The sequence below is a fragment of the Pleurodeles waltl genome, chromosome 1_1 (assembly GCF_031143425.1).
Source record: "Pleurodeles waltl isolate 20211129_DDA chromosome 1_1, aPleWal1.hap1.20221129, whole genome shotgun sequence".
NCBI classification, from domain to species: Eukaryota; Metazoa; Chordata; class Amphibia; order Caudata; family Salamandridae; genus Pleurodeles; species Pleurodeles waltl.
In genome coordinates this window covers 990,177,791-990,754,506 of record NC_090436.1, presented here as the reverse complement: position 1 = coordinate 990,754,506, position 576,716 = coordinate 990,177,791, and positions in this window count along the sequence as shown.

The window sequence follows — 576,716 nt, the reverse complement described above, 5'->3', positions numbered from 1 at the left end:
TATTCATACCTACACGGTCTTTGCTATGTTCAGCGGTGCTTTGCCATGGCAGTCTTTGCCCTGTTCAGCGGTGCTTTGCCATGGCGGTCTTTGCCCTGTTCAGCGGTGCTTTGCCATGGTGGTTCAGGACTGTTCAGCGGTGCTTTGACATGGCGGTCTTTGCCCTGTTCAGCGGTGCTTTGCCATGGCGGTCTTTGCCCTGTTCAGCGGTGCTTTGCCATGGCAGTTCAGGACTGTTCAGCGGTGCTTTGACATGGAGGTCTTTGCCCTGTTCAGCGGTGCTTTGACATGGTGGTCTTTGCCCTGTTCAGCGGTGCTTTGCCATGGCGGTCTTTGCCCTGTTTAGCGGTGCTTTGCCATGGCGGTTCAGGACTGTTCAGAGGTGCTTTGACATGGCGGTCTTTGCCCTGTTCAGCGGTGCTTTGCCATGGCGGTCTTTGCTATGTTCAGCGATGCTTTGCCATGGCGGTTCAGGACTGTTCAGCGGTGCTTTGCCATGGCGGTTCAGGACTGTTCATCAGTGCTTTGAAATGGCGGTTCTGATACTGACATTGGTGTGTGGCATGACGATCTTCACACTGGACATTGGTGTGTGGCATGACGATCTCCACACTGGACATTGGTGTGTGGCATGACGATCTCCACACTGGACATTGGTGTGTGGCATGACGTTCCATCATTGCCCAGCGGGGCTGTGGCATCCTGGCCCCTCCTGGACTGTGACTCCGGTGGTGGTCTCTGGACCAGTGACGATACTTGGGCCCTCCTGGGCTGTGACTCCGGCGGTGGTCTCCTGACCAGTAACGATACTTGGGCCCTCCTGGGCTGTGACTCCGGCGGTGGTCTCCTGACCAGTGACGATACTTGGGCCCTCCTGGGCTGTGACTCCGGCGGTGGTCTCCTGACCAGTAACGATACTTGGGCCCTCCTGGGCTGTGACTCCGGCGGTGGTCTCCTGACCAGTGACGATACTTGGGCCCTCCTGGACTGTGACTCCGGCGGTGGTCTATGGACCAGTGACGATACTTGGGCCCTCCTGGGCTGTGACTCTGGCAGTGGTCTCCTGACCAGTAACGACGGTGCTGGCGGTTGTGTCTGGAACACCGGAAATGATGGCGCACTTCTCCGCCATGGCACTCACAACAGGCTGGGGAGACTTCCTCAGGACCTTCCCCACCTTTTTTGGAGTTACATCTGACTCACCAATCGCCTTCGATCCCATTTCAGTTGTAGTCCCACCACGAGTCTTGACACGGTCCCGTCGTCCACGCTCCAATTTCGGAGACTTTACAGGAGGTGGGCTGACAGTGCCTTGGCTCTGGGTCCTACTGCCTGCCCTGGTGGACGGTGCACTCCAAAAACATGGAACACACACCACTGGTACTGGAGGCTTTTTGGCTGAGGGGCAACGACGGGACGGATGAATTGGAGGGGGGGTGGGGGCAAAAAGGTCAATTTGACATAGGGACAGTTTTTGACGGACACTGGGATGGGTAGTTGGAGGGGGTCTGGGAGTGGAGGAAGAGGAGGTGGTCGTAGGAGGTGTCACTTTAGGTGTTTTGGGTGAAGGTGCAGGTACTGGAGGCTGTTGTGATGGGGATGGATGTTGGGTGAGTGATTGCCAGCGTTTGTGTACTTTGGGAGGGGGTGTCACAGGCACACTGGGAGAGGACACAGGGGACGTGTAAATGGCAGTGGGGGTGGTGAGTGCAGGTGAGCGGCTTGTGGTGCTGGGTGTCCTGGTGCGAGTCCTAGTGCCTGTAGATGTGGTGCATGCAGGTGTGTGTGTAGACGAGACTGGGAGGGAGGAGGGAGAAGAGGAGGAGGGGGACACAGTGGAGACAGTGGATGTTGCTGTGTCTGTATGGGTGTGATGCTTGTGTGAGTGCCTGTGGTGTGTGGGGTGCCTATGTTTGCTTGAGCTACTTTTGGGTGTTGACTTGTGTGCATGCTGGTCTGTAGGTGTGCTTTGGATGGGCTGGGGTACAAGGGATTGGGTCTGGGTGGAGGAAGTTGGAGGGGGGAGGCTGGACACAGGGACAATGGCTGCCATCAGTGCTGAGGCCAGAGATTGCAGGGTTCGCTGAAGGACAGCCTGACAAGAATGAATGCCCTCCAGGAATGCATTACCGTGTTGCAACTCTCGTTGTACACCCTGGATGGCATTCACAATGGTAGACTTCCCAACAGTGAGTGACCTGAGGGGGTCAATGGCCTCCTCACTGGGGGCAGCAGGGGTGACTGGGGCAGGGCCTGAGGTGCCTGGGGCGAAGGTGATGCCCACCCTCCTGGGTGAGCGGGCACGGGGCGAACGCTGAGGGGCTGCTGGGAGGGCGGTGCTGGTAGGGGAGGTGGCGGCTGTACCTGTAGAAGTGGGGCACACAGATGGTGCCGCCACCACAGGGGAGCTCCCATCGGCGGACGAGTCCATGTCGTTGCTTGGTGATCCTGTGGCCGACGTGAAGCTCCCCTCGCCCTCCGTCCCACTGGTGCATTCAGAGTCTGTGGTGTGGCCCTCCATGGCCATGTGGGATGCAGTTCCCTTGTGCTCCGGTGCCACTGTACCTCCGCCTGATGATGCTGATGTACAAAAGGACAGGGAGAGCAGGAAAAGGGGGGAGACAGAAGAAAGAGAGTTTTAGTGCATGGCATACTGCTACCGTTGGCGGACAAGACAGACGCAGCAGCCCCATGCATTACCCCGTGCTCCTGGCCTCTGTACATGCAATTTCAGGGATAAGGCCTACATGGCAATGGTAGAAATCTGCGCACATGGATGGCAAAGGGGCAACTATACATCAACTTGCCACTGTTCTGAGCTGGGTTAGAGTGCCACATGGCCTACATTACAGAGGGGCCTTGCCTACCTAACTCGCCCTGGCCTAGGGACACCCACAGCCCACCTCCCCCACCCAGACACCTCCACTGCACGCAAACTCCACAGAATGAGGTTGTACTCCCCCCCTTGTGTCTGCTGTGATGTCCTTAAGCGCCCATCCAACTCCGGGTAGGCCACCACCAGGATCCGGAACATCAGGGGGGTCATGGTATGATGGGCACCCCTCCCACGTTGGGAGGCCATCCCCAGCTGAGCCTCCGCCGTCTTCTTGCTGCAGCGGCGAATGTCCTCCCATCTCTTCCGGCAGTGGGTGCCCCGTCTCTGGTGGGCCCCCAGGGTCCGGACTTCCTTGGCGATGGCACGCCAAATGTCCCTCTTCTGGTGGGCGCTGACCTACATGACATGCACAAGGAAAGAGGAACAGTCATTACCTACTGCACCATCAATGTGAGTGGCCCCCTCCCTACTCTGGCCATGTGGCCCATTCATTCCCATGCATTTATGTTCTATGAACTCTGCACCCTTATCTCTTCCAACCAGCCCTCTCCACCCAGGCATAGCCCATCCAACGTGCTCCCTGTGTACTGACCTGTTGGTCTGGAGGACCGTAGAGTAGCATGTACTGGGGGAGGACCCCATCCACAAGTTTCTCCAACCCCTGTGCAGTGAAGGCAGGGGCCCTTTTCCCAGACGCAGCAGCCATTGTCGCTTCCAGACCGAGGTCACAGCAGCACTAGCAGTGTAGGTCCTCTCCTGTCGAAGGTCAGGTATCTAGTGATTGAAGAGATAGAAAATGGCGGTGATGTCCACGGCGGGGCACATCATCCCCGCCGGCGCACCTGTTCATTGGCTCCTGGGACCCATAGGGTCCAATGTTAACCAATGCAGCATTGTGCCGCGGTTTACGACCGCCTACCGCGACGGTGTCCAACGCCAGCGCAGTTAACCCACAATTCCATTGTCCCATATTAGAGGTCAGGCAGCCGCCATTTCAGGGGCCCACATGCCTTCATTTACTACTGCGTCACACATAGCTAGGCCTATAATCAACACACATACAGGAAGGGGTTTTGTGAGTGGTGTAGTCTTGTGTGTAACTGTGGGTACATACCTGGAGGAATAGTGACTGGTTCTTCGCTGTTGTCCTTCTTAGGCACCGTCAGCTGGGACATATGAGAAGATGGCGGAATCCTCTGGTGTACCGACCGCTGGTGGACCTGTTGACAATGGAAGAAAGACATTTGATCATGACCTACCAGTTTGACCGTGCCACAATCCAGGAACTATGTACCCAGTTGGAGCCAGACCTGATGTCACCAATCCGCCATCCGACTGGAATCCCCCCTGACGTGCAGGTGCTGTCAGTGCTTCATTTCCTTGCAAGTGGGTCATTTCAGACTACTGTGGCCATGGCATCAGGGATGTCCCAGCCTATGTTTTCCAACGTCTTGTCCAGAGTGTTGCCTGCCCTGCTGAAACACGTAAGGAGATACATCATTTTCCCTGAGGTGGAGGATTTGCCTACAGTTAAAGGTGACTTCTATGCCCTTGGACATATCCCCAACGTCATAGGTGCTATTGATGGGACCCATGTAGCTCTGGTCCCCCCCTAGAGGAGTGAACAGGTGTACAGGACAGGAAGAGTTATCATTCGATGAATGTCCAGATGGTCTGTTTGGCAGACCAGTGCATCTCCCAGGTTAATGCTATGTTCCCTGGCTCTGTGCATGACGCCTACATCCTGCGGAACAGCAGCATCCCTGATATGATGGGTCAACTCCAGAGGCACTGTGTATGGCTATTGGGGGACTCTGGTTACCCCAACCTTTCGTGGCTATTGACCCCAGTGAGGAATCCCAGGACCAGGGCAGAGGAACGGTACAATGAGGCCCATGGGCGGACTAGGAGGGTGATCGAATGCACCTTCGGCCTCCTGAAGGCCAGGTTCAGGTGCCTCCACATGACAGGTGGGTCCCTATTCTACTCCCCAAAGAAGGTGTGTGACATCATCATCGCCTGCTCCATGCTCCATAATTTGGCATTGCGATGCCAGGTGCCTTTTCTGCAGGAGGATGATCCAGATGACGGTGTTGTAGCAGCTGTGGAGCCTGTAAGGGCCTGTGGACAGTGATGAGGATGAAGCCGAGGAAGACGAAAACGACAACAGGGAGTCAGTCATACAGCAATATTTCCAGTGAGACACAGGTGAGTACATATTCAGGTTTAACATTACATTAACTTTCACACGTCTACCTCTATCCTGTACCTACATTTCACTCACTATTTGTTAATTGAGTTGTCCCCTTCCATTTCAGTTTCACAAATGTGGTAACCTACGTGTCAACAGCTTGCACCCTTGAAAGGCTTGTGATGTGTGACATTGGTATGTTGGCCTTCCAATGGGTAACCCTTTTTGACACTGTAATTGACAATACAAAGTTCAAAATCATAGACTGACTCCAGTTTTATTAGTGTTTCAAGAGTGTTTATTTAAGTGCAGAAAAATGAAGGGGGTTGTGAAATCGGGATGGGTTATGGTGGAAGAATGTCCATGGCAGAGTCCAGTCTATTAGTCTCACAGGTACATTGCACATCTGGCCACTGGAAGTGGAGCTGGGGCAGTTCCAATCTGGACAGGGTAACAAAGTGGGACAGTGGGGGGACAATCAGGGTAGTCTTATTTCCTGGCGGGGGTCTTGCCGTCTTGCTCTGTCCTGTTCCTGGATCTCAGGGACCGCTTTCATGGTGGTTGTCCGTCTGCAGGGGGTGGGGTGCTGGTGTGGGGGTCCTGTGGCTATGCGTCCTGTCCACTAGCGCCGGCAGAGGTGGTGGGCAGTTCATCATCGTGGCTAGTGTCAGGGGCCCCTTGGAGTGCCACGGTGTCCCTCAAAGTCTTTTGAATGTCCGTCAGCACCCCTACAATGGTGCCCAGGGCGGAGGCGATGGTCCTGAGCTCCTCCCTGAACCCCAAATACTGCTCCTCCTGCAGACGTAGGGTCTCCTGCAACTTGTCCAGGACTGTTGCCATCATCTCCTGGGAGTGGTGGTATGCTCCCATGATGGAGGAGAGGGCCTCGTTGAGAGTATGTTCCCTTGGCCTGTCCTCCCTCTGTCGCACAGCAGTCCTCCCAGTTCCTCTGTGTTCCAGTGCCTCCGTCCCCTGGACCGTGTGCCCACTACCACTGCCCCCAGGTCCCTGTTGTTGTTGGGGTGGTGGGTTAGCCTCGGTGCCCTGTAGTGGTGGACACACCGCTGATTGACCTGTCCTGGGTAGGGAGGTATGGGCCCGCAGGGTGGGTGCTGTGCTGGTGTTACCAGAGGGTGTGAGTTCGGTGTTGGGCTGTGGCTGGGCAAGGGGAACCGACTGTCTTGAGGCCCACGATGGTCCGGGCTGGTCATCAAGATACAGTAGGATAGAGCTGCTGTCGTCACTGTGTGCCTCTTCTGGGGGTGGAGTGGTGTTGTCTGGACCCTCTGGTGTGGTGACGTTCCTTCGGGTTCCTGCGGGGGGATACGTACATGATTATTGCATGTGTGTGTTTCATGGTGTGCAATAGTTGGGTGTGCGTGTACCCCAGTGCAGGCATTCCTGTGTGGGGGCTTGTGTGCTGATGGTTGAGGGGTGTTCTGGGTATGTGCAGTGGGCATGCTTTAGTGAAGGGTATCCATGCTTAGTTGTGTCATGCAGGTCTTGGGGTTGGGATGGGTGATTGGTGTTATGGGTGCATTAGTGAGGAGTTGTAGTGATAGGGGAGGGTGTGAGGGTGGGGGTGTGTAATTGCATGCAGGTAAGGTGGGGGATATGATAGTTAAGATTTGACTTACCAGTGTCCGTTCCTCCAACGACTCCTCTGAGGCCTTCAGAATGCAAGATGGACAAGACTTGCTCCTCCCATGTTGTTAGTTGTGGGGGAGGAGGTGGGGGTCCACCGCCAGTCCGCTGTACCGCGATGTGGTGCCTGGAGACCGTGGAACGCACCTTCCCCCTCGTCGTTCCACCTCTTCCTGATGTCCTCCCTATTTCTTGGGTGCTGTCCCACGGCGTTGACCCTGTCCACTATTCTTTGCCATAGCTCCATCTTCCTGGCTATGGATGTGTGCTGTATCTGTGAGCCAAATAGCTGTGGCTCTACCCGTAGGATTTCCTCCACCATGACCATGACCCTGAGCTCCTCCTCGGAGAAGCGGGGGTGTCTTTGGCGTGACATGGGGTGGTGTGGGTGAGGTGCGGGTAGTGTATGTGTTGATGAGTGTGGTGAGTGTAGTGGTATGTGTTGTTTTGTGCGTGGATGTTGTGTGGGTGATGGTGTAGTGTGCCTCTGTGTGATGGGGTTCTCTATTCTGTGCTGTCTCTCCATGGCGTTCTCTCTAATTGTGGGTCGTAGGGGTTTGTGGGTGATGTGGGTGTGTGTTTTATATTGTGTTGGATGTGTGGGAGTGTTGTTTGTATGTGTATCAGGTGTGTGTATTTGGAATTGTCCAATGTGGCGGTGTTTTGGAGCTGTGTGTGTATTTTGAGCGCGGCGGTGTGTACCGCCAATGGAATACCGTGGTTGAAAGACCGCCGCGTGGATTCATGGGTTGTAATGGCATGAGCGTGTTTCTGTTGGCGTGGAGGTGGAGGATTTGTTTCCGCATGTTTATCGCTGACCTTTGGTGTGGCGGTGTTGTGTGGGTGTCTGAATTTCGGCGGATTCCGTGATGTGTGTCATAATAGCTGTGGCGGAATTCCGCCGCCGCGGCGGTGTGTTGGCGGTCTTCTGCACGGCGGTAAGCGCCTTTTACCGCCAATGTTGTAATGACCCCCTGTATGTCAAGTACAAATACAATGCCAAATCCCAACCACTGATCACCAATGTTAGAAATAGGGTCTTTGGTTGACAGTCAGGTTACCCCCTGTTCAAGGGTAAAAGAGAATCACTCTCATCTAACCCCTGCTTACCCCCTTGCTAGCTCGGCAGGGCAGTAGGCTTAACTTCAGAGTGCTAGATGTAAAGTATCTGTACCAACACACACAGTAACAATGAAAACACTACAAAATGACACAACATCAGTTTAGAAAAATAGGAAATATTTATCTATACAAAACAAGACCAAAACAACAAAAATCCAACATACACAAGTCAAGTGATGAATTTTGAAAGGTTAAACTCAAAAATAGCGCTTAGAAACACAAAATGCTTTGATGAGGTGTTAACACGTATTAACACGGCGTCGTGACGGAGTCGTTCCCAACAGGCCAGCACCAGCGGCGCCAGACACGGAGTCGTGTAGACCCCCAAGTACAGTACCTTCGGTGAAGAGTGAAAACAAGTTGAGGCGTGAAGTGGGGGATCATGGCATCTGTGCTAAACTTTGAATCTGAGCACTTAGAGCGGCGTCAGTCACGACGTGGTGCAGCGACTTCCACGGACTTGTTTACTTCAGTGAGGCTGCAGCGGCATTGGGCCTGCGAAGGTCATCGCTTTCCAGCAAAGATCACCGAGTTGGGTGCAGGCAGGGTCACCGGATTCAGCAGCGGCGTCGGTCTGAAGTCTTCCGAAGTAGATTTCCTTGGATTTCCACCCGCTTTCCTTTCAAGGGCCCAGGGACTGGATAGGGCACCACTTGTCAGAGCAGGAGTCTCTCCAGAGACTCCAGGTGCTGGCAGAGAGAAGTCTTTGCTGTCCCTGAGACTTCAAACAACAGAAGGCAAGCTCTAAATCAAGCCCTTGGAGATTTCTTCACAAGATGGAAGGCACCCAAAGTCCAGTCTTTGCCCTCTTACTCTGGCAGAAGCAGCAACTGCAGGATAGCTCCACAAAGCACAGCCAGGGCAGCACTTCTCCTCAGCTCTTCAGCTTTTCTCCAGGCAGCGGTTCCTCTTGTTTCCAGACGTATTCTAAAGTCTGTGGTTTTGGGTGCCCTTCTTATACCCAATTTCTCCTTTGAAGTAGGCCTACTTCAAAGTAAAGTCTCTTTTGAATGTGAAATCCTGCCTTTCCCAGGCCAGGCCCCAGGTACTCACCAGGGGGTCGGAGAGGGCATTGTGTGAGGACAGGCACAGCCCTTTCAGGTGTAAGTGACCACTCCTCCCCTCCCTTCTAGCACAGATGGCTCATCAGGATATGCAGGCTACACCCGGCTCCCTTTGTGTCACTGTCTAGTGTGAGGTGCAACCAGCCCAACTGTCAAACTGATCCAGACAGGGAATCCACAGATGGGCAGAGTCACAGAAATGGCATAAGCAAGAAAATTCTTCCTTTCTAAAAGTGGCATTTTAAAACACACAATCCTAAAATCCACTTTACTAAAAGATGTATTTTTAAATTGTGAGCTCAGAGACCCCAAACTCCACATGTCCATCCGCTCCCAAAGGGAATCTACACTTTAATCAGATTTAAAGGTAGCCCCCATGTTAACCTATGAGAGGGACAGGCCTTGCAACAGTGAAAAACAAATTCAGCAATATTTCACTGTCAGGACATGTAAAACACATTACTATATGTCCCACCTTAACCATACACTGCACCCTGCCCTTGGGGATACCTATGGCCTACCTTGGGGGTACCCTACATGTAAGAAAAGGGAAGGTTTAGGCCTGGCAAGTGGGTACACTTGCCAAGTCGAATTTACAGTTAAAACTGCACATACAGACACTGCAATGGCAGGCCTGAGACATGATTACAGAGCTACTTATGTGGGTGGCACAACCAGTGATGCAGGCCCACTAGTAGCATTTGATTTACAGGCCCTGGCACCTCTAGTGCACTTTACTAGGGACTTACTAGTAAAACAAATATGCCAATCATGGATAAGCTAATTACATACACATTTTGTAAAGGAGCAATTTTACTTTAGCACTGGTTAGCAGTGGTAAAGTGCCCAGAGGAACACAAACAGCAAAATCAGAGCCCAACACACATCAACAACCTGGGGAACAGAGGCAAAAAAGTTAAGGGAGACCACTCCAAGGAAGAAAAGTCTAATAGAGAGGTAGCAACGTCTGGAACTATCATTACTTTTGATCCATGCACTCAACAATGGTTCATAAATTCCTTGAGTGATAATGTCAAGTATTGATTCGTGTAGGTAGAATTGGTTCTGATTGTAAGAGGGGAATGTCAAAGTTGAATGATCTTGGTGTGCCCCGATAGAGGTGCCACCAGTGAAATTTATAAATGAATGCAAAGGTGGTTGTCCTTTTTGAAGTAGTGGCAAGAACTACCATTATGGTGGTTCCTGTCAGTGCTGGTCAACTTTGGATGCATTGCTCCTTCAACATGACAGAGTAGTGCTCCGCACGTTTTCTTTTTTTTTTTCAAAAAGAAAAGTCAGAAGACGAGATATAACCAGCCCATAAGATACATTTCCTGAAGGTGAATGGAAGTGAGGGTCCCTTAATAGCTTGTGTAAACTTAAAATGGGTGATTTTCAGATGTTTCCTTAATTCATGAAAGTGTGGTTCTTGTTTGGATAGCAGCATTATTCATAAAGCAGATCTACAGACCTTGGCAGTTGCTCTGTGGCACTTAGCTATATGGCAGAAAGGGTTGAAAATGTGTCAATCTTGAATAGCACTAGCAGTTTTGTTTCACCAAAGATGGAACTGGGATCAGAGTAATCGACCACTGGCAGACCTGACAGGCTTAGGGTGGCCTTCCCCTTAACATTTTGTCTACTTTGCCTCACTTTTTGCTGATCTGTTTTTGTTGGCCTTAAAATATGGAAACATTAATGTATCCTTAATTGGCCTCTTTAATTTACTTATAGGTCCCTAGTAAAGTGCACTATATGTGGCCAGACACTGCAAATTAAATGCTAATAGTGGGCCTGCAAAAACAAAAAGAACTAGGAGCTACGGCAGGAAAGGGAGGACCAGTGTGCACATCAAAGTACCTCTTTGAAGTCACCCCCACTTCAGAGGTACCACTGTTAATAAGATCTGGACCTCTGACCCTACCAAATCAGTGCACTTCTTGTCCTGTAAATACTCTGGCAGGAAGAAGGAATGCTGTGATGCTGAAAAGACTGTAACTCTGCTGGAACTCTGCTGCACTTTGCTGGACTCCTGCTTTGCTGTGCATGCCCTGTTGCCTGCTACCTCCTTGCCGTGGACTGAGAAGGATTGGACCTGGATCTCTGCATCCTCAGAACCAAGTGACTCCAAGGGCTTGCTGGCTTGCATCCTTTTCAGCAGTCTCAGGGACATCAAAGACTACCTGCAGCTCTCTTACAGGATTTGGAATCTGCCACCTGTGAGTCCTACCCTGCCAAGTGGTCCAGTCCCGGATCTTGGAAGTGGGGTCTGCAGTTGTGTTCTCTGAAAACCCACACATTGCTGTCACCACTGCATCTATACTTGAGATGATGCATTGCCACTTCCACTGAGGACTAGTACTTTGCATTAGCAAAGGGTTGGCTCTGGATAGAGGCACCACAATCATCCCTGGCACATCACCAGCTGCTCAGCACAACAACACATCCTTTTCATTGCAAAGTGGCTCAACGCCACACCACTGCTTGAGGATGAATGACTGCACAGCTAGGCGAGGAAGCATCCCCTGACTGCGTAGATCGGAACTGATGCATTGCCCTTGCATCGTTTCACCTGCTCCTCACATCTGATCGTCAACGTCGATGTAACCCTCCACACAAGGTACTGTTTCAGCAGGACAAAGTTAGTCCCTGTAACCAACCAGTCTCCATCACAGTCAGCCTGAACTTTTGGCTTTACCCTGGTCTAGCGGGACCAGATTGCCCCAGTTGGCACTATAAGTTTCTAAGCACTACAGTTATAGATATTCTTTCAAGAATTCATATCTTGACCTCTACTTATTAGATTTTTGTCATTTTGGTTTTGTTTTGTTCAATATATTAAGATCTATTTTTCTAACTTGGTGTGGATTATGTGGTGTGGTTTTTGCACTGTTGTTATTGTATTAAGTGTTGCACAAATACTTTACACATTGACTTATAAGTTAAGCTTGACTGCTCTGTGCCAATCTACGAGAGGGTGAGTACAGGTTAATTTAGGGAGTGTTTCTGATTACTCTGACTAGGAATGTGGTCCCTACTTGGAAAGGGTGCATACCTCTGCTAATTAGAGACCCAATTACTAACGACCCCACTAAAATCAATTTAATGCTGGATGTATGCCAAAAGATCAGTATGACCTCTCATTCATTGAATCAGAGGGTGCCTCCTTTTGGCACTAGGCTTGAGGCAGTGCCTGATGCTGCCTAGCCTTCCATCATTTCTCTTGAGCAAGATGTGAATCTGAGTAGTCATCATCAGGACAGGGAGATTCCAGCCAGCTTCATTACTAGTAACACAATACATCGTGATCATATCCAGGAGTTCGAGGACGACCGGCCCTAGTATGTGGAAAGTTATTTCATCAGTTTTATCTGATGAATAACTTGAGCCCCCGATATCATACGTGATCGGCGCTCTCTGGTACCTTGACTAAATAAGATTGACCGGATGATTGTGGACCCACAGACATTGGAATACTTTCCATTACTTGAAGATGTCCCTGACCACCAGAATGTTAATTTACACTGGAGTTTAGGTGCTACCGACTGGAATCTCCCTGTCCTGATGATGACCCCCTCTTGATTCACCTTACAACGGGGTCGAAACGTCGACATATCTTAAAGAGTGGAATATATAAATATAAAGAAACCTTATGAGACTTCAGGGCTTCCTGGACTGAAGGAGCCACTAGAAGTTCATAATTTTCTTTAAAACCACCCTTTGTACAAACTGTATATATCCCCTTCACTTACCTGCACTCTTTCACCTTCACTGTTTTTACTAGGAGCACTTATTTAGACGAATGCACACTTTATCTTCAGAATAACATGTCCAATGAAATATACCTTTAATGTCTGGAATAATATGCACAAAGATATATGTAATGTAATACATTTCTATTGATGTAACATTGTTTGTACGCATAGAATTACCTTTAATGACTTGATTACCATAGAAGTCTAGGTTACTTCCCCCTTGCATTAACCATTAATCTATCCACAACTTTCTAAAAGTTGCATTTTTAGAATTTGAACATACATTCTGACTCTACCATTAAAGAGGATTTTAAAATACAATTCTTTTGAGACCAAACACAACATTTATACATGTTCCCAATCAAATGTTATTACTTATATAAGTATAATAATAAGGTAATCCATTGCTATCCTAAGGGAGAGGTAAGCCAGACATTAGGGGAAAACAAATTTAGGAGCTTTATGTGAAACTTAAATAGTGCATGTCCACCTTTTTTAAATACAATACACCCTGCATTATGGACTGTTTAGGGCCTACCCTAAGGGTGACATGAATTAAAAAGGGTGGTTTAGGTCTGGCAAAATGTTTATTTTGCAAGGTTAAATTCACTATTGAAAACTGCACACGATCTGAAATGGCAATTCTGAGACATGTTTTAAAGGGCTACATTAGTGGGTGTCACAATAAGTGATGCAGGCCCACCAGTAGCATTTAATTATTAAGCACTGGTAGATGTATTTATTTGTGTAAACGCTGGAGACATCGAGCACTATCTCCTGCACCATCTTGGTTGGCAATTCTAACCCCAATATGCATTGTTTTCATAATTAAATACGATTCTGAACATACAGAGGCTACCTCTTGACTTTCTCTCTGACATTACGTTTTGAAATAATTTGATTGCTACTCATTACGTTAGGTTAAAATTGATTGAGTCCTTGGTAAACTACTGTTCCCCATACTCATGACACCATGGCCAGGAGCTGTCGAAGATTCCCTTTAAACCAGAGGAGGTACAATGTAGCAAAAGCAATGCAAACTTTTATGGTGTGATAGAACACAGACACAGGCACATGCATGCGCACAAACACACACACACACTCATGCATACACACACCCAAACAGTAACAGAATAATTATGGTACAAACTAACCACACACGGACAGCTTAATAGGATAAGCAGCAGGAGTGTAAGCTTCCCTCACCTAGCAAACCGGTACATCAAATGAGCTTCGAAGGAGCAGAAGTGAAAGCCTTGGAGCCAGAGATAAGGAGAGTACTTGGTTGTCTTATTTGTTGGCCAGTTCCTGGGGGCTCTTTTTATTATTCACTGAACGTTTTGGAAGAGCGGTTGATGTTGTGGTGATTTTCAAACACTGGGGGCAAGCAGTAGCTGTAGACTGATGTCCATTAAAAGCCGGTGTTTGAAACCGATCTAACATGGACCGATGTTTGAAACCCATCTACTCCAGAAAATAACCAGCTTATTTGTGATTTCTTGTCATCAAAACAGACAAAGATCTGTGCCAATGGCCATGTGAAGGATTCACTGCAATCAGAAGACTCCTTACCACACGATCAAATGTGCTCTGTTTCCTCAACCCCCATCCAACAGACTCTACCTCTCATGGTGTCCTATAGTGCCTTCAAACAATCACTGCAGTTTCAATGCAGAAACAGACACTTTTGAGAATGTGTCAGGTATGAGATGTGGACCACCAAGAAGCAGAAATGACACATGCTGTGAGATCACCTTAACATTCAAACTGCTTCACGAAGTTATCATTGTACCTTTTCGGGTGATAAGGCATTTGTCAGGTCTTTGCACTTACAGTGACAACCAAGCTCTATCAAAACTGAGAGGGCTTTTGTTTTTAATTAACCATAGCCTCTGATAGAAAGTCAGTCTCTCAGGCATTCTTTAATCACTGAGTAGACGTGAATAAGCACTGTAGGCTCAGTGAGGGTGATGTACAGATAAGTTTTGGCGTAGTGCCACAATTATCATAGTTGCAATAAATGGGAATGTCCAGTTAGAGTTGTGAATTTTTGTAGAGGCACATCACTTTAGTAACTAAAAAATACATTATATATGTTTACATTAAAAGCAAAAGTCAAATAGTAAAATAAAAAGGGCAAAATCAGAATATATAACACAACAACAATCTTACCAACATGGTGATAAACCAGTGAACACAACTGTATACAGATACCTGATGTTTGTGATACTAGATAATCAAAAATACTAGATCCTCCAAAAGTGTAACTTACATACTGCACCAAATTGATGGCCTTGTGGGCTATGTTTTTGAGTAAGTTACACTTGAGTTAGTTTACTACATTTTGGCAATTCACAAAATACATGTGTAAATTACATTTCTGGCGTAAATTTAAACTTAGATTTTGTGAATAGCCAAAAAGTAGTAAACCTATTCAAGTGTAAAATAGTAAAAAATTGTAAGTTACCTTTGTGAATCGGACCCATGATAGTCCGCTCCTCATGTAAGTTTGTTTAGTGCCCTCAAAGAAATTAGGGGACATATTTAACAAACGTTCATGTAAAGCAGCCACCCACCTTGCTGCGCTGCGCTACATGAATGGAAGAGGGCAAGAATGTGCTGTATATACCATTATACATCACATTCCTGCTTACAGCCTGCGCAGGTGCAAAACATGCTGCCCGGTGCCAATGCAGGCACCCTTGTACCATGGTACAAGGGTGTCTATGTTGTAGGCAGGATTGCCTTTGTGCCGGAAGGCACACCTTCCCTGGGGCAAAGTAACGCAACACAGTGACTTGCTCTGCCTTGCGTTTCTCCACATTTACCAAGCCCCAAAGGGCCAAGCAAGATTGGCTTGCATGGCTTAGTAAATCTCAATCTAGATTTTAAGTCACCCTTGAGCACCCTTACGTGGCACTAGGGCGACACAAAACCATGAAAATAAGCCCCTTCAATTGCTTGTAAAACACTGAAGCATTCACAGAAAGGAAACTGATAGCATTTGTTAAGACGTGGTCTATTTTGCCATCTACTGTCATAATTAAGTATAACATGGCATGAACTAGTCTAGGAAATAGAGAAGTCTAATTTTATACTGCAATTAAGAAAAAATACCCATTAATAAATACAACACATGCATTGGAATAACAAATTTTAGCCAGAAACAATTAGTTCAAATTCTTTGTTAAATTTAACTACAACCTCAAAATCCTTTTAATTTCAGTCTTCTACAATGTTATTTTTGATAGCAGCATTTTGGATTATTTCTATGCAAAACATGTTGGCCCATATTTATCAAGGTTTTGTGTCACCCTTGCACCATGCAAGGAAACGTAAGGGGGAAGCAAAACCTAAATTAAATTTATCAAGCCATGTCTTGCCACCCTGCTTGGCATGATAAATCAAGAATAATGCAAAGCAGCATAAACCACTGCCTTGTGCTACTCTTTGGCAGAGAGTTGTGCCATGGGTGAAGCATGTTTATTCCCAAGCATCCACCCATGCATCTGACACATTCTCAGCTTTACCAACTCTGGTAGACGGAGGAATGCACGAGAACTGTACACCTCCCCATCGGAGGTGCAATGAGGAGAAATATTTATATCTCTGAGGATTGCTTTTGTGCAGGAAGGCGGTCCTTCCTGCACAAAAACAATCCCGCCTACAACGCAGACAGCAGTTTGTGGACCAGCACAGGCAGACAGCAAGAATGCACCCTATATTGTGAAATGCAACACATTCCTGCCCTCTCCCTTTCACGCAGAGCCACAAGGTGCCTTGCTGCATTGCATTGCAGGAAATATTGATGAACTTGAGCTGTTTAATCCCAGGAAAACAAAAGTACATCTTTTAAAACACTGCCGGACTTGGGTAGTGGTATGGTGAGATGTGAGTCCCTTTCCTGTGTGGAATAACTCAAGTTGTAGCTCAGTAATGAGCCAAAATAAGGTAAAATGAGCTCATTGATAAAAAAAATGGTGCATGGAAATGCACGAATTAATGAACACCAGTGATAAATACACTGAGAAACATTGTATTGCTCCCTTTCTATTACTTCCTGTTTCCTTGCAGGATGAAACAACTAAATGAAACCTGGTCTTGGCTCTACCCCAAAACGGATAGTTCAGCTCAAACTCTTAGACAACAGTACCTCTGAAAGTCAGCCCAAACAACCCTAAACATGTTTTGTTCTCTCTGGCTTTATCAGTAAAGTGCAGCTCGAATCATGGGCTACAGTAGTCGAAGTGACTTTCATATCGTCCTGCTCACAACACTGGTGAGTAACTAAACATGGAGTAATGCCTGAAAATAAATCACTGTTAATCACGGGTAATTACCAACATGATACTTTAATAAGTTTTCTCCGATTTTAGTGCATTCATGGTTATCAGAATACATACGTTTTTCCATCACAAAAAACCCTCATACACAACATACTTGATGAGATCTGAATAATTTGCCTGTAAGGATTTTTAACCAGTATGTTTCTATAAGTTAAAAGTACATCTGTATCAAATAGTAAATTAACCTGTAACTCCTCCATGCACTACTTATAGCCTCCCAGGTTTCATAACTCTTGCAATATTCAGTGACATAATTGTTGGCCTCGGTGGTAAAATCTCAATTTATATCAAGGGGGACAACACTGGGGTAGTTGGGGTACAAATTCTAGTGAGCTCACTAAACTATCATTGGTGAATTTCAGTTGATGTTTGAGTTTAAAGTGCTACGTTATAACTGACATTTTTACTTGACCAAAATGTTACTTACATCTTTGCTTTTTCAGTGAATTTCTAAGGCTTTTTTTGTATTGTAAAGTAAGGTATTATTAATATACCTAAATATAATGTCACTTTAACCTTTGTTTATTTCAATGAATTACAATATATATTGGCTGCTATTCTGTCTACAGTTCTGATCTGTCTCGGACTTACCCATAACAGACATAAGAGAAATACGTTTGTGCCTGTGGTGGACACTTGCTACAGGCACAATCCTCTTTCTACTATGTTTATGATGTTAGGAGTTCAAGGGCCATCTTTTAAAATAGACATAATACAATGTCTGTTTGTGACTGCCTTGACCTTTCAATTTTAGACTATGAAAAAAGCCGAATTCATCAGGATTTTGTGAAGCCTGTCACAAATTTGTGGTAGATTTAGGAGTCACAATGACTTGTGAATGTTCATGTTTTTCTCTAATTGTCCCAGCTACTTGATATCAATGCTTTTTTCTTGAGTATCCCTTGTTTCATTAGTTTTGAGTTTCATGATACCGTATTCACTTTTATTTGACTCTTTCTCAGCTTCCCAGTAGCAACAGTCTTTAAACTTTTTGCTTTTTGCTGTAATCACTTCCTCCAAGTGATGGCTCAACTAAAATATCCAATGACGAACGTTAAATTCTATTTACATTTTTGCATTCGAAAATCAAGGCCAGCAGAACAAAAATGGTATTCTGTGGTGCATGGACAATTGTCCAAATAATAAATGTAAATTGTTCCCATCAGCTTATACAATACAAATACAAAAATAAAAAGACTATGGGCCATATTTATACTCTGTTTGCGGCGGATTTTTTTACTCAAATTCAACGCAAAACGAACTCCATATTTATACTCTGGCGTTAGACGCGTCTAGCGCCAAAGTTCATGGAGTTTGCGTCATTTTTTAGCGTGGACACCTACTTTGCGTTAATGATATGCAAGGTACGCGTTCCCTTCTAAAAAATGACTCCGTGGCATGTGCGCAGTATTTACACTCCCGGGCAAAAATGACGCCCGGGAGTGGGCGGGACAAAAAAAATGACGTCCAGCCGCTTTTGCATCATTTTTTAACGCCTGGTCAGGGCAGGCGTTAAGGGAACTGTGGGCTCGGAAGGAGCCCAGAGGTGCCCTACCATGCCCCCAGGGACACCCCCTGCCACCCTTGCCCACCCCAGGAGGACGCCCAAGGATGGAGGGACTCATCCCAGGGAACTTAAGATAAGTTCACGTAAGTATATTTTTTTTTTTTTGTGGCATAGGGGGGTCTGATTTGTGCCCCCCTACATGCCACTATGCCCAATGACCATGCCCAGGGGACAGAAGTCCCCTGGGCATGGCCATTGGGCAAGGGGGCATGACTCCTGTCTTTGCTAAGACAGGAGTCATTTCAATGGGGGTTGGGAGTCAAAAAAAATGGCGCAAATCGGGTTGAGGCGAAAATTTTGCCTTAGCCTGACTTGCCCCATTTTTTGACACCCAAGCTCCATTTTCCCCTACGCCGGCGCTGCCTGGTGTAAGTCATTTTTTTTTACGCACACCAGGCAGCTCCGCCGGCTAACGCCGGCTAACGCCGGCTAACGTCATTGAATAAATACGGCGCCCGCATGGCGCTTCAGAATGGGGTTAGCCGGCGTTAGAATTTTTGACGCACAACTGCGTTGGCGTAGTTGTGCATCGAAAAGTATAAATATGGCCCTATTTTTTTTCAATTTTGGTGATGAACCACTGGGAGGATTCTGCTGTGAATCCCTCTTGCTCTCAAAGCGGATAGCAGTTCTCCATGAATCCAATTTCATTTTCAAGTTGTCTTTATTTTTTTGACATAGTAACTCTTTAAATTGAAAGTGTCTATTTATCCAGCCGCCAGCCAAATTGTATTGCATCTCTGCTATTTTATCCAGTGGCCAGCTACATAGTATATGATCTCTGCTGTTGAGCTGGCTATAGACTAAATAGTAGAGATGGTGTACAATTTGACCAGAGGCCAGGATAAATAATGTGGGAGAGGTCTTTATTTAGCTGATCATAAAGAAAAAAGGGAATCTAGGCAATGGTGGTGGAATGGCCATTTTGTGAAGGAGATGCACCATAGGTGAAACATTTGAAAATAAGTGCATAAACAAATGTGCAATAGTAGGCAAAAAGGTAACTGCATGAATTAAGCTAAGCTGTTTACAGATGAAAAAATGTAAAGTCAATTTTGAATGAAAACATTTGTTATCTTTATATTAAAATAACACATTTGCAAAACAAACAGAAGCTTCAGGATATTGCACTCAGATACTTTGCACTTCAGTCTGGGAGTATTTAACCGGCAGTAAAGTAATGAGTATGGTTTTAAAGCATGTTATATAAATGGTGTGCTCACTCATGAGAATACATTGATTATTTTTATGTTTGTGATGCTCCTTTTGATCATTCTTGAGGGCTGGGCTTCTTATGGAAGGTATTGTGCTAGCGCCATGTGTCTGTTAACCCCTGAGCTGCTGGGCCTTTTCCCTACCCCAGTGCTGAGCCCTTTTGTGGCTATTTGGGGTAGTTCACGCTTAGGCCTTAATTAATTTTTGTCCACATAACCTATGCACGCCAAATTTGCCTCCTTTTTTTCCAACATCCTAGGGATTCTAAAGGTACCCAGAGTTTGTGGGTTCCCCTGGAGTAGAGCAAGAAATTAGCCAAAATACAGCAAAAATTTAGACCCTATTTATACTTTTTTAGCACTGCATTTGTGTAATTTTTTGACGCAGAAACTGCGTAAACTTGCAAAATACAATTGTGTTTTGGATGTTTGTGCTGATTTTGCATCAAAAAACAATGCAAATGCGGCGCAAAAAGAGGATAAATATATGGGCCTTCGTTTTTAAAAAATAAAATGGAAAAAAGGCTGCCAAAGAAGGTTTGTAGTATTTTCCCTGAAAATAGCATCAACAAAGGGTTTGCAGTGCTAAAATCGCCATCTTCCCAGCTTTCAGGTACAGGCAGACTTGAATCAGAAAACCAAATTTTTCAACACAATGTTGGCATTTTACTGGGACATATCCCATTTTTACTATTTTTTGTGCTTTCAGCCTCCTTCCAGTTAGTGACAGGAATGGGTGTGAAAGCAATCCTGGATACCGAAAGCTAAACTTTTCTGGAAAGTAGACAAAATTCTGAATTCAGCAATGGATAATTTATGTAGATCCTACAAGGTTTTCCTACAGAAAATACAGCTGAAATAAAAAAATATTGCAATTGGGCTGAGGAAAACAGACATATTTCTCCATGTTTAACTCTGTAACTTTTTCGTGCGATATTAGATTTTTGAAAGCCATATACCATTACATCTGCTGGACTCTTTTGGTTGTGGGGATATATAGGGCTTGTAGGTTCATCAAGATCCCTATGTACCCAGAGCCAATAAATGAGCTGCACCTTGCAATAGGTTTTCATTCTATACCGGGTATACAGCAATTAATTTGCTGAAATATAAAGAGTGAAAAATAAGTATCAAGAAAACCTTTATATTTCCATAATGGGCACAAGATGAGGTGTTGAAAAGCAGTGGTTATTTGCACATCTCTGAATTCCGGGGTGCCCATACTAGCATGTCAATTACAGGACATTTCTCAAATAAATGTCTTTTTTACACACTGGCTTACATTTGGAAGGAAGAAATGTAGATAAAGGCAAGGGGCAATAACACTTGTTCTGCTATTCTGTGTTCCCCCAAGTCTCCCTATAAAAATGGTACCTCACTGGCGTGGGTAGGCCCAATGCCCAGGACAGGAAACGCAACATGTACTCATCACATTTTTACATTGAAAACTGATGTGTTTTTTGGAAAGTGCCTAGCTGTGAATTTTGGCTTCTAGCTCAGCCGGCACCTAAGGAAACCTACCAAACCTGTGCATTTTTTAAAACTAGACACCTAGGGGAATCCAAGATGGGGGTGACTTGTGGGACTCTCACCAGGTTCTGTTACCCAGAATCCCTTGCAAAGCTCAATATTATAAAAAAAAAAAACGCTTTTTCCTCACATTTCGATGACAGAAAGTTCTGGAATCTGAGAGGAGCCACAAATTTACTTCCACCCAGAGTTTGGCCAAGTCTCTCGATAAAAATGGTACCTGACTTGTGTGGGTAGGCCTTGTGCCCGGAACAGGAAATGCCCCAAAACACAACATGGACACATCACATTTTCCCCCCAAAAACTGAGCTGTTTTTTGCAAAGTGCCTAGCTGTGGATTTTGGCCTCTAGCTCAGCGGGCACCTAAGGAAACCTACCAAACCTGTGCATTTTTTAAAACTTGACACCTATGAGAATCCAAGATAGGTTGACTTGTGGGGCTTTCACCAGGTTCTGTTACCCAGAATCCTCTGCAAACCTCAATATTTGGCAAAAATAATACTTTTTCCTCACATTTCGGTGACAGAAAGTTTTGGAATCTGGGAGGAGCCACAAATTACCTTCCATCCAGCATTCCCCCAAGTCTCCTGATTAAAATGGTACCCCACTTGTGTGGATGGGCCTAGAGACCAGGACAGGAATAGATCACACAAAGGTCAATGTAGGTCTTTACATGAAGGCAACTGTTGACACTGTGGTGATCCATTTCTGACGCAGGCACTAGGTACATGCACTCAAGTGAGGTAGTGTTTTATCAGGACAGATGGGGACGCACTTGGTGGTAGGAATTTTGTGGATCCCAGCATATTCCTGTAGTTTGTGTGACAGAAATGCAATAAAAAACAGAGTTTATATTCAACATTTCAGCTTGGCCGGGTATGCTGGGTAAGAATACTTTGGGGAATCCACACAAGTCACACCTCTGTGGACTCCCCCGGATGTCTAGTTTCCAGAAATGTCTGGGTTTGGTATGTTTCCCTATATGGCTGCCGAGCCTAGGACCAAAAAAACAGGTGCCTGCCTTACAAAACCAGTTAGTTTTGTGATAGATAATTTTGATGTCTCCACAATACGATTTGGGCGGTAGAATTTGGGGCTGAACTAAATTGGGGAGCTCCCAAGAGAACACTATCACTCTGTGCTTGCCGCCGCGTGCACCTGCTCTCTTGGTTGGGCTAACCCACTATTGTCCCGTTGCACTGACTGTGCTTCCGAAGGGACAGCAGGACTGTCCTCATCACCTCCCTCATAATCACTGGAAGAGGAGTTATCGAATGGGACTCCTCAGACTCAAAAATCACTCCCAGAGTCTGCACCATTGTCCTATCCCTCAGATGCTGTCTCAGTATCTGCTGTCTCAGTCTCTGATCCTACGTCAGAGCTGTCCTCTATAACCCCAGTGAGGGCTTGAGCAGCAGTCATCCAAAGAGATGCCATCTCTGCTACTGGCTAAACTGTTGATCTCAAACACTAACCTACGTAGACAGCCACAAAATTGCTGGTGGGTCTGTGTGTGTGATACGTGCAACAGTAGAGGTCACCTTACCTTTGCTTTTTACCTTAATTAGCACGTTCTTTAAAGACACTCAAAAAACACCTTGTCACATACCAATCGTCACAGGTCTTTAGCACCTCTAGCACCCAGTCCAACAATCATTATTGGTGCTCCCACTCCCATGACCTCCTTCTCGGATTCCCTCACTACCACCCAGCAAAAGTGCCCTTCATCTCTCCATAGCTCCCCCAGCACATACATTTCATTTGTATTATAGCGCAGGTAATGGCTGATTTTACTAATGTACTCTGCTGTTTACATAAAATACAGATTTGATCTTTGAAGTAGGCATATAAACCTTCTGCGCTACTTTATGGCATCAAAACTGCCACTAGACAAAAGTCTGATCCTTTTGTAGCAGAAACATAATCACAAGTCTTACTTGACTTTGTTATTGCTGCCTAAAAGCTACAGTTGAAACGCGTCAGTTGAAGTATGTGCATTGCTTTGAAGACCCAAGCTGCAACTGCAAGACAACTGGTGGCAAATAAATAAATATATGTACATATTATTATATGTATATATATATATATGTACACACACACACACACACACACTTATATCACTTTTATATGTGGGTCTGGTTTTCCTGAGGGTCAATCACAGCCCCCAGGCAAACCACCCACACATTGACAGAAGTAATTTTAATATAGAAGGCGTTTTGCCGAAACGCGTTGACAGACATCTCATTCGGGACTCTGAATTACCTGTATAAGCTAAATAAATTTATGAACTAAATACGAGCGCTTTGGACTCAATTGACTTCGACACTTGGGAGATACGTGATGGGATCGGTGCAGCCGTCAGATGGCTATCAGTCCATCTGTTGAAGAAATAATATATATATATATATATATATATATATATATATATATATATATATATATATATATATATGTATATATACATATCTATCTATAAAGATATATCCATCTATCTAACTATATATATATGTATATATATATATATATATATATATATATATATATATATATATATATATATAGAGCTAAGTATTTTTTTGTAGTTTTATGGTTTCCTTGGGGGTCATAGTGGCCCCCATTGAAGCCATACAACCACTAAGACAATTATTGCCCCCACAGGGGGTCGCCCTGCTCACGGACGACCGCCTGTCAATTTCTTTTTTTTTTAAATGTAGCCCTAAATTTAGGGGACACCTACCTTTTTTTGTAAAATATGCCCGGGGGGGGGCATTTGCCGAGGGGGCTCACCCCCCCCCAATTGAAATCCCTGGTGTCTAGTGGGATTTCCTGGCCTTCGATCGCAGCTGTGCTGAGATCGAGGGCCAGGAAACCAGTTCAGGAAGGCCTCATTTCAAAGGGGAGACTCTCCCCTTTGAAATGAGGCCTTCCTGAACATCGGGAAGGCCGTTTGGGGTTGTTTTCCCCATCGGAGCAGGAATCGGCTTGTGGTCGCTTCCTGCTCTGACGGAAAAAACAAAACAGTGACGTCAGCACGCCTCGCGGTGCACTGAAATCACAAAGTGATGGGTGGGGGTGTGAGACACGGAAGATGTGTCTCCCGGGTATTTTTAGAAAATAAAAATTTGCACCCGAGGATTTTTTAACCCCCCTCCCTGGTGTCGGCCACTGGTCGTGAGCGGCACAAGGGAGTTAGTGTGGGCATCGGCCAGTGGCCGACGCCTGCACTGTAGGGGTTAAAGAAGGGTTGTGCTTGCTTTGTATTTCCCTTTTGGGAACACAGCAGCAGTCAACAAGCTGCAAAAAACAGGCAATGCAAAGAGATATATGGTGTCCAGGCTCCAGAGAGAGGGCCATGGACAGTAGGTAATTGTTGTTTGGGGCCACAATGCTTTGGGGCACTTGCAGGAGGTAAACTGAGTGAGACACTGGAATGGGGATGTGAAAGCGGGAGACAGGTAAGTAGTGCATCATGGTAATTCATAGGACGAGTTCCCGCAGCTGCAGGTGAATAAACACATTTTTCATACTGTTCACCCAGCAGTGTAGGTGTAGGGCATTGATGCTTTTGGCCCCATGTCATAAGCAACACTTTCAGCCAAGCCGACATTTTAACCAGCTCTACAATGCATCTTGTGAATGATAGTTTTGATTCTCCGCACATTACACAGTGTTTTAAGTTTGAGAGATCCTGTCTCTACTGGACCTTAATTTCTGTACTTGACAGTGCTGTCTCACCAAAAGAAATCTGGAAGCCAAAACAAAATCAAATAAAAATCTGTGTGACAAGCTAGGAGGCTGTATCTGACTAAAATCATTGTGGAGGGCACACTGGGGAAGGAAGTAGTAGTAGGAGAAGGCGAATGAAAAGTTGGAGAATAAGGGCCAAGAGGTGGACCACTAAAGGGGCAAGGACGACCAGAACCACGAGGATCAGGACAAGAAGAATCAGGCCCAGGGAGCCCTAATCTATGAAAACCAGGGTTATCAATGCCAGAGAGGACCAGAACAAGTATACGATGAGGAACACTTCACTGAAAAACAGGATTAGGGGTACCGGGACGAGGCTGAAAAGGACCAGGTGGGCTAGGAGGATGTGGCACAGTGGGAAAAAAAAGAACAGAAAGCCCCATACCATACCAACAAGGAGGGCTATGAGGGTGTATGCTCACCGACCAGGACCAGAGGGAAAAGGACAACTAAGGTCAGGAGTAGCAGTACCAGGAAGAGAAATTAAAGAGGGCCAGTACCAGGATACCAGTGCATAGAGGGACCAGAGACAGAAGGGCCAAGGCCACAGATCAATGAGGACCAGGAGGCCAGACGCAAGAGGAACAGGACCAGGAAGACCACAACCAGAAAGGACCAGGGTTATCAGGATTTGGAGACCCTGGATTAGAAGGACCAATGGGAGCAGTATCAGAAAATCCAGGAGTGTCAGACTCAGTGGGATTGTAAACAAGGATGACAAGTACTACCTGAGCCAGGGTGACCCACAACATAGGAACTAGGAGGAACAGAGATAGAGGTATTAGGAAGACCAGACCCAATAGGACCTTTACTAGCAGGACCATGATAGAGAGCCCATGGTTAGAAGGGCAAGAGAAATGTAGAATAGGAACACCAGGACACCAGGAGTATGATTGGACAGGAGGACTCAAGGCTAGGAGGGCTAGGGAAGCAAAGGCTAGTGGAAGTAGATACAAAGGAACCTGATACATGACGGCCAGACTAGGAGTACCAAAACTAAGATCTGGACTACATGGACCAAGGTGACCAGAATCGAAGGATTAGGGACAGGCAAACAGTGGGATTAGATAAACAAGGCGAGCCAGAACAGGAGGACTGATGGATGAAAATTAGGGTGAGGAGGATGAAAAGGTTAAGGACAGGGAGCCTGCCAAACAGGAGACCCAGGGTCCAAACGACTAGTGGAGTACATGTAAATGAGGACCAGGAAGTTCTTAGACTAGCATGAACCGGCGGTCAGAGAACATCAGAACCAGGAAAGGGTAGGATGATCTATGACAGGGTATATTATTACAGGCCATGTGGGCAAGGAACAGGAGGATGAATCCAGGATGATCAGTACCAGATTCAAGAGTACTAAGAAGATCAGGACCTGAAAAGCAATGGTCTGTATGTCCAGGAGATACTAAGATTAGCAGGACAGGGATTAGGAAGACCAAGTGGGGCAGAACCAAGGGCATCCGGAAGACCAGAGCAATAGGACTAGGTAAACTACAAGGATCATAACCAGGATTGGCAACAGGGCTAAGAAGGTCGTGAAGATCAGGACCTTGCATTACCAAGCATTTATGATTACCAAGTGGTGAGAGCAGTCATTACAAGTACCTAGACCAGGGTGAGGAGGGTCTGATATAAAAAGGCAAACCAGCATTTGGACAACTGTGTGGAATGGATAATGGTGGTCAGGAGGAGAAGGACCAAAATGACCAGGCTCAGGAGGACCCAATTAAGGAGAACCTGGATCAAGAAAACCTGGTTCAATGGTTGTAACAGTAGTAGGACTAAAATAACAAGGAACATATTCATGAGAACCAGGACAGATCAAGCATGCAGGACAAAGACTAAGAGTGCTGGGCCACAAGAAGCAAGATGGACTAGAACCTGTGGTACCAGAGCTAGGAGGTTGATGGTGAAGAATGCCCAGATGACTAGGGCCAAGAGGACCACAAAGGAGCAGGGATTGATGGTCCAAGACTGTGGGAAACAGGAAGAACCAAAGTGGTCAAAGGGCAAAGTTATGATAACAAGCACAATAGGACAAGAAGGATCATGACAACCAGGATCTAGAAGACCAAGACTAAGATTTAATTTTGGGTAGGTCCAGCAAAACTAAGTCAAGGAGATCTGAAACTATAAGCCACAGGAACAGTAGCATTAGGGACAATGGGTTCAGAATCTTGAGAAGGACAAGGACTATGAAAAACAAGAACAGCATGACCTTGGGAACGGGTGCCAAGTAGCTGAGACCAGAGACACAGGCAATGAGAGTCAGAAGCAAAAGTTATAAGAGAATCAAGAAATAAAGGACTAAGGGGACCAGGAAGATCAGGGCAAAGAGTATCAGGACTTTGAGTACCAGAACCAGGAGGACCACGGTGAAGAGAAAAAGGTGGTTCAAGACCAGGGACATCAGAACCAGGATACTTACATCCTGGAGGTCCAGGCCACAGGGATAGGAACAGGATAGCCAGGAAGATAAGAAACTGAATGGCAAGGCCTAGGAGAAACAGAAAAAGGAATACCATGACGAGTTTGTGTAGCAGCATGAGGACATCATCAAGAAGACAAGGGTCAAGAGGATCAGGACTAGATCCAGGAAGACAGGATCCAGGCCAATTACACTGGGGGGCACACTAAGCAAGGAAATAGCGGGGACAAGTACCAAGAATACCAGGAGGACCAGAGCCAGAAAGACCAGAGCAAGGAAGATTAGAAGATTCCCACAAATGGGATCAGAAATAGGCCTAGGAGAGTCAGGGGGACTATGACCTTAGGGCCAGGGCCCAGAGTACCAAGTGGAGCAGGAAGACCAGGAGCAGGGGTAGCAGGACAAGGGGTAGGAAAATCGGGAGGACCAGAACAGGAAGGATAAGGGGCAGGATATCCAGAGGACTAGAACCAAACTTTCTAGGTGCAGTAAGACCCAAACAAAAAGAACCAGAACGAAGAGGGTCAATACCATTGAGTGCAGTGCCAGAAGGAGCATAAGAATAAGGCACAGGGCGGGGAGGATACGGATGATCCAAGGCAGAAAGACAAGAACTAAGAGGACAAGTCCTAAAAGGCCAGGAAATGAGATGCCAAGGTAGGCCAAGGGGCACAGCAGGACCAGGAACTGATATACTGGGAATCAGATGAGCAAGGTGAGAACAATCAGAAGGACAAGGGTGAAAGTACAAGAGTCAAGAGGATCAGAAAGAAAGAAAGATCTAGAAGAAAGGGTCCTGAAAGGACTAGGATGGCCAGAATGGCCGACCAGAACCAAGAGGGTCAGGCACACAAAGACCCAAACAAAGAGGACCAGAAACGAAAGGATCAAATCTAGTGGGCACAAAAACAGGAAGAACCACGAGTAGGAAGACCTTTGATAGGCAAACTTGTCTGAGAGTGGGGAAGACTAGTAGAACAGGACCTGAAGAATAAAGAGGAGATGGCCCTGGAAACAGAGTAAATGGGACAAGAGCTAAGAAGACCAGGGCAATGAAGACCAGTGGGACCAAAACCATGGGAAAAGAAAGCTCAATTTATAGAGTCTCAGAGTAGAGAGACCTGTCATACTAGGACAAGCAGGATGAGCATGAGGAGGAAAATGAGGACTAGGACAAGAAGTCTATGATTAAAGGAGCCATGCTGACCATCTGACTGGCTGAGAACGTCTAAGTACGGGATGACGTGAAGAAGGAAGATGAGGATAAAGTGGACAAGTTAGTCCAAGATGACACTGAGCAGGAGGACCAGGGCCAAGGCTATCATGACAAGTTTTATGAGAACCCAAAGAATTAGTCAGGCAGAAGCAGGTGGACTATGGCCTTTAAGTACAGGGACCGGATGGGGAGGATGAGGTGGATTAGATGTATCAAAATATACAGGACCTGTAACAGGGCTATGAGGACCAGAGAGATCAGAACCAAGGAACTAGGACCTGAAGTTACAAGTGAAACTGAATGACTAGGAACTGGGGTATTAGTACCATACTGGTAAGGCTCAAGGGACCACAACAACCACAGCCATGAGGACCAGACCAGGACAAAATGACCAGGTCCAATCGAAGAGGACCTTATAAGAAGGACCAAGCCCCGAGAAGGCAGTATTAGGTGAAGCACAAATACAGAGATCAGAGCATAGATTATCAGGATGGCTCAAACCAGGAATACTAAAGTGCCAGCTCTAGGAGAACCAGGACAACGAGGCTAGGTGGATTATGACCCAACAGGATTCAAATGAGGATAGTAGTGCCAGGATCAGGAAGCCTAGGAAGGGCTAATACAACAATGATCCAGCAGCAAGGCTAGGATGAGCAAGGTCAGGGAGGACTATAACCAGTACCCCCAGATTCAGGAAACCAATACAGGGGGACCAGAGCCAGTTAGACCAGGTCCATTATGAGGATCAGGAGAACCAAAAACAACCCAGAAAAGGAGGACCTAGAAAAGGACTAGGAGGGGGAGGACCAATGTCTGGAGGCACAGAAGGACCTGGAAGCGAAGGAAGAAGACCAGGAGCAGGAGGACACCTTTGAAAAATCAGAGCTTGGAAAGTGAATAAAAAGCAGGACTGTTACACACTAACCTGTGACTGTAGAAGACACAGTCTGATGCTGGCACAGTAGGCTAATGGTGGATCTGCAGCCAAAGGGAATGAAACGTGGCAGAGGAGTTTAAAGGTGGATGGGTGAAATTAGTGGGGCCTATGAAAGATGGCAGAAAGGGTTTGAAATTCAGATGGCTGAAGTCAGGAAAAATGGTTAATGACTAACAAAGGGGTCAAAGGGATATGACAATCAGCAAAAGGGATCTCAAGATCATAAGAAGGCTGTGATGAGCAGAGGATGGATCATCTCAGATGGCCCAGAGGGAGAATCTGTGTGACCCCCAGATCTTTGTGCTGGTACTCCATGTGTGCATATGTGAGGAGGGTATCTATTAAAGGACAGATTTACTAAGAAGTCATGCAATACAAGGCAACAAGACAACTTGCTGTGCTGCATTGTGTGGCTCAGAGAGTAAAGAAATGTACCATATTTACTAAGATATGATGTATTTCTGCTCTCTCCCTGCACCAGTGCACTGTGTGCTCCCAAGCGCCAATACAGGCACTCTCGCGCCATAGTGTAAGGGTGCCACAATAATGAGTAGGACTGTTCTTGTGCAGGAAAGGACACCTTTCTGCACAAAAACAATTCTTTGAGGCATTTTCCTCCTATGTGCACTGCAGAATGCAGCACAAATAGAAAGAGAAAGTATAGAGGAGCAATACAGGTATTTCTCCTCATTATACCTCACTTGGCAATGTGTAGTATTGTAACTCAATCCCAAGTTTACTCACCTTAGTAGATCTGGGATTGCTTTAAAATCCATGGGTGGATGCATGAGAACGCCTATGCTCTACTCATGGAACATCTTCTCAACAAAGAGTAACGCAGGGCAGCGATTTGTGGTGCCTTGCATTACTTTGGATTTACTAAGTCATTCAGGGCCGATAAGCTGGCATTACATGGCTTAGCTAATCCTATTTAAGGGCTTGTGTTGCCTTGAGTTGCCCTGCATGACTCAAGGACAAAGCAAGCCCTTAATAAATCTGCACGTAACTGCATAGTAGAAAGACTCCTTGAGTGATGAAAGTCTTAGGGCCAGATTTACAAGTCTCTATCACCACTGGTTAGTGATCCTCCGGTGGCGCCATGCACTGCGCTGTATATACAAGGTGGCATTAAGCCACTTTTTGTGGCTTAAGGCCACCGTGTAAAGAAGGCCCCTTCACACGCAGCACTTTGCACGGAAGGGGTGTGCAATCGGTGTTGCTGTGGGCATGCCACAGCAACACCCATTGCATTTTGACGCTGCCCTAGATTTATGAGTATTTGTAAACCTGAGGCAGCCCCAAAATCTAACACCACCCACGTGGTGGTGTTAGCATGGTGCAATGAGGAGAAATGCTTTCATTTCTCTTCGTTTTTTGCTCTTTCTATGTGTGCTGCATTCTGCTGAAGATTGTTTTTGTGCAGCAAGGTGTCCCTTTCTGCACAAAAACAATCTCCCTCGCAGTGCAGCCATTCTTGCACCACGGCGCAAGGGTGGCTGCATTGGCACTCAGCAGCAAATTTAGTGCAGTCACAGGGGGCAACACAGGGGCGCATCCCTGAATTTTGAAAATGACAGAGCATGGCGTTGCCAAATTTGGTGCAGCGTCACACTAAGGCCCTCATTACAAGCCTGGCAGTCAGTGATAAAGTGGTGGGAATACTGCCAATAGGTCGGCGTTAAATAAAATGGAATTATGACCACGGCGGAAACCACCCACACAGACAGCCACTTTACCACACCGACCGCCACGGCGGTAGCAACAAGCACCACCAACAGCCAGACAGAAGACAATGTTCCGCCCACAGTATTACAACAGGCCTATCCGCCACCTTTTCTGGGGCGGTACCAACGGCATCAAAAGCATGGAGGAAACAGTACACAGAAGGCAAATGACTCACCTCTGGGGACTCAAGGAAGAACGACAATGCCGCGGAGCCAGAGTTACACATCTTCCCCATGCTTGTATACCTCCTCGTGCACTATGCAGCAATACCGGCAAAGATGACCATGGTGAGTACTGCCGCCTAGCACACGAGGGAGGGGGGAGGAAAAAGAGAGTGAGACACACATGCAAAACACAACACCCCCACCCCCAACACCATACACACCAACAGATGCAGTAACATATTCACCCTGTACCCCTCAGGAATAATGCAAGGGCAAAAGGAATTGATTACATTGAGTGTAATAAGATAAAATACTAGAAAATCATGCTTCAAAATCAAAACAGTATACACATATATACAAATGGAGGGACACTGCCCAGTCCTCAATGTCCGTGGGCCACAGGGCCACATCACATAGGCCAAGGCCCCACTTGACTCCTGCAACAACACGGAGAAAACACTGCAGGGGCATCAGGTCGAAAATACACATGCACCTCAGGAGGACGGAGAACAGGGGGGCACCTCAGCTAGAAGATGGTGCAAAACCAGTGGTCCTGCAGGGGGCTACATGTCATGTGAGATGTCCTGGGGAGTGCAAAGCCACAGTCTCTCTAGTGGGTGGTTTGCCTACTGCTTGGTCCTGGGGAGTGCAAAGCCACAGTCTCTTTAGTAGATGGCTTATCTACTCGTTCTGGTGGGGGCCTTGTGCCCAGTGTGCTTCATCCTGACAAGGATGGGGTGAGTGGATGGCTTCTCCCAGTGGTTCTGGAGGGGGCCTTGTGCCCAGTGTGCTTCATCCTGGCAAGGACGGGGTGAGTTGATGGCTTCTTCCACTGGTTCTGGAGGGGGCCTTGTGCCCAGTGATGCAGCACTTGGGAAGTGCAAGGTCACATCCTCTCACCTGGGTGTCACAACCTACAGGATTTGCAGGGTCCAGGACGCACTACAGCCATGGAGGCAGGACTACAAACTGCCCGCAGGCGGTGATGGCTGCTCAGTAGTGTCATTGGCGGTGCTGGTTTCAGGGATGCCAGTGGTGGCGGGAGGCTCCAGCCCTTCCCCTGCTCACTGGGGCTGCTGCTGCTGGCAGTGGTGCTGGTGCAGGCAGTGGTGAGGGGAGGCTCCAGCCCTTCCCCTACAGCTAGAGATGGCTGTGCCACCATGGTTGTTGGTGGGGGCTCAGAATCAGTCCCAGCACCAGGCCTCCTGTCCTTCCTGCCTGCAGGTGCAGGCCCCTTGACCTTCCCCTTGGCAGCTGGTGGTGCCTCCTTGCCCTTCCTCTTGGCAGCTGGTGGTGCCTGCTTGCCCTTCCCCTTGGCAGCTAGTGGTGCTTCCTTGCCCTTCCCCTTGGCAGCTGGTGGTGCCTCCTTGCCCTTCCCCCTGGCAGCTGGTGCAGGCACACTGTCAGTGCTGATGGCTGCTTCCCTGGATCCTCTCCCACCTGCAGTAGCTGCTGACTCTACAGTGCACGTGGATGGGTGGCTGAGGTGCTCGTCTGGGTTCTGACCACCCTGGCCTGACGTGAAGGGCGGGGGGAGGGGTAGGGAAGAGGTCAATGGCGGAGAGGAAAAGTTTCTTAGGGACACTGGGGCGGGAAGAGGGTGTAGATATGGGAATGGAGAAAGAGGGAGTGGTTGTTGGAGGAGTCTGTCTTATGTGTTTGGGTGCAGGTGCATGGACTGGATGCTGTTGTGAGGTGGATGGCTGTTGGGTGTCTGAGTGCTTGGGTTTGTGTACTTTGGGGTATGGGGGACAGACACAGTGGGAGAGGACACAGGGGATGTGTGCATGGATGTGGGGGTGGTGACTGCCAGTGAGGGGTGTGTAGTGATAGGCTTGATGGTGATGGGGTAGTGGATGATGATGTAGTGAATGCATGTGGGAGTGGAGATGCTGCTCGGAGGGTGGTGGATGAGGAGGAAGGGGACACTGGGAGGCAGTGGATGTTGGTATGTCTGCATCTGCATGGTGTTTGTGTGAGAGCCTGTGGGATAATGTGGGGTGCTTGTGTTTGCCGGAGCCACTCCGGTGTGTTGTCTTGGGTGCATACTGGTCTGCCTGTGTGCTTGGGATAGGTTTGGGTTGAGGGGAATGGAACTGGGTAGAGGAAGCTGAAGGGGGGAGGCTAGAGACAGGGACAATGGCTGCCATCAGGGAGGAGGCCAGAGCCTGGATTAATCTCTGTTGGAACGCCATGCCAGAGTGACTGCCCTCCAGGAATGCATTAGTTTGTTGCAAATGTGCTGCCAGCCCCTGGATGGCATTCACTATGTTTGATTGCCCAACAGAGATGGATCGCAGGAGGTCAACAGCCTCCTCACTCGGGGACGCAGGGCTAACTGGGGCAGGGCCTGAGGTGCCTGGGGCAAAGGAGATGCCCACCCTCCTGGGTGAGCGGGCATGGGAAACTCACTGAGGGGCTTCTGGGAGGGCAGTGCTGGTTCAGGGGTGGCAGCTGTACCTGTAGTTGGGGAGGGCACAGAGGTGTCCGCCACCATCAGGGAGCTTCCGTCAGAGGAGGTTTCACTGTCCGAACTGTCCCCTCCTGTCTCCGCCATGGTGCTCCACTCACCCTCCATCCCACTGGTGCCCTCACCGTCAGTGGATTCAGCCTCCTGGGCCCTGAGGGATGCAGCTCCCTTGTCGCCGGTGCCTCTGCTCCTCCGCCAGAGGATGTTAATGCACATAAGGACAGGGTGACAAAACAAAAAGGTGGGGGGAGAGACAAAGGATACTCTTGGTCAGTGGCAGCAACAACACCACCGTTGGCATAAACTACACACACACACACACACACACACACACACAGGGAACAGCCCTACGCACTAGGCAAAGCACTACCAGTCACAATGCTAGTCACCAGCCCATGGACAGGAATACCTAAGGCCAATAGCAGCATACCTGACACCCACAGACCCCTGCCCAATAGTGGATGCCTACTAGCTTGGTAGGAGGTGGTGTTCATCAGCCCCTGCCCAACATGGGACCTACCCTGCAATGTCTGGCCTGGCCTAGGGACACCCACAGGCCCAAATCCCCCACCCGGAGACCAACCCACCACGCACAAGTAGTATACTGGGAAACTGTACTCACCCCCTTGTGGCTGCTGTGATGCCCTTAAGCTAGTTCCGGATAGGCCACCGCCAGTATGCGGGCCACAGGTGGGTCAGGGTTCGACGGGCACCCCTTCCTCATTGGGAGGTCATCCCCAGCTGGGCCTCTGCTGTCTTCCTTGCCCAGTGTCTCAGGTCCTCCCACTGTTTCCGACAGTGGGTACTCCGTCTGCTGTAGACCCCCAGGGTCTGACCATTCTTGGCAATGGCAAATCATATACCCTTTTTCTGATGGGCGCTGACCTGCAGAAAAAGAAACATAGAAAAAGGTATCAGTTATACCGTGCTGCCTGTTACAGTCATGGCCCAACATAGCCCTCACATCCCCTTACTCACAGACATTGCCCACCATACATGCAGCACGCTGCCAAGAACCCTTCCACCAACCCCATACACGAGGCCCTCACACACAGAACTCCATGCATCCATGCCCCTTGCATCGTGCTCACACTGTACTCACCTGTTGGTCTGGAGACCCATACAGTATTCAGTAGTGGGGTAGGATCCCATCCACCAGTCTCTCCAACTCTGCAGCGGTGAAGGCAGGGGCCCTTTCTCCAGTGACATGAGCGATGGTAGGTTCCAGACACAGGACCTACACTGCAGCAGCGCTTGCAGTGTAGGTCATCTCCTTTTGAAGGTCAGGTAGCAAGTGAGTGAACAGACAGAATATGGCGGTCATGTCTGTGGTGGTGCGTACTGTCACCGCCGGCGTACATCACCATTGGCCACTGTAACCCATAGGGCCGAATGACAACCAATGAGGAGTTGCACGGCAGTACTCGACCGCCTCCCGAAACGGCGCACAACGTCTGCGGGATCACATCATTTTCACATGTCCATCCACACAGGACAGGTGGACGCCATTTCGGGGGGGGGGCAGGATATGGCACCTGCCTACATCACTGTACACATGGGCACCATTTGGGCCCATCCAACAAAATACTGTTACAGTCACAACATGCAATGCAGTGTAGTGTTTGGAAATGTGATATACTGACCAGCTGCTCCCCTTTTTGCCCTCTAGATTACAACCGCTGTGGATGAATAGGAGATGGAGACATCCCCCTATGTACAGACCCCTGGTGGACTTGGCAACAATGGAGGACAGGTACATCATCCTCACCTATACACTGGCCAGGGCCACAATCACAGAGCTGGGTGCCGAATTAGAGCCTGACCTGATATATGCTATCTGTCAGCCCACTGGGATCCCCCCTCTTGTGCAAGTCCTATCTGTGCTCCATTTCTTGGCAACAGGCTCCTTCCAAGTGGCAATGGGCTTTGCAGCAGGAATGTCTCAGCCAATGTTCTCAATAGTGCTGACCAGAGTGTTGTCTGAACTGATTAAACACATGCACAGCTACATTGTTTTCCCCCAGGTGGAGGACTTGGCTACAGTGAAAGCTGACTTCTATGAAATTGGACATTTCCTCAACATTATTGAGGCAATAGATGGTACACATATTGCATTTGTCCCCCCCGGAGAAATGAACAGGTGTTCAGAAATCAAAAGAGCTTTCACTTGATGAATGTGCGGATAGTGTGCCTGGCGGACCAGTACATCTCCCATGCCAATGCAAAGCATCCTGGCTCTGTGCATGATGTCTATATCCTGAGGAATATCAGCATTCCATATGTGATGGCTCAACTCCGAGGCACCAGGTGTGGCTAATAGGTGAGCCTTTGTTCCCACCCAGTGGATGTTGGTGTATGGGTATGGTGTGGGCCCTAAGGGTTAGTGTGTGGCTAACAGTTGTCCCTCGATATTTGCAAGTGACTCTGGTTACCCCAATCTCTCATGGCTACTGACCCCTATGAGGAATCCCAGGACAAGGGCAGAGGAACGTTACAATGAGGCACATGGGCAAACAAGGAGTATAATAAAGAGGACATTCGGACTCCTGAAGGCCAGGTTTTGTTGCCTCCATCTAACAGGTAGATCCCTGTACTACTCACCCAAGAAGGTGTGCCAAATAATTGTGGCATGCTGCATGTTGCTTAACCTTGCCTTGAGACGCCAGTGGCCATTTTCTCAGGAGGATGAGGCTGCAGATGGGCGTGTGGCAGCAGTGGACCCTGTGGACAGTGAAGATGAGGAGGCAGAGGATGAGAACAACAGAACAGTTATTATATAGTACTTCCAGTGACACACAGGTAAGACACTGTAATTTCACTTTGCATTGACAGTTTTGTATTTAACATTGTAATGGCAGGCAGATTCTCCCAATTCTATGACCACTTACTGTACCCTTTGACATCTCTATTTTCAGATATCTGTGCCCCACTCTGGCACCTGGTGTGTTGACTGCAGCCAACTACAGCTCATTCCTATGTATACATTACTGTACAGTTGTATTGCAGTGTTTAAACCTTGTTAAACAAATACATAGTTAAATCATTTGACATACTCCATACTTGCATTTTTTCAAAAGGTGTATTTAAGTGCTAATCAGTAGAGGGGTATGTGCAATGGGCTGGGGTGATGCTGGAGGAAAGTCCAGGATAATCCAGTCTATTTGTATCACAGGTGCATTGTCCAAGGGGGCATAAGAAGGGGAGCAATGGCAGTTCAAGGTGGACAGGGTGACAGAGTGGGACACAAGGGTGACAATCAGGAGATTCTTATTTCCTCGCGGGGTCTTGGCAATGTTCTCTGGCTTCTGCCTGGATCGCAGGGAATATTTGTGGGGGTGGCTCTCCTTCTGCAGGGGGAGGGGTGCTGGTGGCCTGTTGTTCCTGTGGCGGGGCCTCCTGTCCACTAACTGCAGCGGAGGTGGAGGGCTGTTCATAGGTGTGGCTAGTGTCAGGGGCCCGGTGGGGTGCCACTGCCTCCCTCATGGTGTTGGCAATGTCTGCTAGCACCCCTGCAATGGTGACCATGATGGTGTGGGTGTCCTTCAGGTCCTCCCTGATCCCCAGGAACTGTCCCTCCTGCAGCTGCTGGGTCTCCTGCAACTTGTACAGTATCTGGCCCATCGTCTCCTAGGAATGGTGGTATGCTCCCAGGATGTTGGTGAGTGCCTCGTGGAGAGTCGTTTCCCTGGGCCTGTCCTCCCCCTGTCGCACAGCAGTCCTCCCAGCTTCCCCAGTGTCCTTTGCCTCTGTCCCCTGAACTGTGTGCCCACTGCCACTGACCCCAGGTCTCTGATCGTCCTGTGTTTTGTGAGGTTTCCTGGGTTCCCTGTAGTGATGGACAAACTGCTGATTGGTGTGTCCTGGGGACAGAGGTATGGGCCCATTGGGTGGGTGCTGTGGAGGTGTTTCCTGAGGGGGAAGGCTCTGTGGTGGTATAGGACTGTGCCTGGGTAGCTGACCGGAGATCCCTGATGGGCCAGGTTGGTCATCCAGGTCCAGGCGAGCAGAGCTGCTGTCATCACTGTGGGCCTCTTCTGTGGGGGGACTGGATGTTGATGGCACCTCCTCTCTGTGACATTGTGTAGGGGACCTGTGGGGATGTAAATGCAGCGTTAGTGTTTCTGCGTGTGACATCTTGTGCATGGGTGTGTTGCCCTGTATGGTTGTGATTGCCCTGTCAGCTTTGCCTTGTGTGAGTAGTGATTTTGTGGGCTAAGTGATTCTCTCTAATGTGCATAATTTCGTGATGAGTGTCCATCCAGGGCTGTGAGTGATGTCCATGCATTGGTGGTGCATGCAGGGCTTGGTATTGGGATGGGTGGGTTGTGATGGTGGGGTATATGTGAGGTGGTGGAGTGATGAGTTGACAGTAGGGGAAGGGGTATGTGATGGCATGCAGGTAGGGTAGGGTGATAGTAATAGAGATTTGACTTACCAGAGTCCAGTCCTCCTGCTACTCCTGCCAGGCCCTCAGGATGCAGTATTGCCAAGACTTGCTCCTCCCATGTTGTTAGTTGTGGGGGAGGAGGTGGGGGTCCACCGCCAGTCCTCTGTACAGCTATCTGGTGTATTGTTTCGCCCGTAGGTTATTCCACCTCTTCCTGGTGTCATTCCTTTTTCTGGGGTGCTGTCCCACGGCATTGACCCTGTCCACGATTCTTCACCATAGCTCCACCTTCCTAGCAATGGATGTCTGATGCACCTGTGGTCAGAATAGCTGTGGCTCTACCCGGATGATTTCCTCCACCATGACCCTTACCTCCACCTATGAGAAACTGGGGTATCTTTGTGGTGCCATGGGTGTAGTGTGTGGTGTGTGTGATGGTGTGTGGGGTGATGTGTTGGGGTGTGTGCTGTAAAGTGCGTGGATGGTGTGTGGGTGATGGTGTTCTGTGGCTCTGGTTCTGTGGGTGCTCCTGGTGTGCCTCACTCTCAGTTGTCAATTTCTTGGAGTTGTAAAGGGTTGTGGGTAGTGTATGTGTGTGTTTTATATTGGTGTGGGTGTGGTGTGTGTATGTGTGTCAGGTGTGTGTAGTTTGAATTGTCCAATGTGGTGTTGTTTTGTATGTGTGTGTGTATTTTGAGCGCAGCAGTATGTACCACCAATGGCTTACAGCAGTTGAATGTCCGCCTCAGTGAGTCGTGGTTCATAACGCTGTGGGTGTAGCTCTGTTGGCGTAACAGTGTGGGTTTGGATACTGCCAGTTTATCACTGACCTTTGGTCTGGCGGACTTGTGTGTGTCTTTATAGTGATGGATTGCTATGTGTGAGTCATAATATGGGTGGCGGGAAACCGCCGCTGCGGCAGTATGTTGGCGGCAGTCAGCATGGCAGTAAGTGGGACTTACCGCCAATGTCATAATGAGGGCCTAATTCATTTTCTTGCAGCAGGATGTATTTAGAATGACATGATAGAGAGTACATACAGCTTCTTGCCACAGTTGGGGTGCATTGATTGCATCCTTGTGGTTGGAGGGTGAAGACCCAGAACTGAAGTAAGGGAAAATTGAGAAAAGGATACCCAAAAAAATTCAGTGAGGGCCTTTTTAGCTAAGTGCTGCAGATTAGTTCTTCTTGTGTAATGACATGATGACATTGGGTACATAGTATAATTAAGGGGTAGATCATAGGTTTCTCTCTTTAAAGGTGTCAAAGTTTCTAAGCAGGATGCCCTTTTGTCTGTGCCTGATGACTACTCAGAAAGGTTGATGACAGCCATGTGCTGAAATGCCACCCTTCATTTTGCCCTTGTTTTCGATACTTCTGCTTGGTGCCAGAACTACTACTATTGCTGGGAGAGCTATCACCTTGCACAAAGGCTGTGTCTGAATCACAGTCAGAAAATTATATTTGAAAGAGAATCACTCCAAATCATATCTAAAACCTGAATAGTGGGTCTAAATCACCTATCTGGCAAAAGAGTATTAAAGTGGAACTGTGAATTGATCAGTGGGTCACAAGAACGTAGGTACAAAATATGTGAGCTTATTTTCCTATGTATTTTTAAAGCTTATATGTTCTTTACTGATTTAATGGGAAAATTCATCCATATTGTAAGGACATTCACTTCAATTAATTATAGTCCCATTTCTTTTCTCGTAGCGTCTCAACATAATACTTCCACCGATGGACCAGCAAAGTGCCATATTTACAAAAAAAACTTGGCTGTTAGGAAAAAGGGAAAAATAATAACCCTGTTACCCATGGAGAAAACTACCAGCATGTGGAAGCATTAGTTTATTTGTTTTCAAACACAAACTCCTGCTTTGATAGTTTGTTTTTTGCTGGACTGCTGCTCTGAAGGATAGCTGCTTGATGTGCTGACCTGCTGCCTGCTGCCTTCTTGCCTGGGTGAGAAGTACTTGGCCATCAAATCTGAGCAAAGGACCACCGAGTGATTTCAAGGGCTAGTTTGTTGACCTCCTGATTAGAAGCCCCAGAGACATAACAGGCTTCCAACAATCTTGAACCCAGCACTGGGACTCTCCCATCTGTGAGTCCCCCCATCCCAAGTGGGTCACCTCAGTCCAGGACCCTTAAAAGTGTGCCTGAAAGTGCAGTGCCAAGCACAGCTGTTGTCACCATCAGAACCAAGGCAAAGTCTCACAAAGCCTCGCTGCGCAGCTGGCAGCCACTTAAGAGTTGATGTTGAGTGACGCAAAGTCTCACAAAGCATCACTGCACAGCTGCCAGCCTCATCAGAATCGATGCAGAGCAATGCAAATCCCAGCAAAGCCTCACTACCTAGCCGCCAAAATCATCAGAACCAACAAAAATTGATGCAAAGCCCTGCTAAGCTTCACTGAACAGTTTGCCAGAACCAATGCAAAGCGACGCCAAGCTCTACAAAGTCTCATTGCACAACCTCCTTGGAACTGATGTTTGATGATGCAAAGCCTTGCAAAGCAAAACTGTGCAGACTACATAGCATGATTTAGGGTACAGTGTTCAGCAGACCTAAGTTGGCCCCTGTAGCCTGCCCACACTCCATCGTGTTTGGCTTGAACTTGTGACTTTGTTACGGGGCAGCACGACCAAATAACCACTGTTGGTGCTTTGTGCTTTTTGCCACTATTTTCACTGAAATATTTAAATTTGCAAATCTCCGGTTCCAATGATTGGATTTTTGGTGTTTTGTCTTGCATTTGCTAACATTTTGTTCTATTTTTTTAACTTGGTGTTTGATTTTTTTGTGCATGCTGTTTTTTACTTTATTACTGTTTGAATAGTTGCACAAATACTTTGCACGTTGCCTCTTAGTTAAACCTGATGTCTCTGTGTCAAGGTACCAGAAGGGTGAGCAGAGGTTGATTTAGGGCTGGCTTGTGCCTCACCCTGACAAGGATTGTGGTTTCTGCTTGGCCAGGGTTCACAACCCCATCAACCAACAACCCAATTTCATACACCTAGCATGATGCAAATTAGAAAGTCATGTTCTAAATTTCCATAACCGACTGCACCATGAGAAATAGGCATTGTTTGTCTCAAAGAAAAGATTTACATGTGAGAAACAGAGGAAGAATGTATTCAGATTAGATACAGCAAGCTGCCTGACTCTCTGTTAGGGCTCCCAGGGCTCCACAGCTACAGTGGGCACCAAGCATGAAGAAATGGAGAATGTTAAGATAGTAAGAGTTCCCTTTAACCCAGGTTCCTCCTACTGGCTCAGAGACTAAAAGTTAGTGTTGCTAAACCTTATTACTTTCCAATGAGATGTGGGCAATCGAGAAAAACCTATTTCAAAGGAAGCGGAGTATAACAATTTAGCAATATAACATTAAATTTACAATATTAACGGTACATAAAATAACAGAAAGTACACAACAGAGTAGTAAAACTAGGGCATAGGCTATGAAAACTATATAATGTTAGAAGTGACTAGGTGATTGTAAATGCTAGCACAATTGTGCAAAGCAAAGCATAATACCACGATAATACAGTTACCAAACAGTTAGTGAGGTTAGGCATTGTTCTCAAACAACAAATGAGAGCAATACTAGCTGACACTAATAAGTACACTGGAGGATTCACAAGCTTCCTAGCATAATGGGACTTTTTTCAAGTCGCTAACATTTACTGTTTCCCACCATACTGTTTGCGAACCCTTAAAACAAGCACTACCGAGGCAAAAACACTGGCAAAAGATCAACAATCTACCTGGATACCTGCAAAAAATTGGACATTTTCTCAAAGTTCAAGAATGTTTTTTCTGACTCCATAAACTTGTTTGTTTTAGGATTAGTGTTTGTTGGTCACACAGAATAGGAATATCTCACTAGCTACCTAGAATGGTAAGATCTTTCTACCTTGAAGGGTCTGGCTAAGTGGCTCCGCACTAAAACTCAACTCAATGGCATTTGTTGCTATAGGTTTCTTGGCCATTCCTCATCTGGTTTCAATTTGAGGTGTAGAGCTGGCTTCAAGATCCTATATTTACATTACTTTGCTTTGTAGGGTGGCCAGGGGATTATACATAAAAATATGTGAGAAGCAGAAGTAGAGTAGATACTATGAGGTAGATTTAAGCCCCCCTGGTGCGTCCTTGCACCACATTAGTGTGATTTTTCTTTACGCATATGTGGTTCAACAACGCCAAAAACACTGCCAAAATTACTAAGGGGAGCAATGCATGGTTAGCGCCACTTTGTAACCCTTTGCACTACATTTGCCTGCGCCAGGCAGAATGTATGCAAAGGGGGAATTCCCCCATTAGTGAGGCCGAAAAAATGGTGCAAAGGAATCTAAGAGATTTCTTTGCATTATTGTTTTTGGCACTTTTAATGCCTGCTCAGAACAAGCATTACAAGGAGCCACACCATAGTTTACAATGGCCCTCAATGGGCTTTGCAGGGATAGCATAAAGAATGTTGACGCTAATCCTGCAAAGCTTTAAACTAGCATCAAAATTGTTGATGCTAGCTCCCTAACTACCACCGTAGTGCACCATATCCTAGATACAGCTCACACATGGTGGTAGCAAAAGGAGCACTAAGAGGCGCAAGAAAAGTGGTGCTGCACTGGATGCGACACCACTTTTCTTAAATCTTGCCCATAGTGCTTCAGTGGGGACCTGAGGCATGCTACATGATAGGGGGAAACAAGCAGCTCTCTGTCTACAGAAGCCATGGGAATAAAAAAAAAACAGACCACATTCGTGTTTAACAAACTGGTGAGAAGATCCTCGATACTGCCAATCACAATCACTGCATCCTCCAAGTTATATCAGACCAGTTAATCATATTGGGGCACAGTTTCTGTTCTGAGAGAGGAGTCTTGGAAAGTCCTCTCCTAAAAATGTAATGAAGGGGTAAAGCTTACATACAGATTCCCAGCTACAATTTCCAAAAGGCTGCTTGAAATCTTGTGGATTGCCTTCCGATAGTTTGGAAAAACAAATATCAACAGAAGAGGAAATGCAGGATGAGGTTGTCCTCTCTAGGCAGCATCCAGCCTCCAATTTTCAAATTATATTTTAACAAAAGTATATGTTCACAAACAATATGAGAACCCCTAATGACTGGTGAATCAAGGGTTTGTGAACCATTTACTGTGTTCACATTTTCTATTGATCACAATCAATATGGCAAAATATATTCACTTAATATTCACAAGCATACCAAAGTCTCAAAAATAATAAACACAATGGTGTCCAAGTCTGCTAAAAGTCTCTGGACACATTGTACAAACATATCTTGCACAAAGTGGGTTCCACCAATTTAAATTCAATTGTTTTGCTCTTTGACTACCTTGTCTTGGACTTTTACTGTAAGTGAGTCTCTCGACCTGAGTCTTACTCACAGTAAGTTCTATGAAAATGGACTGCGGGTGCTAAATCACCAGTGTTCCCCTTTTAAGATTTGGCCCTTTTGCTCAGCTATGGTCAGAGGCTCTGGGATGTTTACAGACAAACATACGAGCACCCATATGTTCCCGTGCAGCAGCATCACCCCCTGCCAGCAGCAGCCGCTGAAAACCTTCAACTACAAAACGATAATAAACTATGTTTATTATTGTTTCATTGTTAAAGGGGTGGGGCCATAGGAGATGATGGGGATGAGGGGGGAGTGCACAGCACTCCCCCTTAGTGCGCAGGTATGTTTGGCTGGCTGTCTTGGGCCAACTAAACACACATGCGCACTGTGCTCTCTCCAGCCCGGCACTGTGTTGCCGGGCTGCAGAGAGTAGGTATAGGCTCCCAGTTTGCCTAACGCTGCTTTCATGCAGCATTAGGATTGGCCGCAAGCCAGGTTGGGAACCTGTGCCTCCTGTGACCAAGACGAAGGAGTGGCAGTGCGACAGCAGCGAGGTAGGTACGTTTTTTAAAAAAATGTAATGTTTATTATTAAACAGAATTTTTCTACAAGCTGCAAAGCCGCTCATATAACATGCAGACTGCAGAACAGGGGATCACCTCAATAGCCCCTGTGAGTACCTAAAAATGTATTTATTTTTTAATTGTTTATTTGGAAAGAATCATTTGGTAGAGAGTCTGGCCACCTCTGGTGCCAGGAGAGGCTTCCATTGATTTCAGCATTCCCTGAGCCTGTACTTTGGTACATGGGCTCTGGGGTATGGTTTTCCATTTTGGTTGACCCCAAGGCTGCAGTGGCAACAAGGTAAAAATAGAAATAGGACCTTGCGATACATGTTATTCAAGACAATGCTTTATTGACAAAATTGATGGTCGGTAATGCAAGCGTTTACTTTATAAGGAATTGTATTAAATGTATGTGTAACTGTGAGGAATGCAATACATGAAAGATGTAGTACTATGCAGTGTGTGCATGGTTAGTGCATGTACTGGGTGCATGTGTACCTGCAAGGAGTAAAATACATGAAGGGTGTAGTGTTGTGCAGAGCACGCATGGTGAATGTGTACACTGGCTGTATGTGTGCCTGCAAGTGCCACATTGCAGTAAGACTATAATACTGAGCACAGCAGTCAGAGTGAATGTGTGTGCTTGGTGTATGTATGCCTGTGGTGGTACAACATGGCAGATAGCAGTGCTGGACAGTGTGTGTGCTGTGCACCTACATTGAGTGAAAGTGTGCCTGTAATGTTACATTACATAGAGGACCCTGGGACCCATTTTGAAAGGCCCAGGCCTGTCTGATCAAGACATGACGAGTAAGAGTTACCCCAGACAGATTTGTGTATTGTTGCATTCCAGCAAGCTGGGTGTGACACACTGGGGAAGGGAGAGTGAGGCTCCTCCTGTGCACTTCAAAGGATGCTCTTTAATTCAGTGAGAGATCACAAGGAATGGGAATGGACACACCTCAGGAAGGAGATGTGGCTGATAAGGGAATCATAAAGAGTTGGTCTTGGAGCACAAGATTAGTCTTTTGATGCACATATCACTGAGGCTGACTCTAGTCACTGCATGTCTTGACTTTCAACATCGGAATCTCTCCTGCTGTGATAGAGCTCTTTTCAAGAGGAAGAGGGCGAGAAGTATGTACTTCAGAAGAAGCGGAACCGAAACAAGAAAATTCAAGTACCTAGACCCTAAATCTCATTTTGCGCCTCAAAACAGACTATAAGAAGTGGAGGTTGAGACCCCAAAAAAATGGTCATCTGCCATGCAGTCAGACAGGCTGTGTGAGGTGGGGAAGCTCAACAAGACCTCTGCCTTTGACCAGGGCTAGGGCACCTGCTGGATGAGGGGACTTCGCCAGGGAGACCAGAGCCTGGAGCACCAGCACATGCCTGTGTACTAAGACCAGTGTTCCCTGTGAGGAAGAGGAGAGCATTGGAGAGAGGGAGATCCAGTGAGGAGCCCTGTCAAGTAGACTCCTGGTCTGAGGTTTGAGGAGATGGCTGCTGATCTGAGTCAATCAATCAATCAATCAATCAACCATGGAATTTCCTAGGGCACTACTCACCCGTGAGGGTCTCAAGTTGCTGGGGGGGGGGGGCTGTTACGTGCTCAAACAGCCATTTCTTGAGATGTCTCCGGAAGGTAAGGAGGTCCTTGGTCTGATGCAGGTGGATGGGAAGAGTGTTCCGCGTCTTGGTGGCGAGGTGTGAGAATGATCTTCTGCCGGTGGTTGTTCCGCAGATGCGTGGGACCATGCGTGGGATGGTGGCGAGGGCAAGGTCGGTGTGGCGTGTGAGTCATTGCCTGTTTGCAGGACTGAGTTGATGACCTTCGGATTCCAGGATAGAACAGCCATGAAGATAGCCATTCAAAAGATTGTCATTTGGTAAGGGAGAACCCTGTGCAGCATCGTTGTAGCAACCCTGTGAATCAGGAGGGGCTGCCATGCAAAAGAATGCCTTGGGATCAGGTCTGAAGATTATGTGACACAGTAGCGGTGACCCGTATGCCAGGGGGCTGTCGTGGTAAGGACATGCACAGTAAGGGCCGAAAGACTGATGCACAGTAAGGGCCAAAGCACTGTGTGCCAGTTGTGTGACAACTCCATATGTGAGGAGGGGCTGCCAGGAATCACTATACTATGGATCGAGCTGGAGCATAAACTGTCAGCAGCGGTAACCCATCGCTCACCAGATTTTAGAACTGTAACTGACTGACCCTTTGGAATGAGGGCGGATGCCATGGGAGCATTGCCATCTCAGTGAGATCAAGATCAGGAGTATCAGAATCACCTTCCTCATTTGAGAGCATGGAATCGTATACCACAGGAGAAGCATGGAGACACCTCTGATCACTGCCTGAGCATGATCACACAGGTTATAGAGAGAGCCTGCGCTCGCCAAGTGATGGTGCTAAGTCTGCTTGCAGCTGACCGTCCTGAGCAGGACTGGAGGTGTTGAAAGAGCCTGCTGACAGGTTATCCACCAAGAGGTTGCATATTTCCTTTTTGCCAGAATGGGTAAGACTTGATATGGGCCTACGATCCCTGGGACACTCACTGGTGAAAGCACTGCAATGGTAAGATGTTTTTGACTGTATTCAAAGTGTAGGAGTGGACTCTTGAGATAGGGACTGCTAGTGATCTTTCCCTAGGTACATCCACATGTGAATGGGGAATAATCCTGATCACATTGAGAGGAACGGATGGCACGTGGACTTGTCAATGAAACACGAAACACCTGACTTAAAGGGGAAATGTGTATTTGTCTATGAAGGCCATAACCTTCCTTTGAATTAGTAGAATTAGAAATACAATATTTCTCCTGGTTATAAAAGTATTTGGCTGGTAACAATTTATTGCTGCTGTACACTTGTTAAGTTATTAGCTGTGTTCACTAATGTGTATTTACACCTCATTCCTCCCCCACTGAGGGTGTCTTAGACTGCTCGTTCATGTCTACCACTGAGAGTCAAGTGCAGAAGGGGTACTTGGTCCAGTTTCTCTAGAAGTGCAAGCCAAGCTAGGTAAGGTTCAAGACCTGTTATTGGGGAAGTTAGCATGTAAGCAATTATTGAAGGGATGCCCAAGGAGCCTAAACGTCTCTTCTCCTCTCTGTAAGACACAAAAGCTGCCTTCACTTGTGACTGTGATTGTTAGCCAATAGTTTCAGGATTAATAAAAAATGTTCACAGGATAAACTCAACAGGTTAGCTTTAATGTACGATAGCCACAGTGTGGCCAACGTATTTTCTGTACTGAGACTGTCAGCTAGCACCTGTCTTAAGATGTTTGCATTTGGATCCGGACACAATTTATACCACAGAGTAAGGGGGGCATTGGGACACATTCAATGACACAGTCTGTTTAGTGTAAAAGGCCATTTATTTAGGACAGGATTGCAACTTGCACATAACTTTTAACTTTTCTAACAAAATCCAACTTTAGAAACCACCACCCTTTTAACTTCTCCTCGATCATCCTTTTCACTCATTCCTTCACTTTTCACTTCCATTCCCCCACACATCCCCTTTTCCTTTCATGCCCTACCTGCTTTGGGCATCCCCCACACTCTCATCCTTCACCTGCTTCTTTTTCCCCCTGGAAGGGTGGCCAGGCCCGCATCTGACTCTCCACCCTACCCTACCTCCCATCTACTGCCACCCAGCACAAACATAGCATCTTTAAACCTTTTCTCTGAGCCACATCTTCTCACCCCACAAGTCACCCACGAGTAGCCTGAGGTCCATAAGATAATAAGCATTGTCCAACTTGGACAGGTGCACATCATCCATCCTGAAAAGCCCTCCATCTTGCTCTGTGATGTCCTTGTGTCTTAAAACCTTGTATCATGAGCCCAACAGAAAACCCACATTGCCCGATTGAGCTTCCTCCGAGCCCTTTACATCGCTCCCTGCTTTATAGCCCCTCTCCATGTTGGTCTAGGCACAAATTCCATCCAGATCAAGTATGTGCTGTGCAATTTTTGTCTGAGCAATTCCAAGTCTTGTTGAATATGTTGCAGTAGGGTGAGCCCTGACAGCCTCACCAGATCATTTTCCTGAAGGTGGATTAATAGCAGATCAGGACAACCCCACTTCGGCATGATAGATGTTATAAAGGGAAGCAAATTTCTCCACCTCATGCTACTCTTTCCCATATGCTTCTCCCCAAATTTCACAGCCCAACGGATAAACGAGTGCCCGACCAGCTATGTGACAATTTATTCTCTCCTGGGACCGGACACACAACCTGCAAGAAAACAAAAAGTAATATTGCCTTTATCAGCCTTCCAACTCCAGCCTTCAAACATACCCCCCCAGCAAGTCTACACCCGAACCCTGAAGTCCAAAACTCAAGGCCTAACGTACTGCTCACAGCACCTACATTTCCACCTCTCAATTCTCTTAATATGTGCTGTAAGGAAATGCCTCCTTGGCATGGTTACCCCCTGACTTTTTGCCTTTGCTGATGCTATGTTTTGAATTGAAAGTGTGCTGAGGCCTGCTAACCAGGCCCCAGCACCAGTGTTCTTTCCCTAACCTGTACTTTTGATTCCACAATTGGCACACCCTGGCATCCAGATAAGTCCCTTGTAACTGGTACCTCTGGTACCAAGGGCCCTGATGCCAGGGAAGGTCTCTAAGGGCTGCAGCATGTATTATGCCACCCTAGAGACCCCTCACTCAGCACAGACACACTGCTTACCAGCTTGTGTGTGCTAGTGAGAACAAAATGAGTAAGTCGACATGGCACTCCCCTCAGGGTGCCATGCCAGCCTCTCACTGCCTATGCAGTATAGGTAAGACACCCCTCTAGCAGGCCTTACAGCCCTAAGGCAGGGTGCACTATACCATAGGTGAGGGTACCAGTGCATGAGCACTGTGCCCCTACAGTGTCTAAGCAAAACCTTAGACATTGTAAGTGCAGGGTAGCCATAAGAGTATATGGTCTGGGAGTCTGTTTTACACGAACTCCACAGCACCATAATGGCTACACTGAAAACTGGGAAGTTTGGTATCAAACTTCTCAGCACAATAAATGCACACTGATGCCAGTGTACATTTTATTGTAAAATACACCACAGAGGGCACCTTAGAGGTGCCCCCTGAAACTTAACCGACTATCTGTGTAGGCTGACTGGTTCCAGCAGCCTGCCACACTAGAGACATGTTGCTGGCCCCATGGGGAGAGTGCCTTTGTCACTCTGAGGCCAGTAACAAAGAATGCACTGGGTGGAGATGCTAACACCTCCCCCAGGCAGGAGCTGTAACACCTGGCGGTGAGCCTCAAAGGCTCACCCCTTTGTCACAGCACCGCAGGACACTCCAGCTAGTGGAGTTGCCCGCCCCCTCCGGCCCCGGCCCTCACTTTTGGCGGCAAGGCCGGAGAAAATAATGAGAATAACAAGGAGGAGTCACTGGCCAGTCAGGACAGCCCCTAAGGTGTCCTGAGCTGAGGTGACTCTAACTTTTAGAAATCCTCCATCTTGCAGATGGAGGATTCCCCCAATAGGATTAGGGATGTGACCCCCTCCCCTTGGGAGGAGGCACAAAGAGGGTGTACTCACCCTCAGGGCTAGTAGCCATTGGCTACTAACCCCCCAGACCTAAACACGCCCTTAAATTTAGTATTTAAGGGCTCTCCCTGAACCTAGAAACTAGATTCCTGCAACAACAAGAAGAAGGACTGCCTAGCTGAAAACCCCTGCAGAGGAAGACCAGAAGACAACCACTGCCTTGGCTCCAGAAACTCACCGGCCTGTCTCCTGCCTTCCAAAGAACTCTGCTCCAGCGACGCCTTCCAAAGGGACCAGCGACCTCTGAATCCTCTGAGGACTGCCCTGCTTCGACGACGACAAGAAACTCCAGAGGACAGCGGACCTGCTCCAAAAAGACTGCAACTTTATCCAAAGGAGCAGCTTTAAAGAACCCTGCAATCTCCCCGCAAGAAGCGTGAGACTTGCAACACTGCACCCGGCGACCCCGACTCGGCTGGTGGAGAACCAACACCTCAGGGAGGACCCCCGGACTACTCTACGACTGTGAGTACCAAAACCTGTCCCCCCTGAGCCCCCACAGCGCAGCCTGCAGAGGGAATCCCGAGGCTTCCCCTGACCGCTACTCTCTGAAACCTAAGTCCCGACGCCTGGAAAAGACCCTGCACCCGCAGCCCCCAGGACCTGAAGGACCGGACTTTCACTGCAGAAGTGACCCCCAGGAGTCCCTCTCCCTTGCCCAAGTGGAGGTTTCCCCGAGGAAGCCCCCCTTGCCTGCCTGCAGCGCCGAAGAGATCCCTTGATCTCTCATTGACTTCCATTGCGAACCCGACGCTTGTTCTAACACTGCACCCGGCCGCCCCCGCGCCGCTGAGGGTGAAATTTCTGTGTGGGCTTGTGTCCCCCCCGGTGCCCTACAAAACCCCCCTGGTCTGCCCTCCGAAGACGCGGGTACTTACCTGCTGGCAGACTGGAACCGGGGCACCCCCTTCTCTCCATTGGAGCCTATGCGTTTTGGGCACCACTTTGAACTCTGCACCTGACCGGCCCTGAGCTGCTGGTGTGGTAACTTTGGGGTTGCTCTGAACCCCCAACGGTGGGCTACCTTGGTCCAAGAACTGAACCCTGTAAGTGTCTTACTTACCTGGTAAAACTAACAAAAACTTACCTCCCCCAGGAACTATGAAAATTGCAGTGTCCACTTTTAAAATAGCTATTTGTGAATAACTTGAAAAGTATACATGCAATTGAAATGATTCAAAGTTCCTAATGTACTTACCTGCAATACCTTTCAAACGAGATATTAAATGTTAAATTTGAACCTGTGGTTCTTAAAATAAACTAAGAAAATATATTTTTCTATACAAAACCTATTGGCTGGATTTGTCTCTGAGTGTGTGTACCTCATTTATTGTCTATGTGTATGTACAACAAATGCTTAACACTACTCCTTGGATAAGCCTACTGCTCGACCACACTACCACAAAATAGAGCATTAGTATTATCTCTTTTTACCACTATTTTACCGCTAAGGGGAACCCTTGGACTCTGTGCATGCTATTCCTTACTTTGAAATAGCACATACAGAGCCAACTTCCTACATTGGTGGATCAGCGGTGGGGTACAAGACTTTGCATTTGCTGGACTACTCAGCCAATACCTGATCACATGACAAATTCCAAAATTGTCATTAGAAATTGATTTTTGCAATTTGAAAAGTTTTCTAAATTCTTAAAAGTCCTGCTAGGGCCTTGTGTTAGTCCCTGTTAGCATTTCTTTTAGAGTTTAAAAGTTTGTAAAAGTTTGAATTAGATTCTAGAACCAGTTTTAGTTTCTTAAAAAGTATTCCAACTTTTAGAAGCATAGGCCCATATTTATACTTTTTGACGCTAAACTGCGCTAACGCAGTTTAGCGTCAAAAAGTTTTGCGCCGTCTAACGCCATTCTGAAGCGCCAAGCGGGCGCCGTATTTATGGAATGGCGTTAGACGGCGCAATCAGACCAGCGCTGCCTGGTTTGCGTGGGAAAAAACCACGTAGACCAGACAGCGCCGGCGTAGGGGGAAAATGGCGCATGGGCGTCTTAAAATGGGGCAAGTCAGGTTACGTCGAAAAAATCGTCTTAACCCGACTTGCGCCATTTTTTAACGACGCCCATCCCCCATCAACATGACTCCTATCATTGTAAAGATAGGAGTCATGCCCCCTTGCCCAATGGCCATGCCCAGGGGACTTCTGTCCCCTGGGCATGGTCATTGGGCATAGTGGCATGTAGGGGGGCACAAATAAGGCCCCCCTATGCCACCAAAAAAAAATATAAAAAATAAAAAATTATACTTACCTGAACTTACCTGAATGTCCCTGGGGTGGGTCCCTCCATCCTTGGGGGTCCTCCTGGGGTGGGCAAGGGTGGCAGGGGGGGTCCCTGGGGGCATGGGAGGGCACCTGTGGGCTCATTTTGAGCCCACAGGCCCCTTAACGCCTGCCCTGAGCAGGCGTTAAAAAGTGGCGCAAATGCGCCGTTTTTAGCCACGCCAACTCCCGGGCGTCTCTTTTGCCCGGGAGTATAAATACCACGTAAAGGCCTGGGAGTCATTTTTTAGACGGGAACGCCTCCCTTGCATATCATTAACGCAAGGAAGGGGTTCACGCTAAAAAATGACGCACATTCCGGGAACTTTGGCGCTATTCGCCTCTAACGCCATAGTATAAATATGGCGTTAGTTGGCGTTAGTTTTGCGTCGAAATTGCGTCAAAAAAAACGACGCAATTTCGGCGCAAACGGAGTATAAATATGGCCCATAATGTCTAGCACAGATGTGAATGTGGTGGAACTCGACACCACACCTTACCTCCTTCTCCAGATGAGAGAGCTAAGGTCACTCTGTAACATAAGAAAAATAACAATGGGCTCCAGACCTACCAAAGCACAGCTCCAGGAGCTGTTGGCAGAGTATGATAGAGCCAACCCCTCTGTGGATAACACAGAGGAAGATGATAGTGAACTGGAGGAAGAATCCCCTCCACCAGTCCTATCTAGGGAGAACAGGGCTTCTCAAGCCCTGACTCCAAAAATAATAGTCAGAGATGCTGGCTCCCTCACAGGAGGATCCAACCTCTCTGAAATCACTGAGGATAACTCCAGTGAAGAGGACATCCAGTTAGCCAGGATGGCCAAAAGATTGGCTTTGGAAAAACAGATCCTAGCCATAGAAAGGGAAAGACAAGAGATCGGCCTAGGACCCATCAATGGTGGCAGCAACATAACTAGGGTCAGAGATTCTCCTGACATGTTGAAAATCCCCAAAGGGATTGTAACTAAATATGAAGATGGTGATGACATCACCAAATGGTTCACAGCTTTTGAGAGGGCTTGTGAAACCAGAAAAGTGAACAAATCTCACTGGGGTGCTCTCCTTTGGGAAATGTTCACAGGAAAGTGTAGGGATAGACTCCTCACACTCTCTAAAAAAGATGCAGAATCTTATGACCTCATGAAGGGTACCCTGATTGAGGGCTTTGGATTCTCCACTGAGGAGTATAGGATTAGATTCAGGGGGGCTCAAAAATCCTCGAGCCAGACCTGGGTTGACTTTGTAGACTACTCAGTAAAAACACTAGATGGTTGGATTCAAGGAAATGGTGTAAATGATTATGATGGGCAGTTCAATTTATTTGTGAAAGAACACCTATTAAGTAATTGTTTCAATGATAAACTGCATCAGCATCTGGTGGACCTAGGACCAATTTCTCCCCAAGAATTGGGAAAGAAGGCGGACCATTGGGTCAAGACTAGGGTGTCCAAAACTTCCACAGGGGGTGACCAAAAGAAAGGGGTCACAAAACCTCCCCAGGGGAAAGGTGGTGAGACAGCCAAAAATAAAAATAGTAAAGAGTCTTCTACAGGCCCCCAAAAAACTACACAGGAGGGTGGGCCCAGAGCCTCTTCACAAAACAATCCTGGGTACAAGGGTAAAAACTTTGATCCCAAAAAGGCCTGGTGTCGAAACTGTAGTCAGTCTGGACACCAAACTGGAGACAAGGCCTGTCCCAAGAAAGATACCACTTCTAACTCCCATCCAGCTAAAACTGGAATGGCCAGTCTCCAAGTGGGATCAACAGTGTGCCCAGAGCAAATCAGGTGTCACACTGAAGCTACATTAGTCTCTGAGGGTGGGGTGGATTTAGCCACACTGGCTGCCTGGCCCCCTAACATGCAAAAATACAGGCAGCAGCTCTTAATTAATGGGACAAGTGTAGAGGGCCTGAGGGATACAGGTGCCAGTGTCACCATGGTGACAGAGAAACTGGTTTCCCCTGGCCAATACCTGACTGGACAAACCTATCCAGTCACCAATGCTGACAATCAGACTAAAGTACATCCCATGGCAATGGTAACTTTAGAATGGGGAGGGGTCAATGGCCTGAAACAGGTGGTGGTCTCCTCAAATATCCCAGTAGACTGTTTGCTTGGAAATGACCTGGAGTCCTCAGCATGGGCTGAGGTAGAACTGAAAACCCATGCAGCCATGCTGGGTATCCCTGAACTGGTGTGTGTCAAGACTAGGGCACAGTGCAAGGCACAGGGTGAAAAAGTAGAGCTGGAGTCTGGAAAAATGGCCCAGCCTACCAAGAGAAAAGGAAAGTCAGCTGGGAAACCAGCTGCAACACAACACCAAAAAGAGAACCTCTCTTCTCAGGAAGAAGTTCTGCCCTCTGAGGGAACTGAGCCTATGGAGCTGGAACCTTATCAGGTTGAGCTCTTGGGCCCAGGGGGACCCTCAAGGGAAGAGTTGTGTAAGGGACAAGAAACCTGTCCTTCTCTTGAAGGCCTTAGGCAGCAAGCTGCTGAAGAGTCCAAAGGCAAGAAAAATGGAACACATAGGGTCTATTGGGAAGATGGACTCCTGTACACTGAGGCAAGAGATCCCAAACCTGGTGCCACTAGGAGAGTGGTAGTGCCTCAGGGTTTCAGAGAGTTTATTCTGACCTTAGCCCATGATATTCCCCTTGCTGGGCATTTGGGACAAACCAAGACGTGGGAGAGGTTAGTCAACCACTTCTACTGGCCCAATATGTCCCAGAAGGTTAAGGAGTTTTGCCTCTCCTGCCCCACCTGTCAAGCCAGTGGTAAGACAGGTGGGCATCCAAAGGCCCCCCTCATTCCACTTCCAGTGGTGGGGGTCCCCTTTGAAAGAGTGGGTGTGGACATAGTTGGTCCACTAGAACCTCCCACAGCCTCAGGAAATATGTACATCCTAGTAGTAGTGGATCATGCTACTAGGTATCCTGAAGCTATTCCCCTTAGGTCGACTACTGCCCCTGCAGTAGCCAAGGCCCTCATTGGTATCTTTACCAGAGTGGGTTTCCCTAAGGAGGTGGTTTCTGACAGAGGTACCAACTTCATGTCAGCTTACCTAAAACACATGTGGAATGAGTGTGGAGTGACTTATAAATTCACTACACCATATCATCCACAAAATAATGGCCTTGTTGAGAGATTCAACAAGACATTAAAGGGCATGATCATGGGGCTCCCAGAAAAACTCAAAAGGAGATGGGATGTCCTCCTGCCATGTCTGCTTTTCGCTTACAGAGCGGTGCCTCAGAAGGGAGTAGGATTCTCACCCTTTGAACTTCTGTTTGGCCACCCTGTAAGGGGACCACTTGCTCTTGTTAAAGAAGGCTGGGAGAGACCTCTTCATGAGCCTAAACAAGACATAGTGGACTATGTACTTGGCCTTCGCTCAAGGATGGCAGAGTACATGGAAAAGGCAAGTAAAAAGCTTGAGGCCAGCCAACAACTCCAGAAGTTGTGGTATGACCAAAAGGCTGCACTGGTTGAATTTTAACCAGGGCAGAAAGTCTGGGTTCTGGAGCCTGTGGCTCCCAGGGCACTCCAGGACAAATGGAGAGGCCCTTACCCAGTACTAGAGAGGAAGAGTCAGGTCACCTACCTGGTGGACCTGGGCACAAGCAGGAGCCCCAAGAGGGTGATCCATGTGAACCGCCTTAAGCTCTTCCATGACAGGGCTGATGTAAATCTGTTGATGGTAACAGATGAGGACCAGGAAGCTGAGAGTGAACCTCTCCCTGATCTCCTCTCATCAGACCCTAAAGATGGCTCAGTAGATGGAGTGATCTACTCAGACACCCTCTCTAGCCAACAGCAGTCTGACTGCAGGAAGGTCCTGCAGCAGTTTGCTGAACTCTTTTCCCTAACCCCTGGTCAGACACACCTGTGTACCCATGATGTGGACACAAGGGACAGCATGCCTGTCAAAAACAAAATATTTAGACAGTCTGACCAAGTTAAGGAAAGCATCAAGGTGGAAGTCCACAAGATGCTGGAATTGGGAGTAATTGAGTACTCTGACAGCCCCTGGGCTAGCCCAGTGGTCTTAGTCCCCAAACCTCACACCAAAGAAGGAAAGAGAGAGATGAGGTTTTGTGTGGACTACAGAGGTCTCAACTCTGTCACCAAGACAGATGCTCAATCCCATTCCTAGAGCTGATGAGCTAATAGACAAATTAGGGGCTGCCAAATTCTTAAGTACCTTTGACTTAACAGCAGGGTACTGGCAAATCAAAATGGCCCCTGGAGCAAAAGAAAAGACAGCATTCTCCACACCTGATGGGCATTATCAGTTCACTGTTATGCCCTTTGGTTTAAAGAATGCCCCTGCCACCTTCCAAAGGTTGGTGAATCAAGTCCTTGCTGGGCTGGAATCCTTTAGTGCAGCTTATCTTGATGATATTGCTGTCTTCAGCTCCACCTGGCAGGATCACCTGGTCCACCTGAAGAAGGTTTTGAAGGCTCTGCAATCTGCAGGCCTCTCTATCAAGGCATCCAAATGCCAGATAGGGCAGGGAACTGTGGTTTACTTGGGACACCTTGTAGGTGGAGGCCAAGTTCAGCCACTCCAGCCTAAGATCCAGACTATTCTGGACTGGGCAGCTCCAAAAACCCAGACTCAAGTCAGGGCATTCCTTGGCTTGACTGGGTACTACAGGAGGTTTGTGAAGGGATATGGATCCATTGTGACAGCCCTCATAGAACTCACCTCCAAGAAAATGCCCAAGAAAGTAAACTGGACTGTAGAATGCCAACAGGCCTTTGACACCCTGAAACAAGCTATGTGCACAGCACCAGTTCTAAAAGCTCCAGATTACTCCAAGCAGTTCATTGTGCAAACAGATGCCTCTGAACATGGGATAGGGGCAGTTTTGTCCCAAACAAATGATGATGGCCTTGACCAGCCTGTTGCTTTCATTAGCAGGAGGTTACTCCCCAGGGAGCAGCGTTGGAGTGCCATTGAGCGGGAGGCCTTTGCTGTGGTTTGGTCCCTGAAGAAGCTGAGACCATACCTCTTTGGTACTCACTTCCTAGTTCAGACTGACCACAGACCTCTCAGATGGCTGATGCAAATGAAAGGTGAAAATCCAAAACTGTTGAGGTGGTCCATCTTCCTACAGGGAATGGACTTTATAGTGGAACACAGACCTGGGACTGCCCATGCCAATGCAGATGGCCTTTCCAGGTTCTTCCACTTAGAAAATGAAGACTCTCTTGGGAAAGGTTAGTCTCATCCTCTTTCGTTTGGGGGGGGGGGGTTGTGTAAGGAAATGCCTCCTTGGCATGGTTACCCCCTGACTTTTTGCCTTTGCTGATGCTATGTTTTGAATTGAAAGTGTGCTGAGGCCTGCTAACCAGGCCCCAGCACCAGTGTTCTTTCCCTAACCTGTACTTTTGATTCCACAATTGGCACACCCTGGCATCCAGATAAGTCCCTTGTAACTGGTACCTCTGGTACCAAGGGCCCTGATGCCAGGGAAGGTCTCTAAGGGCTGCAGCATGTATTATGCCACCCTAGAGACCCCTCACTCAGCACAGACACACTGCTTACCAGCTTGTGTGTGCTAGTGAGAACAAAATGAGTAAGTCGACATGGCACTCCCCTCAGGGTGCCATGCCAGCCTCTCACTGCCTATGCAGTATAGGTAAGACACCCCTCTAGCAGGCCTTACAGCCCTAAGGCAGGGTGCACTATACCATAGGTGAGGGTACCAGTGCATGAGCACTGTGCCCCTACAGTGTCTAAGCAAAACCTTAGACATTGTAAGTGCAGGGTAGCCATAAGAGTATATGGTCTGGGAGTCTGTTTTACACGAACTCCACAGCACCATAATGGCTACACTGAAAACTGGGAAGTTTGGTATCAAACTTCTCAGCACAATAAATGCACACTGATGCCAGTGTACATTTTATTGTAAAATACACCACAGAGGGCACCTTAGAGGTGCCCCCTGAAACTTAACCGACTATCTGTGTAGGCTGACTGGTTCCAGCAGCCTGCCACACTAGAGACATGTTGCTGGCCCCATGGGGAGAGTGCCTTTGTCACTCTGAGGCCAGTAACAAAGCCTGCACTGGGTGGAGATGCTAACACCTCCCCCAGGCAGGAGCTGTAACACCTGGCGGTGAGCCTCAAAGGCTCACCCCTTTGTCACAGCACCGCAGGACACTCCAGCTAGTGGAGTTGCCCGCCCCCTCCGGCCCCGGCCCCCACTTTTGGCAGAAAATAATGAGAATAACAAGGAGGAGTCACTGGCCAGTCAGGACAGCCCCTAAGGTGTCCTGAGCTGAGGTGACTCTAACTTTTAGAAATCCTCCATCTTGCAGATGGAGGATTCCCCCAATAGGATTAGGGATGTGACCCCCTCCCCTTGGGAGGAGGCACAAAGAGGGTGTACTCACCCTCAGGGCTAGTAGCCATTGGCTACTAACCCCCCAGACCTAAACACGCCCTTAAATTTAGTATTTAAGGGCTCTCCCTGAACCTAGAAACTAGATTCCTGCAACAACAAGAAGAAGGACTGCCTAGCTGAAAACCCCTGCAGAGGAAGACCAGAAGAGAACCACTGCCTTGGCTCCAGAAACTCACCGGCCTGTCTCCTGCCTTCCAAAGAACTCTGCTCCAGCGACGCCTTCCAAAGGGACCAGCGACCTCTGAATCCTCTGAGGACTGCCCTGCTTCGACGACGACAAGAAACTCCCGAGGACAGCGGACCTGCTCCAAAAAGACTGCAACTTTATCCAAAGGAGCAGCTTTAAAGAACCCTGCAATCTCCCCGCAAGAAGCGTGAGACTTGCAACACTGCACCCGGCGACCCCGACTCGGCTGGTGGAGAACCAACACCTCAGGGAGGACCCCCGGACTACTCTACGACTGTGAGTACCAAAACCTGTCCCCCCTGAGCCCCCACAGTGCCGCCTGCAGAGGGAATCCCGAGGCTTCCCCTGACCGCGACTCTCTGAAACCTAAGTCCCGACGCCTGGAAAAGACCCTGCACCTGCAGCCCCCAGGACCTGAAGGACCGGACTTTCACTGCAGAAGTGACCCCCAGGAGTCCCTCTCCCTTGCCCAAGTGGAGGTTTCCCCGAGGAAGCCCCCCCTTGCCTGCCTGCAGCGCTGAAGAGATCCCTTGATCTCTCATTGACTTCCATTGCGAACCCGACGCTTGTTCTAACACTGCACCCGGCCGCCCCCGCGCCGCTGAGGGTGAAATTTCTGTGTGGGCTTGTGTCCCCCCCGGTGCCCTACAAAACCCCCCTGGTCTGCCCTCCGAAGACGCGGGTACTTACCTGCTGGCAGACTGGAACCGGGGCACCCCCTTCTCTCCATTGGAGCCTATGCGTTTTGGGCACCACTTTGAACTCTGCACCTGACCGGCCCTGAGCTGCTGGTGTGGTAACTTTGGGGTTGCTCTGAACCCCCAACGGTGGGCTACCTTGGACCAAGAACTGAACCCTGTAAGTGTCTTACTTACCTGGTAAAACTAACAAAAACTTACCTCCCCCAGGAACTGTGAAAATTGCAGTGTGTCCACTTTTAAAATAGCTATTTGTGAATAACTTGAAAAGTATACATGCAATTGAAATGATTCAAAGTTCCTAATGTACTTACCTGCAATACCTTTCAAACGAGATATTACATGTTAAATTTGAACCTGTGGTTCTTAAACTAAACTAAGAAAAGATATTTTTCTATACAAAACCTATTGGCTGGATTTGTCTCTGAGTGTGTGTACCTCATTTATTGTCTATGTGTATGTACAACAAATGCTTAACACTACTCCTTGGATAAGCCTACTGCTCGACCACACTACCACAAAATAGAGCATTAGTATTATCTCTTTTTACCACTATTTTACCTCTAAGGGGAACCCTTGGACTCTGTGCATGCTATTCCTTACTTTGAAATAGCACATACAGAGCCAACTTCCTACATGTGCCCAGTCCCATCCTAGATGTGCGGCAGCTGTAGCCGCCCCTATTCTGAACGAATGCGTGCCATAATCTTGCGCCTGCCTTCCTGTCCGTTGCAAAGCCATCCATTGTACCTGTAACAACTGGAAAGCTGTTCCATTAGTATGACTAAACACCCAACCAACAATCCTCCTCAAAACCTGAAAACCCATCCATTCCAAAACTGGGCACGCCACTGCAACACCCCCTTTTTCCAACCACACCCATTTCCATTTCCCTAGCTGATCGGATTTTGAGCATCTCAGCCATATGCCCAAACGCTTCCCATGCATAGAAAGTTCCCCAACTTTCACGCCCACAGATTTACCTACGCCAAAAAGTTCAGACACTCAAAAGGCCCCAAAAAACATCAACACCATGCATAAAGGAAAAAGAGCCAGCTCATAGGCATCCGCACAACATACTGACAAGGCATGTAAAATCTCCAATAATAGCTCAAATGTAATCAGTTACCTGACCACCTTAACTGACCCTGCTCTGATCCGTCCCCAACCTTTCAGCATCTTTCCCAACAGGTCGGCCCTAGCTGGATCGCAACCAAAAAAAAACTTCCCATAAAAGGAAACCCCTGCCAACTTGCCCCCAATCAGGGCGGGTGACAAACCCTTCTGCTTCAAGAAAAGTACAAAACGCAACACGCGTAACTCAAGCTTTCTGTTGCTCTGTAACCAGAAATTCATCCCAAAACTTTCATAACTCTGAAACTCCAACCATGCCAGTCGGTAGCTCTTCTGAGTGGATTCCGCTAAGGACATCTTCACCAGCCCAGTGATCATCACACCCCCACTCCCAAATGTCTGCCGGGACCGCTGTCTTGTTCTGCTCTGCTCCTGGTGCCAGGCTGAAAAACCATTGCCACTGTGAACAAGACAGGGAATCTGCAATCTCGTTGTACACCCCAGGTATGTGTGCAGCTTTCAAAATAACATTCAAGGACAAGCATCTAAGCATGAAATGCCGCAACAAATGCAATACCCTCAGGTCCTTTGCCTTCTGCCTGTTCACAAGTTCTACAACTGTCATGTTGTCTACATGGAAAACCACAGTCCTGTTCGCAAGTTCATCCCCCCACACTGCCAGTGTCACTAGTAGTGGAACAAATTCCAAAAAAGCAATAATCCTACCTTGCTGAAGCCATTTTCCCAGCCATGTTTCCACAAACCATCTCCCATCCCAAAAGAGCCCAAAACCTGTGGTCCCAGCTGCATCCGAAAATATCTGACCCTGCCAGACTGTGTCTTCCTCCTGCAAGCACATAGAGACACCACTGAATTGTGTCAAAAAGGTTTCCCACACCTTGATGTCTTCTCTCATCCCCACTGACACATGAATCCTGTGGTGCGGAAGAGCAACCCCAGACATGGCTAAACCGAGCCACCTACAAAAAGTCCTGCCACCCCAGAACAAGCCTACAAACAAAATTGAGGTAACCCAAAAGCTTCTGTGCTGTCCGCAAATCTATCTTGTGCAAGGACCGTATGCGTTTCAGAAACTCTAAGTTCTCATCCATCTTACCAGCTGGTAGTCTTGCCATTAATGATTCTGCGTCCAGTTTAATACCCATGAATGTCAACACATAATTCGGTCCTTCCGTCTTTTCACGAGCCAAGGGGATCCCAACCTGTTGTGCCAACCTTTGAAAGGAATTCAGGTCCCACCTACAAGACCCAGATCCTGCCGCACCCACAAAAAGGAAATTGTCCAGATAATGAGTCACCTCCCGATGCTCACTTACTTTGATAAAAACCCACTGTAAGAAGGTACTAAAGGCTTCAAACAGCGCACATGAGATGGCGCAGCCCATCAGGACTAATGTGTCAACATAGATCGCCCCATGAAGCTGCATTCCTAGTAACCCAAAGTCATCCGGGTATATGGGCAGCAGCCTAAAAGCCGATTGTATGTAGCATTTTGCCAACTCTAATCCCCTGCCTCACCCGCGAACGAGCCTAATGGCATCGTCCACCGATGCGTATAACACCCTAGTATCATCCAGCGTGATGAAATCATTCACCAATGTCTCTTCCGGCCATGAAAAAAGATGAATGAGGCGAAACTCGCCTCCAGTCTTTTTTGGGACCACGCTTAGTGGGGAAATCATGAGATCTTCAGTTGGCCATTCATGAAAGGGGCCCACAGTTCTTCCCAACTACACTTCTTTGTCTATTTTGTCCCGCACAACCTGTGGCATGTCTCCTCATGCCCATCTCCTCATTCTCGGGCCCTGGTAGCTTATATGAAAACCTTCTTTGAAGCCCCATTCCAATTTGCACGCCATGTCCTTATCCAGATACCTGTGCAGCCAGGGCAACAGAACCTGCAGCCTAATTGGCGTGGGAGCCCTTTGGCGCTGGAGCACCCTGCATACCCCTACCCCTGGTCGTGGTCCACTGCTCAGCTGGACTAGAGAGTGTGAAACATTGAGTCACTGAATGAACAATCTCCGCATTTGGAGCAGTCATGTTTGAATTTACAGGGGTGTCTGGAACAAAAACCCTTGTTGAAGATCCAGCATGCTCTTGTTGTCGGTACCGGGGCCAATTGTCCAACACCCACCCCTCCTTGGGCTGGACGGGTCTGAAACGGCTTGTATACTACTGGCAAGCCACTTGCGGTGTGGATGGATGCCATGGACTGTGAAGACGCCATCCATTGCATCCATAATTCTGGATCTACATCCCCCCATGACTTATCCGGATTGACACTCACTCTCACCCTGAACTCCTCATCATAGCTCAACCATGCAAAAACCCCAAAATGCATCTGGGCCTTACATATAATGCCCATATATTTAAACAATGCCATGGCCCTGTCCGGGAATTTCTTGCAATAGATACTTGCGAATATCAGAAAGGCTGAGGTCCAATTATCCATTGTTGTTGGTACACGGGGACAGTGAGCTAACTCCCACTCCTCTTCTTTGGAACCTTCCTTAGCTTGTATATGTCTATGTAAAAGTTTAAAAACATCTACATAATTGTGCCGCCATATCCTTGCCTTTGTCTTCTCTGCCACATGGGAGCCCAAAGGCATTGCTAAACCTATGTAGGGGAGCTGCTTCTTATGCACCCCTTCCTTGTCCTCCATCCCGTACCATCCCCGAGTGTCTTGTCCCCGGTCTCGTGCATCACGGTCACACCTGAGTCCTTCGTCTCTGTGCTGTCACCCTCCTGAGTCGCCCCTGCCGCAGGTGTCTCATGCACAGAAAAATATCCAACCCCAATGGACTTGTGTGTGCTAGCCCCGACAGCTCCCGCTCCTTCCCCCCACACTGACCACAATTTGCCCTTACCTTTGCCATGTGAAACCAGGGGCCGCGTTCTTCTCCTTGCACAGTGACCATGCACCAGTCCACGAGCCACCTCCTGCGTCTCACCACCGGCCTTGTTCTCCTGTAATACAGAAAAAGAAGAGGGGGTTGCGCCGCTCCTGCACCCTTTCCCCCTCCCTTTTTTCTCCCGCTCACCTCAGAATCATGTATCTTCCCGTCCTCCCACACATTCATCCCTTCCTCATAATCGAGCTCCACCACATCATCCTCATCCATCTCCCATTTGCTGTCATCTCCATTGATCACCAGCACATTGGATAACGGTTCCCATGCCTGTACCCCATGGCATAAGCCATCTCTGTGAAGACCCCATTCCCGCATTGTAGAGAAGGCCACCGAAGACTCCTCTAATGCTTCAGTCCCGAGGCCATATTGTGCCCTGTTGGCATCACCTTCGTTCTGCCAGTCTCCGTTACTGGCATTGACTCTCCACACCTCTCATGGCCGTGTGTGCCACTCGTGCTCATCGCGCCGCCTGACTCCCCGGCAACACAAGCCTCCTGACTCCTCCTTGCGTCCACATAAGGCACCCAGACCCAGCTGCCTCGCCCTGCTGCTTGGCCTGATGGCCCCACCATGTCCCTTACCTCCGATGGCCTCTTCTGCTGCCTTCCTCTTCCCCATGACCCTTCCCTGTCCCTGTCCCTGCACAACTTGGCCCACCTCTCTTCTGCCACTGTGTGCCTCTGTTCCTGTATCCTGGCCTCCAAGTCCCAAGAAACCCCATCTGCAATCATGTGCTGGCTGCCCTGCTGCCCACGGGGCCCTCCTGTGCTACTCCTGGCGTGCCCCCAGCCTGCCCGGCCTGCGCACTCAAGTCTCTGTGTTGTACCATCCCCCCACCTCCTGTACCTTACTCTTTGCCACCCTCCTTGCTGCCCTCCCTGCACTTTTGCTTTTCATCTTGCCAGGGGCCTCACCTGCCTTGCCCAAGCTGCTCCCACCTTTGGGCAATGAAAGGTCCAGTGGCAAAAAGCCAGTACTGGGCCCCACTTCCTCTTGCACCTGTGTACCAGTGACCCCGATATCATCCACTACATCTGACTGCCCCTCTGGACCTTGTTCCAGCTCCCCCATGTGGGCCCTCCCTTCTCCCTTCTCAGCTGCACCTAAACCATCCTGCTCTTCTTGGTCCTCAGTCTTTGAAAAAGAGAGGGTGGACGCGCTGTGCGCCCTCCCCCCTGTTGATTTTCTCTTCTTGGGCCGTTCAGGTGACCCACATGAGGCAATTGCCATCACAACTCCTCCCGACGCGACCTCACCCAAAATGCGAAGCGCAGCCCTGACAACCTCCACGACGTGGCCTGTTGCCAAGGCGCCTGGGCTCCTTACCGCAATACGCAACTACTCTTTCCCCGGGACTGGCCAACTTCTGTACCGCGTGATGTGCTAGCGCGGAAGAGGCCGGTCCCTCCCCCTCAGCCATATAAACCCCCTGTCTTTGTCCCACCCCCTCTTACCTGTAGCCAATCCCGTCCGCCTCCTGTCACTTTCTCTCCCGAATGATTCCGCGGAGAGACTAGACCATATCTGCTCTCCGCGGGACCCTCCAAAGTTAATTTCATCCGCTTAAAACCTCAAACCTGCTTGTGTATGTACAATTAAACTTGATGTTGATCTTCTGAGCCCCAACCTCAGGGAATGAAGTCCACAAAAAATAGTGCGCGCTTATCCCCAAAGTCAAGGTGCTTGATGAACTGTCCTGCGCTGCAGGGGAGTGCTAGTGCTTTTGTAGTGCATTGGAGGCCCCACCCACTGACAGGTAACTGTCTGGGGACAATGTACCACCCCAACGTAAGGGCGAACAATGTCCTCAAAAACAGTACGCACTCACCACCAAAGTCAAGGCGCTTGATAAAATGTCCTGCGCTGCGGGGGAGTGCTAGCGTCTTTGAAGCACATTGGCGACACCACCCACTGACTGGTAACTGACTGGGGGCCGAAGTCCAAACCCCAGCCTAAGGGCAAATGATGTTCACAAAAAACAGTGCCCCCCTCAAAGTCAAGGCGCTTGATGAAATGTCCCATCATGCTTTTTTCAGTTGAAATTAATAAGAAAAAATACGAAATTTCTTCCTCTCTACACTAGAAAGATGGTGACCCCTCTGCTTCAGAGTTTTGGCTTCCAATCTCAAAATGCATCTCCTTCAAAGCAATCATGGTGCTGCCATCCTGCCTCCACATTGTGTATTGTGCATGGTCCAAAACCGGAGAAAAATATGGATTGTTCACCACTGATGTAAAAGGGGAAGGAAAAGTTGTAACCACTATAGATTTTGTTAGAAAATCCCACTGTTCTATCAGTGGCCTTATTACAGGAGATGCATAGGCCACTCTTGGTCTGCTGTGCTTTGGGAGCCACAATATATCCCTCCTGGCTTTACCCATTATGTGCATTTCCATTATAGGCAAGTGCTTTTTCGCTTCACTTAGTGACCATTTAAAAAGCTATGCATAATTGTGCCGCCACATAGTTTGTCTGAGAGTCCTAAACCACCACTATTTCTAGATCCTTGTAATACCCTTACTTCCTTGCTATTCTGGGTTTACGTTTTTTGCCAGCTAAACCTATTGCACACTACCTAGAGATATGTCTTTCTTATTTGTTTATCATAACAAGAAGGGTGAGAATGTTTATCTTAACACTTTCACTGCTTCGCCACCCCCAGTGCTAAGCCTTTCATTGGCTATTTGGAGTAGTTCATGCTTAGGCCTTCCTATCTTTTTGTTCCCATATGCTATCCATGCCAAATGTGTGACCTTTTTTTCCATCATCCTGGGGATTTTAAAGGTATCCATGGTTTGTGTATTTTCCTGGAGGGGCTGAGAAAATAGCCAAAGTATAGCTAAGTCAGAGTTTTAGGGAAAAATTGGAAAAACGTGCTCTAGATAAAGGAGTTTGTGTTTTTTTCCAGAAAAAGGCATCAGCAAGAGGTTGCTGTGCTAAAGTCACAATCTTCCCATGTTTCAGTAACATGCAGAGCTGAATAAAAAATATTTTTTATTACCAGAGTTTGGCCATTTGGCAAAGAGGTAGCAATTTGTCCTACTTTTCGTGCACTCAATCTACTTCCACTTTGTGGTGGAAACTAGCATAAAACCCATGGGTGATCCAGAAAAGCTATAGATTTCTGAAAAGTAGATAACATTCCAAATGCAGTAATACATGTAGAAACCTCAAGGTTTTCCCAAATAAACTAACTGTTGAAATAAACAAATATTGAAAATGACTAGGAAAAAACGGCCATTTGTGACAATGAATAATCTACAATCTTTTGTCACACTGGTCGACTTACAAAAATAATATACCATTATGTCAACTTGGCACTTTTTGTTGTAGTGATGTTTAGGTTTTGTCGGCTTTCCAAGAAACCAAGGTATCCAGAGCCAACAAGGAGGTGCTCCGGACAATGATTTTTTCATTGTGTACCAAGTATAGACCAATCATATTGTGAAATGTATAGTGTGAAAAATGGGTATCAAGGAAACCTGTGCATTTCTGAAATGGGCACAAGATATGGAGTTTAGGAGCAGTGTTTATTTGTATATCTCTGAATTTGCTAGTACTTGTACCAGCATATAATTTGGAGATTATTTATCAAAATGTATTCTTTCTTACAAATTAGCTTATCTTTGGGAGGAACAAATGCAGTGAAATCCAATTGGTAATATTAAATTTCCTACGCTCCCACATATGGTCTGATAAAAATGGTATCTCACCTCTGTGGGTAGGCCTAGTGCCCGCAGCAAGAAACAGCACACAATGCAACATGGATACATCACATTTTTCCACTCAACACTGACCCTTGTTTTTGCAAGGTGGGTAGCTGTGGATTTTGGGCCCTAGCTCAGCTGGCATCTACAGAAACCTAGCAACCCTGTACATTTTTTTAAAACTAGACAACTAGGCAATCCAGGATGGTGTGACTTGCATAGCTCTCATCAGGTTGTTTTACCCAGAATCCTTTGTGTTGTGGATTCCCCTTAGTACCTAGGCTGGACATTCTTATTTTAGCTTTAGGCCTATAGCCTGTGTCATTAAATAAATGTTTTATTCATTTTAGTATTCCAGTTATTTTAGCACAACTAACTTTTTAACTCATTGTTTTTATATTTTAATGAGCTGTCTTTTCTGAGCAGGCATAGTTGATCGTGTTACACAATTTATCAGCATCTTTGAAGGCACTTCACTCTGTGCCCTGTTTAAGGCTTTTATGAGTCATGGACTTCAGACATATTATCAGGTCAGGCCTGTTCTTAGACGACTTTTCTATTTGTCATATAAAACCCATGTAGGCCTATGGAGGAAAAGGACATTCCAGTCATGGTCATCCAGGGGGATACACCATTTCATTGACAGCTTAGCTGATCCTGGCACTAACTCTTCAGCCAACCGGGAGGATTGCCATCAGACAACAGGCAGACCCTTGTCCATCTTTCTGGTATGGGGTTGGGGTCATTCCCAGAGACCCAGATAGGCAGAAGGACTGCTGCCGTAAACTACGCAGTCTTATCTCCAAGGTCAGAGCCCCACAACACTTCCAAACCTCAAACTTTGACTAAAAAAACATATTTTCCTCACATGTCTTTGATGAAAATCTATGGAATCTGCAGGAAGCCACAAACTTCCTTCCACCTGCATTCCCCTTAGTCTTCTGACCGGCAACGGCCCAAAACGCAACATGGATATATCACATTTTTTTCCTCAAAACTGACCTGTTTTTTGCAAAGTAGGTGACAGTGGATTTTGAGCCCTAGCTCAACGGGCGCCTCGGGAAACCTAGCTCACCTGTACATTGTATGAAAACTAGATAGTTAGGAGAATCCAGGATGGGTGACTTGCATAGCTCTCACCAGGTTGTTTTGCCCAGAATCCCTTGCAAACCTCAAACTCTGGCTAAAATAACACATTTCCTCACATTTCTGTGATGGAAAGATCTGGAATCTTCTAGGAGTCATAAACCTCAGTTCACCCACCATTCCCCCAAGTCTTCTGATAAGAATGGCACCTTACTTGTGTGGGTAGGCCTAGTGCCTGCGGCAGGAAACAGTCTAAAATGCAACAAGGACACATCACATTTTTTCACTCAAAACTGACCTGTTTTTTGCAAAGTGAGTAGCTGTGGATTTCGGGCTCTAGCTCAGCCGACACCTAGGGAAACCTAGCAAGCCTGTACACTTTTGAAAACTAGACACCTAGGGAAATCCAAAATGGTGTGAAGTGAAGTGCATGGCTCTCAACAGTTTGCTCTACATAGAATCCCTAGCAAACCTAAAACTTTGACTAAAAAACAAATTTTCCTCCAATTTCTGTGATGGAAGGTACTGGAATGTGTGGAGAACCACCAACTTCCTTACACCTAGCATTTCCATAAGTATTTTGATAAAAATGGTACCTCACTTGTGTCGGTGGGCCTAGTGCCCGCAGCAGGAAATTGCCCAAAACACAATATGGATATATCACATTAATCCACTCAAAACTGACCTGGTTTTTACTTGGGTGGCTGTAGTGTTTGAGCCCTAGCTCTGCCAGCAGCAAGGGAAACTTAACAAACCTGTACATTTTTTAATACTAGACATTGGGTTGTTTTTATGGTTTATTTATTTGAACCGAATAAAGGTATTGAATTGAACTGAAGTGACACCTAGGGGAATCCAGGATTGGGTGACTTGCATGAATCTCCTGAGTTTCTTTCTTACTCACAATGCCCTACAAACCTCAAACTTTGCCCAAAATCATGCATTTTCCTTAGGTTTCTGTGATGGTAACTTCCAAAATCTGCAGGAATCCACAAAATTTCTGCCACCTGGCATTGCCCAACCTGTGCAGAGAGAATTGCTGCCCCACTTGTGTGGTTGGGCATAGTGTCCATGACACCAACGGATCAAACCAAGGACAATAGGAACCATTGGTGAGGATGCCTATTGAACTTGGTTGTATCCATTCTTGTTGCTAGCACAAGGCCCAACCACACAAGTTGTGTAGCATTTTTATAAGCACAAGTGGGCCATTGCTGGTGGTAATTTAGTGAATTCCTCTAGAATCCAGGAGTTTCCATCACAAAATTTTTGGAAAAAGTCATGATTTTAGTAAGAGTTGAAGGGCATTGTGGGTAAGAAAGCCTCATGAAATTCACACAAGGCACTTCACCCTGGAATCTCATTGTTCTCTATTTTTGAAAAATGTCTGTGGTTGGTAGGTTTCAATGTGTGGCGGTCATACATAGACACAATTCCCACAGCTACCCCTATTGCTGATCTCTCCACATAGAACTTTAGGGCCTTTTGTGTCGAGGTCTCTTGGCTCACCTTCACAAGTATATCATTTTTATCAAGAGACATAATGGGGTGCTGTGTGGTTGGAAACTTGTGTCTTCCTACAGAGTCCAGATTTTTTCTCATAGGAATGTGAGGAAATTATGGGGGTCATTCCAACCTCGGCGGTCAGTGTTAAAGCGGCGGCAAAACCGCTAACAGGCTGGCGGTAAAAAAAATGGAATTCCGACCCTGGCGGAAACCGCCAACAGAGCCCGCCACTTCAACACACCGCCCGCCACGGCGGGACAAATAAACAGTGCGGCGGTCACCGCCAACAGACAGGTGGGAGACAATGTACCGCCCACCCTATCACAACCCACCAATCCGCCACCTTTTCCGGGGCGGTAGCCCCGCCGACAAAAACACGTCAGAAACAGCCATTTCAAACAGAAAATGCTCACCTCCATACACCCCACGAGGAATCTGGACAGCATGGAACCCGAAATCCACATCCTCCCAGCGATTGTCTTCCTGCTCCTCTACCAGGAGCACGAACACCGGCGCAGAGGACAACGGTGAGTACTGCACCTACGACACAGGGGAGGGGGGAGGCAAAAAATTACGGGGACACACATATGCGACACACCCACCATCACCCTCACCCACTACAACACACACATCAATGCATAGCAACACATCACAGTTACCCCCCCCAAATCCCCTGGAAGAATGCAAAGACAAAAGGAAATGATTATAAACTTTGGAATATATTGTATGACTGAGTATAAAATATATCACACATCTAAAACTTTATATACATAAATTGTCAAGTCCGATATGTGTATCAGGCATTGTCCGTGGGCCACTGGGCCCAAATCACATGGGCAAAGCCCACACAGGATACCTGACTCCAACGGAGAGAACACTGCAGGGGCATCAGATAGGAAAACTACAGGCACCTCAGGGGGAAGGGAAGGGGGGGCACCTCAGCCAGATGAGTCCACGACGCCAGATCCACCAGGGGCCTCCATGGCCACTGTTCCATCCTGGGGAGTGCAAAGCCACAGTCTCTCAAGTCCCTACAGTGGGTGGCTTGCCCACTGTGCCATCCTGGGGAGTGCAAAGCCACAGTCTCTCAAGTCTCTACAGTGGGTGGCTTGCCCACTGTGCCATCCTGGGGAGTGCAAAGCCACAGTCTCTCAAGTCTCTACACTGGGTGGCTTGCCCACTGTTACATCCTGGGGAGTGCAAAGCCACAGTCTCTCAAGTCAATATCAGTCTCCACTGGTACTGGAGGGGGACTAGTGCCCAGAGTGCTTCGTGCAGCCCTGCCCGACACAGATACGGGCCTGCCCCTTCCGCCAATGGGCCAGCGGTGCTTGAGATGAAGGGCCCAGCGGAGGTGCTTGAGATGAAGGGCCCAGTTCAGCGGTGCTTGAGAAGAAGGGCCCAGCGGAGCGGTGCTTGAGATGACGGGCCCAGTTCAGCGGTGCTTGAGACGGCGGTGCCCAGCGGAGCGGTGCTTGAGATGAAGGGCCCAGCGGAGCGGTGCTTGAGACGGCGGTGCCCAGCGGAGCGGTGCTTGAGATGAAGGGCCCAGCGGAGCGGTGCTTGAGATGAAGGGCCCAGTTCAGCGGTGCTTGAGACGGCGGTGCCCAGTTCAGCGAATCAGCCCATGGCGTGGAGGTCATTCGCCACCTGACCTGTGGCTGGCTGCGCCTTCCTGCCCACCTGGGATGGGCCTGGTGGGGCCTTCCTGGGCTGCAGTACCGGGCCTGTTGGTGTCCTCCTGCCCATCTGGGATGGGGCATGCGGGGCCCTCCTGCACAGCTGGGCTGCTGGTGGTCTTGTCGGGCGTGCTGCCCTTCCCAGCCTTCCCTGGTCGCCTGTGGCCCTTCCCCACCTTTGGCGGTGTGCCAGGTGGCACCACACTCCCTGCCGGAGCCATGGTAGGGATTTTGGTCCCAGGTGTTTTAGGCCTCTCGCACCGGGCACTGACAATCTTCGCATGTTTTTGCGTCGGTGGGCTGACCGTGCCTCGGCTCCCTACTTAGCTGTCTGCCCTTGAGGGTGGGGGACTCCACAGTCCATGGCAGACTGTCTTCACAGGGCCCGCTGTTGTGGTGGCTGAGGTGCTGACTGGAGTCTTTTTAGATGAACGGGGTGGGGGAGTTGTTGGGAAGAGGTCAAGTTTGGAAAGGAAAATAAGTTTAGCAAGAGAGGGACGGGTAGGTGTGGTAGGTATGGGAGTGGAGGAAGAGGTTGTGGTTGTAGGAGTTTGAAGTCTGGTGTCTTTGGGTGCAGGTGCTTGGGCTGGAGGCTGTTGTGAGGTGGATGGCTGTTGGGTGGGTGGCTGCCTGCGTTTGAGTATCTTGGAAGAGGGGGTGACAGACACACTGGGAGAGGACACAGGGGACGTGTGAATGGTAGTGGGGGTGGTGACTGCACGTGTGCGGGGGGTTCTGGTGGGTGTGCTGGTGATGGACGTAGTGGCTGAAGATGTTGTGCATGCAGGTGTGAGTGGAGACGTGACAGGGAGGGAGGAGGGAGACGAGGAGGAGGGGGACACAGTGGAGGCAGTGGGTGTTGGTATGTCTGTATGTGGATGTTGCTTGTGTGAATGCTTGTGTGATGTGTGGTGCTTATGTCTGGATGAGCTTCCCTTGGGTGTTGAGGTGTGTGCAGGCTGGTCTGATGGTGTGTCTGGGATAGGCAGAGGTACAGGGGATTGGGTCTAGGTGGAGGAAGTTGGAGGGGGGAGGCTAGAGACAGGGACAATTGCTGCCATCAGTGCTGAGGCCAGAGTGTTGAATGATCGCTGATGGGCAGCCTGACCCGAATGAATGCCCTCCAGGTATGCATTACTCTGGTGCACCTCCCTTTCTACACCCTGGATGGCATTCAAAAGGGTAGACTGCCCAACAATGATCGTCCTCAGGAGGTCAATGACCTCCTCACTGAGGGCAGCAGGGGTGACAGGGGCAGGGCCTGAGGTGCCTGGGGCGAAGGAGATGCCCACCTTCCTGGGTGAGCGGGCACGGGGCAAACGCTGAGGAGCTGCTGGGAGGGCGGTGCTGGTGCGCTGGGTGGCGGCTGTACCTGTTGTAGCCGGGGGAACGGATGTTGCCGCCACCACAAGGGAGCTCCCTTCAGAGGACGAGTCGCTGTCACTGACATCCGCACGAGTCCCCACTGTGGAACTCCCCTCGCCCTCCGTCTCACTGGTGAAATCCGAGTCAGTTGCATGGCCCGCCATGGCCATGTGAGATGCAGCTCCCTCGTGCTCCGATGCCACTTCTCCTCTGCCTGATGATGCTAATGCACAAATGAACAGGAAGACAACAAAAATAGGGGGGTGGGGAAAAATCAAGAAACGTTGAGTGCATGCATTGGTGACACCGTTGGCGGCAGGACAGACACAGAAGCCCCCTGCACTACTCCGCGCACTTGGGGTCCACTACGCAATCCGTGGGACATGGCCTACAAGCCTATGGGTGACCCCTGCTCACATACATGGCACAGGGCAATGAATAGCTGCACTTGGCACCCTACAGAGGTGGTGGGCGGGGGCACAGGGCCATGCCTTACGGAGGTGCCTAGCCTACAGCTATCGCCCTGGCCTAGGGATACCAACAGCCCTCCTCCCCCACCCAGACACCTCCACTGCGCGCAAAGTCACCAGGATTTGAGTGTACTCACCCCCTTGTGTCTGCTGTGATGTCCTCACGTGCCCATCCAAATCGGGGTAGGCCACCGTCAGGATCCGGGACATCAGGGGGGTCAAAGTACAACTGGCACCCCTCCCACGTTGGGAGGCCATCCCCAGCTGAGCCTCCGCCGTCTTCCTGCTCCTGCGTCGGATGTCCTCCCATCTCTTCCTGCAGTGGGTGCCCCGTCTCTGGTGGACCCCCAGGGTCCGGACGTCCTTGGCGATGGAATGCCAAATAGCAATTTTCTGGTGGGTGCTGACCTATGTGACATGTACAGGGAGAGAAGAATAATCAACACCTTCTGCATGCTCGATGTGAGTGGCCCCCCATCCCCACCCTTGCCATGTGGCACATGCTCTGATCCGTAGTTTAATCCATGCCTCAATCGCTCCCCTCGCCACCATCTTTCGTCCACCCCACTCAACACAGCCATTGGCCACAAAGCATGGTCCCAGTGTACTTACCTGTTGGTCTGGAGGACCGTAGAGTAGCGCATACTGGGGGAGGACCCCATCCACGAGTTTCTCCAACTCCTGAGCAGTGAAGGCAGGGGCCCTTTCCCCAGTCGCATGACCCATTGTCTCTTCCAGACCGTGGTCACAGCAGCACTTGCAGTGTAGATCCTCTCCTGTGGAAGATCAGGTATCGAGTGATTAAGCAGATCGAAAATGGCAGTCACGCCCGCAGTGTGCGTACCGCGGCGGTGCGTACCGCGACCGCCGGCGCGTACCGCGACCGCCGGCGCACATTGTCATTGGCTCCTGAGACCCATAGGCTTCAATGTTAACCAATGCAGCTTTGCGCCGCGGTCTTCAAACGCCTACCGCCACAGTGTCCCACGCCCCGCGCATTGACCTCACATCCCATTGTCGCACTTCACAGGTCAGGCAGCCGCCATTTCAAGGGCCCACATGCCTTATTTTATACTGCGTCACACATACCTAGGGCTTGCATCGACACTCATACAAGCCATTCAATGCATTGGGAATCGTGTTATGTACAAGCTGTGGTTATGTACCTGTGGGTTGTTTGACTCTGTGCTCGCTGTTGTCCTTCATAGGCACCGTCCGCTGGGACATGCGAGGAGATGGAGAAATCTTCCCGTGTACAGACCGCTGGTGGACCTGTCGACAATGGAGGAAAGACATGTCATACTGACATACAGGCTTGACCGAGCCACTATACAGGAACTATGTACCCAGTTGGAGCCAGACCTGATGTCACCAATCCGCCAACCCACAGGGATCCCCCCTCTAGTGCAGGTGCTGTCAGTACTCCATTTCCTAGCAAGTGGGTCATTTCAAACAACAGTGGCCATATCATCAGGGATGTCCCAGCCCATGTTTTCCAAGGTGTTGTTCAGAGTGTTGTCTGCCCTGCTCAAACACATGCGGAGCTACATCGTCTTCCCTGAGGTGGGGGATTTGGCTATAGTGAAGGCTGATTTCTATGCCCTTAGACATATACCCAACATCATTGGTGCCATTGATGGGACACATGTTGCTTTGGTCCCCCCCAGCCGAGTGAACAGGTGTACAGGAACAGGAAGAGTGATCATTCCATGAATGTCCAGATGGTGTGTTTGGCTGACCAGTACATCTCCCATGTTAATGCCAAGTTCCCTGGGTCAGTGCATGACGCGTATATCATGCGGAATAGCAGCATCCCTTACGTGATGGGTCAACTCCAGAGGCACCGTGTGTGGCTATTAGGAGACTCTGGTTACCCCAACCTGTCATGGCTAGTGACCCCAGTGAGGAATCCCAGGACAAGGGCAGAGGAACGGTACAATGAGGCCCATGGGAGAACTAGGAGGGTGATAGAGCGGACCTTCGGCCTCCTGAAGGCCAGGTTTAGGTGCCTCCATATGACTGGTGGATCTCTAATGTACTCACCAAAGAAGGTGTGCCAGATCATCGTGGCCTGCTATATGCTTCACAACCTGGCTTTGCGACGCAAAGAGGAGGAAGGCGAAGAGGACGACATAGACAACAGGAACACAGTAATACACCAGTATTTTCAATGACACACAGGTAAGAATCCACACCGGCATATTACATATACTTAACCCCTACTACCTCTCTACTGTCTGTCCTTTTCCCCCAGTGTATGGTAACTGAGTTGTGACTTTCCCTTCTGATTTCAGAGATGTGGGCCCCACTGCGTGACATCTGCTTTATTTCCCCATGGACTACAGCTGTGTGACATTGGTATGTTGGCATCACAATGTGTATATGCCATTTGGCACGGTAACGTCTAATACATTTGTACAAAATCCCAGCCAGACTCCAGATTGTTTTATGCAATAAGTGTGTTTATTACAGTGCTCAAAATTGGTGGGTGGTTGCAAATCGTTGAGGTGTGATGGTGGAGGATTGTCTATGGCAGAGTCCAGACTATCAGTATCACAGGTGCATTGTCCAGATGCCTGTGGAAAGTGGAGCAGGGGCAGTGTAAGGTTGGACAGGGTGTCAATGTGGGACAGTTGGATGACAATCAGGGAGGTATCCTTTGCTGGCGGGGGTCTTGGCCTCTTACTCTGTCTTCTTCCTGGATCTCAGGGCCCGCTTGCGGGGTGGTTCTCCTTCTGCAGGGGGTGGGGTTCTGGTGGCCTGTTGGTCTTGTGTCAGGGCCTCCTGTCCACTAGCGCCGGCGGAGGTGGTAGGCAGTTCTTGGTCCATGCTAGTGTCAGGGTCCCTTTGTGGTGCAACAGTGTCCCGCAATGTGATGACTACCTGATTCAGAGCCACTACGATGGTGCCCATGGCGGTACCGATGTTTCTTAGTTCTTCCCTGAACCCCATATACTGTTTCTCCTGCAGAAGCTGGATCTCCTGAAACCTTGCCAGGACCGTGGCCATCATCTCCTGGGAGTGGTGGTATGCTCCCATGATGGAGGAGAGTGCCTCGTGGAGGGTGGGTTCCCTGGGCCTGTCCCCCCCCTGTCGCACAGCAGCCCTACCAGTTCCCCTGTTTCCCTGTGCCTCTGTCCCCTGGACTGTGTGCCCACTACCACTGCCCCCAGGTCCCTGTTGTTGTTGGGGTGGTGGGTTAACCTGGGTGCCCTGTAGGGGTGGACACACCGCTGATTGACGTGTTCTGGGGACAGAGATATGGGCCCGCTGGGTGGGTGCTGTGCTGGTGTTCCCAGAGGGGGGAAGGTCTGCTGTGGCCTGTGGCTGTCTGAGGGGAACCGACTGTCCAGAGGTCCCCGATGGGCCGGGCTGGTCATCTAGATCCTGGGAGACAGAGGTGCTGTCATCACTGTGGGCCTCTTCTGGGGGTGGAGTGGACATTTGTGGACCCTCCTGCGCAGTGACGTGGCGTTCGGGTCCTGCAGGGGTATAAATGTATGATTATTGCTTCTGTGTGTGCCATAGCGTGCAATGGGTGGGTGCCCGTGTACCCCTGTGCTTGCATTCCTGTGTGGGGGCTTTTGTGACGGTGGTTGGGGGGGGGTATGTGCAGTGGGCATGCTTAGGTGATGGGTGTCCATGCTTTGTGGTCGCATGCAGGGCTTGGTGTTGGGATGGGTGGGTTGTGAGGGTGAGACATTTGCAAGGAGTAGGTGTGATGGGGGTGGGGGTGAGGGTGGCGGTATGGGTTGGCATGCTGGTGTGGTTGGGGGGATGAAGTAGTTTAGATTTGACTTACCAGAGTCCATTCCTCCGCCTACTCCTGCGAGGCCGTCAGGATGCAGGATCACCAAGACCTGCTCCTCCCATGTTGTAAATTCTGGGGGAGGAGGTGGGGGTCCGCCGCCAGTCTTCTGCACCGCGATGTTGTGCCTGGATACCATGGAACGCACCTTCCCCCGTAGGTCGTTCCACCGTTTCCTGATGTCGTCCCTATTTCTTGGGTGCTGTCCCACAGCGTTGACCCTGTCCACTCTTCTGCTCCATAGCTCCATCTTCCTGGCAATGGTGGTGTGCTGCACCTGTGTCCCGAAAAGCTGTGGCTCTACCCGTACAATTTCCTCCACCATGACCCTGAGTTCATCGTCAGAAAACCTGGGGTGTCTTTGCGGTGCCATGGGGTGGTTTGGGTGATGTGTGGGGTGGATTGTGTGGTGCTAAGTGTGGTGATGTGTATTGGTGTGTAGTTTGAAGTGCGTGGTAATAATGCTGGGTGACAGTGAATTGCGCGTCTGGGTGCTCGGGTCTCTTATCTCTGTGCGTGTTCACGAATCTCTAGGAGTAGGGGTTTGTGGGTGATGTGGGTGTGTGTTTTATATTGTATTGGGTGCGTGGGAGTTGTGTGTGTATGTGTTTCAGGTGTGTGTATTTCGATTTATCCAATGTGGCTGTGTTTAGTAAGAGTGTGTGTATTTTGAGCGCGGCGTTGTGTACCGCCAATGGAGTACAGCGGTTGAAAGACCGCTGCGTGGATTCGTGTGTCGTGATAGTGTGGGCGTATTTCTGTTGGCGTGACGGTGGAGGTTTGGTCATCGCCAGTTTCTCGCTGGTCTTTGGTGTGGCGGACTTTTGTGGATGTCTGTATTTTGGCGGTTTGCCTGTTGTGGGTCAGAATGACTGTGGCGGTTTCCCGCGGCCACGGCGGTGTTATGGCTGTCTTCTGCATGGCGGTAAGCGCCTTTTACCGCCAAGGTTGGAATGACCACTTATGTGATTTTAGGCAACGTTTGAGGTTTTCAGGCCATTGTGGGTAAGAAAATGGTGTGTGATGAATGCAAAGCACACTACCCTACATTTCCCTAAATGTCTAGTTTTCAGAACTGTTGGGGTCTGGTAGGTGGTTTCCATGTGGGAGACTACCCAAGCCCAAAAAGGGCAGCTGCTCACCATTGCGGGTAAGATGATATTGGGAGTTAGCCAAACTCTTCCGGCCCATTTGTAAAAACAACACCCAGAAGAATCAAATGTCCTCCTGCTTGCCACTAGGATGGCATCTTTTAATCTTCAGAGAAGCAGAAAGACTGTTTAGGGTGAGGTAGGGCCTGATGTTAGGCTGGAAAAAAAACCACCCTATTATTTTTTAATAAAATACATTGCTGCCATACTGAGGGGCAGATCTGGAGTAATTACCCCATCTGCTCCTGGGGAGGCAGAATGACTGTTGCCCCATTTTGCCATGCCCATGGTGGGCAGCCCCACCCCTAAATTTTAAAAAGGAAGTCCTGACTTCTAGTGGGCTTTCTGCCCCCAGAGGAGCAGATGGGGATAATTGCCCCCATCCGCCCCCATGCAGACAGAAAGACTGATTCCCCATATTGAAAGGGTTGGGAGCGTGGCCATGCTCATTCTGGGCAGCACCACCCCTACAATTCTAACCAAAAAGAATGAATGCCTGGTGTTTAGTGGGCCTTCAGCCCCCCTGGGGGCAGATGGGGTAATTGCCCCAATCTGCCCTCCGGGGGGGGGGGGGCATAAAGGCTGTTTCCCCATTTTTATAGGGGTGGGGAATGGCCAGGCCCATGCTTGACAGTCCCCACCCTCACAACTAAAAAAAGTAATCCCTTGTACCTAGCAGGCTTTCTGCCACCAGAGGGGGGCTGATAGGGTATTTGCCCCATATCTGCCCTTCGGGTGAGGCATAAATACTTTTTCCCCATTTCTATATAGGTGGGGGCATGGTCATGCCCAAGCTGGGCAAGCCCCATCCTGGGAAGGCCACATTCTTACAATTCAAAAACAAAAAGTAACCCCTGGTGTCTAATGGGCTTCCGACCCCCAGGGGCAAGGGGTTAATTGTCACTACATGCCACACAGGAGCAGAAAGACTAATTACCAATTTTCATGGGAGAGGGGGCATTGCTATGCCCATGCTGGGTAGCCCCATCCCCTGACAATGCAAAAAACGTAATCCTGGTGTCTAGTAGGCTCTCTGTCCCCTGGTCGGAGGGTAATTCACTTAGGGTGGGGGCATTGCTATTGCCATGCCCATGGCAGCCAGCTCCCTCCCCTATATTTTTTTTCAAAAAATCCTGCTTTTAGAAAGCATTTTGACCCCAGGGGTGTCAGACAGTTTCCCTATTTGTGTGGGGGGTGATGGCATGGCCATGCTCATTTTGGGCAACTCCACAATTTAAAAAACAATGTAATCCTTGGCGTCTCTAGTGGGTTATTGTCATGGGGGGAGGATGAAGGTATTGCCCCATCTGCCAGGTGGGGGTTCAGGAAATCAGTTCCCCAATTTTTATGGGGTTGGGGGCACGGCTATGCCCATGCTGGGTAACACCCATCCCTACAGTGCAAAAAAAGTAATTTCTGGTGTCTAGTGGCCTTTCTGTGCCCCACCTCTACCATAGGGAGAAATGCAGGTAAGTGCCCTCATCTGCCTCCTAGGGGTGGCAGAAAGACAGCAAATGGGAGTTCAAGCCGTTGCCTAAAGGGCCCTACCCTCCTCTCCCTAGTGTCTTGTGGGTGAATCCCTGCTTAAGGATCGCCGTCATGCAGCAACCCCCAATTAGGGATCCACTGGGGAATGGTACCATTGGAAAGAAGAGATTCTCCCCCTTACATTGAAACCTCCCCCATCGTAATTGCTGCTCGAGGGCTAAGATATGTGTGCTGATTGTCATTACACTGAAAAAAAGAAAAAAAACCTTGGTCACTGGGAAAGCTCTTCCCCAGCTACCAAAGCCGATTTTAGGGACTTCCTGCCTCATGTGTGAGGGCAGCTTGGAGCCATCATCAGCACACAAGCACTGGCAAGGAGGATTGCACAGAGTGGCCCTCAATAAATAACTTGATTAGTAGGTCTTGTATAGCATGGCTTATCATCCCGGGGTTCTCCAGGTAATTGTGGGGTCAGTGGGCCATGGTGGATGGCTAATGGCAATCAAAGAGCTAGGTCTTAAGCTGCTTCCTGAAGTCCTTCAGTGAGGGGGAGGTGTGCAGGTGGAAGGGGAGGTTGTTCCAGGGTCTGGCAGCGAGGTAGGAGGAGACGTGTCCTCCGCAGTAGCCACAGCAGATGTGGGGGACATGGGGTAGGGTGAGGGTGAGAAGTTGGTTGGTGGAGAGTCAAGCGGTTGTTTAAGTAGGCTGGTACAGATTTGTGGAGGGCTTTGTCAGTGTGCATGAGGAGCTTGAAGAATCATCTTTCCCAGACGGGGAGCCAGTGAAGGTTCCTGAGTTGAGGGCTGATGTTGGTTCTTCTGGGAAGGTTGAGGGCGAGCCTTGCTGCTGAGTTCTGGATGGTCTGGAGTTGGTTCAGGAGCTGTTTGGTGGTTTCAATGTCAAGTGTGTAGCTGTAGTCGAGACTGCTGTAGATGAGGGCCTGGGTGATTGTCTTCCTAGTTGAGATTTAGAACCATTGTAAGATCTTTTGGAGAATGCAGATAGTGTGGAAAAAGGTTGAGGAGGTGGAGCTGATATGTTGCTTCATGGTTAGTTGCATGTCTAGGATGATTCCAAAGTTACATGCGTGGTTGGTTGGGGTAGGAGAGGGACCGAGTGCTGAGGGCTACCAGGTGTCAATTGGGGGGGGGGGGGTTGTTTCCCAAGATGAGGACCTCCATTTTGTCTGAGTTGAGTTTAAGGTAGCTGGTCCTCATCCAGGTGACAATGTCGGTCATTGTGCTTTGGGAGTTGCCATTGGTGGCGATGGCATAATCAGTGAGGAACATGAGAAGGTGAGTGTCATTGGTGTGAAAGATGATGTTGAGTCCATGGGTGTGAGTGATGTCTGCCAGTGGTGTCATGTAGATGTTGAAGAGGGTGGGGCTGAGGGAGGATCCCTGGGGGCAGAGTTGCTCCTCTGCTTAGGCAGGGGAGCATCTCCACTCTGGTTTATGCAGTGGACGAAAGGGAAAAATAAAATGATGATAACATAACGTTAGTATCATTTTATTTTTCCTCAGGATCAGGGTTAGGGTGGGGCAGGGCGCTGCTGAGCTGGGCTGGAGGAGGGCTATATATACATAAGTGCACATGATGCTTTGGTCGGACATTTCGTGTCGGCCAGTCATGATCACTTTGCAATTCTCCACCAGGCTGCATTGAGCAGCCGGGAGGAGAAAGTGCACAGGGCCCTACTCCCAGTCTGAGTGCTGAAGCAGGGCATTCAGACCAATCAGGACATTGCTGCCAAGCTGTTAACAGTAACGTCTTCAGTGGAGGGGAATCTGGAAGCTTGTGTGCTTCCAGGAGGCCGGGGAGGAAGGAGAAATGGAACCATCCCTCCCATCATAAAGGTAAGTTATTTTTATTTTGCTTTTATTTATTTTTAAATACCGCCCACCTCGCCCCCCCCCAGTTGACAAGTGCCCACCACTGCCTGGGGGATGCCACGGATGATGACTTGGGTGAGGAGGCGAATGGTGGAAAATTTATTATTTGTGTTCGGATGGAGAGGAAGGGGGTGATCTAGTTAAGTCCATTACCTTGGATGCCGATGTGGAGGAGTCTGGAGACAAGAGTGTAGTGAGAGATGGTGTTGAAGGCTGCCGATGGGTCGAGGAGGATCAGGGCAGCTGTTCCTCCTAGGTTGAGGAGGAGTCCGATGTAATCTGTAGCCATGATCAGGGTGGTCTTGGTGCTGTGACTTGGTCAGAAGCCTGATTTGTAAGGGTTGAGCAGGCTGTTTCTATGAGCTGACAGTTGATGGCTTTTTCCAAGACTTTGGCGGGGATGGGGATAAGTGAGATGTAGCAGTAGTTCTTGTGTTTGTTGGAGTTTTCTGAGGGTTTCTTCAGGAGGGGCTTGATTTTGGCATCCTTCCAAGCATCTGGATTGGTGGCTGTGGTGATGGAGATGTTGAGGATGTCTGCGAAGGAACTTGCGATGACTTGTTTTCGTAGGTTGTGGATGTGGTGTGGGCCGGAGTCCATGGGAAGATCTGGAATAGATGTGCACATGATGTAGAGGGTTTCTCTGGTAGAGAGCAGTTTACAGTCAGTGATGCGGTAGGGGAAGCAGTTGTTGGTTTAGGTGCAGAGGTGGTTGAGATTGGTGGGGTGGGGGTCGAAGTTGCTGAAGATGTCGTAGCTCTTGTGGTGAAAGAAGTCTGCTAGGGTGTCAGAGGGCTTGGGAGGGAAGGATTGTATTCTCTGTGGTGGATGGGCAGGAAAATTCTCTGACTATGCTGAAGAGTTACTTGGCGAGGTTGGTACTCACCTCTATGTGGGAGGTGAGGGCTTTTTCTTGGTCTCTCTAAGTTGGTGGTGGTAGCTGCTGAGGGTGGATCTGCAGGCGTTGAGGTTGACAGAGGTTTTTTTGGAGTGCTAGTGTCTCTCAAATTTCTTCCAGTTGCATTTGACCCCCTATTGGTTTAGAGCACTCATCCTTCCCATACGGGGATAAAAACATGGGACTCTATCCTGCCAAATTGTTCTTTATATCCTACATTAAGGGGGGTATAGTTTGTCCTTTGTAGATCTTGTAGAGTTGGAGTATTTAGTACTCCTACATACCTGAACACCTTTTTTGTAGGACTGGGCAAAATGTTAATTATGTAGGATTAATTTCAGTAATCATACATTAATCTTGTGGTGCGAAATTACCAAAATTGCATAACTACACCAGCTTGGGTAATTAAGACTAACTTGGAGAAAAAAATCCTATCACAGGAACAACGAACTAAGAGACTGAGGGCAGTTGCTGGCTACTGCTGTTCATATCCTGTAGCATTTAGTGCTATTTTCTATTTTGGAAGCGAGGGGGCATTTTGCACCAAGAAATAGTTCTAAATGCTGGATTATACTTCTCACATAATTACCAGTAATTTTGCAATAAATATGAGTAAATATGTTAGAGAGAACTACACTAGTTATGCCGATCCCTACTTTTTAGCTCATTTGAGTGGGAAAAATTGTCTATTACTGTGTTCACTAATTTGTATATCAATCCATTATCTCTGATTTTGTAACAGCAAAAAGAAGTATGAATAAAGGGCACCCCTGTCTATATATCCTTGATGAGCACAATTGTTTTTGATTTGATGCTATTGACCAAGATTTGTGAAGTGGGATTCTTATATGCAGTTCAAATGTAGTTTTACACTTGAAGTCCTAATCCAATTTTAGACATTATGGGGCTCATTAAGAGTTTGGCGGTCCTGTGACTGCCAAGTTGGCAGTCCAACCGCCAACAGGCTGACGGAGAAGACTGCCAAATTATGACATTGGAGGTGATACAAACAGAATTCCGTCAAAGCACCGCAGTGTGGTCAGAGCACCGCAATCGATGGGAGCCAACAAGAATCCAGAGGAGACCATGTTTCCACCGGACTCATTACAAGGTTGCACACTACCAACATTTCCACTGCGGTCGCACCATCAAGGAACATCAGGTGGAAACGAACAGTATAAAAGGAGACACTCACCTCCAGGAAGCCATACTAGTCCAAAGCTGCTATGGAACCAGAACTGGACGTCATCCTGCTGCTCTTGCACGTGGAAAGACAATAGAACCATCGCCGACGAGGACGAAAACAACCAAAGTATGCACACTCACCTGTTACATTTATTAATTGTTAAATTTTGTACAGTTACATAACATACCATAGGAAAGGATGTGTGAGGGCTGCACTCACACATAACAGTACAGTGACACACAAGGTGGGAGCCTGGCCTGGCTCATAGTGGGTACCTGATGGTACTTACACCTTGTGCCAGGTCCAGTTATCCCTTATTAGTAGATAAGTAGTGTTCTAGCAGCTTAGGCTGATAGAGTTAGCTATAGCAGAGCAGCTTAGGCTGAACAAGGAGACATGCAAAGCTCCTACTATACCACTTATATCATATAGCACTATATCATAAGAAACACAATACTCAGAGTTACTAAAAATAAGGGTACTTTATTTTAGTGACAATATGCCAAAAGTATCTCAGAGGATATACTCCCTTAGGAGGTAAGTAAAATACACAAAATATACACACAAACCAAAATCTGGTAAGTAAACAGTTAGAAAAGTAGTGCAAACACTGTAGAATACAATAGGATGCCATGGGACACAATAGGCCTAGGGGCAACACAAACCATATACTCCAAAAGTGGAATGCGAACCACAAATGGACCCCAGGCCTAGTGTAGTGTGTAGAGGGTCGCTGGGAGTGTAAGAAAACACTAAGGGTGTCCAAGATACCCCAACCCAAGACCCTGAAAAGTAGGAGTAAAGTTACCCTACTACCCCAGAAAGACAGTAAAGTCGAGATAGGGGATTCTGCAAAGGCAACAACTGACTGCAAAGCACTGAAGACGGATTCCTGGACCTGAGGACCTGCAAAGGAAGGGGACCAAGTCCAAGAGTCACGCAAGTGTCCGGGGGGCAGGAGCACACTAAACCCCAGATGAAGGTGCAAAAGGGCTGCCTCCGGGTGGAAGAAGCCAAAGCTTCTGCAAATACGGAAGGTGCCAGGAATTTCTCCTTTGGTCAGAAGATGTCACACAGCGTGCTGGAGGATGCAGAGTTGGTTCCACGCAGAAAGACCGCAAACAAGCCTTGCTAGCTGCAAGAGTCATGCTTGAAGATAATGGGTGCTGCCCGGGCCCAGGAAGGACCAGGAGGTCACCCCTTGGAGGAGGAGACAGAGGGGGCACTCAGCAACAGAGAGAGCACATGCAGAGGCAGGCAGCACCCACAGAAGCACTTGAAAAGGCATTCAAGAAATCTGAACATGACAGTCATCTCAACACAACAAAAGAGGGTCCGACAAAGCCAGTGGTCATCTCAGCGAGTTAAGCAATGCAGGACGGAGTGCTGGGGACCTGGGCTGTGCTGTGCACAAAGGAATCCTTGCAAAAAGTGCACAGAAGCCCTAGCAGCTACAGATCATGCAGCACACAGGATTACTGCCTGGCGTGGGGAGGCAAGGACTTACCTCCAACAAATTTGGACAGATGGACCACTGGACTGTTGGGGTCACTTGGATCTAGCTCCTGTGTTCCAGGGACCAGGCTCGTCAAGATGAGAGGGGACCCAGAGGACTGGTGATGCAGACGTTTGGTGCCTGCGTTAGCTGGGGGAAGATTCTGTCAACCCACAGGAGATTTCTTCTTGGCTTCCAGTGCAGGGTGAAGGCAGACAGCCCTCAGAGCATGCACCACCAGGAAACAGTTGAGAAAGCTGGCAGGATTAGGTGCTACAAGGTTGCTGGTAGTCGTTTTGCTACTTTGTTGCGGTTTTGCAGGCGTCCTGGAGCAGTTAGCGGTCGATCCTTCGCAGAAGTTGAAGAGGGAGATGCAGAGGAACTCTGGTGAGCTCTTGCATTCGTTATCTGAAGAGAAACCCATAGGAGAGACCCTAAATAACCCTCAGAGGCGGATTGGCAACCTAACCAGGTAAGCACCTATCAGGAGGGGTCACTGATGTCATATGCTGGCACTTGCCACTCAGAGGCCTCCACTGTGCCCTCTCACCTCTGCATTCAAGATGGCAGAGGTCTGGGACACACTGGAGGAGCTCTGGGCACCACCCCTGGGGTGGTGATGGACAAGGAAGTGGTCACTCCCCTTTCCTTTGTCCAGTTTCACGCCAGAGCAGGGGCTCGGGAACCCTGAACCGGTGTAGACTGGCTTATGCAAGGAGGGCACCATCTGTGCACCTTCAAAGCATTTCCAAAGGCTGGGGGAGGCTACTCCTACCCAGCCCTTAACATCAATTTCCTAAGGGAGAGGGTGTAACACCCTGTCTCAGAGGAAATCCTTTGTTCTGCCTTCCTGGGACTGGGCTGCCCAGACCCAGGAGGGCAGAAACCTGTCTGAGGGTTGGCAGCAGCAGTAGCTGCAGAGAAAACCCCAGAGATCTAGTTTAGCAGTACCTGGGGTCCATGCTGGAGCCCCGGGGATGCATGGGATTGGCACCCCAATACCAGATTTGGCATGGGGGGACAAATCCATGATCTTAGACATGCTACATGGCCATATTCGGAGTTACCATTGTGAAGCTACATATAGGTTTTGACCTATATGTAGTTCACGTGTGTAATGGTGTCCCCGCACTCACAAAGTCAGGGGAAATTGCCCTGAACAATGTGGGGGCACCTTGGCTAGTGCTAGGGTGCCCTCACACTTAGTAACTTTGCACCTAACCTTCACTAAGTGAGGGGATAGACATATAGGTGACTTATAAGTTACCTAAGTGCAGTGTAAAATGGCTGTAAAATAACGTGGATGTTATTTCACTCAGGCTGCAGTGGCAGTCTTGTGTAAGAATTGTCTGAGCTCCCTATAGGTGGCAAAAGAAATGCTGCTTCCCATAGGGATCTCCTGGAACCCCATACCCTGGGTAACTAGGTACCATTTACTAGGGAATTATAAGGGTGTTCCAGTGTGCAGATCAGAATTGGTGAAAATGGTCACTAGCCCGCAGTGACAATTTTAAAAGTAGAGAGAGCATAAACACTGAGGTTCTGGTTAGCAGAGCCTCAGTGATACAGTTAGGCACCACACAGGGAACACATATAGGCCACAAACTATGAGCACTGGGGTCCTGGCTAGCAGGGTCCCAGTTACACATATCAAACACACTGACAAATAGGGTTTCCACTATGAGCACTGGGGCCCTGGCTAGCAGGATCCCAGTTGGACAGTAAAAACACCCTGACATATACTCACAAACAGGCCAACAGTGGGGGTAACAAGGCTAGAAATAGGATACTTTCCTACACACACACACTCACATACAGCAACAAATACACCAACACATACACAGCACACACACTGTAGTCAGCACACACACACACCGCACGTCAATACTGTCCAGTTATGCACGGCAACACAGCACAGGCCCAAACCTCACACAATTCCATACAACATACATGCTCGTCACAACAACACCACAACCAAACAAATAGAAACACATGTCAAACACTCACAACCAACACTGACCAGAGACTCAACACCCAAACAATACAATGTACAACCATCTGTGATGGAACACACGCAATTACACAATCATGCAACCTAGCAATCTACGTGCACATCACACACAAACAGCACAACAAACCTATAATGTTATACACAACACATGAAGACTTAAACAATCAAAACAGACAAAAGCAACACAGCACAACAAACACATATCAACACAAACAAAACACAATATCATGACAACAACAATTCAGCTACACAGACACACCCATCAGACAATACACACCCTATCCATAAGGAACAAAAGCACTGCACACAACCTGACAGACTGCTCAAACGATACAGAAATTGCAAGCAACACATACACACATACAAATGCTGGCACACAACCAATGTCAGAGAGGAACAACTAACACAGAGGAAAGGAAATGCAGGCCAAAGATGTAACCAGAAACACCAACTCATATATACAAAAGTAATTTGCACCAAAGGCACAATATGGTCCCCCTACTTAACTCCTGACTGCCATGTAACCTGCACAGGTAGGGTATCAAGGAGGCAGGCTCCTCAGTGATTCTCAGGGGGTGTTGGGGGAGAGGGTGTGGGCTTGAGCTTGGGAAGGGGGGTTGGCTTTGGCTTGGGAGGGGTTTGCATCTTTTTGGGAGGGGTGAACTTATTTTTGGCAGCGGAGGGGCATGGTGCTGCCACAGGTGGTAGGGGAGGCTTTGGAGGTAGAAGGGATGGCCTTGGAGAGGGAAACAGATCTCTTTAACAGGGGAAAGAGCAAGGAAAAGGGCAAACTCAGAAAGGAAAAGTCTTTGTTTTTTTTTACACACAGGGACAGTCATCAGCAAGGGGCCTGGGTGGAGAGGGAGAGGGAGTGGTTGTCTGACGTTTAGGTGTGGATGTCTTTGGTGTGTGTTTGTGGGTGGTATGCTAGTGGGTGGTGGGTGTCTGTTGGGTGGGTGAGTGAGGGTGTTTATGTGTCTTGGGCTGAGGGGGGATGGAGGTGCTGGGGGATGCAGTGGTGGGTGGGTGGCTGTCTGCTGGGGTGGTGACTGCAGTGCAGTGGATGTGCTGCCTGTAGGTGTGTCAGTGGTTGTGGTGTCTGCGGATGTGGTGACTGGGGTGAATGTCTGAGGGTCTGCTGGCGTGCTGTCTGCAGGTAGGATAGGTGTGGTGGCAGGATAATTGATTGGTGGTTTGGTGTCTCTAGGTGTGTCAGGTGTTGTGTCTGTGATGCTGGGGGTTGCGGGGGTGTCAGGGCAGGTAGTGACTGTTGCTGTGTCTGCAGGTGGATGTTGTTTATGTGCATGGCATTTGTGTGTCTTGTGGTGCCTATGTTTGTGTGCGCTTCCCTTGTCTGTTGAGGTGGATGCATGCAAGCCTGTTTGTGTGCTTTGGCTGGGTCTGGGGACAGGGGATTCGGACTGGGAAGAGGAGGGTGGAGGGGGGACGGTAGACAAAGGGTGACTTTCTGCTGTCAGTTTGGAGGCTAGAGCCTGAAAAGATCTCTGTAGGCCAGCCAGTACACCATGAATTCCCTCCAGGAATGCATTGCTCTGTTTGATTTGAGTTGCCAGTTCCTGGATGGCATTCACAATGATCGACTGATCCACAGAGATTGACCTCAGGAGGTCAATAGCCTCCTCACTGAGGACCGCAGGGCTAACGGGCTGTGGCAGAGGTGCCTGCGGCAAAGGAGATGCCCACCCTCTTGGATAGGTGGGTACGGCCAACTGGGTGGTGAGCTCCAGGAAAGGTTGTGATACAAAGGCGGTGGAGGAGGATTCCGAAGAAGATGTAGTGGATCCTGTCTTCCCTGTGGCATTCCCCTCGCCCTGCGGGCCACTAGGTCCCTCGGTGCCTTTGGTGTCATGACTGGAGGTGGCCAGAAGCTTCCCTAATCATCTGTGCCCTGTCTCCTTCACCTGTGAGTGCTGCTGCTGAAAATAGATAGTGAAGTAGGGCCATCATATTCACAAGATAACACTTCCATCATACAGTACACATACGTATCCTTACATCCTGTTCATCCTGTTCAATATAAACATTGCTATACACCAGCTAAGCTACCTAACGGACATCTACAATACCATTAATTAATTTGACCAGTCACACTGATCAAACCATGACGAGGTGACTTTGCCATATGATACAGGTTCCCTATCCACAACACATAGTCAAGCACCAATCAGTGTTCTGTTCTACCCAATGGACCTCTGTGTCAAGTTATCTAGGTCTAATGGTGTCATGTGTGTGGTCTTGTGTCCATGACACATGTCATGCTGTGCAATCGATAACCTCAACCTTCTCATTGGTTTGATCATGGTACTATCTTACTTAATGTAGCTGTAAATGTGTTTCCTCATTGCAGGCCACTGTGCATGTGCGTCAAGAATGACGTAGGTGAGTAGCATGCCAACAGATACCTGACCATTGTAAGTGGAAGGTTCTATGACTGGGGACATTTGTACTGACCTCTGTCTGTATTATGAGGTATGGTTATTTGGAAGGTATGGTATGGGTGTGTGTGATAAGGCTTTAGCTGATGATACATTGAATCAATATGTTTGCCTTTTTTGGGCAGACAAAGACTAACATGTCCCTAACTTCAGTAGTCTGTGGGATGTTAGTTATTCACACCTCTGCTGAAGGATACATTGGGAAAATGTACTTCACTGTGTGATTAATGGCATGTTGTCAACCTATTTGGAGGGAAGTGCTATAAATAGGGACTGAAGATTCGGCATAACTTGTGTTTTTTATTTGTGATTCTAGAAACACCAAACCTGGGGGTCCCATCCCTCCCAATTGGTAATTACACTTAATAAATGTAATAAGGTAGTCCCAGTGCTATCCTATGGGAGAGATAGACCTTGCAGCAGTAAAAAACAAATTTAAGGGCTTTTCACTAGTAGGATATGTGAAACTTAAGGTACATGCCCTACGTTTTGAATACACTGCACCCTACCCTCAGGCTGTCCAGGGCTTACCTCAGGGGTGACTTTTATCTATTAAAAAGTCTTGGTTGGGTGTGGAAAGTAGGGTAACTCGCAGGTCAACAAGTCTGATTAAAACTGCACACCTAGGCTCTGCAATGGCAAGCCTGAAACATGTTTGAAGTGCTACTGAAGTGGGTGGCACAATCCGTGCTGCAGGTCCACTGATAACAATTAATTTACAGGCCCTGGGCACAGTAAGCATACATTGCTAGGGACTTTTAGGTAAATGAAATATTCCAAATGTGGGCAGGCCTATGTTACCATTTTTTAAGCAGAGATCACTTGCACCTTAGCACTTGTTGCAACGATAAAGAGTTCATAGGCCTAAAGCGAGGAAAAACAAGGTCACCAAAACTGGAGGTTTGAAGGCAGAAAGGACGCCAGGTCGAACAATTCTATTCACCAAGACCTTCATATAGATTTTTAAATAAGAATTGAGCAAATATGCTGATCCATATGCAAAATATTGGCATCTCCTTTAGCTTGGTTCGTCTATTTAAGCAATGTTAGCCTCGTTCAAGAAATCTGTCACCCTCTCAGTTGAACTAATAGAGTTGAATAATACTGTTAAGTGGAGAGTCAGCAGGGATGCAAAACACTTATAGAACCCTTTGGTCAAGCTATTGGAACCCAGCTCTTTATGCAACTGTAACTACTTAATAACCCTGGAGATTTCCTCTCTACTTATATCTTTATAAACATCCTCTCAGGTAGCTTGTGGTAAATGGATGGCTAGAAGAAAATCTGCTGTGTCTTCTGTTCTATGGTGTTGGCTGTGGTAGACATGCGGAAAGAAATTCTAAAAATACTTCTCTTTTATCTTCCCTGTCTGTGCCAAGGGCCCACTAAGCATCCTCACTTTAGGGATGTGTATAACCTCTTTTGTTCTGTATAAAAACATATCTAAAAGCTTATCTGCCTTGCGTAATTTTTCATAAAATGTTTGTTTTAAGTGAAATAGGGCCTTTTCTGTTCCTTCTGCCAACTGGAGATCCAACTGACTACGGTTTGTGCCATTTCCCTGAGTAGTCAGTGTGATTTATCCTCCATTAGGTTGGATTCTACTTTCTCCTTGGTGAGAAAACATGTTCACTTTTGGTGGTCTCTCCTGGTAATTTCCTTTCCTCTCAGCAGCGCCTTGAAAGCAGCTCAGGCAGTACCTATTGAGATGAGGTATCAGCACTCTGGTTGATGTTGATGTACTCTTGCATGAGATCTTTTAATTCGCTCTTGAGTAACCTGTCTTTAATGATTGAGTGATCAAATTTCCAACTCTTGTCTCTTTTTTTGTCCCCAGGTGAAGCACCATACTACAGGTGCCTAGTCCAAGGTTAAAATTGGCCCAATTTTGATTTTGACAGTTTGATTATACAGTGTGTGAGTATCCCATATCTGTATATGATTGATGTGAGAGAATTTTCTATGGCTGTGACAGAAAAATGTATGTTCCCTCTACTTGAGTGACCCTCCATCCATATATCTTGAAACCAATGTCTACCTTTAAAGGTTCACATTGAACTTGACATTCCCACCCCAGTGAATCTTTACAGCGGGAATTTTTCTTGGTATTCGGCCAAATATTGATAGAAAAATATTGGATTTGCACAAATATTGAGTTTTTAATATCCTGACAGAAATATGGTGAGCAAAAATAGCACTGATAGGAATTATGTTGTTTGAAGGTAAGAAACATTGTTTTTTAAAGTTAATTCGTGTGTTTATATTATATTTTAGTTGTATATGTTTTATTTTGTTTGTGTACTTGTTTTTAATGTTTTTGAATACACTTTGTAATATTAAGTTAATAATATTTTTAATTTAATTGTAAAATAGTAATGTTTAGTATTGTAGCGGGTTTGAGGTTTGTAGGTGTAGCAGGTGGGAAATAAATCAAGTATAAATAATGTATATATTTTTAATTTTTTTTTATTTTTTATTAGGTGTGTAAATTGTATACATATTTATTTAAGTTGTATGTTAGGTGTGGGTTGTTAGGTTTGTAGGGGTATAGGGTGAGAAGTTTATTAAATCATAATTTATTAACTTTTGATAAATTATTAATTAGTTAAATAATTGTTAATTAACAATGTAAATTGTGTCATTATCATAACTTTTTATTTAAGATATATGTTAAATGCTCGACTATAGTGTGGGAATTTAATACAATAATTATAAAATAATGTTTTTTTAAATGCATATATTTAAGTTTATATTAATAATGCAATAATGTTATTAAATTAATAATTGTATTAAAATAAGGTATGATTTTGAAGTGAAGTTTTTTTTTTCTACCATTCCGCAGACTAGAGTGGAAATAGTAAATTTTATCTCTCCTGAGTCCAGTGTTTTTCTCACTGTTGCACAGACAGGGCAAAGTACGTTTTACTCCTCCTGAGTTCAATGCTTTCGCTGCTGTTGCACAGACTGGGGAGGGAATAGTACATTTTACCCCTCCTGAGTCCATTGCTTTCCCTACTGTTGCACTGACTGGAGTGGGAATAGTAAATTTTACTCTTCCTGAGTCCAATGCTTTCCCCACTGTTGCACTGATTGGAGTCAGAATAGTACATTTTACCACTTTTGTGTTCAACATTTACTCTACTGTTGTAGTGACTAGTTTCGATATAGTAAATTTTACTCCTCCTGCTTTCCTTACTCTTGCATAGACTGGAGTGGCAAAATTGCATTTTACCCCACCCGAGTCTCAAGTCACATCCTCAAGTCTGATGTAGCCAGCAAACCTTGGCTGAATAATGCATAGCATGAGATGCCCTGTTTCATGATGAGAGAGATACCCTTCTCAACAAATCCTAACACCTACAATTCCCATTGCAGTCCCAGTAATCAGACCATCACATACTTACACTCAAGTGAAGTAGTGATTGATGAGATCTGCCCGCATATCTCCACCTTCATCCTCATCACTGTCATCCTCTCTTGGCATTTCCAAAGGCTCACCCGGTGACACTGCCACAATGATTTTACACACTTTTCTGGGTGAGTAGAGGAAGACTCCACTAGTATTGTCAATGCACTGGAATCTTGCTTTCAGGGGCCCAAAAGCCTGCTCCACGACATGCTGTGTCCTTCCATGTGCACACATGACATATATTACTTTCCAATCAGCCAAGCCCTCTCTGGGTACAGTTGTGTCATCAGCTGTGGAATAGTGTTGTTCCGCATGATGAAGGCATCATGGACTGAACCTGAATAATCAGCACATAGTTGGTAAATGTAGAGGTCCGCCAAACAAACTACTTGAACATTGATGGAATGGAAGTTCTTCATGTTCCGATACACTTGTTCATTGCCGTGCGGTGGAACCAAAGCTACATGGGTACCATGAATGGCTCCCAACCCATGTGGGAGGTGTGCCAGACCATAGAACTAAGCTTTCACATGGTCAAAATCCTCATGTTGAGAAAACCAGCTATAGCTGTCCAGGTGTTTCAACATTGCTGACAGGACATCCTTCAAGGCCAGACTGAATATAGGCTGGGACATCCCAGCAATTAGGGTCACTGTATTTTGGAAGAACCCTGTGGACGGGAAGTGCAACACTGACATGACTTGTGCAATGGGTGGTGTGCTATTTGGATTACTGATGGCTGGCATTAGACCTGGATCCAACTGACAAGTGATAGCAAGAGGGGTGAATGCATGTTGTATGTGTCGGCTGATTGCTATTTGAGGTCTGTCTATGTTTGCACAGTAATCTCAGGCCACATCTGGCTTTATTGGACTGTTGTTTGGAAGTCACATAATGACTCACTATGTCCCTCAGTTCTGCACATAGACACCCAATGGCAATTGGCTGTAGGCTACATGATGTACTGTGATGCATCTGATTGTCTGATACAGTGTTTTGTGTAGGTCTGTCTGCTCAGTCTGCAGAGACAGGGGCCTGTCTATTGCTACTCACAGTATCAGTCGACTTCTGGGCTGGTATCAATTTCCTTTTGCAATGCAAGAGGGACACTGTTCCCACACTCTATGTCCCTGCACAGCATGTGATGGTGCCAAATCATGCCTCAGTGCCAACATGCAGTTTCTTGAGAGCCTCTGTCCACTGATTAGTATGGGAATTGCATTGGGGGCAGGGTGGTGATCTGTGACTGATATGCTCTTATTATCTTTGACAATGCGTGTTACATAGCCTTGACAGGTCCTGTGATGCAACAGCCCTGTTGTCTCTTTAATCCTCTTCTAATGTGTTCTGTGCAGGGTCCTTGCACTTTGGTCACATTTTCAAACAGTGTCTTGTTAACTGATGTGCCATGATATTGGACTCTGTTGTTTGGGCATATAGCCGGAAATGTTCAATGCATGGCCAGGTTTCTCTTAAGGTACTCGATGTTTAGTGAACTCACATGTGTGTAAGTGTGTATTGTAATGTTGATGTGGCACACAGACTGACACTCCCTGAAGCAGCAGGTGCCTGCATCTGTATCTGCACATGTCCACACATGTACATGCTTGAATCTTTGTGTGGTCAAAATGTCCCTCCCTTCATTGTGGCCCAAGCATGATGGGTCAGTCTGTAGGCTGGCTGTGACCTGTAGGGAGTGTATACAGCGGGTGACATTTAGAGGTAGTGGATGTTTCTGTGCATTGTTTGCTGAGTGGTCTACCTGTCACTTGCCAATTTGTGTGATGTGTTCCGTAGTGTTCCTGATCAATGTCATGTTGCTAGCTCTTGTCCCACAGGATGGTCCAGACAGGATGTTATTAACTTGGTGCACTGACATGTGTGTTACTCAGCCATTTTGAATGGGACTGGTGGACATAATACCCTGTCTTGTCTTTTGCATCCATGGAGGTCAACACCCATCAGAAGAAGGGGATCTGGAGAGCCATCGCCAAGAAGGTGGGGACCCTGGAGGTCCACAGCTGGTGGAGCACCCACTGTCAGAAGAGGTGGGAGGACCTGAGACGCTGGGCCCGGAAGATTGCAGAGGCCCAGATGGGGCTGTCTTCCTAACGAGAACGGGGTGAATGTCGGACAATGCCCCGCCCTATGGCACGCATTTTGGCGGTGGCTTACCCGGACTTGGATGGGCCTTGTGTCTGGGGATATGTGAAGGCAGACATCTGTCACCCAGGGGCAGGTTTTCTCCATTGTATGTTGGGTGTTGATGCCTCACAGCAGTCTGTGATGCATGGGTGTCCATCACACATGTGACATGACGTACACGGTTAAATCTTGGCAGCTGTAGCAAACTACTTTCCCTTGGGAAGTGAGGAATGTGCATTGTTATGGGTGATGTATCATCACTGTAGCCAACATTCCTTGTGCCTACATGTCTTCATGTGCTCCATTCCCACTAGGATAAACATCTATGCATTAGATGTAGGCATGTGCCAGTAATTCAGATGGGATGATGTCTGGAATCTCTCACATATGTGGGCAGGTGGTTGTGTTGTTGCAATGTTACATCTGCAATGGTTGTTTATTTATTGTGATGCCCCATACAGGACTGTGTCACCATCATATGTTGTATGAAGTGGAGAAGTGTGGCTCAATGGGTAGAGCGCAGACCCTGATGCAGAAATCTGGCCCGGGACCAGGGTTCAATTCCCACCTCAGGCAGGTCTTGGGCTCAATTTCCTCCGACCTGATAATTCTCGCATGGTGCCTAATCTAATTCATGGGTCCTACTCTGTAACGCCGGGCAATAACTTGCTTAATCTCCACAAGGGCCCCAACAGCACTGGGATGCCTGGCTTCACCTTGGAGGTTTCCCAGGAGTGGGCACCTCACAGGGAAAAGCCAGGAGGGGTTCCACAGAGTAGCGCGCTATACAAGTACGAAGTTTATGACAGATAAATCCATGCCTCATAGTAAGTCATTAGTCATGTGTAACTGCAGTAGCTTTGAGGGACATGACAGGTAGGGCCAGGGTGTGGATCCACTTCATGATCATTGGTACCCTTGATGTGGAATGATCGTTATAGGTGCACGGCACCGGTGTGGTGATTGGGAATTGTGCCCTGACTGTTGGGATGCATTATGGATTGACTTGCAGTGCTTTTTGCATCACATGTTTGGGGTCAGGAATTCATCCACAGACAGATGACATGCTTGTCATGTCGGAGATGCGGGTACTGATTTGCTTCTCAATGGACAACAACTTGGGGTCCTTCTGCTAGCAATTGCAAGGTCTGTGTCACTTCTTCCTGCATGGTACAGTTGTTTACTACAAACATACTCAGGTGTAAACATGAAAATGGGTGTGAGACATTGATGGGGGGTATCCTGGGTTTCAAAGGATCATTCTTGTGTATATTCTGAAGACATCTCTCCATGAGGTTTAGGACCTGACTTCATTGTTGCTGCTTGCAACACCACATGTGGGGCACTGCTGAGTGACCTTGCTACTACCTCTTTGACTCATTTTGGGCTGGTGTCACTTGTAGAGCTATACATTGTTGGGATGTGTGCATAGTGACATGGATTTTTCCATGTCATCTAATCCAGGTATGGCACATTTCTATCAGTGTTGTCTGCATTTCCTTAGCAACGTCTATTTTTGTTGGTACAGTGAGCCTGCATTTCAGATGTGTGCATAGGTTTGCGTCTGTATAATAGGTAGGGTACATTATAATGGGATCCAATGGTTAGCTACTGGGTCACTGGGGTGGGCTGCATGTGGCACAGGTTTGGGGTGGAATGGTCACCTCCTTGTGGTACAGTTAGAGTGGTAGCTAGCTTCATCCATGCTATTCTAGTTGTCTGAGACCAAGAGTTGTTCATGTGTTACTTTTGTAAGTACAGATAGCATGCATGGTTTTGCTTTGGCACATGATGGCACTTCATGCGGCGATCAACTTGACAAGATGGTATGTTTTCTTTCTTAGAGTTGTGACTGAAGTTTTTCATATCCATGTTATGACCCTACTTTACTTTCTTCTGGCAGCATCAGCACCAGCAAGTGAAGGAGGAAGGGCCAATCCCCGTGGGGGAGCATATAGCCACAGGACCTTGGATCAAGACCCCACTGACACAGAGGGACCCAGTGGCCCAGAGTGTGAGGGGAGTGCCACGGGGAGACTGGATCTGCATCATCATCCTCAAACTCCTCCTCCGGTGGCCACTCCCTAGTGGTGGCAGATCAATTCGGGGAACCCTCTGTACCATCATTGTCTGCCACTCCCGTTCTATCACCACCCTCCCTGTTGCTCCCCACTCAATCGGCTGTGCCCACTCACCCAAGAGGGTGGGTGTCTCCTTTGTCGCAGGCACCTCTGCCCCAGCCCCGGTTATCCCTGCTGCCCCTAATGAGGAGGCTATTGACCTCCTGAAATCAATATCATTAAGAATGTCATACAGGGACTGGAAAGCCAATTCCAGCAGAGCAACACGTTCCTGGAGAGCATTCACAGTGCAATGCCTTGCCCACAGAGCTCTTTTCAGGCTCTGACCTCCACAATGATGGCAGCCAGTCATCCCTTGTTTTCCCTCCCCCTCCACCTTCCTCTTCCCAGTCCTAATCCCCCCTTCTCGACCTGCCCAAAAAAACTGACAGTCTTGTATGCATCCGGCTCAACAGGCAAGGGTAGCACACACAAACGCAAGCACCAAAAGACACACCGGCATGCACACAAACAACATCCACCCACAGACACAGCAACAGTCACAACTTGCCCTGACAAGCCCACCACCCCTTCATCACACACGACATCTGGCATTCCTACTGATACCACCACAACAGTCACTGATACAGCCACCACACCCATCCCACCTGCGGACACCACCCCAGTAGGCCCTCAGACATGAAGCCCAGTCAATACACCCCCAGACAACACAACTACAGACACATATTCATGCAGCACATCCACCATACCTGCACTCACCACCCCAACAGACACTCACCCACCCACCACAGCCTCCCCCACACCTCCACCACCTCAGCCCAAAACACATAAACACCCTCACTCACCCATCCAACAGACACCCACCACACACAAGCATACCTCCCACAGGCATGCACCCAAGAAATCCACTTCTACACTTCAGACAACCACTCCCTTACCTTCCAAATCCCAACCCCCTTCTGATTCCCATCTCCGTGTGTCTAAGAAACTTTTCCTTTGTGACCTTAACCTTGCCCTTATTCGTTCCCACTTGACACACCCAAAAGGACCGACAATCATAGAAAGAGGGACCGGGAGTTTTTATGGTCCAGTGTACAGTCTCCCTAATGCAGTAATAAAGATAAAAGAGTACACTGTTCCAAACTAACGTAGGGAAAGAAACCTATTTATAACAGGAGCAAGAACCCTCAAGCATCACATTGGATGTCTGGTTTCATCATTGGGGACGCTCCTCGTTAGGCCGGTGTTGCAATGCCTAACGGGCTCCCATATGGGAGCTCTTAACCGTATTGCAGATGAAATGAGTAGTTAATTCTAAATACTCATGCAATAATGGAGAGACAAAGGTAAAATTGGTTATCCATCCAAGAACAATAATCATGAAGTTTTAATCAGAAAAGATGGAGACCAAGGTTAAAAAAACAGGGTGTGAGACAGAGTGTGAGTATAATGCTCACGTGCTCTCAACACTCGGGCAAGAGGAACAGACCTATTATGGTTCCACTTGGCACTGGGTCTACATGTTTCGCGTCTGTTGGCCCAATCGGGTCCCTTGACGCTTCATCAGGACCAAAAGCAGTAAAGACTTCTCCAAATGAAAAATTATTATTATTATTATTATGCCCAATTTGGGACAAATAAATGAAAACAGTCACTTACTTTGATGTTTGCTATGTCAAAAAAAGGTCGCCCATCCCCGATTCTTAGGATAAAGCTCCTAGAGATCGCAAGTCAGTGACTGGAGCTAACATTAATATGCTGCTGTTCGTAGGTGTTGCACCTACCCGACTGACCGCGTCCCGGTCACTGACTTGCGATCTCTAGGAGCTTTATCCTAAGAATCGGGGATAGGCGACCTTTTTTTGACATAGCAAACATCAAAGTAAGTGACTGTTTTCATTTATTTGTCCCAAATTGGGCATAATAATAATAATAATAATTTTTCATTTGGAGAAGTCTTTACTGCTTTTGGTCCTGATGAAGCGTCAAGGGACCCGATTGGGCCAACAGACGCGAAACATGTAGACCCAGTGCCAAGTGGAACCATAATAGGTCTGTTCCTCTTGCCCGAGTGTTGAGAGCACGTGAGCATTATACTCACACTCTGTCTCTCACCCTGTTTTTTTAACCTTGGTCTCCATCTTTTCTGATTAAAACTTCATGATTATTGTTCTTGGATGGATAACCAATTTTACCTTTGTCTCTCCATTATTGCATGAGTATTTAGAATTAACTACTCATTTCATCTGCAATACGGTTAAGAGCTCCCATCTGGGAGCCCGTTAGGCATTGCAACACCGGCCTAACGAGGAGCGTCCCCAATGATGAAACCAGACATCCAATGTGATGCTTGAGGGTTCTTGCTCCTGTTATAAATAGGTTTCTTTCCCTACGTTAGTTTGGAACAGTGTACTCTTTTATCTTTATTACACCCAAAAGGACTTCAACCCTCTCAAGGCCATCCCTTCCACCTCCAAGTCTCCCCTGCCCCCCTTGCAAGCACCCATGCCACTCTCCCTGCATAGAAGAAGCCCGCCCCCCCCAAGAAGAATCCCCCCTTCTGAACCCCAAACCCAAACCCCCTCTCACCTGTCCCCCCAGATAATCCCTGAGGTGCCTGGCTGCTCCCTTGATGCCCCTACCTGTGGAGGTTACATGGCATTCAGAAGTCAAGTAGGGGCCCAACACTGTGCCTCATAGGCAACATGCTCGGACTGGCCATAAGGACTTGAACTTTATTTAAAAAAATACTTTTCAATAAACCCAACCAGTTGTTGGGTTGTTGGGTACACCTTTGTCCTGCATTTCCTTCTTTAGCTTTCTGGTGATCCTGGCTGACATTGTTGTGTGCATATTGTTGTGTGTGTTTGGCCTGCTTGCTGCTTTATGTGAAGTTTTGTGCAGTATGTGAGTTGTGTGCAGCCCTGTTGTCCCCCAATGGAAGGGTGTCTTTTGTGTGATGGGTATGTGTGTGTAAATGCAATTTTGGTGTCATGCATTGTGTTGTGTTTGTTGTGGTATATGTTTCTTTTTGTGTTGTGTGATGTGGGAATGTATGGTGTAGGATTTGTCCCCTTGATATGGCTATTATCTACATGTGGTGGGTATGTTCTTGAGTTTTATCAGTGTAGACATGGAGTGTATTGAGTTGTCATAGTTTGCTTTGCACTTGAGTGTGCATGTTTCCATTTAGTTGTGGGTCTCTTGCAGCTGGTTGGTGTAGGGATATGTTCCATGGAGTGTGAATTGTGTGTGCTTTGTTGACTTACCCTTCCCCTTTGTGTGGCTGCGCATGAGAATTGGTTTTGGTATTGCTTGTCCCTGAGATCCAAATAGGGACAATTCCTGTGTGCATTTAGTTTGAGGCCCAGTTCAACATGATCTGTGTCCTAATGCAGCCTCCTTCCATGTATTGACCTGATGCTCCCATCCCAGCTGTGCAGGTATTGTTGTTGTGGTGCACTTTGTCTCTTTTGTCTATTTGTCTCTCTGTGTATTGTCATGGCATTATGCCTCCATTGTGCTATGTGTGTATGTGATGTGTGTGTCCATTGCAGGATTGTTTGATGGTGGCATTGCATGTGTCCCCATGGATGTACATTTGTGTTGTATGTGTGTAGAGTCCCTGGCCACTGGGGGGTGTAATTGTGTGGATTGTATTTGTATATGTGCAGTAGTTGTGTTGTTGTTGTTGTGTGTGTGAACGTTGTGTGGTCTTCAGTGTCCCTAAGCCTATGCTGTGTAGTCGTGCGCAAATGTGTAGTGTGGCCGTGCAGTGTGTGTTCTGACTGAAGTGTGCGTGTGGTGAATGTTTGGGTGTCTGTGTTGCAGTATGTGAGTGTGTGTGTATTTAATGATAGGTGTAGCTGCTTCCCGTAGCATCCCCCCATGATGTGTTTTCCGGTGCAGCTTGCTGGTTTCAAAGGGGTGATGTTATAGGTGGGTGTGTGTACTTGCAGTTGCTTTTGTCCTTGTCAGCTTTGATTTTGTTGTCTTTCAGTGAGCAGGAGCAGCAAATGTCAAATAGATGACATTTGCAAAGGGATCTATGGGGGCTCAGAAAATGTGTGGCTGTCTGCAGATAAGTCTCTTCCTTTATTCTGGCTATTTCGGCCTTCAGGAATGTGGTAGTTGACTGCCATGGCCACCCTGGTGGTGTATAACCTCGTAATTGGTCAGACAGAAACATGTTCTCTGTCAACCTGTTTGTGCTCCCAGGTGACAGTGGTGGTCTGTGCTGCCTGGCAGTGGTGGCGGACTGCTGGCAGTCTTTTATTTGTTTGATTGCCAGACTCGTAATACGGCAGTCCTCAGGCCGCCAAACTCGTAATCAGCCCCTTTGTGTGACTTCACTGGGGGAATTTAGGCCTCTAATATTCCAAGACAAAATCCTAACCATTAGTCATTAAGGGCCTGATTTTAACCTTGGCGGACGGCGGAGGCCGTCCGCCAAGGTTCCGCCGCAAAATGACCGCACCGCGGTCACAAGACCGCGGCGGCCATTCTAACATTTCCTCTGGGCCGGCGGGCGCTCTCCAAAAGAGCGCCCGCCGGGCCAGAGGAAATGCCCCTGCAACGAGTACGCCGGCTCAGAATTGAGCCGGCATAGTTGCAGGGGTGCGACGGGTGCAGTTTGCACCCGTCGCGTATTTCAGTGTCTGCATGGCAGACACTGAAATACTTTGCGGGGCCCTCTTACGGGGGCCCCTGCAGTGCCCATGCCATGGGCATGGGCACTGCAGGGGCCCCCAGGGGCCCCGCAGCACCCCCTACCGCCATCCTGTTCCTGGCGGGAGACCCGCCAGGAACAGGATGGCGGTAGGGGGTGTCAGAATCCCCATGGCTGCGGAGCGCGCTCCGCAGCCATGGAGGATTCCCCCGAGCAGCGGAAAGTCGGCGGGAGACCGCCGACTTTCCGCTTCTGACCGCGGCTGAACCGCCGCGGTCAGAATGCTCGTGGGAGCACCGCCAGCCTGTTGGCGGTGCTCCCGTGGTCGGTGGCAGAATGACCCCCTAAGTGTAGTTGTATCTCTCTTAATGGCAGTTTAGATTCCCCTCTGCCATCTTATATCAAATTCCAAACTTATTTTATTGTTGTTTTTCCTCAAGCGGTGAGTTCTTTCTTCCCCATTCCTTCCCCCCAACTTAAATAACCTCAACCATAACGGAAACTCTTTGGTCACTAAAACCAATCTTTGCCCTGGATTAACAGATGATCAATGCTCCCAGACATCTATGCCGCAACCCTTCCATTTGTAACCCCATATAACATTTGCCTGTCTAGTAATGTTCCTTGAGTTTCAATGTTGTTCAGTTTCACAGGTTTGTCATCAGTTTTCTCATGATTCTCTGTCTTTTCAGGTAACCCTAGGAGGCTTCACCATTCCTCCAATGATGGTCTTGACCTTGTTCTCCCATCCCATATAGATACCAGGGAGAAAGAATAAGCCTACCTGCAGTGGAATTGATGTTTCTCAGTTCAGTAGTCACCTCCATCATTTCCCTTCATCATTGCCCTTTTACAAGCCAGAGTAGCCTGAGAGATAACTTTATACAGTCGAATTGCGCATTCATCCCATTGAGCTAGATTATACAGTTGAGCCGACCACAAGATCTTGCCTTTTATTTCTAAAGATGGTCTCAGTCTGGTTTTCATTTTGTGGGGTTTCAATCTACAAAGCCTCACAACAGATATTGTATATGGGGCGTCCTCCCCAGCCTGTGTGCAAAAACGTAGTTGCAGAATGAGACTATCCAGGTATCCAGGGTCCTTTAACCCCTTCTGTGCCACGGACGTAATGGTTACGTCCTGCGGCACAGTGCTGCTGTGCCCAGGACGTGACCATTACGTCCTGGGCACACAGCCCAGAGGGAGAGCTTGCGCTCCCTCTGTGGGGTTCCCCCCACCCCCCAAGTCAGGGATGGAAGGGGAAGCCCTTCCCCTTCCACCCCCGACCCCACCTCCCTGTGACGTCAGCACGCGAACGCGCGCTGATTGTCACAGAGACTCCTCCCATTGAGCTGGAAGCTCAGCTTCCATCGCGATCGGAAGAGAAATGCTTTGCATTTCTCCTCCGATCACGTGGGGGAGGCCGAGAGAGGCTTCAAAGGGAAGGAAAGTTATTTCCTTCCCTTTGAAGTCTCTCTCTGCGTTTTGGCAGCCGGATTGAAAGCAATCTGTCTGTTAAAACGCCCACTAGACACCAGGGATGTTTTTTTTAAAATGAAATTGACATAAGGGAGCGACCCCTTGGGTAAGGGTCGCTCCCAGGTCGGCATTTTTTTTAAGGCCTTTTCTGCCACCCCCTGGGGGCAGAAACTTCTAGGCACCAGGGATCATTTTTTTTTTTGTTTAGTTTTTTGTTTTAGAGGTGGGGAGCGACACCTTAGGCAAGGGTCGCTCCCATAGGGGGCAAATTATATTTAGGCCATTTCTGCCCCCCGTAGGGGCAGATTGGCCTATTTGTATGAGGCCAATCTGCCCCCAAGGGGGACAGAAACCACTAGACACCGGGGAGTTTTTTTTTTTTTTTTGTGAATTTCACGTAAGGGGAGCGACCCCTTAGGCAAAGGTCATTCCCCTGGGGGGCAAATTTATTTTAGGCCATTTCTGCCCCCCAGAGGGGCAGATCAGTCTATTTTAATTAGGGGATTTTGGTTGTTGTTGTTTTACAGATGGGGAGCGTCCCCTTAGGCAAGGGTCGCTCCCCTGGAGGGGCAAATTGTATTTATGCCATTTATGCCCGCTTTGGGGGCAGATCGGCCGATTTTAGGTCAATCTGCCTCCAAGGGGACAGACAAGACAAGGCAAGGGTCGCTCCCCGTGGGGGTAGGGGGGGCACATTTATTTTAGGCCATTTCTGCCCCCCCCTGGGGGCAGATCGGCCTATTGGTATTAGGCCGATCTGCCCCCGGGGGGGCAGAAACCCTCTAGACTCCAGGGCTAAAAAAAATGTTTGTGTTATTTTTTTGTTTGTTTGTTTGTTTTTTTTAGAGATGGGGAGCGACTAGGCACCAGGGATCTTTTTTTTTTGTGCCGTCAGACAAGGGGAGCAACCCCTTAGGCAAGGGACGCTTCCCTTGAGGGGCAAATTGTATTTAGGCCCTTTCTGCCTGCTTTGGGGGCAGATCGGCCGATTTTACGTCAATCTGGGGGCAGAAATCACTAGGCACCAGGGATCTTTTTTTTTGCGCCGTCACACAAGGGGAGCGACCCCGTAGGCAAGGGTCGCTCCCCGGGGGGGTGGAAATTATTTTAGGCCATTAATCAGCCTATTGGTGTTAGGCGATCTGCCCCCGGGGGGGGCAGAAACCTCTAGGCGCCAGGGCAAATTTTGTTTTGTGTGTTTTTTTTTGTTTTTTTTTTAGATGGGGAGGGGCAAATTGTATTTAGACCATTTCTGCCCCTTTGGGGCCGGCTGAGCTAGAGGCCAAAATCCACAGGTAGGCACTTTGCAAAAAACACCTCTGTTTTCTGTGAAAAAATTTGATGTGTCCACGTTGTGTTTTGGGCCATTTCCTTTCGTGGGCGCTAGGCCCACCAACACAAGTGAGGTACCATTTTTATCGGGAGACTTGGGGGAACGCTGGGTAGAAGGACATTTGTGGCTCCTCTCAGATTCCAGAACTTTCTGTCACCGAAATGAGAGGAAAAAGTGTTTATTGGGCGAAATGTTGAGGTTTGCAAAGGATTCTGGGTAACAGAACCTGGTCAGAGCCCCACAAGTCACACCATCTTGGATTCCCCTAGGTCTCTAGTTTTAAAAAATGCACAGGTTTGGTAGGTTTCCCTAGGTGTCGGCTGAGCTAGAGGCCAAAATCTACAGGTAGGCACTTTGCAAAAAACACCTCTGTTTTCTGTCAAAAAATGTGATGTGTCCACGTTGTGTTTTGGGCCATTTCCTTTCGTGGGCGCTAGGCCTACCCACACAAGTGAGGTACCATTTTTATTGGGAGACTCAGGGGAATGCTGGGTAGAAGGCAATTTGTGGCTCCTCTCAGATTCCAGAACTTTCTGTCACTGAACTGTGAGGAAATTGTGTTGTTTTTTTTAGCCACATTTTGAGGTTTGCAAAGGATTCTGGGTAACAGAACTTGGTCAGAGCCCCACAAGTCACACCATCTTGGATTCCCCTAGGTCTTTAGTTTTCAACAATGCACAGGTTTGGTAGGTTTCCCTAGGTGTCGGCTGAGCTAGAGGCCAAAAGCTACAGGTAGGCACTTTGCAAAAAACACCTCTGTTTTCTGTCAAAAAATGTGATGTGTCCACGTTGTGTTTTGGGGCATTTCCTGTCGCCGGTGCTAGGCCTACCCACATAAGTGAGGTATCATTTTATCGGGAGACTTGGGGGAACGCTGGGTGGAAAGAAATTTGTGGCTCCTCTCAGATTCCAGAACTTTCTGTCACCGAAATGTGAGGAAATGTGTTTTTTTAGCCAAATTTTGAGGTTTGCAAAGGATTCTGGGTAACAGAACCTGGTCAGAGCCCCACAAGTCACCCCATCATGGATTCCCCTAGGTCTCTAGTTTTAAAAAATGCACAGGTTTGGTAGGTTTCCCTAGGTGCCGGCTGAGCTAGGGGCCAAAATCTAAAGGTAGGCACTTTGCAAAAAACACCTCTGTTTTCTGTAAAAAAAAATGGGATGTGTCCACGTTGTGTTTTGGGCCATTTCCTTTCGTGGGTGCTAGGCCTACCCACACAAGTGAGATACCCTTTTTATCGGGAGACTTGGGGGAACGCTGGGTGGAAGGAAATTTGTGGCTCCTCTCAGATTCCAGAACTTTCTGTCACCGAAATGAGAGGAAATGTGTTTTTGTAGCCAAATTTTGAGGTTTGCAAAGGATTCTGGGTAACAGAACCTGGTCAGAGCCCCACAAGTCACCCCATCATGGATTCTCCTAGGTCTCTAGTTTTAAAAAATGCACAGGTTTGGTAGGTTTCCCTAGGTGCCGGCTGAGCTAGGGGCCAAAATCTACAGGTAGGCACTTTGCAAAAAACACCTCTGTTTTCTGTAAAAAAAAATGGGATGTGTCCACGTTGTGTTTTGGGCCATTTCCTTTCATGGGTGCTAGGCCTACCCACACAAGTGAGGTAACCTTTTTATCGGGAGACTTGGGGGAACGCTGGGTGGAAGGAAATTTGAGGCTCCTCTCAGATTCCAGAACTTTCTGTCACCGAAATGTGAGGAAAATGTGTTTATTGGGCCAAATTTTGAGGTTTGCAAAGGATTATGGGTAACAGAACCTGGTCAGAGCCCCACAAGTCACACCATCTTGGATTCCCCTAGGTCTCTAGTTTTAAAAAATGCACAGGTTTGGTAGGTTTCCCTAGGTGTCGGCTGAGCTAGAGGCCAAAATCTACAGGTAGGCACTTTGCAAAAAACACCTCTGTTTTCTGTCAAAAAATGTGATGTGTCCACGTTGTGTTTTGGGCCATTTCCTTTCGTGGGCGCTAGGCCTACCCACACAAGTGAGGTACCATTTTTATTGGGAGACTCGGGGGAACGCTGGGTAGAAGGCAATTTGTGGCTCCTCTCAGATTCCAGAACTTTCTGTCACTGAACTGTGAGGAAATTGTGTTGTTTTTTTTAGCCAAATTTTGAGGTTTGCAAAGGATTCTGGGTAACAGAACTTGGTCAGAGCCCCACAAGTCACACCATCTTGGATACCCCTAGGTCTTTAGTTTTCAACAATGCACAGGTTTGGTAGGTTTCCCTAGGTGTCGGCTGAGCTAGAGGCCAAAATCTACAGGTAGGCACTTTGCAAAAAACACCTCTGTTTTCTGTCAAAAAATGTGATGTGTCCACGTTGTGTTTTGGGGCATTTCCTGTCGCCGGTGCTAGGCCTACCCACATAAGTGAGGTATCATTTTATCGGGAGACTTGGGGGAACGCTGGGTGGAAGGAAATTTGTGGCTCCTCTCAGATTCCAGAACTTTCTGTCACCGAAATGTGAGGAAATGTGTTTTTTTAGCCAAATTTTGAGGTTTGCAAAGGATTCTGGGTAACAGAACCTGGTCAGAGCCCCACAAGTCACCCCATCATGGATTCCCCTAGGTCTCTAGTTTTAAAAAATGCACAGGTTTGGTAGGTTTCCCTAGGTGCCGGCTGAGCTAGGGGCCAAAATCTAAAGGTAGACACTTTGCAAAAAACACCTCTGTTTTCTGTAAAAAAAAATGGGATGTGTCCACGTTGTGTTTTGGGCCATTTCCTTTCGTGGGTGCTAGGCCTACCCACACAAGTGAGATACCCTTTTTATCGGGAGACTTGGGGGAACGCTGGGTGGAAGGAAATTTGTGGCTCCTCTCAGATTCCAGAACTTTCTGTCACCGAAATGAGAGGAAATGTGTTTTTTTAGCCAAATTTTGAGGTTTGCAAAGGATTCTGGGTAACAGAACCTGGTCAGAGCCCCACAAGTCACCCCATCATGGATTCCCCTAGGTCTCTAGTTTTAAAAAATGCACAGGTTTGGTAGGTTTCCCTAGGTGCCGGCTGAGCTAGGGGCCAAAATCTAAAGGTAGGCACTTTGCAAAAAACACCTCTGTTTTCTGTAAAAAAAAATGGGATGTGTCCACGTTGTGTTTTGGGCCATTTCCTTTCGTGGGTGCTAGGCCTACCCACACAAGTGAGATACCCTTTTTATCGGGAGACTTGGGGGAACGCTGGGTGGAAGGAAATTTGTGGCTCCTCTCAGATTCCAGAACTTTCTGTCACCGAAATGAGAGGAAATGTGTTTTTGTAGCCAAATTTTGAGGTTTGCAAAGGATTCTGGGTAACAGAACCTGGTCAGAGCCCCACAAGTCACCCCATCATGGATTCCCCTAGGTCTCTAGTTTTAAAAAATGCACAGGTTTGGTAGGTTTCCCTAGGTGCCGGCTGAGCTAGGGGCCAAAATCTACAGGTAGGCACTTTGCAAAAAACACCTCTGTTTTCTGTAAAAAAAAATGGGATGTGTCCACGTTGTGTTTTGGGCCATTTCCTTTCATGGGTGCTAGGCCTACCCACACAAGTGAGGTAACCTTTTTATCGGGAGACTTGGGGGAACGCTGGGTGGAAGGAAATTTGAGGCTCCTCTCAGATTCCAGAACTTTCTGTCACCGAAATGTGAGGAAAATGTGTTTATTGGGCCAAATGTTGAGGTTTGCAAAGGATTCTGGGTAACAGAACCTGGTCAGAGCCCCACAAGTCACACCATCTTGGATTCCCCTAGGTCTCTAGTTTTAAAAAATGCACAGGTTTGGTAGGTTTCCCTAGGTGTCGGCTGAGCTAGAGGCCAAAATCTACAGGTAGGCACTTTGCAAAAAACACCTCTGTTTTCTGTCAAAAAATGTGATGTGTCCACGTTGTGTTTTGGGCCATTTCCTTTCGTGGGCGCTAGGCCTACCCACACAAGTGAGGTACCATTTTTATTGGGAGACTCGGGGGAACGCTGGGTAGAAGGCAATTTGTGGCTCCTCTCAGATTCCAGAACTTTCTGTCACTGAACTGTAAGGAAATTGTGTTGTTTTTTTTAGCCAAATTTTGAGGTTTGCAAAGGATTCTGGGTAACAGAACTTGGTCAGAGCCCCACAAGTCACACCATCTTGGATACCCCTAGGTCTTTAGTTTTCAACAATGCACAGGTTTGGTAGGTTTCCCTAGGTGTCGGCTGAGCTAGAGGCCAAAATCTACAGGTAGGCACTTTGCAAAAAACACCTCTGTTTTCTGTCAAAAAATGTGATGTGTCCACGTTGTGTTTTGGGGCATTTCCTGTCGCCGGTGCTAGGCCTACCCACATAAGTGAGGTATCATTTTATCGGGAGACTTGGGGGAACGCTGGGTGGAAGGAAATTTGTGGCTCCTCTCAGATTCCAGAACTTTCTGTCACCGAAATGTGAGGAAATGTGTTTTTTTAGCCAAATTTTGAGGTTTGCAAAGGATTCTGGGTAACAGAACCTGGTCAGAGCCCCACAAGTCACCCCATCATGGATTCCCCTAGGTCTCTAGTTTTAAAAAATGCACAGGTTTGGTAGGTTTCCCTAGGTGCCGGCTGAGCTAGGGGCCAAAATCTAAAGGTAGACACTTTGCAAAAAACACCTCTGTTTTCTGTAAAAAAAAAATGGGATGTGTCCACGTTGTGTTTTGGGCCATTTCCTTTCGTGGGTGCTAGGCCTACCCACACAAGTGAGATACCCTTTTTATCGGGAGACTTGGGGGAACGCTGGGTGGAAGGAAATTTGTGGCTCCTCTCAGATTCCAGAACTTTCTGTCACCGAAATGAGAGGAAATGTGTTTTTTTAGCCAAATTTTGAGGTTTGCAAAGGATTCTGGGTAACAGAACCTGGTCAGAGCCCCACAAGTCACCCCATCATGGATTCCCCTAGGTCTCTAGTTTTAAAAAATGCACAGGTTTGGTAGGTTTCCCTAGGTGCCGGCTGAGCTAGGGGCCAAAATCTACAGGTAGGCACTTTGCAAAAAACACCTCTGTTTTCTGTAAAAAAAAAATGGGATGTGTCCACATTGTGTTTTGGACCATTTCCTTTCATGGGTGCTAGGCCTACCCACACAAGTGAGATACCCTTTTTATCGGGAGACTTGGGGGAACGCTGGGTGGAAGGAAATTTGTGGCTCCTCTCAGATTCCAGAACTTTCTGTCACTGAAATGTGAGGAAAATGTGTTTTTTTTGCCAAATTTTGAGGTTTGCAAAGGATTCTGGGTAACAGAACCTGGTCAGAGCCCCACAAGCCCCCCTATCTTGGATTCCCCTAGGTCTCTAGTATTTAAAAATGTGCTGGTTTGGTAGGTTTCCCTGGGTGCCGGCTGAGCTAGGGGCCAAAATCTACAGGTAGGCACTTTGCAAAAAACACCTCTGTTTTCGGTAAAAAAATTTGATGTGTCCACGTTGTGTTTTGGGCCATTTCCTTTCGTGGGCACTAGGCCTACCCACACAAGTGAGGTACCATTTTTATCAGGAGACTTGGGGGAACGCTGGGTGGAAGGAAATTTGTGGCTCCTCTCAGATTCCAGAACTTTCTGTCACCGAAATGTGAGGAAAATGTGTTTTTTTAGCCAAATTTTGAGGTTTGCAAAGGATTCTGGGTAACAGAACCTGGTCAGAGCCCCACAAATCACCTCATCGTGGATTCCCCTAGGTCTTTAGTTTTCAGAAATGCACAGGTTTGGTAGGTTTCCCTGGGTGCCGGCTGAGCTAGGGGCCAAAATCTACAGGTAGGCACTTTGCAAAAAACACTTCTGTTTTCTGTCAAAAAATGGGATGTGTCCACGTTGTGTTTTGGGGCATTTCCTGTCACGGGCGCGAGGCCTACCCACACAAGTGAGGTATCATTTTTATCGGGAGACTTGGGGGAACATAGAATAGCAAAACAAGTGTTATTGCTCCTTGTCTTTCTCTACATTTTTTACTTCCAAATATAAGAGTGTGTAAAAAAGGCGTCTATTTGAGAAATGCCCTGTAATTCACATGCTAGTATGGGCACCCCGGACTTCAGAGATGTGCAAATAAGCACTGCTCCTCAACACCTTATCTTGTGCCCATTTTGGAAATACAAAGGTTTTCTTGATAGCTATTTTTTACTCTTTATATTTCAGCAAATTAATTGCTGTATACCCGGTATAGAATGAAAACCCACTACAGGGTGCAGGTCATTTATTGGCTCTGTGTACCTAGAGTTCTTGATGAACCTACAAGCCCTGTATATCCCCGCAACCAGAAGAGTCCAGCAGACATAACGGTATATTGCTTTCAAAAAACTGACATTGCAGGAAAAAGTTACAGAGTAAAACGTAGTGAAAAATTTCCGTTTTTTTTCACCTCAATTTCAATATTTTATTTTCAGTTGTTATTTTCTGTAGGAAACCCTTGTAGGATTTACACAAATTACCCCTTGCTGAATTCAGAATTTTGTTTACTTTTCAGAAATGTTTCGGGTTCTGGGATCCAGCATTGGTTTCATGCCCATTTCTGTCACTGACTGGAAGGAGGCTGAAAGCACAAAAAATCGTAAAAATGGGGTATGTCCCAGTAAAATGGCAACATTGGGTTGAAAAATTGGGTTTTCTGATTCAAGTCTGCCTGTTCCGAAAGCTGAGAAGCTGGTGATTTTAGCACCGCAAACCCTTTGTTGATGCCGTTTTCAGGGAAAAAACCACAAGCCTTCTTCTGCAGCCCCTTTTTCCAATTTTTTTTTTTTTTTTTTTAAATCACTGTATTTTGGCTAATTTCTTGGCCTCCTTCTGGGGAACCCACAAGGTCTGGGTACCTCTAGAATCCCTAGGATGTTGGAAAAAAAGGACGCAAATTTGGCGTGGGTAGCTTATGTGAACAAAAAGTTATGAGGGCCTAAGTGCGAACTGCCCCAAATAGCCAAAAAAAGGCTCGCCACAGGAGGGGGAAAAGGCCTGGCAGCGAAAGGATTAATATTGTCTTTTGGGCTGCAAATTTTTATATTGTCTATCTGTTCCAGTCCTCAAGGTCTTCACATTTCCTACTAAGCTCTTCAGCTTCTTCCACTGTTTACCAAATCAGGGTGGTGCCTTCTTTCACTTCATTTTATAGTTGGAAGATGTGTTTTTGGTTTCTATTGACTCTTTCTTCCACTACCTTCATCTCTTTTGTAATGACTGCCATTGTAGCCTGGATCGCTACCTTCATTATTTGAAGCTGTTCTGAAAAGGTTTTGGCAAGCTAGGCCTGCATGTCCACTAGGCAGAGGGTCTGCTGCGCCTCGCTTCTTAAGCCAGCTAAAGTGGGGATATACTATAGGCTACATTTTTTGGGCATTTGCAGGGTAATCAGGAGTTGACCAAAAGGATCCCAGATCTCGTCATACTTTTGAAAGTTCTGCATGTTTCATGTGATGACTTTCTGAGGCTTAGTACTCTGATATCCAGCATTGGTCATGTACTGTGGTTGTTGTCATGAGAGGCCCAGTCATCTGTCACTGCCTATAAGGAGATGGGTTGGGGCAGTACTGTCCCTACAATTGTTGGAGGTATAGAATAGGCAAAGCAGGGTCCTAACCGTGGGTTTTTGCAACCAACACAAATAGCAATGGAACATCAAATATTCTCAGTAGTTAGGTTTAAAATGGGTACCAGTGTACGGATCCCTCGGCATTCTAGGAAGCCCCACGACTGGCACATGTGTAGGTGGAGTCCTAAATAAATACGTTTTACTGGCATTGTTCCTGGGGAGGCATCTGCACTATTTCATTATCAATACGTCAGCCCATTTAGCCCATGATAGTGGGATATTTCCTCCTCCCCACAGGTACTGGTCCCTCAAAGTTCATGGTGGGATTTACAGCGCTCTCTCTGTTCATCTTGGAGTATTTGGGAGGCCTTTGAGGCAGGTGAAGCCATTGTTTAGCAGGCCCCAATGATTCTCTTAGCAGAGGTAAAATGGCTCCAGCCAACCACTTGTCCAAGACCCCCTTCTCAGCATTACGCGTACATTGCTTTTGCTGCTTTAGAGATCACAGGCTGCCCTGAATTCCAGAGAGTCTTCCCCACTATTTTTCCCCTCTTGTAGCATGGAGATATTCATTTAAACCTTTATCTGCATCATCATACTGGAGCTGTCCTTCAACGAGATGTATTGCTTTGGTTGGCCACAGCCCCTGAATATTTGCAAGAGACAAATCTGAGGTCTAAGAGCCCAAACACAAGCTGAATTTGTAAAATATTTTTCAAGGAAATGATGTAACAAACATCTTGTAAACACAGAACAAAGAAGTTTCACATTAAAAAAAATAATCTATGTAACATGGGAGCATTTCGGGGGGACGTGGCCAGCAGGCGATGGAGCGGCATACGTTACACGGAGCTCCCGGCGGTAGCCGCAGGGCCTAAAGAATCCTGTGTACCTAATGGCACCAAACATGATTTGGGGCGGCGTCCAGGGGTGCGGATTACCCGGGGCACCAGGTGCCGTGGCCGCCTGAAGAAAAGAAAGCAGCCCGCCGCTGAACGGAGCACCCGAGTTCCGAGCCGGGGTGAGCAAGATGACGGCCGCGGCTCGGAGGTAGAAGGGAGCAGTGCTGCCGATGCGGAAAAGCACCGGAGAGGACTGGAGTCTAGAAGGGGACTGAGCCCACCAGCAGGTATTGCAAAAATGACGGCCCCACTCCCACCCCGCTCAGAGAGTATGACACGCTATGTGTACTGGTGGGGGGGGCTCGCCCTCCCATCAGGAGCAGGCCCCGGCAGCTTGGTGAGGGGTGAGAACTCGAGGCATTGCCCCCCATCTGCCCTACCCTTGATACTGACCTTTTGGAACCTGGAAGTACGACAACACAGTACCGCAATTGCCCCGTAGGACAGTAACAAGAACAGAGGGGCGATATTGAGAACACAGAGACCTAGTGATCGGAAGCCTGGTGGGAACACATAGTGAATATAGGTGGTTCCAACCAGCAAATGTAAGGTGAGCAGGCGTCTCGGTGAAACTGCAGAGCGGTATCACTCCCCACCAACAGGTGTCACTAACTAACTAAAAGAGACCGGATCTGTGGAAGTGGACTCCCCCCTGGCTGGACTGGAAGCTCACTGGAGGGGAAATGACCGAAGACCCTCCTGGCTTCAACCAAACCTAAGGTCTTGACATTGCTGGCAGCGCTTGATCCACAACGAAGTAGGAAACCGGACCGGACACAATGGGTAAACCGAAGAGGCGGGAGGGGCAGGACCCAGACGGTGTGGATGCTACCAATCCTCCTGAGCAACCATCTACAGCTGGAGAAAACACTGGGGACACAATACTTCAGGCGATCCAGGACTCCCGTGAGGCCCTTAAACAAAAAATAGATACTCTGACGGTGGATCTCTCGTTGCTGAGAAATGACCATCGGAGGTTGACGGACAGAGTGGTCTCTAATGAGAAAGCCCTGGAACAGCTAACCTCTGGCCAAAAAGTCATATCTACAGACCTGATGGAGCTTACCTCTCGTGTAAAGCTGCTGGAAGCATGGGCAGAAGACCCTGAAAATCGCCCTCGTCGAAGCAATATCCAGCTAGTGGGACTTCCAGAAAAGCTGGAGCAGGGAGCAGCAAGCATGGAGATTTTCCTGGAGAATTGGATAAAGGAAGCCATGGTACCAGAAGGCTTGTCCCCCTTCTTTGCCATCAAAAGAGCCCATAGGGTGCTATTCAGACCTCTTCCCCCGGGAGCAGGCCCTCGCCCAGTGGTTGCTAAACTGTTGCATTTTAAAGACAGAGATTTTATTCTAACACAGGCACGACTAAAGGGGGAAATATTGCTAGACAACCAACGGATAATGATTTTCCCTGACTGTACCAGAGAAACACAAAAACTGAGGACTTCATTCAAAGATTCCCAACAACAGCTCTTAGACTTGGTAATTCAATACAGTATGCTCTTCCCGGCTAAACTGAGAATATCATATGGTGATCAGACTCATTTCTTTACCTCGCCCCAACTAGTGTGGGATTGGCTGGCGACCCTGGATCCGTTAACATCTGCTTCACAGCGAGGAACCCCACGGACTACCAACAGAAGGCGCAACAGATCCAACAAGTGTGGAACAGACGTAGCTCCTCCAAGACATCAGGCATTACAGGAAATGCGAGAGGCAGTGGATACTGCAGCAGTTATGAGTGGGGGGAACCTGGTTTTGACTCAGTCCTCCGAGGTTCTCTCAGATCATGACTCCAATTCTGGTAGTATTTCCGTCTCATCCCGAGACACATCCGTTAGCATGCCCAAAGTAACCCCAAGATCATCAGAGGATCTTATTTGACCACCTCCTCTGTGGGTATCTGTGTGTAGCAGAGAAAGCCCATGCCATGGCCCAGTGACAGCTCTTGTTAAACTATGGGGTTTGAGGCGTCATGGGAGGAGCACGGGGCATGAGAAGCAAAAGCTGCTGCTGCATCCGCAGTAGCTTTCATAGGGGGATGGGGCCTCGTTACCTGAGGACGCAGCATAATCAGTTAATACAGAAACAGGGACAATTGCGTAATGTGACAATCGATATGTGATATATACTGGCATTGCCCTGGGGGCACGCCTATGAGCAGGTTTTCGGTTTCTCGTGTACTGCCCTACCTAAATGATGTTAGCCATGGTTTTAATAGTTTGGACGGGGATAGTTTTAGTTACTGGTCCTGGGGATGGAGAGAGAGGGTATTGGGGTATTAGTTTTGTGTGTTATAAGAGAATTGCATCCAGCACAAAAATGCTAGCCACACTTCACATTGTGGAAGCTTGGGAGAGGGTAAACATCCGGCTTTCGGGGAGGACCGAACAGACTTTAGCTTTCTACTCTTTTAAGTTATGGGTTCCCCCTTGAACTATAAAATCGCTACCTGGAATGTCTGGGGACTAAATAGCAGTGGTGAAAGATATAAAGTATATAGTCAGCTTAAGAGACAGGGAATCCACATAGCCATATAACAAGAAACGTACCTATTGGAACAGGAAGTCAGAGCACTTGTGAAGAGATGGCGTGACCAGGTGTTTGTGACAACTTACTCGGCTTTCGCAAGGGGAGTGTTAGTATGGGTACGTCCAGGAGTGTCTTTCCAAAAAACGCAGGAAGTTAAGGATAAGGAGGGGCGATATGTCTTAATAAGTGGGAGACTAGAGGGTAGAGACATAACAATGGGGGAAATATACACACCAAACCAGGAACAGGGAGCCTTCCTTACCACACTTTCGAGGGTACTGGGTCCGTATTTCACACGAGACACCTTAATAGGAGGAGACTTTAATTGTATTGCAGATCCTACACTAGATAGATCTCACCCACCCCCTCCTCAGACCCAAACCACTAAAGTGACTAGACAGTTTTCTGAATGGCAGCACCAATGGGGATTTGGTGATTGCTGGAGGCATATCCACCCTACAGTCCGAGACTACTCCTTTCATTCTACAAATCATGACTTGCAAGTTCGTCTGGACACATTCCTTGCCTCCCCTGAGATACAAAGCATAGTGGGAACAGCAGAATACTTGTGCCGCACCATTTCGGATCATAATCCCCTGCTACTATCACTGACCTGGGGCAAGGAAAAACCTAGCATTCCAACCTGGTGTCTCAGAGCAGAGATGCTCGAAGATGAGGCATTTAAACATTCATTGTCAGGAACAATTGGAGATTTTTTTGCCCTCAATACAGGAACAGCGTCCACTAGGGCGACTGAATGGGAGACATTTAAGATAGTCATTAGAGGAATATGCATAACAGAGAGTGCAGGAGTTCGAAGGTCCTTAGAATTAGAAATCCAAAAACATGAAGAATCCCTTAAGAGACATGGAACGCCAGAGACCCAATCACCCAGAAATGGCCCCTTGTCTTGCCGATCTCAAGGAAAAAATTGCAGAGGTAACCGAAAAATTGAGCCGTTTTGATTATAGAAAATACTTGGCTAAACAACACGCAGAGGGAGATAGACCAGGCCCACAGATGAAGCTATCATGATACAACTTCTAAAGCCCGCTAAACCGGCGAGAGATGTGCGCCTATACCGCCCCCGTCCATGCTCAACTTGGATTATAAGATACTTAGTAGAATATTAACTACTCGGCTGCTGCCCTATATGAAAAGTTGATACACAGAGATCAATCTGGGTTTGTCCACCAGAGTAGCACTGCACAGAACATCAGACGGCTAGTCTCTATACTCCACTCTGAATCTCCAACCTTGCAGTGGGCGGCGATTATCTCAGTGGATATTGAAAAGGCGTTTGATAGCCTAAGGTGGGACTACTTGGAAATGGTGATGCTGAAACCAGGCTTGAGGCTCGAGTTTGTTGGATGGACGCAGCTACTATTTGCAAATCCCACAGCACATGTGCGCATGGGTGGGACTATATCGGACCCATACCAAATTGGCAGGGGCACCAGGCAGGGATGTCCCCTGTCACCCCTACTCTTTGCGATAGCGGTGGAACCTCTTGCTAGAATGGCTAGATCAGGTGTCTATTTTGAGGGACTTCAAGCAGGACAGCAGATGCACTACATTGCACTATATGCGGATGATATGCTGATCTTCCTGGGAGACATGGAAACTGAATTGCCGGGAGCTATGGCCAGGCTGGAAAGCTTTGGAGGAGCACCTGGTCTACGGATAAATTGGCAGAAATGCTCCATCTTCCCCTTAACATAGGGGGTCCAGAAAATGGTTAATACATGGGGGCTCCCTTGGACACCCTCTGAATTCTGTTACATAGGAGTTAACATATATCACAAAACAGTGGACTTACTAGAGAGGAACATACATAGGGCAATAAGGAGATTGAGAACTGATAGGCAGTTTTGGGGGACACTCCCATTAGCGGTTATGGGGAGAGTGGCGTTAATAAAAATGATACTGCTACCTAGATTATTGTACCATTTCTCTACTCTTCCACTGGCCATACCGAAATCAGTATTCGGTACCATTAACTCCATGATATCCAGTTTAATATGGGGATCAAGTAGACACAGGCTGGCATTGAGCACCCTCCAGAGACCCACCTCGGAAGGAGGGTTAGCGGCTCCGGACTTGGAAATTTACTACTGGGCTGGCCAAGTGCAATGGTTGGCAAGATCCTTAAGTGAGGATTCAGCAGATCAAAATACGCAGTATGACTTACGTGAACTACACCACGCCCTCCTGGGAGTGGTGCTGGCCCCAGGCGGGAAGAAGCAGCAATTGCCACCGGAGTGGCATGTGGTACGGGCATGCTGGGAGCGTGGTCTTAGGCGCTCCCGTACGGCTATCCCTTATGCTCTGGAAATTCCAATGACAGGTCTGCAGCAACTGGTGGGGGGGCAGGCTTTAGCTGGAATTGGGAGACTAGCTTATATATAATATTACAATGCTAGTGGGCCTGTATCATAATGGGCAATTGCGCACTTTCGGAGAATTGAGTGAACAGTATGACATTCCACCTGGAGTGTTCCTTACGTATAACGTGATCACTAGGATTATACACTGAACCTGGAAGCTGGGGTCTCAGGAACCTCCTATACATGAAGGATGCAGAATTATTTGCTCACGAGGGGGAGATAAGGGTCTGGTTTCGGCAATTTACAAAGCCTTGCACAAAGAGACCTTTACCTCCCGGGATAGACTTAGACTGAAGTGGCAGACGGAGTTGGGCACTCCAATAGAGGAGCCGAGATGGGCCAGGATTACCTCACATATCTACCCAGCAACTGGAAACGCTTGTTTTAAATGAATAAATATCTATGTCTATCATGGAGCTTATCTTACTCCTCACAGAATTGTAAAGATGTATGCTACCAGAGGTGGGGGTTGCCCCCGATGTCCAGAAACAGTAACAGGGTTTGAACACATGTTATGGAACTGCCCGCAGATAGTGCCTTATTGGGAAGAGGTATTTACGAGACTGGCAGCGACTACAGATAGGAGACTGAGGCTGTCTCCACTAACAGCATTATTAGGAGATTTTCCCCGCCCTCCTGCCAAAAAAACAACCAATAAATTTATTGAATTGGCATTGATTTTGGCCAAGAGAGACATTATGAGCCATTGGAAGGTAGCTGGGGGGCCTCAAATACAAAGATGGCAGAATGCGTTGATAAAATGGGCTGAGGCAGAGGGAAATATACTTAATCAGGAAGCAGCACGGGGAAGAGGGTCCAGGGACACGGCATGACAATGGGACACAATAGTGGATTGCCTCAAAGACAAGGATTATACAATTTCAGACTGCTCACGGGGAGAATCGGACTCGGATTCGGACGATGCGTCTATCACATAAATGTCAATATCTACTAATCTATGTAGGATCTGTTTATTTGTACGGATGTGTAACAGAAAGTGGGAAATAATTATTTGTATGCTGGATGCCGGGGGGAGGGGAGGGTTTAGGGTGTGGGTTGTTTGACATGGTAGATGTGTGTTTTTCACAATTCAGTATAAAAAAGTTAATAAAAGATATTTAAAAAAAAACATGGGAGCATTTCATTTTATTACTTTTTTTTATATATCGCTCAACTAAGTGTCATTTGCTAGAAAATATACTTTTTAAAGATGAAATTATAAATATTCATGCCACTACCTGCCCTGCCCTGATAGTGATACCAGTAGAGAACCAAGTGGCAAGTCAGGTGCCACCTGCCTCTTCAATGTAGTCATGCACAGGAGAATGTGTATCCTTAACAGATATAGGAGCGTACTTAAGAGCCCCTAGCGCCACTAGAGCGTCACTTAACATGACACTTTAGTGGTGCTAACCTCTGCTCCATATTTACAAGGTGGTGTAATGCCACTTTTTGTCGCCTAGAAACATGCAAACACTGTAAAAGATTGAGGTACGAAGTATCCAATCAGTCTAAGCATGACCTAAACTGCCAACAAAGAGGATATAATACCTTCAAAGTATCACAGCTCTTCCATTTAATAATCTAAAAAAGTAAAAGAGAAACCTTCTCTCAGTAGCAAAAAAAGAAGTTACTTATGGGACACACCCTATTTATAGTAAGTGCCAGTATTTCGTTTATGTTTACATTTCCTCTCTCGTGAACAGGATTGTGAGTTACTTAGTTGTGTATAATTGCTATGCAAATATAGAGACAGAGAAGAGCCTGCATAATATGAGCCTCCTGTCTTGTAATAAAATCAACAAAATATATATTTTACTTTTCAAGAGTTGATTTTTGGCTGGTTAGTATTCTTCTTAAAACTGTATGATATTTGATGAAGGAGCATCTGCGCATGCTGCTCTATCTGGGAAAGGAGGGTTGAATCAATGTTTTTCCTTGCAGCACCATGGCTACATCATGCTGCTGTAACTGCAGTTGCTTCTAGGAGCAGGCCTCAGGGCAAAGTCGGGTGCAAACAATTGCTTTACAGTAAAATTCAGGAGCTTGACTGAATGGCAAATGGGTGACTTATGAACTTGGTAATGCTGCAGAGGGTTATTGTGTTTGCTTTTCAAATGCCCTTGATGGTAGTGAAGGGTAGTGTTAAAACTGCACTCTGTAGAGCTGACCCCCGCACTCTATGATAAAGCTGCACAATGTACATACAGGGACATGTTAAGGATTTTTGGGGCCCTGTTCGGAACACCTTTGATTTATGATCCCATTTCAGCTCCTTTATACCCTGTTTGGTCAGATCACTGACAGTGTACAGGCATACTGGTCCAAATTCTAAAGGGGTTTGCATGCAACATTCAGGGGTAGTGATACATGTTTTCAGTATTGTCATCCAGCAGAAGCTTACTAATATGAATGGAAATATTATCTGTGACCCTCCTAATATTTCTCAGGTGTGAGGTCCTGTTCTATTAAAAAGAATAGCATTTATGGATGCTGCATGCAGTTGAACAGCATAAACACGACATGTCTCTACTAAATGTCTGTAGCAGTGATGCTGAGCAAAGATTTAAGGAATTATAGAGTTTAAGAGTCCGGAATACAGAGAAGTGGGGTAATAGGAGACGGAATCAATGTTGCCTATAATGAACAATGTGGGTTGAGGCAGGACAAAGGGGTGGGAAGAGAAAGGACATTTTTTGTTGTTATACTGTACTGCAAAAGTTCAATAAAATGTGTTTTGAAAAAATTGAAGGAAAACTGTATGTTAAATAATCAGTGTTTAATGATCATTAAAAGTCATCAGGGCAGAACTGATTACAGAACTAAGCTGGCTTCAGCAGACAGATGATAAGCATATCAAGCCCCCCTGAAGTGCTAAGGCCCTGGGCCAGCGTCCACTTTGTCCATGCCTTAAAAAACATCTGCCATGTACTCGGCTAAAACAATTCTATTTACTACCATCCTGTGCAGTGTCTGATAAAGCTGCATCCAGGACTGCTTGCTGGCTTTTGTGCGTCTTGAAGGAAAGTAGTATTCTGTAAATTAATCTGTTGTCATTTTAATAAAACTGCCCTCAGTACATCTGACCTTAGTACGTTCTCACGAAGCAGCACTACTTGCTGATTATGTGAGTGCATTTTTGTGATACAGTTGCACTGTACTATCAGCCCTTGCACTGTGTGATAAACTAAACACTAGGATGCTGGCATTCTCTCTTTCTGTGATAATGGTGGAAACAGTGCACTGCTTACTTGTATTCCTTCTGTGACAATATTTCACTCAGAGCTGAAGCCTGTGTCCAGTAGTCTAACAAAACTTAAAGAGGTCCACTTGCAAAATACTTGTAGGGGGCCCCTTTCCCCTGGACTCAGTTAGGAGCTGTCACCCATGCACCGTGTACTGCGCCGAGGGGGCCTCCTGGAGCTCTGCCCCCCTACCCTGGCACGATAGGGCTGTGGGGGCCTTTGTTATGCCCCTGCCTGTGTGTATTTAGGGAGTCGTTTTCCATTAGATAAGAGTTTGACATCAAATTTGATTTGCTAGCCACAAGCGGCAACTTGGGGGCATATTCACAAGCCCTGTGCCCCACCCTATCTTCATTTTTTGTGACTCTAACAAGGCATTAAGGAGGCCCCCACGGTGGGCCATATTTACAAAGTGGCACAATGCATGCATTGCCCCACTTTGTAACCCCTTGTGCCACATTATACCTCTGACAGGTATATTGTTTGCAAGGGTGGCATTCCAATGCAGGGAGGCCCAAATAAATGGTGCAGTGACATTTGAAGGATTTCACTGTCCCATTTTTTCTGTCATTTTTAATGCCTGCTCAGGGCAGGCATTAAAGTGACACTCCCATAATATCCCATGGGTCTCCCTGTGCTTTACTAGATTAGCGCCATTATTCATGGCGCTAATCCTGCAAAGTGCCACATTAGTGTCATAAATGATGATACCGTTGTTCTAATGTGCGCCATGGTCTGCTGTATAATAAATAAAATGCTACCATGTTTGACGTTAGGGGGGCACACGGCGACACAAGAAAAGTGGCACATCAGAACTGTTGCGCCACTTTCTTGTAAATATGCCCCTTGGTCTCTGTACACCTCGGTCATAGGTTTTGTTACATGTCTGTTTGCTAAGGCTTTCATCCATATGACAGACAGGAATCTTATTACTTAAAACCCCAAAACAAATATTGGACAAAACAAATGTGGTATGGTCTACTGTAAAAATGTGGTGCTGTGAGAGCAGTTACTAACAACCACCTTGGTGAAACTACTCAAGTCACTGGTTATGAAATCGCTACTGTTTCTGCAAATGATAAATAGTTTCATATTTGTAAACTAAACTCTTCAAGGGTTATAACCCCAGGCAATACACAAGCTCCCTCTGCAGAGATACGCTTTTTTCTGACATCCTCTTTTTACAGTTCTCGGCTTCTAAAGAAACGGACAGTTAATGAATAATGTCACTCTGGTGCTCAAATGTAGTTCTTGGCTTAACTGTAATTTGTAAGAGCTTTACTGTCTCAACAAGTGGTATCAAAACGGGTTGTTTGCTTTTGGGAGCTGTTCCTTCCCAAATGCCTGCTCACAAATATAGTAGGTCGTATTCTCACAATGTGCTCTTCAGAAAATCAAGGATCTCACCTGCTCCAACTTTTCTCCTAAGTTGTACACTGGGATCGAAACAAGGCACTCCCAGTGTAGTGATCTCCTCTCCTATCGATGCACTTCAGTTCCTTGTCAATTGTATGAAGCAATATATAAATGCAACTACAGAACAATGCAATATAATATATGGCACTAAATGCAATGGCAGCGGGTAGTGCCACAAAGGAAGCATAAATTGTTCTGTAAAATGCACAGTTTGATCTAAGTTTTCAAAATGTTCTTAGGGAGACCACCCCTTGAGTATGGTAGGCTTGTTAGCATAGATCACTCACTGCAGTTCGTAAGGTATTGAACCTATATTTGGGTGGCGTTAATGCAAACAGGGGCAAACAGTTATTGTGGATCTTAGTGGTGTCAGTAGTGGAAATTAGTGGGCTTGTAAGAAACATTTTAGGCACCTGCACTTATTTGTTTACAAGTTAAGCACTATAGTTCAGGGCCGCCACAAGCAGTGCTGACTGTCAAGGGCTGGGGAGCTGAGATGAGGAGTCTGCTGTTACTTGGCTTACAGTCCAGTTCATACATGGTCAAGAGACTTCACAATTCAAAACAATGTATTTCTTTATCATGTGATCTTTGCAACATACTTCAGTTCAGGATAATAAATTATACCAATGCATTGAGTAGTGTTAGACCTGACAGCCATAGGGTGGTCATCCCCCAACTTTTTGCCTTCCTCCCTCCATTTTTCTGACATTGTTTTTGCTGGTTTTAGGGCTCAGCACACTTTAACCCTGCTAACAATTGCTAAAGTGCATATGCTCTCTCCCTTAAACATGGTAACATTGGTTCATCCCCAATTGGCATATTTAATTTACTTGTAAGTCCCTAGTAAAGTGCACTACATGTGTCCAGGGCCTGTAAATTGACTGCTACTAGTGGACCTGCAGCACTGGTTGTGCCAACCACATAAGTAGTCCCTAAACCATGTCTCAAGCCTGCCATTGAAAGGCCTGTATGTGCAGTTTCATTGCCACTTCGACTTGGAATAGTACTTGCCAAGCCTTAAACTCCTGTTTTTCTACAGATAAGTCACCCCTAAGGTAGACCCTAGGTAACCCATAGGGCAGGATGCTATGTATGTAAAAAGCAGGGCATGTACATATGTGTTTTATATGTCCTGGTGGTGAAAAACCCCTAAATTCATTTTCCACTACTGTGAGACCTGCTCCCTTCATAGGATAGCATTAGAGCTACCCTCATATACTGTTTGAGTGGTAGATTCTGATCAGAAAGGGGTGACCAGTTCATATTTAGTACGGCCAGAATGGTGATAGAAAATCCTGCTTTTTGGTGAGGTTGGATCTTATATTACTATTTTAGAAATGCCACTTTTAGTAAGTGAGCATTCCTCTGCACTTAAAATCCATCTGTGCCTTACAGCCTGTCTCCAATCAATGTCTGGGCTGGGCTGGTTAACAGTTTTGTTGGGCATTTCATCCAGACAACCACAAACACAGGATACTCAGCCACACCTGCACCCATTTGCATATTGAATGGGTCTTCTTGGGCTAGAAGGGCGGAGGGCCTGACACTTACATTTCAAAGGCTAGTGGCCTTCCCTCACAAAATGGACTGCCAAACCCCTTACTGGGACCCTGGCAGACAGACGTGAACTGAAAGGGGACCTTGTGCACTTCAAAACCACTCTTTGAAGTCACCCCTACTTCAAAGGCATTTTTTGGTATATAAACTGGGTCTCTGAGCCCACCAACTCAGACACTTCTGGACCTGAACCTGCAACCTGTCAAGAGGAACTGCCTGGCTGCCCGAAGAACTTATCTGGACTGCTTTGCTCAGAAGGACGGCTGCCTTGCTGCCCACTGACTTTGCTAAGAAGTGCTCTCCAAAGACTTGGAATGTGCTTACCTTCTGTTTTCTGACGTCTCAGGGCCAAAAAGGCATCATCACTTCAGGAAACTCCTTGTGTGCTAAAAATCAATGCACAGCGTGCCGGAAATGATGCACAGCCGTTTTGCGACCGAGAAATCGCAGTACGGCTGAGGTAGAACACCGCAGCCTGACGTCCTGAGTGAAGAATCGAGATAGCCCCTGCCTCGCGGCTGGAAATTTGACACACAGCCTACCTATCGACGCACAGCCAAACCAGAGCGATGAAGCCTGACTTCCATAGTGAAGAATCCATGCAGCACCTGCCGTGCGACAGAAAATTAGAAGCTTCGTCTACCGGATCGACGCAACACCTGTGACTTTTTCCCGCACGCCCAGGATTTCCCCACATTGTCCCTAGGCGTCTAAAAAATCCCCGGATCGCAGTGAGGAACCAAGAGAGCACACCGGAAGTCAATGGAAAGCCCTTTGCAGCATGGAAAGAAACAACACATCGTCTGTGCCGCATTGGAAAATCCGACGCACACCCTATTTTTCCACCCATCTCCTCCTCTGCGGTCTCCATGCGTGTTATTTTTTATGCAAACGAGGTACTTTGTTTTAACAAGAGACAACTGTTGATTTCTAAGATTTAAGACTCATTTTATTCCTGCAACAGTGGTATCTCAATGAGTGCTTATTGAATCATTATCGTTTTGACCTTAATTTAACCAGGTAAGTATCACATATTTTTCTAAACCTGTGTGGTGTATTTTTGTGGTGTTTTTACTGTGTCATTGTATAATTTATTGCACAAATATTTTACACATTTCCTTCTAAGGTAAGCCTGACTGCTCAGTGCCACGCTACCAGAGGGTGGGCACAGGATAATTTGGATTGTGTGTGACCTAACCTGACTAGGGTTGTGGTCCCTATTTGGACAAGCGTGTATACCTTTGCCAACTAGAGACCCCATTCCTAACAAGTGGCAATTGTTAAAAGTGACAGACTGTTATCATGAACTTAGAAACATTCATGCCCCCACCACCACTGTCCCAACAATGATGTTATTAGTGAACAAAGATGAACATCAGCTGTCTTTTGTCCGTAGCCTAAGGTGTTACTCTAGATGAAACAACAGTTTAGTCCTTGACAAGCTAAATCCGTGCTCTGTGTAAAATACATCCAGGCTATCCATGTGTCATATGAATTGGCATAGTGGTTTTTGGAGAGGGTTATGTTTTAACGCAGAAACTAAAATGAAAACCAGAACACCAACCCTTGGTCATTGCATGGAGACAATTTGCTCCACATAGCTAAACGTCTTCATTCATTGTCACCCATTCTTGACTTAATTCATTTATCCAACTACTCATTCATTGGCTCTTGCAGCCCCCAGTCTCCAGCCATACATCCAATTATTGGACGGGGTTCGACAATAAAAAAAATGTACCCTAAATGCAAATATTTGAAATTCTTTCTAACATTTCTCTGAGAGAGAACCCCTCAAGCCCCCTGTGCAGATGTCAGTACCACTCTCTAAATGCAATACAGGAGCTGGTCTGACAAAACTTCCCAGTCCAGCCCTAGCGCAAAAAGAAGCAGGTTGCACGTAGATTACGACACAAACAGTTATTGTGCTTTTGTGCATGCCTTCGAATTGGTAATACATAAAAAAACAGATATGTTGGCGTTGCTAACGCTTGTTACTTCTGTTCCTAATTCACTTTTAACAAATAAAGTTTCACTTGTAGATATTTCCCAACTGGAACCAAGTACAGTCTGCTATGCATACTGGAAGCTCTTTTATCCAGCATTACACAAAAAAGCACAATAGAGCAAAAAAAAACAAAATTAAAATGTGGTTTTATATGCAGAGCAAAATAAAGAAGCTTTCATCACATGGTATAGTTTCGGTCTTACCCATAAAGGACCATGATGACTTTTCCACCACAAAGAACAAAACATTCCCGAAAATAAACACCTCTCGAGGTTGCCGCAAGACATAACAGCTACCTCTTACTAGAATGGGAATTCAAAACGACGTAGACAAAAAAGACAGCTTCGCAGACAGCACCGGAAAGACGTGGCCAGAGTCTATTTTGTTCCAGACAGAAGGAATTACCTGCTAGGGATAATCACTACATTCGTGCCCTCAAAATAATATGCCACTTTTTTCTCTATGAAGTTAACTCAATGTGATAGAGTAAAAGAGTAACTTAAAAAATGCATGGTGTATCTGTCAGTTAAACGACATGTCTTGATAAGTAGTAGAGACGAATTATGATGCTGATTTCACACACACACTTCTCGTTTTGGAAATATTGTATTCAACATGTTTGTTTTTCGGAGATGAATGAAAACAAAATGGAGGAACTTCCATTTTCCTAGGCAATTATGCTTTATTGCACGTGTAACATAACAACTGTTATAAAAGTACATGTTCATTCCTTGGCACATCTTGACACTGAATAACAGATATTTATTGTTCATAAGGTAAATGGTTTTCATTTTATGGAACTGTGGCCTTGAAGTCAAACATAGATTCCTGAAGTGGATGGATTAGTCCATTAAGCCATCCGATCCCTGAAGTTCAATATTACATTGTCAATACAGTGCATCTCCCCATCTTACAGTGGCATTGGTGCTGTATTATTATATATATGGCTGTATTCTGCATCCGCCTTTCATTATTATATTTCTAATTAGTATATCTATGTAGTGCAAATGCAAATTCAAGTTGGATTGCATTAATAATAAAGACAGGCCTTGACTGGGACTACCCCAGAACTGAGTGCTGCTGGGGCCTGCTTTGCACAGAACACCACTCAAGGGGGCTCTGCAAATCCCCTCCCTCATCTACTTGCACTGGCAAAGCACCGGGTCTCACTCTTGCCACACACCTGGGTTTCCACTGGGGATGCAGCATGCATAATCAGAGACTAAGGCAGAGGGCCCTGGTGCACAGATAGCTAGAGGTGGTAGGATTTCACGCTGGGGGACCCTTGATAGCGGAGCTAGACCACCACTCTGAAGTATTGGGGAACTTTTGAAGGATGCTTTATTCCTCACAAAAGGCTGACAGTTACATTGGCCTCCACAGAAAGAACTAGTAAAGCGGAGTGGTCTAGTTTCCAGTTACAGTCTTGTCTGGGTTTGTGGAGACCCTGGCTCCCCTTGCCGAGACCTCGTGCCTGGGTAGCTGACATTGGGTCACAAATGCCTATTTCTAGTCCAGTGTGAGCTTATTGGATGGGTGGTGAGCCCACGTGACTCCTTGTTTCCCATCGTAAACTGCAATGAACGGCCTCTCACAGGGAAGAAAGACTGGCCCGATTAGAATCCTGAGTGACAACATGCTGAGACGCCAACGGTTTTGGGTTGTAGAACCCTTCAGTATCTCACGTGTATTTAGTTGGACAAGGTCCACTGTTGGGATGCTCTTCTGCCACCCATTGCCACCATATAAATAAGCGGTAGACACATGGTGATGGGCAAGGACAATAAAGCCACCAATGTGAAAGATATGTTAACAAGATCAACACGAAAACTGACTCAGCCCCTAAAGATCTGCCATGCCAAACTCATGACCTGATACAACTTCAGAGCACCCTGGGGTAGACTACAACACCCTCACTATACCTTTCACGGAGTCCTTGTCTTCTACTTTACTTGAGGCTCTTCTGGCGGTGAAACAGGACCTCACTAAGGTGCTCAGAGAGGATAGACAGGATCTCATGAATAGTGGTACCAGGGTCTCAAACTTGGAGGATGTTAGGGTGGCCTGGGAAGAAGAGGTAGAAATGCTGAGGCAAGAGGTACCCCCAGTTAAGGATCAGAAAATATACCTACAGTTACATTTTGAGAATTTGGAAAAAGGTGTTGAGGAAACAAAGCATCAGAATTCACAAGGTCCCACAAAATGCAGAGAGCACATATCTGGCAGTCCATCCAACATCCTTTCCAGAATATCCTGACCTCAGAAAACTCTGCTAAGCTGAAAATTCACAAAGAACACAGAGTTGGGCATGTGGGGGAGATGAACTCCAGAGCTCGGAGTGTCCTGGTGTGCTTGCACCAGTTCTCAGCCAAAGAATACATATTTAAGGCAGCACAAGCTAAAGGTCATAACATTCTAAAGATGCAAAGCTCTCTGTATCAAGATCTTTTGATGATCACCTTGCAACAATGGAGAGACTTCCAGCCAGTAACTAACTTCCCCTGAGAACACGTCAACTATAGCTGGAGTGGACCTTCTGCATTATGTTCACTTGGCACAACCAGCATTACTAAGTGCACCCACTCTCAGACATCTGCAGAATCCTGGGAATAACAGAAGGCAGGTAGGATTTTCAAGTTTCTGCTTAAGGGGGACTCTTCTCATCAGCAGTATTATAAATGGAGGGGTGTAAATGGACAATCAACAATTCTAAAACCAGAACCATCAGCCATAGAATAAGAGAGAAAGGCAGTATTGGAAGGCTTACAGAGATAAGACAGTTGAACGGAGACATGAACAACGCTCTCTCTGGACTAGCCATTAGACCCGACTGACCATGTATGGCTCATCTCATGAGGACTGTTGCGGATTAGTGAAGCTGCTAGAGTGGCTTGGACCGGGGTCGTGAGCCACTGGAGTAACTCACAACATGACACCTCTTTTTTCTCCTTGTGGTGTCTACCCACATTCATATGAGCCCCCACTGAGAGACACAGGGCTTCAATTTCTGAGTGGTTTGAACTTTGCTTTTTCAAGTTTTCATTTTAATTTACTGTTTACACTTTGAGGAGAAGGGTGGTTGTTTTCAGGAGTACATACACTTTCATTGTCAGGCTGAGTCACAAGCAGTTTTTTACACCCTATCTACTTCTCTCACCATGATAACATTTTCTTTATTCAATGGCAACTACCATGACTGAAATTTAAATCGGTAGCTTTAACACTAGAGGCCTTAAAAGCCCAGAGAAACATCTAATGCTGCTATCGGTGCTCTGCCAGTCTGGATGTGATCGCTGCCTGCTTCAGCAGACAGGTTTTCTTGTGAAAGATTGGCACAGAATAAAATTTAAATTATTTCCAGACAGTACTTTTCCTCAGGGCCAGAGAAAAAGGAGAAAGGTTGTATACTGATTGCTCACAGAATTAACTGGGAAGTGGGCCATAACATTTATGAACTTACAGGCAGAGTCCTAGCAAATAGGTTGTTGGACATGGAACTCTGTGCAGGGACCCCCCAATTCTTTTGCCTTCACCCCTCCTGTTTTCTGAATTCATTTTTATTGACATTACGACTCTGTGCACTTTACCACTGCTAGCTAGTGCTACATTGCTTGTGCTGTTCCAATGAAACATGGTCAAATCTGCCTACATATCTCCCTGCTACATGGTACTACATGATACATAGGGTCTGTAAATTACATGCTACTAGTGGGCCTGAAGCACACATTGTGCCACCCACTAAGGTAGCCTTTTAGAATATGTCTCAGGCCTGCTACTGCAGCCTGCAGTGCAGTTTAAAACTGCCATTTCGACATGGCAAAATAAAACTTATGCCAGGACCAAACCATCATGTATATGTATAAATCATCTCTATGGTAGGCCCTAACAACTCCTAGGGCAGGGTGCACAAAAGTGGGACACGTGTACCTACGTTTTACATGACCTGGCAAAGGACAACTCCTAAATTAGTTTTTCCATATTTCTCCCATTGGGTAACACTTGGTTACCTTATTATATTTAATAAGTGCTAACTTTTGATTGGGAGCAGGTAGAAATATAGTGCTTGGAATAAAATGAATTATCATTTTAAATCCTCTTCAATGGTAAAGTTGGATTTTAAGTCACAATTCTGAAAAAGTCAATTTTAGAAAGTTGACATTTTCTTGACCTAACCATTTGGTGCCTGATGCCAGCGTCCTGGGTCACATGACTGTGAATGGCTCTACTGTTAGGGTTTGTGTTTTCATGCAAGACAGTGAGACAAAGTAAGTGTAGGCAGGATGGACCATCCTGTCTGCATGGTGGGAGATGGGGCCATTGTGTGCATCACTTGTACTTTAAAGGACTTTCTTTTACCACACACAAAGGAACCTGACACCTGCCTGTTTGTCACCGAAGACTCCTTGGATCCTTGGGAGGGAAAGGAAAGAAATTTCCAAAGCCAGATGTGGGGGTGGCCCAGGGTGCTCCCGCTTCTAAGGATGACACTAGATATCAATACTGGATCCTCAGAACCTCGCTTGAGTGCACTCCTGGACCTGTGCACATTAAAGAGTAAAGACTGCCCTGCTCCTCAGAAGACTGGAATGTTGCTTGAGGCCTCCTTTGTTCCCCAGAGGACTGCCACACTGCTACCAGGGTGCTGCCCTCCTGCTTGAGGCCTGCCTTGTACCCCAGAGGACTGGCTTGCTGCTTGAAGCCTGCCCTCTTTTCTCAGAAGCAAGACTGGACCTACTCCTTTCATCTCAGGCCAACCCGAGTGGCTCCTAAGGCCAGCTGGCTGACCTCCTGTTCTGTGTTAAGGGACACAACAAGCTCCAGAGGCTTCACCTCATTTAACTAGCTGGCCTGCTCACTGGACCTGCCTGGATCTGCAACTGTACTCGCCCGAGCCTTTCTGGCCTCTGCTGGAGTGAGTTCCTGATGCCCAAGAGGTGCTGTGCCAGGTCCTCAGCTGTTGGCTGACATCTGTGGAGTTCCTTCTGTTAAGAAAGATGGAATTCTGACATTTTGGGCTGCTTTCAGTGTGACTCTGTCTCCTGCGGTATCCAGGTAGGTGAAGCTATGTTAAACTAGACTCTTCATGCTACAGCAACCACCAGAGGTGACTGGAAATGCAACAATGACAGCTGATGCTACTCCGACTGCTCCTTGCGCTACAGTGATGACCCTCTGTGCTGCTTCTCCCACTCTTTGTGGCCCCCTCCACCCCCAAAAAGTAACGTTTTCAACCAAACTAATCTGGTCCCTATATTTGCCCCACACTCATGGTCAGCCTGAACATGTGACTTTCCTTGGGTCTAGTGCAACCAGATGACCATTAGTGATGCTTTGTTTTTGTAGGCACTCTATCTACCTAAAATTTTTAAATTACATATTTCTGGTTTTATTGATTGCATTTTTGTTGCTTTGGTATAATTGAATTTCTTCCTTCCTTCTATTTCCTCCCCTTTCTTTTTCCCACCCAGTGCTATGGCAGAGGACAGCAGAAGGAGTGGCAGTGACAATGTGGCTGTTAGTCACTTACCTTGTGAGCATCTGCACTGCCAAGGGGTGCAGCCCTGACCAATTTTCATAGAGGTGGAGGTAGCTGCACTTGTCTTTTTTGGGCTGCAATAACTCCCCTCCACAGTGGCAATAGGTGGAAAGGCTGTGAGTGGTTACCTCTTTCGGGAGCGTCAACTGCTGTGGGGAGGGTATGCCGGTTGGTTCGTTGATATACTGGGGTGCAGCACTCCCAACAAATGCTGATGCACCACAAGGAGGGCATAATCAACCGTAAACAGAACCTGCTTGACCTGCTGGTCATTAGGGTGTCGGGGCTCGGTAAGTAATATTTATTTGTTGTGTGTGTTCCACACTGCAAATCTCTCAGAGGTAAGTTAAGGTTATGTTTATTTATTATGTGATCCAGTTTGAACTAGCAAGGTGAGTCAGCACTTCCTAATTGTACACGTGGGTGCACGTTTAGGCTGACTATTTTAGAAGCCATGCAGTCAGAGACTCCTCCTGTCACCAAGAAAAAGCAAGTGGTAGTGAAGTATATCACCATAGTATGAATGCATCTATGCATTGAATCAAAATGGAAGCTGAGTCGCCCCATCAAAGGTGGTTGAGAAGCAAAGATCATTAGTTGCAATATGAATGCACTGTTAGTGGCACGTAATTGTAAATGTAGGGCCATATTTATTTACAAGGCCCTTTGCACCGCTTTAAGTCATGTTTAGTGATGGACCAGTGGTGCACACTGCAGGGCCATATTTACAAGGCCACATAAAGCCACCCTGTGTGGCTCTTCATGGCCTTGTAAACGTAGACTGAGTCAATGCAGCGCAAGTTGCTGCGTTGGCTCACCCCGCAACAGGGAGGCATGCCACAGGTGTCGCACAGGTGTTGCAGCACTAAAAGAAGGCCTGCAGCGCTGCCCTGAGTCAAACGTTTGTAAATATGGCCCATAGTTTAGGAAAGTTGGAGTAGGACTTACGTGTAGGAGTTAGGAAAGTACAAGTAATAGGTCAACTCAAGTTGAGTCCTTCATACTAGGCAATCTGTTATAAAAAGGACAACATTACTGTGTTTGCCTCTGTTTGCCAAATTTTGGGAGATTAACTGCACCACTAATCTTTTCTTTATCGTCTTTATTTATTACCTCAGCACCCAAGGGGGAAAAAGAGGGAAACATTGCCGGCGGGTCCAGGAGGAGACGAGGGTGCCAGTGCCACCACCAGTGCAGATGCTGGCAGATCTGCTGGCCCCAGTGAGTCTTCCTGTTATATTATTACTATTACCCTAATTTTCACCTCTTCTCATTTTGAATCATTTTTCTTTTAGTTTTACTGTGCCTATCTACCTTTGTTTGTACTTATTTTAGTTCTATGTAAGCTTTGTAAAATTCTTGTTATTCCTGCATTTATATATTTTTCATGTATCATCTGCACTCGATTTACTCCTGTCTGTGGTAGCTTTCTTCTGCTTTGTTACAAAGCTTAGCTTTCCCTTCTCCCCTTACATTTCTTGTGGACTGGTACTTAACAGTAAGAGGACAGATTTTTAGGGCAGGAAGTCTACCAACAAGATTGCAAGCCCAAATCAGAGTGGAGTTCTTAATTGCTTCTTCTCTCTGCAAATCGTTAGACAAAAGCTCATAATGAACAGATATAAATGATGGCTTGATGGAAAAGCAAACAAAGGATGGATGGCTAAAAAAATGAATTGGTGAAATGATGTATGAGTGAAAGGGTGTGTGGGTGAAAGGAAAAGACGTGTAGGTGAGTGATAGGAGATGCATGGATGGGTGTAAGGATGGATGAAAGGGGTAAAAGGATGCCTCAGTGAGAGAAGGGTGGATGGGAAAAACCTTATGCTGGGGTGATAAATGGGTGGATGGTAACACATGATACAAGGGTAAATGGATGGATAGGTTAAAGCAGGGTGCTTGAATGGGTGGATACTGCATAGGTAAGTGTATCGATGGATAAATATGGATGGCTTGAATGACTGGATGAGATAATATAAAGATTAAATCGTGGGTATCAAAGGATGAATAATGTAGATGAATGAAAAGATGAATGAATAATTGATGTGATCAAGAAATAAGGCAGCAGCGGTGGAGAGGGGCATTTGTCAGCTATAGTGAGGCATGTGTGGGTACAAAATGGCCCTGTGGCTCCTCATAATCAGCCACATCAAATTCCTATGGCCCTAGGGGACCAGCTATTTACTACTATTGTACCACTCTACTTTATTTGTTAATTATTTGCACAGAACTTGGTTTATAATTTGTCATTTTCTTTTTTCTTCTCTGCTTCAACTACTCCTGGTGGACATCATTCAAATCCCCAGGAGATAGTAGCCCAGCTGCAGCAGCAGAGGCATATGTGACTCTTTTTTAAATGTTTATTTTGTTGGGAGGGACACTTGTTGTGGGTGAAGAGGGTGGGGCGGGAGTTGAGATTTTTTTTTCAAGAACTTTACATATTGGACTTTTTGTTGAACTTTTTAGGGACGGGACTATTTGTTTGGGAAGAGAGGTGGCCCTGTTGTGGGTGGAAAGGGTGGGTTTTTGTATTTTTATGAAATAAAGGGGCTAATTTATTTTACTAGATATATGCCTCAAATGTTTTTGGGGTGCTTTAGTTTGCACTGCTGTTGTTTAGTATAGCCTGATTTTTAAATCTGCTAAAAAAAATGCATGTCATTTAGTTATACCTGTGTTATACTGTGTTCTATTGCCCTCTGCTACTATATTGACCACTCGGGGATGATTGCCATTGCCTATTTTGCCTACAAACACCTAGTTACAGGTAGAACTTAATTACTAACTAAACAAGATAACTTCACTTCATAGTTCTTCTCTTACCTGAATAGATGAAGCGAGGGAGTCTTCTTACTGAAGGGTTTTTCCCCAGATGGCACCTTAAGGGGGTGGTAGGTAGTAGAAGCAGCAGGCTAGCGCGCTAACAAGGAAAACAAAAGGTACCACTCCCACCTATACAAACTCCAAATGCAAGATTAATCAAAGATGTATCCATTACTATCAACTAGATTAAAAGAAAATAGAGTTAGTTAGTAATCATATTACATAATAACTTTAGGAAGACTGAGGCCAGTCTACCACAATGACAGCATTTGACACACAACAAATAGGACCTGATATGATAGTAAAAAATAGCAATATCAACTTCTTCTGAGCAATGGTGGGGAGCTAGTATTTAAAAACAAAACATAGGAAATAAAATCATGGAGTCAGGAGAAGTGGGTTCAAAGTCAAGAGTGATGGACAAGGTTAAGCTTTTGCGCAACACACAACATAACAGGCCTTAATGATGATGTTGATGGAGCCGGCGTGGAATATTGCTCAGGTAATAGAAGGTCATGTAGGGAGTTGGTGTCACTTTCACCACATCAGCTCAGTAAGTGTTATGGTGTAAAATTAAGTCACACCTCAATAAGTCACAAAGGCCGGTGGAAGAGGATTAGGGGCTCAATGAATAGATGGTAAATGAGATTTGGGGAAGGTGTGACAAAAGCAAACACTACACAAAAATAAATATGACAATACTCATTGCATGCAGCACACCATCATCAAACTGTTGTGAAAGGAAACGATGAAGGAATAAGTATGACACAGTTCAGTTAAATGCATTGCAAACAGTCCTTTTACCCCAGAGAGACCCAAGATAACATATCTCTAAATGTTATGTCTTCTGGGTTTGAAAAATACAAATTATGGGGGATTGAAGTTAATCCACCCAGTTCTAAAAAAGTGTGATTGTTAAAAGGAAAATTATACTGTATTGCCTAATTGGGCAGTGCATCCCCATTCTTCTTGGAATGTCCATCACTTTTGGATGCCTGGCTGAACCTGTCTCATAGGTAAGCTGGAGTTTTGAGCGTTCACCAAGTTTTGTTTGTGGAGGACTAAGAGAAGGCCTGCATATTAAAAAAAACCACTAACTGTATATAGATTTAAGGAGAAGGATAAAAGGATTTGATGCAAAGTAAGCTTCATGAGGAGTCAGGAGGGTACCAAGAAGACTCACAAGCAGAGCAAGAACATAAAGAGGAGTTTCTCGTTTGAGCCAGCAATGTGGCAAATACACACTCAGCAGCATTTCCCAAATCAAATCAATGCACCTCTTTCGAGTCCACAGAGCTGAGTGAGTACAAGGCTTCTAAGACTTAACCATCATCATGGTTTGTCTTTGAGGTCAATACATTTCTCCTTCTAGCTGTTGAGGTAGCCATGCACTGAGTCCTTCCATCCTGCTGATTCTGTGGAACTTCGTCACAGTCCCAAACCGAGTGAGGTAGACTTGTGTAGTCAAGTGCACTCCTGTTAAAGAACAAATAGTGAAATAGAACTAGAGTATTTTTTGTACATTTGTTTTATGTAACTAAAGTGACTCGTCTGGACCTGAGGAAGAAGAAAAATGGAGTGTACCCTGCAGGTAAATTTCACTAAGTTTGAAAGTCCAATCACATTCAGGAAAAAATTGTCACCCATCAGCCACCAAACATTGCAAATCATTTGAATCACACTCACAGATTTGTTGAACCCAGTGTCATCCACCACATATATCATCAATCATCACTCACAATCACTTCACCACTCTTTAGTGCAATAGTTAATAGTTACCTCTTCCAATCCAAGCATGTGTTTGAACATAATATTATCTCCTCCATTGGTAGCAAGTAGCAACACATTGGAATTTTGCATTGGCACTGGCAGTCCTTTAAACAATGATCTTCTGGGGTAGCCCTGTTAGGTGATGTAAAAAAAAAGGATAGGCAAGGGCATGTGAGGGAGTCAGGTATCTCCAATGTCCTGAAGGGAATGTGGGGGCTTCTTCACTGCACAAGGGTCCACCTACAATCTGGCCATACACATAATAATATGTGACTAAAACATTGTGGGGCAGCATAAATCTGACACAAACATAATGTTCTACTAGCAATTTTTTTTGCAAAGAAAGAAAAAAGAACAAAGTTCAACTAGAAATAATTAAAACGCTCTGTGGTGGCACTGGCATACTCAGTCTGGGAAGTGGAGTTTGTACTCAAACTTAGGTGGTTTACCCAGATGTTGGTCAGCAAACACACTTGACTCTGACAAATCATCCTCTTCCTCCTCCTGTGGTGTTTAAGAACAGTGTAATCAGGTGGTATAAAATGCTGGTTCATTTTGATCAGGGTTAATTTCTCCAATCTTTGAAGTGAGAGACTGGTTCTTCTTACTCTAACAACTGCACCAGCTGCACTGAGCACACGTTTAGCAGACATGCTGGCTACAGGACAAGCCAGAAACTTCATTGCCAGCCTGCTGAGCTCTGGCCATTGGCACGTCTTTGCATACCAATACGCCAATGGGTTTTCATCCACATACACCTTTTTCAGGTCATTCAGATACTCCTGGAACATCCTCTGAATGGTCATTGGTGCTATCACGTGCTCAACCACTTTTTTCTTTACCTCTGCACTGGGCTTAAGACCTGGCACTTGAAACCAAGCCAATGCAGAAGAGAGTCCGATTTTTCTGATGTCATTATTGCTGGTGTTCTTGTTGCTGTTGTTGGATAATGTGAGGCAAGACTGCCCTCTCTGGAAGTTGAAGGCATCATCCCGGATCTGCAGAGTGGGACTATACTCTTCTTCCAGTTCTCCAGCTTACTCAACAATCACTCTGTTGTATTTTGGAACATCCCCTAGGAAAGATTTTTTTTGTAGCGTGGATCAAATATGGTGGCACAAATGTACTCTTTGGATGAGATAGTGTAATTTTGTAGCCTTGCATTACAAGTCAAGTGATAGCTTAGACTCTCAACCAAGGCATGCGCTTCTGGGTTTTCGTTCACACATCAAAGTTTGAACCTTTCAGACATCTTCTTTAGCTTGTCCTATAGCAGATGCAACAAAGGGATAGCTTGGCCCATCATACTGTCCTCCTTGCTAATATCCTGCATGAAAACCTCAAAAGGGAGCAGCATCAGTGTCAGACATTTGGCTAGGCCCCATTTCTTTGCATCCATGGTCATAGCGTTCCCAATTGCATCCCCTACTCTTAGAATGACATAGTCATTGATCTGTCTGTATTGCTCAAACAGATGTTGCAACATATAATAAGTTGAGTTACAACGTGTTGGCCCCTCTTATATCGGCCTTTAACAGGTACTCTGTTACCACACTGAATAATCTGCAACTGTTTCCGGGCTTTAAAAGAATGGCTGAAATGAGTGCAGATTTGTCTGCAGGTGGTCAGTCTGTTGCTGACCATGTCTTCATTTTTTAGAAAGTCTTGTACAACCAGGTTGAGGCAGTGCGCCAAACACAGGACCCTGTAATGACCACCATGGCCTTGACTATGTTATTGCCATTGTCTGTTGCAATAAATCCAATTCAGAGGCGTATAGGTCCAAGCCATTCAGACAACCTGCTATTAAATTTCTCCATGATGTTTGCAGCTGTGTGTGATTTCTTCATGGCAGACATGGCTACTGTTGCATGCCGCCAAATTCTCTTAAAACTTTCTTCAGGGCAAAGACCTGTAGAAAGCTTTTGCTTTATCCCCACACAAATAGAGCCAGTGTGCAGTGATGCACATGTATCCATCGCCTGATAACTGGTCCACATGTCTGTCACAGGTGGATAGTGTGGACAACACTTTGCTGCAAAGCTTGTTCAACCAATTGCGATGCAGCACTGGAACAACAACTGTGGCAAAATAGGTCTAACTTAGAAACTTCCATTTTAGGCAAATGGCTGTCAAAAACTCTAAGAATCCCACTCCTTCCACAAAAGAAAAAGGGAGGAGGTCCAGTGCTAACATTATTGCCAGCTTCCCATAATACAAACGTATCATTGGGTGGTTGTGGCCATAGGGCCCCTCCTGCCTAAACATGCTTGTAATTGTAGCCTGGATATTCTGCTTTTGTGGGGCCAGGTGACTTTTGAGATGGAGGTGGTGGTAGACTCAATGTGCGTTGTGGTGCAGTCACTGAATGCCATGGTGTCTCCATCTGACTCTGAGTCTTCCTGAGCCATTGTGAGGTCACTGAGGCAAGTGACAGGGTTGCTTTGTGGGGACAGGGTTGCTTTGTGTGGGAATGCCACTGTCTTTGTCCTCACCTTCCACTGTGATTTAATCAGTTGTAACTGATACTTCCTGACATTCCTCACCTTCACTACCACAACCACGATCAGCCACTTTTTTAAGGTGCTTCTCCCACTGGATTGCGAGATGTTTTTTCATATGCATCCTCTGATCTCCAGTACCTTAATGTGAACCTGACTTACCTCGACGAACACTCGTGTGGCAAATGTTGCATATTGCAATGATCTCTTGTTTGCCAATTGTATAAAAGTACCAAATTGGAGAGGAGTCCTTTTTTATTGGGCCACCGGCAATGCCTGACTAAGAACTGGTGGTAGGTGGGTGTGTCAATTGCCCTCTGCAGTGTATACTTCTGCTGAGGTACCGGTTGGTGCAGGTCTCTGCTGGGGCCTCACAAATAAGGGAGCTGGCTGATCATCATCCTCCTCATCATCATCCCTTCTATGATTCTAAGGCTTTCCAGAACTTTTCTTTTCCCTTGCTTCTCCTGGGGTCTTTCGGACTCGGCTGGAGTCCACTCCATGTCCCTATCATCATCATCAGAAGGGGTGCTTGGGGAAGATGGTGGAGTAGTACCCTTCCTTTTTCTTGCTGGAGTTCTGGGAGCTACTGATTCTAAAACAGGGGGTTCTTGTTCAGCAGGAAGCTCGACCTCCTGTTCTGCTCCAACTTAGGGAAGATCTACTATTGCTGGCTGTGGCTGCTGTCCACTTTGCTCTGTTTCCTGAAATGATTGGGTAGTATATACTGACAGACAGGGTCTTGGGCTTAGGTTGGGTGATGCTCTTGATGTGGGGGTGCTGCTCCCAGGTTCCTCTCTGGAGGCCAGTGTGGCAGGCACACGTCTCCTGAAACAGGTTTCAGTTGGCACACCACTGGTGGAAAGCTGTTTCTTCTCACTGGCCACTTTATTGGGAGCAACTTTCTTTGGGGCCATCTTAAGCTCTAAGTTGGCAGTGGCACTAAGATGCACAAGCAGAACAGTTTGGAGGACCGAAGTAACTGTAAGGCCTTCTCTATGGCAGTACTGCGGGTGATGTGAGGTCTCTACTCTTGGGTACCTAAAAGCAACCAAGCAAGAAAAACATGTAGTTAGTGAAATGTGACATTGCTGCAGGCTGAAATAGTGCAGACAAATGCAATCTTAGTGTAGTTGGTTACTTTTGTAATAAATACTAATTTATTCAAACATTTTAAAGTCAAACCACACCACTACACATAAAATTTTATTTCAAACCAGGCAGCACAATATGCAGATATAACTCTTTGCTTCATCTCCATCTGTTATAAAGGGACACATGGGGTAGTCAGAAAGAGATGCTTGGACAAACTGAATAATCCTTTGAAAAAACCTATGGAGGCAAGGTGGTCCAGAGGAGATTGAGTAATCATTAAAAAATTATGTATGCTGCTGATTTGCCTGCAGGGCTCCACAGCCAGGGTTTTCAGGAGGAAATGGAACTATTATACATCTAAAAAACAGAATGCTGTAATGCAGCTGTGCGTCTTTGGTGGATGGATGGCGGAATGGGGGATGGATGCATTAAGACAAAATGCAGAATTAAATGAAATTAAAATTAAAAATGAAACAATATTTTAAAAATTAAAAAACTAAATAAAAAACAAGAATTAATTAAATAAAAAAGTAAAATACTAAATTTAAATAAAAAATTACATTAAAAAATTAAATAAACTAAAATAAATAATTGAAATTAAAATTAAAATAAAAAATTAAATCGCCAATTGAATTACAAAATTATAGAATATAAATGAAAATAAAAAATTAAAATAGAAAGAAAAAAAATTAAAATAGAAAACTAAAATAAACAAATGAACAGTAATTAACGATGTTTATATGTAAGCCTATGACAAAGGGACACTGGCTGGATGGGCAAAATGGCTGCCAGCCACATGGTCAAACAACAGCAAAGAGGCATGGTAAACAAAGAACGCATGCAAGCCTATGGCAAAGGGACACTGGCTGGATGGTCAAAATGGCTGCCAGTCACATGGTCAAACAACAAAAACAAGGAGCAAGGAGGCATGAGAACAAAGAAAGAACACATGCAAGCCTATGGTAAAGGAACTGTGGCTGCAAGCACAAAATGGCTATCTGCCACATGGTCAAACAACAGCAACAAGGAGAACTGTGGCATGGGGAACAAAGAAAGAACAAATGCAAGCCTATGGCAAAGGAACACTGGCTGCGTGCACAAAAATGGCTGCCAGCCACATAGTCAAACAACAACAAGGAGCAAGAAGGCATGGCAAACAAAGAACACATGCAAGCCTATTGCAAAGGAACACTGGCTGCATACACAAAATGGCTGCCAGCCACATCGTCAAACAACAACCACAAGCAGGCATGGGGAGCAAAGAAAGAACACATGCAAGCCAATGGGAAAGGAACACTGTCTGCATGCACAAAATGGCTGCCAGTCACATGGCCAAACAACAACAAGGAGCAAGGAGAACAAAAAACAACACATGCGAGCCTATGGCAAAGACACACTGGCTTGATTCAGAAAATGGCCATCAGCAACATTGTCAGACAACAACTGTAAACAAGGACGCATGGAAAACACAGAACACATGCAAGTGTATGGACATAGACTACGCAAAATGGCCCCTGACCGCATGGCATGGAGAACAAAGAGAAATGGTGGATGATGACAAAATCACACACACACACACACACACTGGCCATAAGGAGGCATGGTGGTAACACTGAAGAAAACATTAACATTAATTCAGCAATGAAAAACACAAAAATTAACCCACCTATAAAAAATTCACAACAGCACACACATCCTCCTATGACATCAAATATTACCACACAACAAATACACATTTTGCAAAAAAAATGAAATGCAAAAAATAGCAAACATTTTTGTTCAAGATGGAAGACATTCAGTGCTCCCCCTGCACACATCCTCTCCCACAATTTTATCAGAGCGAGGTTAAACTCTAATCCATTTGGTTATTTTCCACTGTTCTTATTATTTTGCTTCTGATTAAAATTCCCCAGTTCATCTGTAACATGTAACATGTTTAATGTTTTACCTCTGGTTTACTGAGACCTAGTCATTCAAATAAGACTTTATTGCTGGTGTAACATATTGTATTAGAACATCTCTGACATCAGCATAGAGAGTGTTGAATAATTATTGGGGAAGATTTATGGAATGTGCCCCTTAGCGCCTCCCTACTGCCACCATGTGTGCGCTGTATTTAACACATGGCGCAGCGTAGGGGGCAATTTTATGTGACGCCATTGATGTACTCTGCAAGAGTAGCGCCAAAATGTTGGTGATACTCCTGCAGAGTAAATAGGGGCCCATTCTCAATAGTGGAAGCCCCCTTTTAATGCCTGCTCTGAGCAGGCGTTAAAAGTGCTGTAAAGAATGGGGCAAGGAAATCTGACAGATTTCCTTGCGCCATTTCTTAATCCCCCCTAACGGTTGAATGCCCCCCTTGCATACATTATGCCTGGCACAGGCATAATTTGGTGCAAGGGTTTGCAAAGTGGCGCAATGCAAGCATTGCACCACTTTGTAAATATGGTGCATGGGAAATGCAACCTTAACGCCACATTGCCGGAAATGTGGCTCAAGATGGCGCTAGGAGCTAATAAATATGCCCCTTAATGCTTAGGTGTTAAATCATTCTGACGTTTATTTTTCATGTGCTCTGATTTGCTGAAGAAATGATACATTTGCTCACAACATGATGAATCTGTAGGAATGTTGATTTAATTGTAAAACAAATGTATAAAAAAATACCATGATTTCGGGGGTGAGCCAGACGATTTTCTGGAATCTTAAAATGCTTCTAGGGATGCTTTCTGTTTGTAATTAATTTTTTTGCCCACTTGAGAATAATTTCTGATTTTACATACTCTGTTTAACTTTGCATTTGGGAACCTTCATAGCATTGACTCTAACATTTTACTTTTGAATTTTGTAAACCCTTTAACTTTTCATCAATCTAGAACTCTGGTGGCTTAAATTAATCCTAAATTGAATTTACTTAACCCCTTAAATGCGGGCGACGGCCACTGGCTGACGCCCGCACTACCTCCCTGGTGCGGGTCACGACCAGTGGCCGACACCAGGGATGGTGTTAATAAATCCTCAGGTGCCTTGCACCCGAGGATTTATTTATTTATTTTTTTACTTTTCCCAGGAGACACAGAAGCTTCTGTGTCTCCCACCCCACCCCCGTGAGGCGCACTGACGTTACAAAGTTGTTTTCCCCATCGAAGCTGGAAGCAGCCTTGCGGCCGCTTCCTGCTTCAATGGGGAAAACGGCCTTCCCCACGTTCGGGAAGGCCTCGTAAGAAAGGGGAGACTCTCCCCTTTCTTACGAGGCCTTCCTGAAAGTGTTTCCTGGCCCCCCGATTGCAGCACAGCTGCGATCGGGGGGCAAGGAAACACTTTCAAAAGGCCTCGTATGAAAGGGGAGACTCTCCCCTTTCTTACGAGGCCTTCTGAAACTGTTTCCTGGCCCCCGATCGCAGCACAGCTGCGATCGGGGGCCAGGAAACACCACTAGATGCCAGGGATTTCACTTTGGGGGGGCGGCCCCCCTCGGAAAACGGGCCGCCCCCCACCGGGGCATATTTTTTATTTAAAAAAAAGGTAGGTGCCCCCTGGGGGGGGGGCACGATCGCGCCACCCCAGGGGAATTTTTTTTTTTTCTTCCCAAAAATAAAAAAATAAAATAAAAAATAAAATAAAATGACAGGGGGTCACCCATGGGCAGGGTGACCCCCTGTGGGGGCAATATTTTTTTTAGATGTTGTAGGGTTTCCCTGGGGGCCATTTTGGCCCCCAGGGAAACCATACAACAACTAAAAAAAATAGATCTATATATATATACATCTATGTACATGGATATATCTATAGATATATCTATGTACATGGATATATCTATAGATATATCTATGTAGATAGATATATATATATATATAGAGGTAGATATATATATATATCAATCAAAGAGATTTATAAAGCGCGCTACTCACCCGTGAGGGTCTCAAGGCGCTGGGGGGGGGTACGGGGTGAGGGAAAGGGGCTGGGAGGTTCATTGTTCGAAAAGCCAGGTTTTGAGGCCCTTCCTGAAAAGAAGTAGGTTTTGGATCTTGCGAAGGTGGGTTGGGAGGGCGTTCCAGGTTTTGGGTGCAAGGTAGGAGAAGGATCTACCCCCGGTGGTAGTGTGTTTGATGCGGGGGACAGAGGCGCGAGAGACGTCAGCTCAGCGGATGTTTCGTGTGGAGGTGTGGAAGGTGACTCTCGTTGAGCTAGGCAGGGCCTGTGTTGTAGAGTGATTTGTGTGCGAGGATGAGGATCTTGAAAGTGATCCTTTTGTCAATGGGGAGCCAGTGGAGGGATTTGAGGTGTGGAGAGATGTGTTCGTGTCGGGGGAGGTCGAGGATAAGTTGTGCTGCTGAGTTCTGGATGCGTGTAGTTTGCGCTTGAGTTTTAGAGTGGTGCCGGCGTAGAGGGCGTTTCCGTAATCAAGCCTGCTGCTGATGAGTGCGTGAGTGACAGTTTTTCTGGTCTCTGTGGGGATCCATTTGAATGTTTTTCAGTATACGGAGTGTGTTGAAGCATGAGGAGGTGAGAGCGTTGATTTGTTGGGTCATCGAGAGGGAGGAGTCTAGGATGATGCTGAGGTTGCGTGCATGGTTGGCGGGGGTGGGTGCAGGGCCTAGCGTGGTGGGCCACCATGAGGGGTCCCAGGTGTTTTTGTGTGGGCCAAAGACGATTATTTCGGTTTTGCTTGAGTTGAGTTTCAGGTGGTTGACTGTCATATATATATCACTTTTGTCAATATGTGTGTGGTTTCCCTGGGGGGAAAAGGGTCCAACTTGTCTAGTGGCAGTTTTAGTGCCATAAAGAAGCGCAGAAGGTTTATATGCCTACTGAAAAGAGCAAATCTGTATTTTATGTAAATAGCTGAGTACATTAGTAAAGTCAGCCATTACCTGCGCTATAATACCAATGAAATGTATGTGCGGGGTGGAGGGCGGCTATGGAGAGATGAAGGGCACTTTTGCTGGGTGGTAATGAGGGAATCCGAGGAGGAGGGAGTGGGAGCACCAATAATGATTGTTGGACTGGGCGCAGGAGGTGCTAAAGACTGTGACGAATGGTATGTGACAAGGTGTTTTTTGAGTGTCTTGAAAGTACGTGCTGATTGAGGGAAGAAGCGCAGGTAAGGTGGCCTCTACTGTTGCACATATCTCACACACACCATCGATTTTGTGACTGTCTACGTAGGCTAGTGTTTTAGAGCAACAGTTTAGCCAATAGCAGAGATGGCATCTTGATGGATGACTGCTGCCTGCACTCGGGTTATAGAGGACCGCTCTGACATAGGATCAGAGACTGAGACATCAGATACTGAGACAGAATCTGAGGGATAGGACAATGGCGCAGACTCTGGGAGTGATTTTTCAGTCAGAGGAGTCCCATTCGATAACTCCTCTTCCAGTACATTATGAGGGAGGTGATGAGGACAGTCCTGCTGTCCCTTCGCAAGCTGTTCGTGCAACTGGGTAATAGTGGGTTAGGCCAACCCAGAGAGCAGATGAATGCGGCGGCAAGCAGAGAGAGAGAGAGAGAGAGTGCTCCCCTGGGAGCTCCCCAATTTAGTTCAGCCCCCATTTCCACCACCCAAATCATATTGTTTAGACATCAAAATTATCTATGGCAAAACAAACTGGTTTTGTAAGGCAGGCACCTGTGTTTTTGGTCCTGGATTCGGCGGCCATATAGAGAAACACACTAAACCCAAACATTTCTGGAAACTAGACATTCGTGGGAGTCCACAGAGGTGTGACTTGTGTGGATTCCCCAAAGTTTTCTTATCCAGAATACCCTGCAAAGCTGAAATGTTGAAAAAAAACTCAATTTTTCTCGCATTTCGGTCACACAAGCTACAGGAATATGCTGGGATCCACAACATTCCTACCACCCAGTGACTCCTCACCTGTCCTGATAAAAACACTACCCCACTTGAGTGCCTACACCTAGTGCCCGTGTCAGGAATGGATCACCCCAGGGTCAACAGCTGCCTCACGTAAGGACCAACATTGACCGTTGTGTGATCTATTCCTGTTGCGGGCACCAGGCCTAACCACACAAGTGTGGTATCATATTTATTGGGAGACTTGGGGGAACGCTGGGTGGAAGGAAATTTGTGGCTCCTCTCAGATTCCAGAACTTTCTGTCACCGAAATGTGAGGAAAACATGTTATTTTAGCCACATTTTGAGGTTTGCAAAGGATTCTGGTAACAGAACCTGGTCAGAGCCCCACAAGTCACCTCATCTTGGATTACCCCGGGTTTCGAGTTTTCAAAAATGTGCTGGTTTGCTAGGTTTCCCCAGGTGCCGGCTGAGCTAGAGGCCAAAAATCACAGGTACGCACTGTTTTCAATGAAAAAATGTGAAGTGTCCACGTTGTGTTTTGGGGCATTTCCTGTCGCGGGCGCTAGGCCTACCCACACAAGTGAGGTATCATTTTTATCGGGAGGCTTGGGGGAACGCTAGGTGGAAGGAAATTTGTGGCTCCTCTCAGATTCCAGAACTTTCTGTCACCGAAATGTGAGGAAAACTTGTTTTTTTAGCCACATTTTGAGGTTTGCAAAGGATTCTGGGTAACAGAACCTGGTCAGAGCCCCACAAGTCACCCCATCTTATATTCCCCTAGGTCTCTAGTTTTCAAAAATGCACAGGTTTGGTAGGTTTCCCTGGGTGCCGGCTGAGCTAGAGGCCAAAATCTACAGGTAGGCACTTTGCAAAAAACAGCTCTGTATTTTGTCAAAAAATGGGATGTGTCCGCGTTGTGTTTTGGGGCATTTCCTCTCGCGGGCGCTAGGCCTACCCACACAAGTGAGGTATAATTTTTATCAGGAGACTTGGGGGAATGCTGGGTGGAAGGAAATTTGTGGCTCCTCTCAGATTCCAGAACTTTCTGTCACCGAAATGTGAGGAAAACATGTTTTTTTAGCCACTTTTTGAGGTTTGCAAAGGATTCTGGGTAACAGAACCTGGTCAGAGCCCCACAAGTCACCCCATCTTGGATTCCCCTGGGTCTCTAGTTTTAAAAAATGCACAGGTTTGGTAGGTTTCCCTATGTGCCGGCTGAGCTAGAGGCCAAAATCTACAGGTAGGCACTTTGCAAAAAACAGCTCTGTATTTTGTCAAAAAATGGAATGTGTCCGCATTGTGTTTTGGGGCATTTCCTGTCGCGGGCGCTAGGCCTACCCACACAAGTGAGGTATCATTTTTATCGGGAGACTTGGGGGAACGCTGGGTGGAAGGAAATATGTGGCTCCTCTCAGATTCCAGAACTTTCTGTCACCGAAATGTGAGGAAAACTTGTTTTTTTAGCCACATTTTGAGGTTTGCAAAGGATTCTGGGTAACAGAACCTGGTCAGAGCCCCACAAGTCACCCCATCTTGGATTCCCCTAGGTCTCTAGTTTTCAAAAATGCACAGGTTTGGTAGGTTTACCTATGTGCCGGCTGAGCTAGAGGCCAAAATCTACAGGTAGGCACTTTGCAAAAAACAGCTCTGTATTTTGTAAAAAAATGGGATGTGTCCGCGTTGTGTTTTGGGGCATTTCCTGTCGCGGGCGCTAGGCCTACCCACGCAAGAGAGGTATCATTTTTATCGGGAGACTTGGGGGAATGCTGGGTGGAAGGAAATTTGTGGCTCCTCTCAGATTCCAGAACTTTCTGTCACCGAAATGTGAGGAAAACATGTTTTTTTAGCCACTTTTAGAGGTTTGCAAAGGATTCTGGGTAACAGAACCTGGTCAGAGCCCCACAAGTCACCCCATCTTGGATTCCCCTGGGTCTCTAGTTTTAAAAAATGCACAGGTTTGGTAGGTTTCCCTTTGTGCCGGCTGAGCTAGAGGCCAAAATCTACAGGTAGGCACTTTTCAAAAAACAGCTCTGTATTTTGTCAAAAAATGGAATGTGTCCACATTGTGTTTTGGGGCATTTCCTGTCGCGGGCGCTAGGCCTACCCACACAAGTGAGGTATCATTTTTATCGGGAGACTTGGGGGAACGCTGGGTGGAAGGAAATTTGTGGCTCCTCTCAGATTCCAGAACTTTCTGTCACCGAAATGTGAGGAAAACTTTTTTTTTTAGCCACTTTTTGAGGTTTGCAAAGGATTCTGGGTAACAGAACCTGGTCAGAGCCCCACAAGTCACCCCATCTTGGAATCCACTAGGTCTCTAGTTTTAAAAAATGCACAGGTTTGGTAGGTTTCACTATGTGCCGGCTGAGCTACAGGCCAAAATCTACAGGTAGGCACTTTGGAAAAAACAGCGGTATTTTCTATAAAAAAATGGGATGTGTCCATGTTGTGTTTTGGGGCATTTCCTGTCGTGGGCACTAGGCCTACCCACACAAGTGAGGTATCATTTTTATCGGGAGACTTGGGGGAACATAGAATAGCAAAACAAGTGTTATTGTCCCTTATCTTTCTCTATATTTTTTCCTTCCAAATATAAGAGAGTGTGTAAAAAAGACGTCTAATTGAGAAATGCCCTGCAATTCACATGCTAGTATGGGCACCTCGGAATTCAGAGATGTGCAAATAACCACTGCTCCTCAAAACCTTATCTTGATCCCATTTTGGAAATGCAAAGGTTTTCTTGATACCTCTTTTTCACTCTTCATATTTCAGCAAATGAATTGCTGTATATCCAGTATAGAATGAAAACCAACTGCAGGGTGCAGCTCATCTATTGGCTCTGGATACCTAGGGTTCTTGATGAACCTACAAGCCCTTTATATCCCCGCAACCAGAAGAGTCCAGCAGACAAAACTGCATATTGCTTTCAGAAATCTGACATCGCAGGAAAAAGTTACAGAGTAAAACATAAAGAAAAATGGCTGTTGTTTTCAGCTCAATTTAAATATTTTTTTATTTCAGCTGTGGAAAACCTTGTAGGATCTACACAAATGACCCCTTGCTGAATTCACAATTTTGTCTAGTTTTCAGAAATGTTTAGCTTTCCGGGATCCAGCATTGGTTTCACACCCATTCCTGTCACTAACTGGAAGGAGGTTGAAAGCACCAAAAATAGTAAAAATGGGGTATGTCCCAGTAAAATGCCAAATTTGTGTTGGAAAATGTGGTTTTCTGATTCAAGTCTGCCCGTTCCTGAAAGGTGGGAAGATAATGATTTCAGCACCAGAAACCCTTTGTTGATGGCATTTTCAGGGAAAAAACCACAAGCCTTCTTCGGCAGCCCTTTTTTCCCATTTTTTTGGAAAAAACAAAATTTTCACTGTATTTTGGCTATTTTCTTGGTCTCCTCCAGGGGAAACCACAAACTCTGGGTACCATTAGAATCCCTAGGATGTTGGGAAAAAAGGACGCAAATTTGGCGTGGATAGCTTATGTGGACAAAAAGTTATGAAGGCCTAAGCGCGAACTACCCCAAATAGCCAAAAAAGGGGTCAGCACTGGGGAGGAAAAGGCCCAGCAGCTAAGAGGTTAATGAATTGTATTTTTCCTGATCTTGATATTTTAGGAGGTGCCTTAACGTGGAGACACATTGCCTCATAAAACTGATTTTTTTATATAACAAAATATTTATTGTTTTTAACAGTAACAGTGCAGACTTTGATATCTTGCAATACTCCTCACCAACATTCCATCTAATTTTAAATAAAGGCACTCTGTGCACTGAAGCCTAGCTGTGTGCACTGAAAGCATGCACCAACTCCCTATGCAAGTGAGTGTAGTGTGTGAGCTACCATGATCAGTAACGTCTGACACTTCAAATATTTATGAAAGTGAATGTTAAAGGTTAACATTAATGATACATTTCAACTCGCTCAGTAGAAATATGCAATAGTCAGATTTAAGAGTGATGTTCTAATATATCTGTATTATACATTAATATGTCTAGGACAGCATCCTAAAAGAATGATTGTTTATTTCAGTAGCATCTGCACCCAATGGGTATTAAAATGACAGAATTCAAAAGTTTGTACTGCTATGTAAATTTAGATGAATAGTGTGGCAGTGCAATGAGCAGCATTTATGTGTGTTGCCATTTCATACCTGATAGTTTTTCCACCACATTTGAAAAGCAAGACTGCAAGTACCAGAATGCTGCGAAAAAAAAAAGAATTAGATTAACTATCTATGTGAGATACTGGACAACAATGCTTGGTATCTCTGACATTTGTCAAAAAGAGATTTATGTACACTGCAGCAGTGCTTTGAGAGCTGACATATGAATTGTTCACTATTTCTTCTTCTAATCTACTTGTATATTAGTTGACGTACAAGACCGTGCTAAACACCCTATGTCAATTTACACACATCACCTCTGTAGTGATACATTCACCATTTTGTGCACTGACGTATTTAAGCTTGTAAATGAAAACCATTTTGCCTGTGTTGCCATGTGAATGGCAGTGCAGTGAGCCCTGTTGCGGGTAGTTGATAAATTGTAAAAGAGTAATAGCTGGGATCCAAACTTGTGCTTTAAACTCTGCAACTGGGGATACTGAATGTCACGAGTGCCAAATACCAAAGCTGCATAGTCTTGATTCAGACGCATGCCTCATTTATCCTCTACCAAACCTGAGAAGGTTCATTTTCGTCCCTGCTTTCTCCTTCTGTCCCAATTTGTCTGTGATGTTCCTTCTCTATATTTCCTCCTTTTGTGTTTTTCATGTTCTTGCCCTGGGCCAAAAGCTGATAAAGATTTTAAAAAAGTGCCAGCACTCAAACAATGCGTGCTGGTGATCCCCACCTCCAACCCGCATCACAAATTAAGCACTAGTGTCGGATCACCCAAAGAGCTCAATTGTCATGGTTTAGCATCATGGTTTTTAAGCGCCTTCTGTTTACAGAGCACAAGCCACTCCTCCGTCTTGTGGGTTTGATAGTTGGCAACCTGTGGCTGGGAGTCACTTGCTGCTTTTGTAGCTGGACTTTAGGCATGCTTTCTGGTTTGCCTGGCTTGCTGGGTCCAGAATTGTACATCTAGATGGTGATTAATGCCTTTTTGGTAGGCAAAATGTGAATGTCTGTTGCCATGCTAATGCACTGTACTGCACTGATACAATGTATCTTTGCTGCCAGGCTACCTTTTCAATGGATAAGCTGTTAGTGCAAGTGCTTAAGGAAAACTCAGGTACAGCTGCACTCATGATAGCATGGTATGCATGGTATGGGTGCTCCTGATCTCCTTGGTAGCAAAGCACAATCCACCTAGTTGCTCAGCTCCTATGTGGAGGGAACGTTTGTCTTCACTGGCTCTGCCTTGTTGATGGGATGGTGAGACAGTTCAGGTGTTTGTGTCACCCTATTTTAGGAGACATACAATACCCACATCAAAACACCAAACACTGATTATAAGGAAGCAACTGATGTTAATTATGTATTTTATCTAGCTGTCTAAATATGTCTGAAAATCCTTCTCAGAAATATAATTGTTTTTAAATCCATATGATAAAAGTTCCCATTAATTGCTGGGCGTCAAAAGTACCTGAGTTCTGCTAGGCAGCCTGCCTGCCAAAGCAACTGAAGCATCAGGTAAGTTGTGCGTAAGAAACTGTGTTACTGGTTGAGGGGGGGGGGAATAAATCTAACTCAAGCAGAAACAACAATCCCTGACAGAGTGAAGTCACAAGCAAATCCTAAATTAACCTCTGCTCAACCCTTGGATAGTTTGGCACAGAGCTGTCAGACTAAAGTCAAATGCAATCTGAAACATACGTGTGCAACACTTCAAAAAGTAACACAGTGAAAACACACCACAAAAGGATCCCACAACAGTTTAGACAGACAGGCTAATTTGTAATAAATAAAACCAGACCAAAACGACAAAAAAAAAAAAAGTAGAACTGAAAATATTCAGGTTGAATGTTTTTTGTAAAAATAGTGCCAAAAAGCATAAAGCACCAACTGTTCATATCTGGTTATGCTGGACCGGGACAAAGTCACAAGTTCAGGCTGACTATGATGGAGTGCCGGCTGGTTACAGGGATCCAGTTAAGTGCTCTGAACATGGGTTACTTAAATGCTGGTTTGCAGAGTGTTGCGAGGATCTGTGATGAGGAGAATGCATTGGGCAGCCAAGGCAATGAGTGGGTTCCAATGTGATGTGAAGTTGTGGTGTGAGGTCCTGCCTCATTGTTGAGGATCCTGTCGACAAGGGCTTGCGATGTGAAGTCAAGCGTCAACGATGCGTTGCGCAGTAGTGGCAATGCAGTGGTTCTGAAAAACTGTGATACTGTGCTGTAAGAACCTGTATCATCATTGATGCTAGTGTCAACAAGGGATGTGAAGGCCTGAGTCAGAAAAGCTTCACATTGGTAGTGGCTCCAATGCAGCTGAAGGGTCCTGCGGAGTCCCTTGCATCTGATGCATCGAATGAACCCTTGAAGCAGCAGCTATGTGTCAATTCTGCTTGGGGTTGTGCCACACAGCGGAGGAGATGTGTCAGTGCTGCTGGATCCACAGAGGTTAGCAGAGGACTTTAGGCCCACTTCCAAAGGACCAGCACTGGGGTGGCACCACTTGGCAGGGCAGACTCACAGGTGGCAGAGTCCATGCGCTAGGTTCAAGGTTATTGGAGCCTTCTGTCCCTGAGGCTCTAGTCAGGAGGCTGGCTAACTAGCCCTTGCAGACACTAGGGGATCCTAAGTTCAACAGATGCAGGTCCAGTACTTTTCACCTAGGCAAGAGGGCAGCAGGCAGCATGTCACCACAGCGGGCAGCAGATCTCCATAGCAGTAGTCCAGCAGAGTGACATCCCTTTCAGCAGCATTAGTCCTTCTTCCTGGCAGAGAATCCATAGATCCAGAAGTGCATTGAAGAGTTGGTATCAGAGGTCTACTATTTATACCTGGTGCCCTTTCCCTGGAGGATGGGAGAAGCTTCTAGAGGAATCCCTTTGAAGTCCTCAGGCATCCTGCCTTCTGTGCCCTACAGCCATACTAACTACAGGGGTATCCATCCCTCTGCGTGGAGGGAGGAAACAACTGATTCGAGTGTAAGTAGGGCTATGCCCATCTCTGCCATCCCATCTTGCCAATGGTGGCCCATTCAGCCACACTTAAGCTCTCTATTGTGGGTGGCTCTCTAGGAGAAATACACAAAGCCCATCTGTCAGCTACTTCAGTCATGCGACCCAGAGACAGACTACAGGCACTAAATGGCTACGAAAGAAGAATGACAACTTTTTAAAATTAGTCTTTTCAAAATTGTGATTTAAAATTAGACTTCCCCATAGGAGAGGATTTTCCATTACAATTCTAGACATCAAACCTGAACATGGAAATTACAGCTTATTATATCTAATACGATAACTCTAATGTCATCCTATGGGAGAGGTAGGCCTTGAGTACTGAAAAACGAATTTAAAGGTTTTTCACCACCAGGACATATAAAACTTAAATGTATATGTCCTACTTTTGAAATACACCACACCTTGCCCAGTGGGATGTTTAAAGCCTACACTAGTGGTGACGCATATGTATTGAAAAGGAAGGTTTGGGGCTGATAAAGGGTTTATTTTGTCAGGTCGAAATGGCAGTTTTAAATTGAACACACAGGCTGCAATGGCAGGATAGAGACATGTTTAAAGGAGCTACTTAAGTGGGTGGCACAATCAATTCTGCAGGCACATTAGTGATAATAAGAAGAGACAAACCAATGTGCCCCTGTGAGCTTTGGTATGAATGAGGTAAAGTAAAGGTGCCAAAAAGGGACTTATTTGAACCAAATAAACGTGAACTAAATCATCAATAATTTCAAGATGTTCAAATCATAGCAACATCTGTATAGAATTAAACTAGTAGCCACTCAGTATGATCCAGTCACAGAGGAACACAGCCGCAGGATTATAGCCGCAGAAATTGTTTTTACATTTTGTGCTGTCAGACAATATGTAAATCATTAAATAGAAAATTCACAGGGGTACATTCATTAAAACACATACGTTACAGAAACACAGTAGGACTAATGTTATCAATATTGTTATCAAACCATATGTCCTTGTGACAATAAGCCACTCAATAAGAATGTCCACAAGAATTATTCATGCAGTGATGATCCAGGACTCCACATTGGAGAATTTAAAGATGAGTTTGGTAGCACGTCGACGTTTTGGTCTCTATAGCAGATGTCTGTGAGACCATTGTCAGGACCTGCAGTAGATGGGAAAATAATTGTACCCCTATGCATAACAGAATGTCTAAGATACGGAAATATAAAATATAAAATATACACCTGCATATATTCAGTAACAAAATAAGAATGAAAAGCCACCACCAAGAAAGACCAAATATAAGGAAAGAAAAACCTTTAAGATATGTTCAAAGAGAATAAAGTACACCGCAAGTGATGAAATGCTGAAATATGAAGTGTCACAATAGTGTATATATCTTCCATATGAAGTAAGGAAGGCCAACATACGTGATGTGTGCTTTTATTATGCACTTTCCAATACAATAGAGTTTCTGATAACAATTAATGGAATCAAGTAGGACCAGAGACATATATGAGACAAACCAATAATTAAATTAACCCAAGGCAGCAAGTCACAATGATAGTTCTTGAAGCGTACATGGCTGCTAACAATGTTTTGTATTTGATGGGCAATTACCCTGTAAAACTAAATGATGAACAGTAACTCAAATTAACCCCTAACAAATGACTGTCTAAGTAATTATACACAGTCAGTCAAGTTGCAGGTCAAGCCAAACTTGATGGAATTAGAGTAAGAAACAATTGCTTAATATAAACATAGGATGATTTTGGTGAATATTTGAGAACTCGTATTATAATCCTAATATTAGAAAATATGAGCAATGCATAATAAGCAATGTGGAATACGCAGTATGAGTCTCAAAGGTCACCACCACACTCATAACTGTATGACTAACTCTACACTCTGTGCTCCGGACAAGTCAAGTCTCAAGCACATGGTCACCAAATAGTGCTGAATGGCAGTTAGAACAAAACCAACCAAGAGCTCAAAAATTCAAGCTGGTTTGCATCTTTCTACAAAGTCACAACATAATATTTACTTCGACGACAATATTGATAACATTAGACCTACTGTGTCTCTGTAACCATATGTGTTTTGGTTAATGTACCCCTGTGAATTTTTTGTTTCATGACTGACACATTTTCTGATTGCACAAAATATGAAAAAGTCTGTCTTTGTTTCTCTGTGATTGGATCACACTGAATAAGTACTAGTTTAAATCTATATAGATGTTACTACGATTTGAACATCTTGAAATATTTCATGATTTAATTCAAATTTATTTGGTTTAAATAATTCCCTTGTTGGCATCTTAACCTTACTGCAGGCCCACTAGTAGCATTTAATTTACAGGCACTTAGTACATGCAGTGCCACTTTACTAGGGATTTATGAGTAAATTAAATACGTCAGTTGGGGATAAGTCAATGTTTCTATGCTTTACTATGTTTTGAGGAGTGAGCACATTCACTTTAGCACTGTCAGTAGTGGTAATATGTGTAGAGTCCTATAGCTAGCAAAAGCAACAAGAGCAAAAATGGAGGAAGAAGGCAAAACATTTGGGGGAAGATCATCCTAAAGCTGGCAGGTCTAACACCTTGTGCATGTATTTGATCTGAATGAGGTGCTGCCTGGCCGACATAACAGGGGTCCCTGTAAAGTTCGCACTTGTATAGCACACTACTCACCCGTTAGGCTCTCAAGGTGCTGTACGCATACCACTGTGGAACCCCCCCTGGCTTGTCCCTGTGAGGTGCCCACTCCTGGGCAACCCCCAGGGTGAAACCAGGCATCCAAGCGCTGTCAGGGCCATTGTGGAGATTAAGCAAGCTATTTCCCAGAGTGGACCTATTAATTAGATTAGGAACTGAGGCAAACATTATCTAGTCCAAGGGAATTGAGCCCAAGACCCAACGAGGTGAGAATTGAACCCTGGTCCCAGGCCAGATCTCTGCATCAGGGTCTGCTGCTCTAACCATTGTGCCACACTTCTCCACAGGGGTGAGGGATGCCATGCAGTCCCTCCAGTCACGGTCGTCCAAGTGGCCCATCCATCCCTCCCAGCGTGCCCTGATGTCAGTTATGAGGTCAGGGAAGTTAATAAATAAAGACTTGGATACCTACAATATTCCTCCATGCCTAAGGGTACCCATCAACTATTTAGCCTTTATTGGGCTTTACAGGGGTGTTTGTCAGGGAATCACAATGACAGGGCAATGCATGTCATAACTGAATATAATTGTAAAATTAGGACTTGTGATGGTAAAAGTCTCATTGGAGTTCCTGGAAGGGCTTGATTTGTATTTCAATCAGGTCCAAGCTACGGAATCTCTCAATGCCACGCCAGAGGGAGGTCTTAAGTATCAACCATTTATCCAAGCCAATCAAGTGAAGTGCAGCTCAACAGGCCTGTAAGGCCCCCTTAGTTAATTCTGATAATCCTCATGATCATGGATGCAGTTCAGTCCCTTGAGTTGTTCTCCCCTTTAGATGCTGGATCCCCTCATTATCTGCTCATTGAATACCAGTGTTTGAGATGCCCAGTGGTAGAGGCAAACATCTGCCATGGCTATACCCTGTCAACTATCAACTGCATACACTTACCAAAGGCTATTGAGGGGGTTGATCAGCCATAAAAAGGTGAGCGTCCTGGCCAGCAAGTGCCAGAACCAGCTATTAGTGATAAGAAGAGGAAATGTTTTTAGTATATATAGCAGGCAAGGGATTGTTGTCATTTTACGCAGTGCTACCCTAACCAGAATATTAGGAAACAGTTTGGACTACCTATTGAAAATCTGTTTCAGTCTCAAGAATTAGGGTCCAGCAGTTCAGGTGCAGAGGCAGATTGAGTTCCGTCACTATGTGGATACCCAAATAATGAAAGCTCAGGTGGAGGATCAGCAGATCTGGCTTCCAGGTTTTGTTCTCATTTCACCCTTTAGAGGACCATTAGGGACTTGGTACAGTTAACCAAGATTCCCAATGCTTCCCCAAAGATCTCCAGGATAATGATCAAGCAAGCACACTTTACAAATGGACAGGACAGACACAAAAGTATGATGTCCACATAGAGTGTAATTGTGTCTTCCATTTTCACCCCCAGTCAAACCCCCACACCTGGGTGTCCCAGGCAGACCACACCAACAGGAGGTAAATAGCTAACGCAAGCAGTAGGGGAGACAGGGGACATTCTAGCCTTGCGGCCCTTCAGATCAGAAAACCACAAGAAATTACCCCATTTACACAAACATGGACACAAGGTTGTTCATAGAGAATGTGGACAAAAGAAAGTAATCTGGGGCCAAAAGCACAGTTTCAGTAGCACCCACTCCAGGTAGTTCCAATTCAAGAAATCAATTGTGTTTTCGAAGTCTGTGAGCATTAATGCACTAAGGCATTGTGGTCATTTATTTTACACCAGGATTATGTGTACTCTCCTCATACAATGTCTCCTCCCCCAGCGTGGGATGAGCCACATTGATCCTGGTGTACTAAGTGGGCCAGTACCCATAGAATCCTCCAGGCCGAAACCTTCAAACAATTAAGCCTCAGTGTTTATCAGATAGATGGGTCACAGGTCCAGAGGTTGATGAAAATGAGGTTTTACACCATTTGCAATCCAGTGAAATGGTAGAGATCTGACTAATGTAAATTTCGGGGTGGTTTGATTTTGGGGTACAATGTCTTTCTCCCACAAAGACACTTGAAAATGAATTATAATGGGGGTGATCTTAATATAGTCATGAATATCATACAGGATAGGCTGGTGCAGAGGTATGGGAATACAGGACTCTCTCCAGGGAACAAGTGCGCTGACTAAAGGAAACAGGGATAATAGATGTTTGAGGAAGCCTAAATCCAACCCGGAGGGACTATACCTTTTACTTTTGCCTCTCCCTCAAGCCTAAATCTGATTAAATCATTTCTTTGAGACCTCTGTAGTGAAGGAAGCAAAGCTGGACATGGACATATAGGCCCTCATTACAACCCTGGCAGTAAATGCCGCCTACTGCGGTGCTGACGGCCGCCAACATACCGTGACCATGGTGGAAATCTGCTACGGGTGTTATGACCCACACAGAGAAATCTGCCACTATACAGACACCCACACAAATCCGCCACACCAAAGATAAGTGATAAATTGGTGGTACCAAAACCCACACTGTTACGCCAACAGAACACACCCACAGTATCACAACCCACGAATCACTGCTGTGGTCTTTCAATTGCAGTAAACCATTTGCGGTACACACCGCCGCGCTCAAAATACACACACATTTACAAAACACGACCACATTGGACAATTCAAACTACACACACCTGACACCTATACACACACCACACCCATACACTCACACCACTATAAAACACACACCCACAAAACCCACAACCCTTTAGGACCCCAAGGATTTGATAACTAAGAGAGAGACAAGGCAGGAGCACCCACCCAATCAGAGGCACAGAACACCATCACCCATACACCATCCACGCACCTCACGTCACACACCACAACACATCCTCACACCTACCACTCACACCACTTCAATGGCACCCCAAAGACACCCCAGGTTTTCTGAGGATGAGCTAAGGGTCATGGTGGAGGAAATCATCTGGGTAGAGTCACAGCTATTCGGATCACAGGTGCAGCAGACGTCCATTGTAAGAAAGATGGAGCTATGGCGGAGAATCGAGGACAGGGTCAACGCCGTGGGACAGCACCCAAGAACAAGGGATAGGTGGAACAACCTACGGGGGAAGGAGCGTTCCATGGTTGTAAAACACCAGATAGCTGTACAGAGGACTGGTGGCGTACCCCCACCTCCTCTCCCACAACTAACAACATGGGAGGAGCAAGTCTTGGCAATCATGCATCCTGAGGGCCTCGCAGGAGTAGCAGGGGGACTGGACTCTGGTAAGTCAAATCTTCACTACTAAATTCCCCAGCCTACCTGCATGTCGGCACAAACTCCTAACCCTACCCTCACCCCCATCACTCCACCACCTCACATATACCCCACTGTCACAACCCACCCATCCCAATACCAAGCCCTGCATGCAACACCTATGCATGGACACCCATCACAGACCTGCATGGAAACCCATCACCACAGTATGTCCATCACAGAGATTCACCGAGCCCACAAAATCACCATGAACACAGGGCCAAGCTGACAGGGAAATCACAATCACAACGGAAAACACACCCAATGACAAGATGGCACGCACAGATACATTAGCACTGCATTTGCATCCCCACAGGACCCCCTACTCAACGTCACCGGAGAGGAGGTGCCAGCTACAACCACTCCACCCTCTGAAGAGGCCCACAGTGATGACAGCAGCTCTGTACGCCTGGATCAGGATGACTAACCTTGCCCATTAGGGACCTCTGGACAGTTGGTTCCCCTGCTCAAGTCCCAACCCACCACAGAGCCTCCCACCTCAGGAAACACCAGTACAGCACCCACCCACTGGCCCATCCCTCTGTCCCCAGGACACATCTATCAGCAGTGTGTCCACCACTACAGGGACCCCAGGCAACCCCACATACGCAGGGCGATCAGGGACCTGGGGTCAGTGGCAGTGGTCACATGGTTCAGGGGACAGAGGCACAGGACAACAGAGAAGCTGGGAGGACTGCTGTGCGACAGGGGGAGGACAGGCCCAGGGAATCCACTCTCCACGAGGCTCTCTCCAACATCCTGGGAGAATACCCCCATTTACAGGAGACCATGGGCCAGATACTTCCCAAGCTGCAGGAAACCCAGGGGCTGCAGAAGGGACAGTACCTAGGGATCAGGGATGACCTAACAAACATCTACACCATACTGGCCAAGCTGCAGGAAACCCAGCGGCTGCAGGAGCTAGTGGACAGGAGGCACCGCCACAGGAACAAGAGGCCACCAGCACCCCACCCCCTGCAGAAGGAGAACCACCCTGCAAACAGTCCCTGTGATCCAGTCAGAAGACACAGCACATTGCCAAGACCCCCGTCAGGAACTAAGACTCTCCTGATTGTCACCCTTCTGTCCCACTATGTCACCCTGTCCACCCTGAACTGCCATTACTCCCCTTCCTATGCCCCCTTGGACAATGCACCTGTGATACCAAGAGACTGGACTCTAACTGGACATTCCTCCACCATCACCCCCTGCCCATTGCACATCCCCCTCTACTTATGAGCTCTGAAATAAAAACCCTTGGATCAAATACAAGTATGGAGTCTCTCAATTGATTGCAATATGTATTAGTTTAACAAGCTGTAAACATTTCAATCCATATGTCCAGTTATATATACATTGGTATGACTTGCAGTGGGCAGCAGTACACATAGCAGGTGGGGAACAGGGATCTGAAAACAGACATGGCAAAGGGTAAAGTCAGTGGCCAGAAACATAGGGTAAGAGGCTGTCTTGTACAATGTCCAACAGTTATCTGAAATGTAATATGAACATAGAATGTCTTACCTGTGTGTCACTGGAAGTATTGCAGAATAATGTTATTCCTGTTGTCAACATCTTCTTCCTCTGCCTCCCCTTCCTCACTGTCCACAGGCTCCACCGTTGCCACAATACCATCTCCAGGCTCATCCTCCTGCAGAAAAGGGACCTGCCGTCTCAAGGCCAGGTTGTGCATCATACAACAGGCAACGATGATCTAGCACACCTTCTTGGGTGAGTAGTACAAGGATCCACCAGTCATATGGAGGCACCAGAATCTGGCCTTCAGGAGGCCGAAGGTCCATTTTATAATCCTCCTTCTACGCCCATGTGCCTCATTGTAACGTTCCTCTTCCCTTGTCCTGCGATTCCTCACTGGGGTCAGTGGCCATGAGAGGTTGGGGTAACCAGAGTCAGACACACACTAACCCTTAGGGACAACCCCATACCCAGACACATACTCATACTGTGTGGGGAGCTTGGGCTCACCTATTAGCCACACCCGGTGCCTCTGGAGTTGGCCCATCATGCTGCTATTCCTCAAGATAAAGGCGTCATGCACAGAGCCAGGGTATTTGGCATTCACATGGGAGATGTACTGGTCCGCAAAACACACATATGCACATTTAGAGAGTGATAGCTTTTTCTATTCCTGAAAACTTGCTAATTTCTCCGGGGGGTGGGGGGGAATGCCACATGTGTACCATCAATGGCACCTATGATGCTGAGGATATGTCCCAGGGCATTAAAGTCAGCTTTCACTGTGGCCAAATCCTCCACCTGGGGGAACACGATGTAGCTGCGCATGTGTTTCAGCAGGGCTGACAACACCCTGGTCAACACGTTAGAGAACACTGGCTGAGACATCACTGATGCCATGGCCACTGTTGTTTGGAAGGAACCACTTGCCAGGAAATGGAGCACTGACAGGACTTGAACTACAGGGAAGATACCAGTGGGCTGGCAGATAGCTGAGATCAGGTCTGGCTCCAATTGGGCACACAGTTCCTGGATTGTGGCACGATCAAATCTGTAGGTAATGATAATGTGTCTGTCCTACATTGTTGCAAGGTCCGCCAGGGGTCTGTACACCGGAGGATGCCACGATCTCATATGCAGCCTCAGCGGTTTAAGCCTATGGAAGAGAATGGTGAGCAGAGGGTCACATTCCCACATCTATTACACTAATGCTGTTTTTTTTAACTTTACAGAAACAAAATGTGAATCCTAGAATCAGTCGCCATGCCAATGTCTGCTGTGATGCAGTTAGGTGCCATGCCCTGTGCCACCCTGAAATGGCGGATGCCTGACCTGTGAGGAGGGACAAGTGAAAATGAGGTAATTGGGCTGGTGTTGTGCGCCGTTGCGGTTGGTGGTCGACGACCGCTGAGCAACTTCGCATTGGTTATCATTGGGCCTTCTGGGATCCAGGAGCCAATGGCGATGTACGCCGGAGGTGACGGTACGTACCGCCATGGATGTAACCGCAATTTTCTATCTATTCACTCACTTGCTACCTGACCTTCAACAGGAGAGGACCTACATTGCAAGTGCTGCTGTGACCTGTGCCTGGAAGCGACAAGGGCTCATGTGTCTAGGGAAAGGGCCCCTGCCTTCACTGCGGAGGAGTTGGAGAAACTGGTACACGTTATTCAACGGTCCTCCAGAGAAATAGGTGAGTACACTGTGAGCATGATGCATGGGCCATGAATGACTGGAGTGCTGTGTGTGTAAGCCACATGTTGGGGGGGGGTGAGGGGTCCTGGCCAGAGTGCAGCAGTTAAGGTGGCCATTGTATGTGCGTCAGGGGATGGGTGGGAACTGGTGGCCAATGAGTTTGACGATCCGGACGGGTGAATAATTCCCTTTTTTGTTGTCTTTTCCCTCCAGGTCAGTGCCCATCAGAAAAAGGGTATTTGGCGTGCCATCGCTAAGGAGGTGTGGACCTTGGGGGTCTTTCACAGGCGGAGCACCCACTGCCACAAAGATGGGAGGAACTGCGCCGCTGGTCAAAGAAGACGGCGAGGCCCAGCTGGGGCTGGCCTCCCAAGGAGGAAGGGGTGCCCGTCGCACCATGACCCCCCTGATGTTCTGCATCCTGGCGGTGGCCTATCCGGAGTTAGATGGGCACTTGAGGGCATCACAGCAGACAAAAGGGGGTGAGTACAGATTCTGAAAGCTGACTTTGCGCGCGTTAGGAGGTCCCTGGGTGGGGATGTGGGCTGTGGGTGCCCCTAGGCCAGGGCGATCATGGCAGGGTAGGTCCCTTGTTCGGCAGGCTCTGGCGCACTCCTACCCCAATAGTGTAAGTGGCCATCTACTACTGGGCAGGGTCCTGTGGGTTTCTGGTGTGCAGATGCTGGTGTTAGGCATTGTACCCCAGGGGCTGGTGACTGTCTTAGGAAATGGGTGGGCATGGCCTAGTGCATAGGGCTGCTCCCTGTGTGTTGTGTACCCCAACTGTAGTGGTGTTGCTGTCATTGACCAAGTGTATCCTCTGTCTCTTCCCTCCCTTTTTTGTTTTGCCACTCTGTTCTTGTGTGCATTAGCATCATCTGGTGGAGGAGCAGAGGCACCGGCGATGGAGGGAGCTGCATCCCACATGGGCCTGGAGGCCGAATCCACAGAGGGTGAGGGCACCAGTGGGATGGAGGGCGAGGGGAGCACCACGACGAGGATAGGGTGGGAGATCACAGACAGCGACTCCTTCTCCGATGGAAGCTCCCTGGTGGTGGAGGACACCTCTGTGCCCACTCCAACAACAGGTACAGCCGCCACCCCCTTACCAGCACCACCCTCCCAGCAGCCCCTCTGTGTGTTTTCCCGTGCCCTCTCACCCATGAGGGAGGGCATCTCCTTTGCCCCAGGTACTTCAGGCCCTGCCCCAGTCAGCCCTGCTGCCCTCAGTGAGGAGGCAATTGACCTCCTGAGATCCCTCTCTGTTGGGCAGTCAACCATACTGAATACCATCCAGGGTGTAGCAGGGCATTTGCAACAAACAAATGCACACCTGGAGGGCATTCACTCTGGTGTGGCAGCCCAACAGAGAGCATTTCAGGCTCTGCCCTCAGCACTGATGACAGCCCTTGTCCGTGTGTCTAGCCTCCACCCTCAAACTTCCTCTACCCAGACCCAATTTCCTCAGCCCCAGCCTATCCCAAGTACACCTTCAGACCAGCATTCACCCAAATCACCACACGAAAGTGGCTCAGGCAAACATAAGCACCACACTCATCTCACAGGCACTCGACAAGCACCATAACCATGCAAACACACCAACATCCACTGCCTCCACTGTGCTCCCCTCCTCCTCCTCATCCACCTCCCTCCCAGTATCGTCTACACTCACACCTGCATGCACTACATCTTCATCCACTACCTCCATTTCCCGGAACGCCCATCACAACACACCCCTCATGAGCAGTCACCACCCCCACAACCATGCACAAGTCCCCTGTGTCCTCTCCCAGTGTGTCTGTGACCCCTCCTTCCAAAGTACACAAATGCAAGCACCCACCCACCAAACAGCCATCCACCTCTCAACAGCATCCAGCCCATGCACTTTCACTCAAACTCAGCAGACAGACACCTCCTACAACCACTCCCTCTTCCTTCACTCCCAAACCCTCTCAATCTTCCCATCCCAGTGTGTCTAAAAACCTTGTCTTGGCAGACATTGACCTGTTCCCTACCCCTCACCCCCGTCCTTCCCCTCAGGCCAGGATGTCCAGATCCCATGCCAGCACCTCAGCCACCAAATTGGAGTCCGCTGTGGTACCTGCAACTCCCAGAGGATCAAAGGGGGCACCTGTCAGGCCAGGCGGTGTGCCACCGACCCCTGCAAAGGACCAAACCATTCTGCCACCTGTCAAGGTGAAGAAGGGGCCAGCATGCAGCAAGGCCAAGGAGCACGACCCACCCAGCAAGGCCTCCTCCAAACTCCAGCTGCCAGAGCCAAGGTCCCAACAGCATCTGCCAAGGTGAGGAAGGGGCAGAAGAGCCAATGCAAGGCAATTCAGGCCTCGGAGGCTCCAGGTGAGGGCCTGGTGCCTACCATCAGAACCGACAGCCCCGCCACCTGCACCGTGGCCAGCACCGCCACAAGCACCGCCGCAAGCACTGCCACCTGCACCACCACTTGCTCCGCCGCTGCCACCACTACTGTCAGCAGCAGCATCCCAAGTGGGCAGCCGTCCGAGGCTGCAGGAGACGTGCTGGTGCCTCCCTCCACCACTGGCAGCACCAGCACCTGCACCACTGACAGCACCACCAGCATCCCCGCCGCAAGCACCGCCACAAGCACTGCCACCTGCACCGCTGACAGTAGGACCACTACCAGCAGCAGCAGCCCCAGTGTGCGTCTGTCTGCAGGAGACGGCCTGGAGCCTCCCACCACCACTGGAAGCATCCCCATCAGCACCGACACTATTGCCAGTTTGCAGCGTTAGTCACCGCTGGATGGAGTCTGGCCCTGCCTCCATGGAGTATCATGCTACCTCGTCCATGCAAATCTCGTGCCTCAGACACGCAGGTGAAGGAATCTGAACTGCCACACCCCAAGTGCTGCATCACTGGGCACAAAGCCCCCTCCAGAAACAGTGGAGAGCTGCACCCACTCACCCTATCCTTGGCAGGATGAAGCACACTGGACACAAGGCCACCTCGAGAACCAGTGGAGAAGCCATTCACTCGAGAGACTGTGGCCTTGCACTCCCCAGGACCAAGCAGTGGGTAAACCACCAACTAGAGAGACTGTGGCCTTGCACTCCCCAGGACCAAGCGGTGGGCAACCCACCCACTTGAGAGACTGTGGCCTTGCACTCCCCAGGATCAAGCGGTGGGCAACCCACCCACTTAAGAGACTGTGGCCTTGCACTCCCCAGGACCTAGCAGTGGGCATGGAGCCCCCTCAAAGAGCAGTGGCGTAATTCCATCTTCCGACTGAGGTGCCCCTCTTCCCCCTGTGTGTTTTTGACCTGATGCCCCTGCAGTGTTCTATCTGTATTGAGGCAGGAGTCAAGTGTGGGCTTGGCTCATGATTTTTGGCCCAGTGGGCCACGGACATTTGCAAAGGACAGTGTAAGGCCTTCTGTACTTATTGTGAATATTTGTATATACTGTTTTTTATTCATTACTTATACCTGCATATTTAAAAAATCACTTAATTCACCCAATTCCTTTTGTCCTTGCATTCTTCCAGGGGGTAACGGGTTGTAAATGTACTGTTCTTGTATGTGTTTGTGTGTATGGTGTTGTGGGTGGGGGTGTTGCATGTGTGTGTCACTCTCTTTTTCCTCCTCCCCGTCCCCTGTGTGCTAGGTGCAGTACTCACCGTGGTCGTCGCCGCCGCCTTTGATATTCCTCATGTATGAGGAGGTACACCAGCATGGGGAGGATCTGCAGCTCGGGATCCATGGGGTCCTGGTTCTTCGTTGAGTGTTGAGCGGTGAGTAGTTTCCCTTCCATGGACTGTTTTCGCCATGCTTTTGATGGCGTTGGTACCGTCCCGGAAAAGCTGGCGAATTGGCAGGTTGTGATGTGGTGGGCAGTACATTGTCCTCCGCCTGTCTGTTGGCGGTGACTGTTGCAGTGTTTGTTGCTACCGCCGTGGCGGTCGGAGTGTTAAAGAGGCTGTCTGTGTTGGCAGTTTCTGCCATGGTCGTGATCCCATTTTGTTTACCGCCGGCCTGTTGGCAGTATTACCGCCGCTTTAACATCGACCACCAGGGGTTGTAATGAGGACCATATTGTATAGCTTAGTCAGATCCTACACTAATTTCTCTGGATCTTCACTTACAGACTATCTCCCAAAACCTCTAATCCTTGGCAGGTTACAGATTCCATTTTACAAAATAGCCAATAGACTGTACAAAAAGTCATTACTCAACTTATGTCTGAAATAATACCAGGGCATTTGGGCACTCCATATTATGGGATTCAATGAAAGCATTGCTCGGGGATGACTGATCGCCATATCTGTCATTGAAAACAAAGTGCGAAGGGACAAAGGATAGAACTTGAAGAGACTCTACAGGAATGCACCAGGGTCCCTAGAACCAAGAGGTCACTGATAGCATCAAGAGCACAGTTTAAATTGATAGACCAAGTTAGGGCGGAATATGTACAGCTTAGGCTGAAATATAAATACCGCTTTGGGGGAAACAAAGTGAGTAGACTCCTAGTACATAAACTCGGCATGAAGATAAATAGTGACAGTGATTTGCTTGCAGACTATACAAGGCAATGTTATTCATAAAGGAGCCTCCATAGCAGTAGAATAACAGGAGTTTAATAAATCACTGTATATAGTACAGGACCTCATGTATGAGAATATTGCCCAGCATCTCAATCAAGCACACCAGCCAAAGTGTCAAAGTTAACCTCTCAAGCGAAGACCTTAGACAAGCCAATCATGACGGTGCAGGTCATAGCAGCGATAGCTTGTCTAAAACCATACAATGCCCCTGGCCTGGAAGGCCATACCACATGCTTCTATGCAACTATGATACCTAAGCCAGGCAAACGTTCCTTGCTCTGTGGCTCCAATAGTCCCATCTCACTTTTCAATGAGAATGGCAAGCTGGTAAGTTGCATTCTGGCAAACAGGCTAAACCTTTATATGGCAGGCCTGGTTGATCCAGGCCAGTCTGGTTTCATCTCTGAACAAGGGTGAAAAGATTGGAGACATTTTGCAGGTAGTAGAGTAGATGACAAAGCTTTGGAGGGATTTCAGCGCCATAGCTTATGATACTGTTTCAGGAGCTGCTAGCAGGACTAGTAGCATCAGGGCAGCCAGGGCAGCCCAGGCTCCCTGGTCCAGAAAACTGTGCATGTTGTTTGTGGCTGCAATAAGGGCAATCTCAGTAATGAGAGCAGTACTGAAGACTAACTGCAAGGGTCTCAAAGCTGATTAAAATCTAGGTAGCAGGACAGTTGTTCATTGATATTTGCCAGTACTTTGGCTGGATATAGAAGTAAGGAGATGGATCTGAAGTTAGACAAGGTGTGGGGGTTGCAGATTGTTTGTTCAGGGGGTAAAATGTTAGCATGCATCCAACTGGTAGAGTAGATGGTCGTATTGATTAATAGATTGAAGAGAATGGTAGGTGCTTGCCCTATGACTGAGTGACATAGTATAAATATTTGATGTGGGTGGGTGTCAGGGAGCCACATTTGATTGTTTAGGGTCTGATTTACAATATGGCAGATACAGTATTTGCCATTGGCCTGGCAGAGGACTTTACATCCACCAGGCGGAGAATACTACACCAGCCAGATTTGTAAATAAAAGATTTATAAATGAACTTTTGTAAGAAAAAAGTAATGTTTCCCTCACCATGGTGAGGGGGCATTAGAATGGTTTTACTGTTCCTTACCACCAGGTTTTACCTGGCAGTAAGGTACACTAAAAAATGACTACGTGTCTGCCCATTGGGTGGGTGGACATGTAGCCATTTCTCTGACTGCCCTTACTCCCCAGAGCTGCTGGAGAATTTTGGCCAGGGAGGGGACAACATAGTCTCCGCCGCCCAAATTTAAGCTCCACCCACAATTAAATTTGGTGGGTGGACCACAATATTGTCTATTCTCCACCAATATGTAAATCAAGCTAAGTTCTTTTATTGTGTCAGCTTATAAACATAACTCTTGCAATATAAAAACTATAAAATCCTTTAAAATCCTCTAAATTCTAGTACCTTGATACAATAAGAATAAACATGAGCAATAAATTAGTGTCATACACTATTATAAAGACAAAAGGCAACAGAGCATTTTATACATATTACAAACTCACATTGGATTGCTAGAAAGCCATCAAATGCAACTAGCAAAGTGCTCGTTACAACTAGCAGATGATTCATATGCAATTTTGGGAATCACGAGAATAACAACTTAAGAGAGTACAAAGATGCTTGCTTAAGATAGTTAAAAACATACTGAATAAGCTAGATACAACTCTTACATCAGAAGCCCTAGGAGTTGTACCTCATACATTAGGTTGTTAATTAAAACATTTTACAGGAATGAGAGTTTCAAAAGAAACAAATTTGAAGCATCGTAGATGAATTCAACAACATGTTGGTTTTCCTAGGACCACTGCTCTTCTTGGATATCAAAAGTGTCTCATTAGTGCAAAAATGCATGAACTAGATCCATGTGCAAAATAATGACACTAGAACACGTCAGAATGATTACAAATTTCAAAATGAATGCCATAAACCACCAAGAAATGTAAACACATTCTACAAATAAGACTGAAATGTCACCAGTATACCCTGCTAAATTGCTTTATGCAAGACATGTCTGTGTTAGACCTGGCAACTCTTGGTGTGGTTTCCTTGTACTTTTTTGCTTCTGACCTCCTGGTTTTGGATCCTCTGCTGTAAATAGTTTTTAATGGCGTTGATACTCTAGGCATGTTACCACTGATAACCAATGCTAAAGTGCACGTGCCCTCTGTCTACATTTTATTGGTAATTGGCTTTTCCAGGATTGACACATTTGATTTACTAGTAAGTCCCTATTAAAGTGCACTAGAGGTGCCCAGGGCCTGTAAATCAAATGCTACTAGTAGGCCTCCAGCACTGACTGTGCCACTCACATATGTAACCCTGTAAATGTCTCAGACCCTCCACTACAGTGTCTGTGTGTGCAGTTTTTGTAAGCAAGTGTACACACTTGTAGGCCCACACCTTCCCTTTTACAACATAAGAATCACCCCTAAGGTAGATCCAAGGTAGCCCCATGGGCAGGGTGTAGTGTATTTAAAAGGTTGGACATGTACTAGAGTGTTTACATGTCCTGATGGTGAAATACTGCTGAATTCATTTTTCACTACTGCAAGGCCTATCTCTCCCATAGGTTAACATGGGGAGTGCCTAGAAATATCTTCTAAGTGTAATTTACCATTGAAAGCAGATAGATATTTGAAGTTTGAGGTCTCTGAATTCACAATTTAAAGATACATCTTTTAGTGAAGTTGGTTCTTAAATTGTAAGTTTGAAACTGCTTCTTTTAGAAAGTGAGCATTTTTTTACTTAACTATTCTGTGCTTCTGTCTGGCTAATGAATACACATCTGGGTCAGACTGACAGTTTGGCTGTTTGTGAACTCACTCTACACAGTGACACAAAGGGAGCTGAGGTGTGTCCTGCATTTCCTGATGAGTCTTCCTGGGCTAGAGTAGGAGGGAGGAGCTGTCACCTGCACTTGAAAGGGCTGTGTCTGTCCCCTCACAATACAGTCTCCAACCCCATAGTGTGTGTCTGGGGCAGGGCAAGGAAGAGGCAGGGTCTTGTGCAGTACAAAGACATTCCTTTGAAGTTTGCCTACTTCAAAGGTAGAAATGAGTATAACTATTGGACTGCTGACCCCACACTTTTAGATTACTTCTGGATCAAGAGGAACCTCTGCCAAGGAGAAGAGCTTGATGCCTGTTGCTTTGCTGTGCTGGTCCGCTACTGCAGCTTCTACCTTAAGAGGGAAAGGACTGGACTTTGCTTTCTGAAATCCTGTTTGTGAAGTTTCTCCAAAGGCTTGGACTGAGCTTGCCCCCTGTCCTGAGGTTTCAGGGCCATCAAAGACTTATTTTACCAGCACATGGGCTATCTTGCTGTGACCCCTACCCTGCCAAGTGGTGCCACATCCAGTCCCTGGACCCTTGAAAGGAGAAGCTCGGAACCCAACGTGAAAATCCACGCACAGGAGCAAAGCGACAGGAAAACTGATGCAGCGTCTGCACTGCGGCTGAAAAATTGACACAGCACCAATGAAATTGAAGCATCACCAGCTCAGCATGAATTCATTGCTTCTGTGCATCTGGATTTTCAATGCATCATCCCTGGCCATCAATTTCTTCAACATCACAGCACGGACCTGAGGCTGCTTGTCTGTGAGGAAAGAATCAAAGCATCACTTATCCAGCGGAAAAAGAATCAACGCATGGCCTCACACACTTACTTTTTCGATGCATACTTGCCACAGCGGCTTTATTTTTGACACATACAAGGTACTTTATGCTGAAACAACGCTTCTATATATCTATCAATTTCCATTGATTAAGACTCTTTTTGCTTTCAAAATTGATATCTCTTTTTGTGTATGTTGGATTTTTGGTGTTTTTGTCTAGTTTGATTTAGATAAATATTGGCTATTTTTCTAAACTGGTGTAGAGTCCTTTGAAGGTGTTTTAAATGTTTTACTGTGTGTGTTTGTGCAAATGCTTTACACGTGGCCTCTGAGATAAGTCTGACTGCTTGTGCCAAGCTATCAAGGGGGTGAGCAGGGATTATCTGAGCTGTGAATCTCCCTTACCCTGTCTAGAGTGAGGGTTCCTACTTGGACAGAGTGTAAACTGACTGCCAACTAGTGACCCCGTTTCTAACAGTTTGGTTAATTAAAGTGCTTCTTCAACTTAAAAAAGTGACACAATTAACATGTAACATGACCACAATAAATTTAAAATAGATAAGGCTCTTCTAAAACCCAGAGATTTAGCTGTCTAGATCATGGCCATCTGTCTTTCCATGCTGCATATATGTAGGAGATCACTCGGTTAACAATGGAGATGTTATCAGATCTTAGGCATAGGTGAATGGCAGCATTACAAATGTCTAATATCATGCTTTATAAAAAGTGGGTGAGGAAATCTCCTCCTTGCTGGAGAGAAAGCATTCTAAAAATAATTCAAATGAATGCAATAATGAGAATTAATACGTAGGCCTTAGACGAAAATGCAGTGCTTTAATTCAAATGAAAAGGTAGACACATTTACACACATTAGTCTTAAAATGCTAGGACTACAGTTTGCAAACTTGACCTAGGTAAGAAATGAGGAATGTTAAACTTTCAATGACACTAATGTGCTGACAATATGATGACAATGTAAGAAAAGTTACTTTTAACCTTTCCATAGACACAATATCATAAGTACTAAAATGTATTAGCTTAGTTCCACTGAGAGTTTCAAAATGAAGTATAGCTTAGTCTTAGAATCAATAGGTAGCTTGTGAATTAACAAAATGATGTAAAACCCTAACCATGAACTGAAGTTTTACTTAAGCAGGGACAACTGTGGGTAACGACTTTGAAGTAAATAACATATGATATAAATGTAACAAATAAACATCGTTGTCTATGGACCATTGTTTTTTCCACAAGATGACAGCAAAATGTTCCTGTTTCCATGAAGGCATCATTTGCTGATTGCCTGAGATGGAAAAGAAGACACAAGTTGTGAAAGTTTAGATAATCTGCCAGAATCTTTGCTGCTCGGAGACTCCACTGAGTTTAATTAACCTTTCTACTTGATGACTATTTGAGATTTCATTTTGAAACTTTCTGCCTAACCTCTCTATTGGAGTGCTTTATGTGTTCTAACTGACACCTTTTCTTGTCTATCCCAGTCCCATTTTGAGATTTAGGGCCTGAATTAAATCTCAGTTATAGAATACTCTGTCATAAATGTGACTGATATCCTGTTCACCATACTACGATCTCCATAGGATATAATGGGATTGTAATACAGTGGATGGGATAATTGTCACATTTGTGACAAAGTATTCCCCTCTGCCAAGATTTAATCAAGCCCTTTAACTTGGGACTTCTCCTTTATGGAACAGGCTTTATGCTGGCTTTATCAATTATATTGATATACTAATTGATTTATGATTCCTTATGCATATTAAATAAAGATTTATTCTACTACAATATTTGTAAAGTAAGCTTTTGAACTCAAACCAACTCTAAACTCAACCACTCTTAACTGAAAAATAATAACTGAAATTGTGATAACTAATTGATTTATGTACAGCTCCTAGTTAATCGCACTTGAGACTAAAGCCTGTTGGCCCATGGTGCTGGAGTTAGTGGGCTGATGAGATGGTAAACCTGACTTCATAAACTAATATTTAACTGATATCCATGTGCTCAAGCACTGGAAAAGAAAAGGAGCATAGTAGCATAAAAGGCATCAGGGTCTTATCACCGCCTTGTAAGCAGGAACAGGTGGAATGGAATTTAACCAGCTCTGTGTAAGGATAATTAGTCCATATAGTCCTCGAAACCTGATGGGGTCTTCACTTACCACAATATTAGTAGCAATTTACCATGGTGCTGTTCTGAAAGCCATGATCAGCAGTTCCTTTTGACTATATCTAGGGCTGAGCATCCCATGGCCTCCGGATTGATTCAATATTCATGGCAGCCGATGCTAATAAAAGTACTTGCAATATGTTTAAGCCACAATAGCTTATGACAACTGCCACTTTCCTAAAGTTCCCGAATTGACCTGAGGTAGATTAATAAATTTGTTTTGGACCATATTCAATGCCAAAACAAGAGTGGCTTTAGTACTGCAACAGATTCAGTGTTATTCAGACCCAACACTATGTTTCAAAGCCCTTGAGAAGTTTGTGCCTAGAGAGTTCTGTGCAGGCTAATAAGATAGCATCGTTGGCAAACAGCAAGATGTTGTTTTGATCCCCCCAACATCGTGGGGACATCCAGGTTTAATACTAGGAACTGGTCGCCCACATTGTTAATGAATGGATTGAATTGTAGTGGTGCAAGCAGGCACCCTTACCTTACTCCCTCTTATATGCCAAAGGTGGAATATACGCTCACTTGGGATCAAATCTCACTACAGCTAGGTTACTCTGATAGAGCAGCTTTATGGCATGTAGAAGCTTGCTGTTTATGCCCTGTTCCTCCAGGGCATGCCAGAGAGCCCGCCTGACCACAGAGTCTAAAGCTATCAAACATTGATGAATATTAAGAAAAGAGCTGATTATTTTACAAAAGTGTATTGCAGACAGGTAATGTACAATCTAGACACTTGATTGATTGCTCCTTACAACGTATGGTATCCAGCTTGGAATGGAGACAAAATTGAATGGTCTTTAGCCCAAACCTCTACACCTGTTAACGGTAATTCAGCACTGTAGCTTGACGGATTACATAGATTTGCTGACATTCTTTGAGCACTCTCCAATGAAATAGCGAAAAGAAGCTCTAGTTGCTAGGGGCAAAGTGAGGTCGATGAAAGGGAAAGTATTCGTGGGTGGTTGTGGGTCAAAGTTAGCATAAAGGTTAATATTTTTTTTCTAGAAAAGGTCAGCAAGGAAAACAAATAGGTTGGCAGAGGGCAGAATGACATCTGAACTAGTAGCTGGTTGGGTGAAGTCCTTGACAATAGCAATGATCTCAGAGGAGCTGGAACTTTCATGGCTACTAGAGCATCTAATCTAGATGTCTGGCTTCTAGTCAGTTGTGCACTTCCCAAATCACCTGCAGAGTCTCTCAGGGCTTTGCTCTTAGGCCCCTACTTTTTAATGTCTATCTAGCCATCCTTGTGGATATCATCAGATATTTCAGCTTCCTGGTCCTGTCTTATGCTGATGACACACAACTCATTATTTTCAATTTGAGAATATCTACACCATGAAATCCAACTTCAGTACACGTATGCTAGAGGTCACCAGCTGGATGAGCCTAAAATTGGACGGCAACAAATCCAATGTGGTCCTGTTCAGAAAAAAACACAGTACACTGGTCTGAATATTGTGTGTCTAGAGCACTTAGTCCCACTATCTCGTCAGTCACTTCAGCTTGAAATCTAGAAATTCCTGTGGAAAACTGACTCTCTAAGCCCAATCAAGTCATGCCAGTCTGAGCAATCTGGTTTGATATTCTTAACCATCTCCATAAAACCTTCTGCTAGTTTCTCATTCACATATGAAGGATGGTCAAACAATTCCTAATTACTAGTAGATTGGATTACAAAAATGGCCTTCATTTAGTCATGATACCTGATTAGGAGGCTATAGGGTGTGCAAATTGCTGGCTAGGCTGGTAATGAATACCCAAGCCCACTCCTCAATTTCCCATAATCTTCGGGGCCTTCATTGGCTCTTGAGGCACAAAGGTGCAATCTTTAAGCTCCTCTACCATATTTTCAAGGCTCTTAACAATATGGTCCCCAGCTATCTAAACAAAAGACGGCCTGATTTAGAGTTTGCGGATGGGTTACTCCGTCACACACATGATGGATATCCCATCCGCCGTATTACGATATCTACATGATACATTGGGATCACAGTATGGCGGACGGGATATTCGTCATGTTTGTGACGGAGTAACCCCATCCGCCAAAATCTAAATCCGGTCCAGAGTCACTTTTCTCAGTAACTCCAGGCTTCTCCATTCCTCCTCTTGTGACCTGCTCCACTCTCCTGGGATCTTCCATGAACCTGGGGATGCTTCGTCCGAAACCTTGCAACTAAACAACAGAACCCACTCCCCTTCACACAAAGCTCGGTCAGCTCTTCCCAGGAATTTAAAAAGAAACTCAAAACTTGACTTTTCAAAAACTGTTTCTTTATTGCATCTTCATTTAGTCCACTATCTCGCTGGTGTAAAGCTACCCATGTCAGAGTAATATGTACACTTTAAAAATCCAACATCATAACATTTCAATGTAATTATTATTTGCCTCGAAAATGTTTCACTGTAAAGCATCCACATTCTGAAGATTGTGCTATCTGCATACTAACATTCATATATGACTAAGTACATAGTGGCTTGTTTCCTCATTCTGTACGTATGTTTATTATAATTTCCAGATGGTGCTGCAATACAATGCAAGTACAGACCAAATGCAAGGTGCAATAGGTACAATACATAGCTTGTACACTGGCATAATGTGTGTAAAGTCCTTTTTTGCATGCACACTCAAGCACACCTTTCTCTACCTGCTACTTCACACTCATAAACAAGCATTGGCAAAGCCAATAGGTTTAACATTGGTTCCCAGGCTTTAGACTTTTCTAATGCTTGTGTGCTCTATCATTGCTTTTGCAAAATTACATTGCTGGACCATCGCCAATATAAAAAAATGCCTACCAGCAATAAAAAAATAGTAATTGATCATGTTATTTCACGTGTCATGAGTGATGTAAAAGTAGTATCAGAAACTGCGCATGATGAGGGAGCAAGTTATAGTAAGCTCACAGAACTATAACTGGCAAATTTCAGTGACACCTTCTATAGCATTATTGATGTTATTACTGCAACATCTGCAATAAAATCATTGATGAGAACACTGTGCATGATGGGGGCGCGAGTTACAGTTACCTTGGGGTGTGAGTTATGGTCACTTCATTTAACCATAACTATAACTGCTGAATTTCCATGGTTTGTGTGAGTAAATTCAGAATCTAACTATAACATCCATGTCCTGGAATCTTTGTTTTTTTCAGTGAATATCTATCTATTTATCTATCTATCTATCTATCTATCTATCTATCTATCTATCTATCTATCTATCTATCTATCTATCTATCTATCTATCTATCTATCTATCTATCATCTATATAGATATATATGTACAGATATATAGTAAAATAACAATGTCTTGGCTAATTTCAGGCCTAAACCTAAAAAGAAAGGGCATTGAGTGTCACATAGTCCTGCACAAAGCCCATGAAATAATAGCATGTGTCATGAATCACTCATGCTGTCTGCTACCACATGACCTATGATACTCGATGTGCAGAAATTTACCACATGAACTGTGCAGCTGAGCAGCAACCTAATGTGTGGTAGATTGTTTATGATATTGTGAGAAACATTTTCCTACAATGACTCTATTAGCCAAAATCAGAAGAAAAAAGACATAGGGCCTGGTTCACAAAGGTAGCTTACAATTTTGAGTAATTTACACTTTTCAATAAATTTACTTATTTTCACTAGTCACAAAGCCCAAGTCTAAATATACACCAAAGGTTTAAATTATATGTCTCCACCAAACAGAAGGGTCTCTGACTATTCACAAACAGCAGGGGCTATTCGCAAAGGTAACTTACACCTTTGAGTAATTTACATGGGTAGTTTACTCTTACAGCTACTGATTTACTGATTGAGCTTTTGATTGCACTTTTGAGCAAATTTACATTTTTGAGTAAGTTTACTAATTTTCAATATTCTCAAACAGCACTTCTGCGTTAACTAACTCTTTTGTAATGACTTACACTTTTGAAGTAAATACAACTGAACCACACATGGCCAACCACTGGTACTGCAACACCCTCCTGCTGAAAAGAATGGAGGTAGGGGCTTACTACAAATGTGTAAATTACTACGAAAGTGTAAGTTACTACAAAAGTGTAGTTTGTGAATAGTAAAATGTAGGAAACGTACTCAAAACTGTACGTTACTACAAAAGTGCAGTTTGTGGATTGGAATTGTAGTTATTTTAATGGTACTACTGAAGTGTTGCAAAATGTGCAACAAAGTGCATTTTGTGAATCAGCCACCTACTTTTGAGTAACTTTACACTCAGATTGTGTGAACAACCAAAAGTAGTAAAGTTACTTACAATTGTAAGATTTAATCACACATGTAACTTGCTCAAATAAGTGATCCTTTGGGAATAGCCCACGGAGTTTGTGAATCACCCCCAGGCTCTTCAATTTGGTGCAAACATGGAAGTTACACTTTTGAAGCAAATTTACACTGAGAATTTGTGAATAGAAAAAATTAGTAAACTCACTCAAACGTGTACACTACTGAAAAGTGTAAGTTACCTTTGTGAATCAGATCCAGAGAGCTTAATGTGTTTTATACATTTTTCTCCTTGACTTTCTGCATGTAGAACTGTTATGATAATAAACAAGGACACGTAGTATGTGTGGCCTACGCAAATGGCTGAATATATAACATAATCCACTGACCACGTTCTTTCTTTACGTAAATTCTGCTTCCGAGTTTCGAAACAGACCAAGCTCTTCGTATAATCACCCCCATCATCAGTTATGTCCAGTGGTTTAGAAGGAATCCCCGGTTTTGTAGGCCACGCCTGCTCCTCCTGATACCCCGGACCCTCCCTCGCCTTTGTAGTGTGGCTTGTTTAGGAGTGCCCTCCCAAAGCCATGCAGGGTGCAGCAGCTAATGACAGGGTGTCCTGTGGTGGTACACGGAAACTGCGGCAACTTTATGAGAAATAACAAACCGTGCAGACCAAGTAGCAGTAGAGGTGGAGAGGCATTCATATAAACAAGACCTAAGAGGACTAGTTCGATCATAGCACACATTTCACTGCCCCATTCTGGATAAGAAACAGCAATCGGACAAAGTGGGGCTTAGGGTTTACTACCAGAACATCGTGTACTAAATGCCATCTGACAAAAAGAGTTTAGACTAAATAACATTTGTTAAAACATCACCCCATCGGAGTTAATAATAACTAATGCTTACAGACTATGATTATATAAATGCAAATGATATTTATGACACAGTATTTACCTCGGGCAATCCTTTTTTTTTAGCAATGTGCTGGCATAACCTCACTTCAACAAACCAGGGGCTTAACAAAGGTCCCTGCAGCACCTGTGACCCGGAGGGAGCCGCACTTCAGGACCCCAAACCCTTCAGCTGTCCCATTTCGCCCAAGGCCAATTAATATTTGAGAGATATGGGAGACTCGGGGGATCCTCTTCACATTCTACCATGGGTCCCTGTAATTTTACATTACGAACCTGCAACAAACGCTCTTATATATGTAGTAGACGTTGCAGTTTGTAAACCGTAATGGTAAACAAGTCTCAAAAAACAAAACGTATGTGAACACCTGGTTCACAGACATGTAAACAGTTGGAATGGAATGGATAGGTACTCTCTACATATTTAACCCCTGGTCGAAATATGTAGTGATATAAAAATATGCATCCATAAATCTACTGGGACTGGCCTTTGCGGGGGTTTGTCTTCTCTAAGGTATAGGTGGAAACATTGTAGAGTTTGTGGATAACTCCATCCTGTGTGATGTGTTTTTGCTGCCTCTGTGTTATTCGCAGTGTGATTGGTAAGAATGGCTGCATGTTTATATGGTTGGATTGTTGTATCTGTCTTGCAGTGAGTGAATGGCACAGTATGCCAACTAGCTCCATCACTTGGCCAGGTAACACCTATAACATCACACATACACTGATAGACACATGCACCTACATCATGCTCACGAAAACAAAATTTACATTCATTGTTCACAGGGGAATGGGACATTTCCCTGTATAACAAATTAACAGGAGGGGCATTTGATGGTGGCATTGCACTCCCGGATATGAAAAAAATACTGTTGGGCAACACAGATGGTAATTATCAATGACTGGGAGTTCTCCTCATAAGACACAACGAGAAAAACAGAAAAGGAAAACAAATATTATGTCGGCCGCTAAAAAATGCAAATTAACTTAAATGGCTTAGTTTGCAAGGCAGAGATAGATAGTCAAGGAGGACACCGTCATTTTGACCTGGTGACTGGGGGAGGGGAGGTGAAAGAAATATTTATTGAACCCTAGGATCAGCCATATACTTTTCAATGATCACGTGACTTTATGTTTGCAATGGACACTTCCATTTCCTGGAAGAACAAGATTGCTCCAATGCCTATCCTTTAATTCCCTTGCCCGGCTGTCAGTGAAGATTCAAAGAGCTGCATTGCTAAGGTATATTGATTTCTTTGAAAAAAGGCACATAGTAGATATCACACTTAGAATAGGTAACCTGCATTAATTATTGAATGATTTATGGGATGGAATGAAGGGGCTTAGGTAAACTTGATGTTTTTATTTGGACGATTTTTCTTGTTCAATGCTGCTCCAATATTAATTGATTGGCCTTTTGTTATCTGCACTGCAGCACCTTAGACACGTACCCATATAGCCTGGTGACAAGTGATTTATTTAGAGTAATGAGGACCTGTGACTCAAGTGGCAAGTCCTAGATAATTAACATTGTGGACGTGATGGGCATAACTGAACATATTTAGTGTGGGGGTGACCAAAGGTTTAGAGTACCTACAGCTAGTTGTCTGGGCTTAATACTAGAATGGGTCTTGTTGAATGGTGCACCTGCTCATGCCTCACACTTTGACTTCCTTACCTCATGTTTACATTGACTCTCAAATACTGTCATTTCCTTTTTCACTCTAGGTCTCCTCTTCTGCAAGGAAACTTCAATTTCGATCCTGCTCTGCAGTTCAGCTCTGTTCTGAAGAGGGACGATGGCAGAAGAACGCAGTTACACCATTTTTATACAGTATAAAATATTTGCTTTTATTATAAACATTTTTAACTGTGTATGTGCTAGAAATAGTTTTTGTTTGGTTGAGGGGGTTGTGAACCCTTCTTATGCAACAACCACAGTCCCTGCCAGGGCGAACCACAAAACCTCACTAAATTAACCTGAGCTTAACCTTCGGATAAATTGGCAAAAAAGCTGTCATGCTTAACTTAAAGGCAATGTGTAAAGTATTTATACAGCACTTAAACATTAATAAAGTGAAAACACAACACAAGAAAAATCTCCCACGAATCTACAAAAATATAGTAAAATATAATAAATACTAATCAAATTGACAAAAATCTGATCAGTAGACAAAGAGTTATGAATTTGAAAAGTTTTTAGTAAAAACGAGTTCCTAAAAGATCGAAGTGCCAACTGTGGACATCTCGCCATGCAAGATTGGGCCAAAGTTGAAAGTTATGGCCGACCATGATGGAGCACGTTTTGGATACAAGAAATGGAGTGGACCCAGTCTCGGCTTACCTTTGGACATAGAAGAAATGTTGAAGAAAAATGTCTGACAAGGTAAAGTTCAGCAGGGTAAAATGGCTGGCGGTGTCCAAGGACAAGGTGTCATCATTGGGGAATCACTGGACGAAGTTGCAGTGAAGATTCCTACGTTCAGATTTTGCCACCTTTTTGGAAGTTGAAGATCTCCAGCGGGGTGAAGCTGCAGGCTGTAGCCAACGAGGGTTCTATGTGGCCAGATACCCCTTCTGTGAGGAGCCATTGAAAAGGCCAACTGGCGATGTTCCTCGGGTGGATGAGTGAGCAGGTAGGTCCCGGTCATCTGTCGTTTTTTTAGGGGATTTTTGCACTGAAACTTTTCAAAGTCCCAAGTTTTTGATATTTTCTGTTTGGGCACCTTTAGCACCACTTCCATGGGTTCAAGACTTGGTGGGAACCACTTGGAGGGTAAGACTTACTTCAGGCAGGATCTAGGTGCAGGGTTCAAGTTGTTGGTGCTTTATGTGTCCCTGTAGCTCATAACAGGAGGCAAGACAACTAGCCGTTGGAATCACTCCGGTAGTCATGGGTTCAAGCAGCAAGACAGCTCTCAAGCAGCAGGACAGTCCTCTGAGTTTCTAAGGAACGCTTCAAACAGCAGGCTAACCTCTGGGAACAGAACTACAAAGCCCAATACAGGCGTCAAACAGCAGGTTAGTTCTCTGAAGTATCATGTAGGCCTTCTGAGTGTCCTTAGGACATCCAGGACTGAACGGAAGAGTGGTTCTGAGGGTGCTATATTTATACGTGGTGTCAGTTTTGAAGTGGAAGAAACCTCTGGAGTTTTCCCTTTACAGGAGGTTCTGGAATTTCCTTCATGCAGTCTGGGGTGACATAAAACTAGTGTGAAGTTCTTTGGGGGTGTGCGGAGGCAGCTCCTTTGAAATGTAGGTACACAGAGCATCTCCACCCCTCCCATCTTGGCAGGATGTCCCATTCTGCCAAAACTTAGTCCTTCTTTCTTTCACTGCTGGGAGGAATACCCAAAGCTAACTGCCACTTTAATCACAGTCTTGTGACCCAGGACACAGGTGAGGAGCACCAAATGATTAGGAAAAGAAAATGCCAACTTTCTAAAAGTGTCATTTTCAGATTGGGATTTAAAATTCCTCTTTACCATTAAAGAGAATTTTCAATTACAATTCCTTAGAAACCAAACATGAACTTTCTACTTCTTCCCACACACAAGTTATCACTAATTAAACATAATAAGGTAACCTAATGTTCTCCCTGTGGGAGAGGTAAGCCTCACTGTAGCGAAAAACAAATGTATGTGTTTGTCACTACCATGGCATATAAAACTAAATTCACTGCACCCTAGGCTATTTAGTGCTACCTTAGAGGTGATATATGAATTAAAAAGTATCTTTAAGCCTGGAAAAAGGTTCATTTTGCCAGGCAAAATTTGCAGTTTAAAACTTCACATGAGCTGCAATGGCAGGCCTGAGACATGTTGAGAAGACATATTTAAGTGGGTGACACACTAAATGCTACATGCACACTAGTAGCATTTGATTTACAGGCCCAGGGTACCTGTAGTATCATTTTACTTACTAGTAAATTAAATGCGCTAAATCAGTTTAAGTCAAGTTTACCATGTCAAAAAGAGAGAGCACACTCACTCTACCACAGGTTAGTAGTGCTAAAGTGCACAGGATACCAATGCCAACAAAAATAATATATAGAAAACAGGAGGAATGAAGGTAAAATGTTTGGGGGTGACCTTTCGCCAAACAGTGTGTCTTCCCTATTTTTCATTCAGGTTAGATAACTATTAACTAACTTGGGAGTCTATGGGCTGCTAAACAGTGTTTACCTATTTTATTCTAACTGTCATTTTGCTTCAATGATAGATGGGCTGTGCTCATAGAGTTGGTGAATGCTGTGCGTGTCATTCTCTCAGATGTTCCCTAATTTCCCTGCCCATCCATTGATTGAATCCTTAACATTCTTCTCCTTGCAACCATATGTGCAGTAAACTGTTTCCACCATCAACATATCTCACACTTGGAGATGTGGTGTAAGCAAATCTAAACCATTGCAGGAGGATAACAATTGCAAAGACACCCACCTCATCCTCCATTACCTTGTTCATGATGCATCATGGTGCAGACAGAAAAGTACTTACAATACTCAATGGCACAATATGGCAAGCCAGTGTGTACTTTTGTTTTCATAATGATCACACCATAAATGATCTATCTGCAAAAGTAACCTCCTCTTGACTTCTATGTGTTTGTGTTTTACAACCCATAATGCTAGATTCAGTAAATGACTCTGTGCACTTTGTTGATTTATGCTCGCCTCTGTGTTAGAGTTTGCCCTCACTCTGTCCTCTTGTAGTTTCATGTTGCAAAACTCTTTTGCTGGTTCACCTGCTTCAGTCAAAATAAGAATCTTGTCTCTTCAATGTCTTCTGTCCTAATGCCTATTTGAGCTTGTTAGGGACTACCTCAGTTAGTACGTTTTGCAAAATTCCTGCATCAACTGCTACAGGTATTGGTGGAGATGGCAGACAATATATTCCTGCTTAGGTCAGGAGTGTTTTGTTGCTTTTGAGGGTGACAGGCCAGTTACTGTGATGTCTATCCTATGGTTCTTAAGTATTCCTCAGGGATGACTACATATGAGAGGCCAAGACAAACCCATTACTGATAGGACAGTGATCAAGTGACATTAACGGCCTGATCTAGGTTCTTGGCAGAGGGTAATACTCCATCACAAGTGTGACGGATATCTCATCTGCCATAGTACAATCCCATTCTATCCTATGGGGATCGTAATAGGGTGGGTGGGATATCTGTCACATTTGTGATGGAGCATTCCCTTTGCCAAGACCTAAATAAGGCCCTATGTCATGAAGCGGGGTGCACAGGCTGGGTGTGGTCAGTTTTCAAAGACTGAATGCCGGAGGATGGATGCCCCATTTGGGTAGCCTGGCAAAGGAACTTGAGTAGAGAGAAGAATAATGAGTGGACATTCTTTGTTTTTTCTAATTGGCCAGGATCAGGGCTCAGCCTCCTTTAGTAGCTCGGTGGAGCTTCCTGAGTTAATATACATTTTAATGAGTGAACAGTAAGCAGTAAAACGAATTATTAATTAAATAAATAACGTACTTATATGTATAGTAAAAAAGTCTACATTTATAAAAATATCGTTTGACCCACACCATCCGTAGGATAGTCACTCACCCTAAAAAGCATACAGACCTAATTCGCAATATTCCCCCACTGAAAGACACTCACACTACCACATCAGACCCACCCTACACCCAAATTCGGAAAAGCACACAAATCTTTTCTCTACCTCCACCCTCAAAAGACCTACAAAGATTACTTCCTAAATCTTCTAATCTTGTCCAACCTAAACCACCAGCAACATACCTATTACGCCCTAAAAAATGCCCCTTTAAAGCAACTAATGTCGGGTTTATATCCTGATGCCCCTTCCTAAACTCCTTCTTTCCTCACCTGACAGTCTCTAGGCCCTTAGTGATCTTCTCGAGGAACACCTTCATGGGTGTGGGGGAGGGCAGTTGTAACTGGCTGCTGCTGGGATAGCAGGGTTGGTGTGGCTCAACTCCATGTGGTGGTTATGCATATACTAGCTGGTTGGGAGGTTGAGGGATCTGCAGTATCTGCTACCTTTTCCTGCTATTCTCTCAGGTTCCCCAGCCACTCAAAGCCCACCTCAATGGCCTATGTTTTTTGCTGGCTCAGCCCAGTGGCTAACTCTGCCTAGGAACCAGTTAAACAGTTTATTCTTGGACTTTTAAGAGTATTTCATACAAATCTCATTTCTTGGTAAAGGTGGATTTGTACTAAATAATTTACAAAAGGTACTTTTAAAAAGTCATCTTTTGCCTACCTATAGCCTCAAGAATGCAATGTGCATGGCCTCCCATCTGTCACTCAGGAGCTAAATAGCTCCTTGATGAAATGTGAACTTGCTCCCAAAGCTGAGGCAAAGGCCTTGATTGTGGAGAGGTGTTTTGCTCCTCAACTAATGTGACCATGTGGGCAGTGCCCAGGAACTTCATTATCTTCCAAGAGGCCTACCCTGTCACAGGCATATGTAGCTAACATCTGGGCCTGCCCCCTCCTTTGTTCCACTAGTCAGCCAGGCACCTGTCCCAGTGGGAGAGAAGCTGCCCCCAGAACTGCTTTTAAGTGAGTAAAGGGGTTGCTCATTTCCCTGTCCACTCCTCTTGGTTAGTAAAAGGAGCTCTGCACAGGGGAAGAAATGTTCTGCCACCTTTGTTTTAGCAGGATGGGTCATTGTGGGATTGTTGATATTAGGGAACACAGGAACTGTAAAGTTGGACAGAATTGCTCCTGGCAACTTTTTCCTTACTGGTTAAGGAGGGGCCAGGAGTTGCTCCCACCTACAGGCTAGCTCCAGGCATAAATGTAGAACCACTGGCACCCTCTTCAGAACACTAATGGACGTGTGGAAGACAGAAGAAGCATTGCACCTGCTGTTGAGACCTGTGCGAAGAACCTTAAGGGCTGGATCTGCTCTCACATGTACCCAAAACAAAGAGGTGGACTCCAAGGGTCATTTGGATGACCTTCTGTTAAGCTATAGGACACAAAAGCTGTAGGAAGCCCAGTTTTCTGGAAGCACCCAGATGACCAGTTTTAACTTAACCTGCCCAAAGATCCTACTGTGGCTTCTGTTGGAGTGACTCCTGACACCCAATTGGTGTTCCTGAAGTCCTAGTACCCATGCCTGGTGTCGGAGTGTACTCTTCCTGCCTAAGCCTGCACATCAAGGGCTTAGAAACTTTTTGCTATCTTTTTGCCTGGAGAATTGTCATGGAACCCGGACCAATTTGCCAGGTGATCAACTAGGAGTCGATTGCCTTCATTGCAGCTCCTACTACGTTCTTTGCCACAGCAACAAATCTTATTTGGCAGGCCCAATGCCAACCCACATTTACTGATGTTGAACTCTCTTCAGATACAGCCTGCACCCATATTCTGCTGAGGAAATCCGACTTCCAGAAAACAGTTTAAGACTTAAAGTATATAGGCCCTCTGGACCTGATTCTGAGCGGAATCCTATCTGCGTTGACTACATCCTGGGTGTGAAATAAACACTTTTTCTGCTTGGAGCTTTTCCCTCTTTGTTAACAGCATCATCGGTGATACCATCTTCTGATCCACTCTGCCTCCTTGCCTCATTTAGGACACTACCTCTACAGATAATTTCTAAGTCCAAAGGTAACTCTTTGATCGGGAACAAAATGATCATCGTATCGGACCAATGCTGCATCACAGTTGACCTCAAACCTTACCCTTGCCCCAGTCTACCAGGACCAGTTGCCTGGAGTTTGCGCTTTGCACTTTTTGGTGCTATTTTTATTTAACATTTTTAAACAATTATATCTGTGGTTCCCCTTATTTAATGTTTGTTATTTTGGTGTCATTTTTTTCATTAAAATATTCTCTAATTGTATAAAGTGGAGTAGCACCTTTATTGTGTTGCATTTTGACTTTTTGTCTGTTTTGTTACTTCTGAATGCTTTAAACCTGTCTGCTGTGTGCCACATTTACCAGGGTGTGAACTCAGGTTTAAAGACTGAAACAGTTACTGGACCTAACAAGAAAATTGACGTTATTACTTGTGGTGGATTATCATCCACCCAAATAATGATCAACTTTATGATAGTTTTGAACAACTAAATTAACTGTTAAATCTGATACTATCTTTTACTCAGGAATTACAGAGAAATATTCATAAATTCTGAAAGGCTTGGATTGTATTCCACTAAATACTGTGTCAAGAAACAGGGAGAACGCTTAACGTAGACCATTTTAAATGTGTTTACAAATGGCATGCTTAATGTATTATAGTCTCAGTAAGCACATGCTACTGCTAGGCGCACAGAACATCATAACAATAACAGTATTGGCAATCTTTAACACTTTACGGAAGTCAAGTAAAAACAAAACTCTTCTTCCACAAATGAATGTGCTGTGACAGCATTTGAGAAAAGTATTTGAAGCATAGAAGAAATATTATTGCACACATACATCTGAAATGCTTATTGTTCGAATGCTTAGTTTTCAAGAATTGCCCATTCAATATTGAAGTACAGAGAAAATTGGGAACACAGAGAGAGAGTTGCGGCATATCAGTTCACAGTTGCATCGAAGTTTACAGTTCTGAATAACCTGACACTTAAGATAACTCCTTTGCCTTGTTCAGATTCATTACATCCTGTGAATCTCAATGGCACACCAAGTTTTATGGAAGTGAACTAAAAACAATAACCCTTCTCCTACAGAAGAGTGTGCTGTGACAACCCTTGATACAGTGCTTCTATGCTTAGTTTTGAGGAATTGTGCATTCCCTAATGAAGTACGGAGAGAGTTTGTTACACAGAGAACCAAGTGAATCAATTCAAAGTTGACTTTATGTTTACTTCTCTGAATAACCAGGTGCTTGAGATTAATACTTTGCTTTGTAGGGATTCCCTACATTCTGCAGACCTCAATCATCACCCAAGTACTAAGGCGAAAGTGGTGGAGTCCTGTGTCTCTATGTTCTCTGTTATTCATTTCCCCTTACCTCACTTTTACCATTGGCTCTCATATTTTCCTATTTGAGGTCACTGGTGGTGTGGTGAGAGACAAAAAAGAACATCACTCCTGTTGAATCCTTCACAAAAGGCTAGTCCAACCTGATAAGTTCTTCCAGCGAAACATACTGTAAGGAAAAGGACAGCAGACATAGGGGCATATCTAAAATCCTTCCCAGCAAAGCAGCGCAGCAGCCAAAAATATATTTGCTACGTTAAGCAAAAAGGGAGCAGAAGAGCTCTATATCTGCAGAGATATGTCGCTCTACTCCCCTTTCCCTAGCACCAGTGTTGATTCCAGCTGCTGTGCGCGACGCACACCCCTTTGCGTCTTAGTGCAAGTGTGTGTGCGAGAGTCTAGAATGGGTTTTGTACAGGAAGGGGATCCTTCCAGTACAAAATACTAGGCCTAGACAGCTTCTAGAACTTTTTCTACTTTGTATGTGTGCTGCACAATGCAGCACACATTCAAAGTAGGAGAGGAAAGGAGAAATGACAACATTTCTCCTTTTAACGGCAGATTTCAAAAGCCATTAATTTTTTTACTGAAAACCCGGTCTCACAATTTTGGTAGATAAGGTTTTCTGTCAAAAAGGGTGGGTGGTTGCATGGGAACGCCCATGTAATGCCGCCTTGACGCATAGTAATACAAAGCGGCAACTCGTGATACTTTGCATTACTTTTAGTCATTTTCCAGTGCAAAACAAGTTTTGCGCTGGAAAGTAAATATTTTTAAAAAATGTTGTCCTGTTTTGCATCACTTTCATGATGCAAACCCAGCACAAAATATTCTTATTCTCAACGTAACATACACAATCTGCTCCTTAGAGCTGTGCCAAAAAGCTGAGAAACTAAACCATATTGTACTGGGAGTTTTAGCTCTGATTAATTAGATTTGCTTCATGACGTACATCTGCATAGTATTATCCCAGTTTCTTAGGAGTTCCATCAGTGTTATTATGCATTAAGGATTTGGATCAAAGACTGTATAGAATTTGAGAATGTTTTTTGCATTGAGAATGGTTTTTATATACCTTTCAGCTGTCTTTAATCTTTGTTTTTTCCACTAGGGTATTTTCACAGCTAATGCTCACATTTCATGACTTTACGCTGAGGGAATGAAAGATGATCCCGAAACCAAACCTGGGATTTGTTAGTCCTATTCATCCTCGATGTTTTCATTGGGATATATGGTTTATGAACACTGCAAATCTGTTGCAATACCAGCAACCGTATTACTGACTGGCCGGGAGTGTGTCCCTTTTTCCATTACTTATTAATAGTTGAAGTTAGATTTTCTCTTTAGAAACATCTAAAGTTGTTCTAATCCTTTTGTGCTGATATCTTACATCCAGGTCAAAAATGAGTACAGGGTGATCAGACAAGTCAATAGATATCATTGTGGTCTGACCAATGCTAAGCCCTTGAGTGAGTGCCAAATCTAAAATGTTGCCACTTTAATCGATCTCTTGAAACACATTCTGTTAAAACCCCACCTGTTCCGGTATAAATATCACGTCAACTGCAGTTTTATAAGGTGAATTTCCTAGCCAAATGCTGGATCACACTGGATCAAATTTATGTTTTCAAACATATTGATTTCTTTCAATCTATTGAGTGCTACTGCTGTCATGTCCCCAGACCTCCCTTGCGATTGCTACAAACACAATCTAGTTGCAACCTCTGCTGATTCCCCAACCCTACAAATATATCTATTATCTTGAATATCCCATGCCCACTGCTGCACAGTAACTATAACGAAAAGCTATCTCATAAAAGCACACAATTTTAACCATTCCTCCCTAAAGTATTTTAAGTATTAATGAGGTAACTACCAGGCCTGGCCAGAGCTTGCAGATTACACTCTGTGGAATTTGATGTAGTTACCGAAAGTTCTCTGTGAGATTCTGAAGGAATTCCGAGAGGGGGCTGAGTATTGTTATTGAGCCCCCATCCTGCTGTACTCCTTTTTAGATTCTCCTAAACAAGAACACGTTGTCTCACAAACCCAGCCCTCAGACTGCAGATCTTCTAAACCTACAGATCTTCTAAACTGTTGGACATTTTTTTACCAAAGCATACTGTCCTAGCCCCACATTTGAGGGTTAATTAATTTCCACCGCAAAACACTGAGAATTAAATGTGCCCTGTCTGTTATTGTTACATGCATTATCAGTTTGCCACTGTCTGAGAACATGTAAAACAAGCATTTGCAATGCAATAGGCCTTGTATTTTCTTGAGTTAGAGCTATTGGCATTGTAAATTCAGAAATGTACTTTTCTTGCCACATAAATTGGTCAACGCTGTCTCATAATTTCGTCTTTTCCTGCCATATTTTGGTGGTTACTGGTGGCTACTGACATCGGAAATCACAAGCCCTTGAGGAGGGACGAGAAGATGACTGCACTACCTCTATAAATGTCTGAACAGAAACTGGGAAATAAGGCTGGAAAAGTGTTCTCTTTTTATTTTAACAAAATGAAAAGTCTTGCAAGCATTCTTGCCTTGCATTTTAAGGAGCAGAGCAACCTGAGAAGATTTGTGACTCAAATAAGGGAGATAAGCAATGCCCTGTTTGATATTTCGTGAGTGCTGGCAGAGAGAGGCCCTGGAGAGGGAGACTCGAGATGGCAATGCCAGGCGAAGCAAGTTTCACACCATTGCTTCAAGGTTTAGCTACATTCTACCAGAAAGAGCATATTGTGGCTTTCTTGAGCAGTGAGCTAAATTGCTAAGTGACGCCGTGTTTCTTTAGTAAAATAAGCTTATTTTAGGAGCCAGAGGTAAATGAGGACAGCACTGGAATAAAGCCAAAACAAATGTCAGCGACATGGGAGGAGAGGGGAGGAACAGAATGCTGAAATAAAACGCAGGCAGCTACTAGCCTAAAACACCCACAGTGAAAGGGGAGCACCAAATAAATAACAAAAAATAGTCTGTCACAGCAACAGATAAAAAAAACAAAGGGGAGTAATACAGTAGTTGGTCACTGCTCTGAAACAGAAAAAGAAGGGAGAAAAAGGCAGAACTGACCACTAGCGAGCAAGAATTTTGAAAGGACACTGCAACCAACAGATGAAATAGTTTTAAGCCACAAGAAGTATACTAAAAGTATACACGAGGATGAATGCTTACGCTCAACCTTGTATAATCCATTAAGGAGCTTCCAGGCAAAGTGCACATTTACGTATGGGTGCTCCATTACAGTTGAGAAATCAAGAAGCTTGTGTTTGTAACTTTATGTGGTGGCTGACAAAGCTGTAAAATGCAATGCTGGGAAGAGCATGCCAAATAAGGAGAGTATTTAATTCCATGCACTTTTATTAATTAGTAGCGCACATCATAGAAATCAAAGACTGATTTCCAACGTACAATTCACATTGTATTTACAGAAAATGGCCTTGCTCGTATGGTTGTAAAAAGTAAGTGCATTAAGGATCAGTCCACTGGCAACCAAAGTCCTTAAGTTCAAACACCATACATAAAAGTACTTTAATCATTTAAGCCCCCTCTTTGTTACAGAAAGGAATGCTATGCGTACAAGAAGAATAAAGTCTACAATTAAATAAATATCCATCTGAGCACATGTGCTCAAAGACAAAGAATAGTTGATTTCACTTTGTGGTTAGAATGTCGTTCATGCAGCTTTGCCCAGAGGGTACAACCAGACTAGACCCTTCCTTAATTACTAACTTGCATCTCTGACATACCCTGCTGCACATGTTGAGTCCCTGTAGAGGTACCCCTCCGGGCCAAGGTCCAGCCATAAGTCTGAACCCAACACCAACTCTGCCGCAGACCTAACAGCATACCATTATTATCTCTTTCCTTCTCTCACAGTAGTACAACCAACAAGGACACAGAGGTGATGATGTCTGAGAGTGAGAAACAGAAAAGGGACTATGAACAAGAATGGTGGAGCCTCCTCAACACTGAAAAGCTTATATGGCCACAGCTCACCGATGTTTGTGTCAGGCTGTCTGCCACTCGTAAATGTAGGGGTAAGTTTCAAACCCGTAAACTCCGCCACGTGACGATTGTTGGAGTTTTTGCCAAACTCCACGCTCCAAGCAGAGTGCGGAGTGGCAAAACTCCAGAGCAGAGTTTACCGCACACCCCTAGTAACTACTAAGGAACCTTGCATTGTTAAGTCTGGAACATTCTCAAGTTATAAATCTGGTGAACAATCATGCATAACCCAACCTATTCATTTGGATTCTTATCATCAACGTAACATACACAATCTGCCCATATGCATAGGTTTAGCTAGCAAAACTAAAAATCAGATTACAAATCAAGTAACAAAAACAGATGTGCCTCAATCAACCCCATAATTATAGGGACCATAATCAAAGTTTTGCCTAAGGAACACATCCTGGCCTCAATACTATATAGTGCTGTCTATGATATTCTGAATCAACGAGGAAGTACAAATGGGCTAATTTCCCACACACTTTTCTAAACTATGCATGACTAAGAGCTTAGGGACACTCCTGACGTATTAGAAACTACTAAAAAAGTATTGCATTAATGCATCTTGTGAGAATTGTGGTGTATGATACGGTATGGGTGTGTGACTTTACTGTGTAATACACTTGCAAAACTGTCTTGTGTCCTATCGGACTTGTTTGTAAAACCTTTAGCTCAGCTGTGGAAGCTGTAGCTTTGAGCAGCAAGACTTAAACAAAGGCACTAGTGTAAAGCATTTAGAAGCACCAAACAAAGAAATAAGAAAGTCACCCAACATGAAAGAATTTTGACACTAATTTATAACAAAATCTATCTCTTTATAGCTTTTTAGACACCAAGGTGAGAGAAATCCACTGGAGATTTAGGGAGGTGTAGATTTTTTAGTGAAACATAAATCTCAGCTTTGTAGTCCAAAGTGCAGACAAGCATTGCCGCATTACATAGGTTGCCAGATCACAGCATGGTTTCTGCCTGATTGTATACATTTTAGTTAACAGACATCAACCCCCTTGGAGCGCAAGAGGTCACTATATTTGGGTGACAATTACATTTTTGTTGTACGTCCGTATAAGACAAAATTATCGGGTGTATGTTTTATTACACAAATGGACACAGTATGAAAAGGGTTGTGTTGAACAGAGTGTGAACGTCGTGCATGCGTTTGAACACAACATGTGTGGCGATAGACCTTCACTTATTGAGTCAGTCGCTTGCACAGCATCATACATGCCACGTTTTGAATGAGCATGCAAAGCTCGAACTTTAATGGTATCTTAAAATTCATGTCTGGATTCACTGAAATTGTTTTTAGGTATAAAGACTAAAGAGGGTGAAGATTGCAAGTTACAGATGGAACACTTGAGCAACACATGCCTTAGAGTGTGTGTATTTTACATTTTTTCAGGGCAAAGTCAGTCCATGGAATTTTGGTCCTGAAGAAAGCAATTGTGACTTCATTAGCACATTCTTCTTGGCTGAAACATGTTGACCAATCACTGACCAATTATCAGGATGTGTGAAATGATCATAATTTCACTGTACATCCGCAGCTGCTGTAATCCTGCCTTAGTCTTTGATTAAAGTTATTTGCACCCTAGTAGACATTTTGGAGGTAGGTTTAAAATCTGCACAGTCACTTTTTTACCTCACTATGAAGATACAACAAAAAATCAGCTCTGCTGTAATTAAGTGTCATGGCACACCTAAGTTGCACTCGGCAACTTAGGTGTGAACCCAGTGATGAAGTACACCACCAACTACGTCGATGGGTGAGGGCTCTTCTAAAAAACCTATTGGGTTCCACAAATATGTCAATTGACATGATGGATTTATAATTGATTAAATAATAGGCTTGTTCTTACTGTTACATTACTGATCTAAGTTCAGACATCGTTAGGCGGGGAGCAAGCCTTGTAGAGCTAAGTCAGAGTCTTAATTTATGCAACGGAGGTTGCTGCTTCTAAAGCATCTAAGTACCATGTGGCAAGGAGGAATGGTTGTGTCCCCCAGAGTATGCTTTTAGTCACCCCAAAGTTATTGTGCTGAGAATAAGCAGATTTCTAATGAGGTAAGAACTGACCTTGAGAGGGAAAAATTAGAGATTACGTCAGTAAACGAGAAAGACAAATGAAGACATAATGGGATAATTTAGCCTATGAAAGAGAAGTCAAATTATTCCTGACTTAAAAAAGAAACTTGAGAATATAATGGTGGATGAAGAAATTGGTAATAGAAATGGACAGGGGGAAATAAAGAGATAGAACAGTGTCTACCAGGGCCAGTTTCAACAAATAATAGGTTTGGGAGAATGACATAACAATGAATCAATGGAAAGGAATGGCAGAAGGTGGCAATGGAGCCGTGGGAAAGGTCTCTTGTTGGAACTTATCCTTTTTGCAGGGTTATCCGTGAAGTTTTTGCCCCCTACCGCCTGTTTTTGACTGTGTGCTGCATTTTTCTTCTGCTAGCTTTAGGACTCTGGGCACGTTACCACTGCTGAGTAGTGCTAAAGTGCAAGTGATCTCTGTCTAAATTGTATTGGTAATTGGTTTATCCATTATTGGCATATTTAATTTCATTGGCAATGGTCTCCTGTTGGAGCTGACCCTTTTGCTGGGTTATCCCCAAACGTTTTGTCTCTGACCTCCTTTTTTTAACTATGTGCTGCATTTAGTTTCTTCTGGCTTTAGGACTCTGGGCACTTTACCACTGCAGTGGTAAAGTACAAGTGCTTTCTGTCTAAATTGTATTGGTAATTGGTTTATCCATGTTTGGCATTTTTAATTTACTAGTAAATCCCTAGTATAGTGCAACAGGTGTGCCCAAGGCCAATAAATTAAATGCTACTAGTGGGCCTGCAGCACTGATTGTGCCATCCACTTGAGTAGCCCTGCAAACATGTCTTAGGCTGCCATTGCTGAGCCGGTTGTGCAGTTTTACACTGTCATTTTAACCTAGTAACCACTTGCCAGGCCCAAACTGTCCCTTTTACTACATGTAAGTCACCCCTCGGGTAGGTCCTAGGCCACCCCATGGGCAGGGTGCAGTGTATTAAAAAGGTAGGGCATTTACTGGTGTGTTAGACATGTCCTGATAGTGAAATACAAATAAATTTGGTTTGCAAGACCTATCTCTCCCATAGGGTCACATGGGGATTGCCTTGCAGTATCGTTTAAGTGAAATTTCTCATTGGGAGCAGATAGAGTTGCGGACTTTGGGGTTTCTGGACACACAATTTAAAAATACATCTTTTGGTGAAAATTGTTTTTTGGATTGTGAGTTTGAAAACACCTTTTTAAGAAAGTGGGAATTTTCTTGCTTAACCATTCTGTGACTCTGCCTGTCTGCTGAATACACATCTGGGCCAGGATGACAGCTTGGCTCTTTGTATATTCACACTAGATAGTCACACAAAGGGTGCTGAGGTGTGCCCTGCACATCCTGATGGGTCTTCCAGAGCTAGAGTGGTGGAAGTGGCTGATGCTTGCACCTGAATAGGGCTATGTCTGTCCTCACGCAAAGCAGTCTCCAACTCCCTGGAGTGTGTCTAGGGCCAGGGCAGGCAAGGCAGGGTCTTGTGCAATACAAAAACCTCTCTTTGAAGTTTGCCTACTTCAAAGACAGAAGTGGGTATAAGAACTGGGCCTCTGACACCACATAGTTATAATCTTTATGGACAGATGACATTCTGCCAGGAAGAAGAGCTGGATGCTGTAGGAGGGATTGCAACTCTGCCTGTTGCTGTGCTGGCCTGCTGGTTACTGCTTCTGTCCTGGAACTGAAAGGAATTGACTTTGCGTTCTACATCCTGTTTCCAAAGGTTCTCCATGGATTTAGACTGAGCTTTCCTTCTGTTAAGAAGTCTCAGGGACATCAAAGACTTGATCTGCCAGCACCTGGGTTTTCCTGCTGAATGCCCTGACTTACCAAGTGGTGCCAAATCCAATTCCTGGGACTTAGTTGTGGTGTAGCGAAGAAGAAACAAGCACATCGAATCCATAGATTTTGAAGCTGGCGCTGCTGTCTGACTCCGCTCCACTGCCTGCACCAGAGCCATGGTCCCTGCTGAGTGCAATACCACGACTGATGCCGCAGACCAAACGCCACTGTAGTGCTTCTGAAGTCCTGCCACAGCATGTATCCTGGGTGTTGGATCACAGACGTCCATGATACCCAACTCTGACTCCACTGCAGCACCTGTGGCCCAGTGGTGTGATCATGCACCGCAAAGTCTATGCCTCCCGCCTTGACTTGCTGGATTCATCAACTCCGCATTGTCGGAAGGAACCAACGCCTCACCACCAATGCCAATTCACCTTACGGGCAACTGTAAGGAACCAACGCCTCACCTCCCTTGCCTAGCAGTAAGGAACCAATGCCTCACCTCCCTGTTAGCAGGAAGGAACTGGCAATTCACTGGTTCCAGTGACTCCTCTCCTCCCTGACTCCGTGCTGCTTCTTTGTTTCCTCGTTTTCCAAAGTACTATAGCTGGGGTCCGTGCAACTCCATGACTGGCCTGCACTCCCTCATGAATGGCGCTGGTCTGTTGGGAATGACTCCATCAAGACGTTGTGATAGCCCCAGTTGGAGCTATTATGTTTCTAAGCATTTTACTGTGATTTAATATTTAAAAAAGTGCATCTTTACTTATGTATGTTTGATTTTTGTTATTTTGGTCTTGTTTCAGTCAGATAAATATTGGCTATTTTTCTGAACTGGTGTGGAGTACTTTTGTGGTGTTTTCACTGTGTTACTGTGTGTGTCTGTACAAATGCTTAACACGTTGCTTCTGAGGTCAGCCTGACTGCTTGTGCTAACCTACCAAGGGGGTGAGCAGGAGTTATCTTAGCTGTGTGACTCACCCTGACTAGAGTGAAGGTCCCTACCTGGACAGGGTACAAACCACTGCCAACTAGAGAACCCATTTCTAACACTTGCGATCAGTGGTGAGGAAAGGACTTGTATTTGAACTTGACATACAGTGATTGGCATACACTTCTTCCATATAGAAGACTATTACACCCCAACATACTGGTTTGATTTTTCTCTCTTTGCAACTTTCAGTTTGATTCACAATCATGTCTCAGTCTGGTGAGCCATCAGTTGGAGCTGCAGAGTTGATGTTTGAGCAGGAGAGGTTGGAGACCAATTATTTGATGCCTCAACTCAAAAGTTCTGCAAGGAGCTCAAATGACCTAAGAAAGGCCTTACTAAAAAGGAGGAGCAGCAAAAGGTGCTGAGGGCCTGGTTGACAACAAAGGAGACTAATGGGCCCACAAGGGAGGAGAATGCTATTGTGAAGGGAAAGGAGGAACACCTGCACAATGATTCAATGGAGAATCAAGATCTGCTTCTTGGGAGGAGGGCACCTTCCAGGGCAAGCAGCAGTGTTGCTCAAGAGGTCTGACTGCAAATTAGTTGGATAACAGGTGGGAGGCTCAAAATGGAGCTGCGAAAGCTCAAGTTCAAGCATGAGATGGAGCTTCAGTTCGAACTAGCCAGGTGTCAAGTTGGCTTCCATAGTTAACAATGAGGCTGGTGGATTTGGGTGGCAGCATCACCTGAATTGCGGGGAACTGAGTCCAATCCAACACCATGTGACAACTGTTCAGCTAATCTGTTTCTGGGCAGCGAGAAACCAGGCTCATGACGTTGTGACTTCTCAGGGAAATTGTGGTGGATCAGATCTCATCCTTTTCTCTCAGTTACACTCGTCTCTCATATGCAAAGCCAAAAAGAAGAAGGAAATGGTTCAAAAAGATTTATTGAATCAGCAGCATCTTATATAAAATAATACAAAATGCTATAATTAGGATGATGAAACATACTAGAAGCAAAATGGGGACAAGAAAAGTGAAACACATGAAAAGTCCCACTATACTCTCACCATGCAAGATGTGTGATTCCTACCTACGCTATGTTACAGCACAGCAGGATAAGTCCTAATCAGCCCCTCAGGACCCCCCGGGAACACCTCATCTCCCATACCTGAGAATGACAGCAATGGAGAAGCCTCTTATCTATAGAGACACCATCCCCATGTAGGCCAGGGAACCATCAGTATCAGCAAGAAGCTATAAAATAGTCACAAAGTCAGACAGCATGCAGTCATGGTCATCTGGCTGGAACCTCCCTCTAACGTGCATGGGACAGGGAAATGTTTTTATAATAAAACAACTGATGTTCTGAGAAAGGGTCCACAAGTAAGATTACGTATTTGTCTGTGAATGTTAGAGACGCAGTGTACCATTTGTGCAGCCTTGAAGAAAGCATGTTTTGCTAAGAAATGTAATGTGTTCCTAAGTGAAAGGACATCAAGATACAAGAAAATAAAACATCACCACAAATATGGCATATTCTAAAAAAACTACAATTAAATGTTACTAGGCTAAAGGGCATAAGCAGCAGGTCTAGCTCCTAAAGTAACATGCCCATAAGCGTCACTGAATTGGCTCCACAGCATAGGTTCCAAAGGGAGGCAAAGAAAGAGAAAATTGCTGTGGAGAAAGAGAAAATCACCTTAGAGGAGAAGAAAATGCTTGAAGAGGTGAGCTAGAAGGAGCTGAATCTAAAAAACAGGGCTAGCACAGATGGTGGCAGCATTTCCACAGAGCGGTCTGAGGGGAAGGTGCATATACCCAAGAATGTGGTGAAGGACTTTAGAAAATGGCTCACTCTGATTAGTCAATCCAAACATTTTGCCTTCCTCCTCCTCATTTTCCGACTTTGTTTTGTTGGCATTACGACTCTGAGTACTTTACCACTGTTAACCAGTGCTGAAGTGCATGTGCTCTCTCCCTAAAACATGGTCACAATGGCTCATACCCAATTGCCATATTTAATTTACTTGTAAGTCCCTAGTAAATTGCACTACATGTGCCCAGGGTCTGTAACTTAAATGCTACTAGTGGGCCTTCAGCACTGATTGTAGCACCCATATACATAGCCCCTTAACCATGTCTCAGGCCTGCTATTGCAAGGCCTGTGTGTGCAGTTTCACTGCCACTCCGACTAGGCATTTAAAACTACCTGCCAAGCCTTAAACTCTCTTTTTGTTACATATAAGTAAACCTTAAGGTAGGCCTTAGGTAGCCCATAGGGCAGGGTGCTATATAAGTAAAAGGCGGGACATGTACTCGTAAGGTTTACATGTCCTGGTAGTGAGAAACTCCCAAAGTCGTTTTTCACTATTGTGAAGCCTGCTCCTCTCATAGGCCAGCATTGGAAATTCCCTTATATACTCTTAAGTGGTCATTTCTGATCTGAAAGGGGTGACATTGTCATGTTTGGTATGTTTGGGATGGTAGTGAGAAATCCTGCTTATTGGTGAAGTTGGATTTAATATTACTATTTTTGAAATGCCACTTTTAAAATGTAGGCATTTCTCTGAACTTACTGCTCCCTGTGCCATACAGTCATCTAGTATGTGCTGGTTGACAGCTCTCTTGTGCATTCCACGCAGGCAACCATAAACACAGGACACTAAGGTGCAACTGCATTCATCTGCATACTGATGGTTCTTCCTGGGCAGGAAGGGTGGAGGGGGCTCTCACTCACACTTCAAAAGCTAGTGGTCTGAACTCACACAAAGAACTGATAATCCCAGACAGATCTCCTGGCAGACAGGACTGTGTTGAAAACCGAGCTGGTGCACTTTAAAAAACACTCTTTGAAGTTTTCCACCACTTCAAAGGCACATTTGGTTATATATACTGGGTCTCTGACCCCCTAAAATCAGACACTTTGGACTTACAACTGGACCCTGTCAGAGTCACTGCCTGGCTGCAAAGGACTCATCTGGACTGCTTTGCTGGAAGGACTGATGGCCTGATTGTTACCCTGTTGCCTGTTGGTCCCTGACTCTGCTGGAAGGACTCTGCCTTCCTCCACAAGCTCTCTCCAAGTGCTTGAATTGAGCTTGCCTCCTGTCCTGAAGTCTCAGAGCTATCAAAGACTTCACCAAAGAGAATAAAATCGAGTGCGTTGGAAAATCGGTATAACAGTTGCAAAATTTGACGCAACACTTACCGGATCGACAAAGCGCCTGTAAAGTATCGCAGCATTGCTTGCCTGTTTGAGGTAGCACCCGTTGCCTCTTCACAACATATTCTGGATTTTCCATGCATCTCCTGTGGGTGTCAAAATATCCCAACTCAGTGAGGAACCAAGGCTGCGTTCCTGGAAATATGACAAATGACCTTGCTGCGACGACAGAAATGCTGCATCACATTCGCTGTGCCAGAAAGACTGATGCATCGCTCTACTTTCTGATGCATCTCCTCTTTCGTGGCCCTCTGCGTCATTACTTTTGATGCATCCCAGGTACTGTGTGTTAAAAGGATACAAGCACTGAATTCTTAAGGATTGAGACTCATCAAAACATTTAAAAAGTGATATCTTGACTTGTGCATATTGGGTTTTTGTTGTTTTAGTCTTATATCATTCTGATAAATATTATCTATTTTCCTAAACTGGTGTGGAGTGTTTTCTGTGGTGTTTTCACTGTGTTGCTGTATGAGTTATTGCACAAATACTTTATACACTGCTTTCTAAGTTAAGCCTGCCTGCTCTGTGCCAATCTACCGGATGGTGAGCGCAGGATAATTTAGGTTGTGTTGTGACTTACCCTGACTAGGAATGGGGTCACTACTTGGACACAGTGCATACCTCTGCCACCTAGAGACCCAATTTTATAGCAGGTATGACATAGAGCAGTGGTTCAGGGGTTATGAGGTTGCACCGAGGATGAGCAGGGTCCTTGAGAGAGATTGGGGACAGGCCTGTGGAAGTATTTCTCCCTGGAGGGGATGGACACCTTGTTGGCTTAAGAAAAAGAGGATAGGATGTGGTACCCTGCCAGTAAGAACACCCTGACCAGGTGGTATGGTCTTACCCCAGAGAGTTACAGGGTAATGTTTAGGGACAGTACTAAACTTGGGTCTCAAACTTGAGTGGAGTATTTTGATTCTTCCTGCAGAGCACTGGATGGTTGGGTGAAGGGCAGTGAGGTAACAGACTATAAGGGGCTGTACAATTTGATTGCATGGGAGCACTTGTCTTGTTGTTTTCCGCGGTTGCACCAGCACTTAATTGACAGCAAGCTTACTGACCCCAGTAAGCTTGCCAAGGAGGCAGACCGCTGGCTCAGCACAAGGGTCCAAAAGAAGAGCAGGGCTTATCTTAGCTGTGTGACTCCCTTACCCTGACTAGAGTGAGGGTCCTTACTTGGACAGGGTGCTAAACCACTGCCAACTAGAAACCCCATTTCTAACATCTCCCTATTGTACAATATATTAAAAAGTAGAAAAATGTTTTAAATTCGAAATAATATCTTTATGTTATATAATAATGTAATATAGTTGTGTGTGATTATTTTAAACATAGAAGAAAATAAAAAAATGTGTCATCACTATTGGCTTAATTTTAAATAAATAATAAAATAATCTTATAGATCACATTAAATTAAATAAAAATTATTTTCTTAAGTCTAAATTGAATCAATCCCACTTTAGGTCAAACAAACCATATTTTTAATATGTGTTAATAAATATTAAAAGTCATATATAGAATTAATTGATAGTCACTTCATGATATTTAAATACAAATTAATATTAGACTATTTTTTTTAGATTAAAAAAAGGTTAGTTCAATAGTTATTTGGGCACATCATCTCCTTATGAACAGCTTTAGTAGTTTTCTAGATGGGGTGCTATTAGTAAAGGTAACATACATTAACGTTTGTGAGCTAGTTATTAAGGGTAGTTTAAGGGTGGTATAAAATGACTGCAGTAAACAACTGGATGTTGCCTGAATAGCATTTGTCTCGTCCACCAAATGAGAAATAAACAACTATATAACATGTAAACTAAAACTTATCTCTTCCTTCTGAGACACTTTTATTACACACTGCTCTTCATTTGATCCATGTTTGCTCAGACTACCACTCACTCATGAAAGAATTATGTTTCTTTCTTCCTGCAGCCTTCCTGGAAATGTATCTATTAATTGTAATTGCATTTGTATAGAACTTCGTACATCTGATGAGACATAAAAGTTTATTATTGGATGGGCAACATAGTATTGTATGCAGCAGTCTTTAAATGAAGGGCTTTGAATTTTCAGTTTTGCCTCCATGCAAAGTGTTTTGTTGTTATGCTTGAATGACCAAAGAGGTGATCCTACCCTGCCTTGTTTTGCAGCATTTAGTACCGTGGTGGAAAAAGAAGAGTGATAGATAGATAGTGCACAATCTACATTATTTGGTTTCTGAGATTCGCTATGTAGGGACCTCATAAAAGGTTTTGTTAGACAGCTAACCCACAACCTTTGCTGGATACAACCATCAAGAAAGACTATCTGTTTTGGAGGTAGCACGTTCTGGATGGCTGAGCTGAGGCCCTAGCCAGGTAGGACCTACCACTCCCATCATGGGTGGGTGCTTACACTCACTATATAACCTGAGCTCACCCTTGGACAGCTCTCCCGGGAATGAGAGATCATGCCTGGTGCTCAATGACTTGAGTCACACAAGGCACTTCTGAGCACACAACCAGTTCTCATTCTGTACCTCCTGGAATAAGACACAGCATCTGGTATGTAATGACTTGAGCCACACCAGACAAATCCAGTCACACACACAGAGACACCATTTCAGCAGTACTGCATGAGGTAGAATGTGGCACTGCTCTGGGTATGCCCCCACCTTTGAGGGTCACAATCAGTGACACGGACACCACACGCAATGAGCATGCAGTCGGGTGTTGCACAAGAGAACTGCGACACACTCAACAACAGCAGGCCATGTGGGGTCCCGCAACCAGTAATCCACTCACTACCAACCAAATGCTTATGCGTGATGTGAACCCACAATGAAGAGCCACACTCCATGGATGCGGCAAGTACTATGCAGCTTCCGCACAAGTCCAATCTGGTCTCCAGACTCAATACTGAGATCTGCGCTCCCACAGCTGCTACCAGGTGGAATCCAGCAGATGGCGTAGACATGTAGGAGGGCCGAGCTCTCTGGATGACACAGTAGATGGTGTAGGTTCCTTGCATGGCTTATTTGATGTCCCTGAAACCACCACACAGAACAAGCCCTTGGAGAGCACACTTCAGAGTGTCACACTGCAACAAGCAGTGTGCCCAGGCCAGCCACAATGCATGAAGGGTGCGTGTTCCCATTCTAAGACAGTAAATAATCCTGTGCACAACAGATTGCTCTGGCAGTGTGCACCATGTAGTTTAGGGTTTCTGTCTGTGTTCCTGCAAGTGTAAATTGCTGAACTGTGGCATCCCTAGTTATACTCAAGTGTGCCTTTGAAGTTGAGGTGGTTCAAAAGGTTCCCCTTTGAACCACAGCTGTCTCTCCTACATTTCAATCATATTTGCCATGGGGCCAAGGAATGTAGCTCTTTATATTTAGTGGTGCCATGATCTGACTCCGAGAGGCTGGGTGTCAAAACCTCTCTCTCCAGTCTATCCAGCCGGGCCCTCAATTGACAGAGGCCTGTCATTCCAGCTGCCCAAGTTTTAAGCTGTCAATGGGGAATGCACAGATGTGGAATGAAGCTTGAATGAAAAAGGCCCTCAAAAGAGATTTTAGAACATGGAAATGCCCACTTTCCAAATGTGGAATTACTGACAAAACCACCTTTACCATTGGAAAGGGTTTGTCATTGGGAATTTAATGATAGTAAACATTATGAGGCTGCTCCATTGAAATCCACTGTTGCTCCTAGGATTAATTATAAACTTTTCCTCGTATTAACCTACGAGCTCAATATATATATATGAAAACACTAATGTGCAAGTGTGCACATGTAGGCCAGCCTTACTGGGCTCAGTATGTACATGAAACACCAATGTGCAAGTGTGCACATATAGACCAGCCTTACTGGGCTCAGCATATACATGAAACTCAAATGTGCAAGTGTGCACATATTGGTAGGCACCACTTTCTTACTAATGTGGCGAGGGTGTGTAAACTTTGACACTGTACATGCCGTAGGAAAAAAGTCCAGGACTCTAAGGCCACACCTCAAGAGAGAGCCTCTCTCCTTGGTAGGGAAACCCATGTGGGGGTTCTCCCCTACCAGGGCAGGGAACACCCTTGTGTACCTGCCCTGCCTTCTGCCTACCACCTGCTCTGCCCTCCGGCAGGTGCTCTAGGATTGGCAGAAGGCCTTCTCAGGCCCAGTGGGGAAGTTGCCATCCTGAGCATAGGCAGACCTGCAACTCCACAGGCCTGCACTTTAAGGCCTAATACATGTTGGTCAGGCTACCCTGGTGGGTGGCATCTGCCCTGGATGTGTGGTGTACATTTTTACAGGGCACTCCTGGGTAAGGCACCTCTACCAATCACATGTGTGCCTCTTCCTGGCATGAGCAGGGAGGGTGCACACACTGTTCCCCTAAGGTACAGTGGGAAAGTGCCGAGAGTCATAAGGCCACGCACAGAGAGTCAGCAAAAAATGTGCATTACAAAACAAAACGTTTCAGAGAAATCCCCTAAGAAGGGCAATGTCCAACAATCTGTATGATCATGGGGACTGTTGAGGATGAGGACAGTGATTTGAAGTGATGGTCTACATTAGGCATTTATGTTACAAGCTGTATTTTTTTAACATGAGAAGGGTATGTGCAAGGATGCGTGATATGATAGTCATCCAAGGTACTAATTATTATGGTAAAGGTAAAAGTTTAGACTGATAGCGTGCAGGGAAGCATATTGCAATCTCTTAGAAAAGTTGTCAAAGATTTTTCCCCAGTTGTCATAAGGACCTTAGTTGGGTGACTTAAAGTATTGAGAGGGACAAACATCAAAAATACATTTTTTTATTTTGTGAAGCCAATGAGATTCCACAATACGGACCGGAATTCACCAAATGTCATTAACAAAGATTTATTTAGAGTATTAATCAATCCAGTATATAAACATGCCAGGATTAGGTTCAAGAGATACAGCAATACTGCTGGCAAGCTGAAATAACTCGATACATTCAGCCTTAACAAGATAAAATACAAAATAATCACAACCACAGCAATACAGAAACCAAGTATAAGAAACTGGTGTTCCATAAATAACCTTTCCCCCTCTGTCCTAAACATGGGCTGAATATGAGATCATCTAATCAGAGTTCTAATTGGGGAGTTTGAAAGGTGACAGCATAGCAAGACACCAGTGGTAGTCTTAGGAAAAGGAATTTGTGTTTAGTATAAACCTTCATATAGAAAGAAAGGAAAGCAAGGAGGTCTGTAGCCCTCAAAGCCGAAAGGGAATCAGGCTAATTCTAACACTAATTAAAACAACTTAAACTTCACTAACATTCATATCATTTCCCACACCACCAAGAACCAATCAATTCATTTCTTGTGATGTATTTGAAACATCCCTTAGGTTTCCTATCGTATGGAAACTGAAACAGTAACTTCAACCTTGAACATCTGACCTTCCTGGTACACGATAAACAGAGACTTCTTCTCATCATTACTCTCCACACTCACTGCCATGTTTTTCTGTTCAAGCCTTACTATCAGCACCGTAACACAAATAATTATTTTTTCTCTAGCTAACAAAAATCATGGAAAAGCTCCTGCAAAGAAGAAAAGAAAGGACACTGTGACATAGATAAAGTGTAGGCACTATGCTAAAATGCCTTTAGCTAAATTAAACTAACATTAAATATGAATCTGATTACCTGTTTAAGCACATACAAGTGTAACTTCAAAATAAATTTAAAATGTTAATGAAAAGTAAGTTTACATATGCAAATACAACTTGAGATGTAAGTGTAAATTGTGAATAAAGTATACATAAAAATATTTTTAAACTGAACATTAGTGCACACGTGTATACATTTCTTAGTGTTAGAAATGGGGTCTTTGGTTGGCAGCCAGGTTACCCCTTGTCCAAGCAAGGACCCTCACTCTAGTCAGGGTAAGTCACACACAATCCAAATTATCCTGTGCCCACCCTCTGTTAGCTTGGCACTGAGCAGTCAGGGTTAACTTAGAAGGCAATGTGTAAAGTATTTGTGCAATAAATAGTGCAATAACACAGTAGAACACCACAAAAATACACCACACAGGCTTTAGAAAAAAATATAATATTTATCTGGTAAGATGCAGGTCAAAACAATTGAGATTCAATAAGTAAACTTTGAGATATCTCTGTAAAAATGATATAAAGGGGGTCATTCTGACCCTGGCGGTAATTACCGCCATGGCGGAGGTTGGCGGTAGCACCGCCAACAGGCTGGCGGTGCTCCGCCGGGCATTCTGACCGCGGCGGTACAGCCGCGGCCAGAAGCGGAAAGCCGGCGGTGTACCGCCGACTTTCCGCTGCCCATGGGAATCCGCCATGGCGGCGCAGCTTGCTGCGCCGCCATGGGGATTCTGACAGCCCATACCGCCATCCTGTTCCTGGCGGTTCACCCGCCAGGAACAGGATGGCGGTATGGGGTGTCATGGGGCCCCTGGGGGCCCCTGTAGTGCCCATGCCAATGGCATGGGCACTGCAGGGGCCCCCGTAAGAGGGCCCCACAAAGAATTTCAGTGTCTGCTTTGCAGACACTGAAATTCGCGACGGGTGCAACTGCACCCGTAGCACCTTCCCACTCCGCCGGCTCCATTCTGAGCCGGCTTCCTCGTGGGAAGGGTGTTTCCCGCTGGGCTGGCGGGCGGACTTTCGGCGGTCGCCCGCCAGCCCAGTGGGAAAGCCAGAATGACCGCCGCGGTCTTTTGACCGCGGAGCGGTCTTTCGGCGGGAACCGCTTGGCGGGCGGCGACCGCCGTCCGCCGCGGTCAGAATCACCCCCAAAGTGTCTTTAGTCTTTTAAAAAGCAACAAGTGTCTCTTGGAAGCACAAAGTACCTGGTTTGCATTCAAATTCTCCGCAAGGACCACAGAGGAGGAGATGCGTTGAAAACGGGGAGGTGTGCGTCGATTTCTCTGGCCGCACACAGACGATGCGCCGTTTATTTTCCACGCAGGGAAGGCTTTGCAACACTTTCTGGCGTGCGGACTTGAATCCTCTTCAGGTTGCAGGGTTTTTGGATGCCCTGGGGACGATGCGTGGAAATCCTGGGTGCGCAGGATGAAGTCACAGGAGTTGCGTCGATCCGGTAGGCGATGCGTGGAAATTTCTGTCGCACAGCAGGGGCTGCGTTGATTCCTCTTAGGAAGTCAGGCTGTGTCGTTCCGGGTCGGCTTTGTGCCGATCCAGTGGGCCGTGCGTCGAAGTTCCAGTCGCAACACTGGCACTGCGTCGATGTCCTCGTCGGGAAGTCGGGCTGCGTCATTCCGGTTCAGCGTGCAGTGATTTTCTTACCGCGATGCAGGCTGTGCGTTGTTTCTTGCAGGCTGTGCGTCAATTTTCCCCGCACAAAGAGTTCTATGCAGAGATGAAGTCTTTTTGGTCCTGAGTCTTCAAGGAACAGGAGGCAAGCTCTATCCAAGCCCTTGGCGAGCACTTCTCATCAGGACCAGAGAACAGCAAAGCAGCAGGGCAAAAGCGGGCAGCAGTCCTTTTGCAGAAAATAAGTCAGGTGAGTCCTTTGGGCAGCCAGGCGGTTCCTCTTGGCAGGTTGCAGCTTCTGGTTCATGGTTTCTTCTCCTTTGGTATCCTGTCCAGAAGTGTCTTGTGAAGTAGAAGCGTCTGCTTCAGAAGTGTCTTGTCAAGCAGAAGTGTCTGCTTCAGAAGTGTCTAAGTTGATAGGGTCAGAGGCCCTGCTTGAATACCCAAATGTGCCTTTGAAGTGGGGGAGACTTCAAAGAGTGGCTTAGAAGTTCACAAGGTCCCATTTCCGTTCCACCCTGTCTGCCAGGGTCCCAATAGGGAGTGTGGCAGTCCTTTGTGTGAGGGCAGGTTACTGTCCTTTGACATGTAAGTGTCAGTCCCTTGACCCTCCCAGCCCAGGAAGACCCATTCAATATGCAGATGTGTGCAAGTGTGACTCAGCATCCTGTGTTTGGCGTTGTCTGAGTGAATGCACAAGGGAGCTGTCAACTAAACCTAGCCAGACGTGGATTGTAAGGCACAGAAGGGCTTAAGTGTAGAGAAATGCTCACTTTCTAAAAGTGACATTACTAGAATAGCAATATTAAATCCAACTTCACCAATAAGCAGGATTTTCTATTACCATTGTGGCCATACTAAATATGACCTGGCTACTCCTTTCAGATCAGATTCTGCCACTCAAACAGTGTATGAGGGTAGCCCTAATGCTATTCTATGAAAGGAGCAGGACTCACAGCAGTGTAAAACAAATTTAGGAGTTTTACACTACCAGGACATATAGAACACACATGTTCATGTCCTGTCTTTTATCTATATAGCACCCTGCTCTATGGGATACCTAGGGCCTACCTTAGGGGTGACTTACATGTAAAAAAAAAGGGGAGTTTAAGGCTTGGCACTTACTTTTCAATGCCAAGTTGAAGTGGCAGTGAAACTGCACACACAGGGCCCTGCAATGGCAGGCCTGAGACATGGTTAGGGGGCTACTGATGTGGGTGGCACACTAGTAGCATTTAATTTACAGCCCCTGGCCACATGTAGTGCACTTGACTAGGGACTTACAAGTAAATTAAATTAGCAAATTGGGTATGAGCCAATGTCACAATGTTTTAAGGAGAGAGCATATGCACTTTAGCACTGATTAGCAGTGTAAAGTGCGCAGAGTCCTAAAGCCAGCAAAAAGGAGGTCAGAAAAAAGAGAAGGAGGATGGCAAAATGTTTGGGGGTGACCCTGCAGAAAGGCCATTTTCAACACTTAGGCCCTCATCATGACAATGGCGGTATTGACCGCCTACCGCTGCGGCGACAGCCACCAAAACACAGTCCCCGCGGCTACCTGCCATCTGCCATATTATGACCGTAGCCGGAATTCCGCCAGAAGGCTGGTGGAATTCCGGCTGCGGCCATGGCAGGGGACGGCAGTAAGGTGGCGTTGCTACCAGCAGCGCCAGCCAGTAGACCGCCGCAGCCCGCCTCATGATACTGCCTGGCAGTGTTCTGCTGGAGGACGCTGCTGCTGGCAGCAGCACCCCGTCCCATCTCCTGTTGGAGGACCCCCCTGCAAGGAGGTAAGTCAGGTGCTCCAATGGGGAGGAGGGGTGGGAGGTGTTGTGTGTGTGTGGGGGTGTGTGGGTGTATGTGTATGTGTGCATGCATGCAGGTGTGTGGCGTGTGGAATGTGTGTGTGCATGCATGGTTGTGAGTGTGCGTGTATGTTGTGTTGTGTGAATGCGTGGGTGCTTGCATGTATTTAAGTGTGTGTGGATGTGTGTGTGAATGGTGTGTGAATGTGCATGTATGTCGTGGGGGGTCTGGAGTGGGAGAGGGAGGGTGGGGGAGAACTCTGGGGAGGGGGAGGAGGGTGTGGAAGACCCCCATCAGTGACAGGGAAAGGATTCCCTTTCACTGATAGTGCCTACCGCCATGGTTTTTGTGGCAGGAAGGAAGCCACGAAAACCATGGCAGTAGGCGGAGTCATAATCCCGTGGGTGGGACAGTGACATCTGCCTGACTGGAGACTGAAGTTTCCAGCCCTGCAGCTGTACCGGCCTGGTGGTCGGAGTGGTACATTGGCGGCTTGGCTTGAACCAAACCGCCAATTCATATTTTGGGGTGGAGTACCGCCAGCCTGCTGGCAGTACTTTTCTCCAAAATACCACCGTCCTCCAGGGTCATAATGAGGGCCTTAGCCTCTAAAATAATTATATTTTGTTAATACTTTTAAATGTTCCATACAAATTGATAAGATTAAGGCATACAGTCAGTATAATAACAACTATAAATACATAATTGTGCAATGGTGGCATGTAAGAGATGGAGTCTAAATGGCTCCAAACAAATGGCTTTAAAAGTATCTATCTACTGTGATAGCGGGCTTATCTTCAATATATTGGCTAATCTTCATTATATTCATTATATTATATTTTAGCAATGGGTGAGGTTGGATATATGAGGATTTATTATGGTTACTTGAAGCATAGGCATGTCGGACGGCTTTTCCTCATTTTGCCACATATCAGATAAGTCTCTCATCTCCCCCTGCAGAAACAGTTTGCTCCCAACATGAACCTTCTCTATGTTTTTGATTGCAGCACAGCATTTCCAAAGAAATCACAGGACCCTCATATGGCAGCCACAGTGCGGTAGGGAGAGCGACCCTTGACCCTGCTCCAGGCAGGTCGCTCCCCTTTCACCGCTGCATCAAGGTGCCCAGGTTTTTGCTTTTTTTTTTAAATGTACTTCTTCCCGGCCCTTGCCGCTGCGTCCCCGCGGCTCCGCCCCCTCCCTCCACCTCAGTTCTTTCTGTTTCCCGCCGCTGCATCCCTGCGGCCCTGACCCCCTGCTCTCCCATTCCCTGCCTCTCCTACCTCCCTGCTACCACTCCCGCCCACCTTCCCTCATATGGCAGCCACGGCGCGGGCGTGCCACTGGCGCGCCAAAGGCACGCCTAAGGCAAGCCTGTCTGCGCCCGTCCACGCCCAGACGGCGCCCAGCGCCAGTCCCCCTGGCCCTTGCACCCTCTGCACCACCAATCATCACTACACAGCCAATTACCTCCATGCCCTCAATCCAGGGCGCTCCTCCACCTGCTTCCAGTCCACTCCAAAGCACACCAAAGGACCCTCCTCCCGCAGAGCCTGCAACTTCACCTGCACCCTAATCACCAAGCTCCGAAACAGAGTCGCAGACAACCACCTCAGCTGCATCCTGCTCAACACCCGCTCCGTCCACAAGCACGAAATTGAACAATGGACCTACTGACCTCATCATCACCCGACATCGCATTCCACACCGAAACCTGGATGAATTCGGCTTCGGAACCAGACATAGCCATAGCCATACATGAAGGCTACAAGATCACTGGAAGGGACCGCACCAACAAACCAGGAGGAGGAATCGCCATATCCACAAAAGCACCATCAGAGTCTCCACCAGCTCCCACGACACGATCAACTCTGCCGAGCACCTCCATTTCAAAATCCACGTCAATGCCAACACCACCCTCAGAGGAACACTGGTCTACAGAACGCCGGGCCCCCGATCCCACTTCTGCAATGATATCGCAGAAATCATCAGCGCCCAAGTCCTCAACCCCCCGCCGCTATTGGAAGAGAATTTCAACAGAACAGCTGATCTCCACCCTAGCCCAGGCACATCCTCCTAGGACCCCAACTCAGCCACCACGACCTGCATCAATGGATAGACAACTGTGCCAACACCCTCCCACCACTCAAACAACCCTCGGACATCCACCACAGATCCAAGGCCAGCTGGTTCACCCCCGACCTACAGGCCTCCAAACGGGAATGCCGTAAAATGGAGAAGACCTGGCGCCTTGTACCTACCAAATCCAACCACATCGCCCTCAAGACTGCCATCCGCACTCATCACCAGCTGATCTGCACCACCAAAAGAACCTACTACAAAAGCTGCATAGACACCAATGCTCACAACAGCAGAGAGCTCTTCAGCGTCATCAAAGAACTCTCCAACCCCAGGCCTTGCTCCTACAACCCCCTGCCGTCACAGGAGCTCTGCAACTCCCTCGCCACTCACTTCCGTTGGAAAATCAAAGACATCCACAACAGCTTTAAACCCCAGACCCACCAGTCAACCACAGACACCGACGAACCCAACGCACCAAGCAACGTTAACCCTCTATGTGCCTGGACTCACGTGAACAATGAAGACACCATCAACACCATGGCCTCCATCCACTCTGGCTCCCCCTTGGACCCCTGCCCACACCAGATCTTCAACAAAGCCAGCGACATCATCGCCCCCCATCTCCCCGCCATCATCAACAGCTTCTTCGAGACAGCCACCTTCCCGGAGAGTTGGAAACACGCGGACGTCAATGCCCTGTTGAAGAAACCCAAGGCAGACCCAGATGACCCCAAAAACTACCGGCCCATCTCCCTCCTCCCCTTCCCAGTGAAGGTCATTGAGAAAATCGTGAACAGCCAACTATTCCGCTTCCTGGAAGATAGCAAAGCGCTCAACACCTCCCAATTCGGGTTTCGCAAGAACCACAGCACAGAGGGGGTCATTCCGACCCTGGCGGTAAAAACCGCCAGGGTCGGGGTCCGCGGGAGCACCGCCAACAGGCTGGCGGTGCTTCTTTGGGCATTCTGACCGCGGCGGTACAGCCGCGGCCAGAAACGGAAAGTCGGCGGTGTACCGCCGACTTTCCGCTGCCCATGGGAATCCTCCATGGCGGCGCAGCTTACTGCGCCGCCATGGGGATTCCGACCCCCATACCGCCATCCTGTTCCTGGCGGTTTCGGCCGCCAGGAACAGGATGGCGGTATGGGGTGTCGTGGGGCCCCCGTAAAAGGGCCCCACTTTGAATTTCAAAGTACCCGTCGCACCCCTTCCACTCCGCCGGCTCCATTCGGAGCCGGCTTCATCGTGGAAGGGTGTTTCCCACTGGGCTGGCGGGCGGCCTTTTGGTGGTCGCCCGCCAGCCCAGTGGGAAACCCAGAATGACCGCCGCAGTCTTTTGACCGCGGTACGGTCTTCTGGCGGTTCCCGCTTGGCGGGCGGCTCCCGCCACCCGCCAAGGCTGGAATGACCCCCAGAGACCGCACTCATTGCTACTACAGATGACATCAGGACCATGCTCGACAAGGGCGAAACCGCAGCGCTCATCCTCCTGGACCGCCCTGCAGCCTTCGACACCATTTGTCACCACACCCTCCGAACACACCTCTACAACGCCGGGGTCCGCCTTCCACCCTACCTGTCTGAATCCTCTAAAACAATCTGTGGCTTCCCCCAGGGATCCTCCCTCAGCCCAACACTCTTCAACGTTTACATGGCTCCTCTCGCCAACATCGCAAGATCCCACCACATCAACATAGTATCCTATGCAGATGACACACAGCTAATCATCTCCCTCACGAAAAACCCCACAACAGCAAGAAACAACCTCCACTATGGACTACACGCCATCGCCAATGTGTCTGGATGGAATCAAGCCGCCTCAAGTTAAACACAGACAAAACAGAGATCCTCATCTTCGGCAACAACCCCTCCGCTTGGAACGATTCCTGGTGGCCTACCTCCCTAGGAGCCAAACCCACACCCACCACTCAAGTACGAAACCTGGGAATCATTTTAGACTCAGCACTCAGCATGAATCAGCAGGTCAATGCAGTCTCCTCTTCCTGCTACAACACCCTTTGCATGTTCCGCAAGATTTTCAAGTGGATTCCCATCGAAACCAGAAAGACTGTCACCCACGCCATGCTCAGCAACCGACTGGACTACAGCAACACACTCTATGCAGGAACCACAGCCAAACTACAAACGAAAATGCAACGCATCAAAAACACCTCCACCCGACTCATCCTCGACGTCCCACGCTGCGACCGCATCTCTGCCCACCTCAGAGACCTACACTGGCTACCCGTATCGAAGAGGATTACCTTCAAACTACTCACCCATGCACACAAAGCCCTCCACAACACAAGCCCGGCCTACCTCAACGACAGACTCACCTTCCACACTCCCGTCCGCCAGCTCCCCTCCGCCAGCCTCGCCCTCGCCTCCGTCCCCCGCATTCGCAGCACCATCGCCAGAGGAAAATCCTTCTGTCATCTCGCCACCAAGACCTGGAACTCCCTACTGCTCCACCTGCGCCAGACCCAGGACCTCCTGACTTTCAGGAAAAGCCTCAAAACATGGTTATTCGACCAGTAGCTCCCCGCCCACCCAGCACCTTGAGACCCTAATGGGTGAGTAGCGCGCTTTATAAATCTCGTGATTGATTGATTGATTGATTGACCTAAAAGCGCAAATGTCAGGGGAATAAACAGGATAAGTTCAAAATAAAGACAAAAAACTAAAATGAAAATATCTACCTCCTCAACAAATATTGTCAGACTTAGCCTGAAGGATGCATCTGCAGCCTGTCAACAGCGACTCAACACAATTTGCCACCTATTATATTAGGAGTACAATGCACACAACTTTGTGCCTGACATGTTAACCAGCTTCCTGTCACACATATGCACATCGCATATTAGCAGAGTTTTGTTTCCACCATTCCATGGACCAAATTCACAAAGGTAAACTTGTAGTTTTGGTCTAAACTTAGACCAAAAGTCTAAGGGGCATATTTATACTCTGTTTGCGCCGGAATTGCGTTGTTTTTTTTTACGCAATTCCGACGCAAAACTAACTCCATATTTATACTTTGGCGTTAGATGCGTCTAGCGCCAAAGTCCATGGAGTTTGCGTCATTTTTTTGCGTGGACACCTACTTTGCGTTAATGAGATGCAAGGTAAGCGTTCCCGTCTAAAAAATTGACTCCGAGGCATGTGCGCCGTATTTACACTCCCGGGCAAAATTCACGCCCGGGAGTGGGCGGGTCAAAAAAAATGACGTATGGCCGCTTTTGGGCCGTTTTTTAGCGCCTGGACAAGGCAGGCGTTAAGGGACCTGTGGGCTCGGAAGGAGCCAAAAGGTGCCCTCCCATGCCCCCAGGGACACCCCCTGTCACCCTTGCCCACCCCAGGAGGACACCCAAGGCTGGAGGGACCCATCCCAGGGACATTAAGGTAAGTTCAGGTAAGTGTTTTTTTTTTTTTTTTAATTGTGGCATAGGGGGGCCTGATTTGTGCCCCCCTACATGCCACTATGCCCAATGACCATGCCCAGGGGACAGAAGTCCCCTGGGCATGGCCATTGGGCAAGGGGGCATGACTCCTGTCTTTGCTAAGACAGGAGTCATTTCTATGGGGTTTGGGAGTCGAAAAAAATGGCGCAAATCGGGTTGAAGCGAAAAATTTGCCTCAGCCTGACTTGCCCCATTTTTTGGCGCCCAAGCTCCATATCCCCCTACGCCGGCGCTGCCTGGTGTACGTCGTTTTTTTTCATGCACACCAGGCAGCGCCGGCATCTAACGCCGGCTAACGTCATTGATTAAATACGGCGCCCGCATGGTGCTTCAGAATGGCGTTAGCCGGCGCTAATTTTCTTGACGCAAAACTGCGTTAGCGCAGTTTTGCGTCAAAAAGTATAAATATGGCCCTAAGTTTACGACTTTTGGTATTCACAAAGGGCATTTACAAGTAGTATCTTTACGTCCACACTTAGGGTGGAGTCTCCACACTCCGGGCAGAGTATGTCTAATTGAGTACACCTGCACACTAGTAACACCACTTGCAATCCCAGCACTATAGACCACATAAAAGCAGCCCTCAAACAAGGTCCTGGTTTGTCCACACTGACATTTCAGCTGCCTGCCCTGCGTTTTGCCTCCACCATGACACCACTGAGGAGAGAGAAGGATTATACTGAGGAGGAGACCACCATGATACTCCAGTTCATAGTGAGGAACCAGAAAAGACTTCATGGTCTACAGCCCTACTGTAGCAGTGCCACACAGAAGGAAGCCCTGAGGCAGCATTTGGCTACTGCAGTAACTCCACGGGGGGAGGCCATCTGTACAGTCACAGAGATTAAGAAGAAGTGGCAGGTTGAGAAGAGGCGGGTGAAGGAGAAGTACAGCAGGATAGAGGTGGCCATAGCTCTCCCAGGTGGACAAACTGGACCCGCCTCCAACTCACCACACTTGAGAGGAACGTCTTCTCCACCATAGACACCTATCTGCTCCATACGCTGCCAGTGAGTGATGACCTCAATGTGGTGCCAGGTAATATGTAATGATCCTAACAATGACACTAAATGATCAATGTCTGTGATACACAAAAAATTTGCCCATGGATGTTGAACCAAGCATGTGCAAATTGCATGGTGAGTCAGAACCTCATGTGTCTTACTAAGGGCCACATGTAGGTAGCTGTTTGCACGTTGCAAACAGCGAATTTAGCTGTTTGCGACATGTAAAAAGCACATCGCAATACACAAACCCCATTTTGCGATTCTGTAACCTGGTTACCGAATCGCAAAACGGGATTGCGACTTGCAATTAGAAAGAGGTGTTCCCTTCCTAATTGCGACTCGCAGTGCAATGTAGGATTGTTTTGTGACCGCGAACGCAGTCGCAAACCAATCGCAGTTTGCACCCATTTCAAATGGGTGCTAACTCATTCACAAAAGGGAAGGGGTCCCCATTGGACCCCTTCCCCGTTGTGAATGTCACTGTAAACATTTTTTCAGAGCAGGCAGTGGTCCTGTGGACCACTGCCTGCTCTGAAAAAATGAAACTAAAACATTTCATTTTTTTGTTTTTGTAATGCATCTCTTTTTCCTTTAAGGAAAACAGGCTCCATTACAAAAAAAAAAACTGCTTTATTGAAAAGCAGTCAAAGACATGGTGGCCTGCTGTCCACAGCAGGCCACCATCCCTGTGAGGGCCGCCATTCGCAAGGGGGTCGCAAAATGCGAACCACCTCATGATTATTCATGAGGTAGGCATTTGCGACCCCCTTGCGAATCGCAGAAGGTGTTAGGGACACCATCCAACATTCGGATTTGCGACTCGCAAATTGCGACTCGCTCTGACTCGCAATTTGCGGGTCGCAATTCTGAAAGTTGCTACATGTGGACCTTAGTTCACTGCACTATAAATCCAAGATTCCTTTGTGATGGGAATCACAACTTCAAACTCCTCAGTCTCAAACAGTGATCCATCACAGTTGCTTCGTTCACTTAACACTGCCAAACGGCAATAGATATTGACCCTCATTATGAAATTGGTGGTAAATCCCAGTTACCGCCACACTAACTACCGCCAACTTATCGTTGCGGCGGCGGATATCCGTTCACCATATTATGACACACTCACACCAATCCGTCACTATTCAGCCACATACACAATTCCGCCACACCAAAGGTTAGTGATAAACTGGCGGCATCAAAACCCACACCGTTACGCCAACAGAACAACACCCATCACATTATGACCCACGAATCACCATGCCATGGCACTTCAGCCGTCCGAGGTGGTAGGGGAAGGGCTGGAGCCTCCCCCCACCACTGGCAGCACCACCACCTGCACCGCTGCCAGCACCGCCACCTGCACCGCCACCTGCACTGCCACCTACACCACTGCCAGCAACAGCAGCCTCAGTGGGCAGCTGTCCGAGGCTGCAGGGAAAGGGCTGGAGCCTCCCCCCACCACTGGCAGCACTGCCACCTGCACCGATGTCAGCATCGCCACCTGCACCGCCACCTTCACCGCCACCTGCACCACTGCCGGCAGCAGTAGCCCCATTGGGCAGCCATCCGAGGCTGCAGGGGAAGGGCTGGAGCCTCCCCCCACCACTGCCAGCACTGCCACATGCACCGCAACTGCCACCACTGAGCAGCCGTCACCGCCGGTAGACAGTGTGTATTCGTGCCTAAATGGGCTGTAGTGCGTCCTGGCCCCTGCAACAACTGTAGGTGTGACACCCAGGTGAGAGACTGTGACCTTGCACCATCCAGGATCTGCATCGCTGGGCACAAGGCTCACTCCAGAAACAGTGGAAGAAGGCATCCACTCACCCCCCCTCCTTGCCAGAATGAAGCACACTGGGCAAAAAGCCCCCTCCAGAATCAGTGGAAGAAGACATCCACTCACCCCCTCCTTGCCAGGGTGAAGCACACTGTACACAGAGCCCCCTCCAGAACCAGTGGAAGAAGGCATCCACTCACCCCCTCCTTGCCAGGGTGGAGCACACTGGGCACAAAGCCCCCTCCAGAACCAGTGGAGAAGCCATCCACTTGAGAGACTGTGGCTTTGAACTCCCCAGGACCAAGCAGTGGGCAAACCACCCACTAGAGAGACTGTGGCCTTGCACTCCACAGGACCAACCAGTGGACAAACCACACACTAGAGAGACTGTGGCTTTGCACTCCCCAGGACCAAGCAGTGGGCAAACCACCCACTAGAGAGGCTGTGGCTTTGCACTCCCCAGGACATTGCAGAGGGCATATAGCCCCCTCCAGGAGCAGTGGCTTTTTACCATCTTCCGGCTGAGATACCCCCCCCATCCCCTTCCCCCTGAGGGGCCTGTGTATCTTCGACCTGATGCCCCAGCAGTGGTCTCTCTGTATTGAGGCAGGAGTCAAGTGTGGCCTTTGCCTATGTGTTATGGCCCTGTGGGCCACGGACATTTTGGACCGGGCATTGTCCCTCCATTTGTATTTATTGTAGATACTGTTTTGTGCTTTAAGGACGTATTTCTCGAGATTTATATTATTACACTGGCTTTACTCACTTCCTTTTGTCCTTGCGTTATTCCTGAGGGTTATGGGGTGGATATGTAATGTTGTTGCATCTGTTTGTGTGTATGGTGTTGGGGGAGGGGGTGGGGTGCGGGTGTTGCGTGTTGCACGTGTGTGTCACTCTCTTTTTCCTCCCCCCATCCCTTGTGTGCTAGGTGCGGTACTCACTGTGGTCGTCTTCGCCGCCGTTAGTATTCCTGGTGTAGGAGGAGTTATACCAGCATGGGGAACACCTGCAGTTCAGGCTCTGTGGCATTGTGGTTCTTCCTAGAGTGTCCATAGGTGAGTCGTTTCCCTTCTGTGTACTGTTTCTGCCGTGCTTTTGATGGCGTTGGTACTGCCCTGGAAAAGCTGGCGGATTGGCTTGTTGTAATACTGTGGGCAGTACATTGTCTTCTGCCTGGCTGTTGGCGGTTACCTCCCCGGTGCTTGTTGTTACCGCCGTGGCGGTAGGTGTGTTAAAGTGGCTGTCTGTGTTGGCAGTTTCCACCATGGTCAAAATTCCATTTTTTTAACTGCCGGCCTGTTGGTGGTATTACCTCCGCTTTATCACCGACCTCCAGGGTTGTAATGAGGGCCTAAGTATGGTGTCACTTACTTCTCAAGCTGATGGATCGGGGACAACATCTGTTGATGCAAAGATCATTTGACTTTACCCTTGTGTTGCACCACATGATATTCTAAGGCAAATACTTAGCCTGTGCTGAGGAAGATGAGCCACTTGAGGAAGAAGGACCATTCACCAGTAGTGTGTGACAGGCAATCCAAGGGGAGAACCCACTCCTCTTCCAAGCAGCCTTGTCAGCTGTCAGAAATGCACAAGAGGAGGAGGAGGAAGTAGAGGAGCATGAGGAGGAAGTAGAGGAAGATGAAGAAGATCTGGCGCTGTTTGCAGAGGATGATGAGCATAATCCCATGTCCACCTGGTTCGACCAGCAGGATTGTCCATTCCCAGCAGTCAGCCAACCAGTCACACCATTCACATGTCCCAATATAACCATCAATCCCTCACAGCCCTCACATCCAGGTCAGATTAATTGGTTCCCATGCACACTCCTTCCATGACACTGCCTCCCAGGCCTTCTCTCCACCATCTTAGGGACCTGCTGCCCCTGATGAGGAGCAGGTAGACCCTAGGCACTAATCTCCTCCATACAACTTCCTACCTGCCACCCCACTCCCAGTCCCACTGGCGGACCTGGCAGTCGCATATGAGGCCGCGCCATGCAGAGGGGGCTGTCAGATGGTCATGGGGACAGTGGGAGGAGGATTCCTTTCAACAGCAGGCTGATGCGAGACAGGACATTCATGCCATAGTCTGTCTGACATTTCAGACTCACTACAGGGCATGCGCCAACTACCAAAGATGGACCACAGAATGACCCAGGTATTGGACAGGATGGATAAATCTTGGCAAGAAATGTCAAAGAAGAGAAATGACATCATAACCACTTGGGCATGATGAGGATGGAGGGCATGCTGAAGAAGATCCAAAATCTACCTTCTTGGTCAACACATGGAGGGTTACCGACACATTTACCTGCACCACAACCTGCACTGGCACCCGCCAACCTTCAAAGGCACCACTCTCCCTTGCACATGCCCCCCACTGCCCAGTCATGTCTCCTTCCTGCTCATTCACATCCCCCACCTGTACAGCCAAGATCACCCCCTGTCTAGGCACCTCCCCCACTTGTATAGCCACTATCACTCCATTCAGGCACCTCCCTCACATGTACAGCCACCATCATCTCCTGCACAGGGGTACCTCACCCACCTGTAAAGGCACCCTCATCCTCTGTCCAGGCACCTCCCCCACCTTTAAAGGCAGATGCACCACATCCACTCACACCTTGGAACCCCAGTAAACACACTTACTCACAGCGATTCTCATCACCACAATTGAAAAGTCTCAAGAGAGACCCCCTATGATCACTGTAAAATATGTTACCCACAATAAATGTAAAATGAAAGATATTCCTCACAAGTCAACACTGAGTTGCGTAGTATGTGATGATGGTCAATTGGTTACCTTGGTTGCAGACCATAGATGTGGCAATAAATGTGTGTGAGTGACACATGTAGATTTTTAGGTCCAGCCGTGAAACAAGATATCATGTTGAAAGCATAGCCAAACCACTCCAGAAGTAAACTTCCATACTTTGAATCCAGCATTTGCAATTGACTACACAATATATAAAGGTTAGACCAAAAAAAATACTTTTTAGATTAACTGGAAAAATGAATGCAATTAAATAACTGTCTATTGGAAAAGGAGAAAGGAAATCACTTCCTGGAATGCATCCACAGGAGTGACAATAAAGGGATAGGTTTAGGTCACACATGAGGAGTGTGGGGTTTTGGTGGCAGCCACTTGGAGGGGGACTAGTGGCAGGGGGTGCAGCTGGAGGCAGTTGGTGACAGGGCCTGCTCTTGGGAAACATCAGCTGTATCCAGTTCTTGTGTGTCAGGGGGAGAGTCAAATTCCCTCCCACCCGGCCAGAGGTATCCAGATGTGTGCCCCCCCTAGAGTGCTTCACCCTCCACCCAGTCTGTTGCACTTGTTGTAGGCTCTGTCCGGCTGGATACACAACCCCTGCCTGATAATATTCTGGGTCCCTCCTCCTCCTCCTCGCCTTCACTAGAGGAAAGAGGTAGTGCCTGCCGACGTCCTGAGGATACCCTGCTCTGCCCCTGGTCCTGTTCCTGCTGTTGTTGCCCAGCAGGGTCCAATGAAATAAAAGTCAAAACATTATATAGATGAAGCAAGTTCATACTTTGTTCTCCTTTGATCTTACTAAACAATTAGATATGTCTTGGAGCCAAAATGTATGTGTACTATTACTGTGGTGTCCTGAAATAACTCACACATTGAGGTCTGTCACAATTTTGGGAAGTATATGCTTTTGTACTGACCAACCCTCACCTTCAGCATTATTGCAATCAGTGTTTCCTGACTTTGCTATATACTTATCTACCAATGTCAGTCTACAAGTGAAGATGGGATACAGTCTATATACCCACACCTACGCATGGATCTACGATCTATGATCATCCTGTAATGTGCAGTCTTAACCATGTTACACTTACCATTGAATACCATCTGATGTGTAGCGTTGCCTGATACAACACTAATGCTGGATTGGGTGAACATATACAAACAAGGGCTTGGATATGACCTTTGCTGAGGTGTGAGTCTAAGTATTGGAATAGTCCTGACAACACCAGACACTCTAAATGGCAAGTGCAACATTTAGCTTGTCTAGACTGCTTGTTGGTGCTGTACACTGGTTGGCACTTGTGCATAGTTAGTACAGCTAGCTAGACATTACATATGACATATGGGCGACTGTTGGGAAGATGTGTGCATTTATTCACTCTTGGAAATGTTGGTATAATTTTGAGAGAGGCACGTATCCTAAAGTCGACCTTTACTCCAAGGTACATGATATAATACTTTACCCCGATAGAACACAAACGAAAGGCATGCATGATACAGCATCCAACACCCAAAGGCTTCTTGTCCTCACTCTGCACATTGTCTGGCCCATTCCTTTCCCATTGCACAGAGCAGTTATAAGGCCCTTGGTCTACCAGTCATGGTGCTGGCATTTATTTATTCAAATGCAACTTTGGGGGTCATTTCCCCATTTGTGTTCAGAACAATACAAGTCCCAGGATGCACTCTGGGTACTGCATTCAATGTGCACAAATAAGGCATTGGCCTTGTAAGTACTGGAGCAATCGCTTAGATTACGTGAACGATGACATAAGACACATGATGGTACAGCTCTGTCACATCTCACATTATGCAACCTAACACATAATGCAGACCATGCACTTACCTGGTCTATGCTGCTCATACTCCTCCAGCTGGGCATGGAGGGTCAGCCAGGCTGCCCTCCGGGCTGTCCTGTACAGTGGCATAAGGCTGGCCCTGTGCATGTGGGGCTGGGAGGAATGGCCCAATAAATCCTGGGAATTGATACGGTCCCAGTGTTTCAGGTCCTCCCAGCGCTTGCAGGAGGTTCTGGCCCGCCTATGGTACATGCACACTGCAGTGCTGTGTTCCGTAATGTCAGCCTAGACTCTGCTGCATGCTGTATTGCTCAGCAGATCCTCTGGACCCCCAGAAAGCTGAAGGTACTTATCAAGCACCTCGCCAGCTAATATGCTCAATTCACCTTCACTGGAGGGGGCCTTCTCATCAAGTCCCTCAGCTATGTTTGGGAGCAGTTTGGATGAACAGAGCAGCAGGCTAGCAGAGAATCTTATTTGGGAATGGTGATGACTCAGAATTACCATAAAATGGATATCTGTAACTTCTTGTCATGAACTTCCTGCCTTGTAGTTCCTGTTTGTCATTTCCTATATGAAAATAATGGGTTAAGGCCCGTTGACGGATTCTCTGCCCTGAGTGTGAAGTTTCCACACCCGGGGCCTACTCTCTGCACCAGAGGCTCCACACTTGGGGCAGAGACTCCAGACTTGGGACAGGAAACAAGGTTTAATCAGAAGAAAATCAGAAAAAAAGTAAAAAGAAGGGCAGGAAGTTCAATTCAGGAAGTGGAGAGTGTTTAGGCTCACACTACATCACATTCCAGCACAGTTTGCCCCTCTGCCTTATGGTATATGGTGTCCACATTTTGCACTTACATCAAAGAAGACTAGTGTTTCACCAAGGTTGGACCAGGTAGTGTTGTTTATCACTAGGCACATAGGCCCTGGTTCACAAACGGCCTCTGCACTCATGTTGGAGGCCCCTAGGTCATGTGGGAGTCATTGCACTCGGGGTAGAATCTCTACAATGAGAATTCCAAGTGCGGGGGCCCACTGTGAATCAGGTCCATACATGTGTTTCTGGATTTCAACCTTCATCAGTAGAGAGCAGCATTCCCAAACCCCTTCAATACATGGACGGGCAGGCATCCATTTTATGGTCATTCCGAGTAATCCTCACCTTCAAGCAGAATCCTCTACCATCCTGCTGCACTGTTGAACTCACCTCACCCAACATGACGTAGGGATCTGAGGACAGGTACCCACACATTCTGTGAAACTGATATGACCATACTAATAAGGGGGTGCTTGATAGGTAATCTCTGCATTTTGTGGGCCCAGAGTAATAGTTGAGTGCTGCAGTGCACAATGAGATCTGGAGCCCTATTACACATAAGATGCACTTTCTCTATTTCCACCACAGTGCACCTTAAAGCAGGTGCACCATACATAAACAGAGAAAGTCTGCCCTATTACATTGAATGTGGTGCCCCCAGGACAGGCGCAAACTCGAGCTGCCCTGGGGAAGCGCCGGCAAGTGAAAAACAGAGCAGCTTTGAAACTGCTGCTCCATGTAGCACTGTGCATGCGCAACCAGGATGCACGTTTAAGGGAGATTAGAGATGCCCTCGCAGACAGTTGCAGTTAGTGACTGCACCTGCCTGCAGGGGGATGTCTGTGGGGTCCGTTGGACCCCCTTTCTCCCTTCCAGGGGGCTGCCATCAGGAAGTGGAATGATGGTGCCCCACGTTTTATGTGATGCACTGTCAGTGCACCTCCTGACAGCTTCTTTGCCTCTGCACCTACCTCTAAAATATGGGGTGGGGGCAGAGGTAAAGGAATTTGCTCATTTGCATGGGCTATGCCCCTATGCAAATGAGGGGACACCCTCGCTGGGGATAGTGCAGACGCTATATGTATGCCAGCGCTATCTGTATTACAGAAAGGGCAACACAAGCATCTGTGGCCTTTCTGTAATACAGAAGTGCCCTGGGGGTGCATAGAGTGGTGGCACATACCTATTGCGAACCTGGGACACTTTGCAGAATAAAGCCACTGTAGTGTATTTGCTCCGTGCTGCAGGGTAGTGTGTCTTTGTACCTGCGATGGTCCTAGGTGTGCCATAGGTGTAGGGTGTGTGTGTGTGTGTGTGTGTGTGAGTTCAACATTACCAGCTCAGACATCAGCAGCCACTCCATGGCATATATCGCACGATGTACCTATTACATTTGTGACATATCATCATAGGGGTACATTAGACCTGCATGTGTGATGCATTCTGCATTACACACAATACAGACTCCTTAGCCATTTTTGAATGGGACCAGTAGGTGTTAGTCGGATTCAGGAGGGATGCCATTTCTAATCACACAGCCCTGCCAAGTTTCACAGGTGCATGATGATCAGAATGAATTCTGGACGTGTTGTCTTTTTCATTCCACAATGAAACAGGAACACAAGTCCCAATTTCCACTATAATTAACCACATGCCTGGAGTGGCACATCACATGAGCAGCTGCCAAACATGGCAGCTACGAACATGGACTATCTATGTATATGCACTTGTCCACTTGTATCATGGTGTACATATGACAGACATATTGCCACATGATTTGCAGCACACACACTTATGCAAGGGGCCTGATTTACAAAGAGCCTCTGCCCTCATGGTGTAGGTCCCCCAGTTGAGGGGGAGTCTCTGTAGATGGGGCAGGACCTCTGCACTGAAAAATCTCATTGCAGCAATTCTACCTTAAGTACGGAAACCTCTACCTCTAATGTGGCACCTTCGCCCCAGCGCAGAGGCCCTTTGTGAATCAGACCCTCCTTGTGAAAATGTCCAGGGAAGTCTCACACATGCACTGACATTTAATCCCCTGAATCAATGTAGCCCTAAGAGATGTTGTCCACACTAAAAACTGTCATGTTCACATAACGTACTGCATGACCAGTCTTTTGACTCTTGTCAAACTATGTCCCATATTTATACTTTTTGACGCAAACCAAAAAGTTTACCGCCAGCTAACGCCATTCCTACGTGCCATGCAGGCGCCTTATTTAAGGAATGACGTTAGCCGGCGCTGCGGACTGGTCTGAGTAAAAAAAAAAGACTCAAACCAGGCAGCGCCGGCGTAGGGGAAAATGGGGGGGGGTGCATCAAAAAATGGTGCAAGTCAGGTTTGAGGCAAAAATCATGCTTCAAACCGGACTTGTGCCATTTTTTGACACACAACCCCCATTGAAACGACTCCTGTCTTATCAAAGACAGGAGTCATGCCCCCTTGCCCCCTATGCCACTTTAAAAAAATAAAAAAATACTTACCTCAACTTACCTGTACTTACCGGGGATAGGTCCCCCCATCCATGGGTGTCCTCCAGGGGTGGGCAAGGGTGGCAGTTGGTGTCCCTGGGGGCAGGGAAGGGCACCTCTGGACTCCTTCCATGGTCAGAGACCATGGAAGTGAGCCCACAGGTCCCTTAACGCCTGCCCTGACCAAGGTGTTAAAAAAACGCCGCACATCAGGCTGTGCGCCGTTTTTTAAGGCCTGCCCCCTCCTGTGTGTCAAAATGACGCTGGAGTATAAATAAGGCGCACAGGCCTTAAAGTCATTTTTTGGGCGGGAACGCCTACCTTGCATGTCATTAACACAAGGCAGTTTCCAGCAACCAAAAAATGACGCACACAGAGGAATTTTGACGTCCGCAGGCTCGGGTGTCAAAGTTTAAATATGGTGCACGGTTTGCGCCGAATGTGCATCAAAATGTTTGACACACATCCGGCGCAAACAGAGTATAAAGATGCCCCTATGTTGTTTACAGACAATATGTATGGCTTCCAAAGTAGTCTCAGGATGGAATTTGTGGACAGAGTGCTACAAATCTAACTATTATCATTGACAACAGACTGCAAACCACATGAAGGTTGTCAACCATGTTGTTCAGTTGAAAAAAGTGTCAACCAGCTGGTCACGCACCTGCATACCCTGCCTTCTGTTTTGTACAATGGCCCAGTTGCCTGGATTCAGACCTAGAGGAGGGTCCAGAGGTATGTGTAAGCCATGTTTTAATACTATGTTGTGCAAAACACAGCAGGCTATTATCTTGCACACAACCTGAGGATCAATTCCTCTGTACAGTCAAGGCATATGAATCTTGACTTCAGGAGACCGAAACTGCCATCAATTATGGCTCCTGTACATATGTGTGCCCCATTGTACCTCAACTGAGGTGCAGTGGTTGCACGTCTGTATGGTGTGAATAGACAAGGGGAGAGTGCATATTCAGCATTGCTTGAGGAGGAAAATGAGGTAATATTTGGACATGTCCCTCTTATACAGTACATGATGAATGAAATTGTACATGCTGTGTCTGTTGGGGGCATGTATGTGGCATGGCTTAATGGTTGTGTATTTTAAAAAACAGTTATACATATCAGACTTGTGCGGTGCTTGGTACTTACTCAGTAGCCACATATTACCAAATTCTTCCACTGCCATCCGCCAGGCAAGAGGTGACCTGGGGAATAGATAGCTGTCATTGGCACTGCCTGGGAACACTGCGTGGACAACAGTAAAGCTACCACTGGCATCACAGACATCCTCCACATTGATAGAGTGCCAGTGGTGTCTGTTGCAAAAGATGTGTGCATTGTGACGAGGTGGCTGAAGAGCCACTGGAGTGCAATCAATGGCACCTAGCACACATGGGAAGGGGGAAAAGAGGTAGAAATCTCTAGCTTCCTTTTGCCTTTTGGCCACTGTATGAGGCATTCACATGTGGAGATGGGCTCTCCTATTGATTCAGCTCAGTACCTGATTCAAATATCAGGACTGGCTTGCCTGAGAGATGCCCACAAGGTCATCGAACAATCTCTGGAATGACCCCATACCAAAACATGGAGAGCTGCTAGGATCTTTACATAGGCTGGGATGGCGTGGGAGCGCCAGGTCACAGAGCCACGATCCTGCTGCCACTCACAAACCATCTCTGAGATGACATCAGAAGGAAAACGGTATCTGGCCCTGACATCTTGGCTGGACACCTCAAAGAGGTTTGTCCTTTGTCTGGAAATCCTCTCTACTCTCCTCCTACTCCTCCTTCTCCTCAAATCGTACTGTCGCATGGCAAGGGGCAAAACAACAAACACATTCAGTGACATGTTGACAGGTCTGAAAGGGTTTGTTCGTGACAGCTCTGCTTTTATGTGTGCAGCAAGGCAGAGATTGGCATTTGGGATGAGGAGTTTCAACTGGAGCTCAGTGGGAGATGGTAGACACTGGCAGGTGTATCAGGATGAAAGATAACTTCTTCTACCCCTAGTGTGGAGGTTCTGCCCGAGTTTGGAGATGTCGCCCCGAATGCAGAGATTCCACCCCGAGTGCAGAGAGTCTGCCCCAAGTGCAGACGTAAAAATACCACTCGTAAATGCCCTTTGTGAATACCGAGAGTCATAAACTGAGACCAAAAGTCTAATGGGCATATTTAGCACCATTCAGCACCACATTAGCACCATTTTTTTATGCTAATGTGGCATTAGAAGACCAAAAACGAAGCACCACGTTTACAGAGCAGACATTAAAAGGAGGCTTCTATTGGTTACAGTGGGCCTCTGGGAGCTTTGCAGGATTGGCGTCACAATTTTTTACGCTTACCCTGCAAAGCGTCGGACTACCCAGTTGAATAAACACATCTACTCATAGACATGAAATGAGAAAGCCCTTTGATACATCTGGCCTCTATTAGGAACAGGGTGGACTATCCCTGCTTAGAATGTGCTGTCCCCACAGCAGGCATGAGCTTGTGTCTTCAAAGTCGCTCTATGTTTCACAGCGCAGACAGCATTTTAAGGAAGGAGAGAAATTCTCTGCAGGGGCAGTGGGTGACTACACCCGCCTGCCGGGGGATTTCTGGTAAATCTATGGGAATTCTTTCCCCTCTTCAGAGGGCTGCCTTCAGGAGAGGCATTGTAAGTGTGCCTCCTAAGGACCTGTTTGCTTTTACGTCTGCACCCATGTCTATAATATGAAACAGGCGCAGAGGCAAAGAGATTCTTACATTTGTATGGGGCCACGCCATCATGCAAATGAAGGAATGCCCTCCCATGATAGCGCTGGTGCTACATGTGCACCAGTGCTATCGGTATTAGAGAAGGCGATGCACAAGCATTTACGGCCCCTTCAGTGATACCATTGTGTCCTAGGACTGCAGAATGTTGTTGCATCCCTGGGCCACAAAGTATAATATGCCACCTGGCCCTTTATTCTTTGTAAATTCTTCATTAAAACTTAATAAGTATTAAGTTATTTTATTATTGGTCACACAGTCTTCAAAGAGAACTTATTCATATTTCCTTGGCTGTAAACACAAAGCCAATACTTTCTTGCGGTGGGCATTGTACCATGCCAGGATCCCACTACATTCATCGACAGGAGCTGGTCGCAGTAAAAAAGCAGAAATATTATTCTCAAATGTGTGTCCACTATGAAACCCCAATAACTTGAAGAATGGCATTCAAAGTATCGGGAATACATTTCTTAATATTTTTTTTAAAGTTAAGATGTCCAATATCCTCAACCCTGACCCACTGCAATATTGATCTCTTGATCAATCCTTTGAAAGAGGGGTGGAGCCTTGTCTGATCATTAATCAAATCTGGTAGGCCTAATTCCTGAGCCGGTCTGTTAAAGTGTAGCAATAAAGGGTTTAATTTCAAAGTTATTGTTAGAAGGCCTAGTGTAGTACTCTTTTCAGATCTTCTGATGTGGGATAACAACTGAATTATATCCTGGATTAAACATAATTTGAAAAGACACAGTCCGAGCTCTAGTCTAATGGCCTAGACAAGAATAGAATTGTTTAGCAAAAAGGCTTTCTGAGGATAGTCAACACTTGTTTGTCAAACCATTTGAACAGAAAATGCTTCCAAGTTGGAGAGCCTCATGATACCTGTTGAATTACCGTGGCAATATACGCTCTGAGTAAGGTTTAAGTAATCTCTACTTGTTAAATCCTACATCCTTGGTATGGTCTTCCCCTAATCTGTTTGTTTTCACCTCCCCAATTTTCAGAATTTCGTTTTTGTTAGTATTAGGACTCTGTGAACTTAACCACTGTTAATCAGTGCCAAAGTGCTGCTTCTCTCTTCCTAAAACCTGGTACAATTCTCTTACTTGTGACTGGCATAAATGATTTACCTATAAATGATTATCCTGCGTATAAGGTAATATATGTACCCAGGACCTCTAAATTTAAAGCTACTAGTGAGGCTGCAGCACTCATTGTGCCACCTACTTTACATAACTAGGCTGTAACAAACTCCTATCTGTCAAATAAAGTAAAATTGGGATACCTTTTATGTGTTTTTGTCCTTGTTCCACAATCATTTAAAGCCCAACCTTGGTTACCCCGCCGAAGTGCTAAGGAACTCCTCCCTGGAGTGGCGAATGTACCTCGACTCAGCAAAGAGGTGGTGTAATCATTGGCCAGATAGCGTTTTCTTGCCAAGTTACAAAGGGAGACCACATCTTTTCGGCGTGTTTATTTTTACGACCTAAATCAGGTTGGCTCATCTACCTTGCTGACTTTATCCAGTCTGATTCAAATGGTGGAAATGATGAAGTCCATTTCTTACAAATTTCCCTTCTAACAAACAATATAAAAAAAGAACATCAGGCTTCTTTAGTGTTTGATCAAGTAATTCAGTGTCATATCTATCCCAAAAAAGTAAGGGCAAGGCATCCCTGTTTTCAATATATCCTGAGCTTTTTACAGGAAGTTCTTGCATTTTTTGATGGCCATATAGAGCAAGAGGCCCTCCCTTGCAACTTCTTAACCTGTCTAGTTGGGAATAACAGCAGGATTGTATTGAACAGGGAGATCAACTTTTGGAGGATCTTCATTTTAATAAGATTCACTCTGCCATAAATAGCTAGGGGAAAATTCACTCATCTTCTTAGCAACCGCTCAATCTCCTTATTGATTTTTAGTGAGATTAGCCTCCAGTAGCTCATCAAGGTTTTGCGTAGTTAAAATCCCCAGATATCTAATCTGGTCTTTCAAGTAGAGGGTGGCACTTATCTTTAGCCACCCCATTACCCCTGTTATTCCTTCATGAGTAGTGTAACCTGAAATGTTCCCAAATACCATACATGCTGCTCAAACCTGATGAAAGAATATTCTGGGTTTGTAGTATATATAACTAAATTACCTGCATAAAGAGTGAGCTTAAGTGAAATGTCAGCGTAAACAAAAGGAAGCATAGACTGATCTAAGCAGATTGTCTAGGCTAATGACTCTACGTAGAGATCAAATAGTAGTAGCAAGAGCGGGCATCCTTGCCTTGTACCCCCTTGGATCGAAAAGGAGCTTGTGAGGTCAGTATTAATCAGTACCTTAGCCATGGGAGTCCTATAAAACATTTAAATTCTCCTGATTGAATTATTGCTGACTCCAAAGCTCCTCAAGACCTGATCCGAACAAATGCTTTTGCAACATCTATGGTTGCTATATTAAGAGGGGAATTATTTGTCACTGCCAGTTCCATTGTCCCAGTAAGAAGAAGTGTGACTTTCTTTAAATGTCTGCCTGCTACAAAACAATGTTTTTGATCAGGGTAAAGGACTGAGTAGATGGCAGATGATAATTTCTAAGCTATGATTCCTTTTAAAATCGTATAGTCACAGTTCAATAAAGAAAACAGTCAGTAGGAGTCTGCCTTTTTAGAGGCCTTGTCTGGCTTTAGAATCATAACCAGAGTCACTTTGTACCAAGAAGGTTGGAATCCCCTTGTTGTGCAACGAAATGGCATTGAATAGGGGTTCTCCAAAATGGAACTAAGTCCTCAATCAACTGCTTATGCAATTCTGCAGGGATTCCATCTGGGCCTGCCGCTTTTCTTTTCTTTAACCCACTAACTTGGTTTCTGATTTCCTGGTCTGTAATTTCTTCCTGAAGAAAGCTTCTATATTCTTGAGCGAGAGAAAGTGATTTCTTATCTAACAACCATTCTTGCATTTTCAGGGGCTTGGGTCTATGTCTTCTTTATAAGCTGCTCTGGTATTATTTAGCATCTTTTACTTTATTTCTTCATTTCTAGTCAGCATCTTTCCTGTGCCTGAGTCCATCAGCTTATCAGTATCCTACTCAGATCTACCTTGGGCTATTATTCTAAGAACACCCACTGTTCTCACCCTGTTTAAAGTGTGTCAACTTGTCTTATACCTGAAGTCCTTAATTACACCTTAATCTAAAAGAAGAGTCGTTATTAGGCGTTCATCTCCTCAGTGGTTTAACGACCGGATATCTAAAGAAAGCTTCACAGCTACATTATCTGAGATTATTGCCAGAGACTGCCCCACCAATTTCATGAGATGAGTTTTCCAGCAGAAAGTAAATGATGCACGAATAGTGTCTGCACTTTTTACTATAGTAAGTGTAACCCCTTTAAGAGCCAGACTCCTCTCTCCATATATCGACTAATCCTAGATCTGCCTTTATATCCTTTAGCTTAGAAGCCATCGGGAGGCTAACCGCACAAAGACAGCAAGAACTAAGTGGGAAGATGGAAATTCTAAAGGCTCTGGGTGCTTCTGCTCAGTTCACATTTCTGGCTGTGTTGAAAGTCATGTGGTCTCATGAGATGTACAATCTTGGGGAGGGTCATGCTGACGAGCTGATCCGGATAATTAAACAATTATCAGCCTCTAAATGTTGATGAGCTAGCCAGAGATTAGGTTTGAGAGGACAATGGTAATAGTGTGGGGGAGATAAGCTCTGCTTTAAGATAGATAGGTGTTCAGTTGTAGTGGTTAGGGCAGTTGGTGAGATAATTACTTTAAAAGGTTTTCCTTTCTTTTTCTTTTTCTTTTCATTTTTATAAATGGGTCTGCACAGGATATTATGGCCCCAGTTGCAATGAAGATCACCATTTGAATATATTAGAGCAGCATTTGATGGACTCTCCTTCCCCATGTATAAGATGGAGGGATTTCAGTGTGGTTTTGAATTTTGACCTGGAGGGATCATCAAAGAGTAGTTATACAAGCATGACTAAAGTTAGGACATTGGGGTATCTTATCATATTTAATAAGTGCTAACGGGAGTCAAAGATCCACACTAATTTTGTTGCATATCTCTGCTGCTTTTGATACTGTTAATCATCAAATTATGCTGTAGAGACTTAAAGAAGTAGGAGTGCTGGGCAGTTGTCTGCAATGGTTTGAGTCCTTTTTTAACAAATAGATATCAAGCCCGACTCTGTCACCCCTTTCCGCTCTGAATTCAAGAAAGTGGAACCAGGAATACAGCAGACCTCATCTCTGAGCCCTATTCTATTCAATATTTATACTTGCCCTCTGTTGAAGATAATCAAATCTTAAGGGATCACCTTAGTGAATTATGCTTATGATACGCAACTGATGGTAACCTATGAGAAGAACAATTATGAGTCAATTGAGAATTTCCAGCTTTGTATAAAAGAGATGGCCGAGTGGCTTAAAAATAACCATCTCAGATTTAATGGAGGGAAAATGGGATTTCTCCTTCACATCCTTTCTTCCCAGCCATGGGAAGACACCAACAATTTACAGCCCTTCAAAATGGTGCGCCATTTAGGCATCTATATGGATGATCACCTGACCCTTGGGCTACGGGGAAACCTGAGGAAGGTTGTACCTTTGTTGCCCAGCCAGGACGTAAGCTAGCGGTCCAACGGTCTATATTGAGTTGACTGGACTATTATAAAGCACTTATGCTGGGAGTGCCATCATATCTTACAAATAGATTGCATAGGGTGCAAAAGCTTGCAGCCAAATTGGCCCTGAATATGTTGAGAATGGACTCGGCTTCGGCAGCTCAAAGAACACTACATTGGCTGTCAGGGGAGAAACAAATATTATTCAAATCTCTCGGCATACTCCACTGGGCAGTTAATGGTGTAGGACCAAAACTACTGCAAAAGAAGTTTTGATTTTATAAGCCGACGGGAAACCTCCGCTCTGCCACAACAAATCTGATTCAAATACAGAAGTTTAAGAAGGCTAGAGCGGGGGGTCCTTTAATATCAGAGCCACCCAGCTGTGGACCAATTTGGCAGCTGACCTTAGGGCCAATAGGAACTTGATCAGTTTTAGGAAAGATTTAAAAACCTGTCTTTTCCCTAAATAAGCGAAGGGACCTCAGAGAGGTCTCTGATGGGTCTGGCAGTCCTTGTTATACATGGTTTTCTATGTTTCCTCTGCTATGCTCACTATAGCGCTGTGAAGCCTGTAATGATAAATGCCACACTCTACAAATGATGGTTTAATCATTCATTCTTTCATTCATTCATTTATTCTAACCTTTGATTGGGAGCAGTTAGGAATATCATGTTTAAAACTCAATTCAATTGCAATTTAAAATCCCCTCTAATGGTAAAGTCTCAATTTTAAGTGACAATTCTGAAAATGCCACTTTTAGAAAGCCCTAACCATTTGGTGCCTGCTGCCAGTGTCCTAGGTCACATGACTGTGAATGGCTCTGATGTTATGGTTTGTGTATTCCTGCCAGTCGATGAGACAAAGCAGACTAGGTGTAGATAGGATGGACCATCCTGCAAGATCGATTGGGGGTGGAGCTGTTCCCTACACCACTTACATTTCAAAGGGCTTGCCTCCAGAACAAACCAAGGGAACTGGACACTAGTCTTGTGTCATACAAGATGTCTTGGAGCCCTGCGGGGGGAGGAAAGAACTGTGTGAACCAAGTGTGGGGTATCCCAGGATGTTCCTAACTTCAAAGGCTGGACCTAATATAAATATTGGACCGGCAGAACCACTCTTAAGTACACTTCTGGAGCTGTGGACACCACAGAAGAAGGGCTGCCTTGCTTCCCATAGGACTGCCATGCAGCTTAAGGCCAGCCTTGTTCTCGAGAGGACAGCCCTGCTGCTGTCAGGTTTACCTTTCGGCAGGAGTGAAATGAACACGCCGATGGTTCCCAGCTTTCCTGTGAACCAAGCAGACTCCAAAAGATGTCACACCTGATCCATGAGGATGAAGGGAAGCCTTGATCACAACCAGACCTTCCCAGTGTGATGTCAGGTATCTACCAGGCTATCTGTAAAAAGTAAAGCAACCTTAGTACTCAATACTCAAACATACCTTTTTCTAAATCTAAGTATACAAACTAGAATTACCTAATGTCTCTTCTCCCTTTCTTTGGTGCTGCTTCTTGTATGCTGAATTGGCTATGCCCACTTCTGGAATAAAGTCAACATAATTACTTCCACAGGAAATAAGCACACATATAGTTAGATATATCATAGTTCACTAAAACCTACCTAAGTGCAAGAGTTACTGTGATTACATAATCATTATTAATTCACATAACACGTTTCTTAAGCTACTCGGCTTTCTTTGTTCTGCAATTATAATGGTAATTGCTATCAGACTTAGCCAAGAGTCATTTGTAATGCATTAACAATATCTTGCTATGAGTCCCTACTTACAGCTAAACCATACTTCTGAATAAACAATAAATAATATCTGTTCCTTTGTTTTTAAGTGACAAATTGAAACAAAAACAGTGGCAGATTCACCAATCCTTACAACAGGATACTTTTAGATAAGAACTTTTTTGTCTTTAGAAAAATTAATCATGCACCACTATAATGACTGCTACATTGAAATAATGTTATTGTGTATCTGTTTTGCAGGTTTCAAGCGGAAGCGAAGAACAAACAGAATAGGCAACAAAATCCTAATCAGGTAATGATGTTTGCATGCCTGATAGTAATGTTACCAATCCTCAGGTTGCACCTTTCGAAATAATGCCAATCATTTACATTTCCTTTTTTGCAGGAGTCCAAGGAACATGGAACAGGATTGAGAAGACCAACACCTTTGATGGAAAACAACCCACCGAAAGATGCTGAGCACTCGGGAATGCGATGCAAAGCCAAACACAGGTGAGTAGGGAAAGCAGGAAACTGACGATGAGCAGTCGTCAAGACACAGCGTGCAGCCTAAAAAGGCTACATGCTTCATCTTAAAGGGTCTGCAGCATATGCTTACAGTGCCCAACAGCTGCTACCAGAGTACTGTCCTGCTGCTTGAGGTCTGCCCTGTTTCCAGGATGACTACCCTGCTGCTTGAGGCCTTATTTACTCTCTCAGAAGGATGACTGGACCTGCTTCTTTCATCCCAGGCAAACCTGAGTGACTGCAAGGGTCAGTTGACTGAACTTCTGTTACAGGAACACAACAAGCTCCAAAGGCCTCTATGCAACTGCCCAGCGGAACTACTGCAACTGCACCTGCCTGGACATGCACCTACACCAGCCTGAGCCCTACTGACCTTGGCTAGAATGACTCATTGGTCCAAAAAAGGTGCTTCCTCGGATCAGGGCCCCTTGGCTGGCATCGGAGTGCACTTTTCTGCAAGAAAAGGAAAAATCCTAAAGCTCTGAGCTGTCAGTGTGAAGCTCTGGTAAACCTGATTCTTTGGGCTACAGCAATCATGACCATCAACTGGCAAGGCAAAATGTGCACTTTGTGCTAACAGCCTGCTGTGAACACCAATAAGCTCCAGCAACAACTGTCTGCGACACCTGACTTGCTCTTTGCTCTACAGGGATGACAGCCTGCATTGTCCAGTTTGCTCTGTATAGTACAGCAATGACCATCTGCAATGCTCTTGCAACCTCTTCCACCCCAAACTGGACTCTTCATGCCAGACTTTGAGAAGGTAACGTTTTCAGCGGGTCTAACTTTGTCCTCTGTCCAGCCTGCTCTCCATATCAGTCAGTCTGAACTTGTAGCTTTTCCCTGGTCTAGCAAGACCAGAAGACCATGGGGAGTCTGCTATATTTAGGTAAAACTTTAAATTTGCATATCACCGGTTCTACTGATTGGATTTTTATTGTTCTGGTATAATTTTTTTATAAAATGTCCTCAATTGCTCCAATTGGTGTGTGATTTTTCTTGTGTTGTATTTTCACTTTATCACTGTTTGTGAGCTGCATTCAAGGCCGGCTTTAAGGTGGTGTGACTGGTGCTGCCACACTGCGTGCTGACTGGAGAGGGGGGGCACTGACCTCGGGGGGTGCTGTGTTTAGCAATAACTTACAGTTTAAAAGCACCTGCTGCAGAGTTCCCAATGCCTCCAGCTTTCAGACAGCAGTAAAAATGTCAAGATAACGCTTGTGATTAATGTTCTTGCTCTAAAGAGAGATTAAGGTCCTAATTTATGAAAAGTTAGGGCCACCTTTGCGTAATTTTTTGATTCAAAAGTGGTGCAAACTTACAAAAGAGAATTATATTTTGTAAGTTTGTGCCACTTTTGTGTCAAAAAATGAGGCAAAGGTGGTGCTAACTTTTCATAAATCAGGCCCCAAGTTTTGTCTAGTGGCAGTTTTGACTCACCATAAAGTAGCGCAGAGGGTTAATGTGCCTGCTACAAAAAACAGATGTGTATTTTATGTGGATAGCTAAGTGGATTAGTGAAGCTAGCCTTCACCAGCGCTTTGAAATACATGAAAGGTATGTGAGAGAGGGGCTATGGAGAGATGAGGGGCACCTTAGCAGGGTGGTAGTGAGGGAACCTGAGGAGGAGGTCATGGCTTGGGAGGGGGCACCAAGAAAGATTGTTGTACTGGGCTTCACATGCACTAAAGCTGGCCCTGACTGCATAAATACTTTCCACATTGTCTCTGGTTGCCGCCTGTCTGGTTTTGAGCCAAGTTACCAGAGGGTTAAGCATAGGTTAATTTAGTGACTTTTGTGTTTCACCCTGACAAGGATTGTGGTTGTTGCTTGAGTAGGGTTTTCACACCCTCAATCAATAATCCAGTTTCTTACACTGCCAAATGTATTGCTAAATTGCAGCAGGCCACCTATGAAAGCTGTCACCATTCCTTCTTTGGCCTGCCTCAGTTGTCTTCAACTCAATTTGTATTATTTTATTAGACTAAGAAAATTACGTTCATTAAGATCTAGGAACACTGACTCTCTATATTTTACGAAAAGGACCTGATTTAAAGTTGAGTGGACCACCCTGTCCACCAAACTGACAGTCTGCCCAGCCTATTTTGAGTCAGACAGACCCTCATGTTTCTGATGGCTGTGTCCCCGCAGGTTCATCTGTCAGAGACACTACACAAATGGTTTGACAGAGTTGGAGCCATCGGTATCAGTGCATCAGACCATCAGCCCTATTTAGAGGAGATGGTCTGATGTACTCTTTTAACTTTAGAACCATCCAAAAGCCTTGGTAGTCTCAAACTGAAAAAAATAACAATGACGACCCCCCATGTGCTGGAAGAACATCAGCAGGGGTCAGGGTCATTAGGTTTTTGTTTTTCAAAAATAAACTTCTACAGTAGGAGTTTGTTTTTGAAAAATAAAAATGATTGCTGAGCAACCACCTGAAACCTGGTTGCCATTTGGCAAACTTTTAGTGTTTTTAGAAGTATTGACTCAGGGCCCACTTTAGCGCCGGTGGTGCCCAATGCAACAATCTTTTTGGAACCCCTCAATATTCTCCTTCTCCATGGATTCACTCACTACCATACTCAAACAGTGCTCTTCATCTCTGCATAGTCCCTCACTCACATGCATTTTGTTGGTTTTACAGAGCTACTCATGCCAGTGTAGGGTGTCCGAGCACTTTACATCACACACACATTACACAGAGGTAATGAATCATACACGTGCAAATCAGCCTATAGGAAATGTTACATAAGACAATGAGGATTACGAGGTGTAGGAATCACATGGTATCCATAGTAGTAGGCAATGTATATTAAATGTGCTTGGTGTGGAAAAGCACAAACTCAACATTTAAAATGTACTACAGTGGTTGGGTTTGGGTTTACTAATATGAATGTATTGTAATGTGGTTCCTACTTTTGTAGGAGGACTGCATGTTCAGGAGAGCACACCACTGAGAGTGGGAGACTGAGTGGAACCTATGCCACTTGGTAGCTGTCGGCCTAACTCCTGGCTTGCTCACAGTACCTCACCTAAACCTTCAAACCTGTCGGGGTGAAAGGTGATTACAGCAACCTCAACATGACACCCTGACTCCTCAAGGAAGTCGTGGAAACAGATCATGCCCCTTTTGTTCAGGTACTCACACATGCTAAGGTGAAACACAAGATGTGAAATGGAATTTAATGTATTTATTGAAGCAATCACATTCTGGTATAAAAAAGGATGTGCTGTGATAATTAGGCAGAGAAAACAAACCTAGGTAAGCAACATTACAGTCTAAGTGAAAAAAAGAAACAACTCAACCATGTTGTGTGTTTCTAGGTGCTCTGGAGATTCCTACCTAACCCTATGCCTACATCTGAGAGCACAGTGGTTGTAACTCTCTGCCAGGACCGACCTAATGGATTAGCCTTAGCCCCATACTTGGATAAAATAGCTGGGGTCTACCTGTTGTGTGGATGGCAATTCTCTCAGGAGGCTGAGAAGTCAGTGCCAGAAAGGCTGTCTGATGTATAGTACACGCCCCAGGATGATCATGACCGGAACGCCCTCTACCCTCCTTGGGCCTATGTGTAGTTTAAATAATGACCCATACCTCACTTAGACTCTGATGTATTGCTGTGTCCTGCTCCTGGACTGGCAACATGGGTTAGTATATCATGTACTGCACGAAACAGCCTTGGACAAGAAATACAGATTATATGTGGTACAACAGCTGAATAAATGTACAGTGTGAACCTTGCTTTAGTAGAATGAACTGCTAATAAAATATGTAAAAGCAATTGCTAAAAAGCAGGCTCTTGAACAAAAACGTTTTGCTTTTTCCTCCCAGTTTTTGCTGAATCTCTGTGCATGGCCTTTCCCACTGTGCGTGGGAACTTTCCCACTGTACTGCAGACGGAAAGTGTGCTTGCCCTTTTCTCTCATGCCAGGAAGAGGGGTGCACATTATTGGTTAAGGTGCTGCACCTAGGAATGCCCTGTAAAAAGACACACCACATACCCAGGGTGGGTACAGCCCTGGCCACTAGTGGGACTCTGCACTGAGTGTGCCACCCACCAGAGTAATCTGATCAACATGTATTCGGCCTGGTAGTGCAGGCCTGTGGAGGCTCACCTATGCTCAGGGTGGCATCTTCCCCACTGAGGCCAGCCATGAGTAGGCCTTCCACTACCCCTAGAGCACACTCTGGAAGGCAGAGCAGGTGGTGGGCAGGAGGCAGGGCATGTACATAAGGGTGTCTCCTGACATTTTACGAGAGAAACCCCACGTGGGTTTCCCTACCGAGGACAGCATCTCTTCCTTGAGATTTTGCTGATCCCCTCTGAGTGACCTTAGGGCCCTGGGCACTTTCCCACTGCATCTACAGTGTGACAGTGCACACACACTCCCTATATTAGTAAGGAAGTGGCACCTACCAATATAGGGGGTCATTCTGACCCTGGCGGCCGGCGGATTGCTGGCGGGAACACCGCCAACAGGCTGGCAGTGTCCCGCCAGCAAGTATGACCGTGGCGGAAAAGCCACGGCCATACCGCCGGCCCCTCCATTTTCCTGCCAGGTTTCCACCTGGCGGGCATAATCCCCAGGGCAGCGGTGCAAGCACCGCTGCCCTGGGGATTATGAGTCCCCGACCGCCAGCCTGTCCATGGCGGTAGACACCGCCATGGAAAGGCTGGCAGTAAGGGGACGCACGGGGCCCATGGGGGCCCCTGCACTGCCCATGCACTTGGCATGGGCAGTGCAGGGGCCCCCAGGCGTAGCCTCGTCACGCATTTCACTGCCCGAATTTCGGGCAGTGAAATGTGTGACAGGTGCTACTGCACCCGCTGCACATCAACATTGCCGCCGGCTCTATTACGAGCCGGCGGCAATGTTGATGTGGCATTTCCGCTGGGCCAGCGGACGGTAACTCTGTTACCGTCCGCTGGCCCAGAGGAAATGTCAGAATAGGGAGGCATGAATACCGCCGGCAATGGCAGTATTCTGTCTCCCCCGGCCTCAGCGGTCTGGTAAAAAGACTGCCGAGGTCGGAAAGACCCCCATAGTGTTTTCAAGTATATACTGAGTCTGGCACGGCTTGCCTATATGTGCACACTTGCACATTTGCTTTTTATTTATATACTGAGCCCGGTACGGCTGGCCTATATGTGCAGACGTACACGATGGTGTTTTCCTATATATACCAAACCCGGTATGACTTATATACTGAGCCTGGCAAGGCTTGCCTAGTTGTGCACAATAGCACATTGGTTTTTTCATGTATATACTGAGCACAGCATGGCTTGCCTATATGTGCACTCTTGCACATTGGTGTTTTCATGTATGTACTGAGCCTAGCATGGCCTTCCAGTATGTGCACACTTGCTCATTGGTGTTTTCATTTCTAAATTGAGCTGGGCACAACCTGCCAATATGTGCACACCTGCACATAGGTGTTTTCATAGGTATATTGAGCCTGGCACAACTTGTCAATATGTGCACACATGCACATTAGGGTATTTATATGTATACTGAGCCTGACACAGCAAGCCTGTATGGGTGCACTGGCACTCTGGTGGTATTCTCAAAGCATGTGTCCAGCCTGCCCCTGCAGGGTTGTGCATGCACCAGGGCACATGTGCCCAGGGAGTTAAGAATTGTCATGTGTTTTTGCACTACCATTTAGAGGCGCTCTGCCCATAGGTTAACATAGGGTAGAGTTTATAATTAATCCTGGCTGCAATAATTGGATTACGTTGGAGCAGCCTCATAATGTTTACTATCATTAAATTCCCAATCGCAAACTCTTTCCAATGGTAAAGGTGGTTTTGTCACTAATACCTTTGAAATGCCACTTCTGAAAAGCAGACATTTCCATGTTTTAAAATGCCTTTTTGTCTGCCTGTTTACTTCAAGCTTCATTCCACTGGGTGCTGGGGGAAAACACATCTTTGCATTCTCTAGTGACAGCTATAAAACTTGGGCAACTGGAACAAAAGACCTCTGTTGATTGAGGGCCTGGCTGGCTAGATTGGAGAGAGAGGTTTGACACTTGCCCTCTTGGAGCCAGATCATGGCACTGCTAAAGATAAAGATCTACATTCCACTGCCATGGAGCAGAGAGGACTGAAATTTAGGGGAGACATCTGTGGTCCAAAGGGAACCTTTTGAGCCACCCTCAACTTCAAAGGCACACTTGAGTATAACTAGGGATACCACACTTCAGCAATTTGGTGATAGACATGCAGGAATGAAGGACAGAGACACCAAACTGCATGGTGCACACTTCCAGAGGAATCTGTTGTGTACAGAAATATTTTACTGTCCTAGGAAGGAAAAGTGTATCCTTCCTGCATCGTGGTTGGCATGGGCACATTGCTTGTTGCTGTGTGACACTCTGAAGTGTGGTCTTCAAGGGCTTGTTGGCTTGCCCCATGTTCTGTGTGGCGGTCTCAGGGACGTCAAAGACCTCCTGTGAGGGAACTACACCATCTACAATGTCATCTAGAGAGTGGGCCATCCTATGTGTCTACGTCGTCCACTTGATTCCTCCTAGTAGCAGCGAAGTGAGTGCAAAATTAAGTATTGTGCCTGGAGACCGGAGTTGCCTGGTTCGGAGCCTACAAAGTACTGCCCACATTCAAGGAGTGTGGCCCTTCATTGTGGGGCCATGTCAGGCATAAGCATTTGGTTGGTAGTGAGTGGATTACTGATTGTGGGTCCCCGTATGGCCCGCTGTTGTCGAATGTGCTGCATTTCTCTTGTGAAACACCTGACTGCATGATCACTGCATGCTGTGTCCATTTCACTGGTAGTGACTCTCGGAGGTGGGGGCGTACATGGAGGAGTGCTGCATTCTACCTTGTGCAGTGCTGCTGAGCTGGTGTCTCTGTGTGTGACTAGATTAGTCTGGTGCGGCTCAAGTCATCGTGGAACAGATATTGTGCCTCATTCTAGGGAGGTAAGGAACGAGAACTGGTTGTGTACACGAAAGTGCATGATGCAACTCAAGTCATTGCGCACTAGACATTGTGCTTCATACCAGGGAGACGCAGCATTAGCAACTTGTTGTGTGCAAGCGGGATTCTCTGGTGCAACTCAAGTCTTGCACACCAGACATTGTGCCTCATTCCAGGGAGGCCCTGCATTGAGCATTTGACATGTGCATTCAGAAGTGTCTTGTGTGACTCAAGTCATCAGCCACCAGTCCTTGTGCTCATACCAGGAGGGCACAGAATTTTGTAAACTCTTTGTGTCAGCCGGGACATCCGGCGTGGTCCAAATCATCAAGCCCCAGACTTGGCACCTCCTGTCCTCGGAGGTGCTCAATTAGTAGCTATCCGTGAAGTTGAGTGTCTGGCTTAGCTGGGTGCCACTTGGATCAACATGTACCAAGGCAAACCTACCCTTGTGCTTTGCAGACCGAGGCCTGCACTGGAAGGCCGGTGTGAAGGCTCCTGAGTGAACTTCCTGAGTGTTGACCAAACCTCAATTTGCCAACTGTTACCTGATCAGCCAATCTCTCTTTCTTCCCCCGTACCTTTGCCCTGGGATCCTGACAAAGTGTAACCACTGGCTGTGCGAGGCCTAGTATCTGTGGAAAGATTGCTTCATTTCTCATTCTGAGGGGGGGTGAGAATTGGTTGGAGGGTGGAGGAAGGTTTGAATCCAAAAGGGGTCTGCAAACTTCTCTATACCTCACCTGTCAGCTGTCAGAGCACTACATTAGGGTGCTGGAAGCGAGTGTGTGTGAATGTTTGTGTGCTAGTGTAACTGATATCCGTGGAACCACTTAACGGTGTGGAGTGAGTGTATGGGAGTGAGTGCCTGTGTTTCATTACACCCCATGGCAGTGATGCCATGCACATTGTTTACAATTGTGTTTGACATTGACTTTTAATGCTTTGGCCTAGGCTGTGGAGCTATTTAAAAAATGCTATAGTTCTTTGTATGTATACACTGCTGCTATAGTTGGAGAACGGGATGCATCCTACAACTGTTTTCCATTTATTTGGGGTGACCGCTGGGGTGACTCTTGTGCTGCCAACACTGTAGTAACATATGCGGTGGGGGGAGGGAAAGTATTGTTTTTCACACATGTGCATACTGCTGATGTCGTGTTAACACTGTTGGGCCTCTTACTACTAGTGATATTTCTGAATGTGATTTTTGCCAGATTTACATGATGTTCATGTTGGTGTTAATTCATGTTTGTTTTGAATACAAACTTTATTTACATACTCCTTGTGAGAAGTCTTGGTCGTGACACTCAGTGTACTTATGGTGTGAACGTGCTGTGCCAATGCTTTACACATTGCCTCTGTGATATGCCTAACTACTCTGTGCCAAGCTATCCAAGGATGAGTGCAGGTTATACAGTGCGTGTAATCACCCACCCCTTATTGGAGTGATACGTTCTTCCGGGCTAGTGCCTCGCCTCAACCAACCAGAACGTGTTGCCTACAACAACAAGGGATATCTTAGAGGTCTGCACATCTGACAGTTCAAAGGGTTAGTTGCCAATTGCAGTCTATGACACTCCTTGTTCACACCATTAAGAGTTTTATTGTTTTCTCCATTCTCATGTTGTAAGCTGCAACATTTACAGATTCTCCCAGACTAGTCCTGAGGTTGATGTCGCCCTTTGACACCTGCGACTCTTCTTTACATTACTGAATAATGACTGACAGTAAACTATCTGTCGCTCATTATTCCACATCAGAGTCCTTTACTCAGGCTCTCTATCACTAATACAGTGTTACATCTGTTCTCTAGTTAACAATTAATGTGAATGCACCTGCTAAGAAAAGACACGTAAGCAAAAATGGAAAAATACTATTTCATGCTGGAAGAAATACAGGCCTAGCCATATGAAGTTAAAACGTATAATTCAATGGTGCACATTTATTGTGTGTCATTTGTGCAAATATAAATACAAATAAATGAAAGTGTCACTACATCAGTTCAAGTTAAATTCATGTTACCGTTTTATTGAATGCAATGCAACTTTGAGTGCACGAGTACAATTCTGACAAAGAACTACATTTAAATTCAAATGTAAAACAAAGAACTGCCTTTAAATTCAAATGTGAAAATATTAGTTCACAAACTTACATGAATCTTTCTCCTTTCTAAAGTAAATGCATTTCAGTAAAGCAAGAATGGTTTCTACCTCATTTCAAAGACTGCATTTCATTTAATAAGGTTAACGCACACAGAATATATGATTTTCTAGCTCTACAGTGAGTGCACTTTAGTATTGTGTTCAAGTGCAACACTCTACATTAATGACATTAGAACAAGCAAAATATGAATTGCTAAATGCACATGCAGATTGCACAATTGTGACGCTAGGGGTTGAGCCAAAATTTAGCTTCACCAATCCTAAAGGTACCTTGCCTTGAAGTGGAGAAATGACAGCAGTGTAGGCTAAAAAAGAGGGAATAAATGCAAGAGGGATCTAACAAAATAGGTATGATTGGAGCTCTTTCCTGAAGGTAAGATAAGTTTGAACTGATCTGATATTCAAACAGAGATGATTTCGGAACTGAGGGCCAAGGAGTCTAGCGAACATCCTCCCATGTAATTAATCAAAGGAACAGAAAGAATGAAAAGAGAATTGGAGGAAAGACTTACGTTCACAGAGAGACATCTGTAATTTTCTCAGAACTGTGCTAAAACTTCCATCCCTAATAATGTTATCGGTCCACCTTCGGCGCTTGACACTCGATTCCTTGGCTTTACACAAAGCAGAAACTGCATTACCATGCAACCTTGAAGGGTTAGTTTCAATTTTCCTTTGAGGAACATCCTAGATTGGCAATAGATGAATGAATCTACAGCCTTTAAAGTACTCCATAGAAAGTGGATACTCCAGGCACGATGAGGCATAAAGGGTTCAGTGTTTACATAATTCGGCCCTGATTTAAGAGGGCCTAGCGCCACTTTAGTGCCACCTTAGTGGCATTTTTTTGATGTCAAGGTGGCCTTTTCCTTGCACCAGATTTACAAAGTGGTGCAATGCATGCATTAGCCACTTTGTAACCCTTTGCGCTACACTATGCCTGCGCCAGGCATAATGTATGCAAAGGTGGAGTTCCCCAGTTAGGGGGGGCAGAAAAAATTGCACAAAGAAATCTAAGAGATTTCTTTGCTTAATTTTTTTGGGCAATTTTAACACCTGCTCAGAGAAGGCATTGAGAGGGGGTGCACCATTGTTCACAATGGGCCCTTATGTACTGTTCTGGATTAGTGTCAAGCTTTTGGAGCTAACCCTGAACAGTACATTGATAGCGTCAGAAATTCTTAATATTTTAAATATGGTGCACACATCGTGAAGGTAGGGGGTACAAGGGGCTGCAAGAAAAGTGGCGCTACATGTAATGTAGTGCCACTTTTCATAAATCTGGCCCTTCATGTCTGTGCATCTCAACAGGTTATGATGCACAATGACCTCCGCGAGGAATGATGTATCAGGGTGACAGCCTCACTGATACAACAATGATACAACGCATAACTGCTCTAAGGTATAATGATTTCTTCATTCATATACATGTGATATATCGATCCATAGATGGTAGCAACGTAACAGCCACAATCGACCACTTTGAAGCTGTGGAAGTAGTGGGTAAGTGCAAAAGTAACCCATCACTAAATCTCTCAGAAGCAACCAGGCCTGCTACGCCCATTGAGCTGTGCCGATGCGTATGGCTCCTTGTCTGTAGATGGCACACAAGACACCACCTCCCCTTGCCCACCATGGTATTATACAGTGCTGCAAGATAAGTGCTCAGCTCTATTAACTTTTGAACAACCATGGCTGCATTATAATCTAATCCGCAAAAACTATCGGTAAACATCCTCTAATTGTAAACTGGCATCTAGGCATTTACTAGATAAACATCCCCTATTGAAGGTGCATATCCACTTTGCCGTTCTGATATTCTGGCATCGGGCCTCATTTATCGATTGGTTGTGATTTCCATATATTTCCTGTGTGTCCATCTCTCAGTTCCTCTACCATCAGAAATGCCCTCCCATCTACCTGCAAGAATGGTGCCAGATGGGACAGCCTTTTATATTACATACAATATTAAATAAAAACAATAAATTATTAACTGGTCTGCCATGACTTGCTGACATCCAATCTGTCATTTGCTTAAAAAATGAGGAACCTAAATTGACCGGGAGTTCCAGTACTAAACTATTGACCTGCCCAATCCTTAACGAGGCTTATAGCGCCACGCACAGTTTCATCTTTCTTCTATAGAAATCTTCTCACATAGAAACAGACTCATGCTTGCTTTCGCAACAAACAAATGCATCATTCCTAAGCATGTAGGTACATGCAAAGATGATACACATCTCTTTGCCTAACGATGAAACTTACACTGACACCTTCTCCAGAAGGGTTGCCTGAGCATTGATCCTCAGATAAGATTGGCTGAACAAGGCTTTAAACATAATTTTTACATCTCCAAAGACGTTTACGTGGGTGGTAAACATCTGTTGAGCAAAATCCCATTGTCACCTTTACACAATTTCACCTGCAGAAATAAATTCTCACAAAAATATTGTTGCTGCAAATTCTTTTCATCTAAAATCTTTTTGCAAAATAAATGTTGGTTTTCCTAGTTTTTCTCTTACGCAGACTATTGTTGCGGAAGAGCCACTTAAAAACATGCCAAATTTGAGATGTCCTCTAAATTGTTGAAGTTATAACAAACTTACTAAAGTCACAGGAAATAAAGTAAAAAAATGTGCACACTCTTAGCAAAGAGTCGCAGGTCTGGGCAGGAATTGAAGTGGACATGGACACACACACCTTTGTAGAGGGCAGACGTCCAAAAGAAAAAGAGACACAATTACTGGTGTGGGACAGAAGGCACAGATGAGGAAACAGACAGCATGTATAGTGGTACTTCCCAGAGGGCTACAGTGGAAGGTGTAGGTAGAGGTAAAGTGTAATGTCTCAGAATCAGCGTCGGCTTGTACCTTTTTAAAGTGGTGGGGCAAGTAAATTGGACCACCACTTTGCAACAAAAAAAAAAACCCTCCCTCCAAAACCCCAGGGTTAACCACTCCTCCCTCCAAAAGCCCAAATAACACTGTGACATAAACACAACCACTACACTTACATGCATTACATTCTTACATACACTACACACATGCATTACACACACATGCATTAAACATTTAAAAAAAAGGCATTTACCCACGGGCTTCGTGTCTTTCTCTGTGTTCTTCGGATAGAGGAAGAGCTCCTCTAACCAATCAAGACACAGCTCTCATGCTGTTAATCAGCATGAGTGAGGTGCCTGGATTGGATGGAGTGTCCTGGCTGGATGCTCCTTCAGGCCCTGAAGGCCTGTGCCTGGTCTCCAACCAGCTAAATAAAGACAGCTGAGCGGCGAGCTTCAAGGTGCGTATGTCACTTTGGCCGGCGCAAAGCAGCCAACCAAAGTGACATGCGCACTTTGGAGTGTCCAGTCCAGGCACTGCTCCAGTCTTCTACTGCAAGAACCAAAGGCAGTCGCACATGGCCAGCATGTCTCTGGGCTGGTGCACTGCACGCTGCACAGAAAAAAGAAAATGACAGTGAAATGTTTTCATTGCCATTCTATTTTTTCCTGTGCGACAAATACACATAAAAAAATTGACAAATCATGAATTATGTCATTTAATTCACAAAGAAATAAAGAAACAAATGACATTTTAATTGGGACGTTGGAGCTTTTCTAAATTCAGGTTCTAATTCTATAAGACAAGGTGATATGCTGACTTCACCATATCTCTGTCTTTTTTTGATCCTTATGCATGCTTTCTTTTTGTCAAAGGCAACCCAACATCCATACTGTATAATGTTTCCTGTACTAATTCTTCTCTCACAAATCAAGCTGAGGGTACCATTATTGTGAACCTACAATGTCAAATTCCTTCACAATTACAGAACATTCTACAATTTTCCATTTTCAATTTAGCTTAGTTATTTATATATATTTTATTAATATCATTTAATTTAAAAAACAGTCATCCCCCCACCCCAAAGTAGGTGATAGATGGACCACAGATTGAGACCAATCATTATGCCATTAGGGGCATATTTATGAGCAGGTTTGCATCGTGTTTGCACCATGCAATGTGCTACATGTTATTTATGGAGCCAGTCAAGGCCATTTTTTGTGGCTCTGAGTGGCTCCATAAATCTGGAGTGAGGCAATTGCTGCGTTGTTTTATCCTGCCCTGGGAAGGCATTCCATGGGTGTTGCATGGAGTTTGATGCATTCCCGTATTTGTCAGAACTGAATGGGTCAAAATGCTACGCCTTTCCAGGGGAGGCGTAACAAGGAGAAATATTTTTATTTCTCCTTGTTACTTCCGCTTTCTCTGTGTACTGCATTTTCCAGCACAGGTAGAGGAATATGCCTCCTTTGATTGTTTTGTACAGGAATGTGCCCCTTCCTGCACCAAACAATCCTGTATGCAATGCAGGCATCCTTACACCGGGGTACAAGGGTGCCTGCATTGGTGCTAGGCTGCCAAAAGGGCGCCAACACAGAGGAAAAGGCAGGAATTCACTGCATTGACTTAAATACTGAGCATTCCTGCCCTTTCCCTGTCACGCTGTGCAGCTTAGCAAGATAAATTTATACTCTGCACTGTGTGACAAACTCATAAATGCGGCCCTTTTTTCGTTTTAGCAGTGCCTTGACATTCTATGGCAAAGCAGTTATTGTGCTGATTTTTTAGGGGAATTTCAAGCCCATGTGGGGTTGGAAGTCACTGTTTGCAGGCCACATTGTGAGACATGAGGCAGACCAGCTGTAAGAACCCTGCATTCACTTGTTAGAGATGGCTTCTCCGTATGTCCTGATGCAGGTGCAGGAGCCCTTGCTTAATCTCTTCGCTGCCTGTTCAATGATGTATTGAGTTCAAATGTGTACCCTTTTACTCCTTCGTTTTCAGGTTGCCAGACTGTGGAACAGCATCATGAAACTGCTCTGCAGGTTGGCAGCCACTGTACCGTCTAATGGTTATAAGGGAATCATAAGAAGTTTGAGTATCATGCATAGGTGCTATGTCAGTTATTTGTGGTTAAAATAGACAAAGGGATTCTTGGGAGCTTCATGGGTGGCCAAAAGCGGTCTCTCTGGTTCTGGGGGAGCCAGTGACTTGGTAGAAGTCCCCTCTCCTCCTCTGTGGTGTGTGTCAGATGTCAAGTGAGTCTCAGAAGGCACTCATACTTTAGATTCAAGGAAAAAAATGCACTCATTCTCCCCTCACCAACATCGCTGCAGATGATACACGGTATAATATTTGAAACAAATAATAGAAGTGGTGAAACGGGAATGGGATAAGAGACAAAACAGGAACACCGGAGAGCACATCCTGCAATATTGCTGTCCTGGGCACAGATGTCAGCAGGTTGAAATGAATATCCAAAGGCAAATGAGAGATCCTTACTTAATCGTCGTATATAGTAAGCATCTAACTTTCACAGTGACAGTACAATACCATCAATTTATTTTTGTGTAATCAACTCCTTTAATGTTTGATATGAAGATGACTATCCTGAACTCCAAATGCATACTAATACACCTTTTGCTAATGATTTTCTTTGGTCCAGATTTGCTTTTAGTAGAACTTAAATGCACATTGTGTATGCATACTACAGAATCAATGATGTTTTATACTAGCATTGCTCTGTTCATTCGCAAAAGATTCAAGGTTAAAAAGGGAATGCAATAGCTCCAAAGCCTTTGACTAATGAAATGTAAGTTCAAAAACAGCTCAAAAAAGTTTAACTTCGTTTCCCACTCAACTTGTTTTCCAGACCTCTCTGAATCAGGAATGTGTTTCATCAAACTCCCAAGAAACCATTTGTTCCTCCAGCATGAATTAATGAAGTTAAACAGAGCGGTAAGCGCATGAGATCCCATTTTTGTAGAAGAATGTGAAAAATAAAAGTATTTGCTACTCGAAGAATATTGACGCCATGGAGAAATCCTGTGCCTGAACCCCCACACAATTTATGTGGGTACCCCCTTTACATTGTCAACCTTGATAATTATTTACTCCAGTCCTTAACATGGGTAAATCTCAAGCCATATCCTGGGTACCTGACTAAAGGCCTCATTACGAGAGTGGCTGTTTTGAGACTGCCAGTCTCGCAGTGGCAGACGGACTGTCCCATTCCAGGCCGTCGGACAGTCACATTATGACCCTGGCAGTTGGACCGCTGTCCCCGCCAAGATCATGGTTGCTAACAGGCCGATGGTGGTCAGAGTCATGGTCAGCAATGGCGGTGCTGAGTTCAGTGCCGCCACACTGATCATGATTGCAGATTCCGCCAGTCTTTTCATGGTGACCCCGATATGAAAAAGCTGGTCGAAACCCAGTGCCGGGGGCCACAGAAGGAGTCCCAGCGCTGCCCACAACCTTTGCAACAGGCAGTGCAAGGGCCCACCTGCCCTGCACGCTTGGAATACAGGAATTCTGAGGGTGCTGGCGGCACCCTCTGTGTGACGACATTGGCCTTGGCTGAGGCCAATGTCGCTGCATGGTTTCCTCTGTGCTGACTGCTGGAAACCTCTGATTTACTTGCAATAGGGCCGAGGGAGAGAAAGCTAGCTTTGCAACAGTCTCCTCTCCATGGGTCCGTCAGTCTGGGTTTCAGACCACTAGAATTGCAGCCCCCAGGGAAACCACACATGTATTGACAAAAGTGATCTATATATATATATATATATATATATATATATATATATATATATATATATATATCTCTATATAGATATTTTTATCTACATAGATATCTATAGATAGATCTCTCTCTATATATATATATATATATATATATATATATATAAATATATATAGATCTATCTAGATCTATATTTTTTTTAGTAGTTGTATGGTTTCCTTGGGGGCTAAAAAAATGTTGGCGGTGGAATTTGGGGCTGAACTAAATCGGGGAGCTCCCAAGAGAGCACTCTCTCTCTCTCTGCTTGCCACCGCATTCACCTGCTCTCTGGGTTGGGCTAACCCACTATTACCCCGTTGCACAGACTGTGCTTGCGAAGGGACAGCAGGACTGTCCTCATCACCTCCCTCATAATTTACTGGAAGAGGAGTTATCGAATGGGACTCCTCCGACTGAAAAATCACTCCCAGAGTCTGCGCCATTGTCCTATCCCTCAGATACTGTCTCGTGAATACCCAAAAATTAAGAAATGTTCACTTCTTTATCGATGCATTCAGTTGCCCATAGAACATCATCTCTCTGTCCCTATGAGTTAATTTTCCCACACATAAAATGACACCATGTTGGTGCAATTGTATGTGTGAAGAAACATTATTCTGAGTGTACATACACTTTCTGTGAGTACAAATGTTAATGTCAACTTGTAAATCAAGCCATTTTAGTATTTAGTTTCCCTTTTTTCCAAGATTATTTCAAGGTTGTTTTGGAGAGGCTGAGTCCTCAACGTATGTTTAAGGGCCATACATTACTATGAAGGTATTGAAATGTTAGAAGAAAGTCCCTTTATGGCATGAGGGAGGAGGACCTAGTTTGATGAGTGTAAGCAGTAAATAATCATAGCATTGTAAAACCCAGTGCTCACAAAGTTCCAGATTTTTGGGCAGTTCAATGTGCTAGCTCCTGTATTACATGTAAACTAGAGTGCAAATTTCACGTAATGTGTTGTTTGCATAATTATGCATAGTTTGGGAAAATTATTCAAAAATGCAATTAGGCAAAATGCAAAACCACAATGTGTATTCAATGGTGGCTTTAACACTAAAAAAATGGTCTAAAATCACAAGCACCATAAACAGCAGCTGCTCATGTTCTTGTTGTTCGTATGCTCTTGCCAGAGGCAGCCTCTCCGCTATGGCGGAGGAGCACCACCCCTCACCAGCAACAACTGTTGCCAAGCCTTTAACAAGGAAAGGATAACAAACTAAGGTCCTGAGTTATACTTTTTGGTGCAAAACTGCACTAACGCAATTTTGCACCAGACAGTTTAGCAGCGGCTTGTACCATTTCTGTGTGCCAGCCGGGCACCATATTTATGGAATGGCGCAAGCTGGTGCAAAGAGTAGGCTAGCGTAAAAAAAATGACATTAGTCGGGTGGGGCTGGCTGTGTGGAAGAAGGGGGTTTTACACCAAAAAATGACATTAGGCAGTTTAGAGTAAAAAAAATGACTCTAACCTCCCTAGAGTAATTTTCTGACGCAAAACCATCCATACACATGACTCCTGTCTTAGAAAAGACAGGAGTCATGCCCACCACCCCAATGGCCAGCACAGGGGACCAGGGTCCCCTGGGCATGGCCATTGCACCCTGTGCCATGTATGGGGGCCCATTTCAGGCCCCCCTATGGCACTTTAAAAAATAAAATAAAATACTTACTTGTACTTACTTTAACTTGGTTGGGATAGGGTCCCCCATCCTCCGCTGTCTCTCTGGTGTAGGCGGGGGTGTCCCTGGGGCGGGCACCTGTGGGCTTATTCCATGGTGTTCCACCATGAAAATAGGCCCACACATCCCCTAATGCCTCCCCTGACCCAGGTGTTAAAAAATGGGGCAAAGCCACCTTTGCCCCATTTTTTGACCCCTCCTGTGCACCATTTTTGCCAGGGAGTATAAATATGGCGTTAAGGTCATAGAGTTATTTTTTGCACAGGAAAGCCTACCTTGCATCTCATTAAGGGAAGATAGGTTTCCACATCCAAAATATGACTTTAACTCCATAAATTTGGCACTAGACGGGTCTAGCGCCAACGTATAAATATGGAGTTAGTTTTGCACCGTATTAGAGTTAAAAATAATGATACTAATTTGGTTTAAACAGAGTATAAACACGCCCCTAAGATTATTTACATGACAAGGTAATTAGCATAATTTCTGGACTTTCGCGTAAAATGCCTATTGCAAAATTACACAAGATTGCACCTGGGCCTAATGGAAAACTGCTCTTTAGAACTTGAGAACCATGAAAGGGAGAATTACTTTAAAATATTTGAAAAGATGCAGCAACTCAAGGCAAGGAAGTGACTGCCTTTAACGAAAATCTCAGACTAAGTAAAATGGCGATTGCTCTGAAACCTGCCATCTTTTGAGTTCGTTACAAGCAGCACAGCGATATCTCACATGGTGAAGGAGCCTTTTGAAGTATGAGACTTCTTACATTTTGAGTTAGTTGAGTTCCAAAACGTGCCAATATGGTTTGTGAGTAGAGCTTTGTCCTTGTTGACTAGCTGATTTAATTCTGATTATTCTTTATATGATATATTTAAGTATTTTTGTATGTGGACCACACACAGCATCAAGGCTGTTGTGTCCTGGGTGGATAGCTGCTTGACTAAAATACGCTTTCATGGTTTGCATTTCCATTTTTAGCAACATACAATTTCTCTTGACGTGGATGTTTGCTCTGATGGTATTTTTCAAAATTAGTAGGTACTGCTAGAGAGGTTGGGGTTATTTGTTGCACGTATTACTCACAGAATCTCACAGCTTTCAAACCACTTCTATGCAGGCAGAATTAAATATGTGCCAAAAATGATAAACTATGAAGTCTATTAAAGTGTACGGCTCATTTTAACTTCGTTTCTTAGGAACATCTCCGAGTTCAAATTTGAAAATTCGTTGCTTTCTTAGAGATGCAGAAACAGAACACATCAATAATTTTAGTGATTTTGCATAACGAATTATTTGGAGATCTACATTTAAGGATGTTCACCTTAGCAGTGGTCATTTGTCATCTAGAAAGGCACCTACTTGCTTGGATGCGGTGAAACATTGATGCCTTGGAGGCATGGTAGAATGGTAGCCACATATTTGGATTTGAGCCTTGATGATAGATTGCCAAAGCAGAGGTCCGTTTAAAGGATCCACATAACAAATGCCCCAAACATGCCTGACGTTTTCTTCCAGTTCTGGGGAAGGGGACACGTAAAAATATTTCTGTGGTGGGCCATTATGCCATATCCCATGGGCTGCCCTAGAGTAGGTGGCCCATCTATGACATTTATGTCATTGTTAGGTCTATCAAAAGAGTTTTCCAAATTGTGGAGCCAGTGGTCTCTCAACTATTGAGAACAGTATCTATGGTCACCCTCTAAACAGGGAATTGATATGCATAGGAGGGTATATAGAACACTGCATTCTTGGCTGAGGTCCCATTACCACACATCTTTAAATGAGGTCCTGTAATAAAAAGTGAGCTATTAAATGAGTTGATGGAGGTCCAGTACAAGTAATAAAAGCCAGATGTACAATACTTTTTCCTGGTCGCAAATGGCCTGATTTACAGAAGCAGGCCGTTTGCGACCAGGAAAGTGCATTTCCGGAAGTACAGACCCCATTTTGTGATTCGGTAATCCATTACCGAATCTCAAAATGTTTTTTTCGGGTCATAATTAGGAAGGGGCATGCCAAGGGAGTCCCTTCCTTATAGCGAGTCGCCAGCAAATGTAAGATTGTTTTGTGACCGTGAATGTGGTCGCAAAACGATCGCATTTACCACCAACTTCAAGTTGGTGGTAACCCATTTGCAAATGGGAAGAGGTCCCCACGGAATCCCTTTCCCTTCGAGAATGCAAGCGAAAATATTTTTTCTGAGCATGTAGTGGTCCCACGGAGCACTGCCTACTCCAAAAAAATGAAAAGAAAACTTTTCATTTTTTTGCGTGAAATGTATCCAGTTTTCCTTTAAACTGCATTAAAAAAAATACACTGCTTTATTTAAAAGGCAGTCACAGACATAGTGGTCTGCTGTCCCAGCAGGGTACCATCCGTGTGAGTGTGGCCATTCCCAACGGTGTTGCAAATTGCGATCTACCTCATGAATATTAATGAGGTAGGTCATTTGTGACCCCATTGGGAAAAGATAAAAGTGTCTCGGACACATTTGTATATTTCATTTTGCAAGTCTCTGACTGCGATTCACAAGAAATCGCAATTAGAGACTCGCAAAATGAAATGGCCGTACATCTGGCCCAAAGTCACTAACCTGTAGATGCAGTCAAAGGGTTAAATAAATTAAACTTGAGCTCAATCCCTGATAGTTATGGCACAAAGCAGACAGGCTTCACTTGAAGATAATGTGTAAAGCATTTAGAAGTACCAATACAGTTAAAAAGTAAAAAAACACAGAAAATACAAATCCTATAATGTTGGAAAAGAGTTCACCCTATTAGTATGGCAAGATGTTTTTGCTTTGGGTCACTTGGTTTTTAGACCTTCATGGTGGGTGAGTTTCACTACCTGAGTCTCACTCCCAGTACGTGCATGGTAATTGGACTGTGCATGTTTACTGCCACTGTTTGTCATTTAAGCTAAAGTCACTGAGACACAACTAGGGTTAGGACCCTGGGCTGGTTACACATGATCAGGTGTTAATGTGGGTGTGTGCGTGTGTGCAGGCAGCCCACGAGAAACTACATTTGTTGGCAGTATGGTAGTTGCACATAGGTAACCTACCTTTGGCAGGTTTAAACTGCAAACTTGATATGTCAAAATACCCTTTTTTGCTAGCAGCTGGACACTTAATGAATGAGTGAATGCATGAGTGAAAATGTTTACTGTAGTAATTAATTAAAAGCATTGAATGACAGCCCCACCAGTCTTTATTGTAGAGCTAATACATTTCAAATATATACAAAATATAAATACTAAAACTCAGTTACAATTAGTTAACTCATCATAATAAAAGAAGATTTCAGAATTAGGATTGCTAAAAACTACTTTGTTTTATGGGAAAGGCTACTTTTAAGAACTCTTCATTTTACAATCTCTGGAGGGATCATTTCTCCAGTTTTTTTAAAGCCTTGTTTAAAAATTTCAAGGAACGTGGGAGCTTGGACACATTCTCCATAGTCGACCAAATGTTCAGCATCTTTACAAGTAGTTATACAGTTTTTTATAAACATCGATTTTAAAAGTATATCTTTCTGTGTTCATACCAGGCAGCAGCATACAAGTTGCACAATGGATTGGTTTAGCATTGGCAAAGTCTGCACTGCTGTAATATGGGCTACTGTCCATAAAAATAAGAAAATTTGTTCTATGTTAGATACTTTGATTCATCTCCTTGCAATTGTGCGACTGTGTGGCTAGTAAGTTATAAGAAGTGGCGTTTAAAATGTGTGCCAAAGCCTTTTTGAAGAACAGCTGTGAAGTAGTTACAGCTTTTCTTCATCTGCTTGCTGTCCTTTATAAATATTGTGAACGGGGCCTTCTCCATGTAGGAAATTGGGTTACTGGTTGATTGGAGTGAAACTCTATTTAAGCAGCAACCACAATCCTTGTCAAATTGAAATGCAAGCAAACCACAAATTAATTTGTGGTCAACCCTCTGTTTGGCACAAAAGCGGTCAGGCAGAGGCAAACTGTGAAGTATTTATGCAGCACTTTAAACAGTAATAAAGTGGAAACACTACACAAGAAAATGCCTATGCCAATTTAGAAAACTAGAGTAAAATTTAATAAATCATTTGACATTAAAACAAAAATAATCCAGTTAGTAGACCCAGACCGGAGTTATGAAAATGTATAGGTTTTGTGAAAAATCAAACACTAAGGAGCAAAAAGTGCCAATGTGGTTATCTGGTCGCGGTAGACCGGCATCAAGTCACAAGTTCAGGGCAACCTCAATTGAGCGGCCACTGAACACAAGACTAAGTTTAGCCCGCTGAGAAAGTATCTTCTGGTTTGAGTTCCGAGTTGCAAAGTCCTCATATCAAGATGTGTGGTCTGGTGTCAAGGAGTCATCGACAAGGAGCTGCGATGCAAGGTCTGGCATCCCTATATGTTGTGCAGCAGCAGAGCTGATAACCATTGATTAGGAGGTTCTGTGTGAGGTCCTACTTCATCGTTGAGGAAGGCGGTGGGGCCTGTGAAAATGTGCACTGTGATGCATTGGCACAAGGGACAAGAATCTTTGTGCTGGGCTAGTGAGGGCTGCATCCGCATCAAAGAAGCGAATGGTGCTTGTTAAGACTTGCGCTGGGATGCATTGAGGATGAGCTGTGTCACGTTGGGCCAGAGTCGATGGTGGGCTGCATTACACTCCACTGAGATGCGTGGAGATGCATTGGGGTCACAGAAGCCTGTCATGTACCAGTGATTTCAAGAGGGGGCCAGCCAATTGACCTGTGGATATTTCCTGTAGGTATGGGTTCACACAGACAGGCTGGATTCAGCAGGGCACCTTACAACAGCAGAAGCATTCTAGATCAGCAACAGAGGCCTTGGGCAGCAAGCACTCCTTGGTCAGCTAACAGGTAATCAGGGCAGATCTCACAGCTGGGCAGTCCTTCCTTCTGGCAGAGTCCACAGGTCCAGAAGTGATCAGAAGAGTTAGGTCTGAGGCTCCCCTATTTATACCTGTACCTCTTCTTATGTGAGAGAAAAGTCTAGAGTCCTCCCCCTACAGAGGTGTCCACAATGTCATGCCTCCTTGTCTGGTCCCAGCTTGTTCGGTGCACAAAAGGCTAGTATGAAACTCTTTGTGAATGTGCTAAGGTAGGACCTTTGTGATGGGCAAGTGTGGTAGTTGACAGCTCCCCCTTCCTATCAAGTCAGAGATGGCTCATCCTGCCAACACTTCTTCCCCTCTGTTCCCTTTGTGGGTGCTAGCTAGATATAGTCATGTGACCTGGATACAGGCTGCAGGCACCAAATAGTTGAGACAGGAAAAATATAACTTTCTAAAAATGTTATTTTCAGAATTTCTATTTAAAACCCAACTTCGCCCTTGAAGAGGGTTTTAAATTACGTTTTTTTTAGAAACCAAACCTGTTATTCGTACCCGCTCCCAATCAAAAGTTATCACCTAATAAATGTAGTAAGGTAACCCACAATTATCCTAAGTAAGAATCAGGTCTTGCAATAGTGAAATGTGAATTTAAGGGTTTTTCCTCATCAGCACATGTAAAAGTTAAAAGCACATGTCCTACTTTATTAATACACTGCACCCTTCCTTCTGGGCTGTTTAGGGCCTGCCCTAGGTGTAACTTTTTTATGTATCAAAAAGGAAGGTTAAGACCGGGTAAGAGGTTTAATTTGCCAGGCCAAAATGGCATTTTAAACTACACACACAGGTTGCAATGACAGGCCTGAGACATGTTTTAAAGGGCTGCTTTACTGAGTGGCACAATAAGTACTGCAGGCCCACTAGTAGCATTTAATTTACAGGTCCTGGGTAGATGTAGTACCACTTTACTAGAGACATACAAATACATTTAAAGGTGCCAATTGGGTGGAACCAGTGTTACCATGTCTTAGGGTGTGAGCACAAGCACCTTAGCACTGGTTAGCAGTGGTGAAGTTTACAGAGTCCTAAAGCCAGCAAAAATCAAATCAGCAAAAACAGGAGGATTGAAGGCAAAAAGTTAGGGAAAACCATGCCAAGAATATCAATTCCAACACTCCGTTATCATGCTTTCTTCACTTATTTAACCCCGCTCTTTTCCTCACTCGTGGACAGGCATAAGGTTCCCAAATAAATAAACATATTTATTTATTTTTATACTGAGGTACCTGACTCCAAGCTGAAGGTGTCCCACCTGGCCAGAGTCATTTTTCAATTACACACATCATCTTCCTTTGCATTCATGCTCTAAGGGGAGAAGTCCCTTCATTCAACTACATCTCATGCTTTCTCAGACTCTCCTATGCTAGGAATCTAAAATCCTCCTTCTTGCCCTTAACTTTTCAAACTACAATCCTCATCCAACTAGTTTTATTCTGTCTAGGCGAAGACTAGTTCAATCTCCTGTCTGGTGTACCACCTTTGTATCTAATGTCATTTGTTTAAGCTTGTGGTTCTCTGTCCTTTTCAGCAGGGACCACTTCCCAACAGTAAGGTTGTCAGTTTGGTTAGACGTACCAGGAAGCTTTTTGTAGTACCTCAGGGACTTCTGTATATGAGCAATCTGGTGGTTCTAGTCCTCCCTTTCTTTCCTATTTCATAAGTAACTATGGGTCTTAAAAGGTGATTGTTAGAAATGGGGTCTCTGGTTGGCAGTCAGTTTACACCCTGTCCAAGTGGGAACCCTCACTCTTTCAGGGTAAGGGAGTTACACAGCTCAGATAATCCTTGCTCACCCCCTTGGTAGCTTTGCACTAACAGTCTGGTTTATCTCTGAGGCAATGTGTAAAGTATTTGTACAAACACACACAGTAACAGTGAAAACACCACAAAAGCACTCAACACCAGGTTAAAAAAATAGGCAATGTGTATATGACCAAAATGACAAAAATCCAACCTACAGAAGCAAAGATACAACTTTTCAAAGATTAAACTTCAATATAGTGCTGGGACACACAATAGCTCCAACATGAGTTATCACAACGTCGTTGACGGAGTCATTCCCAACAATCTGACGCCATTCACAAGAAGGGAAGTGCCTGTCACAGAGTTGCATGGACCCCCAGGTACAGTACCTTTGATAAATGAGGAAACAAGCCTGTGCATGGAGACGGAGAGGTGAGGTGTCGGCGGATCCAGTGCAGAGTCGGTTTCTTACTACACAGCAGGGGAGGTGATGTGGCATTAGGGCGAAGTGTCGGTTCCTGATTATCCAGTGGGGTCGATGAATCTGGTGGGTCAAGACACGTTGGGCTACCTCACTGGGTCACACTCATGTCACGTGGCTGCACGCGCCGCGGCAGAGTCGGGTGTCACGGACGTCAGTGACACAGCACTCAGGACTCACAAAGTCGAGGGACATCAGTGGGGCTGCAGCGACATCGGGCCTGCAGTGTCGGTCGCGGTCATCACACTCCATTGAGGACCATGGCTTCAGATGCAGACGATGTCGCAGAGTCGGGTAGCGGTGTCAGTCCTGGAATCATCCAGAGTCACTGCACCTGATTCTTCTTGTTTTTAGGTCTGCTTTTACTTCCAAGTGCCAAGAAACTGGAATAGGTGCCACCTGGCGAGTTAGGGTCAACGGAAAGCTATCCCAGAGGATAGTAGGTGAAGTTTTTGATGTCCCTGAGACTGCGTAACAGGAGGCAAGCTCAGGCCAAGCCCTTGGAGAAACTTCACAAGCAGGATACACAGCAAAGTCCAGTCTTTGTCCTCTTTAAGGCAAAAGCAGCAACTCCTGGCCAACCCAGCAAAGCATACCCAGCAAAGGGGCAGTCTTCCTCCTCCAGCTCTTCAGCTCTTCTCCTTGGCAGAGGTTCGTCTTGATCCAGAAGTGTTCTAAAAGTCTGGGGTTTTTGGGTCCACCACTTATACTCATTTCTGCCTTTGAAGTAGACAAACTTCAAAGGAAAGTCTCTGTCGTTCACAAGATCTTGCCTTGCCCAAGCTTGGCCCCAGACATACTCCGGGGTTGGAGACTGCATTGTATGAGGACAGGCACTGCCCTTTCAGGTGCAGGTGTAAGCTCCTCCCTCACCACTCTAGTCCAAGAAGACTCATCAGGATATACAGGATAAACCTAAGCTCCATGTCTATAGGGAATTCACAAACAGCCCAACTGTCAGTCTGACCCAGATGAGGATTCCACAGGCAGGCAGAGGCACAGAATTGTTCAGCAAAAAAAGACCCAGTTTCTAAAAGTGGCATTTTCAAACAGACAATCTAAAAACCAACCCTACCAAAATATGTATTTTTAAATCATGAGTTCTGAGACCCCGAACTCCAATCTGTATTTGCTCCTAATGGGAAACTGCACTTAAAAGAAATGTAAAGGTAGAACCCATGTTAACCTGTGGGAGAGATAGGCCTTGCAATAGCGAAAAACAAATTTGTCAGCATTTCACTATCAGGACATGTAAAGCACACCTGTACTTGTCCTACCTTTTAAATACAATGCACCCTACCCATGAGGCTACCTTGGACCTAACTTCAGGGTGATCTACATGTAGAAAAAGGAAAGGTTTGGGCCTGGCAAATGGGTACAATTGCCAGGTCGAAATGACAGTGCAGTGGCAGGTCTAAGACATGCTTACAGGGCTACTCATGTGGGTGACACAATCAGTGCTGCAGACCCACTAAAAGTATTTGATTTACAGGACCTAGACACCTCTAGTGCACCTTACTAGAGACTTATCAGAAAATCAGATAGGCCAATCATAGATAAACCAATCACCAATACAATTTAATCACATTGCATATGTAGTGGTTAGCAGTGGGAAAGTGCCCAGAGTCCTGCAGCCGACAAATACTGGTCAGAAAAATAGGAGGAAGGAGGTAAAAAGTTTGAGGATGACCCTGCAAAAAGGGCCAGGTCAAACAGTGATTCTCGGAGCTGTTCCACACCACTAACTCAAGGGCTCATGTCCTAAAGTCTATGGCTCACATGGTTGCTTGCATTAAGTTGCATTAAGTTGAGTGTCTTGCATTGAGTGTAGAGATTAGGAGGGACTAGTTCCAGTTGGTTTATGCAATGAATATATTTGGAAGAAAGGATGGTGAGTCATAGCATTCACACTGCTATAGTGTGCCTCAGTGTAAACATTTTGCTGGGTAGTTGTCTGTGTGTGACTGATGTGTATGTGTGCTCAGGGAAAGAATGTTCTGGGGTAACCTGAGCTGAGCAAGTTGGTTTTTCATGCTTAGAATGTTGAAGTGTGTTTGAAGCTTGACTGAAGGGAGTTGGCCATGGTCTGCTGAGAAAGGACGTTGTGAGAATGGGCTAACAGAAAATCAGTGAACAGAAATTTGGTCGTAAGATTAGAAGGAATTGCAACCAGTTTGAATGTAGTAGTAGGAGTTTCTTGATGCTACTCATAGGAAGCTGACAGGTGTATGGAAACCTGATCCAGATCCACTTCACTAACCCTTAGAAGTATTTGGCACTGTAAAGTGAGAGATGGGCCCCTTCTCTTTTAGATAGTGGTGGGCCATCATGAACCTTGATTTATGTGACACTTAGAAGTTATAATCACTTTCACCATAGGTGCTGATCATCATGCCATCAGGGAGGAAGTATCAAATGAACAATGAATGCTGTTGAGGTGACCTAGGTTAATCAACCTGGTCTTTCCTCTGGGCCATAGATTAGGCATAGTACAGGATGGGAGTAATGTTCTTTTATGAAACAGGGCTATGAAGGTAATTTAATTCTTTCCACAAAGAAACAAATGTTTACAATAGGTCTCTTATAGTCCTTTGTCACAGGAAAAGATAGCAAGTGCCTGACTAACACAAGTTTGATATGAAAAGTGCTACTACAGTAACAAAAAGGGAGCAAGGAAGGCCCTACCACAGTGTTAGAAATGGAGTCTTTAGTTGGCAGTCAGGTTACCCCTTGTCCAAGCAAGGACCCTCACTCTAGTCAGGGTAAGTCACGCACAATCCAAATTACCCTGTGCCCATCCTCTGGTGCTTGCCACTGAGCAGTCAGGCCTTAACTTAGAAGGCAATGAGTAAAGTATTTGTGCAATAAATCATACAATAACACCATATAGCACCACAAAAATACACCACGCAGTCTATATCTAAAATATATAATATTTATCTGGATAAATGCAGATCAAAATGATTAAAATGCAATAAGTAAATGGTGAGATATCACTGAAAAGTGACATAAAGGGGGTCATTCCAACCCTGGCGGTCGGTGTTAAAGATGCGGCTAAACCGCCAACAGGCAGGCGGTAAAAAAAATGGAATTCCGACCCTGGCGGAAACCGCCAACAGAGACCGCCACATCAACACACCGGCCGCCACGGTGGGACAAACAAACAGCGCAGCGGTCACCGCCAACAGACAGGCGGGAGACAATGTACCGCCCACCCTATCACAACACACCAATCCGCCACCTTTTCAGGGGCGGTAGCCCCGCCGATAATAACACGGCGGAAACAGCTATTTCAAACGGAAAACGCTCACCTCCATACACTCCACGAGGAATCAGGACAGCATGGAACCCGAACTCCACATCCTCCCAGCAATTGTCTTCCTGCTTCTCTACCAGGAGCACGAACGCCGGCGCAGAAGACAACGGTGAGTACTGCACCTACGACACAGGGGAGGACGGAGGAGAAAATATTACGGGCACACACATACGCGACACACCCACCCCCACCCTCACCCACTACAACACACACATCAATGCATAGAAATACATCACAGTTCCCCCCCCCAAACCCCCGGAAGAAAGCAAAGACAAAAGGAAATGATTCTAAACATTGGAATATATTGTAATGCTGGCTGAATTATATATATATATATTTCTACACATCAAAAACACATATAAACATATATGTACAAGTCCGAGCATTGTAGCAGGCATTGTCCGTGGACCACTGGGCCCAAATCACATGGGCAAAGCCCACACAGGATACCTGACTCCAACGGAGAGAACACTGCAGGGGCATCAGATAGGAAAACTACAGGCACCTCAGAGGGAAGGGAAGGGGGGGCACCTCAGCCAGATGAGTGCACAACGCCAGATCCACGAGGGGCCTCCATGGCCACTGTTCAATCCTGGGGAGGGCAAAGCCACAGTCTCTCAAGTCTCTACAGTGGGTGGGTTGCCCACTGCCATATCCTGGGGAGTGCAAAACCACAGTCTCTCAAGTCTCTACAGTGGGTGGATTGCCCACTGTTCAATCCTGGGGAGTGCAAAGCCACAGTCTCACAAGTCTCTACAGTGGGTGGGTTGCCCACTGTAACATCCTGGGGAGTGCAAAGCCACAGTCTCTCAAGTGGATGACAGTCTCCACTGGTTCTGGAGGGGGACTGGTGCCCACAGTGCTTCGTGCAGCCCTGCCCGACACAGATGCAGGCCTGCCCCAGCCGCGAATGGGACAGCGGTGCTTGAGACGGCGGTGCCCAGTTCAGCGGTGCTTGAGACGGCGGTGCCCAGTTCAGCGGTGCTTGAGTGCAAGGGCCCAGTTCAGCGGTGCTTGAGACGGCGGTGCCCAGTTCAGCGGTGCTTGAGACGGCGGTGCCCAGTTCAGCGGTGCTTGAGACGGTGGTGCCCAGTTCAGCGGTGCTTGAGTGAAAGGGCCCAGTTCAGCGGTGCTTGAGTGAAAGGGCCCAGTTCAGCGGTGCTTGAGACGGCGGGGCCCAGTTCAGCGGTGCTTGAGTGAAAGGGCCCAGTTCAGCGGTGCTTGAGACGGCGGTGCCCAGTTCAGCGGTGCTTGAGACGGCGGTGCCCAGTTCAGCGGTGCTTGAGACGGTGGTGCCCAGTTCAGCGGTGCTTGAGTGAAAGGGCCCAGTTCAGCGGTGCTTGAGTGAAAGGGCCCAGTTCAGCGGTGCTTGAGACGGCGGTGCCCAGTTCAGCGGTGCTTGAGACGGCGGGGCCAAGTTCAGCGGTGCTTGAGACGGCGGTGCCCAGTTCAGCGGTGCTTGAGACGGCGGTGCCCAGTTCAGCGGTGCTTGAGACTGCGGTGCCCAGTTCAGCGGTGCTTGAGTGAAAGGGCCCAGTTCAGCGGTGCTTGAGTGAAAGGGCCCAGTTCAGCGGTGCTTGAGACGGCGGTGCCAGTTCAGCGGTGCTTGAGTGAAAGGGCCCAGTTCAGCGGTGCTTGAGACGGCGGTGCCCAGTTCAGCGGTGCTTGAGACAGCGGTGCCCAGTTCAGCGGTGCTTGAGACGGCGGTGCCCAGTTCAGCGGTGCTTGAGACGGCGGTGCCCAGTTCAGCGGTGCTTGAGTGAAAGGGCCCAGTTCAGTGGTGCTTGAGTGAAAGGGCCCAGTTCAGCGGTGCTTGAGACGGCGGGCCCAGTTCAGCGGTGCTTGAGACGGCGGGGCCCAGTTCAGCGGTGCTTGAGTGAAAGGGCCCAGTTCAGCAGTGCTTGAGTGAAAGGGCCCAGTTCAGCGGTGCTTGAGACGGCAGTGCCCAGTTCAGCGGTGCTTGAGACGGCGGGCCCAGTTCAGCGGTGCTTGAGGCGGCGGTGCCCAGTTCAGCGGTGCTTCAGACGGCGGTGCCCAGTTCAGCGGTGCTTGAGATGGCGGTGCCCAGTTCAGCGGTGCTTGAGTGAAAGGGCCCAGGTCAGCGGTGCTTGAGTGAAAGGGCCAAGTTCAGCGGTGCTTGAGACGGCGGTGCCCAGTTCAGCGGTGCTTGAGACGGCGGTGCCCAGTTCAGCGGTGCTTGAGTGAAAGGGCCCAGTTCAGCGGTGCTTGAGACGGCGGGGCCCAGCTCAGCGGTGCTTGAGACGGCGGGCCCAGTTCAGCGGTGCTTGAGTGAAAGGGCCCAGTTCAGCGGTGCTTGAGTGAAAGGGCCCAGTTCAGAGGTGCTTGAGACGGCGGGGCCCAGTTCAGCAGTGCTTGATACGGCGGGCCCAGTTCAGCGGTGCTTGAGACGGCGGGCCCAGTTCAGCGGTGCTTGAGACGGCGGGGCCCAGTTCAGCGGTGCTTGAGTGAAAGGGCCCAGTTCAGCGGTGCTTGAGTGAAAGGGCCCAGTTCAGCGGTGCTTGAGACGGCGGTGCCCAGTTCAGCGGTGCTTGAGACGGCGGTGCCCAGTTCAACGGTGCTTGAGACGGCGGTGCCCAGTTCAGCGGTGCTTGAGTGTAAGGACCCAGTTCAGTGGTGCTTGAGTGAAAGGGCCCAGTTCAGCGGTGCTTGAGACGGCGGGCCCAGTTCAGCGGTGCTTGAGTGAAAGGGCCCAGTTCAGCGGTGCTTGATACGGCGGGGCCCAGTTCAGCGGTGCTTGAGACGGCGGGCCCAGTTCAGCGGTGCTTGAGATGGCGGGCCCAGTTCAGCGGTGCTTGAGTGAAAGGGCCCAGTTCAGCGGTGCTTGAGTGAAAGGGCCCAGTTCAGCGGTGCTTGAGACGGCGGTGCCAAGTTCAGCGGTGCTTGAGACGGCGGTGCCCAGTTCAGTGGTGCTTGAGTGAAAGGGCCCAGTTCAACGGATCCGGCCATGGCGTGCAGGTCATTTGCCACCTGTCCTGTGGCTGGCGGGGCCTTCCTGCCCATCTGTCGAGTGGCTGGCGGGGCCTTCCTGGTCTGCAGTACCGGGCCTGTTGGTGTCCTCCTGCCCACCTGGGATGGGGCGGGCGGGGCCCTCCTGGCCAGCTGGGCTGATGGCAGTCTCCTCAGGCGTGCTGCCCTTCCCAGCCTTCCCTGTTCGCCTGTGGCCCTTCCCCACCTTGGGCGGTGTGCCACCTGTCTCCACACTTCGTGCCGGAGCCATGGTAGGGATTTTAGTGCCTGGCGTTTTCACCCTCTCGCGCCGGCCGCTGACTATCTTCGGGTGTTTCTCCGGGGGTGGGCTGCCCGTGCCTTGGCTCCGTACTGAACTGGCTGCCCTTGAGGGTGGGGGACTCCACAGTCCATGGCGGACTGTCATCACAGGGCCCGGTTTTGTGGTGGCTGAGGTGCTGACTGGAGTCCTATGAGATGGACGGGGTGGGGGAGTTGTAGGAAAGAGGTCAAGTTTGGACAGGAATAGCAATTTAGGACCAGTGGGACGTGTAGGTGTAGTGGGTATGGGAGTAGAGGAAGAGGTTGTGGTTGTAGGAGTTTTAAGTTTGGTGTCTTTGGGTGCAGGTGCTTGGGCTGGAGGCTGTCGTGATGTGGATGGCTGTTGGGTGGGTGGCTGCCTGCGTTTGTGTATCTTGGAAGAGGGGGAGACAGACACACTGGGAGAGGACACAGGGGACGTGTAAATGGTAGTGGGGATGGTGACTGCACGTGTGCGGGGGGTTCTGGTGGGTGTGCTGGTAATGGACGTAGTGGCTGAAGATGTTGTGCATGCAAGTGTGAGTGGAGACGTGACAGGGAGGGAGGAGGGAGACGAGGAGGAGGGGGACACAGTGGAGGCAGTGGGTGTTGGTATGTCTGTATGTGGATGTTGCTTGTGTGAATGCTTGTGTGATGTGTGGTGTTTATGTCTGGATGAGCTTCCCTTGGGTGTTGAGGTGTGTGCAGGCTGGTCTGATGGTGTGTCTGGGATAGGCAGAGGTACAGATGATAGGGTCTGGGTGGAGGAAGTTGGAGGGGGGAGGCTAGAGACAGGGACAATGGCTGCCATCAGTGCTGAGGCCAGAGTCTGGAACGATCGCTGATGTGCAGCCTGACCAGAATGAATGCCCTCCAGGTATGCATTACTCTGGTGCACCTCCCTTTCTACACCCTGGATGGCATTCAAAAGGGTAGACTGCCCAACAATGAGCGTCCTCAGGAGGTCAATGACCTCCTCACTGAGGGCAGCAGGGGTGACAGGGGCAGGGCCTGAGGTGCCTGGGGCGAAGGAGATGCCCACCTTTCTGGGTGAGCGGGCACGGGCCAAACGCTGAGGGGCTGCTGGGAGGGCGGTGCTGGTGCGCTGGGTGGCGGCTGTACCTGTTGTTGCGGGGGTACGGATGTTGCCGCCACCACAAGGGAGCTCCCTTCAGAGGACGAGCCCGTGTCACTAATGTCCGCTCGTGTCCCCGCTGTGGAGCTCCCCTCGCCCTCCATCCCACTGGTGTATTCGGAATCTGTTGCATAGCCCTCCAGGGCCATGTGGGATGCAGCTCCCTCGTGCTCCGATGCCACTTCTCCTCCGCCTGATGATGCTAATGCACACATGAACAGGAAGACCAAAAAAAAGGGGGGGGAATAAAGACATGTTGAGTGCATGCATTGGCGACACCGTTGGTGGAGAGGACAGACACAGAAGCCCCCTGCACTACGCCGCGCACTTGGGGTCCACTACTCAATCCGTGGGACATGGCCTACAAGCCTATGGACGACAACTGCACACATAGATGACACAGGGCCATGGATAACTGTACTTGGCACCCTACAGAGGTGGGGGGCGGGGGCACAGGGCCATGCCTTACGGAGGGGCCTAGACTACAGAAATCGCCCTGGCCTAGGGATACCCACAGCCCTCCTCCCCCACCCAGACACCTCCACTGCGCGCAAAGTCAGCACAATGAGGTTGTACTCACCCCCTTGTGTCTGCTGTGATGTCCTCACGCGCCCATCCAAATCGGGGTAGGCCACCGCCAGGATCCGGGACATCAGGGGGGTCAAAGTCCGACTGGCACCCCTCCCACGTTGGGAGGCCATCCCCAGCTGAGCCTCCGCCGTCTTCCAGCTCCAGCGTCGGATGTCCTCCCATCTCTTCCGGCAGTGGGTGCCCCGTCTCTGGTGGACCCCCAGGGCCCGGACGTCCTTGGCGATGGCATGCCAAATGTCTATCTTCTGGTGGGCGCTGACCTATGTGAAATGTACAGGGGGAGAAAAAGAGTCATCACCTTCTGCACCCTCAATGTGAGTGGTCCCCCATCCCGACCCTTGCCATGTGGCACATCCTGTCATCTGTCGTTTGATGCATGCCTCATTTGCTCCCCTCCCCACCATCTTTCATCCACCCGACTCAACACAGGCATTGCCCCCAAAGCACGGTCCCAGTGTACTTAACTGTTGGTCTGGAGGGCCGTAGAGTAGCGCATACTGGGGGAGGACCCCATCCACGAGTTTCTCCAATTCCTGAGCAGTGAAGGCAGGGGCCCTTTCCCCAGTCGCATGAGCCATTGTCTCTTTCAGACCGAGGTCACAGCAGCACTTGCAGTGTAGGTCCTCTCCTGTCAAAGATCAGGTATCAAGTGATTAAGCAGATAGAAAATGGCGGTCACGCCCGCGGCGGTGCGTACCGCGGCGGTGCGTACCGCGACCACAGGCACACATCGTCACTGGCTCCTGAGACCCATAGGGTTCAATGTTAACCAATGCTGCTTTGCGCCGCGGTCTTCGACCGCCTACCGCCACGGTGTGCCACGCCAGCGCATTGACCTCAAATCCCATTGTCACACTTCACAGGTCAGGTAGCCGCCATTTCAAGGGCCCACATGGCTTACTTTTAACTGCGTCACACATACCTAGGCCTTGCATCAACACTCATACAAACCATTCAATGCATTGGGAATCGTGTTTTGTGCAAACTGTGGTTACGTACCTGTGGGCTGATTGACTCTGTGCTCGCTGTTGTCCTTCATAGGCACCGTCCGCTGGGACATGCGAGGAGATGGAGGAATCTTCCCGTGTACAGACCACTGGTAGACCTGTCGACAATGGAGGAAAGACATGTCATACTGACATACAGGCTTTACCGAGCCACTATTCAGGAACTGTGTGCCCAGCTGGAGCCAGACCTGATGTCACCCATCCGCCAACCCACAGGGATCCCCCCTCTAGTGCAGGTGCTGTCAGTACTCCATTTCTTTGCAAGTGGGTCATTTCAAACAACAGTGGCCATATCATCAGGGATGTCCCAGCCTATGTTTTCCAAGGCGTTGTCCAGAGTGTTGTCTGCCTTTCTGAAATACATGCGGAGCTACATTGTTTTCCCTGAGGTGGAGGATTTGCCTACAGTGAAAGTTGATTTCTATGCCCTTGGACATATCCCCAACATCATAGGTGCCATTGATGGGACCCATGTGGCTTTAGTACCCCCCAGCAGGAGTGAACAAGTGTACAGAAACAGAAAGAGTTATCATTCGATGAATGTACAGATGGTGTGTTTGGCAGACCAGCACATCTCCCATGTTAATGCCAAGTTCCCTGGCTCTGTGCATGACGCCTACATCATGCGGAATAGCAGCATCCCCTACGTGATGGGTCAACTCCAGAGGCACCGTGTGTGGCTAATTGGTGACTCTGGTTACCCCAACCTGTCATGGCTACTGACCCCAGTGAGGAATCCCCGGACAAGGGCAGAGGAACGGTACAATGAGGCCCATGGGAGAACTAGGAGCGTGATCGAGCGGACCTTCGGCCTTCTGAAGGCCAGGTTCCACTGCCTCCATATGACAGGTGGATCCCTATTGTACTCACCAAAGAAGGTGTGCCAGATCATCGTGGCCTGCTGTATGCTTCACAACCTGGCTTTGCGACACCAGGTGGCTTTTCTGCAGGAGGATGGTCCAGATGGTGGTGTTGTAGCAGCTGTGGAGCCTGTGGAGAATGAAGAAGAGGAAGCCGAAGAGGACGACATAGACAACAGGAACACAGTAATACAGCAGTATTTTCAATGACCCACAGGTAAGAGTCCAACCCGTCATATTACATATACTTAACCCCTACTACCTCTGTACTGTCTGACCTTTTCCCCCTGTGTATGGTAACTGAGTTGTGACTTTCCCTTCCAATTTCAGAGATGTGGGCCATACTGCGTGACATCTGCTTTGTTTCCCCATGGACTACAGCTGTGTGACAGTGGTATGTTGGCATCACAATGTAAATATGCATTTTGGGACGGTAATGTCTAATACATTAGTACAAAATCCCAGCCAGACTCCTGATTGTTTGGTCGTATAACTGTTTATTTCAGTGACCTATATTGGTGGGTGGTTGCAAGTCGGTGAGGGGTGATGGTGGAGGATTGTCCATGGCAGAGTCCAGACTATAAGTATCACAGGTGCAATGTCCAAATGCCTGTGGAAAGTGGAGCATGGGCAGTATAAGAATGGATAGGGTGTCAATGTGGGACAGTGGGATGACAATCAGGGAGGTATCCTTTCCTGACGAGGGTCTTGGCATCTTACTCTGTCTTCTTCCTGGATCTCAGGGCCCGCTTGCGGGGTGGTTCTCCTTCTGCAGGGGGTGGGGTGCTGGTGGCCTGTTGGTCCTGTGGCGGGGCCTCCTGTCCACTAGCGCCGGCGGAGGTGGTAGGCAGCTCTTGGTCCATGCTAGTGTCAGGGGCCCTTTGTCCTGCCACAGTGTCCCGCAATGTGGTGACTACCTGATTCAGAGCCCCTACAATGGTGGCCAGGGCGGAACTGATGTTTCGTAGTTCCTCCCTGAACCCCAAATACTGTTCCTCCTGCAGAAGCTGGATCTCCTGAAACCTGGCAAGGACCATCGTCATCGTCTCCTGGGAGTGGTGGTAGGCTCCCATGATGGAGGAGAGGGCCTTGTGGAGAGTGGGTTCCCTGGGCCTGTCCCCCCCTGTCGCACAGCAGCCCTCCCAGTTCCCCTGTTTCCCTGTGCCTCAGTCCCCTGGACCGTGTGCCCACTACCACTGTCCCCAGGTCCCTGTTGTTGTTGGGGTGGGGGGTTAACCTGGGTGCCCTGTAGTGGTGGACACACCGCTGATTGACGTGTCCTGGGGACTGAGGGATGGGCCCGCTGGGTGGGTGATGTGCTGGTGTTCCCAGAGGGGGGAAGGTCTGCTATGGGCTGTGGCTGTCTGAGGGGAACCGACTGTCCCGAGGTCCCCGATGGGCCGGGCTGGTCACCTAGATCCAGGTCGACAGAGGTGCTGTCCTCACTGTGGGCCTCTTCTGGGGGTGGAGTGGACATTTGTGGACCCTCCTGCGCGGTGATGTGGCGTTCGGGTCCTGCAGGGGTATAAAAGTATGGTTATTGCATTTGTGTGTGCCATAGCGTGTAATGGGTGGGTGCCCTTGTACCCCAGTGCTGGCATTCCCGTGTGGGGGCTTTTGTGACGGTGATTTGGTGGGGGATTGGTACGTGCAGTGGGCATGCTTTGGTGATGGGTGTCCATGCTTTGTGGTCGCATGCAGGGCTTGGTGTTGGATGGGTGGGCTGTGATGGTGAGACATTTGCAAGGTGCAGGATGTGATGGGGGTGAGGGTGAGGGTGAGGGTGGGGGTATGAGTTGGCATGCTGGTGGGGTGGGGGGGATGAAGTAGTGAAGATGAGACTTACCAGAGTCCATTCCTCCTCCTACTCCTGCGAGGCCCACAGGATGCAGGATCGCCAAGACTTGCTCCTCCCATGTTGTAAATTCTGGGGGAGGAGGTGGGGGTCCGTCGCCAGTCCGCTGCACCGCGATGTTGTGCCTGGATACCATTGAACGCACCTTCACCCGTAGGTCGTTCCACCGCTTCCTGATGTCATCCCTATTTCTTGGGTGCTGTCCCACAGCGTTGACCCTATCGACTCTTCTGCTCCATAGCTCAATCTTCCTGGCAATGGTGGTGTGCTGCACCTGTGTCCCGAAGAGCTGTGGCTCTACCCGTACAATTTCCTCCACCATGACCCGGAGTTCATCCTCGGAGAACCTGGGGTGTCTTTGCGATGCCATGTGGTGGTGTGGGTGATGTGTGGGGTGGATTGTGTGGTGATGTGTATTGGTGTGTTGTGTGAAGTGCGTGGAAATATTGCTGGGTGAAAGTAAAGTGCGCGTCTGGGTGCTCAGTTCTCTTTTTCTCAGTGCGTGGTCCCGATTCTGTAGAAGTGGGGGTTTGTGAGTGATGTGGGTGTGTGTTTTATAATGTATTGGGTGTGTGGGAGTGGTGTGTGTATGTGTATCAGGTGTGTGTATTTTGAATTGTCCAATGTGGATGTGTTTTGTATATATGTGTGTATTTTGAGCGCGGCGGTGTGTACCGCCAATGGAATACTGCGGTTGAAAGACCGCCGCGTGGATTCGTGTGTCGTGATAGTGTGGGCGTATTTCTGTTGACGTGATGGTGGAGGTTTGGTCATCGCCAGTTTCTCGCTGCCCTTTGGTGTGGCGGACTTTTGTGGATGTCTGTATTTTGGCGGTTTGCCTGTTGTGGGTCAGAATGACGTGGCGGTTTACCGCGGCCGCGGCGGTATGTTGGCGGTCTTCTGACAGCGGTAAGCGGCTTTTACCGCCAAGGTTGGAATGACCACCAAAGTGTCTTAAGTCTTTTTAAAGCAAACAAAGTCACTTTCAAGCACAAAGTACCTGGTTTGTGTGAAAAATCTCCGCAAGGAACGGCAGAGGAGGAGAAGGGTGGAAACAATGAGGTGTGCTTCGATTTCTCAGGCTGCACATGGCGATGCGTCATTTAGTTTTCACGCAGGGACGGCTGTGCATCGATTTCCAGCTCACGGTCGTGGATCCTCTTTGGGTTGCGGGGGTTTTCAGATGCCCCGAGGACGGTGCATAGATTTCCTGTGCTGGCAGGACTAAGTCACAGGAGATACGCTGATCTGGTGGACGTTGCGTTGAATTTTCTATCGCACGGCAGGCGCTGTGTCGATTCCTCTCTGGAAGTCGGGCTGCGTCGTTCCGGCTCATCGATTCGGTGGGCGTGCGTTGAATTTCCAGTTGCTACACTGGCACTGAGTTGACCTTCTCATTGCAGAGTCGGGCTGCGTCGTTCCAGTTCAGGGTGCGGTGACATTTTCACCGCAGTGCAGGCTGTGCGTCATTTCTGGCAGGCTGTGCATTGAATTTCACCGCACAAGGAGTCCTTCTTGAAGAGATTAATTATTTTTGGTCCTGAGACTTCAGGGAACAGGAGGCAAGTTCTATCCAAGCCCTGGGAGAACACCTCTTCACCTCAGCCAGAGAGCAGAAAGGCAGCAGGGCAACAGCAAGGCAGCAGTCCTTCACAGAAAACAGTCAGGTGAGTCCTTTGGGCAGCCAGGCAGTTCTTCTTGGCAGGATGTAGGTTCTGGTTACAAGTTTCTTCTCCAGAAAGTGTCTGAGTTGGTAGGGGCAGAAGCCCTATTTATATAACCAAATGTGTCTTTGGAGTGGGGGAGACTTCAAAGAGTGGCTTAGAAGTGCACCAGGTCCCCTTTCAGTTCCATCCTGGCTGTCAGGGTCCCAGTAGGGGCTATGGTAGTCCTTTGTGTGAGGGCAGGCCCTCCACCCTCCCAGCCCAGAAAGTCCCATTCAAAATGCAGATGCATGCAAGTGAGGCTGAGTATCCTGTGTCTGAGTGAACGCACGAGGAGCTGTCAACTAAACCCAGCCAGACGCAGATTGTAAGGCACAGAAAGATTTAAGTGCCGAAAAATGCTCACTTTCTAAAAGTGGCATTTCTAAAATAGTAATATTAAATACAACTTTACCAGGCAGCAGGGTTTTACGTCACTATTCTGGCCATACTAAATATGACCTTCTTACTCCTTTCAGATCAGCAGCTACCACTCAAACAACTTTTGAGGACAGCCCTAATGTTAGCCTATGAAGGGAGCAGGCCTTACTGTAGTGTAAAAACGAATTTAGGAGTTTTACACTACCAGGACATGTACATTACACAGGTATATGTCCTGCCTTTTGCCTACACAGCACCCTGCCCTATGGGTTACCTAGGGCATACCTTAGAGGTGTTTTATATGTAGCAAAAGGGGAGTATTAGGCTTGGCAAGTACTTTAAAATGCAAAGTCGAATTGGCTGTGAAACTGCACACACAGGCCTTGCAATGGCAGGCCTGAGGCAAGGTTAAGGGGCTACTTCAGTGGGTGGCACAATCAGTGCTGCAGGCCCACTAGTAGCATTTAATCTACAGGTCCATTGGGTATGATCCAATGTTGCCATGTTTAGAGGGAGAGAGCATATGCACTTTAGCACTGGTTAGCATTGGTAAAGTGAGCAGAATCTTAAAACCAGCAAAAACAGAATCTAAGAAGTGGAGGGAGGCAGGCAAAAAGTTAGGGGTGACCACCATAAGGCTGTCAGGTCTAACACACAGAAATATTAGTAATTTCATTGCCCAAAGCTAGTAAGACAATGTATAGAATGCAATATAATTTTAAGGGAGATGGTGTATTTTTTGAGGTTCCTATAACTTTCCATATATCTAACACAGTAAAGGTTTGTGGAAAAATGCTGCATTTGTTATTTCCTTAGATCTGTACAAAAAAAATCTGAAAACAAGGTGTCTAAAGTGTCAACACACAGAATCCTCACAGGCCTTTTAGGCTGATGAAAAACAGGTGCTTAGGTGCACCCGTTTCTGAAACAAAATCAACTAAGAGAAGTTTGTATACATGGTGACGTTTTTCCAGCTGAGTTCTGTTATAAATGTATACTAAATACGATTTAACCCAGAGCTTTACTGGAGTGAAAAGCCTGCCCTTCACCTACCTGAATGACACTCAGGGGCATATTTATGAGCCCCTAGCACCACCAGAGCGCCACTTTTCGTGTTGCTTCGGTGGTGCTATGCCCTGCGCCGTATTTACAAGGTCTCATTAAGCTACTTTTTGTGGCTTAACGCCACCTTGTAAATACGGCCCCTTCACACACAGCCCTTTGCATGAAAGGGGTGTGCAATGGGTGTTGATGTGAGCATGCCACAGCAACACCCATTGCATTTTGACGCTGCCTCAGATTTATGAGGCAGCTCCAAAATCTAACGCCATCCCGGGGCTGGCGTTAGGAAGGCTCAACGAGGAGGAATACTTTTATTCCTCATCATTTTTAGTTTTTTCTGTGTGCTGCATTCTGCAGCACGTATAGAAAGAGCAAAATGCCATAAATGATTGTTTACAAAACAGTGAGGGTTAGAAAAATAGCCCACCCCAAGACCCTGAAAAGTGGGTACAAAGTGCACCTAAGTTCCCCAGAGAGCACAGAAGTCGTGATAGGGGAATTCTGCCAGAAACAACAACACCAGCAATGCAACAACGATGGATTTCCTGACGAGAGTACCTGTGGAACAAGGGGACCAAGTCCAAGAGTAACGATCAAGTCGAGAGTGGGCAGATGCCCAGGAAAGGCCAGCTGTGGGTGCAAAGAAGCTGCCACCGGAGGGTAGAAGCTGTGGATTCTGCAAGAATGACAAGGGCTAGAAACTTCCCCTTTGGAGGAAGGATGTCCCACGTCGTGAAGAGTCGTGCAGAAGTGTTTCCGTGCAAAAAGACCGCAAACAAGCCTTGCTAGCTGCAAGGGTCGCAGTTAGGGTTTTTGGATGCTGCTGTGGCCCAGGAGGGACCAGGATGTCGCCAATTGCGTGAGGAGACAGAGGGGCGCCCAGCAAGACAAGGAGCCCACTCAGAAGCAAGCAGCACCCGCAGAAGTGCCGGAACAGGCACTACAAAGTGGAGTGTACCGGAGCTCACCCGAAGTCATGAAAGAGGGTTCCACGACGCCGGAGGACAACTCAGGAGGTCGTGCACTGCAGGTTAGAGTGCCGGGGACCCAGGCTGGGCTGTGCACAAAGGAAATCCTGGAAGAGTGCACAGCAGCCGGAGTAGCTGCAAAACATGCGGTTCCCAGCAATGCAGTCTAGCGTGGGGAGGCAAAGACTTACCTCCACCAAACTTGGACTGAAGAGTCACTGGACTGCGGGAGACACTTGGACAGAGTTGCTGAGTTCAAGGGACCTCGCTCGTCGTGCTGAGAGGAGACCCAGAGGACTGGTGATGCAGTTCTTTGGTGCCTGCGGTTGCAGGGGGAAGATTCCGTCGACCCACAGGAGATTTCTTCGGAGCTTCTAGTGCAGAGAGGAAGCAGACTACCCCCACAGCATGCACCACCAGGAAAACAGTCGAGAAGGCGGCAGGATCAGCGTTACAAGGTCGCAGTTATCGTGTTTGCTTCTTTGTTGCAGTTTTGCAGGCTTCCAGCGTGGTCAGCAGTTGATTCCTTGGCAGAAGGTGAAGAGAGAGATGCAGAGGAACTCTGATGAGCTCTTGCATTTGTTATCTAAAGAATTCCCCAAAGCAGAGACCCTAAATAGCCAGAAAAGGAGGTTTGGCCACCTAGGTGAGAGGATAGGCTAGCAACACAGGTAAGAGCCTATCAGAAGGAGTCTCTGACGTCACCTGCTGGCCCTGGCCACTCAGAGCAGTCCAGTGTGCCAGCAGCACCTCTGTTTCCAAGATGGCAGAGGTCTGGAGCACACTGGAGGAGCTCTGGGCACCTCCCAGGGGAGGTGCAGGTCAGGGGAGTGGTCACTCCCCTTCCCTTTGTCCAGTTTCGCGCCAGAGCAGGGCTGGGGGATCCCTGGACCAGTGAAGACTGGCTTATGCTGAAATGGGCACCATCTGTGCCCATGAAAGCATTTCCAGAGGCTGGGGGAGGCTACTCCTCCCCTGCCTTAACAGCTTTTTCCAAAGGGAGAGGGTGTAACACCCTCTCTCTGAGGAAGTCCTTTGTTCTGCCTTCCTGGACCAAGCCTGGCTGGACCCCAGGAGGGCAGAAACCTGTCTGAGGGGTTGGCAGCAGCAGCAGCTGCAGTGAAACCCCGGGAAAGGCAGTTTGGCAGTACCCGGGTCTGTGCTAGAGACCCGGGGAATCATGGGATTGTCTCCCCAATACCAGGATGGCATTGGGGGGGCAATTCCATGATCTTAGACATGTTACATGGCCATATTCGGAGTTACCATTGTGAAGCTATACATAGGTAGTGACCTATGTATAGTGCACGCGTGTAATGGTGTCCCCGCACTCACAAAGTCCGGGGAATTGGCCCTGAACAATGTGGGGGCACCTTGGCTAGTGCCAGGGTGCCCACACACTAAGTAACTTAGCACCCAACCTTTACCAGGTAAAGGTTAGACATATAGGTGACTTATAAGTTACTTAAGTTCAGTGAAAAATGGCTGTGAAATAACGTGGACGTTATTTCACTCAGGCTGCAGTGGCAGGCCTGTGTAAGAATTGTCAGAGCTCCCTATGGGTGGCAAAAGAAATGCTGCAGCCCATAGGGATCTCCTGGAACCCCAATACCCTGGGTACCTCAGTACCATATACTAGGGAATTATAAGGGTGTTCCAGTATGCCAATGTAAATTGGTAAAATTGGTCACTAGCCTGTTAGTGACAATTTGGAAAGAAATGAGAGAGCATAACCACTGAGGTTCTGATTAGCAGAGCCTCAGTGAGACAGTTAGTCATAACACAGGTAACACTTACAGGGCACACTTATGAGCACTGGGGACCTGGCTGGCAGGGTCCCAGTGACACATACAACTAAAACAACATTTATACAGTGAAATATGGGGGTAACATGCCAGGCAAGATGGTACTTTCCTACACAACCCCCCCCCCAAACGAAGGACAATAAGACTAGCCATGACCTGATGAGTCTTCATTGTCTAAGTGGAAATATCTGGAGAGTCCATCTGCATTGGAGTGGGTACTCCCAGGTTTATGTTCCACTGTATAGTCCATTCCCTGTAGGGATATGGACCACCTCAACAATTTAGGATTTTCACCTTTCATTTGTTTTAGCCAAAGTAGAGGTTTGTGGTCTGTCTGAACAATCAAGTGAGTGCCAAACAGGTATGGCCTCAACTTCCTCAGTGCCCAGACCACAGCAAAGGCCTCCCTCTCTATGGCAGACCAACGCTTTTCTCTAGGGGTCAACCTCCTGCTGATAAAAGCAACAGGTTGATCCTGGCCCTCAGAATTAAGTTGTGATAAGACTGCCCCTACCCCTAATTCAGATGCATCAGTTTGGACAATGAATTTTTTGGAGTACCAGGGGCTTTTAAGGACAGGTGCAGAGCACATGGTCTGCTTCAGCTCCTCAAAAGCTTTCTGACAGCTAGCTGTCCACAATACCTTTTTAGGCATTTTCTTAGATGTGAGGTCATTAAGAGGGGCTGCAATGGAGCCATAGTTCTTTATGAACCTCCTGTAATACCCAGTGAGGCCTAAGAAGGCTCTCACCTGGGTCTGAGTTGTAGGGGGAACCCAATCTATAATAGTTAGATTTTTCCCCTGAAGTGGTGCAATCTGTTCACCACCTACAAGGTGTCCCAGATAAACCACTTTGCCCTTCCCTATCTGGCACTTTGAAGCCTTGATAGTGAGGCCTGCCTTTTGCAGGGCCTCCAAAACTTTCCATAGGTGGACCAGGTGATCATCCCAGCTGGAGCTAAAGACAGCTATATCATCTAGATATGCTGCACTACAAGCTTCCAGCCCTAGCAGGACTGTGTTCACCAACCTTTGAAAAGTGGCAGGTGCATTTTTCAATCCAAAAGGCATTACTGTGAATTGGTAATGGCCTCCAATGGTTGAAAATGCAGTTTTTGCTTTTGCATCTTCTGATAACTTGATCTGCCAATACCCTGCAGTCAAATCAAAAGTGCTTAGATACTTGGCAGATGCCAGTGTATCTATCAGCTCATCTGCCCTAGGTATAGGGTGAGCATCAGTTTTGGTTACTTGGCTGAGACCTCTATAGTCTACACAAAACCGCATTTCCTTCTTTCCATCTTTGGAATGAGGTTTTGGTAAAAGTACCGCAGGAGAGGCCCATGGACTTTCAGAGTGCTCAACCACTCCCAGTTCAAGCATTTTCTGCACTTCTTGTTTTATGCAGTCTCTGACATGGTCAGGTTGCCTATAGATCTTACTTTTGACAGGCAAGCTGTCTCCAGTATCTATAGTGTGCTCACACCAAGAAGTGGTGCCTGGCACAGTAGAGAAGAGTTCAGAAAACTGACCCAGGAGATTTATGCAGTGGTCTTTCTGCTCAGCAGTAAGACAATCTGCCAAAACTACACCTTCCACTAGAGCATCTTGCTCTGTGGAAGAGAAGAGATCAGGGAGAGGGTCACTCTCTTCTTCCGGTCCTTCATCTGTTGCCATGAGCAGGGTGAGATCAGCCCTGTCATAGTAGGGTTTCAGGCGATTGACATGGAGCACCCTAAGGGGACTCCTGGCAGTGCCTAAGTCAACTAAGTAGGTGACTTCACCCTTTTTCTCAACAATAATGTGGGGTCCACTCCATTTGTCTTGGAGTGCTCTTGGGGCCCCAGGCTCCAAGACCCACACTTTCTGCCCTGGTTGGTACTGAACCAAAACAGCCTTCTGGTCATGCCATTGCTTTTGGAGCTCTTGGCTGGCCTGAAGGTTTTTACTGGCCTTTTTCATGTACTCAGCCATTCTAGATCTTAGGCCAAGTACATAGTCCACTATGTCTTGCTTAGGAGCTTTTAAAGGTTGTTCCCAACCCTCCTTCACAAGTGTTAGAGGACCTCTCACAGGGTGTCCAAATAGGAGTTCAAAGGGGCTGAAGCCCACTCCTTTTTGGGGTACCTCCCTGTAAGCAAAAAGGAGGCAAGGTAACAGGATATCCCATCTCCTGCAGAGTTTTTCAGGGAGTCCCATTATCATTCCTTTGAGAGTTTTATTAAACTTCTCAACCAGTCCATTTGTTTGTGGATGATAGGGTGTAGTGAACTTGTATGTCACACCACATTCCTTCCACATGGCCTTTAAGTAAGCAGACATGAAATTGCTTCCCCTGTCTGATACCACCTCTTTTGGGAAGCCCACCCTGGAAAAGATTCCCAGGAGGGCCTTTGCCACTGCAGGAGCTGTAGTGATCCTTAGAGGAATTGCTTCAGGATATCTGGTGGCATGGTCCACTACCACCAAGATAAACCTATTGCCTGAAGCAGTAGGAGGGTCAAGGGGGCCAACTATGTCAACCTCTACCCTTTTAAAGGGAACCCCAACCACAGGCAGTGGAATAAGGGGTGCCTTTGGAGTGCCACCTGTCTTGCCACTGGCTTGACAGGTTTCACAGGACTTACAAAATTCCTTTGTTTCCTCTGACATTCTAGGCCAATGAAACAAGGGGACAAGCCTGTCCCAAGTTTTCATTTGCCCCAAATGTCCAGCTAAGGGAATGTCGTGGGCTAGAGTTAGGAGGAACTTTCTGTATTCCTGAGGAATCACTAATCTCCTGGCAGTTCCAGGTTTAGGATCCCTTGCTTCAGTATACAAAAGGTTATCCTCCCAGTAAACTCTGTGAGAGTCACTGACATCCCCATTTGCTTGTTTGACAGCTTGCTGCCTTAGACCCTCTAATGTGGGACAGGTATGCTGTGCCACACTCAGCTCCTCCCTGGCAGGCCCCCCTTCACCCAAACGCTCAGCAGTGTCTGCTTCCAGCTCCTCTGGTGTAGGTTCTGCACAGGGTGGAAATTCTTCTTCCTAAGAAGTTGAATCCACTGTAGAGGGAGGGATAGTAGGTAGTGATTTACCTTTACTAACCCTAGCTTTAGGGAGCACTTGGTCCATTCTTCCAGGATCCAAGTCACCCTGTCCTTTTTGCTTTTTGGCCTGAGCCCTGGTTAAAGCAAAAATATGCCCTGGAATGCCCAGCATTGCTGCATGAGCCTCCAACTCCACATCTGACCAAGCTGATGTCTCTAAATCATTCCCTAGTAGACAGTCTACAGGTAAATCTGAGGCAACCACAACTTTCTTTGGACCAGTAACCCCCCCCCCCAGTTGAGATTTACAACAGCCATGGGGTGGCTAAGTGTTTTGTTATGAGCATTGGTTACTTGGTACTGGTGACCAAGTAGGTGTTGTTCAGGGTGGACCATTTTCTCTATTACCATGGTAACACTGGCACCTGTGTCCCTGTAGGCCTGAACCTCAACACCATTTATTAGGGGAAGTTGCTTGTACTTATCCATATTAAGGGGACAAGCAACCAAGGTGGCCAAATCAATGGCCCCCTCAGAGACTAACACAGCCTCTGCGGTCTCCCTAACAAGACCAACCCCAACTAAGTTACAAAAAGTGAGCCCAGCTACTCCCTTGGATTGGCTATTAGTAGGTTTGTTCCCACCACCACTGCTATTACTAGGGGCACTAGGTGTAGCAGCAGGGGTTGTAGTGGTAGGAGGCTTGGTGCTTTTCTTTGGACAACTGGGATCTGTTGTCCAATGGCCTTTTATTTTACATAAATAGCACCATGGTTTCTTTTCTTTGTTTTGATTTGAAGAGGATTTGGACCCACCCCCCCCACCAGATTGTTTTTGTGGGCCTGATGAAGACTCATTTTTAGATTTGTCCCCACCTTTGTCAGAAGACTTACCATCCTTCTTCTTGCCATCCTTGTCACCCCCTGTATGAACTTTTCTGTTCACCCTTGTTCTGACCCATCTGTCTGCCTTCTTTCCCAATTCTTGGGGAGAGGTCAGATCTGAGTCTACCAGGTACTGGTGTAACAAATCAGACAAACAATTATTAAGTATATGCTCTCTCAGGATTAAGTTATACAGGCTTTCATAGTCAGAAACTTTACTGCCATGTAACCACCCCTCCAAGGCCTACACTGAATGGTCAACAAAGTCTACCCAGTCTTGTGAAGACTCCTTTTTGGTTTCTCTGAACTTCATCCTGTACTGTTCAGTGGTTAAGCCATAACCATCTAGGAGTGCATTCTTAAGAACTGCAAAATTATTGGCATCACTTTCCTTCACAGAAAGGAGCCTACCCCTACCCTTTCCACTGAAAGATAGCCATAGGATAGCAGCCCACTGCCTTTGAGGGACCTCCTGTACAACACAGGCCCTCTCAAGTGCAGCAAACCACTTGTTAATGTCATCCCCCTCCTTGTAAGGGGGAACTATCTTGTGCAGATTTCTAGAATCATGCTCTTTTGCAGGATGACTATTGGGAATACTGCTGCTGCCACCATGGGGTCCTAACCCCAACCTCTGTCTTTCTTTTTCTAAGTCTAAAGATTCCCTGTCTAGAGCCAGCTGTTGCTGTTTACGCGTCAGCCTGGACTCTTCTACTCTCAATCTATTGAGTTCCCTTTCTAACATTCTGTCTTCAGTGAGGGTGGGTTGGGCATGCCTTGACACAGAAGAATGGTGTGAATGAACAGAGGGACACCTGTCCCTAACAGATGGCACTCTAACATTCTGTCCTATAGAAGTAACACTCCTACTGTGATGGGAACTCACATAAGTACCAGCCATGCTAGGTGGCCTGCTAAGGGGCAGGTTGGGAAGGTTTCCTTCTAACCCTTTTCCTAGGGGTGCCCCAGAATCAGAGTGGGAGCCATCAGCTAATTTCTCACCAGAAGTGCCAACTAAGGTCTTATCTTGTTCAATGAGCATATTAACTAACAGTTGCCTTGAGGGATTCTTCCCTACCCCTAAACCTCTATCTACACAGAGACTCCTTGCTTCTTTCCAGCTAAGGTTGTCATAAGCTATGCTGGCCAGATCAAGATGTTGGCCTGTACCAGACATGATAGAAAAGGTTTAAGGGACAGAAAAAGAAAGAAAAAGTTTTTGGACTTTTTAAAGAACAGAAAAAAACTTTTAAAACTTTTTAAGAACTTTTTGAAAGTTTAGATGTACTTTTCAGCACTTAGTAAAAGAAGTGAGAGAAGAAAAGCAAAACTTTTTGGTTAGGTGTACATACACTGAACTTGTTTTGTATATTTTTCTCTTATGAAAAGTACAATGACAAAAGTGGTAAGTAGTTGCAAGTACTTATCCCACCGCTGCACAACCAATGTAGGAGGCTGGGCTGGCTTGTAGTGGGTACCAAGGGGTACTTACACCTTGCACCAGGCCCAGGTATCCCTTATTAGTGTAGAGGGGTGTCTAGCAGCTTAGGCTGATAGAAAAGATAGCTTAGCAGAGCAGCTTAGGCTGAAATAGGAGACGAGTGAAGCTCCTACAGTACCACTAGTGTCACTTGCACAATATCATAAGAAAACACAATACACAGTTATACTAAAAATAAAGGTACTTTATTTTTATGACAATATGCCAAAGTATCTCAGTGAGTACCCTCAGTATGGGGATAGCAAATATACACAAGATATATGTACACAATACCAAAATATGTAGTAATAGCAATAGAAAACAGTGCAAACAATGTATAGTCACAATAGAATGCAATGGGGGCACATAGGGATAGGGGCAACACAAACCATATACTCTAGAAGTGGAATGCGAACCACGAATGGACCCCAAACCTATGTGACCTTGTAGAGGGTCGCTGGGACTGTAAGAAAACAGTGAGGGTTAGAAAAATAACCCACCCCAAGACCCTGAAAAGTGGGTGCAAAGTGCACCTAAGTTCCCCAGAGAGCACAGAAGTCGTGATAGGGGAATTCTGCCAGAAACAACAACACCAGCAATGCAACAACGATGGATTTCCTGACGAGAGTACCTGTGGAACAAGGGGACCAAGTCCAAGAGTCACGATCAAGTCGAGAGTGGGCAGATGCCCAGGAAATGCCAGCTGTGGGTGCAAAGAAGCTGCCACCAGAGGGTAGAAGCTGTAAATTCTGCAAGAACGACAAAGGATAGAAACTTTCCCTTTGGAGGCTGGATGTCCCACGTCGTGAAGAGTCGTGCAGAAGTGTTTCCGTGCAAAAAGACCGCAAACAAGCCTTGCTAGCTGCAAGGGTTGCGGTTAGGGTTTTTGGATGCTGCTGTGGTCCAGGAGGGACCAGGATGTCACCAATTGCGTGAGAAGACAGAGGGGGCGCCCAGCAAGACAAGGAGCCCACTCAGAAGCAAGCAGCACCCACAGAAGTGCCGGAACAGACACTATGAAGGGAGTGAACCAGAGCTCACCCGAAGTCACGAAAGAGGGTCCCACGACGCCGGAAGACAACTCAGGAGGTCGTGTACTGCAGGTTAGAGTGCCGGCGACCCAGGCTTGGCTGTCCACAAAGGAAATCCTGGAAGAGTGCACAGGAGCCGGAGTAGCTGCAAAACACGCTGTTCCCAGCAATGCAGTCTAGCGTGGGGAGGCAAGGACTTACCTCCACCAAACTTGGACTGAAGAGTCACTGGACTGTGGGAGTCACTTGGACAGAGTTGCTGAGTTCAAGGGACCTCGCTCGTTGTGCTGAGAGGAGACCCAGAGGACCGGTGATGCAGTTCTTTGGTGCCTGCGGTTGCAGAGGGAAGATTCAGTCGACCCACAGGAGATTTCTTCGGAGCTTCTAGTGCAGAGAGGAGGCAGACTACCCCCACAGCATGCACCACCAGGAAAACAGTCGAGAAGGCGGCAGGATCAGCATTACAAGGTCGCAGTAGTCGTCTTTGCTACTTTGTTGCAGTTTTGCAGGCTTCCAGCGCGGTCAGCAGTCGATTCCTTGGCAGAAGGTGAAGAGAGTGATGCAGAGGAACTCTGATGAGCTCTTGCATTCGTTATCTAAAGAATTCCCCGAAGCAGAGACCCTAAATAGCCAGAAAAGGAAGTTTGGCTACCTAGGTGAGAGGATAGGCTAGCAACACAGGTAAGAGCCTATCAGAAGGAGTCTCTGACGTCACCTGCTGGCCCTGGCCACTCAGAGCAGTCCAGTGTGCCAGCAGCACCTCTGTTTCCAAGATGGCAGAGGTCTGGAGCACACTGGAGGAGCTCTGGGCACCTCCCAGGGGAGGTGCAGGTCAGGGGAGTGGTCACTCCCCTTCCCTTTGTCCAGTTTCGCGCCAGAACAGGGCTGGGGGATCCCTGAACCGGTGTAGACTGGCTTATGCAGAAATGGGCACCATCTGTGCCCATGAAAGCATTTCCAGAGGCTGGGGGAGGCTACTCCTCCCCTGCCTTAACACCTTTTTCCAAAGGGAGAGGGTGTAACACCCTCTCTCTGAGGAAGTCCTTTGTTCTGCCTTCCTGGACCAAGCCTGGCTGGACCCCAGGAGGGCAGAAACCTGTCTGAGGGGTTGGCAGCAGCAGCAGCTGCAGTGAAACCCCGGGAAAGGCAGTTTGGCAGTACCCGGGTCTGTGCTAGAGACCCGGGGAATCATGGGATTGTCTCCCCAATACCAGGATGGCATTGGGGGGGCAATTCCATGATCTTAGACATGTTACATGGCCATATTCGGAGTTACCATTGTGAAGCTATACATAGGTAGTGACCTATGTATAGTGCACGCGTGTAATGGTGTCCCCGCACTCACAAAGTCCGGGGAATTGGCCCTGAACAATGTGGGGGCACCTTGGCTAGTGCCAGGGTGCCCACACACTAAGTAACTTAGCACCCAACCTTTACCAGGTAAAGGTTAGACATATAGGTGACTTATAAGTTACTTAAGTGCAGTGAAAAATGGCTGTGAAATAACGTGGACGTTATTTCACTCAGGCTGCAGTGGCAGGCCTGTGTAAGAATTGTCAGAGCTCCCTATGGGTGGCAAAAGAAATGCTGCAGCCCACAGGGATCTCCTGGAACCCCAATACCCTGGGTACCTCAGTACCATATACTAGGGAATTATAAGGGTGTTCCAGTATGCCAATGTAAATTGGTAAAATTGGTCACTAGCCTGTTAGTGACAATTTGGAAAGAAATGAGAGAGCATAACCACTGAGGTTCTGATTAGCAGAGCCTCAGTGAGACAGTTAGTCATAACACAAGTAACACTTACAGGGCACACTTATGAGCACTGGGGCCCTGGCTGGCAGGGTCCCAGTGACACATACAACTAAAACAACATATATACAGTGAAATATGGGGGTAACATGCCAGGCAAGATGGTACTTTCCTACACGGGGTGTCCCTTTCTGCACAAAAACAATCCTTTGAAAATTACGCTTTGGCACTTCTGTGTGTGCTGCAGAATTGCCCTTAGTGATTGTTTATATGCAGGAAGGGACACCTTCCCACACATAGACAATCACACCCCTCAACGCAGACATCCTTGCATGATGGTGCAAGGATGCCTGCATTGGCGCTGGCCGCTAAATTTAGAGCCAGCACAGGGGACAACACAGGAGTGCGCCGTATTCAATTAAATATGGCGCATCCCTGCATTGTGAAAGTGACGGAGCGCGCTGCTTCCGATTTTAGCCCAGCATTGTTCTGCTTTTCAGTAAATCTGGCAGAAAAGGAGTTTGCTACACTAATAATTACTAGGCCTGGGTGGAAATTTCAATTACACCAGACTAGTTGGCATAATTTCTGTAATCCTGCATTGCTCTTTGAGACATAATTCCTGATAATTTCATGATTACTCATCCTCTTGTAATTAGGAATAATTTTGGGGAATGCTCGCAATTTTTTAGCTTAAAATGCATGCAGCGCCATCCTGGGATCAAGAAGTCTGAACACAGCGGTCATCTCAACACTGCAAAAGGAGGTCCCACGACACCGGAGATCAACTCAGGGAGCTGAGCATCACAGAACAGAGTGCTGGGGACCTAGGCTCGGCCGCGCATGCAGGATTTTCTGGAAATGTGCACAGAAGCTCTTGTAGCTGCAGTTCTCACAGTGCACATGATTACTGTCTGGAGAGGGGAGGCAAGGACTTACCTCCACCAAATTTGGACAGTTGGACCACTGGACAGTCTGGGTCACTTAGGTCCACCACCTGTGTTCCAGGGGCCACGCTCATAAGGATGAGAGGGGTCCCACAGTACAGGTGAAGCTGGAGTTTGTTGCCTGCTGAAGCAGGGGGAAGATTTTGTCGACCAACTGGAGATTTCTTTGTGGCTTCCAGTGTGGGGTGAAGGCAGGCAGCCCCCAGAGCATGCACCACCAGGAAACAGTCGAGAAAGCTGACAGGATTAGGTGCTACAATGTCGCTGGTAGTCTTCTTGCTACTTTGTTGCAGTTTTGCAGGCGTCCTGGAGCAGTCAGCGGTTGATCCTCGGCAGAAGTCGAAGAGAGAGGTGCAGAGGAACTCTGGTGAATTCTTGCAAGTCGTTATCTGAGGAAAAGCCCACTGGAGAGACCCTAAATAGCCCTCAGAGGAGGATTGGCCACCTAGTCAGGAGGGGTCTCTGACATCACCTGCTGGCACTGGCCACTCAGAGGCCTCCAGAGTGCCCTCAAACCTCTGCAAACAAGATGGAAGAGGTCTGGGACACACTGGAGAAGCTCTGGGCAACACCCCTCGGTGGTGATGAACAGGGGAGTGGTCACTCCCCTTTCCGTTGTCCAGTTTTGCACCAGGACAGGGACTGGAAGTTCCCTAAACTTGTGTAGACTTGCTTATGCACGGAGGGCACCATCTGTGCCCTTCAAAGCATTTCCAGAGGCTGGGAGAGGCTACCCCTCCCCAGCCTTTAACACATATTTCCAAAGGGAGAGGGTGTAACACCCTCTCTCAGAGGAAATTCTTTGTTCTGCATTCCTGGGACTGGGCTTCCCAGACCCCAGGAGGGCAGAACCCTGTCTGTGGTGTGGCAGAAGCGGTAGCGGGCAGAGAAAACACCAGAGAGCTGGTTTTGCAGTAGTCGGGGTCCATAGTGGAGCCCCGGGGATGCATGGAATTGGCTCCCCAATACCAGATTTGGCAGGGAGGACAATTCCATGATCTTAGACATGTTAGATGGCCATGTTCGGAGTTACCATTGTGAAGCTACATATAGGTATTGATCTATATGTAGTGCACACGTGTAATGGTGTCCCCGCACTCACAAAGTCCGGGGAAATAGCCCTGAACTATGTGGGGGCACCTTTGCTAGTGCAAGGGTGCCCTCACACTTAGTAACTTTGCACCTAACCTTCAGTAAGTGAAGGTTAGACATATAGGTGACTTATAAGTTACTTAAGTGCAGTGAAAATGTCTGTGAAATAATGTGTGCGTGATTTCACCCAGGCTGCAGTGGCAGTCCTGTGTAAAGGTTTGTCTGAGCTCCCTATGCGTGGCAAAATAAATTCTGCAGCTCATAGGGATCTCTTGGAACCCCTATAACCTGGGTACCTAGGCACCATATACTAGGGAATTATAAGGGTGTTCCAGTGTGCCAGTTGAAATTGGTAAAAGTGGTCACGAGCCTATAGTGACAAATTTAAAGGCAGCGAGAACATAAGCCCTGAGGTTCTGATTAGCAGAGCCTCAGTGACACAGTTAGTCACTACACAGGTATACACATTCAGGCCACAAACTATGAGCACTGGCGTCCTGGCTAGCAGGAGCCCAGTGAGACAGGCAAAAACAAACTGACATACATATAAAAATGGGGGTAACATGCCAGGCAAGATGGTATTTTCCTACACAACTCCTCCCTCAAACGAAGGACAATAAGGCTAACCTTGTCCAGATGAGGCTTCATTGTCTAAGTGGAAAGATCTGGAGAGTCCATCTGCATTGGAGTGGGTACTCCCAGGTCTTTGTTCCACTGTATAGTCCATTCCCTGTTGGGAGATGGACCACCCCAACAGTTTAGGCTTTTCACCTTTGATTTGTTTAAGCCATAATAGCAGTCTGTGGTCTGTCTAAACAATAAAGTGAGTACCAAAGAGGTATTGTCTCAACTTTTTCTAGTCCCAGACCACAGCAAAGGCCTCCCTCTCTATGGCAGACCAATTCTTTTCTCTAGGGGTCAACCTTCTGCTGATAAAAGCAACAGGTTGATCCAGTCCTCAGTGTTAAGCTGTGATAGAACTGCCCCTACCCATTATTCAGAAGCATCAGTTTGAACTATGAATTTGTGGGAGTAACGAGGGCTTTTTAGGACAGGTGCAGAGCACATGGCCTGTTTGAGATCATCAAAAGCCTTTTGACAGCTAGCTGTCTATAATACCTTTTTAGGCATCTTCTTTGATGTGAGGTCATTAAGAGGGGCAGCCATAGTGCCATAATTCTTTATGAACCTCCTGTAGTACCGTGTGAGGCCTAGGAAGGCTCTCACTTGGGTTTGAGTTGTAGTGGGAGCACATTCCTTAATGGTTTGGATCATGCCCTGCAGTGGTGCAATCTGTTCCCCACCTACCAGGTGGCCCAGATAAACCACTTTCCCCTGCCCTATCTGGCACTTTGAAGCCTTGATAGTGAGGCCTGCCTTTTGCAGGACCTCCAAAACGTTCCACAGGTGGACCAGGTGATCATCCCAGGTGGAGCTAAAGACAGAAATATCATCTAGATATGCTGCACTAAAGGCTTCCAATCCTTAGAGGACTGTATTCACCAACCTCTGAAAAGTGGAAAGTGCATTTTTCAATCCAATCGGCATATCAGTGAAATTGATAGTGCCCTCCAATGGTTGAAAATGCTGTCTTTGGTTTAGCCTCTTCTGATAACTTAATCTGCCAATACCCTGCAGTTAAATCAAAAGTGCTTAGATACTTGGCAGAGGCCAGTGTATCTATCAGCTCATCTGCCCTGGGTATAGGGTGAGCATCAGTTTTTGTTACTTGATTGAGACCCCTATAGTCCACACAAAGCCTCATTTCCTTTTTTCCATCTTTACTACCTACGTGTGCATTATTTCACTCAGGCTGCAGAGACAGTTCTGTGTAAAGGTTTGTCTGGGCTCCCTATGGGTGGCAAAATAAATTCTGCAGCCCATACGGATCTCTTGGAACCCCAATACCCTGGGTACCTAGGTACCACATACTAGGAAATTATAAGGGTGTTCCAGTGTGCCAATTTAAATTGGTAAAAGTGGTCACTAGCCTATAGTGACAAATTTAAAGGCAGAGAGAGCATAAGCCCTGAGGTTCTGATTAGCAGATCCTCAGTGACACAGTTAGTCACTACACAGGTATACACATTCAGGCCACAAACTATGAGCACTGGGGTCCTGGCTAACAGGATCCCAGTGAGACAGGCAAAAACAAACTGACATGGAGTAACATGCCAAGCAAGATGGTACTTTCCTAGAGTTGCTCTGAGAAAATTGTCAAGGACTGTTGTGTGAGGCAAAGGTAATCATATTGGCCTCTGGGTCTTGACATAAAATCTAGGTTTAGACTCAGGGAATTATTCAATAGTACAACCATACGAAAATCCACAGAAATGCAGTTGTGTCAAATGTGAGGGAGCTTTACTGCAACAAAGGCTATTTTCCATTCACAAGGCCAGGACTGGCCTCCATTCACAGCTACATCTTCAGGAATGTTCTACTTTTAATTGGGCAGGCCAATACGTTTTCCGGTCGACTTGTCTTGATGAGACCCTTTAATCAGCTCAAGGGCTGAAAAATCGGCATTAGAATTACCTGGCCACGAGTTTGCAAATTAGTGTAAAATGTAACTGTGATTTTAAACAGGATTCTACTTGTTCATGTGGAGAGATCAGGGATTCTCACTTAAAGCTGCTTTTTAATTGTACATAATCATGTTATGCACTTCACTTTCTTTCACTTTCACTGTGTCATCTGCACTTTGTGGCCTTATATGACCATTTGATGCTTAATGCTTCAAGTGCATATAAAGAATTCATGATGTACAATGAAGGCCTGCGCAATGTATCTATTACAATAATGGACTGATTGTTTAATTCAGGGTACCTCCAACTGAGTTAGGACAGATGTCAACATTTGAAAGAGTCCCGCAAGACCATTGTGATTAATATTATAGATATACACAGGTCACACTGGGCTTTATGGATTGGTCGTTAGTATTTAGTTTACTAAATGAGTTTGCAGTACCAAACATTAACTATATCTAATGTTTATACTATGAACCCTTGCAGGTTTGGTAAAAGCCATAGACAACAAAGAAACAAGAGGCAGCTTAAAAGTACAAATAACTGGTTATCATCCGAACTTAAGAATGATGAAGCAAAAGTATAAAATTATAATTATTCTTCATGATGGGACATTTTATCTGATATTCTGACAAAGAAAAGTCGATGACTTGATTCCCTTCCAAAAAGATTCAAAACACATATGTTCATAATGTATGTCTAACTCTTCTTTCCTCCCCGCCTTCGTCATCCTCTTGTAGCTTATTCTTATTTATTTATTGTTACAGTTTTATGTGAAGCATTCCATTGTTCTTGTGGTTAGGTTCATGCTACAGAAATATCCTATATAAATAAATAAATAAATTAAGGCTCAGAAATATAAAATATTAAAAGTAATCAGTGCTTCAATCAATTTATAAAATCACACAGAAAACACAAGTGTTTAACTGAAAGTGTGCTGCCAATCATGGGTAATTTATCCACAAAAACCTTAAAGGTTTACCGATCACAACCACCTTGGTCCTTGCTAAGGGGATGCCTGTGTAATTGGCCTTTGTCTATGTGTTTATGTCACGCATAGTGAACCTACACCTCTCTCCTAGCTGCACGTCCTAAAAATCAGTATACAGGGGGTCATTCTGACCTTGGCGGTAAAATGCCCTTACCGCCGGTGATAAGACCGCCATAACACCGCCGCGGCCGCGGTCAACCGCCACGGTCATTCTGACCCACAGCGGCCAAACCTCCAAAAATCCGTCCTCCACTGCAGCCCGCCACATCGGCGGGCAGCGATAAACTGGAGATGACCAAACCTCCACCGTCACGCCAATAGAAATACGCCCATGCCATTACGACCCACGAATCCACACGGCGGTCATTCAAACGCGGTATTTCATTGGCGGTACACACCGCCGCGGTCAGAATACACACACATCACCAAAACACAGCCACATTGGACAATTTGAAATACACACACCTGATACACATACACACACCACTCCCACACAATCAACCAACTATAAAACACACACCCACATCACCCACAAACCCCTGCGACCCTAATTACTGAGAGAAGGAGAGAGAGACACAGCAGACAATCCACAGCAAGACACACTGAGGCACACTACACCATCACACACACCACATAGTAGCACAAAGCACCACTCACCAACACACTCCTCATCACATACACCACCCCACACCTCACCCACACCACCCCATGGCACCCCAAAGGCACCCACGCTTTTCGGACCAAGAACTCCGGGTCATGGTGGAGGAAATCCTAAGAGTGGAACCCCAGCTCTTCGGCTCGCAGGTGCAGCACACCAGTATAGCCAGGAAGGCGGAGCTATGGCAGCGGATCGTGGACAGGGTCAACGCGGTGGGACAGCATCCCAGGAATAGGGAGGACATCCGCAAAAGATGGAACGACCTACGGGGGAAGGTCCGATCGATGGTCTCCAGGCACAACATCGCGGTCCAGAAGACTGGCGGCGGACCCCCACCCACCCCTCCCGAATTTACATCGTGGGAGCAAGAGGTCTTGACCATCCTGCATCCTCAGGGCCTCGCTGGAGTAGCCGGAGGAATGGACTCTGGTAAGTCCAATCTCAACTACTATATCCCCCCCACCCCACCAGCATGCCAACCCACACCCCCACCCTCACCCCCAACCCCCCAGCACACATCCTCCCTGACAATGTCTCACCAGCACAACCCACCCATCCCAACACCAACTCCTGCATGCCAACACAAATCATGGGCACCCATCACCTAAGCATGACCACTGCACTAACCCCTCCCCCCCACTAAATACCCTCACAACACCTCCCTCCAGGGAATGCCTGCACTGGGGGACAAGGGCACCCACAACACGCATGCTATTGCACACACAGAAATAATAACCAAACTCTCTTACCCCATGCAGGACCCGAACGACAACACACCAGCCAGGAGGGTCCAGAAGTGTCCATCCCACCACCGGAACAGGCCCACACTGAGGATAGCAGCTCTGTCGACAGTGAACCTGATGACCAGCCCGGACCATCGGGGACCTCTGGGCAGTCGGTTCCCCTCAGGCAGCCACAGGCCACACCAGACCCGACCCCCTCTGCCGACACCAGCACAGCTCCCACCCAGCGGGCCCATGCCTCTGTCTCTAGGACAGCTCAATCAGCGGTGTGTCTGCCACTACAGGGCACCCAGGCTAACCCAACACCCCAACAACAACAGGGACCTGGGGGCAGAGGTGGCGGGCACACCGTCCAGGGGACAGAGGCCGGGGGAAACCGGGCAGCTCGGAGGGCTGCTGTGCGACAGGGGGGGAGGAGAGGCCCAGGGAACCCACTCTCCAAGAGGCCCTCACCACCATCATGGGGGCATACCACCACTCCCAAGAAACGATGGCGACGGTACTGGCCAGGTTCACTGAGATCCAGGCACAGCAGGAGGAACGCTACATGGGTTTCAGGGAGGAGCTGAGAATCATCGGGACCGCAATGGGGACCATCGTCCTGGCCCTCCACAGGATAGAGGACGCGTTGCGGGACCATGGTGCACCACACAGGGCCCCTGTCACTAGCCCGGACCAGGAACAGCCTACCACCTCCGCCGGCGCTAGTGGACAGGAGGTCCCAACACCTCGACAGCCCCCCAGAACCCCACCTCCTGCTGAAGAACAACCACCCCGTAAGAGGAGCCTGAGACCAAAGAAAAAGACAGAGTAGGATGTCAAGACCCCCGCCTGCAGGACATACCCCCTCAAGTCTTCCACTGTCCCACATTGCCACCCTGTCCAACCATGAACTGCCTATGCTCCATCCTTCCACAGGCAAAAGGACAATGCACCTGTGAGACTGAGAACTGGACTCTGCCATGGATATTCCTCCACCCCCACCCATCACCCTAAGAATCACATGTACCGATATCTAGCACTGTAAATAAATCACATTTTGCACACAAATCTGTTTTGAGTCATGCTGTATTATTGACAAATGTATTACATATTACTGTTCGATTTCTGTTCTGTCAATTAGTCATGACAACATACCAATGTCAATACGCTGTATTTCATGGGCGAACCAAGCAGAAGTCAGGTACTGAGTCAGACAGCACTGAGAAGGGAAGGGAAAGGCAAAAATCAATGAAAAACATCTGTGGGGAACTACAGAAAGTACAGATGCAGGAGGCTATAAGCAGTTGTGAAATGGCGTGGGTGATTCTTACCTGGGTGTTACTGGAAATACTGTTGTATCACTCTGTCCCTATTGTCTGTGTCGTCCTCTGAGTCTTCCTCCTCTTCACTCTCCACAGGCTCCACGGCTTCTACAACACCACCATCTGGACCATCCTCCTGCAGGAAAGGCACCTGGCGTCGCAAAGCCAGGTTGTGAAGCATACAGCACGCCACGATGATATGGCACACCTTCTTTGGTGAGTACATTAGGGATCCACCTGTCATATGCAGGCACCTAAACCTGGCCTTCAGGAGGCCAAAGGTTCGCTCAATCACCCTCCTAGTACGCCCATGGGCCTCATTGTAGCGTTCCTCTGCCCTTGTCCGGGGATTCCTTACTGGGGTCAGTAGCCACGGCAGGTTGGGGTAACCAGAGTCACCTATTAGCCACACACGTTGTCTCTGTAGCTGCTCCATCACATAGGGGATGCTGCTATTTCGCATCACATACGCGTCATGCACTGACCCTGGGAACTTGGCATTTACATGGGAGATGTACTGGTCAGCCAAACAGACCACCTGGACATTCATCGATTTATAATTCTTTCTGTTTCGGTACACCTGCTCATCGTCTTTTGGGGGTACCAAAGCCACATGGGTCCCATCAATGGCACCAATGATGTTGGGGATATGTCCAAGGGCATAGAAATCACCCTTCACTGTAGGCAAGTCACCCTCCTCGGGGAAAATGATGTAGCTCCGCATGAGTTTCATCAGGGCAGACAACACTCTGCTCAAAATCTTAGAAAACATAGGCTGAGACATTCCAGATGACATGGCCACTGTGGTCTGTAATGACCCACTGGCCAAAAAATGGAGGACTGACAAAACCTGCACCAGAGGGGGAATCCCTGTGGGTTGGCGGATGGGGGACATCAGGGCTGGCTCCAGCTGGGCACACAGTTCATGGATAGTGGCACGGTCAAGTCTGTATCGAAGTATTATATGGCGTTCTTCCATTGTCGACAGGTCCACCAGCGGTCGGTACACGCGAGGATTCCTCCTTCTCATCGCAAGTCCCAGCGGACGGTGCCTAGGAAGGACAACATGGAGCACAGAGTCAGGCAAACCACAGGTACGTACAGACAGCTTGCACAGTTAAAGAATGGCAATGGGTTGAAAGGCGTGTATGTGTGGCAATGCAAGGCCTAGGCCTGTGTGTCGCAGTCAAAATTAAGCCATGTGGGCCCTTGAAATGGCGGCTGCCTGACCTGTGAAGTGGGACAATGGGATGTGAGGTCAATGCGCTGGCGGGGCACACCGTGGCGGTAGGCGGTCGAAGACCGCGGCGCAAAGCCGCATTGGTTAACATTGAAGCCTATGGGTTTCAGGAGCCAATGACGAAGTGCGCCGGCGGTCGCGGTACGCACCGCCGCGGTACGCACCGCCGCGGGCGTGACAGCCATTTTCTATCTGCTTAATCACTCGAGACCTGATCATCCACAGGAGAGGACCTATACTGCAAGTGCTGCTGTGACCTCGGTCTGGAAGATACAATGGCTGCTGCGACTGGGGAAAGGGCCCCTGCCTTCACGTCTGAAGAGTTGGAGAAGCTCGTGGATGGGGTCCTCCCCCAGTATGCGCTACTCTACGGTCCTCCAGACCAACAAGTGAGTACACCGGGTGCTAATGGAATGGGCTATGCCTGTGTGGATTGGGGTGGATGTAAGTTGGTGGGGTGGGGGGCGAATGAGGAGTGCAACGCCCGACGGATGAGAGCATGTGCCATATGGCAAAGTGGGTGGGTGGGGGCCAATTACATCTAACATGCAGGTCATTGATGATTTCCTCCTTTCCACCCTGTACATGTCTAATAGGTCAGCGCCCATCAGAAGATCGAGATTTGGTGTGCCATCGCCAAGGAAGTCCGGACCTTGGGGGTCCACAACAGACGGGGCACCCACTGCCGCAAGAGGTGGGAGGACATCCGCCGCGGAACAAGGAAGACCGCAGAAACACTGCTGGGGATGGCCTCCCAACCTAGGAGGGGTGCCAGTCGCACCATGACCCCCCTGATGTCCCGGATCCTGGCGGTGGCCTACCCTGAATTGGATGGGCGCTTTAAGACATCACAGCAGACACAAGGGGGTGAGTATCAGCACATTCTCCTATCTTTCTGCGCAGTGGAGGCGTCTGGGTGGGGGAGGAGGGCTGTGGGTGACATTAGGCCAGGGCGCTTTCTGTAGTGTAGTCCTCTCCCTTAGGCATGGCCCTGTGCCCCCGGCCCCCACCTCTGTAGGGTGACAAGTACAGCCATTGAAGGTCCAGCATCTCCCATGTGCGCGTTTGACGTCTCTTGGACTGTTGTCTTAGTCAGTAGTACTGAGTAGTGTACCCCGAATGCGCGGCTTAGTGCATTAGGCACCTGTGTCTGTCCTCTCCACCAACGGTGTTGACATTGCATGCACTCAACCTGGTCTTCTTTTTTCTCCCCCCACCCTTTCTCTTCATCTTCTTGTGCATGTGTGCATTAGCATCATCAGGCGGAGGAGATATGGCATCGGAGCACGAGGGAGCTGCAGGACACAAGGCCCCGGTGGGCCCAGGAACAGACACCGAGGGCACCAGTGATCCGGAGGGCGAGGGGAGCACCACGACGGGGACCGCTGGTGAGAGCAGCGAAAGCGACACGTCCTCAGATGGGAGCACCCAGCGCACCAGCCCCGCCCTCCCAGTAGCCCCTCAGTCTTCGCTCCGTGCCGGTTCGCCCAGGAAGGCGCGCGTCTCCTTCGCCCCAGGCACCTCAGCCCCTGCCCCTGTTGCCCCTGCTGCCCTCAGTGTGGAGCTCATTGACCTGGTAAGGACGCTCATTGTTGGGCAGACGACCCTTTTGAATGCCATCCAGGGTGTGCAAAGGGAGGTGCAACAGAGCAATGCGTACCTGGAGGGCATTCATTCGGGTCAGGCTGCCCATCAACGAGCGTTCACTGCTCTGGCCTCAGCACTGACGGCAGCCATTGTCCATGTTTCCAGCCTCCCTCTTCTGACTGCCTCCAGCCTGTCTCTGTCTCCTGTTCCTCAGCCTATCCCATCCACACCATCAGACCAGCCTGCACACACCTCAACACCCAAGAGCAGCTCATCCAAACACAAGCACCACAGATCCCGCAAACACTCACCCGAGCAACACCCAGATGCAGACATGCCAACAGCCACTGCCACCCCTGTGTCCCCCTCCTCCTCGTCTCCCTCCTCCCTCCCTGTGACGTCTACACTCACACCTGCATGCACCCCAACATCAGCCAGTGCTTCCATCACCACCTCACCCTCCAGTACAGTCCACACTCGTGCAGTCACCACCCCCACTGCCATGTACACGTCCCCTGTGTCCTCTCCCACTGTGTCTGTCACCCCCTCTTCCAAGACACACAAACGCAGGCAGCCACCCACCCAACAGCCATCCACCTCACGACAGCCTACAGCACCAGCACCTTCACCCAATGACAGCACACCTGACTCTCCTACAACCACCTCCTCTACCTCCACTTCCATCTCCACTTCTCCTACCCTTTACCTTGGCCCTAAAAAACTTTTCCTGGCTAACCTTAACCTCTTTCCCCCCGATGACCTCCCCCATCCATCTTCAAAGAGTCCCAAGAGCACCGCAGCCACCACCAGCCCAGCTTCGGGTGTCACTGTTGTGCCTGGGTTCTGGAGCCCACCCTTTGCCAGCAGTGACACATCGATCAGCAGCAAGGACACGTCCAGCCCCCCCCCCGGCAAGAGGACCCGCAAAAACAAGGACCGCCGTGCGAGGACCGACAGGGCTGCCCCCAAGGAGCAATGTGCGGCCACTTCACCACCCACACCATCTAGGGGAGGCAAGGGCCAGAGAGCCCCATCAAAGGAGCGGAAGGGCAGCAGGAGCGCGGAGAAGGTGGACCCCACATGCCACATCCCAGCTGGGAAGGAGGACACTAAGGAGGCCAGGAGTCCGTCCCCGAAGGGTCCAGAAACGTCACGGTCCGAGGGCGACTGAGCAGGGAGTCGAGGCCAGGTCTGGCTCCCTTGACCTGCTGGATGAGCACCGCTGAACAGGGCCCGCGGTGCAGAAGAGCACCGCTGAACAGGGCCCCGCCGTGGAGAAGAGCACCGCTGAACAGGGCCCCGCCGTGGAGAAGAGCACCGCTGAACAGGGCCCGCGGTGCAGAAGAGCACCGCTGAACAGGGCCCGCGGTGCAGAAGAGCACCGCTGAACAGGGCCCCGCCGTGGAGATAGGCACCGCTGAACAGGGCCCGCGGTGCAGAAGAGCACCGCTGAACAGGGCCCCGCCGTGGAGATAGGCACCGCTGAACCGGGCCCCGCCGTGGAGAAGAGCACCGCTGAACAGGGCCCCGCCGTCTCAAGCACCGCTCCGCTGGGCACCGCCGTCTCAAGCACCGCTCCGCTGGGCCACTCCTCTCAAGCACCGCTCCACTGGGCCCTTCCTCTGAGGCACCGCTCCGCTGGGCCCTTCCTCTCAAGCACCGCTCCGCTGGGCCCTTCCTCTGAGGCACCGCTCCGCTGGGCCCTTCCTCTCAAGCACCGCTCCGCTGGGCCCTTCCTCTTAAGCACCGCTCCGCTGGGCCCTTCCTCTGAGGCACCGCTCCGCTGGGCCCTTCCTCTCAAGCACCGCTCCGCTGGGCACCGCCGTCTCAAGCACCGCTCCGCTGGGCCCTTCCTCTCAAGCACCGCTCCGCTGGGCCCTTCCTCTGAGGCACCGCTCCGCTGGGCCCCGCCGTCTCAAGCACCGCTCCGCTGGGCCCTTCCTCTCAAGCACCGCTCCGCTGGGCCCTTCCTCTGAGGCACCGCTCCGCTGGGCCCTTCCTCTCAAGCACCGCTCCGCTGGGCCCTTCCTCTGAGGCACCGCTCCGCTGGGCCCTTCCTCTCAAGCACCGCTCCGCTGGGCACCGCCGTCTCAAGCACCGCTCCGCTGGGCCCTTCCTCTCAAGCACCGCTCCGCTGGGCCCTTCCTCTGAGGCACCGCTCCGCTGGGCCCCGCCGTCTCAAGCACCGCTCCGCTGGGCCCTTCCTCTCAAGCACCGCTCCGCTGGGCCCTTCCTCTGAGGCACTGCTCCGCTGGGCCCTTCCTCTGAGGCACCGCTCCGCTGGGCCCTTCCTCTCATGCACCGCTCCGCTGGGCCCCGCCGTCTCAAGCACCGCTCCGCTGGGCCCTTCCTCTCAAGCAACGCTCCGCTGGGCCCTTCCTCTCAAGCACCGCTCCGCTGGGCCCCGCCGTCTCAAGCACCGCTCCGCTGGGCCCTTCCTCTCAAGCACCGCTCCGCTGGGCCCTTCCTCTCAAGCACCGCTCCGCTGGGCACCGCCGTCTCAAGCACCGCTCCGCTGGGCCCCGCCGTCTCAAGCACCGCTCCGCTGGGCACCGCCGTCTCAAGCACCGTTTATGGTTCACTGTGCCCACCATGCCTCCTCCTTGACCAGTGGAGACTGTCATCCACCTGATGGACTGTGGCTTTGCACTCCCCAGGATGGTCCAGTGGGCAGCCCACCCACTGTAGAGACATTGAGAGACTGTGGCTTTGCACTCCCCAGGATGGTCCAGTGGGCAGCCCACCCACTGTAGAGACTTGAGAGACTGTGGCTTTGCACTCCCCAGGATGGTCCAGTGGGCAGCCCACCCACTGTAGAGACTTGAGAGACTGTGGCTTTGCACTCCCCAGGATGGTCCAGTGGGCAGCCCACCCACTGTAGAGACTTGAGAGACTGTGGCTTTGCACTCCCCAGGATGGTCCAGTGGGCAGCCTACCCACTGTAGAGACTTGAGAGACTGTGGCTTTGCACTCCCCAGGATGGTCCAGTGGGCAGCCCACCCACTGTAGAGACATTGAGAGACTGTGGCTTTGCACTCCCCAGGATGGTCCAGTGAGCAGCCCACCCACTGTAGAGACATTGAGAGACTGTGGCTTTGCACTCCCCAGGATGGTCCAGTGGGCATGGTGGCTCCTCGTGGATCTGGCGTCGTGGACTCATGTGGCTGTGGTGCCCCCTCCTTCCCTTCCCCCTGAGGTGCCTGTAGTTTTTACATCTGATGCCCCTGCAGTGTTCTCTCCAAAGGACTCAGGTCTCCTGTGTGGGCTTTGCCCTTGTTTCTCAAGACTTTGGCCCACGGACATGCTGAATTCGTAGGATGTGCAGGACTTGTTACTTCAGTTATACACTGATGTGTATGTCATTAGTTTTGTTGTGGATATCTTTCATGGTTGTACGCTAATTTTCTGGAGCTTTTTGGTACATAAATATTTATTCCAAATATGATTACGTCCTGGCATTTTTCAGGGGGGTTTGGGTGGTGTCACTGTGACTTGGTGCTCTGCATTGGTGAGTACATAGTTAGGGGGGGGTCGCATATGTGTGTGCCCGTGACCTTTCGTCCTCCCCCTCCCGTGTGTCGTAGGTGCAGTACTCACCGTTGTCGTCTGCGCCGGACTTCGTACTCGTGGTAGATGAGAAGGTAGACGAGAGCAGGTAGGATGTTTAATTCGGGTTCCATGCTGTCCTCCTTCCTCCTGGAGTGCGTAGTGGTGAGCGTTTTCCCGTCCGTAGTCTGTTTCCGCCGTGTTTTTATCGGCGGTGCTCCCGCCCCGGAAAAGGTGGCGTATTGGTGAGTTGGAATAGTGTGGGCGGTACATTGTCTCCCGCCTGTCTGTTGGCGGGGACCGCCGCGCTGTTTGTTTGTACCGCCGTGGCGGGCGGAGTGTTAAGGTGGCTGTCTGTGTTGGCGGTTCCCGCCAGGCTCAGAATCCCATTTTTTTTACCGCCAGCCTGTTGGCGGGTTGGCCGCCGCTTTAACACCGACCGCCAGGGTTAGAATCACCCCCACAATCTGGTTGCCAAACTCTGGGACAGCACACACTATAGTAAAGGAAGGGGGTCTGTCCAACCACCATAACATACCTACTAAGATGGTTGGCTATGTGGGGTTCTAAACATGTTCTAAACAAGTTGCACAACCATGCAACTAGGAAGCTGATTGGACTCTCTCCTTTTCATTTGGGACCCACACCAAAAACCTGCCTATAGCAAGCATTCAGCATCAAATTCAACAAATAGGTATTGCTACATATCTAATCAGTACACAGAAGGAATAGGGAGCGTAAAGTCTACATGTCTAAGATGAAACTGGTGTACGATTTTTCGAGACTTAGGCAACTTGACATATTGAGTTACTCCTCCCAGCAATAAGGCAATTGTTGAGGTAAATATTTGCAATCTGGTGTATTCTTAGGACCTCTCGTGGTAACACTGTAAGACAACTGCCTAAAATGATCATAATGCAGAATGGGCTTGTACGAAATTGGGTTACTGGCTGAGGAGTGTGAAGCCCTTACTCAGGCAGCAACCACAACCTCTGTAGTAGGGAAGTCACAAGCAAACCCCAATATAACCTGTGTTTAACCCTCTGGTAGCTTGTGTGAGAGAGTCTAAGAATTAAAACATTTTAATAATTAACCTTTTCAACAAGATTTCATAGGCCTTAACACACTCTACATTGAAACACTGGATTTAAGCATGGGTTTTGCACTTAAAGCCAGCACGATGGTGTATTTGGCTGAGACTAACAGCAAGGACGAATTCCTTTTTTTTTCTTTTCCCTTGTTCTTTCCCCGTTGTTAGTTTTGACCAGTGCATTGCCATAAGTATAACATTTCGGGGCATGCTTACAAGCCCCTCATGCCTCCATGCACCACATTAGCATCATTTTTCTTTATGCTAATTTAGAATTAGGTGGGCATTTCTGACATGCCATATTTACAAAGTGCCACGATGCCTGCACTGCTCTAGTTTGTAATCCCTTGCGCCAGATTATGCCTGCACCAGCCATAATGTATGCAAGGGGGGTGTTCCGGTGCTGGGAGGCCCGAACAAATGGCTGAGAAATTTACAACATTACACTGCACCATGTGTTGCGTTATTTTTTAATGCCTGCTCAGAGTAGGCATTATGATGCACCCATTATGCTCAATGGGTCTCCCTGTCATTTGCTGCAGTAGCATCAAAATTATTGACGCTAGTGCAGCAAAGCGCCACAAAGCGTCAAACGTTCTGATTCTATTATGCTAATGACCGCCATGGTGGGTGGTATTGTGCATACGGTGCAACCATGGTGTCATTCAGTGCCTGTAGGGGGGTGCAAGATAAGAGGGGCATCATCAATGATGCACCACTTTCTTGTAAATATGCCCCTACTTGTCACAAATGCCCTATAGTACAAACAACTGAATATTAATGCCTTGTTCCATGACCATTTCACCCATAAAAAGTATTATTGCAATGGTAGAATAAGCTTAAAACTGTTTCTTTCTGAATAAAGCTTTGCTAGAAAGATGTGTGAGAGTGGAAATGGTATCTTCAAACATTTTGGGGCAGATTTAAGAGCCCCTTACACCATAATATTGCCACATTTGCATCATTGTTTTTGCGCTAATGTGGCGATATTATGGCAAAAATGCAGTGCCAGATTTACATTACACCACTTTGTAACCGCTTGTGCCACATTATGCCTGCGCCAGACATAATGTATGCACGGGGATGATACTCCATTAAGGGGGCTGAAAAAATGGAGCAAAGAAATCTAAAAGATTTATTTGCGTCATTTTTTTCACAATTTTTAATTCCTACTCAGAGCAGGCATTAAAAGGGGACACACCATTATTTATAATGGGTCCTCATGTACTGTTCAGGATTAGCATCAACATTTTGGTGCTAACCCTGAACAGAACATCAATAGCATCAAAAATGTTGACGCTATTGCCCTCTACTGCCCTGAACCATGGTGTGCCATATTTTAAAAACGGCACACACATGGTGGAAGCAGTGGGGTGATAAGGGGAGCAAGGGAAGTGACGCTGCACTGGGTGCAGCGCCACTTTCCATAAATTTGCTCCTTTGTTTCTACTAAACTGTTTATTATTTTAGAGATTTTCACATATGGGAAGACGCTTGAATGTATCATTGCTGATTAAAAAGTAGTCAAATGTACTGCATTGTCAGAATGTTCTTTATTAAACCTTGCCATATCGACAAGATGCTGTCCTTTTCATATAATGACTCCGAGAGATGATTGGCTAGAGCTGAAGATTATCTACAAACACTTTGCCAATTATTTCTTTATAAAATGTTATAAATTGTGTTCCGAGCTTAGGATGGTAGCTTCAGTTCTGCATTATTATTATTCTGAGGTCACATAGACTGACTTCCCTCACAGCCACACTCTTCTCAGACACTTCCTAAAGACTATGGGCCAGATGTGCAACCTTTTGTTTTGGGACTCGCAATTTGTGATCCATTTGGGAATTACAAATTGTGAGTCCCAAAGCAAAATGTGCAACGGTGTTAAGTACACTGCTTGTGATTCCCAATGAGGTTGCAAATGACCTACCTCATCAATAATCATGAGGTAGGTCGCAAGTTGCGACCCCTTTTGGAATCGCCGCCCTCACTGGGATGGTGGCCTGCTGGGGACAGCAGACCACCATGTCTGTGACTGCTTTTTAAATAAAGCATTTTTTTTTAAATGCTGCCCGTTTTCCCTAGAGGAAAACGGGACTTATTTCAAACAAAAATATGAAAAGTTTTCTTTTCATTTTTTCTGAGTAGGCAGTAGTACGTGGGTTAACTGACAGCTCTAACAAATTATTTATTCCAAGCCTCTGCTGCAGCACTTAGCACAAAAGCAGTCAGGCTTTCCTTAGAGACAATGTTTTAGGCATTTATACAGCACTTCAAGCAGTAATAAAGCAAACACAACACAGAAAAATCCCACATCAATTTAGAGAAATGGAGCAACATTTAATAAATAATGTTTGAGCAAAATGACAAAAATCCAACAAGTAGAACTGGAGATATGTAATTTTTAAAGATTTGAAAGAGGTGAAAATAGTGCCAAAAAGGGCAAATCACCATATGTGGTCATCTAGTCGGACTGGGACAAAGTCACATGTTCAGGCCAATCATGATGGAGTGTAGGCCAGCTACCGGAGCCATGTTAGGCCAGCTGAACAAAAGAACCTTAAATCCTGGTTGAGGAGTGTTGCAAGATACTGTGTCAATGGTGTGTCCCGCAGCCAAGGCGATGCAAGGTCCTTCTGTGGATATGCATCGTACAACATCGATTCTAAGAAGCTGCAAGGCTGTGATGCCAAGTCCTACATTGTAGTCAAGGATGCCATTGAGAAATTGTGGGGCTTGTGATGCAAGTTCTGCATTGTCATTGAAGATACCATCGATGAGGGGCTTGTGATGCAAAGACCTGCATCAAGGATGCGTCATGCCGCGGCTGTTCTGAGGCAGCTGTAGGCTGTAATGCAAAGTCTTGCTCTGGGGATGTGTCACGTAGCAGTCCTGATGGGAGTTTGAGGAGGTGATGCTTTGCACAGCAGCTCCGATGGGGAGTTTCTGGGAGGTGATACGTTGGTTCTGATGGGACCAAAGTTAGGCTGGCAGAGCACCTTCAGGCCCACTTCCAAGGGCCCAGGACTGGGGTGGCACCACTTGGGAGGGCAGGACTCGCAGGTGGCAGAATCTAGGTGCTGGGTTGAAGATGGAGGAAGCCTGTTTTGTCCCCAAGGCTCTGATCATGAGGCTAGCCAACAATCACTTGGAGTCACTCTTGTGGTCCTGAGTTCAAGATATAGGCCCAGTTTCTCACTCGGGCAGAAGAGCAGCAGGACAGCACTGCAGGAAAGCAGAGTGGCATTCCTTCTTAACAAAAAAAGCAGCACAGAGGTCCTTCTTCTGAGTTCCCCACACATCAATATGTGTACTGAAGGGTTGGGTCAGAGGGTTCAATATTCATACCTGGTACCCACTTTAAAGTAGAAGAAGGTCCTGGAAGTTTCCACCCCCTCTGAGGTGTCAGGGGTCCCTTTTCTCCCTGCCCTGGCCCAAGCTCATCCGGGGATGCAAAAGACTAGTGACAAACCCTTTGCGAGTGTGTTCAGGCAAGTCCTCTGCGTTGTGCAAGTGTAGTAGGCGACAGCTCATCCACCTCGTTAAGTCAGAGGAGCCCATCCTGCCAACACTTATCTCCCCTTTGTCTCCCTGTATGGGAGTAATGTATAAAAATCAATTGCCAGATACACCTAGTCATGTGGCCCAGGGACAGGATGCAGGCACTAAATGGCTAGGACAAGAAAATTCCAACTTTCTAATAGTTACATTTTCAGAACTGTGACTAAAAATCTGACATTACCATTAAAGATGATTTTTAATTGCAATTCTTATGACAACAAACTTGAACTGTCTACCGACTGAATTTTTGCACTTAGTAAATGTAAAAAGGAAACTCAATGTGAGATATAGACCTTGCAGCACTGAAAAACATATTTAAGAGTTTTTCACTACCAGGATATGCAAAACTGTAAAGTACATGTCTGCCTTTTTAAATATACTGCACCTTGTTCTCTGCCAGTTCAGAGTCTACCCTGGGGGTGGCTAATATGAATTGTAAAGGAAGGTTTGGGCCTGGCAAAAGGTGTGTTATGCTAGGTCGAAATGGCAGTTTAATACAGCACACAGAGGCTGCAATGGCAGGTACAGTGGGTGGCACAAGAAGTGCTGTAGGTCCACTAGTAACATTACATTTGCAGGTCCTGGGGACCTGCAGTACCACTTTAGTAGGGCTTACTAATAAATTAAATGTGCCAACAGGATGTGCAGCAAAAAGTTAGAACTGGTTAGCAATGGTAAATTGTGCAGAGTTCTAAGGCCAACAAATGCGAGAACAGCAAAAAAAAGGCGGCATGAAGACAAAAGGTTGGGGAGAAGATCATCCTAAAGCTGACAGGTCTCACATGGCTCCTCACTAACAATGTTACATAGTAACAAGAGAAGCAAGCCCCCACTGTTGCCCTGCTGCTCATGGACACTTGAGCCCAGAATTACACTGAGGATATTGGTTTTAGTAAAGTGTGTAATCTGAAAACCTTCGGTGGTGTTATGTGTGTACATTTTAATGGTGTGCGGTTGGAGATTTTGCAACAGAAATGCTGCATTCAACATCTAATTTTTGAACACAGGAAGGCAAAGACCACTTTTCCTGATCCTCACTGTGGCATATGCTGACATATACCGCTCTATTTTGTGGTTTTTCAAATATAGGTACAACCAAATGGTATGGAGGGGAAGTGATTCTAACTTCCAAAGAAACCAGTGCAACTTCCCAAGCTAATCTATATGTTGCAGTAAGAAAGAAGTGCATTCTGGGATACTACATGAACCTATATTTTTCTTTTGGTCTCATACCATTTACATCAGCGAAATGACAGTTGACACTTTTTCTGCAACCTCAGAGTGGTGAAAAAGCTGAATCCACAAACACTGACTACCACGTGTTTTGCAGTAAAAATGGATTAGAGAGTTTTGATTGCGAAGAGAAAGTTAGAAAGAAATCGAGAGAATGCAAGAAAAATACTTATTAGCAAACTGAGCACATTTCTCATTTCCATAAATGTACATTTAAAAACCCTTTAACTGCTTAGGGTTTCTACCTTAGGGCACAGAACCATTTTTTGCCTATCCATGATCAAACCAGAATAACATATTTATCCTGAAAACTGTTACATTGTTTTTTCAACATTACCCTGGGGTTGGGGTTTAAGAGGAGAGTAACCTGGATGAATTAGGATGGGTTGAAGAACCGTGGGCATTCGCCTATGTCAGGAATAATTGCATAATATTTGAAACACAAGCATCTACCAGAAACACCCACCGCACATACATTAATCCAAAAAACAGTGTAAGACGTGTGAAAGCCTCTGAGAGTGAACCTTCTGACCTCAACCAACAGAGCAAATACTGGATGACACCGATATCACCACTAGCCTTATATATGTCGCAGTGTTTTGGGGGTCCCGGCCCCAACATACTTAGCACAACCAGACTGTCTGTATTTTGAACTTTGCATCCTTAAACTTCCAATACTATACGTGTCTTACGATGTCATGGGAAACAGGCAACAATGTTTTTTAAGATTGAATATTTCCAGCTGATTTCTCATGATAGCGAGGAAGACACCTTAAGCATGTTCTAACGTTCCCCATCATTTCCTTATCATTATTGCATGTTCAGATATACAACAGCAACTCATTTATCAGATTTGCTTTTTCAGATTTACACTCAGGCCCATATTTATACTTTATGACGCAAAACTGCGCTAACGCAGTTTTGCGTCCAAAAAATTTGCGCCGGCTAACGCCATTCTGAAGCACCATGTGGGCGCCGTATTTATTGAATGACGTTAGCCGGCGTTAGCCGCCGGCGCCGTCTGGTGTGCGTTAAAAAAAACGACGTACACCAGGCAGCGCCGGCGTAGGGGAAAATGGAGCTTGGGCGTCAAGAAATGGGGCAAGTCAGGTTGAGGCAATTTTTTCGCCTCAACCCGATTTGCGCCATTATTTTTCACTCCCAACCCCCATAGAAATGACTCCTGTCTTAGCAAAGACAGGAGTCATGCCCCCTTGCCCAATGGCCATGCCCAGGGGACTTCTGTCCCCTGGGCATGGTCATTGGGCATAGTGGCATGTAGGGGGGCACAAATCAGGCCCCCCTATGCCACAAAAAAAAAAAAAACACTTACCTGAACTTACCTTAATGTCCCTGGGATGGGTCCCTCCAGCCTTGGGTGTCCTCCTGGGGTGGGCAAGGGTGACAGGGGGTGTCCCTGGGGGCATGGGAGGGCACCTCTGGGCTCCTTCAGAGCCCACAGGTCCCTTAACGCCTGCCTTTTGCAGGCACTAAAAAACGGCGCAAAAGCGGCCGTACGTCATTTTTTTTTGACCCGCCCACTCCCGGGTGTGAATTTTGCCCGGGAGTATAAATCCGACGCACATGCCTCGGAGTCGAGTTTTTAGACGTGAACGCATACCTTGCATCTCATTAACGCAAAGTAGGTGTTCACGCTAAAAAATGACGCAAACTCCATGGACTTTGGCGCTAGACGCGTCTAACGCCAAAGTATAAATATGGAGTTAGTTTTGCGTCAAAATTGCGTCCAAAAAAATGACGCAATTCTGGCGCAAACGGAGTATAAATATGCCCCTCAGTATTCTTGGGTGCTATTGCACAGTTTCACCATAACTTAAGGCACTTTCCTAAATGGGCACATTATCACCATCACTCATTGAGCCTAGTGCATTTTCAGATTTGTACCATACCGCAGTAATCATTCTTGAATGTTGAGATTTGCACCGTCACTCGCCAACCCTCAGTGCATATGCATATTTAAGCCATCACTCAGAATGCTGCCACAGCCTGATTGCAAACAAAACAACAGGCATTTGCAATCCAAAGGGTCTTTCATTTTCTGGACTTAGAGCTATTGGCATTGTAAATTCGTAACTGGACTTCTCTTGCCAAATAAATTGTTCAACCCTGCCTCACAATTTCGTCTTTTCCTGTCATATAATTCAAGCTACCTTCTTCTTCTAGCATAAAGCATGTACAATTATCATATGAACCTTTAACAGAAACAAACTTTTGGCATTAGAGTGTAATGCTCAAAACACCATAACAAAAATATAATTTGGGACAGATTGGAGGGTGAAAGGAAATACTGAGTCAGGAGTAAAGATGGAGAGGACCAGTGGTGTAGTAACGGTGTCATGGGCCCTGGAATAAGAAAGGAAAATGGTTGACTGCAATTTCAGTATGAAAATACAGCAGTAATTCGAGTTGAGTGAGGTCCATAGGTCTCTGGGCCCCGGTACCACTACACCTGTTGCTCCATTGATAACCAGGCCCCAGGAGAGAAAGCAGATGGGGCAGAAAAAGAGACGCAAAAGGAATACACCAGACAAAAGGAAGAAAGAGAAGGGGCCATGAAGAAATAAAAGAAACAAGGGAAAGAAAGAGCGAGAAAATGAAAACACCACTAATAAGAAATAGAGCAAAGGTGTGATACAAAAAAAAAAAAGGAAGGAAGCTAGTGAACGAAAGATGAAGAGGAAAAATAATGAAAGAAGTGTGAAAAGAAAGAGGAAAATAATCATCAGAGAAAAAAGAGAGATGTTGAGAAAAACATGCAGCGAAAGAAGCAAGGCATATATGTACTGACACATTTCCCACAAACAGAGAATGAGAAAACCACTTTGACTCTTCGGGTCCTGACAAGTAACTTGTGGCTTCAACATACAGAAGAGAAAAAGAGGGATTTATAGTAAAATGTGAATTGACTGATAAAGATAAGAAGAACACCAGAGAAAGGAAGGAAGGAAGAAAGATCTAAAAAAAACCTGAAAGGACGCATATCGAGTCAAAGGAAAGAGCAAACAAAAAAAACAAAGAAAGAATGAAGGGAAGAGAAAAAAATAGTGAAAGAATGAACGCCTGATGAAGAAAAAAGAAAGGAAGGAAACAAGGAAAGAAACAACTAGGTTTTTGCTAGTTTGAAAGAGGAGGTAGCAAGAGGAAGAGGGAAAAGGAAGAGGAGTAGAAATAAACAGTTGAAAGAAAAAAGCAAAACTGTTAATGTGTGGATTTTAAGAGCTGGAAAGAGAAACGTGGAAGAGAAAGAAAACTTTGAGAGTAAACAGAGTAAAGGAAAGAAAAGAGTGAGATAGGTGAAACACCTTTCCAAATAAATATAGCAGCTAGGGGGTGCTGCAGAACAGCAGGAGGTGCATTTTTGCACCCCAATAAAGCAAAACTGGGGTGCTTCAGATCAGGATTGGGGGTATAGACAGAGCTGTGTCCTGGCCCAGTGCTGGAATAACAGAGAGACAGTGGGTGAGGAATAAGAAACAGAGCTCTGTGTAATTCCTTGTATTGGAATGATGGGGCGCTGCAGGTTAGGGTTGAGGTGCCCTGACAGAGTTGTATGTGGACTGTAGTACTGGAATAGTAATAGGCACACAAGGTCAGAAGCGAGATATGTTCAAGGAGCTGTGTGAAACCTAGTATTCGCATGTCAGACTGGCTGAGTGTTAGCCTAGAGGTACCCTGGTGAAGTTGCGAGTGGGGCCCAGTATGGGAGTAGCATTGCCCCTGAACCGCAGAAGCAGGAGACCTGAAGGGTGTGTGTGTGAGCCTTAGTACTGAGAAGAAATGTGCACTGAATGTTAGAATTAATGGATTCTGGCAGAGCTGTGGTGGTGCCCATCAACAGTGGCATTGGATGTTAGACTTGAGGTGCTCTGGCTATGATGTGTTTTGCTCTTTTGAGTCCAGTATTGGCTTGGCAGTGGGACTGAATATTAGAATTCAGCTGCTGTAATGTAACTGTATGTGAGCGGGTCCCAGTATAGAAAAGGAAGTGACCTCTCGGGGGTAGAACTGAGGTGCAATGATGGAGCTGCACTCGAGGTCCTAGTATTGGAACAGCAGAGTGTACTGACTGTAAGAACTGAGGTGCTCTGGCAGACAGCGTGTGTGGGGTTCTGGCACAGCTGAGGGCTTGGAGTGTGTGATCGGAGATGCACTGATGGAGTTGCGCCCGAGGTCCCAGTACTGGAGCAGTAGAGTGTGCTGACTGCAAGAACTGAGGTGCTCTGGCAGACAGCGTGTGTGGGGTTCTGGCACAGCTGAGGGCTTGGAGTGTGTGACCGGAGGTGCTCTGATGAAGTTGCGCCTGAGGTCCCAGTACTGGAGCAGTAGAGTGTGCTGACTGCAAGAACTGAGGTGCTCTAGCGTGTGGGGGGTTCCTGACACTGGCACGGCTGAGGGCTTGGAGTGCGTGAACTGAGGTGCACTGATGGAGCTACACCTGAGGTCCCAGTACTGAAGCAGCAGAGTGTACTGACTACAAGAACTGAGCTGCTCCGGCAGACAGCATGTGTGAGGCTACTGGCATAGCTGAAGGCTTGGAGTGTGTGAACTGAGGTGCACTGATAGAGCTGCGAGTGGGATCTCAGTATAAAACAGAAGTGTGCACTGCCTCTAAGGATTGTGGAGCCCTGGTAGATCTGGGTGTCTCTGCTATAAGCAATTACAAGCAATCCTCCACCCTTGCTCTTAGCACACAGGCAGGCACACTTGGTAAAGAAAATCCAAGGAAGGGTGGAGACGGGCAGCTGAGAGAGGGTGCAGAGAGCCCACAAAGACCAAAAGTGACCAAGATAACACCCTGATTGATAGCCTTGTTTGCAACTAAGCTCAGAGGAAGAATGCTTTGCAAATGAAAGAGAAGCTTCCCAGGACAGGATCAGGAAAAAAAGTTTTAAAAAAAGTCCCCTACAGACCAGATAAATAGGACAAAGCATAAATATACAGTAGTTGGTCCCCCCCCTTAGGAGAAGGAGGGACAAAGAGGCATGACTGATGAATGTAATAGCTGGAAGCCCACAAAAGAAGTATAGTTAAAAGTATACAAGAGGTCATACGCTTACGCTTGACCTAAAAATGCCACATTTACTAATATGAGAATATACAATTTTCCTATGTAAATCACTTAGAGGCATAATTAAGAGCCCCTAGCGCCACCTTAGTGCCGCCATGATGTCATTTGTTTTACACCAAGGCGGCACTAAAGTGGCATTTTCTCTGTGCCATATTTGCAAAGTGGCGCAATGTATGCATTGGGTCACTTTGTAACCCTTGATCTAAATTATGCCTGCGCCAGGCATAATGTATGCAAGGGGGGCGATCCCCCATTAGGGGGTCTGAAAAAGTGGCATAAAGAAATTGAAGAGATTTCCTTGCACCATTTATTTGGCACTTTTAATGCCTGCTCAGAGCAGGCGTTAAAAGGGGGTTTCCATTATTTATAATGTACTCCTATGTACTCTGCAGGAGTAGCACCAACATTTGGGCACTACTCCTGCAGAGTACATCAATAGCATTAAAAAAGTTATGCTATTGCCCCCTACTCTGTGCCGTGGTGCACCATTTTTTAAATACAGTGCACACATGGTAGCGGTAGGGGGGGCAAGAAGGAGCGCAAGGAAAGTGACACTGTACCAGGTGCAGCGCCTCTTTTCTTAAATATGCCCCTTAGTATTCATGGTAATGAAGATATGCCCCTTGCTAGCCTTCCAGAAGACTGCTGTGTTTCTCTGCTCCTTCCTGATTAAACTCCAGTACACAAAGGTGTAGTGATTTACTAGACACCTCTCTGAACTGTGACTATTACCAGAGGTCCCTCTAAAGTGAGCACATTGTTAGTAGCTCCTCTGAAGTGAGCAAAGCAGTTGCAGTACCTAATGTCATTGATAGAGGTCCCTCTTATGATGCAGTACCTCAGGTAGAGAGCCTGCTGAAGTCATAAAAAATGGATCAGTACCTCAAGTTTCCACTGTAGGGCTAGGTTCCTCTGAAATGGGCATTAAGAGTGGAGAGCCTCAGGACATTACTAGAGGTCCCACTGAACTCAGCAAGTCATTGCCAGATTTTCCCCAAACGTCAGAAGGATTCAATACTGCAGGTTGTCAAGTGCCCTGTACAATCGATAGCACTCTCAACCCAAATCATAAAAAATAGCACTACGCTTTCTCTTTACACACCAAATAGTAAAATGTTAGCTCTGTGCTAAGAACCAAATTTGCAAGGAAAATAAGTTGTGTTTCAGACAGAAATCCACCGCAGATTACACTTCTTTCACAAAGTCTTTATATGTAATTTCAATATGTCAGCACTTTATTTAATTTGCATGCAGCAAAGACAGCACCCGTTCAACTTAACCGTGTACATACAAGAGGGCATTTGTACAAAGTGTGTGCTCAATCCTGGGTGTACACATAAAATGAAAATACTTGAAAAAAGTAAGGTGAGTAGGGAGGTATGAAATAGTTCATCAAACACACTTTTATACAGCACTAGACCTTATTAAGGGAGTTTAAGTTATTTACCCTGTTAGAAATGGGGTCTTTGGTTGACAGTCAGGTTACCCTCTGTTCAAGCAAGGACCCTCACTCTAGTCAGGGTAAAAGAGAATTTCCCTCAGGTAACCCCTGCTTACCCCCTTGGTAGCTTGGAAGAGCAGTAGGCTTAACTTCAGAGTGTTTGTACCAACACACACAGTAACTTAATGAAAACACTACAAATGACACAGCACCAGTTTAGAAAAATAGGAAATATTTATCTAAATAAAAACAAAACCAAAATGACAAACATCCGACATACACTAGTCAAGTTATGAATTTTTAAAGATTAAACTCAAAAATAGCGCTTAGAAACACAAAATGCTTCGATGAGCTGTTAACACGGCATCCTGACAGTCGTTCCCAACAAGCCGACACCAGCGGTGCCGGACACAGAGTCGCGTAGACCCCCAAGTACAGTACCTTTGGTGAAGAGTGAAAACGAGTCGATGCGCGAAGTCGGAGATCGCGGCGTCGGTGCAAAACGTTGAATCTGCGCACTTCAAGAGGCGTCGGTCACGACGTAGTGCGGCGACTTCCATGGAGTCGCGGACTTCAGCGGGGCTGCAGCGGCATCGGGCCTGCAAAGATCGTCGCGTTCCAGCGAAGATCACAGCGGGGTTGCAGGCGGCATCACCGGATTCGGTAGCGGCGTAGGTCCGAAGTCGATTTTCTTGGATTTCCACCAGCTTTCCTTCCAGGGGCCCAGGAACTGGATAGGGCACCACTTGTCAGAGCAGGAGTCTCTCCAGAGACTCCAGGTGCTGGCAGAGAGAAGTCTTTGCTGTCCCTGAGACTTCAAACAACAGGAGGAAAGCTCTAAATCAAGCCCTTGGAGATTTCTTCACAAGATGGAAGGCACACAAAGTCCAGTCTTTGCCCTCTTACTCTGGCAGAAGCAGCAACTGCAGGATAGTTCCACAAAGCACAGTCACAGGCAGGGCAGCACGTCTCCTCAGCTCTTCAGCTCTTCTCCAGGCAGATGTTCCTTTAGTTTCCAGAAGTGTTCTAAAGTCTGTGGTTTTGGGTGCCCTTCTTATACCCAATTTCTCCTTTGAAGTAGGCCTACTTCAAAGTAAAGTCTCTTTTGAATGTGAAATCCTGCCCTTCCCAGGCCAGGCCCCAGACACTCACCAGGGGGTCAGAGACAGCATTGTGTGGACATGCACAACCCTTTCAGGTGTAAGTGACCACTCCACCCCTCACTCCTAGCACAGATGGCTCATCAGGAAATGCAGACTACACCCCAGCTCCTTTTGTGTCACTGTCTAGTGTGAGGTGCTACCAGCCCAACTGTCAAACTGACCCAGACAGGGAATCCACAAACAGGCAGAGTCACAGAAATGGTATAAGCAAGAAAATGCTCACTTTCTAAAAGTGGCATTTTCAAACGCACAATCTTAAAATCAACTTTACTAAAAGATGTATTTTTAAATTGTGGGTTCAGAGACCCCAAACTCCACATGTCCATCTGCTCCCAAAGGGAATCTACACTTTAATCAGATTTAAAGGTAGCCCCCATGTTAACCTATGAGAGGGACAGGCCTTGCAACAGTGAAAAACGAATTTAGCAATATTTCACTGTCAGGACATATAAAACACATTACTATATGTCCTACCTTAACCATACACTGCACCCTGCCCTTGGGGCTACCTAGGGCCTACATTAGGGGTGCCTTACATGTAAGAAAAGGGAAGGTTTAGGCCTGGCAAGTGGGAACACTTGCCAAGTCGAATTTACAGTTACAACTGCACACACAGACTCTGCAATGGCAGGTCTGAGACATGATTACAGAGCTACTTATGTGGGTGGCACAACCAGTGCTGCAGGCCCACTATTAGCACTTGATTTACAGGCCCTGGCACCTCTAGTGCACTTTACTAGGGACTTACTAGTAAATCAAATATGCCATTCATGGATAAACCAATTACATACAATTTACACAGAGAGCATATGAACTTTAGCACTGGTTAGCAGTGGTAAACTGCTCAGAGTTCGAAAGCCAACAGAAACAGGCCAGAAAAAATAGGAGGCAGGAGGCAAAAAGATTGGGGATGACCCTGCATGAGCAAAAAAAGCCAACATACCCAAAACTACCTTATAAAGCAGTAGCATTTTTCCAAAATGTCAGTGAGTGCAACTAGATAGTTCTTGCACCACAATAAGTGTTTCTATGTGCTAGATCACATGAAAATCACAAAAGCTAGGTGTGGCAAATCATCATGGGATACTCCACAATTTCACCTTAAAAAGCACACCATGGGCCAGAATTACAAGGCCCTAGCGCAACCGGAGTGTCACTTTCTGTGACTCTCTAATGGCTCTAACGACGTCTCCATATTTACAAGGAGGTGTAATAGCATTTTTTATGGCTTTACACCTCTCTGTAAATATTGCCCCCCTCTACGCAGTTTTCTGCATCAAGGAGGCATGCAATTGGTGTTGCAGTGGACGTTCCACCGCAACACCCATTGCTTTTGACACTGTCCCAGATTTACAAGAAGGCGTAAATCTGTGGCAGAGCCAAAGACTAACGCTATCCCAGGGGTGGCGTTAGCATGGCACAATGAGGTGGAATACGTTTCTTCCTTCTCATTTTTTGCTTTTTCCACAGCACTCATAGAAGAAACAAAATGCCATAGATGATTGTTTATGTGCAGGAAGGGGCTCCTTCCTGCACATAAAGGGACATATTTACAAGACCCTAGTGCCTTCCTATTTCACATTAACATCATTTTTTATGCTAATTTGCCGTAAGGAAGGAGTTTTTGCCGTGCTATATATACAAAGTGGCGCAATGCTCACATTGTGCCACTTTGCGCTCCCTTGCACCACATTATGCTTGCGCCAGGCATAATGTATGCAAGGGGGAGCCATCTGACGCTAGGAAAGGCTGCTCAAAGCAGCCATTAAAATGACGTACTCATAGAAACCTACGAGTCTCCTTGCACTTTGCTGCACTAGCATCAAAATGTTTGATACTAATGCAGCAAAGCAAATTTTTTGATGCTATTGGCCTAACAACCACCATGGAGTCAGTGCTTAATTTGTAAATAAAAACGTGCTGGTGCTCAAACTCCTCCTCTTAAACATGCGGCTGCTGCAAAAAAGGAGGCAGCATAATCCCGAAGTCATCTAAGGCCTCTTCAATCCATTTAAAGCCCCTCCCTGACCCTACAGCTCACTCTTGATGCTTTCTGATTCCTCCCATTGTGAAGCTTTTATGTGTTTCTCTTCCTCCATCTTTCCCAAATGTGTCTTTTGCTTGCTGTAAATGCTTGAGGTAGAACAATAAGCGCCGGCCCTCAAAGAAAAGTGGCGGTGCTTAGCACCGGTTTCAACAAGCACAAATTAAGCACTGCATGGTGTGCCGTATTGTAAATGCAGTGCAATCATGGTGTTATTAGATGGGGCAGGGGCGACAAAAGAAAACTGGCGCATCAGCACTGATGCGCCAGTTTCTTGTGAATATGCCCAAACAATCTACTTCCTCAATGCAGACAGCCTTTCACTATGGTGCAAGGATGCCTACGTTGGCGCAAGCTGGTTAATTTAGCACAGGGGGAAGTGCAGGGGTGCACCATATTCTTGTATATACGGCGCATCCCTGCGTTTCAAAACTGGCGCCACGCTGCTGATTTTAGTGCAGCACCTCGCTTCACCAGTTTGTTGTAAATTGGCCCCGTGTTTTCCATTTAATCCCATAATTTTCCAATGTAGTAAAGGTTATACTGTATGAACAAGAATTTCAAGAACACGTTACTAGAATAAAATTCATCCTTATCTAGAATGAGACGGATTGCTCAGTAGTAGGTTTTTAACCATTTTTGGAGGTTGTGCATCTATTATATCAGTAACATAAAGTGAGAACAGCCCTTTGAATGCGCTGTTTACACATGCTCCAGATAGCAAACTGTGCTATTTTGGCACTTATAAAAAAACAACATTTCGCCTAACTCTCAGTATGTGAATCTGTGGTTCATTGGTTGCATGAAAAACGTTACACGATGTTACATTAATTTACATCATTTTCCAAGGTAGTGACTTCACCAAGATTTACATTTCAGGAAAACGTTATTAGTGTAAATGTCGCCATAAGAGAAAGATGTGCTGCTTTGTTCATCAGGAATACTGTTTTTTTCTTATTTTAACCTCTCTTTGGTTGAGGTTGCATTAGTTATCGTGAGTGTGTTATGCAAAGAACTTGGGGGCATATTTATACTCTGTTTGCGCCGAATTTGCGTAGTTTTTTTCGACGCAAATTCGGCGCAAAACTAACGCCATATTTATACTTTGGCGTTAGACGCGTCTAGCGCCAAAGTATGAGGAATGAGCGTCATTTTTTTGCGTGAACGCCTTCCTTGCGTTAATGAGATGCAAGGTAGGCGTTCCCGTCTAAAAAAATGACTGCGACGCAAATGCGTCGTATTTATACTCCCGGGCAAAAATCACGCCCGGGAGTGGGCGGGGCAAAAAAACCCGCATTTGCGCCTCTTTTTAACGCCTGGGTCAGGGCAGGCGTTAAGGGACCTGTGGGCTCAAAATGAGCCCACAGCTGCCCTCCCATGCCACCAGGGACCCCCCCTGCCACCCTTGCCCACCCCAGGAGGACACCCAAGGATGGAGGGACCCATCCCAGGGACATTCAGGTAAGTTCAGGTAAGTATAATTTATTTATTTTTTTATATATTTTTTTGGCATAGGGGGGCCTGATTTGTGCCCCCCTACATGCCACAATGCCCAATGACCATGCCCAGGGGACATAAGTCCCCTGGGCTTGGCCATTGGGCAAGGGGGCATGACTCCTGTCTTTACTAAGACAGGAGTCATGTAAATGGCGTCTGGGCGTCGTTAAAAATGGCGCAAATCGGGTTGAGGCGATTTTTTTGCCTCAACCTGACTTGCCCCATTTTAAGACGCCCTAACGCCATTTTACCCAACGCCGGCGCTGCCTGGTGTACGTGGTTTTTTTCCACGCACAACAGGCAGCGCCGGTCTGCTAGCGACGGGTAACGCCATTCAATAAATACGGCGCCCGCATGGCGCTTCAGAATGGCGTTAGCCGGCGCTAAACTTTTTGACGCTAAACTGCGTTAGCGCAGTTTAGCGTCAAAAAGTATAAATACGGTCCTTAATGTAAGCACTACTACTATGGCAGTAGCTTAGAAAAGGTGGATATTTGCTCACCAAGAAATTCACCTTGAAGATATGACAGGATTAATCTCCTCTCCTCAGATTGTTATTTCACCATTAAATGCATGCGCCAGCCATCTTAGATGACAGTATTATGAAGAAAACCTAGCACTTTGACCATTCGCCAATACAAAATTACCTTCTTAAAGTATGTAATAGCTGAGTACTCAATTAAGCTGAAGGAAAATGTGAAAGACATTTCATATAAGCAATGGATAAAGGGGTGACCCGAATCTCACTGTCTGTGTTGTATTTGTGGGTGTTAAAAATAGTTGTGATAGACATCTAAAGATATCTGTAGTAGACCTCCGTCACCAGACTTAAAAATCTAGACAGGAGTATTCCAGGACAAATAAAAACAAGCCACGTTCTCATAGCGCCATAACATAACATCTGTTTCTGAGCAAAGACAATTTAAACTGGTATGAGCCAAAGAAACTGAAAATATAAAGAGTCAAGATGCGCAGGAACTGACAAAGCCAATCTGTCTTGCTTTCTGGTTGATTAGCCATGATGCTCAGTGTTGGAAAGTGGGTCATTAGTTGTGTGGCCTGCACAAGTAATGAGTCCGCATATGACCGCCACTGGGAACCAAACATCCCATTGTAGTGCTTGACTCTCATAGGGTAGCGTTGCAGAGCAGTCCAAGGCTTACTCAAGGGAGGTGGTGTGGGCTAGTAATCCCCATTCACGAGCACACAAGCATGACTCTCAATAAATGGTTGTCCAGTCTGTGCTTTTTCTGTTGATAAAGTAAAAGTACATTTATTACTCACACACACTACTCAATACTATGCAACAATCTACAAATATACACAAAGTGATGGAATCACTCTGGGAAAACATTGTTTAATCTCCCATTTCTCCTCCAAGGGAAGATATAATCCAACAATCCACATGGCAAAACAATCCCCGGTGTCCCCTTGCAACATATGAACATTTGACAGTAATGTGAAATGAACACACCTACATTCACAATTAAATACATCTATTTTGCTAAGAGGTGGTTGTCTGTATCATTATTCAAATTAACACCATAAGAAAACATATAGAACCATATTCAAACAATTTAACCAACAAGATTACTTTTGGATTCTTTTCAAATTACACTTAATTGACCATCAAGTAACAGTTCAATACATTGGCTAATAACAGCTTACAACTCTAGTGGGCATAGTCCAACAAGCTAGAACAAAAGTTCATATAAGCTTGGGTTTCAACCACAGGTTGGACGCTTGGGGGATTATCCTTCTTTTGTCCCACCCTACCTAGGGTCGGGACACAAACGGCATTGGGGGGAGGCTGCGCTGCTCCTGCAGCTCCCCCTGGGCATGAATTGGGTGGTGGCCCCATCTTCCGGGGACCACCACAAGCTTGTTTAGGGGACCATCCCCGGCTCCAGCCCCGCAAAGCATGCTGGGGCAGCCGCATATTGAATGAGCGGCTCTCCCGCTGCGCCGGGGAGAGCCGTTTTACTGCCTCAAAGCCGATGCTGGTTCCTGGGGGGTGCCGGTCCCACCCGCACAAAGTAAAGTCTCCCTCGTTGGAGGGCATTGCAGGGAGCCCACCCCTGGCCGCCCCCGCCGGCCAGGGGTTGGCCAGGGATGGGGTCTGGGGCCCCCCGGCCAACCTTCACGGGGAGCGCGACGGCGCTCCCCGGCTTCTGCTTCGCAGCCAGCTCCTTCACAGCCGGTGGCCATCTGGCAGGGGTGCGCGACGGCGCCCCCCCACTCCTCATTCTTCACGGGCCCCCGCCTCAAATTTTCACGGGGAGCGCGTGGGCGCTCCCCGACTTTACTTCAGCCGCAGGGGCCCCCGGGATGAGGTCCGGGGTCCCTACTCACTGTGGCAGAGGGGGTGCGCAACGGCACCCCCTTCTATCAACTCCAATCCGGCCAGGCTTCACGGGGCCCCAGGCACAGTCTCACGCAGCTGGGAGCCCCACGCGCTTCGTAGCTGCTTCTCCAGAGGTCAAAGGTGGCCATCCTTTTTTCTTGGATATCTCAGGCCCCCAAGGGCCGATTTTCATCATTCTTGTGTCGTTTCACTCCTGGTGACAAGTCATTGCCACCAGGAGCCCTCTCCTCAGGCCTCCTGGCCTCGAAGGGTCCCAGATCATAGGGAGCCAGTCCCACTGACTCCCTGCACCAGCCTTTCCTCTGGGTTACCTCTTTTCCTTCTGGGCAGCATGTTCTCCTTGCGCTAGCCCAGTCCTTCGCCCAACTAGTACTCTGGGGGGTAAGGAGGCCAGCTTGCCTGGCCCTGTTATTCGCCTCGCTGGCCTGGAATCCTTCAGGGGCAGAGTCCCTGCCCCAAGGGCAGTCAGGAGGTTCTTTCTTCCAGTTATCCATGACGCCCGTCAGCAGTCCCAGAGTCCAGCAGTGAAGCACAGCCAAGAGAGAGAGCTCTCCCCTGTGCAGGACCTTTTAAGTGGGGGCGGAAGTGTCCAGCAGGTCTGCACCTGTGGCCTACCAGATGTGCCACATCACTTCCTTGCCCCTGTCCCCTCCTCCTTGCACAGTCTTCTGGGATAGCTCAGAATGGCATCCTCCAGGAGTTAGTTGCCACATGTGCTCTGAAAGTCTCAGCCCCTCCTCACTGACATTCCTCGCAGGGCCTCTCCAGCCTGCTCCTGGCACGGAATGACAGCTGGCTGACTGATGCAAGGCCCTGCTCAAGCAACTGTACAGAGCAGTAATTGGCCCTAATCTTGAGCTGAGTCAGAGAAAGATGGCATCCGTGGATGACCCATGGGTTGTACAACTATGCTCTTGTAACCTACTGCATCATTCTTTTCTTACAGGTTACAGGGTACTTTGGTGTGACTCTGGTCTCGGTGGACCCCAGAGGACTGGAGTTGCACCCTAGGACATCCTTTCCAATTGACATTTAATGGAGTATCACCCCAATGGAAATACCTTAAGCACATTGACATTGGCACTGAACTGAGTGTCCCTACAGTGAAAAGACAGTAAGCACACTGGCTCTCCCTCACATGTGTACACCCCTCTCATGAGACCTACTCTAGGTCACCACCCACTCTGCATAGTTCCTCCTGCACCAGGCTTACCTAAGTGTAGTTCTTGTGCTGCGCACACCAGGAATCCTCCTCCCACAGCCCTCACATGGGTGCACATGCATGTGCACACATGATCACATGTAACCCGCCCGGGGCTTCCTCCCCCATTGCTGCGCCACAGCAGCCTTTCCTTAGCATGGCGGCACCGGCGGTAAACATGCGCAGTCCATTTTACCATGTGTTTACTGTGCGTGAGTCCCCTCATAGGAGGCTCCCTCACAGTAAAAAGTCAAAAGCCAGGTGGTCAAAAAGCAAAAAATCAGGGCAGACCTGATGGTCAGAACCGTCCTCTAACACTCAGCAATAACACTAAAGGCACACATCAACACCAGCCACAGAGAACAGTCTTAAATAAATCGAGGCAACAAATGCACGTGCGTGTAGACACAAGTTCAAAGAGAACACCATAGGCACATTTGGACACATGAGGCTGAAATGGGGTTTCCATTTTCAAAGCTGCGTTCTTCAAGGTATACAGAGCAAAGAGCTGCCAGGAAAAAAATGTTTGCACCTGCAATATTGTACAGAGTGAAAGTGAAAGTCTGGCTAAAGAGAAATGTAATGTGATGGACAAATTGGATGAAGAGATAAAAAATAACATTGTTGTGTAGGTTCTCATTATCCTAATGAGGCTAATGGATTTGGGTGGCAGAATCACCTGAAATGTGGGGTATTAGGTACCATTCCACACCATGTAACGTCTGTCGGCCTAATCCGGGTTTTCCAGCTAACTAACAGTGGCTCATCTCTGCCGAAGAGCAGGGATGATTGTGGCAACTGGGCGCACTACAGAAAAGACTCCCCAGGGGAATCGTAGTCGTTCAGATCTCATCCCTTTCTCTCATTTACATTATTCTTACAGAGGCAAAGACAAACAAAAGCAGAGTATAGTTCAATAAGGGTTTGTTGAAGTAACTTCATCTTAGATAAAATGGTATGTATTGCAATAACTAGGATGATAAAACACACTAGAAGAAAATTGTGACAAGAAGAGTGAAACATAAAAACAGTCCCACCATAGTGTCACTAGGAGTGATATATATCTTCCCTACCTGAGCTATGTTAGAGGCAGAGTATAGTTCAATAAGGGTTTATTGACGTAATTGCATCTTAGATAAAATGGCATGTATTGCAATAACTAGGATGATAAAACACACTAGAAGCAAAATTGTGACAAGAAGTGTGAAACACAAAAACAGTCCCACCACACTGTCACTAGAAGTGATATATATCTTTCCTACCTAAGCTATGTTAGAGCACTGCCTGATGAGCCCTAATTCGCCCTTCAGGTTTCCCCCTGGGAAGACATCACTGCCCATACCTGAGCAAGTAAGCTTGTTGTCTAAAGAGACACGGTCCCCTTGTAGGCCAGGGGTTCGGCAGTCTAAGCAGGCAGCTCTAGCAAAGACGTTCAGCAATCAACATGCAGTAGTGGTCATCTGTCTGGAATCTCCCTCTAACGTGTATGGGACAAAGAAGTGTTTTTATAATAAAACAATGTATATTCTAAGAAAAGGTCCCTGCGTAAGAATGTGCATGTTCCTGTGAATGTTGGAGACACAGCATACCACTTTTGCTGGCAACCCTATCTGACTGCAGCCTTGACGAAAGCACAGAGGTCTATGTTAAGAATGTGATGCTTTCTTAGGCAAAGGAACAAATAGATAGAGAAAATGAAACAATAACCAAAAATGTGGCTATTGCTAGAAAAATAAAACAGTGCTGAATAAAATGTAACTGGGCTAAAGTGCACAATGGCAGTCATTGTTTGCTAAAATAACGTGTAAAAATATGGCTAAAACAGCTATATAACACCCTCCCCTTGCTGGTTCAAAGGTGGTTCAAAAGCCTAAAATGAATAAAAGCTATTAAGATCTATTTAGAAAAACATATAAACATGAATGTCATTAGTGCTGAAGCAGGTGTCTTAATTAGAAATTATTAATGAGTGTTTATGTATTTTGAATAATTGAATTATGTAGATAATGAAATAACGTTGAAAAAATAATGCACACGTTTTGGAATTGTGACATCGAAGAATGGCCACCAGTATTCACGAAATGTACTAATTAATAATTAATTCTTATTAATTATTGAAAATGTATTAGATTAATGTAGTAATATGTCAAATTTAGGGTTATGAAATTATGCTTTAGCTTATTAATTGTAGGCCTTAACTTAGCGAGTGTCGTGGCCTAGTTTTGTCAGGCCTAATGCAGAAGCTGTATTTCTTAGCGGGTTTAGTAAAATGCTGATGGAGTGAATTAAACTGTGAAAAGTCCATTGTCCTATTAAAAATGCTTAACCAAAGCTTTCTGTGAGAATCAACGGACAGGAGATGATGTCTCTAATAATGTATCGACTTGTGTGTAATGTGTGTGAGATGTACTTTCCCAGGACGTGAACAATGAAGACTCTGACTGGAGATGAAGATGCAACTAATTTGTTACCTTACGAGCCGGATGATGAGGACATCGTAAAGTGAACCAATCAACTTTGTGTGAAGAGCAAAATATTAGAATTCATAGATTTGGTATAGAAATATTATTGGATAAAGTATAAACGTACAATTGACTGACCAGTAGGGAATTAGGGGATAGTTTATGTAACTTTATAATATCAAAAACGTGACAGAGGAGAATCAGACAGACGACTATGAGACCAGAGATCTAGAGTATCTTTGAGAGAAGAAGAGATTCTGTCATTGGGCTCATACTCACTGACTGAGAGCCTGATGCTTTGCTGATCGATTGACAACCTGAGGACGAAGACTGATTCTGCTTGCTGACCCATACTGTGGATAGGTAGATATGACAATGTGACTGAATTGCATTTTTATGCCTTTTCTTTCTAGGTACCAACTGCGCTGTTTTGATAGTTTCCATAGCTAGATGTTTTCTAAATTTGTGTTCTAAATTGTATTGCATAGAGCCCAACATGCTGATGCTAATCTGGGTTAGATGAGGGTATTCACATGACAACTGACAAATTACAGGGACTAATGTTTTGATGAATTAGCTTGCTGAGTTCTATGTATGCCATATCCTTGTTGCAGCTTACTCTGCTATTGATTTGCACCGTTGCCTTAGAATGTGTTGTGATTCAAGCCTTGATTTGATTGCATTTCTTTCGCCACTTTGGTCAGCCAGTATTGTTCTTATATGTGTTTCATTTGATATTGAGATTAATCTACATGACTTTAGCATTGTTAATATAAGGGAAATAAAATTACTAAACTTTACTAAAGGTGTGGTTATTCATAGCTGAAAGGTCATGGTGTGTGATACTTACTGACTCCATTTATTATTGATTTATTGATTGCTAATGATTGTTGTTTATAGGTGAATTTATTTTTTGTTCATGAAATTGAGCTATGGCAAGAACATCTTAAATGAGTTAAAAGGTTCATCGACCTCTCCGCATCGCCTTGTAAGTTTACTTATGTAGGTCAGACGCACTAAGAGTTATGGTAGCAGACTGATGGTTTATCTCTTTAAGAGCTTGCCATAAGTATCCTGTATATGGTGTTAACAGTTGTGGTAAAGAGACTAATTGTTAGAAATGGGGTCTTTGGTTGGCAGTCAGGTTATCCCCTGTCAAAGCAAGGACCCATACTCTAGTCAGGGTAAGTCACACACAATCCAAATGATCCTGTGCCCACCCTCTGGTAGCTTGGCACTCAGCAGTCAAGCTTAACTTAGAAGGCAATGTGTAAAGTATTTGTGCAATAAATAGTACTATACCACCATATAGCACCAAAAAATACACCACACAGTGTTTAGAAAAATATATAATATTTATCTGGATAAATGCAGGTCAAAACGATCAAAGATGCCATAAGTAAATCTAGAGATATCACTGATATCAAAAGACCGGGGCGGCCATTCCAACTTTCCTGCTGGGCCGGCGGGCGACCGCCAAAAGGCCACCCGCCGGCCCAGCGGGAAAGCCCCTGCAACGAGGAAGCCGGCTCCGAATGGAGCCGGCGGAGTTGCAGGGGTGCGACGGGTGCAGTGGCACCGTTGCGATTTTCACTGTCTGCAAAGCAGACAGTGAAAATCTGTATGGGGCCCTGTGAGGGGGCCCCTGCACTGCCCATGCCAGTGGCATGGGCAGTGCAGGGGCCCCCAGGGGCCCCACGACACCCGTTCCCGCCATCCTGGTTCTGGCAGTGACAACCGCCAGAAACAGGCTGGCGGGAAGGGGGTCGGAATCCCCATGGCGGATTCCCTGGGCCAGGGGAAAACCGGCGGGAAACCGCCGGTTCCCCTTTTCTGACCGCGGCTTTAACGCCGCAGTCAGAATAGCCCAGGAAGCACCGCCAGCCTGTTGGTGGTGCTTCCGGAATGACCCCCAATGTCTCTTTCAAGCACAAAGCACCTGGTTCGCATGAAAAATCTCCGCAAAGGGCAGCAGAGGAGGAGAAGCGTGGAAGCAAAGGGGTGTGCGTCAATTTCCCAGGCCGCACACTACAATGCGTTGTTTAGTTTCCACGCAGGGATGGCTGTGTATCGATTTCCAGCACTCGGTCGTGAATCCTCTTCGGGTTGCGGGGTTTTCAGGTGCCCCAGGGATGGTGCGTTGATTTCCTGTGCTGGCAGGACGAAGTCACAGGAGCTGTGTCGATCCGGTGGGCGTTGCATCGAATTTTCTACCACACGGCAGGCGCTGTGTAGATTCCTCTCTGGAAGTTGGGCTGCGTCGTTCTGGCTTGGCTATGCATTGATCCAGTGGGCCGTGCATCGAATTTCCGGTCGCTATGCTGGCGCTGCATCGATCTTCTCGTTGCAAAGTCAGGCTGCGTTGTTCCGGTTTGGCGTGCGGTGACATTTTTCACCGCGGTGCAGGCTTTGAGTCGTTTCGGGCAGGTTGTGCGTTGAATTTCGCCACGCAAGGAGTGCTTCTTGAAGAGATGAAGTCTTTTTGGTCCTGAGACTTCAGGGAACAGGAGGCAAGCTCCATCCAAGCCCTTGGAGAGCACTTCTTCACCTCAGCCAGAGAGCAGCAAGGCAGCAGGGCAACAGCAAGGCAGCAGTCCTTCCCAGAAAGCAGTCAGGTGAGTCCTTTGGGTAGCAAGGCAGTTCTTCTTGGCAGGATGCAGGTTCTGGTTAAAAGTTTCTTCTCCAGGAAGTGTCTGAGTTGGTAGGGGCAGAGGCCCTGTTTATATACTCAAATGTGCCTTTGAAGTGGGGGAGATTTCAAGAGTGGCTTAGAAGTGCCCCAGGTCCCCTTTCAGTTCAATCCTGTCTGCCAGGGTCCCAGTAGGGAGTGTGGCAGTCCTTTGTGTGAGAGCAGGCCCTCCACATGCTCAGCCCAGAAGACACATTCAAAATGCAGATGTATGCAAGTGAGGCTGAGTATCCTGCGTTTGGGGTGTGTCTGAGTGAATGCACAATTAGCTATCAACTAAAGCCAGCCAGACATGGATTGTAAGGCACAGAAAGATTTAAGTGCAGAGAAATGCTCACTTTCGAAAAGTGGCATTTCTAAAATAGTAATATTAAATCCATCTTCACCAGTCAGCAGGATTTTATATCACCATTCTGGCCATACTAAATATGACCTTCCTACTCCTTTCAGATCAGCAGCTATCACTCAAACAATGTATGAGGGCAGGCCCAATGTTAGCCTATGAAGGGAGCAGTCCTCACAGCAGTAAAAAAAATAATTTAGGCGTTTTACACTACCAGGACATGTAAACTACACAGGTGCATGTCCTGCCTTTTGCCTACACAGCACCCTGACCTATGGGTTACCTAGGCATACCTTAGGGGTGTCTTCTATGTAGTAAAAGGGGAGTTTTAGGTTTGTCAGGTACTTTTAAATGCCAAGTCGAATTGGCATTGAAACTGCACACACAGGCCTTGCAATGGCAGGCCTGAGACAAAGTTTAAGGGCTACTGAAGTGGGTGGCACAATCAGTGCTGAAGGCCCACTAGTAGCATTTAACCTACAGGCCCTGGGCACACATAGTGCACCCTACTAGGGACTTATAAGTAAATTAAATAGTCCAATTGGGTATGATCCAATGTTACAATGTTTAAATGGAGAGAGCAAATGCACTTTAGCACTGGTTAGCAGTGGTAAAGTGCGCAGAGTCTTAACACCAGCAAAAACAGTGTCTAAAAAGTGGAGGGAGGCAGGCAAAATTTAGGGGAGACCACCCTAACGCTGTCAGGTTTAACATGTGTCCCCCCAGCTGAAAGTGGGGAGAGCTACCCAACCTCCTGGGAGCTCTCATTGCTAAAGCGGAAGTATCTGGAGAGACCATCAGCGTTGGCATAGTCAATCCCCGGAAGATGCTCCACCGTAAAGTCCATCCCCTGTAGGGAAATGGACCTCCTCAAGAGTTTAGGGTTCTCACCCCTCATCTTCAGGAGCCATCTGAGGGGCCTGTGTTCTCTTTGAACCTGGAAGTGAGTCCCAAACAGGTATGGTCTCAGCTTCTTCAGTGCCCAGACCATAGAAAATGCTTTTCTTTCAATAGCACTCCACCCCTGTTTCTGTGGTAATGGGCTTCTGCTAATAAAGACTACTGGTTGGTCTGAGCCCTCCTCATTTAGCTGTGCTAGAACAGCCCCTTTGCCATGCTCTGAAGCATCTGTCTGTACAATAAATTCCTGGGAGTAGTCTGGGCCTTGAGCACAGGGGTCGTGCACATGGCTTCCTTCAGAGAATCAAAGGTTGCTTTTCGGAAGTAATTTCTGTCAAGGGTGACACAATGGTACCATAGCCCTTGACAAATCTGCGGTAGTATCTAGTGAGGCCTAAAAAGGCTCTCACTTCAGTCTGTTTTCTAGGTGGTTGCCAGGCCTTGATAGTCTCAGTCTTGGCCTAGAGTGGCTGCACCTTGCTACCACCTACTAGGTGTCCCAAGTACACCACGGAATCCTGCCCAATCTGGCACTTACTGGCCTTGATGGTCAGGCCTGCCTGTTGCAGAGCCTGAAGCATCTCCTTGAGGTGGAGCAGGTGTTCCTCCCAGCTGGAACTGTAGACGGCTATGTCGTCTAAGTAGGATGCGCAGTAGGCATACTTGCCAGCTAGGACCCCGTTAACCAACCGTTGGAAGGTAGCGGGCATTTTTCAACCCAAAGGGCATCTTACGGAACTGGTAATGGCCAGCAGGTGTGGAAAATGCAGATCTCTCTTTAGGCCCCTCAGTCAGGGCGATCTGCCAGTACCTTGATGTAAGATCAAGCGTACTCAGGAACTTGGCAGTGCCTAGCCTGTCAACGAGCTCATCAGCTCGGGGGATGGGCTGAGTGTCAGTCCATGTGACTGAGTTGAGACCCAGTAGTCCACACAGAACCGGAGTTCTGGCTTCGCACCAGGGGCAGCAGCCTTAGGAACCAGCTCCACAGGGCTGGCCCAGGGACTACTGGATTTCTCAATAACCCCTAAGGTCAGCATCTTGGAGACCTTCTCGTTAATGCTGGCCTTTACCTTATCCGACAGCCTGTAAATTTTATTCTTTACAGGGGGACTGTCTCCCGTGTCAATATCATGCACACATAGAAGGGTAAGTCCAGGAGTAAGGGAAAACAGGGAAGAGAACTGCTCTAACAACTCATAGCAGTCTCCTCTCTGGTCTAAAGTCAGGGAGTCAGAGAGAATGACACCCTCCACTGACCCATTACCTTCTTTGGCAGAGAGGAGGTCGTGGAGAGGTCCACTCTCCCCTTTCATGCCCTCATCTGTGACCAGGAGCATACTGACCTTAGACATCTCGAAGTGAGGTTTGAGTCTGTTGTGATGGAGGATCCTTAGGAGGTGCCTAGGGGTCTTGAGGTCCACTAGGAAAGTGGCCTCTCCCTTACGCTCTGTAATCTCAAATGGGCCAGTCCAGTGGTCCTGGAGAGCCCTAGGCTCTACTGGCTCCATCACCCAAATCTTGTCTCCAGGTGAGAACTCAACCATAGTGGCCTTCCGGTCATACCACTCCTTCATCACCTCTTGACTGGCCTCAAGGTTACTCTTGGCCTGCTTCCAGAAGTGTTGGGTTTGGTTGCACAGGGCCAGCATGTAGCTGACCACATCCTAGGGGGGTGTCTTGGGAGCTTTGTCCCAGCCTTCTTTAACTATGCTCAGTGGTTCCTTGACAGGGTGATCAGAGAAAAATTCAAAGGGGCTGAACCCCACCCCTTTCTGGGGCACCTCTCTGTAAGCAAGCAACAGGCTTGGTAAGAGGACGTTCCACTTACGCCTCATGGCTTTAGTCTGGCCACTAATCATGCCTTTCAGGGTCTTGTTGAACCGCTCAACAAGCCCATTGGATTGAGGATGATAAGGGGTGGTGAACCGGTAGGTCACCCTACACTCATCCCACATGGACTTCATGTACACAGACATGAAGTTTGTGCCCATGTCAGACACAACTTCCTTAGGGAATCCCAAACGGGTCAATATTCCCAGCAGGCATCTGGTCACCACTGGTGCAGGTACTGTTCTCAGAGGGATTGCCTCTGGATAGCAGCTGGCATGGTCCACCAAAACCAGGATAAACCTGTTGCCCAAGGCAGTTTGGGGATACAATGGACCAACAATGTCGATGCCTACCCTTTCAAAGGGGGTGCCAACAACGGGGAGTGGGACAAGGGGAGCTTTAAGCATTTTCTCAGTCTTTCCACTAGCCTGGCAGGTGGGGCAAGCTCTGCAGAAATTACCTGAGGCTAACCTCATTCCGGGCCAATGGAAGTGGGTGACAAGCCTGTTAAAGGTCTTGTCTTGGCCCAGATGTCCTGTCAGGTGAATGTCGTGAGCCAAACTCAGTAGGAAGGATCCGTAACACCGGGGGACCACCAGCACACGTGCTGCCCCAGGGTGCGGAACCTTAGGCTTACTGTAAAGGAGATCATTCTCCCAGTAAATATGGTGAGTGCCAGAGGCGTCACCTGCTGCTTGGGCTGTGTCCTGTTGCCTCAGACCCTCAAAGGTGGGGCATTGCTTCTGCGCCTTGCAGAATTCTGCTCTGATTGGCCCACCCTCTACTTGATAGCCAGCAAGTTCAGGTAGGTTGCCCAGGTCAGTTATGTCCTCCCCAGTTGGCTCAGGGGCCTCCTCCTCCTCAGGGGCCCCGTCCACCACCGTGGGAACATCTGAGGTTGGTTTCCCACGCCTCTTGCCCTTCATCTTTGCAGCTGTCTGAGCCATTGTTCCAGGCTCCAGATGCCCTTGACTCCCTTCCCGGGCAGCCATGGACCGTGTGGTCATGCAGACCCACTCAGGCAAAACTAACATTTCCAGTTGTGATCTGGGCTCTACCTCCTTCCAGGCAGTATGCTCAAGATCATTGCCTAACAGACAATCTACAGGCATTCCAGGACTCATTGCTACTTTCAGAGTACCAAAGACCACCCCCGACTCAAAGGGAAGCAAGCCACCGGTAGGTGACTCTCACGATTGTCAGAGACTATGACCTGGTGGAATGTATTAGGGATCTGCTCTGCTGACACCAGCTGACTCTTGACAGTAGTCATACTGGCTCCTGTGTCACGCAGAGCTTCCACCCTTTGCTCATCAATGGTGACCCACTGCCTATACTTTGAAGTATTTTCTGGCATGTAGGCTTTAGGCACCATCTCTCTCTCTCCCAGGGACACTTGGGAAACCTCTGCCTGCCCCCCAAAGCTAACTGGGACTCTCTCCCCCCTGAGCGCTACTGCAGCCAACCCAGGTGTCTATCCAGTGGTGGACTGTGCTCTCTTGGAACACTGGGAGTCGCCTTTAGGGTGTCCATGCTGGTAGCACTCTAAGCATTTGAGGATGAATTTCTCTAATGTTCTATCAAAATACCCTGGCTTCTTCCCAAATCTAGAAGAGGAATGGTTACAATCCCCCTTGGGAATTCTTTTGGGGGCCTTTTGAGAACTCCTTATCTTTAAGCTTTTCTTCCCCTCTTTCTTCTGTTGGGAACCCTGACCACCTTTGTGGGTGTCCTTCCCAGATGCCTTCTTGGACACTCTGGTGCTAACTCAGAGGTCCTCCTCCTCAGCAAGCTTCCTGGGATCAGTCAGCTTGCTATCTACGAAGTGCTGGCGCAACTCTGTAAAAGAAATACTGAGCATATGCTCTCTCAGAATCAAGTCATATAACCCTTTGTAATCATCTACTTTGCTGCCCTGCACCCATCCATCCAGTGCCTTATAGGAGAAATCATAACAATCTACCCAAGTTTGTTATTGAGAGTTTGGTGCTGTCCCTAAACCTCTGATGGTATCTTTCAGGGGTCTGCCCAAACTTGGCCAGTAAAGCGGCTTTCATGAGTGCATAGACATATCTATCTTGTAGAGCTAATGTAAGAAGTGTGTCCCTCCCCACTGCTGGTACATAAAACCACAAAGCCTCCCCCCAGTGCTCCTCAGATGTCCCATAGGCCCTTAGTGAAACTTCATAGGCAGCCAGCCACTTGTCAATGTCATCCCCCACCACAAAACTTGGCACCACATTCTTGGGTATACAAACCTTTTTCTCCCCAACAGGTCCTGCATGTATGCTGCAACCATCACTACAGAGCTCAGACGGTCTCACCTTGATTTCCAGCTCCTTGAGACTCAGTTCATGAGCCAACAAAAGGTTTTTCTCAGCTAAGGCTCTCTCAGCTGCTTTTGCTTCTATCGCTGCTCTCCTTTTCTCCTGTTGAGCTTCAATTTTCAGCCTTGCCATTGGCAATTGAAATTCCCACTCCTCTCTCCTTTCCTCTGCAGTCAGGCTTTGATCAGAAACACTGCACCCTGGTTTGGCAGGGGGCACAATTGCAGTGGTAACATCATCCACTGATGGCAAAAAATCCTCTAAGGAGCCATCTTCTGGATTCTCCTCCTCCTCAGCATCCTCCTCTGAATGGGCACCTGCCCAGGCGCTCAGCGCCATTTGAAATTCCTCCTTTCTGGAGGCACCTTGGGTGGGTACTCCTGTATCCCTGCAGAACTCTTTCAGCTGTTTGACAGTATGTCTCCAACAGGGCCAGATCAAAATCTCCTGCTTAAGTCCCAGCCTGAGACATGTTGAGTGAGGATTTTGGTCAAAAAATTGACAGGAAAAACAAAACTGCAGAAAAAGATAAAAATCAAGTTGACCTTTAACTGTGGCTAAGTAGTGAAATACTTAGCTACTGTATGTCACTGAACAAATACAAGTCCTATCCTCACCGCTGATCACCAATGTTAGAAATGGGGTCTTTGGTTGGCAGTGAGGTTACCCCCTGTCCAAGCAAGGATCCTCACTCTAGTCAGGGTTAGTCACACACAATCCAAATTATCCTGTGCCCACTCTCTGGTAGGTAGCTTGGCACTGAGCAGTCAGGATTATCTTAGAAGGCAATGTGTAAAGTATTTGTGCAATAAATCACACAATACCACCATATAGCACCAAATAAATAGAACACACAGGGGGTGATTCTCACCCTGGCGGGCGGCGGAGGCCGCCCACCAGAGTACCCCCCTCCAAAATACCGCTCAGCGGTCGAAAGGCCCCTGAGGGTATTTTGGGATTTGCACTGGGCTGGCGGGCGACCGCCAAAAGGCCGCCCGCCAGTCCAGTGCAAATCATCCTTCCCACGTGGACGCCGGCTCAGAATTGAGCCGGCGGAGTGGGAAGGTGCGACGGGTGCAGTGGCACCCGTCGCGTATTTCAGTGTCTGCAAGGCAGACACTGAAATACAAAGTGAGGCCCTCTTACGGGGGCCCCTGCAGTGCCCATGCAATTGGCATGGGCACTGCAGGGGCCCCCAGGGGCCCCACGACACCCCATACCGCCATCCTGTTCCTGGCAGGCGAACCGCCAGGAACAGGATGGCGGTATGGGGTGTCAGAATCCCCCATGGCGGCGCAGCAAGCTGCGCCGCCATGGGGGATTCCCAGGGCAGCGGAAAACCGTCGGGAGACCGCCGGTTTTCCCTTTCTGGCCGCGGCTGAACCGCCGCGGTCAGAATACCCTGTGGAGCACCGCCAGCCTGTTGGCGGTGCTCCCTCCAACCCTGGCCGGGGTCAGAATGACAACCACAGTGTTTAGAAAAATATATAATATTTATCTGGATAAATGCAGGTCAAAACAATCAAAGATGTCATAAGTAAATGTAGAGATATCACTGAAAAGTGATATAAAATGTCTTGAGTCTTTTAAAAGCAAACAAAGGGGGTTATTCCAACTTTGAAGGAGGTGGTAATCCGTCCCAAAGGTGACGGATTTACCACCAGCCGTATTACGAGTTCCATAGGATATAATGTACTCGTAATACGGCTGGTGGAATATCCGTCACTTTTGGGACGGATTACCACTTCCTCCAAAGTTGGAATAACCCCCAAAGTCTCTTTCAAGCACAAAGTACCTGGTTTGTGTGAAAAATCTCTGCAAAGGGCCGCAGAGGAGGAGAAGTGTGGAAACAAAGGGGTGAGTGTCGATTTCTCGGGCTGCACATGGCGATGTGTTGTTTCATTTCCACGCAGGGATGGCTGTGCGTTGATTTCCGGCGCTCAGTCGTGGATCAAAACCCAAATTTTCTGAATAAAGTGAATCAAGTGCAGAATTTCCAGCCCATGCAGCAGGTGCAAATGCCCTGTGCACAAGTGTCACAGTTGCAGCCAAAGCAGCAGCAGGTTCCTATGGTACCTAGCAAGGAAATGCAGATACCTCAAGCCCCAATGGAGCAGCAACAGATTATACTTTCTCAGCAGGTCACAGGTCGGAGACAAGACAGAAGTAGTAACACACTGCACCAACTCCCATTACACAGTGAGAATAAAATAAATGGTGACTGGATGAGCGACAGTTCAGATGAGGAGCCTAGTGTGATTGCGACTTCTTTAGAAATAGATCAGAGAGGACCCTGTGTGAAGGGAAAGGTTATGGGTCACAGAGTTTCATTCTTAGTGGACACGGGAGCTACACGCTCTACCGTAAGAAGTGCAGAGGTCCCAACTCTGCCCCTTTCAGGTCGAACAGTTCAGGATGTGGGAATAGCAAACCAGTATTTGACAAAGCCGATTACAGATCCAAAGCAAGCTGAGTTTGGAAATTTCCAGGGACTTTATAAATTTGTAGTCTGTGATTCAAGTCCAGTATCCCTACTGGAAAGGGACTTGTTGTGTTAGACAAAGGGCCTGATTCTTACCTTGGCGGGCGGCGGAGGCCGCCCGCCAAAGTACCCCCGCCAGAACACCGCACCGCGGTCGTCAGACCGCTGCGGTGATTCTGGGATTTCCACTGGGCTGGCGGGCGACCGCCAAAAGGCCGCCCGCCAGCCCAGTGGAAATCAACCTTCCCACGAGGACGCCAGCTCTGAATGGAGCCGGCGGAGTGGGAAGGTGCGACGGGTGCTGTTGCACCCGTCGCGTATTTCAGTGTCTGCAAAGCAGACACTGAAATAGAAAGTGGGGCCCTCTTACGGGGGCCCCTGCAGTGCCCATGCCATTGGCATGGGCACTGCAGGGGCCCCCAGGGGCCCCACGACACCCCATACCGCCATCCTGTTCCTGGCAGGCGAACCGCCAGGAACAGGATGGCGGTATGGGGTGTCAGAATCCACCATGGCGGCGCAGCAAGCTGCGCCGCCATGGGGGATTCCCAGGGCAGCGGAAAACCGTCGGGAGACCGCCGGTTTTCCCTTTCTGGCCGCGGCTGAACCGCCGCGGTCAGAATACCCTGTGGAGCACCGCCAGCCTGTTGGCGGTGCTCCCTCCAACCCTGGCCGGGGTCAGAATGAGAACCACAGTGTTTAGAAAAATATATAATATTTATCTGGATAAATGCAGGTCAAAACAATCAAAGATGTCATAAGTAAATGTAGAGATATCACTGAAAAGTGATATAAAATGTCTTGAGTCTTTTAAAAGCAAACAAAGGGGGTTATTCCAACTTTGAAGGAGGTGGTAATCCGTCCCAAAGGTGACGGATTTACCACCAGCCGTATTACGAGTTCCATAGGATATAATGGACTCGTAATACGGCTGGTGGAATATCCGTCACTTTTGGGACGGATTACCACTTCCTCCAAAGTTGGAATAACCCCCAAAGTCTCTTTCAAGCACAAAGTACCTGGTTTGTGTGAAAAATCTCTGCAAAGGGCCGCAGAGGAGGAGAAGTGTGGAAACAAAGGGGTGAGTGTCGATTTCTCGGGCTGCACATGGCGATGTGTTGTTTAATTTCCACGCAGGGATGGCTGTGCGTTGATTTCCGGCGCTCAGTCGTGGATCAAAACCCAAATTTTCTGAATAAAGTGAATCAAGTGCAGAATTTCCAGCCCATGCAGCAGGTGCAAATGCCCTGTGCACAAGTGTCACAGTTGCAGCCAAAGCAGCAGCAGGTTCCTATGGTACCTAGCAAGGAAATGCAGATACCTCAAGCCCCAATGGAGCAGCAACAGATTATACTTTCTCAGCAGGTCACAGGTCGGAGACAAGACAGAAGTAGTAACACACTGCACCAACTCCCATTACACAGTGAGAATAAAATAAATGGTGACTGGATGAGCGACAGTTCAGATGAGGAGCCTAGTGTGATTGCGACTTCTTTAGAAATAGATCAGAGAGGACCCTGTGTGAAGGGAAAGGTTATGGGTCACAGAGTTTCATTCTTAGTGGACACGGGAGCTACACGCTCTACCGTAAGAAGTGCAGAGGTCCCAACTCTGCCCCTTTCAGGTCGAACAGTTCAGGATGTGGGAATAGCAAACCAGTATTTGACAAAGCCGATTACAGATCCAAAGCAAGCTGAGTTTGGAAATTTCCAGGGACTTTATAAATTTGTAGTCTGTGATTCAAGTCCAGTATCCCTACTGGAAAGGGACTTGTTGTGTTAGACAAAGGGCCTGATTCTTACCTTGGCGGGCGGCGGAGGCCGCCCGCCAAAGTACCCCCGCCAGAACACCGCACCGCGGTCGTCAGACCGCTGCGGTGATTCTGGGATTTCCACTGGGCTGGCGGGCGACCGCCAAAAGGCCGCCCGCCAGCCCAGTGGAAATCAACCTTCCCACGAGGACGCCAGCTCTGAATGGAGCCGGCGGAGTGGGAAGGTGCGACGGGTGCTGTTGCACCCGTCGCGTATTTCAGTGTCTGCAAAGCAGACACTGAAATAGAAAGTGGGCCCCTCTTACGGGGGCCCCTGCAGTGCCCATGCCATTGGCATGGGCACTGCAGGGGCCCCCAGGGGCCCCACGACACCCCATACCGCCATCCTGTTCCTGGCGGCAGAGCCGCCAGGAACAGGATGGCGGTATGGGGTGTCAGAATCCCCATGGCGGCGCAGCGAGCTGCACCGCCATGGAGGATTCTTATGGGCAGCGGAAAACCGGCGGGAGACCGCCGGTTTTCCTCTTCTGACCGCGGCCAAAGCACCGCGGTCAGAATGCCCTGCGGGGCACCGCCAGCCTGTTGGCGGTGCTCCCGCCAACCCTGGACCGCCGGGGTCAGAATGACCCCCAAAGTGTCTGAACACTTGTTCGAATGATGGAATTGAGATTCAGACGAATAGTGATGATGAGGAGGACCCAGCCCCAGAAACTGAGTATGAAACGACAAATGAGGAGTACCCCTTGATTGAATTTTTCCCAATGTTCGCAATGAAAGAGTTTCATTCTGATTTGCAGGGAACAGTACAAGAGAACGTGTGGAATTTGACAGGAAAAGAAATAGGGTTGATCAAAGGAGTAGAGTCAATTAAGGTTACTTTGAAGCTGAATGCAGTGTTTCCTCAGCTTCCACAGTATAACATGCCACAAGATGTCCTAATGAAAGTGGCCCAGATAATTGCAGATTTTGTAAAACAGGGAGTGTTAAAAGAGGAATTGAGCAGCCCATGTAATTCACCTATAATGGGTTTGAAGAAGTCCTGTGGGAAGGTGCGAATTGTTCAGGATAAGAGAAAAATAAATTAGATTGTGGTCAAGTGATGTCCCATAGTGCCCAATCCAGCTGTGATAATGATCCAGATTCCATGTGATGCAGAGTGGTTCACGGTCACTGATTTGTCACGGGCGTTCTTTTATGTGCCCCTTCATGAGGATAGCTGATTTGTCTTTTGTTTTAAATTTTTGGATAAGGCTTATTGCTGTTGCAGACTTCCTCAAGGGTACACAGAATCACCTTCCTTGTTCAACCAGATTTTGAAAAAGAATTTGGAGTCATTAGCATTGCCTTTTCAATCGACTCTGGTGCAGTACATTGATGACATATTGATTGCATCCAAGACAAGGGACGAGTGTAAGTATGACTCGATTGCCCTGTTGAATCATTTGGGAAAATATGGTCATAAAGTGTCACCACTGAAATTGCAGTACAGCCAGAAGGTAGTGAAATATTTGGGTCACCAGATTGAGAAGGGGTCGAGGAAAATATCCAGGGAGAGAATTGCAATGATACTGCAGATAAGTCCTCCGACTACGCACAAAGATGTCAGGATGTTCTTGGGAATGGTGGGCTATTGTCACCAATGGATCCCAAATTTTTCAGAAATTTCAAAACCATTGCAGAAGTTGACCCATAAGGATGTTACAGATCCCATAGTGCTAGATCAGGATGAAATGAGAGCGTTCACTGAGTTGAGTGAGAGTTTGTGCAGAGCTCCAGCAGTGGGTATGCCTAATTACACAAAGCCTTTCATATTGTTTTGTCATGAACATGATGCATGTTCATTGTCTGTCTTGACTCAGGTCCATGGAGGTGCGCATCGCCCAGTAGCATATTTTTCAGCTACCTTGGACCCAGTTGCCGCAGCCTTACCGGGTTATTTGCCTGCAGTTGCCGCAGTGGGTCAAAGACTTTCAGAGTGTGAAGCAGTGGTGATGGGATACCCCCTGACTGTAATGGTCCCTCACTTGATTGAAATTTTACTGACAAGGACAAAAACACAAGACTTGACTGGTGCTAGGTTGACTAGGTGTGAGACAAGTATTTTGGGAGCACCAAATGTGACACTGAAAAGATGTACAGTGCTGAACCTGGCAACTTTACTTTCAACTGATACTACTGAAATTGAGAAAGAGGAAGATGTTGAACATGATTGTCTTGAAGTAACTGAGTTGTGCACAAAACCGAGACCTGACATTAGAGATACACGATTAGAAAAGAATGATCAACTTGTTTTTGTTGATGGTTCCTGTCTAAGAGACAACACAGGGACACTGAGAGCAGGATATGATGTGTGCACAATTACAAGTACCTTAGAAGCTTCCTGGCTTCGAGGAGTATATTCTGCCCAGGTAGCAGAATTGGTCGCTCTTACTAGGGTTTGCCATGTTTGTGCTCGATTGAGAGTCACTATCTACACAGATACAGATAGCCAATATGGATTTGGAATAGTTCATGATTTTGGTCAATTGTGGTCGCAGAGAGGTTTCCTGACCTCTTCTGGATCACCAGTGAGAAATGGTAAAAGAATAAAGGTGCTGCTATATGCAATTCAATTACCTGTAGAGATTGCTGTGGTAAAATGCAGTGCACATCTAAAGTCGCAGGACTATAAGTCATTGGAGAATGGATATGCGGATCAAGTTGCAAGGTTTTGCGCATTGAACTATATATGGTTTAAAGACAAGTGGGAATTGTTACCTGAGGAAGACACCACATCTACAAGGTATGCATTTAAAGTGATTGACACTTTGGAAGAGTTAAAATTGTTGCAGAGTAATGTCGACAGGGAGGAGAAACGTTCATGGTGTAAAATGAAATGTGTTCAAAGACAGGATGAATTATGGGTTTCTGATGAGGGTCAATTGGTTTTGCAGCCTGCTGTCTCAAATGGCAAGGTATTATCATGATCGGGCGCACATTGGGAGGGATGACATGGTACGTCTGTTCAAAATTGACTGGTTCGACCCCAAGTTTAGACAAGCTGCTGAAGCAGTATGCCATCGTTGTGTCATTTGTCAGCAATGAAATGTGGGGAAAGAGACAGTGGTTAATTTGAGCCACATTGGAAGAGCAGGAGGTCCATTCAGCAGAACGCAAATGGATTTTATTGAGATGCCTGTGTGTGGAGGGTTGAGATATGTGTTGGTGATTGCTTGCATCTTTAGTCATTGGATTGAAGCGTACCCTACACAGAGAAATGATAGTCTCACAGTAGCGAAATTGCTGCTTAGAGAGCTGAAACCGCATTTCGGATTTCCGATCTCTTTAGAATCAGATAGGGGAAGTCACTTAAAATATTGAAGTGATTAAATTACTATGTGAAGCATTGAACATTGAGCAGAAGTTGCATTCTAGTTACCACCACGAAGCTTCAGGACTAGTGGAGCAGATGAATGGTACCTTGAAGTCAAGAATTGCAAAGATGTGTGCAGCAACGAATCTGAAATGGCTTGACGCATTGCCTTTGGTGTTGATGTCAATGAGAAGCACAGCTGATAGGAAGACAGGCTTTTCACCCCATGAGATCCTCATGGGCAGAGCAATGAGGTTGCCAGCAGTACCAGCCAATGCACTTGTCTACATTACATATTATATTGTGTTGGATTACTGCAAGGGTCTGGCTGATGTGGTCCGCTCTTTCTCTCAGCAGGTGGAGGCCACCACACTGCCACTGATCCATGACCCAGGGCACAACCTGAGAGCCGGAGACTGGGTTGTTGTTCGAAAACATGTGAGAAAGACGTATTTGGAGCCACGTTGGAAGGGACCGTACCAGGTGGTCCTAACGACTATGACAGCTGTGAAGTGTGCTGGGATCCCGAACTGGATTTATGGAATTCACACGAAGAAAGTGGCATGTCCACTGGATCATGAAGAAGCGCTGTTGAGAGTGCCAACAACAGTGAGGCAAATCACAGCACCAGAAAAAGAACCAAGAGGAACTGAGACTGAAACTGAACTTGTTGGTGACGGTTCAGTTACCCTTGTAAAACACAAGGGTGGAGACCTCCAGGAGAATATTGGAGAACCTATCTCAACTGAAGCAGCAGGAGAGCCTAGTCAGAGGAGGGTTCTCCCAGAAGTAGGTGATTTTGAGAGACAAAGGGAGCAATTGCCAGACCTAGAAGGGAAAGGAGTTGAGGTGGATCAGGGTCAAAATGATCTAACTCCTCCTGAACCAGTTGCAGGTCCGTCAAGAGAAAACATCACAGAGAAAGAAAAGGGTTGAGTTCAATCTTGAAAAGAATACTGACAGAAGGTTCCCTGAAAGGAGATAAGTGGCCGAAATCGCAAGTGGAGAAAAGGAAAGAGGTGGTTATTGAACCAACAATAGAGGAAGAAGTAGACGCTACAAGAAAAGAGGAACTAAGTGAAGGGGATCTGAATGGTGATCGAAAGTTGAAAAGAAAGAGAATATCAAGTCAAAGATACGCAGGTCCTGAATGTGCGTATGCAACTACAAACGAATGGCAACAAGAGTCATGTCTTTTTGTTTTGATAGGGAAGATCCGAGTCAATATTTCGAGGTAATGTGAAGAAACGTTGATGAACTGAACTGTTAAAACAATCTGAGAAATATTTTGAGAAAGAGACTGTTGAATGTAACCGGAAAAGACATTCATAACCTGATTTGTCTTTTGAAACCTGATTCTGACAAAGCTGCTTACTGATTTTGAGAAGAAGGAAGGGTTTCTGGAAGTGAAACTGAACTGCTGAAAGAAGAGTTGTCTAATTTTGATGTTTGCTTCAAGTTTTCTAAGTTACGTCTGCTTTCTGATTCTTTACAGATTATAGCGTATGTAGATAAGCAAGTTAGAGATGATAGGTACTGTAAATATATGAGCATTGGTTTGGCAATTATGGCCCTCATTTAAACCCTGGCGGTCGGTGTTAAAGCGGCGGTAACACTGCCAACAGGCCAGCGGTAAAAAAAATGGAATCATGACCAGGCGGAAACGGCCAACACATACAGCCACTTTAACACTCTGACCGCCACGGCGGTAGCAACAAACACCGCTGCGGTAACCGCCAACAGCCAGATGGAAGACAATGTACCGCCCACTCCATTACAACCCGCCCATTCGCCAGCTTTTCCGGGGCAGTACCAGTGCCATCATAAGCACGCCAGAAACAGTACTCTGAAGGGAAATGACTCACCTCTCGACTCCCAAGGAAGAACCAGGACGCCATGGAGCCCGAGCTGCGGGTGTTCCCCATGCTGGTGTATCTTCTCATACACCAGGAACACGAACGCCGGCGACGACGACCACAGTGAGTACTGCACCTAGCACACAAGGGAGGGGGAGGAAAAAGAGAGTGACACACACACGCAAAACGCAACACCCCCACCCCCACCCTCACTCACAACACTATACACACAAACACATGCAACAACATTACACATACACCCTGTAGCCCTCAGGAATAACACAAGGACAAAAGGAATGGAGTCAAATGAGTGTAATATTAGTAATACTTAGAAATACGTTCATAAAGAAAAAACAGTATGTACAATAGATACAATATATACAAAAAAGTGGGACAATGCCCACAAAAAAATTGTCTATGGCCCACTGGGCCAAAACACATAGGCCAAGGCCACACTTGACTCCTGCCTCAATATGGAGAGAAACTGCAGGGGCATCAGGTCAAAAACACACAGGCACCTCAGGGGGACAGGGAATGGGGGGTGCACCTCAGCCGGAAGATGGTACAACGCCACTGGTCCTGGAGGGGGCTCCATGCCCACTTCTTGGACCTGGGGAGTGCAAGGCCACAGTCTCTCAAGTGGGTGGTTTGCCCAATGCTTGGTCCTGGGGAGTGCAAAGCCACAGTCTCTCAAGTGGGTGGTTTGCCCACTGCTTGGTCCTGGGGAGTGCAAGGCCACAGTCTCTCAAGTGGGAGGTTTGCCCACTGCTTGGTCCTGGGGAGTGCAAAGCCACAGTCTCCAAAGTCTCTCAAGTGGATGATTTGCCCACTGCTTGGTCCTGGGGAGTGCAAAGCCACAGTCTCTCAAGTGGGTGGTTTGCCCAACTGCTTGTTCCTGGGGAGTGCAAAGCCACAGTCTCTCAAGTGGGTGGTTTGCCCACTGCTTGGTCCTGTGGAGTGCAAGGCCACAGTCTCTCAAGTGGGTGGTTTGCCCACTGCTTGGTCCTGGGGAGTGCAAGGCATAGTCTCTCAAGTGGGTGGTTTGCCCACTGCTTGGTCCTGGGGAGTGCAAGGCCACAGTCTCTCAAGTGGGTGGTTTGCCCACTGCTTGGTCCTGGGACGTGCAAAGCCACAGTCTCTCAAGTGGATGCCTTCTTCCACTGGTTCTGGTGGGGGCCTTGTGCCCAGTGTGTTTTATCCTGGCAAGGAGGGGCTGAGGGGATGCCTCCTTCCACTGGTTCTGGAGGGGGACTTGTGCCCAGTGTGCTTCATCCTGGCAAGGAGGGGCTGAGTGGATGCTTTCTTCCACTGGTTCTAGAGGGGGCCTTGTGCCCAATATGCTTCATCCTGGCAAGGAGGGGCTGAGTGGATGCCTTCTTCCACTGGTTCTGGAGGGGGCATTGCACCCTTGATGCAGATGTTTTGGAGGTCAAGGTCACAGTCTCTCACCTGGGTGTCACAACACCAGCTTTTGAGGGTCCAGAATGCACTGCAGCCCATGTAGTCACCACTACACACTGCTCTCCGGCGGTGACGGCTGCTCAGTGAATTGCAGTTGCGCTGCAGGTGGCGGTGCTGGCAGTGGTGGTGGTAGCCTCCAGGCCTTCACCTGCAGCCTTAGACAGCTACCCACTGGGGCTGCTGCTACTGGCAGGGGTGCTGCTTGCGGGGGTGCAGGTGGCAGTGCTGGCCGTGGCGCAGGTGGCGGTGCTGGCTGCGGCGCAGGTGGCGGTGCCTGCCCCGGTGCAGGTGGCTGTGCTGGCCGCGGTGCAGGTGGCAGTGCTGACCGCGATGCAGGTGGCGATACTGCCGGTTGTGGTGGTAGCCTCCAGGCCTTCACCTGCAGCCTCGGACGGCTGCCCACTGGGGCTGCTGCTGCTGGCAGTGGTGCTGCTTGTGGCGGTGCAGGTGGCGGTGCTGGCCTCAATGCAGGTGGCAATACTGGCTGTTGTGTTGGTAGCCTCCAGTCCTTCACCTGCAGCATCAGACTGCTGAAGTGCCATGGATGGTGTTCTGTGCCCCTTCCTGCCCTTGGCAGATGGTGGTGCCTCCTTGCTTCTGCCAGCTGGAGTCTTTGACTTGGCCTTGCTGGCTGGTTGTGCCTCCTTCCCCTTGCTTGATGCTGTCCCCTTCTTGCCCTTGCCAGGTGGCGGTCCCTTCTTGGTCTTGGTAGGTGTTGGTGGCACACTGGCTGGGCTGACGGGTGCCTCCTTGGAGCCTCTCACAGCTGCAGAAACCACAGCACCCGTGGACTGGGTGGCTGAGGTGCTGGGCTCAGTTCTGGCCACCCTGGCCCAAGGTGAAGGACAGGGGGGAGGGGGAGGAAAGAGGTCAATGTTGGCGAGGAAAAGCTTCTGAGGGACACTGGGGCAGGAAGATGGTGAAGGTTTGGGAGTGGAGGAAGAGGGAGTGGTTGTAGGAAGCGTCAGTCTGCTGTGTTTGGGTTCAGGTGCATGAGCTGGATGCTGTTGTGAGGTGGATGGCTGTTGGGTGTCTGAGTGCTTGCATTTGTGTACTTTGGGAGGAGGGGTCACAGACACAGTGGGAGAAGACACAGGGGACTTGTGCATGGATGTGGGGGTGGTGACTGCCAGCGAGGGGTGTGTAGTGATTAGCGTGCTGGTGATGGAGGTAGTGGATGAGGATGTAGTGCATGCAGGTGTGAGTGGAGATGGTACTGGGAGGGGGTGGATGAGGAGGGGGACACAGTGGAGGCAGTGGATGTTGGTGTGTCTGCATGGGAACGGTGCTTGTGTGAGTGCTTGTGAGATGAAGTGTGGTGCTTGTGTTTGCCTGAGCCACTTCTGTGTGTTGATTTGGGTGATTGCTGGTCTGAAGGTGTGCTTGGGATAGGTTGGGGTTGAGAGGATTTGGACTGGGTAGGGGAAGTTGAATGGGGGAGGCTGGGGACAGGGACAATGGCTGCCGTCAGTGCGGAGGCAAGAGCCTGAAATGCTCCCTGTTGCACTGCCACGCCAGAGTGAATGCCCTCCAGGTATGCATTTGTTTGTTGCAAATGCCCTGCGACACCCTGGATGGCATTCAGTATGGTTGATTGCCCAACAGTGAGGGATCTCAGGAGGTCAATAGCCTCCTCATGGAGGGCAGCAGGGCTGACTGGGGCAGGGCCTGAGGTGCCTGGGGCGAAGGAGATGTCCACCCTCCTGGGTGAGCTGGCACGGGAAACATGCTGAGGGGCTGCCGGGAGGGCGGTGCTGGTACAGGGGGTGGCAGCTGTACCTGTTGTTGGGGTGGGTACAGAGGTGTCTGCCACCGCCAGGGAGCTTCCATCGTAGGAGGAGTCGCTGTCGGTAGTGTCCCCTCCTGTCTCCGTCGTGGTGCTCCTCTCGCCCTCCGTCCCACCGGTGCTCTCACCGTCAGTGGATTCGGCCTCCAGGACCATGTGGGATGCAGCTCCCTCCGTCGCTGGTGCCACTGCTCCTCCGCCAGATGATGCTAATGCACACAAAGACAGGGTGACAAAACAAGAAGGGGGGAAGACAGAGGATACACTTGGTCAATGCCAACAACAACACTACTGTTGTCGTACACAACACATGGGGATCAGCCCTATGCACTAGGCCATGCACTACCAGTTACAATGCTAGTCACCAGCCCATGTGTTACATTGCCCAACGCCATTAGCTGCACACCTGAAACCCACAGCACCCTGCCCAGTAGTAGATGCCCACTGACACTTTTGGGGTTGGAGTGTTTCAAAGCCTGCCCAACAAGGGACCTACCCTGCCATGTTCGCCCTGGCCTAGGGGCACCCACAGCACACATCCCTCACCCAGGTAAAACCTTAACGTGCGCAAAGTCATGATTCTGAACCTGTACTCACCCCCTTGTAGGTCCTGTGATGCCTTCAAGCGCCCATCCAACTCCGGGTAGGCCACCGCCAGAATGGGGAACATCAGGGGGTCATGGAACGACGGTCACCCCTTCCTCGTTGGGAGGCCAGCCCCAGATGGGCCTCTGCCACCTTCCTTGCCCAGCGGCGCAGGTACTCCCACCGTTTGCAGCAGTGGGTGCTCCGCCTGTCAAAGACCCCCAGGGTGCGCACATCCTTGGGGATGGCACTCAAAATACCCTTTCTCTAATGGGCGCTGACCTGCAGGAAAATATGCATAGAAAAAGGGATTAGTCATACTGTCCAGACTGTTGCACTCATGGCCCACAATATCCCTTTCATCCCCTTATGCACAAATATTGACCACCAGACATGCAGCACTCTGCCGAGGACCCCTCAGCACCCCCCACACGAGGCTTACATACACAGCAATCCATACATTCATGGCCCACGCATCATGATCACAGTGTACTCACCTGTTTGTCTGGAGGACCATAGAGTAAAGTGTACTGGGGTAGGACCCTATCCACCAGTCTCTCCAACACCTCCGAAGTGAAGGCAGGGGTCCTTTTCCCAGACACTCAAGCCATTGTCGCTTCTAGACACAGGTCACAGCAGCACTTGCAGTGTAGGTCCTCTCCTGTTGAAGATCAGGTAGCAAGTGAGTGAACTCACATCTGCAGCAGTGCGTATCGTCACCGCCGGTGTACATCGCCATTGGCTCCTGGAACCCATAGGGCCCAATGATAACCAATGCGAAGTTGCGCGGCTGTCATCGACCGCAACGGCGCACAACGCCAGCGGAATTATTTCATTTCCACTTGTCTCTCCTCACAGGTCAGGCAGCCGCCATTTCAAGGGGGCACAGGCCATGGCACCTAACTGCGTCACAGCAGACATCAGCACATCAACTGACTCTCTAATTCACATACTGTTTCTGTAAAGGAGGAAATGCATTTTTATTTTCACATATGTGTGAATATGACCCTCTGCTCACCGTTTTTCACCCTAGAGTTCAACCGCTGAGGATGAATAGGCAATGGAGACATCCCCCCTTGTACAGACCCCTGGTGGACCTGGCGACAATGGAGGACAGGCACATTATCCTGACCTACAAACTTGATGGGCCACAATCCAAGAACTGTGTGCCCAATTGGAGCCAGACCTGATTTCAGGTATCTGCCACCCCACAGGTATCCCCCCTCTAGTGCAGGTCCTGTCAGTGCTCCATCTCCTGGGAAGTGGTTCCTTCCAAGCGACAGTGACCATGGCATCAGGGATGTCACAGCCTATGTTCTCCAACGTGCTGACTAGAGTGTTGTCTGCCCTGCTGAAACACATGTGCAGCTACATCATATTCCCCCAGGTGGAGGATTTGGCCACAATGAAGGCTGACGTTTATGCCCTGGGACATATCCCCAACATCATTGGTGCCATTGATGGTACACATATAGCATTTGTCCCCCCCAGAGAAATTAATAAGTGTTCAGTAATAGAAAAAGCTTTCACTCTCCGAATGTGCAGATGGTGTTTTTGGCGGACCAGTACATCTCCCATGTCAAGTACCCTTGCTCTGTGCATGATGCCTTTATCCTGAGGAATAGCAGCATTCCATATGTGATGTCTCAACTCCTGAGGCACAGGGTGTGGCTAATAGGTGAGCCCGTGGTCCCCACCCAGTTGATGTAGGTATATGGGTGTGGGTTTTGCCCTAAGGGTGAGTGTGTGGCTAACAGGTATCCTTCGAATATCTGCAGGTGACTCTGGTTACCCCAACCTCTCATGGCTACTGACCCCAGTGAGGAATGCCAGGACAAGAGCAGAGGAATGTTACAATGAGGCACATGGGTGAACAAAGATGATAATTGAGAGAACCTTTGGCCTCCTGAAGGCCAGATTCCAGTGCCTCCATCTGACAGGTGGACCCCTTTACTACTCAACCAAGAAGGTGTGCCAGATCATCGTTGCATGTTGCATGTTGCACAACTTGGCCTTGAGACGTCAGGTACCTTTTCTGCAGAAGGATGAGCCTGGAGATGGTCGTGTGGCAGCGGTGGAGCCTGTGGATAGTGACGGAGAGGAGGCAGAGGAAGAAGATGTGGACAACAGAAGTACACTCATTCAACAGTACTTCCAGTGACACACAGGTAAGACTTTCCATTGCAGTTTCGTGTTTGACATTGAACATGGCAGCCTGATTTCCTTATGTCTATGGCCACTTACTGTTCCCTTTGGCATCTCTATTTTTAGATCTCTGTGCCCCACTCTGGCTCCTGGTGTATTTACTGCTGTCCACTACAAGTTATACCTATGTTAATATTGCAGTAGATTAGAAATGCAATGCTTGTGAAACTAATACATTTGTCATATAATCCACAGACTCCATATTTGAATTTGTTCAAAGGGTGTTTATTTAGGTGCTAATAAGTGGAGGGGGTATTGCAATGGGCTGGGTTGCTGATGGAGGAAAGTCCAGGGTAGAGTCCAGTCTATTTGTATCCCAGGTGCATTGTCCAAGGGGGCATTGGAAGGGGAGCAATGGCAGTTCAAGGTGGACAGGGTTACAGAGTGGGACAGAAGGGTGACAATCAGGAGAGTCTTATTTCCTGGCAAGGGTCTTGGCAATGTTCTCTGGTTTCTGCCTGGATCAAAGGGACCGTTTGCGGGGTGGTTCTCCTTCTGCAGGGGGTGAGGTGCTGGTGGCCTCTTGTTCCTGTGACCGGGCCTCCTGTCCACTAGCGCCGGCAGAGGTGGAGGGCTGTTCTTCAGTGTGGCTAGTGTCAGGGGCCCGTTGGTGTGCAACTGCCTCCCTCATGGTCTTGGCCATGTCTGATAGCACCCCTGCAATGGTGAACAGAGTGGTGTGGATGTCGTTCAGGTCCTCCCTGATCCCCAGGTACTATCCCTCCTGCAGCCACTGGGTCTCCTGCAACTTGTACAGCATCTGGCCCATGGTCTCCTGGAAATGGTGGTATGCTCACAGGATCCCTGCAAGTGCCTAGTGGAGAGTGGGTTCCCTGGGCCTGTCCTCCCCCTGTCGCACAGCAGTCCTCCCAGCTTCCCTGTTGTCCTGTGCCTCTGTCCCCTGAACAGTGTGCCACTGCCACTAACCCTACATCCCTGATCGTCCTGTGTTTGTGGGGTTGCCAGGGGTCCCTGTAGTGGGGGACACACTTCTGATTGACGTGTCCTGGGGACAGAGGGATGGGCCCGCTGGGTGGGTGCTGTGCTGGTGTTCCCTGAGGAGGGAGGCTCTGTGGTGGTTTGGGAGTGTGGCAGGGTCACCGACTGTCCAGAGGTCCCTGATGGGTGTCCCTGATGGGGCAGTGGTCATCGTGATCCAGGCGTGCAGAACTGCTGTCATCACTGTGGGTCTCTTCTGTCGGGGGACTGGATGTGGCTGGCACCTCCTCTCTGGTGACGTTGAGTTGGGGTACTGTGGGGATGTAAATGCAGTGTTATTGTATCTGCGTGTGCCTTCTTGTGCATGGACATGTGTCCCTCTATGGGTGTTATTAGCAAGGAAGCTTTGGCTTGTGTGAGTTTTGTTTGGTTTGGCTAAGTGATTGTCACTAGTCTGCATGCTGTGGCGATGGGTGTTGCATGCAGGGCTTGGTATATGGGTGGGTTGTGAAAGTGGGGTATATGTGAGTTAGTGGAGTGATGGGGGTGAGGGTAGGGGTAGGAGTTTGTGATGGCATGCAGGTAGGGTGGGGAATATAGTAGTAAAGATTTGACTTACCAGAGTCCAGTCCTCCTGCTACTCCTGTGAGGCCCTCAGGATGCATGATCGCCAAGACTTGCTTCTCCCACGTTGTTATTTGTGGGAGAGAAGGTGGGGGTCCACCACCAGTCCTCTGTACAGCTCCCTGGTGTCTTGCAACCACAGAACGCCCCTTTCCCCGTAGGTCGTTCCACCTCTTCCTGATGTCATCCCTTGTTCTGGGGTGCTGTCCCACGGCGTTGACCCTGTCCACGACTCTCCGCCATAGCTCCATCTTCCTAGCAATGGATGTCTGCTGCACCTGTGATCCGAAAAGCTGTGGGTCTGCCCGGATGATTTCCTCCACCATGACCCTTAGCTCCTCCTCAGAGAACCTGGGGTGTCTTTGCGGTGCCCTGGGTGTAGTGTGAGTGTATGTGTTGGGGTTTGTGCTGTGAGGTGCGTGGATGGTGTATGGGTGATGGTGTTATGTGGCTCAGATTCAGTGGGTGCTCCTGACTTGTCTCTTTTTCAGTTGGTAATATTTTTTTTTCATTGTAAGGGGTTGTGGGTATTATGGGTGTGTGTTTTATATTGGATGGGGTGTGTGGGTGTGGTGTGTGTATGTGTGTCAGGTGTGTGTATTTTGAATTGTCCAATGTGGTGTAGTTTTTTTAGTGTGTGTGTATTTTTAGCGCGGCGGTGTGTACCACCAATGGTTTCCCGCGGTTGAATGACCGCCGCAGTGATTCGTGGGTCATGATACTGTGGGCGTATTTCTGTTGGTGTAACGGTGTGGGTTTCGGTACGGCCAGTTTATCACTGACCTTTGGGCTTATGGACTTGTGTGGGTGCCTGTATAGTGGCAGATTTCTCTGTGTGGGTCATTATACCCGTAACGGTATACCGCCGCAGTCACGGTATGTTGCCGGCCGTCAGCACGGTGGTAGGCGGCATTTACCGCCAATGTTGTAATGAGGGCCTATGTGTGGGATATTGTTTACAGTATTGATTGTGTGTATGTCTGTTCTTGATGCGAAAGGAGCCAATCATACTTCTGCTTTTGAGACTACTATACTAATGACTTTAGAGAAGTACAAGTTAGATGAGAAGTGTTTGCATGATTATACTAATATGCAGGTAGAACTTTCTTCTAACATTTTCTATCGCTTGTTGAGTGAGTATGTTGAGATGATGGATGGAAAGGACGCAGATTCCTTCATCAGTCGTGGAAGGAGTCACCTATCATTGTCTTCCACTAACCTGCGGGATAAATTGGAGTCTGCTTCTAACAAGGCTCTATAACCAGGAGTATATTCAGTATTTCTATTCTAATCATGATGTTGTGTTTTGGTTTGTTCCTACCATTAGGTATTTGAGTAGAGTAGCTAAGGATAATGACATAGTATTAGTTAGAGGATTCTTTGAACTTACATTAATGTTTGGCACAGCTTATGTGCATAAAAACAACCTAACATGCTTGCTTACACATTTGGAGAAGAGCTTTTTAGAACATACTGATGACAGAAGAGAGGCTCTGAAAGAAAAATTTGAAAAAGGTTTAGAGAAAAGGACTTACAAGAATGATTATTCTTATAGTGCAACTAAAACGCAAGGCAAATTAGCTTTAGATGCACTACACATAGGGAAGCTTTGTATCGATGGGCCTACGTTGTGCACTGACACTTTATTTGTTGGTATGAGTGAATGCAGTCATGTTTCTGTTTCAGAGAAATTGACATTTATGTTGAATGGGCAGGACCCTGCGATTCCAATGATCTATTATATTTGTGGACTTCATGCTTATTACCGTCTTCCAAGAGGATGGTATGGGACATGCTATTTGGGGATAGTTTTCCCAAAGATTTATCACATGGAGGATTTGAAAAAGTTTTCGAAGTTGACAGAGGAGGGAGTCCTCTTCTGCGATAGCGGGAGATATATTTGGTGGGGAGATTTCTTCAGTGGGAGTCATCCTGAATTCGATCAAGATCTGAAAGTTGTCTACTATTGTGGATAACATGCTGACAAATTTTTCAGGGGCTATACTCCTGATATATACTGAATTAGCTGTGGATAGAGCAATGACTCTTCAAAATCGTCTTGCTTTAGACATTCTTTTACTGAAGGATGGCGGGGTCTGTAAAATTATTAATTCTAGGCATTGTTGTTCATACATTCGTAACAATAGTAAAGAGATAAGAGACTTACTTACTAATCTGACTAATGCAAGTAGTGATTTGAAGGAACTGAAAGAACCAGATGTTTGGGAAAAGGTTGGTAAGGGGTTTGCTTCAGTGGGAAATTGGCTTAGTGGCATTTGGAATGGGGTACTATTGAAAATAATACAGGGAATACTAATTTTCATGGGTTGTCTATTAGGAATATGGGGATTATGCAAATTTTGTTAAAGGATTAAATTGGAAAAGTCTAAAAATAATCAGAGGAGGTGAGAAAAGAAGAGGGAAGAAAGAATTTACAAGGAAAATTCAAGGAGAAGACAAAACTTTTAAAGAGTAAGAATTGTAAAAGTTTGTGGGTGGAAATTGGTGTGATGACACATTTAGTCATCAGAGGAGGGATTGCTGAAGCAGGTGTCTTAATTAAAAATTATTAATGAGTGTTTATGTATTTTGAATAATTGAATTATGTAGAAAATGAAATAACGTAGAAAAAATAATGCACACGTTTGAAAATGTGACCTCAAAGAATAGCCACCAGTGTTCGTGAAATGTAATAATTAATAATTAATACTTAAGAATTATTGAAAATGTATTAGATTAATGCAGTAATATGTCATATTTAGGGTTATGAAATTATGCTTTAGCTTATTAATTGTAGGCCTTAACTTAGCGAGTATCTTGGCCTAGTTTTGTCAGGCCTCATGCAGAAGGTGTATGTCTTAGCGGGTTTAGTAAAATGCTGATGGAGTGAATTAAACTGTGAAAAGTCTGTTGTCTTATTGTAAGTGCTTAATCAAAGCTTTATGTGGGAATCGACAGACAGGAGATGATGTCTCTAATAATGTATCGACTTGTGTGTAATCAGTGTGAGATGTTGTTTCCCAGGACGTGAACAGTGAAGACTCTGACTGGAGATGAAGATGCAACAAATTTGTTACCTGACGAGCCGGATGATAAGGACATCATAAAGTGAACCAATCAACTTCCTATGAAGAGAAAAATATTACAATTCATAGATTTGGTATAGAAATATTTTTGGATTAGGTATAAATGATTGATTGACTGACCAATAGGGAATTAGGGAATAGTTTAGGTGACTTTATTATGTAAACAACGTGACAGAGGAGAATCAGACAGACGACAATGAGACCAGAGATCTAGAGTGACTTTGAGAGATTTGAGATTTGATATTCTGTAATTGGGCTCATACTCACTGACTGAGAGCCTGATGCTTTGCTGATCGATTGATGACCTGAGGACGAAGACTGATTCTGCTTGCTGACCCATACTGTCGATAGGTAGATATGACAATGTGACTGAATTGCATTTTTATGCCTTTTCTTTCTAGGTACTGTGAGAAAGTAGCCTCTTTCTAGCCTTGTTACCCCCACTTTTGGCCTGTTTGTGAGTGTATGTCAGGGTTTTTTCACTGTCTCACTGGGATCCTGCTAGCCAGGGCCCAGTGCTCATAGTGAAAACCCTATGTTTTCAGTGTGTTTGTTATGTATCACTGGGACCCTGCTAGTCAGGACCCCAGTGCTCATAGGTTTGTGGCCTATATGTATGTGTTCCCTGTGTGGTGCCTAAGTGTCTCACTGAGGCTCTGCTAACCAGAACCTCAGTGGTTATGCTCTCTCATTTATTTCAAATTGTCATTAACAGGCTAGTGACCAATTTTACCAATTTACATTGGCTTACTGGAACACCCTTATAATTCCCTAGTATATGGTACTGAGGTACCCAGGGTATTGGGGTTCCAGGAGATCCCTATGGGCTGCAGCATTTCTTTTGCCACCCATAGGGAGCTCTGACAATTCTTACACAGGCCTGCCACTGCAGCCTGAGTGAAATAACGTCCACGTTATTTCACAGCCATTTTACACTGCACTTAAGTAACTTATAAGTCACCTATATGTCTAACCTTTACCTGGTAAAGGTTAGGTGCAAAGTTACTTAGTGTGAGGGCACCCTGGCACTAGCCAAGGTGCCCCCACATTGTTCAGAGCCAATTCCCTGAACTTTGTGAGTGCGGGGACACCATTACACGCGTGCACTACATATAGGTCACTACCTATATGTAGCTTCACAATGGTAACTCCGAATATGGCCATGTAACATGTCTAAGATCATGGAATTGCCCCCTCTATGCCATCCTGGCATTGTTGGCACAATTCGATGATCCCAGTGGTCTGTAGCACAGACCCTGGTACTGCCAAACTGCCCTTCCTGGGGTTTCACTGCAGCTGCTGCTGCTGCCAACCCCTCAGACAGGCATCTGCCCTCCTGGGGTCCAGCCAGGCCTGGCCCAGGATGGCAGAACAAAGGACTTCCTCTGAGAGAGGGTGTTACACCCTCTCCCTTTGGAAAATGGTGTGAAGGCAGGGGAGGGGTAGCCTCCCCCAGCCTCTGGAAATGCTTTCTTGGGCACAGATGTGCCCAATTCTGCATAAGCCAGTCTACACCGGTTCAGGGACCCCTTAGCCCCTGCTCTGGCGCGAAACTGGACAAAGGAAAGGGGAGTGACCACTCCCCTGACCTGCACCTCCCCTGGGAGGTGTCCAGAGCTCCTCCAGTGTGCTCCAGACCTCTGCCATCTTGGAAACAGAGGTGCTGCTGGCACACTGGACTGCTCTGAGTGGCCAGTGCCACCAGGTGACGTCAGAGACTCCTTGTGATAGGCTCCTTCAGGTGTTGCTAGCCTATCCTCTCACCTAAGTAGCCAAACCCTCTTTTCTGGCTATTTAGGGTCTCTGTCTCTGGGGAAACTTTAGATAACGAATGCAAGAGCTCATCCGAGTTCCTCTGCATCTCTCTCTTCACCTTCTGCCAAGGAATCGACTGCTGACCGCGCTGGAAGCCTGCAAACCTGCAACATAGTAGCAAAGACGACTACTGCAACTCTGTAACGCTGATCCTGCCGCCTTCTCGACTGTTTTCCTGCTTGTGCATGCTGTGGGGGTAGTCTGCCTCCTCTCTGCACCAGAAGCTCAGAAGAAATCTCCCGTGGGTCGACGGAATCTTCCCCCTGAAACCGCAGGCACCAAAAAGCTGCATTACCGGTCCCTTGGGTCTCCTCTCAGCACGACGAGCGAGGTCCCTCGAATCCAGCGACTCTGTCCAAGTGACCCCCACAGTCCAGTGACTCTTCAGTCCAAGTTTGGTGGAGGTAAGTCCTTGCCTCACCTCACTGGACTGCATTGCTGGGAACCGCGACTTTTGCAGCTACTCCGGCCCCTGGGCACTTCCGGCGGAAATCCTTTGTACACAGCCAAGCCTGGGTCCACGACACTCCAACCTGCATTGCACGACTTTCTAAGTTGGTCTCCTGCGACGTGGGACTCCTTTGTGCGACTTCGGGTGAGCACCGTTTCACGCATCCTCGTAGTGCCTGTTTCTGGCACTTCTCCGGGTGCTACGGGCTTCAAAGAGGACTCCTTGTCTTGCTCGACGTCCCCTCTCTCTGCTGGTCCAATTTGCGACCTCCTGGTCCCTCCTGGGCCTCAGCAGCGTCCAAAAACGCTAACAGCACGATTTGCAGCTAGCAAGGCTTGTTGGCATTCTTTCGGCGGGAAAACACTTCTGCACGACTCTCCATGGCGAGAGAGATCCGTCCACCAAAGGGGAAGTCTCTAGCCCTTTTTGTTCCTGCAGAAACCTCATCTTCTTCTGTCCAGTAGAAGCTTCTTTGCACCCGCAGCTGGCATTTCCTGGGCATCTGCCCATCTCTGACTTGCTTGTGACTTTTGGACTTGGTCCCCTTGTTCCACAGGTACCCTAGATTGGAAATCCACAGTTGTTGCATTGTTGGTTTTTGTCTTTCCTGCATTATTCCTCTAACACGACTTCTTTGTCCTTAGGGGAACTTTAGTGCACTTTGCACTCACTTTTCAGGGTCTTGGGGAGGGTTATTTTGCTAACTCTCACTATTTTCTAATAGTCCCAGCGACCCTCTACAAGGTCACATAGGTTAGGGGTCCATTCGTGGTTCGCATTCCACTTTTGGAGTATATGGTTTGTGTTGCCCCTATCCCTATGTTTCCCCATTGCATCCTATTGTAACTATACATTGTTTGCACTGTTTTCTAAGACTATACTGCATATTTTTGCTATTGTGTATATATATCTTGTGTATATTTCCTATCCTCTCACTGAGGGTACACTCTAAGATACTTTGGCATATTGTCATAAAAATAAAGTACCTTTATTTTTAGTTTAACTGTGTATTGTGTTTTCTTATGATATTGTGCATATGACACTAAGTGGTACTGTAGTAGCTTCACACGTCTCCTAGTTCAGCCTAAGCTGCTCTGCTAAGCTACCATTATCTATCAGCCTAAGCTGCTAGACACCATATACACTAATAAGGGATAACTGGGCCTGGTGCAAGGTGCAAGTACCCCTTGGTACTCACTACAAGCCCGTCCAGCCTCCTACATTGGTTGTGCAGCGGTGGGATAAGTGCTTTGAGACTACTTACCACTCTTGTCATTGTACTTTTCATAAGAGAAAAATATACAAAACAAGGTCAGTGTATATACACATAGCCAAAAAGTTTTGCATTTCCTCTTTTCACTCTTTTCTAAGTGCTGAAAAGTACTTCTAACTTTCTAAAAAGTTCTAAAAAGTTTTAAAAGTTTTTTTCTCTGTCTTTCTAAAAGCTCTGACAAACTTTTTATCTTTTACTATCACTTTAACTCTCTCTAAAAATGTCTGGCACAGGCCAAAATGTTGATCTGTCCAAACTTGCATATGATCACCTTAGCTGGAAAGGAGCAAGGAGTCTCTGCATAGAGAGAGGTTTGAGTGTAGGGAAGAATCCTTCCTTAGAACTGTTAATTAACATGCTTAGAGTACAGGATAAGGCCATAAGTGCCCCATCTGTTGAAAAAGTAGCTAATGGTTCTCAATCTGATCCAGGGACTCCCCCAGGAAAAGATTCAGGAAAGAAACTTCCTAGCCTGCCCATTACTAGACAGTCTAGCATAGTTGGTAATGATGATGAGCCACACCATACAAATAGTGTTGTCTCACATCATAGCAAAAGCATTTATTCTCACCATACTGGTAGTGATGTTTCTGTTAGCCAAGCTGTTAGGGTGGCTTCTGTAAGGGACAGGTCTCCTTCTGTCCATTCTCACCATACTTCTGTTTCAAGGCATGTCCCTCCCACCCACCCTGATGACAGATTGTTAGAAAGGGAGCTCAATAGATTGAGAGTGGAACAAACCAGACTGAAGCTCAAGAAGCAACAGCTGGATTTGGATAGACAGACTTTAGAAGTAGAGAAGGAGAGACAGAAACTGGGTTTAGAAACCCATGGTGGCAGCAGCAGTATTCCCCATAGTCATCCTGCAAAAGAGCATGATTCCAGGAATCTGCATAAGATAGTTCCCCCTTATAAGGAGGGGGATGACATTAACAAGTGGTTTGCTGCACTTGAGAGGGCCTGTGTTGTACAGGATGTCCCTCAAAGGCAGTCGGCTGCTATCCTATGGCTATCATTTAGTGGAAAAGGTAGGGATAGGCTCCTTACTGTGAAAGAAAATGATGCTAATAATTTCCAAGTTCTTAAGAATGCACTCCTGGATGGTTATGGCTTAACCACTGAACAATACAGGATAAAGTTCAGAGAGACCAAAAAGGAGTCTTCACAAGACTGGGTTGATTTCATTGACCATTCAGTGAAGGCCTCGGAGGGGTGGTTACATGGCAGTAAAGTTACTGATTATGACAGCCTGTATAACTTGATCCTGAGAGAGCATATACTTAATAATTGTGTGTCTGATTTGTTGCACCAGTACCTGGTAGACTCTGATATGACCTCTCCCCAAGAATTGGGAAAGAAGGCAGACAAATGGGTCAGAACAAGGGTGAACAGAAAAGTTCATACAGGGGGTGACAAAGATGGCAATAAGAAGAAAGATGGTGAAAAATCTCAAGATAAGCATGGGGATAAAGGTAAAACCAAAGATCCCACTTCAAATCTTAAACACTCTTCAGAGGGTGGGGATAAAACAAATTCTTCCTCTTCTTCCCAACCTGCACACATTAAAAAGCCTTGGTGCTTTGTGTGTAAAAACAGAGGCCATAGGCCAGGGGATAAGTCCTGTCCAGGTAAACCCCCTGAGCCTACCACCACTAATACATCAAGATCTAGTGCCCCTAGCAGTAGTGGTACTAGTGGTGGGACTGCTGGCAACAGTCAAGTTAAGGGTGTAGTTGGGTTCACTTATGGGTCCATCATAGAAACTGGGGTAGTCAGTCCCAAGACAGTTTCTGTCTCACCTAGTGGCATTGGCCTTGCCACACTGGCTGCTTGTCCCCTTACAATGGATAAGTACAGGCAGACAGTTTCAATAAATGGTGTTGAGGCCTTGGCCTACAGGGACACAGGTGCCAGTATCACTTTGGTGACTGAAAACCTAGTGCACCCTGATCAACACATCATTGGACAACAGTATAAGATTATTGATGTCCATAACTCCACTAAGTTTCTTCCCTTAGCTATAATTCAGTTTAGTTGGGGTGGAGTTACTGGTCCTAAGCAGGTGGTGGTATCACCTAGCTTACCTGTAGACTGTCTCTTAGGTAATGACCTAGAGGCCTCAGGTTGGGCTGATGTAGAGTTTTATGCCCATGGAGCCATGCTGGGCATCCCTGAGGAATTGTTCCCTCTCATTTCTACTGAAATGAAAAAGCAAAGGAGAGAAGGCCTGAAAACTCAGGATCCCTCTCCATCAACAGGTAAAAAGGGTATCACAGTATCCCCTAACCACCCTACCATTCAGGATACCATTCCTGTGGTGGGAGAAACCTCTCCTGGGGTGGCACCTGTTCCAAGGGAATCATCAGCTGGCAAAGCTGGACTCCCTGAGGTAGAAGTACCTCTCTGTGGGATAACTAACATTGGTGACAAGAAGAGCACCATTTTAGTTAACATTGAGCATCCCTCCAACCCTCCCAGAGAAACTTTAGTGCAGAAATCCTGCACTGCCTCACAACACTTAGGACAGCAACCCTGCCCTGCTCCAACTCAAGAGAAACAGCATCCCTGTTCTCTCTTCCAGCCATATGGACAAAGTTTTTGCCCAGCTATGGCTTTTCTGAGACAGCATCCCTGTCTGGCATTTCCATCACTACAAATAGGTTCAGTGGACAATTCCCACTGCTCTAAACTAAAACTTACTGATAGAAACTCTGAAAATACATCTTCACATTGTTGCTTAGCTAAAAAAACTTCAAACAGGGTGGTTTACATCCCCACAGGGAAGTAACCATATAGTGGATGATAAAGGGAGTAACCAGTCTATTGCAGAGCTACTCTCTACTTATCACCACTTAGACAATAAAGTCTCAACTGGCCAAGGTTAGCCTTATTGTCCTTCATTTGGGGGGGGGGGGGTTGTGTGAGAAAGTAGCCTCTTTCTAGCCTTGTTACCCCCACTTTTGGCCTGTTTGTGAGTGTATGTCAGGGTGTTTTCACTGTCTCACTGGGATCCTGCTAGCCAGGGCCCCAGTGCTCATAAGTTTGTGGCCTATATGTATGTGTTCCCTGTGTGGTGCCTAACTGTCTCACTGAGGCTCTGCTAACCAGAACCTCAGTGGTTATGCTCTCTCATTTATTTCAAATTGTCACTAACAGGCTAGTGACCAATTTTACCAATTTACTTTGGCTTACTGGAACACCCTTATAATTCCCTAGTATATGGTACTGAGGTACCCAGGGTATTGGGGTTCCAGGAGATCACTATGGGCTACAGCATTTCTTTTGCCACCCATAGGGAGCTCTGACAATCCTTACACAGGCCTGCCACTGCAGCCTGAGTGAAATAACATCCACGTTATTTCACAGCCATTTTACACTGCACTTAAGTAACTTATAAGTCACCTATATGTCTAACCTTTACCTGGTAAAGGTTAGGTGCAAAGTTACTTAGTGTGAGGGCACCCTGGCACTAGCCAAGGTGCCCCCACATTGTTCAGAGCCAATTCCCTGAACTTTGTGAGTGCGGGGACACCATTACAGGCGTGCACTACATATAGGTCACTACCTATATGTAGCTTCACAATGGTAACTCCGAATATGGGCATGTAACATGTCTAAGATCATGGAATTGCCCCCTCTATGCCATCCTGGCATTGTTGGCACAATTCGATGATCCCAGTGGTCTGTAGCACAGACCCTGGTACTGCCAAACTGCCCTTCCTGGGGTTTCACTGCAGCTGCTGCTGCTGCCAACCCCTCAGACAGGCATCTGCCCTCCTGGGGTCCAGCCAGGCCTGGCCCAGGATGGCAGAACAAAGGACTTCCTCTGAGAGAGGGTGTTACACCCTCTCCCTTTGGAAAATGGTGTGAAGGCAGGGGAGGGGTAGCCTCCCCCAGCCTCTGGAAATGCTTTCTTGGGCACAGATGTGCCCAATTCTGCATAAGCCAGTCTACACCGGTTCAGGGACCCCTTAGCCCCTGCTCTGGCGCGAAACTGGACAAAGGAAAGGGGAGTGACCACTCCCCTGACCTGCACCTCCCCTGGGAGGTGTCCAGAGCTCCTCCAGTGTGCTCCAGACCTCTGCCATCTTGGAAACAGAGGTGCTGCTGGCACACTGGACTGCTCTGAGTGGCCAGTGCCACCAGGTGACGTCAGAGACTCCTTGTGATAGGCTCCTTCAGGTGTTGCTAGCCTATCCTCTCACCTAAGTAGCCAAACCCTCTTTTCTGGCTATTTAGGGTCTCTGTCTCTGGGGAAACTTTAGATAACGAATGCAAGAGCTCATCCGAGTTCCTCTGCATCTCTCTCTTCACCTTCTGCCAAGGAATCGACTGCTGACCGCGCTGGAAGCCTGCAAACCTGCAACATAGTAGCAAAGACGACTATTGCAACTCTGTAACGCTGATCCTGCCACCTTCTCAACTGTTTTCCTGCTTGTGCATGCTGTGGGGGTAGTCTGCCTCCTCTCTGCACCAGAAGCTCCGAAGAAATCTCCCGTGGGTCGACGGAATCTTCCCCCTGCAACCGCAGGCACCAAAAAGCTGCATTACCAGTCCCTTGGGTCTCCTCTCAGCACGACGAGCGAGGTCCCTTGAATCCAGCGACTCTGTCCAAGTGACCCCCACAGTCCAGTGACTCTTCAGTCCAAGTTTGGTGGAGGTAAGTCCTTGCCTCACCTCACTGGGCTGCATTGCTGGGAACCGCGACTTTTGCAGCTACTCCGGCCCCTGGGCACTTCCGGCGGAAATCCTTTGTGCACAGCCAAGCCTGGGTCCACGGCACTCTAACCTGCATTGCACAACTTTCTAAGTTGGTCTCCGGCGACGTGGGACTCCTTTGTGCGACTTCGGGTGAGCACCATTTCACGCATCCTTGTAGTGCCTGTTTCTGGCACTTCTCCGGGTGCTACCGGCTTCAGAGAGAGCTCCTTGTCTTGCTCGACGTCATTTCTCTCTGCTGGTCCAATTTGCGACCTCCTGGTCCCTCCTGGGCCTCAGCAGCGTCCAAAAACGTTAACCGCATGATTTGCAGCTAGCAAGGCTTGTTGGCGTTCTTTCGGCGGGAAAACACTTCTGCACAACTCTCCACGGCGAGAGGGATCCGTCCACCAAAGGGGAAGTCTCTAGCCCTTTTTGTTCCTGTAGAAACCTCAGCTTCTTCTGTCCAGTAGAAGCTTCTTTGCACCCGCAGCTGGCATTTCCTGGGCATCTGCCCATCTCCGACTTGCTTGTGACTTTTGGACTTAGTCCCCTTGTTCCACAGGTACCCTAGATTGGAAATCCACAGTTGTTGCATTGTTGGTTTGTGTCTTTCCTGCATTATTCCTCTAACACGACTTCTTTGTCCTTAGGGAACTTTAGTGCACTTTGCACTCACTTTTCAGGGTCTTGGGGAGGGTTATTTTGCTAACTCTCACTATTTTCTAATAGTCCCAGCGACCCTCTACAAGGTCACATAGGTTTGGGGTCCATTCGTGGTTCGCATTCCACTTTTGGAGTATATGGTTTGTGTTGCCCCTATCCCTATGTTTCCCCATTGCATCCTATTGTAACTATACATTGTTTGCACTGTTTTCTAAGACTATACTGCATATTTTTGCTATTGTGTATATATATCTTGTGTATATTTCCTATCCTCTCACTGAGGGTACACTCTAAGATACTTTGGCATATTGTCATAAAAATAAAGTACCTTTATTTTTAGTATAACTGTGTATTGTGTTTTCTTATGATATTGTGCATATGACACTAAGTGGTACTGTAGTAGCTTCACACGTCTCCTAGTTCAGCCTAAGCTGCTCTGCTAAGCTACCATTATCTATCAGCCTAAGCTGCTAGACACCCTATACACTAATAAGGGATAACTGGGCCTGGTGCAAGGTGCAAGTACCCCTTGGTACTCACTACAAGCCAGTCCAGCCTCCTACAGGTACCAACTGCACTGTTTTGATAGTTTCCATAGCTAGATGTTTTCTAAATTTGTGTTTTAAATTGTTTTGCATGAAGCCCAACATGCTGATGCTAATCTGGGTTAGATGAGGGTATTCCCATGACGACTGATGAATTACAGGGACTAATGTTTTGACGAATTAGCTTGCTGAGTTCTATGTATGCCATATCCTTGTTGCAGCTGACTCTGCTATTGATTTGCACTGTTGCCTTAGAATGTGTTGTGATTCAAGCCTTGATTAGATTGTGTTTCTTTCGCCACTTTGGTCAACTAGTATTGTTCTTATATGTGTTTCATTTGATATTGAGATTAATCTACATGACCCTAGCATTGTTACTATAAGGGAAATAAAATTGCTAAACTTTACTAAAGGTGTGGTTATTCATGGCTTAAAGGTCATGGGGCGTAATACTTACTGACTCCATTGATTATTGATTTATTGATTGCTAATGATTGTTGATTATAGGTGAATTTATTATTTGTTCATGAAATTGAGCTATGGCAAGAACATCTTAAATGAGTTAAAAGGTTCATCGACCTATTCACGTCCCTTTGTAAGTTTACTTATTAAGGTCAGACGCACTAACATTAGTGACAAGTTAAAAGACACAGCAGGAGTTAAAAGGGGACAATTTTAAACTTTAGTAGTGGCACCAATAAAACCGAAGTCAATGTCATTTTTTTAAATCACCAATAACATCTGGGACAATTGAAGCCAGGAAATGTTCCTCTTTGGCAGATGGTAAAATATCCAAATCGTTTCCAAGGAAAACCATAGAGTACTTGTGTTCAAAAGCCTGAGCTCCAGCTGAGGCAGCAGCATTCTGTGTTGTGCCCAATGCTGAGTTAAGAGTTGCATTTTCCACAAAGGGCAACTCATCATCATCATCATCAGCTTTATTCGATCAATGACCATAAAAGCACATAAAAACAAAGATAATAAGTAATACTTAAGTAAATAAATAAATACACATCTATAAATTGGTATAAAACATTAAAACAATATCTTGAATTACACATAAGACTCTAAAGCTTATCTATAAAAGAAATGGGGCCTTAGATTACTTTTTGAAGATGGCATCGTATGCACCAAGCTGTTACTAAATACTTGCTTACTAAAAGAATTACGTCGGCTGAATTATGGCTTTTTAGAACCCGTAGAGCCAAAGAGCAGTTCTTAAATCCCATAGCCCTGCAAATATTGCGAACCCATTTTGATCGCGGAATCGCATAGGCTGGGCAGAAGAACATGAAGTGCTCAACGGTTTCAAAAGTACTGCCACAGGCAGGGCATATATCGGGAAGATTAATCGATCCCCACCTATGGATCAATGACATCAAGGGCAAAGAGCCAAAATGAAACCTTGCATATAAGCTCTTGCCCTGCAAATCCGGTATAATATCCAGATAGGATTCAAACTTTGGGGACCATTTAATATCAATGAAGGAATTAATTAAGCGACCATGGGATTTGTGGGTTATGTAGTTATCCCTAACATAAGACCAATAGGTTAACTTTAAAACATTTTTATGCCGTCTCTCTAGTTTATGGGGATTTTCCCAACAATCACCCAGGCCCAATAGCCGAAGCCAATGGGCCACATGGCGAATCCAGGGAAGAGTGATAGCGTTTTGGCATTTTAATAGATCGAGTAATGAGGTCTTATATATATCCAGTTCGGGGGTTATCCATAACCTGATCCAATAAAGGAGAGGTCTTAAAGTAGCTAGATCTGCTACTCAGCTTAACCCCAGATCTAGAAATAATGGAAGCAGGGGTGTGGTGCGTGGACATGCAGTTAAAGCCCTTGCAAAATTGTTTTCCCCCACACTAATCTTGTTACAGTTAGCGTAACCCCATACCTCCGCTCCGTACAGGGCTGCACCTTGAGCCTTAGGGCAACTCATAAACAGCTTCCTGTAGCAAAGGCACCATCAACGTGCATGGCTGGTACTGGGCCTTCAGCAATCACATCACCAGATCAGCGTCTAATGAATGTAAGCGCTGTGTAGAAAGACAGACTTTCAGTGCACATTGGAAACGACACCAAAGGCATCGAAACACTGGCTGCACACAATCTAATACTGGTAGGAATGACAGAGACCAGTTGTAATCCAGTTGTTCCAGGAGTGGTGCTCCGAAATACTGCATCATGCATTCACAACACAGTTGCACTGGCGGAAGCGCTTTCATTCCTTCTTGTTGTGAAGGGACAGCCATTGCACAGAAGAAATAGCAACAGCAAAATGCCACCTATTATAGCCAATGTGATTGAAAATCACCCAAAACACTCAAATTTGTTGAGTGTACGGCTAAAGGTATTAGGCCAGATATAGAGGAGAAGGTGTGAATGAAACCAAAACCAACAGTCTTAAAGAATTGCATGGTTCCAGTCGCACTGGACGCATTGAATAATTGTCCCACGATTTCACCAAAGTGTATCGGAAAGTTTGTTCTTCAAAGGGACTGAATCTCTGCAGATGACATCGCAACTTAAAGGGCTTAGGTCTTACGTGGAGATGTAAGCGCCACATGTTTTTCGAACAACAAAGCCTTGAATCTGATCAACTTGTCAAAATTCACATCTGAAGTAGTAATATGAGGCCAAATCTCTGCTACCTCTGTTTTTGAGTAGGGGGAAAAATGATATTCCGGCAACAGGTGATAATTTGGGAGACCGATATGACGTAAGCTATTCCGGCTCGCATTCCACAACAACTCTCACTATTAAGGAGCACATAGCTACCATTTGAGAACACCTGGAACACAGATCTAATCAGAGGAGACTACAATTCCCTTCAGATAGCAAGCCAAGTTCGCTGCCGAGGTGTTGAATGCCCCTTGCAAGCACAGCTGCTTACAAACCATTGAATGGCTCACAGAAGTCTTGCATTCACTACCGCTAAAAAAGGCCTCTTTCGTGCCATTGAATCATTTGTACGAAAAGGGAAGCTCCCACACATTGTGTATGTAACTATCTCCCAACCTTTCATATCTGTCTACTGGAATGTGGTTCATGCAGGATGTGAATTGAAGTGTTGAAATAGGCAGATTAATAACTCTGAGTATCAACCATTCAGTAGATGGTATTTCAGCCACAGTAAAAGGCAACGTTTCTAATTTCTCAATGTTTAGCTTGACATAAGTTGCTTCCTTCTTAGCGGTTATTTGTTGTTGTGTTAAAATAAATGTAAAAAATATGTCCCTTGCGCTGACGTGTTGCCAGGGAACGCGAGCTGCTTTCTGTGTGTGTAGTGTCCAACCTAAGTGCATAATGGACCTTAGTTCACTCTGTTCATGGTGTAAAAATGACATTTTACTCTGTACTATGTCTATTGCAGAAGATACAAAGTTGTTTAAAGTGTATATCCGGTCAGGAAGGTATTAATACCATTAGCTACAATAGATAATGCTTTCTGTAAATTTTCCTGATTTAGTTGCCTTAACTATGCTGCAGCTTCTTGTTGGGAAAGTTTTCAAATTTCATTATATACTGCATATGAGAAGCGCTCTCTGCGTTGTCTTCTGGGGCCTAACAGGAAGTCTTGCAAATCAATATCGTTAGACAGGAGACTGAGGTGTTCTTTAACATCATCTAGTGAGGAACTTTTCAGCTACTGCTGGCATAATTTCCCTACACTCTATGTTGTTACTTTACTCGAGTGTTCTAAGGACACATAGCAAGGGTCTAGCCTATGTGTTCTGAAACCCCCTATGGAGTTTACAAAACATCTTGCCCCAAGTTCTCGGAGGAGGAGCTCAGGGTCATGGTGGAGGAAATCGTCCAGGTAGAGCCACAGCTATTCGGAGCACAGGTGCAGCACACCTCAATAGCAAGGAAGGTGGAGCTATGGCGAAGAATAGTGGACAGGGTCAACGCAGTGGGACAGCACCAAAGAAATCGGGAGGACATCAGGAAGAGGTGGAATGACCTACGGGGGAAGGTACGTTCTGTGGTCTCAAGACACCACCTGGTGGTTCAGCGGACTGGCGGCGGACCCCCACCTCCTCACCCACAACTAACAACATGGGAGGAGCAGGTCTTGGCGATACTGCATCCTGAGGGCCTCGCAGGAGTAGGTGGAGGAATGGACTCTGGTAAGACAAATCCTAATTATTACATCCCCCACCCTACCTGCATGCCATCACATACCCCCACCCTCACCCTCACCCCCAGCACCCCAACTCCTCACATATGTCCCAACATCACAAACCACCTATCCCAACACCAAGCCCTGCATGCAACAACAAAGCATGGTCACCCATCACTAAAGCATGCCCACTGCACATACCCATACAACCCCCTAAACCATCCTCAAACTAGGTCCCACACAGGAATGCAAGCACTGGGGTACACGTCACCCACCCAATGCACACCATGACACACAGATGTAATAACCATCTTTTATACCCCTGCAGGACCCCTACCCAACGTCACGGACAGGAGGGTCCACACATGTCCACACCATCAACAGAAGAGGCCCACAGTGATGACAGCAGCTCTGTCCAACTGGATCTAGATGACCAGCTCGGCTCATCGGGGACCTCAGGACAGTCGGTTCCCCTCACCCAGTCACAGGCCACCACAGACCTTCCACCCTCTGGAAACACCAGCACAGCACCCACCCAGCGGGCCCATACCTCCGTCCCCAGGACACGTCAATCAGCACTGTGTCCACTACTACAGGGAACCCAGGATAACCCACCACCCCAACAACAACAGGGACCTGGGGGCAGTGGTAGTGGGCACACGGTCCAGGGGACGGAGGCACAGGAACACAGGGGAACTGGGAGGGCTGCTGTGCGACAGGGGGCGGACAGGCCAAGGGAACCCACTCTCCACAAGGCCCTCTCCTCCATCATGGGAGCATACCACCACTCCCAGGAGACGATGGCAACGGCACTGGCCAAGTTTCAGGAGACCCAGCGCCTGCAGGAGGAACAGTATATGGGTTTCAGGGAGGAAATCAGAACCATCAGCTCCACCCTGGGCACCATCGTAGGGGTGCTGAAGGAACTCGTCAACACCAGGAGGGACACTGTGGCACTACAAGGGGCCCCTGACACTAGCATGGACGATGAACTGCCCACCACCTCCGCCGGCGCTAGTGGACAGGACGCCCTGCCACAGGACCACCACACCAGCACCCCACCCCCTGCAGAGGGAGAACCACCCCGCAAACGGTCCCTGAGATCCAGGACAAAGACAGAGCACAATGCCAAGACCCCCGCCAAGAAATGAGACCACATTGTCATCCTACTGTCCCACTTTGTCACCCTGTCCATACTTTAACTGCCCCAGCTCCACTTCCTATGCCCATTTGGGCAATGCACCTGTGAGACTAATAGACTGGACTCTGCCATGGACATTCCTCCGCCATCAACCCTCACCATTTCACTACCCACTCCAATAGTGAGCACTTAAATAAACACACTTAAAGCACAAAACAATCTGGAGTCTGTCTGTGATTTCGAAATAGTGTATTAGCAATTACAGTGACAAAATGCTCTTTCAATTGTAATGTCATCATACCTATGTCACATAGCTCTAGTCCATGAGGAATCTAAGCAGTTGTCACACAGTGGGACCCACATCTGTGAAATCGTAAGGGAAAGTGACAACTGAGTGACCATACACTGGGTGAAAACGACAGACAGTAGAGAGGTAGCAGTGTTAAAGTACATGTAGTAGGCAGGTCTGTACTCTTACCTATGTCTCACTGGAAATATTGCTGGATCACTGAGTCCCTGTTGTTCATGCCTTCTTCCTCTGCTTCCTCGTCTTCACTGTCCACAGGCTCCACAGCTGCAACAACACTGCCATCTGGACCATCCTCCTGCAGAAAAGGCACCTGTCGTCGCAAAGCCAAGTTATGAAGCATACAGCAGGCCACGATGATCTGGCATACCTTCTTTGGTGAGTAGAATAGGGATTCACCTGTCATATGGAGGCACCTGAACCTGGCCTTCAGGAGGCTGAAGGTCCGCTCGATCACCCTCCTAGTTCGCCCCTGGGCCTCATTGTAGCGTTCCTCTGCCCTTGTCCTGGGATTCCTCACTGGGGTCAGTAGCCATGACAGGTTGGGGTAACCAGAGTCACCTGCAAATGGTGAGGGACAACTGTTAGACACGCACTAACCTGGAGGGATAACCCCAGACCCAGACAACCATTCCCACTGACTTGCCTCCAGGTGCTCATAGCACACACGGTGCCTCTGGAGTTGACCCATCACATAAACGATGCTGCTATTCCGCAGGATGTAGGCGTCATGCACTGAGCCAGGGAACTTGGCATTCACATGGGAGATGTACGGGTCTGCCAAACATACCATCTGTACATTCATAGAATGATAACTCTTCCGGTTTCTGTACACCTGTTCACTCCTGTGGGGGGGGGGGACCAAAGCCACATGGGTCCCATCAATGGTACCTATGATGTTGGGGAAGTGTCCCAGGGCATAGAAATCACCTTTCACTGTAGGCAAATCCTCCACCTGAGGGAAAACGATGTAGCTCCGCATGTGTTTCAGAAGGACAGACAACACTCTGGACAATACGTTGGAAAACATAGGCTGGGACATCCCTGATGCTATGGCCACTGTTGTTTGAAAAGACACACTTGCAAGGAAATGGAGCACTGACAGCACCTGCACTTGAGGGAGGATTCCTGTGGGATGGCGGATTGCTGACATCAGGTCTGGCTCCAACTGGGTACACAGTTCCTGGATTGTGGCACGGTCAAGCCTGTATGTGATAATCAAAGGTCGCTCCTCCATTTTCGACAGGTCCACCAACGGTCGGTACACCGGAGGATGCCGCCATCTCCTCACATGTCCCAGCGGACGGTGCCTATGAAGGACAACAGCGAGAACAGAGTCAAACAACTCAGAGGTACGTACCCACAGTTTACCGAGAACACCAACCATACACAAAAGGTGGTCTGTATGTGTGTTGAGTCTAGGCCTAAGTATGTGTGGCGCAGTTGGAAATGAAGCCATGAGGGGCCCTGAAATGGCGGCTGTCTGACCTCTAAAGTGGGACAATGGGATGTGAGGTAACTGCACTGCCGTTGTACACCGTCGCGGTAGGTGGTCGAAGACCGCGGTGCAATGCTGCATTGGTTAACATTGGACCCTATGGGTTCCAGGAGCCAATGACGATGTACGCCGGCAGTGACAGTACGCACCGCCGCGGACACGACCGCCATTTTCTATCTGTTCAATCACTCGATACCTGATCTTCGACAGGAGAGGACCTACACTGCAAGTGCTGCTGTGACCTCAGTCTGGAAGAGACAATGGCTCGAGTGTCTGGGGAAAGGGCCCTTGCCTTCACATCGGAGGAGTTGGAGAAGCTTGTGGATGGGGTCCTCCCCCAGTACACGCTACTCTACGGTCATCCAGACAAACGGGTAAGTACACTGGGAACATGTTGTATGGGCTATGCCTGTGTGGAGAGGGCTGGATGTAAGAAGGAAGGGGGGAGAGTGCTGCGTGCATGAAAGATGGTGAATGCATGTGCCACATGGCAAGGGTAGGGATGAGGACAATCACTTTGACGGTGCAGCTGGTAATAACTTCTCTTTTTCCCCGGTACATTTCAAGTAGGTCAGCGCCCACCAGAAAAAAGATATTTGGTGTGCCATCGCCAAGGACGTACGGACCCTGGGGGTCTACCACAGACGGAGCACCCACTGACGGAAAAGATGGGAGGACATTCGCCGCTGGAGCAAGAAGATGGCGCAGGCTCAGCTGGGGAGGGCCTCCCAACGTGGGAGGGGTGCCCGTCACACCATGACCCCCCTGATGTTCAGGATCCTGGCGGTGGCCTACCCGGAGTTGGATGGGTGTTTGAGGGCATCACAGCAGACACAAGGGGGTGAGTACACTCTCATTCTGCTGACTTTGCGCGCAGTGGAGGTGTCTGGGTGGGGAGGTGGGCTGTGGGTTTCCCTAGGCCAGGGCGAGTTCCGTAGGCAAGGCCCCTCCGTAAGGCAGGCCATGTGGCACCCCGCCCCACCTCTGTAGAGTGCCAAGTACACCTACTCATGCCCCTGTGTCATCTATGTGTGCAGATGTCGTCAATAGCCTTGTAGGCCATTTCCCAGGAATGGAACAGTGGAGCCCAAGAGCGCGGCGTAGTGTAGGGGGCTTCTGTGTCTGTCGTGTCTGCCAACGGTAGCGGTAATGCATGCACTAGACATGTCTTCTTCTGTCTCTCCCGCCCTTTTTGTGGTCTCCCTGTTCTTGTGTGCATTAGCATCCTCAGGCGGAGGAGCAGTGGCACCGGAGCACGAGGGAGCTGTATCCCACATGGCCCTGGAGGGCGACACTACGGAGTTTGAATTCACCAGTGGGCCAGAGGGCGAGGGGAGCTCCACGGCGGGGACAGGAGCTGACACCAGCGACACGGATTCGTCCTCTGATGGGAGCTCCCTTGTGGTGGCGGCAACATCTGAGCCCCCGCATCTACAGGTACAGCCGCCACTCCCCCTCCCAGTACCGCCCTCCCAGCAGCCCCTCAGCCTTTGCCCCATGCCCGCTCACTCAGGAGGGTGGGCATCACCTTCACCTCAGGCACCTCAGGCCCTGCCCCAGTCACCCCTGCTGCCCTCAGTGAGGAGGGCATGGACCTTCTCAGGTCCCTCACTGTTGGGCAGTCTACCATTTTGAATGCCATCCAGGGTGTAGAGAGGCAGTTGCAACAAACCAATGAATTCCTGGAGGGCTTTCATTCTGGTCAGGCGGCCCTTCAGCGAGCTTTTCAGACTCTGGCCTCAGCACTGATGGCAGCCATTGTCCCCTTCTCTATCCTCCCCCCTCCAACTTCCTTCACCCGACCCAATCCCCTGTACCTCAGCCTATCCCAAGCACACCTACAGACCAACATGCACACACCTCAATACCCAAGGGAAGCTCAGGCAAACATAAGCACCACACATCCCACAGGCACTCACGCAAGCATCACACACATGCAGACACACCAACATCCACTGCCTCCACTGTGTCCCCCTGCTCCTCGTCTCCCTCCTCCATCCCAGTCTCATCTACACTCACACCTGCATGCACTACTTCTACAGCCACTACGTCCCTCTCCAGCACACTCACCACCACACCCCGCTCACGTGCAGTCACCACCCCCACTACCATTCATACGTCCCCTGTGTCCTCTCCCAGTGTGTCTGTGACTCCGCCTCCCAAGATACACAAACGCAGGCACACACCCACACAACAGTCATCCACCTCACAACAGCCTCCAGCGCATGTACCTTCACCCTAAAGTCACCAAACGTACACCTCCTACAACCACCACCTCTTCCTCCACTCCCAAACCCCCTCCAGCTACCCGTCCCAGTGTGTCCCAAAAACCTTTCCTGTCCAACCTTGACCTCTTTCCCACCCCTCCCCCACCCCGTCCTTCTCATAGATCCCGAACTAGCACCTCAGCCAAAACATCTCCGGGACCAGTGGTGCCTGTAGTCACCGGAATCTGGAGTGCACCGGCCACCAGGGCAGCCAGTGTGGCACGGAGCCACAGCACAGACAGTCCCCCACCTGTGAAGCATCAGAAGTTGGCCAGTGTCCGGCGGGAGAGGGGGAAGACTCCAGCCACCAAAGCTGCTCTCAGGGGTACAGGTGGGAGTGTGGAGTCAGCTGTAACACCTTTCAAGGTGGGGAAGGGCCACAAGAAACACGGCAAGTCTGGGAAGAGCAGCACAGCGGAGAAGACCTCCATCATCCCCGCTGCCCAGGAGGCCACCACCAGCAACAGCCCAGCTGCCCAGGAGGCCACCGCCAGCACCAGCCCAGCTGCCCAGGAGGCCACCGCCAGCACCAGCCCAGCTGCCCAGGAGGCCACCGCCAGCAAAAGCCCTGCTGGGCCATGAAGGACCGCCAGTAAAAGCCCCGCTGGGCCATGAAGGACCTCGAGCAAAAGCCCCGCTGGGCCATGAAGGACCGCCAGCAAAAGCCCCGCTGGGCCATGAAGGACCGCCACCAGCTGAGACCCTGCAATGGAGACCGCCATCTCAAGCACCGCTGAACAGGGCACCGCCGCCTCAAGCACTGCTGAACAGGGCACCGCCATCTCAAGCACTGCTGAACAGGGCACCGCCGCATCAAGCACCGCTGAACAGGGCACCGCCATCTCAAGCACCGCTGAACAGGGCACCGGCATCTCAAGCACCACTGAACAGGGCACCGCCATCTCAAGCACGAGGGAGGTGTGCGTCGGTTTCGCCCCTTCGCACACCGACTTGCATTATTTTTCACGCACAGGAAGGCTTTGCGTCAATTTCCAACACGCGGACTTGGTTCCTCTTTGGGTTGCGGTGTTTTCTGGCGCCAGGGGGTCTGTGCGTGGAATCCTAGGTTTGCGGAGTGAAGTCACAAGTGCTGCGTCGATCCAGTGGGCTTTGCGTGGAAATTTCTCCTGCACGGCAGACGCTGCATCAATTCCTCTCTGGAAGTCAGGCTGCGGATCGGTGGGCCGTGCGTCGAAGTTCTGGTCGTAACGCAGGTGCCGCGTCGATCTTCTCCTTGCGAAGTCCTGCTGCGTTGTTCCGGTTCGGCATGCAGTGAATTTCTCACCACGGGGCAGGCTGTGTGTTGTTTTTAGCAGGCTGTGCGTCGAATGTTCACCGCACAAGGAGTCCAGTTGCAGGAGTGAAGTCTTTTTAGTCCTGAGACTTCAGGGAACAGGAGGCAAACTCTATCCAAGACCTTCGAGAGCACTTCTCAGAACAGCCAGGGAGCAGCAAGGCAGCAGGGCAACAGCAAGGCAGCAGACCTTGCCAGAAAAGCAGTCCCAGTGAGTCCTTTGGGCGGCCAGGCAGTTCCTCTTGGCAGGTCTGGTTCAGGGATCCTTCACCAGCAGGTTTTGTGTCCAGAAGTGTCTGTGAGGTAGAGTGTCTATCCCAAGAAATGCCTGTGAGATAAAGTGTCTACCCCAAGAAGTATCTGTGAGGTAGAGTGTCTACCCCAAGAAGTGTCTGAAGTCTGAGGTTTTGAGTCCTCTTCTTATACCCATTTTGGCCTTTGAAGTAGGCTTGCTTTTTCACTTGTTTGTGAAATCCTGCCTTGCCGAGGCAAGGCCTCAGACACACACCAGGGGGATGGAGACTGCATTGTGTGAGGGCAGGCACAGCCCTTTCAGGTTCAAGTGACCACTCCGCCCCTCCCTCCTAGCACAGATGGCTCATTGGAATATGCAGGCTACACCCCGGCCCCCTTTGTGTCTCTGTCTGGAGAGAGGTGCAAACAGCCCAACTGTCAAACTAACCCAGACACGGAATCCACAAACAGGCAGTCACAAAAATGGTTCAAGCAAGAAAATGCCCACTTTCTAAAAGTGGCATTTTCAAACACACAATCTTAAAATCAACTTTACTAAAAGATGTATTTTTCAATTGTGAGTTCAGAGGTTCCAAACTCCACATGTCTATCTGCTCCCAAAGGGAAGCTATGCTTTAATCATGTTTAAAGGCAGCCCCTAGGTTAACCTATGAGAGAGATAGGCCTTGTAACAGTGAAAAACGAATTAGGCAGTATTTCACCGTCAGGACATATAAAACACAATAGTATATGTCCTACTTTAACCATACAATGCACCCTGCTCATTGGGCTACCTAGGGCCTACCTTAGGGGTGTCTTATATGTAGGAAAAGAGAAGGGTTAGGCCTGGCAAGTGGGGACACTTGCCAGGTCAAACTTACAGTTTAAAACTGCACACAAAGACATTGCAGTGGCAGGTCTGAGACATGATTACAGTGCTACTTATGTGGGTGGCACAATCAGTGCTGCAGGCCCACTAGTAGCATTTGATTTACAGGCCCTGGGCACCTCTGGTGCACTTTACTAGGGACTTACTAGTAAATCAAATAAGCCAATCATGGATACCATAACAATACAATTTACACAGAGAGCATATGCACTTTAGCACTGGTTAGCAGTAGTAAAGTGCTCAGAGTTCAAAGGCCAACAGAAACAGGTCAGGAAAAATAGGAGGAAGGAGGCAAAAAGTTTGGGGATGACCCTGCAAAAGGGGCCAGGTCCAACACTACCCGTCTTATATGTTGCATTAGGTCGTCGCCCGTAAGGTAGATATCATCCATGCATGACAATGCCTCAGGGTCAATGTTGTGTAAAATAAAAGTAACACAGGCTGAAAACAGTCCTGGACTGTTCTTGTAGACCTGTTGGAGTCAACACAATTTTTTGGAAGAGCCTGAAGCGCTGAAACTTGTCAAGTCCCTACTTTCAAGCGCTATATTTTGGCAGAAAAACCCATTGGAAATATCCATGGTTGTCTTATATTTTTTGCGCACTATATTGTTCATAAGTGCTGTGCTGTGTGCATTTTGTATAGGACATGTGTGTGTGGGACTGTTTAAATCTCTATAGTCTAAGACTATTCTGTATAAATGGTTTAGCTATGGGGAACAATGGATTGTTCATTGGTGAGACACAGGGTTCAATTATGCCCTGGTACTCTAGCTGTGTGAGGATTTCCCTCATAGGTGCTTTAGCTTCATGCTTTATTGGATATTCGAGTAGATGTTCTTGAAGATCCCTGTGAACTATTGTGACCTCTGCTGCACTGTCTAGCAGTGCCAGTGCCCACTTCCTGTTCTTCCGTAAAGCCCCCTTCCTGACCTGAGTAGCATGGTGTATTGCAACTGCTGCCACTTTTTTCTTTTTCAACTGGGGTTTTTGTTGGAGAAGTTTCTCTTCTTTCTTAAAAGAAACTTCAGACGAGCGCTGTAAGTCCTTTCTCGGTTTTCTCATACTCTGTTCGCTGCTCTGACCGCCCACCTCTCTGACTGCATTTTTCCGGGGAGTCCTGAAAGGAACGAGATTGCCGTGTATCAGTATATTGATATATGTTAGGCATTTTTATATTATCTCTATTTTTAAGATTATATATATTTTGAGGGGTCTCCGAATGCGGCGATTCTCCCCTTTCCCACTTAGGTGTTTGTTGTTTTTTATCCCAGTGTTTTTAGAACCTTCAGGTGCTTGCTTGGTAGAATCTTTATTTGAGCTACCCTGTAATTGTAGTTTAATGGGTCTGGCCCCAGACTATCACGTCCAATACTGGAGTAGGTCTCCGCAATGATCATTGGTAGCTCGCATTCTTGAACCTGTGTAGGAACATCCTGGAGCCGCATGCGCACTACTAGTGCAGCTGCCTCCCCTTTAAGGTTACTTAATACATTTGAAGACATAGGGGGTGATTCCAACTCTGGCGGGCGGCTACCGCCACCCGGCAGGCGGAAACCGCCATTTGGCCGCCATGCGGACAAAATTCCGCGGCCCCCATTCTGACATTCCCGCTGGGCCGGTGGGCTCTAACCAAGTTAGCGCCCGCCGGGCCAGCGGGAATGAGGCCGCAACACAGGAGCCGGCTCCGAATGGGGCCCCAGGACACCCGTTACCGACAGCCTCTTCTTGGCGGTGAAAACCGCCAGAAACAGGCTGGCGGTACGGGGGTCAGAATCCCCAGGGCAGCGCTGCTGGCGGATTCTCCCAGCTGGGGCAAAAACGGCGGATGACCGCCGGCCCCGGCAATCCGACCGCGGATTTACCGCTGCGGTCGGAATGGGGATTGAAGCACCGCCAGCCTGTTGGCGGTGCTTCCGTCATTCGCGGCCCTGGCAGTCCAAGACCGCCAGGGTCAGAATGACCCCCATAGTGACAAAATTGCCCATTAATTGCATCCCCAAGTCTAGGGCCCGGGCAGCCCCATATTCATCTTGAATTTGTTTTAACACTTTCGGAAGATTGGCAAGTGTTGGTGTACTGTGTGCTGTAGTGTAGTGTGTGGCAAATACCGTCCCCTAAGTGTTGCATTTATCTACTGTGGGAACCATCCCAAATGGCAAGCACATAGTGAGTATTCTATGATTGTCCTGAGGACCCGTATGGGGAAAGACTGCTTCCAGCGCATTTATTTTTTGAGCCAACTGAAACGGAATTTCCTTGCGCTTGGCGGGTACTTTACCAATGATCGAATGTGCATTTTCAGGTTAATGCCTGGCGCAACTGAATGTGGTTGTGTTGAAGCAGCACGTGCTGGGTTAGTATTTAATGTTTGCATTACAAACTGTACTAACAGTCTGTATATTGCCTTGAGCTCTATAAATAGGCGGCAAACCTCATCTAACGCCAAGCTTGCTGCTTCAGGGTGCGGTGTATATGTGGCCAGTAAAGGCCAGGTAGGACCATCATTGCTCAGAGGCCATAACCTAGTGTGTAGTATTGTATGTGGTAGGGCGCCATCAAGCCAATTATTATGGTCTTGATAAGACAGTGGTATTTCTAAATATGTATAAACTCTGTATTGTGCAGCTATGTATGCATGTGTGTAATGATGAAATGCATTTGTGGTCCCATCAACTGCTGGAGAAATGACCCAAGAATAAAAAGTTTCTGTTCTGTAGGCTGGATGAGCATGAACAACATATTTAACTTGATCCCCCGGCCTGTGAGGCCCTTTGCCAATAAATGTGCAGTAAGGGGTGGTCGCATATTTACTGTGTTTACTACCTGTTGCAGGTTAACCATAGTAATGGTAAAGGTGTTTGTTCAGCGATGAGGACACCAAGTGGGGATTAATCCTTTTAAAGGTTCAAGCTTGAAAAACCCACAGCGTTAGTTAGGTATTACCTACTTAGCTGAGGAGGAAATCCTCAATACCACAGACATCTCCATACATAGTATTGAGGTGCCTTTAGTGAAACAGAAATATTTTGGAGGATCCAAAATTTTTACCTGACCAAACGTTGGCAGTGCCATGTTGTGTAAGTTCTCATTATCCTAATGAGGCTACTGGATTTGGGCAGCAGAATCACCTGAAATGTGGGGTATTAAGTAGAATTCGACACCATGTGGCGCCTATAAACCTTTTCCGGCTAATTAGCAGCTCCTCATCTCTGCCCAAGAGCAGGAATGATTGTGGCAACCGGACTCATGACAGAAAAGACTCCTCAGAGGAATCGTGGTCGATCAGATGTCATCTCCTGCTCTCAGTTACATTAGTCTCACACAGGCAAAGACGAACAGAGGCTGAATATAGTTCAATAGGGTTTATTGAAGTAAGTGTATCTTAGATAAAATGGCATGATTTGCAATAACTAGGATGATAAAACACACTAAAAGCTAAATTATGACAAGTAGAGTGAAACATAAAAACAGTCCCACCATACTGTCACTAGGAGTGATATATATCTTTCCTACCTAAGCTATGTTCGAGCACAGCGTGATAAGCCATAATTCATCCTGCAGGTTTCCCCCCTGGGAAGACATCATACCCCATACCTGAGCAAGGAAGTCTATTGTCTAAAGAGACACCGTCCCCATGTAGGCCAGGGGTTTGGCAGTCTAGGCAAGCAGCTGTAGGAAAGACGTTCAGCAATCAGCGTGCAGTTGTGGTCATCTGGCTGGAATCTCCCTCTAACGTGTATGGGACAAAGACGTGTTTTTATAATAAAACAATTGATATTCAAAGAAAAGGTCCCTACATAAGAATGTGAATGTTGGAGACACTGCATACCACTTTTGCCAGCAACCCTATCTGACTGCGCCCTTGAGGAAAGCACAGAGTGCAATGCTAAGAATGTGATGCTTTCCTAGGCAAAGGAACAAATAGAGAAAATAAAGCAATCACCACAAATGTGGCTATTGCTATAGAAATTAAGCAATGTTGGATAAAATGTAATTGGGCTAAAGTGCACAATGGCAGGCCTAGTTTGCTAAAATAACGTGTCTAAAATATGGCTAAAATAGCTATACAACAACATGGTCTAGTCAATATTATGGCGTGCATTGTCGTTGAGGCCTTATTATGCTTTTTTCCAAGTCATCAGGCACTATTAATTCTCACTTATTCTCTCAGTTCCTGCAACTCTCTTTATATATCAATGTGATATAATGTTACTTTGTTACTGTATATTTCATTGCCTTTATTACTCATTTGAAGGATAAATATGATTGATGATATTTGTAAGAGTGAACCAATACTCGTCTGTTCCCACTCTATGAAAGCACCGCTGAACAGGGCACCGCCATCTCAAGCACTGCTGAACAGGGCACCGCCATCTCAAGCACCGCTGAACAGGGCACCGCCATCTCAAGCACTGCTGAACAGGGCACCGCCGCCTCAAGCACCGCTGAACAGGGCACCGCCGTCTCAAGCACCGCTAGCCCATGAGCGGCAGGGGCACTGACGCAACTGAGTCCGTCAAGGGGTCAATGATGCACTCTGGGCACCATGCCCCCTCCAGAACCAGTGGAGAGATCCAGTCACTACCTCTGTCCTTAGCAGGATGAAGCACTCTGGGCGCCATGCCCCCTCCAGAACCAGTGGAGAGATCCATCCACTACCTCTGTCCTTAGCAGGATGAAGCACTCTGGGCACAAAGCCTCCTCCAGAACCAGTGGAGAGATCCATCCACTACCTCTGTCCTTAGCAGGATGAAGCACTCTGGGCACAAAGCCCCCTCCAGAACCAGTGGAGACTGTCATCTACTTGTGAGACTGTGGCTTTCCACTCCCCAGGATTGAACAGTGGGCAACCCACCCACTGTAGAGACTTGAGAGACTGTGGCTTTACACTCCCCAGGATTGAACAGTGGGCAACCCACCCACTGTAGAGACTTGAGAGACTGTGGCTTTGCACTCCCCAGGATTGAACAGTGGGCAACCCACCCACTGTATAGACTTGAGAGACTGTGGCTTTGCACTCCCCAGGATTGAACAGTGGGCATGTGGCCCCCTCGTGGAATTGGCGTCCTGCACTCAAGCGGCTGAGGTGCCCCCCATTTCCCTCCACCTGAGGTGCCTGTTTAGTTGCTCTCTGATGCCCCTGCAGCGTTCTCTCCGTTATGGGCGGGGATCTTGTGTGGGCCTCACCCATACCATGTGGTCCCAGTGTTCCACAGACTTTCTTAGTGCACTACCTGGACTACTATGCTTGGTATATATTATGTGCATGGTGTATATATATATTTCTGCCTACTTGCTTTTAATATTTTACTATGGTTACACTCATTTTCTATTGTCTTTGCATTCTTCCTGGGGACTTGGGGGGTGTAACTGTGATGTATTGATATGCATTAGTGTGTGTGTTGTAGTGGGTGAGGGTGGGGGTGGGGGTGTTGCGTGTGTGTGTCCCTGTTTTTTCCCTCCCCTCCCCTGTGTTGTAGGTGCAGTACTCACCGTGGTCTTTGCCGCCGGCGTTTGTGCTCCTGGTAGAGGAGCAGGAGGACTTTTGCAGGTAGAATTTGGAGTTCCGGATCCATGGCGTCCTCGTTTCTCGTGGGGTGTGTAGAGGTGAGCGTTTTCCCTTCGGGATTCATGTTTCAGCCGTGTTTTTATCCGCGGTGAATCCGCTCCAGAAAAGGGGGGGGATTGGCCTGTCATAATAGTGTGGGCAGTACATTGTCTCCCGCCTGTCTGTTGGTGGTGACCGCCAAGCTGTTTGTTTGTACTGCCGTAGCGGTCGGCGTGTTAAAGTGGCTGTCTTTGTTGGCGGTTTCCGCCACGGTCGTAATTGCAAACATTTTACCGCCGGCCTGTTGGCGGTATTACCGCCGCTTTAACACCGACCGCCAGGGTTGTAATGACCACCTAAGTCACATAAAGGTTTAATGTGTTGTGCATAGTCTGGAATATAAGATCTTCCAAAATTTTAAAAGCCTATAATAACTGGAGCTTTTTGATGGTGTATGGAGGTTGTAGTTGTGCGCATTTTTCCAAACATTGGGATACAAGGCACTTGCCTTCATCTGATAATTTGTATCCCAAGAACAGGACACTAAGGAAGGCTAATTTTTTTTTATTTTTTTTATTGAATTTGTAGCCTATTTCGGCAAATCCCACAACAATGTGGGCTACCTGTTAGAAACGGGGTCTTTGGTTGGCAGTCAGGATACCCCCTGTCCAAGCAAGTACTCTCACTCTAGTCAGGGTCACACACAATCCAAATTATCCTGTGCCCACCCTCTGGTAGCTTGGCACTGAACAGTCAGGCTTAACTGTAGGCCAGGGGTTTGGCAGTCTAGGCAAGCAGCTGTAGCAAAGACGTTCAGCAATCAGCGTGCAGTTGTGGTCATCTGGCTGGAATCTCCCTCCAGCGTGTATGGGACAAAGATGTGTTTTTATAATAAAACAATTGATATTCAAAGAAAATGTTCCTACATAAGAATGTGTATGTTCCTGTGAATGTTGGAAACACTGCATACCACTTTTGCCAGCAACCCTATCTGACTGCAGTCTTGAGGAAAGCACAGAGTGCATTGCTAAGAATGTGATGCTTTCCTAGGCAAAGGAACAAATAGAGAAAATAAAACAAACACCACAAATGTGGCTATTGCTATAAAAATAAAGCAATGCTGGATAAAATGTAATTAGGCTAAAGTGCACAATGGCAGGCCTAGTTTGCTAAAATAACGTGTCTACAATATGGCTAAAATAGCTATACAACAACATGGTCTAGTCAATATTATGGCGTGCATTGTCGTTGAGGCCTTATTAGGCTTTTTTCCAAGTCATCAGGCACTATTAATTCTCACTTATTCTCTCAGTTCCTGCAACTCTCTTTATATATCAATGTGATATAATGTTACTTTGTTACTGTATATTTAATTGCCTTTATTACTCATTTGAAGGATAAATATGATTGATGATATTTGTAAAAGTGAACCAATACTCGTCTGTTCCCACTCTATGAAAGGCTCTCTGAAATATATTCCTGCGAGCAGGTACTAACAGCTTTTGTTTTATCAGCAAAGGAGAAGGAGTGCTCTGCTGCTTATACTCCAAAGGTAAAATATGTAAATGCCATTTTAGTAGCCATGTGCTATCCATTGCACAGTTAGCAAGAGTACATAGATTTCCAACAGTGATGCAAGGAAGAAGGAATTGTATAGTTTCACTTGCTTGCAGGGCGCTCCCCTCCCCCTAACTGTGCGGCACACATGGTGAATATCCTCCTGTATGATGCCCATCACCTACACTTCTAGTAGCATGGTACTCGAGGGGATTGAGGGATATATGTGTAGGCAGGCCATTTTGCAAGATGGATTACCAAGGACACAATCAGTTTTCCATGAACATGTGTACTATTGCTAAATAATTTCAGTGTGTGGTACTAAGAAAAGTATGGTGTTTGAAATCAGGTTGATTATGGAAACACAGAGGGGCAGATTTAAGAAACGTGGTGCTGCATCCAATGCAGCACCACTTTCATGGCGTCCCTTAGCACCCCCCTACTGTCACCATGTGTGAACCATATTTAAGATATGATGCACCATGGTGGTAGTTAGGGAACTGGCATCAAAAATGTTGACGCTAGTTTGGTGCTTTGCAGGATTAGCATAAAAAATGTTGCCGCTAATCCTGCAAAGCACATTGAGGCCCATGATAAATAATGGCGTGCCTTATGTTAACACCTGCTCTGTGCAGGCATTAAAAATGCCACAAAAAATGGTGCAAAGAAATCTTTTAGATTTATTTGCACAACTTCCAACCATCACCCCCTACCCCCTTTAAGAGGGGAACGCACCTTTGCATACATTATGCCTGGTGCAAGCATAAAGTGGCACAAGGGGTTACAAAGTGGTGCAATTAATTCATTGCACCACTTTCAAAATCTGGCGAAGAAATTTTAGCCTTGTTGGGCCATATTAGGGTAAAAAAATGGTGCTAATGTGGTGCAAGGAGGTGCTAGGCCCTCTTAAATCTGGGCCATAATTTGGTAAGCACGATATAGTTCATGTTTCTAAATTCATTGTTTGAAGCAGAGTGAGATAAATTTGTCAGACTATAGTCACACAATTTTGAACAAGTGTGGGACAGTTGTGTAACTTCAAAGGTTGTTTTTTATGCCACATCCTCCTACCTCCCAATAAAAGCATTGCTTAGTTGGTAATTGGGCCTTCTAGGTATTTCTAGTTATTTACTAGGTTGTATAAACTGAATTTCACGTGTTATTAGCAGCCCTGGAGGTTGTTTGTCAGACTAACGGAAACACAAATTTTGTACAACATAACTATACTGATTGCAATGTCTTTTTTACAAGATATTTATGTTAATGGATACATTGACAACGCTAATCTGTCATAAAATCACAATGAATACACAAAGGCATAGCATTGCCTTTGAGGAGTTAATTTCATCCAATATTACTCCACACACACACACACACACACACAGCACCCATAAACACACAAGAGGGCAGGGGAAACAAATTTAACACCTAACTCGCAGTGAGACTTGATGGCCTTGTAATGTTCTGTTCACACGTTTGTGAATTTCATTCATATGAACAAATAAACAAGCACGTATTTTCTGCTGCAAAATAAAACAAATCAGAGCATGCGCATATGACATTTTAAATCTGTCTTCTCTGTATTGTGCATGTGGAAAATACGTGTCCTTCACAGATTCTATTGCTATAGATCATATATATACAACAGGCAGAATATACAATGGTTTGATAGACGAAGGGATTTAAGAATATTCTTTCTTTTCAAAATAACCCTTTTTCTTCCCACTGACACACCTCTAGCCATCTACCCTACTAATGTCCCTTAGACCTCTCATCTCTCTCTCATTGCGTCATGTGTTTTTGGTGTAATGCTTGTGAAATTTCAGGCCCACAGTCCCCCAATCTAACTGACCAACATATGGCCCCTATGTCAAGATAGGATTACACGATTCAGCCCTCAATAAAGAAGAAATAGAAATATTAGGCCCATCTCTGGAAAGGTCGGTGTGATAAAAGTCGAGTAGGCAATGTTCCTACTTGCCTGAGTATTTCAACCCTTTTGTTTCACACAAATTAGTGTGATAAATATTTCTCCTGGTTGAGGTTGACCAGTGTTTATTTTGTAAAAGAATATGGGGCAGATTTAAGAGCCCCTAGCCCTCCTTGCTCCACATCAGCATCATTTCTTTTACGCTAATGTGGCCGAACAAAGCCAAAATCGCCATGCCAAATTTACAAAGTGGCGCAATGCATGCATTGTGCCACTTTGTAAATATGCCGCAGCATATTTGCCATAATATCGCCATATTAGCGTAACAAAAATGATGCTAATGTGGCAATATACGGCGCAAGGCCCTCTTAAATCTGCCCCCAAACTGCAGAGTCTGTCATCCAGCTCTTGCCTTTTTAATCGCCTACTAGGTTCTCCCTGCCCTTTATATTACTCTTGCAGGTTCCTGCTGTTTCCCTTTCTGAAAGTTTGCTGTTTTTCTCTTTCTTCTTCTCCCTTTGTGCGTCGTTCCTTTTCTGGGTCCCAGGAAATGTCTGATGAGGAAAAACATATTCTTCATCACTGTCATCAACATAAGGCTGAATCAGAAAATATTTATGACAGTGACAAGAGGGCAGTCTATTGTTCCCATAAGGACATGAAATGTCAGCCCAGTTTCCAGCCGGCAGTGATGGGCCGAAACTCCTGCTCCTGGGGCGTTCGCAGCAGGGGTGGAAGCTGTCTCTGTAGCACTAGCTATGACGTGGGAATAACCCATTTAGCTCATCTACCTCCTGGCAGGATCTAACACGTCTTCTGGAATGAGGACCCTGGAATTCAGGCGGCAACATCAGTCACCAAAGCACATCTTCTCAGAATATATAGTGATTTCATCAATGAAACAGTCACTAATAAAACACAAGGGAGAACTAAAAATGCTGCCAGCAAACTTTCAAGCAGAGTTCTCATTGTGTGGCTGGGCACATTTGTTTTTAGTTTGTACTTTGAATCGAATGTAAGTCATGGAATCTGTAAAATGATGAGCAGGGCCTGATTGGGAACCACGAGTAGCCAATGCAAACATGTTTGCAATACCAGTCCCCACTTCCTCTCCCCCTATCATATCCTGCTCTCTTGCTGTCTCTTATTCCCACTCTCACTCTCTTTCTCTCTCTTCCCCTTTAGCTCACCCAATGCCAGGGTTACTATGGGTAAGTCAGTTAGTTTTCCTTTACATTCTTTCTTATGGGTGCCTTTTTCTGCTATTATAGGGAATGTAGTCACTGAGCAAAGGCAAGAGCTGCCACATCTCAATTTATTAGCGCCTGTCTGGAAGGTCTCGACTCTTAGGGAACCTGAACAGTGCATTACTATTGTAAGTTTCTTTGGCAGCTTGTGGATATTTTTAGATTAATGGGCAGAAGAAAACTGTGTGCGCGCGTGTGTGGGGAGGTACCACTGCATTACTCAGCATGAATGATTCACATTGTCATGCGGACGTCGGGTGACTAGATGGGCACTCTTCCCGAAGCTATTTGCGGACAGAGGTGAAACTTACATTTCCCAGCGAAGAGGTTTGCTAGGGTAAAACCCTGTTTCTCAGAAAGGTTGGCTTTTATTCTTTGTTAATGTGAATTACTCACACGGAATATCCAATCACACAATGATTTCTGTATGAGCTAATCTGCATTTACGGCAGGTTGGTGACTGTTTCATGGTGCGGTCACCTGAAACAGATTATGAACAGCCACGAACTGATAGGTTTGCTGGGTATTTAGCCAACATTTGCAGGTAGTTCCCCACCCAAGGTACACTTGTGTACACGTCTTGGAGAACAAGAAATTCATATTTGCGGGAGAAATAGAAAGAAAACACCCCCAACATGTATGTAGGGGTGTAAGAAAAGGCATGCGAGGGGGCGCACAACTGAGGGAGAACATCATGAGTGAAAGACAGCAGCAGAGAGCGCAGTAGGAGGGCGGAGCACAACACCGAGAGAGCAGTGTGGAGGCAGGGCTAAGAGGGCTTAGAGAAAAGCGCCCCGAGAAACTAAAGCAACACTGAAAGGAATGGCCGAGTAGCACACAATGAATATAGCTGGCAATCGCGTAGCGAAATTTAAGGGTTTAAGAGCCCCCACCCCCTCCCCAAAGTACCTGTAGAGGCCCCCCTCCCCCTGGACCCTGTCAGACAGTGTACTGTGCTCAGGGAGTCCCCTGAAGCTGCCCCCCGCGCGCCGTGAAGGCTTAGGGAGTCATTGTTTGCTGAAAGACTCATGCATTTGTGGACCGTTTATGCAAAAAAAATGAATGAGCGAGGGGCAGAAAAGCACTCGGACGACAGAGCAGCAGAAGGAGAGGAGCACATACAAAGACAGCTGAAAAATGTTGAGGATTTCTGTGTTTCATTTCTACGTTATTAAGAAACGTGCAGTATGTAGTATTCACTCTCGTTTACTCGTACACACTGATTTAGTATTGCTGCCTTTAAAATGAGTTTCCTATATTGTGTAGAAATACGTTTTCCTGACTCTTGTTAACTAGGCCTCAATTTTGGGCTAGCAGCCATATTTTCGAAACTGGTGAGTCACCCATGTTTTCCCACTTCACATTTCACTGCTTGTAATTTCGGCAGCACACACAGGTACATTATATTTGTTTATTTCCATTGTCATTGTTCATGCTGTTTTTTTAATAATCTTTCCTGGCTCAGTCACAAAAGGGCAACTATTACTTCCAGATCTTTCCACTACATCACTGTACCACATTCATAATTGCTAGTTTGTTCCACCATCTCCAGATGCCATTATCTTCGAGTGGGCAGAATAATTATTCATGTAGTGGCAACGTGTTTATGTTTTAAGGCAATTCAACAGTTAATGGCACTGTGCTCTGGTTTGCAGACAGAGTAACATATTACTTCATACCACGATTAATCTGAAGTTTCTCCAGTTTTATTTCTGAAAATAATATATAAAGCCCTCAATTTTGGGGGTAAGCAACAAGACCTTCCGGAAGACTTTCTCTCCCGATTTTGCTGCCCACTTCGGTATTTCTTTGTAATGCTCTATTTGCTGAAAAGCTTTCATGGCAATTATCCTGTACCACACCTTTGAATTTTTGTAATAAACCTTTCAAACTATTCTACTGATCTAAAACTCAACTATTAAGTGTGACTTTTTACTCAGTTGACTGTTTTTCTACTATTTTGATGTGTTTAAAGGTGCTTTTCCTCGGGAACACTTTGCCTCATTAAATTGAGGTTTAACATCCTTTCTGATTCATTCTGATTCATCAAATTGGGGGTGTTCTTTACAGGTAAAAAGTGCAGTGCCCACAAAAAACACAAGTACCCTTGTGGTGTGCTTATGAAAAAAGACAGAAGAAGTTCCCTAAAAGTGAGCAGTGGAAAGACACAAATAAAGTGGTTGTGCTCCAGAGGAGGTAAAGACACAAGATACATATGGAAAGCCATCAAACAAGAGTCAAGCAAATGAGAGTGGTGCAATACCAAGCAATGGGCGGACTTTTAGCGCACTGTAAGGTATTAGAAATTGACAAAACATCTTTTCCAACCAGATAGCTTATGCTCTTGGGGTGGCTGAACCTAGAAAGTGCTGTTTAGTTGTCACTGCGCCTGGCCTCCTCCAGCCATTGCTTGCCTTGCATCATCTCCTCATAGCCATTACTTGTTGCAACTGTCCTTTTCATTTTGGGTCATCCTACACAACAGATTTGAGACTAGGAACGATTAGTAATGAAGTCTGGAATTTTGCATTTTTATTTCTGCATATATTTACTCCAGACATTGTCAAAGAAATCAATTTCCAAGACCTCAGCTGATGAGAGAGTAGGACATGCAGCTCTTACCAGCTTGTTGTGGGGAGTGTCATATTTTGTCAGTTGTGTGCTCTAGTGGAGTGGGCTGTCAGTGGATTAACCAACTATGTGCTCTGGACAACGGACTGGTGTTTTAAGTTGTGGCCATCTTAACGCAGTTATATAATTTCTTAATAAAACCACGTTCAGTCCCAGTGAAAGGTTATAATCACTAATCTGAGTTAGCAAGTAAACTAATGAACTCAGTGTCAAATCGTAAGAAGACTTACTGGCCTATTTAGTGCCACTATGCCTACCTTTATCAGTGCTGCCTGCATAATCACTAACCTGTGGTTGTTGTCAGCAAGAGACTTGATCCCGGTAATGAAAAGTGTAAGGGGTAGATTTATGGAAAGTGGCGCTGCACTGAGTGCAGTGGGTGAGGAGTTTGAAGGTGATCCTTTTATCCACAGGGAGCCAGTGGAGGCCCTTCAGGTGGGGGGAGATGTGACATCGGCGGGGTATGTCGAGGATCAGGCGGGCTGATGCGTTCTGGATGCGTTGGAGTCGTTTGATGTCTTTCGTTGGGATGCCTGTGTAGAGTGCGTTGCCGTAGTCAAGTCTGCTACTGACGAGGGCTTGAGTCACCGTCTTCCTGGTTCCTGTTGGAATCCACTTGAAGATCCTGCGGAGCATGCAGAGGGTGTTGAAACAAGAAGAGGAGATGGCATTGATCTGTTTGGACATGGTGAGGGCAGAGTCGAGGACGAAGCCGAGGTTTCGCACGTGGCTGGCTGGGGTGGGTGGGGGTCCGAGGGCGGTGGGCCACCAGGAGTCGTTCCAGGCTGAGGGGGTGCGTCCGAGGATGAGGACTTCCGTTTTGTCGGAGTTGAGCTTCAGGCGGCTGTTGTTCATCCACTCGGCGATGGATTTTAGTCCCTCGTGGAGGTTGGTTTTGGCGGTGAGCGGATCTTTGGTCAGGGAGAGGACGAGCTGGGTGTCGTCGGCGTAGGAGATGATGCTGAGGTTGTGATGACGGGCCAGTTGTGCGAGGGGGGCCATGTAGACGTTGAACAACGTTGGGCTAAGAGAGGAGCCTTGGGGGACGCCGCAGATGAGGTTGGTGGCTTTGGAGCGGAAGGGTGAGAGTCGGACTCTCTGGGTTCTGTCGGAGAGGAAGGATGAGATCCAGTTGAGGGCTTTGTCTTGGATGCCGGCTTCGTGGAGACGGGTTAGCAGGGTGCGGTGGCAGACTGTGTCGAAAGCGGCTGATAGGTCGAGGAGGATGAGGGCTGAGGTTTCGCCGTTGTCCATTTGTTGTCTGATGTCATCTGTGGCGGCGAGGAGTGCGGTCTTGAGCAGGCATTAAAAGTGCCGTAAAAAGTAATTCAAAGAAATCTCACAGATTTCCTTGCACCATTTTTCCAGCTCCCTTAATGGGGGAACGTCCCCTTTGCATACATTATGCCTGGCGCAGGTATAATGTAGTGCAAAGGGTTACAGAGTGGCACAATGCATGCATTGTGCCACTCTGTAAATATGGTGCAGAGATTTCGGCCTCATTGGGCCACATTAATGTAAAAAATAATTATGTTAATGTGGCGCAAGGAGGCGCTAGGGCATTATAAATATGCCCCTAAGTTTCTTCATATGCCTGCACTTGCACACACAGTATGGGTGACAGCAGGTGCAAACAATTCATTAGCCAATAACCATGACTCTTACAGCAAGCCAAAAGGTGGCAGACCAATGGACTGTGGGGCACCCACTGTCAGCCTCTCTAAGTATGTGTATGTATGTGGCCTGCTCTGTATATATTTAGACATGTGTTACAGGTTTGACTGATTGACCAAGCTCAGCATATACATATACATCACATGCGACACGGATGCCTGATCAGGTTAGAGCCTAGCCCCTCTCAAGGCAGCTTTTTTCATGGCAGCAGACATAAGCCAGGAAAGCAAAGAACCAAGACTGTTGCCTACCAACGCCCCAGTATATCTATATACAGACACGCTGCTTCTCCTTATCCTGGGACTTCTAGGCAATTGTTTAGATTGTCATCAGTGTAGTTACTGGGCAAATTGCAGGGATAGATATAGTGGCATATTTAAGAGCTCCTACCACCACCTTAGCACCGCCATAGCATCATTTGTTTGATGCTAAGGCAGCACTAAAGTGGCTTTTCTGCAAAGCCATATTTTCATAGTGGTGCAATGCATGCATTGCGCCACTTTGTAACTAACCCCTTGAACCACATTATGAATGCGCCAGGCTTAATGTATGCAAGGGGGCGTTCTGGAGCTAGAAAGGCCGTAAAAATGGTGCAGGGAAATTTAAAATATTTCACTGTGCCATTTTTGGCATAATTGTTAACGCATGCGCAAAGCAGGCATTAAAATGAGGCTCCCATAGTAACCTATTGGCCTCCTTGGACTTTGCTGCACTAACATCCACATTTTTGACATTACTGTAGCAAAGCACCTCAATAGCATAAAATTTTTTGATGCTGTTGTGCTAACGAACGCTATGGTGTGACATATAAATACGGTGCAACCATAGTACTGTTAGGTGCCATTAGGTGGGGTGGGACAAGAAAAGTGGTGCATCATAGCTGATGTGCCACTTTTTCTTAAATGTGGGCCATAGTGAAGCACAGTGGGTCAGAGTACAGGGAGAAACAGATAAGAAAGAGGCAGATTGGATAATATGGAGACAGAAAGTACCAAGAGGCAAAACAAAGAGCAGAGAAAACAAGGTGTCTAAGGAAGGAGATTCGGAGTTGTAACTGTTTATGGCATAAACTGCAGAGCAAAGAGGGGCACAAGATAAAGTAAAGAGATCAGAATACCAACGAACCAAGGGACAGAGTAAGCAGTTTGAGGCTCAGAAGCTGTACAGCACAGAGATACATGGAACAGAGCAAAGATAATAGTGTCACAGTAAACTGTAAAGTTTATTAAAAGCAGAATCAAAGTGCAGAATAAGTAAAACAGAGCACAACAGCACAGAGAGGCAAAGCAGGGGCTTTCGAGCACAACCAAGAAAAGTGCAGAGCAAAGACAATAGAGTATTAAAGGCAGTAAGCCAGAGCAAAGGGTATAATAAAGAGCAGCATGCCAATGCACACAGCTCAATTGCTAATCACAAACACAGTGACCCTCTTTCTAGAACATGTTTCAGTCGAATTGTAATTCACAGGCAGAGAGGAAATACACAGAGAACTCTTTCTTTAACCAGGTAGTAATTGGGTTCTTTAACTGTCCACTTGAGTATTTATAGTATGCAGTACAGAGAATCACTAAAAAAATAAGCATTTGTAATGTAATAGGTCTCACATTTGCTTGAGTTAGAGTTATTGGAGTTGTAAATTCATAATTAGGCTTTTCTTTCCACAGAAATTGGTCAACCCTTCCTCATAATTTGGCCTTTTCCTGCCACATACGTCCAGTGGCTCTACATATAACTAAAGCACTTCCATTTACCTTCTTTCTCTATCTGCTGCCAAAAAGGAAAATGATTTTAACATCCTAATTTAAATCTGCCATGCTAATTCTAATAAAATACCACTTTCATCATCCAACCCTCAGAGTTGCTGGCTGGCTAACACAATTCCCCAAAAAAGACACAAGACAGCCACAGAGGAGTAACAAGAGGAATGAACTAGAAGGGTCATCAACACATATCAAGAGTGTTGAAACAGTCATAGTGTTATACGGATGTTAAGTTGGCCTGAATCATGATCATAATTGCAATAAGGAGAGATTAATAAAACATACAATTATAACGTAAACCAAAAAAAAAAAACCTGTATCAGAAATAAACTTTTGGCATTAGACTGTAATGTTCAGAATAGCCCCTAGAAGACACCACAATGGAAATAAAATTTTGAAGAAAACACATGAATATGTCAGAAAGTAATGCAGTGAAATCATATATTTAGCCCCTAGAGAACATAGAACATTTTGCATTTTTAGAGCTAAAATCTACTACAATGAAATTACAAACAATGCCTTTAAAACATAAGCCACGCCCACCTATTAAACAAAAGTTACAACCATAAGAACACTTAAGAAGACACTGAATTGAGGGAGGGATTATTATTTTGGGGTCACCACTAACCTAGTGTGGGGACCCAGAGAACATGTAGACGAAAAGAGCAAATTGTGGTGAATGTTTTGAAGATAGTCCCATTGTCCAAGAACCACCACAGGCTGAGTTATGAGCAAAAATGTTTTTTAAAAGTAATGACCTGCAAATATTGTAGTAGGTTGACTATAATGCTCGAAACAGACCCTAGAGGGCACCACAACAAAAATTGCACATGTAAGAAACATGGTCATGTAACTATATAGTTAGGCCTTTGAGTGCATAACCACATGAAATAAGAATAGCAGAAAATAATGCATTGTAATCATATACTTAGCCCCTAGAGAGTGTAATGCATTATATATTTTGAATGCTAGTAGGCCTACAGTGACTGGTGGGAGGGATTATTATTTTGGGGTCCCCACAAACCTAGCTAGGGAACCCAGAGATGATGTAGACAGAAAGAACACATTATGGTGAACGTCTTTAAGGTCCCATTGTCCTAGGTCCAACCCAGGCTGTTATGGGAAATTTTTTGTAAAAGTAATGCCCTGCAAAGCATTATGGGGCGAGTTTTCGTGCCTGCTAATATTGTAGCATGTAACTGTAATTCTCAGAAGTCCCTTGAGGACACCACAATAAAAATAGCACTTATAAGAAACATGGTCACAAAACCATATAGTTAGCTCCTGGAGGACATAGCTGCATGAAAAGAGAATGGCAAAAAGTAATGCACTGTAACCATATATTTAGCCCTTAGAGGACAAAGAACATTACACATTTTGAAGGCTAGCAGGCCACTACAATGATATAACAAATAAGGCCCTTGAAACAAAAGAACTACCATCTGCAAAACAAAAGTTCCAGCCACAAAAGAATTTAAAAAGACTCTGAATATTGGAGGGGTTACTATTTTGGGGTCCACACTAACATAGTGTGGGGACCCAGAGATGACATAGACAGGAAGAACATGTGGTGATTAATGTTTTGAAGGTAACCCCATTGTCCTAGAACAACCAAAGGCTGAGTTATGAGCAAAAATGTTTTGTAAAAGTAATGCCCTGCAAAGCATATTGGATGAGTTTATCACGGCAGAAAATAATGCACTCTAACCATATATCCAGCTCCTAGAAGGTATAGTACTTTATACAGTTTTTAAACTAAGAAATCTATCACAGTGATATTAAAAACAAGACACTTAAAACAAAAACTACTTCTCACTGTAAAAAACAAAAGTTCCAACCACAAGAAAGTTTAAGTAGACACTAAATGGTGGGAGGGGTTATTATTTTGGGGTCCCCACTTACCTAGTGTGGGGACCCAGAGATTATGTAGACAGAAAGAGCACATTGTGTTTAATGTTTTGAAGGTAGTCATATGCTCCTAGGACCAACACAGACTAAGTTATCACCAAACATGTTTTGTAAAAGTAATGCCCTGCAAAGCGTTATGGGGTGAGTGTTCGTGCCTGCAAATATTATTGTATGTTGACTGTAATGCTCAGAACAGCCCCTTGAGGACACCACAATAAAATTCACTTTTGTAAGAAACATGTTAGTTAGCTTCAAGTTAACATAGCCACATGAAAAGAGAATGGCAGAAAGTAATGTAGTGTAACCATACAGTATATTTAGCCCCTGGAGAGCAAAGTACATTACATGTTTTGAAAGCCAACAGGCCTACTTCAATGATATAACAAACAAAGCCCTTTAAACAAAAGTACGGCTAAATGCAAAATAATAGCGACATTCCTTAGCGCCATTGTTGCACCATATTTAAAAAATGACGTAGGATGGCACTAAGGAATGCTTAGCATGAAAAAAAGACGTTAACATGTGCAACATGCCCTAGGGAAAAATGACGCTAATGCTGCAAAAGTGGCGCTACACCATTTTGCGGCACGTAAGCATGTCGCAAAAGGGTTAGCACCATTTTTACACCGCATTAGCGTCAAAACAAACTGCACAAGCAGAAAAGAGTGCAATTGCAAGAGCAGATGGAATCATCAGACCAGGAGAGACCCCAGGGAGACCCCAAACTCCCAAGTACCAGCCAGGAGGGTCCAGAAAAGTCACAGGAGCAGGAGAAGAGAAAGCGCAAGTGTCGCTTTAGCGAGGAGGAGCATGACATCCTGGTCAGAGAGGTGACGGAGCACCAACACCAGCTCTTCATCACCTCCAAACCTCCAGTTGGTAGGAGAGATGCAATATGGCAGGCAACAGTGAACAAAATCAACAGCGTCGCAGAGGTGAAGAGGACTGTCACTGAGGTCAAGAAGCTCTGGCATGATTGCAAGCGTAGGACGAAGGAGAAAATCGCCAGGAACTGTAAGGCAGCACTGCAGCCTGGAGGTGGAAGTCCTGCACCACAGGAGGACCTGGATGAGCTGGAGGAGATGGTTGCAGTGGCAATCCAGGAAGAGCTGGTCACTGGAATCACACGGACAGGACAGCGCAGATTACCAGGAACCGTCACAAATGCAGGGGAAAGTTGCAGGGGGGGAAGCTAGAACTCCACTAATGCCAGAAGGGGGAGGCACATAGGACAACTCCATGAATGCTAAAGGGTTGCATCAGGACACATAGGCCCTTGATCAAGATGCATCATCCCCACCAAAGCCACACATGTATTGACGCTTTGGTTGTGCAATGCACTTAAACATATACATAACGTCAACATAGGCCACTCACGAAGGCTGTACTCTACCAGGTAAATATGCACCACATTGCCTGGTAGGTACGTGCAAATAGTGTGGCTGTGCCATTACAACAACCATTGCATATAGTCAAAGCACCTGTACCAACACAACGTAGACATGAGAGACTGGGCTGGAAGTCTATACTCCCCCAAGCGTGGTGTCAGGGTTGGTGTCTCTGGCCAAATTGCTTCCCTTCCTCCTTGTCGCATTGCCTTCACTCATTTGTGCTGCATCTTGCAGAACACATTGAAATGCCATCTCAGCAAAAATAGCTTACACATGTGCAGGAAGGGACACCTCCCTGCACATGAACAAATCATCACTTCAAAGCAGACACCCCGTCATCATGCTGCAACAATGCCTCTGTTGGTGCAGGGAGCACAAATCTGTGCAGGCACAGGGGGAATTGCAGGGCTGTATGGTACTCAAGTAAATGTGGCACATCACTGCATATCTAAAATACTGCAGTGTACTACAATGCATCTTGCAGCTGCCCTGAGCCATGCCAAATGAGAAAAAATCTGCCTGAATCTTACAACCTGTGGAACACAACCCATACAGGGTGAACCCCCAACAACAACTCACACACAACCGTATGCATCATATGGGAATGGCCACAAAACTAAGGTGGTCATTACAACCCTGGCGGACGGTGTTAAAGGTGCGGTAATACCGCAAACAGGCCGGCGGACAAAAAAAGGGAATTATGACCTTGGCGGAAACCGCCAACAAAGACAGCCACTTTAACACTCCGACCGCCACGGCGGTACAGACAAGCAGCGCGCCGGTCACCGCCAACAGACAGGCGGAAGACAATGTACTGCCCATAGTATCACAACCCGCCAATCCGCCACCTTTTCCGGGGCGGACTCACTGTGGATAAAAACACGGCGGAAACAGATTCTGCAATGGGAAAACGCTCACCTTAACACATCCCACGAGGAAGGAGGACACCATGGAGCCGGAATTACAAATCCTACCTGCCCTTGTATTCCTACTCATCTACGAAGACCAGCGGCGGCGGCCACAAAGACAACGGTGAGTACTGCACCTACGACATAGGGGAGGGGGAGGCAAAAGTCAGGGAGACACACACGCAACACCCCCACCCTCGCATATTACAACACACACACCAATGCATTTCCAAACATCACAGTAACAACCCCCAACCCCCCCCGGAAGAATGCAAAGACAAAACGAAATCAGTTCAAACATTGTAATGTATCAAAATACATGTGTCAAATATATACAGATATACATAAACTCATACAAAGGTATATACATTACGAGAAGTAGTGCAGATATGCACATCTCAATGTCCGTGCACCACTAGGCCAAAAATGCATGGGCGAGGCCCACACAAGATGCCTGTCCACAAACGGAGAGAACACTGCAGGGGCATCAGAGAGAAAAGCAACAGGCACCTCAGGGGGAAGGGAAGGGGGGGCACCTCAGCCGGATTACAGCACCACGCCACATCCACGACGGGGCTCCATGCCCATTGATGTATCCTGGGGAGTGCAAAGCCACAGTCTCTCAAGTCTCTACAGTCGGTGGGTTGCCCACTGTACCATCCTGGGGAGTGCAAAGCCACAGTCTCTCAAGTCTCTACAGTGGGTGGGTTGCCCACTGGACCATCCTGGGGAGTGCAAAGCCACAGTCTCTCAAGTCTCTACAGTGGGTGGGTTGCCCACTGGACCATCCTGGGGAGTGCAAAGCCACAGTCTCTCAAGTCTCTACAGTGGGTGGGTTGCCCACTGTACCATCCTGGGGAGTGCAAAGCCACAGTCTCTCAAGTAGATAACAGCCTCCACTGGTTCTGGAGGGGGAGTGGTGCCCAGAGTGCTTCATCCTGCCAAGGACTCAGGTAGTGGATGGATCTCTCCACTGGTTCTGGAGGGGGACTGGTGACCAGAGTGCTTCATCCTGCCAAGGACTCAGGTAGTGGATGGATCTCTCCACTGGTTCTGGAGGGGGTCTGGTGCCTAGACTGGATTAGTCTCCCCGTGACAGTTCCTGTCCCATCACTGTCCCAGCTGCACATGGGATAACGATGCTTGATGTGGCGGTCTTTTCCTTCTTCAGCTGTGCTTGCCCTGTTCAGCGGTGCATGCCCTGTTCAGCCGTGCTTCGCCATGGCGGTCTCTGGACTGTTCAACGGTGCCTGCCCTGTTCAGCGGTGCATGCCCTGTTCAGCGGTGCTTCGCCATGGCGGTCTCTGGACTGTTCAGTGGTGCTTGCCCTGTTCAGCGGTGCATGCCCTGTTCAGCGGTGCTTCGCCATGGCGGTCTCTGGACTGTTCAGCGGTGCTTGCCCTGTTCAGCGGTGCATGCCCTGTTCAGCGGTGCTTCGCCATGGCGGTCTTTGGAATGTTCAGCAGTGCTTGCCCTGTTCAGCGGTGCATGCCCTGTTCAGCGGTGCTTCGCCACGGCGGTCTCTGGACTGTTCAGCGGTGCTTGCCCTGTTCAGCGGTGCTGCGCCATGGTGCTCTCTGACCTGTGCATTGGTGTGTGGCATGACGGTCCCTCCTTGCCCAGCGGGGCTGTGGCTGCCGGGGCCCTCCTGTGCACTGACTCTGGCGGTGGTCTCCTGACCAGTGACGAGACTTGTGCCCTCCTGGGCACTGACTCTGGCGGTGGTTGTGGTCTCCTGACCAGTGACGATACTTGTGCCCTCCTGGGCAATGACTCTGGCGGTGGTCTCCTGACCAGTGACGACGGTGCTGGCGGTGGCATCCCGGCCGCCGGGAAGGATGCCGCCCTTCTCCGCTGTGATGGTCACACCAGGCTGCGCAGACTTCTTCGGGCCCTTCCCCACCTTTGGAGGAGTCACAGCTGACTCAGCAATCCCCCTGGGACCCCTGTGAGTTGTTTTGCCTCCAGGAGTCTTCACCCGGTCCCGTCGGCCACTTTCCAACTTCAGAGCCTTTACAGGGGGTGGACAGGCAGTGCCTTGGCTCCGTGTCACACTGCCTACACCTGTAACACGCACCACTGGTACTGGAGGCTTTTTGGCTGAGGCACTACGACAGGACTGATGAATTGGAGGGGTGGGGGCAAAAAGGTCAACTTTGCGGAGGGACAGTTTCTGACGAACACTGGGATGGGTAGCTGGAGGGGTCTGGGAGTGGAGGAAGAGGAGGTGGTTGTAGGAGGTGTCACTTTAGGTGCTTTGGGTGCAGGTGCAGGTACTGGAGGCTGTCGTGAGGTGGATGGATGTTGGGTGTGTGGGTGCCCGGGTTTGTGTACTTTGGGAGGGGGCGTCACAGACACACTGGGAGAGGACACAGGGGACGTGTAAATGGGAGTGGAGGTGGTGAGTGCAGGTGAGCGGGGTGTGGTGCTGGGTGTTCTGGTGCGAGTCCTGGTGCCTGTAGATGTAGTGCATGCAGGTGAGAGTGTAGACGAGACTGGGAGGGAGGAGGCAGACGACGAGGAGGGGGACACAGTGGAGGCAGTGGATGTTGCTGTGTCTGCATGTGTGTGATGCTTGTGTGTGTGCCTGTGGGTTGTGTGGTGCCTATGTTTGTCTGAGCTACTTTTGTGTGTTAAGGTGTATGCATGCTTGTCTGATGGTGTGCTTGGGACAGGCTGGGGTACAGGGGATTGGGTCTGGGTGGAGGGGGGAGGCTTGAGACAGGGACAATGGCTGCCATCAGTGCTGAGGACATAGATTGCAGGGTTCGCTGAAGGGCAGCCTGACCAGAATGAATGCCCTCCAGGAATGCATTACAGTGTGTTGAAACTCCCTTTCTACACCCTGGATGGCATTCAAAATGGTAGACTGCCCAACAGTGAGTGACCTGAGGAGGTCAATGGCCTCCTCACTGAGGGCAGCAGGGGTGACTGGGGCAGGGCCTGAGGTGCCTGGGGCGAAGGTGATGCCCACCCTCCTGGGTGAGCGGGCACTGGGCGAAGGCTGAGGGGCTGCTGGGAGGGCGGTGCTGGTAGGGGAGGTGGCGGCTGTACCTGTAGAAGTGGGGGGCACAGATGGTGCCGCCACCACAATGGAGCTCCCATCGGCGGACGAGTCTGTGTCACTGGTTGGTGATCCGGTGACCGACGTGTAGCTCCCCTCGCCTTCCGTCACACTGGTGCATTCTGAGTCCGTGGTGTAGCCCTCCATGGCCATGTGGGATGCAGCTCCCTCGTGCACCGGTGCCACTGTACCTCCGCCTGATGATGCTGATGCACAAAATAACAGGGAGAGTAGAAAAAGGAGGAGGGGACGAAAGAAGAAAGACAGGTTGAGTGCATGGCTTACCGCTACTGTTGGCGGACAATACAGACACAGCAGCCTCCTGCACTACGCCGTGCTCTTGGCCTCTACAGAAGCAAATCTTGGGATCTGGCCTACATGCCTATGGTGGACATCTGCACACATGGATGCCACAGGGGCATCTATACCAGTACTTGGCCTACTACTGAGGTGTGCTGGAGTGCCACATGCCCTGCATTACGGAGAGGCCTAGTCTACGTATTTCTGCCTGGCCTAGGTACACCCACAGCCCTCCTCCCTCAGCCAGCCCCTCAACTGCGCACCAAGTCCCCAGAATGAGGTTGTACTCACCCCCTTGTGTCTGCTGTGATGCCCTCAAGCGCCCATCCAACTCAGGGTAGGCCACCGCCAGGATCCGGAACATCAGGGGGGTCATGGTGCGACGGGCACCCCTCCCACGTTGGGAGGCCATCCCCAGCTGAGCCTCCGCCGTCTTCTTGCTCCAGCGGCGAATGTCCTCCCATCTTTTCTGGCAGTGGGTGCCCCGTCTCAGGTGGACCCCCAGGGTCCGGACGTCCTTGGCGATGGCACGCCAAATGTCCTTCTTCTGGTGGGCGCTGATCTACATGACATGCACAAGGGAAGAAGAGAAGTCATTACCAACTGCACCGTCGATGTGAGTGTCCCCCCTCCCTACCCTAGCCATGTGGCACATGCATTCACATGCATTCATGTTCCCTGAACTCTGCCCCCTTCCCTCTTACAACCAGCCCTCTCCACCCAGGCCTAGCCCATACAACGTGCTCCCTGTGTACTTACCTGTTGGTCTGGAGGACCGTAGAGTAGCGTGTACTGGGGGAGGACCCCGTCTACTAATTTCTCCAACTCCTGAGCAGTGAAGGCAGGGGCCCTTCGCCCAGACGCAGCAGGCATCGTCGCTTCCAGACCGAGGTCACAGCAGCACTTGCAGTGTAGGTCCTCTCCTGTCGAAGATCAGGTATCGAGTGATTGAACAGATAGAAAATGGCGGTGACGTCCGCAGCGGTGCATATCGTCAACGCCGGCGCACTTCTTCATTGGCTCCTGGGACCCATAGGGTCCAATGTTAACCAATGCAGCATTGCGCCGCGGTCTACGACCGCCTACCGCGACGGTGGACAACGCCAGCTCAGTTACCTCACAATCCCATTGTCCCAGTTTAGAGGTCAGACAGCCGCCATTTCAGGGGCCCACATGGCTTAATTTACTTCTGCGTCACACATAGCTAGGCCTACACTCAACACACATACAGGAAGGGTTTTGTGTTTGGTATCGTGTTCTGTGTATCTGTGGGTACATACCTGGAAAATAGTTGACTCTATGGGCGCTGTTGTCCTTCCTAGGCACCATCAGCTGGGACATTTGAGAAGATGGCTGAATCCTCCAGTGTACCGACCGCTGGTGGACCTGTTGACAATGGAGGAGCGACATTTAATCGTCACCTACAGGTTTGACCGCGCCACTATCCAGGAACTATGTAGACAGTTGGAGCCAGACCTGATGTCACCAATCCGCCATCCCACTGGAATCCCCCCTGACGTGCAGGTGCTGTCAGTGCTCCATTTCCTTGCAGGTGGGTCTTTCCAGACAACAGTGGCCATGGCATCAGGGATGTCCCAGCCTATGTTTTCCAACGTGTTGTCCAGAGTGTTGGCAGCCCTGCTGAAACACGTAAGGAGATACATCATTTTCCCTGAGGTGGAAGATTTGGTTACTGTTAAAGGTGACTTCTATGCCCTTGGACATATCCCCAACATCATAGGTGCTATTGATGGCACCCATGTAGCTCTGGTCCCCCTCCACAGGAGTGAACAGGTGTACAGGAAACGGAAGAATTATCATTCCATGAATGTACAGATGGTATGTTTGGCAGACCAGTACATCTCCCAGGTAAATGCTATGTTCCCTGGCTCAGTGCATTACGCCTACATCCTGCGGAATAGCAGCATCCCTTATATGATGGGTCAACTCCAGAGACACCGTGTGTGGCTATTAGGGGACTCTGGTTACCCCAACCTGTCCTGGCTATTGACCCCAGTGAGGAATCCCATGACCAGGGCAGAGGAACGCTACAATGAGGCCCATGGGCGGACTAGGAGGGTGATCGAACGCACCTTCGGCCTCCTGAAGGCCAGGTTCAGGTGCCTCCATATGACAGGTGGTTCCCTATTGTACTCACCAAGGAAGGTGTGCCAGATCATCATCGTGTGCTCGATGCTTCACAATCTTGCTTTGCGCTGCCAGGTGCCTTTTCTGCAGGAGGATGATCCAGATGACGGTGTTGTGGCAGCTGTGGAGCCTGTGGACAGTGATGAGGAGGAAGCTGAGGAAGAAGACATAGACAACAGGGAGTCAGTCATACAGCAATATTTCCAGTGACATACAGGTGAGAACATTTTCATTTTTACCATTACATTCACTTTCACACTTCTACCTCTATCCTGTCTGTTATTCAATAGCAGTATTTGGTCACTGAGTTGTACCTTTCCATTACGGTTTCACAGGTGTGGTTACCAACGTGTGTCGTCTGCTTGCATCCTTCAAGGACTTGTGATGTGTGACATAGGTATGTTGGCTTTACAACTAGAAACGAATTTTGACACTGTCATTGATAATACATTTTACCAAATCACAGACAGACTCCAGATTGTTTTGTGGTTCAAGGGTGTTTATTTAAGTGCTAAGAAATGGAGGGGGGTTGTAATATGGTGATGGGGGACGGTGGAGGAATGTCCATGGCAGAGCCCAGTCCATTGGTCACACAGGTGCACTGCCCATATGGGCAAAGGAAGTGGAGCTGGGGCAGTTTAAGTATGGACAGGGTAACAAAGTGGGACAGTGGGAGGACAATCAGGGTGGTCTCATTTCCTGGCGGGGGTCTTTCCATCTTGCTCTGTCCTGTTACTGGATCTCAGGGATCGCTTACGTGGTGGTTGTCCGTCTGCAGTGGGTGGGGTGCTGGTGTGGTGGTCCTGTGGCGGGGCGTCCTGTCCACTAGCGCCGGTGGAGGGGGTGGGCAGTTCATCGTCCATGCTAGTGTCAGGGGCCCCTTGGAGTGCCACGGTGTCCCTCAAGGTCTGCTGTATGTCCTTCAGCACCCCTACGATTGTGCCCAGGGCGGACCTGATGGTCCTGAGCTCCTCCCTGAACCCCAAATACTGCTCCTCCTGCAGGCGCTGGGTCTCCTGAAACTTGTCCAGGACCGTCGCCATCGTCTCCTGGGAGTGGTGGTATGCTCCCATGATGGAGGATAGGGCCTCGTGGAGAGTGGGTTCCCTTGGCCTGTCCGCCCCCTGTCGCACAGCAGCCCTCCCAGTTCCCCTGTGTTCCTGTGCCTCCGTCCCCTGGACCGTGTGCCCACTACCACTGCCCCCAGGTCCCTGTTGTTGTTGGGGTGGTAGGTTATCCTGGGTTCCCTGTAGTGGTGGACACACCGCTGATTGACCTATCCTGGGTTCGGAGGTATGGGCCCGCTGGGTGGGTGCTGTGCTGGTGTTACCAGAGGGTGGAAGGTCAGTGTTGGGCTGTGCCTGTTCAAGGGGAACCGACTGTCCTGAGGCCCATGACGGTCCGGGCTGGTCATCAGGATCCAGTAGGGCAGAGCTGCTATCATCACTGTGGGCCTCTTCTATGGGTGGAGTGGAGTTGTCTGGACCCTCCGGTGTGGTGACGGTCCTTCGTGATCCTGCAGGGGCATAAGGGCATGATTATTGCATGTGTGTGTGTCATCGTGTGCAATGGGTGGGTGACCGTGTACCCCAGTGCAAGCATTCCTGTGTGGGGGCTTGTGTGATGATGGTTGGGGGTGTGTTCTGGGTATGTGCAGTGAGCATGCTTTAGTGAGGGGTGACCATGCTTAGTTGTGTCATGGAGGGCTTGGTGTTGAGATGTGTGGTTTGTGTTATTGGTACATTAGTGAGGAGTTGGAGTGATAGGGGAGGGGGTGAGGGTGGGGGTGTGTGATAGCATGCAGGTAGGGTGGGGGATATGTTAGTTAAGATTTGACTTACCAGTGTCCATTCATCCACCGACTCCTCTGAGGCCCTCTGGATGCATGATGGTCAAGACTTGCTCCTCCCATGTTGTTAGTTGTGGGGGAGGAGGTGGGGGTCCGCCGCCAGTCCGCTGAACCGCCATGTTGTGCCTGGAGACCACTGAACGCACTTTCCCCCGTAGGTCGTTCCACCTCTTCCTGATGTCCTCCCGATTTCTTGGATGCTGTCCCACGGCGTTGACCCTGTCGACTATTCTGCGCCATAGCTCCATCTTCCTGGCTATGGATGTGTGCTGCACCTGTGAGCCAAATAGCTGTGGCTCTACCCGTAGGATTTCCTCCACCATGACCCGGAGCTCCTCCTCGGAAAACCTGGGGTGTCTTTGGCGTGACATGGGGTGGTGTGGGTGATGTGTGGGGCGGTGTCAGTGTTGATGTGTGTGGTGATATGTAGTGGTGTGTGGTGTTTTGTGCGTGGTAGTTGTGTGGGTGATGGTGTTGTGTGCCTCTGTGTGGTGGGATTGTCTATTCTGTGCTCTCTCTCTGGCCTTTGTCAATCAGTTTTGGTCGAAGGGGTTTGTGGGTGATGTGGGTGTGTGTTTTATATTGTGTTGGGTGTGTGGGAGTGGTGTGTGTATGTTTATCAGGTGTGTGTATTTCGATTTGTCCAATGTGGCGGTGTTTTGGAGATGTGTGTGTATTTTGAGCGCAGCGGTGTGTACCGCCAATGGAATACCACGGTTGAAAGACCGCTGCGTGGATTCGTGGGTCGTAATAGCATGGGCGTGTTTCTGTTGGCGTGATTGTGGAGGTTTTGTTTTCACCAGTTTAACACTGACCCTTGGGGTGGCGGACTTGTGTGGGTGTCTGACTTTCGTCAGATTCCGAGATGTGGGTCATAATAGCTGTGGCGGAGTTCCGCGGCAGTGGCGGTGTATTGGCGATCTTCTGCACGGCGGTAAGCAGCTTTTACCGGCAATGTTGTAATGACCCCCTAAATGCATACAACACATAGTGCATGTATGTGAACATCATGTGTGCAGCTGTACGAGTATCTGCAATCTCACCATTTTTCAAGATAGAGGGCTAGATCAAACAGAAAATTATGGTGTGTGCTGCTGTGCAAAACTAGGCAGCATCACGCACCGTCATTTTCATAACGCAGGGATGCGCCATATATAAAAGAATACAGTGCACCCCAGTGTACCCCCTGCTGAAGTGGAAATTCGAGGTTGTGCGCCAATGCAGCCATCCTTCCAACATATTGCAAGGATGGCTGCGTTGAGGGGAGAATGCTAATGTGCAGGAAGGAACACCACCCTCCAGAATAAACAAACTTACAGTGCTATTTGCTCTTACTCTGGGTGCAGCAGAATGCTGCGCACATAGTAAAAGAAATTAATCTAGTAGAAATGTAAGCATAACTCCTAGATTTTGCGATGCTAAACCCACCCCAGGGCTGGGGTCAGATATTGGCCCAGTGTCCGACATACAAATAGTCTAAAATCTGATGCAGTGTCAAAATGCAATGGGTGTTGCTTGTTGCTGTGGTTCGCCCACAGCAAAACCCATTGCAGACACCTTCCACGCAAAGTGCTGGGTGTGAAGGGGCCATATATACAAGGTGGCGTCAAGGCACAAAAAGTGTTTTCATGCCACTTAGTACATACGGGACAGTGCATTGTGCCACCTGAGCCTCACCAAAAGTTACACTCAGGCGGCACTTGGGGCACCTACATGTGCTACAAAATACCTAGAAGCATATTTATGAGCCCCTAGCGCCACTGGATCATCACTTTGTGTGACTCTCTGGTGGCACAGTGCCCTGTGCCGTATGTGCAAGGGGGCGTTAAGCCACTTGTTCTGGCTCAACGCCACCCTGTAAATACAGCCCCTTCACATGCAGCCCTTTGCGTGGAAGGGCGTGCAATGGGTGTTGCTGTGGCTGTGCCACAGCAGCATCCATTGCATTTTGGCACTGTCTCCGATTTACGAGTTGCAGCAAACCTGAGGCAGCGCCAACATCTAATGCCATTCCAGGGGTGGTGTTAGTAAGGCGCAACGAGGAGGTATACTTTTTTTCCTAATTGTTTTGCTTTTTCTATGTGTGTTGCATTCTGCAGCATGCTTAGAAAAAGAAAAATGCCAGACATGATTGTCAATGTGCGGGAAGGTGTCCCTTCCTGCACATAAAAAAACATTTAAAAATGAAGCTTTGGCACTTCTGTGTGTGCTGCATTCTGCACCACACACACAGAAGTCCCAAATCACCATTAGTGTTTGTGGGTGGAAGGAAGGGACACCTTCCCACATATAAACAATCAAACGTTTCAACGCAGACATCCTTGCACAATAGTATAAAGATACCTGCATTGGCGCTAGGCAGCTCAATTTAGCGTCAGTGCAGGGGACAACACAGAGGTGTGCCATATACAATTAAATACGCCAAGTCCCTGTCTTGTGAAAATCACGCAGCAGGGCGCTGCCACTTTTGGCACAGTGGTGCGCTCCATAATTTTCAGTTACTAGTGAGCTTGACCCATGTGTGAAGCACAATGCTACACATAAGTACAACCACAACCTAGGGTCAGTGACATGTCACTGAGCCTCCAGTGGCAAATAAATGATGTGCCATGTCAACAGCTAATACAATCGAATACTGATTTTATACTATCTCATTGCAGAGAATGATGCCTTACCTCCTGCCGACCTGCCTGTACTGGATTTTTCTGATGACATTGATGACCAGCTCCCAACCATCAATAAACAGACTCTCCAGGATGTCCTAGGATCCCTCCAGACACCCCCTCCAGTCACAAGGCAGACACACAGAGGGTCATTCTGACCCTGGCGGCCGGTGGCCGCCAGGGCCACCGACCACGGGAGCACCGCCGACAGGCTGGCGGTGCTCCAATGAGCATTCTGACCGCGGCGGTTCAGCCGCGGTCAGAAGCGGAAAGTCAGCGGTCTCCCGCTGACTTTCCGCTGCTCATTGGAATCCTCCATGGCTGCGGAGCGCGCTCCGCAGCCATGAGGATTCTGACCCCCCCTACCGCCATCCAGTTCATGGCGGGAAAGCCGCCATGAACAGGATGGCGGTAGGGGGGGTCGCGGGGCCCCTGGGGGCCCCTGCCGTGCCCATGCCAATGGCATGGGCACGGCAGGGGCCCCCGTAAGAGGGCCCCAAAATGTATTTCACTGTCTGCCTTGCAGACAGTGAAATACGCGACGGGTGCAGTAGCACCCGTCGCACCTTCCCACTCCGCCGGCTCGATTACGAGCCGGCATCCTCGTGGGAAGGTCGTTTTCCCCTGGGCTGGTGGGCGGTTTACCTGGAACCGCCCGCCACCCCAGGGGAAAACTCGTAATACCCGCCGCGGTCTTTTGACCGCGGCGCGGTAATTTGGAGGGCGGGATCCTGGCGGGCGGCCTCCGCCGCCCGCCAGGGTCATAATGAGGCCCACAGTGTTGCTGGGTCTCCACATAAACCACCCAGCGACCAACACACGCCACCAGCAAGTACTCACACAGCCCTGGACTCCAAGAACCCAGCATGCAGAATACCCTGGAGTCCATACAGCGGGAAGTGGCCACCCTTAGGGAAAACATGGCTGCCTACCACCATGATGTTGCTGTGGTGTTAAAAAATCAGCAGTTACTCCTTGCAGCAGTGATGCCTTATGTGTTGCCACAAATAGCAGCTGCCGGGACCTTTGACTCCACATCTCTATCCCCTGAAGTGTGTGTACCCCCCTCTACCTCTACAGCAACATCAGCCATGGCACAGACGGCACCATACACATCAGAGAATGAAGATGTGGAAGGAATAACATTCACAAGGAAACACACCCTGTTGCACCAGTCTGTGCCACATGGACAGTTTCTCCTTAGTTATGGGCTTAGGATCATGTCAGTTTTGTGACAGTAGGAAGTGTGCCCTCTTCACCTAACCACTGTTGAATTGTCTGTTATGTGCTGTCATTGTCTCTAACATATCAACTGGCAATTTTTTAAACTCCTCACTAATGCACACTACTCCTAACCATGTCTCATGACATGTTCTTCAACCCTGGACTCCGATTGTGCCACATATGGCTCATGGGGTCTGTGAAATGGATATTGTATAGAAAACACAATTACAATTGTACCTGTAAGTAAAGCACCTTGTACACATATAGCATTTATACGTTTACTGTGATCCATCTACTCAGCTAAAAGATAACTTTGTGTCAATCCATATCAATGTGTGCAAAATATCAATATGTGAGTGCATGACTGTCAGACACTAAGCCACACACAAGGATCCTAACATGAGAAAGCTGAATGATGGTGCTGTCGGCTACAACCAACTTACCGAGTATATTATATGAATTTGAACCGTTATCCTTTGAGGTAGACATATGGCATGTATGGCTCTGAACCAATTCAATGGTAATTTACCCAGATAGGAGTACCAGTACAACTTATTTGTGTGGTACGGGAAAAGTTAACCTTATCAGTGAATGGCACCTGTCAGTGTTACAGGATACAGTTCCAAATTTCCCTGTTGCCAGATGTACCACACTTGGCAACAATGAAATTGCAGGACCCTGCCAGTGACAGGTGAAGTACCATAGTTACCTGTCCAAGATAAAGGTGATGATTATGACCTTGGCGGTCAGGTTACTGCCACGCCGGCGATGGCAGTAGTACCGTTGCCAGGCCAGTGGTCGGTAATGACTGCCAAATAATGACCATGGCGGTGAACCCTCCCATAGGCAGCCAATCTACCACACCAACCGCCAGCGAGGTACAAGAACTGAATACGGCAGTAGCCACCTACAGGCAGGCGGGAGCCAAATATCCGCCCACCATATTATGACATAGCACACCGCCAGGATTTCTGGAGTGGTAGCTATGACACCAAAAGCCTGGCAGAAACACATCATATAGAAAGAGACACTGACCTCCAGGGACACAGAGGAGTCGGCGGCTGCCATGGAACCTGAACTGCAAGTCTTCCTGATGCTGTACCACGCCATGGCCATCCCGGAGCACCAACGCCAATGAAGACGACAACGGTGAGTACAGCCGCCTAGCACACAAAGGAGGGAGGAAGGGAGGGGAAAGTGACGGACACAGGCACAACACACACCATAGAAACACCCAGAACCAGCTGCAGAGTAAACCAACGGTAACAGTACCCAGGAGGACAGGAAGCCGGGACACATAACTCTGTTCCAACCACTGCAATCATGTTGGATGAATATTCAAAGTCCCAAAACATACACAACTGCATATATGCATGCAGGCCCAAAGGCCAGACCAAAGTCTCTGATGTCCACAGGGCAAAGTCCAAACCCCAACTTGACTCCAGACAACATTGGGGCTTCACTCTTCAGGGGCATCATGTTGGAAATGGGCAGGCACCTCAGGGGGTAGAGAGGTGGGGGGTAGGTGGTTTGGGGGATCAGAGTGGGCTCCTTGCCCACTGCTCTGGAGGGGGCTGCTTCCCCACTGGCTCTGGAGGGGGCTCCTTGCCCACTGGTTACTGAGAGGACTCCTTGCCCTCTGGTGATTGAGGGGGCTCCTTGAACTCTGGTTCGGGATGGGGCTCCTTGGGCTCAGTCATGTGAGGGGCCTGCTTGGCCTCTGGTTCGGGATGGGGCTCCTTGGGCTGAGTTTTGTGAGGGGCCTCCTTGGCTGTGGTGTTGTGAGGGACCTCCTTGGCCTTGGTTTTGTGAGGGTCCTCCTTGGCCTCTGTCTTGGGAGGAGGTCTCCTTGGCCTTGGTTTTGGGAGGGGCCTCATTGGCCTTTGTCTTGGGAGGGGTCTCCTTGGCCGTAGGTTTTGGAGGTGGCTCCATGGTCTTGGTTGTCTGTTTGGGACGGGGCAGCACTTTAGCCATCCATTTGGGGGTCAGAGGAGTGTCCTTGTGGCGGGCCTGGCGTAGCACTCATGTGCTCTTTAGTGGCAGGTGGAGACTTTGGGGGTGAAACAGTGTCAGACTGGGTGCTTGAGGTACTGGACTAGGGGGGTGGGACTTTCCTCTTACAGGCAGGACGGTGGGTAGGGGGAGGGAACACATCAAGGCAGGCAAGGAAAAGCTTCTTAGGGCCAATGGGGCGGGGTGTGGGAGGAGGGATGAAAGTGGAGATAGATGGAGTAGTTGTAGGAGGAGAAGGTGTGCTGGACTTGGGTGCAGAGGCATGGACAGTGTGCGTGTGTGAGGTAGATGGCTGTTGGGGGTCTGAGTGCAAGCATTTGTGTGTCTTTGGAGGGGGGCAGACAGAGTGGAGGACAAACAGGACATGTGGATGGATGTTGTGGTGGTGTCTGCAAGAGAGGTGGGTGTGCTGCATGATGTGGTGATGGTGGTGGTGATGACTGTGCATGTGGTGTGTGGGGTACATGTCTGAGGGTCTACTGATGTGGTGACTGGGAAAGGCTGTGCAGGTGGCAGGTTCAGTGACTGTTGATGCAGTGCATGCAGGTGTAAGTGTGGATGTGACTAAGGGAGGAGGAGGAGGGGGAGACATTAGAGGCAGTGCATGATGTTGTGTGTGCATCTGGGTGTTGGCTGTGTGAGTGCATGTGGACTGAAGTGTGCTGCCTGTGATTGTTGTGCGAGTCTTGTGTGATGTTTTGTGTGCAAGCTTGTCTGAATGTGTGCGTGGGATGGGTTGGGGGTGAGGAGACTGGGAAGTGGTAGTCGGAGGGGGGACAGAAGAAACAAGGATACTGGCTGCCGTCAGAGAGGAGGCCAGAGCCTGAAACAATCTCTGAAGGGCTGCCAAGACACCGTGAATGCCCTCCAGGAAGGCAATGAATTGCTGCATCTGGGATGCCAGCCCCTGGATGGCATTCACTATAGTTGACTGCCCTACAGAGATGGATCTCAGGAGGTCAATAGGCTCTTCACTGAGAGCAGCAGGGCTGACTGGGGCAGGGCCTGAGGTGCCTTGGGCGAAGGAGATGCCCACCCTCCTGGGTTAGCGGGCATTGGAAACTTGGTACGAGGCTACTGGGAGGGCAGTGCTATTATGGGGAGTGGCGGTAGAACCTATAGCTGGGATGGTCCCAGAGGGGTCCACCGCCACCACCAGGGAGCTCCCATTGGAGGAGGAATCAGAGTCAGTGGTATCAGTTCCTGTCCCTGCTGTGGCGCTCTCTTTGCCCTCCATACCACTGGGTCCCTCAGCATCGGTGGACTCTGCCTCCTGGGTCCCATGGGTTGCAGCTCCCTCTCTCGCTGGTGCCCCTGCTCCCTCGCCAGAAGATGCTAATGCACACATGGACAGGATGACAAAAGGAGAGAGGGGGGGAGAAAGAAAGGGAGCACATGGTCAATCACAGGACCAACAGTACAGATGGCATACACATCACAGTCACACACTAAGACTGAGAATGGGCACTATGGACCACACTGTCATACTATTGGCTAAGTACCACAGCAGGTAGGAGCCAAACACTGCCAGCTACGCACCAACTAGCACCAACTAAGCCCTGTCTGACATGGAAAGCCAGCTACCTAGCTAATATAAACATGCATTTCACCCTGGAAACCTAAGCTGGACCACGCAGCAATGTCTAAACTGGCATATTGGGACATCCACTGACTAGTACCCTGCACCCAAATCCCATGCCAGGCAACAGAGATGGTTGTCAAACACACTGTACTCACCCCTTTGTGGCTGCTGTGATGCCCTCAAGCGCCCATCCAGCTCTGGGTAGGCCACTGCCAGTATGCGGGCCATGAGGGGGGTCAGGTTCTGATGGGCACCCCCCCTTGTTGGGAGGCTGTCCCCAGCTAGGTCTCTGCTGTCTTCCGGGCCCAGCGTCTCAGGTCCTCCCCCCGTTTCCTGCAGTGGGTGCTCCGCCTGCTATAGACCCCCCAGGGTCTGCACGTTCTTGCTGATGGCACGCCACAACCCCTTCTTCTGATGGGCACTGACCTGCAGAGGAAACACAAACAGTGGGACACCATGAACGAGACAATCCAGTATGTCACACATATGGCCTACAAACTGCATTAGGCCCTCATCAGGCACACACACGACCCGTACCCCTGCATTCACACTGTCACCAGCCATACCCCCCAAATGACACACTGCCAGCACACACAGACATCTCTATGCAGCCATGTCGCATGCAACGTTCCCATGGTGGACTCACCTGTTGGTCTGGAGGCCCATACAACTGCCCATACAGGGGTAGGATCCCATCGACAAGCCTCTCCAACTCCTCTGACGTGAGAGCTGGGGCCAGTTCTCCTGTTGCACATGCCATGGCAGGTTCCAGACCCAGGTCACAGCAGCACACGCAGCAGAGATGTCGTCCTGTGGAAAGTCTGGAATCAAGTGAAATAGTAGAAATAAAATGGCAGTCACGTCCGCGGCGGTGAACACCGTCACCGCCAGCGTTGATCATCATTGGTTCCCATACTCCATAGAGGGCCATGTTAGCCAATGAGTAATTGCACGGCAGTGCAGAATGCCTCCCACGATGACGTGAATCCCGGCGGAGTGAGGTCACCTTCACCTGTCCCTGCATACTGGACAGGCGGTTGCCATTTTCTAATGCTGGTACACATGTAAAGATTGATAAGTGCGTCACTGTTGTCGAATGTACTCACCTAGACAATTCCATTGTCCAACATACAAGCATGCTCTGTGTACACTGCTGTAGTGTGTTCAAAGTTCCTGTTGTTACTCCCTTCTTACGTATGGGTCCCATAGGTACCAACCACTGTTGAGGAATAGGAGGAGGAGGCAAGCACCCATGTCCAGACCCCTTGTGGACTTGGCTACACTGGAGGACCGGCACATCGTACTCACCTATCTTCTGGACAAGGCCACAATCACAGAGCTGTGTGCACAAATGGAGCCTCATCTGCTACCTGCTATCTGTGCCACCACAGTAATACCCCTCTTGTGCAGGGACTCTCAGTGCTCCATTTCCTGGCAACTGGCTCTTTCCAGGTGACAGTGGGCTTGGCTTCAGGAATGTCACAGACAATTTTCTCTATTGTGCTTGCAAGGGTTTTGCCAGCCTTGCTCAAACACATATGCAGCTACATCGCAATCCCTCAAGTATATGATTTACCCACTGTGAAGGCTAAATACTATACAATGGGACATATACCACATGTTATTGGGGCCATTGATGTGACCCATATTGCCTTAGTGCCCCCCAGGGCCAATGAACACGTTTACCGAAATTGGAAAAGTTTCCACTTACTAAATGTCCAGATGATGTGCCTTGCTGACCAGTACATCTTCCACGTAACTGCAAAGTATCCTCGGTCGGTGCATGATGCCTTTGTCCTGAGGAATAGCAGTGTCCCACAGCTGATGGCACAACTACAGAGGCACAGAGTGTGGCTAATATGTGACCCTGAGTCTACACCCTATGTATATCAGTGTATGCCTTCAGGAGTCATACCCCATGCCATTGTGCAGGGCTTATGTGTGCGCCGTACTTCTTGCAGGTGATTCTGGCTACCCACACCTGTTGTGACTCCTGACCCCTGTTAGGAATCCAAGAACTTGGTCTGAGAATAGGTACAATGATGCACATGGGTGTACCAGGAGGATTGTTGAAAGGACATTGGGGCTCCTGAAGGCTAGGTTCAGGTGCCTCCATCTGAGAGGTGGGTCCCTATGCAGCTCCCCCGAGAAGCAAGCAGGATTGTTGTTGTTTGCTGCATGTGGCACAATTTGACTGTCAGACGGCATGTGCCCTGTCTGCAGGAGGAGGGTGGGGACAATGCAGCAGTGGACACAGGACAGTGAGGAAGAGGAGGAGGAGGATGTGGACAACAGGACACATATGGTCCAGCAGTACTTGCAATGACACTCAGGTAAGACTGTTGAACTAAACATTTCTCCATTTCAGTGTTGTGCTGTGTGGCTGTAACATAATGCTAGTCATTACCTTTGCACCCCACCTGACTGTCACCTATGCCTTCCCTTATTGCAGATGTTGCTGTGGTTACAGCTTTGTAAAGCTGTGATGTGTACAGACTGCTGAGACACATTTGTAGGATGGATCAGCATATTACTGGACATTTATACAGGATCATGCAGTTCATTACAGTACTATACATTGTACATTACCTTCAGATAAAGCACTATTATTCAAGTTATGTCCAAGGGTGTTTATTAAAAATGCGTATACAGTGCAAAGTGCAATAGAGTGAGGTGATGGTTGGGAATAGTCCAGTGTAGTGGGCCAGTCTGTTTGAAGCACAGGTCCAGCGTCAAAGGGCCCATAGGAAGGGAGCAACAGCAGTTCAAAGTGGACAAGGTGACACAGTGGAACACAAGGGGGACATTCAAGAAGGGCTCATTTCCTGGCGGTGGTCTTAGCAACTGTCTCTGGTGTCTGTCTGGGTTGCAGGGAGCATTTGTGGGGAGGGGTGCTGATTGCCTGTGGGTCCTGTGGCAGGGCCTCCTGTCCACTAGCTGCAGAAGATGTGGAGGACTGGTCAGTACACTGGCTAGTGAAAGGGGCTCACTAGTGTGCTGTGTAGTCCCTCATGAGGTTGGCCATGTCACCCAGCAATCCTGCAATGGAGACCATGGTGGTGTTCAGGGCCTGAAATTCTTGCTTGATCTCCTGGTGGTGTTCCCCCTGCAGCCGCTGGTTCTCCTGCATGGCGTTTATCACCTGACCCATCTTGACCTGGGATTGTTGGTTAGCCCCCAGGACATTAGTGAGTGCCTCCTAGGCAGTCGGTTCACTGAGTCTGTCCTCCCCCTGGCACACAGCTGTCCTCCGACCATCCCTGGCTCCCTGTGCCTGTGTCCCTTTAACGGTGTGCCCACTCCCACTGACCCCAGGACCCTCATTGTCTTGCCTGTAAGGTGTGGACTGGGGTCCCTGTACAGGTGGGCACCCTGCTGATTGACGTGTCCTGGGGACAGAGGTCTGGGGATGTTGGGTGGCTGCTGTGGTGTTGGATTCTGAAGGGGAGGCTCTGTAGTGGACTGGGTGTGGGCTGGGGTATCTGACTGACCAGTGGTCCCTGATGGGCAGGGAGTTCATCCAGCTCCAGAGCTCCAGAGTTGCTGTCATGACTGGGGACATCTTCTGGTGAGGGACTGGGTAGCCGTGGCAACAGCTCGCTGCTGAGATTGTCTGGGGCACCTGTGGGGTTGTAAGTGATGTATTATGCTACATGTCTGTGACATATTCTGCATCACTAGCTTCCACCATATTATTGCTGTGTCCCTGCCACCTTTGTTTGTGTATGGTGATGGATTGTGGATTGTTAATTCTCCATGCTGTGCATGCATTGGTGGTGAGTGTACATGCTGGGATGGAAGGGATGTGCATGCAGTGGGTATGGCATGCAGGGCTTGGCAGTTAGGTTTGTTAATTGGGGTGGTGCACTGTGTAGGATGGAGTGGGGTTATGGGAGTCAAGGTGAGGTGTTGAGATGGCATGCATGCATGGGGGAGTGATAGGTAGTAAATGTTGACTCACCAGTGTCCAGTCCTCTGGCTACTCCAGTGAGTTCCTCAAGATGCAGTATTGCCAAGACTTGCTTCTCCCATGCTGTCAGCTGTGGGGGAGGAGGTGGGGTTCCACCGCCGGTCCTCCTGATGGCGAGCTGGTGCCTTAATCCAATGGAACACATCTTCCCCAGGTCGTTCCACCTGTTCCTTATGTCGTCTCTTGTGTGTGGATATAGTCCCACGGCGTTCACCCTGTCCACGATCCTCCACCATAGCTCCATCTTCCTGGCAGTGGATATCTGCTGTACCTGTGCTCCAAATAAATGTAGCTCTACCCTGACTATTCCCTCAACTCCTCATTGGTGAAACGGGGTGCCTTTGTGGGGACATGGGTGTGGTGTGGTGTGTGTATGTTGTGCAGAGGGTGATGTGGATTAACTTCACAAAATGAAGCCGTCTTGGTAACATGTTTTATAGTGCTGTTGGTGGGGGTGTGCGGTGTGTGTATTTGTTTTAGGTGTGGGTTTTTTGTTCTGGCCAATGTTGTCTTGTTTTGTATTTGGGTGGCCATATCCACCTTGGCAGTGTGCTCCGCCAATGGTTTACCGTCGTTGAATGTCCACTATGGTGATTCGTGGATCATTATTTGAAGGGTGTAGTATTGGTGGTGTAACGGTATGGGTGGTAGTTCCAACAGTTTATCACGTTCAGTGGGTCTGGCGGATTTGTGGTTGTAGCTGTTTTCTGTTGATTTTGTGTGTATGTTGTAGGAGGCTGGCCTGGTTTGTAGTGGGTACCTGGGGTACTTACACCTTATACCAGGTCCAGTTATACCTTATTAGTGAAGTAGTAGTGTTATAGCAGCTTAGGCTGATAGAGGTAGCTATAGCAGAGCAGCTTAGGGTGAACTAGGAGACATGCAAAGCTCATGCAATACCACTTATAGTTACACAGTACTTGTACACAAGTAAAGACAATAGTCAGTGTTACCAAAAATAAAGGTAGTTTATTTGGGTGACACAGCAATACTCCTTCTGGAGGTAACTATTATACACAATATATAAACTAGACACCAAAATAAGGTAAGTAATTAGACATAGGATAGTACAAGCAATAGGAAATGCTATAGACAGAAATGAGAGAAAATAGGTCTAGGGGCAACACAAACCATATACTAAGAAAGTGGAATGCGAATCACGAATTCCCTCCTAGACAAGTGTAGTGTGTGCAGAATCGCTGGAAGAGTAAGAATACAGTAAAGGTAAGTAAATTACCCCAACCCAGAGCCCAAAAAAGCAGGGGTAAAGTACTGCAAGTTTCCTTAGGACACGCTACACCTCATGATTGGGATTTTGCAGTAACCAACCAAGTCTGCAAACAACAACTGCTGGATTCCTGGACCTGAAGACCTGCAAAAGAAGGGGACCAAGTCCAGAAGTCGAAAGAAGTTCTAGGAAGGGCAGGAGCCCCTGCCAACCCAGAAGAGGGTGCAAAAGAAGAATCCCTGGTTGGAGGAAGACTGCAGAAATGCATCCTAGGAAGATGCCAGTGGGTTCCTGCAGGATGCAAAGGATGTCCCACGACGTGAAGATGGATGCAGATGTGATTTCGTGTTGGAAGTCGCTAACAAGCCTTGTACGACAAAAGTGTGTTTTGCATCAAAATGGCGCTGGCTGGACCCAGGAGGGACCGGGGGGCCTCAACTCTGTGTGAGGAGGAAGAGGGGGCTCTCAGCACTTTAGAGTGCCCTCAGGATGCCAGGCAGCACCCACGGGAGTCCCAGGACATGGGGACAAAGAAGATGCAAAACATGGTTGGTGCAGCACAACAAAGGAAGGTCCCACGCCGCCGGAGAACAACTCAACGAGGTGAGCGTCGCAGGATGGAGTGCTGGGGATCTGGGCCAGGCTGTGCATAAAGGAATTTTGCAAATAGTGCACAGAAGCCTCAGAAGGTGAAGAAGACGCAGTACACAGGGGTACTGTCGCTCTCAGAGAAGGCAAGGTCTTACCGCCTCCAAATTGTGTCAGCAGGACCTCAGGACAGTCCACGTCGATGGGGTCAACCCTCTGTGTCCTTAGGAGCATGCTCGTCGCTGTGAGAGGAGTCCAAGTGTACTGGTTGTCATCTTGGAAGGTGCCTGAGTGAGCAGGGAAGTGACTCCGTCACCCCTTGAGATTTCTTTGGTCCTTCCGGTGCAGGATGAAGACAGGGAATCCTCAGAGTGTGCACCACATGGAAACTGTTGCAGTTGCTGGCTGAAGCTGAAGTTGCAGAGGAAAAGTATCCCTTGTTGATACTTTGTTGCTGTTACAGCAGATCCTAGAGCAGTCTGCGGTTGATCCGAGGTCAGAGGTTGAAATAGTAGTTGCAGAGGATTCCTGATGGAAACTTGCAAGCAGAATCTGAAGAGAACCCACAGGAGAGACCCTAAGTAGCCCTGGGAGGGGGATTGACTGCCTTATCGGTTAAGGACCTATCAGGAGGGGTCTCTGATGTCACCTGCTGGCACTGGCCACTCTGAGCCCTCCAAAGTGCCCCACACCTTGCAAAGCAAGATGGCTGAAGTCTGGGACACACTGGAGGAGCTCTGGGCACCACTGCTACGGTGGTGATGGACAGGGGAGTGGTCACTCCAATTTCCTTTGTCCAGTTTTGCACCAGAGCAGGGGACAAGGGGTCCCTGAACTGATGTAGACTCACTTATGCAAGGAGGGCACCATCTGTGCCCTTCAAAGCATTTCCAGAGGATGGGGGAGGCTACCCCTCTCCAGCCTGTACCACCTTTTCCAAAGTGAGAGGGTGTAACAGCCTGCTCTCAGAGGAAATGCTTTGTTCTGCCTTCCTGGGACTGGGCTGCCCAGACCCCAGGAGGGCTGAACCCTATCTGTGAGGTGGCAGCAGCTGTAGCTGCAGTGCAAGCCTCAGAGAGCTGGTTTGGCAGTACTGGGGGTCCATAGTGGAGCCTCCAGGATGCATGGAATTGGCTCCCCAATCCCAGGTTTGGAATGGGGGGACAATTCCATGATCTTAGTCATGTTACATGGCCATATTCGGAGTTACCATTGTGAAGCTACATATAGGTATTGACCTATATATAGTGCACGTGTGTAATGGCGTCCCCGCACTCACAAAGTCTGGGGAAATGGCCCTGAACTATGTGGGTGCACCTTTGCTAGTGCAAGGGTGCCCTCACACTTAGTAACTTTGCACCTAACCTTCAGCAAGTGAAGGTAAGACATATAGGTGACTTATAAGTTACTTAAGTGCAGTGAAAATGGCTGTGAAATAACGTATGCGTTATTTCACGCAGGCTGCAATGGCAGGCCTGTGCAAGGGTTTGTGTGCGCTCCCTATGGGTGGCAAAAGAAATGTTGCAGCCCATGTGGATCTCCTGGAACCCCAATGCCCTGGGTACCTAGGTACCATATACTAGGGACATATAAGGGGTGGTCCAGTGCGCCATTTGAAATTGGTAAATGAAGTCACTAGCTTACTGTGACAAATTTAAATGCAGAGAGAGCATAAGCACTGAGGTTCTGATTAGCAGAGCCTCAGTGACACAGTCAAACACTATACAGACACACACAGTGGTATCAGTTCCTGTCCCTGCTGTGGCGCTCTCTTTGCCCTCCATACCACTGGGTCCCTCAGCATCGGTGGACTCTGCCTCCTGGGTCCCATGGGTTGCAGCTCCCTCTCTCGCTGGTGCCCCTGCTCCCTCGCCAGAAGATGCTAATGCACACATGGACAGGATGACAAAAGGAGAGAGGGGGGGAGAAAGAAAGGGAGCACATGGTCAATCACAGGACCAACAGTACAGATGGCATACACATCACAGTCACACACTAAGACTGAGAATGGGCACTATGGACCACACTGTCATACTATTGGCTAAGTACCACAGCAGGTAGGAGCCAAACACTGCCAGCTACGCACCAACTAGCACCAACTAAGCCCTGTCTGACATGGAAAGCCAGCTACCTAGCTAATATAAACATGCATTTCACCCTGGAAACCTAAGCTGGACCACGCAGCAATGTCTAAACTGGCATATTGGGACATCCACTGACTAGTACCCTGCACCCAAATCCCATGCCAGGCAACAGAGATGGTTGTCAAACACACTGTACTCACCCCTTTGTGGCTGCTGTGATGCCCTCAAGCGCCCATCCAGCTCTGGGTAGGCCACTGCCAGTATGCGGGCCATGAGGGGGGTCAGGTTCTGATGGGCACCCCCCCTTGTTGGGAGGCTGTCCCCAGCTAGGTCTCTGCTGTCTTCCGGGCCCAGCGTCTCAGGTCCTCCCCCCGTTTCCTGCAGTGGGTGCTCCGCCTGCTATAGACCCCCCAGGGTCTGCACGTTCTTGCTGATGGCACGCCACAACCCCTTCTTCTGATGGGCACTGACCTGCAGAGGAAACACAAACAGTGGGACACCATGAACGAGACAATCCAGTATGTCACACATATGGCCTACAAACTGCATTAGGCCCTCATCAGGCACACACACGACCCGTACCCCTGCATTCACACTGTCACCAGCCATACCCCCCAAATGACACACTGCCAGCACACACAGACATCTCTATGCAGCCATGTCGCATGCAACGTTCCCATGGTGGACTCACCTGTTGGTCTGGAGGCCCATACAACTGCCCATACAGGGGTAGGATCCCATCGACAAGCCTCTCCAACTCCTCTGACGTGAGAGCTGGGGCCAGTTCTCCTGTTGCACATGCCATGGCAGGTTCCAGACCCAGGTCACAGCAGCACACGCAGCAGAGATGTCGTCCTGTGGAAAGTCTGGAATCAAGTGAAATAGTAGAAATAAAATGGCAGTCACGTCCGCGGCGGTGAACACCGTCACCGCCAGCGTTGATCATCATTGGTTCCCATACTCCATAGAGGGCCATGTTAGCCAATGAGTAATTGCACAGCAGTGCAGAATGCCTCCCACGATGACGTGAATCCTGGCGGAGTGAGGTCACCTTCACCTGTCCCTGCATACTGGACAGGCGGTTGCCATTTTCTAATGCTGGTACACATGTAAAGATTGATAAGTGCGTCACTGTTGTCGAATGTACTCACCTAGACAATTCCATTGTCCAACATACAAGCATGCTCTGTGTACACTGCTGTAGTGTGTTCAAAGTTCCTGTTGTTACTCCCTTCTTACGTATGGGTCCCATAGGTACCAACCACTGTTGAGGAATAGGAGGAGGAGGCAAGCACCCATGTCCAGACCCCTTGTGGACTTGGCTACACTGGAGGACCGGCACATCGTACTCACCTATCTTCTGGACAAGGCCACAATCACAGAGCTGTGTGCACAAATGGAGCCTGATCTGCTACCTGCTATCTGTGCCACCACAGTAATACCCCTCTTGTGCAGGGACTCTCAGTGCTCCATTTCCTGGCAACTGGCTCTTTCCAGGTGACAGTGGGCTTGGCTTCAGGAATGTCACAGACAATTTTCTCTATTGTGCTTGCAAGGGTTTTGTCAGCCTTGCTCAAACACATATGCAGCTACATCGCAATCCCTCAAGTATATGATTTACCCACTGTGAAGGCTAAATACTATACAATGGGACATATACCACATGTTATTGGGGCCATTGATGTGACCCATATTGCCTTAGTGCCCCCCAGGGCCAATGAACACGTTTACCGAAATTGGAAAAGTTTCCACTTACTAAATGTCCAGATGATGTGCCTTGCTGACCAGTACATCTTCCACGTAACTGCAAAGTATCCTCGGTCGGTGCATGATGCCTTTGTCCTGAGGAATAGCAGTGTCCCACAGCTGATGGCACAACTACAGAGGCACAGAGTGTGGCTAATATGTGACCCTGAGTCTACACCCTATGTATATCAGTGTATGCCTTCAGGAGTCATACCCCATGCCATTGTGCAGGGCTTATGTGTGCGCCGTACTTCTTGCAGGTGATTCTGGCTACCCACACCTGTTGTGACTCCTGACCCCTGTTAGGAATCCAAGAACTTGGTCTGAGAATAGGTACAATGATGCACATGGGTGTACCAGGAGGATTGTTGAAAGGACATTGGGGCTCCTGAAGGCTAGGTTCAGGTGCCTCCATCTGAGAGGTGGGTCCCTATGCAGCTCCCCCGAGAAGCAAGCAGGATTGTTGTTGTTTGCTGCATGTGGCACAATTTGACTGTCAGACGGCATGTGCCCTGTCTGCAGGAGGAGGGTGGGGACAATGCAGCAGTGGACACAGGACAGTGAGGAAGAGGAGGAGGAGGATGTGGACAACAGGACACATATGGTCCAGCAGTACTTGCAATGACACTCAGGTAAGACTGTTGAACTAAACATTTCTCCATTTCAGTGTTGTGCTGTGTGGCTGTAACATAATGCTAGTCATTACCTTTGCACCCCACCTGACTGTCACCTATGCCTTCCCTTATTGCAGATGTTGCTGTGGTTACAGCTTTGTAAAGCTGTGATGTGTACAGACTGCTGAGACACATTTGTAGGATGGATCAGCATATTACTGGACATTTATACAGGATCATGCAGTTCATTACAGTACTATACATTGTACATTACCTTCAGATAAAGCACTATTATTCAAGTTATGTCCAAGGGTGTTTATTAAAAATGCGTATACAGTGCAAAGTGCAATAGAGTGAGGTGATGGTTGGGAATAGTCCAGTGTAGTGGGCCAGTCTGTTTGAAGCACAGGTCCAGCGTCAATGGGCCCATAGGAAGGGAGCAACAGCAGTTCAAAGTGGACAAGGTGACACAGTGGAACACAAGGGGGACATTCAAGAAGGGCTCATTTCCTGGCGGTGGTCTTAGCAACTGTCTCTGGTGTCTGTCTGGGTTGCAGGGAGCATTTGTGGGAGGGGTGCTGATTGCCTGTGGGTCCTGTGGCAGGGCCTCCTGTCAACTAGCTGCAGAAGATGTGGAGGACTGGTCAGTACACTGGCTAGTGAAAGGGGCTCACTGGTGTGCTGTGTAGTCCCTCATGAGGTTGGCCATGTCACCCAGCAATCCTGCAATGGAGACCATGGTGGTGTTCAGGGCCTGAAATTCTTGCTTGATCTCCTGGTGGTGTTCCCCCTGCAGCCGCTGGTTCTCCTGCATGGCGTTTATCACCTGACCCATCTTGACCTGGGATTGTTGGTTAGCCCCCAGGACATTAGTGAGTGCCTCCTAGGCAGTCGGTTCACTGAGTCTGTCCTCCCCCTGGCACACAGCTGTCCTCCGACCATCCCTGGCTCCCTGTGCCTGTGTCCCTTTAACGGTGTGCCCACTCCCACTGACCCCAGGACCCTCATTGTCTTGCCTGTAAGGTGTGGACTGGGGTCCCTGTACAGGTGGGCACCCTGCTGATTGACGTGTCCTGGGGACAGAGGTCTGGGGATGTTGGGTGGCTGCTGTGGTGTTGGATTCTGAAGGGGAGGCTCTGTAGTGGACTGGGTGTGGGCTGGGGTATCTGACTGACCAGTGGTCCCTGATGGGCAGGGAGTTCATCCAGCTCCAGAGCTCCAGAGTTGCTGTCATGACTGGGGACATCTTCTGGTGAGGGACTGGGTAGCCGTGGCAACAGCTCGCTGCTGAGATTGTCTGGGGCACCTGTGGGGTTGTAAGTGATGTATTATGCTACATGTCTGTGACATATTCTGCATCACTAGCTTCCACCATATTATTGCTGTGTCCCTGCCACCTTTGTTTGTGTATGGTGATGGATTGTGGATTGTTAATTCTCCATGCTGTGCATGCATTGGTGGTGAGTGTACATGCTGGGATGGAAGGGATGTGCATGCAGTGGGTATGGCATGCAGGGCTTGGCAGTTAGGTTTGTTAATTGGGGTGGTGCACTGTGTAGGATGGAGTGGGGTTATGGGAGTCAAGGTGAGGTGTTGAGATGGCATGCATGCATGGGGGAGTGATAGGTAGTAAATGTTGACTCACCAGTGTCCAGTCCTCTGGCTACTCCAGTGAGTTCCTCAAGATGCAGTATTGCCAAGACTTGCTTCTCCCATGCTGTCAGCTGTGGGGGAGGAGGTGGGGTTCCACCGCCGGTCCTCCTGATGGCGAGCTGGTGCCTTAATCCAATGGAACACATCTTCCCCAGGTCGTTCCACCTGTTCCTTATGTCGTCTCTTGTGTGTGGATATAGTCCCATGGCGTTCACCCTGTCCACGATCCTCCACCATAGCTCCATCTTCCTGGCAGTGGATATCTGCTGTACCTGTGCTCCAAATAAATGTAGCTCTACCCTGACTATTCCCTCAACTCCTCATTGGTGAAACGGGGTGCCTTTGTGGGGACATGGGTGTGGTGTGGTGTGTGTATGTTGTGCAGAGGGTGATGTGGATTAACTTCACAAAATGAAGCCGTCTTGGTAACATGTTTTATAGTGCTGTTGGTGGGGGTGTGCGGTGTGTGTATTTGTTTTAGGTGTGGGTTTTTTGTTCTGGCCAATGTTGTCTTGTTTTGTATTTGGGTGGCCATATCCACCTTGGCGGTGTGCTCCGCCAATGGTTTACCGTCGTTGAATGTCCACTATGGTGATTCGTGGATCATTATTTGGAGGGTGTAGTATTGGTGGTGTAACGGTATGGGTGGTAGTTCCAACAGTTTATCACGTTCAGTGGGTCTGGCGGATTTGTGGTTGTAGCTGTTTTCTGTTGATTTTGTGTGTATGTTGTAGGAGGCTGGCCTGGTTTGTAGTGGGTACCTGGGGTACTTACACCTTATACCAGGTCCAGTTATACCTTATTAGTGAAGTAGTAGTGTTATAGCAGCTTAGGCTGATAGAGGTAGCTATAGCAGAGCAGCTTAGGGTGAACTAGGAGACATGCAAAGCTCATGCAATACCACTTATAGTTACACAGTACTTGTACACAAGTAAAGACAATAGTCAGTGTTACCAAAAATAAAGGTAGTTTATTTGGGTGACACAGCAATACTCCTTCTGGAGGTAACTATTATACACAATATATAAACTAGACACCAAAATAAGGTAAGTAATTAGACATAGGATAGTACAAGCAATAGGAAATGCTATAGACAGAAATGAGAGAAAATAGGTCTAGGGGCAACACAAACCATATACTAAGAAAGTGGAATGCGAATCACGAATTCCCTCCTAGACAAGTGTAGTGTGTGCAGAATCGCTGGAAGAGTAAGAATACAGTAAAGGTAAGTAAATTACCCCAACCCAGAGCCCCAAAAAGCAGGGGTAAAGTATTGCAAGTTTCCTTAGGACACGCTACACCTCATGATTGGGATTTTGCAGTAACCAACCAAGTCTGCAAACAACAACTGCTGGATTCCTGGACCTGAAGACCTGCAAAAGAAGGGGACCAAGTCCAGAAGTCGAAAGAAGTTCTAGGAAGGGCAGGAGCCCCTGCCAACCCAGAAGAGGGTGCAAAAGAAGAATCCCTGGTTGGAGGAAGACTGCAGAAATGCATCCTAGGAAGATGCCAGTGGGTTCCTGCAGGATGCAAAGGATGTCCCACGACGTGAAGATGGATGCAGATGTGATTTCGTGTTGGAAGTCGCTAACAAGCCTTGTACGACAAAAGTGTGTTTTGCATCAAAATGGCGCTGGCTGGACCCAGGAGGGACCGGGGGGCCTCAACTCTGTGTGAGGAGGAAGAGGGAGCTCTCAGCACTTTAGAGTGCCCTCAGGATGCCAGGCAGCACCCACGGGAGTCCCAGGACATGGGGACAAAAAAGATGCAAAACATGATTGGTGCAGCACAACAAAGGAAGGTCCCACGCCGCCGGAGAACAACTCAACGAGGTGAGCGTCGCAGGATGGAGTGCTGGGGATCTGGGCCAGGCTGTGCATAAAGGAATTTTGCAAATAGTGCCCAGAAGCCTCAGAAGGTGAAGAAGACGCAGTACACAGGGGTACTGTCGCTCTCAGAGAAGGCAAGGTCTTACCGCCTCCAAATTGTGTCAGCAGGACCTCAGGACAGTCCACGTCGATGGGGTCAACCCTCTGTGTCCTTAGGAGCATGCTCGTCGCTGTGAGAGGAGTCCAAGTGTACTGGTTGTCATCTTGGAAGGTGCCTGTGTGAGCAGGGAAGTGACTCCGTCACCCCTTGAGATTTCTTTGGTCCTTCCGGTGCAGGATGAAGACAGGGAATCCTCAGAGTGTGCACCCCATGGAAACTGTTGCAGTTGCTGGCTGAAGCTGAAGTTGCAGAGGAAAAGTATCCCTTGTTGATACTTTGTTGCTGTTACAGCAGATCCTAGAGCAGTCTGCGGTTGATCCGAGGTCAGAGGTTGAAATAGTAGTTGCAGAGGATTCCTGATGGAAACTTGCAAGCAGAATCTGAAGAGAACCCACAGGAGAGACCCTAAGTAGCCCTGGGAGGGGGATTGACTGCCTTATCGGTTAAGGACCTATCAGGAGGGGTCTCTGATGTCACCTGCTGGCACTGGCCACTCTGAGCCCTCCAAAGTGCCCCACACCTTGCAAAGCAAGATGGCTGAAGTCTGGGACACACTGGAGGAGCTCTGGGCACCACTGCTACGGTGGTGATGGACAGGGGAGTGGTCACTCCAATTTCCTTTGTCCAGTTTTGCACCAGAGCAGGGGACAAGGGGTCCCTGAACTGATGTAGACTCGCTTATGCAAGGAGGGCACCATCTGTGCCCTTCAAAGCATTTCCAGAGGATGGGGGAGGCTACCCCTCTCCAGCCTGTACCACCTTTTCCAAAGTGAGAGGGTGTAACAGCCTGCTCTCAGAGGAAATGCTTTGTTCTGCCTTCCTGGGACTGGGCTGCCCAGACCCCAGGAGGGCTGAACCCTATCTGTGAGGTGGCAGCAGCTGTAGCTGCAGTGCAAGCCTCAGAGAGCTGGTTTGGCAGTACTGGGGGTCCATAGTGGAGCCTCCAGGATGCATGGAATTGGCTCCCCAATCCCAGGTTTGGAATGGGGGGACAATTCCATGATCTTAGTCATGTTACATGGCCATATTCGGAGTTACCATTGTGAAGCTACATATAGGTATTGACCTATATATAGTGCACGTGTGTAATGGCGTCCCCGCACTCACAAAGTCTGGGGAAATGGCCCTGAACTATGTGGGTGCACCTTTGCTAGTGCAAGGGTGCCCTCACACTTAGTAACTTTGCACCTAACCTTCAGCAAGTGAAGGTAAGACATATAGGTGACTTATAAGTTACTTAAGTGCAGTGAAAATGGCTGTGAAATAACGTATGCGTTATTTCACGCAGGCTGCAATGGCAGGCCTGTGCAAGGGTTTGTGTGCGCTCCCTATGGGTGGCAAAAGAAATGTTGCAGCCCATGTGGATCTCCTGGAACCCCAATGCCCTGGGTACCTAGGTACCATATACTAGGGACATATAAGGGGTGGTCCAGTGCGCCATTTGAAATTGGTAAATGAAGTCACTAGCTTACTGTGACAAATTTAAATGCAGAGAGAGCATAAGCACTGAGGTTCTGATTAGCAGAGCCTCAGTGACACAGTCAAACACTATACAGACACACACAGTGGTATCAGTTCCTGTCCCTGCTGTGGCGCTCTCTTTGCCCTCCATACCACTGGGTCCCTCAGCATCGGTGGACTCTGCCTCCTGGGTCCCATGGGTTGCAGCTCCCTCTCTCGCTGGTGCCCCTGCTCCCTCGCCAGAAGATGCTAATGCACACATGGACAGGATGACAAAAGGAGAGAGGGGGGGAGAAAGAAAGGGAGCACATGGTCAATCACAGGACCAACAGTACAGATGGCATACACATCACAGTCACACACTAAGACTGAGAATGGGCACTATGGACCACACTGTCATACTATTGGCTAAGTACCACAGCAGGTAGGAGCCAAACACTGCCAGCTACGCACCAACTAGCACCAACTAAGCCCTGTCTGACATGGAAAGCCAGCTACCTAGCTAATATAAACATGCATTTCACCCTGGAAACCTAAGCTGGACCACGCAGCAATGTCTAAACTGGCATATTGGGACATCCACTGACTAGTACCCTGCACCCAAATCCCATGCCAGGCAACAGAGATGGTTGTCAAACACACTGTACTCACCCCTTTGTGGCTGCTGTGATGCCCTCAAGCGCCCATCCAGCTCTGGGTAGGCCACTGCCAGTATGCGGGCCATGAGGGGGGTCAGGTTCTGATGGGCACCCCCCCTTGTTGGGAGGCTGTCCCCAGCTAGGTCTCTGCTGTCTTCCGGGCCCAGCGTCTCAGGTCCTCCCCCCGTTTCCTGCAGTGGGTGCTCCGCCTGCTATAGACCCCCCAGGGTCTGCACGTTCTTGCTGATGGCACGCCACAACCCCTTCTTCTGATGGGCACTGACCTGCAGAGGAAACACAAACAGTGGGACACCATGAACGAGACAATCCAGTATGTCACACATATGGCCTACAAACTGCATTAGGCCCTCATCAGGCACACACACGACCCGTACCCCTGCATTCACACTGTCACCAGCCATACCCCCCAAATGACACACTGCCAGCACACACAGACATCTCTATGCAGCCATGTCGCATGCAACGTTCCCATGGTGGACTCACCTGTTGGTCTGGAGGCCCATACAACTGCCCATACAGGGGTAGGATCCCATCGACAAGCCTCTCCAACTCCTCTGACGTGAGAGCTGGGGCCAGTTCTCCTGTTGCACATGCCATGGCAGGTTCCAGACCCAGGTCACAGCAGCACACGCAGCAGAGATGTCGTCCTGTGGAAAGTCTGGAATCAAGTGAAATAGTAGAAATAAAATGGCAGTCACGTCCGCGGCGGTGAACACCGTCACCGCCAGCGTTGATCATCATTGGTTCCCATACTCCATAGAGGGCCATGTTAGCCAATGAGTAATTGCACGGCAGTGCAGAATGCCTCCCACGATGACGTGAATCCCGGCGGAGTGAGGTCACCTTCACCTGTCCCTGCATACTGGACAGGCGGTTGCCATTTTCTAATGCTGGTACACATGTAAAGATTGATAAGTGCGTCACTGTTGTCGAATGTACTCACCTAGACAATTCCATTGTCCAACATACAAGCATGCTCTGTGTACACTGCTGTAGTGTGTTCAAAGTTCCTGTTGTTACTCCCTTCTTACGTATGGGTCCCATAGGTACCAACCACTGTTGAGGAATAGGAGGAGGAGGCAAGCACCCATGTCCAGACCCCTTGTGGACTTGGCTACACTGGAGGACCGGCACATCGTACTCACCTATCTTCTGGACAAGGCCACAATCACAGAGCTGTGTGCACAAATGGAGCCTGATCTGCTACCTGCTATCTGTGCCACCACAGTAATACCCCTCTTGTGCAGGGACTCTCAGTGCTCCATTTCCTGGCAACTGGCTCTTTCCAGGTGACAGTGGGCTTGGCTTCAGGAATGTCACAGACAATTTTCTCTATTGTGCTTGCAAGGGTTTTGTCAGCCTTGCTCAAACACATATGCAGCTACATCGCAATCCCTCAAGTATATGATTTACCCACTGTGAAGGCTAAATACTATACAATGGGACATATACCACATGTTATTGGGGCCATTGATGTGACCCATATTGCCTTAGTGCCCCCCAGGGCCAATGAACACGTTTACCGAAATTGGAAAAGTTTCCACTTACTAAATGTCCAGATGATGTGCCTTGCTGACCAGTACATCTTCCACGTAACTGCAAAGTATCCTCGGTCGGTGCATGATGCCTTTGTCCTGAGGAATAGCAGTGTCCCACAGCTGATGGCACAACTACAGAGGCACAGAGTGTGGCTAATATGTGACCCTGAGTCTACACCCTATGTATATCAGTGTATGCCTTCAGGAGTCATACCCCATGCCATTGTGCAGGGCTTATGTGTGCGCCGTACTTCTTGCAGGTGATTCTGGCTACCCACACCTGTTGTGACTCCTGACCCCTGTTAGGAATCCAAGAACTTGGTCTGAGAATAGGTACAATGATGCACATGGGTGTACCAGGAGGATTGTTGAAAGGACATTGGGGCTCCTGAAGGCTAGGTTCAGGTGCCTCCATCTGAGAGGTGGGTCCCTATGCAGCTCCCCCGAGAAGCAAGCAGGATTGTTGTTGTTTGCTGCATGTGGCACAATTTGACTGTCAGACGGCATGTGCCCTGTCTGCAGGAGGAGGGTGGGGACAATGCAGCAGTGGACACAGGACAGTGAGGAAGAGGAGGAGGAGGATGTGGACAACAGGACACATATGGTCCAGCAGTACTTGCAATGACACTCAGGTAAGACTGTTGAACTAAACATTTCTCCATTTCAGTGTTGTGCTGTGTGGCTGTAACATAATGCTAGTCATTACCTTTGCACCCCACCTGACTGTCACCTATGCCTTCCCTTATTGCAGATGTTGCTGTGGTTACAGCTTTGTAAAGCTGTGATGTGTACAGACTGCTGAGACACATTTGTAGGATGGATCAGCATATTACTGGACATTTATACAGGATCATGCAGTTCATTACAGTACTATACATTGTACATTACCTTCAGATAAAGCACTATTATTCAAGTTATGTCCAAGGGTGTTTATTAAAAATGCGTATACAGTGCAAAGTGCAATAGAGTGAGGTGATGGTTGGGAATAGTCCAGTGTAGTGGGCCAGTCTGTTTGAAGCACAGGTCCAGCGTCAAAGGGCCCATAGGAAGGGAGCAACAGCAGTTCAAAGTGGACAAGGTGACACAGTGGAACACAAGGGGGACATTCAAGAAGGGCTCATTTCCTGGCGGTGGTCTTAGCAACTGTCTCTGGTGTCTGTCTGGGTTGCAGGGAGCATTTGTGGGGAGGGGTGCTGATTGCCTGTGGGTCCTGTGGCAGGGCCTCCTGTCCACTAGCTGCAGAAGATGTGGAGGACTGGTCAGTACACTGGCTAGTGAAAGGGGCTCACTGGTGTGCTGTGTAGTCCCTCATGAGGTTGGCCATGTCACCCAGCAATCCTGCAATGGAGACCATGGTGGTGTTCAGGGCCTGAAATTCTTGCTTGATCTCCTGGTGGTGTTCCCCCTGCAGCCGCTGGTTCTCCTGCATGGCGTTTATCACCTGACCCATCTTGACCTGGGATTGTTGGTTAGCCCCCAGGACATTAGTGAGTGCCTCCTAGGCAGTCGGTTCACTGAGTCTGTCCTCCCCCTGGCACACAGCTGTCCTCCGACCATCCCTGGCTCCCTGTGCCTGTGTCCCTTTAACGGTGTGCCCACTCCCACTGACCCCAGGACCCTCATTGTCTTGCCTGTAAGGTGTGGACTGGGGTCCCTGTACAGGTGGGCACCCTGCTGATTGACGTGTCCTGGGGACAGAGGTCTGGGGATGTTGGGTGGCTGCTGTGGTGTTGGATTCTGAAGGGGAGGCTCTGTAGTGGACTGGGTGTGGGCTGGGGTATCTGACTGACCAGTGGTCCCTGATGGGCAGGGAGTTCATCCAGCTCCAGAGCTCCAGAGTTGCTGTCATGACTGGGGACATCTTCTGGTGAGGGACTGGGTAGCCGTGGCAACAGCTCGCTGCTGAGATTGTCTGGGGCACCTGTGGGGTTGTAAGTGATGTATTATGCTACATGTCTGTGACATATTCTGCATCACTAGCTTCCACCATATTATTGCTGTGTCCCTGCCACCTTTGTTTGTGTATGGTGATGGATTGTGGATTGTTAATTCTCCATGCTGTGCATGCATTGGTGGTGAGTGTACATGCTGGGATGGAAGGGATGTGCATGCAGTGGGTATGGCATGCAGGGCTTGGCAGTTAGGTTTGTTAATTGGGGTGGTGCACTGTGTAGGATGGAGTGGGGTTATGGGAGTCAAGGTGAGGTGTTGAGATGGCATGCATGCATGGGGGAGTGATAGGTAGTAAATGTTGACTCACCAGTGTCCAGTCCTCTGGCTACTCCAGTGAGTTCCTCAAGATGCAGTATTGCCAAGACTTGCTTCTCCCATGCTGTCAGCTGTGGGGGAGGAGGTGGGGTTCCACCGCCGGTCCTCCTGATGGCGAGCTGGTGCCTTAATCCAATGGAACACATCTTCCCCAGGTCGTTCCACCTGTTCCTTATGTCGTCTCTTGTGTGTGGATATAGTCCCACGGCGTTCACCCTGTCCACGATCCTCCACCATAGCTCCATCTTCCTGGCAGTGGATATCTGCTGTACCTGTGCTCCAAATAAATGTAGCTCTACCCTGACTATTCCCTCAACTCCTCATTGGTGAAACGGGGTGCCTTTGTGGGGACATGGGTGTGGTGTGGTGTGTGTATGTTGTGCAGAGGGTGATGTGGATTAACTTCACAAAATGAAGCCGTCTTGGTAACATGTTTTATAGTGCTGTTGGTGGGGGTGTGCGGTGTGTGTATTTGTTTTAGGTGTGGGTTTTTTGTTCTGGCCAATGTTGTCTTGTTTTGTATTTGGGTGGCCATATCCACCTTGGCGGTGTGCTCCGCCAATGGTTTACCGTCGTTGAATGTCCACTATGGTGATTCGTGGATCATTATTTGGAGGGTGTAGTATTGGTGGTGTAACGGTATGGGTGGTAGTTCCAACAGTTTATCACGTTCAGTGGGTCTGGCGGATTTGTGGTTGTAGCTGTTTTCTGTTGATTTTGTGTGTATGTTGTAGGAGGCTGGCCTGGTTTGTAGTGGGTACCTGGGGTACTTACACCTTATACCAGGTCCAGTTATACCTTATTAGTGAAGTAGTAGTGTTATAGCAGCTTAGGCTGATAGAGGTAGCTATAGCAGAGCAGCTTAGGGTGAACTAGGAGACATGCAAAGCTCATGCAATACCACTTATAGTTACACAGTACTTGTACACAAGTAAAGACAATAGTCAGTGTTACCAAAAATAAAGGTAGTTTATTTGGGTGACACAGCAATACTCCTTCTGGAGGTAACTATTATACACAATATATAAACTAGACACCAAAATAAGGTAAGTAATTAGACATAGGATAGTACAAGCAATAGGAAATGCTATAGACAGAAATGAGAGAAAATAGGTCTAGGGGCAACACAAACCATATACTAAGAAAGTGGAATGCGAATCACGAATTCCCTCCTAGACAAGTGTAGTGTGTGCAGAATCGCTGGAAGAGTAAGAATACAGTAAAGGTAAGTAAATTACCCCAACCCAGAGCCCAAAAAAGCAGGGGTAAAGTACTGCAAGTTTCCTTAGGACACGCTACACCTCATGATTGGGATTTTGCAGTAACCAACCAAGTCTGCAAACAACAACTGCTGGATTCCTGGACCTGAAGACCTGCAAAAGAAGGGGACCAAGTCCAGAAGTCGAAAGAAGTTCTAGGAAGGGCAGGAGCCCCTGCCAACCCAGAAGAGGGTGCAAAAGAAGAATCCCTGGTTGGAGGAAGACTGCAGAAATGCATCCTAGGAAGATGCCAGTGGGTTCCTGCAGGATGCAAAGGATGTCCCACGACGTGAAGATGGATGCAGATGTGATTTCGTGTTGGAAGTCGCTAACAAGCCTTGTACGACAAAAGTGTGTTTTGCATCAAAATGGCGCTGGCTGGACCCAGGAGGGACCGGGGGGCCTCAACTCTGTGTGAGGAGGAAGAGGGGGCTCTCAGCACTTTAGAGTGCCCTCAGGATGCCAGGCAGCACCCACGGGAGTCCCAGGACATGGGGACAAAGAAGATGCAAAACATGGTTGGTGCAGCACAACAAAGGAAGGTCCCACGCCGCTGGAGAACAACTCAACGAGGTGAGCGTCGCAGGATGGAGTGCTGGGGATCTGGGCCAGGCTGTGCATAAAGGAATTTTGCAAATAGTGCACAGAAGCCTCAGAAGGTGAAGAAGACGCAGTACACAGGGGTACTGTCGCTCTCAGAGAAGGCAAGGTCTTACCGCCTCCAAATTGTGTCAGCAGGACCTCAGGACAGTCCACGTCGATGGGGTCAACCCTCTGTGTCCTTAGGAGCATGCTCGTCGCTGTGAGAGGAGTCCAAGTGTACTGGTTGTCATCTTGGAAGGTGCCTGTGTGAGCAGGGAAGTGACTCCGTCACCCCTTGAGATTTCTTTGGTCCTTCCGGTGCAGGATGAAGACAGGGAATCCTCAGAGTGTGCACCCCATGGAAACTGTTGCAGTTGCTGGCTGAAGCTGAAGTTGCAGAGGAAAAGTATCCCTTGTTGATACTTTGTTGCTGTTACAGCAGATCCTAGAGCAGTCTGCGGTTGATCCGAGGTCAGAGGTTGAAATAGTAGTTGCAGAGGATTCCTGATGGAAACTTGCAAGCAGAATCTGAAGAGAACCCACAGGAGAGACCCTAAGTAGCCCTGGGAGGGGGATTGACTGCCTTATCGGTTAAGGACCTATCAGGAGGGGTCTCTGATGTCACCTGCTGGCACTGGCCACTCTGAGCCCTCCAAAGTGCCCCACACCTTGCAAAGCAAGATGGCTGAAGTCTGGGACACACTGGAGGAGCTCTGGGCACCACTGCTACGGTGGTGATGGACAGGGGAGTGGTCACTCCAATTTCCTTTGTCCAGTTTTGCACCAGAGCAGGGGACAAGGGGTCCCTGAACTGATGTAGACTCGCTTATGCAAGGAGGGCACCATCTGTGCCCTTCAAAGCATTTCCAGAGGATGGGGGAGGCTACCCCTCTCCAGCCTGTACCACCTTTTCCAAAGTGAGAGGGTGTAACAGCCTGCTCTCAGAGGAAATGCTTTGTTCTGCCTTCCTGGGACTGGGCTGCCCAGACCCCAGGAGGGCTGAACCCTATCTGTGAGGTGGCAGCAGCTGTAGCTGCAGTGCAAGCCTCAGAGAGCTGGTTTGGCAGTACTGGGGGTCCATAGTGGAGCCTCCAGGATGCATGGAATTGGCTCCCCAATCCCAGGTTTGGAATGGGGGGACAATTCCATGATCTTAGTCATGTTACATGGCCATATTCGGAGTTACCATTGTGAAGCTACATATAGGTATTGACCTATATATAGTGCACGTGTGTAATGGCGTCCCCGCACTCACAAAGTCTGGGGAAATGGCCCTGAACTATGTGGGTGCACCTTTGCTAGTGCAAGGGTGCCCTCACACTTAGTAACTTTGCACCTAACCTTCAGCAAGTGAAGGTAAGACATATAGGTGACTTATAAGTTACTTAAGTGCAGTGAAAATGGCTGTGAAATAACGTATGCGTTATTTCACGCAGGCTGCAATGGCAGGCCTGTGCAAGGGTTTGTGTGCGCTCCCTATGGGTGGCAAAAGAAATGTTGCAGCCCATGTGGATCTCCTGGAACCCCAATGCCCTGGGTACCTAGGTACCATATACTAGGGACATATAAGGGGTGGTCCAGTGCGCCATTTGAAATTGGTAAATGAAGTCACTAGCTTACTGTGACAAATTTAAATGCAGAGAGAGCATAAGCACTGAGGTTCTGATTAGCAGAGCCTCAGTGACACAGTCAAACACTATACAGACACACACAGTGGTATCAGTTCCTGTCCCTGCTGTGGCGCTCTCTTTGCCCTCCATACCACTGGGTCCCTCAGCATCGGTGGACTCTGCCTCCTGGGTCCCATGGGTTGCAGCTCCCTCTCTCGCTGGTGCCCCTGCTCCCTCGCCAGAAGATGCTAATGCACACATGGACAGGATGACAAAAGGAGAGAGGGGGGGAGAAAGAAAGGGAGCACATGGTCAATCACAGGACCAACAGTACAGATGGCATACACATCACAGTCACACACTAAGACTGAGAATGGGCACTATGGACCACACTGTCATACTATTGGCTAAGTACCACAGCAGGTAGGAGCCAAACACTGCCAGCTACGCACCAACTAGCACCAACTAAGCCCTGTCTGACATGGAAAGCCAGCTACCTAGCTAATATAAACATGCATTTCACCCTGGAAACCTAAGCTGGACCACGCAGCAATGTCTAAACTGGCATATTGGGACATCCACTGACTAGTACCCTGCACCCAAATCCCATGCCAGGCAACAGAGATGGTTGTCAAACACACTGTACTCACCCCTTTGTGGCTGCTGTGATGCCCTCAAGCGCCCATCCAGCTCTGGGTAGGCCACTGCCAGTATGCGGGCCATGAGGGGGGTCAGGTTCTGATGGGCACCCCCCCTTGTTGGGAGGCTGTCCCCAGCTAGGTCTCTGCTGTCTTCCGGGCCCAGCGTCTCAGGTCCTCCCCCCGTTTCCTGCAGTGGGTGCTCCGCCTGCTATAGACCCCCCAGGGTCTGCACGTTCTTGCTGATGGCACGCCACAACCCCTTCTTCTGATGGGCACTGACCTGCAGAGGAAACACAAACAGTGGGACACCATGAACGAGACAATCCAGTATGTCACACATATGGCCTACAAACTGCATTAGGCCCTCATCAGGCACACACACGACCCGTACCCCTGCATTCACACTGTCACCAGCCATACCCCCCAAATGACACACTGCCAGCACACACAGACATCTCTATGCAGCCATGTCGCATGCAACGTTCCCATGGTGGACTCACCTGTTGGTCTGGAGGCCCATACAACTGCCCATACAGGGGTAGGATCCCATCGACAAGCCTCTCCAACTCCTCTGACGTGAGAGCTGGGGCCAGTTCTCCTGTTGCACATGCCATGGCAGGTTCCAGACCCAGGTCACAGCAGCACACGCAGCAGAGATGTCGTCCTGTGGAAAGTCTGGAATCAAGTGAAATAGTAGAAATAAAATGGCAGTCACGTCCGCGGCGGTGAACACCGTCACCGCCAGCGTTGATCATCATTGGTTCCCATACTCCATAGAGGGCCATGTTAGCCAATGAGTAATTGCACGGCAGTGCAGAATGCCTCCCACGATGACGTGAATCCCGGCGGAGTGAGGTCACCTTCACCTGTCCCTGCATACTGGACAGGCGGTTGCCATTTTCTAATGCTGGTACACATGTAAAGATTGATAAGTGCGTCACTGTTGTCGAATGTACTCACCTAGACAATTCCATTGTCCAACATACAAGCATGCTCTGTGTACACTGCTGTAGTGTGTTCAAAGTTCCTGTTGTTACTCCCTTCTTACGTATGGGTCCCATAGGTACCAACCACTGTTGAGGAATAGGAGGAGGAGGCAAGCACCCATGTCCAGACCCCTTGTGGACTTGGCTACACTGGAGGACCGGCACATCGTACTCACCTATCTTCTGGACAAGGCCACAATCACAGAGCTGTGTGCACAAATGGAGCCTGATCTGCTACCTGCTATCTGTGCCACCACAGTAATACCCCTCTTGTGCAGGGACTCTCAGTGCTCCATTTCCTGGCAACTGGCTCTTTCCAGGTGACAGTGGGCTTGGCTTCAGGAATGTCACAGACAATTTTCTCTATTGTGCTTGCAAGGGTTTTGTCAGCCTTGCTCAAACACATATGCAGCTACATCGCAATCCCTCAAGTATATGATTTACCCACTGTGAAGGCTAAATACTATACAATGGGACATATACCACATGTTATTGGGGCCATTGATGTGACCCATATTGCCTTAGTGCCCCCCAGGGCCAATGAACACGTTTACCGAAATTGGAAAAGTTTCCACTTACTAAATGTCCAGATGATGTGCCTTGCTGACCAGTACATCTTCCACGTAACTGCAAAGTATCCTCGGTCGGTGCATGATGCCTTTGTCCTGAGGAATAGCAGTGTCCCACAGCTGATGGCACAACTACAGAGGCACAGAGTGTGGCTAATATGTGACCCTGAGTCTACACCCTATGTATATCAGTGTATGCCTTCAGGAGTCATACCCCATGCCATTGTGCAGGGCTTATGTGTGCGCCGTACTTCTTGCAGGTGATTCTGGCTACCCACACCTGTTGTGACTCCTGACCCCTGTTAGGAATCCAAGAACTTGGTCTGAGAATAGGTACAATGATGCACATGGGTGTACCAGGAGGATTGTTGAAAGGACATTGGGGCTCCTGAAGGCTAGGTTCAGGTGCCTCCATCTGAGAGGTGGGTCCCTATGCAGCTCCCCCGAGAAGCAAGCAGGATTGTTGTTGTTTGCTGCATGTGGCACAATTTGACTGTCAGACGGCATGTGCCCTGTCTGCAGGAGGAGGGTGGGGACAATGCAGCAGTGGACACAGGACAGTGAGGAAGAGGAGGAGGAGGATGTGGACAACAGGACACATATGGTCCAGCAGTACTTGCAATGACACTCAGGTAAGACTGTTGAACTAAACATTTCTCCATTTCAGTGTTGTGCTGTGTGGCTGTAACATAATGCTAGTCATTACCTTTGCACCCCACCTGACTGTCACCTATGCCTTCCCTTATTGCAGATGTTGCTGTGGTTACAGCTTTGTAAAGCTGTGATGTGTACAGACTGCTGAGACACATTTGTAGGATGGATCAGCATATTACTGGACATTTATACAGGATCATGCAGTTCATTACAGTACTATACATTGTACATTACCTTCAGATAAAGCACTATTATTCAAGTTATGTCCAAGGGTGTTTATTAAAAATGCGTATACAGTGCAAAGTGCAATAGAGTGAGGTGATGGTTGGGAATAGTCCAGTGTAGTGGGCCAGTCTGTTTGAAGCACAGGTCCAGCGTCAAAGGGCCCATAGGAAGGGAGCAACAGCAGTTCAAAGTGGACAAGGTGACACAGTGGAACACAAGGGGGACATTCAAGAAGGGCTCATTTCCTGGCGGTGGTCTTAGCAACTGTCTCTGGTGTCTGTCTGGGTTGCAGGGAGCATTTGTGGGGAGGGGTGCTGATTGCCTGTGGGTCCTGTGGCAGGGCCTCCTGTCCACTAGCTGCAGAAGATGTGGAGGACTGGTCAGTACACTGGCTAGTGAAAGGGGCTCACTGGTGTGCTGTGTAGTCCCTCATGAGGTTGGCCATGTCACCCAGCAATCCTGCAATGGAGACCATGGTGGTGTTCAGGGCCTGAAATTCTTGCTTGATCTCCTGGTGGTGTTCCCCCTGCAGCCGCTGGTTCTCCTGCATGGCGTTTATCACCTGACCCATCTTGACCTGGGATTGTTGGTTAGCCCCCAGGACATTAGTGAGTGCCTCCTAGGCAGTCGGTTCACTGAGTCTGTCCTCCCCCTGGCACACAGCTGTCCTCCGACCATCCCTGGCTCCCTGTGCCTGTGTCCCTTTAACGGTGTGCCCACTCCCACTGACCCCAGGACCCTCATTGTCTTGCCTGTAAGGTGTGGACTGGGGTCCCTGTACAGGTGGGCACCCTGCTGATTGACGTGTCCTGGGGACAGAGGTCTGGGGATGTTGGGTGGCTGCTGTGGTGTTGGATTCTGAAGGGGAGGCTCTGTAGTGGACTGGGTGTGGGCTGGGGTATCTGACTGACCAGTGGTCCCTGATGGGCAGGGAGTTCATCCAGCTCCAGAGCTCCAGAGTTGCTGTCATGACTGGGGACATCTTCTGGTGAGGGACTGGGTAGCCGTGGCAACAGCTCGCTGCTGAGATTGTCTGGGGCACCTGTGGGGTTGTAAGTGATGTATTATGCTACATGTCTGTGACATATTCTGCATCACTAGCTTCCACCATATTATTGCTGTGTCCCTGCCACCTTTGTTTGTGTATGGTGATGGATTGTGGATTGTTAATTCTCCATGCTGTGCATGCATTGGTGGTGAGTGTACATGCTGGGATGGAAGGGATGTGCATGCAGTGGGTATGGCATGCAGGGCTTGGCAGTTAGGTTTGTTAATTGGGGTGGTGCACTGTGTAGGATGGAGTGGGGTTATGGGAGTCAAGGTGAGGTGTTGAGATGGCATGCATGCATGGGGGAGTGATAGGTAGTAAATGTTGACTCACCAGTGTCCAGTCCTCTGGCTACTCCAGTGAGTTCCTCAAGATGCAGTATTGCCAAGACTTGCTTCTCCCATGCTGTCAGCTGTGGGGGAGGAGGTGGGGTTCCACCGCCGGTCCTCCTGATGGCGAGCTGGTGCCTTAATCCAATGGAACACATCTTCCCCAGGTCGTTCCACCTGTTCCTTATGTCGTCTCTTGTGTGTGGATATAGTCCCACGGCGTTCACCCTGTCCACGATCCTCCACCATAGCTCCATCTTCCTGGCAGTGGATATCTGCTGTACCTGTGCTCCAAATAAATGTAGCTCTACCCTGACTATTCCCTCAACTCCTCATTGGTGAAACGGGGTGCCTTTGTGGGGACATGGGTGTGGTGTGGTGTGTGTATGTTGTGCAGAGGGTGATGTGGATTAACTTCACAAAATGAAGCCGTCTTGGTAACATGTTTTATAGTGCTGTTGGTGGGGGTGTGCGGTGTGTGTATTTGTTTTAGGTGTGGGTTTTTTGTTCTGGCCAATGTTGTCTTGTTTTGTATTTGGGTGGCCATATCCACCTTGGCGGTGTGCTCCGCCAATGGTTTACCGTCGTTGAATGTCCACTATGGTGATTCGTGGATCATTATTTGGAGGGTGTAGTATTGGTGGTGTAACGGTATGGGTGGTAGTTCCAACAGTTTATCACGTTCAGTGGGTCTGGCGGATTTGTGGTTGTAGCTGTTTTCTGTTGATTTTGTGTGTATGTTGTAGGAGGCTGGCCTGGTTTGTAGTGGGTACCTGGGGTACTTACACCTTATACCAGGTCCAGTTATACCTTATTAGTGAAGTAGTAGTGTTATAGCAGCTTAGGCTGATAGAGGTAGCTATAGCAGAGCAGCTTAGGGTGAACTAGGAGACATGCAAAGCTCATGCAATACCACTTATAGTTACACAGTACTTGTACACAAGTAAAGACAATAGTCAGTGTTACCCAAAATAAAGGTAGTTTATTTGGGTGACACAGCAATACTCCTTCTGGAGGTAACTATTATACACAATATATAAACTAGACACCAAAATAAGGTAAGTAATTAGACATAGGATAGTACAAGCAATAGGAAATGCTATAGACAGAAATGAGAGAAAATAGGTCTAGGGGCAACACAAACCATATACTAAGAAAGTGGAATGCGAATCACGAATTCCCTCCTAGACAAGTGTAGTGTGTGCAGAATCGCTGGAAGAGTAAGAATACAGTAAAGGTAAGTAAATTACCCCAACCCAGAGCCCAAAAAAGCAGGGGTAAAGTACTGCAAGTTTCCTTAGGACACGCTACACCTCATGATTGGGATTTTGCAGTAACCAACCAAGTCTGCAAACAACAACTGCTGGATTCCTGGACCTGAAGACCTGCAAAAGAAGGGGACCAAGTCCAGAAGTCGAAAGAAGTTCTAGGAAGGGCAGGAGCCCCTGCCAACCCAGAAGAGGGTGCAAAAGAAGAATCCCTGGTTGGAGGAAGACTGCAGAAATGCATCCTAGGAAGATGCCAGTGGGTTCCTGCAGGATGCAAAGGATGTCCCACGACGTGAAGATGGATGCAGATGTGATTTCGTGTTGGAAGTCGCTAACAAGCCTTGTACGACAAAAGTGTGTTTTGCATCAAAATGGCGCTGGCTGGACCCAGGAGGGACCGGGGGGCCTCAACTCTGTGTGAGGAGGAAGAGGGGGCTCTCAGCACTTTAGAGTGCCCTCAGGATGCCAGGCAGCACCCACGGGAGTCCCAGGACATGGGGACAAAGAAGATGCAAAACATGGTTGGTGCAGCACAACAAAGGAAGGTCCCACGCCGCCGGAGAACAACTCAACGAGGTGAGCGTCGCAGGATGGAGTGCTGGGGATCTGGGCCAGGCTGTGCATAAAGGAATTTTGCAAATAGTGCACAGAAGCCTCAGAAGGTGAAGAAGACACAGTACACAGGGGTACTGTCGCTCTCAGAGAAGGCAAGGTCTTACCGCCTCCAAATTGTGTCAGCAGGACCTCAGGACAGTCCACGTCGATGGGGTCAACCCTCTGTGTCCTTAGGAGCATGCTCGTCGCTGTGAGAGGAGTCCAAGTGTACTGGTTGTCATCTTGGAAGGTGCCTGTGTGAGCAGGGAAGTGACTCCGTCACCCCTTGAGATTTCTTTGGTCCTTCCGGTGCAGGATGAAGACAGGGAATCCTCAGAGTGTGCACCCCATGGAAACTGTTGCAGTTGCTGGCTGAAGCTGAAGTTGCAGAGGAAAAGTATCCCTTGTTGATACTTTGTTGCTGTTACAGCAGATCCTAGAGCAGTCTGCGGTTGATCCGAGGTCAGAGGTTGAAATAGTAGTTGCAGAGGATTCCTGATGGAAACTTGCAAGCAGAATCTGAAGAGAACCCACAGGAGAGACCCTAAGTAGCCCTGGGAGGGGGATTGACTGCCTTATCGGTTAAGGACCTATCAGGAGGGGTCTCTGATGTCACCTGCTGGCACTGGCCACTCTGAGCCCTCCAAAGTGCCCCACACCTTGCAAAGCAAGATGGCTGAAGTCTGGGACACACTGGAGGAGCTCTGGGCACCACTGCTACGGTGGTGATGGACAGGGGAGTGGTCACTCCAATTTCCTTTGTCCAGTTTTGCACCAGAGCAGGGGACAAGGGGTCCCTGAACTGATGTAGACTCGCTTATGCAAGGAGGGCACCATCTGTGCCCTTCAAAGCATTTCCAGAGGATGGGGGAGGCTACCCCTCTCCAGCCTGTACCACCTTTTCCAAAGTGAGAGGGTGTAACAGCCTGCTCTCAGAGGAAATGCTTTGTTCTGCCTTCCTGGGACTGGGCTGCCCAGACCCCAGGAGGGCTGAACCCTATCTGTGAGGTGGCAGCAGCTGTAGCTGCAGTGCAAGCCTCAGAGAGCTGGTTTGGCAGTACTGGGGGTCCATAGTGGAGCCTCCAGGATGCATGGAATTGGCTCCCCAATCCCAGGTTTGGAATGGGGGGACAATTCCATGATCTTAGTCATGTTACATGGCCATATTCGGAGTTACCATTGTGAAGCTACATATAGGTATTGACCTATATATAGTGCACGTGTGTAATGGCGTCCCCGCACTCACAAAGTCTGGGGAAATGGCCCTGAACTATGTGGGTGCACCTTTGCTAGTGCAAGGGTGCCCTCACACTTAGTAACTTTGCACCTAACCTTCAGCAAGTGAAGGTAAGACATATAGGTGACTTATAAGTTACTTAAGTGCAGTGAAAATGGCTGTGAAATAACGTATGCGTTATTTCACGCAGGCTGCAATGGCAGGCCTGTGCAAGGGTTTGTGTGCGCTCCCTATGGGTGGCAAAAGAAATGTTGCAGCCCATGTGGATCTCCTGGAACCCCAATGCCCTGGGTACCTAGGTACCATATACTAGGGACATATAAGGGGTGGTCCAGTGCGCCATTTGAAATTGGTAAATGAAGTCACTAGCTTACTGTGACAAATTTAAATGCAGAGAGAGCATAAGCACTGAGGTTCTGATTAGCAGAGCCTCAGTGACACAGTCAAACACTATACAGACACACACAGTGGTATCAGTTCCTGTCCCTGCTGTGGCGCTCTCTTTGCCCTCCATACCACTGGGTCCCTCAGCATCGGTGGACTCTGCCTCCTGGGTCCCATGGGTTGCAGCTCCCTCTCTCGCTGGTGCCCCTGCTCCCTCGCCAGAAGATGCTAATGCACACATGGACAGGATGACAAAAGGAGAGAGGGGGGGAGAAAGAAAGGGAGCACATGGTCAATCACAGGACCAACAGTACAGATGGCATACACATCACAGTCACACACTAAGACTGGGAATGGGCACTATGGACCACACTGTCATACTATTGGCTAAGTACCACAGCAGGTAGGAGCCAAACACTGCCAGCTACGCACCAACTAGCACCAACTAAGCCCTGTCTGACATGGAAAGCCAGCTACCTAGCTAATATAAACATGCATTTCACCCTGGAAACCTAAGCTGGACCACGCAGCAATGTCTAAACTGGCATATTGGGACATCCACTGACTAGTACCCTGCACCCAAATCCCATGCCAGGCAACAGAGATGGTTGTCAAACACACTGTACTCACCCCTTTGTGGCTGCTGTGATGCCCTCAAGCGCCCATCCAGCTCTGGGTAGGCCACTGCCAGTATGCGGGCCATGAGGGGGGTCAGGTTCTGATGGGCACCCCCCCTTGTTGGGAGGCTGTCCCCAGCTAGGTCTCTGCTGTCTTCCGGGCCCAGCGTCTCAGGTCCTCCCCCCGTTTCCTGCAGTGGGTGCTCCGCCTGCTATAGACCCCCCAGGGTCTGCACGTTCTTGCTGATGGCACGCCACAACCCCTTCTTCTGATGGGCACTGACCTGCAGAGGAAACACAAACAGTGGGACACCATGAACGAGACAATCCAGTATGTCACACATATGGCCTACAAACTGCATTAGGCCCTCATCAGGCACACACACGACCCGTACCCCTGCATTCACACTGTCACCAGCCATACCCCCCAAATGACACACTGCCAGCACACACAGACATCTCTATGCAGCCATGTCGCATGCAACGTTCCCATGGTGGACTCACCTGTTGGTCTGGAGGCCCATACAACTGCCCATACAGGGGTAGGATCCCATCGACAAGCCTCTCCAACTCCTCTGACGTGAGAGCTGGGGCCAGTTCTCCTGTTGCACATGCCATGGCAGGTTCCAGACCCAGGTCACAGCAGCACACGCAGCAGAGATGTCGTCCTGTGGAAAGTCTGGAATCAAGTGAAATAGTAGAAATAAAATGGCAGTCACGTCCGCGGCGGTGAACACCGTCACCGCCAGCGTTGATCATCATTGGTTCCCATACTCCATAGAGGGCCATGTTAGCCAATGAGTAATTGCACGGCAGTGCAGAATGCCTCCCACGATGACGTGAATCCCGGCGGAGTGAGGTCACCTTCACCTGTCCCTGCATACTGGACAGGCGGTTGCCATTTTCTAATGCTGGTACACATGTAAAGATTGATAAGTGCGTCACTGTTGTCGAATGTACTCACCTAGACAATTCCATTGTCCAACATACAAGCATGCTCTGTGTACACTGCTGTAGTGTGTTCAAAGTTCCTGTTGTTACTCCCTTCTTACGTATGGGTCCCATAGGTACCAACCACTGTTGAGGAATAGGAGGAGGAGGCAAGCACCCATGTCCAGACCCCTTGTGGACTTGGCTACACTGGAGGACCGGCACATCGTACTCACCTATCTTCTGGACAAGGCCACAATCACAGAGCTGTGTGCACAAATGGAGCCTGATCTGCTACCTGCTATCTGTGCCACCACAGTAATACCCCTCTTGTGCAGGGACTCTCAGTGCTCCATTTCCTGGCAACTGGCTCTTTCCAGGTGACAGTGGGCTTGGCTTCAGGAATGTCACAGACAATTTTCTCTATTGTGCTTGCAAGGGTTTTGTCAGCCTTGCTCAAACACATATGCAGCTACATCGCAATCCCTCAAGTATATGATTTACCCACTGTGAAGGCTAAATACTATACAATGGGACATATACCACATGTTATTGGGGCCATTGATGTGACCCATATTGCCTTAGTGCCCCCCAGGGCCAATGAACACGTTTACCGAAATTGGAAAAGTTTCCACTTACTAAATGTCCAGATGATGTGCCTTGCTGACCAGTACATCTTCCACGTAACTGCAAAGTATCCTCGGTCGGTGCATGATGCCTTTGTCCTGAGGAATAGCAGTGTCCCACAGCTGATGGCACAACTACAGAGGCACAGAGTGTGGCTAATATGTGACCCTGAGTCTACACCCTATGTATATCAGTGTATGCCTTCAGGAGTCATACCCCATGCCATTGTGCAGGGCTTATGTGTGCGCCGTACTTCTTGCAGGTGATTCTGGCTACCCACACCTGTTGTGACTCCTGACCCCTGTTAGGAATCCAAGAACTTGGTCTGAGAATAGGTACAATGATGCACATGGGTGTACCAGGAGGATTGTTGAAAGGACATTGGGGCTCCTGAAGGCTAGGTTCAGGTGCCTCCATCTGAGAGGTGGGTCCCTATGCAGCTCCCCCGAGAAGCAAGCAGGATTGTTGTTGTTTGCTGCATGTGGCACAATTTGACTGTCAGACGGCATGTGCCCTGTCTGCAGGAGGAGGGTGGGGACAATGCAGCAGTGGACACAGGACAGTGAGGAAGAGGAGGAGGAGGATGTGGACAACAGGACACATATGGTCCAGCAGTACTTGCAATGACACTCAGGTAAGACTGTTGAACTAAACATTTCTCCATTTCAGTGTTGTGCTGTGTGGCTGTAACATAATGCTAGTCATTACCTTTGTACCCCACCTGACTGTCACCTATGCCTTCCCTTATTGCAGATGTTGCTGTGGTTACAGCTTTGTAAAGCTGTGATGTGTACAGACTGCTGAGACACATTTGTAGGATGGATCAGCATATTACTGGACATTTATACAGGATCATGCAGTTCATTACAGTACTATACATTGTACATTACCTTCAGATAAAGCACTATTATTCAAGTTATGTCCAAGGGTGTTTATTAAAAATGCGTATACAGTGCAAAGTGCAATAGAGTGAGGTGATGGTTGGGAATAGTCCAGTGTAGTGGGCCAGTCTGTTTGAAGCACAGGTCCAGCGTCAAAGGGCCCATAGGAAGGGAGCAACAGCAGTTCAAAGTGGACAAGGTGACACAGTGGAACACAAGGGGGACATTCAAGAAGGGCTCATTTCCTGGCGGTGGTCTTAGCAACTGTCTCTGGTGTCTGTCTGGGTTGCAGGGAGCATTTGTGGGGAGGGGTGCTGATTGCCTGTGGGTCCTGTGGCAGGGCCTCCTGTCCACTAGCTGCAGAAGATGTGGAGGACTGGTCAGTACACTGGCTAGTGAAAGGGGCTCACTAGTGTGCTGTGTAGTCCCTCATGAGGTTGGCCATGTCACCCAGCAATCCTGCAATGGAGACCATGGTGGTGTTCAGGGCCTGAAATTCTTGCTTGATCTCCTGGTGGTGTTCCCCCTGCAGCCGCTGGTTCTCCTGCATGGCGTTTATCACCTGACCCATCTTGACCTGGGATTGTTGGTTAGCCCCCAGGACATTAGTGAGTGCCTCCTAGGCAGTCGGTTCACTGAGTCTGTCCTCCCCCTGGCACACAGCTGTCCTCCGACCATCCCTGGCTCCCTGTGCCTGTGTCCCTTTAACGGTGTGCCCACTCCCACTGACCCCAGGACCCTCATTGTCTTGCCTGTAAGGTGTGGACTGGGGTCCCTGTACAGGTGGGCACCCTGCTGATTGACGTGTCCTGGGGACAGAGGTCTGGGGATGTTGGGTGGCTGCTGTGGTGTTGGATTCTGAAGGGGAGGCTCTGTAGTGGACTGGGTGTGGGCTGGGGTATCTGACTGACCAGTGGTCCCTGATGGGCAGGGAGTTCATCCAGCTCCAGAGCTCCAGAGTTGCTGTCATGACTGGGGACATCTTCTGGTGAGGGACTGGGTAGCCGTGGCAACAGCTCGCTGCTGAGATTGTCTGGGGCACCTGTGGGGTTGTAAGTGATGTATTATGCTACATGTCTGTGACATATTCTGCATCACTAGCTTCCACCATATTATTGCTGTGTCCCTGCCACCTTTGTTTGTGTATGGTGATGGATTGTGGATTGTTAATTCTCCATGCTGTGCATGCATTGGTGGTGAGTGTACATGCTGGGATGGAAGGGATGTGCATGCAGTGGGTATGGCATGCAGGGCTTGGCAGTTAGGTTTGTTAATTGGGGTGGTGCACTGTGTAGGATGGAGTGGGGTTATGGGAGTCAAGGTGAGGTGTTGAGATGGCATGCATGCATGGGGGAGTGATAGGTAGTAAATGTTGACTCACCAGTGTCCAGTCCTCTGGCTACTCCAGTGAGTTCCTCAAGATGCAGTATTGCCAAGACTTGCTTCTCCCATGCTGTCAGCTGTGGGGGAGGAGGTGGGGTTCCACCGCCGGTCCTCCTGATGGCGAGCTGGTGCCTTAATCCAATGGAACACATCTTCCCCAGGTCGTTCCACCTGTTCCTTATGTCGTCTCTTGTGTGTGGATATAGTCCCACGGCGTTCACCCTGTCCACGATCCTCCACCATAGCTCCATCTTCCTGGCAGTGGATATCTGCTGTACCTGTGCTCCAAATAAATGTAGCTCTACCCTGACTATTCCCTCAACTCCTCATTGGTGAAACGGGGTGCCTTTGTGGGGACATGGGTGTGGTGTGGTGTGTGTATGTTGTGCAGAGGGTGATGTGGATTAACTTCACAAAATGAAGCCGTCTTGGTAACATGTTTTATAGTGCTGTTGGTGGGGGTGTGCGGTGTGTGTATTTGTTTTAGGTGTGGGTTTTTTGTTCTGGCCAATGTTGTCTTGTTTTGTATTTGGGTGGCCATATCCACCTTGGCAGTGTGCTCCGCCAATGGTTTACCGTCGTTGAATGTCCACTATGGTGATTCGTGGATCATTATTTGAAGGGTGTAGTATTGGTGGTGTAACGGTATGGGTGGTAGTTCCAACAGTTTATCACGTTCAGTGGGTCTGGCGGATTTGTGGTTGTAGCTGTTTTCTGTTGATTTTGTGTGTATGTTGTAGGAGGCTGGCCTGGTTTGTAGTGGGTACCTGGGGTACTTACACCTTATACCAGGTCCAGTTATACCTTATTAGTGAAGTAGTAGTGTTATAGCAGCTTAGGCTGATAGAGGTAGCTATAGCAGAGCAGCTTAGGGTGAACTAGGAGACATGCAAAGCTCATGCAATACCACTTATAGTTACACAGTACTTGTACACAAGTAAAGACAATAGTCAGTGTTACCCAAAATAAAGGTAGTTTATTTGGGTGACACAGCAATACTCCTTCTGGAGGTAACTATTATACACAATATATAAACTAGACACCAAAATAAGGTAAGTAATTAGACATAGGATAGTACAAGCAATAGGAAATGCTATAGACAGAAATGAGAGAAAATAGGTCTAGGGGCAACACAAACCATATACTAAGAAAGTGGAATGCGAATCACGAATTCCCTCCTAGACAAGTGTAGTGTGTGCAGAATCGCTGGAAGAGTAAGAATACAGTAAAGGTAAGTAAATTACCCCAACCCAGAGCCCAAAAAAGCAGGGGTAAAGTACTGCAAGTTTCCTTAGGACACGCTACACCTCATGATTGGGATTTTGCAGTAACCAACCAAGTCTGCAAACAACAACTGCTGGATTCCTGGACCTGAAGACCTGCAAAAGAAGGGGACCAAGTCCAGAAGTCGAAAGAAGTTCTAGGAAGGGCAGGAGCCCCTGCCAACCCAGAAGAGGGTGCAAAAGAAGAATCCCTGGTTGGAGGAAGACTGCAGAAATGCATCCTAGGAAGATGCCAGTGGGTTCCTGCAGGATGCAAAGGATGTCCCACGACGTGAAGATGGATGCAGATGTGATTTCGTGTTGGAAGTCGCTAACAAGCCTTGTACGACAAAAGTGTGTTTTGCATCAAAATGGCGCTGGCTGGACCCAGGAGGGACCGGGGGGCCTCAACTCTGTGTGAGGAGGAAGAGGGGGCTCTCAGCACTTTAGAGTGCCCTCAGGATGCCAGGCAGCACCCACGGGAGTCCCAGGACATGGGGACAAAGAAGATGCAAAACATGGTTGGTGCAGCACAACAAAGGAAGGTCCCACGCCGCCGGAGAACAACTCAACGAGGTGAGCGTCGCAGGATGGAGTGCTGGGGATCTGGGCCAGGCTGTGCATAAAGGAATTTTGCAAATAGTGCACAGAAGCCTCAGAAGGTGAAGAAGACGCAGTACACAGGGGTACTGTCGCTCTCAGAGAAGGCAAGGTCTTACCGCCTCCAAATTGTGTCAGCAGGACCTCAGGACAGTCCACGTCGATGGGGTCAACCCTCTGTGTCCTTAGGAGCATGCTCGTCGCTGTGAGAGGAGTCCAAGTGTACTGGTTGTCATCTTGGAAGGTGCCTGTGTGAGCAGGGAAGTGACTCCGTCACCCCTTGAGATTTCTTTGGTCCTTCCGGTGCAGGATGAAGACAGGGAATCCTCAGAGTGTGCACCCCATGGAAACTGTTGCAGTTGCTGGCTGAAGCTGAAGTTGCAGAGGAAAAGTATCCCTTGTTGATACTTTGTTGCTGTTACAGCAGATCCTAGAGCAGTCTGCGGTTGATCCGAGGTCAGAGGTTGAAATAGTAGTTGCAGAGGATTCCTGATGGAAACTTGCAAGCAGAATCTGAAGAGAACCCACAGGAGAGACCCTAAGTAGCCCTGGGAGGGGGATTGACTGCCTTATCGGTTAAGGACCTATCAGGAGGGGTCTCTGATGTCACCTGCTGGCACTGGCCACTCTGAGCCCTCCAAAGTGCCCCACACCTTGCAAAGCAAGATGGCTGAAGTCTGGGACACACTGGAGGAGCTCTGGGCACCACTGCTACGGTGGTGATGGACAGGGGAGTGGTCACTCCAATTTCCTTTGTCCAGTTTTGCACCAGAGCAGGGGACAAGGGGTCCCTGAACTGATGTAGACTCGCTTATGCAAGGAGGGCACCATCTGTGCCCTTCAAAGCATTTCCAGAGGATGGGGGAGGTTACCCCTCTCCAGCCTGTACCACCTTTTCCAAAGTGAGAGGGTGTAACAGCCTGCTCTCAGAGGAAATGCTTTGTTCTGCCTTCCTGGGACTGGGCTGCCCAGACCCCAGGAGGGCTGAACCCTATCTGTGAGGTGGCAGCAGCTGTAGCTGCAGTGCAAGCCTCAGAGAGCTGGTTTGGCAGTACTGGGGGTCCATAGTGGAGCCTCCAGGATGCATGGAATTGGCTCCCCAATCCCAGGTTTGGAATGGGGGGACAATTCCATGATCTTAGTCATGTTACATGGCCATATTCGGAGTTACCATTGTGAAGCTACATATAGGTATTGACCTATATATAGTGCACGTGTGTAATGGCGTCCCCGCACTCACAAAGTCTGGGGAAATGGCCCTGAACTATGTGGGTGCACCTTTGCTAGTGCAAGGGTGCCCTCACACTTAGTAACTTTGCACCTAACCTTCAGCAAGTGAAGGTAAGACATATAGGTGACTTATAAGTTACTTAAGTGCAGTGAAAATGGCTGTGAAATAACGTATGCGTTATTTCACGCAGGCTGCAATGGCAGGCCTGTGCAAGGGTTTGTGTGCGCTCCCTATGGGTGGCAAAAGAAATGTTGCAGCCCATGTGGATCTCCTGGAACCCCAATGCCCTGGGTACCTAGGTACCATATACTAGGGACATATAAGGGGTGGTCCAGTGCGCCATTTGAAATTGGTAAATGAAGTCACTAGCTTACTGTGACAAATTTAAATGCAGAGAGAGCATAAGCACTGAGGTTCTGATTAGCAGAGCCTCAGTGACACAGTCAAACACTATACAGACACACACAGTGGTATCAGTTCCTGTCCCTGCTGTGGCGCTCTCTTTGCCCTCCATACCACTGGGTCCCTCAGCATCAGTGGACTCTGCCTCCTGGGTCCCATGGGTTGCAGCTCCCTCTCTCGCTGGTGCCCCTGCTCCCTCGCCAGAAGATGCTAATGCACACATGGACAGGATGACAAAAGGAGAGAGGGGGGGAGAAAGAAAGGGAGCACATGGTCAATCACAGGACCAACAGTACAGATGGCATACACATCACAGTCACACACTAAGACTGAGAATGGGCACTATGGACCACACTGTCATACTATTGGCTAAGTACCACAGCAGGTAGGAGCCAAACACTGCCAGCTACGCACCAACTAGCACCAACTAAGCCCTGTCTGACATGGAAAGCCAGCTACCTAGCTAATATAAACATGCATTTCACCCTGGAAACCTAAGCTGGACCACGCAGCAATGTCTAAACTGGCATATTGGGACATCCACTGACTAGTACCCTGCACCCAAATCCCATGCCAGGCAACAGAGATGGTTGTCAAACACACTGTACTCACCCCTTTGTGGCTGCTGTGATGCCCTCAAGCGCCCATCCAGCTCTGGGTATGCCACTGCCAGTATGCGGGCCATGAGGGGGGTCAGGTTCTGATGGGCACCCCCCCTTGTTGGGAGGCTGTCCCCAGCTAGGTCTCTGCTGTCTTCCGGGCCCAGCGTCTCAGGTCCTCCCCCCGTTTCCTGCAGTGGGTGCTCCGCCTGCTATAGACCCCCCAGGGTCTGCACGTTCTTGCTGATGGCACGCCACAACCCCTTCTTCTGATGGGCACTGACCTGCAGAGGAAACACAAACAGTGGGACACCATGAACGAGACAATCCAGTATGTCACACATATGGCCTACAAACTGCATTAGGCCCTCATCAGGCACACACACGACCCGTACCCCTGCATTCACACTGTCACCAGCCATACCCCCCAAATGACACACTGCCAGCACACACAGACATCTCTATGCAGCCATGTCGCATGCAACGTTCCCATGGTGGACTCACCTGTTGGTCTGGAGGCCCATACAACTGCCCATACAGGGGTAGGATCCCATCGACAAGCCTCTCCAACTCCTCTGACGTGAGAGCTGGGGCCAGTTCTCCTGTTGCACATGCCATGGCAGGTTCCAGACCCAGGTCACAGCAGCACACGCAGCAGAGATGTCGTCCTGTGGAAAGTCTGGAATCAAGTGAAATAGTAGAAATAAAATGGCAGTCACGTCCGCGGCGGTGAACACCGTCACCGCCAGCGTTGATCATCATTGGTTCCCATACTCCATAGAGGGCCATGTTAGCCAATGAGTAATTGCACGGCAGTGCAGAATGCCTCCCACGATGACGTGAATCCCGGCGGAGTGAGGTCACCTTCACCTGTCCCTGCATACTGGACAGGCGGTTGCCATTTTCTAATGCTGGTACACATGTAAAGATTGATAAGTGCGTCACTGTTGTCGAATGTACTCACCTAGACAATTCCATTGTCCAACATACAAGCATGCTCTGTGTACACTGCTGTAGTGTGTTCAAAGTTCCTGTTGTTACTCCCTTCTTACGTATGGGTCCCATAGGTACCAACCACTGTTGAGGAATAGGAGGAGGAGGCAAGCACCCATGTCCAGACCCCTTGTGGACTTGGCTACACTGGAGGACCGGCACATCGTACTCACCTATCTTCTGGACAAGGCCACAATCACAGAGCTGTGTGCACAAATGGAGCCTGATCTGCTACCTGCTATCTGTGCCACCACAGTAATACCCCTCTTGTGCAGGGACTCTCAGTGCTCCATTTCCTGGCAACTGGCTCTTTCCAGGTGACAGTGGGCTTGGCTTCAGGAATGTCACAGACAATTTTCTCTATTGTGCTTGCAAGGGTTTTGTCAGCCTTGCTCAAACACATATGCAGCTACATCGCAATCCCTCAAGTATATGATTTACCCACTGTGAAGGCTAAATACTATACAATGGGACATATACCACATGTTATTGGGGCCATTGATGTGACCCATATTGCCTTAGTGCCCCCCAGGGCCAATGAACACGTTTACCGAAATTGGAAAAGTTTCCACTTACTAAATGTCCAGATGATGTGCCTTGCTGACCAGTACATCTTCCACGTAACTGCAAAGTATCCTCGGTCGGTGCATGATGCCTTTGTCCTGAGGAATAGCAGTGTCCCACAGCTGATGGCACAACTACAGAGGCACAGAGTGTGGCTAATATGTGACCCTGAGTCTACACCCTATGTATATCAGTGTATGCCTTCAGGAGTCATACCCCATGCCATTGTGCAGGGCTTATGTGTGCGCCGTACTTCTTGCAGGTGATTCTGGCTACCCACACCTGTTGTGACTCCTGACCCCTGTTAGGAATCCAAGAACTTGGTCTGAGAATAGGTACAATGATGCACATGGGTGTACCAGGAGGATTGTTGAAAGGACATTGGGGCTCCTGAAGGCTAGGTTCAGGTGCCTCCATCTGAGAGGTGGGTCCCTATGCAGCTCCCCCGAGAAGCAAGCAGGATTGTTGTTGTTTGCTGCATGTGGCACAATTTGACTGTCAGACGGCATGTGCCCTGTCTGCAGGAGGAGGGTGGGGACAATGCAGCAGTGGACACAGGACAGTGAGGAAGAGGAGGAGGAGGATGTGGACAACAGGACACATATGGTCCAGCAGTACTTGCAATGACACTCAGGTAAGACTGTTGAACTAAACATTTCTCCATTTCAGTGTTGTGCTGTGTGGCTGTAACATAATGCTAGTCATTACCTTTGTACCCCACCTGACTGTCACCTATGCCTTCCCTTATTGCAGATGTTGCTGTGGTTACAGCTTTGTAAAGCTGTGATGTGTACAGACTGCTGAGACACATTTGTAGGATGGATCAGCATATTACTGGACATTTATACAGGATCATGCAGTTCATTACAGTACTATACATTGTACATTACCTTCAGATAAAGCACTATTATTCAAGTTATGTCCAAGGGTGTTTATTAAAAATGCGTATACAGTGCAAAGTGCAATAGAGTGAGGTGATGGTTGGGAATAGTCCAGTGTAGTGGGCCAGTCTGTTTGAAGCACAGGTCCAGCGTCAAAGGGCCCATAGGAAGGGAGCAACAGCAGTTCAAAGTGGACAAGGTGACACAGTGGAACACAAGGGGGACATTCAAGAAGGGCTCATTTCCTGGCGGTGGTCTTAGCAACTGTCTCTGGTGTCTGTCTGGGTTGCAGGGAGCATTTGTGGGGAGGGGTGCTGATTGCCTGTGGGTCCTGTGGCAGGGCCTCCTGTCCACTAGCTGCAGAAGATGTGGAGGACTGGTCAGTACACTGGCTAGTGAAAGGGGCTCACTAGTGTGCTGTGTAGTCCCTCATGAGGTTGGCCATGTCACCCAGCAATCCTGCAATGGAGACCATGGTGGTGTTCAGGGCCTGAAATTCTTGCTTGATCTCCTGGTGGTGTTCCCCCTGCAGCCGCTGGTTCTCCTGCATGGCGTTTATCACCTGACCCATCTTGACCTGGGATTGTTGGTTAGCCCCCAGGACATTAGTGAGTGCCTCCTAGGCAGTCGGTTCACTGAGTCTGTCCTCCCCCTGGCACACAGCTGTCCTCCGACCATCCCTGGCTCCCTGTGCCTGTGTCCCTTTAACGGTGTGCCCACTCCCACTGACCCCAGGACCCTCATTGTCTTGCCTGTAAGGTGTGGACTGGGGTCCCTGTACAGGTGGGCACCCTGCTGATTGACGTGTCCTGGGGACAGAGGTCTGGGGATGTTGGGTGGCTGCTGTGGTGTTGGATTCTGAAGGGGAGGCTCTGTAGTGGACTGGGTGTGGGCTGGGGTATCTGACTGACCAGTGGTCCCTGATGGGCAGGGAGTTCATCCAGCTCCAGAGCTCCAGAGTTGCTGTCATGACTGGGGACATCTTCTGGTGAGGGACTGGGTAGCCGTGGCAACAGCTCGCTGCTGAGATTGTCTGGGGCACCTGTGGGGTTGTAAGTGATGTATTATGCTACATGTCTGTGACATATTCTGCATCACTAGCTTCCACCATATTATTGCTGTGTCCCTGCCACCTTTGTTTGTGTATGGTGATGGATTGTGGATTGTTAATTCTCCATGCTGTGCATGCATTGGTGGTGAGTGTACATGCTGGGATGGAAGGGATGTGCATGCAGTGGGTATGGCATGCAGGGCTTGGCAGTTAGGTTTGTTAATTGGGGTGGTGCACTGTGTAGGATGGAGTGGGGTTATGGGAGTCAAGGTGAGGTGTTGAGATGGCATGCATGCATGGGGGAGTGATAGGTAGTAAATGTTGACTCACCAGTGTCCAGTCCTCTGGCTACTCCAGTGAGTTCCTCAAGATGCAGTATTGCCAAGACTTGCTTCTCCCATGCTGTCAGCTGTGGGGGAGGAGGTGGGGTTCCACCGCCGGTCCTCCTGATGGCGAGCTGGTGCCTTAATCCAATGGAACACATCTTCCCCAGGTCGTTCCACCTGTTCCTTATGTCGTCTCTTGTGTGTGGATATAGTCCCACGGCGTTCACCCTGTCCACGATCCTCCACCATAGCTCCATCTTCCTGGCAGTGGATATCTGCTGTACCTGTGCTCCAAATAAATGTAGCTCTACCCTGACTATTCCCTCAACTCCTCATTGGTGAAACGGGGTGCCTTTGTGGGGACATGGGTGTGGTGTGGTGTGTGTATGTTGTGCAGAGGGTGATGTGGATTAACTTCACAAAATGAAGCCGTCTTGGTAACATGTTTTATAGTGCTGTTGGTGGGGGTGTGCGGTGTGTGTATTTGTTTTAGGTGTGGGTTTTTTGTTCTGGCCAATGTTGTCTTGTTTTGTATTTGGGTGGCCATATCCACCTTGGCAGTGTGCTCCGCCAATGGTTTACCGTCGTTGAATGTCCACTATGGTGATTCGTGGATCATTATTTGAAGGGTGTAGTATTGGTGGTGTAACGGTATGGGTGGTAGTTCCAACAGTTTATCACGTTCAGTGGGTCTGGCGGATTTGTGGTTGTAGCTGTTTTCTGTTGATTTTGTGTGTATGTTGTAGGAGGCTGGCCTGGTTTGTAGTGGGTACCTGGGGTACTTACACCTTATACCAGGTCCAGTTATACCTTATTAGTGAAGTAGTAGTGTTATAGCAGCTTAGGCTGATAGAGGTAGCTATAGCAGAGCAGCTTAGGGTGAACTAGGAGACATGCAAAGCTCATGCAATACCACTTATAGTTACACAGTACTTGTACACAAGTAAAGACAATAGTCAGTGTTACCCAAAATAAAGGTAGTTTATTTGGGTGACACAGCAATACTCCTTCTGGAGGTAACTATTATACACAATATATAAACTAGACACCAAAATAAGGTAAGTAATTAGACATAGGATAGTACAAGCAATAGGAAATGCTATAGACAGAAATGAGAGAAAATAGGTCTAGGGGCAACACAAACCATATACTAAGAAAGTGGAATGCGAATCACGAATTCCCTCCTAGACAAGTGTAGTGTGTGCAGAATCGCTGGAAGAGTAAGAATACAGTAAAGGTAAGTAAATTACCCCAACCCAGAGCCCAAAAAAGCAGGGGTAAAGTACTGCAAGTTTCCTTAGGACACGCTACACCTCATGATTGGGATTTTGCAGTAACCAACCAAGTCTGCAAACAACAACTGCTGGATTCCTGGACCTGAAGACCTGCAAAAGAAGGGGACCAAGTCCAGAAGTCGAAAGAAGTTCTAGGAAGGGCAGGAGCCCCTGCCAACCCAGAAGAGGGTGCAAAAGAAGAATCCCTGGTTGGAGGAAGACTGCAGAAATGCATCCTAGGAAGATGCCAGTGGGTTCCTGCAGGATGCAAAGGATGTCCCACGACGTGAAGATGGATGCAGATGTGATTTCGTGTTGGAAGTCGCTAACAAGCCTTGTACGACAAAAGTGTGTTTTGCATCAAAATGGCGCTGGCTGGACCCAGGAGGGACCGGGGGGCCTCAACTCTGTGTGAGGAGGAAGAGGGGGCTCTCAGCACTTTAGAGTGCCCTCAGGATGCCAGGCAGCACCCACGGGAGTCCCAGGACATGGGGACAAAGAAGATGCAAAACATGGTTGGTGCAGCACAACAAAGGAAGGTCCCACGCCGCCGGAGAACAACTCAACGAGGTGAGCGTCGCAGGATGGAGTGCTGGGGATCTGGGCCAGGCTGTGCATAAAGGAATTTTGCAAATAGTGCACAGAAGCCTCAGAAGGTGAAGAAGACGCAGTACACAGGGGTACTGTCGCTCTCAGAGAAGGCAAGGTCTTACCGCCTCCAAATTGTGTCAGCAGGACCTCAGGACAGTCCACGTCGATGGGGTCAACCCTCTGTGTCCTTAGGAGCATGCTCGTCGCTGTGAGAGGAGTCCAAGTGTACTGGTTGTCATCTTGGAAGGTGCCTGTGTGAGCAGGGAAGTGACTCCGTCACCCCTTGAGATTTCTTTGGTCCTTCCGGTGCAGGATGAAGACAGGGAATCCTCAGAGTGTGCACCCCATGGAAACTGTTGCAGTTGCTGGCTGAAGCTGAAGTTGCAGAGGAAAAGTATCCCTTGTTGATACTTTGTTGCTGTTACAGCAGATCCTAGAGCAGTCTGCGGTTGATCCGAGGTCAGAGGTTGAAATAGTAGTTGCAGAGGATTCCTGATGGAAACTTGCAAGCAGAATCTGAAGAGAACCCACAGGAGAGACCCTAAGTAGCCCTGGGAGGGGGATTGACTGCCTTATCGGTTAAGGACCTATCAGGAGGGGTCTCTGATGTCACCTGCTGGCACTGGCCACTCTGAGCCCTCCAAAGTGCCCCACACCTTGCAAAGCAAGATGGCTGAAGTCTGGGACACACTGGAGGAGCTCTGGGCACCACTGCTACGGTGGTGATGGACAGGGGAGTGGTCACTCCAATTTCCTTTGTCCAGTTTTGCACCAGAGCAGGGGACAAGGGGTCCCTGAACTGATGTAGACTCGCTTATGCAAGGAGGGCACCATCTGTGCCCTTCAAAGCATTTCCAGAGGATGGGGGAGGTTACCCCTCTCCAGCCTGTACCACCTTTTCCAAAGTGAGAGGGTGTAACAGCCTGCTCTCAGAGGAAATGCTTTGTTCTGCCTTCCTGGGACTGGGCTGCCCAGACCCCAGGAGGGCTGAACCCTATCTGTGAGGTGGCAGCAGCTGTAGCTGCAGTGCAAGCCTCAGAGAGCTGGTTTGGCAGTACTGGGGGTCCATAGTGGAGCCTCCAGGATGCATGGAATTGGCTCCCCAATCCCAGGTTTGGAATGGGGGGACAATTCCATGATCTTAGTCATGTTACATGGCCATATTCGGAGTTACCATTGTGAAGCTACATATAGGTATTGACCTATATATAGTGCACGTGTGTAATGGCGTCCCCGCACTCACAAAGTCTGGGGAAATGGCCCTGAACTATGTGGGTGCACCTTTGCTAGTGCAAGGGTGCCCTCACACTTAGTAACTTTGCACCTAACCTTCAGCAAGTGAAGGTAAGACATATAGGTGACTTATAAGTTACTTAAGTGCAGTGAAAATGGCTGTGAAATAACGTATGCGTTATTTCACGCAGGCTGCAATGGCAGGCCTGTGCAAGGGTTTGTGTGCGCTCCCTATGGGTGGCAAAAGAAATGTTGCAGCCCATGTGGATCTCCTGGAACCCCAATGCCCTGGGTACCTAGGTACCATATACTAGGGACATATAAGGGGTGGTCCAGTGCGCCATTTGAAATTGGTAAATGAAGTCACTAGCTTACTGTGACAAATTTAAATGCAGAGAGAGCATAAGCACTGAGGTTCTGATTAGCAGAGCCTCAGTGACACAGTCAAACACTATACAGACACACACAGTGGTATCAGTTCCTGTCCCTGCTGTGGCGCTCTCTTTGCCCTCCATACCACTGGGTCCCTCAGCATCAGTGGACTCTGCCTCCTGGGTCCCATGGGTTGCAGCTCCCTCTCTCGCTGGTGCCCCTGCTCCCTCGCCAGAAGATGCTAATGCACACATGGACAGGATGACAAAAGGAGAGAGGGGGGGAGAAAGAAAGGGAGCACATGGTCAATCACAGGACCAACAGTACAGATGGCATACACATCACAGTCACACACTAAGACTGAGAATGGGCACTATGGACCACACTGTCATACTATTGGCTAAGTACCACAGCAGGTAGGAGCCAAACACTGCCAGCTACGCACCAACTAGCACCAACTAAGCCCTGTCTGACATGGAAAGCCAGCTACCTAGCTAATATAAACATGCATTTCACCCTGGAAACCTAAGCTGGACCACGCAGCAATGTCTAAACTGGCATATTGGGACATCCACTGACTAGTACCCTGCACCCAAATCCCATGCCAGGCAACAGAGATGGTTGTCAAACACACTGTACTCACCCCTTTGTGGCTGCTGTGATGCCCTCAAGCGCCCATCCAGCTCTGGGTATGCCACTGCCAGTATGCGGGCCATGAGGGGGGTCAGGTTCTGATGGGCACCCCCCCTTGTTGGGAGGCTGTCCCCAGCTAGGTCTCTGCTGTCTTCCGGGCCCAGCGTCTCAGGTCCTCCCCCCGTTTCCTGCAGTGGGTGCTCCGCCTGCTATAGACCCCCCAGGGTCTGCACGTTCTTGCTGATGGCACGCCACAACCCCTTCTTCTGATGGGCACTGACCTGCAGAGGAAACACAAACAGTGGGACACCATGAACGAGACAATCCAGTATGTCACACATATGGCCTACAAACTGCATTAGGCCCTCATCAGGCACACACACGACCCGTACCCCTGCATTCACACTGTCACCAGCCATACCCCCCAAATGACACACTGCCAGCACACACAGACATCTCCATGCAGCCATGTCGCATGCAACGTTCCCATGGTGGACTCACCTGTTGGTCTGGAGGCCCATACAACTGCCCATACAGGGGTAGGATCCCATCGACAAGCCTCTCCAACTCCTCTGACGTGAGAGCTGGGGCCAGTTCTCCTGTTGCACATGCCATGGCAGGTTCCAGACCCAGGTCACAGCAGCACACGCAGCAGAGATGTCGTCCTGTGGAAAGTCTGGAATCAAGTGAAATAGTAGAAATAAAATGGCAGTCATGTCCGCGGCGGTGAACACCGTCACCGCCAGCGTTGATCATCATTGGTTCCCATACTCCATAGAGGGCCATGTTAGCCAATGAGTAATTGCACGGCAGTGCAGAATGCCTCCCACGATGACGTGAATCCCGGCGGAGTGAGGTCACCTTCACCTGTCCCTGCATACTGGACAGGCGGTTGCCATTTTCTAATGCTGGTACACATGTAAAGATTGATAAGTGCGTCACTGTTGTCGAATGTACTCACCTAGACAATTCCATTGTCCAACATACAAGCATGCTCTGTGTACACTGCTGTAGTGTGTTCAAAGTTCCTGTTGTTACTCCCTTCTTACGTATGGGTCCCATAGGTACCAACCACTGTTGAGGAATAGGAGGAGGAGGCAAGCACCCATGTCCAGACCCCTTGTGGACTTGGCTACACTGGAGGACCGGCACATCGTACTCACCTATCTTCTGGACAAGGCCACAATCACAGAGCTGTGTGCACAAATGGAGCCTGATCTGCTACCTGCTATCTGTGCCACCACAGTAATACCCCTCTTGTGCAGGGACTCTCAGTGCTCCATTTCCTGGCAACTGGCTCTTTCCAGGTGACAGTGGGCTTGGCTTCAGGAATGTCACAGACAATTTTCTCTATTGTGCTTGCAAGGGTTTTGTCAGCCTTGCTCAAACACATATGCAGCTACATCGCAATCCCTCAAGTATATGATTTACCCACTGTGAAGGCTAAATACTATACAATGGGACATATACCACATGTTATTGGGGCCATTGATGTGACCCATATTGCCTTAGTGCCCCCCAGGGCCAATGAACACGTTTACCGAAATTGGAAAAGTTTCCACTTACTAAATGTCCAGATGATGTGCCTTGCTGACCAGTACATCTTCCACGTAACTGCAAAGTATCCTCGGTCGGTGCATGATGCCTTTGTCCTGAGGAATAGCAGTGTCCCACAGCTGATGGCACAACTACAGAGGCACAGAGTGTGGCTAATATGTGACCCTGAGTCTACACCCTATGTATATCAGTGTATGCCTTCAGGAGTCATACCCCATGCCATTGTGCAGGGCTTATGTGTGCGCCGTACTTCTTGCAGGTGATTCTGGCTACCCACACCTGTTGTGACTCCTGACCCCTGTTAGGAATCCAAGAACTTGGTCTGAGAATAGGTACAATGATGCACATGGGTGTACCAGGAGGATTGTTGAAAGGACATTGGGGCTCCTGAAGGCTAGGTTCAGGTGCCTCCATCTGAGAGGTGGGTCCCTATGCAGCTCCCCCGAGAAGCAAGCAGGATTGTTGTTGTTTGCTGCATGTGGCACAATTTGACTGTCAGACGGCATGTGCCCTGTCTGCAGGAGGAGGGTGGGGACAATGCAGCAGTGGACACAGGACAGTGAGGAAGAGGAGGAGGAGGATGTGGACAACAGGACACATATGGTCCAGCAGTACTTGCAATGACACTCAGGTAAGACTGTTGAACTAAACATTTCTCCATTTCAGTGTTGTGCTGTGTGGCTGTAACATAATGCTAGTCATTACCTTTGCACCCCACCTGACTGTCACCTATGCCTTCCCTTATTGCAGATGTTGCTGTGGTTACAGCTTTGTAAAGCTGTGATGTGTACAGACTGCTGAGACACATTTGTAGGATGGATCAGCATATTACTGGACATTTATACAGGATCATGCAGTTCATTACAGTACTATACATTGTACATTACCTTCAGATAAAGCACTATTATTCAAGTTATGTCCAAGGGTGTTTATTAAAAATGCGTATACAGTGCAAAGTGCAATAGAGTGAGGTGATGGTTGGGAATAGTCCAGTGTAGTGGGCCAGTCTGTTTGAAGCACAGGTCCAGCGTCAAAGGGCCCATAGGAAGGGAGCAACAGCAGTTCAAAGTGGACAAGGTGACACAGTGGAACACAAGGGGGACATTCAAGAAGGGCTCATTTCCTGGCGGTGGTCTTAGCAACTGTCTCTGGTGTCTGTCTGGGTTGCAGGGAGCATTTGTGGGGAGGGGTGCTGATTGCCTGTGGGTCCTGTGGCAGGGCCTCCTGTCCACTAGCTGCAGAAGATGTGGAGGACTGGTCAGTACACTGGCTAGTGAAAGGGGCTCACTAGTGTGCTGTGTAGTCCCTCATGAGGTTGGCCATGTCACCCAGCAATCCTGCAATGGAGACCATGGTGGTGTTCAGGGCCTGAAATTCTTGCTTGATCTCCTGGTGGTGTTCCCCCTGCAGCCGCTGGTTCTCCTGCATGGCGTTTATCACCTGACCCATCTTGACCTGGGATTGTTGGTTAGCCCCCAGGACATTAGTGAGTGCCTCCTAGGCAGTCGGTTCACTGAGTCTGTCCTCCCCCTGGCACACAGCTGTCCTCCGACCATCCCTGGCTCCCTGTGCCTGTGTCCCTTTAACGGTGTGCCCACTCCCACTGACCCCAGGACCCTCATTGTCTTGCCTGTAAGGTGTGGACTGGGGTCCCTGTACAGGTGGGCACCCTGCTGATTGACGTGTCCTGGGGACAGAGGTCTGGGGATGTTGGGTGGCTGCTGTGGTGTTGGATTCTGAAGGGGAGGCTCTGTAGTGGACTGGGTGTGGGCTGGGGTATCTGACTGACCAGTGGTCCCTGATGGGCAGGGAGTTCATCCAGCTCCAGAGCTCCAGAGTTGCTGTCATGACTGGGGACATCTTCTGGTGAGGGACTGGGTAGCCGTGGCAACAGCTCGCTGCTGAGATTGTCTGGGGCACCTGTGGGGTTGTAAGTGATGTATTATGCTACATGTCTGTGACATATTCTGCATCACTAGCTTCCACCATATTATTGCTGTGTCCCTGCTACCTTTGTTTGTGTATGGTGATGGATTGTGGATTGTTAATTCTCCATGCTGTGCATGCATTGGTGGTGAGTGTACATGCTGGGATGGAAGGGATGTGCATGCAGTGGGTATGGCATGCAGGGCTTGGCAGTTAGGTTTGTTAATTGGGGTGGTGCACTGTGTAGGATGGAGTGGGGTTATGGGAGTCAAGGTGAGGTGTTGAGATGGCATGCATGCATGGGGGAGTGATAGGTAGTAAATGTTGACTCACCAGTGTCCAGTCCTCTGGCTACTCCAGTGAGTTCCTCAAGATGCAGTATTGCCAAGACTTGCTTCTCCCATGCTGTCAGCTGTGGGGGAGGAGGTGGGGCTCCACCGCCGGTCCTCCTGATGGCGAGCTGGTGCCTTAATCCAATGGAACACATCTTCCCCAGGTCGTTCCACCTGTTCCTTATGTCGTCTCTTGTGTGTGGATATAGTCCCACGGCGTTCACCCTGTCCACGATCCTCCACCATAGCTCCATCTTCCTGGCAGTGGATATCTGCTGTACCTGTGCTCCAAATAAATGTAGCTCTACCCTGACTATTCCCTCAACTCCTCATTGGTGAAACGGGGTGCCTTTGTGGGGACATGGGTGTGGTGTGGTGTGTGTATGTTGTGCAGAGGGTGATGTGGATTAACTTCACAAAATGAAGCCGTCTTGGTAACATGTTTTATAGTGCTGTTGGTGGGGGTGTGCGGTGTGTGTATTTGTTTTAGGTGTGGGTTTTTTGTTCTGGCCAATGTTGTCTTGTTTTGTATTTGGGTGGCCATATCCACCTTGGCGGTGTGCTCCGCCAATGGTTTACCGTCGTTGAATGTCCACTATGGTGATTCGTGGATCATTATTTGGAGGGTGTAGTATTGGTGGTGTAACGGTATGGGTGGTAGTTCCAACAGTTTATCACGTTCAGTGGGTCTGGCGGATTTGTGGTTGTAGCTGTTTTCTGTTGATTTTGTGTGTATGTTGTAGGAGGCTGGCCTAGTTTGTAGTGGGTACCTGGGGTACTTACACCTTATACCAGGTCCAGTTATACCTTATTAGTGAAGTAGTAGTGTTATAGCAGCTTAGGCTGATAGAGGTAGCTATAGCAGAGCAGCTTAGGGTGAACTAGGAGACATGCAAAGCTCATGCAATACCACTTATAGTTACACAGTACTTGTACACAAGTAAAGACAATAGTCAGTGTTACCCAAAATAAAGGTAGTTTATTTGGGTGACACAGCAATACTCCTTCTGGAGGTAACTATTATACACAATATATAAACTAGACACCAAAATAAGGTAAGTAATTAGACATAGGATAGTACAAGCAATAGGAAATGCTATAGACAGAAATGAGAGAAAATAGGTCTAGGGGCAACACAAACCATATACTAAGAAAGTGGAATGCGAATCACGAATTCCCTCCTAGACAAGTGTAGTGTGTGCAGAATCGCTGGAAGAGTAAGAATACAGTAAAGGTAAGTAAATTACCCCAACCCAGAGCCCAAAAAAGCAGGGGTAAAGTACTGCAAGTTTCCTTAGGACACGCTACACCTCATGATTGGGATTTTGCAGTAACCAACCAAGTCTGCAAACAACAACTGCTGGATTCCTGGACCTGAAGACCTGCAAAAGAAGGGGACCAAGTCCAGAAGTCGAAAGAAGTTCTAGGAAGGGCAGGAGCCCCTGCCAACCCAGAAGAGGGTGCAAAAGAAGAATCCCTGGTTGGAGGAAGACTGCAGAAATGCATCCTAGGAAGATGCCAGTGGGTTCCTGCAGGATGCAAAGGATGTCCCACGACGTGAAGATGGATGCAGATGTGATTTCGTGTTGGAAGTCGCTAACAAGCCTTGTACGACAAAAGTGTGTTTTGCATCAAAATGGCGCTGGCTGGACCCAGGAGGGACCGGGGGGCCTCAACTCTGTGTGAGGAGGAAGAGGGGGCTCTCAGCACTTTAGAGTGCCCTCAGGATGCCAGGCAGCACCCACGGGAGTCCCAGGACATGGGGACAAAGAAGATGCAAAACATGGTTGGTGCAGCACAACAAAGGAAGGTCCCACTCCGCCAGAGAACAACTCAACGAGGTGAGCGTCGCAGGATGGAGTGCTGGGGATCTGGGCCAGGCTGTGCATAAAGGAATTTTGCAAATAGTGCACAGAAGCCTCAGAAGGTGAAGAAGACGCAGTACACAGGGGTACTGTCGCTCTCAGAGAAGGCAAGGTCTTACCGCCTCCAAATTGTGTCAGCAGGACCTCAGGACAGTCCACGTCGATGGGGTCAACCCTCTGTGTCCTTAGGAGCATGCTCGTCGCTGTGAGAGGAGTCCAAGTGTACTGGTTGTCATCTTGGAAGGTGCCTGTGTGAGCAGGGAAGTGACTCCGTCACCCCTTGAGATTTCTTTGGTCCTTCCGGTGCAGGATGAAGACAGGGAATCCTCAGAGTGTGCACCCCATGGAAACTGTTGCAGTTGCTGGCTGAAGCTGAAGTTGCAGAGGAAAAGTATCCCTTGTTGATACTTTGTTGCTGTTACAGCAGATCCTAGAGCAGTCTGCGGTTGATCCGAGGTCAGAGGTTGAAATAGTAGTTGCAGAGGATTCCTGATGGAAACTTGCAAGCAGAATCTGAAGAGAACCCACAGGAGAGACCCTAAGTAGCCCTGGGAGGGGGATTGACTGCCTTATCGGTTAAGGACCTATCAGGAGGGGTCTCTGATGTCACCTGCTGGCACTGGCCACTCTGAGCCCTCCAAAGTGCCCCACACCTTGCAAAGCAAGATGGCTGAAGTCTGGGACACACTGGAGGAGCTCTGGGCACCACTGCTACGGTGGTGATGGACAGGGGAGTGGTCACTCCAATTTCCTTTGTCCAGTTTTGCACCAGAGCAGGGGACAAGGGGTCCCTGAACTGATGTAGACTCGCTTATGCAAGGAGGGCACCATCTGTGCCCTTCAAAGCATTTCCAGAGGATGGGGGAGGCTACCCCTCTCCAGCCTGTACCACCTTTTCCAAAGTGAGAGGGTGTAACAGCCTGCTCTCAGAGGAAATGCTTTGTTCTGCCTTCCTGGGACTGGGCTGCCCAGACCCCAGGAGGGCTGAACCCTATCTGTGAGGTGGCAGCAGCTGTAGCTGCAGTGCAAGCCTCAGAGAGCTGGTTTGGCAGTACTGGGGGTCCATAGTGGAGCCTCCAGGATGCATGGAATTGGCTCCCCAATCCCAGGTTTGGAATGGGGGGACAATTCCATGATCTTAGTCATGTTACATGGCCATATTCGGAGTTACCATTGTGAAGCTACATATAGGTATTGACCTATATATAGTGCACGTGTGTAATGGCGTCCCCGCACTCACAAAGTCTGGGGAAATGGCCCTGAACTATGTGGGTGCACCTTTGCTAGTGCAAGGGTGCCCTCACACTTAGTAACTTTGCACCTAACCTTCAGCAAGTGAAGGTAAGACATATAGGTGACTTATAATTTACTTAAGTGCAGTGAAAATGGCTGTGAAATAACGTATGCGTTATTTCACGCAGGCTGCAATGGCAGGCCTGTGCAAGGGTTTGTGTGCGCTCCCTATGGGTGGCAAAAGAAATGTTGCAGCCCATGTGGATCTCCTGGAACCCCAATGCCCTGGGTACCTAGGTACCATATACTAGGGACATATAAGGGGTGGTCCAGTGCGCCATTTGAAATTGGTAAATGAAGTCACTAGCTTACTGTGACAAATTTAAATGCAGAGAGAGCATAAGCACTGAGGTTCTGATTAGCAGAGCCTCAGTGACACAGTCAAACACTATACAGACACACACAGTGGTATCAGTTCCTGTCCCTGCTGTGGCGCTCTCTTTGCCCTCCATACCACTGGGTCCCTCAGCATCGGTGGACTCTGCCTCCTGGGTCCCATGGGTTGCAGCTCCCTCTCTCGCTGGTGCCCCTGCTCCCTCGCCAGAAGATGCTAATGCACACATGGACAGGATGACAAAAGGAGAGAGGGGGGGAGAAAGAAAGGGAGCACATGGTCAATCACAGGACCAACAGTACAGATGGCATACACATCACAGTCACACACTAAGACTGAGAATGGGCACTATGGACCACACTGTCATACTATTGGCTAAGTACCACAGCAGGTAGGAGCCAAACACTGCCAGCTACGCACCAACTAGCACCAACTAAGCCCTGTCTGACATGGAAAGCCAGCTACCTAGCTAATATAAACATGCATTTCACCCTGGAAACCTAAGCTGGACCACGCAGCAATGTCTAAACTGGCATATTGGGACATCCACTGACTAGTACCCTGCACCCAAATCCCATGCCAGGCAACAGAGATGGTTGTCAAACACACTGTACTCACCCCTTTGTGGCTGCTGTGATGCCCTCAAGCGCCCATCCAGCTCTGGGTAGGCCACTGCCAGTATGCGGGCCATGAGGGGGGTCAGGTTCTGATGGGCACCCCCCCTTGTTGGGAGGCTGTCCCCAGCTAGGTCTCTGCTGTCTTCCGGGCCCAGCGTCTCAGGTCCTCCCCCCGTTTCCTGCAGTGGGTGCTCCGCCTGCTATAGACCCCCCAGGGTCTGCACGTTCTTGCTGATGGCACGCCACAACCCCTTCTTCTGATGGGCACTGACCTGCAGAGGAAACACAAACAGTGGGACACCATGAACGAGACAATCCAGTATGTCACACATATGGCCTACAAACTGCATTAGGCCCTCATCAGGCACACACACGACCCGTACCCCTGCATTCACACTGTCACCAGCCATACCCCCCAAATGACACACTGCCAGCACACACAGACATCTCTATGCAGCCATGTCGCATGCAACGTTCCCATGGTGGACTCACCTGTTGGTCTGGAGGCCCATACAACTGCCCATACAGGGGTAGGATCCCATCGACAAGCCTCTCCAACTCCTCTGACGTGAGAGCTGGGGCCAGTTCTCCTGTTGCACATGCCATGGCAGGTTCCAGACCCAGGTCACAGCAGCACACGCAGCAGAGATGTCGTCCTGTGGAAAGTCTGGAATCAAGTGAAATAGTAGAAATAAAATGGCAGTCACGTCCGCGGCGGTGAACACCGTCACCGCCAGCGTTGATCATCATTGGTTCCCATACTCCATAGAGGGCCATGTTAGCCAATGAGTAATTGCACGGCAGTGCAGAATGCCTCCCACGATGACGTGAATCCCGGCGGAGTGAGGTCACCTTCACCTGTCCCTGCATACTGGACAGGCGGTTGCCATTTTCTAATGCTGGTACACATGTAAAGATTGATAAGTGCGTCACTGTTGTCGAATGTACTCACCTAGACAATTCCATTGTCCAACATACAAGCATGCTCTGTGTACACTGCTGTAGTGTGTTCAAAGTTCCTGTTGTTACTCCCTTCTTACGTATGGGTCCCATAGGTACCAACCACTGTTGAGGAATAGGAGGAGGAGGCAAGCACCCATGTCCAGACCCCTTGTGGACTTGGCTACACTGGAGGACCGGCACATCGTACTCACCTATCTTCTGGACAAGGCCACAATCACAGAGCTGTGTGCACAAATGGAGCCTGATCTGCTACCTGCTATCTGTGCCACCACAGTAATACCCCTCTTGTGCAGGGACTCTCAGTGCTCCATTTCCTGGCAACTGGCTCTTTCCAGGTGACAGTGGGCTTGGCTTCAGGAATGTCACAGACAATTTTCTCTATTGTGTTTGCAAGGGTTTTGTCAGCCTTGCTCAAACACATATGCAGCTACATCGCAATCCCTCAAGTATATGATTTACCCACTGTGAAGGCTAAATACTATACAATGGGACATATACCACATGTTATTGGGGCCATTGATGTGACCCATATTGCCTTAGTGCCCCCCAGGGCCAATGAACACGTTTACCGAAATTGGAAAAGTTTCCACTTACTAAATGTCCAGATGATGTGCCTTGCTGACCAGTACATCTTCCACGTAACTGCAAAGTATCCTCGGTCGGTGCATGATGCCTTTGTCCTGAGGAATAGCAGTGTCCCACAGCTGATGGCACAACTACAGAGGCACAGAGTGTGGCTAATATGTGACCCTGAGTCTACACCCTATGTATATCAGTGTATGCCTTCAGGAGTCATACCCCATGCCATTGTGCAGGGCTTATGTGTGCGCCGTACTTCTTGCAGGTGATTCTGGCTACCCACACCTGTTGTGACTCCTGACCCCTGTTAGGAATCCAAGAACTTGGTCTGAGAATAGGTACAATGATGCACATGGGTGTACCAGGAGGATTGTTGAAAGGACATTGGGGCTCCTGAAGGCTAGGTTCAGGTGCCTCCATCTGAGAGGTGGGTCCCTATGCAGCTCCCCCGAGAAGCAAGCAGGATTGTTGTTGTTTGCTGCATGTGGCACAATTTGACTGTCAGACGGCATGTGCCCTGTCTGCAGGAGGAGGGTGGGGACAATGCAGCAGTGGACACAGGACAGTGAGGAAGAGGAGGAGGAGGATGTGGACAACAGGACACATATGGTCCAGCAGTACTTGCAATGACACTCAGGTAAGACTGTTGAACTAAACATTTCTCCATTTCAGTGTTGTGCTGTGTGGCTGTAACATAATGCTAGTCATTACCTTTGCACCCCACCTGACTGTCACCTATGCCTTCCCTTATTGCAGATGTTGCTGTGGTTACAGCTTTGTAAAGCTGTGATGTGTACAGACTGCTGAGACACATTTGTAGGATGGATCAGCATATTACTGGACATTTATACAGGATCATGCAGTTCATTACAGTACTATACATTGTACATTACCTTCAGATAAAGCACTATTATTCAAGTTATGTCCAAGGGTGTTTATTAAAAATGCGTATACAGTGCAAAGTGCAATAGAGTGAGGTGATGGTTGGGAATAGTCCAGTGTAGTGGGCCAGTCTGTTTGAAGCACAGGTCCAGCGTCAAAGGGCCCATAGGAAGGGAGCAACAGCAGTTCAAAGTGGACAAGGTGACACAGTGGAACACAAGGGGGACATTCAAGAAGGGCTCATTTCCTGGCGGTGGTCTTAGCAACTGTCTCTGGTGTCTGTCTGGGTTGCAGGGAGCATTTGTGGGAGGGGTGCTGATTGCCTGTGGGTCCTGTGGCAGGGCCTCCTGTCAACTAGCTGCAGAAGATGTGGAGGACTGGTCAGTACACTGGCTAGTGAAAGGGGCTCACTGGTGTGCTGTGTAGTCCCTCATGAGGTTGGCCATGTCACCCAGCAATCCTGCAATGGAGACCATGGTGGTGTTCAGGGCCTGAAATTCTTGCTTGATCTCCTGGTGGTGTTCCCCCTGCAGCCGCTGGTTCTCCTGCATGGCGTTTATCACCTGACCCATCTTGACCTGGGATTGTTGGTTAGCCCCCAGGACATTAGTGAGTGCCTCCTAGGCAGTCGGTTCACTGAGTCTGTCCTCCCCCTGGCACACAGCTGTCCTCCGACCATCCCTGGCTCCCTGTGCCTGTGTCCCTTTAACGGTGTGCCCACTCCCACTGACCCCAGGACCCTCATTGTCTTGCCTGTAAGGTGTGGACTGGGGTCCCTGTACAGGTGGGCACCCTGCTGATTGACGTGTCCTGGGGACAGAGGTCTGGGGATGTTGGGTGGCTGCTGTGGTGTTGGATTCTGAAGGGGAGGCTCTGTAGTGGACTGGGTGTGGGCTGGGGTATCTGACTGACCAGTGGTCCCTGATGGGCAGGGAGTTCATCCAGCTCCAGAGCTCCAGAGTTGCTGTCATGACTGGGGACATCTTCTGGTGAGGGACTGGGTAGCCGTGGCAACAGCTCGCTGCTGAGATTGTCTGGGGCACCTGTGGGGTTGTAAGTGATGTATTATGCTACATGTCTGTGACATATTCTGCATCACTAGCTTCCACCATATTATTGCTGTGTCCCTGCCACCTTTGTTTGTGTATGGTGATGGATTGTGGATTGTTAATTCTCCATGCTGTGCATGCATTGGTGGTGAGTGTACATGCTGGGATGGAAGGGATGTGCATGCAGTGGGTATGGCATGCAGGGCTTGGCAGTTAGGTTTGTTAATTGGGGTGGTGCACTGTGTAGGATGGAGTGGGGTTATGGGAGTCAAGGTGAGGTGTTGAGATGGCATGCATGCATGGGGGAGTGATAGGTAGTAAATGTTGACTCACCAGTGTCCAGTCCTCTGGCTACTCCAGTGAGTTCCTCAAGATGCAGTATTGCCAAGACTTGCTTCTCCCATGCTGTCAGCTGTGGGGGAGGAGGTGGGGTTCCACCGCCGGTCCTCCTGATGGCGAGCTGGTGCCTTAATCCAATGGAACACATCTTCCCCAGGTCGTTCCACCTGTTCCTTATGTCGTCTCTTGTGTGTGGATATAGTCCCACGGCGTTCACCCTGTCCACGATCCTCCACCATAGCTCCATCTTCCTGGCAGTGGATATCTGCTGTACCTGTGCTCCAAATAAATGTAGCTCTACCCTGACTATTCCCTCAACTCCTCATTGGTGAAACGGGGTGCCTTTGTGGGGACATGGGTGTGGTGTGGTGTGTGTATGTTGTGCAGAGGGTGATGTGGATTAACTTCACAAAATGAAGCCGTCTTGGTAACATGTTTTATAGTGCTGTTGGTGGGGGTGTGCGGTGTGTGTATTTGTTTTAGGTGTGGGTTTTTTGTTCTGGCCAATGTTGTCTTGTTTTGTATTTGGGTGGCCATATCCACCTTGGCGGTGTGCTCCGCCAATGGTTTACCGTCGTTGAATGTCCACTATGGTGATTCGTGGATCATTATTTGGAGGGTGTAGTATTGGTGGTGTAACGGTATGGGTGGTAGTTCCAACAGTTTATCACGTTCAGTGGGTCTGGCGGATTTGTGGTTGTTGCTGTTTTCTGTTGATTTTGTGTGTATGTTGTAGGAGGCTGGCCTGGTTTGTAGTGGGTACCTGGGGTACTTACACCTTATACCAGGTCCAGTTATACCTTATTAGTGAAGTAGTAGTGTTATAGCAGCTTAGGCTGATAGAGGTAGCTATAGCAGAGCAGCTTAGGGTGAACTAGGAGACATGCAAAGCTCATGCAATACCACTTATAGTTACACAGTACTTGTACACAAGTAAAGACAATAGTCAGTGTTACCAAAAATAAAGGTAGTTTATTTGGGTGACACAGCAATACTCCTTCTGGAGGTAACTATTATACACAATATATAAACTAGACACCAAAATAAGGTAAGTAATTAGACATAGGATAGTACAAGCAATAGGAAATGCTATAGACAGAAATGAGAGAAAATAGGTCTAGGGGCAACACAAACCATATACTAAGAAAGTGGAATGTGAATCACGAATTCCCTCCTAGACAAGTGTAGTGTGTGCAGAATCGCTGGAAGAGTAAGAATACAGTAAAGGTAAGTAAATTACCCCAACCCAGAGCCCAAAAAAGCAGGGGTAAAGTACTGCAAGTTTCCTTAGGACACGCTACACCTCATGATTGGGATTTTGCAGTAACCAACCAAGTCTGCAAACAACAACTGCTGGATTCCTGGACCTGAAGACCTGCAAAAGAAGGGGACCAAGTCCAGAAGTCGAAAGAAGTTCTAGGAAGGGCAGGAGCCCCTGCCAACCCAGAAGAGGGTGCAAAAGAAGAATCCCTGGTTGGAGGAAGACTGCAGAAATGCATCCTAGGAAGATGCCAGTGGGTTCCTGCAGGATGCAAAGGATGTCCCACGACGTGAAGATGGATGCAGATGTGATTTCGTGTTGGAAGTCGCTAACAAGCCTTGTACGACAAAAGTGTGTTTTGCATCAAAATGGCGCTGGCTGGACCCAGGAGGGACCGGGGGGCCTCAACTCTGTGTGAGGAGGAAGAGGGGGCTCTCAGCACTTTAGAGTGCCCTCAGGATGCCAGGCAGCACCCACGGGAGTCCCAGGACATGGGGACAAAGAAGATGCAAAACATGGTTGGTGCAGCACAACAAAGGAAGGTCCCACGCCGCCGGAGAACAACTCAACGAGGTGAGCGTCGCAGGATGGAGTGCTGGGGATCTGGGCCAGGCTGTGCATAAAGGAATTTTGCAAATAGTGCACAGAAGCCTCAGAAGGTGAAGAAGACGCAGTACACAGGGGTACTGTCGCTCTCAGAGAAGGCAAGGTCTTACCGCCTCCAAATTGTGTCAGCAGGACCTCAGGACAGTCCACGTCGATGGGGTCAACCCTCTGTGTCCTTAGGAGCATGCTCGTCGCTGTGAGAGGAGTCCAAGTGTACTGGTTGTCATCTTGGAAGGTGCCTGTGTGAGCAGGGAAGTGACTCCGTCACCCCTTGAGATTTCTTTGGTCCTTCCGGTGCAGGATGAAGACAGGGAATCCTCAGAGTGTGCACCCCATGGAAACTGTTGCAGTTGCTGGCTGAAGCTGAAGTTGCAGAGGAAAAGTATCCCTTGTTGATACTTTGTTGCTGTTACAGCAGATCCTAGAGCAGTCTGCGGTTGATCCGAGGTCAGAGGTTGAAATAGTAGTTGCAGAGGATTCCTGATGGAAACTTGCAAGCAGAATCTGAAGAGAACCCACAGGAGAGACCCTAAGTAGCCCTGGGAGGGGGATTGACTGCCTTATCGGTTAAGGACCTATCAGGAGGGGTCTCTGATGTCACCTGCTGGCACTGGCCACTCTGAGCCCTCCAAAGTGCCCCACACCTTGCAAAGCAAGATGGCTGAAGTCTGGGACACACTGGAGGAGCTCTGGGCACCACTGCTACGGTGGTGATGGACAGGGGAGTGGTCACTCCAATTTCCTTTGTCCAGTTTTGCACCAGAGCAGGGGACAAGGGGTCCCTGAACTGATGTAGACTCGCTTATGCAAGGAGGGCACCATCTGTGCCCTTCAAAGCATTTCCAGAGGATGGGGGAGGCTACCCCTCTCCAGCCTGTACCACCTTTTCCAAAGTGAGAGGGTGTAACAGCCTGCTCTCAGAGGAAATGCTTTGTTCTGCCTTCCTGGGACTGGGCTGCCCAGACCCCAGGAGGGCTGAACCCTATCTGTGAGGTGGCAGCAGCTGTAGCTGCAGTGCAAGCCTCAGAGAGCTGGTTTGGCAGTACTGGGGGTCCATAGTGGAGCCTCCAGGATGCATGGAATTGGCTCCCCAATCCCAGGTTTGGAATGGGGGGACAATTCCATGATCTTAGTCATGTTACATGGCCATATTCGGAGTTACCATTGTGAAGCTACATATAGGTATTGACCTATATATAGTGCACGTGTGTAATGGCGTCCCCGCACTCACAAAGTCTGGGGAAATGGCCCTGAACTATGTGGGTGCACCTTTGCTAGTGCAAGGGTGCCCTCACACTTAGTAACTTTGCACCTAACCTTCAGCAAGTGAAGGTAAGACATATAGGTGACTTATAAGTTACTTAAGTGCAGTGAAAATGGCTGTGAAATAACGTATGCGTTATTTCACGCAGGCTGCAATGGCAGGCCTGTGCAAGGGTTTGTGTGCGCTCCCTATGGGTGGCAAAAGAAATGTTGCAGCCCATGTGGATCTCCTGGAACCCCAATGCCCTGGGTACCTAGGTACCATATACTAGGGACATATAAGGGGTGGTCCAGTGCGCCATTTGAAATTGGTAAATGAAGTCACTAGCTTACTGTGACAAATTTAAATGCAGAGAGAGCATAAGCACTGAGGTTCTGATTAGCAGAGCCTCAGTGACACAGTCAAACACTATACAGACACACACATTAGGTCATAAATTATGAGCACTGGGGTCCTGACCAGCAGGATCCCAGTGTGACAGGCAAAAACATACTGACATTCAGGTACAAACGGGGGTAACATGCCAAGGTAGATAGTACTTTCCTACACAACCCCCCCCCCCCACCCCAAACGAGGGACAATAAGGCTAACCTTGCCCAGATGAGACTTTATTGTCTAAGTGGAAATATCTGGAGAGTCCATCTGCTTTGGAGTGGGTACTCCCAGGTCTATGTTCCAATGTATAGTCCATCCCCTGTAGTGAAATGGACCACCTCAACAATTTAGGGGTTTCACCTTTCATTTGTTTAAGCCATAATAGAGGTTTGTGGTTTGTCTGAACAATGAAGTGAGTCCTAAACAAGTAGGGTCTCAGCTTCTTCAGTGCCCAGACCACAGCAAAGGCCTCCCCCTCTATGGCAGACCAACACTTTTCTCTGGGGGTCAACCTCCTGTTAATGAAAGCAACAGGTTGATCCTGGCCCTCTGAGTTCAGTGGTGTTAGTCCAGCCTCTACCCCTAATTCAGAAGCATCTGTTTGAACAATGAATTTTTGGGAGTAGTTTGGGCTTTTTAAGACAGGTGCAGAGCACATTGCCTGCTTAAGCTCTTCAAAAGCTTTCTGACAGCTATCTGTCCACAATACCCTTTTAGGCATTTTCTTACTGGTGAGGTCATTAAGATGTGCTGCAAAGGAGCCATAGTTCTTAATGAACCTCCTGTAATACCCAGTGAGACCTAAGAATGTTCTGACCTGGGTCTGAGTAGTAGGGGGAGTCCAGTTCATAATTGCCTGAATATTCCCCTGTAGTGGTGCAATCTGTTCTCCACCTACCAGGTGGCCCAGATAAACCACTTTCCCCTGCCCTATCTGGCACTTTGAAGCCTTGATAGTTAGGCCTGCCTTTTGCATGGCCTCCAAAAAGTTCCAGAGGTGAACCAGGTGTTCATCCCAGGTGGAGTTAAAACAGCAATTTCGTCCAAATATGCTGCACTAAAAGCTTCCAACCCTTGGAGGGCTGTATTCACTAGCCTCTGAAAAGTGGAAGGTGCATTTTTCAAACCAAAGGACATCACTATAAAGTGATAATGCCCTCCTATGGTAGAAAATGCAGTTTTTGCTTCAGCATCTTTTGACATTTTGATCTGCCAATACCCTGCAGTCATGTCAAGAGTGCTTAGATACTTGGCAGATGCCAGTGTATCTATTAGCTCATCTGCCCTGGGCATAGTGTGAGCATCTGTTTCGGTTACTGTATTGAGACCCCTATAGTCCACACAAAACCAAATTTCTCTCTTTCCTTTTTTTGTATGTGGTTTGGGGACAAGTCTGCCAGAACCACTCCTTCCACTAAGCCATCAGCTTCAGTGTTGAAGAAGAGATCAGGGAGAGAGTCACTCTTTTCTTCCTGTCCCTCATCTATAGCCATGAGCAGGGTTTAGTCAGCCCTGTCATAGTAAGGCTTTAGGCAATTGACATAAAGCACCCTAAGAGGGCTTCTGGCAGTGCCCAGTTCTACCAGGTAGGTGACCTCACCTTTCTTTTCTACAATTAGATGGGGTCCACTCCATTTGTCCTGGAGTGCTCTTGGGGCCACAGGCTCCAATACCCACACCTTCTGTCCTGGGTGGTACTCTGTCAGGCAGCCTTCTGGTCAAACCATTGCTTTTGGAGCTGACCTAAAGGTTTTTGCTGGCCTTTTTCATGTACTCAGCCATTCTACTTCTCAGGCCAAGTACATAGTCCACAATGTCTTATTTTGGAGATTTCAAAGGCTGTTCCCAACCCTCCTTAACTAGAGCAAGGGGACCCCTAACAGGGTGACCAAATAGGAGTACAAAGGGGCTGTAGCCCTCTCCTTTTTGGGGTACCTCCCTGTAGGCGAAAAGGAGACATGGTAATAGGACATCCCATCTCCGTCTGGGTTTTACAAAGAGTTCCATAATCATACATGTGAGAGTTTTATTAAACCTCTCAACCAGTCCATTAGTTTGTGGATGATAAGGGGTGTGAACTTGTAGGTAACACCACACTCCTTCCACATTACTTTTAGGTATGCAGACATGAAGTTACTACGTCTGTCTGACACCAATTCCTTAGGGAAGCCCACCCTGGAAAAGATTCCCAGGAGGGCCTTGGCCACTGCAGGCGCTGTAGTGGTCCTTAAGGGGATAGCTTCTGGATACCTTGTGGCATGGTCACCACCACAAGGATAAATCTATTGCGAGAAGCTGTTGGAAGGTCAAGGGGGCCAACAATATCAACCCCTACCCTTTCAAAGGACACCCCAACCACTGGCAGTGGGATCAAGGGGGCCTTTGGGGTGCCACCAGTCTTGCCACTGGCTTAACAGGTGACACAGGAGCGACAAAACTCCTTTGTGTCTTCTGACATATGGTGCCAGTGAAAATGTGGAACAAGTCTGTCCCATGTTTTACTCTGGCCCAAATGCCCAGCTAAAGGGATGTCATGAGCCAGAGTTAGGAGGAATTCCCTGTACTGAAGGGGGATGACCAGTCTCCTGGTGGCACCAGGTTTAGGGTCCCTTGCTTCAGTATAAAGGTGATTATTCTGCCAATAAACTCTGTGTGTGTCAGTGACATCACCATTTTGCTGCTTGACAGCTTGCTGTCTGAGCCCCTCCAATGTGGGACAGGTTTGCTGTGCCACACTCATCTCTTCCCTGGCAGGCCCCCCTGCACCCAACGCTCAGCTGTATCAGCTTCCAGCTCCTCTGGTGTAGGTTCTGCACAGGGAGAGAATTCCTCTTCCTCAAAAGGGGAATCAATTCAATTCAATTCAATTCATAAAGCTTTATTCGGCACATATAGATGACCATGAAAGCATGAACAAAGAAGAAAAAAAAAAAGACAACAGTACATATTTACAAAGACATTGCAATTAAAACTTACAGTTATTAATTATAGTTAATGGCTCATTGAGTAATACATATGGTCATTCATAAATATATAAAATGAATAATAAAATACATTAAAAACTCATACTTTTCCTGGAATTGATGCACTGATTTAAAAAGGTGGCAGTATAAAAACAAATATCTGCCGATTGCAGATTAAAAATTAAAGCCATGGCATGTTTAACTGTACGTGTTCCGTATTTAACAAACAGAGGTTTCAAAAATACTATACGAAAACATGTATACAGTTTACAGAACAGCAGAAGGTGCACAGTGCTCTGTGTAGATACATTATCGTACCTACATGGCCCAATCGGGTGTTTCTTAATGTTTGGATGGGCTACTAAACAATGTGCCATCCCAAATCTTAGTCTGGTTAGCACAAATTTATGTGAATTCCTAGTCACCATAGTTAGGTAAGATGGAAAACCCTCCATTAGATTGTATCTATTATAAAAAATGACGGAGGACAATGATCCGGCTATGGTTGCTCGTTTCCTTTCTGCATAAGTTAGAAATATACTTTTCATTTCTGATTTGGAGATCGTGGTTGCTGCACTAGGATTATTTAAAATATTCAGATTAAAAATGTCTGAAAAACAGACAACAACATATTTAACCCAGGGAATATCTCGATATTTATCCAAACGTAAGCAATCCTCAACAATAGTTCTGTTAAGTAGCTTCTCATCGCCAAGCCAAAAAGACCGCCAGATCATCAATGGTCTAAGTGATATCAGATCAGTTAAATAATTAATGGCTAATTCGCGATGGCTGAATTCAGTTGAGGCAGAGATGGGCAAAAACAGGAGGTTTTTTAAAAACATATTTTCCTCCAACTGTAAGTTGTAGGTACAGCTATAACCCCATACTCCTTCCCCATACAGAGCAATAGTCACACATCTAGCTTGGTAAATCTTGAGCATATCCCTGGTTCGACGATCCCCAACTTTTGCAGCAAATCTATAAATACCATAAGCATTTTTTGCCATTTTATTCCGGATGTTATTAAATTCATTGTTCCATTTCCTGTCGTTAAAGAAGGTAATACCTAGGTAACAAAATTTATCCACCTGTTGCACCTTTTCGCCATCTATAAAAAAGGCATTTGACGTTTTGGCTTTAGCTCCGCAGGTCATGGTATGCGTTTTTCCCTTATTAATTACTAGTTTTCTATCTTTAATAAAGGAGGAAAAACTATCTATTAGTCGTTGTAATCCGACAGGTGTTCGAGAGAGTAAAACAGCGTCGTCGGCATATAGTAACACCGGCACCGGAACACCGTTGATCTGAGGAGCATCAGCATTAACCTTTTTTAAAATATCATCAATTCCATTAATAAATAAAATAAATAAAAGAGGTGCCAAAACACAACCCTGTCTAATTCCTCGTGTAACACAGATTTTTGGAGTACATTCTCCTCTGGTTCCAAAACGTACGTTGGTTTTCAATTTCTCGTATAACCTAGCGAGGAAAAAGATTATGCCTTCTGGGGCTCCTAAATTTAACAGAGTTGGCCATAAAATGGAATGATCTACCATATCAAATGCGCTGCTCAGGTCAGCAAAACAAAGATACAGGGAACCGGGTTTCGCTTCAGTATACTTCCCGATCAGTAGATCAAGATTGATGCACTGGTCGAGCGTACCCCGTCCCTTCCTAAAACCATACTGGCTATCAGCCAGTATGCTATCCTGCTCAGCCCTTTCCTCTAATCTTACTAACATCACTCTACTCATAACCTTGACTGAAGAGTCAAGGAGAGAGATCGGGCGGTAATTCTTAGCGTCAGATCTACTTCCCTTTTTATGAATTGGCACAATGATTGATTCACCCCAAGTTACAGGGGCCTCGGCACACACGGCAACATTAAAAACAATGGTTAAAAGGGGGCCCCAGACATCTGGCGCAGCTTTATAAACGTCTATAGGTACCCCGTCCGGGCCCTGAGCTTTCCCTCCTTTGCTAGCCCGTATACCATATTTGACCTCACTAACGGATATATCCAAAGGCAGAGTAGGCCACTTATTGGGACTAGGATCATTGACTTTATCAGAGTCAAAAATGCTGGAGAAATGTGCAATCCAACCCTCGCTAGAAACATTAGAAGTCAACTGTGGTGTTTTTTCATCCCTTAGAAAAGGCGAGTTGACCGTGGCCCAAAATAATGTACAATTTGATAATTCAGCAGCTTGGTTGAGGGAATCCCAAGCCTGTTGCTGCAGTTCACCCTTCCTCTGTTTGAGCGCACATTTATATTCCATTCTTAATTTATTTACCAGTTTTTTGTCCCTGGGCCTCGCTGCTAAAGCCTGCTTGAGGGCAGTTAGTGCGGAAGTGCAAAGGTGATTAAACCATCTCGGTCCGTTCCTACTTTGCCTACTATTGCGGCTGGTAAACTTGGCATCAATAGCTTTATTAATTTGGTTAAAACAATATAAAACCCTCTCAGAGTCAGAACTATTTTTTAAAATAGAAGCAATGTCCAGCAGGCTCTCATTAATTATGGAGCTAGTTAAATCATCGGCTCTTTCACCAATCCATCTTAGCCTTACACCGTTAGTCCTATGTGGTTCTACATTAGAAATAATAATTCCCACATCCACCGAACTACCGGCCCAAAGGGTAGTGTCCAGAATAATACGGTTGTGGTCACTTAGGGTAGTTACTTAAATTCTTGGTGGATCACAGTAAGAACTAATATTAGAAGATGTGATCACATGGTCAATGACCGAGCTGGTGTGCCAATTTTTAAAAGTGGGAATGGGTAAACCATTAACATCTTTACAGCACTCCACTATTTCCAGGTCATAGCAGCCCATGAACTTATGCAGTGCTTCCCCATAACTGTTATGTCCAAAATGCGGGACATCCCAGCCGGCACTGTTAGTAACCCCACAAACCCTTTGTGTAGACAAATCGCACAAAGTAGTATTGAAGTCCCCTACCCAGATGAAGTCAAATACAACATTCTGTTCCAGACATAGATTTTCGACAGCGCCGGCTAAGTCTGTTACTACTTTGACCCGGGTAACATCAAAAATGTTATTATAATAGTTAATCAGTAAAACATTATGGTCTTTGTCATCCACAAGCCAGAGGATCTGCACAAGGTCCCCTACAGGTATATACTTTTTAACCACAATAGGACGACAGATCGTTACAAGTATAAGGAGACCGCCTTTCGCTCTACCTATACCACCTCCCAACGCCGGTAAATTGTAAGAAACGAATCCCTCATAGTTAACTTCATCTTTACACCATGTTTCTTGAAGACATAAAATGTCATGGGCATTAACAAACGTTAACCATCCCGGATCCCTCTCCTTCGATTTCAGCCCTGCCACATTCCAACAAACAATAGTAATAATATCCTTACCCCTAACACAATTACTATCAGGCACCATACCATTGTTTCGTCCCCAATTCGCATTCTGTTTTGAATTGCTTATGTCCCCACAATCGGGCGGTGCCCTTATATCCACCGCCAATTCAATTTCTGTGTTGTTGGGCATCTCTTCGGCCATGGTATTGTCTATACCGATATCCACACAGGGAATAATAATCACCTGGGGTAAAAACTGCCCTCCCTCATTAAGTCAATCATTTGCATCCAGAGAACTTAGGGGTTGAAACCGGTTTTGCATTGAAATATCAGGGTATAGCCTGTGTGTGGCAGGGCATAATCTACTTCCTCTACTCCCATAAGGGGCATTATTATGATGGCTGTAAAAGAAAGCAAGCGAGCGGGCACACACATTATTATCAGTAATTGGCAATGAGGCAGCTCTTAATAATACAGTGGCAGCATGTTGAGGGTGTTTAAAGTTTATAATGACACAGTCACCACTAAAACTTTTCTTAGAGCTCCCTATCCAATTTACCCTTCTGGTAGTCAGAACTTGATCTGAGAGTTCAGTTGGGAATCCACAATGCCTGTGCATCCAGGAAACGTTTTTATTTTTTAAAGACTCGTGGGTTTCCTGATGATTCCCCTTTGCAACAGGGGGAACATTAGCTAAAACTACCACATATGGTGCGCAGTCAGGAGGGAGATTAATGGTGCGCCTTCGCCTTACCTCAGTCCAATCCTCTTTTCTATCAGGTATTAAAACAACCTGGCTATCATTACAGGCTAAGGGCTGTGCTGTCGGGTAGTTCTGTACAACACTCCTACTAATATCTAAACCTGTAACATCACCGGGAGGAGCAACCTGAGTATCACGATTGCTTATTGTTATTGGGGCTGACACACTATCAGCTTCCACCAGTGTTTTTTTTAGGAGATCGCCTAATCTATTAACCTCCGCGGTTAGCTGATCAATTTTTACCATAAGAGGTTTGACAATACCCTTAATCTTTAAGTCAATAATACTTACTAAGTTTTTTGTTTTTTCTGCATCTAGTTTAACGTCGTCGATATTTGCCGTATTATCCTCATCCTTATCTGGATTCTTGAGGGGGCTAACTAATCTTTTTTTTGCGGGCCGAGCACCCCCACGTTTAATCTGGGTCTTTCTACATGCTCTAACCACTCTAGGTAGTGGAGTGGGTGGATGTTGCACTATGGGATCAGTAGAAACCTCTAGATCGGCAAAGGTAGAAGTATTCTGCATATTCTGCATAATCATTTCCCTATCAGGAACACCGGAATTAGTGCAGACACTACTACTGTCATCCAGAGCCAATGGAGCAGGTGAAAGTTGCACACTAGATAATGGGGGGGGCTGCTAAGCCCTAGGGATTGTCTCCTCTCGCAATTAATTTTACTAACAATCTTCACTAAATAATTATCCAATGTCTGGGGTATAGAGGGGACTTTTTGCTTTGACATGCTTAACAGTCACAAATTATCACTTTAAAATCGAATAAAATCGAATAAGGATTTTCCTAATTACACACAAATAATAAGATAATAAGGGCTGCTTGAAAACAAGGACTCCAAGATGAACGCCCCAATGTTGTATTCAGAGCTTCGCAGGGTAAGTAAGAGAGGATCTGGCATCAGTCAATCTGGCATCAGTCAATCTTAACGAGCGATTAATTGGCAGGAAGGCCCTTCACGCCTCCCCTCTGATACTGCCGTTCTCTGTCCACCACTATGATAGGGAGTCTACCACCAGTCCTCCAGTGGGGCCAAGACCAGCCCCAGATCAGGCCCCCTCAAGGCGCAAGCCTACTCCTCCTGCCTCAAAAGGGCCAAACGACCCTCCGGTCCGATCTGACCGGCGATGGAACTGCCCAGAGGCCCTTCACCAAGCGCCTTCGCCAGCGAGGCCAAAGAAAGCCCCAGTCCAAGAGCAGGGCCCAGTCCAGGTCCCCTGCGAAACAGAAGGGGCCCAACCTGTCACATAACTTCAGGGCGGCCGCCCCAGATAAGATCCTCGAGGGTCAGGCGGGTCTCAGAGCCGTGCAGCCCACAGGCACCAAGTGCGGGAAAGCGCCACTCCCGCGGAGCCACAGGTCAGCAAAGGCCAAATACCGCGAAGGCACGAGGCTGCAGGGCCGCGGTCCGAAATAACCGCTGAGCCGGCCCGCAAATGTTTACCTCACCCCGGCCGGCGGCAGCTCCTCCTCCGGAGACTTGGCCGGCAACCAGCCAGCATCAACGCAGGGGCGCGTCCTCCGCGTCACGGGCCGAGAACAGGTCCGAGTCCACCCCTCAGCCGCATGCAGCCAGCCGCCGCAGAGCCGCAGAGCCTCCACTAGCCCAGAACCAGGAACAAATGGGAGCACCGGAAGTTCACTCGTGCATCAAGGGGAATCATCTGTGGAGGGAGGGATAGTGGACAAGGGTTTGCCCTTCCTACCCCTAGGTTTTGGGAGCACTTTGTCCATTATTCCAGGTTCCAAGTTTTCCTGTCCTCTTTGCTTCTTGGCCTGAGGCCTGGTAGGAGCAAAGATATGCCCAGGAATGCCCAGCATTGCTGCATGGGCTCCAACTTCACTTCAGCCCAAGATGAAGCCTCCAAAGCATTGCCTAGCAGACATTCTACAGGTAAGTCAGTGGCTACCACAACTTTCTTGGGACCAGTAACCCTCCCACCCCCAGTTGAGATTCACAACAGCCATGGGGTGGCTTACATTGTTCCTATGGGCGTCTGTCACTTGGTACTGGTGACCATGTATGTGCTGCTCAGGGGCAACTAGTTTTTCCATCACCATGGTGACACTGGCATCTGTGTCCCTGTAGGCCTCAACCTGAACACCATCAATCCGGGGTAGCTGCTTGTACTCATCCATATTAAGGGGACCAACAACTAAAGTGGCTAGGTCAATGCCATCATCAGAGACTAAAACAGCCTCAGTGGTCTCCCTAACTAGATTAACCCCAACAACATTACCAGTGGTGAGCCCAGCTACACCCTTTGATTGGCTATTAGTAGTATTTTTCCCACCACCACTGCTATTACTAGGGGCACTAGTGGTGGCAGTTGGGGTTGTGGTGGTTGGAGGTTTGGTGTTTTTCTTTGGACAATGACTGTCAGTGCCCAATGGCCTTTGACTTTACAAATATAATGCCAAGGTTTCTTATCTTTGTGAGAAGAGGATTTGGACCCACCATCCCAGAGGAGTTTTGTGGGCCTGATAAAGACTCTGATGATTTTTTATCTTTGTTCCCACTCTTGTCATGTGACTTACCATCCTTCTTCTTGCCATCCTTGTCACCCCTTGTATGAACTGTTCTGATCACCCTTGTTTTGACCCATTTGTCTGCATTCTTTCCCAATTCTTGGGGAGAGGTCAGATCTGAGTCCACACGATATTGATGCAACAAGTCAGACACACAATTATTCAAGATATGTTCTCTCAGAATCAAGTTATACAGGTTTTTCATAGTCAGTCACCTTAGTGCCATTTACCCAACCTTCTAGGGCCTTCACAGCACAGTGTACAAAGTCTGTCCAGTCCTGTGATGCCTCCTTTCTGGTCCCTCTGAATTTAAGTCTATACTGTTCAGTGGTTAAGCCCAGACCATCTAAGAGTGCACCTTTAAGAATTTGATAATTATCTGCATCCTTCCTGTCTGACATTAAGAAGTCTGTCTCTCCCCTTGCCAGAGAAGGATAACCAAAGGATAGCAGCCCACTGTACATGAGGGACCCTCTGAACTGTACAGGCCCTTTCAAGTGCAGCAAACCACTTGTAGATGTCATCACCATCCTCGTTAGGAGGGACACCTTTGTGCAGGTTTCTAGAGTCAAATGAAGGTTCCCTAACATTTGAATTTCTAAAACTGCTGCTGTCACCATGGGCAACTAACCCCAAACCCTGCCTCTTTTTCTCCACAGCCAGGGATTCACTGTCTAAGGCCAACTGTTGCTGCATTAGCCTCAGTGTGGCCTCCTCTAACCTCGTCTTTCTGAGTTCCCTATCTAGGGACTGGTCCTCAAGGTTAGAATTATGGAATGCCTCTAAAACAGAGGTAACATGAGAGTGTGCAGAGGTATATCTACGTCTAACAGGGGCCACTCTAGTGACCTGGCCTCTAGGAGTGAAGGGAGCCCTACTTGTGTGTGAACCCTTCCTACTACCAGTTACATTAGGGGGCTTATTGACAGATAGATCTGTGGAAGGACACTCCCCGGGATTGTCACTTTGCTCCTCTGAGCCTTCCTGGCTGGAGTCATTCTCTTCCTCTTCCCCTGTCTGATCTGGACCAGTGCTGAGTCTCTGGTCATCTTGGAGGAGAAGATTTAAGAGGAACTCCTTATTGGGGTTCTTCCCAATCCCCAAACTTCTTTCAATACAGAGACCCCTCAAACTTTTAAAGTTCAGACTTTCATATGTTGTTTTCACAACTCTAGGGGCAGCTTCTACAGAAGACATATTGAAAGAGAAAAAAAAGTTTGGGAAAGTGAGTAAAAAGTTAGTAGAGTAATAGAGCTAACTTTTTGGAGAAAAGAAGAAAACTTTTCAGAACTTTGTAAAAACATTTGCAAAGTTAAACAGAACTTGTAGAAAGTTAGAAAATTACTTTTAGGTATATATTATATATACTGTAAGTATTGGAGCAAGTTTTTCTTGTGAAAAGCACAGGTAACAAACTGGTAAAAGCAATTGCAAGTATGTATCCCACCGCTGCCACCAATGTAGACAGCTGGCCTGGTTTATAAAGGGTACCTGGGGTACTTACACCTTATACCAGGTCCAGTTATCCCTTATTAGGTAAGTAGCAGTGTCCTAGCAGCTTAGGCTGATAGAGTTAGCTATAGCAGAGCAGCTTAGGCTGAACTAGGAGACATGCAAAGCTCATGCAATAATACTTATGGTTACACAGTACTTAAACACAAGTAAAGACAATACTCAGTGTTACCAAAACTAAAGGTAGTTTATTTGGGTGACACAGTACCAAAAATATCTTAGAGGTAATACTCCTTCTGGAGGTAAGTATTATACACAATATAAGCAACAATTGTGGCTGTGTCCAAATGGTGCGCACTTCCAAAGAATATGCTTATGATCAGCGAATAATGTTCATGTTGATAAAGCCATAGTTTAAGATGAAGAGTGCTCCAGTGGTATGACACCCAGCCACAGGGTGTGAAGGTTGTTTCCTAAAAAGGTCACAGTCCATTTATGAAGTGAAGAAAACCACAGCACATCTTGAGGTCAAAGTCTAAATCATTTATTCCTTGGTGTTGTTACCAAAAAATAGGTGACCTAGGTCCAATACGGTACACTAGGTAAGTGATTAGTAGGCCAATACAATTTTTTGTGGTTGAGAGAAAACAGCCAGTGATTAGTAGGCCAATACCATTTCTCGTGGTTGAAAGAAAACAGCCGACACGTGTTTCGTCCAACTGGACTTTCTCAAGGCTGTAAATACATACAAAATAGGACGTATGAATAACATAAAATGTCAATGGATTGTTGACAGACTGGATTGTGGTGTAAACCGTGACACACACCAAAATTTATGAAGTAGTAGTTGCAGCGGATTCCTGAAGGAAACTTGCATGCAGAATCTGAAGAGAACCCACATGAGAGACCCTAAATAGCCATGAGAAGGGGATTGGCTACCTTATTAGGTAAGGACCTATCAGGAGGGGTCTCTGATGTCACCTGCTGGCACTGGCCACTCAGTGCCCTCCAGAGTGCCCCCACACCTTGCAAAAGCAAGATGGCTGAAGTCTGGGACATACTGGAGGAGCTCTGGGCACCACCCCTAGGGTGGTGATGGACAGGGGAGTGGTCACTCCCCTTTCCTTCATCCAGTTTCGCGCCAGAGCAGAAGACAAGGAGTCCCTGAACCGGTATAGACTGACTTATGCAAGAAGGGCACCATCTATGCCCTTCAAAGCATTTTCAGAGGCTGGGGGAGGCTACCCCTCCCCAGCCTGTAACACCTATTTCCAAAGGGAGAGGGTGTAACACCCTGCTCTCAGAGGAAATGCTTTGTTCTGCCTTCCTGGGACTGGGCTGCCCAGACCCCATGATGGCAGAACCCTGTATTTGAGGTGGCAGCAGCTGTAGCTGCAGTGCAAACCTCAGAGAGCTGGTTTGGCAGTACTGGGGGTCCATAGTGGAGCCCCCAGGATGCATGGAATTGGCTCCCCAATACCAGATTTGGAATGAGGGGGACAATTCCATGATCTTAGACATGTTACATGGCCATATTCAGAGTTACCATTGTGAAGCTACATATAGGTATTCTCCTATATATAGTGCACGTGTGTAATGGCGTCCCCGCACTCACAAAGTCTGGGGAAATGTCCCTGAACTATGTGGGGGCACCTTTGCTAGTGGAAGGGTGCCCTCACACTTAGTAACTTTGCACCTAACCTTCAGTAAGTGAAGGTTAGACATATAGGTGACTTAAGTGCAGTGAAAATGGCTGTGAAATAACATGTGCGTTATTTCACGCAGGCTGCAATGGAAGGCCTGTGCAAGGCTTTGTCTGAGCTCCCTATGGGTGGCAAAAGAAATGCTGCAGCCCGAATGGATCTCCTGGAACCCCAATGCCCGGGGTACCTAGGTACCATATACTAGGAACTTATACAGGTCCAGTGTGCCAATTGAAATTGATGAATGAAGTCACTTGCCTACAGTGACAAATTTAAAAGCAGAGAGAGCATAAGCACTGAGGTTCTGATTAGCAGAGCCTCAGTGACACAGTCAAGCACTATACAGGCACACATAAGGCCATAAACTATGAGCACTGGGGTCCTGACCAGCAGGATCCCAGTGAGACAGGCAAAAACATACTGACATACAGGTAAAAATGGGGGTAACATGTCAAGGAAAATTGTACTTTCCTACATATGTGTCATAATCTGGTGGATGGATGTTCGCCTCCCCGACGGTATGCTGGCAGCAGTCATTGCGGTGGTATTCGGAATATTCCACCAATGTCATAATGAGGGCCAAAGTCTACATAAACATTGTGAATGGATAGTACACTGGATGCCAAATGTATGCACTTATAGACGGTATGTAGCAGCCATTCTGACAGCTCCTTGGTCATAGGGGATGCAAATGGTAAACCTGGGAAATCAAGACAGTAAGAATACCCTTGGTCATTCCCCCACCTTGGCCAGTGCACTCATGCGAACCCCCAGACACTCTATCAATTTTCAAACTTACTAGGCTAAGATTAACACGATTTATTGTAAAACCATGTACCAAAGGATGACCTAAACCCTACCCTATGTTAAACTAATCTATCCTAACTAAACTTAACTAACAACTACACCTATCTAACCTATTCTAAACTTATCTTACACATGTAACATCACACTCTAAACGTTGGCCTCACACCCCACTGAAGAGACAAGCTACAAGTAGGACAACATAAACTATTACTACACATGTACTAACCTAGCCTATGGCCTAAACAATCATATATTTTTGGGTATTTGTTTTCATTTATATATATATATATATATATATATATATATATATATATATATATATATATATATATATATATATGTATATACACAAATACCCCAACATCACTTCCCACCTAAAGACCCAGCAATATAAAAGTAGAAAAACACCCCCCCACTATACTTAACCTAACCTAGGCCTACCCTACACTGATCTAATCCTACCCATCTAAACCCCAATCTAAAATTATGGAAAACAGTAAAAGGGTGGGGCAGGAACTGGGATGTTGTACTACAGAAAAAGTTCATTTCCTGCTTTTCTTCATTTTTTTCTTGATGTAAGACAACATCCTACGGTTCTCTGCACTTTCCTCCTCCAATTTTTTAAGACTTGCCAAAATCTTGCCCATGTCCTGCCTCATGGCTTGCTCAAACTGGCTAGGGACAACTGTAGCAGGTGACTGAACTGCTGGCCGGGTATGACTGGTGCAGCTGACGTGGAGGGTCTTGGTTCGACTGTGGCCCCCTACATCCCTGATGATTTTGCTCCAGTGTCTGCTCCAGTATCCTTGTGTGGCTGCTGTGGATGTCCAGCATGTGCATATGCACGCTATTCCCCTGATGGCTTCTCACTGTGGAACCTCCTTCCTACAAGGTGGTAACCTGTCTCAACCTCAGTTATGTGGCGGTAGCATTCAGCCCTCTTGTGGACAGCTCGCCTCTGGTCTTGTGTCATATTGGCAGCTGAAATATGAAGAGAAACAAGCCTCAGTATCAGCATTGGGTGGAGGTTGTACATACAAATTATGTACACTTCAACTGCAGAAAACACATACAGTCCACCACACATTCCTCAACAATGACTTACTCCTCATCTATGACTATTTCCTACCAGCATCAACAGTATCATGTACGCCTCTGGGATGAGGACAATCCATTGTTAACCAACAGGGCCCAGAGCTCATTGGACAAAATTGTCCATGATCAACATTTGTGTCATCAAATTTGTGAGGATCACATGCCCCAACAAGTCTGGATTTTCTGTGTCCCTGTGCATAAGGGAGGCTGTGCATGCAATCCATCACCTCTACACCCCTAGTGAAATATCAAGGCTTGCCCATTCATCATGGATGCAAGGTGGAGGCCATATGATAGGGGGTCTGGTAACTTCTCACCGGCTATTCTAAGGTTTGGTAAATCAACATTCATGTGTCCTGGTGTAGGAACTGGCCTGAGCATGCGTTACAAGGGGCACGCCATTGCCCATGATGTGCCCACATGTACAACTGATGCAATGTTCCCAGAAAGTTTGGCCAAAGCCTGAGCTTCAAAGTTGTCAACACATTATAGAACTGAAGCCCCCTACTTTGTGCTATATTGTGCTACATGATGTGTTAAATGGTACACATATGGTGGCTGTATGGGTGCCCTTAGGCTCACTTTGGGTTTAGCCCTGCACTGGGTGCTGAAACAGTATCCTCATACATTGTATCATTTGCACATGCATGTCAGACATCATCAAAATACCAGATACGCACACAGCATTCACATCATATGCATATGTGATGTGCCCTACATCACTCACAAATATCATGGTGGCAGTACCATGTTGTGAAAACTGCTGAGATCAGGCATGGGAAGAATCATAGACTTTTCCCACAACCATCTGGAGCTGAGTTGTCTACCGATTTTGTACACTACTGGGTGTTGTACAGCAACATATGGCTTATTGCAGTACTACTGACTTATTACATCTGAAGGGTACGGAGGCGCCTGTGGTGTATGTGTCTCCTACATAAGCCCCCTAGGGACCTCTGCAGATATAACCCACATCTGTACAGTCTTGTCAGTAAGTGTAAGCTACGTGTGGCACAAAGTGCTGACAATGGTGCTGCGACAAAGTGGTTGTCCACAGGCATGCTAAGTACATAAACAGCTGCCTTGAGACCAATCAAGGTAGACATCAATGAATAAGTGGCCAGCCATTACAATTCCTGTTACACACAATTCCATGCCAGCACACGTTGCCCCTTGAAATACAAGCAAGCCATTCTCATTGCACAACGTTCGAACATACATGATGTCACCATCAACTTTCCTGTGATATCATATAATTGGTCAGGCAAAACCATCTTTCACAGCATTCCACACTTCAGACTGACTCACACCAAACCCTGGATTAGCACACATGACGCACAAGATGACACTTACTGGATGAATGGGGGTCTTCAAATCGGGCAACCTCACTTACGGTGTAGGGTGCAGGCCCACCTGCAAGACGTTAATGGAAAACATTGCTTGGTGTAATTTGTACATATCAGTTAATGGCTGACAATGTTCACTGTCAACTTGTTGGGCTGAGTGAGCAAGTCATCCTAGTGGTAGATCAGAGCAACTGACAAACATCTATGATCAGTCAATCACACAGTCTCAGATAATGTAGACCCACACACCTACAAACCATCACTGTCCCTGACACTCCTGTGGTGCTTCTCACTACACCATTTATATATGGCATTGTCATGCAGGTGTCTGTTAGCTCTACACCTCCATGACCATATGGGACTGTTTGACACTGTATATTGCATCTGAGGGGCATGCAATGGTTGTTGCAGTGGCTGTCCCATAGTGACACCTATAGCATTTGACCCTGCCTCAGATGCTGTAGACATCTATCTCATTGTCACAGCTAACTGACAAACTACTGCCCAGGGGTTGTGTAGGTACTCCAAGGTGCTGATGAATGCTGTGATACATGCTTCAGTGAAGTAAGATATATGTGTGTGCCATCAGATAGTACCCACACGATCAATAATGCTATGGGAGTTTACTCATGTGAAGATAGATGTATCAACCTGCACATTGACTGATTGAAATCATGGAAGTATTGCCAATAGTGTGTGGCCAGCCATTGTTGCCATGGAATACCATTATCTGTCCAGGGAGGGATAAGAACATGGGCATAGACATATGCCTCGACACAGACACACTTGGTCTGTGGTCCAAGGATGCATTTGTTGGTGCAGGTTACTGAGTAATGGCCCAGTGATGGAGCAGATGCAGGGTAGCCCCATACTGTCAGTGAGAAGCAGCCGGCCTGTGGAACTGACTCTGCACTTGTGTGTGGTAATCGGTATAGTATAGGGTGTATGTGATACATAATGAACTGAAACAGGGAAGTGCTAATAGTCTGGACCCAGTGCATGGTCAAGCTCCTTTATATGGCTTTGGCAATGACACAAAGGGGCCGATAGAACAACAGTGGTGCAGAACCAATTGCATTAATACACCCGTTGTGGCCCTCAGTGCACCCCTTACCCCTCATCAAGTGTGCCACTAATGAGAATTAAGGCACAGCATGATGCAGGTAGGGTCCAACTGCATCTATTTATGAGAAGGTAAATGATGTACTCAGCAAGAGTTGCAACGGATCATCACGACTTCTGCTGAGTACATGGGGGCCAATCTCATACATTTATATGCCCCCATGTCACACCTACTCTCAGCAGCCGTTTGAAGTGCATGAAAATTTTAAATAAGGGATTTCTCATTTTTCTCAGTGGCTTATACATTTGCCTCCCAAATAGGATTTGGGACATCCTTCCATACATGATGCATGGCGAAGGCCTCATATGGTGCTGCTCATTACCGAGTTGCCCCATGCATGCATCAAAACACTTTGTAATGGTTGTGGTACATCTACCCTGTGTCAACTTAATTATTGTACATTTGAAGTGCAGGCCTAAGGTGGCGCTGGGACTCTTCATACAGGTAGCATACGACATGTCCAGATCCACAACATTTACATGCAGCACTCAACCGTATCTGCAACTGTCATGCACATATAAAAAAAGGAATTGTATGGAAATGGGAGACTTACCAACTGCTCCACCAATCTCTTTGCCCAGATGATCCAGCAGATAATGCTCCCTTGTAAGGAGGTCTGCCCAGCGGTGCTTGAGTTCATGGTCGTTCGTTCCTGTCTCAAAGATCACCCTGCCCCGCCGAAGCCTCCTTGCCTCTGCGGTTAGCCACGGCCACCCAGTTGCAGCATCATGTGGGGGTAGTGCGGAACTAGCCACATAAAATCCCCCAGCTCATCGGCCGCCAGCCACACCATCCTCCCTTTCCCAGACATACTGGACTGCAAATGCGATTCACCCAAAACAAGAAATAATATACCCAACACATAACCCAACGACCCCAACAACTATACTACCCCAGACAAACACCCCACAATACAGAAACAGAACATGACACTTACAAAACAAAAGACAAGTTTGAAGACAAATAAAACACAACACCTACAGTACACAGTAAATAAACACTACAAATACTCAAAACTCCCACAGCACCAGCTCCACACAACCTCACACAGTTACAGACAGTAAGACTTTGAAGTGAAAGTGATCTCACTGTACCATGTTTGCAGGCAGGATGTCCTGTTTCATCACTTCCTGGGCATGTGCGTCATGTTTCCAGTCATGCATCTTTTCTTGACGCATGGCGGTCATGCACTGTTTTCTCACCTTTTGTGTGAAATTGTCTGTGGACGTGCAATAGACGTTCAGGAGCTAGGCGTCTTTTAGCTTAGGGGAATAGTATGGTATATACATATGTGTGAAAATGTTTGACACATGATGGTCTTTCGTCCATTTTTCCCCATGGTGTGTTAGAAGGTTTGTGAATGTGTGATTGAAGCTCAGGGCCCAGGCGTCATTTTACTTATGTTGCAGTGATGAGTTAATGCATTTGCATAATATTTTAAGACACATGACAGAATGGTGTGGATTTTTACATTGTAGGCCTTGAGTGTACCCTGATTCACTTAACATGTCACCTTGGCTGTGCTACAATGTTGTATATGTGGTATGTCTACATGTGCGTGACTATCCAGTAATATAATTACGGTGACATTGGTATGTCAAATCCATACATTTGTGTGTGAGTCTGCTGCATGTGATTACTCATACCTTGTGCATATGTGCATGAGTAGAGACACTATGGCGGTCATTCTGACCCTGGCGGTCAAAGACCGCCAGGGCGGAGGACCGCGGGAGCACCGCCGACAGGCCGGCGGTGCTCCAATGGGGATTCCGACCGCGGCGGTAAAGCCGCGGTCGGACCGGCAACACTGGCGGTCTCCCGCCAGTGTCCCGCCGCCCCATTGAATCCTCCAAGGCGGCGCAGCTTGCTGCGCCGCCGAGGGGATTCCGACCGGAACCGGATGGCGGTAGGGGGGGTCGCGGGGCCCCTGGGGGCCCCTGCAGTGCCCATGCCACTGGCATGGGCACTGCAGGGGCCCCCGTAAGAGGGCCCCTACAAGTATTTCACTGTCTGCTGCGCAGACAGTGAAATACGCGACGGGTGCAACTGCACCCGTCGCACAGCTTTCACTCCGCCGGCTCGATTCCGAGCCGGCTTCATCGTGGAAGCCTCTTTCCCGCTGGGCTGGCGGGCGGCCTGAAGGCCTACTAGGTCTACTCCCACTCAGTTTGATGTTGTGTCTCTGACATTATTAAATAATGCTGGACATAGTAGCACATCCCAAACCTCATTGCGATGTTGGAGCCCAAAACATGTATGGGATAAATTGTTACTGTTGCTACAATGCACTTGTTCTGTCATGTTAGTGACAATGACAGGTGTGCATTCTGTGTGCTGTGTGATGTTGCTATACAGAGCATAATAGGGAAACATACTGACTTATGTCAGGCAAACCTGTTGCTACCTAGCACATACACCCATACATCAGTGTTCACATGTTTATCTGGATTTGCTCTAGGCATGTGTCAAGACAGCAGATTTGTGTAACAAGTGTGCAGCTCATGTACATAGTGAGTGTAAGACACTTTGCCTACATTTGCCCCATACAATTGCTTGGTGGTACATTGTCCCATTAAATTATTAGATCCTGACAATGGGTCATGTGTTTGGATAGTGATTCTGCACCGATAGCTGCTTATTTTGTCTGACAACTCATTGCCCACTCCACAGCCAACTTGTTTGTGCCATACGTGAGGTACAGTCCACCATCTGTCAGGGTTGTGCCCAATGGCACTGCCAGGATATTATCCCATGGATACACTGTGCAGGCTCACCATCGGACATTGATTACGATCCCTGGATAATTACTGAAGGTCCATAGTTAACAATGATGTCCCACCCTTGTCACACAGGTAACATGCAGGCAAACCTGCAATCACCATGAGATGTGACAGTGTTCTGTTCCTACAATACTTAATATCCATTTGTTAACATTCCCTACTTTTTATGTTCCTCCCTTGCAAACATCCCATTAGGCATGGGGTTGTTGTGGTGAATGAGCTAGTTATTAGCACCTTGAGCACCTGACAGCACAGTACATGTAGTGGTGCATTTATCTAGGCCTTCAGGAGACACATACCCGAGAATTGTGTGTCACTGATATGTGAGATGGAGGCAGTAGACCCTCTAACATCACAAACTATGTTGCTACTATACTTGTCACCTTTTGAGTTTCTTACCTGCTCCCTGAGGTTTGAGTCACATTCCAATGGTATATGTAGTTGAGAATGAGTAGACCAAGGAGAATCAGGTGCAAAGTATTTTATTTGTGCTATTTACAATGTGATGTTGTTAGTCCAGTGACTATGTGTAGACGTTCTAAACAATGTGAAGTCTCATGCGAACCCCTACAGCAGTGTTCTGTTGTTCCCCCTCCAAATTATCTGTTCCATCATCATCCTCCTCCTCATGGGGGATACCAGCCTGTTCATCCCATAGGACATTTGTTCTGACACAGATGTTGCAGAGGATTTCACATGCCAGAATTATTTTGAAAACGAGTGGTGGAGCATACAAGAGGCTTTCTCCGGTCAGGGCCAGGCACATGAATCTTGTTTTCAGGAGCCCAAATGGCCTCTCCACCACACTGCATGTTTTCCTGTGCCCCTCGTTATAGGCCCGCTCTTCCACCGTTGTGTGATTGGTATATGGAGTCATCACCCATGGCTGTATGCCTTACCCTGGATCAGCTGCAAAGGAAAGAGAGAAGATGTGTCGGTAAAGCTTGATAGTGGTTTGGAACATACCATGGGAGTGGTTAGTTTTAGTTGGAGTGGTGGTTCAGAGTTGCTTGTGGTATATTGTATGTTCCTGTTCTTGTGAAATGGTTTAATTGGACTGTGTTGATGGACATGATAATCACGAGGCATGCAGTGTTACACTCTGTGACCCTTTGTGGCAGATGATGCTTGTGGCAGCCATCAAGTGTAGGAGGGTATGTATCACACATTAGTAGAGTGATGTAATTTGGTGCAGTAGTATTTCCGAGCTTCCAATACATGATTTCTTACAGACACTTTCTACACATGCACAGTGCATGCACAGTGCATGCTTTGGAAGGGAGCACAGCTATTTTTGGCATGGGTCCCCTAGTACAGTGCATATTAGGTCAGGTATGTTCTCTATACTGCTACAGAGTGGCATCCATGATTGTTACACTTTTTTCACAAACTCTTCACCATGGTGGACCATTTCTGGTATACACAACAGACATGCTGGTGTTGGGGGCACTAGCGGTGCATGTGAGGTGGCACTGGAGTAGGTGCGGCCACATTTCTCATGATTCTGCCCCATGTTCTTCAATGGCAGATAATTTTGTATTTGTATGTGTGTGACACAATGCAACAGACAGGTGTTTGTGCACACTACAGGTATGTCAGGTATGTGTGGATGATAAGAGGCTGGTTATGGCACCACTTGGGTTGTATTTGATTTAGTTTCTGCCAGAGGCTTGCACACCATGCTTTACGTGGGACTGTGCCTATGTGTGCCTATGTGTGACTTCTCAAAATGAATATGGCCTATGCCATTGACATGCTTGGGCATTTCTTTGTTTGGTGTAATGTGTGTGTGATCTGTATTTAGTTGTCAACCTGTGGACACTTGTAGTGGTTTGTGAGCAGTTTCTGTATGCAAAAGGTACTTGGCTCCACCTGTCCACACGTGGTGTGCCAGTCAGGGTGTGGCTGTGGTATGTACATGTGCATGTATGTGTTTGTGAAGTGCAATGTATGCAGTGTAGTGTGGCATTTTGCATATGTGTTGTTGCCTGTACATCTATGTAACCCTGTCCATCTGTATTTAGTGTGGTGTTTGTCTTGTTTGTCCTAGATGGTTGGTGTGTTGTGTGTGTTATCATTGGTATGGTGGCTTACCTATGATTAGACCATTGCCATATTGGCTATCCTGGAACCACTCGTTGATTGTACAATGGTGAAATATGTATGTATCTTGGACGCTGCTGGAATATTTAGCAAGGATGTTGGTGAAGAACCCACGGTGGTCCACAGTGGCCTGCACATTAATTGAATGTGTGTGTTTGCGGTTCCTATATATGTGTTCCGTTGCTGCAGGTGGCACCATTTGCACATGGGTGCAGACCATTGCACCCATCATATGCAGAACCCCAGCAATTTGATAGAAACCTTGCTGGGTCTCCTGCTTCAGATGCTGGGTGTTTGGGAAGCAGATGTGGTGGGGTGTGAGGTGCATGATAGCGTCCAGGACCTTAAGTAATAGGACCGAGAAGGATGGCTGGGAGATACCTGAAAAGATCCAGATGCCGGCATATGGAGGACAACGAGGAGTTTGGTCATGGGTGGAATGTTAGTGGGAGTTTGAACCCTTGCTTTGATGTGTGGCTTAATCTGGTGCAGCAGGCATACAATGGACTCCCTGTTCAGTCTGTACATCCAGATAACATCTTGTTCCCTGAGACAAAGATGATTGTTTCCTGTCTGAAGATCTTCTGCTGCCTTCTGCTCTGCCTTTGTAGCTGCTGTGGTGGTGTTTGGGGTTGCTGCAGTGGTGGTGGAGGGATCTGCTGTCTTTGCTGACTTCGGCAGTGTGTGCCAAGCTAGAGCAGAACCACTTCCATGTTGTCCTGGAGGTTTCAAAATCTCCTTATGTGCATTTTCCTTGAGTGGTGGTGTGGGGGCCTCTTTTTAACGCCTGGTCTGACCAGGTGTTAAAATTTGATTCTAATCAGACTTAAGGAAATTTTTTAATTCCGCTTCCTTTGGTTTGTGTCATTTTTGCGAAGGTAGGTAAATATGGCGCTAGAAGGCTAGCGTAGTTTTTTGGGACAGGATTGCCTACCTTGCATCTCATTGTCATAATGAGATTCAAGGTGGATTGGCATTCCCTTAAAATGGCGCTAACACCTACATTTTGACGGTAGACAGGTCTAGCTTCAAAATATGAATATGGAGTTATGTTTGCACCACTTTAGAGTAAAAGAAGTTACATTAAGGCTGCGCAAACATTTCATAAATATGGGCCATAGTGCCTTACACACTGTCTGAACTTAGAGATCCATTCCAATGATATTAAAAACAAGACCCATAAAACACCAACTATTCCCAGCTGTAAAACTAAAGTTCCAGCCATGAGAGAGTTTAAAAAGACACAAACTGGTGGGAAGGGTTATTATTTTGGGGTCCACACTAACCTAGTAGGGGAACCAAGGATGATGTAGACAGAAGAGTACATTTTCATGAACGTTTTGGTGGTGAATGTGAATATTGTAGTATCAGCTCTCCTACTATGTCGGGAGAGGTGCTTTGAAGATCACTGTGCTTTTTGCGTAAAGCATTTATCAATTTTTATGAAAGCTATGGACCGGGAAGGGGAGGGCCAAAGGAATTACTCTGATTAGGTAACAGTGTGAGCAATGTGACCAGCGCTTCAATACAGCCAATGCAGTTCATACTGCTGTTCTGTGTTGTGAGCGCAATGGCCAACAGGGAGCACGAGGGGGAGAAACAAAAGAAAAAAATATTTTGCTCCACGCTGAATTATATCAGCAATCGTGCAATAATCCATGTAACAGGGTCAGTCTGTAAGACAGTAACAAAACCTAACCTAGGCGGATCAAATGTAAAGCATTTACCAATGAAATCAAGGGATTTCTGAAAGGCAAGTCTATGAATGAGTGGAAGTGATGGGCAAGAAATGGGCGTGGTGAAAAGCCCACAGAATACTTACAACAGGTCGAAAAGTGATTGCACATTTGACTTAAAAACGTCTCCAATGAGCAAAGTGGGCTGTGTAGTGGTAAGGAACTGACAATATATATCTCTGCTCCTGGTGAAAGTAGAATTCTGGGTGGTGTTTCACCACCCTGAGCAGGGAGTAACTTCATATTACTTAAAGAAGGCATGTGGAGACACCCCTACACACTTTGTTGTTGGATCAAACTCCAATGAGCCCCTAGGGCACAGCATTTTCATGCCTTCTATTAACACCTGTGACATCACACAGACTGACTAGTGCTGTGTGTGCGACACTGCATTCCTCCCAAAATATCAAGATAACAAACAACTCATTTTAATAAATGTAACATTATAAAACATCCACATCCACTTCACTGTTCATAATCCCGGGCGTTCTGTGATTGCACCTGAAAGGGCCAAAGATGGTTCTGGGGTGGTTGCCTCTTGACAGCCATCGATTCTGCTACTGTATCAGGCTTTTTTCCAGTCACTGCCTGTCAAGAATCTGGGGTACTAGCAGCTTCAAGAAACTCGGTCGGGACCACCAGAAAGGGTGACAGGTCGCTCAGTCCTTCAGTCTCAGAGCTGCAAGATGTCACAGCTCTGTTGCATGTAATTTATTTGAGAGCAGGCTCCAGATTCTGGCCCCTCTGATGCCTAAACTGTAAGAATAATAATGTGTTTGGAGCCATTACTTCCTCTCCTCTCCACAAATTCACCTTTGTAACTTTCATCCATACCTCTCTCCAAGGCACAGATCCAAAAGGGTGCCTGCATTTGTTACTGGAACATTCATCTTTCACCAGAAACAAGCCAACTTCTTGCAAATGGGCCTTTCTGGCTTGCTAATCCTTTTGTGCCACTAGTGCTGTGATGCATACATTGCTTTTAGCTGAATTTGAATGCTCACGCTCCATGTCACATGTACTTTCTACGATCTTTCCATAAACATGTAAATCAGGATTCCATGCAGCTGTGTTGCTGATGATCTCGCTTGAATTATGTCTGCAATTATTTACTCAGATGAATCTTTCCTTCTCTGTTTTGAGGGGTGAAGAGATTCACATCAAATTATTTAAGATCAATTGTAGTGCGACTAAATGATCACACATTTAATGTTTCAAAGGGCTTTATTGCACAACTGGGTCTCAAAACTATGATGTAGATATTCAGAATCACTAAAGGAGAACTAAACTGTCACACAATATTGAATTGAATTAGCATATGGAATACCAATAGATCTATATCGACAATGCAGAAAATTAAGAAAAGTGTTTGATGTGTAAAATCCAAAATCAGATTCTCCTGCCTAACCATTAAATGTAGATTCCTAAATATTCTAATATTTAAAAGGTTACAGAGAAAGGTCTGCGTAACAGAACTTCTGTAGAAGATTCTGTCACGAGTGGTGTGTGCAGCATAAAGCCACTAAATCTTTAAGACTTGAGGTCTATACCTCAAATAGGTCCGCTCTGTTCAAAGGAATAAAGGGGTCTGAGCCTTTTGTTAACTAAACCACAATTAAATCTCGATCCCTCCAAAGACAGTATATCTTTCAAACTCTTCTGAAAAACAAAGTTATAAATCAAACTATTAATTCGTAACAGTATCTACTTTAAGTTTCTTCTATGTGGCCTTGGTACCGCCTTGTACTCAGGAATTTCAAAACGATAGCTGCCAATTAAGGATACTCCTTCCATCCTTGTAACGCTTCTCTCAGACTTTCTTATCTTTCATGCACAATAGGCTCCTTATTAGTCTCTGCACCTGCAGCTTCAGAAAAACATGCAAAAAGTAAACTTCACATTGGAATTAAAACTCAGGAATAATATGGGCCTTCAGTCCGGGCCAGTTAAATATGCACAAGTGCATTTTTTAATTAAATGGTTTCTGTACATCTTGTTATGTTGAATATAAAATGAATATAAAGAATAATAGTGCTTAAAAAACTATAACATAAACATTTTTTGAAACAATGATTAAATGCAGCATATATCAGACATTGGCCCTCATTACAATCCTGGCAGTAAATGCCGCCGCCCGCAGTGCTGACGGCCGCCAACATACCGTGACCGCGGTGGTATACCGATGTGGGTAGTATGACCCACACAGAGAAATCCGCCACTATACAGACACCCACACAAGTCAGACAGCCCAAAGGTCAGTGATAAACTGGCAGTCCCAAAACCCACACTGTTAAGGCAACAGAATTATGTCCACAGCATCATGACCCACGAATCACTGCGGTGGTCATTCAACCGCATTAAACCATTGGCGGTACACACCACTGCGCTCAAAATACACACACACTAACAAAACGACACCACATTGGACAATTCAAACTATACACACCTGACAAACATGCACGCACCACACCCACACACCCAATCCAATATAAACACCCACACCCACAACCCCTTACAACGAAAAACAATATTGCCAACTGAGGGAGAGACAAGCCAGGAGCACCCACTGAATCTGAGCCACATAACACCATCACCCATGCACCATCCACACACCTCTCAGAACACACCCCAACACATCACCCCAAAACACCCTCACACATACCACTCACAATACACCCATGGCACCACAAAGACACCCCAGGTTCTCAGAGGAGGAGCTAAGGGTCATGGTGGAGGACATCATCCAGGTAGAGCCACAGCAATTCGGATCACAGGTGCAGCAGACGTCCATTTGCAAGGAAGATTGAACTGTGGTGGAGAGTCGTGGACAGGGTCAACACCGTGGGACAGCACCCCAGAACAAGGGATGACATCAGGAAGAGGTGGAATGACCTACGGGTGAAGGTGCTTTCCGTGGTAGCAAGACACCAGGTAGCCGTACAGAGGACTGACATTGGACCCTCCCCCACAACTAACAACATGGCAGGAGCAAGTCTTGGCAATCATGCATCCTGAGGGCCTTGCAGGAGTAGCAGGAGGACTGGACTCTGGTAAGTAAAATCTTTACTACTCTATCCCCCACCCTACCTGCATGCCATCACAAACCCCTACCCCTACCCTCACCCCCATCACTTCACATATACCCAACTATCACAACCCACCCATCCCGATACCAAGCCCTACATGCAACACCAGTGCATGGACACCCATCACAGACCTGCATGGACACCCATCACCACAGCATGCACACTAGTGGCAATCACTTAGCCAAACCAATAACATCTCACACAATCCAAACGTACCTTGCTAATAACAACCATAGAGGGAAACATATCCATGCACAAGATGGCATAGGCAGATACAATAACACTCCATTTACATCCCCACAGGGCCCCCACTCAACGTCACCAGAGAGGAGGTGCCACCAACATCCAGTCCCCTCACAGAAGAGGCCCACAGTGATGACAGCAGGTCTGCACACCTGGATCACAATGACCAACCTGGCCCATCAGGGACCTCTGGACAGTCGGTTACCCTGCCACAGTCCCAACCCACCACAAAGCCTCCCCCCTCAGGAAACACCAGCACAGCACCCATCCAGTGGGCCCATCCCTCTGTCCTCAGGACACGTCAATCATCAGTGTGTCAACCACTACAGGGACCCCAGGCAACCCCACAAACCCAAGACAATCAGACAGCTGGGGTCAGTTGCAGTAGGCACACAGTTCAGGGGACGGAGGCACAGAACAACAGGGAAGCTGGGAGGACTGCTGTGCGACAGGGGGAGGACAGGCCCAGGGAGCCCACTCCCCACGAGGCACTTGCAGGGATCCTGGGAGCATACCACCATTCCCAGGACACCATGGGCTAGATACTGTACAAGTTGAAGGAGACCCAGCGGCTGCAGGAGAGACAGTACCTGGGGATCAGGGAGGACCTGAAAGACATCCACACCCCCCTGGTCACCATTGCATGGGTGCTGGCAGATATGGCCAACACCATGAGGGAGGCAGTGGCACACCAACGGGCCCCTGACACTAGCCACACCGAAGAACAGCCCTCCACCTCCATCGGCGCTAATGGACAGGAGGCCCGGCCACAAGACCAAAAGGCCACCAGCACCCCACCCCCTGCAGAAGGAGAACCACCCCGCAAACGGTCCCTACAATCCAGGCAGAAGCCAGAGAACATTGCCAAGACCCCTGCCAGGAAATACAATTCTCCTGAATGTCACCCTTGTGTCCCACTCTGTCACCCTGTTCACCTTGTACTGCCATTGCTCCCCTTCCTATGCCCCCTTGGACAATGCACCTGTGATGCAAATAGACTGGACTCTACCCTGGACTTTCCCTTCATCACCAACCCAGCCCATTGCAATACCCCCTTCACTTATTAGCACATGAATAAACACCCTTGGAACAAATACAAGTATGGAGTCTGTCAAATAATTGAAATATGTATTAGTTTAACAAGCTGTAAACATTTCAATTCAAATGTGCAGTTATATATACATAGGTATGACCTGTAGTGGGCAGCAGTAAACACACCAGGAGCCAGGGTGGGGCACAGAGATCTGAAAATAGAGATGCCAAAGGGTACACTAAGTGGCCACAGTCACAGGGAAATCAGGCTGCCATGTTCAATGTCTAACACAAAACTGCAATGGAAAGTGAAGTTGCAGTGTCTTACCTGTGTGTCACTGGAAGTACTGTTGAATGAGTGAACTTCTGTTGTCCACATCTTCTTCCTCTGCCTGCTCTTCCCTACTGTCCACAGGCTCCACCGCTGGCACAAGACCATCTCCAGGCTCATCCTCCTGCAGAAAAGGCACCTGGCGTCTCAAGGCCAGGTTGTGCAACATGCAACATGCAACGATGATCTGGCACACCTTCTTGGGTGAGTAGTACAGGGATCCACCTGTCAGATAGAGGTTGCGGAATCTGGCCTTCAGGAGGCCAAAGGTTCTCTCAAGTATCCTCCTTGTTCGCCCATGTGCCTCATTGTAACGTTCCTCTGCCCTTGTCCTGGCATTCCTCACTGGGGTCAGAAGCCATGAGAGGTTGGGGTAACCAGAGAGACCTGCAAATATCGAGGGATACCTGTTAGACAAACTCTCACCCTTAGGGACAACCACACATCCATGTAACTACATCAACTGGGTGGGGACCATGGGCTTACCTATTAGCCACACCCGGTGCCTCTGGAGTTGAGACATCACATATGGAATGCTGCTATTCTTCAAGATAAAGGCATCAGGCACAGAACCACAATACTTGGCATTCACATGGGAGATGTACTGGTCCACCAAACACACCATCTGCACATTCAGAGAGTGAAAGCTTTTTCTATTCCTGAACACTTGTTCATTTCTCCGGGGGGGGACAAATGCTATATGTCTACCATCAATGGCACCAATGATGTTGGGGATATGCCCCAGGGCATAAAAGTCAGCCTTCACTGTGGCCAAATCCTCCACCTGGGAGAATACGATGTAGCTGCGCATGTGTTTCAGCAGGGCAGACAACACTCTGGTCAGCACATTGGAGAACATAGGCTGAGACATCCCTGTTGCTTGGAAAGAACCACTTGCCAGGAAATGGAGCACTCACAGGACCTGCACTAGAGGGGGGATACCTGTGGGCTGGCAGATAGCTGAAATCAGGTCTGACTTCAATTGGGCACACAGTTCTTGGATTGTGGCCCTATCAAGTCTGTAGGTAAGGATAATGTGTCTGTCCTCCATTGTCACCAGGTCCACCAGGGTCTGTAGACGGGGGATGTCTCCATCTCCTATTCATCCTCACCAGTTGAACTCTAGGGTGGAAAATGATGATCAGAGGGTCATATTCACACATACTTGAAATTAAAAATATTTTTTTCCCTTTACAGAAACAGTATGTGAGTATGAAAGTCAGTTGATGTGCCAATGTCTGCTGTGACGCAGTTAGATGCCATGGCCTGTGCCCCCCTGAAATGGTGGCTGCCAGACCTGTGAGGAGAGACAAGTGGAAATGAGTTAATTCCGCTAGCATTGTGTGCCGTTGCGGTCGGCGGTTGATGACCGCCGCGCAACTTCACATTGGTTATCATTGGGCCCTATGGGTTACAGGAGCCAATGGCGATGTACGCCGGCGGTGACGGTACGCACCGCCGCAGACGTGCCCTCCATTTTCTATCTGTTCACTCACTTGCTACCTGACCTTCAACAGGAGAGGACCTACACTGCAAGTGCTGCTGTGACCAGTGTCTGGAAGCGACATTGGATCGAGTGTCTGGGGAAAGGGCCCTCACCTTCACTTTGGAGGAGTTGGAGAGTCTGGTGGATGGGGTCCTACCCCAGTACACTTTACTCTATGGTCCTCCAGACAAACAGGTGAGTACACTGTGAGCATGATGCATGGGCCATGAATGTAGGGATTGCTGTGTGTGTAAGCCTCGTGGGGGGGGGCTGAGGGGTCGGGGACAGAGTGCTGCATGTCTGGTGGTCCATGTCTGTGCGTAAGGGGATGGGAGGGATATTGTGGGCCATGACTGTAAGAATCCGGACGGTATGACTAATCCCTTTTTTCTATGCATATTTTCCTGCAGGTCGGCGCCCATCAGAAAAAGGGTATTTGGCATGCCATAGCCAAGGAGGTGCGGACCCTGGGGGTCTTTGACAAGCGGAGCACCCACTGCCGCAAACGGTGGGAGGACCTACGCGCTGGGCAAGCAAGATGGCAGAGGCCCAGCTGTGGCTGGCCTACTAATGAGGAAGGGGTGCCTGTCATACCCTGACCACCCGGATGTTCGGCATCCTGACGGGGGCCTATCCGGAGTTGGATGGGCGCTTGAAGGCATCACAGCAGCCACAAGTGGGTGAGTACAGATTCTGAATCATGACTTTGCACACGTTAAGGTTGTACCTGGATGGGGGATGTGGGTGCCCGTAGGCCAAAGGTGAACTGGCAGGGTAGGTCCGTTGTTGGGCAGGCTCTGAAGCACTCCAACCCCAATAATGTTAGTGGGCATCTACTACTGGGCAGGGTCCTGTTGGTTTCAGGTGTGCTGCCAATGGTGTTGGGCAATGTATCCCATGGGCTGGTAACTAGCTTTGTAACTGGTAGTGCATGGCCTAGTGCATAGGGCTCATCCCTGTGTGTTGTGTACGCCAACTGAAGTGTTGTTGCTGGCATTGACCAACTGTATCCTCTGACTCTCCCCCCTGTTCTTGTTTTGTCACCCTGTCCTTGTGTGCATTAGTATCATCTGGCGGAGGAGCAGAGGCACCAGCGACGGATGGAGCTGCATCCCACATGGGCCTGGAGGCCGAATCCACCAACGGTGAGAGCACCAGTGGGATGGAGGGCGAGGGGAGCACCACGACAGAGACAGGAGGGAACACTACAGACAGCGACTCCTTCTCCGGTGGAAACTCCCTGGCGGTGGCCGACACGTCTGTGCCCACCCCAACAACAGGTACAGCCGCCACCCCAGTACTAGCACGGCCCTCCCAGCAGCCCCTCAAAGTGTTTCCTGTGCCAGCTCACCCAGGAGGGTGGGCATCTCCTTCGCCCCAGACACCTCAGGCCCTGCCCCAGTCAGCCCTGCTGCCGTCAGTGAGGAGGCTATTGACCTCCTGAGATTCCTCACTGTTGGGCAGTCAACCATACTGAATGCCATCCAGGATGTCGAAAGGCATTTGCAACAAACAAATGCATACCTGGAGGGCATTCACTCTGGCGTGGCAGCCCAACAGAGAGCATTTCAGGCTCTGGCCTCCGCACTGATGGCAGCCATTGTCCCTGTCTCCAGCCTCCCCCCTCCAACTTCCTCTACCCAGTCCCAATCCCCTCAACCCCAACCTATCCCAAGCACACCTTTAGACCAGCATTCACCGAAATCAACACACAGAAGTGGCTCAGGCAAACACAACCACCACACTTCATCTCACAGGCACTCACACTAGCACCATCCCCATGCAGACACACCAACATTCACTGCCTCCACTGTGTCCCCCTCCTCCTCGTCATCCCCCTTCCTCCCAGTTGCGTCTCCACTCACACCTGCATGCACTACATCCTCATCCACTACCTCCATTACCAGCATGCCCATCACTACACGCCCCTCACGAGCAGTCACCACCCCTACATCCATGCACACATCCCCTGTGTCCTTTCCCACTGTGTCTGTGGCCCCTCCTCCCAAAGTACACAAACGCAAGCACACACCCACCCAACAGCCATCCACCTCACAACAGCATCCAGCACATGCACCTTCACCCAAACTCAGCAGACAAACACCTCCTACAACCACTTCCTCTCCTTCCACTCCCAAACCCTCTCCCTCGTCCCGCCCCAGTGTGTCTAAAAACCTTTTCCAGCTAATATTGACCTGTTCCCTACCCCTCGCCCCGTCATTCCCCTCGGGCCAGGGTGTCCGAAACCCAGCCCAGCACCTCAGCCACCAAGTCTCCATCCAATGTGGACCCTGCAGCTCCCAGAGGCTCAAAGGGGGCACCCGTCAGGAAAGCCAGTGTACCACCAACCCCTGCAAAGGAACAAACCATACTGCCACCTACCAAGGTGAAGAAGGGGCCAGCATGCAGCAGGGGCAAGGATGACAACCCACCCAGCAATGCCTCCTTCAAACCTCCAGCTGACAGAGCCAAGCGCAAAACAGCATCAGCCAAGGTGAGGAAGGGGCAGATAACCGAAGGTAAGGCACTTCAGCCGACCCGCCACCTACACCGCCACCTGCACCGCAGCTGCCACCACTACTGTCAGCAGCAGCATCCCCAGTGGACAGCCGTCTGAGGCTGAAGGAGAAGGGCTGGAGTCTCCCTCCACCACTGGCAGCACTGGCACCTGCACCACGGGCAGCACCGCCAGCAGCCTCGCCGCAAGCACCGCCGCAAGCACTGCCACCTGCACCGCTGACAGTAGCACCACTACCAGCAGCAGCAGCCCCAGTTGGCGGCTGTCCGAGGCTGCAGGAGATGGGTTGGAGCCCCCCACCACCACTGGCAGCACCCCCACCTGCACCGGAACTACCACCATTTAGAGGCCTTAGCCGCCACAGGATGGAGTCTAGCCCTGCCTCCATGAACTATCATGCTACCTGTTCCCTGCAAATCTCGTGCCTCAGACACCAAGGTGGGCGAATGTGTACTGGCACACCCCAAGTACTGCATCACTGAGCACCAAGCCCCCTCCAGAACCAGTGGAGAAAGGCATCCACTCACCGTATCCTTGGGAGGATGAAGCACACAGGGCACAAAGCCCCCTCCAGAACCAGTGGAGAGATGCATCCACTCACTCTATCCTTGGCAGGATGAAGCACACTGGGCACAAAGCCCCCTCCAAAACCAGTGGAGAAGCCACCCACTTGAGAGACTGTGGCTTAGCACTCCCCAGGACCAAGCAGTGGGCAAACCACCCACTTGAAAGACTTTAGAGACTGTGGCTTTGCACTCCCTAGGACCAAGCAGTGGGCACACCACCCACTTGAGAGACTGTGGCCTTGCGCTCCCCAGGAGATCGCTGCGGGCATGGAGCCCCCACGAGGAGCAGTGGCGTTGTCCCATCTTCCAGCTGAGGTGCCCCCTCTTCCCCATTCCCCTGAGGTGCCTGTGTGTTTACGACCCGATGCCCCTGCAGTGTTCTCTCTGTATTGAGGCAGGAGTCAAGTGTTGGCTTGGCCCATGAATTTTGGCCCAGTGGCCCACAGACATTTGTGAATGGACAATGTACGAACTTCTGTACATATTGTATATTTGTGTAAATACTGTTTTTCAAAGTCTATAGTATATCTGCCTATTTCTAAAATATCACTAATTTGACTCAATTCCTTTTGTCCTTGCGTTCTTCCAGGGGGTTGCGGGGTGTATCTGTAATGTAGTTAGATCTGTTTGTGTGTATGGTGTTGTGGGTGGGGGTGAGGGTATTGTGTGTTGTTTGTGTGTGTCACTCTCTTTTTCCTCCCCTCCTCCCCTGTGTACTAGGTGCAGTACTCACCGTCGTCGTCACTGCTATCTTTGATGTTCCTTGTAGATGAGGAGGTACACCAGCCTCGGCAGGACCTGTAACTCGGTCTCCATGGCGTCCTGGTTCTTCGTTGAGTGTCGAGAGGAGAGTGGTTTCCCTTCCAATTCCTGTTTCCACCGTGCTTTTGATGGCGTTGGTACTGCCCCGGAAAAGCTGGCGGATAGGGGGGTTGTGATGTGGTGGGTGGTACCCTGTCATGTGCCTGTCTGTTGGCGGTGACCGCCGCAGTGTTTGTTGCTACCGCCGTGGTGGTCGGTGTGTTAAAGTGGCTGTCTGTGTTGGCTGTTTCTGCTGTGGTCGTGATCCCATTTTTTTTACCGCCGGCCTGTTGGCGGTGTTTGTGCCGCTTTAACACCGGCCGCCAGGGTTGTAATGAAGGCCTAAGTCATAGTTTGAAAAATAATATTGAAACTTCCCTTTTTGTAAGATATACTCAATAGCAAACTACAAGAAATACCATATGACAGTGGAATATGATAAGTGATACCCTCTGAAGCAGAAGCAGATACATGTGTACAGACATAACAATCCAGTGTATCCATTTTATTAATATATTCATATAGCAACTTAAAATATACATTAGCCGAATAATCTCCTCTACACTCATCTAAATGTAATGCTTTTTCATCTAACATATATTGAGTGTTATGCTTAGGGCTAAAAGTCAACAGGGAAACATTAGGGAATAACTGCTTCTCTTCAGACCGTCTAGAAGAAAACACTCCTATTAGCAATACTATTAATATTACTAGAGAAATATGCACCAAAACACCTACTATGTATTTACATCTAACTTGCAAATAAGCAGAGCAATGGTAAAATACTCCATTGTTGGTTTCACCAATAAAAACAGCAAGAAAGTTCAAAAAGTTAAACGTTCATTTATCAGTAACATGCAAATCTTCGTGAGACTTCCCTATCCCTACTCGGTGTTCCTCTAAGTAACAAACCTCTTTCTTCTTTTACTAGGGCCTACAAAATCTTGCAAGTTCCCAATCCCAATTAATCGAAATGTCTCTAATGTGCATGTAAACTAAGCTCATAGATGACAGTGAAAATTCAAAATACAGTTCAATCACAATGTTTAGTTCATGGAGGTCCACCTGAACTTGTATATTGATCCCAATATTTTCAGAACTCTTGATCTGTGGCTGTGCCATTTGCAAAGTAGATCCACTCTGGTGAGGAATACCTACAACCAAGCACTCTTGTCCTTTTTGAACTTCTCAACTCCACACCCTGGTCTTCACTTTCAATCAAGTCAGAGTTTTCATACCCTTCAGCATTCGCCTGTGGCACTTGTTTTTAAGGCAAGCTCACTTTTCCCTGTTCTTGTCTTCTGGATGAAATGCCTCCAGTTTCCACTTGCTATCTTCCAGCACTCGTTCCTTTTCCAGGGTCTGAGTCTGACTCGTTCCCCACACGACAGGGCTCTATTGTTTCTGCCTCAGAGTCAGATGTGACTGTTTAAAGACCCTCTTCAACTTGCACAGGTGCTGTTTCAAACTCAGGTTGGTCCCCAATATCTTCATTAACCCCCCTCTGTTGTCTCTTGTACCATTGGGTCTTCTAAAACAGGCATTGTTTTATTAAGGGGACATTCAACTCTATGAGAGTGGGAAGCGTGTATCCAGTTTGGGACACCTCCACACTTTAGAGTAGTCGTAGTAACCAGGATCACCTGATATATCACACACCAATTGGGCCCAGACACGTTTTCCTAATGTGCTTCTTAACCAATACCCAGTCGCAGGGACTGAGGTCATGGCACTGTTCTTGTTGGGGGTTGTGACTGCTCCGTCCTGATGAGACACAGAAACGCAATACATCAGCTAGTCCCTTGCAATAATCTAGGACCATATAATCTGTTATATTCAGAAGTATATTCGCAGGAATTGTGGGCAGTTTCATTGCCGTCCCTACCAGTATTTCAAGGGGGGCAGTCCAGTCTTTCGATCAGACACACTACGAAAACTCATCAACACGAGGGACAAATCATCAGGCCATTTCAAAGATGTTGAGGCACACAGCATTGGCAGTCTTGATTTCAGCATGCCATTCACCTCCTCAACAAGATCTGAAGTCTCAGGTCTGTAGCTGCAATGCAATCTCTGTTCCATTTGCAATGCTGCATACAACCATTTCAGGACCTCATTGTTAAGATGAGTTCCTAGAAATAATTCCAAAGAGTTTGGATCCCAAATCTGGAAATGGGTTCCATCAACAGTAGTTTGGCTACAGTAAGACTATCATTTTGCCTAGTTGGGTGTGCTCCGACCCAAAGGGAAAAGATGCACACAGTGACCAAAACCTACCTCAATCCATTGCACACAAGCCTCTCATTAAAATTCATCTGTATCCTATTAAGTCCTTCTGACCTTCTAATGTGACTCAATGCAATTGCAATTATTTTTCCAACATTGTTCTGTTGACATACAACACAACTTTGGTATAATTCCTCAGCCATCACTCTGAATCTCAGTTTAAGCCAGGTCTGCATGAAGAACCTCATCATTGCATCTCTACCAATATGAGCTAGACAATGGAAATATCTAGCCATTGGAGGTAACAACCTATTTGGTAACACTGGCCACCAATCCATTGAAACCCAAATGTCATCATCTCTTTTGACACAGTGTGCTCTAACCCAACTCTGTTGTTCCCCCTCAGAAACTTCCTCTCAAAGCTTTTCCACCTCATCCCAGGTATCAGTTGTTGTCAAGAAGAGGTTAAAGTTAGTCTCATCCATTCCCTCATTTGTGAATTCACCATTAAATGTACAAACATTATAACTGCAGTACTTGGAAACCTCGCAATTTGCTCAGGCAATTGATGTGCATCGAGGAGGTTTCTCACTTGTTCGCTGTTCTGGATCAGAGATCCAGATGATGTCATAAAGCATCACTGAAACCACAGTTTTCCACAGTCACGAGCAACACCAAAGCAGTGTTGACTATCAGTGAAAATTGTCACTTTCAGTTGATCAGAAAAGCAAAGTGTTCTAGTAAGAACAATCAACTCGGCCACTTGGGCAGAGAATTTTTCTTGAAGCCAGGAAAATTCAACAACTCCAGAGAGAGTACGGACAGCATAGGCTGCTCTTAAACTTCCTCCACTGTCTCTCAAATTTGAACTATCAACATAAAGAATATAATTGGATTCAGGTAATGATCTCATATATATCTGGCCTCGGCTTGGTGCACAGTTTAGTAACATCAAGACAATCATGGCCCCCTTCACAATCATCATTGGTTCCTTGACCCACTATTGGCAACAAAGTATCAGGATTCAAAATCCCACAGTGTTTTATTGTCACATTCTCTGCAGCCAGAATCACTTGCTCATAGTTAGTCAGTTGACTGCTTGTCAGTTGCTGTGTTCTGGTTATAGTCAACAAAAATTCTACCAAATGTGGCACGTACACAGTTCCTGGGTGACCCATAACAATATTTTCACACCTCTCTATACTAGTGTTTTACCACAGCTACTGATTTTATATATCCAGACGATGCAGAAGCAACAGGATATAATGTTGCTGAAAAATATGCCACAGGTCTCTTAGCCTTTCCATGCACTTGAGTCAGCACATAGAGGGCACAGCCATCCCTCTCACTGCAGAAAAGTGCAGTGTCTAGCAAATGAGACAAGGCAATTGTTTCATGGTACCTGATCAGATACATCCTCATGTGTCAGCCTCTGTAAAGACTTAGCCACCAGGGAAAAGTTGATTATCCACTGTCTACAACTGACCTCCTTCTGTGTAGTTGGCAGACTCATTTTCAATATGGCTGAAATCCACTCTTGTGACACCTTTCTCACTCCTTTTTCAATGTGGTGTCCAGGATATTGGACCTCTTTCTTACATTGTTGTAACTTACTGAGGATACTTTGGCCCTCATTATGACAGTGGCGGTAAATCCCACTTACTGCCACGTTGACAGCTGCCAACATACAGCCGCAGTGGCAAATATCTGTTTGCATATTATGACACACACACACAGCAAACCAACAGAATACAGCCACATACACAAATCCACCAGCCCAAAGCTCAGTGGTAAACTATCGGTACCAACACCCACACCGTTACGCCAACAAAACAACGCCCACCACATCATGACCCACGAATCACCACAGCAGACATTCAACAGTGGTAAGCCATTGGAGGTACACACCCCCGCGTTCAGAATGGACACCCAAATACTAAACTACACAACATTGGCCAATTCAAACCACACCTGACACCTATACACACACACCATACCCACCCACTCACACAACTGTAAAACAAACAGCCACATTATCCACAACCCTTTATAAATACAAATCATTGCCACCAGACAGACATCAAGACCACTGCGACAACTACACACACACTCCTACATCCCTCACATACTCCACTACACACACCCAATCACACTACCCAACACTCACACACATACACACAACACCCATGGCCCCACAAAGGCACCCCCGTTTCACAGATGCGGAGTTGCGGGTCTTGGTGGAGGAAGTAGTCAGGGTAGAGCCACAGCTGTTTGGAGCACAGCTCCAGCAGATATCCGTTGCAAGGAAGATGGAGCTATGGGGGAGAATCATGGACAGAGTGAACGCCATGGGACAGCATCCAAGAACAAGGGACGACACCGGGAAGAGGTGGAACGACCTACGGGGGAAGGTACGTTCCGTGGCAGCAAGGCACCAGCTCGCTATACAGAGGACTGGCGGTGGACCCCCACCTCCTCCCCCCTAGCTCACTGCATGGGAGGAGCAAGTCTTGGCATTACTGCATCCTGAGGGACTCACTGGAGTAGCCGGAGGACTGGACACTGATAAGTCAACATTTACCACTTATCACCCCCATACCTTCATGCCATCTCACACCCTCACCCTCACTCCCATCACTCCACTCCATCCCACACACTGCACCTACACATATGACTAATCCCGATGCCACGACCTGCATGCCATACCAATGCATGGGCAGCCCTCCCAGCTCTGCATGGACACCCATCACCAAAGCATGCACAGCATGGAGAACTAACAAGCACATAATACATCACCATACACAAACAAAGGTGGGAGGGCAACAGGAACGATAGGGATGGAGATAAGGATGTAAAATATGTCACAGGCATGAAGCATAATACCTCACTTACATCCCCACAGGTGCCCCAGTCAATCTCAGTGGAGAGGAGGTGCCACGGCTGTCCAGTCACCCAACAGAAGATGCCCCCAGTGATGACAGTAACTCTGGACTTCTGGATCTGGATGAACTACCTGGTCCATCAGGGACCACTGGTCAGTCGGTCACACCAGCCCACAAAAAGTCTACCGCAGAGCTTCCCCCATCAGTCACCAATACCACAGCACCCACCCAGCGTCCCCACACTGCTGTCCCCAGGACACATCAATCAGCAATGTGCCCACCTGTACAGGGACCCCAGTCCACACCTCATACCCAAGACAATCAGGGACCTGCAGTCAGTGGCAGTGGGCACACAGTTCAGGGGACAGGGGCATAGGGCAACAGGGACACTGGGAGGACCGCTGTGCACCAGGGGGAGGACAGGCCCAGGGAACCGACTCTCCAGGAGGCACTCACTAATGTCCTGGGTGCCTAACAACAATCCCAGGACATGATGGGCCAGATTCTGAATAACATGCAGGAGAACAAGCGGCTGCAGGAGGAACACCATCAGGAGATCAGGTAGGACTTGCAGGCCGTCAACACCACCAGGATCTCCATAGCAGGGGTGCTGGCAGACATGGCCAACATCATAAGGGAATGGACTGCACAGCAGCGGGCCCCTACCTCTAGCCAGGGATCCACCTGTCAGATGGAGGAACCTGAACCTGGCCTTCAGGAGGCCAAAGGGCCGCTCAATTGTTCTTCTGGTTCGCCCATGTGTCTCCTTATAAGGGTCCTCAGCCCCTGTCCTGGCATTCCTCACAGGGGTCAGGAGCCACAATAGATTTGGGTAGCTAGAGTCACCTGCAAGTATTGAGAGACAACATTTAGCCTTACACAATCCTATGGGGAGAACGCCTGAAGGCATACATTGATATACAGTGGGTGGGGGCTCTGGTTCACCTATTAGCCACACCCTGTGACTCGGTAGTTGGGCCATCACATTTGAGATGCTGCTATTCCTCAGGACGAAGGCGTCATGCACAGACCCAGGATACTTGGCAGTGACATGGGAGTTTTACTGATCCGCCAGGCACACCATTTGCACATTCAGGCGGTCATTCTGACCGCGGCGGGCGGCGGTCGCCGCCCGCCATGCGGTTACCGCCGAATGACCGCACCGCGGTCAAAAGACCGCGGCGGTCATTCCAACTTTCCCGCTGGGCCGGTGGGCGACCGCCAAAAGGCCGTCCGCCGGCCCAGCGGGAAAGCCCCTGCAACGAGGAAGCCGGCTCCGAATGGAGCCGGCGGAGTTGCAGGGGTGCGACGGGTGCAGTGGCACCCGTCGCGAAAATCTTTGTGGGGCCCTGTTAGGGGGCCCCTGCACTGCCCATGCCAGTGGCATGGGCAGTGCAGGGGCCCCCAGGGGCCCCACGGCACCCGTTCCCGCCATCCTGGTTCTGGCGGTGGACACCGCCAGACACAGGCTGGCGGGAAGAGGGTCGGAATCCCCATGGCGGTGCTGCAAGCAGCGCCGCCATGGCGGATTCCCTGGGCCAGGGGAAAACCGGCGGGAAACCGCCGGTTCCCCTTTTCTGACCGCGGCTTTACCGCCGCGGTCAGAATAGCCCAGGAAGCACCGCCAGCCTGTTGGCGGTGCTTCCGCCGCCCTCCGCCATGGCGGTCATGGACCGCCAGGGTCGGAATGACCCCCTCAGTGACTAGAAACTCTTACGATTCCTGAACACCTGTTCATTCTGGCGGGGAAGGGACAAATGCAATATGTGTACCATCAAACGCCCCAATAATATTGGGGACATGCCCCATTGCATAGAATCCTGCCTTCACAGTGGCCAAATCTTCCACCTGGAGGAACGCAATGTAGCTACACCTGTGTTTCACGTGGGCAGACAAGACCTTTGCCAGCACGATTGAAAACATTGGCTTTGACATTCCAGCTGCCAAACCACTGTCACTTGGCATGATTTAGTTGCTAGGAAATGGAGCACTGATAGTACTTGCACAAGAGGGTGGATCCCAGTCGGATGACGGATAGCTAATATCAGGTTAGGCTCCAATTGGGCTCACAGCTCTGTGATTTTGGCCCAAGTCCACAAGGGATTTGTACACGGGGTTTGTCTTCTCCTCCCATTCATCCGCAGCGGTAGGTATCTAACGGACACAAGAGTGAGTAGGCTGTCACAATTTGAACAATGGAACCACCACCTCAGTGTACATGTTGCATTTATGTAATGGGACAGTGGGAATTGCAATGTATGTTCAAATCTAGGCAGTGACGCAGTAAAGGTTAATCTGATCGTTGTCCATCACCATGGCATGGCGACCGCCTGTCCTGTATGTAGGGACAGGTGGAAATGAGGTAACTCCGCCGACGTAAGGCGTCGTGGCGGAAGACGGTCATCCACCGCCGTGCAATTCCTCATTGGATAATATGGGGCTCTATGGAATACAGTGGCCAATGGAGATCTGCGCCAGCGTTGACGGTGTACATCGCCGCGAACGTGACTGCCATTTTCTATCTGATTCCTCATTTGTTTTGTGACCTCCAACAGAAGAACACCTACACTGCATGTACTGCTATGACTTGTGTCTCAAACCTACCATGGCCAGTGTGACCGGGGAAAGGGCCCTTGCCTTCACTTTGGAGGAGTTAGAGCGATTGGTGGATGGGGTCCTCCCCCAGTACGGACTACAGTATGGGCCTCCAGACCAAAAGGTGAGTGCATCTTGGGCACGGTGCATGTGGGAAGGATGCATGGAAATGTGTGTGCAAGCATCGTGTCATGGGGGGGATGTCATGTGGCGGTGTACCTGGTGTGCACCAGACGACGTGTTTGCCAGTGGTGAAGGAAACAAGATTGGTGGGCCATACGTGTGACAGGATGGATTGTATGTGTAATGGTGTCTTCCCATCTGTATCGCCTCTGCAGGTCAGCATCCATCAAAAGAAGGGATTATGGCATGCCATCGCCAAGGATGTGCGGACCCTGGGGGTCTATGGCAGGTGGAGCACCCCTTTTCGGAAATGGTGGGAGGACCTGAGACGCTGGGCATGGAAGACCACGGAGGCCCAGCTGGGGATGGCCTCCCAACAAGGAAGGGGTGCCCATCGGAACCTAACCCTCCGATGGCCCGCATACTGGCGGTGGCCTACTCAGAGCTGGATGGGCACTTGAAGGCATCACAGCAGCCACAAGGGGGTGAATACAGTGGCTGTTACAACAACAATTTGTAGGTGGCATGGGATCCGGGTGGTGGGTGTCAATTAGTGGGTGCCCCTTAATACCTGGCCAGACATTGCAGCATGATCCAGCTCCAAGGTAATGGCTGAAAGGGGATAGAAGGTAACCTAGCTAGGTTGCATTCCAAGTCAGACAGGGCTTAGTAGGTCCCAGGGGGGGTGGAGTTGGTGGTGGTTGGCCCTCATCTTGCTGTGGCATCTAGCTAATTGTTTGACAGTGCAATGCATAGTACTAAATCCTGATCCCTGTGTGTGACGATACTGTGATGTTGGTGCAGTAATTGACCCAGTGCTCCCTTTCTCCCTCCCCCTTTTTTCTTCTGTCATCCTGTCCATGTGTGCATTAGCCACATCTGGTGGAGGAGCAGGGGCACCGGCAACAGGAGCTGCATCCCACAGGACTCAGGAGGCAGAGTCCACCGACGCCGAGGGTACCAGTGGGACGAAAGGCAAGGGGAGCACCACAGCGGAGACAGGCGGTGACAACACTGACTCAAATACCTCTTCTGATGGAATCTCACTGGTGGTGGCGGCCACCTCTGTGACCACCACAGCTTCAGGTACAGCCACCACCCCCGTACCAGCACTCCCCTCCCAGTAGCCCCTCAGCAAGTTGCCTGTGCCTGCTCACCCAGGAGGGTGGGCATCTCCTTTGCCCCAGGCACCTCAGGCCCTGCGCCAGTGAGCCCTGCTGCCATGAGTGAAGAGGCTATTGACCTCCTGAGATCCATCTCTGTAGGGCAATCAACCATCCAGGGGCTGGCATCCCAGATGCAGCAATGCAATGCATTTCTGGAGGGCATTCACGGTGGATTGGCGGCCCAACAGAGATCGATTCAGGCTCTGGCCTCCTCTCTGATGGCAACCATTGTCCCTGTTCCTACTGTCCCCCCTCTAGCTACCACTTCCCAGTCCCATTCTCCTCAACCCCAACCCATCCCATGCACACATACAGACGAGCATGCACACAAGACAACACACAAGAGTGGCAGAGTAAAACACAGGTACCACACTTCAGCCCACAAGCACTCATTCAAACACCAGATAGTTGCAGACACAACCACATCCACTCCCTCCTCCTCCACCTCCACCTCTCTCACACACATCCACACTTACACCTGCATGCACTGCATCAACATCCACCACCAGCATCATCACACCAAGCAGCACACACACACCTCACTAGCAGACACCTCCACAACATCCATGCACTCGTTCCCTGTGTCCTCTCTAACCCTGTCTGCCCCCCTCCTGAAGGTCACAGACGCAAGCACTCACACCCAACAGCCATCTACCTCACATCAGCACACTCCCTATGCACCTGCACCCAAGTGCAGCAGACGTACTCCTCCAACTACCACTCCCTCAATCTCCACTCCCATCCCTCCTCCCTCTTCCCACCCCACCATCCTTAAAAAGCTTTTCCTTGCCCAACTTGACCTCTTCCCTCCCCCCGTCCTGCCTGTGAGTCCCAATGACCCAGCCCAGCACCTCAGCCAAACAGTCCATGCGGACAGTGGAGGCACCTCCTAATCGTGGAGGCAAGACAGGCAATCAATCAATCAAATACATTTCTTAAGCGCACTACTTACCCGGTAGGGTCTGAAGGCACTGGGGGGGGAGTTACTGCTCGAAGAGCCATGTTTTGAGGTGCTTTCTGAAGGTTAGGAGGTCCTGGGTCTTGCATAGGTTGATGGGGAGGGAGTTCCAGGTTTTGACGGCGAGGTGGGAGAAGGATCTGCTGCCGGAGGTGGTGCGTTGGACGCGGGGGACTGTAGCGAGGGCGAGGTCGGCGGAGCGGAGCTGTCGAGTTGGTTTGTGGAAGTTGATTTGTTCGTTGACGTAGACTGGTCCGGTGTCGTGGAGGGCTCTGCGAGCGTGGACAAGGATTTTGAAAATGATCCTTTTGTTGATGGAAAAACGGTATAGGGATCTGAGGTGGGCAGAGATGTGTTCATGGCGAGGGGGGTTGAGGATGAGACGTGCGGCTGCGTTCTGGATGCGCTGGAGTTTTCTCTGAAGCTTGGCTGTGGTCCCAGCGTAGAGGGCATTGCCATAGTCCAGTCTGCTGCTTATGAGGGCGTCGGTGACCATTCTTCTTGTTTCTAAAGGAATCCATTTGAAAGTCTTCCATAACATGCTAAGGGTGTTGAAGCAGGAGGATGATATGCCGTTGATTTGCGGAGTCATGGAGAGAGATGAGTCCAGTATGATGTCGAGATTGCGTGCGTGGGTGATGTATGTTGGGGGTGGTCCAAGGATGGTGGGCCACCAAGAGTCGTTCCATGCTTTCTTGTTGGGACCGAAGATGATGATCTTTGTTTTTTCTGAGTTAAATTTGAGGTGGCTTGCTGTCATCCAGTTAGCGATGGCGAGGAGTCCGGAGTGTAGGTTATTCTTGGTGGTAGATGGGTTCCTCGTGAGGGAGATGATGAGCTGGGTGTTGTCAGCGTATGAAATGATGGTGAGGCCAAGGTGGCGGATGATGTTAGCCAGTGGAGCCATGTAGATATTGAAGAGGGTGGGGCTGAGGGAGGATCCTTGGGGGACCCCACAGATGGTCTTGGTGACTGTAGAACGGAAAGGAGGGAGGCAAACTCTTTGGGTTCTTTCGGAGAGGAAGGAGGTGAGCCAGTCCAGGGCTTTGTGGTGAATTCTGGCATTGAGGATGCGTGTGTGAAGGGTTTGGTGGCATAAAGGGGGTCATTACAACCCTGGCGGACGGTGTTAAAGCGGCGGTAAGTCCGCCAACAGGCCGGCGGTAAAAAAAATGGAATTATGACTGTGGCGGAAACCGCCAACAAAGACAGCAACTTTAACACTCCGACCGCCACGGCGGTACAGACAAACAGCTTGGCGGTCACCACCAACAGACAGGCGGGAGACAATGTACCGCCCACAGTATCACAACCTACCAATCCGCCACCTTTTCCAGGGCGGATTCACCATGGATAAAAACACGGTGGAAACAGCCATTTCAAAGGGAAAACGCTCACCTCCACACACTCCACGAGGAACCAGGGCACCATGGAGCCGGAACTCCAAATTCTCCCTGCGATAGTCTTCCTGATCCTATACGACCATCATCAACGCCGGCTGCGAAGACAACGGTGAGTACTGCACCTACGACATAGGGGAGGGAGAGGCAAAAGTCAGGGACACAGACACGCAACACCCCGACCCCCACCCCGACCCTCACCCACTACAACACACATACCAATGCATGTCCAAACATTACAGCAACAACCCCCAACTCCGCCGGAAGAATGCAAAGACAAAAGGAAATGAGTTCAACCATTGTAATGTATCAAAATACAGTAACCAAATATATACAGATATATATACACATTCAACAAAATATACATCACGATTAGTAGTGCAGGTAATGCACCATTCATTGTCCGTGGACCACTGGGCCCAAAATGCATGGGCGAGGCCCACATCAGATACCTGATCAAAACGGAGAGAACACTGCCGGGGCATCAGATAGAAATACAACAGGCACCTCAGGGGGAAGGGAAGGGGGGCACCTCAGCAGAATGAGTGCACCACGCCAGATCTACGAGGGGGCTCCATGCTCATTGATGTATCCTGGGGAGGGCAAAGCCACAGTCTCTCAAGTCTCACAAGTGGGTGGCTTGCCCACTGTACCATCCTGGGGAGTACAAAGCCACAGTCTCTCAAGTCTCTACAGTGGGTGGGTTGCCCACTGTACCATCCTGGGGAGTGCAAAGCCACAGTCTCTCAAGTCTCTACAGTGGGTGAGTTGCCCCCTGCACCATCCTGGGAAGTGCAAAGCCACAGTCTCTCAAGTCTCTACAGTGGGTGGGTTGCCCACTGTACCATCCTGGGGAGTGTAAAGCCACAGTCTCTCATTTCTCTACAGTGGGTGGGTTGCCCACTGTACCATCCTGGGGAGTGCAAAGCCACAGTCTCTCAAGTCTCTACAGTGGGTGGGTTGCCCACTGTACCATCCTGGGGAGTGCAAAGCCACAGTCTCTCAAGTCTCTACAGTGGGTGGTTTGCCCACTGTTCCATCCTGGGGAGTGCAAAGCCACAGTCTCTCAATTGGATAACAGTCTCCACTGGTGCTGGAGGGGGCCTGGTGCCCAGAGTGCTTCATCCTGTTAAGGACAGAGGGAGTGGATGCATGTCTCCACTGGTTCTGGAGGGGGCCTGGTGCCCAGAGTGCTTCATCCTGTTAAGGACAGAGGGAGTGGATGCATGTCTCCACTGGTTCTGGAGGGGGACTGGTGCCCAGAGTGCTTCATCCTGTTAAGGACAGAGGGAGTGGATGCATGTTTCCACTGGTTCTGGAGGGGGACTGGTGCCCAGAGTGCTTCATCCTGTTAAGGACAGACGGAGTGGATGCATGTCTCCACTGGTTCTGGAGGGGGACTGGTGCCCAGAGTGCATCACTCTCCCCGTGACGGTCCCAGTTGTGTCACTGCCCCTGCCGCTCATGGGCCAGCAGTGCTTGAGTTGGCCGTCCTTGCCCTGTTCAGCGGTGCTTGCCCTGTTCAGCGGTGCTTGCCATGGCGGTCTTTGCCCTGTTCAGCGGTGCTTGAGTTTGCAGTTTCTGACCTGTTCAGCAGTGCTTGCCCTGTTCAGCGGTGCTTGCCATGGCGGTCTTTGCCCTGTTCAGCGGTGCTTCAGTTTGCAGTTTCTGCCCTCTTCAGCAGTGCTTGCCATGGCGGTCTTTGCCCTGTTCAGCGGTGCTTGCCCTGTTCAGCGGTGCTTGCCATGGCGGTCTTTGCCCTGTTCGGCGGTGCTTGCCCTGTTCGGCGGTGCTTGCCATGGCGGTCCTTCATTGCCCAGCTGGGCTGGGGCTGGCGGTCCTTCATTGGGCAGCTGGGCTGTGGCTGCCGGGGCCCTCCTGGGCAGCTGGGCTGAGGCTGGCGGTGGCCTCCTGGCCAGTGACGATGGGGCTGCCCTCCTGGGCACTGACTCTGGCGGTGGCCTCCTGGCCAGTGACGATGGGGCTGCCCTCCTGGGCACTGACTCTGGCGGTGGCCTCCTAGCCTCTGACGATGGGGCTGCCCTCCTGGGCACTGACTCTGGCGGTGGCCTCCTGGCCACTGACGATGGGGCTGCCCTCCTGGGCACTGACTCTGGCGGTGGCCTCCTGGCCTTTGACCATTGGGCTGGCGGTGGCCTCCTGGGCAGCGGGGATGATGGCGGTCTTCTCCGCTGTGCTGCTCCTCCCAGACTTTGGCGATTTCTTCTGCCCCTTCCCCACCTTGGGAAGAGTCACAGCTGAGTGGACACTCCCCCCGGGACCCTTGTGAGCGGCTTTTCTGGCTGCAGTCTTCCTCCACTCCCGCCGGGAACTCTCCAACTTCTGGTGCTTCACAGGGGAGGGGCTGGCTGTGCTGTAGCTCCATGTCACACTGGCTGCCCTGGTGCCCGGTGCACTCCACATACCTCTAACAACAGGCACGACTGGTCCCGGAGATTTTTTGGCTGAGGTGCTAGTAAGGGACCTATGAATTGGAGGGGGAGGTGGGAAAGAGGTCAAGCTTGGTCAGGAAAAGTTTCTTAGGAACACTGGGATGGATAGCTGGAGGGGGTCTGGGAGTGGAGGAAGAGGAGGTGGTTGTAGGAGGTGTAACTTTTGTGCAGGTGCATGCGCTGGAGGCTGTCGTGAAGTGGATGTATGTTGGGTGGGTGTGTGCCTGCGTTTGTGTACTTTGGGAGGGGGCGTCACAGACACACTGGGAGAGGACACAGGGGACGTGTAAATGGTAGTGGGGGTGGTGAGTGCACGTGAGCGGGCTGTGCTGGTGGGTGTGCTGGTGCGGGAGCTAGTGGCTGTAGTGGTAGTGCATGCAGGTGAGAGTGTAGACGAGACTGGGAGGGAGGAGGGAGATGAGGAGGAGGGGGACACAGTGGAGGCAGTGGATGTTGGTGTGTCTGTATGTGTGTGATGCTTGCGTGAGTGCCTGTGGGATGTGTGGTGCTTATGTTTGTCTGAGCTTCCCTTGTGTGTTGACGTGTGTGCATGCTGGTCTGATGGTGTGCTTGGGATAGGTGGGGTACGGGGGATTGGGTCTGGGTGGAGGAAGTTGGAGGGGGGAGGCTAGACACAGGGACAATGGCTGCCATCAGTGCTGAGGCCAGAGTTTGCAGGTTTCGATGAAGGGCAGCCTGACCAGAATGAATGCCCTCCAGGAATGCATTGGTGTGTTGCAATTCCCTTTCTACACCCTGGATGGCATTCAAAATGGTAGACTGCCCAACAGTGAGTGACCTGAGGAGGTCAATGGCCTCCTCACTGAGGGCAGCAGAGGTGACAGGGGCAGGGGCTGAGGTGCCTGGGGCGAAGGTGATGACCACCCTCCTGGGTGAGCGGGCACGGGACGAAGGCTGAGGGGCTGCTGGGAGGGCGGTGCTGGTGGGGGGGTGATGGCTGTACCTGTAGAAGTGGGGGGCACAGTTTTTGTCGCCACCACAAGGGAGCTCCCATCGGAGGACGAGTCTGTGTCACTGGTTGCAGATCCTGTGACCGCCGTGAAGCTCCCCTCGCCCTCCGTCCCACTGGTGTATTCAGAGTCCGTGGTGTGGCCCTCCATGGCCATGTGGGATGCAGCTCCCTCGTGCTCCGGTGCCACTGTACCTCTGCCTGATGATGCTGATTCACACAAGAACAGGGAGACCACAAAAAGGGGGGAGAAGACAGAAGAAAGACAGGTTGAGTGCATGGCTTACCGCTACTCTGGCGGCCAATACAGACACAGCAGCCCCCTGCACTACGCCGTGCTGTTGGGCTCTATAGATGCAGTTCCTGGGATATGGCCTACATGGCTATGGTGGACATCTGCACACATAGATGACACAGGGGCATGTATACCTGTACTTGGCACTCTACAGAGGTGGGGTGGAGTGCCACATGGCCTGCATTACGGAGGGGCCTAGCCTATGGAACTCGCCCTGCCTAGGGGAACCCACAGCCCTCCTCCCCAAACCAGACACCTTCACTGCGCGCAAAGTCCGCAGAATGATGTTGTACTCACCCCCTTGTGTCTGCTGTGATGCCCTCAAGCGCCCATCCAACTCAGGGTCAGCCACCGCCAGGATCCGGAACATCAGGGGGGTCATGGTGCGACTGGCACCCCTTCCATGTTGGGAGGCCATCCCCAGCTGAGCCTCTGCCGTCTTCTTGCTCCAGCGGCGAATGTCCTCCCATCTTTTACGGCAGTGGGTGCTCCATCTGTGGAGGACCCCCAGGGTCCAGACGTCCTTGGCGATTGCACGCCAAATATCCTTCTTCTGGTGGGCGCTGACCTACATGAAATGTACAGGGGAAGAAGAGAAGTCATTAGCAACTGCACCGTCGAAGTGAGTGTCCCATATCCCTAGCCTTGCCATGTGGCACCTGCATTCACAGTCCTTCATGCACGCACAACCAGCCCTCTCCACTCAGGCATAGCCCATACAACGTGCTCCCTGTGTACCTACCTGTTGGTCTGGAGGACCGTAGAGTAGCGTGTACTGGGGGAGGACCCCGTCCACGAGCTTCTCCAACTCCTGTGCAGTGAAGGCAGGGGCCCTTTCCCCAGACGCACTAGCCATTGTCTCTTCCAGACCGAGGTCACAGCAGCACTTGCAGTGTAGGTCCTCTCCTGTCGAAGATCAGGTATCGAGTGATTGAACAGATAGAAAATGGCGGTCACGTCCGCGGCGGTGACGTCCGCGGCGGTGCGCATCATCACCGCCGGCGCACTGCGTCATTGGCTCCTGGGACCCATAGGGTCCAATGTTAACCAATGCAGCATTGCGCTGCGGTCTTCGGCCGCCTACCGCGACGGTGTACAACGCCAGCGCAGTTACCTCACATCCCATTGTCCCACTTTAGAGGTCAGGCAGCCGCCATTTCAGGGGCCCACATGGCTTCATTTTCAACTGCGTCACACATACCTAGGCCTAGACTCAACACACATACAGGCAACTTTTTGGATTATGTTTCGTGTTCTGTGTAGACTGTGGGTACATACCTCTGAGTTGTTTGACTTTGTGCTCGCTGTTGTCCTTCCTAGGCACCGTCCGCTGGGACATGAGGAGATGGCGGAATCCTCCGGTGTACCGACCGCTGGTGGACCTGTTGACAATGGAGGAGCGATATTTAATCATCACCTACAGGTTTGACCGTGCCACAATCCAGGAACTGTGTACCCAGTTGGAGCCTGACCTGATGTCAGCAATCCGCCATCCCACAGGAATCCCCCCTCAAGTGCAGGTGCTATCAGTGCTCCATTTCCTTGCAAGTGGGTCATTTCAAACAACAGTGGCCATAGCATCAGGGATGTCCCAGCCTATGTTTTCAAACGTGTTGTCCAGTGTGTTGTCTGCCCTGCTGAAACACATGCGGAGCTACATCATTTTCCCTCAGGTGGAGGATTTGGCTACAGTTAAAGGTGACTTCTATGCCCTTGGACATATCCCTAACATCGTAGGTGCCATTAATGGGACCCATGTAGCTCTGGTCCCCCCCCCCAAAGGAGTGAACAGGTGTACAGGAACTGGAAGAGTTATCATTCCATGAATGAACAGATGGTATGTTTGGCAGACCAGTACATCTCCCAGGTAAATGCTATGTTCCCTGGCTCAGTGCATGACACCTACATCCTGCGGAATAGCAGCATCCCTTATGTGATGGGTCAACTCCAGAGGCACCATGTGTGGCTATTAGGGGACTCTGGTTACCCCAACCTGTCATGGCTATTGACCCCAGTGAGGAATCCCAGGACCAGGGCAGAGGAACGCTACAATGAGGCCCATGGGCGGACTAGGAGGGTGATCGAACGCATCTTCGGCCTCCTGAAGGCCAGGTTCAGGTGCCTCCATATGACAGGTGGTTCCCTATTCTACTCACCAAGGAAGGTGTGCCAGATCATCGTGGCCTGCTGTATGTTTCACAATCTGGCTTTGCGATGACAGGTGCCTTTTCTGCAGGAGGATGGTCCAGATGACGGTGTTGTGGCAGCTGTGGAGCCTGTGGACAGTGATGAGGAGGAAGCAGAGGAAGAAGACATTGACAACAGGGACTCAGTTATCCAGCAATATTTCCAGTGACACACAGGTGAGAATACATTCCTGCCTACTACAAGTACTTTCACACTTCTACCTCTATCCTCTCTGTCGTTTTCAACCAGTATATGGTAACAGAGTTGTACATTTCCATTACGGTTTCACAGGTGTGATTTCCAACGTGTGTCATCTGCTTAGATTCCTCATGGACTTGAGATGTGTGACATAGGTATGTTGACATTACATTTGAGAACGCATTCTGTCACTGTCGTTGCTAATATACATTTTCTAAATCACAGACTGACTCCAGGTTGTTTTGTGCTTTAATGGTGTTTATTTAAGTGCTCAATATTGGAGGGGGGTTGTAAAATGGTGAGGGGTGATGGTGGAGGAATGTCCATGGCAGAGTCCAGTCTATTAGTCTCACAGGTGCATTGCCCATATGGGCATAGGAAGTGGAGCTGGGGCAGTTCCAATATGGACAGGGTTACAAAGTGGGACAGTAGGATGACAATCAGGGTGGTCTTATTTCTTGGCGGGGTCTTGGCATCGTGCTCTGTCTTGTTCCTGGTTCTCAGGGACTGCTTGCGGAATGGTTCTCTGTCTGCAGGGGGTGGGGTGCTGGTGTGGTGGTCCTGTGGCGGTGCCTCCTGTCCACTAGCGCCGGCGGAGGTGGTGGGCAGTTCATCGTCCAGGCTAGTGTCAGGGGCCCCTTGGAGTGCCACAGTGTGCCTCCTGGTATTCAGCATCTCCTTCAGCACCCCTACGATGGTGCCCAGGGCGGTGCTGATGGTTTTGAGTTCCTCCCTGAAGCCCAAATACTGTTCCTCCTGCAGGCGCTGGGTCTCCTGAAACTTGGCCAGTACCGTTGCCATCGTCTCCTGGGAGTGGTGGTAGGCTCCCATGATGGAGGAGAGGGCCTCGTGGAGAGTGGGTTCCCTAGGCCTGTCCGCGTCCTGTCACAAGGCAGCCCTCCCAATTCCCCTGTGTTCCTGTGCCTCCGTCCCCTGGACCGTGTGCCCACTACCACTGCCCCCAGGTCCCTGTTGTTGTTGGGGTGGTGGGTTATCCTGGGTTCCCAGCAGTGGTGGACACACAGCTGATTGACGTGTCCTGGGGACGGAGGAATGGGCCCGCTGGGTGGGTGCTGTGCTGGTGTTACCAGAGGGTGGAAGGTCTGTGGTGGGCTGTGCCTGTGTGAGGGGAACCGACTGTCCCGAGGCCCACGATGGTCCGGGCTGGTCATCGAGATCCAGGTGGACAGAGCTGCTGTCATCACTGTGGGCCTCTTCTGTGGGTGGGGTAGAGATGTCTGGACCCTCCTGTCTGGTGACGTTGGGTAGTGGTCCTGCAAGGGTGGAAAGGCATGATTATTGCATCTGTGTGTTTCATGGTGTGCAATGGGTGGGTGACCGTGTACCCCAGTGCTAGCATTCCTGTGTGTGGGCTTGTGTGATGATGGTTGAGGGGGGTGTTATGATGATGTCAAAATGTTCCTTTGCTGTTGTGTGCGTTGTCTTCTATGTGTTCTATGTAGACAGATCGTTTGGTGGTCCGGATGAGCTGGTGATGTATGCGCATGGCTGATTTGAGAGCAGAGAAGTTGTTCACTGAGTGTTCTTGGCTCCAGGCATTCTCAATTTTTCAGCATTCTCATTTGGAAGACTGAAGTTCTGTGGTGAACCAGGGGGCTGTCTTGTTGGTGCGGGTGTTGTTGGTTATTTTGAGTGGGGCGAGGAAGTCTGTGCATGCTTCTAGCCATTGTGTGAGGTTGAGGGCAGCGGCGTTGGGGTCGTTGGTACTGGGAGGTGGAGCTTGTGCGAGGTTGGAGATCAGTTGTTCTTTGGAGATCTTGTTCCACTTGCGGTAGGGGTAGGATGTTGTTGGTGGTGGGTGGTGGGCTTCAAGAAGGAGAAGTGGACGTAGTGGTGGTCAGTCCAGTGGAGTTCGGTGGTGTGAGTGAAGGCGATGTGGCTGCTGGAAGTGAAGATGGCATCTAGCGTGTGCCCGGCTGAGTGGGTGGGTGAAGTGACCAGTTGCTTGAGGCCGAGGTTTGCGAGGTTGTCCAGCAGGGCCGTGGAGTTGCAGGTGTGGGTGCTCTCCAGGTGAAAGTTAAGGTCACTGAGGAGTAGGTAGACTGTGGAGGTGAGGGCATGGGAGCTGATAGTGTCAGCGATGGTGTCAAAGAATGGGAGGAGGGGTCCTGGTGGTCTGTAGATGAGGGTTCCTCTTAGGGCGGTGTTGGCGTTGATGTGTACCTGAAAGTGCAGGTGCTCTGCGTGTCTAGGGTGTCGTTGGTGGAAATCTTGATGGAATTTCTGTGTATTATGGCGATTCCTTCTCATGGTTTGTTGATCCGCTCTCTACAGGTGATTTTGTGTCCTTCTGGGATGGCTATGGCGATTTCCGATGAGGAGTTCATCCATGTTTCAGTGAGGAAGGCGATGTCGGGAGAGTTTGTCGTGAGTAGGTCCCAAAGCTTGATGGCGTGCTAGTGGATGGAGCGGGTGTTAAGCAGGACGCAGTTGAGGTGACTGGGGTGTTTGGTGTTGTTGTGGTGCTTGTTGGTGTTGTTGGTGTGGGTGCAGGAGAAGTGGCATGAGTGACATGTGAAAGGTCCATGTGTGTGTCTGGGGTTGGCCTGGGAGCAGGCAGTGTGCCGGCCGGGGTTGGGAGCAAGGAGCTCAGTGGAGTAGTGGCACTTGGAGGGGCCGGAGGAGCGTGGACCAGGGGGACGGGCGCTGGGCACGGTCCAGGTACAGAAGGGCGCAGACCGGCTTACCACTGGCGCGCCTCCGGCGCACCAGCAGTGCGGCCATCATTAAGAAGGGGAGGTGGGAGGGAGGAACAGCTGGGAGGCGGGAGATGGGAGGAGGGAGGCGGGAGGTGGGAGGGAGTGGCCAATGGGGGCGCGAGGGGGGCGGGGATGCAGGGGACGCAGTGGCATGGTCGGAACAACCGGCAAGAGCCGGAATTGAGCACGGGCACAATCAGAGAGGGCAAAACGAAGCAGAGCAGCAAATGGGCACAGGCAACGCCAAAAACAGTGCACAAAACTAAATACAAATTACAAAAAATGAAATCCGATTTACAAAAACGGAATACAAGGTACAATGCACACTTGATACGCCTACCACTAGGCACCAGGGATGAGGTGCAGGAAGGGTAAGGATCCCACAGCAATGAAGGGGAAGAAGCCCTCGACTCCTGCCATGAAGAGGAAGGAGGCCGCACCTCCTGCCATGAAGGGGAAGAAGCCTGCGACTCTAGCAGAGGCTGGCAGGATGACACCACCACCAGTGGTCATGGAGCCCTCACCTACAGCTGAGGTAGTGCAGCCCACTCCTCTTGCAGTGGCTGCACCTTCACCTGCTGAGACAGAGCAGCCCTCACCTCCAGCAGAGGCTGCACAGGAGGCACCCTCACCTGCTGACAGAGTGCAGCCCTCACCTCCAGCAGAGGCTGGCAGAATGACCACCACCATTACCACCAGGGGTCACGGAGCCCTCACCTTCAGCTGAGGCAGTACAGGCCACTCCTACTGCAGAGGCTGCACCTTCATTTGCTGAGACAGTGCAGCCCTCATCTCCAGCAGAGGCTGCCCAGGAGGCACCTTCGCCTGCTGAGGCAGTGTAGCCCTCACCTCGAGCAGAGGGCATATAGGCCACCCTCCTGGGACTGCTGTAAAAGGAGCCCCCTCCAGAACCAGTGGACAAGTCACCCACCTGAGAGACTGTGACCTTGCTCTCCCAAGCACAGAGAAATGGGGATGGAACCCCCCCCAGAACCAGTGGGCAAGTCACCCACCTGAGAGACTGTGACCTTGCACTCCCCAGCACAGAGAAATTGACATAGAGCCCCCTCCAGAACCAGTGGGCAAGTTCCCGAATTCAGCTGAGGTGCCCCTCAACCCCTATCCCCCTGAGGTGCCTGCCCACTTGCAAAATGATGTCCCTGCAGAGTTTTGTGCAGATGATGTCAGGAGACAAGTTGGGCCTTGGACTGTGCCCTGTGGCCATGTGGGCCCTTTGTACTGGGAATTGGCCCTTTGTGGACATTTGTACATATCTCTTTTTTATCCAATTGGTTCATTTGGTGGCTCTTCATATTCAATACATTCTCACTGCCTTCTTTCATTATTCTGCTGTGTGTTGTGTGCCATTGTTTTTCGTCTGCAGCTGGTGGTGTGTATGGAATGTGTGTGTCTGGTGTGTGTTGTGCGTGTGTGTCACTCTCATTTTCCTCCCTCCCACCCTTGTGTGCTCGGCGGCTGTACTCACAGACATCGTCTTCATCGGTGTTGGTGTTCCAGGTGGAGCATGGCGTAGAAGAGCATCGGGAAGACTTGCATTTCCAGTTCCATGGCGCCGTTCTCTGTGTCTCTGTAGGTGAGTCTTTCGTCTTCTGTATTCTGTTAAGCCAGGCTTTTTAATGGTGTTGGTTCCACCCCAGAAATCGTGGCGGTGTACCGTGTCATGATATAGTGGGCAGTACTTTGTCTTCTGCCTGGCTGTTGATGGCGACCGCCGGAGTGCTTGGTGTTAATGCTCAAAGAGGATGGTGTGGTACATTTGCTGTCTATGGGAGTTCTCATCGCCATCATCATAATTTGGCGGTAATTACCACCGGTCTGTTGGCGGTATTACCACCACTTTATAACTCACCGCCAATGTCATGATGAGGGCCTTTATGTCCATTCTCAGCCAGGTGGTTCAGTAACACAATGGTATACTGTTTGTAAGCCTCTTGAGTATTCAACACCAACATTAGGTCATCAAAGTATTGGATCAGGCATTAATTGCAAGGCATGATCAAAAGATTAAAGATCGATGGAGATTCAGGATACCCTTGTGGAACTCGACACCATGCCAAAACCCTGTTTCTGGGCTAAAATGCGAAGAAGAATTGGCTATCTTCATGCAACGTTATCGAAAAGAAGGCCTGATACAGATCAAACCACTCAGCCTCACATGGAATCTGAAACAATATTAGAGCTGCATTTGGTACCAAGGGGAATCAAGGAACAACAATGTTGTTTATTTTCCTAAGGTCCTGTACAATTCTGTACTTTCCATTTGCCTTCTGCAGACCCATAATGGAGACCTACAAGGACTCCACATTTTCTCCTTCAGGATTCCCTGTTGTATCATGGACTCGAATACAAGAGTTATTCCAGCAATCATTTCAGGGGTCAAATTGTACTGTGGGGTTCTGGGGAATTCAGCATTAGTGTTAGCTGTTATTCGGATGGGTTCTGCACCTTTAATTAGTCCGATATATTTTACTGAGAAATCCCACACTTCATGCTTGACAGTTTCTCTCAAATCTGGAGGCAAATAATCAACTGTTAACAAAGTCAATAACATACAACAAGATTCATTTTTTGATATTTAAAGAAAGCATCTTCACCCTGAGCCTGAATTTCAGTTCCATTTGGGATATATAAGATAACACAATTTAACTTTGTAAGCACGTCTCTTCACAAGAGATTCACTAGGCTGTGGTCACACAGTATAAACCTGTGCTTGTTCTCAAAGGATCCTATTTTCACAGTGATTGGGGAGGTTTCTTCAGCTGTCATTTGGTTATTCTCTGCCCCAACAACTTGGACTGTTTTCCGAGAGAGCGGTAGGTTTGGAACTTCTACTGTTCTGAAATACCTCTAAGTCTGCCCCAAATATGCAGTCTTCCTCCCTCTCAGGCACTGCCAAGCTGACTGATCATAGCCATATCCCTCATTTAAATCTAACAAAGGATATTGCTGGAATGGACTGTTATCCTGAGTCAGATTTACATTCATTCTCAAGCCTTGATTCATATTTTGAACCAACCCAACAGTATTTTGCTGTTGCATCAAAGGTTGAGATACTTGCATTATTGGGACCTGTGGCACGTTAGAATTTTGGCTCCTGGGCCTTGGGCATCCTGCATCTGATTAGAATTATTATTCTGAGAAGGCACAAACTCTGTGTTTTGGACCTGATTAGCTGGATTCACATGACATTCCCACTTCCAGCGTCCCAGTTTATGGCAAGTGTGACAAGGAGTCGATCTTTTTAGACTAGTTGCATCAATGCCAGTACCAGGGTATATAGGGACTGCTGGACCTCTACCCTGCATTGGATTTTGTGGTTGCTGATGTACACTTTGCATTGTGCCTTCATTGTGTACAGCTTGGGCACCCGGCTAGTTCTCTGATTTGCATTCATTTGAGCGACCATCACCATTACCTTGCGTTTTTCTGCTTCATCTCTATCTCATCATGGCAGGCTTGGTAAGTCCTTGCCTCCCCTCCCCAGACAGTAATCCCCAGCAGTCTGTCCTGCGATGCTCAGCTCCCTGAATTGACCTCCGGTGTCATGGGACCTCTCTTTGCAGTGTTGAGACGACCGCCATGTTCTGTCTTCTTGAACCCGTGTTCAAATACTCCTGCGAGTGCTTCCCTCCTTCCAGTGGGCTCTCTACGTTGCTTCGGACCCCCTCTGTCTCCTCTCCTGAGTGGCGACATCCTGGTCCTTCCTGGGCCCGGGCAGCACCCTTTTTCTTCAAACGTGACTCTTGCAGGTAGCAAGGCTTGTTTGTGGTATTTTGTGAAGGAAACAACTCTGCATCCACCAACACACCGTGGGACATCTTCTGCACAAAGTAGAACCTCCTACCTCTTTTCATTGGTTCAAAACCACCATCTTCTTCCAACCAGAGGCGGGTCCTGGGGTGGGGTCTCCTTTACACTCCCAGCAACCCTCTACATACTACACTTGCCTAGGGGTGCATTTGTGGTTCACATTCCACTTACTTAGTATATGGTTTGTGTTGCCCCTAGGCCTATTGCATCCTATTGTGTTTACAGTGTTTGCACTACTTTCTGACTGTTTTACTTACCTGATTTGGTTATTTGTGTATATTTTGTGTATGTTATATACCTCCTAAGGGAGTATATGCACTGAGATATCTTTGTCACATTGTCACATTGTCACTAAAATAAAGTACCTTTATTTTTAGTAACTATGAGTATTGTCTCTCTTATGATATAGGGGGTCATTCTGACCCTGGCGGTAAAAACCGCCAGGGCCGACGACCGCGGGAGCACCGCCAACAGGCCTGCGGTGCTCCCATGGGCATTCTGACCGCGGTGGTACAGCCGCGGTCAGAAACGGAAAACCGGCGGTGCACCGCCGGTTTCCCGCTGCCCTGGGGAATCCTCCATGGTGGCGCAGCTTGCTGCGCCGCCATGGGGATTCCGAGCCCCATACCGCCATCCTGTTCCCGGCGGTTTTGGCCGCCAGGAAGAGAATGGCGGTATGGGGTGTCGTGGGGCCCCTGCAGTGCCCATGCCAGTGGCATGGGCACTGCAGGGGCCCCCGTAACAGGGCCCCACAAAGATTTTCAGTGTCTTCCATGCAGACACTGAAAATCGCGACGGGTGCAACTGCACCCATCGCACCCCTTCCACTCCGCCGGCTCCATTCGGAGCCGGCATCCTCATGGAAGGGTGTTTCCCGCTGGGCTGGCGGGCGGCCTTCTGGCAGTCGCCCACCAGCCCAGAGGAAACCCAGAATAACCGCGGCGGTCTTTTGACCGCGCAGCGGTATTCTGCCGGCGGGACTTTGGCGGGCGGCCTCCGCCGCCCGCCAAGGTCAGAATGAGGGCCATAGTACCTATATGATATAAGTGATATTGCATGAGCTTTGCATGTCTCCTAGTTCAGCCTTGGCTGCTCTGCTATAGCTACCTCTATCAGCCTAAGCTGCTAGAACACTACTACAGTCTACTAATAAGGGATAACTGGACCTGGTATAAGGTTTAAGTACCATTGGTACCCACTACAAACCAGGACAGCCTCCTACACTGACTTCTGACAACAGCAATTTTAAAGGTGACACCTTATGTCCAAATTTTCCCAAGTGATTTAAAAGGGGAATCAAGTCGTACTTTGTTTTGGATGCATTAGCAAGTCATCAATTTATTGCACCAGAGTTCATTGGCACGGTAGCTCCAATGACTCCAAATTCTTTTTCAAAATCTGATTAAAGAAGGATGGTGACTCTGTGTACCCTTGCGGAAGCCTGCACCAGCTGTAGACTCTGTCTAAGAATTTGAAACTAAAGAGAAACTATCCTCATGAAGAGGCACAGAAAAGAAAGCTTGTGACAAATCAACCACTGTGAACTATTCTGCATTGCATGGAATTTGGAACATTATTACTGCTGGATTTGGCACCACAGGACAGCACTTAACCACCATGTCATTCATCCTTTGCAAATGCTGTACAATTCGTACTTTCCCACAAGGTTTCTTCAGGCCCATTATTGGTGAATTACATGGGCTATTCAGTACTTCTTTCAAAACTCCTTGTTACAAGAAATCTCCAATTATCTGTGCTACTTTCATCAAAACATCTTGTGCCATAGTGTACTGTGTAAGCTGCGGAAACACTACGTTTGGTTTTAAAGTAACCTTAATTGGTTCCACTCCCTTGATCAGACCCACTTCTTTACCTGTCAAGTCCCACACATTTTCCTTTACTGTTTCCTGCAAATCTGCATGAAGCTCTTTCACTGTAAACATCGGGAAAAACTCAATCAACAGGTACTCCTCATTAGTAGTTTCATATTCAGTTTCTGGAGTTAGTTCTTCCTCATCATCACTGTTTGTCTGAATCTCTATTCCAGTAGTTGAACATGTAATCAAGCATCTGGTCTTGCATAATAAGTTCCTCCCCAGTAGGGATACTGGACTTGAATCACAGACTACAAACTTATGCAGTCCCTGAAAGTTGTCAATTTCAACCAGTACTGGATCTCTGATCAGATTTGTCAAATGCTTATTCGCTACCCCCACAACCTGAACTGTTCTCCCTGGAAGAGGTAGGTTCAGAACTTCTACACTTCTCACTGTAGAGTGTGTTGCTCCTGTGTTCACTAAAAATGAGACCTTGTGACCCATCACCTTCCCTCTCAAAAAAGGTCCTCGCTGCCCTACCTCTAATGAGGCTGCAAGCATAAATGGCTCCTCATCCGAACTATTATTCATCCATTCACCATTTATTTCATTCTTGCTATGTAATGGGAATTGGTGCACTGTGTCACTACTTCTGTCTCTGACCCGTGACCTGCTGAGTAAGCATCATCTGTTGCTGCTCCATCGGTGCACTTGCTTCATGGGTTGAAAATTCTGCACCTGATTCGTGTTATTCTGAAAATTTGGATTAAGACCTCTCATTCTTGGGACTTTCACATTTTGAAATGTATTGACGTCACTACTTTGCTGAACAACAACTTCCTGCACCATCGTTGAACACTCCCACTTCCAATGTCCCACGGCTCTGCAAATGTGACACTGTAACATCTTCTTCATCCCTTGCGCATCATTCTGAACCACTACAGTACTTAAATCCGGCCCACAGTTCATACTCCACGTCCCCTACCTCTCACCTGAGGCTGGAACGTAACATTTTCCTGCTGCTGTGGGATCTGCTGCACAAAAGCTCCCCGCACTCCTGTTTGAGCTGCCTTAATTTGCATCACCATTGTTTTCTCCCTCAACTTCTTCTGCTTCAACTCAATTTTGTCACTACAGTATTTCGCATACTGCAACACCTCATCAATCGGCTTCACTTGCCAACAAATCAGATGACTCTTAATCATCTGACCTATTTCAGGTCTCAGTCTTTCCCCAAACCTGAATACAAAATGCAACATGTCTTTTGGCTCGATCGCTTCCTTACCACTGTACTCCTTGAACGCCTTCAACAATCTCTCATAGTACGAATGCATTGACTCTTTTACCTCCTGCACTGTCCTGTCAATTCTTTGCCAGTCAATATTTTTAGTTGAATTTCTAGTCTTCAGGTACTCAATCACCTTGTAATATTGTTTCATTACTTCAGGTGATGGTGCACCTGTGACTCTATCCCTTGTTGGCCAATCTCCTGACCTCCTGCATTCAACCCACAAATCAGCTGGAACCACTATCTCCAACAGAGTATTCAAGTCTTTCCACAGACAGTTTGAAAGTTTTACATATCTGTCTGTCTGCTGATACCATTCAACTGGTTTCTCCCTCAGGTTTGGATAATCATTTGTGAATGACAGAATATCACTCCTGTGCCAAGGAACATGAACAAAGTGTCCTCCTGGAATTTCCCTCATTGGCAAGATTTTTACCGTATCTTTCTCTTTCTGAACACTTTCAGACCCTTCTTGTGAATCTCGTTTTCGTCTTTCCTTCTTCGCCCATCTGCCTTTCCACTTCTGAGCACTCTGCAATAGTCCCTTGAGATGCGCTTTCATTCCAGCTGATCTCATATGTTCAAAATCCTTCACCTCAAAATCTAACCTATAGCTTCTTTTCAGATGCTTTGTTTTCCCAATTTCTATATCATGTTTTTCTGCCAAGTCTGCCAATCTCTGATGTATCTTGCCCACCTCTCTCGTGATTCTCGGACATAAGTATCTCAGCTCTTCCTCAGTATAGGATTCTAACCTATTTATTCTTATTGATTCCTAGACTAGTTCAGTTATTCCTGTAGCCAGCCTTACGCAATCAATCTGCTCTTCATCCTTAGATACATTCTGTGGAGTATTCAAACTGTCTAGCCACTCATTCAGCTGCTGTGCTGTCAATCCCTGTAATGTAATATTACTTGCATTTGGCAATGGCACCTGTTGTACCACTGCGCCTGGAGTTTGCAGTGTCAAAAGCTTCAAGCTCTGACTTACACTCGGACCATTTGGGGCATCTGGAAGTGCAACGAGTGGACTAAGATCCATTAATGACCTAGATCCATCATAGGTCTGACCCATAGACGAAACTACTTGAACATGTTCTCTTACCCCCCTCCTCATGAGGCTCTGTGACATTTCACCCTGCTCTCCTGTGATCGGCTTCTTCTGCGCAAATAAAGGTACCGCTGGACCAACAGTAATTGGCAACGATATTGCATCTGATGCTGCTCTGACACCCGCATTCTGTGGAAGGGCTACTCCCATGCTCTGATTCAACACTGGAGTTACATCTGACTGTGTTCCTATCATTGGTGTAAACTTCGGCAACCCCTGTGGCTGTGCCTGAGGCATCAACAATGGAGTCGGCTCAGTCTGGACTAACAATGGTCTCGGAACCACTGACTCTGTAGAAACCACTAAATTCGAAGTTGACTCAAGAATTGGTATCTCTGGATAAATTCTCTGTACTGGTGATGGATGCATCTGTGCCTGGACTACTGAAGTAGTCAACGCATTAGGAGTACTCCGCACTACCCGTTTTTCCTATCCATTATCTGCTTGCACTGGTACCGCTGTCCCCCACACTTGTGCTGTGGCAGTTGGAGCAGAACTAGTACTCAGACCCCCCTCATGACCCGCGTATGGTGGAGGTCGGTCCCTCAGCAACTGAGTAATGAGATCTTTGACATCTGAGTCTTCTTCTACTATATAAGCCTTTTTCTTCTTTTTACTTCCAGTTGAATTCTTATCACTTTTGCTAGTCTCCTCTTTCCCTTCTGCCTCATCTTCCTCTGTGATAGCAGGGAACAACTTAACGTCCTGCAATGCCACTATACTCCACTTCTTTTTCTCCCAATCCCATCTTGCTTCTGCTAAAGGCTTCTCCACCTTTCTTATTCTCCTTCGAAACTTTATCTCTTGCTGCTGTCTCGCTATGAACTCCCAAACCGCTAATGCCTCAAACTGTGCTGGTCTTGGAAGGGGCCTTGTCTCATACAGCACCACCTGCAACTGATCCAGAATTCTCAAATTAAACGATCCATGCTCAGGAAACAATAAAACTCCCTGTTTCTCTGTCAATTTAAATCAGTGCTTTAACCAAAGACATGGCGCGACACTTCGCTCCTCCATCACAATATAAGCCGGAGAAATTTCCGGTGGGGTAGGCTCCCTCCAGTCACCTTAATGTATGTATCTCCCTTCATGGCACTCTTAAACGCTTTGAAAAACTTCATCTTGCTACTGTTGTGTTTATTCGATTCAAATCAGGAAATGACTTTTACTCCCAGGATTCCCTTCACCCGCTTTCCCAACTAATTGTCTCTCACAGACGGCTGCCAATCCGCTCGCGACTCTTCTCACTAACCAACCTATCCCATTGCAGCTCAAATTACGTCGTACTCACACACACTGCAGCTGACAAAGTCTTGCAGCTCGTCCTCCTAAATTCCAATTCACACAAAACTAAAGCAAATTATTGCGAGCACTAACCAAAAACCAAACTAAAAACAAATCTGCTGGTATACTACAGGAAGGTTACACAATCGCTTCAGAGAGCTTACGGAATTTCACTGATGGCCCTTTTGCTCATGCAGCTATTCCTCTTTCTCAGTCTCCCACATTCGCAAACAAAATTTGACCCACAAATTTTACTCTCAACTGATCAATGGGTCTGTCCTGGTGCACATAGGACTCACCAAATCTCAGTTGAAATGTTTCTCCTACTCATTTAACTCACACACCGACTTGTTGACCACGCCCGATCAACCTACTATACCAGACAGATTACAACATATAACCAAGTGTCTCCTACACTTGTCAATATACTCTGGAGTCCTAGACCACGCGGGGTCCGCACATCAACAGCAACCATGTGGAAAGTTTTTGAGCACAAAGTGCCACACACATGTGAATTTTCCCTATTCTCATACTGCGGAGTACACACACTCATACTTAAACTTCATCTGGAGTACGCAAACTCCCGACTTTTCCCTCACATACGTCACAATTCACCTGCGATTTGCATAAGCTTTGCAAGCGCAATGTATCACTCTCACACTATTGCTAGAATGCCAAGTACATACCCAACTCTATTAGCAGGATCCAGGATCTGGGAAAGTCATTTCTGGGCTTAGGGGGACATCATTCTCACTACAATTGCCATCTCGAAAAACAAAATTCAAATCACAATAATAATGAACAACTAAACTAACTCAAATAGTTCCTGCTGTTGGTTGCAGAGAGAGGCTTGGTTTGTTCTGCTACACAGAGACAGACAGGGTCATTTAAACCCTATTGCCCACCAGACAGCCAAATTAGTGGAGGCCATGGCCTTCACTCTTGTGGTGGAGGACTACACATTGAATTCAAGGCCTCTGTCAGACAGGCAGGCAGGGGAACACCACTGTGCCTGCAGTAAAGCTGCTATTCATTGAAGGCACAGAACATTTTTTAAGCAGACACTATGTCCTTTTTCATTAACCCCTTCTGTGCCGCAGACGTAATGGTTACGTCCTGCGGCACAGTGCTGCTGTGCCCAGGACGTAACCATTACGTACTGGGCACACAGCCCAGAGGGAGCGCAATGCATAGTGTTCCCCCCCACACCCTCCAAGTCAGGGAGGAAGGGGAAGCCCTTCCCATTCCACTCCCGACCCCCCCCCCTGTGACGTCAGCGCAGGGCCATTTCTGCCCCCCCGGGGGACGATCGGCCTATTATTATTAGTCGATCTGCCCTGGGGGGGGCAGAAACCTCTAGACGCCAGGGCTAAATAAAAATTGTGTTGTTATTTTTTGTTTTTGTTTTTTTAGAGATGGGGAGCGACTCCTTAGGCAAGGGTCGCTCCCCTGGAGGGGCAAATTGTATTTAGACCATTTCTGCCCCCCTTTGGGGCAAATCGGCCGATTTTAGGTGAATCTGCCCCCAAAGGGGGCAGAAACCACTAGGCACTGGGGATCTTTTTTTTTGCGCCGTCACGCAAGGGGAGCGACCCCGTAGGCAAGGGTTGCTCCCCGGGGAGGGTGGGGGGAGCAAATTTATTTTAGGCCATTTCTGCCCCCCCAGGGGCCGGCTGAGCTAGAGGCCAAAATCGACAGGTAGGCACTTTGCAAAAATCACCTCTGTTTTCTGTGAAAAAATGTGATGTGTCCACGTTGTGTTTTGGGCCATTTCCTTTTGTGGGCGCTAGGCCCACCCACACAAGTGAGGTACCATTTTTATCGGGAGACTTGGGGGAACGCTGGTTGGAAGGACATTTGTGTCTCCTCTCAGATTCCAGAACTTTATATCACCGAAATGTGAAGAAAACGTGTTTTTTTAGCCACTTTTTGAGGTTTGCAAAGGATTCTGGGTAACAGAACCTGGTTAGAGCCCCACAAGTCACCCCATCTTGGATTCCCCTAGGTCTCTAGTTTTCAAAAATGCACAGGTTTGGTAGGTTTCCCCAGGTGCCGGCTGAGCTAGAGGCCAAAATCTACAGGCAGGCAAAAAACAGCTGTGTTTTCTGTCAAAAAATATGATGTGTCCACGTTGTGTTTTGGGGCATTTGCTGTCACGGGTGCTAGGCCTACCCACACAAGTGAGGTATAATTTTTATCGGGAGACTTGGGGGAACGCTGGGTGGAAGGAAATTTGTGGCTCCTCTCAGATTCCAGAACTTTCTGTCACCGAAATGCATTTTCCCTTTGGGAGCAGATGGAAATGTGGAGTTTGGGGTCTCTGAACTCACAATTTAAAAATTCATCTTTTGGTAAAGTTGGTTTTTAAGTTTGGTCTGAAAATGCCATCTTTAGAAAGTGGGCATTTTCTTGCTTAAACCATTCTGTGACTCTGCCTGCTTGTCTATTCCCTGTTTGGGTCAGACTGACAGTTGGGCTGTTTGTAAATCCCCTCTAGACAATAACACAAAGGAATCTTGGGTATAGCCTGCATATCCTATTGGGCTATCTGGGCTAGAGTGGAGGGAGGAGTGCTCACTTACACCTTAAAGGGCTGTGCCTGCTCTTACACAATGCAGTCTTCAACCCCCTGGTGTGAGTCTGGAGCCAGGTCTTGTGTGAACAGAGACGTTCCTTTGAAGTGTGCATACTTCAAACACTTCAAAGGCAGAAAGGGGTATAAGTAGTGGACCCAAAACCCCAGATTTTCAGATTACTTCTGAAACCAAGAGGAACTTCTGCAAGGTGAAGAGCTGAAGAGCTGGAGGAGGAGTACTGCCCCTTTGCCTGTGACCATGATTTGCTGGGCTGGCTTGCAGTTGCTGCATCTGCCTGGAAGAGGACAAAGGCTGGACTTTGTGGTATATTCCTGCTTGTGAAGTGTCTCTAAGAGCTTGGACCGAGCTTGCCTCCTATTTTGAAGTCTCAGGGCCATCAAAGACTTTCTCTGCCAGCACTGGAACTCTCTGCTGAGACTCTTGCCCTGCCAAGCGGTACCCTATCCTGTACCTTGGCCCTTGAAAGGTGAAGTTGGTATAACAAGGACTGAAATCCACACACAGGAATCCGTGCAGTGAAAATGTTGACACACCATCTGCAGCGCGGCTATAAAAACGATGCACCACCCGCCACGCGGCTAAAATCCACACACCACCTGTATCGCAGCTAGGAAATATATGCATCACCTGCATCGCAGCTGAAGAAACAACGCAATACCTACGTGCAGCTGCTGAAAACAATGTAAACCCCACACAGCATGGTTTTCCATCGTCCTGCGATCAGATTTCTTGCACATCATTGCTAGGCATCAAAATCAACGCAAACCTGCACGGCTCCGAGGTGCCCCGTCAAGAAATTGATGCATCAGTCCCTTGCGGGAGAGAAAAATAAACGCATTGCTGACTTTTTTGATGCGCACTCCCCCTGTGCAGCTTTGTTTTTGACGCAAACCAGGTACTTTGTGTAACAACAAAGTTTCCATTGTTTTCTATGGAGTAAGAATCTATTATTTTAAAAATTCATAACTTGACTTGTGTATGTTGGATTCTTGGTTGTTTTGGTCTTGTTTGATTGAGATAACTATAGGATATTTTTCTAAACTGGTATGGTGCCCATTTTGTACTTTTTTCACTTTATTACTGTGTGTTTGGCACAAATACTTTACACATTGCCTCTGAGATAAGCCTGACTGCTTGTGCCAAGCTACCAAGGGGGGAGCAGGGGTTATCCTAGGTGTGTATCTCCCTTACATAGACTAGAGTGAGGGACCCTGCTTGGACCAAGTCCAAACTGACTGCCAACCCGAGACCCCATTTCTAACAACTGCCATGGATTTTGCGCATCCCTGGATTTGCAAGACCTTGTAAACCTGGGAATGAGCCAAAACCTTACTCCTTCCTAGGAGAGGCTAAACACGGAGAAATATCACTATTTTCTCCTTGTCTGTTCCTCTTTCTATGTGTGCTGCATTTTGCAGCACACATAGAAAGAGGAAAAAGCCTCCCAGAAATATTTTTGTGCATGAAGGGGCCCCTTCCTGAACAAAAACAACCCCTGCATTGGCACTAGGCATCGAATTGTGCACCAGTACAGGGGGAAAGGAGGGGAATGCGCTGTATGCCTTAAATATGGGGCATTCCTGCCCCTTCGAATTGATGCAGTGCAGTGCAGTGCAGCGCAGCACCGTGGCTTGCTGCTATAAACTGCACCACTTTCCCATAAATGTGGGCCATAGGCCGTCATTATGCCATTGGCGGTAAATCCCGCTTACCGCCATGGTGATGGCCACCAACATACCACCATGTGGCGATTATCCGTTCCCAATATTATGACACACACACACCAATCCAACAGAATTCTGCCACATACACAAATCCGCCAGCCAAAGGTCAGTGCTAAAGTGGCAGAACCAACACCCATGCCATTACGCCAACCGAACAAGTCCCACAACATTATGACCCACAAATCACCACTGCGTACATTCAATGGTGGTAAACCATTGGCGGTACATACCGCTGCACTCAGAATGGATACTCACAAACAAAAAAACACTACATTGGCAATACTAAAAACACACACCTGACACTCATTCACACACCACACACACCCACCCACAGCACCATAAAACACACACCCACATTACCCACAACCCTTTACAAACAACAATTACTGCCAGGAGATTGGCACGAACAGCACAGAGACAACATACACCCATACATTCCTCACGCACCCCACATCACACACCCCACCACATTACTCAACACACTCTCACCAACACACACCGCACAACACCCATGTCCCCTCAAAGGCACCCCCGTTTCACTGATGAGGAGTTAAGGGTCATGGTGGAGTAAATTGTCAGGGTGGAGCCTCAGCTGTTTGGAGCACAGGTACAGCAAATATCCATTGCCAGGAAGATGGAGCTAGGGCGGAGAATTGTGGACAGGGTGAGTGCCGTGGGACAGCATCCAAGAACAAGGGAAAACATCAGGAAGAGGTGGAACGACCTACGGGGAAGGTACGTTCTGTGGCAGCAAGGCACCAGCTTGCCACACAGAGGACTGGCGGTGGACCCACAGCTCACAGCATGGGAGGAGCAAGTCTTGGCATTACTGTATCCTGAGGGACTCGCTGGAGTAGCCGGAGGACTGGACACTGGTGAGTCAATATTTACTACTTATCACCCCCATACCTGCATGTCATCACACCCCCTCACACTCACCCCCATCACTCCACTACATCCCACACACTGCACCTATACATATGACTAAATCCAATGCCTAGCCCTGCATGCTGTGCCAATGCCTGGGCAGCCCTCCCAGCCCTGCATGGACACCAATCACTAAAGCATGCACAGCATAGGGAAACTAACAATCCCACAATACATCACCATACACAAAAAAAGTGGCAGGGCAACAGCAACGATGGAGGGGAAGCCAGGGATGTGCAATATGTCACAGACATGAAGCATAATACATCACTTACATCCTCACAGGTTCCCCAGCCAATCCCAGCTGAGAGGAGGTGCCACGATTATCCAGTCCCTCAACAGAAGATGCCCCCAGTGATGACAGTAACTCTGGAATTCAGGATCCGGACCAACAGCCTGGCCCATCAGGGACTACAGGCCAGTCGGTCACCCAAGCCCAATCAGAGTCAACCACAGAGCCTCAGTATCCAACACCACAGCACCCACCCACCAAGTTTGCCCACACTTGCCCAGCTGGGGATGGTCTCCCAACGAGGAAGGGGTGTCCGTCGGAATCTGACACCCTGATGGCCTGCATACTGGTGGTGCCCTAACCAGAGCTGGATGGGCACTTGAGGCCATCACAGCAGCCACAAGGGGGTGAGTACAGTGGGCATTACTACAATACTTGGCAGGTGGCATGGGATCTGGGTGGGGCATGTGAGTTAGTGGGTGCCCCTAATGCCATGCAAGACATTGCAGCATGATCCAGCTCAAGGGCAATGAGTGTATGTCAAATGCAAGTAACCTAGCTTGTTAGCATTCCATGTCAGTTAGGGCTTTGTGGGTCCCAGGTGGGGCGCGGTAGGCGATGTGTGGCCCTCATCTTGCCGTGGCATCTATCCAAATCACTGGCAGTGCAATGCATAGTGCTCAAGCCTGATCCCTGTCTGTGATGGTGCTGTTTATGCCAACTGTGGTGTTGGTGCAGTAATTGACCCAGTGTTTTCTTTCTCTCTCTCCACCCTTTGTTTTATGTCATCCTGTCCATGTGTGCATTAGTATCATCAGGTGGAGGAGCAGGGGCACCGGTGACAGAGGGAGCTGCATCCCACAGGACCCTGGAGGCAGAGTCGACCGATGCCGAGGGAACCAGTGGGACAGAGGGCGAGGGGAGCACCACAGCGGAGACAGGAGGCAACAACACAGACTCAGATACCTCCTCCGATGGAAGCTCCCTGGTGGTGGCGGACACCATTGTGACCACCCCAGATGCAGGTACAGCCACCACCCCCTGTACCAGTAGGCCCTTCCCCAGTGAGCCCTGCAGCCTTGAATGAGGAGGCTTTTACCTCCTGAGATCCATTTCTGTAGGGCAATCAACCATTGTGAATGCCATCCAGGGGCTGGCATCCCAGATGCAGCAATGCAATGCATTCCTGGAGGGCATCCACTGTCGATTGGTGGCCCAACAGAGATCGATTCAGGCTCTGGCCTCCTCTCTGATGGCAGCCATTATCCCTGTTCCTACCTCCCCCCGTCCAACTACCACTTCCCAGTCTCCTCCACCCCAACCCATCTTGTTCACACATGTGGACGAGCATGCACACAACACAACACACAACAGTGGCACAGTCAAACACAGACACCACACTTCATCCCACAAGCACTCACGCAAACACCCCCCGTCCTGCCTGTAAAAGTAACCCAGCACCTCAGCCAAACAGTCCACGTGGACAGTGGCGGCACAACCGAGTCATGGTGGCAAGTCAGTGAAGGATCCCACTCCATCAGCCAGGAAGGTTAAGGATTCCACACCTCCTGCCATGAAGGGGAAGGAGCCCGCACCTCCTGCCATGAAGGGGAAGAAGCCCTCGACTCCTGCCAGCAAGGCTAAGGAGCCCGCCCATCCTGCCATGAAGGGGAAGAAGCCCTCAACCCCTGCCAGGAAGGGTAAGGATCCAACACCTCCTGCCATGAAGGGGAAGAAGCCCTCAATTCCAGCGGAGGCTGTCATGGTGCAACCACAACCACCAGTGGTCAAGGGGCTCTTACCTCCTGCAGAGGCTGCCCAGGAGGCACCTCCACCTGCCAACACAGTGCAGTCCTCACCTCTAGAAGAGGCTGTCAGGGTGACACCACCACAACCATCACCAGTGGTCATGGGGCCCTCACTGCCAGCTGAGGAAGTGCAGCCTGCTCCTCCAGCAGAGGCTGTCCAGGAGGCACCTTGACCTGCTGAGACACTGTAGCCCTCAGCTCCAGCAGAGGCTGCCTAGGAGGCACCTTTACCTGCTGACACAGTGCAGCCCTCACCTCCATGTGACACAGTGCAGCCATCACCACCAGCTGAAGCCATGTAGGCCACCCTCCAGGGACTGCTGTACAAGGGGCCCCCTCCAGAAGCAGTGGACATGTTCCACACCTGAGAGACTGTGACCTTGAACTCCCAAGCAGAGAGAAATGGGCATGGAGCCCCCTCCAGAACCAATGAGAAAGTCACCCACCTGAGAGACTGTGGCCTTGCATTCCCAGCAGAGAGAAATGGGCATGGAGCCCACTCCGGAAAGCAGTGGGAAAGTCACCCACCTGAAAGACTGTGGCCTTGCACTCCCCAGCAGAGAGAAATGGGCATGGAGCACCCTCCAGAACCAGTGGGAAAGTCACCCACCTGAGAGACTGTGGCCTTGCACCCCCCAGCAGAGAAAAATGGGCATGGAGTCCCTTCCAGAACCAGTGGGAAAGTCACCCACCTGAGAGACTGTGTCCTTGCACTCCCAAGCAGAGAGAAAAGGCCATGGAGCCCTCTCCAGAACCAGTGGGCTTGTTTCCGTATTCATCTGAGGTGCCCCACACCCCCCTCATCCCCTTAAGGTGCTTGCCCACTTGCAAACTGATGCCCGTGCAGAGTTCTATCCAGATGAAGTCAGGATTTGAGTTGGGCCTTGGACTGGGTGCTTTGGCCTTGTGGGCCCTTAGTACTTTGGACTGGGCAACGGCACTTTGTTTACATTTGTACATATCTGTTTTTCATACAATTGGTTCTTTTGGTAGATGTTTACAATCAATACATTCTAATTACTGCCTTCTTGTTGTCCTTGCATCATTCTGCTGTGTATTGTGTGCCATTGTTTTTTGTCTGCAGCTGGTTGTGTGTCTGGTGTGTGTGTCGTGCGTGTGTGTGTCACTTTCATTTTCCTCCCTTGTATGCTAGGCGGCTGTAGTCACCATTGTCATCTTCATCGGCTTTGGTGTTCCAGGTAGAGCATGAAGTGGATGATCATCAGGAAGACTTGCATTTCCAGTTCCATGGAAGCGTTGTTCTTCCCTTGGTCTCCAATGGAGAGTCTTTGCTCTTCTGTGTTCTGTTTCCGCCAGGCTTTTGATAGCGTTGGTATCACTCCTCAAATCCTGGCGGATTGCAGGGTCAAAATATGGTGGGCGGTACTTTGTCTTCCGCCTGGCTGTTGTTGGCTACCGCGGTGGTCAATGGTGTTAACACCCTGGCGGTTGGTGTGGTACATTGGCTGTCTATGGGAGTTATCTCCGCTATGGTCATAATTTGACGGTAGTTACCGCCAGCCTGTTAGCAGTATTACCGCCACTTTATCACTCACCGCCAGGGTCATAATGAGGGCCATAGTCTTTAATCCAATTGGAGTAAAAATCCAATTGGTGGTACCACAATCACATTGTGATAATTAGGTGGTAAGCTGGCTTATATGATCGCATTCAAGGCATCCCACTGTCAAAGTGTTCCTTTGTTGCTTGGGTCTGTTAAGGCTTAGAAGAGCTTTTGCCACAACCCCCATGCCTTCTATATTCAACCACATTTACATTAGCAAGAAACAAGAGAAGCAGTTATTTTAACGTCTTTTGGGAAACAATCTTCATTTGACAACTCTCTTAAATATACTTTTTTGATGAAGTTTCGCAATGTCCTAACAGTGCATAAATCTGATATGTCGATTTACAGACCAACACATACATATCTGAGTACATATAGCTCCCTATTTTTCCTGTTTTTTACATGTTGTGCCTCGTTTTGCAGGAAATTGTGTTATCTCAACAAATTCCCACAAAAGATCAACATTCCATACATTGTTTACAATTCACTTATGGGTTTATGGGGTGGAGCCCTATAAACATCGGGAGACAGTGAGGCTTGCTATTACACAGATAAACTGCTTCTGAGTGAACCCTCATCAATAGCATCCTATGAACTGTCTGAATGCCTTTCTTCTCTTTTGTGGTAATCTCAAAAACACTTTTTCAGAAACAGAGAAACCCAACACACCATAACTAGCAGCCTTTAGGTAAACTTCAAAACAATGGCCCTCATTATGAACTTGGCTATAATCACCGCCGACTGACGTGCCGACGGTGAACAGAAGACTGCCAGTGATGGTGTACTGCACACTGCCGAATAATGATTCCAAAAAGACAAACCTCCAAAAATCCTGCAACCTCCACCCACCGCCATGGCCAATGACGGCGGAAAGGCAGTATACCGCACCCCGTCACTGCCATGCAGACAAATCCTCCGCCCACCAAATAATGATGCACAAATCAGCTTGGCAGACAGTGTATGCCGAATGACCATTGGTGGTACGGACCGTCACGGTCATTAATGGGACCCACCACCAACAAATGCACACATTGGCATGTTGAAAACCACACACCTGACACACATCCACAACACTATAAAACACACACATACACACCCCGCAATCCTTTGCAACGCCGATAGCACAACAGATATTGACAACACAACACCCATACACTGAACTCAACATCACACAAGTCACACCCACAAATACACCACCAAAACCCATACATACCCCAAACACCATCACAAGCCTCACACACAACCACACAACAGCACCCTCACCAATACACCTACAACACACCACCCACAACACACACCATGGCACCCTCTAAGTACCCCCGCTTCACAGACAGGGAGCTATGGACCATGGTGGACAAAATACTCAGGGTCGAGCCACAACTATTCGGGGCACAGGTGCAGCAGACACCCGTGGCCAGGAAGATGGAGCTATTGCAGCAGACAGTCAACAAGGTCAACGCAGTGGGAAACCATTGACGCACAAGGGGCGACATTCGGAAGAGATGGAACGACCTGCGCAGGACGGTTGGGTCAATGGCATCCAGGCACAACATCTCTGTACAGAAGACTGGTGGTGGTCCCCCACCTACTCCCCCGAATACACCAACTGGTAGGAGAAGGTCCTGGCAATCCTGCACCCCTGGGGTCTTACTAGACTCACCAGAGGACTGGACTCGGGCAAGTCAACTACAATTTCTTCATATCCACCACACCTGTAATGCATGTACCACCCCATCCTCTCACTTCCACCAGGACCCCATCCGCTACCCAGTCAACAACACCCACATCCAATTTTCCTGCATGCCCACAATCCCACAAACAAATCTCCATCCAGCCCCCTATGCACTGTCACCTACCTCTGCATGGAATCCCAATGTCACAAAAGCACCCACAATGCACCTCCACCCCCCACATAAAATGCAACAAAATGTACACAAACAGGGGAGTATAAGCAAAAAATAGTGCAGACCAGTGCAACAATTGCTGAAAAAGTACCTGACACCCACATGTCTATTCCCCCACACACAGACACCACCACCCATGCCACCTGGAGGGAGACGTCAAGGACTGCCAGACCTCCACCTGAAAACACAGGCCCCACTCAGGAGAGTGCAGAGGGATGTCTGGAAATAGGGGAACTCCCTCACCCATCACACAGTCCTGGACTGTCACCTCCAGAAGCCCCACCCAGGATACCACTGACACCCCTAGCCACTCAGCCACCATCATCAGCTGTGGCCAAATGACCCCACACCAGTATCTCCTAGCCACGGACTGGATGCCCACTTATACAGAGACCAGAGTCTGCAACTGGGAGTGTCAGACCTGTGAAGGAGGCACAGGGGGTTAGGGCCAGTGGGAGGACATCAGTGGCCCGGGGGCTGGCCAAAGGATGGATGCAGCAACCCAGAAGGTGATATCTGAGGTCCTGGCAGCATACCACCATACCCAGGACAGGATGAGCCAGATCCTGGCCACCCTGGAGCAGAATCATAGGCTGCAGATAGCACACCACCAGGATGCCATGGAGCAATGGAAACAGCTCAATGCCACTATGGCCTCCATTGCAGGGGTGCTGTAGCACCAGTACCACAGCAAGCCTGAGTCCTCCACCCACCTGCAAGCCCCTACTGCTAGCCAGGACACTGCTCTGCCTTCTACATCAGCAGCAACTACTGGACTGCTGGCACTGCCTGAGGACACACATGAAACCAGCACCCCTAACCTGCAGCCCAGCTGCACCTTTGCAAACGTACCCTCCAACCCATATATGCCCCTGAAACAACAGCCAAGACCAAGCCCAGCGCCAGGAAGTGACTCTGCCCTGAACTGTCTCCCTTGTGTGCTACTGAGCTACCTTGTTGACATGCCACTGTCATCACACCATCTTCCAATTTGCCATAGACCAAAACCCAGTGCTGCCAACAGCTGAGCATATGTGCCTGAGCATGTTTTTTCACCATGTGCCCACTCCCTTTCACTGTCCCAACATGTATGTATATATTGCCATTTATTAAATACACCTATGCACTCAAATCGTATGTCCCTCGTCAATATGAGATATGAATTGTGATTGTGTATGCATTAGCCAGTTACTATCATAATCACATTGCAGGAGGGGATCCAATGCACGGTATTGTCTGAAGTATATCACATTGTGCCTAATTTGGGGTTTCCTTGCACATGCCACTTCAGTCATCAGTTAGCATTGTCACTGACAAAAGACACCACAGTACTAATTACATGAGTCAGACTGTAACTATGCAGTGAAGACATCAGCATCATTGAACAGTACCTTAGAGTCACTGGAAGTATAGCCGGATTAGCTGGGTCCTGGAGTTTAGATGTTCTCCCTCTTCTTCCTCACCGTCACTCTCATCCCCTCTCTGCGGTTGCAGGGATGGATGAACAGCACCCTCCTCTTCCAGAAGTGGGATAGCTTTCCTCACAGCCAAATTGTGCAGCATGCAGCAGGCCACCACTATCTTACATACCTTGTCAGGGACATAGCACAGGGATCCCCCGGAGAGATGGAGACAACAAATTCTAGCCTTCAGGAGACCTATATTGCGCTCTATCACCCTCCTAGTATGTCCATGGGCCTCATTATAATTCCTCTCTGCATCTGTCCTGAGATTCCTCACAGGTGTCAGGAGCCATTGCAAGTTGGGGTAGCCAGAATCACCTGGGCGAAAGAGGACTTTAACAAACTGCCTTTACTTACATACAGCCTGGCTGTCAGCTATGTACTGGTCCAGTGCCATACACACTCAGCTATGAGTCAACCTCTCTCCCCTTGTTGTAGTTCCCTCATGTGTATCACACTGCTGTTTCTCAGGACAAATGAATCATGGACTGATCCAGGGAACCTGGCATTGACATGTGATATGTACTGATCAGCAGTACACATCAATTGTACATTCATGGAGTGATGGTTCTTACGATTCCTATACACCTTTCCATTCACCCTTGGGGGTATGAGAGCTATATGGGTTCCATCCATCCATGTTACCTATCACAGGGGGGATATTAGGGAAGGCATAGAATCCTGATTTGATGGTGGGGAGTTCAGCCCTTTGTGGAAACTGGACATAACTTTGCAAGGGTTGAACAAAGGCATCAAGGAATATGGACAGGATGTGGCTGAACATTGGGTGTGAGACCCCTGCACCCATGCCCACTGTCACCTGAAATAAGCCCGTAGTGAAGAAATGGAGCACAGATATTACTTGCACAGTTGTAGGGATGGCATGCTGATTTCGATTTGCCGGCTTCAGAACAGGATCCATTAATGCAGAGAGGTAATGGATTGTAGTTCTATTGAGTCAATAGGTGATAATGATGTGACGTTCCTCCATAGTATCCAGATGTACCAGGGGTCTGTATACAGATGGGGCCCTCCCTCGCCACATGGGTCTTTACCTATGGGGGAGGAAAGAACACATTCTGAGTGTCAACATACACTTGCATCCCATGATTTCACTGTACTTTTCAAAGTGCATCACGTAGGTAACGCACACAAACTGAAAGAATGAGGTACACCGTCAGGCAAATGTGTGCTGAGGTTACTCTGTCATAATGGCATCACAGGGTGAGCACACTTCCAATGATTGGTAAATGTGAGGATTATAGAATCATGTCAGCAAGTGACGAAGGGGAGAGAGAGTGGGGCTGTGGATGAGGCCCCTGTCCAGGCTATGGACACGTGGTGGTAGCAAAATGGCAGCCTCCTGCCATCCAGGTCTGATAGAATGGAAGTGACTTCTATCCGCTGGTGTTAGTCATCATGGAGGAAGGCAGTATTCATGGTCGTGCACCTGACCATTGGATTACATGGTTGTCAATGAGGAACCTTGGCCAATCATGATCTCCGCCGGCGGTAACGGAGCACACCGCCGCGGTACCTATGCCATTTTGACAGACCCTTGACACTTGACTCCTGATTCACGTGAAGGGTAGTACTCCACTTTGTGTGCTGCTGTGTCTGACTCTGGTCCCTGAGATGGCGCGTGTTACAGGGGAACAGGCCCCGGCCTTCACTGCAGAGAGGAGCTGGAGAAGCTGGTGGATGGGATCCTACCCCTGTATGCTAAGTATTATGGGCGACCAGAGGAGCAGGTGAGTTGCCATCTGTCATCCGTAGATGTGTAATGTGATTCTTGCGGATGCCTGTACGCATGTGTGTTCGATGTGTGACTGCCCAGCCATAGTTTGTCTGGCATGGTCTGCCTGTAAGTTGATCAAATGCATATCAACAGTGGCCATTACATATGGAATGGCATGGCATTAGTATATGGTGCACACATACTGACGTCTGTTTCTTTGCTCTGTGTACCATGCAGGTCAGTGCCCATCAAAAGAAAGGCCTGTGGCAAGCAATCATCAAGGAAGTGTGGACCCTGGGGGTCTACAACTGGCGGAGCACCCACTGCAGGAAGCAGTGGTAGGACCTGGGGCGCTGGGCCAGGAAGGCCAGAGAGGCCCAGCTGGGGAAGGCCTCCCAACGAGGAAGGGGTGCCTGTCGAACCCTGACCCCCCCTAATGGCCCGCATACTGGTGGTGGCCTATCCAGATCAGGATCGGTGCTTGCAGGCTGCACAGCAGCCACAAGGGGGTGAGTAGCAACACTGTTGTGATACCACTTTGATGGATGAATTTGGGTGCTGTGGGATGTATGCATTGTAGTGCCAGTCATTTAGACAGGTGTGTCCCTGCAGTCCTGCCCCGTCCAAGTCCTTGGGATGGTGTAAGAGCTAGTTTTGGCAGGCTCTATAGACCTATGAGGGATCCCCTTTCTGTCATCTAGTATTCATTGTGGCCTCATGGACTTGTAAGTGCATTGGCTGGGCATGGTCTCTCATGGGTGTACTTCACACAGTGTATCAGGGCTGTGTTTCAGGAGGGTTGCTTGGTGTATTCTGGGGGCATGCCCACTAGTCAGGGGAACATTCATTATGTATGTTGTTTCTGCTGAGGAAACGTGTGTGACATGGGTGGGAGTGCGTGTGAGCCAAAATTTACATATATTCAGGATTTGACATAGTTCTCCCTTGTTTTGTTTCCCCACCCCTGTGCTCTTGTGTCCTTTGTGTACATTGGCATCAGCTGGTGAGGGAGCTGAGGCACCAGCGAGTGGGATGGGGCAGCCCACAGTTCCAAGGAGGCAGAGTCGACTGACACCAAGGGGACCAGGGGGTTGGAGGGCGAGGGGAGTACCACAGGGGAGGCAACTACCACTGGAGGTAGTGACTCTGATACCTCCTCCGATGGCAGCTCCATGGTGGTGGCGAACCCCACTGTGCCCACCCATTCTTTATCATCATCCACCACCCCATACCATCACCGTCCTCCGAGTTGCTCCCCACCCAGTTGCCCGTGTCTGCTCACCCAGGAGGGTGTGCATCTCCTTCGTTCCAGGCACCTCATCCCCTGCCCCAGTCAGCCAGGCTGCCCTCATGGAGGAGGCTATTGACCTCCTGAGAACCATCTCTGTAGGTCAGACAACCATTGTGAATGCCATCCAGGGGCTAGCATCCCAGATGCAGCAATGCAGTGCATACCTGGAAGGCATTCACGGTGCCATGTCTGGCCTACAGAGATCTTTTCAGGTTCTGGCCTCCTCTTTGACGGCAGCTAGTGTCCCTGGTCTTTCCGTCCCTCCTGCCACCACCACTACCCCTTCCAGCACCAAACTCCTGTCACCCATCCCAAGCACACATACAGACAGCCATGCACACAGATCATCAAACAAGAAGCACACAGAGAAACAAGCACCACACTTCCCACCACATGCATGCACACTCCCAACATACCAAAGCATACACAACAACACCCACTTCCCCCAGTGTGGCAACCTTCCCAGCCACTCTGTCTGTCACCTCACCATGCACACCCACATGCACTGCACCCTCAGAAACTGCTGCTGCCCCCATTCATGCAGTCACCACAACATCTGACATCCAGGCATGCACCAGAGACACCACACCTGCACTCACCACAACTACATTTACAGACACTTGCAGCACAATCACCAGATCTGCAGACACCCAGACAACATCCATCTACACTGGCAGTCTGTCTTGTCCCACTGTGTCTACCGCCCCCAAAACACTCAAACATTCACACACATCTACACCACACACATCCACCACACATACAGGCACCTGCATCCACGTGCGGCACACCTACACCTGATACGGGCATTCCCTCAACCTCCACTTCCAGACCTGCCTCAAAATCCCCTCCAACTGTACCTAAGAAGCGTTCCTATCCAGTGTTGACCTGTGTTAACCAACTGGCCCACCCCTTCTTGTCCCTAAACATGCCCATGTCCTTTCCCAGTCTGCTCCTTCCTCGTCCAAGTCCACTCCAGTCTGCCCTTCCCATTCCTGTGCCCCTTCCCAAGGGAGGAAGAGGCCCTGTGTTGCCCAGGTCCCTCTGCCACCCCCCTCCCCGGTCCAGGCCAACTCTACCTCCTTGCAAGGGCAAGCCCAAACCCCCGCCACCTCCCAAAACTAAGCCCAACCCCCCCTTCCAGACCTAAATCTCCACACCGTCACCCCCTGCCCCTGTTCCCTCAGGTGCCTGGGTGCCCAATTGATGCTCCTTTCCAGTGGAGTACCCTTTGAACATGTGGGAGTCAAGTTCGGCCTATATTGGCCCTTCAGGGACTTTAACATGGACTGGCCAATGGCCTTATTTGGACAATATTTTTTTTCGTTCAAATAAAATTTAAGTTCCCACTAGTGCTGTTGGCACAATATTGTGATGTTGTTCAGCGTTTCACTGTGGGGGGTTGGTGTGCACATGTGTGTACATTGGTGCAGGTCTTTGTTGGCTTGTGTCTGGTTCGTACATCTTGTTATGGTATGTATGGCTTGGAATGTGGGAGGGGCTGGGAGTGCATTGCAGGGTGGGTGTGTAACTGTGCCCTTTCTTTCCATGTGCACTAGGCTGTTGTACTTACCGTCGTCCTCTTCATTGTTGGTCACAGTCCTGGAGGAATATGGCAAGGAGTAGCACTGCCATTATTTCCAACTCTCGCTCCATGTCTGCGTAGGCGTGTTCTGTGTGCCTCTGGTGAGTGTTTCCTTTTATATTGTTTGTTTCTGCCACGCTTTGCCTGCCGGTGGTTCCCGCCCCAGAACTGCTGGCAGTCTGGTGTTTCATTATTTGGTGGCGGGTAGGTCCTTTCCGCCGGCCTGTGGGCGGCCTCCTCTGTTCTCGTCGGGACTCCAAAGATGGCGGTGTGTGGATGGACCGCTACTTGTTTCTCATGTGCTTCACTATTTGGCGGTCTGGACCGCCAGCCTGTTGGTGGTAGTCACCGCAACCGCCGGCGGTGCGGTGTTTACCGCTATGTTCCTAATGACCACCAATATTCTTGTTTTTTGCATCTAACACTGTGCAATGACTCTCACATATTTTACACAGTAATATAACATTCCTCCATTGTCTACCTGTCAGATCCATGTTCAGAGGGGCACAGAGGAAAAATAATCTACACGGTTCAACTGTGGAGGTTGAGACCTTTTACTCCTAATGCCTTGAGGCTTGAGCTGTCATGGATCCTGGACAACTAGGTCAAGTATTCCTTCAGCACTTGACTCTCAGTGGTAGTGCGGGTCAAGCAGTCAAAGGAGTCTCAGGAGAAAGTAGGCACAGGAGTGTGAACATAAGCTCAAAACTCAAAATACATTCAGCAGCAGCAATAAATGATTACCCAGTCAAATACTTACTTTTATGGAAAAGGGAGTATTTTTATGCAAACACAAAGTACAATACAACATTTACAAACAGTAAACACATTCCTCTTAGGTCAGGGCTCTAGTGTTTCATAGGCGGGTCCCTGAATCTCACTCCCCTCTCTAGCCAGAGTAGTTTTTCCCCATTCACTATGGGTGTTCCTCAGGTGTATCTGGCCAGAAAATCAGTCTAAACCCCACCAGCAGGGTCCGGGTAACCGGTGTCTCTGAGCATTCCCAATTCACGGGTGCTGAAGCTTCAGAAGCTGCCTCTGCTCAGCCTGAAAGTCTTTCACACATGGTCCAGGAAGGTTGTGGTTGGGTTCCCACAAGTTTCCACATGTGTCCTGCAGTAGCAATGGCTCAATGCTTCTCTGATGCTTGGCAAGTTTCACAGGGTTGTTACCCTGCAATGTTCCTAGTGTTGGTCTTCATTCACGGCTTGGGCCCCCATGAGTCACGAAAGTGCTTCATTCCTTTGTCAATAGTCGTGACCACACAATGATCCTTGTCTAGTCCTGGTGGCCCCCTGGCATATGGGGTCACTGTTTCTCCTCTTTGCATGGGTGATGGCCCAATTGTCACAGCAACAATATTCACAGTGATCACATTTGGCATACAAGGTCACCAACTTGGTACCCCCACAGGTACAGACCTGATCAGCACAGCAGCACTCTTCCCGGTGTCCCCACCTAGCATACAGTGTTGCCAGCTTGGTATCTGCACAAGGGTTATGAACCATTTGGTGCAACAACAGTTATGGCTCAGTTCACGACACCCATCCTCTGGCATATGGGGTCCTCGACTTTTCCCTGCAGATGGGCAACAGCCCAATCAGTGCAGGAGTCTTCTCCTCAGACCTAGCTATGGGGATCAACTCACCAGAACCCCCTGCTAGAACTCGATCCCTCAAGTGCTCTCTCCCTCAGAAGGCATACTGGTCTTGGCAAGCAGGCAGGCACTTGTGCCCCAGCCCAATGGCAGATGGTCTTGGTTTCCCTGGATGATTTCCCCTCACCCAGCTGGGAGATGAACAGACCTTGGCCCCCGGTCTTGGTCCCAGGCAGAAGCCTTGCATAGCTATGCTGCCTCAAACAGTTTGATTGGTTGCTTAACAGCTGCAATTTTGGGGTCTCAAGCTCAGCTTTTCATAGTCCAATTCTAGATAGGAAATTGTGATTTAGAACCTGAGTTTTTAAAGTTTATGTTGGGGGACTGCTCCCTTTTGAAGTTCCCTCTGCTCTGTTCTCCATTCCTTCAGAAAACAATTTGTCACAGTAAGAGTGACTCAAAATCTGATAGCCCCACAACACAGGCCATGGAATGACTAGTGGATCACACTTGGATGTCAGTCACAGTGATATTTGTATCAAAGGGATACCCCATGGCCTCAGCCTTACTCTTTAACTCTTTTCAATCCTCCTGCCAGCCACATCTCCTTCCTGAGATGTTCTCAGGTCCTTTCCCAGTGACCTCTCACTGAATCAAAGCGTGTGCTTGGTATTGTATGAAGAGTGTGGCTCTCCTTTCCCCCGGTGTGTCCTGCCCAGTTTACAGAAATGCAGCAATCCACAAAGCTGTCTAAGGGGATTCATCTACCTCCTCTCCCCATGTTCCTCCAAACGGTCCATGTTCTCCCAAAATGGAACCCAAAGTCTTCGGTGTATTTTACCATCCACAGGCACATGTACACCCAGCACCTGTATATAGAATAGATGCACTGCACAGCACTACATCTTGTATTTTTGTACTATTCTCATTCAAACATTTCCCCAGCATATGCAGATTGTATACCTGCAATGCACAGCACTACATTCTTTATGTGCACCGTTTAGAGGCATACTGTTAGACCTGACAGCATTAAGGTGGTCTTTCCCCAAATATTTTGCCTGTTTCTCCTTACTTTTGCTGATCTGTTCTTGTTAGCCATAGGACTCTGGGCACGTTACTAGTTCTAAAGTGCATATGCTCACTCCCCTAAAACACAGCAACATTGGTGTATCGACAATTGGCATATTTAATTTACTTATAAGACCCTATTAAAGTGCATTATATATTCCCAGGACCTGTAAACTAAATGTTACTAGTGGGCCTGCAGCACTGGTTGGTTCATCCACTTCAATAACTCTTTAAACATATCTCAGGCCTCCCATTGCAGAGCCTGTATGTGTGGTTTCACTGCCATGTCGACTTGGCATTTAAATCCTTTTGCCATGCCTTAAACTCTCCTTTTTTTGCACATAAGACACCCATAAGGTAGGCCCTAGGGTGTCGAGTAACTAAAAGGCAGAACATATACTTTTTAGTTTTACATGTCCTAGCAGTGAAAATCACCCAAATTTGTTTTTCACTACTGTGAGGCCTACCTCACTCTTAGGATATCAATGTGGATTTCTTAATACCCTTATTAAGTGTAATTCCTAATCGAGAAGGAGTAGGATTGTCATTTTGGTACCTATGAACTTGCAATAATAAATCCTCTTTCTGTGTAAAGCTGGATTTATGATTACAACAATGAAAATGCCCTTTTTAGAATGTTGGCATTTTTCTGCTCTTAAGCTCTGTGTGCCTGCTGCCTGTCTCCAAGACATGTCTTGGTAGTGTGACAGCTGCACTTTGTGTGTTCTCTCTAGACAGTCACACACAAAGGGAGCTGAGGTGTGCCATTTACATCCTGATGGTTCATCACCAGCTGATGGGCCTTCCTGAGCTAGATGGGAGGGAGGAGGTAACACTTGCACCTGAATAGAGGTGTGCCTGTCTCCACATAAAGAGCTGCTTAATCCCCTGTAGTGTGTCTGGAGACAGGGCAGGAAAGGGAGGACCTGTGTGCACTTCAAAGCCCATCTTTCAAGTCACCTCACCTCAACTTCAAAGGCACCAATGTGTTTAAATAGAAGGCACCTGACCCTCTCAAATCAGTACACTTCTGTATCTGACGATACTTTGCCAAGAAGAAGGATTGCAGTGATGAAAGCACTGAAACTCTGCTGGAACTTTACTGGACTTTGCTGGACTCCTGCTTTGCTGTGCCTGCCCTGCTGCCTGCTGCCCTTCTTTCCTGGAGGCGAGAAGGACTGGACCTGCAGCTCTTCATCCCCAGAAGCAAGTGACTCCAAGGGTTTTCTGGCTTGCCTCCTGTTCTGAAACTCAGGGACATCAACAACTTCACTCCCACTCTGCTGCAGCTCCTAGACTTTGTCAACTGTGAGTCCTAGCCTGTCAAGGGGTGCCAATCCAGTCTTGGGCCCTTGGAAGTGGGTTCTACAGCTGCTTACAGCTAAACTCGATGCATTGACACAGTTGCTCTGATCAGAACCACTGCATCCTCCCTTATCTATATCCAAACTTCTACTTTTTGGATTTTTGTTGTTTTCTTCATTAAATTAATATCTATTTTTACAACCTCTTGTGGATTATTTTGTGTGATGTTTTCACTGTTTACTGTTTTAAGTGTTGCACCAATACTTTACAAATTTCTTCTTAAGTTAAGTCTGACTGTTCTTTGCCAATCTACCAGAGGGTGAGAACCGGTTTATTTAGAGTGTGTATCTGACTTACCCTGACAAGGATTGTGGTCTGTACTTGGATAGGGTTCATATCTCTGCCAGCTAGAAGCCCTATTTCTAACACATATACACCCAGCACATGCATATAATATACACACACTTCATAGTACTGCATTATCCCTGATGGTGCCACTCACAGGCACACATACACCCAGCATATGCATTCCACACATGCCAAAGCAATGAAGGGCAAAAGTGAGTTAAGCACACTTTGAATGCACCTGTTCACTCCTACTGATCACTACAGATTACACTCCCACCACAGCGCTTGTGCTGTTTAGCTCTTGCCAAAGGCAGTAGCCTTTTATCCTTATAGTACTTTGGGTGCCCCTTCTAGTGCAAAACGACTGTAATCCATGAGATAGACCTATGCCATGGTGGACATGCATGATCCGTGTTCGCCCATGACAACAAAAGTCTGCATTAGGGATTGTTAAACCTGGCACCCTTGGCATGGTTCCCTATAACATGTTGCATTCAAACCTCCTGATTTTGCTGACTTCATTTTTTCTGGTCTTAGGACTCTGTGCACTTTACCACACCTTGCCAGTGCTAAGGTGGTTGTGCTCTCTGCTCAAAACATGGTAACCTTGGCCTATACCCAATTGGCATATTTAATTTACTTGTAAGTCCTTTGTAAAGTGGCACTATCTGAGCTCAGGGCCTGTAAATTAAATGCTACTAGTGGGCCTGCAGCCCTGGTTGTACCACACACTTAAATAGCACTTTAAACATGCGCTGCGTCAGGCCTGACATTGATGCTTGGGTGTGTAGTTTTAAACTACCATTTCGGCCTGGCAAATTAAACCTTCTGCCAGGCCCAAACCTTCCTTTTTAATACATATATGTCACCCCTGAAGAAGACCCTGTACAGCCCCAAGGGCAGGGTGCAGTGTATTTAAAAGGTTGGACATGTACCTTTAAGTTTTTCATGTCCTGATAGTAAAATGCCCTTTAATTCGTTTTTCAGTACTGCAAAGCCTCCCTTTACCATAGGATAACATTAGAGTTACCTTATTACATATTATGGAAAAAGGTAACCCCTTCATGTTTGGTATTTCTAGAATCACAATTTAAAATCATATTGTATTGTGAAGTCAGATTTTAAAGTGCAATTCTGAAAATGGCACATTTCATTTCATTTAGAAAGTTGGCATTTTCTTGCCTTAGCCTGTTGTGTAGCCATTTTAGTTATAGCTCCATGCACGTTATTCTAACACACTAGGCCGCTGTGCACCTTAACCTATATATATATTTTATTCGGCTTCATCTTATTATTGTTACAATAACCATTTTTATGGTCTTGTTTTATTTTATGTTTATCTAACTGTTTTTGGCTAGGCCAGCACTCTATTCTCAAACAAGACATTCTTGATCACTCTGTGCTTCTTCCAAGGCTACAGCACTATACATTGCTGGTAAACGTGGTAGAAGTTTAGTCTCCAACATTCGTAGAAAACACACATCCTTACATAGGGATATTTTCTCAGAACATCAGATGTGCTATAATAACACTTCCTTGTCCCTTACACGTAAGAGGGAGATTCCAGCCAGTGAACAACGACTGTATGCTGATTGCTGAATGCTTCGCTACAGATGCTGACACAGACTACAGGCCTTTGTTCAGGTATGGGGGTTTATGTCTTCCCAGGGGAACCTGAAGGGCAGAATTAGAGCTTAACATGCTGTGCTCTATCACAGCCTAGGTAGGAATTAGTCCATTGATTGTAGTGACAATATGACAGAGTTGTTTTTATGCTTCACTCGTCTCATCACAATTTTAACACTGTCATGCTGTGTCGCCCTTGTTTTTGCAGTTCACGCTTTGCTATCTATAATGCAGTCGTTTTATTAAATTCATTACTGAAACATATACTGCCTCTCTTTTGTCATTTATATATGAGACCGCATTGTTAATGAGAGAAACGGATGAGACCTGAGTGACCACGATTTCCCTGAGAAGCCAAGTATGTCATGCGCTCGGCTGCCCAGTGATCCCTATCATTGGGTAGAGATGAGGTACTGCTAGTTAGCCGGAGCAAAACCCAGATTGGAACGACAGGTGTCACCCGCAGTGGATTAGACTTAGGCGGTCATCATGGGGCAACCGCCAATCGGCCGCCATGCGGCCAAAAGACCGCTGCCGGCATTCCAACATTCCCACTGGGCCGGCGGGCGCTAACCAAGTTAGCGCCCGCCGGCCCAGCGGAATGAGGCCGCAACACAGAAGCCGGCTCCGAATGGAGCCGGTGGTGTTGCGGCCGTGTGACGGGTGCCGTTGCACCGGTCGCGCTTTTCACTCTCTGCTAGGCAGACAGTGAAAAGCTGGCCGGGGCCCTGTTAGGGGACCCCTGCACTGCCCATGCCAGTGGCATGGGCAGTGCAGGGGCCCCCAGGGGCCCCAGGACACCCCTTACCGCCAGCCTCTTCCTGGCGGTGAAAACCGCAAGAAACAGGCTGGCGGTAAGGGGGTCAGAATCCCCAGGGCAGCGCTGCTTGCAGCGCTGCCCTGGCGGATTCGCCCAGCCAGGGCAAAAACGTCGGGAAACCGCCGGCCCCGGTTTTCCGACCGCGGCTTTACCGCCGCGGTCAGAATGGGCTTGGAAGCACCGCCAGCCTGTTGGCGGTGCTTCCGTCATTCTGCGCCCTGGCGGTCCAAGACCGCCAGGGTCAGAATGACCCCCTTAGTCTCCTACACTGCGGGCGATTCTGCCGCACAAAATCCAGTAGTCTCATTAGAATAATGAGAGCCTACGCGACATGGTGCTGCCAACATTTGGTCAGGCTCTAATTTTCAGGTCCTTCGGAGTATCTCTGTCTCATTATATACAATGACACCTCAATACCGTATACGGAGACGTCCGTGGTACTGAGGATTTCCACCCCATCTACGTAGGCTATCCTATCTGAGGCTGGAGGTTGTTCAAGCTTGAACTTTAAAAGGAAAACCCTATTTGGTGTGCCTTCTCTGAACTTATAGTCTGTCTATAATGGCAAATCCACAGCCGATACAAATAGCAGTTAATATGAGACAACCTTTGACTGCACATTTACTAGCAAATGGCCTAACAGTCCAGGGGGGTCCAGTCTCATTTGTGGAGGATGCTTATGCAGCTTATAGAACAGAACTGTTTTATTCCTGGGTCATATTTCCAGCAGTTGAGGGGAACACAAATACATTTAATCATTATACACTTGCAAATGCACCTGGACAATACAGAGCATACCCATATTTAGAAATACCATTATCTTATCAAGAACATAATAATTGGCCCTACCCCACACAATTTTACCAGTAAGGTTAGGTCCTCTAAGTAACGATGGTCCTACCTGGCCTTTATTGGCCACCTATACACCACATCCTGCAGTTGCTAATTTACCGGTAGCTGAGGTTCGTCGCTTATATACAGAATTAACAGCGATATATAGACGATTGGTACAATTCGTAATGCAAGCGTTAAATACAAACCCAGCACATGCTGCTCCAGCACATCCCCATGCAGTAACGCCAGGTATAAACCCTGCGACTGTGCATTCAATTATGGGCAAAGAACCTGCCAAACGAGAGGAAACTCCGTTTTGGTTAGCACAGAAAAGAAATGCGCTGGAAGCAGTATTTCCCCATACGGGACCTCAGGATAAACATAGAATTCTAACGATGTGCTTGGCATTTGGAATGGTCCATACAGTAGATAACTGCAATACTTGGGGCACGATATTAGCCGCGTTCTATACAACCGCACACGGTACACCGACATTTGCCAATTTACCGAAGGTGTTGAAACAAATTCAAGATGAATACGGGACTGCCCCGGGCCTAGATTTGGGGATTCAATTGATGGGCAATTTTGCCACGGTATCCTCAATCATTTTAAGTAACCTTAAAGGGGAAGCGGTCGCACTGGCAGTGTGCATGCGGCTCCGTGACGTTCCGCAACAGGATCAGGAACGCGAGCTGCCTAAAATCATTGCAGAAACCTATTCTAGCATTGGTCGAGACAGTTTAGGGGCCAGACCATCTAAACTAGAATTTCTAACAAATATTTTCCCAAGCAAGCCCCTGAGGGTAATAAGAAACGCTGGGATAAAAAACAACAAACTCCTAAAAAGGAGAGGGGAGAATCTCCACAAATGGAGACCCCACAAAATAGATCAAATCTCAGAAATAGAGATAATATAAAAACGCCTGATAGATATCAATATACAGATACATGCCAATCTCGTTCCTTTCAGGACTCATCGAAAAAAAGAAATGAGAGAGGTGGTCAGTCAGAGAGAAGAACAGAGTACGTGAAACCAAGACAGGAATCACAATGCTGATCTGAGGTTTCTGTAACAAAGGAAGAGAAACCCGCCCAACAAAAACCCCAATTCAAAAAGAAAAAAGTGGCAGCAGTCACAGTCCGACATGCCACTCAGGAAGAGGGTCCTCTTGAAGTACAAGAAGTGGGCACTAGCACTGCTAGACAGCGCAGCAGAGGTCACAATATTTCTCCGGAGTCTTCTAGAGCATCTGGAGGTGAAAGCAACTGATGACTTTTCTACAAGTAGAAACTGCGGACATGCGTGTCTCCATGACTGATAGGGTGTATAAAGTAGCGCTACAGTTAGAAGGAGACATTGAACGCATAATAGACGCAATCTTTTGGGATCCCGTGGTAAACATATGATTATTTGTTGGCCGAACAAGATTGGCCACCTGAATTTGTCCGTACATGCCCATATGGAGAAGATGTCACTAAGCCTTCTTTTTCGCCCCTTGTTCCAGAGGAACTCGCTGAATCCTATGCCATTGATTGGGCTTTGGCACAGGCACCTGCGTTATACCGAAATCATGTAGGTTGGGATAAAGAATCCCCCTACCATGTAATTCCAATTAAAAATTAACCTCATGCCCAACCTCAGTATGCAATAAAACACAAAGCAAAAGCACCTGTGAGAGAAATACTCACACAATTAGAGTACCAGGGCGCAATTGAACCCTGTGTCTCGCCAATGAATAATCCATTGTTCTCAGTAGCTAAACCGGACCATTCATATAGAATAGTCTTAGGCTACAGACACTCAAACAGTCATACACGCATGTATGCTATACAAAACTCACATAGCACAGCACTAATGTACAATACAGTGCGTAAAAAATACAAAACAACACTGGATATTTCAAATGGTTTCTTCTGCCAGAATATAGCGCCTGAGAGTAGAGACTTAACAAGTTTCAGTGCACTAGGTTCCCAGAAAAATTATCTCGTTTACCTCAGGGGTATGAGAACAGCCCAGGACTGTTCGCAGCTCATGTGACAGTAATTTTGCACAAGTTTGATCCTGAAGCATTGTCCTCTGCAGATGATATCTATCTCACGGATGATGAATTGCTACAACATTTAAGATGGGTAGCCCGCATTGTTGTAGGATGCGCTGAATTTGGTTATGAATTCAATTTAAAAAAAACAAAAATTGCCTTCCTCAGCGTCTTGTTTTTCAGGTATGAGCTGTCAAATGAAGGAAAGAGCCTAGCGCCACAATTCTTGGAAAAATGCGCACAGTTACAACCACCAAATACGATAAAAAACTCCAATCTCTGTTGGGTTTCCTAAATTTGGGCAGAACTTACATTCCAGACTATGCTACACGCAATAAACCTTTATATGATTTGATTTGATACGTCCTGATTTTTCAAGGAAATTCTGGACAACTGAACATACATGCATTCTTAGAGAATTGCAAACAGACATGCTTGCAGCACAACATTTACACACAAGGGACAACAAAACACATTTGGTCATCAGAGTAATAGCTGGTGCCATTGGTTTCACCTTTGTGACATTTAATGAAGGCGAGACAGTCCTGAGTGCATACAAATCACAAATCACAAATCAACCGCTCATGGGGACTGCCTCCATGAATGCCTGCCTACGACTCCAGCTGGCTCCTCTTGCTTCACCATCTGCCACCCTCAACGCTCTCCGTGCTCCTCATTGTCCTCTGCAATGCAAATGGGACTCTTGGCACAAACTTGAGAATGTAAAACTTCAGCAGGTTCAACCTGGGACTGTATCTGACCTGTGCTCCATCTGGCCGACCTGAACTTTTGACTTTGACCCAGTCCATTATGTCCTCAAAGTTAAGCCTAACTGCTCTGTGACAAGCTACCAGAGGGTTGAGAGCAGGTTAGTTTGGGGTTTGTGTGTGCCTTAGCCTGAGAGGGTGGTTGCTGCTTGACCCGGGCTCTTACCTGAGTCAACCAATAGCCCAATTTCTCATGGGGAGCCAAACATGATTTTAGCTGGGGTACTTAGGGAAGGGTGCACGTTCATCACAATGTGAGGGAATTTTTCCATCCCAACAACAGCCAATCACTCATAGGTGAACTGGTATCACCGGTGAGTGGATCCTACTATGAAAAAACTCTCTCAAAAACCTCAAGTGCTAGTGAGGGTAGAAAGGTTGGCTTGGGTGCTGCTGGCCTAGGACCACATCCTGTTTGACAGGCAAACAGGTCTTCACCTATACAATTTGTATAAATGTATAAAACACATCCACATTGCGCGCTACCTAAATGCAACAAATGCAATTATTCTCAGCCCTTCTCACTCTTGTGCCTTTCTTCGGCCTGTTTTGTGTGGACACTTTTTTCTGACCCTTCCACGAGTTTCCCACCTCTCTATTCCTTAGTAAAACCTCAGTAATCTATTTGCATCAATGCATCACGTTGACCCTTCCCAAAAGGAAGCACCAAACCCAGCTAGCCTGTCCCTCATAGCGTGTGAACAAATGGCCTCACTAGGAAAATCCTATGCCCTTCTCTGCTCAAGACCTTTACTGAGATTTACAGCAGTACATGTCTTCCTGTATTTGTCGTCCTTGTTTTAGAAAGAGGTTTACAGCTCAAAGATGTTTTTATCACCAACCTGACATTACCTCATGGCAACCCTGTGAAATCCTTGCTAGCACACTATCCTCACAGAAACATGTGACTGCACTACATGCTCTAAAAAACATTGTTTAACCTCATGATGCTAACAAAAACTTGAAAATCTTTGTGCCAGTATAGCTCTGGCAATAAATTGTGAACAAAGTGCAAAAAAAAGAGGCAGTGGTTTAGAAGCAAACAGGTCTATCTTCCCTTACCTCATGTGAAAGGGGGGTGTTAATTTATTATGTTGTGAAACCTTCCCTCCTGTTATAACTAAGTATAAGTCTCTCTGATTGGAGAAATATAAATTGTATTGTCACACCAATCTCAGTAAGACTACTTAGAATAAACACATACATCCAACACAGGACCTAGCTCACAACAATATATATTTCAACTTACTGCCCATATTTATGAAAAATGACACAGAGCTGCGCTAGTGGGTCAAAATTTGTATTGTCACATAACAACTTCTCTTAGTTGCATGCCTGCACCAGATTTATAAAATGGCGCATCATGACGTTAAGAAATGGCTAGCGTAATGAAGCTAACCTTTGCGGCATGTTGGAAGTAAAAATGATGCTAATGCCACAAAAGTGACACTAGCATGATTTGTGGCCCGTTTTTGATGCTAATCTTGCTTGCACAATTTTTGTGTCAAAAGCCCCAGAAAAAGCCAGTAAAAACACCAAACATAAGCTAGGAGGACCCAAGATGGAGAATGAAGGACAGGAGAGACCTCAGAGAGACTCCAATAATCCCAGTACCAGCCAGGATGGACAAACAGACTCATAGAAGAAGGAGAAAAAGAAAAGGAAATGTAACTTCAGTGAGGAGGAGAACATCTTGATCACAGAGATGACGGAGCACCAACATCAGCTCTTTGTCACCTCTAAATTGCCAATAGGTAGGAAGGAGGCCAAATGTCAGTCCATAGTTGGTAAAGTCAACAGTGTGGCTGAGGTCAAGAGGACTGGGACCGATTGAAAAAAGTGCTGGCATAATTGCAAGCACAGAAGAAAAGAGAAACTGGCCAGCAACTGAAAGGTACCGCTGCTGACGGGAGGTAGAAGTCTGGCACCCAAGGAGCAGCTGGTTGAGCTGGAGGAGATGGCGGCAGCTCTCATCCCAAAGGAGTTGTTGACAGGAGCCCTGGGACAGGACAGTGCAGTGTACCAAGAACAACAACAAATGCAGGCTAAGTTGCAGCGGGGGCAATGTTGTAACTAACATATGGCAGCAGGGGGAGGCACATAGGACCTACTGTATGCATGCAAAAGAATTGCACAGGGGCATTATAATGCCTAAGCACATGTAATGTGCACTGCTCTCCTCCCATATGCGCAGACCATTTCTCAACCTTCACACCAATCCCTTCACTGTGGTAACTGTACCATCTGCCCATGTGTAACTCTCACTGGGCATCATGCACAAGGCCGGTTATGCAGGGTGGGGCAAAAAAGACTGAAATATGCCTTCCTGTACCATTAGGAATGGGTACAAATGTAATGTACACACAATATATGAGGCATGTCTATTATTACTATCTGCTCTGCTGCACAAGTTACTGCCATCTGCTAATGCTGCAAGGGTGCCTATGCCGTGTGGATGGTTGGTGTTGTGCACAAAGGGACACCTTCCTACATAACATCGGCCACAAGTGGTCTTTTCGTCTCACTAGGGTCCATATTTTCAAGGCCTTAGTGCCACACTAGTATCATTTTTTTACGCTAATGTGGTCTTAAGGTGACCCATTCCCCTTTGCCATATTAACAAAGTGGGGCAATGCATGCATTGCTCCATTTTGTAAACCCTTGAGCCACAATATGCCTGTACAAGTCATAATGTGTGCAAGGGGGGTGTGCTCGTGCAGGGAGGCCCACAAAATTCTTGCATTGAAATCTACAAGATTTCAATGCACCATCTTTTGACATCATATTTAACACCTGCCAAAGCAGGCGTTAAAGTGACGCACCCATTGTAATCACTGGACCTCCCTGTGCTTTCCTGCACTAGTGCCATAATTTATGGCACTAATCCTGCAAAGCACCACAATACTGCCACAAATTATGAGGTTAATGTGGAAATGAATGCCATGGTGAACTGTATTGTAAATTTGGTGCTTCCATGGTGTCGTTAGATGGGGCAAGAGAGGCACAAGAAAACTGGCTCTTCGGGACGATGCAGCATTGTCTTGTAAATAGGACCCTATGCGTGATGCACAACTTGTCACTTCTACACCACCCCTGAGTTGTTGGGCAAAACTGAAGAAAACCCAGATGTGAAAATTTGGGAAGGCATCTGAAGTGTGTTGCATGGGAATAACCCCAGAAATACAAACGTAATGCCAACTACATGCAGTGTCAGGTCTGAAAGGAGCACATAATCACCATGCCATGATAAGGCATGCAAGGTGCCTTTTCTTGGCAAGGTAAATATGAGCTACTACACTGCACCACTGGATGTCATGTATAAATATGCACTGGTGGGTCACTATGATGTCAGTGTCTGTGAAATGTGGCACATAGTTACCCATGTATGATGAAATCAATCAGTGCAGTTCAGCAGCCTGGCTTGCTGTGCTGTATCATTTCGAATGTGCAGGGATGTGTATTTGTCACTGGCATGCAATGCATCCCTTTACTGCCTTGGTGATGGGCCAATAAATGCCGCCCAACACCAACACAGGCACACATTCAGCATGGTGTAGGGGTGCCTCTGTTGCAGGTCCAAATGCACATGTGCAGGAAGAGACACATCCTGCAACATCAACTAACAGGAATTCTGTCTGCCACTTACAATGACTGTTGATGATTGCAACACACATTGAAAGATGCAAATTCTGGGCCCACAACAATGTCAGTCCTTTGTAGCAGTACTACAATGCCTCCCCTGAGGTGGTGTAGCAACCTGATGCATCGACACATACACAAGTTTGGAAATGTGTTTGGTCATTATGTCACCCCACATGTTGTAAGAGTGATTGAAGGGGGTGAGCTGCCCACATGCATCATCCTTGTCACCTCGAGTCATGTGTCCTGCATCCTGCACCATCCATTGTAAGGATCAACCATCTCTTGTGTATGTGCACAACTTGAAGTGTCCCACTATTCTGCCCATTGCCTGTATAACTGTCAATAAGTTCATGTCAGGGTGTTGCACATCAACAATCAGCACCACCATCTCAGATGTGGGTGCATGCATGCCCCACACTTTGGGGGTTATTCTAACTTTGGAGGAGGTGTTAATCCGTCCCAAAAGTGACGGAAAAGTGACGGATTTACCACCAGCCGTATTACGAGTCCATTATATCCTATGGAACTCGTAATACGGCTGGTGGTATATCCGTCACTTTACCGTCACTTTTGGGACGGATTAACACTCCTCCAAAGTTAGAATAACCCCCTTTATCTGCACAGTGATCTAGCAACAGCACTGGAAGATACTGTTCATTGTGTGAGGCTGTTCGCATGAAAATATGGATACTATCAGGACCACAGCTGTATGTAGATGTACTGATTAATGGCATGTCGTATGACAATGTTGTATGGACATCCCTCATGTCAAAAACACATGTCAAGATCTGTGAGGATGACATGGGTTGGCAATGTTGCCACATCCAACATAGAGTATAGGGTATAACACAACATGGGGGTGCAATTCAAATGCAGTGTTCACATGTGGTATGTTGAGCACTGTCCTGACAATGTGAGATGCTTATTTACAAGCCACTTGCGGCACCAGTGTGTCACTTTTCATATGTGAAAAAGTGATGCACTGGCAGCACAAGGGGCTTGATAAGAAGCCCCTTAGTGACCGATTCACGCAGTCCTTAATCCTAACATGCCCTGAGTTGCTGTGTGCTACGTGTGGCACACAGAGCAGTAACATGTACTGTGGCCAACCTATTGCCACCCTGTATACATGTGCAGGACCCAATACTTCTGGTACATGTCTTGGCTGTCATCACTGTGTTTGGCCTCATACACCATGCCCAACAATCACAAGGCACTTGCAGCACACGTTGCCAAAAGTGCTTTGTTGTAATCCACATCCTGGACATAACATCTGACATACTGTCCACATCCAACGATGGAAAATGTTGTCCAAATTGCCAAACATGCATTTTTTACCTGGCCTTGCACACTCATACAACATCACACACAACCCTTGCACTACACATTAGACATACATGATGACTCTTACTAGTAGCATCAAGGTCTGAAAAGCTGGCCACCTCTCCAATGGTGTAGAGGGAGTTCACCTGCAAGACATAACATGAGACACAGCACTGTGAATGTTGAATAATGAACACCATGGACAACCTTTACACATTACACATGATTTGCTGATGGACATAGAAAACTTAGGTTAGGGAATACTCAAGTGAGCCATTCAACATGTCTCTGTGACAGCCATTGGTAGGCCAGGCTAACATATACAGATATGCGCTGGATCCATACAAACATGTCTCAGCTACTTTGTTAACATTTTGCGGAGGACAATCCTCTGACAAGCTTTACAAGCATAGCACATTGTGGTGGCACTCTGCACATGCATAACTCATGGAACACACTCATCCATGACTCCCTATACTCCTGTATCCCTTTTGTCATCACATGTACACAACCTTGCAACATACTACAGTAGTCAGGTCCTTGATGGACATGGACAATTGCCCCTGGTAACTATGTACCCTTGCACCATGAACCATGTGTTTTGGCATTGGTGCACATCAAAATCTTGTGGCTAAGCACGGGGAACAAATAAGGAAATATGCCTGTCTGAAGGATGGTGAATTGCTGTCCTTGTCGTGGATGCAGGTTGGCACAGACAAACTCCTCGCATCCCTGGCCTTTATCATGACAGGGTAAAGTAAGCCCTATGGCCAACAGACATGCAAATACAAAGCAGGTATCAGCCACACATATAGGCCCTCATTCTGACCTTGGCGGTCGGCGGAGAGGCGGCGGTCGGACCGCGAACAGACCGGCGGTATTAAAAATGGCATTCTGACCCTGGCGGGAACCGCCAACACAGCCTGCCAACTTAACACTCCGACCGCCACAGCGGTACAAACAAACAGCGCGGCGGTTCCCGCCAACAGCCCGGCGGCAGACAAAGTACCGCCCACCCTATTACGACCCACCAATCTGCCACCTTTTCCGGGGCGGGAGCACCGCCGATAAGAACACGGCGGAAACAGACTACGAACGGGAAAACGCTCACCTCTACGCACTCCACGCGAGATTCCGGCAGTATGGAGCCAGAGTTACAGGTCATCCCCGCACTCCTATTCCTCCTCATATACCAGGAGCACGCCCGGCGGCGCGGAAGACATCAGTGAGTACTGCACCTACGACACAGGGGAGGGAAAAGATTACCGGCACACACCCACCCACCCACACCCACTACAACACACACATCAATGCATTCCCACAGATCACTGTCACAACCCACAAACCACCCCCCTCCGAAATAATGCAAAGACCAAAAGAAGAGATCATAAACGGGCAGATATATTGAAATATGTACGCCATTAATCCCAATAAATAAATAAACTATGTACAAAATATATACAGCTACAAAATGTAGTCCAACCACTGTCCGTGGATCACAGGGGTCCTGTGCAAAGGGGCAATGCCCAGTCCCACGACAAGAACTCCACGGAGAGAACACTGCAGGGGCATCAGAAAGAAAATAGGACAGGCACCTCAGGGGGAAGGGAAGGGGGGGCACCTCAGCCACTTGAGTACACGACGCCAGATCCACGAGGGGACTCCATGACCACTGGGCCATCCTGGGGAGAGCAAAGCCACAGTCCAAACAGTCCATACAGTGGGTGGCCTGCCCACTGGGCCATCCTGGGGAGAGCAAAGCCACAGTCCATACAGTCCATACAGTGGGTGGCCTGCCCACTGGGCCATCCTGGGGAGAGCAAAGCCACAGTCCATACAGTCCATACAGTGGGTGGCCTGCCCACTGGGCCATCCTGGGGAGAGCAAAGCCACAGTCCAAACAGTCCATACAGTGGGTGGCCTGCCCACTGGGCCATCCTGGGGAGAGCAAAGCCACAGTCCAAACAGTCCATACAGTGGGTGGCCTGCCCACTGGGCCATCCTGGGGAGAGCAAAGCCACAGTCCATTCAGTCCATACAGTGGGTGGCCTGCCCACTGGGCCATCCTGGGGAGAGCAAAGCCACAGTCCAAACAGTCCATAACAGACCCCACTGCCACTGGAGGAGGCAAGTTGGCCAGAGGACATCCTGCAGCCCTGCCCGAGATAGATCCTGCCCTGCCACGTCTGCCAAAGGGCCAGCGGTTCTTGCCTTGAAGGGCCCAGTTCAGCGGTTCTTGCCTTGAAGGGCCCAGTTCAGCGGTTCTTGAGACGGCGGGGCCCAGTTCAGCGGTTCTTGCCTTGAAGGGCCCAGTTCAGCGGTTCTTGAGACGGCGGGGCCCAGTTCAGCGGTTCTTGCCTTGAAGGGCCCAGTTCAGCGGTTCTTGCCTTGAAGGGCCCAGTTCAGCGGTTCTTGCCTTAAAGGGCCCAGTTCAGCGGTTCTTGAGACGGCGGGGCCCAGTTCAGCGGTTCTTGCCTTGAAGGGCCCAGTTCAGCGGTTCTTGAGACGGCGGGGCCCAGTTCAGCGGTTCTTGAGACGGCGGGGCCCAGTTCAGCGGTTCTTGAGACGGCGGGGCCCAGTTCAGCGGTTCTTGCCTTGAAGGGCCCAGTTCAGCGGTTCTTGCCTTGAAGGGCCCAGTTCAGCGGTTCTTGAGACGGCGGGGCCCAGTTCAGCGGTTCTTGCCTTGAAGGGCCCAGTTCAGCGGTTCTTGCCTTGAAGGGCCCAGTTCAGCGGTTCTTGCCTTGAAGGGCCCAGTTCAGCGGTTCTTGCCTTGAAGGGCCCAGTTCAGCGGTTCTTGAGACGGCGGACGGTCTATGGCCAACTGCTAAATGCCTGGTGGTGCCCTCCTGGGCAGCGGGGATGGTGCTCCTTCACTGCCCACCTGGGCTGTGGGTGGTGGGGCCCTCCTGGCCAGCTGGGCTGGGTCCTCCCTGGGCAGCGGCTATGGGGCTGGTGGGCTCTCCCGGGGCAGCTGTGCCGGTTCCTCCCGGGGCAGCGGCTATGGGGGTTGTGGGCTCCTCCTGGGCAGCAGGCCTGCTGCCTGACCTCTCCAACTTGCTGCCCTTGCCCTTGCCCTCCTTAGTCGTCGGCCTGTGGCCCTTTCCTCCCTTTGGAGCTGTGGCTGGTGACTGTCTCTGGGTGGTGTCCGGGGGGGATGTAGAAGGCGGGCTCCTGCGGCGCCCCTTCCGCCTTCTGCTCCTCTTCCCAGGGGGTTGGCTGGCTGTCCCCTTGCTGCTGGGCGAAGATCCAGACATGCGGGCTGGCGGGCTCCAATACCCCTGCACCCTTGTCAAGGGGGCTGCAGGGCTGGTGGTGGCTGAGGTGCTCTTCTTACCCCGACGAGAAGGAGGGGGGGGCTCAGGGTCAGGAAAGAAGTTAGTAGTGGCGAGGAAGAGCTTCTTGGGACAATGGAGAGTGGTAGGTACAGTGGGAATGGGAGTGGAGGGAGAGGATGTGGTTGTAGGTGAGTCACGTTTGCTGTCTTTGGGTGCAGGTGCAGGAGGGATAGGCTGTCGTGAGGTGGATGGCTGTTGGGTGGGTGGGTGGCTGCGTTTGTGTGGTGTGGAAGAGGGGGTGACAGACACAGTGGGAGAGGACACAGGGGACGTGTAAATGGCAGTGGGGGTGGTGACTGCACGTGTGCGGACTGGAGTGGAGGGTGTGCTGGTGATGGAAACACTGGCTGATGGTGAGGTGAATGGAGGTGTGAGTGTAGACGTCACAGGGAGGGAGGAGGGAGACGAGGAGGTGGGGGTCACAGAGGTGGTAGTGACTGTTGGCATGTCTGCATCGGAATGTTGCGTGTGTGAATGTCTGCGTGATCTGTAGTGCTTATGTTTGGATGAGCTTCTCTTGGGTGTTGAGGTGTGTGCAGGCTGGTCTGATGGTGTGGGTGGGACAGGCAGAGGAACAGGAGACTGGGAGGAGGGAGTTAGTAGAGGCAGGCAGGAGACAGGGACAATGGCTGCCGTCAGTGCTGAGGCCAGAGCCTGGAACGATCGCTGATGGGCAGCCTGACCCGAATGAATGCCCTCCAGGTACGCATTGCTGTGATGAACCTCCCTCTCCACCCCCTGGATGGCATTCAAAAGGGTAGTCTGCCCAACAATGAGCGTTCGGAGGAGGTCAATGACCTCCTCACTGAGGGCAGCGGGGGTAACAGGGGCAGGGCCTGAGGTGCCTGGGGCGAAGGAGATGCCCGGCTTCCTGGCAGAGCGGGCACGGGGCGAACGCGGAGGGGCTGCTGGGAGGGCGGAGATGGTGCGCTGGGTGGCGGCTGTACCTGTAATGGCGGGGGGCACGGATGGTGCCACCCCCGCAAGGGAGCCCCCTTCCGAGGACGTGTCCGTGTCGCTGCAGGGTCCAGTCGTCCCCGTCGTGGAGCTCCCCTCGCCCTCCGTCTCACTGGTCCAGTCTGACTCTGTGGCATGGCCCTCCTGGGCCATGTGAGATGCAGCTCCCTCCTGCCCCGATGCCACTTCTCCTCCGCCTGATGATGCTGATGCACACAAGCACAGAAAGACAAACAAAAAGGGGGGGGGAGAGAGAAATAAAGGGATATTGATTACATGGATCTCCGGTACAGTTAGCGGACATGACAGACACAGATGCCCCCTGCACTAAGTTGCGCACTTGGGGTCCGCTACGCATTCCGTGGAACATGCCCTACACGCCTAGAGTTGTCAACTGCACCCATGGATGACACGGCCCAGGAATGGCTGTACTGACACACTACTGAGGGTGGTGGCTGGGGACACAGGGGCTTACGGGGGTGCCCAGCCTACAGATATCGCCCTGGCCTAGGGGGACCCACAGCCCTCCTCCCCCACCCAGACACCTCCACTGCACGACAACAGAGTAGATGATGCTTGTACTCACCCCCTTGTGTCTGCTGTGCTGCCCTCACGCGCCCATCCAAATCAGGGTAGGCCACCGCCAGGATCCGGAACATCAGGGGGCTCAGTTGACGGCAGGCACCCCGCCTACGTTGGGAGGCCATCCCCAGCAGAGACTCGGCGGTCTTCTTGGTCCCGCAGCGGATGTCCTCCCACCTCTTGCGGCAGTGGGTGCCCCGTCGATGGTGGACCCCCAGGGCCCGGACTTCCTTGGCGATGGCACGCCAAATCCCTATCTTCTCATGGGCGCGGACCTATGTGACACGTACAGGGAGGGAGAAATACCACGTTCAAGTTACTCAGCATTTTCCTTTCCAGTGGCCCAACGCCCCCCATCCCCGCCAGGCCCCCCGCCAGGCCCAACATGCCCCCCATCCCCGCCAGGCCCCCCGCCAGGCCCCCCGCCATGCCCAACATGCCCCCCATCCCCGCCAGGCCCCCCGCCAGGCCCCCCGCCAGGCCCAACATGCCCCCTATCCCCGCCAGGCCCCCGCCAGGCCCCCCGCCATGCCCAACATGCCCCCCATCCCCGCCAGGCCCCCCACCAGGCCCCCCGCCAGGCCCAACATGCCCCCCATCCCCGCCAGGCCCCCCGCCAGCCCCAACATGCCCCCCATCCCCGCCAGGCCCCCCGCCAGGCCCCCCGCCAGGCCCAACATGCCCCCCATCCCCGCCAGGCCCCCCGCCAGCCCCAACATGCCCCCCATCCCCGCCAGGCCCCCCGCCAGGCCCCCCGCCATGCCCAACATGCCCCCCATCCCCGCCAGGCCCCCCGCCAGGCCCCCCGCCATGCCCAACATGCCCCCCATCCCCGCCAGGCCCCCCGCCAGGCCCCCCGCCAGGCCCAACATGCCCCCCATCCCCGCCAGGCCCCCCGCCAGCCCCAACATGCCCCCCATCCCCGCCAGGCCCCCCGCCAGGCCCCCCGCCATGCCCAACATGCCCCCCATCCCCGCCAGACCCCCCGCCAGGCCCCCCGCCATGCCCAACATGCCCCCCATCCCCGCCAGGCCCCCCGCCAGCCCCAACATGCCCCCCATCCCCGCCAGGCCCCCAAGCCAGCCAGTGGCCCCAAATCCAGATAGAATTAAACTCACTTGTTGGTCTGGAGGACCGTAGAGTAGCGCATACTGGGGGAGGACCCCATCCACAAGTTTCTCCAACTCCTCTCCAGTGAAGGCAGGGGCCCTTTCCCCAGTCGCAGCAGCCATTGTCCCTTCCAGACCGAGGTCACAGCAACACTTGCAGTATAGGTCCTCTCCTGTGAAAGTTCAAGTCGCAAGTGGATAAGTAGATAGAAAATGGCGGTCACGTCCGCGGCGGTGCGTACCGCGGCGGTGTGTCCCGCCACCGCCGGCGCCCTTCGCCATTGGCTCCTGAAACCCATAGGCTTCAATGTTAACCAATGCGGCTTCGCGCCGCGGTCTTGGCCCGCCGCCCGCCGCGGTGTGCCACGCCAGCGCATTGACCTCACATCCCATTGTCACACTTCACAGGTCAGGCAGCCACCATTTCCAGGGCCCACATGGCTCAATTTCAACTGCGTCACACAGGCCTAGGCCTTGCATAGCCACTCATACACGCCATTCACTGCATAGAGAATCGTATACTGTGCTAGCTGTGAGTACGTACCTGTGGGTTGCCTGACTGTGTGCTCCATGTTGTCCTTCCTAGGCACCGTCCGCTGGGTTGGGCGAGGAGACGGATGAATCCTCCCGTGTACCGACCGCTGGTGGACCTGTCGACAATGGAAGAACGCCACATTATCCTGACCTACCGTCTTAACCGTGCCACTATCCATGAACTGTGTGCCCGGCTGGAGCCCGACCTGATGTCCCCCATCCGCCAACCCACAGGGATTCCCCCTCTGGTGCAGGTCATGTCAGTACTCCATTTCTTGGCAAGTGGGTCATTTCAGACAACCGTGGGAATTGCTTCTGGGATGTCTCAGCCCATGTTTTCAAAGGTGTTATCCAGAGTGTTGTCTGCCCTGATGAAATCCGTGAGGAACTACATCATTTTCCCTGAGGTGGGCGAACTGGCTACAGTGAAGGGTGATTTCTACGCCCTTGGACATATTCCCAACGTAATTGGTGCCATTGATGGGACCCATGTGGCTTTGGTTCCCCCAAGAGACAGGGAGCAGGTGTACAGGAACAGAAAAAGTTACCATTCAATGAACATCCAGGTGGTGTGTTTGGCTGACCAGTACATCTCGCATGTAAATGCCAAATTCCCAGGGTCAGTGCATGACGCCTACATCCTCAGGAATAGCAGCATCCCTTACGTGATGGAACAGCTACAGAGACACCGTGTATGGCTAGTGGGTGACTCTGGGTACCCCAACCTGTCGTGGCTACTGACCCCAGTAAGGAATCCCCGGACCAGGGCAGAGGAACGGTACAATGAGGCCCATGGGCGTACTAGGAGGGTGATCGAACGCACCTTTGGCCTCCTAAAGGCCAGGTTTCGCTGCCTGCATATGACCGGTGGATCCCTAATGTACTCACCTAAGAAGGTGTGTCACATCATCGTGGCCTGCTGCATGCTTCACAACCTGGCTTTGCGCCGCCAGGTGCCTTTCCTGCAGGAGGATGGTCGAGACGTTGGTGTTGTGGCAGCGGTGGAACCTGAGGAGAGTGACGAGGAGGAAGACGACGGGGCTGAAACAGACAACAGGGACAGAATCATTGAACAGTACTTCCAATAGGACACAGGTAACATTTCAAAGATAATTTAGTAAAAGTTAACTACTCTGCAGCATCTCTGCTGCCTGTCTATTTGCCCCAGTGTATGATGACTGAGTTTTGGCTTTTCCCTCCCTATTTCAGATCTGGGGTCCCCACTACGAGTCCTGTGCTTCGTTTCCCCATGGACTACAGCTTTGTGGCAGCTGTTTGTTGACTTCACCATGTACAAGGACATATTTGCACTGTCATGTCAATTACATTCTATTGAAATCACAGCCAGACTCCTGATATTTTGGTGCAAAATAGGTGTTTATTGAAGTGCTCAAAATGGGATGGGTGGTTTCAAGTGGGTGGGGGCTATGGTGAAGGAATGTCCATGGCAGAGTCCAGAGTAACAGTCACACAGGTGCATTGTCCAGAGGCCTGTGGAGAGATGGAGCATGGGCAGTTCGAGGATGGACAGGGTGACAATGTGGGACAGTGGGATGACATCAGGTGGTATCCATTGCTGGCGGGGGTCTTGACATCCTACTCTGTCTTGCGAGATCTCAGGGCCCTCTTGCGGGGTGGTTCTTCTCCTGCAGGAGGTGGGGGTCTGGTGGGCTGCTGCTGTGCGGGGGCCTCCTGTCCACTAGCGCCGGCGGAGGTGGATGGCTGTTCTTGGTCCCGGCTAGTGGCAGGGGCCCTTGGGTGTTGTTCAGTGTCCGCCCTGCTGTTTACGAGGTCCTGCAGCAGCCCTACCATGGTAACCAGGGTGGTGTTGATGGCTCGGATGTCCTCCCTGTACCCCCGATAGTGTTCCTCCTGCAGCACCTGGATCTCCTGGAACCGGGCCAGTACCGTCGCCATCGTCTCCTGGGAGCGGTTGTATGCTCCCATGATGGTGGTGAGGACCTCGTGGAGAGTGGGTTCCCTGGGCCTCTCCTCCCCCCCCTGTCGCACAGCTGCCCGCCGAGTTGCCCTGTTTCCCTGGGCCTCTGCCCCCTGGCCGGTGTGCCCACTACCACTGCCCCCAGGTCCCTGTTGTTGTTGGGGTGGTGGGTTATCCTGGGTGCCCTGTAGTGGTAGACACACCGCAGATTGACGCGCCCTGGAGACAGAGGCATGGGCCCGCTGGGTGGGAGCTGTGCTGGTGTTCCCAGAGGGGTTAGGGTCTATAGTGGCCTGTGCCTGTGTGAGGGGAACCGACTGTCCAGAGGTCCCCGATGGTCCGGGCTGGTCATCGGTGTCCAGATCGACAGAGCTGCTGTCATCGTTGACGGCCTCTTGGGTGGGGGGTGTGGATAATTCTGGCCCCTCCGCCGCGGTGTGTTGACGGTCGGGTCCTGCAGGGGTATAGAGGTATGGTTATAGTTTCAATGTGTCGCATATGGGTGTATCTGTGGGTTCTCGTGTCCCCAAGTGCTGGCATTCGTGTGTGGGGGCTTTGGTGAGGGTGGCTTGTGGGGGGGATGTGTATATGCATTGGGCATGCTTTGGTGATGGGTGTCCATGCTTAGTGGACGCATGCAGGCCTAGGTTTTGGGATGAGTGGGTTGTGATGGTGAGACATTGGCGGGGAATAGGTGTGGTGGGGGTGGGGGTGAGGATGGTGGTGGGGGTGAGGATGGTGGTGGGGGTGAGGGTGGGGGTGAGGGTGGGGGTGAGGGTGGGGTTCGAGGATGGGGGTGAGGGTTGGGGTCTGATTTGGCATGCAGGTGGGGGGGAAGCAGTATTGAAGTTTCAACTTACCAGTATCCATTCCTCCGCCGACTCCTGCGAGGCCGTCAGGATGCAGGATGTTCAAGACTTCCTCCTCCCATGATGTGAATTGTGGGGGTTGAGGTGGGGGTCCTCCGCCAGTCTTCTGCACGGCGATGTTGTGCCTGGATACCATGGAACGCACCTTCCCCCGTAGGTCGTTCCATCGCTTCCTGATGTCTTCCCGATTTCTGGGGTGCTGTCCCACTGCGTTCACCCTGTCGACAATCCTCTGCCATAGCTCCGTCCTCCGGGCAATGCTGGTGTATTGGACCTGTGTGCCGAACAGCTGGGGCTCTACACGAACGATTTCCTCCACCATAACCCTGAGTTCTTCGTCTGTGAAGCGGGGTTGTCTTTGGGGTGCCATGGGGTGGTGTGTATGATGTGTGGGGTGGAGTATGTGTATTTAAGTGAGTTGAGTGTGGTGGTGTGTGTTGTTTTGTGTGTGGATAGTGTGTGGGTGATGGTGTTGAGTGGCTGTGGCTGTTATGTTTTGGATGCTGGTGTCTCGCTCTTGCCTTCTTTACGATTTTGTAAGCATAGGGGTTTGTGGGTGATGTGGGTGGGTGTTTTATATTGTATTGTGTGTGTGGGAGTGGTGTGTGTATGTGTATCAGGTGTGTGGGATTCAAATCGTCCAATGTGGGTGAGTTTTGTTCGTTGGTGTGTATTCTGACCGCGCCGGTGTGTCCCGCCAATGGAATACCGCGTTTGAATGACCGCCGCGTGGATTCGTGGGTCGTAATGGGATGGGCGTATTTCTGTTGGCGTGGCGGTGGAGGTTTGGTCACCTCCACCTTTCCGCCGACCGCTGGTCTGGCGGTCTGTTGTGGCGGTCGGTTTTTCGTAGGTTTGCCTTCTGCGGGTCAGAATGACCGTGGCGGGTTTCCGCGACCGCGGCGGGATTATGGAGGATTTCTGACCGGCGGTAGGCACCTTTTACCGCCGAGGTCAGAATGACCACCATAGTGTACTCATCCACAGTTCAGCCGACCTCAATTCCCAGGTGGTCCAGGAGGTCCTGTTCCCAGGCAATAAGGTCTGCCCAGCAGTGCTTCAGCTGGTGGTCAGTGCCAGGACATTGAATACACAGGTGAGTTGGAAGAGGACCTTGCTGCAATGCAGCTTCTGTGCCTCGGTTTTGTAGCCCAGAATCACACAGCCGCCCATGGCCACCTTATTAGGCAGGTAGAGGCTAATGAGCCATATAAAGCCTCCCAGTTCATCAGCAGTCATACGTAGTGCTCTTCCTTTACCCGACGTGTCCCTCCCAAACTCCACTGCATCCCAACCCCCCAAAAATACCCCAAACTACTCCAACTACCCCAACAAATTAATCTACCCAAGAGACAGACACCCAACAATACACAGTTAAATACAACACAATATGACAAAAAACACTACAAAAAAGACCTTAGGGACAAAACTCAGCCAGCACAAAAGACTCACTAAAACCACTCCTCACACCAGCACCACACAACCTCTCTCAAGCACAGACTAACAGACTTTGAAGGAAAAGTGAAAGTACCTTCACATATCCTGGTTTGCAGCAAGGAAGTACAGCTTCATCACTTCCTGGGTGTGTCCGTCACATTTTGATGTAATGTGTCTTTTTTTTAACGCATGATGGCCATACGTGTATTTTTCATGCACAGCTGACGGGGCACACTGTATTAATTTTGGCACGCCGGGTATGATGTGTCATTTTATTGAATACGTGATGGCTGAAAATGACTGCATGAGTCTTTTTTGTTTACAAAAACCGATGAAATGTGTGTCTTAATGTATGTTAGTATGTGGGATGCATGGGAGGAGTGATATGGATTGCAGGTGTGCATGTGTATGGTTCTATTACCCACATTCCTTTCTTCACATGTGTACGATGTTTGTGCAGTGAATGTACATATGTGAGGGAACATGCATTAGTGGTATCACACTACACAGATGGCACATTTCCTCTGTTTGTTTAGCCACACAGCTTAGGATAGCTGGCCCATGTGTGAAACATGTTCATGCATATGGTACCCTTGCCATCGTATTCCCAGGGATTCTGGTGACTTGGCCTGGTATGTGGTCGCTAACCCAGACCCATGACAGATATTATGCTATAATGCAACACAGGTAAATTACAGTTCCCCATGCATGCAAGTTTTTGGATGTAGTGGACTGACGTGT